The 576,716-nt window shown below is 44.4% G+C and overlaps 3 protein-coding genes across 10 annotated transcripts; 1 reads left to right on the top strand and 2 right to left on the bottom strand.

Annotated features, from left to right (window-relative positions):
• Positions 1-3,216: 3,216 nt before the first annotated feature.
• On the bottom strand, positions 3,217-15,517 carry ALDOC (aldolase, fructose-bisphosphate C). The gene is made up of 9 exons (XM_083172281.1): positions 15,363-15,517; positions 12,542-12,663; positions 11,599-11,810; positions 8,501-8,555; positions 6,554-6,714; positions 6,371-6,454; positions 5,739-5,913; positions 4,604-4,803; positions 3,217-4,064 (listed from the first exon to the last, which is right to left on the bottom strand). Exons 2-9 carry the CDS (start codon positions 12,651-12,653, stop codon positions 3,969-3,971), a joined length of 1,095 nt encoding a protein of 364 aa, XP_083028407.1. The 5' UTR covers positions 12,654-12,663; positions 15,363-15,517; the 3' UTR covers positions 3,217-3,968.
• Positions 15,518-80,554: 65,037 nt separating this feature from the next.
• ABR (ABR activator of RhoGEF and GTPase) lies at positions 80,555-462,040 on the bottom strand. 8 transcript variants are annotated; one of them, XM_083172285.1, is made up of 24 exons: positions 372,953-373,228; positions 372,567-372,721; positions 310,876-311,060; positions 254,355-254,459; positions 235,993-236,178; positions 233,072-233,179; positions 227,871-227,931; positions 204,108-204,160; positions 197,808-197,948; positions 196,241-196,362; positions 191,326-191,494; positions 190,050-190,172; positions 186,067-186,142; positions 185,482-185,586; positions 177,469-177,543; positions 160,761-160,858; positions 160,247-160,378; positions 92,048-92,107; positions 90,266-90,375; positions 90,005-90,144; positions 89,738-89,872; positions 88,259-88,364; positions 85,385-85,532; positions 80,557-84,462 (listed from the first exon to the last, which is right to left on the bottom strand). In XM_083172285.1, exons 2-24 carry the CDS (start codon positions 372,670-372,672, stop codon positions 84,373-84,375), a joined length of 2,634 nt encoding a protein of 877 aa, XP_083028411.1. In that variant the 5' UTR covers positions 372,673-372,721; positions 372,953-373,228; the 3' UTR covers positions 80,557-84,372. The 8 variants fall into 8 exon arrangements, with proteins under 8 accessions (XP_083028408.1, XP_083028413.1, XP_083028414.1 ...); XM_083172284.1 differs by having other exon boundaries at positions 372,924-373,228; XM_083172282.1 differs by lacking the exons at positions 372,567-372,721; positions 372,953-373,228 and adding an exon at positions 461,069-462,040 and having other exon boundaries at positions 80,555-84,462.
• Positions 462,041-522,359: 60,319 nt separating this feature from the next.
• LOC146059778 (uncharacterized) lies at positions 522,360-532,372 on the top strand. Its single transcript, XM_083172290.1, has 4 exons — positions 522,360-522,792; positions 525,336-525,440; positions 528,477-528,546; positions 531,549-532,372. The coding sequence occupies exons 1-4, from the start codon at positions 522,490-522,492 to the stop codon at positions 531,836-531,838; spliced, it is 768 nt and encodes a 255-aa protein (XP_083028416.1). The 5' UTR covers positions 522,360-522,489; the 3' UTR covers positions 531,839-532,372.
• Positions 532,373-576,716: the final 44,344 nt, after the last annotated feature.

Raw genomic sequence — 576,716 nt, forward strand, 5'->3', positions numbered from 1 at the left:
GAATTAATTAGGCCTTCATTTTATACCTATGCTGTCACTTACAAAGCACCCTGACACTCCCTAGACTACCATGAGTACTGATACATTTGGTGCACTCTATATACAGTATAGTTTGTACTTTCTGCCTGCTCCACCACCTCTATCCACCTGGCCCTTTCCATCAGTCAACAGTGTTTCAGTCACAGGCTGTGCCTGTCCTGTATGTTGTTTTTTTTTTGCTTTATTTACTGTTCCCTGCTTTAAACCATGCAGTTTTACCAATCATGTACAACATCCGTAGGAAGAATGTGCTTCACATGAATCTGTTAATACATTATATTATACGGTCACATGTCAGTAAACCCATGTATGCCATGGGTGCTTCTATGGCTTATCTCCCACAGTGTAACCTTCGCAGTGCATCCAACATGGCTGCCTCACCTGGATGGGATGGAAAAAAAAAAAATACATGGGACTAGATGGTTACAGTGAACCCCTACTCCGAGCATTAGGACGCTGCAACCACCCATTTTGTGTCATCTCTTCTATGCGTGAGCTATTCCACACAGGGTAATGTTACAGTGTTCGCAAGATGGCTGCATCATTTGGTACCTTTAGGCTGGTTTCACACACTCCGGCTCCTGCCGGACGGCAAAATCCCGCACGGCCAGGAAGCCGTGCCACACTCAGTAGTTGTGAATGGACACTATTGTGTCCATTCACACGGGACAGCCCCGACCCGGCCGCACAGTTGCAGTCGGATCCCGCCTCTGGAAGGGACGGCTGCTGGGCTGTGGCCATCCCCTCCATGATAAACTAGTGTGTGCTGCACAGCTACCTGGCCGTATGGGATTACGCCGTCCGGCAGGAGCCGGAGTGTGTGAAACCAGCCTTAGTGGGTGGAATATGTAACCGGAGGCAGTAATTAACCAAAATGTCTGCACAAACCCTGCAACATGCTTATTGCGCTCTCTATGTTTCTGGTTTTTATTGTTTGAGTGATTTTTCTCATTTCTGTAATACCAAATTCTTGTACAATGTTCCTGATGTCTATAAAGCAACTTTGAGTCCTATGGGAGGAAATGCTTTATGAATAAAATTAATTAAAATCCTAACTGCTAAGCTAGCTACCAGGCTAGCTCTGTCTCCGTAATCAATGCTGCTGGGACGAGTTTTGTCCCTACTGGGACATCAGTGAGGACAAACCGTAGGAAATGCTGTGCAAGGAGGGGGTGGGGGTAGCTCTGGCCTTATAGGAGCTGCACCCCCTGTACCTACCTAGGTCTTTGCAAACTGTAATAGTGCCCTAGTTCATTTAAACCCCACTTCACAAACCACAGTGCCAACAGTTACACGCTACTTATCCTGACAATCAGTGTCAGGGGATATATTAAAATGCTGCCAATAGGCATAGGTGCGCACAGACACCCTCTAATGCTGTACACACCCTTATGAACATTTCCCTGCTGCTAGCAATACTTTTTACCAAAGACTTTTGCTTTTTAGAGCTGTATTCCATTTATAGAAGCACCCATCAATTAATCATGTGTGTTTTGCATTGTTAATTGTACTAGACCATTGTCATATCACTACATACCTGCATCATCTATATAGGTTTTGATTTACATGTACTGTTACACAGAGTAATTAGAAATTTGGTACTTGTTTCCTAGCACAGCGCCCAGATTTTCTACGTTCGGCACCGTAGGGAAATCGCATTGCGTCCGATTTTTTTCAGTACCCCAATATCCACGTCAGCATGGAGTTGATATTATATAGTGTGGCGAGCACAGCGAGCCCGGCAAATTACTTTATATGTATTACGCTGCACTCGCCACACTATATAAAACTCCACGCCGATGTGGATAGTGGGGTAATGAAAAAGTCGGAGGACCCATTCGCCACGCTTCGGGGTGGCATGGATAGTGTGAGCATTAAACCTATTTTTGTCACATACAATCATATTATTGTATACCTAATGTCATGGCATATCACCCCAGAAAATCGCATGCGATTTGCAGGTGGTGCAATGCGATGGCCTGGGGACATAAAAGCAGTGAATAAATTAACTTACAAAATCACATCACATGCCACTAAAATGGCATGCGATTTTTTAACGCAAAATAGTCCTCTACGCAATTACCGTAGTGGGCGCCGTGCTAGGAAACAAGTACCAAAAATGTAACGGAAATAGGCAGGAGGTTATGGTGTGGCTGAGAGATGTTTTATATTGTAGTGAATGTCAACAGATGATGGTAGACATGCCTGATTGACAGTGTTAGGCACACCACTTGACAGTGCACCCCCATAAAATGTGCTGCGCACGCCTATGCCAATAAGATCTCCCAATACCCTCAGTGCTGCATTAGGACCACTCAGTTGAAGGTTATTCTTCCTTGAGCATGTCAAGAGATGAGCCCGTGACCACCTGATATAGTGAGGTCATCCGATCACGATGCATTACCATTTATGGAATGCCCAGGAGGACAAGGGTAGATTACAACTAGCATAGTGATAATGTGAGAAGTTCCTATACAAGCATTTCCATCCTGTAACAAGAAAAGAAAAAAAGGGAGGGGGAGGGAGTTGGGATTTTGCTCAAACAAAACTAAGACAGACATTTACAAGCCATACACATACTCGCAGCCTAGATCTGGGACAGAGTTTTTGGCTGCCCTTCTAAAGAACTTTTTGTAGGAGAGAATAGAGATTTACAAAAAAAAAACCCAACCCCCACACACTCCGAGCAGAATATTTACTAAAAGGAGAGTTGAAGAGTTTTGCAATAGATTTTCCCACTGACTTAGGACCTTATTCTGGTCTGTTCGCAGCCGGCGTTCATTCGCACAAGAACGGATGTTTGGCATATGTGCAGCCACAATTCTGCGCATACGGCAGGTGTGCGTTCCCATGGTAATCGTGCTGCGATGTCAGTGCCAAGGTTGCACGCAAATCTAAGTGTTCTGAGAGCCACCATTCGCAGGGCAGGTTCTGGTTGACTCGCAAGGGTGCGAATTCGCATCTGAGCAAATCAACCAGAACACCAGCCTTAATGTAGCACACCACAATTATCTGGTAAAGTTAACAGCAGCTTATTCTATGGCCACTCATTTACAGGTTGGATGAACCTTGAATACGGGCAACAAGCACCCATATTAGAGATGAAGTATTAATAGCCCCATGCAAACCTGTGGCGCTTACTCATGCAAGGAGTAACTAATTCCAGAGTCGTCCAAAGAATATTAATATCACTAGAGTTTTATTTTTGTAACTTTGGTACATTGGTTGCGTACAGAGACACTACTTTCACAATATGCACAGCAGTAAGTTACATTAACTTCACTCGATGGTGTATCTGTTCTACTAGATGCCATCAATGTTTCGTATGGCAAAGACTGCCCACTAGGGAAATAGGTAGCATACAACCACTTCGTCTATAGATGTAGCACAAAGTACAAGGTCTGTCACAGAACTGTGCCTGGGGTGAAGAGTCATCGGCAACTGGAAAAGCTTTCCAAAACAAATATACTGTAAGACTAGGATTTGGATAGTGCTCATTAGTGTGTAGGTGACAGACATCAGATTAGTGCGCTCCCAACAACTTATTCAACCGTCCATGTAAATGGCTTTCCTTTATCACACCAGAGGTCATGTTAGATCACTTCAGTCTGTAAAATACCAACCTAATTTTTCTCTTTACGCTAAACATTATGCCTTACAATTAAGAGATCTATTAGGAAATAGTTAACATGACAAGGTACGTTACGCCGCTAGATATGTACTGAATTCAATCCTTGCACCTAAGCGCCACCACTATCCCTGCCCGGAGGCTTCATCCAGCAGTGTAAGGTTATGAGAAGCTAGGTGGGAAATGGCTGTGGTTTTTTCCAAGCTGTGGCTTCAGGGGAATGTCCATGTGAACGCCATTACTAGGACGAAGGAAGCGGAGAGGAGAATTCTGCAGGTCAGTGGTCCCTGGACTGGACAGATCAGTAGGCATGATTGGCAACATACAGAGACTGGCCAGCTGCTCCAGAGTCATCACCACTGTGTTCATACTTCCCACAGGCTGCAAGCCCATTGGCCTAGTAAAATATAGGAATAAATAAATACATTATAACCTTATATCCAGCAGCAGTATAGTCTGTAGACACGGTTAAAGATTATATGGCTGACACTCTGGGGTGAGATTCACTAACATGGGATTTTTACCCCCACATGGGAAGTTGCTGTGGGCAACCAATCAGAATCTACTTATTTACCACCTTCTAGTAGATAGTGTCTGATTGGTTGCCCATAGCAACACCCCATGTGAAATAGAAATCCCATCTTAGTAAATTTCCGCAAATATATGGACGATCAAAGGCATACACACAAAACAGAAGGCGGTCCACAAATAGCTTTGTCCTTCACTGGCTGGAAGGCGTATAATCCCAATTATCATTCTTTGGTAACCAAAGGTTGGCTTGGTCTTCCTATATCAGATTTGATATTTTATATAAAATTAAATAAAAGTTTCTCGGCAGGGGGATGACAACTGCTGGACAACTGTCAAATCATGCATGTCCTTCTCTGGGAAGGCCAGGGCTGCTTGGCCCACTGGTTCCTTTACACAAGACCTTACCTCTGCCCTTTTCATAAACGCCTCAGCAGCGGTGCCCTCATTATCCTTCTTTCCACGCCAAGCGTTCAGAGCGGAAGCTTGCAGGGCACGTCCATAAGAGAAAGTAAGAGCCCAGGGTCTGGCTAGGGGACAGTTGTTGATTGCATTCAGGTTAATCGTGGCTTCCTCCTCACTCTGTCCACCAGACAGGAAAGTTACTCCTGGGGTGGAGAGAACAAAAAAAAAAAAAAAAAAAAAATGGTTGTCAAGTAAAAGCTTTAAAGCAATGTCAGTTAAAAGACATAGGGTCAGATGCACTGTTTCTCTCTCTCCGTTTTATCACTTTTTAAGCTTAGTGCATCTGGCCCCAACAATGGAATTTTTTCTTTTTAGGTTAATTCAGTTGCTTCCATTGTTTCACATAGTATAAGCTATAAATGTGCATTTGGCTCAGTGAGAAGCCTGCTATCAGGTGAGTTCAGATTATCCTCCAAAAATGTTACATGCCTTAGGGTTTTTTCCATGAACAAAAGTTTTGTTGTGCCTTAGCGAACACACACACACACACACACACACACACACACACACACACACACACACTTTTCCTGAAGCTGTATCAGGCTGAACAAAGGCCTTGTATAAACCATGCATCTGAGCCATTAATGTGAACCTGCACTGAGCAAGGGGAGAACATAGGAAGAGCATTATGGATAATATGTCTCCCAAATCCATATTAAAAGAGAATCAAACTCTTGCTCATGTAAATTCTTCATTACTTTATTTAACCCCCCCCCCATAACTATGGATACCTTTTCACCCCGCCCCCACTTGCCGGACAATGTTCCATTAGGTGTGGATGTCATATGTAAACTCTATTATGGATTTTGCCCTTTGTGGTCATAATTCATGGCTAGTCTTTTATTGCCAATCGCTTTCAAAAACACAACTACAATAAAAGAACGGCTGCTGTTGAATATAACAAGCAAGGTTTCTCAGAGCAAAACAGGGACCATAAAGAGTCACAGCATCAAGTGTCTGAGCAACAGAGCACTGTGCATCTGATGGAGAGGCAGACTAGGTTATAAGATACAGTGCAGTGACAGGAATTGTAGCAGACGTATTACTACTACTGGAATCCAGGGCAAGTGGTCCTTACCTGGGACTGCAGGGGGAACAGTTCGACGTAGGGCGGTTACAGTTGCCATGGCGATCTCTCCAGAACTATATTTCTTTGGACAAGCATGACCAGCTGTTACCATGTTGGGCTTCAGTAGAGTGCCCTCCAAGTACACGTGATGATCACTTAGAGCCTTGTACACAGCTGCAAGGACCTGGGAAGGAAAGGTTAACATCGCTCCATTACAGAAGGGAGAGGGAGTAGTTGTGCAGAGGTTTAGTCAAAAAAAACTTGCAAGTTCTGTTTTATTAAAATGTTGGAGACACAAACGATTTAGAGCTAGGAATTAGATACCCATCATATGGATCATAATGTGGATAAAAGTCTAGTTTATGATGCTAATATAGTGTCTGTAATGGCAAAGGGGCATGATACAGTAATAAGATAGTTGTGAGTTGCTTGCTACTGCTAGCGTGCGCTGCAATAACAGCCGTGATCCATAGGACTGCATGGGTGTGTCTGTGCTGGTGAGTAGGTCACAACCGGGTGCTGCTAGTCGCAATCACAATGCAGCTGCACATTTGACCCATCCATGGTTAAGCAGATTGTGGCCACATATGTAGGTTTTTTTAGCAGGATGATAGGGAGGTGTAAGTAAGAAATCCACACACCTTCTCAGTGACATACTGGCAGCGTTTTAGGTCATGGTCTCCATCAGGGAGAATCTCTGGCTCCACAATAGGAACAATACCATTCTGCAAGAGAGAAGTTAGATCTGGGTGAGCAATCATTCTACAATGTACACAGCCAAAAAATATTTTTGATAAACCAGGTTTACATGATGGACTATATACCTGCTGGCAGATGCTGGCATAGCGAGCAAGTACATTGGCATTTTCCATGATAGCGAGAGAAGATGGGGTGTGCTCACTAATCTTTAGCACAGATCTCCACTTTGCAAAGTCAGCACCATCTTTCTTGTACTGAGCACAACGCTCGGACAATCCATCCAAACCTTAAAAAAAGAAAAATCAGTCACTTATTACTACGGTCTTATTTATATTCCTCGATAGTGACAAAAAAAGTGATGACATAGGACGGAGTCGTGGGTTTTCCTGAGGTAGGATAACTCTAACAGGGCAGGTTTGTCCTGCCCCAGAAATACTAACACAGAAGATGCACTGGTGCAGCCACTGCCTTCTGCAGCAGCCCCTGCTCCCCTGAAGCTGCCGGCTTTGGCAGTTTGTGGAAGATTTATTTATTTCTTGGGAGTGGGGCACATGCTGGTGTAGCGGCACCACTGGCGCACACGCCTGCTTATTAGTGTCATCGCTCATGCAACACAGCTCCAGCCATAGCACCAAAGTAATTAATATGCATTAACTCACACTCCTCATTGGTTTCAATCAACTTCCCATTACATAATCCAGTTCAATCTCCTATTATGCAGAAATCACTGACACAGAGCTGCTCTGACCGCACAGTACAGTGGGATTTCGCTAGTTCCCACTAGCACTCAACATAAATAATGTGATGAACGGCCATTCAGGCCTCAGCTCAACACCGATTCCAACATTCATTTGAGAGGGTGCAATTCTTAAATCAGGGTACACTATACACTTTTCATGAATAATATGAGTGATATTCTGCATATCATTCAGTGTGTACCCACTATATCGTTAACACACCCTCCTGTGGATCATTAATGATAACACCCTATTGTCTGAACACGCAGACAATGGTCAGTACACAATATAGTTCAGTGTATTAGCGTTCATGTCGCAGCACCACTGCTAGTATGGACAATAATCAGCGGTGCGACAGTGTGTATGCAGCTTAAGTGTGAACTTACTAGTAGTTGTAGTGAGCCATGCAAGGCCAAGTAACACAGCATTGCAAGTGCAGTACTTGGCCCCACCATGCCCAGCCACCTCTGACTGTCAACCACGCGGAGGCATACACAATACAGTCGCATGACCCATCCTGCACGTGTGCAAAACGGTTCCTGCGTGTGCAGTTTCCTTGATTATCAGGTAAGCGCATGTTGGATCACTTATGAGGCCCATAATACGTCATCCTTGCTGCCACATCTACATCCTCTGCACAAACAGAGGTCATGGTACTAGTGTCATTTCAGATTTATCGCCAGTGCTGCAAGTAAGGGGGTACGGAGTGTCTGTAAGAAGTATGTAGTAGGTAAGCAGTACCACTTGACCCACTGTCAATTCTATTTTTATTTTAGGTCTAAATATAATGCATCCGCAACCCGCCCACCCAGCGTTATGATTAGTGCTGTATGCAGCTAACGGCAACTGCCGATTTAGCCTGTCACACTGACAGGCATCAGCGGCGCCAACAGCATGAAGAGCAGGCTCCACTATTGTAAGCACAAGCTGCCTGGCTCTCCCCCAAGGAAGAGCCAACCCACCCCCAGTCATTCCCTGTCTCCTGATGCCATGCCACTATTGTCATTTAGTCACTCCTCTAGCTTTGTGTGACCACGCCCCCTCATGACACATGGCCATGCCCATTTTTAGTGGACGCTATCAGTACCACTGTTTATCGCTAACTATTGCTAAGATTTAAATTTGAAAGTTTCTTCCCCACTAATTTGTCCTCATTTCCAGCAGTGTGTCAGAGTCTGTGCAGTTGTCATTCACAGCCTGTATATTTGTCCACAGTAGTTCTGGTGCACCCAACAGGTTCCCAGATCTACTGACACCCCCCTTTCACAAAAAAAAATTAAATTAATTTGAGTTGCCATGGGGAGGCACTTACTATACTTTATTCATTACTCCTACCTTGAGTTGTGGTTTCCCCATCAGTACCAGCAAGAGGAACTACACCTTTATCCACCTAACAGGGATGAAGGAAAAAAAAAAATAAAATACAATCAACATTTGACAATTCACATAATAAATAATTCTGGGTACATAGCAATATGATGAAATTATTAGCCTACAGACATCTGTCACGCTATTAGCAATATTCCAGCATCAAGCTTATCTAGACCACTTCCAGAGCTCTAATAATAGACACGTAAGTGGAATAGCTGATGACCTTCATCCAACCATCCGATTCCAGCAGGCAAGAAGTCTGTGTCACTACCAGTTTTATTTTGTTAAAATATTATTTTTATTATTAATACGGGTTGGATTTTAAAAAGATTATGCCATAACTAAGACTTTGCACTATTAAACCGTATTTGAGATCTGCAAGTAGAGGTGTTGCATTTATAAAGTTAAATTACGGTAACCTCCATAGGCTGCAATGTTCTCATAAGTAATTCCAGGCTTGTTGATAGATTGTAAGCTTGCAGCAGGGCCCTCCTACCTCCAAGCCTGTCTGTTACCCAGTTTGTTTTATCACCGTCTACAATTGTAAAGCACAACGGGGGATCTGCTGCGCTATACAAGAAACAATATCTATCTATAGCAGGCAGAAATTATTTTCGACTCAAATATAGTCTGTACAGAAGGCAACAGCAGTCACTGTTTAAACAACTCTCCTGCTTAGCATTTATCAGCAAAAGGCTTTCCGGTATGAAACCAGTGTATTAAAAACCAAAAAGGTACTCTTTATCTAGAAGGGCGCCCACGATTTTGATCATGGGCATCGTAATCGCATGCGACCAAAAAAGAAAAAATTGCATGCGATGCGACCGACGCGATTACCGCGATTTCCCATAGGGAACAATGTTAAATGTCCCAATTGACCCGATTTTCCATAGGGAACAATGTTAAATGGCCCACAGAGGCCAAATAGGCACCCTGAAGTGTGAAATGGCCCCCCCCAATTGTTAACGCCACCCCACGATCAACGTCAACCCGAAGCGTGGCGGTACGCGTCCTACGACCTTTTCATATCCCCACTATCCACGTCGGCGTGGAGTTGAGAATAGAAAGTGTGGCGAGCGCAGCGAGCCCCGCCAGGGGACGCGGACACCTTCACAGGTATACGCGTCCCCTCGCGGGCTTCACAGGTGTCCGTGGGGCTCGCTACGCTTCGGGCTCAGTGGCTCGCTGCGCTCGCCACACTTTCTATTCTCAACTCCACGCCGACGTGGATAGTGGGGGTATGAAAAGGTCGTAGGACGCGTACCGCCGCCGCTCGCCACGCTTCGGGTTGGCGTTGATCGTGGGGTGGCGTTAACAATTGGGGGGGGCATTTCACACTTCAGGGTGGCTATTTGGCCTCTGTGGGCCTTTTAACATTGTTCCCTATGGAAAAAATCGTCAATTGGGACATTTAACATTGTTCCCTATGGGAAATCGCGGTAATCGCGTCGGTCGCATCGCATGCGATTTTTTGGTACATGCGATGCCCGCGATGGGCGCCCTTCTAGGTAAAGAGTACCAAACCAAATTCCAAGGACCATGCCATGGTAATTTTTTTTTTTTGTTTAACGCATTATACGGAATGCACAGGTGTAGGGTTTGGACAGCAAGGATGGCTTTTCCTCGCAAAATAGTAATTCACAAAAAAATTAAAAAAAAAGCCAACCACCCGCATTGAATATACCCCCACAGTACAGATCTGTACTGTAGTTTAAATCTAATATGTACACTGCACAATTTGATCAAATCAGGATTGAATAGAAAATAAAATCGCACCGTGTGTACATTCCTTAAGGTTACTCAGAATGTCCACCGCAGCTAAAGCTGATACACACTTTAAGATTATCTTTCCAATATGGCTGGTTGGAAGGAAAATCTAATAATGTCTGGGATCAAATTTGAATCAACCATTTGATCTCAAAAGCTGGAAAATGGACAGAAATGTGCCAATATTCATTCCAACCACTCTGATTGGAAAGATAATCTTCTAGTGTCTATCCAGGTTAAGTGGCCCGAGGTAGGGAATCTGGGTCAGAAGATACAGTACCTAGTCCCGGCACACCCACCATCTTCTCCGATACTCCAAATCACTGTCCCCAGACACCAGGAGTCTGGTCAAATCAAACTGCATCTTCAGCCACATTGTGACTCCATCATAGTACACACGCAGGGATAAAACAATGGGTTATTTACGCAGAATCTGAGCAACTGCCACCTCTGAAGTAAGGCCATAAACTTCTATCCTGCACCACCTTTAACATGCCCACATATATCTGGGAGGTATCTACACACTAAGGGATTTAGGATCACTCGTAGCGATCCGAATTCGGCCCCGATGGTCGGGTTTGCGCAGCTTCGGAGAGTTGCTGCTCGTTCCTTGCGGGGAGGGATTGCTGGGGGCGGAAACTGGGCTGGACCATGGGAATGCGTCATCATGAAAACGCTGGGTGTTCCCCTGGGAACATGCCGGGGGCGGGTGGCTGACAGACAACGGAAATAAATAAAAAAAGTCAGATCAGAAGGACTTATTTCTGAAGGGGAGAGAAATCATTAGAATGAATTTCACGACCGTTCAGCTGAGGAGATTCTCGTACACATCCCACATCAGGGCTCACAAACGACCGCAGCTTAGCAAGCTTTGCTGAATCAGGCCCTAAGTGCTTAATTCAGACCTGATCATGGGGCATTTTGGTTTACAAATGGACAAAACCCATGTGCACTGCAGGTGGGGCAGATGTAACCTGTGCAGAGAGATTTAGTTTTGGCGGAGTCATTTAGTTTCTGTGCAGGGTAATAGCCATTTGCTTTATTTTTTACACTGCAATTTAGATTTCAGTTTGAACATAATGCACCCAAATCTAACTCTCTGCACATTTTATATCAGTCCAAAACTGCAGGGAACATGGTCTGAATTAGGCCCCAAATCCACATAGCTCGAGTCTTTCCACCAATCGCAGTAGACCCCCATGAACTTTTCATTCCATTTAGACTACTTAAAAAAAATTAACACGCATGACCTCAATAGAAGTACTTCCTAATTGATAAAGTCATTGTTTGCTCACCTTAATTCCAACAACAATGCCTTTATCCTTAATCATCTTTACAAAGTTGGTGCCACAGTCCCCCTGCTGGTACATGGTCTCGTGGAAGAAGATGACACCACCAATGCATTGCTGCATACGCTCATCGCCAGTGAAGAGAATCTGTCGGTACAGACGCCTGTTCTCCTCTGTGTTATCCACCCCAATACCATTCAGACGTTTGGCCATGCTCCCTAGGTTATTAAAGATTTATGTAGCATTACACAAGGAGCAAAATACTGTAATAGCTGTGCTGTAGCTATGGAACAAGAGCTGTACATGGGAGAGTGCTGGCACAAACAATGGGACACATACATCTTTTGAGTGGGCAAGGTGCAGAGAGGGAAAAAAAAAAAAAAAAAAAAAAAAAAAAAAAAAAAAAAACACCCGCATTGCGTGGTGGGATGCATTGACAAATTGCAGTGCATTCCGCCCAGTAACTGTCATAACAATATGGGCAGCATATATTCAGCCATGCTCAGAGTATGGACCTTGCCATATAAGCTTTCTTTGCAGGCTCCCAAAATAAAGTTCCCTCATGAGGCATGATTAAATAAATTGTGGCACACCAGGAAGAAAGTGCTTTGTGTACATGGAACTTCTAGATCAGTGTACAAGAACATATATCCCAAATAAACTACAGAACAGTGTTACACTAACACAGCAGGTGTAACTTAAATCCAAGTACCAATTCCCAATAGCTGTGACATCCTTCATGTAGTATTTAAGCCTTTAAGGACATAAGGGGCAAGATCCAAACTTCAAAGATAAAGTTTAGAGTGTTAAACTACCATCCAATCAGATCCTGTCATTTATCAAACCAAGCCTGTATCATGACAGTAAGGAGCAGATTGGTTGGTTGAAGCTTGGTGCATTTGTCCCAAGGTACCCAAACCACACAACGCTTGATGTCTGAGTCACTCACCCACAGATTCATCTGCAGCCAAAATACCCTTTCCCTTGGATACTATCTGCTGCGCTATGTCTGCCAGCTCTTTCTTCTGCTCAGAACTGAGCGCTGGGTATTGGTGGGTCATTTTGTGGGTTCTGTAAAGAAAAACAAAACATAGAATTTAATAAAAGAGGAGGCGAACAGGGCCCTCAAATTATGATTTTAAAGCATAAACATGCTCCCGCATCATCGCCACCTGTCGGGCTTACCAGCCGAGGGAACCACTTTTTTTTTTTATATTTGTCAGTGTGTATCCACATCATTGCTTCTTATACACGCAGGGCAAACACACCCAGTGTGCATGAGGCTTTAGCGTTAGATAGCCCATTGCAACTCTGTAGCTCCAGGCAAGAGAAGAACTACCATAGGCGCAAGGGGTTCAGCTGCTATGGGGCCCAGAGTTGAAGGGGGCCCATCTTTGCTAATAGGTTTTACATACATTTATCACAATCAGTTGCTAAATAGGGGGCCCCTTACAAACTTTTGCCATGGGGCCTACGAATATATAGGTACGCCTCTGGCTCCAGGTATCTTTGTGAATGAGACCGCTTTTAATGAAAAACCTCAAAGTGAGCAGGACGCATAGCTTCTGCTTATTAAAACGACATACCTATATTCTTTGTGTGGCTGTATATAAACATGGTATGTTACAGTGTTCCTGGAAGATACTAAAGCCCCATACACACTAGAGGTTATAGTAAAGTGATCGCTCACCAAAGGGCTCTCTGGGCAATATCTCTTACTAGATCTTCTAGTGTATACACTTAATATCAATAACAATGGGCACGCCCATGTATCGTTAACATCCCCTCATCCTGCATTTACAGATGAGGGTGTTGCTCACTAACGACAGCCATGCCCCTAACTTCCCCATCATCGGAAAGGGTCTATGGACTTGCCGATGCCTGCACCCAGCCGGGTTTCCGCCAGTATCAGAATAGATGTGGACAAATCTATGTGTCTCTGTAAATTGAGTGAAAGATATTTAGATATAATGCATCCATACTGCATGATACTAGGACCTTTTAGTAAGTCTGATCAATTTGCCTGCAAACGATGCAATGGTCACTGACCATCACATCAAAAGAATTCGATTTTTTTTTTTTTTTATATGATTGAAGAGGTTTTCACATGCGCCAAATGACCTTTTTCGCGCATGTGCAAACATCTTCAATCATATGAATTTTTTCTATCGAATTCTTTTGATGCGATGGTCAGTGATAGAAAGGAGCACCATCAAATGTTTACCATTTGTTGGCAGCAGACATCGGAGTGCCGCAATAAAATGGTAAATTTACAACCATCGAAACAAAAACATTGATGGTAGTGAAACATTGCGATACGAGGGCCATCCCTACATTGGATTAAACAAATTAATCAGAACTATCGATTGTCCTTTGTCTAACATTTGGGAGCAAATTATGCTGAATAATCATTTGCTCCCATTTATTACCAGATTTTTGTGCCCACCAGATTTAATGCACTTTCTGTTCTAATAGGGAACATAAACCAGAACAGGCCAGTCACTCTGTGTTGGAAACATTGGTGACAAACTGATATTAACAGCAAAATAAGATAAGTTACTGTTAATATTCAGTTACACAGAGAAATAGCGAGCCACTGTAGCATTATCTGTTCTGGGTCATCTGTAGCCCAAAATGGCTGCTACAGTATGTTCGCAGAATCCACTGTAGGTTACCGCAGCAACTAAACCAAGCAGCAGCTTTCTAGTGGAAATAAGCCACCGTCTGGTGGGCAAACACCATCTGCTGCAAAACAAGAGGGCCACAATCAAGGGAACTGTAGTGTAACTCACCTAAGGACGGGATGGACTACAATCATCACCTAATGACCTTGTGGTGCCCTTCCCTGCTGCTAGCATAAATAATTAATCACTCGTGAACAGGCCACACAAATAATTACAAATTCAGGGATTAAAAACCGACAGCAAGAAGACCAAGGTGACCTGACAACACCAGTCAGGAAAAGACCTCAGGGTGAATACTGTATGTATGCACACACAAATAATATTTAGGAACAGTGTCAAACTAGAACACATCACAGTCAGAACACAGAGGGGAATTATCAGATTAAGTAAATAAAACCTATGAGAACTACAAATACCCTATTCACTATGAGGCCCTGTTGTGCCATGCAGGAGAATAGGGATTATTTGCAAAACTATAAAAAAGGGATGACAATATTACATAAGGCCCACTCTTAAACAATGCCATAAAGGAGAAAAATATACTTTGCAAGTCTGTGCAAGCCATAACATTGCAGCCATCATTAGTTATATGCACACACCCCTTCTCCAGCATTGAAACTAGAAATGCAGAATGTAATACAAGTGTTATGCCAGGCTCCAGGGATCCAGCTATTCTTACATAACAGTGTTATTCCCAAAGCATACAGACCTGCTACAGGATCTTCTATTCCTTATGGGAACACCACACCCTACATAGAGCACATCATCCCACCCTACAGAGATCACCCCATCCCAGTTTACTACACCAGCACCTATTCCTTCAGTACACCCATTGCCACCGATTTGGAGCACGGATGCTTTGCAGCAGCCATTGCCAGATCTCCTACGTACTGCTGCAGAGATGTGCTACTCCTATTCTGCATGTAGCCAAAAGTAAATACCTTACACACAGGGCACACCAACAGGTCTAATAACCAGATACCCAGCTATACAGAACAATCAGCCGAGAGCCTGCCCTGCGTCTCCCCCGACCATGCACCGTAATATCCTAGCTTCAGCGGCCAGATGAGCCAAGCTCACACTCACCTGTATCCTGTTTGCACCCTACAAGCTGCTCTGAGACACCCGATGTAAACGGTTCTGCTGCAGAGCTACGTGACTCCTGGGTCTAATACCCGGTCCAGGCCACGCCCCTCCGTGCTGATTGGGAATGGCGTCACGCAGTGTAAGGCTCCCCGTGAGCTTGAATGACGTCACACCTCCCTACATTGGCCAGTCCCCCAGCTGTATTATCTAGCTGGTTCTGGTCCCACTCCACATGAAATGACCAGTGTGGGGCTGCTAAATATACAGCGTGCTGCTGCTGCATACACTGTATGCTGCAATAGGTAATATACATCTGACTTTCATGTTGCAACAGATAGTTCCCCGATTTCAGATGCTATATACAGTGTATGGCCTAAGCACACATACACAGACGTATGTGTCCTATTTTACTGCAACTTGTATGAAAGCAAACATACTTTCAGGGCAAATACAGCCAGTGGCGTAACCAGTGCCAGATTAAGGGGGGTATTCATTCCTTGTCGTGCTCCTGCAGCCATCTCCCGATGGGGGAGATGGCTGCGGGGCCCTATTCAATGCTGTCTTCCCCGACAGCATTGAACAGGGGTTCTTCGCAGAACGAGCCGACATCACAAGCTGTCGGGCTCGTTCTGCCGAGAAAAGACGGAAATAGGCGAGCTCCCGGCCGGAGCTCGTCTATTTCCGTTCTCAACTCGCGGCCACGCCCCTTTCTCGCCACTCGGCGGCCGGGACCTTAAATCACGACCGCCGAGCTCCAGTCGAGCAAAGCGAGAACGGGACAGGGGCAGAGCCGGCCTTAGGCATAGGCAAACTAGGCAATTGCCTAGGGCAGTGGTTCCCAAACTTTTTTGTCTCCCGTACCCCTTGATTAGGCTTTTCATTTATGAGTACCCCCTCGTGAAATTTTAGGGGGCGTGGCCTAAAAGGGTGTGGTCTCATTTGAAGGGTGTGGCTTAACAGGGGCAAGTCATACTGGCAATGACGAGAAAAAAAAAAGTGCAACCACTTGACCACAATATAAGCTCAGCCCATTCTGCGGACAGCTTATAAAATAACAGAACACTGTCAAATCTCTATTACTGAAGCAACAGACATTCCAATGGATCACGTTAGCCTTATGCCCCCAAAAGTGCCAGATACACATATGCTCCAATGGTGCCAGGTATGCCCCCACAGTGCCAGAAACGGGAATGCCACCATGGTGCCAGGTATGACCCCATGGTACTAGGTATGCGCCCACAGTGCCAACAATGCCCCTACAGTGCCAGCAACAAGTATGCCCCCATAGTGCCAGCAACAAGTATGCCCCACAGTGCCAGCAATGCCCCACAGTGCCAGCAACAAGTATGCCCCACGGTGCCAGCAATGCCCCACAGTGCCAGCAACAAGTATGCCCCACAGTGCCAGCAATGCCCCACAGTGCCAGCAACAAGTATGCCCCACGGTGCCAGCAATGCCCCACAGTGCCAGCAACAAGTATGCCCCACAGTGCCAGCAATGCCCCACAGTGCCAGCAACAAGTATGCCCCACAGTGCCAGCAATGCCCCACAGTGCCAGCAACAAGTAGGCCCCACAGTGCCAGCAATGCCCCACAGTGCCAGTAACTAGTATGCCCCACAGTGCCAGCAACAAGTATGCCCCACAGTGCCAGCAATGCCCCACAGTGCCAGCAATGCCCCACAGTGCCAGCAACAAGTATGCCCCACAGTACCAGCAATGCCCCACAGTGCCAGTAACAAGTATGCCCCACAGTGCCAGCAATGCCCCACAGTGCCAGCAACAAGTATGCCCCAAAGTGCCAGCAATGCCCCACAGTGCCAGTAACAAGTATGCCCCACAGTGCCAGCAACAAGTATGCCCCACAGTGCCAGCAATGCCCCACAGTGCCAGTAACAAGTATGCCCCACAGTGCCAGCAATGCCCCCATAGTATTTCCCAGCAGCAGCACACTTACCATTGACACTGCTGCTGGGGAGAGGACAGTCCAGTGTCCCCGTGCCTTGTAGCTGCCGCCGCTGCTTCTCTCGGGGAAGGAGAGTACAGCACACTGCGTATCTCTCCTTCCCTTCACTGTGACTGGTCTGCCCGCCAATCAAAGTTCGCGGGTTGGCTCCTGATTGGCTGCCGGCCCGCAAGCAAGCTCTGATTGGCGGACGGGCGGTCAGTCACAGGGAAGCACAATGAGGGGTAGGAGAGATGCGCAATGCACTCTCCTCCCCTCCAGCAACCTGTCTGACTGCCGCGGCTGCCATTACAGGCTGGGCCGCCGCGTACCCCTGAGCGGGTGGACGCGTACCCCCAGTGGTACGCGTACCACAGGTTGGGAACCACTGGCCTAGGGCATTTGGAATGCCTAGGGGAACCAGCAGCTTCTGCTGATTAAAATGATATGCAGCATGCCTATATTCTGTGTGTGAGTGATGCTGTATCTGCATATGAAATAGTGTAATTATGGAAATCACTGTAACATAGCATTCCGTATGCAGGTACAGCCACAGTCGCACACAGAATATAGGCATGCCACATATCATTTTAATCATCGGAAGCTCCTTGTGTGTGCTGGTCACATAACAATGAAAATAAGACAAATTTTTAGCAAAAAAGGCACCCAGCGTTAGCAGAACTGGCCAGGAGCTGCATGGACTATTGAGGCAAGATGTATGAGGAAACATCTGTATCTAAGCAGAGGCAGAGGTCACAGTGTTATCAGGGTACTTGTTTCCTAGCATCTTTAAAGAAATGAACTAACGGCGTAGGACCGTGAAATAAAGGATTTTTACTTCATCAATCAGTCTGTATGAGTGCCGCCTTCATCCTGTCGATATATATATATATATATATATATATATATATATCTGTCTATCTATCTTCTATCTTTGTGTCTATGTCTGCATAGCTATGTGTCTGTCTATCTATCTTCTATCTTTGTGTCTATCTATCTATCTATCTATCTATCTATCTATCTATCTATGTGTCTATCAGGGACGTAACTTGACATTTTGCGCCCCCCAGCCAATAAAGCCTCTGGTGCCCCCCTCTCATACATAATATAATTTTTTTACACATCTCCTTCCTATGCCAGTACAACTATCCCTCCTATGACCCCATTACACGCAGCGTAGTTCCAGGGACACGTAGCGTAGTTCTTCTCTGAATCTGCCACTGGCTAAAATGTAGCATGCTGCAGCCAGTAATATGGGAGTGCTCCAGCCACAGCACAGGTCAGGTGGCAGCAAGAGACAGGGCAGAAGCAAGGCAAAGCTTTCTGGACTTCTGTAGCAGTGCAGCATCATGATGCTCTGCATCTGCGTGACCCTGAGGACTTAACCAAGTGACAGGGTAAGTACTGTGAGGTGCAGAGGCAGAACTCTGGGAGGCAACGGAGTCATCTGCCGCCGGGCTCCTGCACCCAAGGGGGCACCTCTCCTCCCCTTCAAGTTTGAAACAGTTAATTTAAAGCAGTTGATATTGCTAATGTTGCTGACTCCCCCTTCTAACAGCATTTTTGCAAGTGTCACACCCTTACTGATTGAACTATTTGGGGGGGCACCGATACTTATCGTGCCTCCGGGCAACTGGGATAAACTTACGCTACTGGTGAGGTGGTAGGGTCAGGCTGCTCTGGTGCTTCCACCAGCAAGTGGGGCGGGTCACTGAGCGTCCTCACATAGACAGCCAGAGGTAGAGTAGAGTATCCTTATTGGCAACTGCAGCTCACACAGACCTCCTGGCTCCGGCTCTGTGAGAGCACCGTGACCATGCACCCGGGGGCAAAAAACTGGTTCACAAACTTGACAAAGCGGCTACGGGCCCTGAAACATTGGCCGTATATATATCAGTGCTCGAAGTGGGGCATTATACAGTGGAATGGCATACCGCCACTCCGAGCACTGGCATGTCACCTATAGTGGGAAGATTCTCTGTGGGGACAATTGTCACCTGTGGCTCCATCCCCTAAGTGCGTTACCCATCACAGCTTTGTTGCTTTACAGAAAGCCCGCAGGCACAACTGTTAGAGTGAGAAGAGGCTCCAAACCCCAACCCAGCAGAAAGGAAGCTCCACTACACCAGTGATGCCGTGCACGTCGGATGAAGAACAGGTCCGTGTCCAGCAGTACAGTAAGTTAAGCATTGCACTCCCAGCTGCCAGCCTGCCACATTTGTTACAAGATAGATTTGGTATGATTTACCGACGTGCAGAAACCAAGATGCTAGGAAACCGATGTAGGAATCCAGACAGTCGAAGTATCGACAGCGGTACATCGAGTTCCCTCTGTTCGCTATGCGCTGTGTAATGTGAACAAGATTGTGCTACTGTATGGAGTCATTTGAATTGGTACTATTGTGTGGCCACACCACCTGTTTATTTTGTGGCGTGCAACTTTGGCGTGCATTGTCCCTTTATTAAGTATGGGAGAGGGGGCGCAAATTCATAGTTTGCAGGAGGGCGCCGAACAGCCTTGCACTGGCCCTGGGCGGAGCTACACAGAACTGGCTTGATTCCACTGCAAGAGGGAGAGAAATGGCTGCACAGCTGTCTTTGCACTGCTGCCATATTTTGTGTTCTGTCTGCATTAATAAACTAAACTAGTGTGCGGCACATGTAAATCAGCCAAGGGTGATGAATTAGGATGCAGTCAGGCTTAGGCTGCAAGGAGGGTGGGTAAGGCTGCGGAATAAGGTTAGGGAGTGCATGATAGAGCGTAGGCCGCAAAGGGAGGGAGTGCATCAGCATGAAAGATTGCAGGCCATGGGGTGAGGGAGCGTGTCTGATGATAGAGCGCAGACCGCAGGATGAGGGAGTGCATCATTATGATATAGCACAGTCCACATGGTGAGGGAGTGTCAGTATTATGTAGTGCAGACTACTGGGTGAGGGAGTGCGTCAGTGTGATAGATCATACGTCTCGGGGAGAGGGAGCACGTCAGTGTGATAGAGCACAGACCGCAGGGTGAGGGAGCATGTCGCTGTGATAAGAGCGCAGACCGCAGGGGGAGGGAGAGCATCAGTTTGATAAAGCGCAGGATGAGGGAGCAAGCGAGTGTGATAAAGCTCAGGGGGCAAGGGGAGGGAGTTTGTCAGTTTGATAAAGCATACGCCTCGGGGAGAGGGAGCGTGTCAGTGTAATAGAGCATACACCTCGGGGAGAGGGAGAGTGTCAGTGTGATAAGGCGTGCGCATTTGGGAAAGGGAGCATGTCAGTGTGATAGGGCGTACACCTTGGGTAGTGGGAGCATGTCAGTGTAATAGAGTGCAGGCCGGAAGGTGAAGGAGAACATCAGTGTAATAGAGCATAGACCGCAGGGGGAATTAGTATGTGATAGAACGCAGGCCGTGGGCAAGAGAATATATCAGTGTAATAGAGTACAGAATGCAGGATGAATGACAGTGGCGTAACTAGAAATGTAGCTCCCCCCAGCCAAAATAAATTCTGGCTCTCCCCCCCTTCCCAAACACACTGACAGCACAGGTACAGAATGAACAGTACCTGCGCTGCTTTGATCTGTCAGTGGTGCCCAGGAGGAGAGTATCCTGAATTCAGCAGCAGGCTCTCTACAGTGGCTGGTGGCTGCTCTCTCCAGCGGCTGGCGTCCGCTCTCTACAGCACGCAGTGAGAAAGGGGGAGTAGCAGGCAGGGTGTAAGGGGGAGCTCTCTGGCTGTCTGTGGGAGGACGCTCAGTGACACGCCCCACTGAGCATCCTCACACAGACAGCCAGAGGCAGAGAAGTCTGCGTTTGATAATTGACTGCTGCTGCAGAGCTCAGGCCGCGGGTATGTGATATAGCGCAGGGGAGGAAAGTCCTATAGCGCAGTGGGACAGAGTGTGTGATAGAGTACAGGCTTCAAAGGGAGGGAGTGTGATATAGCGCAGTGGGAAGTGGTGTGATATAGTGCAGTGGGAAGTGGTGTGATATAAAGTAGAATATGGGAGAGAGTGTGGGGCCGATATGTTTTAATCATTCCAGTAGGGACCAGTGTGTTTTTTTCCGATTGAGGATGTTAAGTTTTCTATTCCCCTGTTGGGGCCAATGTGTTTTATTTTACCTGTAGAGGCCAATTTTTTTGTTTATAATTTCCTTTCGGGTGCCAGTGTGTTTTATTTATTCCTACTGAGGCCAATATGTCTGTTTATTTTTCCTGTACCAGTAAATTGTTTTATTTTTTTTTTCCCCATGGAGTGACATTGTGTGTGACATGGGGCGTATCAGGGAAGGGGTTAGTAGCGGCATTATCATAGTCCCATATGTAACTGCAGCATAAGACGCCTGCTAATATGTCCAACTAAGGCAACATGAGGAGGGATCCTGCAGCAGCAGGCAGCAGCAAGGCAAGTTGTTACAGCAGTGCAGGAGAAAGCACTGCAGCCCGATCCCCCTGGCCAGTCTTGGATCATTTTATCGACCACACTTAGGTCGACAGTCATAAGGTCGACACCGTTGGGTCGACAGGTGGGAAGGTCGACAAGTGTCTAGGTTGACATAGGTGGTCAAGGTCGACAGGTGTCTAGGTCAACATAGGAAAGGTTGACATGGGTTTAGGTCGACATCGCGTTAGGTCGGCATGGGTTATGTCGACAGGTCTGAAGGTCTACATGGTTTTTTACTGTTTTTTTTACCCGAATGTCGACACAGTCGACATGGGCACAGTTGGAAGTCGACACCGCTGGGTCGACAGGTGGGAAGGTCGACAAGTGTCTAGGTCAACATAGGTGGAGGTCGACAGGTGTCTAGGTCTACATAGGAAAAGTCGACATGGGTTTAGGTCGACATAGCGTTCGGTCGACATGGGTTATGTCGACAGGTGTGAAGGTCGACATGTTTTTTTTTACTGTTTTTTTTTTACCTGAATGTCGACACAGTCGATATGGGCACAGTTGGAAGTCATCCGCAGCCCCTCCCATCACTCGCTTTGCTCGCAATGCTTCGGACACGGTGCATAGCTGCGCTCGGCACACTATTTTATTCTCCTACCACGCCCTAGTGGATGGTAGGGCATGAAATACTGCCTGTCGGCATATGTCAGCTCAGAAAAACAGTAAAAAAAAACATGTCGACCTTCCGACCTGTCGACTTAACCCATGTCGACCTAACGCTATGTCGACCTAAACCCATGTCGATCTAAAACTCCAGCAACCACACACCCATCCCTCCCCCACCCACAACACCAATGCACCCACACTGCCCACACCCGCAGCAGCACCGCAACTGTCCGTCACTCACCCCGTGCACCCCTGCACCAAACCACCCCAAAGCACCCACACATGTGTTACTCCACCACGCCCAGTATCCCCACACTTGCCACTACCCCACACACAGCACCCCCAAGCACCCTCCCCCTCCCTCCCCACCCTTGCATACCACCCTCACCTACCCACACCACCCTTACACACACCCGCACCACAACCACATGCACAAACAACACTACCGGCCCTCCCCCACCTAAGGCACACCAAACTCACCCCCATCCACAGCATGCCCACACTCCATTCCTCACCCATGCCAACACCGCACACCACCCCTCATATCCCACCACCACCACACCTCCTAACCATTGCGCAAACAACTTAACCACCCTCATCTGTACATCTTACTCTCTAAGCACTCTTCATAAACGAAACAAGCAAAACCCCATTGACAATCATACACCCTTTTCATCTTCAAAATGTCACCTCTAACTAATGTAGCAATGCACCGCATCCTCCATAAAATACAAACAATATTTCACGCAATAAAAACGTTCACAGGTTAAGGGGGCGGAGCCCCTTACGATGGTGTGAAGAGCGCCCTTAGGGCGCGATAAATCACCTAGTTTTCAGTAAATGCCATTAGTCAATTTGCCCATTCTGACTTGCCAAACAAAGGTATAAAACTACAGGCTCACTTGCCCAAATAGCCCCTGTTACTGTATCTCACAGGCTACTACATAAGAAACAGAAATGCTTTAAAAATAAATGCCTTAGAAATACAGGGCAGCTAGCACAGGCAGCAGGCAGGTGGTCACATGGTCACATGACTACCCAGAGTTCCTTGCAGCAAAGTGGCAGTTGGTTGTTGTAAGGATAAATGTGTAGCCCCTCGACCTGATGGCCCCTTAGGTACCCGTGAGAATGTAACTTAACACTACACACCAAACACACGGTGGCGAGTCAAGAAACATTCTGCTTTATTAGGAGTTTAACAGTAAGTTAAAAGGCAGGATACATGGGAGTGTACAAGTGTGTGTTACTTTGTTATTGGCTCGTTTAACAGTTGCTGGGCAGATTAAACAGGAGGCATACAAGATATTACACAAAGAAATGAGTAGCAAGGGGGGATTTCTATTATACGGGAGTTTATGCATGAACACACTGCATACCAATACCAAGGGGAAATAGAAACAGTATAGAGAGATAAGACACACTCAGGCTTACAATGACCTTGCAATGTAACCATGGAAAAACAGTCTACGTGCAAATTCTTATATGCTACATGGATTCCTAATTTTAACCCTTCAATCCCCTCTTAGAATCATGAATTTAGATGATATGATTCTTTTTACTAAACTCCTTATTTCTGTGCTTAGCAAGATATTGCTTGTAGCCTTCAGGGGAATTTGCGTGTGCAGGGGCAATGGATTCATACATAAGGGTATTTTCAATACCTTTGGTAGCAAGTTTTCTACAACATGGTATAATACAAAAAACAACAATACAAATAATAGTAAGGATGATCAATATATAGATGGCTAATTGAACAAGGGCCTGCTTCCAGTTTTCAAACCATCCAAACCATTGGCTCCATGGGTTATCGATGCCTGAATTCTTCTTCAATTCTATTGATAAATCCTCCAGTTTTTTAATAGCTAGAGTAACTTTACCATTGGGGCCTGTATTGTCAGGGATATATGTACAACATCCTTCAACTTTCCCTATATAAACACAAGCTCCTCCTTTCTTTGCTAATATCATATCTAGGGCCATACGATTTTGAAATGTCATTTGTGATGTGGCTTCTAATTGTTCTGCAATGCCTTTTAAAGCATCTTTCGTATCATTTACAAATCTTTGCTGGTTGTAGTAAATGTAATTAATCCAAGCAACATTCTTGTTTGCGGTGATTATGGGTATGATGGATTCAAAGCCAGCTGCAACTTGATCTCTGGCCTTAAATTCATCTGGGACCCCTCTTGGGACACCAATTGCATCAATATATACATGTGGATCAAAACTCCCTAAAGGTGTTTCCCTTTTCTTTCTATTAATAGGGTCTGTAGGTTGAGATGGTGATACATAGGGATATAGGGAGTAATGACGAACAAAATCATCAGGGTCCAGGCCAGAGAGTGGCTCAGGGCTTGTGGCATCAGAAGATGGGTCCTCTTCTCCATGTTGGAGGTCAGGGCTGTCTACCCCCGTTAGTACCTCTCCTTGTTGGGGGTCAGAGTTGTCTACTCCCGTTAGTACCCCTGCCTCGATCTGTTCTCTATCCGGGACGTTACTCAGGATTCTCTTTACCCTGGATGCGTGTATCCACACTGGACTTTCTTCTGTAAGGACAGCCGTCCTTGTTACTGCTACGATCTCTGTTTCTGGACCATAGGTGAAATCTCCTGGACCTTTATTCCTGGCGAGGACCTTCACAACGACTTTGTCTCCGACCTGAAAAGGATGTGTTGATTCCTGTGGATTAAAAAGATTTTTACAAATAACACCATGTTCAATTTCACTAAGTCTGGTGATGAGGGACCTAACATACTCTTCTCTAATCTGTTCTAGGTCTCCCTCCTGGACTACTAATGGTTTCTTAGCCCAGGGTGTGGGGAAAGGTCTTCCTATTAATATTTCAAAAGGTGAATAACCCAGAGTCTGGTGGGGGGTCATTCTAATTTCTGCTAGGACAATGGGGAGGGTTTGTTTCCATTTATTAAATGTTCCTCCTGTTGCTTTCCTAAGTTTGTCCTTTAAAGTCCTATTCATCCTTTCCACAATTCCTGAACTTTGGGGATGATAAGGAATGTGAAATTTCCAATCTATTTGAAGTGCTTTCACTAAAGCTTGTGTGATTTTTTGCTGTAAAGGCAGTGCCTTTGTTGCTATCTATTTGGAGCGGGCATCCCCATCTAGGGATGATTTCTTGTGTTAGAATTCTTGCTACAGTTTTAGCATCTTCTGCTTTTGTTGGGAATGCCTCTGGCCATCGTGGAAACATATCCACTATAACCAAAGCATACTCCTGTTTTGTACCTTTGTTTAAAAGCATAGCTGTGGTGTTTTTGCTATGGTGTCCTACCCCGTGGTAGTGAGCAATGAACAATGGGGCGCTTGATTGTGGTATGCATGGCTTCCCCTCTTTGCAGATCAATCCTGTTATAGGATTTTTCTGCAATATTGGAAATAACCAGTCATCCAAGTCTTTTTGTGATGCTGAGCTTTGTAGTTCAGTGATCAGGTTTATCTTTCTACATTTGGCAAGCTCTTGTGAGCGCTATGAGTTCTGCAGCTTGTGCTGATTGATATGGAATGGGTCTCGCTTCTAAAATGTCATTTGGGAGGCGTACCACTGCGTAGCCTGCCTGATATGTCGAGTCATTGGGTCTACTACAAGAACCATCCACAAATACATGGTCAGAACCTGGTATTGGTACAGGGGAAATGTCAAGTCTAGGGGAGGTCTCTGACTCTATTGATGCAGAACAGTCATGATCGTCAGGAATGTCATACTGGGGGCCCTAAAAGTGCATTTAGAATGGGTGCGGGGCCTGAGGATGCGTTTGCATACTTAATGGTGAGTGAGGGGCTTCCTAACAGCAGTACCTCATCTCCACTAAGACGCTGGGCTGACATGTTGTGTGTGTAGCCCTTTAAGTAATGCTACAACATTATGTGTGGTATGGAGAACAGTGGGTGAGCCTAGGGTGAGTGTGGTTGCCATCTCAGCTACCATTGCACAGGCCGCCAGTGCCCGAAGACAGGCAGGCATACCTTGGACCGACACCGGCATCACTTTGGAAAAGAATGCCACGGGGCGCAGCTTACCTCCATGTTCTTGTGTCAGCACACCCGCCATGGTTTTACATTTGTCCCTTGCATATAAATGAAATGGTTGTACATAGTTTGGGAGGGTCAATGCCGGACTTTTCATCAACATACATTTAAGGCTTTCATATGCATTTAACATTTCTTGTGACCATTGTATCTGTTTAGGTTTGTCATTGAGTGTGGCTTGTCTCAAAATGTTATCATAGTAGGAACAGTCAGAAATCCACTGTCTGCAATAGTTTATCATTCCCAGAAAAGATAGCATTTCTTTCTGAGTGGCTGGGCGGACCAGACCCAGTACAGACTGGATGCGTTGTGGTCTGACTTTCCTTTCCCCTTTTGTCAAGACAAAACCTAAATAATCAACATTCTTTTTGCACCATTGCATTTTTGCTTTTGACACTTTGTGCCCACATTCACAGAGCCAGTTTAACAGTGATATACCATCCTCTCGGCATGCCTCCTTTGTTGAACTACAGATAAGCAGATCATCTGCATACTGTAGCAGGACTGAACCATAGGGGGGATGCCAGGGGGTTAATGTGGCTTGGAGCACGATGCTGTACACAACAGGGGAGTCAATATACTCCTGTGGCAGTCTGCATCATGTTAACTGCTGGCCTCAAAAGAAAATGCAAATAACAGTTGTGTCTGGGTGTCCACAGGTATGCTAAAAAATGTATTTTTCAAATCAGTTACTGAGAAGTAGGCGGCATCTACAGGGATGGCTGAGATGAGTGAGTTTACATCAGGTACAATGGGTGCAATGGGAACAATTAATTGGTTTATTGCTCTGAGGTCCTGTTGACCATATCTGAGGATTTACAGTGTCTAATTCTGGGTTTGAGTCAGAACTGTCAGTCATGAGCAAATGTGAGGAAAAAACATCAATTCCTTTTCCTGCTTCTGATGCACTGATTGTGATTTCTAGCACAGAGAGAAGATCTCTGCCTAGCAAATTGATTGGGCAGTCAGGTATTACAGTAAATTCATGTCTTCCTATGTCATGGCCCTTTAAGGTCTGTCCCTGCCAGTCAATCTGAAATCTGGGGTTGTCTCTAGGTCTGGGTTGGCTGGGCTGCATGGGGTTACTGACCTGTCGGTAGGGTGGCCAATCCCGGGATCGGGATCGGCGGGATCCCGGGATTTTGCCCCCAAAAGGCCGGGATTTCAATCCCGGGATTGGAGTTTCCAATCCCGGGATTTCGGGATTAGACTGCGCATGCGCATTCTAATGCCAGGCAGCATCTGAGCACCCGCTCAGACGCTGCCTGGCTTCTCCCGGCACATGGCAGGGCATACCGCGCAGCGTGACCTCTCAGCGTGACGAGATCACGCTGCGCAAGCAGGTCACTCACGTCACGGGCGGCAGCATGAAGAAGCCGCACCGCGCCGCTCACCCACCCGCCCAACTAGTCAGCCAGCAGAAGCATTAACTACCCGTCCCCCAGCCTGGCTCCATAAGATGACCGCCCATCCACCCACCCGGCAACCCAGCTGCCCCTGCATGGATGTAAGTAATTGCGGGGCAGCCAGGGCATTTTTCTATTAGGAAAGCCAATCCCGGGATCCCGGGAATCCCGGGATTGAGCATTTTTCAATCCCGAATCCCGGGATTGATAAAATGCCCCGGGATTGGCTTCCCTACCTGTCGGGGTTTGTTTGAAGGGAACGGACAGTCTCTAGCCCAATGGCTATCCCTTTCACAGTTATAGCAGCTTGTCTGCCTGTTGGGTGGGGGTCCCGCAGGAGCCCTCTGAGGTAGCCTGTCTCTAGGAGGACGGAATGGTTTATTCTGTCTCCTAGGATTGTTTTGATTTTTTTTGGAGGCGTATGAACGGGGTATGTGATGGTGTGACAGTGTTTCTTTTAACTTCAAAACAATCTGCTGCTTCCTTTTTATACAAATGTTTTTCAAAATCCTTCACTGTATCAGAGGTCCAAGTTGAAACACTCTGCTTCACAGCGAGGATATATATCGGCAGCAGATTATTAATGAAAGTAGAAACAAGTAAATTATCATTATGCAGAAGCGGCAGACCTGCTTCCTCGGTCCAGCACTTCTTGGATCTTTTCCAGAAATTTGTCACTGTTTCTGTTTACAACTTACAGCTATGGGGAGAGATGAGCGTGCTTTAAACACTTCATTCATATGTGCAGCAAGTTGATCCCACATAGCATCTATGTCTTCTTGTGTATTAAGTGGGTAACCTACAGCTGTTTGTGTGACTGAGGGTACACTGATAAGTGGAACTTTTTCCCAGTCTCATTTATTGTAATGGTCAATTATATCATCAACAATGAGTCTCATATCTCCTTGGGTAAAGCTGCGTCCTTTGCATGCTTTCTTTAAATATGTTATGCATCCTATTGGTGTTATCATTGGTTTGGGACGATTTTTAATTATCCTATCCACCCCGCTAAATTGTCTACTCAAAGGTTAATGAAATAGTAATTTGTGGGGGAGACACGGGCAACATATTCTTTACATGTCTCTCCTGGTAAAAGCGGGGGATATTCTGTTTATTTACTCTAATGTGATCCCATAATATAACAGTCTGTCAGTCAATATAGTCACAATAATATCTGTCACAAGTCAAGTCGCAATTGTACTTAAAATCACTTTAAACAAAATGACATTCAGTAGCCAAATCAATTTGCAAATCTACTTAGAATCGCTCTAAACAGTAATGACACTCAGTTGCCGTACACTTACCACCCGTTCACTGAGTATCCTTAATACAAAATATACCGTACAGTTGTATATAAGACAGACAGAACACTTCAGCGTACGTGCACTTACCACCCGTCTACTGAGTGTTTTAAACAAATACACAGTTGCAACATTAACAGACAAACATGTACATACATATATTTAGGCGATCAGATCGAGGAGGCTTTCTCTGTGAACCCCTGGTTCAATTGCGGTATCCCTGATACCTGTTTAATCAACTACGTAATCTCAAGTCCCGGACTTGAATTACCTTTACGTGGACCCCTGGTCCTTGTATCCCTGATACATTTTATGACGTCATAAATTTCCTTACAGACAATTACGTAATATTAAGTCCCGGACTTAAATATTACCTTGTCACGTGTTCCCGGAACACAGAGTGAGTTCAGATTCTCAGATTCAGCAGGTGGCCGCAATCCCGTGGAGGGGACGGCCGGCTGAATCCCGGACGAGCCCCCAAATTGTAAGGATAAATGTGTAGCCCCTCGACCTGATGGCCCCTTAGGTACCCGTGAGAATGTAACTTAACACTACACACCAAACACACGGTGGCGAGTCAAGAAACATTCTGCTTTATTAGGAGTTTAACAGTAAGTTAAAAGGCAGGATACATGGGAGTGTACAAGTGTGTGTTACTTTGTTATTGGCTCGTTTAACAGTTGCTGGGCAGATTAAACAGGAGGCATACAAGATATTACACAAAGAAATGAGTAGCAAGGGGGGATTTCTATTATACGGGAGTTTATGCATGAACACACTGCATACCAATACCAAGGGGAAATAGAAACAGTATAGAGAGATAAGACACGCTCAGGCTTACAATGACCTTGCAATGTAACCATGGAAAAACAGTCTACGTGCAAATTCTTATATGCTACATGGATTCCTAATTTTAACCCTTCAGTTGTTTACAGACCGGAGCTGAGGAGCCAGTGTGCAGCCTTGCGAAGGAAAGAGAGAGGACCCCAACCCCAAAAAAGCGATGACAGGAGCCAGGAGGAATGCAGAGGAGAGGTGCGGAGTGGAGAGGAGAGGTGCGGAGAGAAGAGGAGCAGAAAGAGCAACATCAAAAAGAGTTGTGGAGAGAAGAGGTGCGAAGACAAGAGAAGAGGAGACCTCTGGATGTGGCCGTGGTCCAACAGCAGGTCCAATCCACTGGAGCATTGGATATTCCAGGTAATGGGTGGAAATGGTTTTAACAGCAAATTAACGTGATTTCTTCCTGATACTAACTATAGATCAAACTGCAGCTGATTGTCAAATGTTACTTAATGGTTTACTGGGTCTTGTTTAATTTACATAGAGAGGTGGATGTACTAAGCCTAGGAGGGTGACACAGTACCAGATAGCCAACTGCTATTTTATAAATGCAGCCTCTAACATGTCAGGAGCTGATTGGCTGATACTTTATTTCCATCCACTTTATCTCTCTCCAGGGCTTAATAACCTGTAAACTTGAAGTGATTCCCAGTAAAGCCATCTATTAACTTACATGTACTTACTATATTACTTATATTTCAGCACAATAATAACAAATACACTGCATTGCGGTTCTTTCTCAGTGTGGGTGTGGTATACGCTCGCCACTCTGCGGGCACGGTGGCTCGCTACACTCGTAACCTATTCTGTTCTCCCTCTGTTGGGGTCGTGGACCCCCACGAGGGAGAATAGCCGGTGGCCGTCGGGAACCCGGCTGTCAGCGTTTTAACAGTCGGGATCCCAACGTCGGGTAAATGACTGTCAGGATCCCGACTGTCGGGAACCCATCCGGCACCCCTGAGTATTGTGGGTTGTTACAATATTGAGTAGTGTGCAGGATAAGGGACAGCATGTCTCTGTCTGTGATTGGCCTTTTTTTTTATTAAATGCAGATAATGGTCTCTGTTGCATTGGCAAGGAAATTACAGATCTGTTGTGCAACGTAGCTCCGCCCCCTCCCCCTCGCTGTTATACCTGTAATCACTCCTTATGCTGGTAGTGATTGTTCCCCTGTAGTCACCTGTTATTTGCACTGTGGTTGTTTGGGGATTTGTCCTGGATGGAGAGTGAGGCTGGGGCATTTCTCCAGTATAAGAATGTACATCTCACCTGTATGTGGCCAAGTTATACCATAATGTTTGGTATGCAGAGGTGGCTGCTGCCCAGGGCTGCAGTGCTGACCAAGTAGTGCAGGGGGGAATCACACAGCACATATATATACGGGATACGGTCATTAGGTCTACAACAACTAGGTCGAAAAGCATTGGATCGACACCACAAGGTCGACATGGGTCAAGGGCGACACGGGTCTAGGTCGACATGGGTCTAGGTCGACACAAGCATTAGGTCGACACAGACTAGGTCGACAGTCAAAATGTCGACATGGGGTTTTTCACTGTTTTTTGAGCTGACGTGCCAACAGGCGGTATGTCATGCCCTACCATCCACTAGGGCATGGTGGGGGAATAAAATAGTGTGCTGAGCGTAGCGAGACACCGTGCTCGAAGCATGGCGAGCGAAGCGAGCCATGCGAGGGGATACGGTGCACTTCAAACTGTGCCCATGTCGACTGTGTCGACATTCGGGTAAAAAAACAGTGAAAAACCCCATGTCGATCTTTTGACTGTCGACCTAGCCCATGTCGACCTAACGCTTGCTTCAAGCGGGCTTAGCTAGTGTAGATACAATTGTTTAAGATGATAATAATAACTGAAACTTTACCATTACACTTTAACATAATGAACATGGCCTGATTAAAGGTTCCATGTGCCCTAGGCTAATACACCTTTAGCTCACCTTGTAATGCTGCTAAACACACGTGTATGGGCGCTCAAGAACTCGCCATTCAAACTGTCCATGTGCGTATAAGAAAAGTTAGGTAGGATCAAATATTTTTGACATGTAAAGGAGACTTCAGTTTTAGGTTGACTAGCTGGCACTGTAGCACAATGTACATAAAGCAATGGTTCCATCAGTAAGTTATGTTGGCATTGCCATCTGACAGTCACCTTAAGAACTGTACACCCAACAGTATTTTGGGTAGTGTATTAGCTAACAAGCATTAAATATTTTGGTACTTAATTTTATTAAGTATCCCTATTGGCGCGATAATTGATAAATATGATAAAATATATATACAGTATATATATATATATAGTCTTTGTGCACTGGCTAAGGTGCTGATAGCTAGGTCATGGCTATCTAAGGATGGCCCAGACCTTGCAGCTTGGACACCTTTGGTCAATTTCACGGTTTTACACGAGAAATATATTTATTTGTGTAAGGAAAAAAATAATAGATATTTTAAGATTTGGCACAGATGGCACAATTCTGGTTATATTCCAGCAGGTTTTTTCACAAATTAAATGCAATAAGGTTGTAAGTAAAAATGACGGGCACAAGACGTAAAATATAGAAAATATGGGAATAAATAAGGGTAAGGTAATATAATTGTTAAAACATTTTTTATGTATGTATCAATAAATGATTATCCATAAAGAATAATAAGTAATCACATGCACTAGAATCATGTCAATTTTTCGGTAGCAAATGTTAAAATATATTGGTAGCAGAATCAAACACATCGTGCTGATAAAATGTTAGAACACAGTAAATTTAAGTGCACCAGCTGTATAATTGTAACTATGATATGCATATGGGAGTCTTCTGTGTAGTGGTTTACCAAACCGGAGTTGCTATTTGGTTTTAAATACACCTGTATGTGTATATTGCTTTGTGAAAATATCCATATGTAAATGGTAGGCAAGCCAAGGTAATATATAAGTAGTATGTATACTTTTTCAACTTTGAACAAAGGTTATGTACACAATTGGTCTCTCGGTCGCACCCCAACCGGGCTAACATGCAGCCAACAGAACAGGCACGACACCGTCCCTCGTGTCCTTTAGTGTGTGTTAATTTTGTAATTCGTATGTGCTCTATGCCTATATGTTTACTATGTATGTATGCCCAGGCAACATGCATACACTTGTGTAAACAATATTCAGGCCATGCCAATGTTGCATGGTAATGCGTACTTGCCTATCTGATCCTCTCCATGAGGGAGAAAATGCTCCTTTCCTGGACTTCCCTGGTAATGTATAATTGCCATCACCTGTGGTGAAACGCCTTTCTTATCAATTAACCAGCTCACCACAGGAGCATTTTCTCCCTCATGGAGAGGGTCAGGTAGGCAAGTACAGTATGTGGTAATGTAACATGTAAAAATGTTGCCTTTTAAATGCAAAATAAAAATATTAAAGTTAAAAAAGTATCCCTATTGGCGGGATTCCAGGTGGTCTATCTATCTATCTATCTATCTATCTATCTATCTATCTCTCTCTCTCTATCTCTCTCTCTATCTATCTATCTATCTATATGGTAATTGTTTCCTAGCACGGCGCCCAGATTTTCTACGGCACCGTAACAAAATCGCATCGCATGCGATTTGATCGTATGCGATGCGAGTTTTTTTTTAAATACAATAATATGATTGTATGTCCCAAAAATAGGTTTAACGCACCCCCCTCCCACTATCCATGCCACCCCCGAAGCATGGCAAGCGCAGCAAGCCCCGCGAAGGGCGGCGGAATGCGTCCTCAGACTTTTTCATTACCCCACTATCCACGTCGGCGTGGAGTTGATTTTACATAGTGTGGCGAGCGCAGTGAGCCACGGAGCCCGAAGCGTGGCGAGCGGATGCGGTTTACTTTACATGGATTCCGCGGCCCCTCGCGCAGCACACTTTGCTTGCCACGCTTTGGGCTCGGTGGCTCGCTGCGCTCGCCACACTGTATGATATAAACTCCACGCCGACGTGGATAGTGGGGTAATGAAAAAGTCGGAGGACGCGTTCCGCTGCGCTCGCCACGCTTCGGGGTGGCGTGGATAGTAGGGGGGGGGTTTGTTAAACCTAATTCCATGTCACCATTACGAAGATAGGATGCAATAAAAAATTGCATTGCATCGCATGGCATGCCATTACTGGCATGCCATGCAATGTGATTTTTTTTCTTATTCTTATTAATGTATTCACTGACTTAGCCCATTAAAAATATATTTCCTTACCCTGAATAGCCCACTATGTAAATGGAGCAGTGGGTGCCGTGCTAGGAAACAAGTACCATATATATATATATATATATATATATATATATATATATATATAATATGTATAATGTATAATGTATAAGTGGCATTACTGCATGTGGCGTTTAGTCTAAGGTGCATTACAGTGTGTGGCATATAGTGTAAGGGGCTTTACTGTGTGTGGTGTATAGTGTGGGGCTTTATGGTGTGTGGCGTATAGTGTAAGGGGCTTGTGGTTTGTGGCGTATAGTGTAAGGGGCATTACGTGTGTGGCGTATAGTGTATGGGGCATTACAGTGTGTGGAGTATAGTGTAAGGGGCATTATGTGTGTGGTGTATAGTGTAAGGGGCACCGTGTGTGGTGTATAGTGGAAGGGGCATTATGGAAGGGGGGCACCAGAAAGTTTTTTGGCTGGGGGGAGTAAAATTTATAGTTACGCCACTGCCTTTAAGTATAATAGTATGTCAGCTCCTTCGGTCTCATATATCTTTGCACTAGCGGCTGTCAGTGACAGGTGCCTTAAGGTGCAATTCACTGCTGGTTCTGACATTTCTGCTAGTAGCTCCCTGAGGTTGTGAGCAAAAATCTGCTACAGTATATATCCTAGTTTTGATCACCCTAAACAGTATTTTGGATACCCTAACCAGGTGCTTTATGAGGCTAAACACTCTCTAATTGGGAAAGATAAGCATAATGATTAATGAGTGCCCCAAAACAACTGAATTGCAACATTCTGCTACCATTAATTATCACCGCTTAGGAAATAATTAAATTGCCCCCTTAGTATTTTAAGAATATATTTTGAGCTGTCTCTTTTTATAAAAAACAAATGTATAATCTATTCCTGTGTATTCCCATTAGGAGGAAGCGGAGCCGCCTCAGCGGGCCACGGGCAAAGAACCCCAATTTCCATGAAGAGGTTCATTTACCACCAGAGCTTGGCCGGGGCACCTTCGGAAGAGTAAGATTTGTGTTTTATGTCTGGTTTGTCATGATGTAAGCATTAGGCCTAACTGCATATAAACACCTATATTTAATAACACATCTGCCACAGTGACCTTAGTTACACAATAGGCAATTGTACAAATTTGTGTCTGAATCCCATTTGTGTCTGTGTGTGTAAAGAGGCCTACTTTTATTGAATAGTGTTAGGCTGTGTAGGGCAATATGATCGCTGGCAATATATTGCTAGCAATATATTGCTCAGTGTCCCATTTTCATCTGCGACCAGAGATGGTCGTAGATGAAAATGTCACACTGCCGGGAGAAGAGGCAGTGGAAGTCGCTGGTCGGAGGAGCATGCTCAGGGGCTGAAAACGGGAGCGCGCCCCTGGCGATTTATCGCTGGTGCACACTCCAATCACTGGCAGCGACCATATTTCCAGCTCAGCGACCATATTTCCAGCGATATTTGCTATAATCACCCCCGTGTGTACACAGCTTTACATGTGGGAATGTGCACAAGGGGAGGAGTAGATTTTCTGCTGGAAGGAATTGGGCAGATTGGGGCAGCATCCCTGCTTATATACATTTGGGATAAATCAATCACTGCATAGAACACTAGGAATGTTTATTTATTTTTAAATACATTAATGGAAGAAAAGCAATCAAGTATATAGTGCACATAAAACCTCTCATGCAGCCAAGTGAATACATTACATACAAATGACATCCTACATTTGAAACAGACAAGATAGAAACAAAATAGTAAAATCCACCAAGGCGCTAAAAGATACCCAAGACAGGTGCAAATAAAAGGGGAAAATACTGTCCTTTTTATTTTTTTGGATGAGCAAATTCCAAAACGGTCACAATGAATCCTTTTTCAATCACAATCTGAAAGAGACTCCACATTCATAGGAATGGGAGGCCCAGAAAAAAGGAGCAATAGTGCAGATCATTTAAAAAACATGGTATGAATTTAATAAGGTGCACTCACAAGAAAATACATTAATAACAGCATAAAAGCACAAAAACCCTGGCAAAGCTGCTCACACGTTCGAGTCTCAGGGATACAATAAGTCCTGCAGTTCCTGGATAACAGCATCAAGGACCTCCTGATGACTAGGGTGGCAGCCGGTAGATGGGTGATGCAAAGCAGAGCCACACTTTATGCATTTCGGATCCTGGTTGATCCTTCCTCTTAAGTGTGACTCTCCTGGGAGGGTCTTTAAACCCCTCATCTCATTATAGACAACTGAGTCCAGTTCTTTAATTCACAGCGTTTTGCCGCTACTGTGCATGATCCTGCCGATGTGCAAAAGATAACACTGCGTTCCACTTTAGAGGAAGCACATCATCTGTACAAGGCAGCTGCAGTCACAGCATTTGGCCGCTACAGCGCATGCTCCAATAGGCAGAAGCAAGATGGCGATGCGTTCCACCTGATTGGAAGCATGCCATCATGCGTTCCACTAGACAGGTTTCACATAAGACACTTTTTAAACAGACGATATTGAGTCCAGTTACAGGTTTATGTAACACAAATCTATAATGAAGAAAAGAATATATAAAAATAAAAATCATGATAGACACCATATAATAACATGTCGGTATTGGGCACATATTGGATCCTACATCTGGACAAGAAATATTTATTAAGTAAAACCCTTCTGAACACCCTTTTATGTTATTAAAAAATAAAAACAAATTATTTAAAAAAGGGGGATCCATAAGTACCTTCCAACATGTGTACAATAATTACACTATTAAAAAATAGCAAGGTTCAAGACAAAAAGTGCTTCAACTCGAATTCAGCGTTGAGTCCCCTGGGTACCAGGGTCCCCAAACGCTGAATCCACCTCATTTCCTCCTGAGAGGCATTTTTCAACATCCCTTTTACGCCAATTAGGGTGAATTACTTTTATACCCCAAAAATTGACTAGAAAACTTTCTTTGCAATTATGTTGGGATTTGAAATGGGATGACAGTGTATGAGTATCAAGGCCCTTCCTAATGTTGTAAATGTGTTCTGATAAGCGGACTTCAAGCTTACAGCATGTCCTGCCAACATAAAAAAGGCTACAAGAGCACTCTAAAAGGTATACCACATTCTTAGTGTTGCAAGTTATAAAATCTTTGATGGTATATACCTTATTTGTTACAGTAAAAGATGTTAATTTTCTGTTCTATGATTTTATCGATTTACAAGCCAGACAAGAACCACACCGATGGAAACCATTAGTGCGGTCACTATGTCTGGTACTTGTATCTAGAGCGCTTCTAACCAGATGGTCTTTTAAGGACTTGGCCTTCCGGTAGATGAACACAGGTTTATCTGGTATTATTTCACCTAAAACTGGGTCCTGTTTCTCAATCTGTCTGTGGCAATTATTGAATTGGGATATAAATGCCCACTTGAACTTCTCAGGAATTTTTAGATGGCTTTTCTTCCAATAGGGTGCTCCCATCTACCCGGTTAAGCTTCACTTTTGCCTCTTCAAGTAGAGTATCAGAGTAACCCCTTGCAGAGAATCTGTCAGATAACTCATTGAATTGTTCCTCACAAACTGCTTGATCGGTACAGTTTCTCTTGATCCTAGAGAACTGACCAAAAGGGATATTATCAAGCCAGTTGTTGTGGTGTAAACTTGTGGTATTAATACAGCTATTAGAATCTGTTGCCTTTCTATATGTTTTCAATATAGATTTCTAAATAAAATAAAAAATTAGATATCTTCCTCTTTGCAAAAGTTAATTTTATAAAGAATGAGTTTAAATTCAATGAATTGCAGAAAATATCCAATGATGATTCACCAGGTTTGCCACCAGCCCACCGTCATGCCAGAAGGTACCCTCCTCCCAATAGGCCATGAACAAATTGGCATACTGTAGCTGGGGGCAAACCTGGTGCTCGTAGCTGTCCCTATACATTGAATATAGAAGGAACCATTGTAAAAAAAGTAATTATTGGAAAGAATAAATGAAAGTTTATTTTGGAAATCTTTCACACTCACTAGCTATATCCATTTAATTAAATTTAATTTTGGGAGAGGGGAGTGTATAGATACAGTAAGGCTGCAGGGGAGGGGTGTGTATAGATACAGTTAGACTGCAGGGGAGGGGAGTGTTTAGATAGAGTTATGCTGTAGGGGAGTGTATAGATAGGTAGGTATAAATAGAGTTAGGCTACGGGGGGGGGTGTAAAGATAGTGTTAGGCTGTAGTAGAGAGGAGTGTATAGATAGAGTTTGGCTGTGGGGGAGTGTATAGCTAGAGTTAGGCTGCAGGGGAGGGGAGTGTATAGATAGAGATAGGCTGCAGGGGAGGGGAGTGTATAGATAGAGTTCGGCTGTTAAGGAGTGTATAGATAGTTAGGTATAGAGAGAGTTAGGCTGTGGGGGAGGGTGGTGTATAGATAAAGTTAAGTTGTGGGGGGGAGGGGCCGGGGGTGTATAGTTAGGCTGGGGGTGTATATTGTCAGGCTTGTTAGGCTTAAGTGTATGTTTAGTAGCCACTAGCCTAGTCCCCTGTGCTTGAAAGGAGGCTGTCAGGCTGCTTTTGTGGTGACACTCCAGACGATTCACTGCAGTGCATCTCTGCTTTTATACTGCGGTTTCAGATTCCCTGCAGGCTGCAGCCTTCTTCCACTTCCTCTGCATCATGCCTATTTTGCACCCTTCAGCAGCCCCGGTCAGTATGACTCTTGACACTCCCTACAGTTAGGCTGTGGGGGAGGGGAAATTATAGATAGAGTTAGGCAGTGGGGGAGTGTATACATAGTTAGGTATAGATAGAGTTAGGCTGTGGGGTAGGGGGGGGTATTTAGCTAGTTAGGCTGCCGTGGAGGGGAGTGTATAGATACAGTTAGGCTGCAGGGGAGGAGGTGTATAGATAGCGTTAGTCTGCGGGGGAGGGGAATGTATAGATAGTGTTACGCTGCGGGGGAGGGGAGTGTATAGGTAGATTTAGGCTGTGGGGGAGTGTATAGATAGTTAGGTATAAATAGAGTTAAGCTGTAGTGGAGTGGAGTGTTTAGATACAGTTAGGCTGTGGGGAGTGTATAGATAGAGTTAGGCTGCAGGAGAGGGGAGTGTATAGATGCAGTTAGGCTGCAGGAGAGGGGTGTGTATAGATAGAGTTAGGCTGCAGGAGAGGGGTGTGTATAGATAGAGTTAGGGTGCGAGGGAGGGGCGTGTATAGATAGCATTAGGGTGCAGGTGAGGGCAGTGTATAAATAGAGTTAGGCTGTGGGGGAGTGTATAGATAGTTAGGTATAGATAGAGTTGAGCTGCGGGGGAAGGGGGTGTAAAGATAGGTAGGCTGCAGGGGAGGAGGCTGAATGGATAGCGTTAGGCTGCGGGGGAGGGGAGTGTATAAATAGAGTTAGGCTGCGGGGGAGGGGAGTGTATAGATAGAATTAGGCTGTGAGGGAGTGTATAGATAGTTAGGTATAGATAGGGTTAGGCTGTGGGATGGGGGGGTGTATAGATAGAATTAGGCTGCTGGAGAGGGGAGTGTATAGATGTAGTTAGATGGCAGGGAAGGGGAGTGTATAAATAGAGTTACGCTGCAGGAGAGGGGAGTGTATAGATGCAGTTAGGCTGCAGGAGAGGAGAGTATATAGATAGAGTTAGGGTGCGAGGGAGGGGTGTGTATAGATAGCATTAGGGTGCAGGTGAGGGCAGTCTATAAATAGAGTTAGGCTGTGGGGGACTGTATAGATAGTTAGTCTGCAGGGGAGGGGGTGAATGGATAGTGTTAGGCTGTGTGGTAGTGTTTAAATAGAGTTAGACTGCGGGGGAGGGAAGTGTATAGATAGAATTAGGCTGTGGGGGAGTGTATAGATAGTTAGGTATAGATAGTGTTAGGCTGTGGGGGAGTGTATAGATAGTTAGGTCTAGATAGGGTTAGGCTGAGGGAGAGGGGAGTGTATAGATATAGTTAGGCTGCAGGGAAGGGGAGAGTATAGATAGTTAGGCTGCAGGGGAGGGGAGTGTATAGATAGAATTAGGATTTGGGGGAGTGCATAATTAGGTATAGATAGAGTTAGGCTGGCGGGGGGGGGGGTGTATAGATAGAGTTAGGCTGCAGGGAAGGGAAGTGTATAGATAGTTAGGCTGCAGGGAAGGGCAGTGTATAGATAGTTAGGCTGCAGGGGAGGGGAGTTTATAGATCGAATTCGGCAGTTCAGAGGGGAATGTATAGATACAGTGTAGTGTATAGATACAGGGTAGTGTATAGATACAGATAGGCTGTGGGGGAGTGTATAGATAGAGTTAGGCTGCAGGGGAGGGGAGTGTATAGATAGCGTAAGGCTGCAGGAGAGGGTAGTGTATAGTTACAGTTAGGCTGCTGGAGAAGAGTTTATAGATAGAGTTAGGCTGTGGGTTAGTGTTTAGATAGTTAGGTATAGAGAGAGTTAGGCTGCGGGGGAGGGGGTGTATAGATAGAGTTAGGTTGTGGGGGAGGGGGCCGGGGTGTATAGTTAGGCTGGGGGTGCATATTATCAGGCTTGTTAGGCTTAAGTGGGTGTTTAGTATCTACTAGCCCAGTCCCCTGTGCTTGAAAGGAGGCTGTCAGGCTGCTTTTGTGGTGACACTCCAGACGATTCAACGCAGTGCAGCTCTGCTTTGATCCTCCGGTTTCAGATTTCCTGCAGGCTGCAGCCTTCTTCCACTTCCTCTGCATCATGCCTCTTCTGCACCGTTCAGCAGCCCCGGTCAGCATGACTCTTGACACTCCCTACAGTTAGGCTGCGGGGAAGGGGAGTGCATAGAAAGAGTTAGGCTGTGGGGGAGTGTATAGATAGGTATAGATAGAGTTGAGCTGCGGTTGAGGGGGTGTATAGACAGTTAGGCTGCGGGAGGGGTGTGTATAGATAGAGTTAGGCTGCGAGGGGGGAGTGTATATATAGAATTAGGCTGTGGGGGAGTTCATAGATAGATAGGAATAGATGGAGTTAGGCTGTAGGGGATTGTATAGATAGTTAGGTATAGATAGCGTTAGGCTGCGGGACGGGGGGATGTATAGGTAGAGTTAGGCTGCAGAGAGAGGAGTATATAGATACAGTTAGGCTGCAGGTGATGGAAGTGTATAGGTAAGGCTAGGCTGTGGAGAGGGGAGTGTATAGATACAGTTACGCTACAGGGAAGGGGGTGTATAGATAGTGTTAGGCTGAGGGGTAGGGGAGTGTATCATTAGAGTTAGGCTGTTGGGGGTGGTGTAGAGAGATTTAGACTGCAGGGGGGAGTAAATAGATATAGTTAGGCTGCAAGAGAGGGGAGTATATAGATAGAGTTAGGGTGCAGGGGAGGGGAGTGTATAGATAGAGTTAGGCTGCGAGGGAGGGTCGTGTATAGATAGTTAGGCTGCGAGGGAGGGGGTGAATGGATAGCGTTAGGCTGCGGGGGAGGGGAGTGTATAGATAACGTTAGGCTGCGGGGGAGGGGAGTGTATAGATAGAATTAGGCTGTGGGGGAGTATATAGGTAGTTAATTATAAAAAGAGTTAGGCTGTGGGAGAGTTTATAGATAGTTAGGTATAGATAGAGTTAGGCTGTGGGATGGGGGGGTGTATAGATTAAGTTAGGCTGCGGGAGAGGGGAGTGTATAGATATAGTTCGGCTGTGGGAGAGGGTAGTGTATAGATACAGTTACGCTACAGGGAAGGGGGTGTATAGATAGTGTTAGGCTGAGGGGTAGGGGGGTGTATCGTTAGAGTTAGGCTGTTGGGGGTGGTGTAGAGAGAGTTAGACTGCAGGGGGGAGTGTATAGATATAGTTAGGCTGCAAGAGAGGGGAGTATATAGATAGAGTTAGGGTGCAGGGGAGGGGAGTGTATAGATAGAGTTAGGCTGCGAGGGAGGGGCGTGTATAGATAGTTAGGCTGCGAGGGAGGGGGTGAATGGATAGCGTTAGGCTGCGGGGGAGGGGAGTGTATAGATAACGTTAGGCTGCGGGGGAGGGGAGTGTATAGATAGAATTAGGCTGTGGGGGAGTATATAGGTAGTTAATTATAAAAAGAGTTAGGCTGTGGGAGAGTTTATAGATAGTTAGGTATAGATAGAGTTAGGCTGTGGGATGGGGGGGTGTATAGATTGAGTTAGGCTGCGGGAGAGGGGAGTGTATAGATATAGTTCGGCTGTGGGAGAGGGGAGTGTATAGATAGAGTTAGGGGGGAGGGGAGTGTATAGATAAAGTTAGAGTGCAAGTGAGGGGAGTGTATAGATAGTTAGGCTGCGAGGGAGGGGGTGTATAGATAGCATTAGGGTGCAGGTGAGGGCAGTGTATACATAGAGTTAGGCTGTGGGGGAGTGTATAGATAGTTAGGTATAGATAGAGTTGAGCTGCGGGGGAGGGGGTGTATAGATAGTTAGGCTGCGGGAGAGGGGGGAGAATGGATAGCGTTAGGCTACGGGTGAGGGGTGTGTATAGATAGAGTTAGGTTGAGGGGGAGGGGAGTGTATAGATAGAATTAGGCTGTGGGGGAGTGTATAGATAGTTAGGTATAGAGTTAGGCTGTGGGGGGGAATGTATAGTTAGGTATAGATAGAGTTAGGCTATGGAAAGGGGGGGTCTATAGATAGAGTTAGACTGCGGGAGAGGGGAGTTAATAGATACAGTTAGGCTGCGGGAGAGGGGAGTGTGTAGATATAGTTATGGTGCAGGGGAGGTGAGTGTACAGATAGAGCCAGGCTGCGAGGGAGGGGCGTGTAAAGATAGTTAGGCTGCGTGGGAGGGGGGTGAATAGATAGCGTTAGGCTGCAGGTGAGGGCAGTGTATAAATAGAGTTAGGCTATGGGGGAGTGTATATAGAGTTAGGTATAGATAGAGTTGAGCTGCGGTTGAGGAGGGTGTATAGTCAGGTATAGATAGAGTTAGGCTGTGGGGGGTGGTGTATAGATAGAGTTACACTACAGGGGAGGGGAGTTTATAGATATAGTTAAGCTGTGGGAGAGGGGAGTGTATATATACAGTTAGGCTATGGGGGAGGAGTTTTTAGATACATTTAGGCTGTGGGGGAGTGTATAGATAATGAGGTATAGAAAGAGTTAGGTTGCGGGGTGTATAGATAGAGTTAGGCTGTGGGATGGGAGGATGTATAGGTAGAGTTAGGCTGCGGGAGAGGGGAGTGTATAGATACAGTTAGGCTGCAGGGGATGAAAGTGTATAGGTAGAGCTGGGCTGCGGGAGAGGGGAGTGTATAGATACAGTTAGGCTACAGGGGAGGGGGTGTATAGATAGTTAGGCTGCGGGAGGGGTGTGTATAGATAGTATTAGGCTGCGGGAGGGGTGTGTATAGATAGTATTAGGCTGTGGGGGAGTTTATATGTAGTTAGGTATAGATAGAGTTAGGCTGTAGAGGAGTGTATAGATAGTTAGGTATAGATAGTTAGGCTGTGGGATGGGGGGGATGTATAGGTAGAGTTAGGCTGCGGGAGAGGGGAGTGTATAGATACAGTTAGGCTACAGGGGGGTGTAGAGATAGCTAGGCTACAGGGGAGGGGTGGTGTATAGATAGCGTTAGGCTGAGGGGTAGGGGAGTGTATAGATATATTTAGGCTTTGGGGGAGTGTATAGTCAGGTATAGATAGTTAGGCTGTGGGGGGTGGTGTATAGATAGAGTTAGACTGCAGGGGAGGGGAGTTTATAGATATAGTTAGGCTGCGGGAGAGGGTAGTGTATAGATACAGTTCGGCTATGGGGGAGGAGTTTTTAGATACATTTAGGCTGTGGGGGAGTGTATAGATAATTAGGTATAGAAAGAGTTAGGTTGCGGGGTAGGGGGTGTATAGATAGAGTTAGGCTGTGGGATGGGTGGATGTATAGGTAGAGTTAGTCTGTGGGAGAGGGGAGTGTATAGATACAGTTAGGCTGCACGGGATGAAAGTGTATAGGTAGAGCTAGGCTGCAGGAGAGGGGAGTGTATAGATACAGTTAGGCTACAGGGGAGGGGGGTCTATAAATAGTTAGGCTGCGGGGGAGGGGGTGTAAAGATAGCATTAGGCTGAGAGGTAGGGGAGTGTATAGATAGATCTAGGTTTTGGGGGAGTGTATAGTCAGGTATAAATAGAGTTAGGCTGTGGGGGGTGGTGTATAGATAGAGTTAGACTGCAGGGGAGGGGAGGTTATAGATAGGGTTAGGCTGCGGGAGAGGGTAGTGTATAGATACAGTTAGGCAATGGGGGAGGGGAGTTTTTAGATAAATTTAGGCTGTGTGGGAGTGTATAAATAATTAGGTATAGATAGAGTTAGGTTGCGGGGTAGGGGGGTGTATAGATAGAGTTAGGCTGTAGGAGAGGGGAGTGTATAGATAGAGTTAGGATGCAGAGGAGGGGAGTATATAAATATAGTTAAGCTGGAGGAGTGGAGAGTGTATAGATACCGTTAGGCTGCGGGAGAGGGTAGTGTATAGATAGAGTTAGGGTGCAGGGGAGGGGAGTGTATAGATAGAGCTATGCTGCGTTGGAGGAGAGTGTATATATAGTTAGGCTGTGAGGGAGGGGGTGTATAGATAGCGTTAGGGTGCAGGTAATGGCAGTGTATTGAGTAAGGCTGTGGGGGAGTGTATAGATAGTTAGGTATAGATAGAGTTGAGCTGTGGGGGAGGGGGGTGTATAGATAGTTAGGCTGCGGGAGGGTTGTGTATAGATAGAATTAGGCTGTGGGGGAGTTTATAGATAGATAGATAGAGTTATGCTGTGGGATGGGGGGATGTATAGGTAGAGCTAGGCTGCGGGAGAGGGGAGTGTATAGATACAGTTAGGCTACAGGGGAGGGGGTGTATAGATAGTTAGGCTGCGGGGGAGGGGAGTGTATAGATAGATTTAGGCTTTGGGGGAGTGTATAGTCAGGTATAAATAGAGTTAGGCTGTGGGGGGTGGTGTATAGATAGAGTTAGACTGCAGGGGAGGGGAGCTTTTTGATATAGTTAGGCTGCGGGAGAGGGTAGTGTATAGATACAGTTAGGCAATAGGGGAGGTTTTTTTTAGATACATTTAGGCTGTGGGGGGGGGGGTGTAGATAATTAGGTATAGATAGAATTAGGTTGCGGGGTAGGGGGGTGTATAGATAGAGTTAGGCTGCAGAGGAGGGGAGTGTATAAATATAGTTAAGCTGAAGGAGTGGGGAGTGTATAGATACAGTTAGGCTGCGGGAGTGTCTAGATAGAGTTAGGGTGCAGGGGAGGGGAGGGGAGTGTGTAGATAGAGCTAGGCTGCGAGGGAGGGGAGTGTATAGATAGTTAGGCTACGATGGAGGGGGTGTATAGATAGTGTTAGGGTGCAGGTGAAGGCAGTGTATAGAGTTAGGCTGTGGGGGAGTGTATAGCTAGGTATAGATAGAGTTGAGCTGATGGGGGAGGGGGGTGTATAGATAATTAGGCTGCTGGAGGGGTGTGTATAGATAGAATTAGGCTGTGGGGGAGTTTATAGATAGTTAGGTATAGATAGAGTTAGGCTGCGGGATGGGGGAGTGTATAGATAGAGTAAGGCTGCGGGAGAGGGGAGTGTTTAGATAGTTAGGCTGCAGGGAAGGGGAGTGTGTAGATAGTTAGGCTGCAGGGGAGGGGAGTGTATAGATAGAGTTGGGCAGCGGGAGAGGAGAGTGTATAGATACAGTATGGCCTCAGTGGAGGGGAGTGTATGGATAGTTATGCTGCGGGGGAGGGGTTTTTTAGATAGTTAGGCTGCGGCTGAGGGGGGGTATATTGATAGCATTAGTATGTGGAGAGGGGAATGTATAGATAGCGTTACGCTGCAGGGGAGGGGAATGTATAGGTATATTTAGGCTGTGGGGGAGTGTAGAGATAGTTAGGTATAGATAGAGTTAGGCTGTGGGATGGGGGGATGTATAGGTAGAGTTAGGCTGCGGGAGAGGGGAGTGTATAGAAACAGTTAGGCTGCAGGGGATGAAAGTGTATAGGTAGAGCTAGGCTGCGGGAGAGGGGAGTGTATAGATCCAGTTAGGCTACAGGGGAGGGGGTGTATAAATAGTTAGGCTGCAGGGGAGGGGGTGTATAGATAGCGTTAGGCTGAGGGGTAGGGGAGTGTAAAGATAGATTTAGGTTTTGGGGGAGTGTATAGTCAGGTATAGATAGAGTTAGGCTGTGGGGGGTGGTGTATAGATAGAGTTAGACTGCAGGGGAGGGGAGGTTATAGATAGGGTTAGGCTGCGGGAGAGGGTAGTGTATAGATTCAGTTAGGCAATGGGGGAGGGGAGTTTTTAGATACATTTAGGCTGTGGGGGAGTGTATAGATAATTAGGTATAGCTAGAGTTAGGTTGCGGGGTAGGGGGGTGTATAGATAGAGTTAGGCTGCAGAGGAGGAGAGTATATAAATATAGTTAAGCTGGAGGAGTGGGGAGTGTATAGATACCGTTAGGCTGCGGGAGAGGGTAGTGTATAGATAGAGTTAGGGTGCAGGGGAGGGGAGTGTATAGATAGAGCTATGCTGCGAGGGAGGGTAGTGTATATATAGTTAGGCTGCGAGGGAGGGGGTCTATAGATAGCGTTAGGGTGCAGGTGAAGGCAGTGTATAGAGTTAGGCTGTGGGGGAGTGTATAGATAGTTAGGTATAGATAGAGTTGAGCTGCGGGGGAGGGGGTGTATAGATAGTTAGGCTGCGGGAGGGTTGTGTATAGATAGAATTAAGCTGTGGGGGAGTTTATAGATAGTTAGGTATAGATAGAGTTAGGCTGTGGGATGGGGGGTATGTATAGATACAGTTAGGCTGCAGGGAATGAAAGTGTATAGGTAGAGCTAGGCTGCGGGAGAGGGGAGTGTATAGATACAGTTAGGCTGCTGGAGAATAGTTTATAGATAAAGATAGGCTGTGGGGTAGTGTTTAGATAGTTAGGTATAGTGAGAGAGGTTATGGGGGAGGGGAGTGTTTATATACAGTTATGCTGTGGGGGAGTGTATAGATATTTAGGTAAAAATAGAGTTAGGTTGCGGGGTAGATAGAGTGTATAGATACAGTTAGGCTATGGGGGAGGGGAGTATTTAGATACAGTTAGGCTGTGGAGGAGTGTATAGATAATTAGGTGTAGATAGAGTTAGGCTGCAGAGGAGGGGAGTTTATAAATATAGTAAGGCTGAAGGAGTGGGGAGTGTATAGATACAGTTAGGCTGCGGGGAGGGGAGTGTATAAATAGAGTTAGGCTGCGAGAGGGGAGTATATAGATAGAGTTAGGGTGCAGGGGAGGGGAGTGTATAGATAGAGTTAGGCTGCGAGGGAGGGGCGTGTATAGATAGGCTGCGAGGGAGGGGGTGAATGGATAGTGTTAGGCTGCGGGGGAGGGGAGTGTATAGATAGAGTTAGGCTGCGGGAGAGGGGAGTGTATAGATACAGTTAGGCTATGGGGAGGGGAGTTTTTAGATACATTTAGGCTGTGGGGGAGTGTATACATAATTAGGTATAGATAGCATTAGGTTGCGGGGTGGGGGGGTGTATTGATAGAGTTAGGCTGGAGGGGAGTGTATAGATAGATATAGGCTGCAGAGGAGGGGAGTGTATAAATATAGTTAGGCTGCAGGACTGGGGAGTGTATAGATACAGTTAGGCTGTGGGGGAGGGGAGGGTATAGATACAGTTAGGCTGTGGGGGAGTGTAGAGATAGTTAGGTATAGATAGAGTTAGGCTGCAGGAGGGGGGAGTGTATAGACAGAGTAAGGCTGCGGGAGAGGGGAGTGTATAGATAGTTAGGCTGCAGGGAAGGGGAGTGTATAGATAGTTAGGCTACAGGGGAGGGGAGTGTATAGAGTTCGGCTGTGGAAGAGGGGAGTGTTTAGATAGTTAGGCTGTGGGGGAGGGGAGTGTATAGATACAGTTAGGCTGCAGGGGAGGGGAGTATATAAATAGAGTAAGGCTGCGGGAGAGAGTAGTGTATATATACATTTAGACTGCTGGGGAATGTATAGATAGAGTTAGGCTTCAGGAGATGGGAGTGTATAGATACAGTTAGGCTGCTGCAGAAGAGTTTATAGATAGAGTTAGGCTGTGGGATAGTGTATAGATAGTTAGGTATAGAGAGAGTTATGCTGCGGGAGAGAGGGTGTATAGATAGAGTTAGGTTGTGGGGGGGGGTCGGGCAGGGGGTGTATAGTTAGGCTGGGGGTGCATGTTGTCAGGCTTGTTAGGCTTAAGTGGGTGATTGGTAGCTACTAGCCTAGTTCCCTGTGCTTGAAAGGAGGCTATCAGGCTGCTTTTGTGGTGACACACCAGACGATTCACCGCAGTGCAGCTCTGCTTTGATCCCCCGGTTTCAGATTCCCTGCAGGCTGCAGCCTACTTCCACTTCCTCTGCATCATGTCTCTTCTGCTCCCTTAAGCAGCCCCAGGCAACATGACTCTTGACTTTCCCTACAGTTAGGCTGCGGGGGAGGGGAAAGTATAGATAGAGTTGGGCAGCGGGAGAGGAGAGTGTATAGATACAGTATGGCTGCGGTGGAGGGTAGTGTATAGATAGAGTTATGCTGCGGGGGAGGGTTTTTTTAGATAGTTAGGCTGCGGCTGAGGGGGGTGTATAGATAGCGTTAGTATGTGGGGAGGGGAATGTATAGATAGCATTATGCTGTGGGGGAGGGAAATGTATAGGTATATTTAGGCTGTGGGGGAGTGTAGAGATAGTTAAGTATAGATAGAGTTAGGCTGTATGGGAGTGTATAGATAGAGTTAGGCTGTGGGATGGGGGTATGTATAGGTAGAATTAGGCTGCGGGAGAGAGTAGTGTATAGATACAGTTAGGTTGCAGAGGATGAAAGTGTATAGGTAGAGCTAGGCTTCGGGAGAGGGTAGTGTATAGATACAGTTAGGCTACAGGGGAGGGGGTGTATAAATAGTTAGGCTACAGGGGAGGGGGTGTATAGATAGTTAGGCTGAGGGGTAGGGGAGTGTATAGATAGATTGAGGCTTTGGGGGAGTGTATAGTCAGGTATAGATAGAGTTAGGCTGTGGGGGGTGGTGTATAGATAGAGTTAGACTACAGGGGAGGGGAGTTTATAGAAATAGTTAGGCTGCCAGAGAGGGTAGTGTATAGATACAGTTAGGCTATGGGGGAGGGGAGTTTTTAGAAACATTTAGGCTGTGGGGGAGTGTATAGATAATTAGGTATAGATAGAGTTAGGTTGCGGGGTAGGGGGGTGTATAGCTAGTTAGGCTGCAGGGGAGGGGAGTGTATAGATAGAGTTGGGTAGCGGGAGAGGAGAGTGTATAGATACAGTATGGCTGCCGGAGAGGGGAGTGTATAGATAGAGTTAGGGTGCAGGGGAGGGGAGTGTATAGATAGAGCTAGGCTGCAAAGGAGGGGAGTGTATAGATAGTTAGGCTGCGAGGGAGGGGGTGTATAGATAGACTGAGGGTGCAGGTGAAGGCAGTGCATAGAGTTAGGCTGTGGGGGAGTGTATAGATAGTTAGGTATAGATAGAGTTTAGCTGCGGGGAGGGGGTGTATAGATAGTTAGGCTGCGGGAGGGGTGTGTATAGATAGAATTAGGCTGTGGGGGAGTTTATAGATAGTTAGGCATAGATAGAGGCTGTGGGATGGGGGGATGTATAGGTAGAGTAAGGCTGCGGGAGAGGAGAGTGTATAGATACAGTTAGGCTGCAGGGGATGAAAGTGTATAGGTAGAGCTAGGCTGCGGGAGAGGGGAGTGTATAGATACAGTTAGGCTACAGGGGAGGGAGTGTATAGATAGTTAGGCTGAGGGGGAAGGGTGGTGTATAGATAGCGTTAGGCTGAGGGGTAGGGGAGTGTATAGATAGATTTAGGCTTTTGCGGGAGTGTATGGTCAGGTATAGAGTTAGGCTGTGGGCGGTGGTGTATAGATAGAGTTAGACTGCAGGGGAGGGGAGTTTATAGATATAGTTAGGCTGCGGGAGAGGGGAGTGTATAGATACAGTTAGGTTGCGGGAGAGCTGAGTGTATAGATAGAATTAGGCTGTGGGGGGAGTGTATAGATAGATAGGTATAGATAAAGTTAGACTGCAGGGGAGGGCAGTGTATAGATATAGTTAGGCTGCGGGAAAGGGGAGTGTATAGATAGTGTTAGGCTGCGGGAAAGGGGATAGAGTTGGAATTTGGGGGAGTGTATAGATAGGTATAGATAGAGTTAGGCTGTGGGAGGGGTGTATAGATAGAGTTAGACTGCAGGGAAGGGGAAAGTATAGATATTTAGACTGCAGGGGAGGGGAGTGTATAGATAGCGTAAGGCTGCAGGAGAGGGTAGTGTTTAGAGTTAGGATTTGGGGGAGTGTATAGCTAAGTATAGATAGAGGTAGGCTGGCGGGAAGGGGAGTGTATAGATATAGTTAGGCTGCGGGAGAGGGGAGTGTATAGATACAGTTAGGTTGCGGGAGAGGGGAGTGTATAGATAGTTAGGCTGCAGGTAAGGGTAGTATATAGATTGTTAGGCTGCAGGGGAGGGGAGTGTATAGATTAAATTTGGCTGTGGTAGAGGGGAATGTATAGATACAGTTAGACTGTGGGGGAGAGGAGGGTATAGATACAGTTAGGCTGTGGGGGAGTTTATAGATAGAGTTAGGCTGCAGGGGAGGGGAGTGTAAAGATAGCGTATGGCTGCAGGAGAGGTTAGTGTATAGATACAGTTAGGCTGCTGGAGACGAGTTTATTGATAGAGTTAGGCTGTGGGGTCGTATATAGACAGTTAGGCTGCGTGGGAGGGGGGTGTATAAATAGCGTTAGGCTGCAGGTGAGGGCAGTGTATAAATAGAGTTAGGCTATGGGGGAGTGTATATATAGTTAGGTATAAATAGAGTTGAGCTGCGGTTGAGGGGGGTGTATAGATAGTTAGGCTGCGGGAGGGGTGTGTATAAATAGAATTAGGCTGTGGGGGAGTTTATAGATAGTTAGGTATAGATAGAGTTAGGCTGTAGGGGAGTGTATAGATAGTTAGGTATAGATAGAGTTAGGCTGTGGGATGGGGCGATGTATAGGTAGAGTTAGGCTGCGGGAGAGGGGAGTGTATAGATACAGTTAGGCTGCAGGGGATGAAAGTGTATAGGTAGAGCTAGGCTGCGGGAGAGGGAAGTGTATAGATACAATTAGGCTACAGGGGAGGGGGTGTATAGATAGTTAGGCTGCGGGGGAGGGGTGTTGTATAGATAGCGTTAGGATGAGGGGTAGGGAAGTGTATAGATAGATTTAGGCTTTGGGGGAGTGTATAGTCAGGTATAGATAGTTAGGCTGTGGGGGGTGGTGTATAGATAGAGTTAGACTGCAGGGGAGGGGAGTTTATAGATATAGTTAGGCTGCAATAGAGGGGAGTGTACAGATACAGTTAGGTTGCGGGAGAGGGAAGTGTATAGATAGAATTAGGCTGTGTGGGAGTGTATAGATAATAAGGGATAGATAGAGTTAGGTTGCGGGGTAGGGGGGTGTATAGATAGCGTTAGGCTGAGGGGTAGGGGAGTGTATAGATAGAGATATGATTTGGGGGAGTGTATAGTTAAGTATAGATAGAGTTAGGCTGTGGGGGGTTGGGCGTATATATAGATTTAGACTGCAGGGGAGGGAAGTGTATAGATATAGTTAGGCTGCAGGGAAGGGGAGTATATAGATTGTTAGGGTGCAGGGGAGGGGAGTGTATAGATAGTGTAAGGCTGCGGGATAGGGTAGTGTATAGATAGAGTTAGGATTTGGGGAGTGTATAATTAGGTATATATAGAGTTTGGCTGGAAGGGGGTGTATAGATAGAGTTAGTCTGCAGGAGAGGGGAGTGTATACATACAGTTAGGTTGCGGGAGAGGGGAGTGTATAGATAGTTGGGCTGCCGGGAAGGGGAGTGTATAGATAGTTAGGTTGCAGGGGATGGGAGTGTATAGATCGAATTCGACTTTGGTAGAGGGGAATGTATATATACAGTTAGGCTGTGGGGGAGGGGAGGGTATAGATACGGTTAGGCTGTGGGGGAGTGTATAGATAGAGTTAGGCTGCAAGGGAGGGGAGTGTATAGACACATTTAGGCTGCTGGAGTATAGTTTATAGATAGAGATAGGCTGTGGGGTAGTGTTTAGATAGTTAGGTATAGAGAGAGAGGCTGCGGGGGAAAGGGGTGTATAGATAGAGTTAGGCTATGGGGGAGGGGAGTGTTTATATACAGTTATGCGGTCGGGGAGTGTATAGATAATTAGGTATAAATAGAGTTAGGTTGCGGGGTAGGGGGGTATATAGATAGAGTTAGACTGTAGGGGAGGGGAGTGTATAGATAGAGTTAGGCTACAGGGGAGGGGAGTGTATAAATAGAGTTAGGCTGCAGGAGTGGGAAGTGTATAGAAACAGTTAGGCTGTGGCTGAGGGGAGTGTATAGATAGAGTTAGACTGCAGGGGAGGGGAGTGTATAGATATATTTAGGCTGCGGGAGAGGGGAGTACATAGATAGCAATAGGCTGCGGGGAAGGGGAGTGTATAGATAGAGTTAGGATTTGGGGGAGTGTATAGATAGGTATAGATAGAGTTAGGCTGTGGGGGATGTATAGAGAGAGTGTATAGATACAGTTAGGCTATGGGGGAGGGGGGCATTCAGATACAGTTAGGCTGTGGAGGAGTGTATAGATAATTAGGTGTAGATAGAGTTAGGTTGCGGGTGGGGGTGTATAGATAGAGTTAGACTGTAGGGGAGGGGAGTGTATAGATAGAGTTAGGCTGCAGAGGAGGGGAGTGTATAAATATAGTTAGGCTGCAGGAGTGGGGAGTGTATAGATACAGTTAGGCTATGGGAGGAGTGTATAGATAATTAGGTGTAGATAGAGTTAGGTTGTGGGTGGGGTTGTATAGATAGAGTTAGACTGCAGGGGAGGGGAGTGTATAGATAAAGTTAGGCTCCGGGGGAGGGGAGTGTATAAATAGAGTTAGGCTGTGAGGGAGGGGAGTGTATAGATAGGCTGCGAGGGAGGGGGGTGAATGGATAGCATTAGGCTATGGGGGGGGAGTTTTTAGATACATTTAGGCTGTGAGAGAGTTTATAGATAATTAGGTATAGATAGCATTAGGTTGCGGGGTAGGGGGGGTGTATAGATAGAGTTAGGCTGCAGAGGAGGGGAGTGTATAAATATAGTTAGGCTGCAGGGGGGAGTGTATAGATACAGTTAGGCTGTGGGGGAGGGGAGGGTATAGATACAGTTAGGCTGTGGGGGACTTTACAGATAGTTAGGTATAGATAGAGTTAGGCTGCGGGAGGGGGGAGTGTATAGATAGAGTAAGGCTGCAGGAGAGGGGAGTGTATAGATAATTAGGCTACAGGAGAGGAGAGTGTATAGATACAGTATGGCTGCGGTGGAGGGGAGTGTATAGATAGTTAGGCTGCGGGGGAGGGGGGTTTAGATAGTTGTCTGTGGCCGAAGGGGGTGTATAGATAGCGTTACGCTGCGGGGGAGGGGAGTGTATATGTAGATTTAGGCTGTGGGGGAGTGTAGAGATAGTTAGGTATAAATAGAATTAGGCTGTAGTGGAGTGGAGTGTTTAGATACAGTTAGGCTGTGGGTGAGTGTATAGATAGAGTTAGGCTGTAAGAGAGGGGAGTGTATAGACGCAATTCGGCTGCAGGAGAGGGGTGTGTATAGATAGAGTTAGGCTGCAGGGGAGGGGACTGTATAAATATACTTAGGCTGCAGGAGAGGGGAGTGTATAGATACAGTTAGGCTGCGGGGAAGGGTAGTGTATAGATACAGTTAGGCTGCGTGGGAGGGGAGTGTATAGATAGAGGTAGGCTGCAAGAGAGGGGAGTATATAGATAGAGTTGGGGTGCAGGGGAGAGGAGTGTATAGATAGAGTTAGGCTGCTGGGGAGGGGGATGTATAGATAGCTTTAGGCTGTGGGGGAGGGTAGTGTATAGATAGAGTTAGGCTGTTGGGTAGTGTATAGATAGTTAGGTATAGATAGAGTTAGGCTGTGGGAGGGGATGTATAGATAGAGTGTATAGATACAGTTAGGCTATGGGGGAGGGGAGTATTTAGATACAGTTAGGCTGTGGAGGAGTGTATAGATAATTAGGTGTAGATAAAATTAGGTTGCGGGGTGGGGGGTGTATAGATAGAGTTGGGCTGCATAGGAGGGGAGTGTATAAATATAGTTAGGCTGCAGGAGTGGGGAGTGTATAGATACAGTTAGGCTGCGGGGAGGGGAGTGTATAAATAGAGTTAGGCTGCAAGAGAAGGGAGTATAGAGATAGAGTTAGGGTGCAGGGGAGGGGAGTGTATAGGTAGAGTTAGGCTTCGAGGGAGAGGCGTGTATAGATAGGCTGCGAGGGAGGGGGGGTGAATGGATAGCGTTAGGCTGCGGGGGAGGGGAGTGTATAGATACAGTTAGGCTGCTGGAGAATAGTTTATAGATAAAGATAGGCTGTGGGGTAGTGTTTAGATAGTTAGGTATAGTGAGAGAGGATGCGGGGGAGGGGGGTGTATAGATAGAGTTAGGCTGTGGGGGAGGGGAGTGTATAGATAGAGGTAGACTGCAGGAGAGGGGAGTATATAGATAGAGTTGGGGTGCAGGGGAGAGGAGTGTATAGATAGAGTTAGGCTGCTGGGGAGGGGGATGTATAGATTGCTTTAGGCTGCGGGGGAGGGGAGTGTATAGATAGAGTTAGGCTGTGGAGGAGTGTATAGATAATTAGGTGTAGATAGAATTAGGTTGCGGGGTGGGGGGTGTATAGATAGAGTTAGGCTGCAGAGGAGGGGAGTGTATAAATATAGTTAGGCTGCAGGAGTGGGGAGTGTATAGATACAGTTAGGCTGCGGGGAGGGGAGTGTATAAATAGAGTTAGGCTGCAAGAGAGGGGAGTATATAGATAGAGTTAGGGTGCAGGGGAGGGGAGTGTATAGGTAGAGTTAGGCTTCGAGGGAGGGGCGTGAATAGATAGGCTGCGAGGGAGGGGGTGAATGGATAGCGTTAGGCTGCGGGGTAGGGGAGTGTATAGATAGAGTTAGGCTGTGGGAGAGGGAAGTGTATAGATACAGTTAGGCTATGGGGAGGGGAGTTTTTAGATACATTTAGGCTGTGGGGGAGTGTATACATAATTAGGTATAGATAGCATTAGGTTGCGGGGTGGGGGGGTGTATAGATAGAGTTAGGCTGAAGGGGAGGGGAGTGTATAGATAGAGTTAGGCTGCAGAGGAGGGGGAGTGTATAAATATAGTTAGGCTGTGGGGGAGGGGAGGGTATAGATACAGTTAGGCTGTGTGGGACTTTACAGATAGTTAGGTATAGATAGAGTTAGGCTGCGGGAGGGGGGGAGTGTATAGATAGGCTAAGGCTGCGGGAGAGGGGAGTGTATAGATAGTTAGGCTGCAGGGGAGGGGAGTGTATAGATAGAGTTGGGCAGCGGGAGAGGAGAGTGTATAGATACAGTATGGCTGCGGTGGAGGGGAGTGTATAGATAGTAATGCTGCGGGGGAGGTTTTTTTTTGATAGTTAGGCTGCGGCTGAGGGGGGTGTATAGATAGCGTTAGTATGTGGGGAGGGGAATGTATAGATAGCGTTACGCTGCAGGGGAGGGGAATGTATAGGTATATTTAGGCTGTGGGGGAGTGTAGAGATAGTTAGGTATAGATAGAGTTAGGCTGTGGGATGGGGGGATGTATAGGTAGAGTTAGGCTGCGGGAGAGGGGAGTGTATAGATACAATTACGCTGCAGGGGATTAAATTGTATAGGTAGAGCTAGGCTGTGGGAGAGGGGAGTGTATAGATACAATTAGGCTACAGGGGAGGGTGTGTATAGATAGTTAGGCTGCGGGGGAGGGGTGGTGTATAGATAGCGTTAGGCTGAGGGGTAGGGAAGTGTATAGATAGATTTAGGCTGCAGGGGAGGGGAGTTTATAGATATAGTTAGGCTGCGGGAGAGGGGAGTGTACAGATAGAGTTAGGCTGTGGGGGTTGGTGTATAGATAGAGTTAGACTGCAGGGGAGGGGAGTGTACAGATAGAGTTAGGCTGTGGGGGAATGTATAGATAGAGTTAGGCTGCAGGAGATGGGAGTGTATAGATACAGATAGGCTGCTGCAGAAGAGTTTATAGATAGAGTTAGGCTGTGGGATAGTGTATAGATAGTTAGGTATAGAGAGAGTGTATAGATAGAGTTAGGTTGTGGGGGGAGGGGCAGGGGGTGTATAGTTAGGCTGGGGGTGCATGTTGTCAGGCTTGTTAGGCTTAAGTGGGGGATTAGTAGCTACTAGCCTAGTCCCCTGTGCTTGAAAGGCTGCTTTTGTGGTGACACACCAGACGATTCACCGCAGTGCATCTCTGCTTTGATCCTCCGGTTTCAGATTCCCTGCAGGCTGCAGCCTTCTTCCACTTCTTCTGCATCATGTCTCTTCTGCTCCCTTAAGCAGCCCCAGGCAGCATGACTTGACACTCCCTACAGTTAGGCTGCGGGAGAGGGGAAAGTATAGATAGACTTAGGCTGTGGGGGAGTGTATACATAGTTAGGTATAGATAGAGTTAGGCTGTGGGGTAGGAGGGGTGTATAGCTAGTTAGGCTGCAGGGGAGGGAAGTGTATAGATAGAGTTGGGCAGCGGGAGAGGAGAGTGTATAGATACAGTATGGCTGCGGTGGAGGGGAGTGTATAGATAGAGTTATGCTGCGGGGGAGGGGGTTTTTAGATAGTTAGGCTGCGGCTGAGGGGGGTGTATAGATAGCGTTAGTATGCGGGGAGGGGAATGTATAGATAGCGTTACGCTGTGGGGGAGGGGAATGTATAGGTATATTAAGCTGTGGAGGAGTGTAGAGATAGTTAGGTATAGATAGAGTTAGGCTGTAGGGGAGTGTATAGAAAGTTAGGTATAGATAGAATTAAGGCTGTGGGATAGGGGAATGTATAGGTAGAGCTAGGCTGCGGGAGAGGGGAGTGTATAGATACAGTTAGGCTGCTGGAGAATAGTTTATAGATAAAGATAGGCTGTGGGGTAGTGTTTAGATAGTTAGGTATAGTGAGAGAGGCTGCGGGGGAGGGGGGTGTATAGATAGAGTTAGGCTGTGGGGGAGGGGAGTGTATAGATAGAGGTAGGCTGCAGGAGAGGGGAGTAAATAGATAGAGTTGGGGTGCAGGGGAGAGGAGTGTATAGATAGAGTTAGGCTGCTGGGGAGGGGGATGTATAGATAGCTTTAGGCTGCGGGGGAGGGGAGTGTATAGATAGAGTTAGGCTGTGGGGTAGTGTATAGATAGTTAGGTATAGATAGAGTTAGGCTGTGGGGGAGTTTATAGATAGTTAGGTATAGATAGAGTTAGGCTGCGGGGTAGAGGGGGTGTATAGATAAAGTTAGACTGCAGGGGAGGGGAGTGTATAGATATAGTTAGGCTGCGGGAGTGTATAGATAGAGTTAAGCTGCGGGAGAAGGGAGTGTATAGATAGTTAGGCTGCGGGGGAGGGGAGTGTATAGAGTTTGGCTGTGGAAGAGGGGAGTGTATAGATACAGTTAGGCTGTGGGGGAGGGGAGTTTATAGATAGAGTTAGGCTGTGGAGGAGTGTATAGATAGAGTTAGTCTGCAGGCGAGGGGAGTATCTAAATAGAGTAAGGCTGCGGGAGAGGGTAGTGTATATATACAGTTAGGCTGTGGGGGAATGTATAGATAGAGTTAAGCTGCAGGAGAGGGGTGTATAGATAGAGTTAGGCTGTGCGGGAGGGGAGTGTACAGATAGAGTTCGGCTGTTGGGGAGTTTTTAGATAGTTAGGTATAGAGAGAGTTGGGCTGCGGGGGAGGGGGGTGTATATATAGAGTTAGGTTGTGGGGGGAGGGTTGGTGTATAGTTAGGCTGGGGGTGCATATTGTTAGGCTTAAGTGGGTGTTTTGTAGCTACTAACTTAGTCCCCTGTGCTTGAAAGGAGGCGGTCAGGCTGCTTTTGTGGTGATACTCCAAACGATTCACCTCACGTAGCTCTGCTTTGATCCTCCGATTTTAGATTCCCTGCAGGCTGCAGCCTTCTTCCACTTCCTCTGCATCATGCCTCTTCTGCTCCCTTCAGCAGCCCCGGGCACCATGACTCTTGACCCAGGAGCAGCACAGAGCGAAATCATGCGCTGTGCAGGCTGAGGGAGGGAGAGACACTTGACGGGGAGGGGGGCCGCCTCCTGTCTGGTTTGAGTACCTCTCATCTGCACGCATGTGCCCCCGAGCTGCCGCTGTGCCCCTTAAAGATTAAACAAAAATGTAAACGGAATGTACTGCAGACAACAGTGGGCCCTATGATCTTCTTCTAACTCTGTCCTGCGCTGCCTGCAACGGGGATCACGCAAGCACACACCAAAAAATGCGCAGCAGCCCTCCCGTGGACATTTTGGGAAAAACGCTGTGTCCGCCACCGCTAAATGCTGAGGTTGCATGGTCCACTGCCCAGCCAGGTGTAAAAGTTGACGGTCCTGGTCTCTTATAGGCCGGCTGACTGGAAAATGGCCCGGTTTTCCGTCTGGGCCAATCCGCCCCTGGAGGAGAGTGACTGGCCGGCTATTAACGGGAGGAGTACTCCAGAAATTATTTCTCTGTCATCGTCTTACAGGCGATGATAGAAAAATAATAAATAAGGATTATTTCTCTATCATCCTCTTACAGACGATGGTAGATAAATAATACATAAGTATTATTTCTCTATCATCCTTTTACAGACTATGATAGATAAATAATAAATAAGGATAATTTCTCTATCATCCTCTTACAGAGGATGGTAGATAAATAATGAATAAGGATTATTTCTGTATCATCCTCTTACAGACGATGATAGATTAATAATAACTAAGATGGAGCATGACTGGCCGGCTATTGAGGGGAGGAGGAGGCCGGAATTTATTTCTCTGTCATCCTCTTACAGATGATGATTGATAAATAATACCTAAGGTGGAGCATGACTGGTCGGCTATTGAGGGGAGGAGGAGGCAGGAATTTAGTTCTCTATCATCGTCTTACAGACAATGATTGATAAATATAAATAATAATTATTTCTCTATCATCTTCTTACAGACGATGATAGATAAATAATAAATAAGAAGCGTGACTGTCCAGCTATTGAGAGGAGGAGGAGGCCGGAATATCATTTCTCTACCATCCTCTTACAGAGGATGGTAGATTAATAATAAATAAGGAGGAGCGTGACTGGCCGGCTATTAAAGGGGAGGAGGAGGCCGGAATTTATTTCTCTATCATCCTCTTTCAGAAGATAATAGATAAATAATACATAAGGATTGTTTCTCTATCATCCTCTTACAGACGATGATAGATAAATAATAAATAAGGATTATTTCTCTAACATCCTCTTACAGAAGATGGTTGATAAATAATAAATGAGGAGCAGCATGACTGTCCGGCTATTGAGGGGAGAAGGAGGCTGAAATGTATTTCTCTATCAACCTCTTACAGAAGATGATAGATAAATAATACATCAGGATTGTTTCTCTATCATCCTCTTACAAATGATGATAGATAAATAATAAATAAGGGTTATTTCTGTATCATCCTCTTATGGGCCCTACACACATGCTGATGTGTGCAGGGCTACCTAGCTATGCTAGGTCGGGCTGTTCTGTGCCGCTATAGCATAGCACACAGAGCTGAGAGCCCACACACAGAGCGAGCTGTCAGCTCTGTGTGCTAAGCGAGCAGACAGCGCCAGTGTTCTCCGGTGGGAGAACACTGCCGATGCCGAGATTGATGGACACTGTCCATCAATCTCGGCCAGCTATAAAGACGCGCGGGGACGCGCACGGCTGCCGATACAGCCCCCACACATACACCGATGGGAGGGCATTTGCTAAGCGACTTTGCCAAACTAAGCAAATCGCTTAGAAAATGCCTTAATATCGGCATGTGTGTAGGCCGTATTAGAGACGATGATAAATAGAAAAAAAAAAGGAGGACTATGACTGGCCGGCTATTGGGGGAGGAGGAGGCCAGAATTTATTTCTCTATCATCCTCTTACAGACGATGATAGATTAATAATCAATAAGGATTTTTTTCTCTATCATCCTCTTACAGACAATGATAGATAAATAATAAATAAGGAGGAGCATGACTGGCCGGCTATTGAGGGTGAGGAGGAGGCAGGAATTTATTTCTCTATCATCCTCTTAAGATGATAGATTAATAATAATTAAGGATTATTTCTCTAACATCCTCTTACAGAAGATGGTAGATAAATAATAAATAAGGAGGAGCGTGACTGGCCGGCTATTGAGGGGAGAAGGAGGCTGAAATGTATTTCTCTATCATCGTCTTACAGAAGATGATAGATAAATAATACATGAGGATTGTTTCTCTATCATCCTCTTACAGACAATGATTGATAAATAATAAATAAGGAGGAGCAGGACTGGCCAGCTATTGAGGGGAGGAGGAGGCTGGAATTTATTTCTCTATCATCCTCTTACAGAAGATGATAGATAAATAATACGTAAGGATGGTTTCTCTTCATCCTCTTACAGACAATGATAGATAAATAATAAATAAGGATTATTTCTCTAACATCCTCTTACAGAAGATGGTTGATAAATAATAAATGAGGAGCAGCATGACTGTCCGGCTATTGAGGGGAGAAGGAGGAGGCTGAAATTTATTTCTCTATCAACCTCTTACAGAAGATGATAGATAAATAATAAATAAGGGTTTTTTCTGTATCATCCTCTTAGAGACAATGATAAATAAAAAAAATTAAAAAGGAGGAGCATGACTGGCCGGCTATTGGGGGAGGAGGAGGCCAGAATTTATTTCTCTATCATCCTCTTACAGACGATGATAGATAAATAATAAATAAGGAGGAGCAGGACTGGCCGGCTATTGAGGGGAGGAAGAGGCCGGAATTTATTTCTCTATTATCCTCTTACAGACGATGATAGATAAATAATAAATAAGGAGCATGACTGTCTGGCTATTAAGGGGAGGAGGAGGCTGGAATTTATTTCTCTATCATCCTCTTACAGAAGATGATAGATAAATAATACATGAGGATTGTTTCTGTATCATCCTCTTACAGACGATGATAAATAAATAATAAATAAGGAGAAGCATGACTGGCCGGCTATTGGGGGAGGAGGAGGCCGGAATTTATTTCTCTATCATCCTCTTACAGACAATTATTGATAAATAATACCTAAGGTGGAGCATGACTGGTCGGCTATTGAGGGGTGGAGGAGGCAGGAATTTAGTTCTCTATCATCGTCTTACAGACAATGATTGATAAATATAAATAAGAATTATTTCTGTATCATCTTCTTACAGACGATGATAGATAAATAATAAATAAGAAGCGTGACTGTCCATCTATTGAGGGGAGGAGGAGGCCGGAATTTAATTTCTCTACCATCCTCTTACAGATATATCTGTATCTGTAAGAATATGTAGGTAAGCAGAAGTGAATCATGGGCGAAATGTAATAGGGAGCAAATTTTTTTTTTGCATTTTTTTTTTGCAAAAATTGCAGTTTTCGGGCATTTCCCGTAAAATCGCATATTTTATAGGGTGCGATTCGTGGCAAAAAAAATCGCACTTTTTGCCGCGAAACCGCACATTTTGAAGTAGCGATTTTTAATCACACTTCAATTCGCATCCAGATGTTTTCCCATTGGAAAGCATCTAACTCGCACATGTAATAGGGTGCGATTTTTGGTAAAGGTTACCAAAAATCGCAAAAAAATTAGACCAGGTTCTGGCTGGCGAATTTGACAGAACCATGCACAGATCATTGTGATCTGTGCATGGTTCTGTCCAAAAAAAGGGTTGAAAAAAAACGGCGTGGGGTCCCCCCTCTTGAGCATAACCAGCCCCGGGCTCAAAGAGCCGGTCCTGGTTTCCCAGACCGGGACTTAGACCGGGACTTAGGCCCGCCCACCAGCCAATGATGGTCCAGCATGGGGGTTTTCCCGGACTATCATTGGCTGGTGGGCGGGCCTAAGTCCCGGTCTTGGGGCGGAACCCCAGATGTAAACAGAAGACAGGACCGTGATTACAGTGCTGCTGGGCACCCGGAGAAGCGCTGAAGACGGCTGTGAGTATGTTTTATCTCCACAGGTACCCCAGTGGATTCTACAGGACAAGGGGACCGATCTACTATCAACATACAGTAGGTGAGTATGGATGAATGGGCTCAGTGTGAAATAAAGTTTTACTGTAAGTGTGTGTGTGTATTTATTTAACTATTTGTGCTACTGTGGGACTACAAGTCCCAGCGGGCCCTTATTGCCCCACATGCTTCGACTTGTTGTTCTCCAAGTCCCTGCATGTGGTGCGGGCTTGCTGGGACTCATAGTTCCACAGCAGTATACAATAGTATTTCTATATTTTTACACCATTTATCAGCTCGATGCCCACCGCCCAGGGGCATCGAGGACAGCCCCGGGCTTCAGCATGGGCAGGTAAGTTCTGGAGGGGGGGATCCCTTCTTTGGGTGGGTCCCCACTTCCCCAGGACCCCTGCCCGTGCTGACCGGTCAGGGGGTGAATGCTTTGGCCGGGTGGGACTTATATAAAAAGTCTCCCCCCGGCTGTGTCATTACCCTGCTGGCTGGTTGGGCCCGGTGCTGGTTCTTGAAATACGGGGGACCCTTAGTCATTTTGTCCCCCGTATTTTGGGAACCAGGACCGGCCCTTGAGCCTGGTGCTGGTTTTACAAAATCCAGGGGACCCCAACTTGTTCGTTCCTGTGATTTTATGAAACCACGACCGGCTCTTTGAGCCCAGGGCTGGTTATGCTCAGGAGGGGGGACCCCACGCCGTTTTTTTCCCGATTTTTTTTTTTTTTTACACAAAATCATGACTGAAAATGCGCACATTTTCATTAGTAAAAATCGCACTTTTTTGCCGCAAATTCACATCTCATTACATATGCGAATTCGCGGCAAAAAATGCGATTTTTTTTTTTAATGTGCAATTTGGTGCGATTTTTTTCTTACGAAAAAAAAAACGCACCCTATTACATTTCGCCCCATGTTTCTCACCACATAACTGGACGTAAGGAAAACATTTAAATCACAACTTATTTAATATTTCTCCTGAAATTAGTAACCAACTTTTAGCCTAGGGGTGCCTTGAAACATAATCTGTTATCTTAGGGTGCCGTGATTCAAAATGTTTGGGAAACACTGCTGTGACCCCTTATTTTATAGGTTGTAATACTTTAAATGGCAAAACCAACCAAAATAATACTATACCTTAAACCCCTTCTGAAGGTTTTGTCACCTTGTGCTGAGGCCATTTTCAAACATTAGCCGTTGTCAAATTCAAACATCAACATAAAAATCATTTGATACTTGTTTCCTAGCACGGCGCCCATCGCATCGTATACCATAACACTAAATAAGGTATACGATGTTATGCGATGCGACGCGATGTTGTACAATAAAATATTGCATTGCATCGTATGCCATACAATGGCATACGATGCGATCGTATATGATTTTTGATTGTACAAGCACCCTGATGGGTCCTTACAATGTGAAATGGCCCCCCATAGTCAACGCCACCCCCAGGATCAACGCCAACCCGAAGCGTGGCAAGCGCAGCGAGCCCGCGAGGGGCGGCGGTACGCGCCCTCCGACCTTTTCATACCCCCACTATCCACGTCGGCGTGGAGTTGATATTAAGTCGAAACGTGGCGAGCGCAGTGATCCCCACGAGGGGACGCGCAATAAATGTAAAGTAATCTGTGTCCGCTCGCCACGCTTTGGGCTCGATGGCTCGCTGCGCTCACCACACTATCTAATATCAACTCCACGCCGACGTGGATAGTGGGGGTATGAAGAGGTCGCGGGCTGTAAGGACCCATCAGGGTGCCTGTACAATAAAAAATCCATTCAGTGCATCTCTGAGTTCCTGATTAGCAGCTTCCCAGTCACCACACAGGAAGTTACTGCTGACACTGTACCCGTGACATGCATATGACTTTTTTTAGCAAAATTTGGGGTACTGTACTTGTTAGTACCAGAGCCAGATTTACACACAATGGGGGTCATTCTAATCTGTTCGGGCAGGGCTGAATTCGCCCTTATTCCGATGGTTGGTGAACTGCGCATGCGCATGGTCTTTTGTGCCCATGGGTAGGTCCCCTTTGCGAATGGCTTAAGTGACTTGCATAGTTGCTGGGCCGTTCACAGGGTTCGGGCTGGGCCAGGGGCGGACAGTGTCGGGGTCAGGTATTGCCATGTGAACGCCTAGCATTTCATGGGTGTCCCCCATGAAAACGCTGGGCGTTCCCAAAGGAATGTGGCGGGCAGATGTGTGCCGGGGTTGGCGTTTCCACTGACTTTTATTTGCGAGCCCTGGAGAAATAATTTGAGCGTGTGGGGGGAGGCGGTTTTTCACCAGGGCGGCGGGGCGGACACTCTGGAACTTAGTAAGTTGAAATCTTCGCAGCTTGCCGAGTAAACCAGAATCAGGCCCAATATATGAGCCCAAGGGTTCATCTGAATATTATACACAGGTGCAGCAGTATATATTGTTATTGAAATTTGGAGGGTAATTCAGACCTGATCGCTGGTGGGCACATTTGCAGAGCCCTGCAATCAAAGAGCCAGCGTCCAGAGTGAAATCCCGCTCTGTATAAGTCTGTGAATGGCTGGCCAGCTGCAAATCCACACTGGCCACTCACCGTCAAATTATTTTTTTCAGTCTGTACCTAACTCTGACCCTTCCACAACGCTGCGATAAAAACTGTCTGATTGAGGCCAGAGCTGACATCACAGACCCCCCCTCGAAAACTATTGGGAACATTTTTTCTGACATTTCTAGAAATGGCCAGTTGACACCCTGTCAATCAACTTGTGAATGGCTCGCCAATAGTCATCGCTGATTTTTGGCTTCGCATATGTGCGCTATGATCCGTACGCATGAACAATGTTTCTAAAATTAGGCGCTGTGCAAATTCGCGGAGCAGGTCTGAATAACATTATGTGTGTAACCGGCTCTAGCACTGTGGGCATTATGTGCATAAGTGCCTCTACTACTGGGCACTACTACTACTACTGTGGGCATTAAGTGTAAGTGGCGCTAGTCCTGGAGGCATTATGTGCATAAGTGCCACTACTACTGTGGGCATTATGTGTAAGTGGCGCTACTCCTGGAGGCATTATGTGCATAAGTGCCACTACTACTATGGGCATTATGTGGAAGTGGCGCTACACCTGGAGGCATTATGTGCATAAGTGCCACTACTAAGGGGCACTACTACTACTACTGTGGGCATTATGTGTAAGTGGCGCTAATCCTGGAGGCATTATGTGCATAAGTGCCACTACTACTACTACTACTGTGGGCATTATGTGTATGTGGTGCTACTCATGGAGGCATTATGTGCATAAGTGCCTCTACTACTGGGCACTACTACTGTGGGCATTCAGCATACGCTGTCCCTCTGAAAAGTATGGGAGGGTGCAAATTTATAGTTCACAGGGGGGGGGGGGGGGGGTTCCGAACACCCTAGAAATGGCCCTGTTAACAAACCACAGAGAAACTTTCCACTCACCCTGTTCTCACTGCAGACAAATTCCTGGGTCTAGCATGTGGACCCGGGAATTTGCCTTTTAACACGGGATTTTTAGCAGTGTGAACGGGTCGCATATTCGAATCTCATTCACGGGTAAAACCCTTCTTTTTACTTGTGTCTGAGATCCGGATATGCAGACACGGGTTGACCCGTTCACACTGCTGAAAAACCCGTGTTTAAAGGCAAATTCCCGGGTAGAACTTCCTCACCCAGGAATTTGCCTTGCAGTGAGAACGGGGGCTCCAGCGCGGCAGTCCCCGGCATTTTAATGCCGGGTAAAAGCTGTGTCTTTCTCACTCGCAGTGAGAACACGGCATAAATGTGCCCGCATGGGTTTTTAGCAGCACAGCATTTTGAATTTGGTGTCATACAGAGCAGCAGCCAATAGGAAGCACCTGTTGCGAGTCAATCAGATGCCATCAGGAAGTGTTGAAGAAGAGTCCAGGGGTGGGGAGGAAGCATTATATACTTATGTTCCATAGTAGGAAACACTCAGTGTTTTCAAATAGCTTCAAAATTTTGTTTTGTCGTTCCGAATCTAAAGATTCTATAAATAGGTGTAAACATTTAATAAGGGGAGAGTGTGGCCAACACCCAAAATCAGCACATACAGTACCAAAGATTGAGGGTTAAGGGAGACAGTTATATGAATGTGCCATTAATGTAGTTTATTAATTTATACCAAAACTTTTTTAAATCTTAGAACAGGAGCAGAAATGATGGTAAACAAGTGCTTTCTAATTAGCCAGACTCTCCCGCTACCACATGTATCCTCTGACCCTGTGCAGTGTAGGCCCTGTGTATAGTGTGAAAATGTACCTCTTGTAGTGTGGCAGACAGTAAAGATTTTAATGGAAGCTCCATTTGTACCAAAGGTTTGATCGTAACATAGTTAACTGCAAGATCACTATTCCACTTATACAATAAAGGTTTCCATAATTTTTCTCTATTGGTCACTAAAAGATCCCAATATAAATATCTGGTTTTATAAGGGATTGATGTGGTGAGGTGTAACACTTCAAATATTGGGTCATGTTATTTATTAAAGGCTAATGCTGGGTACACACCAGGACGATCCCGCACGTTAGCAGGTCATCACAGGAACGTACGACCCGCTCACGAGCTGAAGGAGCCGCCGACCGGCACAGAAAAAGCCCCTGATGTGATCGCGATCCGATCGCCACCCGCACCCACTACAATGGTCGTTTCTGAGATCCTACCTGCAGTAGGTAGGTTCTCAGAAAAGACCTAATGACCCGCGGGCTGCGCATTGAATCGGGATCACATCAAAAGGGCAGCGAAATGGCCCAAAACATGGCCGATTTACATACATTCGGTCGAGATTGTATCTAAATTGACTAGTTTTGGGCCAAATGGTCCTGGTGTGTACCCCACATAAAGCTGGGGTCAAGGACTTTTATAGTTTCTACATAGTTTCTACATTGTTAAAACATAAGAAATTGTGAGTTATGAATATAAAACTTGTCCTTAAGCATTTGAAAAGAAAGAAGAATGCCACCTGGGGCAAAAACATCCTTTATAAACATGATTCCCTAAAGGCCCATACACACTGGGCAATTTTGAGCTGAAAGCAGCTTAAAACAACAAGTTTGAGTGGCACCGTGTGTATGCAGGGCTGGACTGGCCCACAGAGACACAGGGGAAATCCCCGGTGGGCCCCACTGCCTGGGGGTCCTACTCATCCTCTAGTGATCAGGTTACAGCCAGTGCAGTTGAATTATACATGTTATCTAATAGTGCACATGACTATTGTGTATTCTCTACAGTGCATTGCAGTTATTAATCTGGTATATCACCTAGCTAATCTCTGTGGCAGCTGTCCACACCCCTAAACATGGGCCTCTACCAGTACATTCCCCGGTGGGCCCTTCCTGCCCCAATCCGACACTGTATGTATGGCCTGGTGGTGAGCAGTGATGCGCGCTCCCGCATCATAGCCGGAAAAAGCAGCTCATCTGCTGGTATTACCAGCAGATGAGCGGCTTTGTGGATAGCTTTCCATAGCGCTGTGCTATGCAAAGCCATCTGCCCCACGCTGACAGCATCGGGTAGTGTGGAAGCCTCTCAGTGTGAATGCACTGAGCAGCTTTCGCCCCAGCGATGACATCGGTCATCGCTGTCCATACATGCTGGGTATAATCACCCAGTGTGTATGGACCTTTACGTTTCCACGTATGGAAGTGTGCATTTTCTATCGCTGGAATAAAGCCTGGGTTTCCACAGATAGGGATGTACTTGGAAACGTTATGGTGGCTGGATACAAGTGTATGCATTCTAATCCATCAAAGATACATAGATACTTTAAATATTTAATTATTAAGTATAGCCTTAGGGAACATTGTGCAATAGAGCAGCCAGATAGGATTAACTTATTTTTCTTCAAGAGAAATATTGGATTGGATAGATTAAGCGGCCCAGCAACCAATCTGAAATGTGCCATATGTGTAAATAAACGTATATCCAGTATGGCTAAACCACCCTCTTTCCGCTGAAGAGATAACTTTTTATATAGCGGTTCTCGCTTTTTTACCAGACCATCAAAATTTGACTCCGGAATCCCGACCGCCGCAATGCCAGCACTTTGTCTCTTGACACCCATATCAGGAGAATAAAATAGTGTGCCGAGCGCACCGAGCCCGCAAGGGGGGGGGGGATACAGGCCCCCCCCCCCCCTTGTCGGCATTTCGTCGGTCGGGATTCGGTGTCGGTACTTCGACCGCTGGGATTTCATACTGATCCCACAAGAATAATAGGTCAGGTCTGTATTAGTCAGGTATGTTGAGACCATTCCAGAAAGTGTGTCTCGCTACACCATCTTCAGGGGGTAATGAATATGTCAGCATAAATTTCCCTAAGTGATTCAGCCGTAAGAGCACTAGATGTCACCAGAGAGCCATCTTTTAATTAAAAAAATGGGAGAAGGGGAGATGAACCTGGCTCTCTTATGTAGCCCATACACATTTATTATTTTATTTACAGTTTCTTATATAGCGCAGCATATTCCGTTGGGTACTTGTTTAGTTTCAGGGCGGCAGTTACGTAGTTCACGTAGTGCTGTATTGCGAATACCAATACAGCACTATGCTGCCTACGTAAACTACGTAACTGCTTCTGGAGCCCTGAAACTACACAATGGTTAATATCCCCACTATCCACGTCATACCCCCGTGTCCACGTGGAGTTGATTTTATAAAGTGTGGCGAGCGCAGCCCTTGTCGGCATTTCGGCGGTCGGGATTCGGTGTCGGTATTTCGACCGCCGGGATTTCATACTGATCCCACGAGAATAATAGGTCAGGTCTGTATTAGTCAGACAATGGCAACATATATGCTAACTTAGGGAAGATTACATTTTTCAATACCACCACGTGGTCCAGCAGTCAGGGGAAGATTAGTCCAGATTAGTCCAGATTAGTCTAGAACTAGAGCATAATAATGGGGTGAAATTGCATTTATAAATCTCGTCCATATTTGAAGGGATATATTTTAGTGTTGAATTTGGGAATTTAAATTGAGCAAAATTTTGTTTAGTATGTGAGGGAATGTTCCTGGAGTCCAGGGTAATTAGTTCTGATTTAGTTTACCAGAGTTTATTTTCTAACCTGAAAAGTCTGCTATCGTCCCAAGTATAGCCAGGAATCGAGGTTTCCGGATCAGAGACAAACAAGAACATGTCGTCTACAAACAGAGCAACCTTCATTTCTTCAGTTTGTAGATGGTTCCCAGTAAATATGGGGTTAGAACGCAGAGCTATGGCCAAATTCTCTATCGCAATGGCAAACAGTAATGGGGACAGTGTGCAACCTTGTCGTGTACCCCTAAATATATTAATGTGATCTATATAGCCAATAGCCATTACAGAGGGTCTGAGAGCAGGGGTGGGGAGATTTAGAACAGTTGAATCATTGCCATCAATTCAGGAGGAAAACTAAACCTGGTCAGATAATCCATTAAGTGACTACATGAGACCATACCAAAGGCCTTCTCTGCATCTAACGCCATAAAAACAGATGCTACAGGGAAGGGATTTAAGGCCCATACACACTGGGCAACTTTGATTGGAAAGTCGCTCAAAACAGCAAGTTTGAGCGACTTTCAGCTCAAAGCCGCCCAGTGTGTACGGCCCTGCAATGAGTGGTGAGCGGTGCTGCGCGCTTCGCATCATCGTCAGGAAAGCCGATCAACTGCTGGTTATATCAGTAGATGGGCGGCTTTCAGGATGGCTTTGCATAGCACTGCGCTATGCAAAGCCATCCTTCCCCCGCTGATGGCGCCAGGCAGGGAGAAAGCCGCTCAGTGTGTATGCACTGAGCGGCTTTCCCCCCCAGTGATGACAACGATCATTGCTGTCCATACACGCTGGGCATAATCTCCCAGTGTGTATGGACCTTAACTTTCACCCATTGTGCAGCATGCTGCTTTAAAAATGTTCTGAATATTGCACGTGGAGTGGCAGCCCCATATAAAACCAGTCTGGTCTGTGTGAATAATGCTAGGTAAAACCAACTTAAAGGCGGTCCACCATGGTTTTAGTGAAAAGTGTAAAGTAGACATTGAGTAAGATATAGGCCTATAGGAGCTAGGGATATGTTGATCTTTACTAGGTTTTGGCAATACCCTGATCAATGCAGAATAAAAATATTGTGGAGTAAGATGGGTAGTGATAATAGCATTAAACACATTGGTCAAAATTTTACTGATACATGGTGATAGGAGTTTATAGAATTCCCCTGTGAAACCGTTTGGGCCAGGAGCTCTACAGGACTTTAAATTCTTAAGCTTGACTTCATCAAGAGTAATAGCAGCGTGTAATGCAGCAGCTTTATCAGAATCTAAAACAGGTATGTTGAGACCATTCCAGAAAGTGTGTCTCGCTACACCATCTTCAGGGGATAATGAATATGTCAGCATAAATTTCCCTAAGTGATTCAGCCGTATGAGCACTAGATGTCACCAAAGAGCCATCTTTTTATTAAAAAAATGGGAGAAGGGGAGATGAACCTGGCTCTCTTATGTAGCCCATACACATTTATTATTTTATTTATTTACAGTTTCTTATATAGCGCAGCATATTCTGTTGAGTACTTGTTTAGTTTCAGGGCGGCAGTTACGTAGTGCTGTATTGAGCAGTGGCAGAACTCTGGGAGGCAATGGAGTCATCTGCCGCCGTGCTCCTGCTCTCAAGGGGGCACCTCTCCTCCCCTGTGAGTTTGAAACAGTTTATCGAAAGCGGTTGATATCGCTTCTGTGGCTGTCTCCTTCTCCTAGCAGCACCATAGATGTCACACTCTCTTTATTCTAAACATAATATTCATAACATACATACATGCATGCACATATTTATATAACATGGTGTGTGTGTGGGGTGGGGGGTGGTTGGGCACCAATATTTATCTTGCCTCCGGGCAACTGGGAAGAACTTACGCCACTGGTATTGAGAATACCAATACAGCACTATGCTGCCTACGTAACTGCTTCTGGAGCCCTGAAACTACACAATGGTTAATATCCCCACTATCCACGTCATACCCCCAGTGTCCACGTTAGCATGGAGTTGATTTTATAAAGTGTGGCGAGCGCAGCGAGCCACAAGCGCGGCAAGCGCAGCGAGTCCCACGAGGGGACACAAATACGTGTGCCACTCGGCACGCTTTGGGCTCGGTGGCTCGCTGCACTCGCCACACTTTATAAAATCAGCTCCACGCCCACGTGGACACTGGGGTATGACATGGATAGTGGGGATATGATTGTGTTAGTGTGTGAAATGTCTGTTGATAGTGTGTGTACTGCAGTGCTTTATACTTACCCTCAACGATTTCCCCGTCGCTCCCCTCGCGCTCACTAGTCTGCTGCTGGCGGCTGTCACTCAGCTCCTAAGCCGCACCTACCTGTCACTGGCCGGGAGCAGCACCGCGCACACAGCCGGCAGCCCAGAGCCGCAGCCTGACCGCAGCCGTGACTCCCAGGAGCGGGGGTAGATGCGTCCGGCAGCACGGCCAGGGGGGGGGGGGGGGCTGACAGTAATGCCATACTGCTACACCGCACCTGCCTGTCACTGGCCGGTAACAGCGCCGAGCACACAGCCGGCAGCCCGGAGCCGCAGCTTGACCGCAGCCATAACTCCTGGGAGCAGGGGGGAGATGCGCCCGGCGGCACGGCCAGGGGTTGGGTGCTGACAGTAATGCCATACTGCTACGCCGCACCTGCCTGTCACTAGCCGGGAGCAGCGCCAAGCACACAGCCGGCAGTCCGGAGCCGCAGCTTGACAGCAGCCATAACTCCCGGGAGATTTGCCCGGCGGCACGGCCAGGGGGTGGGTGCTGACAGCAATGCCATACAAAGAATGGGACTTGTTTAGTTTCACAGCACCGGCTACACTGACAATGTAGCTTAGGCTACATTGTCAGCGTAGCGTAGAGCTGCCGCCGTGAAACTAAACAAGTACCTCCCATTGCGCTTTGAGATATTGCATATAGGGAAGCCAATCCTAGGGCATTTTTTTCAATCCTGGAATTTGAGATTGAAAAATGCTCAATCCCGGATGCTGGGATGCTGCCAGGGATTGGCTGTGAGGCAGGCGGAGCGTCTAGGAGCCGGGCCAGGGAGAGTTGATGCGCTGCTGGAGGCGCGTCTGGGTGCCGGGCAGCTGGTGCCTGGCTGGGGAGCGTTGTGCAGTGCAGCTGTGGGCGATTGTTTGGCCTATGCAGCATGACCTCTGACCGTCATAGCCGCAGGCCGGGCTTTGGGAACAGAAGGGCAGCGTCTAAGCGAGTGCTCAAACATTGCCCGGCATTAGACTGGATGGGAAACTTCAATCCGGGGATTGAAATCCTGGGATCCCGCCAATCCCGATCGCGGGATTGGCTATCCTAATTTCATGCAATCATTAAATTTCAACCACATCTTTTTAATAAATTGAATGATTGTATGCATATTTTAGGGACCATGCAATGCGCGTGCCCGCCGTTGAATGTCACATCAATAGATAGTATTTGCTGTATTCAGCTTTTTTTATTGGTTTTTAAAGCCTGAAGTTGGGCCCTGGCCCCTGCTTCTGGTTCTTTAACATGGACAGCAGGAGGCACCCATCTTGGTGCCTCCGAAACCCCCCCAAAAATATTTTATGTAGTAAAAATGATAAGAATAAAATAAAGCATATACTTATGACACAGAATTTATGTCATAATTATTTTCTTTGTATTTTTTTAGTATAACCATTAATGCCTCCCCTGACAGGGCTAGATATTTCGGTATACGGTCACTAGGTCGACCACTGATGGCCAACATCCTTAAAATGTTGACATGGGTCTGGGTCTATGAGGTCATTAGGTCGACACAAGCATTAGGTCGACATGGGGAAGGTCAACAGTAATAAGGTTGTTATGGGTTTTTCACATTATTCGCATAGCGAGGCACCGAGCCCGAAGCATGGTGAACGCAGCGAGCCATGCGAGGGGACGCGGTGCAAGGAAATGGTGTCCATGTCAACTGTGTCAACCTTTTGACTGTCAGCCTTCCGCATGTCGACATTTTGAGGGTGTCAACCTAAGGCCTGTTGACCTTCCTGTGGTTGACCCTATGAACCACACCCGATATTTTAAGCATGCTTGAAATATCTAGTCATCGTCTGTATTCTCTCTATTGAGAACATGGGCAGTGACAGATTGCTCAGTACATAGCGCTGTGTGCTGAGCAATTCAGTGTCACTCAGCGCAAAGCTCAACCCTTTGGCCCATATTAATGGACTAGAATATTCGCAAGGGCATCAATGGTGGGCATATGCGCATGTGCAGGATCATTTCTGCGCATGTGCATACTCCAGGTGCATGCGTCCATGGCAAACAGATTGTTCGCTGGGCACATGCACCCAAGTGTGGGTCAGAGACGGGCGTGGGGCTGGTCCATTTGCATATGGGAACACCCAGTGTTTCATGGGCTTTACATAAAAAGATCAATTAGAGAATTCTCTAAAAAAAAAAAGAAAAAGTGGGGGAAAACAATTGATAAAAGATCCGATTGGGTATTAAAAAACAGTGATTGCATGCATGTGTGCTCCAGGTGAGAAAAACAGGCAGTTCACACGTCTTAATCAGGAGCAGTAATGACTGGCGGTGCAAGGAGGCTCTATATATATATATATATATATATATATATATATATATATATATATATATATATATATATATATATATATACCTCCTGGATTGATTGGGGGAGTGTTCACATGAGTGTGAGCACATTCTTAATGAGGGAAAATACACAATAAAATAAACATACAGACATGTAAAAAAGTTGGTTATTAAAGGATGCACAGGAGAAGGTACCATAGTTATTTATTCTCAATAAGACAGTATAAAAATTCATATATGTGTGTTTGTATCAAATTGATAATGTTTTTAGTCATGTGACCGGGGCAGGTCACGTGATCCAGGAAGTAAACATGAATTCATCTAGCATGTTTGGGATGTGGATATAATCTTTGCCGGAGTCGGACTATTACTAGTATTCACAGCAAGAATGGCCGTTCACAGTTGGGCATCGCTGTATATGTATTTTATCAATCAGCGACATCTGCCGTCATGGGCGGAAGTGACATTTGTGGAGGGCGAAAGTACCCAATCGCCATTATTGTGATTGGCGGAAGCGGCATCGCTGTATATGTATATAATCAATTTGTATTTATTTACATAATTTGTAATAGGTTATTATTTAGACTAACCCAAGCGCTGTATACCCTCTCTTTTAGGATATCCATGCTTGAGCACAGGTTACTTAATTAGTATTTTAATTTGACTTAGCCACCTGGACTCAAGCACATATAGCAGGCTTGTCTACCCTCCCGGAATGGCCGGGAGGCTCCCGGAATTCGGGCCCCCTTCCGGCCCTCTGGCATGGTGGGCAAGTCTCCCGCATCAGCCACGCTGTCCCCCGCAGCCCCCCTTCCCCGCTGCGCTACATAGTGATTTTGACGGTCCGCGGCAAGGGGCAGAGCTAAAATGACGTGAATCGCGTTATTTCGCGTCATTTTTTTTCGGGCTTGGTGATGTCCGTCTTGTCCCGTCCCCTGACATGCTTCAGATTTGCAAGTTAAGCAAATAAGCCCACAACTGGGCAAAACCATGTTGCATTGCAGGTGGGGCTCGTATAACAGGTTCAGAGGTTTATACATGGGCGAGTTACATTTTTCTGTGCAGGGCAAATACTGTCTGCTTTAGCATGGAACCCACAAACGTTACAAGGCTTTATTTTTACATATCCCCACCCAAATCTACATCTCTCGGCCTTCCCTCCAGTGCAGTTTTTCCTAGATGCGTACTTTTTTGCTTGTCATGCAACTCCGAATAAGGCCCTGTATGAGTATAAGCAAAAATGGGGACAGCTTTGATTGCCCCATGCAATTGCATAGTTCGCCCAGCCCTAGAAACAGTCCTGAGAATGCAACATACACAAGGAGATATGTTCGTATCTGGTTCCAGCACATAAGGTGAAGAGGGAAATAGTGGGTGGCCTTTGGGCACCTGTTTGTCGGCGTTTTGACAATTGGGATCCCGACGTCGGGTAAATGACTGTCGGGACCGCATCCGGCACCCGATCAGTAGAAGGTATTTCAGGCTATAATGGACCATTTGGAAACATTGTACCACAGATATAAGTAGCACAACTATTTTCAACTATTTTTTTAAAGAGCTTTGGGGAAACCCTTTTTGACCTATTGCAGGTTTCCAATGTATCTCAGTGAGACAGTGGCAGAACTCCCGGAGGCAATGGAGACATCTGCCGCCGGGCGCCACCCTTAAAGGGGGCACTGGCTCCATTGTCTCCCAAGTTCCATTTTCCAAGCCGGGAGCTGTGTGGGAGACTCTGCAGCCCTTGCCAGAGTTTCTAAGTGCCCTGGGCTCCAAGACAAACTTGAGCGATAACTGTATGCTGCGCAGGGAGGGACCCGCTCATTGAATATGCACTCCCACAGGTCCCTGCTAATTAGATATGCACGCAGCTCATGCATATCTAATGAGCGGGACCCGTGGCAGTGCATATTCAATGAGCGTTCCCCCTCCCGTCCACTAAATAATTAACTGCTGCTGGCCGGCCACCCTCCCACCTGGGAGAAGATCCGCTGTGACCACAGATGCCATCCAGGGAGCCGGGGACTAAACACCACTGCCTGCCTGCCGCCGTGCACTGCAATTAATTGTGAGTACTAGTACCCGCCCTGTGGATGGTGGGGTGAGTGTGGGGGTGTGCACTGTGGAAACAGCTCTTATAAAACGGTGGGATAAATTGAGCCTGGCGGAGCTGTGAGCAGGGGCGGAAATTAAAGGATCCTGAAAGGGGGGGGGGGGGTGGTTTAGACATCAAGTTGATGGCTGGGTGCTGTGGTGACAATGAAAAAGGTGCAGTGCTGCTGGGGCAGTGAGGGGGACAGGAGCATACAGTGTTGGGGGCAGGGAGGGGGACAGAGGAGCAGTGCTGTGGGGTAGGGGACAGAGGAGCAGTCCTGTGGGGTAGGGTGGGGGACAGAGGAGCAGTGCTGAGTGGGATCAGAGTACTGTGTGGACAGCTGTTGTTGAACTACACATCCCAGCTTGCTTTGCAACAGTTTTAGCATGGCCAAATAGCAAAACTGTAGCAGGGCATACTGGGATGTGTAGTTCAACAACATCTGGAGGGCCAAAGGTTCCCCATCCCTAATTTAAATGGACATTGGGATTTTAATGGCAACCATCCTCACAGTACAGTTTAATCTATATCTCTTTTTAATAATGACCATTTACTAACTTTGTTAGTAACCATCTGTACTCAACCATAAATATCCTTAAAACCCACAAGTCCATACATTAAGAGCAGTTCTAGCTGTAAATCTGTTTCCCTTGGAACAATCCTTAATCCTTTGGGTGCCATCGCTGCTGTGAGTGATCCTCCTCAAAATATCTGCTAAAAATGCCAGCATGGCTCTCAGTGACTGTTCTTTTAGTATACTAAATGCAAATACAGCCAAGTCAATTAGCTGATGTTAGCTAAATGGGTGCCGGACAGTTTCCCGACAGTCGGGATTCCGACAGTCAAAACCCCTACACTTGGGGTCCCAACGGCCACCAGCAATTCTCCCCCGTGGGAGTCCACAACCCCCATAGAGGGAGAAGAGAATAGGTGGTGAGCGCAGCCCCGCAAGGGGCTTTGTTGCACTCACCCCGCTGTCTGAGTCCGGCCAGTCTCGATCCCGGCATCGGGACCATATACCACACCCAGCTAAATATTGCACTAAAAAAAGAACAGTCGTTGTGAGCGATGCTGCCATTTTTAACTGAGTGAGCAATGATGACAAACATGTTTATCTGTTGATATGCATTTGTTTGGCAAAGTTTCATCGTATACAAATAAATCTTCGGGGATATTGGTATGGTAGCAGCTAGTTCCTAGGCTTGGATGCAGCCAATGGAACATACCATGTGTAGTGGCAGCAGTAAGGTTGGTGGAACACCAATTTGACCATCCACGCCACCATCTTTATATTTTAGTAAAGGGTGGCGAGTGAAGCAAACCACCAGGCCAAATGTGTGGCAAGCAAAGTGACTTTCAGATTCCCCCTGTCCTCCCGCCTCATATGGTTTGCCCCGTCAGCAGAAACATTTACTGCATGGGATATAGATTGTAAGCTTGCGAGCAGGGCCCTCCTACATTTTGACTGTCTGTAAATACCCTGTTTTGTTGCATCACTGTCCCCTTTGTAAAGCGCAACGGAATATGCTGCGCTATATAAGAAACTGTTAATAAATAAATATATATGCAACCATATTTTTATAATCAGGATGGATTTCTTACTTCTTTATCAGAATGACATTAGAGCTGTGGGTTTTGTTTAAGATTCAGGGCCAAACATTGCCGGTTATTTGCAGGAGACAGGTTGGTTGTTTCTGTTTATTAAAATAAAAAAAAATACGCCGGCCACTGGAGGCCGGCATTTTGTGCCGCCCGGTTACCTGTCCTACGGCGCTGTGTATTTAAATCTGGCGGCGGAGGCAGCGGGGGTCCCTGCAGTCCATTAGAAATCACGAGCGCTATCCGCCGGGTTATGCGGAAGCGCTTCTAGTGTGAAAACTCTGGCAGCACGGCGCACGCTGATCTCAGCCAATCAGCGTGCTGCCAGAGTTTTCACACTAGAAGCACTTCCGCATAGCCCGGCGGATAGCGCTCGTGATTTCTAATGGACTGCAGGGACCCCCGCTGCCTCCGCCGCCAGATTTTTTGACCTTTTTAATGTCAACCTAATGCATCCTGGGAAATGTCATGCTTTAATCCTTGCTAACATGAATGGCTGATACAACAATAACATCATCATTTTAAAAGATCATTAGTAAGAACATTAAAGTTGACCTTATTTAAAAAAAAAAAAAAACCCACAAAACAAATGTTTTTAAAATATTTTATTAACTAACGTTATCCTTGCTAATGTTGCTTGAAATCTAGCTTCATAATAATATACATACATTGCAACAGTACGGACACAAAATAAAAATATACATAACATCTTTTTTAATCCCTTGAGAAATGCTTTTTTTTTTAATTAATGGATTTTTTTTGCTTGGACTTTATAAATAGAATATTAATGCAAAATAAAACACACTTTAGGGCTTGAGTGTCCTGGTACGTTAGGCTTGAATAACCCTGGTCACTTATGCATCAGAGTTTCGGTATGAAGTATATTATTTAAGCTGTGTGTAGTGTGGATAATAACAAATGAGAAGACAGAGGACATCATGGAGTAACAGCTGCCTAGTAAATATACAGTTTATGTAGCGAACATCAGCCAATCATATCTTATCACGCTACAAGTTTGTCTAGAAATGCTTTTAAATCTCAGAATCCAGCCACGGAACAATGTGGCCTACTTGCAGCCATTTTATGCACCAACTGCAAGTATGGGGGATGGTTAGAAACGCTCTGCTGGAGATTATATATCTATAGTGTGTGTGCGGACTGCTTCATCAGAGGACAGTTCCAGTAATAGTGATGGGGTTAAAAGTTCTAAATATACATAAAAAACAACTCTTATGGGCCTACACATGTAGCGACCCTGCTGAGTGCTCCACACACAGTGACGCGCCAGCACTCTGCGCTGAGCAATCTGTCAGGGCCATTGTTCTTCACTGAAAACACTGGCCCTGACCCTGGGCCCCTGGCTATCGCTATTCCCCTACACACGGAGCGATGTAGGGGCATTTTCTGAGCGATGTAGTAACATTGCTCAGAAAATGGCCTGAGACTGCTACGTATGTAGACCCCATGAGTCCAGATAATATATACCCTTTAAATCCCACAAGTTACAATAGAGAATCTGGGTCAAGGGCAGGCGCTCCATCTGATGCATAACAAAGTGGGCATTATGCTGTTTTATAGGCTGTGGCCATGCATAAAGTGACTGTGTGACCGGTTGCTTTCAAGATGTTGCACCGCACCCGATCCCATTCTTCTCAGCCTTCCCTGAAAACACAATCTGCATGCCACAGGCACCCACTACCTGCTGAACTACCTCCTGTCCCTTATGTGCCAAATACTTCCAGTCAGTAACAAGCTGTCTACACTGATTTTGTAACAAATGACAGTAACGTCTGAGTGTGTCCAATAGGAGCAACACTTGAATTCACCCGTTGGGCGCCAGCTACTGCTGCCAGTGTACAAAACACTTGAACTCCCCCATAGAAGTGAGGAGCAGTGTTAGACTTATTATATAGGGTGCTTTTAAGTATGAGCTCCAGTTTTCTTCAACACCGCTAATTGTTCCTGAGGGAGCCACATGCGAAACCGTAAATATAACTGGGAATGTATTTTATGCAGAGTAATCAGAAATACAGTGAGAACCGTGTGTTCTGCGAGAAGCTGTCCAAGAAGTGACCACTAAGTATTCAGTTTACAGATTCCATTAAACAGAATGTAGCTAAAAAGATATGGGTAGTACACTGAAGTACTGAACTAGGTCTGAGTCTACCATTTTAATAGTACAGCTAGATAAACAAAATATTCACTCTTCCACATCAATATAAAATGTTTAAATAAATTGCATTATTACCTTTTAAATTACTTGGTCTGTCCTCAATTGCGCAATCTCCCCCTACCTCTTTTCTTTCTTCCACATCAATGACTGATAACAGTCCGCCAGTCTCTGCATATAGAAGTACCAATCACCAGAACTGGTAAGCAGGATGTGCCGGGAAGCTTCCACAGAAGCAGAAAAGCCTTAGCCTGCTGCATGAGAACACCTATAGCTGACCAGTATTGGTATTGCTTTTCCATCTAGCAGAAAGTCTGTGATCCTAGAACACAGAACATTGCAGTGTGCACAGCACTGAAGAATAAGGGACTTTTAGGTAATGTGATCTTATACTCCTGTGACTATGGTTTTAAGGGTACTTATGTAGTATCTGGGCTGCCGATTTTTTGATTGTATGCCTTAAGTTAAGGCATACAATCAGATGCGATGCGATATCGCATCGCATCGCATACGACCATGCGATGCGATGCGATGACCCGATTTTTCCATAGGATTCAATGTTAAAATGGACTGAGTCCATTTTAACATGGAATTCAATGGGAAAAAGGGGTCCTTTTCATACCCCTACTATCCAAGTGGGCATGGAGTTGGATATAAACCTGTGGCGAGCGTAGCGAGCCACCGAGCCCGAAGCGTGGCGAGCGAAGCGAGCCCCGCGAGGGGACGGTATTCTGTGTCCCCTCGCGGGGCTCGCTACGCTCGCCTCGCTACGCTCGCCTCGCTACGCTCGCCACAGGTTTATATCCAACTCCATGCCCACTTGGATAGTAGGGGTATGACAAGGACCCCTTTTCCCATTGAATTCTATGTTAAAATGGACAGAGTCCATTTTAACATTGAATCCTATGGAAAAATCGGGTCCATCGCATCGCATCGCATGCGATATGGTCGGGTGCGATGCGATGCGATGGACCCGATTTCAAAATCGGCAGCCCAGTTACTACATAAGTACCGTTTTAAGATGGGTGCCGGATAACTGACCGACATTGGAATCCCAACTGCCGGTGCTCTGACAGGGGGGATCCTGACTGACATGGGCTATTCTCCCTTGTGAGGGTCCACGACCCCCATAGAGGGAGAATGGAACGTGCGGCGAGCGAAGCGAGCCACCAAGGGGCATCTCTCTGCGCTCACCCCCCTGTCGGAGCACCTGCAGTCGGAATTCTGACATCGGGATCCCCCCTGTCGGACCGCCATACCACATATACAGGAGGCTGAGGCTAGTTGGTATACAGGAGGCTGAGGCTAGTTGGTCTACAGGCAGTCATATAACTTTACAAAAAGAAGAGAGAAGGGGAGGAACGCGATCTCAGACAGGAGAGACGGGGATGAACACAATCCACATCCAGAACAGTCCACCTCCACAAACAAGTACATTTGGTAATAAGCAGCATTTGTTTGGGAGAACTACAGCCGGGACTGTTGATGTATTTACCAGCACTCCCGCTCTGTTATATAACCAGTAACAGGATGCAGTGCAGTAATGCCAGATGATCTACAAGTGGTCACAGTTCATCATGTTCTCAAGAAGACATGCTCATTTATCAATGTCACTATTGCAGAGACATTGCACTGCCAAAATAATACAAAATGGAAACTATACATAACGGGCTTGTTCTAAGTTTATGCCTCCAAATTATGAGTTTGAATAAAACTATGTAAAAAATATCAACTCAAGTAGTAGAAGAAATCAAAGTGAAATATTTTGTCATTATCATTACTGTACTTCATAATGTAAACATCACAAAAGGAGGCAAAAAACGCCCGTCTGTGTCCCTACTATAATATTACCTCAATAACCGGTTTACTAAACAGCCTGCACAGGACTGCGGCAATCAGCAGGGTGATAAAGAAAGAGGATAGACTGCATGGTTGCTGGGACTTGTAGTTCCTCAGCAGCAGACAACTTGTTTAACTATGTTTTAGTCCATAACATAATGGGCACATGTCCAGCTTTGCCCAGCTTGGGGCTTTATCTATAACAGATGGAGCTTTGAGAAGAACTAGTGGAGATAGAGACTAAGCAGCACTGCACAGACACTGTGTGTGGGGGTGAATGTCAATGTGTGCAGGTGGACATGTGACGTAAGGGTTTAATGTTTACTGGTAAATCCGGTCCTCAAGAGTGCTGCTATTTAGTAACAGCTGAAAGAGCTGGATGTTACTGCTTACCCCTGAATGAGGGAGAATGTAAATCAATCACCTTCTGGACCAAACGCCGGTGGCTCTGGTAAATTTCAGTTACTGACCTGTAGGATGAGCTCACACTCATAGCTTTCCCGATGCCGGGGAGGACGCTTCTGCTGAACATAAGTTATGTGCTGCTTATTACAGGCTGACCCTATGATGTACAGCTACAGGACCAGATCTGTACTGTAGCTAACCATAGACAAGACACTCTGGTCCTTTATACAGTATCATGGGAATTATATTAGCAGTAGATCTCAGAGGGAGACTGCTGGAGAGAAGAACAGCAACGGAAAGTATTAAGTACATGTGATAACCCCCTTCTCTGTCATCTCTATCAGTAAGGGTATTAAGTGACCTGTAGGAGATACCACAAAACTATATAATTACCTACTATTCACTAATGGAATCTGACTAATGCTATCAATAAATCTGCACCTTCTGTACAAATCAGTTTATTGTCATTATCGGACAGAGAAACTGAACTTAGGACACCACCAGTGAATTAAGGTCCTTATAGAACTAATCACCAGAGAATTGCAGCCCGTATGGCGCTACAGGCCTGCTTAGCCTGATAGGCAGATAGGCAGATGAACTGTATCAGTCTGGTAGAAAGTGCATTGGACAATGGCTACAACTTACTGTCTCCTATTATTTCCTGACTGTGATCTTTTGGAACCAGCCGCTCAGCCTGAGCACAGCCTGCGCTGATCTGATCTGACTGCACACATGTGCCCAACATTGGCCACAGATGAAACCATACCTGGGCACCATTATTCTCTCTGGGGGCTTAACAATTATTGTTCCAGAATATGAGCTCACAGACTGCGGAACTGGAAGATTCTTAGCACATAATGACCCCTCTCGCTTCTTACAAGAACGATTACTGCTGGTCTAGATACTAGAATGAATGTAGGTGTAAAACAGTGGTTCCCAAATTGTGTGCCGTGGCACCTTGGGGTGACTCAGGACCCCTGCAAGGGTGCTTTGTGCTGGTAGTCAAGGACCAATAATAATTATTTATGGTCACTGTGACAGGAAAAACCAGTGCTGGTGGCTGCCAATCACACAGAAGCGAGTCCTGTTCCGCACCGCCTAACTAAACCAAAGGGTGTCATACTGTATAAACACAATTTACTTGATTGAGAAAAATAAGTACTACATTTCTCAATAAGAACTTTTATACTAGGGGTTACATTTTTTTTATACTTGCAAAAAGTTGGGGAACCACTGCTGTAACATATTAATACGGGATTCCTTTTATAACATGTCACAATAAACTGGTTACAACACTCAGTAGAGATAATAAAAATGTAACATTTTATGTTTAGTTCTCTGTTGTGACTGCAGTACCAGGTTGTCTTGTGTGTTCAGGCCCCTAGAGAACAGTAGCGGTTCTTCCTCTGACCAAATGACGTCATTCTGCAGCTAAGTGACAATAGTGACAATACAGGATATGCCCATATTACAGGTGATTGTCACTTGTACTCTGGGGGTATTTCACAAGGACATTCACAATTCTCTCCCGCTGTAATCAAACCTCCCATTGAAAATCTGCCATTGCGCCTGGTTATTTGGAACTTATAACAGAGCAGGAAAAGATGTAACAAACGCATAGCATTTTCATGGCCATCTGATTGGATGGCCATCATTTAAATTACCAATATTTAAATTACCAATATAGACCAATGTAATTTCTCTGGGTAATGGAATGTGTTTTGATTTCACTGTGACAACTGGTTTCCTTGAAATGAATGTATGCTCCAGTGCAGATGTCACTTTCCATGTTCCGTACAGTTCAGGTGCCAGTCATTTCCTCAAGCCCAGCAGAACAAACAAACGTACCACCCTTTTTTTTGAAAGCAGCAAAATCACAAGTGACATATCCACAAGGAAAAAAAATAAACCCAGCACTGGCATTCACAATAGAAGGACAGGAGTAGAAGAAAACGTCATGGCAACTTATTATAATTAAAATTATTGAGACAGAGGATCCGCTCACATTCTGAAGGTTTGTGTGAGGCAAAACATGGCAGATCACCAACCCGTCTGTACAGTTGTGCTCTCTCTCTCTGCAGGGGGAAGGAGGTCTTGTCTTATGTTTGGTCCCCAAAGGTAGAGGAGGGTGTCTCCAGCACAAGGTCTGAGAATATGGCAGGTTAAAAGACCGCGAGGGTCAGCAGAGTTGTAAAGTTTCCTAAATAGTTTTCACACACACATCAAGGGGTGCGGATGACAAAAACTGGTTTCCAAAGCTCCGCTTCTTCCATGCTCCGTCGTCACATAATGCCTGAACACCAATATACAAAAACAGCTTGATACAGGGGAGCACAGTCCTGGATTCATTTCGTGTGTGATTGGTTTACACTTTTCTTTACAAAAGGACTCAAGAAATGCACAGGAGCAAGTTGGGGATGTTCTGGGCTGCGAGATCCTACTCTTCCCCTCAGAATGTCTCTTGCCAAATGTACAGAGAGGAGCGGAGCCGTTGTATTCTCTCCCAGCTGGCTGAAGTGCGTGATCACACATCGGTGGAATAGTACAGCGTGTTCTTCTTAAGCTCAGTGAAACTGATCGGTGGGTGCTGCAGGTAATAGAGAAGAACCTGGACCTGGGAGGACACATAAAATAGAAATAGCCGGTTGAAATTGTGGATCCACTTATGATGGAAACATAGGGATAATATTCCCATTTAACAAACATATGAAATGTTTACAGAAAAGGATTGTTACAGGCATTTGGTAACCAGTCCCTGGGTCGACAATGTCTAGATCAACAGTCACTAGCTCGACCACTGGTCAACAATTACTAAGTCCACACCTATGAATAGTAGATATACCCGAGGTCAACACTTACAAAATGTCTACACAAGCAAAAGGTCGACATTGACATCGGCACTGAAAATGTCGACATGAGTTTTTCAATTTTTTTTTTTTTAAACAACTTAGTTCATACTTTACTATCCAAGTAGACATAGATCGCAGTGAGCACCATGCCCGAAGCATGGCGAGCTATGCAAGGGGAAGCGGTACACTTATACGGTATTCATCTCATATGCCGACAGACACAAAAACTTGTGTCGAACTTCCGCTTTTGTTGACCTTCCGTCAATGTCGACCTAGGATATGTTGACCATTGATAGGTGTCGGCCATTATTGGTCAACCTAGTGACTATGGACCTTGACATTGTCAACCACTATACCATAACCCAAGCACTTTACCATAAGTTATGGAAATGTGAACAGCAAAATCACTAATAAATCTAGGGGTAGATTTATTAAGTTCGGTGAAGTGATAAAGTGTCTGGTTTTTATCACCGGCCAATCAGCTTCTACCTGTCATTTTTCAAACCAAGCCTGTAACTTCACAGTTAGGAGATGATTGGCCGGTGATAAAAATCAGACACTTTATCACTTCACCGAGCTTAATAAATCTGCCCACTAGTTATAAACCATTCCTCTGCCCTACATCAATCACCCCAGCACTGCATTGTTAAGTATTTAGTGCAAATGAGGGACTGAGATTATAGTTACCTGTGCCATCACATCATGTGACCAGATATCGGACGCCAAGTTTGTGTGAGCTTTACTCTCCACCTCAGATGGCCTCAGCAGTGTGGGACCAAAGACAGTGGCTAAATTATGAAGAGACATCTTGTTGATTGGTTCTTTCTCCGCCACCCTGGAAACGTGCATAAACAGATAGGATGTTACGAACAAAGTTCTTGGTTTAGACTAAAGAAAATTAAAACCATCAGGAAAAAGATAGCACCAAGACAAGCTTAATATGGGTATCGGCTTGAGGCTATGTCAAATTTAACCACAAATATTGTAATGGCGCCTAGTTCGTTCAGGAAACCATTGACACGGACGGCCAAATCGGATTTTCCAGCTGCCCCTATATGAGCGATCTTGATTAGATGTTTATCACATTGGTGGCCTTTTAAGGTCCATACAAATTGGAATTGTTAGTTGAATGACAAAATCTCAGGATATAAAGGCTCCGAAAGAAAGAAGGTTTTGAAGATTATGTAAGATTTAGCATTCAAACTACCCGGAGGAAAATTACCAAGGGCACTGCTCATTTATTCGCTATTACACCAAGTGCGTAATGTGTTATAATGATGAGATCGGTTTGTTCACTCTAGTCACTAATGTAGACATCAATCTAATTGTTCTGCTAGGACACTTGCTTTCCTACAATCTACCTTCCAATAAACATACGCGGTCCCCTTTAAAGCACTGCCACACAGCATGAGCCGAGATGCTGGTATGAGAAAAACAGCTGCTGAGTGTCCCCCTCCCCCTCACGTTCCCTCCAGAACTGGTCATCCTCCAAGGAACAGATGTGGAACCTGGCGAGTACCCGGCTCTTGGATGGGAAAGTTGAATTTTCCTCTAAACCCGTGGCTTAGTTCTCATGCAACGTTAACTTGAGAGATTAGCAAACAAGAAATGTGTGTTCCATAGCAGTAATGGAGATCTTTTGTGTTCTAGTCACAATCATTACCTGGATATAACTGGAATGTGAAGGGGAAAGTACAGCTAATGACAGCAGAAATCAACTTAACAAATGCTGTCATGTCCATATCTTGCATACTGAAATGGGCAGCAATCACACCAATTCAGCTTCAAAAATATGTAACTAAAGATGTGTCCTCATACATTTAGCCTCAATACATCACAAAGCAGGTGGGGTGCATGATGTGAGTGAGCTGAGAGGTCCCTACTCCACTAGCGCTGGCCATCTTTTTTTGCAGCGTATGTCTTTTAGTCACAATGCAAAGCAACTTGGACGCACCAGGAGTCTGTGCCGGTTCATTTTATATGCAGCACTTGTATACTGTGTGTGACAGAGGCTGTTCTCTTAGCACAACAGAACTTGGCATGGGAAAAAAGCCATAACCGCTGCATCATAGCACTTTGCGACTGAGTCTCTGAATCTGTATACACAGTCACACAGAGAAACACAAGTGTTACATATCAAATTAATCACCCTGTTCACACCAAACCACACTGCGACCAAGACATTTTTTTGCAAGAAAAGACGGCCAAAGCTAGCAGAGTCTCACACAATGTAGGGTGCCAAGACGGGCTGTTTGGTGTGACTGAGAAGATATACACGGAAATATCACCATATACTGTACATGTTTGAAGGTTTAAAAGCTATGCACAGTAACAACAATTGTGCAAGTCTCCATCTATTTCAGAGCCACAGCTACAGTTAGACACATCTGGCAAACACGGATAGAAAATGCAGCATTGGAAAAGCATGAGTAAAGCAATTTCCCAAAGCCTAGACTAGACAGTGACAGGTTAATAGACGATATAGGGAATGTCAGAAACTGCTTTATTACCTTCACCTTCATATCTCACTATGGAGGGGGAACAACAACTGAACCTCTTGACCATGCCTGCATGCTTTTACGCATTGAGTTGCTGCCACACTATTGGCTGATTAGCTGTTTGCATTAATGATAAGGTACAAAGGCACACTTAATGAAGTGGCCACAGAGTATATGAGGTACATGGCTTGCAACATTTCTTATATTACTGATTTGTTTTCTTAGCTAGCTCTGCCGACTGGGAGTTAATAATAATAATATTATTTATATAGCCCTGTTTCTCCAATAGGACTCAAGGCGCTTAACAGATAGCATGAATGTAATACAGTAGAAAAACAATGAAGTACACAAAAGCTTTTCATAAAACATACTTTAGGGAATTAAGGAAATGCTTGAGTAAACAGGAAAGTCTTGAGTCCGTTTTTGAAGCATTCTAGAGTGGGGACCACTTGATCTGTGCGGGAAAGTGAGTTCCATAAGGTGGAGCTGCATGGCTAAAAGCTCAACCCCCAAATTAATTACGGGAGATCCTAGGTACTGCTAAAAGTCCTTCATCTCCAGATCGCTGTACTCGGGTGGGACAGTATGGAATCAGAAGCTGCTTCAGGTACCTTGGTCATGTAGGGCTTTGAAACTCAGTAAGTTGATCTTGAAAATGATTTGCCATTTTATGGGCAGCCAGTGAAGGAGGTAGAGATTAGAATGGGAGTTATGTGGCTAGAACGGGGCTGGTTGGTTAACAGCCTGGCAGCTGTGTGTTGTACCAGCTGCAATCGGTGCACTTCTTTTGCTGGTAAACCAAGGTAGAGGGCATTGCAGTAATCCAAACAAAATGATACAAATGCATGTATGATCTTTATTTTGTGCTTCCTGCACCAATGATAGGGGGCACGCTTTAGCAGGTTAGTTTTCTACATTAGGCTTAAGAGTTCAATGCATACTCAAAGCTGGATTACGTAAATGAATATTAGGAAACCAGATTTTATTATTGGATTTTTTTTTTATGAAGATGCTTTCATTGATTTTCAATAAACAAACACAACATAATAAAATATCTCGTTACCTTTTCAAGTGTTGGAGCAGGAAGAGGAAGGTCATGAGGTTGGGGTCAGGCAGGGAGCGCAGAATGTGCATCATGCAGTTTTCCCTGGCAGCTGGATCAGACAGAGCTGTAACCAAGGAAACACAAGAGGATTAGAAGTCCCAGGCAGCGCTCAATCTACCAAAGGATAAGACAAACAATGCGTCTTTGTACACAGCTGTCCTACAGGTTATCAGCTGAGAAACACAAACCTTTGCCATTCTGGGAGTGACCTATTAGTAGTATGTACAATCAGGGATATAAAAGGAAACCTATACCATCTTAAATCATATAAGGTAATATTTCCTTGTATAAATATATGTATTGACAGACTTAATAGACAATGCTACATGACTGAAGACAGATGCAGATTTAATTTATTAATATTATTTGACATTGCACCCATCTAATGCACAGGACTTTACAGAAAATCAGTCACACCAGTCTCTCTAAACTCCAGAGCTTACAATCTGTATTGATCTGTACTATCACGCACAAGTTGACTTAGCCTTATGTGTTTGGCATATGGGAACAAAAACCCACAGTGAAACATACAAACACCACACAGAGACAACCCTGGTCAGAATAGCAGCCATGACCTCAGCGCTAACCCTATATATACACTGTACAGGTTGCTGTATGATTAAGCGTAGGCTCACAGAAAGGTTTGGTTTGTCATATTATTCAAAAGTTACACTAACAGTCTAATGCCAGGAAGCATCGGAGTACTCACTCAAACACTGCCCGACCCGGCGCGCGGCTCTGCACAGTGTGACGTGATACTAAAGGTCATGCTGCGAGAGCGGCGCACTCCCCACCTACCCCACTAGCTCTGCTGGCCTGGCCGATCAGTGCAGCACCCCTGCACTCCCTACCCCGCTCCCCAGCCGCACTGCCCGCTCCACTGGCCAAGTAAGTAAATGTGTGCGGTGGTTGGTTGGGGTGTAGGGCGTGGGAGTTTTTTTTAAATTAGGGATTTCAATCCCAAATCCAGGGATTAAAAAAAATGCCCGGGGATTGGCATCCCTAGTCCTTCTAGACCTCATCTTGCTTGGGAGAAAATATGAATGTCCTCCTGTATTTAAAGTGTTATCTGCTTGTTAAAACAGCCATCACCACCATCAATGCACACATGCAGGAGTCCAATCGTTTGTGCATGATATCCGTCTGACATCAGCTGCATTTATAAGTACATTCCTCCCTCTGACCACAGTGCTATCTCCAGACCCACAGCAAAAATATCCCACATGGGAACACTCCACTGCCATCCAGTCACACCCACTATGACCTGGTTGAGAAGTGTATGACTGAACCCATCTCTGAGGCAAACGCAGCAGCTAATGATCTCACGAGGGGACTCGTGTGCAGCTCTGGGCATGCCCAATATTTCCAGCATTTTGACATAGATGAGTTTACCTGACCATTCTTCCAGCCTTACAATAAATGAAAATGGGGACATACCTATTCCTTCCATAAAGGCCAGGTACAGCCTGTCTGTGAGGAGGGGTTCGGGGAGCTCGCGGAAATAGAGTTTCAATGTCCCAGCGATTGCATTGATGTCCATGTCACTGAGCATCATCAGAATGTCTTTGTTATCTAGTGGAGAGAAAATATGCATTGAGCATGGGGCCTCCACAAAAGCCATACAAGGTGTGATCATCTTACATTCCTGCTATTGCAGAACAACTTCTATATTCAGCTGTTGTTTAGGAGAAACCTCCAACTTACTTGCATCAAAAGCAGCTTTCAAGGCCTGGATGTCAGTAGCCACGCCAGATATTCTGTAAATGCCAACCTCCTCAATGCCACGTTTCTCCACCTCCTCTATGCACTGACGGACTATATATGGTACTTTGGATCTCTCTCTCCTGGCAGAGACACAATTATACTCATTAGCGAGCTATACAAGAGGCCGTGCTAACTTGTGACAGGCGGAGTAGACATGCGTGCATATCTAGCCATAGAGGATGAAAGCGGAGACCTGCTTACTTTGTTACCACGCTGATTTTAACTCCAAAAACCCCGGTCTGCTTTTTAGAAGGCGTTCTTTTCAAGCTCATATCCCGGCTGCTAAACTTCATGGAGAATTCCACTTTAATCTGGAAACAAAACAATGGGTTGGGGAAAGGAGTAAAGAAAATCAGAACTTGGCATTATGTCCTGACGTGACTTGTGACCAGACATATTTAACCGGTTTCAGATTTTGAAAGTAACTGTTGAAATACAATGATACATTTCTCTATACAATAACCATAATGTCAACTTATATTAACGTTACTATGACTACCTTAACTTTAAAGTGAACAGATTTTATATTCCTGTCATCCAGGGTCACAGACCTCACATAAAGGGTAACTGGCTATCTTCTAGTATAAGCTGGCCACTGATCTGCAGTTCAGGTGTCTGACTGCCAAACCTACATTAGTACAGCATCTGTTTGGGCATACATACCAACATGACCCGCTCTAGGAGGGACAGAAAGCTCTGTTCCTGGACTTTCCTCTTATTTTAGGATTACCATCACTTGTAGTGAAGCACCTTTCTTGTACATTAACCTGTTAACAGGTGATGTCAATCATACATTAAGAGGGCAGTCCTTGAACAGAACATTGTGTCCCTCCTGGAATGGATCATGTTGAGAGGTATGGTTTAGGCACCACCATGGTGGTTAATGACCTAAAACATCTGCTCCAGGACATACCTGGAAGTAATGTGATTTAAGCAAATTAAATGTGAAAATTTAATTTATTTGTTGTAAAAGCGAAAAAATATAAAGTGTTCTTAATGTGCATTATAATAATTGATAATGGATGGCTAGTATTAACTTAAATGAAGGTGAGAAGGATAATGAAATATGCTGGACATTCACAATTTCCAAAAAAACACACAGGTAGCGAATTGGCTTGTGACGCAATGTACGGTAGTGTGTGTGTAAATACAGACTGCGTGCTTCACTGATGTGACTAAATATATGACCGCTACAGAAAAAAGCATTTATAATATAATAGCAATACAAAATATAAAGAAAACTGATCGGCTGTAGTGTACGCTACTCTAATAGATGTAGTAAGTGCCCTGTTCTAATAGATGAAGTAAAGCTGGGTACACATATGTACAATCGTCGGGCCGTTCTTCCGTTCTGCGGACGAACGGCCGTTCGATTGTATATATATGTATGCAGTCCCGATCCCTTCGTTGCGATCGATAAATGGCCAAAAACGCTTTTGGCGGTCCACGGTCGGTCGGTCGAAGGTTCTTTGCTGCTTAATATTCTTCCGACAGGACGGCTCCATATCGAAAGAAAAGTGACATGTGTACGCACGTTCGATCGATATGCAGCCCGTTCCTGCGATCATTCCTCCCAAAAGCAGCACGCCCATGTGGGTGTTGACTAGCTGCGTCATCCCTCCATCAGCGCAGCATGTAAACAACAGGAAGTCTTCTCCCCCGTACTTTCCGCGCCATGCTGTTAAAGAATATTCGTTGTGTGTGCATTCCTTTTGAAATAAATAATCGTTGTGTGTGCATTCCTGACAGATATAGTTATATAGTATATAGCCAGATCGGGAGAGTGTGTACGGTGGTACAATCTTTTTCTTGTTTGGACGGGAGTACATCGGACGTCGCAAGTAAAATTGTACATATGTGTACGCGCAGATCGGTCGTATGTTTTGGACGGTTGAACGTGTATTCGGTCGATCAAACGGTCGCAAGAAAAATGAAATTGTACATATGTGTACCCAGCTTTAGTGTGCTGACTATGACACTCACCCCGTTCATCTCTATCACGTCCACATGCCAGTTCTTGCTCTGTACTGCTTGGGGATCCAACTAGAAAGAGAAAGCCATAATATTTTACAATTTGACATTCTACCGTGCAACCATTATTAATGTTATTAGACCCTAACCTGGAACAAAGATACAATCTACAATCACCTGACATCTGTACAGATACATGTTCATACACCTAGCATCTATACACCATACAGGGGATACACCCAATGTGACTTAGCTGCTCAGAGAGGTGTAATGTACCACCCTTTCTTACATTTTTGCATCTTATACGCATGACGGAGTCCGTAAACTCCAATCACTGTACTAAAGATGCAAGTGTGCAACATTAACCACACGTGAATTGGTCTTACACGGGAAATGTCATAAGCACAACATAACTTGGCATTAGAAAAAGTGGAGGATGCTCTCATTGCAGCCTGTTTTACACAGACTCAGATTCACACCTATGTGGGGCAGCACGGGCGGTGTAATGGTTAGCATTACTGCCTCTCAGCACTGAGGTCATGGGTTCAATTCCCACCATGGCTCTAACTGTGCGGAGTTTGTATATTCTCCCCGTGTTTGCGTGGGTTTACTCCGGGTACTCCGGTTTCCTCCCACAATCCAAAAATATACTGGTAGGTCAATTGGCTTCCAACAAAAATGAACCCTAGAATGTCTGTGTATGTACATGTGGTAGAGGAATATAGATTGTAAACTCCACTGGGGCAGGGACTGATGTGAATGAGCAACTATACTCTGTAAAGCGCTTCGGGATATGTGCGCGCTATATAAGAAACTGTTAATAAATAAATAAATAAAAACCAACACAACAAATGTATCAGTATTATCTAGCTGTGCTGTTTTGTTACTCCCATTGGCTTACTTTGTGCAAACAATATGCACATATCTTTAGGTTCAAGGTGAATAATAATTAGCAGCACACAAATGGCATGACAGCGCCCTCTACTGTTACAACTCTGGTAATGTTGCCAGGACTGGCCTTTGCGCAGGTGGTTGCACTACAAAGTTGATGTTAATGACCTGTGCATAGACTGCAAGGTACAAACAAAAACTACACGCAGTAAAGCAAGACAATGGCGATATACAAACCACAGACATTTACCATAGGTAAAACAAAGTGCCTGCAAATCTATTCTTACACCAGTCAGAAAGACGGTGACTCTTCCCAAGGTCTGAGCAGCAGTCTATTTATAGCCTGTTAGCCATGGGATAGAATATGAAAGTTCAAGTTTTCCATTTCATCAGGGTCTACCAAGTATTTCTCATCTATTTATAACCCCTGGGAAAGACAGCCAGCCATTTCCTGTTTAAGCTTATTTTGCCCAAAGTTTAAATAAAGCCCTGCAAACATAATTAAGCTTTTGATATCTAAATATCTGCTACATCACAATCAGCCATGGGTATTACATGAGTCATTTGCTTCAAACAAAATAAAGCAAGGAAAACATGCTAAAAGAAGTGGGTGTAATACAGGAAATCTGCACTAATACCTTATCTTTAACTCCACAGCAAATGCAATACATGAATGTTAGCTGTTTGGTTGTATTGCTTTTAAATGTAAATAAGGTACTTGTTTCCTAAAACGGCGCCCACGATTTCCATCGTATGGGCTCCTAAAAATTTCATGGCATCGCATCGCCCTAGAATATAGCGGCATGCGATTTTTAATTGTACAAGCACCCATGCCATGAGATGTTGTAAGCACCTTACAATGAGATGTAACCCCCAGTATTCACGCCATCCCAAAGCGTGGCGAGCACAGCGAGCCCCGCGAGGGGCAGCGGTATGTGTCCTCCGACCTTTTCATACCCTCACTATCCACGTCGGCATGGAGTTGATTTTAGATAGTGTGGCGAGCACAGCGAGCCCGAAGCGTGGCGTGCGCAGCGAGCCCCGCGAGGGGACACGGATTACTTTACATGTATTCCGTATCCGCTCGCCACGCTTCGGGCTCGGTGGCTCGCCACACTATCTAAAATCAATTCCACGCCGACGTGGATAGTGGAGGTATGAAAAGGTCGGAGGACGCGTACCGCCTGCGCTCGCCACGCTTCGGGATGGCGTGGATACTGCGGGTTACATCTAATTGTAAGCACCCATTACATCTCATGGCATGGGTGCTTGTACAATTAAAAATCGCATTTGCTGGCATGCGATATTTAATTGTACAAGCATCGCATCGCACACCACTAAATAAGGTACACAATGCCATTCCATGGGCGCCGTGCTAGGAAACCAGTACCGTAAATTAAAATAGGGCTGGCCTTCAACCATCAATGATTTGAAATAATCGATGGTCTATGAACTTGTACATCGGATATGTAATCAATAGCATCATACAGTACACAGTCTCACTAATATCCAAACGACCTAGCATGCATTATTTTCTAAAGGCCCATACACACTGGGCGATTTGAGGTGAAAGCTGCTCAGTTATGTTGTTCGAGTTACTTTCAGCTCTAAAGCTGCCCCAGTGGGTACGGGCAGCGGTGAGCATTGATGCGCACTCCCGCATCATCGCCGGCTATTCCCGCTCATCTACTGCTATTACCCATCAGATGAGCGGCGGAAAGTTGTCTGCGCCTGGGAAATTAGCTTAGACGGGCGTGAATTTTCAGGCCAGCAATTTTCCCCATCATCGCTGTGCATACACACTGGGCAAAAACACAGTGTGTATGCACCATAACATTGGGAAGTATGATTTTGGGAACCAAAAAGCAGTTTAAACTGATCGCTTTTTATTCATCAGAACTGGTAGGGGAAAGAGATAATTATGGCATGTTGGCATAAAACAGTGGCAATCAAAATATCTGCAGGTTTGTATAGACGGAACAAAGCTGTAAATAAAGTAAAAGGTAAACAACATTACTTTTCACACTGCAGCGCTTAAACGGTAAATTGCCGTTTTTTTTGCCTTTTAAAATGGGTAGAGCTGCAGTCTGAAAGCTCCAGGGTGCTTTAATCGTTTAAGAAATACCGGTATTTGTTAAACTGTTAAAAAGCAGGGTCCTACCCGTTTCAGAGCCGTGTTTTTATGCAGTGTGAATGGCTCTATTTCTATGGCTTCAAACGTGTTCTTTGGGGGTTAGACGGGTTGAATGTGAATGGTACTTAATTGCTATTTAAAACGGTTTTCACCTGCAACGTGAGAAGGGTTTAGTGGCTCAGACCCATTTAAAATACCATTTTGAAATGCTGGGTCTTAAACGTTTAGGCAATGTGAAAGCAGCAATAATGGGTCACTAAATCTAAATAATTGTCTAATATAAAGTAGCTATTGATAACATTCAAAGATGTATATGTAAAAGTTGTCATACCATGACAAACCCATAAATAGCCCACATTGTGTGACCTATTCTATATGTTCTCAGGTCGTTAGTCCGACAGGTCATTAGTTCGACAATGTTTAGGTCGACAGTCAAAAGGTCGACATGATGTTTTTCACAGCTTTTTGACCTGAATGTCAACACAATCGACATGGACACAGTTTAAAGTGCACCGCATCACTTTGCATCGCTCGCAATGCATCGGGCACAGTTCCTCGCTGCGCTCGGCACACTATATTATTCTTCCACCACGCCCTAGTGGATGGTAGGGCATGAAATACCTCCTGTCGGCACAAAAAAACTGTGAAAAACCCCATGTCGACCTTTTGACTGTCGACCTAGACAATGTTGAACTAATGGCATTTCGACCTAGAACCATGTTGACCTTTTCCTACGTCGACCTAGACCCATGTTGACCTAATTGTGTCGACCGAATGACTGTTGACCATCATGCTGCAGACCATATGACCGCATCCCCAAATGATTCCTTAATGCTTATACTTTCTTATGCTGCTCTCACACTAAAAACTCACAGAGCAATTTTGCCAGCCTAAATGGCCCATGAGCTTCCTGGCGGTTAGATTGCCCGTACCATAGCGATGTGTTATGGGCGATCTGTGCTAACCGGTGTTCTCTGGTTAGAACACTGGCAATTCAACTAGATCTTAACTACATGTAGTGAAGATCTGAGCAAGCGATGGGTGAGGCGTGGGGCCACGCATCGCCATGGGACATACACACAGAGCGATCTAGACAGATCACTTAGAAAACGGGCTATTATCGCCATGTGTGCCCCTTTAAGGACCGAGAATTTCCCAGGACCAGTAGATGTCAAATTTGATGGTCTCATCAGCATGGTCGTGAGCAGTTTCCTTTCACACAGAAATCCTGGGTTGATGCCCGGTCTCGTGCAAAAACACAGGTTCTAAGTGCTAGATTAAAATGGGCATAAGTAGTGTGGACAAATATATCACCAGTCACACTGTGCGCTTATTCATTCTGTGTGTATGCCCCATTAGAGAGATAGCATATGGACGACCCCCCCGAAAACACACAGGTTCAGTGAAATCTTTGGGTTTTCAGCTGCTGCAGTCAGGGCCGGTACTACCACTAGGCAGCTTTAGGCAGCTGCCTAGGGCGGCGGCCACTGGAGGGCGCCTCTTCAGCCCAACATTTGAATCAAATATAGTTGTGGCAGCAGCAGGTGCTGGGAATAGCTCTCTCTAGTTTCCCAGCACCATTCTAAAAACCGTCCCTGGTCCCTGCTGCTGGCGATGGCTGCCTAGCACTGCTACCGCTGGTGGTGAGACACTGGTCCCAGCTGCCGCCCGCCCCTCACCATTGGCGTCAGCGGGGAACAGTGCCTCCGTGGCAGCAGCGTTAGGCAGTCAGCGGCTGCAGCAGGGACTAGAGACTGGTCTCCCCACCAGCCGCAGAAGAAGGAACCAGCGCAGCCTCAGAGGTGAGTGGCACTTCTTATTCCCCCCGCCACCCCCCCTTCCCAGGGTAATGACGCGGCGGGTGAGCACCGCAGCGTCGTCGTCGTCCCCCCGGAGCGCCGCGATCACCAGCACCCCCCCTCTCCTGTACAGCGGCCGGGTGAGCACCAGAGCGTCCCCCTCCCACCTGGGGCGCTCCGGTGCCTTGCACCGGCACTGGCTGCAGTCACTGAAACCAGGGCTGCATTAGGAGATTTTAGGCAGGCACAACAAAATCCCTGATAAGTTGCCATATACCCAGGCTTATAAGGGCTAATTGGATAGCAACCACAAGTGAATTATCCACGATCACCAATCACGAGTAATTGGATACCATCCAAAAGGTGAAATGGCACAGACCACTTGTTTGTTGAAAGCAAATATTTTGAGTTTGAGACCATGTCATTTTTTTTTTTAATTATAAAAGAAAAATTCTGAAATCCTGTCTCGCTGATGTAATTGCGCGTAGGAACAAAGCTGAATAACATTAACCTCTCACATTTCATCTGTACTCTCCAGTGCTGGTCCAGATAGAGCAAATGGCCAAGAGTTCCCCATCCGGAGAGACATCAAAGGGATGCTCAGCAGATACTGAACTGAAAATGTTATGCATGCCCAAGTGCAATTCAGCTGAACAGCGGTCATGAGTCAGCAGGTAGCGATCTTTCATATACCGCTAGCAGGCTCTCCTTCATCTCCCTTTAGGCCTGTACTGTACAATAGGGACATTCAAGTTCATGAGACGGAGGGAAAATTACTTTTAGGTAAATGACCAGCTGATGACATGCATGTATTGATTAAACCAGCGACTGGCAGCTATGTGCTGACCTTAAGGTGCACTATACCTGGCCTTGTATTGTGAACACAGCTGTTATTCAATGCATACGATGTACTTTCTAAGTGTGGTCTAGCAATTTACTTATTAATAGTTTCTGGGAGGCACTTAGGTGTACAAGATGCTTTTAAAGCACTACAAATTGATATGATGATGATGAACGTCACGGGAGCCAAATCACTTAGGCCTTCATTCAGAGTTATTCGCAAAATCAAAAGCTCGATCAATTGGGCAAAACCGTGCTGCCCTGCAGGTGGGGTAGATGTAACATGTGCAGAGAATCAAAACTAAAGGTGCGTACCCACGGTACGATTTATGTTCCGTATGATATTGTATATGATTTCCCAGGAAAGTCCCAATGGTCAAAAGCATAAGATTTGTGCTTAAAATAACGTACAATGTGCATAAGATATCATATACGATATGGCGTCACAGCTGTACTACACTATACTATCTTATGCTTTCTAGCCAGAATGAGTTGCATGCTCACCCGAGCAGCTCCCTCCCAGGCGACCGGCGGGAGCGCGCATCGTACGTCGGATAGTGCGTACCCACGGTAAGATATAGTGCACTATCTAGCATGCTATTCCAAACTAGCTAGTGTGCTAGATTTTGCACTATATCTTACCGTGGGTACGCACCTTACTTCTCTGGACATGTTAAATCTGCCCCACCGGGATAAGTTCACTAGGTCCACCCTATTTAGGTTGGCATGCGTTTGGTCGACACAAGCATTAGGTTGACAGTCAAAAGGTTGACATAAGTTTATCCTGTTTTTTGAGCAATGTGCTGACAGGCGGTATTTCATGCCCTACCATCCACTACGTTGTGGTGGTAGAATAAATTAGTGCCCAAGGCTTGGCAAGCCCAGCAAGCATTATGCACGGTGTCAACATTTGGGGGGAGGGGGGAGATGAAAAACTCAGACCTTTTGATGGTTGACCTTGCCATTGTTGACGGAATGCTTGTGCGGACCTTCCAACCTTCGTTGTACCACCCTCTTGCTTAAAATTAGTTACTTTATAGTTGGTTAAGTATTTTGCTTGGGCCATGGAATAACCTCTTCCCCTTCTGGATATTTAGTAGCGGCATAAAAAGTTACCCCAAAGGACCGGTGAGCTCAGACAACCTCTTGGTCTGCAAATATGACATTTAAAAAAATATTCTTGTTTTATAACTTTTTTTGTGGACATAATAAAAGGCTTCTGCGAACCTTTAAAAGGGAAAACAGTTTAATTGGAATCCAGCTGGACCATGGACATTCTAAATGAATTCACTGGACTTGAACACAAAGTCTTTTCGAAACCCATAGACATTTCACACATTAAGCCCAGCGCTGTGATACACCTCCAATATATGTTTTCAAAGTTTTCTCTAATAGTACATGGTTGAGCTATTTTTTTTGAAGGATAAGCAGCTGCAGGGAGCAATTAAACCTTGAGATTAAATTGTCCATGTGTTTGCCAAGAATCGGGAAATGGCATTCATTATTAAATCTGCTTGTCGTGTGTTCAGATAATGTGCAAATAAATAATAATGTACAAATAAATAATATCATCTAGATCAGGCATGTCCAATGTTGGCCCTCCAGATGTTTTGAAACTACACATACCAGCATGCTTTGCAATAGTTTAAGCCAGGCATGTCCAACGTTGGCCCTCCAGATGTTTTGAAACTACACATCCCAGCATGCTTTGCAATAGTTTTAGCATTCTCTAATAGCAAAACTGTGGCAAAGCATGCTGGGATGTGTAGTTTCACAACATCTGGAGGGCCAACGTTGGATATGCCTGATCTAGATGATCTAAAAAATACTTCCGTTATCTCACTTAGGGGCAGATTTATTAAGCTTGGAGAAGAGATAAACTGGAGATAAAGCGGAGAAAAGGTAAAAGGAGATAAAACACCAGTCAATCAGCTGCCAACTGTCTTTTTCAAACACAGCTGATTGGCTGGTGCATTATCTCTGTCATGTCCCACGAAGTATGTGTCTTTATATGCTGTTCAGTAACTGTCATGTTATTATTGCAAAGCTTTGCATTCTTGTGAAAATTGTCCTTCCTTGTTCCTGTAGGGCTCTGATGTCATTAGCCCTGCCTTCTTCCCATCTCTATCTCATTGTATGTCTGCCATCTTAACCTTCAGTTGATTCCTGTTGAGCTCTGGCAAATTATTATCTTTTCACCTACTGTTTTTGTGCATTATTACAAGAATATCAGCTTGAAATAAACCCTCATCTGGATTCTTCACACATGCCTCTTCAGTTGAGTTGACACTGTCTGACAAAGTCTCCTGATGTAAGTACTGGTTCACTATGGACATACACAGATGAACTGTCTTAAAGGCCTTACATTTACAGCCTGGTTATTGAGTCAGAATAGTGAAAAGATAGTTTATAAACTGCCAGATATACCAGCAAGCCAGCTGCAGCTTCTGCAGATACAAAGAAAGTAACTAGTTTGCCTGCAGTGTGAGGAGAAATCATCAGTGTTTTGCAGCCACACAGACAGCTACATCACACAGATTCTTCTAGCAAGCTACTGTACAAACTTACTCCAGTGTTATTTAGCTAAATTCTATCATGGCTGAAGGGAACACTGTGCAGCCTGTTCAAGATGAACACTATCTACAATCACAACAAGAAGAAGTTATGGATCTCAACTTACAGTCTAAACGCCCTGTTAAACCTACATTGAAGGTTAAAGAGAATCTTGAAGGTAGGAAACATGAACTTTCTGCCCATATCCTAAACTTATGGCAAAAACTACAAAGTCACATGTCCACCATCTCTCAGCATGATTGTGATGTCTCACCACTAGAGGGAGCCCTAGGTCAGCTTTGTTCAGTATATGAACTTTACACAGAGAAATGTCAAGAATATGTACATGTTTTGAAAACGCTTAATACTCACGACGCATTAAAGGAATTGCAAGGCTTCAAACATCTCAATTTGGATCGAGATAGTTTAGTATGTGAAATTAAGTGTAAGACAGCAGCCAGAATCGCACAATTATTGGAAACATCATCACGCATTTCTGTGTCCACCAGGCATTCAAAGCGATCATCTAAGTCACGAAGTTCAAAATATTCCATGCTTAGTGAACAACTTTTAAAGGCACGTACAGAAGTTGAAACTGCTAAAATACAAGCCGACTTTGCAAAAAAAAGGGCTGAAATGCAAGCTGAAATGGAAGCCAGAGCAGCGCGGGAAAAGGCGGAAATAGAAGCTCTGGAGAAACAATGTGAACATGCCACAGCAATGGCACGTTTAAAGATTTTAGAACAAGCTGCCAGTATAAGTGAAAGAGACAGCATCAATTTAAGTCAAGTGGATGCAGAGGATCCTGTTAAGCGCACTAGAGACTACGTCTTAAGCCAGAACAGTGAACCCCTGATTGCTGAAAACATTCCTAACAGGGCACAACAAAGGGACTCTGATCATTTTTCAACAAACCATGTCCAAGGTCAGTACAATACACACACCACAGTGCACCAAGGTCCAATGCCGCAAGAAGCTCCATATACAAATGTATGGTCGCAAACCAATATGCCAGTAAGTCACCAGATCCCTGGTAACCACACAGTTTCATATGCAGCAAGACCTATGGACTTTAAACCAGCTCCTAGGCTAAATGCCTTTGCACCCCCATATCTCCCTATGTCTCTTACCCAGAACACTATAAACAATACGAACAACCAAACTCAGCAGCCAGCATTTTCTTGCCCAAAGTCAGAGAAAACAGACATGTCAGACTTCGCAAGATACATGGTTCGCCGTGAACTTATTAAGACTGGCCTCACTAAGTTTGATGATCAGCCTGAGAACTACAGAGGTTGGAAATGTGCCTTCAGGACCGCAATTAGTGACCTTGGCATTACTGCTGCTGAAGAACTAGATCTACTGGTCACATGGCTTGGCCCACAGTCCACAGAGCGTGTCAAGCGACTCAGATCCGTCCACATCGCTAATCCTGCGGCAGGCCTCATTGCTGCCTGGGAAAGGCTAGAAAGGAGCTTTGGAAGTCCTGAAGCCATAGAGAATGCTTTGTTCAAACGGCTGCAGAATTTCCCAAAAATATCCGGCAAGGACAATGAGAAATTTCAAGAGCTCAGTGACCTACTCTTTGAACTCCTGCTGGCCAAGGCTGATACTCACTTACCTGGCCTCAGTTACTTGGACACAGCTCATGGGGTAAACCCAATAGTTTCCAAGCTGCCATACGGTATTCAAGAAAGGTGGACTACACTTGGGTCAAGATACAAAAGGGAAAATCAAGTCTCCTTTCCCCCATTTTCCTACTTCTGCGAGTTTGTCAAGAACATTGCAGAATCCAAGAATGACCCAAGCTTCTTCTATAGTGAGCCAAATCATCCTGGTTCACTTTCCCCCAAGTATGATAGCCCACGTTCTAGCTACAAGAACCATAGGGCGTCAGTGTCAGTGAATAAGACAGAAATCCTTTCCACACCAACATCAGCTCCTGACCAGAGCAACCAAGGTGACGTGATCGAAAACCCTAATCGTCTGTGTCCCATACATAAGAAGCCACACCCCCTCAAGAAATGCATTGGCTTCAGAAAGAAACCACTCCAGGAACGCCTGGAACTTCTAAAGAAGTTTGGGGTATGTTACAGATGTTGTGCTTCCACTGAACATTTTGCTAAGGACTGTAAAACTGCTATTAAATGCACAGAATGTGACTGTGACGACCACGTGCAGGCACTTCACCCATCTCAACTTAATCCTACACCACCCGCACATCTCCCTCCTATGCCAAGGCATGGCGGGGAGATTACAGATCAAACGGCAGGTCCCGCTACTATATCTTCTTCATGCACTAAAGTTTGTGGGGAAGGTCTTTGTGACAAATCTTGTGCAAAGATATGTCTAGTCAATGTATACCCCAAGGGACAGCCAGAGAAGACTCTAAAGGTTTACACCATCTTGGATGACCAGAGCAATCAGTCACTCGCAAGTCCAGAACTCTTTGATCTGTTAAAATTAGAAGGAGATATTTATCCTTACACTTTGGGTACCTGTAGTGGAATTACGGAGGAATCTGGAAGAAGAGCCAGTGGACTGGTTGTAGCATCTCTCAAAGACAATCTTGAGATACCCTTACCCACACTTGTCGAGTGTAACCAGATACCATCCAACAGAGAAGAGATTCCCACACCAGAGGTCGCTCTTCATCACATTCACCTAAGGCCTATATCCAATGAAATACCAAACCTCGACGAGAATGCAAAGATCTTACTTCTACTCGGTAGAGACATTCTCCAAGTACATAAGGTGCGTCAACATATAAATGGACCAAATAATGCTCCGTTTGCCCAACGCCTTGATCTAGGTTGGGTTATCATAGGCAATGTCTGTATGGACAAAATGAAGCCGCCTACCAAGATTTCCTCATTTAAGACAAACCTCTTGCCAAATGGTCGCAGCACTTACTTTCAGCCATGCCCACATCATTACTGGGCGAAAGAGAAGCTGGGTAGCAGTAAATTACAGCATGACCATCACAATAATACGAACATAGTCCTGTCTCGGGGTGACAGTCTTGGACTTACAGTTTTCAATTCAACAAGTGAGGATAACAAGTTAGCATATGCAAGAGAAGACAAAGAATTTCTCAAGATAATGGACAAAGATTTCACTCAAGATGATTCCAACAGCTGGGTAACACCTTTACCCTTCCGCCTGCCAAGAGTGAAACTACCAAACAATCTACAACAAACAGTTGCAGACCTTGAACATGCAGAGGAGTTTCTCATTCAGTGTGTACAACAAGAAGTATACTGCCAAGAAATTGATAAGATAACAAAGGGAGCCACCCTATCCGAGAACAGTGCACTCTTTGAACTGAACCCAGGAATGGATTGTCACAAATTGCTAAGAGTGGACGGTCGTATAGCAAAATCCAATAAGACTGGAGCTGCTTTAATTCCTTCTGAAATCTTAGACCACAATGACATCTACAGGCGCCAGTGGAAACAGGTTCAACACTTGTCCAATGTGTTTTGGTATCCCTGGAAGACAGAGTATCTACACATGCTTCAAAGTCGTCATAAATGGCAGATGTCAAAACCCAACCTCCAGATCGGTGACCTCGTTCTCTTAAAGGACAAAGAGGCCCATCGCAATGACTGGCCAATGGGACTTATCACCAAGGTTATCCCAAGCGACGATGGAAAGACTCGTAAAGTGGAAGTCAAAGTGACCAAAGGAGGTTCTGTCCGAGTTTTCTTCCGTCCAATTAGGGAATTAGTGCTTCTTCTCCCAAAGGAAGATGTCACATAAAGACGAACTTGGCTACTAGATTCAGCTAATCATAGGGAGAAATTTACTACAAACTTCCAGCTATCATACCATCGACACCTAATTATTTGGATTACAGTGTGGGTTGGTGGAAGTGTTTGCAAGTTGCGACTTCCCCAATCCGAAGATGGGTTTGACACTTGGGACTTCAGTCACAAGATTTAGACTAAATGTTTTCTTATAATTATCTGTTATTGTTGCAGGTTCTCTTTGTTTACAGGTCTCAAGATCAATTCTGCACTTCACCAAATGACTTTATTATGTTTGAATTATCGTGAAATCTAAAGATTTCAGACGGGGAGTGTCATGTCCCACGAAGTATGTGTCTTTATATGCTGTTCAGTAACTGTCATGTTATTATTGCAAAGCTTTGCATTCTTGTGAAAATTGTCCTTCCTTGTTCCTGTAGGGCTCTGATGTCATTAGCCCTGCCTTCTTCCCATCTCTATCTCATTGTATGTCTGCCATCTTAACCTTCAGTTGATTCCTGTTGAGCTCTGGCAAATTATTATCTTTTCACCTACTGTTTTTGTGCATTATTACAAGAATATCAGCTTGAAATAAACCCTCATCTGGATTCTTCACACATGCCTCTTCAGTTGAGTTGACACTGTCTGACAAAGTCTCCTGATGTAAGTACTGGTTCACTATGGACATACACAGATGAACTGTCTTAAAGGCCTTACATTTACAGCCTGGTTATTGAGTCAGAACAATCTCCTTTTACCTTTTCTCCGCTTTATCTCCAGTTTATCTCTTCTCCATGCTTAATAAATCTGCCCCTTATTCCTTTGATATTTTTACTGAACTGACTTGTGTGACATTAGTGTATTGTGGTACACCCACTATCTCCCTGTCACCCCTGCCACCCACTATCTCCCTGTCATCCCTGCCTCCCCAGTCACCCACTATATCCCTGTCACCCCTGCCTCCCTTTTAACCCACTATATCCCTGTCACCCCTGCCTCCCCAGTCACCCACTATCGCCCTGTCACCCCTGCCTCCCCCTTCCTTGTGAGACCATGCCCTTTTATTTCCCAGTAAGCCAATTGCACGCCTTGTCCCTTTTAATACATTTAGCCTCTGAGTGGGTTCTGAAATTTATATTTGCTATATAAAAAAATGGTAATATAACAACGTAATAATATATTCACATTTTCTTAGCCTCAAATTGACAATACTCATAAGAAAGCAAAGGTGTCACTTTCTCAGTGGTTCTTACAAAATTTGGGATTTCAAATTTTTAGCTGAGAGACTCAATCTGTATGGTACAATTGCTTTTAGATCTTTTAGTCATTAACCAAATCTATTTTATTTAGACTAAAATAACTCTCCATACCAGCATATTAGTCTGCTGCTACTACTACTACTAAAGAGGATACTTCCACTCAGTGTCATAATTATCAATTTAAAAATGGGGGTTTGCTTCAATAAATAAAGAAACGTAAATCCAAATCCAAACGTAAATACAAAAATGTTCGGAGTAAAATAAAGGTTTTTACTCCAGTACAACAGGGAAAAATCCAAATATCACAGCCACAAGATACAGACTCATGGCGATACCTAACACACAAAACTCCAGTCACAGCTTGGCCCTTTAGGGACCAAGTAATTGGTTATACGGTGCGGAGTTTGTATATTCTTTCCTTGCTTGCGTGGGTATTCCGGATCCTCCCACATTCTAAAAATATACTGGTAGGTTAATTGGCTCCCAACAAAATTAACCCTAGAACGAAAATGTTTGGGTGTACATGTGGTAGGGAATATAGATTGTAAGCTCCACTGGGGCAGGGACTGATGTGAATGTTCAAATATTCTCTGTAAAGCGCTGCGGAATATGTGTGTGCGCTATATAAAAAAACGGTTAAATAAATAAATACATAAATAAATAATAACCAAAGTGCTGGTTAATAATCGCCGGGAGATAGCGACACGCGGGGCCACACATCGATATGGCCCCTACACACACATAGCGGTGTAGGGGCATTTTCTGAGCGATGTACGTAAATTAAGTAAGGAAATGCCTGTATATCGCTACATGTGTAGGGCCAATGGGTCCAGAACTAAACAGGAATAGAAACAGGGATGAATGCTAGAACCTTGGTCCTGTACACTGAATTACTACTAATCCTGACCTGATTTTTCAAAGCTGGATGTTCTAATAGACTTAAAAGTTCCATCTAGCAGAAGATTCACTCCATGGACACCCCGTATGAAGAGCAAACCTGAACAGGAAACTCATACCCTCTGCATGTTTCTAATTAACCCAACAATTACAAGCATAATGAAGGAAACACTGCTTAATGAGCTGAGATAGGATGTCCAAATGCAATTGTGAAGGCACACACACACAGTAAGTATTACAATTAGCAAATTAACCAAACAACGGAAATACACATTTGCAGAGTTGAAACAGGATGCCTGTACCCACAACAGTGACAGTGCATTTACAACAAATTGACCATCTACTGTAGTGGTACAAATCTGTTATCTGTACAAATCGGTTATCGGTGAATGTATGCCTGAATCTGTGATACAAAAGCCGGCCACTGTATTCTTGGATATAAGAGTGAATATTCACCTATACACAAAGTGAGAGATTTGGTAAGAAATCTCCAGTTTTTTTAAAGCGGCAGACATTCAAAATCAAACTGGCTTTGCAGTGTAAATGATTGCCGCTTTAAAAAAACGGGAGGTTTCTTACCATTCTCTTATCCTATTAAATTTCACCCACAGTGTCCAACGCATCTATGTAAACATTTCCAGACAAACTAATTATAGGATGGAAAGGTAAAATAATGTATATCATTTGCATACAGAATAAAGATACATGACGAAGCTACTGGCAAAATATAATACCTTGTGCACAAGACAAAAATACTAGAAATACACGATGGCCATTCAGTTTAACCGAGTTAAAATTAAAGAAGGAATAGATTAGCAAAAATGTATGTGTCACTTCAGGTACACAACCATACCTTCATGAACAAATGATATATCGCAATAATATCCATATAGATGAATATAGAATTATAATGTATCCAAATACCAAGAAATTCCCAAAGGAAACCTACCTAAAGAAAAAAAAACCTCTCTGTATAACCTAACCCCAACCTAGGCATACTTAGATCCCTAACCACCCCCCTCCAAATTAAAAATGCCCAACACCCCTCACTCTGTAAAACCTATACCCAACTCTTGCCTTAGCAAAACCGCCTATATTTGCGCCCCTCCCCACCAACCAAATATGGATCATAACCGTGTGGACTTACGGGGGCAGTAAACTAACAACCTCAGCTGGTACAAATGTAAATCAAACAGATTGGACTGATTTGTCTGAATGCCCATTTATGTCTAGATCCACTTTAAACCAATTAATTTCTTTGAATATATTTCATACATTCTTAACAACTTTAATCTAATGCAAGCTACAAATGTGGTCGGTCTGTTTGAGGTCAGTTCCAGTGTATTGAACACACCAACGATCCTAAACGGCGCAGCTGCATTACTCTATTAAGGTGGGTACAGGGGCATAACTAGATATTCATAGGCCCCATAGCAAAAGTTTGTAAGGGCCCCCTATTTAGCAACTGATGGTGAAATATGTATGTAAAACATATTACTTAGGCAGTAAAAATGGGCCACCTTCAGCTCTGGGCCCCATAGCAGCTGCACCCCTTGCACCTATGGTAGTTACGCCCTTAGGTGGTTTCCTCTGTGAATTACCAATGCAATGTCCAACAAAGGGTCCGATTAATTTGCAACCAATGCACTATCTAAACAGAATTATAATATTATTTATAATGATATCATTCAGAAACACAACATATATTTCTGCATGTGTTATAGGTCTGGGTAATTGCAAGTAAGCATTTGTTTCATTATCCAACGGCCACGACGTTGTGTTAGCAATTTATGCTATGATTGTCTGTAAGCAATTTCTTCATTTCAGCAAGCCAGCTGATCAACATGGTAACTATTATCGAGGAAATATGTATGAAAAGGTGATATGAGATGGCCAAACATTTAACACACCACTGCGTTAAACAATAAGCTACAGCCGGTTTTAGATGTCAAATGTGAATGCTATGTAAATTACACCAATTAAAGCCAGACGAATACCCTAGGCAATTCTGACATGTCACCTGACATCTCTGCCCCGCCCCCCACAGGGTCAACAGACTTCTCAAATAACCAGCAGATGGTTAAGGAAAAACTAAGCCATGGTCATACAGACACGAACGCAGTGAGTGTGCACCTTTTCTGATTCGTGACTCACTGTAGACAGTCACTAAGAGTGCACAATGATTCACTACTCATGCCTGACTCTGATGTCATTAATAGAGTCTCTCTTCTTGTGTACATACTGTACAAGGGTCGCCTGTCACAAAGTATAGACACAACAAGAGATACCTGAACTCATCATGTATCAGTCGTTTTTAGCAAAAGGCTGTGTGTCATAAGTCTGCAGAGAAGTTTCCCACACAAGACAGTCTGCCTTAGTAAGGACATGTCTCTGTATGTTTGCCGTTTGTAAGCTGGACCAAGATTTTTTCATGTGGTTTCTAAAAGGACATAGATTGCGTCAGGAACTTGGGCTGAATTCATTTTAATGAATAAGTATCCTCAACATTAAGGAGGGACCCGACATGTTCTGTCCATTTCTGACTGCTAAGCAGCCCACATCCAGTAGGTCTCTATGGGGCCTGCTTAGTGGTCAGATTTACCATGCTCTGGAATCCATATATCCACTGATGCCTTCTGAAGATGGTGAGAGCCCAGAATAGTTCACGGGCTATTTATTTTTCCCACAGTAAAGGATTTGGAAAATCCCTCACAATTAGCCCCCATTGAAATATTTGCAGGCCGTAGTTGCTGAACCTGGAAGTAGAGATTAAGCTATCACTCTGCTTCCAGTCTTCACTGGGACTGGCTGTCATCGGAGCTTGTGTTCCGGAAGATGTATTTTTGCAAAAATTACCACAAAAATGTGTATGCTGTGTATTTAGGCAAAAAAAAAAAAATCTTATCACATCTGCATTACAATTGTGTATTATGATAAATAGGGCATGAAATGTGTCTATAATTGAAAGTAGATGTTAAGACCCATTCACACTAGAATATTATCTTTCCAATCTGGCTGGGTGGAATGAAAATCTGGAAATTTCTGGGAACAAATTACAATCAACCGTTTGCCCCCAAACGCTGGAAAATGGACAACAGCAGTCATCTGGATAAATTGATTTAACCAATTTGTCTGTAGGACCAATTCTTTTTCTGTTTTCCATGTTTACGAGAAAATGGTTAATTGTCATTTGTTCCCAAAAATTTTCAGATTTTCATTCCAACCAGCCAGATTGTTAATCTTCTAGTGTGTATGGTCCTTAACTCATTTACTTTATGGTCAGGAAACACTTTACAGCAGGGGTGTCAAACTCAAATTCATCAGGGGCCGCATCAGCAGTTTGGTCACCCTCAAAGGGCCGGTTGTATCTGTAGGACTATGTGTCCACTCTTTATTATCATAAATTATTGTCACTGCATTCAATTATTGTATACTCAGCAGTAGCATTTCCCTCCTGCTATTGCTGTGAACTGCAGTGCATTAGGGCACACGCTGCCTGCACAGGGGGGCAGCACTCAGTCTAAGGGCATATGTCCTGCTTATTATCATGGGACACAGTAATTAATGATGGGCTGCAATGTGCCAGTGCACACACACACACACATAGGCAGAGAGTTTGACACTTACCCGCTCTGATGCATCCACTCCAGTCTGAGCTGCTCCACCACCAAGGACACAGCTGCGCTCTCACACAGGCGCATTTCCCCCTCCCTCCTGTGAGTAGCGCTCCTCGCACTATCTATAAAGGAGTGGGGGCAGCGTGCTCCCGGTCACTGTGCAGTACACACTCAGCAGTAAGTGACCTGGAGCAAGTGACCCGGATTTGGCCCGCGGGCCTTGTGTTTGACACCCCTGCTTTACAGTATATGAGTAATTAGTCTAGTGTGCATGCTTTCCCCTGAACATTTTGCTGGCAGATCTTTCGGGCTTGCTTCTGTGCTTTTAAGTCATGTCCTCCCATCATCAGGAAGATTTGATCCAGAGAGATTTTTAGTTGTTTTGCCTAATGAGATGGTTTAAAATGGCAAAAAGTAGATATAAATAAAATAAACAAAAGGAGTTAACGATATTTAGCGTATACACTTAGCGATATTATAATTAAGAGCGCTCGGAAGAGCAAAAATGCTCAACATTGTTTATAATATTGCTTAGTGTGTATAGGTATTGGGCTATAACGTATTCATGTACATGTGTTCAGGGCAGACTAGATGGGCCAAGTGGTTCTGACCTGCTACCAAATTCTGGGACAAAAGTACTAGAGCTGTGTACACACGGTGCAATTTTAGCACATATCGCTGGCAATTTAGTCAGTGATTTGAATGTGTTGTGGGCAATAAATCGCGGGGTGCGTGCTCCCGTGTTCAGTCACAGGTCTCAGTCCGACCAGCTATTTCCTCCTGCGGCTCCCCCGGCAGAGGCTCCTTTTCATCAGCGACCATCTCTGGTCGCTGATGAAAACAGGACACTGAGCAATATATTGCATTGTGTGTACACAGCTTAAGCCTTAAAAAGGAAAAGGTTGAGGGTGGTAGAGTGATAAAAGTCCAGCCAATCAGTTGTAATTTTTCAAACACAGCCTATAACATGACAACAAGGAGCTGATTGATTGGATGTTTATCACTATCACCCTTGCGTTTCTCTCTTTTTAAAGCTTAATACATGTGCTCCTTTGTGTTTCTATGAGTATCACCAGAGGTAATGGGAAAATAAATCTGTAATGATGGGTCAGAGCATACTTGCCAACTCTCCTGGAATGGCTGGGAGGCTCCCAGTCCCTTGAAAGAGTGGGCAAGTCTCCCGTCCAGCTGCCACTGTGGGGAATTCACCACTCTTCCTGCCATTGCCAGTTCAGAGCACATGCAGTCAAGATCTAGACAGATCACCTGCATGTGCTAAAGAAAGCGCTGGTTAGCACAGATCGATCAGCAAACATTGCTGTGTGTGTATGGGTGGTCTAGCCAGTGATGCATGCTGAGCAATCTGTGCTAATTAGATCACTCAGCAGCACAAGTCACCCCCCAGTGGCAAACTCAGGATTTGAGGGGGGTTTCCAAATGTAATCCAAAATCTCCCACTCTGCAGCACATTGGAGTAAGTACGGGAGTCTGGTGGAGCGTTGACCGCCCCGAAAATTGTCTTTTTATACACTGGATACTGTATGGAATACAGTATTAATATTTAACAGTACAGATGGTCTAGAGTATAGCCTCTTTCAAACATTTCAATAAGTGGTCAGGTAAAGGTTAAACATATCATAAATAAATACACAAACATAACAGAAACAGTACTGAATTTTCTAAGATAACAATCTCCCACTTCATGGTAAGGCTCCTGTCTCTTCCTCCTGACAGCTGCTCCCTGGTCCCTTGTGAGGTTTGAGGGCTCAGATCCACACATACAGTAAATGTGGTAGAAGAAGCTGGTACACTGGGGATGTGCAGCAGCTCTGCTCTGTCCCTTACACTGCATGATGTGGTGGCAGCTCTATTGATCCTATTATATACCAGTGCTATTGTTGTCATAATATAAGGCACTTTCCAAGAGGAGGGGGGTTTCCGGTCACTCAGAAACCCCCGCTACATTTGCCTATGACCCCGTGTCTATGGGGCTTAAGATCAAAATTTTATATAAAAATCTTACTTATAGCACATTTGTTTATGTTACGTTGCGCCACAATCTAAACATTTCATCTAAAAGCATTTGTATTCATTAAAGATGTTTGGCTTTGCAAATGTTAGGGTACAAACAACAGAAATGGGATGTCAGGTTAGGTACCCATGTGAATAAGGATGGAGAATCACTAGATTAGATTAAGACTGATATAAATTTATACCTACTGCTACTGCTGCCAGCAGTGCACTCATAAAACCATCCTGGGCCATGTAGTATCTATTACTGCCAGGTTTTCCAATCAATGACCAAGCACCATTACACAGCATTCAACCTGAATAAACCATAATTGCCGACTTTTAAAATTGCCTCTCCGGGAGAAGCCCAGAGAGGACAGCCAGATCTTCAGGTCAGGGGTTGATGACTCAAAGCCTCGCCCCCAATCCATACAAATGCCGCAATTAGGGTAGGGGGCGGGGCTAAAATGACGCGAAATGGCGAGATTTGCCTCATTTTAGTCCCACCCCTTGCCGCGGACCCATGAAAACCGGTAATTAGTGCGGCATGTCAGGGGGTGCGGGGCTGCCTGACAAAAGCGGGAGGATTGCCAACCTTTCCGGGGGGTCGGGAGGGGGACCCTATTTTCGGGAGCCTCCCGGGGATTCTGGGAGGGTAGGCAAGCCTGGAATAAACCCATGAACCTCACAGATGGCTCTTAGTGGACATTTGTATAATCAGCATATTCAAACAATCAGTTAACTATAAAACGGTTTACAAAAGTACATTTATGGAATATAATAACTGCAAGACAAAACTCACAAAGGGAATACACAATGAACCCTAAGTCTATGGTAAATAGATATTTTTATATATTTTTCAGCTGCTACTCAAATAAATAAAAAAACTAGAATGTGTGAAAGGAACCCATCTAAGTATCACGTGCCTGGCATCTGTGGCACTGGTCCAGCCTGCTGAGGATTTCAGGGAATGGGGTGGCACACATCTTAGGTCATAACAACGATTTTATTAGCAGCTGCCTGTTACGCCAGCTGGTATCTGCCTTCCTCAGCACTGAACTATGCTATATTCTAACAATGGCCATTTCTCCAACTGCACTTATTCAGCAATTAATGATCACCACAGGGCAGTTCATCAATAGAGAAACACTGTCTTGTCACATCTGGCTGGTGGCTGAATGTAATATAATACTGTACATAATAGGAATCCTGCGCAGCTGATACCACAAAGATGCCCTACATTCTAGTCTCTACAGATAGATTCTGATTATGCCAAATGCCACAGCCCAGATTAACCCTTTGAGTGCCAACATCTGTGAGATGCCAGCGCCGCTCACCTTTGTTGTATAAATTTGAATAAACAATTTTGTGTTAAAAAATATATATATATATTTCCTATGTAAGGTAAACATTAAGGTCATTATGATGAATAAAAATGTTTGCTTGGCGATTTCCACATCTATTTTGACAAAGTCACATGGCACTCAGGGTTAAGAATGCCTTTAATGTTCAATACTAGAGCACGTAAAAAGCATTGCAGCAGTTCCTAAAGATGATCAGCAGGAAAGAGCACATTTTCCTGTACATACACACAAATATTATATTACACACACACACACACACACACACATACATACATAATTAAACACACACACGTATCTAACACCTAAAAGACAAACAAAGGATATTGAGAGACAGATTGTCAAGTTTTCCTAGTAATAGAAAATTCCCCCTTAATGTGTATTTCAGACAGAAGTAACATTTTCATCACTGATATCTACGGTTACTGACGGAGTTCTCAATTAAAACACGCAAGAATTACATATATTAAAATTCCACTGAGGAAGGACGCATCCACATCCTAAAAAGGAATACAGTTTTGGCTCTGTAAAAGCACTTAAGCTCCCAGTCTGCTGATGGTACAATGAATAAATTGATAGGGGTAGTAGTATGGAGTGTGCCAACTGAACCATATGTCTGCAGTTCTCTGTGTCACGCACAGGATTACAGTATAAGGTTTACCCTCCCAGCATGAACATCTGTATTTAAAAGCAGGACTAATGTTTTGCTCTGCATTTCCTGAGAGAGGGAGATTCCAAACCACAAGTGTAGAAGCCAGGTAATTTCCTTAGACTAGAATGGTCAAAGTATTGGTCACGGCAATTTATACAGAGAAACAGAGACACGGCTCAGGTTACCACCAACCATAATATACATTTCAGGACCCGGACCAGTACTGATGGAAACTACTAGAAGACTTTCCCATATAACCCTTTGCAACGCCATGCCAGAATAAACCCAGAGAAAGCAAGATCAATGCAACCAAGATGGTATTATTAGTCAGTTACCTTTTGTCTCAGGAGCTTATTCCGAACTCGACCCCAAAGTCGGGCCCCTGTATTAGAGGAACGTTTAGGGCCAGCATCCTGAAGCCTTTCCAGGCAGCAGTGATCAAGGTGTTCACAGACAGAGTTTAAGTTGCAGTCCGTGGGCACGATAACCTCCGTCATGGCTCTCTGCAGGTACTGAGCACTCCTGATTCCTTGCTGCTGATCTGCTCTGTGTCACCTGTCCTCAGGCACAGAGACTCTAGTATCTCTCTAGACACCTGCACCAGGAACAGTTTCCTGCCTCCCACCTGGTTACTGCTCACTCTGTATAGGTCTCATTCCTTCCATACAGACCTACTATAATCCACTCTTGCACAAGAACAAATCAATGATGAGATATCCTGGTCAGCAGGTACTGAAATCACAGCTCAGCGTCCTACACTACAAACATAAGCAGAGCAGAGACATGCAGACAATACCATCCAGGCTGGCTCCTCCATATGACTGAACACAGGGACTTTCAGCCTCACATAAGACAGCCTTACTCTCTCCCCATTCTCCTCCTCCCCACCTCTGCCCAGGCTCTCCCCCCTGCCTGGCTTCTTAACTATTTAACTGCTGTAAGGACAGAAAACCAAGACCCAGTGAGGTCATTTGTCAATTAGAATGTCAAACCTTCTCCAACATATCACATAGCCACAAAGTTGATACCTACATTACAGTGCCAATTCCTGCTCTCAGACCCACTACACGGCATACTCTTATATTTTGCTATTCCCCCCCGCCGCTAAATTAAACACAGGTCTGTATATACAGGACAAGGCTAGCATAGCACAGCTTGCCAAAGTGATTATTTCCGCTCCCTAAGCCCAACTTTAATGTTGTAAAGAAAGTCACGCTCTCAGCGCGCTGTATATAACTGGAAAACTCGTTTCCACATTCCACATCTGATCAACCCAACGCTCTCAATACATTTTACGGTCCAAAAATAACCAAATTATGTATAGCTGTGAAATAGGCATTTGTAAATATATCTTTAATTGTGTAGGCAAACTAACCTCCCTGGAAATAAATATACAAAAAGCAATAAAGTATTCTCTACACCAGGCATGTCCAACCTGCTGCCCTCCAGCTGTTGTAAAAATACACATCCCAGCCATGCCACAGTTTTGCTATTAGGGAATGCTAAAACTATGGCAAGGCATGCTGGGATATGTAGTTTCACAACAGCTGGATGGCCTTAGGTGTGACATGCCTGCTCTACTTACTGTAGAAACTCATTGTTCAAAAACTCAAAAAATAAAATAATAAGAGAGCAACAAGTAAATGATGTACAGTATACACAGACACAACCAGAACATGTTGTAGTTTGTAGCATACCACATTTGCTTTAAGTTTTGGGTCTTATTTGCACTAGACGCAAGAAAAACACAGTGTGCTATAGACAGGGCCGGCTCTACCATTAGGCAGCTACCTAGGGGGCGCGGATCATTTGGTCGACCACTATTGGCAAACCACTATTGGCAAAAGGTTGACACATGAAAATTGTCAACATGCATTAGTGCAACATGATCAAAAGGTCAACATGGGAGAAGGTTGACATGAGTTTTTCATGTGTTTTGTGTCGACCGTCTTAGTGTACCACGTCCACTCGCCATGCTTTGGGCACACTATTATATTCTCCCTCTATGCCACCGGGATGGCGAAGGAAGAACAAATCGGTTTAAGAAAAAAAATCATGTCAACCTTTTGCTTGTGTCAAACTTATGACTGCATACTCTACCTAGGTGCTCCAGAAGCTGGGGTGCCCCTGAGTCTATTACAAAATAAAGGATGACTCAGAGAGGCATCCTTGTTTTACTCAATGCAAATGGCAGGCAATATGAACTTCTACGATGCCATGGCCACACTGGAAAGTTGGTATTGGTGTGTGGGTGGTGGTGCCTAAGGTGGCGAAAAACCATTCAGCAGCTGGGCTGCAACGCTGACCACACAATAAACAAGGTGCTGGGCGATATATTGAATGATTTATATCGCCCAGTCCTATTGTCTGTGCATGCAACTCAATCTGACATTATTGTCAGGGGACCTGGTGACATCACTGAATGATATTGTTAAACAATATTGTCCAATGTGTATGTGCTACATCGTTAAGCTTCCGGCACCACAGGCATAGTTATCGACATTGCCGATGGTCGGAATTGCCCGGTGTTTACAGGGCGTTAGAAGTGTCCAAAATCACAGATAAAGCTCAATAGAACTTGGTGTGAAATAATGGCTACTTGTGTAGTTTCACAGCGGCAGCCTACGCTTTGTTTGAAGCAACGTTATCAGCGTAGCCCAACGCTGCCTTACTTGTGTAGTTTTATGGCGGCAGCCTAAGCTACGTTGTCAGCGTAGCCCAACGGCTGCCTAGCGTAGTGTCCCCGGGAGCTGCAGCTCTGTCCCCGGCAAGCCTAGTGAGAACCTCTCACACAGCGCCAGCATGATCCCCTCTCCGCTGGTGGAGAGGGGATCATGCGGGCGCCGGCAGAGAGGCGCTCCGTCTGTCTGAGACACGTCTCAGTAAGTATTGCGGCAGGGTATGGCAACCGTGCCGACAGGGTTAGGGATTCGGTAGCACATGCGTCTCTTGCACAGGTAAAGGAGGCATTTGCCAGTGCTCCATGTTACATACTGGCAAATGCCTCCATTTGAAACCCCCACAATCCACGCCAGCATGAAGCGTGGCGAGCGCTGATTACTTTACATGTAGTCCACGTACGCTCGCCACGCTTTGGGCTCGCCACACTTTATAACATCTACTCCACGCTGACGTGGATAGTGGGGGTATGAACAAGTTGGGAGGACGCGTAACACGGGGCACGCTGCGCTCACCACGCTTCGGGCTGGCGTGGATTCACACCTGCCATATCATACATCTGACACAGTAATGACGACATGTGTTTTAGTTAATAATAAAGAAGAAAAAAACTACTTAACCCCTTCATGACAGAGCCAGTTTGTGCCTTCATGACAGAGCCCTTTTTTTCAAATCTGACATGTCTCACTTAAGTGGGGATAACTTTTTTTTGCTTTTACTTATCCCAGTGATTTTGAGATTGTTTTCTCGTGACACATTGTACTTCAAGTTAGTGGTAAATTTTGGTCGATACAGTCTGTGTTTTTTTGTGAAAAATACCAAAATATCGTGAAAAAATGGAAAATTTAGCAATATGCAAAATGTCACATTTTCTGCTTGTGAGACAAATAATCATACCACTCAAAATAATTAATAACTAACAAAGACCATATGTCTACTTTATGTTGCAATCATTATTTCAACCTCCTTTTCATTTTTTTGGACACTAGGAGGCTTCAAATATGACTAGCAAATTCTCAAATTTTCAAGAAAATTTCAAACACTGATTTTTTTAGGGACCAGTTCAGTTCTGATGTGACTTTGAGGGACTTGTATGTGAGACACCCCCATAAATGATGCCATTTCAAAAACTGCACCCCTCACAGTATTCAAAACAGCATTTTGGAAGTTTAACCCTTTAGGTGTTTCACAGGAATTAAAACAAAGTGTAGGTGAAATTTCAAAATTTCTTTTTTTTTGCAGAGTTTCAATTTTAATACATTTTTCTAACGAATACAGTAGATTTTACTAGAGAAATGTGACTAAAAATTGATTCCCCCAATTCTTTTGTTTTCAAAAATATCCTATATGTGGCCCTAGTGTGCACGTTGACCAAACCACAGGCTTCATAATAGAAGGAGCACCTACTTGATTTTGGAGCCTCCTTTTTATGAGATTTTTTTTTAGGCACCATGTAGGTTTCTAGGCACCATAAGTGCTAAAAGTTAGGAACCTCCCCCACAAGTCACCCCATTTTGCAATCTACACCCCTCAGGGAATTCATCTAGGGGTATAGTGTACATTTCAAACCCCCAGGGGTTTCACCAATTTTGGTACAACTGGGATGTGAAAATGGAAAATTACATTTTTTTACACAAACATGCAGTTCTGGCTCAAAATTTTTCATTTTCACAAGGAATGAAGGAGACAAAGCACCCCAAAGTCTGTGCCCCAATTTCTCCCGAGTACGGCAATGCCTCACATGTGACCAAAAAATACCAGTTGGGCGCATGGCAGGACTCAGAAGGGAAGGAGTGATTTTTGGATTTGGCAGCACAGATTTTGGTGGAATGAATAGTGGGTGCCATGTTGCATTAGCAAGACTCCCAAAGCACCAATACAGTGGAACCCCCCCACAAGTCACCCCATTTTGCAAAGTACACCCCTCAGGGAATTTATCTAGGGGTATAGTGTACATTTCAAACCCCCAGGGGTTTCACCAATTTTGGTACAACTGGGCTGTGAAAATGAAAAATTACATTTTTTTACACAAAAATGTACTTCTGGCTCAAAAATTTTCATTTTCACAAGGAATGAAGGAGACAAAGCACCCCAAAATCTGTGCCCTCATTTCTCCAGAGTACGGCAATGCCTCACATGTGACCAAAAAATACCAGTTGGGTGCATGGCAGGACTCAGAAGGGAAGGAGTGATTTTTGGATTTTGCAGCACAGATTTTGGTGGAATGAATGGTGGGTGCTATGTTGCACCAATACAGTGGAACCCCCCCACAAGTCACCCCATTTTGCAAAGTACACCCCTCAGGGAATTCATCTAGGGGTATAGTGTACATTTCAAACCCCCAGGGGTTTCACCAATTTTGATACAACTGGGCAGTGAAAATGAAAAATTACATTTTTTTACACAAAAATGCAGTTCTGGCTCAAAATGTGTCATTTTAACAAGGAATGAAGGAGAAAAAGCACCCCAAAATCTGTGGCCCAATTTCTCCCGAGTACGGCAATGCCTCACATGTGACCAAAAAATACCAGTTGGGTGCATGGCAGGACTCAGAAGGAAAGGAGTGATTTTTGGATTTTGCAGCTCAGATTCTGGTGGAATGTTGGTGGGTGCTATGTCGCATTAGCAAGACCCCCGAAGCACCAATACAGTGGAACCCCCCCACAAGTGACCCCATTTTGCAAACTACACCCCTCAGGGAATTCATCTATGGGTATAGTGAGTACTTTGACCCCACTGGTGTTTTGTCAAATTGTTAGGCATCGATACGTGAAAATGAAAAATGTCATTTTTTCCATTAATTTGTAGATTCACCCCATAATTTTATACTTCCACAAAGGGCAATAGTAGAAAAAGCACCCCAAAATTTGTTACACAATTTCTCCTGAGTATGGCAATACCCCATATATGGTTGTAAAACGCTATTTGGGCAGACAGCAGGCTTCAGAAGGGAAGGTGCACCATTTGGCGTTTTCGGCGCAGATTTTGCTGGAATGGTTTTCATGCGCCATGTTGCATTTGCAGAACCCCTGTTGTATCAGAGCAGTCAAAAACCCCAACAAGTGATACCATTTTGTAAACTACACCCCTCAAGGAACTCATCTATGGGTATAGTGAGTACTTTGACCCCACTGGTGTTTTGTCAAATTGTTAGGCATCGATACGTGAAAATGAAAAATGTAATTTTTTCCATTAATTTGTAGATTCACCCCATAATTTTATACTTCCACAAAGGGCAATAGTAGAAAAAGCACCCCAAAATTTGTTACACAATTTCTCCTGAGTATGGCAATACCCCATATATGGTTGTAAAACGCTATTTGGGCAGACAGCAGGCTTCAGAAGGGAAGGAGTGCCATTTTATCACAGAGTTTGCTGGAATGGTTTTCGGGCGCCATCTTGCATTTGCAGAGCCCATATTGTACCTGTGCAGTGGAAATCCCAAGCAAGTGATACCTTTTTGTTACTAGCCCCCCTCATGGAACTCACTTACGGCCGTAGTGAGCATTTTGACCCCACTGGTGTTTTGTCAAATTGTTATGGGCTGTGAAAATAAAAAAAAAAAACTAATTTTTTACATTAATATGTAACTTTAGATCAAAATGTGCCATTTTCACAAGGGTTAATAGGAGAAATTGTGTAACATATTATGGGGTGCTTTTTCTCCTGAGTATGGCAATAGCATATATGTGTTTGTAAATTTCTGTTTGGACACATGGCAAGACTCAGAAGGGAAGGTAATGGCATGCGGCTCTTTGTACAAGCTGTGTGGAGTACATTAAAATTCAAGGGAAGTGTGATATATCTTAAAACAATCTTTGATACACAAGCCTGGTTGTGTGGGGCAGGTTTCACAATGGTAAGTTGTGTCCTTTCTTATCCCCTTTTTGTAGCATACTCTACATCGTTTCTGGGACCTTCCTTTCTTTCCAGTGTGGGGGACTTCACTCGGAAAATGTTGCCCTGGTACAATTCGCGAGGCCTCGCTTCCAGAAGTACTAGGGCCCCCCTGTTCCTGGTTGCCAAAAATAAGGGCCTTTATTACTGCCTCTTGGTACTCCAGGAATGTCCCCCTTTGGCCTGCACATCGATGTAGTACAAATGCGTTGTACAGTGCCATTTGTACTATGTGTACAGCTAATTTTTTATACCAGAACCTTGTTTTTCTCATAGCACTGTAAGGCTTCAGCACTTGATCTGACAGGTCGACCCCCCCCATGTACCTATTATAATCCAAAATGCAGTTGGGTTTTGTAGTTTCGGTACTTGTGCCCCGCACTGGGACAGGGGTGCTGCTATGGCCATGCACTGTTGTCAAGATAAGGACATCTCTCTTGTCCCTATACTTGACACACAGTACATTGTCGCTGCATAATGCCCTGCTCTCGCCCCTTCTAAGTGTTTGCCCAAGCAGCGACCTAGGGAGGCTTCTATTATTTTTCCGTGCAGTGCCGCATGCCACAGTACTTCTGGAAGCGAGGCTTTTGAATAGTGGGACGCTGGTATAGAAATTATCCAGGTACAGGTGGTATCCCTGGTCCAGCAGTGGGTGCACCAAATCCCACACTATCTTCCCACTAATTCCGAGTAAGGGGGGGGCATTGTGGGGGGTCTATTTTTGTGTCTCTACCTTCATATATCCTAAATTTGTGTGTGTACCCTGATGTACTCTCACACAGCTTGTACATCTTCACGCCATACCTTGCCCTCTTACTTGGCAGGTACTGGCGGAATTGGAGCCTCCCTTTGAAATGTACCAGGGACTCATCTATTGAAATGTGCTTCTCGGGGATGTATGCCTGGGCAAACTTGGTACTAAAATGGTCTATTAGGGGTCTAAGTTTATATAACCGGTCATAATTGGGGTCATCCCGGGGTGGGCACTGTGCATTATCCCTATAATGGAGAAACCTAAGGATCGCTTTGAAGCGGGTCCTTGACATAGCCACACGGAACATTGGTGTATTGTATAAGAGGTCTGTGCTCCAGTAGGACCTAATCGTGGGCTTCTTCACTAGCCCCATGCACAGTACAAGGCCCCAAAATATAACCATTTCATTTTTATGTACAGGGGTCCACTTGCGGGGCTGGGCATAATTAGAGGTGGGGTTTTGCTCAATAAATTGTTGGGCATAAACATTAGTCTGGGTGACCATTAGATCAACTAAATCATCACTAAAAAAAAATTTAAAAAAGTCCAGCTCTCTGAACCCTGCTGAATTAAATTGTATTCCTGGATTCCCTGTGAACTCAGGGACCTGGGGTACGTAGTTTTCAGGGGTTGTCCATGTGGGGTCAGAGGACTAGACTACTGCAGTGGGAGTCCTGCGTTGCCTCCTCGGGGGTTCATCAGAGTCACTAGATGATGAAGAGGATGACAAACGGAAATTTGTCTCATCCTCGCTAGCAGACTCAGTTTCAGAGGCCAGAAACGCGTATGCCTCCTCGGCAGTATATGTTCGTTGGGCCATAGTTTTATTGGTGTATGTATTTATGAGGTGCTTCAACACGTGTGGGGTTTTGTAGCACTGACAATGTGCAAATGCACTGCAAAAATTATGGTGTGCGAATGCACTGAAAAATTATGGGGTACAAATGCACTGAAAAATTATGGTGTACAAGTAACGCACAGAAAAAATTATGGGGTACAAATGCACCGAAAAATTATGGGGTACGAATAACGCACAGAAAAAATTATGGGGTACAAATGCACCGAAAAATTATGGGGTACGAGTAACACACAGAAAAAATTATGGGGTACAAATGCACCGAAAAATTATGGGGTACGAATAACGCACAGAAAAAATTATGGGGTACAAATGCACAGAAAAATTATGGGGTACGAGTAACGCACATAAAAAATTATGGGGTACAAATGCACCGAAAAATTATGGGGTACGAATAACGCACAGAAAAATTATGGTGTACGGATAAGGTACAGAAAAATTATACGGATCACAACACACAAAATTAGGTGGTGACTACAGGGAGGGTGATCACAGCACAGATGACCACAGGGAGGGTGATCCCAGCACAGATGACCACAGGGAGGGTGATCACAGCACAGATGACCACAGGCAGGGGCGGATTGGCCTGCCGGGAAACCGGGCTATTTCCCGGTGGGCCGGCCCATAATAGACCTAAAACGGCCGCTCACCCCCCTGGCTGGGCCGCGGACCGCACGGCCGCGGCCGCAGCAGTTTTCCCTAAACAAATATGGCTGCCGTAAGTAAAAGTAAATGTAAGCAGCCAGCAGTAAAAATGGCCGCGGGAGAGCTGGTGCGCATGTGTGGCCACACGCAGCTGCTCCCGCGGTTCTGTCACTGTTACCTGCTGGCTGCTTTAGACCCCCGCTGCTGTCAGGCTCTGTGGCTGCCCGGCAGACAGTAAACTGTCACACTGACTGCATTGAGGCAGCAGCGCCGGCAGCACACAGAACTGAGCTCTCTCCTGGCTCCCAACCCCCTTGATGTCATCAATAATGACAACGGATCCTGGAAAGGGGGCGGAGCTTCACGAGTGGAAGGGGGCGGAGCTACACGGGCACTCAGTTAATGAAAGAATTTGAAAGAAGCCAGCTTTTAAGGTAAATACAGTTGTGGTGCTGATGTTACACAGCACTACTACTGGTGCGTGCATTATGCAGCACTACTACTGGTGCTGGCATTATGCAGCACTACTACTGGTGGCAACTGATGAGGGCATTATGCAGTCACTGCATAATGCCCTCACCAGTTGCCGACAGTAGTGACACTGCATAATGCCCACACTGCATTGCAGTGTCACTACTGTCGGCAACTGATGTGGGCATTATGCAGTGTCACTACTGTCGGCAACTGGTGTGGGCATTATGCAGTGTCACTACTGTCGGCAACTAGTGTGGGCATTATGCAGTGTCACTACTGTCGGCAAATGGTGTGGGCATTATGCAGTGTCACCAGGGCCATTTCTAGAGGCGGACAAGCCGTGCAGCAGCCCGGGGCACCGCACGGCTTGTCCGCCTCTGATAAATAGCTGGGGCGCCCAGCAGCTTCTCTAGCGTCGCCGCCGCCTCCCCCCTTCCTATCCCTTGCCGCCCGACGAGATCATCACGATCACGGCGGCCGCGGCGGGACATTGCGACTGCGCACTTGCGTCCTGGCTCCAGCAACAAGCTGGCCGCCGGGACTCTGCAGTCTGCACAGGAATCCCCCATGTGTGCGGCGTGACATAATGACGTCACGCCGCGCTCGATAAACGAGGAGCAGCGCAGCAAGATTTGCTGCATGCCATGCTGCTTATCTGGAGAGAGGAGCTGCCTGACAGCCACCCTGACCCCGGGCTTAAGGTAATTAATTAAAAGTGCCCGGAGAGGGGACGAAATTGAGGGGGGGAGGGGGAGGGAATTGAGGGAGGGAGGGAGGGGGGGGGGGTGCGAAGTGTGCCCACTACCCACCAATGTGTATACATTTATACATCCACTGCCCACCAATGTATACATTTATACATCCACTGCCCACCAATGTATGTATTTTAATATGCCCTCTGCCCACCAATGTATATATTTTAATATGCCCACTGCCCACCAATGTATATATTTTTATATGCCCACTATTGTGTATATTTTTATATATCCACTGCCCACCAATGTGTATATTTTTATATGCCCACTGATGTATATATTTTTATATGCCCACTGCTACCAATGTATATTTAAACACCACTGCCCACCAATGTTTATTAACAATAGGTGGTAACGTATAAATTAATGGCGCAGGCCAGCAATATATATGTTACTGCCTATTATTAATAAACATTGGTGGGCAGTGGTGTTTAAATAAATATACATTGGTGACAGTGGGCATATAAATATTGGTGGGCAGTGGGCATAAAAATATATACATCAGTGGGCATATAAAAATATACATTGCTGGGCAGTGGGCATATACAAATATATACATTGCTGGGCAGTGGGCATATACAAATATATACATTGGTGGGCATCGAACATTGGTGGGCTCATTACATTGTGCAGCGTAATGTGTAATTGGCATCACAGTGTGCGGCGTAATGTGTAATTGTCATCACAGTGTGCGGCGTAATGTGTAATTGTCATCACGGTGTGTGACATAATGTGTAATTGTCATCACGGTGTGCGACAATGTATAATTGTCATCACGGTGTGCGACAATGTATAATTGTCATCACGGTGTGCGACAATGTGTAATTGGCATCACGGATAAATAGTGTATAATGATTCAAGTAGCCTGTCATTGTTTGGCCTTGATCTGTGAGGCGTACTAGCAGAGGCGGATTGGCCCACCGGGAAACCGGGCCATTTCCCGGTGGGCCGGACCAGATTTCACTCTGGCTGGGCCGCTTACCTTTGTTAGAAGCGGCCGCAGCCCAGCCTGGTCACGAACGGCAGCATTGCCCACAACAAACATGGCCGTCGCATATATGCATATATTAAATGCACCTATGCGGCGGCCATATTGGTTTTGGGCAATGCTGCACTGTCTGAGGAGTGGACGCAGGATGCCGACGGAAGCGCGGCTGTGAGTGCTGTGAGTGATGTCCGCACACCCGCCACCCCCCCTGGCCGTGGCGACAGCAACCCCCGCCACCCCCCACCCCCCCCCCCCCCCCCCGCAGTGAGGAGCATCGGGCAGACAGGGGAATCAGCGGCCGTTGATTGGCTGAGAGAGCCCTCTGTCACGGCTCTCAGCCAATCAGCGGTTCCCCTTTACCTTTACTTTTCAAAATGGCAAGCCCGCTGTCGTCGCTCCACAGCCCCCCTTCACTAATGTGCACTAAGTTTTGGGGCCATCCTGCTCACTAAAAGCTGCAAGACATGCACAGGCAGCACACTGCACACCACAAAGGTATTCATCCTGGGGGAGGAGGGATGCGAGGGATTGCATACATCTGTATGCTGTACTGTATGTGTGTCAGTGTGCCCCATGCCATTATACAATGTGTGTGTCAGCGTGCCCTATGCCATTATACAATGTGTGTGTCCGTGTACCCCATGCCATTATACAATGTGTGTGTCAGCGTGCCCCATGCCATTATACAATGTGTGTGTCAGCGTGCCCCATGCCATTATACAATGTGTGTGTCAGTGTACCCCATGCCATTATACAATGTGTGTGTCAGCGTGCCCCATGCCATTATACAATGTGTGTGTCAGCGTGCCCCATGCCATTATACAATGTGTGTGTCAGCGTGCCCCATGCCATTATACAATGTGTGTGTCAGCGTGCCCCATGCCATTATACAATGTGTGTGTCAGCGTGCCCCATGCCATTATACAATGTGTGTGTCAGCGTGCCCCATGCCATTATACAATGTGTGTGTCAGCGTGCCCCATGCCATTATACAATGTGTGTGTCAGCGTGCCCCATGCCATTATACAATGTGTGTGTCAGCGTGCCCCATGCCATTATACAATGTGTGTGTCAGCGTGCCCCATGCCATTATACAATGTGTGTGTCAGCGTGCCCCATGCCATTATACAATGTGTGTGTCAGCGTGCCCCATGTCATTATACAATGTGTGTGTAGGGTCACCACCCGTCCGGTTCGCCGGGTGTTCAGCAGTAGCTTGGCTGAGCTCCGACGCATTGCGGGTCCTCACTTGGGGCAGTGACCTCCTCTCTCTGCTGAGTGAGGTGACTTCCCCAGCGTGAGATTTTGCGCCTTCTCCCTTGCCTCATGCTGTGCTCATTTGTCACCGCCGCTGGTCCAATTGGGCCTCTTGTATCTGGTAAACTTTTTTTTTTTTTTAAACCGTGTGTGTGCTGGCTATTTGTGCAGTGCGCATCTGCTTTGTGAAGTGCGCAGTAGTTCAATTTGCCTTTGACTCCAACCTGTGGGGCATATATATAATGGGCATCATGTGTGTGGCATATGTATAATGAGCATCAAGGTGTGGGGAATATGTATAATGGAGCATCACGGTGCGGGGCATAATGTGTAATGGGCATCACGGTGTGTTGAGTAATGTGTAATGGGCATCACGATGTGTGGCATAATGTGTAATGGGAATGAAAGTGTTTGGTATAACGTGTAATGGGCATTATAGCGTGTTGCGTGTGAATTACGGTGTGTTGCATAACATGTAATGGGTATTATGGCACGTGGTATAATATGTTTTGGGTGTGTGACGTGTAGCAAGCATAACGGTGTAAATTTTTGACGCGCGCCTTCGGCGCGCACTTTCCCTATTATCCTTGGTTTTTAAAAATTGTTGAGCCCTGGCATAACTCGTAATGGGCATCATGGCCTCTGGTGCGCACTGTCACTGTTGTCCTTTTATGAAAAATTGTTGAGCCCTGGCATAATGTGTAATAGGCACTATGGCATGTGGTATAATATAATATAATTTTTGGTGCGTGCCTTCAGCGTAACATGTAATGGGCATCACGGTGTGTGCCATAATGTATAATGGGCATCAGTGTGTGTCGTAACGTGTATGTGGTATTACCGTGTGCGAAATCAAGAAAAGATTGAAGCAAATGTAAAAAATAAGGCGGGTCAATGGGTGGGCTGTGGGTGTGGGTGAGCTACTAGCCATGACCCCACAGCGGCAAAAATGGGGCGTGACCTCATTGAAATAGGCCACGCCCCCATGTCACTAGGTTACGCCCCCTAAAAATGTTGGCGCGCCTGCGGCGCGCAACGGGTACCCTCGGCCCCCCTAGGGCTGCTTCAAATAATTTCCCGGGCTGCTTTTAATTCCCAATCCACCCTGACCACAGGGAGGGTGATCCCTGCACAGATGACCACAGGGAGGGTGATATAGGCAGGGGTGACCACAGGGAGGGTGATCCCTGCACAGATGACCACAGGGAGGGTGATATAGGCAGGGGTGACCACAGGGAGGGTGATCCCAGCACAGATGACCACAGGGAGGGTGATATAGGCAGGGGTGACCACAGGGAGGGTGATCCCTGCACAGATGACCACAGGGAGGGTGATATAGGCAGGGGTTACCACAGGGAGGGTGATCCCTGCACAGATGACCACAGGGAGGGTGATATAGGCAGGGGTGACCACAGGGAGGGTGATCCCTGCACAGATGACCACAGGGAGGGTGATATAGGCATGGGTATTGTGGTGATCAGCGCAATTTTACACAGCCTAAACACAGCCTAAACTCTGACACAGCTTCTCCTTCCAAGGCTCTAACACAGTGAGAGGGTTAGAGCCCGAGAAGAGAAGCAAAACACCCCTTTTACAATAGAAAGGCTGTGATTGGTGTAGTCAGGACTGACTGACCAATCACAGCGATCGGCGGGGCGGGACCACTCTGATTGGTCCGCGGGCGCACTGACACGATCGGCTGCTGTTGATGACAGCAGCCATCTATACTATGTCGCCTTGTCACTTGACAAGGCGACATGACACAGCGGGGACGTACCTGTACGGCAAGGTGCGCGAACTACCCTGCTGCCGTGACGTAACAGGTACGTCCGCGGGCGGGAATGGGTTAAAGTACAATAATATCAAATAACAAGACCAAAGAAAATAATAAAACAGTTATTCTTCATTTTCTGCATTCACGGAAACTGCAGCTGAAGTTGATGCAGCTGTGTCTGCATTTGTGTCGACCGGTGGGAGCAGAGTTAGGGCATATAGAATCAGCTGGAAAGCGTTATCTGCACTGAGAGTTTTGCACCAAATAAATTCCTGAAGATAGGAGTCCAGATTTTGGCGCGCAGTGCCCCTTTGCCTTTTGTTACGCCACTTGCAAGATCCCCACAGGCGTTTGATGTACCGATGGTTTACCCGTGCCAGAGAGGACGCTCACAAAATGTGATACTGGTTAGCTCCTCCGCCCAACAAAACACAAAGCGTAGAAGCGTCATAAATGTGAGATGGCATCCCTGAAACCACTGTGCGGCCCGGAGACTAACCTTCTTGTCACAGCTTCTTATGTGGCAGCGCCACATCCGCTCCTTGACATTCAGTCTCATTGGATGGCCATTTGCACATGTATTTGTCTCTGGGAGAAAGTGGTGACGCTGTAAGAAGTTCACAGACTCCTCCTTTATCTGCGGCAGGTTAAATATAGTTTACTTGTTGGCAGCCATAACTGATACAATGTACTGCTGACTGACTACAATAACGGCGTAACGCTGACTGACTACGCTGGCCTTGGGAACACTACACTGACTCTGAAAGGGATGCTGGCTACGCTAAGCAGCCGTGGGAACACTACGCTACTTCTGACAGGGACGCTGACTACGCTAAGCAGCCGCGGGAATACTACGCTACTTCTGACTGACTACGCTGGCCGTGGGAACACTGCACTGATTCTGACAGGGACATCACACTGATGACGTAACTGCCGCCGTGAAACTACACAAGTACCAAAAAAATGTTGCAGCATCATATGCCTTTATAAAAGTGATTCCTAACCTGGGGTACTAGTACCCCTGGTAGCACTCTGCATACCAGTTGGGGGTACTTGAAAATAATATTGCATATGGTGGAAGAAGAATTCTCCTGATGGCAGCAGAAGTCTTCCACCATGTTGCGTCACTTCCGGTTCTGTCTGCAGCTTTATCAGTATCTCTTCGTGCATTTGCCTGATCGCGCTGTTTCAGACATCAGCGATCATCTGCCCCAAGCTGACGGGTGCAAGAAGCAGCGGCATTAATCCTACAGGCATTAGCGCAAACGCCAGAGACCGTACACAGCGAGCCGCCTGACACAGAGGGACCCGGCTTCTGACAGCACACTACTCCTTTAAATAAGGACATGCATTTCGCTCACTTCCACTTCACTCATAAGTACTGTAAACATTTCAAATCGAGAGCAGGGGGTATTGATAAATTAACAGCCTAATCAAGGGACACGGGAGAGAAAAAGTTGGGAACCGCTGCTAGATTGGAAGAACTCGATGGACTAACATCTTTATTCAGCCTTAATTACGATGTTAGATTCAGTCACACACAGATGTACAAAAGTCAAACATCAAATTGATCCATAAGATCTAGCAATCAATTTTTTTTTAATTTGGGCAAATAAGATGCACAATCAGAGCGAGAAAGTGGTCAGTTTGGCTGAGTCACCAGGGACCTAGCATCCAGAGTGGCTCTGTTTGGTGCTACTGAAGGTACAGTGGGCCTAATTCAGACCTGACCATAGGACAAATTTGTTCTCAAAATGGGCAAAACCATGTGCACTGCAATGGGGCAGATGAAACACGTGCAGAAGTTAGATTTGGGTGAGTTATTTTGTTTCTGTGCAGGGTAAATACTGTCTGCTTTATTCTTACACGGCAATATACTGTAGATATCAGTTTGAACACACCTTACCCAAATCTAACTCTCTGCACATGTTACATCAGCCCCACTTGCAGTGCAGCATGGTTTTGGCCATTTTGAGAACAAATTTGCCCTGCAATCTAGTCTGAATTATTCCCAGTGTATGAGGACACATCTGTATAACACGGGTATAGATGGTAGCATGCAGTGTGATCTAAAAGACAGATATAAATGTAGCATGTAGATCTGTGCAGCATCTTGAATATGCATCACGGATGGCACAAAGGTAATTTCCCAGACTAAAGTAATTAAATGTGTTCCCGAAGAGAAGCACCCACACAAACTTATCTGATTTCTTAATACTGAAACGCTTTGTCCTGCTGTTCTATGGTTACAACACAGAGAAGGCTGGAAAACCAATTTGGGTAAAGGTAAAGGCTGGTTTTAAAAACATAGGAAAGTTTTGTAAACTCTTAATTCTTTACAACTCCTTCCAAGCCACACTGTCTGCAATGTACATTCCATGTGCGCTCCTCATGACAGCCCAGTCACGCTATTTGCAAGCACTGCTGAAGGCTATGGATGGCCATTGGGACTGTAAGTCCCTAATGGTAACCACTTAAAAGGAACATGGCTTGCTTGCAGGGCCGAATTGGGCCACTATGACACAGGCTAGGTTCCCTGCTGGGCAGTCCCCCACCAGCCCTGTTTGGGATGGATTATAGTCCTCAAAGGCCCTGGTGTATTGCACCTGCTGCACCAATGGTTAGGCTGCGAGGGGGGGGGGGGGGGGGTGGGGGGGTGTTAAGCTGCATGGGGGGGGGGGGGGGGGAGATTTAGGCAGCAGGAAACGGGAATTAGAGTTAGGCTGTGGGGAAGGAATGTTATGGTTATGCTCAAGCCCAGGCATGGGAAACCTGTGATTCTCCAGCTGTTGTGAAACTACGCATCCCAGCATGCATTGCCACAGTTGTATAATTTCCTAATAGCAAAACTGTGGCAAAGCATGTTGGGACTTGTAGTTTCACAACAGCTGGAGAGCCACAGGTTTCCAATGCATGCCTGCTCTAGGTGTAATCAACCAAAACAAAGAACCCCAGGACCACAATAATTTCACGGCATGTAACACCGCATGATACACTAATATCAAAACAGAAACTACAACACAAAAAAATGTAATTATGCATAAAATCTCTGAGATCAGAGCACAAACAGGCATAGCAAAGCAAAGAAATCAGGAGATGAGAAATCTAAATTTAGATGCCTGTAAACCTTCAATGTCTTCTATTGCAAATGATCACTTTTATTTTTGGTTCTTAATACAACCCAGTGGGTGTCTTATCTTGAAGCACATATGGATCACATATTAAGTTAAGTGCTTCATCCTAACTCCTGAGCCAGAGGCTTCATATGATGGCTTAATCACATCTGGAAATAAAACAGATCTTACACAGCTGTGGCGTTGAGCATTTGTAATGCCTGTATGCCAACCCTGAATTTCATACCTTATATGCTTCACTTGGATACACAGTACATTATAATGAATTGCGTAATTCTTAAACAGAAGGCTATGAACAGGGTATAATACAGCATTGTTCAGAGATTACCATCTAATTGCTCTGTGCACTGAAATAGACTTGGAAAAGGGCCAGGTTACCTGAAGTGCCTAAGGTGGCCTGCTCATACTTTACACACTCTCTGCTTATTGCCTACCCATCACCTACAGGTAATGAAGGCTGAAACATTGCTCCGGGACTAAGGAGATCACTAATGCCTATGGTAACACACACCACATTGGACTGTTGGCTCAGGGCATTAGTGATATTTGTACCACGCCAATACAAAAAATGGTCACTACGAATTAAGATTAAAAGGTAACTATATATTTCACATCAGACACTGGTTCCAGAGAACCCAGAGTTTTTTTTGTCATTTGAACAGGTGAGCGGAGGAAGGGGTTACGTTTACAAGAAACAGATATTCACAGGTAAATTAGTCAGTGGCACTCTAAGACGACTTAATAAATGAATCTAACACAAAAGGTGTAGTTTCAACGTTTCAGAACAAATTTTACTCGTTCTTTCATCAGGATGACTTAAGAACGGAGTAATATATGTTCTGAAATGTTGAAACTACACCTTGTGTGTTGGATTAATTTATTAAGTTGTCTTGGAATGCCACCAACCACCCTGCTATATCATTAGTCATCTTTGACTTTGGAGTGCACCAGACACAGCTGATTTATTCCACAGCGAAGGAGTGCCAGCATCTGTCTTCTATATATTTATAAGGACGCCAAATTGTGTTTATTTTTGTATGCAACTCAGCAGAAACACAACGATGGTGGTAACTTTAAATGCGGCGTCTCACTCTACTGCCCCACACTCCGGGTCTTCAATGTGAATCGTTCTGCAGTCATTTCTTATAAATATGGGAAGAGAGAAGCAGACAATAAGATACACCTCCCAATATCTAGCGGTGCCGAGTTGCTCCTCAGTTACACACAACTGACCTTTTAAAAAGGCCCCATAGGCGTGTAAAGGTTTCTTTCAATGGTCACTCTTCATGCATAACCCCATCAATTTAAGATCTAACCTGTATAAGGTGCCCTATATTCCTCAAAATGTTTCTTTGGACCCAGTGATGGTCACCCAGATCAATCAGGGAAGTCCAAGACTCAGATGGCTCCAAACGGAATTCAAAAGATTTTATTTAAGGTAGGTAAAATAACACTTCACACTAAATATGGTCCGCCTGAACATAGGGCACCAGATGTTCTTCACTGCCGCTCACCTGGAATAAGAAGCAGTGGGTCTCCTGAGATGGATATACAGGCACCTGGGCTCCAGGGGCAGGATATGGACGCCTCCAAATAACCTACACGTTTCAGGCACTAAAGGGCCATTTTTCAAGCATCGCTTTATATTGGTTTTATATTTTATAACTGATTATCTGCTTCTCTGTTTTCCCATATTTATAAGAAATGACGGTACTTATGTAATATCTGGGCTCCCGTTTTTCTTATGAGACCGCGGGGCTCGCTGCTCTCGCCACGCTTCGGGCACGGTGGCTCGCTGCGCTTGCCACACTATATAAAATCAAATCCTTGCGTAGTTGGATAGTAGGGGTATGAAAAAATGGGGTGCATTTAACATGGGAGCCCAGATAATACATAAGTACCGAAATGACTGCAGAATGATTCACATTGAACAAAAGAAGACCCGGAGTGTGGGGCAGTAGTGAGACAGCGCATTTATAGTTACCACCATCATTGTCTTTTTGTCAGAATTTGGGGGTGGTAATCCCAGATTGTAATTGGTGCTGTTGTCTCGGAGTGCGGAGATTTTTCTAACTCATTTTGCTTTTCAACTCAGCAGAGCCTATGGTTTTGTTGAATATGAAAAAGTCCAAAAAAACTTAAACAAAAAAGTGAAAAAAAAACCTCATGTCGACCTTAGTCAATCTTTTCTCGTTGTCAACCTAGTGCATGTCAACCTTTTGACTGTCTACCTAGACACTGTGAGCCATCCGGATACTGTGTAATATATTTAAATAAAGCATTGCTGATATAAACCAACTGGTGTAGGTATATATTTATTAACAGTTGTTTATATTTGTGAATTAATGTACATAGTTGGCTTTTGCTGTTTTTGGGTCGCATTTAGATTTGACCTATTCAATCAAAGTGCCGAATTTTATCGACTATCAGTTTTTTAGTCATTTTTTGACAATGCAATTTATAAAAAAAAAAAAGTCAAACTGCATCAGCAAAAACGGACTAAAAACCACTATCCCAAAAAAAAACAAACAAGAAAAACTGGAATAATTGAATATACCCCTTAGTATGGCTCTAACATCTGGGACACTAAAGCGATGTAAAATAAATATGATATGCAAAGATAATAAGTCAATGGAGCCAACAGACTGCAAATGCACAACAACCTCGTCTCCCTTGTGGTGTTATTGTGCGGTGTTTATTATTATTATCGTCCTTGTGTATATTTTCTGGCACTCTTCTGTGGATATAGATTTGCAGCCATTTGAGATACAAGCTTCTGACTTTAGCTGATAACAGAGGCCCCAGCCAGACAAAACCTCGGTGGTTCTCCCAATGGATAGGTTTTACTTCTGAAGCAGTAACAAAGAATGACTTGCCTGGCAGTTTAATCCAGCATAAAGGAAGAAAAAAGGTAAATCCTATTTGTTCATGGAATCTGCTTAGTAAGAAGAGAATAGAAGATAAAAAAAAGTGAAGACCATCAAACGAAAATATTCCCTATTAATAAATCCATTATTTGTAATGACCAAAACTGGCATACTGTGGGAATAACATTTCCTGCAGCCTGATATATGTATTAGGAAGGGAAATTAGTTATATTGCCTAACATAGACAGGAAATAGTTCTAAGAGCAATAACCCTAATTAACCAATATGCTTCATGCACAACTGCCTCACATATCAACTAGTAAAAAGTTAAGGCCCATACACACTGAGCGATTTTGAGCTGAAAGTGGCTCAATTTTGTCGTTTGAGCTGCTTTCAGCTCAAGTGTGTACGGGGCAGCGATGCGCTCTGATGTGTGCTCCCGCATCATCACTGACTACCGCCACCCATCTGCTGGTATTACCAGCACGAGTGAAGGGGTGGACAGCTTTCCATAGCGTCCTGCTCTGGAAAGTCATCACTCCCAAAAAAAAAAATTGCACAAAAACAGAACTTTATTTAAACTAAAAGTTATTTATTACAAAGCTTTTCGGTCCAAGACATGTCATTTGTAAAAGGGACAAACTAAAAGCACATTTAAATGAGAAGGAAATAAAAAATCCAGAATTTTCCCTCTTCCCTCAGAAGAAGCAATGCCCGTGAGCCACATCTGCTTTTAATCACAGGCCCCATTTCCCAGATGGCACAGAGTCAGTTATGGCGAAGAGGACCCGAACAGGCTCTGACAGGAACCAGGCACAGGCACGCATCTCCATAAAGAAATCAGAAAACATGTATGTCATCTCCTGGGACCTTTTCTGTTATGAACACCCAAGGGCCCACAGCAATTTATTACCCATCCTTAGACACACTCCAATGTCACAGGAAACATGTGAATCTGGCGCACACTTAAATGTTAGATTGGAGAGGTCTCGGCTTTTACAATTTATATGAAATAATAAAAATACAACTTGCGTCTGATTTTAATTTAGCACACAGAATTGCACATTATCAAAAATGAAAAATATAACTTCCAAAAACTGTGGAAACATCAATAATTCATCTAAATAATATTACAAAATTCAAAAATGTACTTTTTTTTTCACAATACAAAATTTTGTAAACAATATACACTGACATTTGAATACAAAAAACTTTTTAGATGCAAACACTGGAAAATGTCAGGTACTGTATAATGGCTCATTTTGTAAGTTAAACTTAGTTAATATGATCTGCTAGCCTCCATATTATATTGTCGCGTCTGTCTCTAAGTCAGTATAAACGGGCTACGAAAGGTGTTTATTTGCACAGTATAAAGCTTGAGTATTGCCTTTCTCTTAGAGACAGAGGGCCGAGTGCGCTTGCTTTTCTTAAATACATTTATTTGACTGAAGAGAAACAGGAAAACAGTCTAGGATGGAATGCTTCCATTAGCTTTCCCTAAACCCTGCAAAGCATTAACATTCCAGCATGGGGACCGGAAGGTCTGTATAATCTGCCTTCTCTAAAGTGATGCAAAAGCACTGCAAATTACACAGCCATCAGGGAGGACTAGCCTGCAAGGGTCATCCGGAGTAAAGCTTTCTTACCTGGTCACTCACTGTCTGACAGAACGTAACAGTAACCTGTTGCTTTAAGGGGAACCAGTTACATTAGAACCATGCTGTTTCTCCCTTGTTAATATGAATTGGTGCAAAGGTTTGTACAGCGTTACCTCCTTATAGTTTCACATTACTCCTTCTTGGCGAACAGAGAAATACAATGGTGTTCCCTTTCCACACAGAAAAACCAACACTTGTGTAACATCTCCCATGTGAAAATGTCCAATGTGGGCCATAGAATGTTATACTGTAAGTAATGGAGGCACAGTTATTTTGAGACTTCAACAAGAAAAAGTTAGGTCAATACAATGGGTTCAAAATATCTCATTGTGAATGTAAAGACTCAAATTTGTATCATATTGAGGTGTGCTTTTTGTTTCCCCCTGTATCCAGGGCTTAAAGTGGTTCTGGAGAGGTGGTGGAACCCTCTTCCCCTGCCACCGCCCCTCCCCCCAACAAATGAAGACCTGGCCATTGCCAGGATTTTTGGCACCCCCTGCAAACTATAAAATTTGAGCCATACCTCCCATTCTTTATAAAGGGACAGTGGTCTCACAATAGAACCCCCAATTCAAATTATGCCACACAGTAGCACAATCATTTTCACATTACACCACATGTAGTGACCCTGAAAATATTACAGCAAAAAGTAGTGCCCCTTATTCTTGTTATGACATACAGTAGTGTCCCTTATTCAAGTTTATGCCACACAATAGTTTCCCCTTACACTTAATGCCCACAGTAGTATTGCTTATACACATAATACCCAAAGCAGTAGTACCCCGTACACAAAATGTCCACAGTAAGTACCCTTTATACACATATCTGTCTCTGTCCCTCCAGCAGCTTCCTTTCCTCTCTTCTTCACTTTAGCAGCAGTGACGCATTACATCATACATGCCGTGCCAGAAAAGGGAGCTGCTGGGACAGGCTTTTCTGTTGGAATTACTGTGCAGAGCTGTGGTAGAGGTGGAACTGAGTTCCCCCTACCATTAGAGGTGGTGGAACTCCGTTCCACCCAGTCCCCCCCTCACTTTAACCCCTGCCTGTATCTATTTTGAGACTTCCCCAAACTGTTGCCAAAAAGTTGGAAGCATAGCATTGTTCAAAATGTCTTGGTATGCAGAAGCATTAAGAATGTCATTCACTGGAAATAAGGGGCCTCGTCCAAATCATGAAAACCAGCCCTATATGATTATCCCTCCTCCACCAAACTTCACTGTTGGCATAATGCAGTGAGACTGGTAACATTCTCCCAGATTCCCCCAAAGCCAGGCTCTCCCGTTTGACTTGCAAACAGAGTAGTATAATTTGTTAAGCCACAGAACACTTTACCACTGCTCCACAGTCCAGTGTCTGTGTGCTTTACATGACTCCATCCTACGCTTGGCATTGGATTTAGTGTTGTGAGGCGTACATGCAGCTGCTCGGTTATGGAAACTCATTCCATTAAGCTAGTGTTGGACAGATTTGTTTTGTCTTATTGCAAAGGTGGCATCCTACCATAGTACCACACCTGAACTCACCCAGCTCTTCAGAACGACTCAAAATTGGCAATGGAGACTGCACGGCCAGGTGCATTAGGTCTGATTAAAAAACCTGAATTCAATAATTAACAGTTGTTGTCAAATACATTTGTCAATATAGTATATATTTAGCATAAAGAAGAACAAGGAGTCCTGGAAGTGATGTGGCACCCACAGTGCCCTGATGTCTACATTACAGAGTCTATCTGGGAATACATGAAAAGACAGAAGAATTTGAGCAAGTCTATATCCACAAAAGATCAGTGGTACGTTCTCAAAGATGTTTGGAACGGCCTCCTTGCTGGAGTTCCTTCTAAAACTGTGTGTAAGTGTACCTAGAAGAGCAGGTGCGGTTATGAAGGCAATGACCGGTCATGCTAAATATTGATTTGATTTAGATTTCTGCGGAATATGTATGCACTATATAAGAAACTTAATAAATAATAAATACATTTCTCTTCATCAACTTTTCATATTGTTAATTGATAAATACAGACTATTAACACTTCCATTTCTTAAAGCATTCTTAATTTGTAGCATTTCTTCTACACCTTCCTAAACCTTTTGCACAGTACTGTATTTTTAGAGGCATTTTCTGGTGCACTGAAGCATGCACAGTGCTATCATTGCCATAACTGCCTGCGGTTACATATTTAAGACCCCAGTTATATTGCAAAATCGGTACTTGTTTCCTAGCACGGCCACACCGATTTACATCGGGGTGGTCGTGTCGGAAAAATCGGGTCGATCGCATCGCATGCGATTTGGTCGCATGCGATGCGATCGACGCGACCGACCGATTTTGGACCCGATTTTTTTTTTTTTTTAAATGTAAATCGGGTCCCTGGGACCCGATTTTACATTGCATTCAATGTAAAATATTCCCAACCCCCCCAAATTTAATGGCGTACACCGCACCCCACGATAGACGCCAACCCGAAGCGTGGCGAGCGCAGCGAGCCCGCGAGGGGCGGCGGTGCGCGTCCTCCGACCTTTTCATTCCCCTACTATCCACGTCGGCGTGGAGTTGAGAATAGAATAGTGTGGCGAGCGCAGCGAGCCACCGAGCCCGAAGCGTGGCGAGCGCAGCGAGCCCCGCGAGGGGACGCGTATACCTGTGAAGTTATACGCGTCCGCTCGCCACGCTTCGGGCTCGGTGGCTCGCCACACTATTCTATTCTCACCTCCACGCCGACGTGGATAGTAGGGGAATGAAAAGGTCGGAGGACGCGCACCGCCGCCCCTCGCGGGCTCGCTGCGCTCGCCACGCTTCGAGTTGTCGTCGATAGTGGGGTGGCGTTTACAATGGGGGGCATGACGGGGCCATATACAATGAGAAATGGCCCATATTGGCCCATTTCCCATTGATTACTATGTTAAGATGGACTTAATCAAGTCCATCTTATCTTGTGCCATTATAATGGCACAAGACCGACACGACCGACGCGATTTCAATGTTAAAAATATTTTAACATTGAAGCCTATGGAGAAATCGGGTCCATCGCGTCGGTCGCGTCGTGTGCCATGTTAAGGCACACGACGCGACCGACGCGATGGACCCAATGGACGCGATTTCTCCATAGGCTTCAATGTTAAAATATTTTTAACATTGAAGCCTATGGAGAATCGGGTCCATCGCGTCGGTCGCGTCGTGTGCCTTATTAAAGGCACACGACCGACGCGATGGACCCGATTTTCCATTTGACGGTAAAATGGACCTGATTTTAAAGAAAATCGGGTCCATCGGGGGCATCGTGTGCCTTAAAGTTAAGGCACACGACCAAGAAGATTGTGGCCGTGCTAGGAAACAAGTACCGCAAAATCTCTTACATTCAAATAAAAATCTAATTGAACTGTATCTACACCAGTGATAGGCAAACATACACTCAAAACCAGCAGGAAAGGCATTACATTACCTGCAATAAATTAAAACAATACATTAAGTGACTGATTTAAGAGATACATGCAAATGCATCTGCAGCTCCAAACCTGTATATGCTGTAGCAATTTATTATGCAAATAACACAGATACCTGTATTTACAGTATATTAAGATTCCCACCTGTGGCAGTGACCAGCAGCTGCATACAAAATGCAGTTTCGGTTGCAGGTCAACTCCACAGTCATGCAGTATAGATAAAGGAAGTTTTAATCAAGAAGAGAAGAAAAGATTGCGCTATGGATGCACTCCAAAATAAAAAAAAAAGTTTTTATTTTTTTAAAACTTCTAATTTTATTAATTTAATAAATTTAAACTAGAATCAAAAAAGGCGGCCCTCCAAAATCCCAAAAATAAAAGGGATTACAAATAATTGTGTGCGGATTATTATAGATGCAGGAAGTAAAATGCCGGAACCACTAACTTTTTATGGGATTACAGTACAGGAAACTGTTTCAGCAGGCCTGGGTTTGAGTCACTCCCATACACGGTACCTTACAGCCAATCACTTTACAAGCACATCCTGAGTGACACTGCCATTTTGCAGAACAGTGGTTCCCAACCCTGGTGCTCAAGTACCCCCAACAGTACATGTTTTCCAGATCTCCACACTGAATCACAAGTGACATAATTAGCTCCACCTGTGGATCTTTTAACATGTGTTTGAATAATGAGTGCACCTGCTGGGTGACCTGGCAAACGTGCACTGTTGGGGGAACTTGAGGACAAGAGTTGGGAACCACTGTTGTAGAAAGTAACATGTGCTTACTTAGAGTTTTAGAAAAACTTTAGGACATGCTACGAAGAATTTATTTGGAACTTGTTTCCTAGCACGGCGCCCATCGCATTGTATACCATAAGGCTTACAATGGTATGCGATGCGATGGCACCCGATGTTATACAATTTAAAATCGTATACCATTGTTTATGGCATACAATGCGATGATATAAGATTTTAAATTGTATAAGCACCCTAATGGGTGTTTTCAATGTTAAATGGCCCCCCTATAAGATTATTAATTGTATAAGCACCGTAATGGGTGCTAACAATGTTAAAAGCACCCCCACGCCACCCCCAATATCAATGCCAACCCGAAGCGTGGCGAGCGCAGCGAGCATGCGGTACGCATCCTCTGACCTTTTTATACCCCCACTATCCACGTTGGCGTGGAGTTAATATTAGATAGTGTGGCGAGTGCAGCGAGCCCGAATCGTGGCGAGCACAGTGAGGGGACGCGGAATACATGTAAAGTAATACGCATGGCTTGCCACGCGTCGGGCTCGGTGGCTTGCCACACTATATAAAATCAACTCCACGCCGATGTGGATACTGGGGGTAGGAAAAGGTCGGAGGGCGCATACCGGCGCCGCTCGCCACGCTTTGGGTTGGCGTTCATAGTGGGGGTGGCGTGGGGGTGCATTTAACATTGTAATCACCCATCAGGGTGCTTATACAATTTAAAATCGCATCGCATGCGACTAGATGGCATGCAATGCAATGCATAAGATGCCATACGATTGAAAATCGTGGGCGCCGTGCTAGGAAACAAGTACCCTTTATTTATATAGATCAAAATGGCAACATACGTCTTAATGACCACAGCAATGTACATATTATGGGGCATACACACAGGGAGATTTCTGCATAATTTCTAAGTGATTAGGCTAATCGCTCAGTGTGTATGCCCCATAGCGATGCAGGGCCCCATGCATGGGTATCGCTGGTCTAGATTTTTTAAGCATTCAGAATATATCTAGTCAGATCGCTTAGCAAGGAATTGCGAATCTCCCACTCCTGTAATCCCCCCCCCCCATTATTTATTTTGCTTACCACAAATCTCCTATACTGACTCACTCAGCACAAATCTCTTGTGCAAATATCTCAGTGTGTATGGGAGATCTAGACAGTGTGAATCCTCTGGATAAATCTACTTAAATCGCTGGTCAGGTCCAGGCTTTAAAAAGGAGAACATTGACCGTGACAGTTCGTACAGCACAGAGCACTGTACAGCGCTGAGCATTCCTGTGCGATCTACATTGCTCAGATCGCTCAGCAACATCTCCCCTTGTGTAGGCCCCTTTAGTAGACCACCTGCCAGACTAATGCCATTGTCATTTTATGCAATGGATAGCATGTTCAGCGTTCTATGGAAAAAGGTAACAGAATGAAAAAAACAACTCATTTTTTTGTTAACACTGAGGTTTTAAACACTCCAATGTAGAAGTGTTTGTCTGGCAGCATTTCTATACAATCCTTTATTATTTTATACCACACATACATTGGAACAGGTCTTCAATCATAGCCTTGCATAATTAAAAGTAACAATTGGCGTGTCTAGCTCATTTCATTCATTCCAGTACAAAGTGTAGGTATTTCCAGCTGTGTGGATGTATTAGCTCTAGGAGTGGAGACTACACTATTCATATGGGGAGGAGAGTCCCTGTTTTCCAGCTCTGTAACACTGGGCTCCTTTTATATTGTAAATGGCTTTATTCCCATCAGATTAATAGCTACACGCTTCCATATATAAGCCATGTATTTATTATTGGAGAAGCGCACAACCCACCCATGGAGGTCTGATCCAGTCACATCTCAGTCTGCATACATAGTCCTATATCTGTCCCCAGCCCTATCATGGGAGTCTAAGGCTCTGAGCATTTAGTCTAAACAAGTCTTTATAGGGCTGGGAGAGAGGTCAGGACCCCAATCTGTTAGCATAACAGTGTGAAGTAGGGAACAGGGAGCTGGGATGACAGACGTGTCAGAGATAGACAGTATGTTGTTCCATCAATGAGCCCGTAGTCTGATCTAGCTACACATACTTTACATACAGAGTGAAAGGTATGCTCATTAGTACGGTGGTTGTCATTTCTTGCTGATCACCAATGAAAGTAGATGGCCACAATATCTGTTATATGTATGCAGAGAATGGAATGATCCGTGCAACAATGTACCCAGCTCTAAAAGACCGTGGACAACTAATTTTGCTGCTGTTGCTGATGTCAGACTGTAAGCTCAGTGACATGGGGAGATCATGTAGACCGGTGGTTTCAAACCCCAACAGTTTTCCAGGTCTCCACACAGAATCACAGGTGGAAAAAAAAAAGCACCACCCTGTGGATCATTCAAAATGTGTCTGAATAATGAGTGATCCTGCCGGCTGACCTGGAATATGTGCACTGTTGGTGGTACTTGAGGACCATGGTTAGGAGCCTCTGTGATGTAGACAATCGGTATAGTCATGGGTACAGTAATGATATGGAATAATAATTAACATCTTCCTAATATGAACTGGAAATGATCATCCCTCCGTCTGTCTGTCTGGTGGCCGTGTGTCTAAAAAACACTGCCATCTGTTGGCAGCCAGTGAAACTACATCTTCTTCTCACACATGCACAAACACAGAGGCAACTGTTTGTGCATGTTTGTACAAGGTAGCAGACTAGCTTTCGAAGCATTAGCTTTGAGAGGGCTTACTATTAATAGTGGCAAAAATAAGTAGTTGGGCAACATTGCAAAATGTAATACTGTTTTTTAAACATTAGAACGCAATGAAAGCAAGTAATATATCCTACAGCATTTTAAAAGCACTTTCCATGCCTTAGTGACTGTAAAGACCATTAGCGGAGGATATACATTATGAGCCCCCAGTGTCACACAAATGTTAGTGCATTAAATCATATGTTTCTAGACCATATATTTGTACAGAGAATTCCCAACCAAAGTTGTAATGACACAGTTTATCCTTCCTCCTGCTCAAGGGGAGCAGTGTTGTCCAAGCTGTTAATAGGAGGCACAGCTCCCTGATGTTCCACCTCCCTCGTAACACTGAACGAAGCTCCCAACAAGCATATAATTAAATGAAGCAGAGATACCACTGGGAGGGTCATTAATCATCCTGTGCCAGGCACAGCTGTGGCCCCCTGACACCCGGAATCTCTCCTGCCTACTGGACAGGACAGGGGGGGGGGGAGAGATACTCAGAAGGTATGCCCAGCTGAGGACAATTAGATGGATATTGAAAGGGGGGGGGAGGTTCGGGCAAGGAGGAACGAGGACTGAGCTCCTGAATTACAATAGCGTAACACGTTAACATATTAACAAGGTGTTTTTCTTCTTAACATTACATCAGCATTGTGGAATATTATGTCAGTAAATAGCCCTATATAATTAATATGTATTTATTTATTACAGTTTTCAGCGTTGTTCATATTCTCAATAAGATAACCTATCCTATGTAAGAAAGCCTATCATATTTAAGTTCCACAAGCATAACCATCTGAGGCACTTATATATTATATAGCTTCCCTTCTGGACCTGTAACTTGGTAGGACTGCTATGCTATTACTGGTGCCTGTCCTTGTGTTTCCCTCCTATGTCCCTATAGACTGTAAGCTTGCAGCAGGGCCCTCCTACCTCCAAGTCTGTCTGTTGTTACCCAGTTTGTTTTATCTGTCTACTATTTTAAGGGTTTTAACCCTTCAGATCCCGATCCGATTCTGATGCGCGTTCACGTATCGCAAGGCAGAAAGTCTTGTCTGCCTTGACTATATAGTGCAGATCTGCACTATATAGTCAGACTTGTATGCAAATCGGATGTGCCTTCAGATACTATCTGATCGGATCGTGGATAGTATCTGAAGACACATCTGACCGTGTGTACACACCATTAGCTCATAAACACACAAATAATCAACTAGACAATGGTGTCCAGTTTTCTACAGGGCAATCTATATTATATCTGTGTGTGTAAAAGCATGACTTGGGCTTTAGAGCATCCCAACATCTGGCCAGGGACATACGGCTGGAGGACAGCAGAGTCAGAATGCAAAATATGAGCTATTTAATGACACAATTTTTTCCTTTTATGTGCGCGATCAAAAACAGCTGCCATCCTCTCCATATAGGGTTTTGACTAAATAAATCCATGTAGCAGTGGTTCCACACAGGGGTTTACCTCATGGTTAGCTGTCAGCTAAAAACCCTGCAGCGCTGTGAAAGGCTGTTCAATTAAATAGTCTATTTTCCCCATATATAAAAATCAGGATTCAGATGCGGATACCCACTGATTCCACATAAACTGGGGAGCCAATGTTTTCCAGTATGAGAACCAAATTTTTCAGCTTTATGCAGACTTTACCTTGCTGCTCCCCAGTCCAACTTTAGGGATTCATGCACGGGGCAATTCCAGCCGGCTGGATTGATCAGACACAACAATTAGCCACTGGGTTTGAATCCCCCCCATAAACTGTAATTATTTTATCTATTGTGTTTTCTCATACTGTTCTGTGTTGGACAGAGCTGTCTAAGGTGATTTGCAATGCGACAAACTGTGGCTGGAGAATATAAGTAGAGTTACCCAAATTCACCTCTGGCAGTCAGCATTTGTATGTGTTCTCTCTTGTAAAACAACATGTCAGGTCTTAATTCAGAGACTACAAGATATCGGATAGATTATACCCCATTCACACCAGCCTAAATTCCCGGGTTGAGTCCGTGAACAACCCGGTACTAGTGCTGGTGTGAAAGGTTCCCGGGACAAAATCCCTGGCAAATTTCAACCCGGCTAGGTACCAGGGTTGTTCCCGGGTTCAACCCGGGGACCTGGCTGGTGTGAAAGGTACAGGGTATACTTACCCGGGTTGCTGTGTCCTCCATGTCCTGTCCGACGGGAATTAATGCAGGCGGCGGGCGCAAATGATGGGACAGCCGGTGGATGATGTTGACGCAGCTCTTCGGCGGCAGTGAGGGCGCCGGAGAGCTGCGCCATCTTCATCCGCAGCCTGTCCCGTCATTTGCGCCACCGCCTGTGTGGATCCCTGGCCTGCACGGAGGACCAGCAACCGGGGTGAGTATTCTCCCCACCTCCGCCGCCATCCCGCCTCCTCCCCACCTCCTTCCAGCCCCCTTCTCACACCAGAAAGTGCAGGGACATTTCCGGTGTGAATGGGTCCAAACCCGGGAATGTCCCTGCTTGTCCCGGGAACTGAATTCCCGGGTTTGTCCCTGCATTTCTGGTGTGAATGGGGTATTAGAGAAGGATGGGTATGGAGCATTCAGTAGATCACGTGTGTTTTAAACTTATGCTGGGTACACAGAGGATGCGTAAAGCGATGTCACTAACACACCGAAGCGCCTATCCTAAGTAACATAGTTTGTATATACACACACACACACACACACTAGGCCAGTGGTCTCCAACCTTTTTTGGGGTGTGAGCTACTCACGGAAAAATTAAACCACACGAAGAGCTACTATATTTAAAAAATAAAAAATAAAAAAAATTCGAATTTAATATATTAAATTATAATACCAGTCCTGCCCCCTGTAATAAGTGTGGGTCTAGGCACAGTGGGAACGTCTGCGGCATCAAACATAGCCGCATTCGGTACTTCCCACCGGGCGCAGTTACCTACACCGCTACCCGACGCCATCGCCCGGCTCATACCCGCATCCCACACAGCGGGTCAGACTAGCGTTGCTGCAGAGCACCACTACCTTTCCTAGACCCACACTTATTACAGGGGGCAGGACTGGTATTATAATTGTGGTAATTCAGAGTGCATTCGAGATTAACCAGCACTCAAACTGTAAAAATTGTGTGAGTTGATCCATATACTATCACTCGCACAACAGCCGTGAGTACCTATCAGACCGGGTATCATACCCGTCAATTCTCCACTAATTAAGGAGAACGTCCTAGGTACTAAGTTACTGCTAAAACATCAAAGCATTTTATGTGTACACAAATAAAAGCATTCTCATAAATTTCATTGGGATTGGGGGCCCAGCGTTGTGAGGGTATCGGTACCCTTTTTAAAACACCTGTCTGTGTCATATATGTTTTTGTGTATTGTGTGTCCATTATTTCGCTACCAATTTTAAAGTTATCCAATTAAAAGTTACGTATTATTGTGTCAATTCTTAGGTGCACCACACAGTGACATTTCTTTTTTTGTCTCTGTACAAACCCTGTTGCAGAAACAGGAATACCCCATCTATGCCCCCATGGTGCCGGGTATGCCCCCACAGTGCCAGCAAGTAGTATGCCCCCACAGTGCCAGCAAGTAGTATGCCCCCACAGTGCCAGCAAGTAGTATGCCCCCACAGTGCCAGCAAGTAGTATGCCCCCACAGTGCCAGCAAGTAGTATGCCCCCACAGTGCCAGCAAGTAGTATGCCCCCACAGTGCCAGCAAGTAGTATGCCCCCACAGTGCCAGCAAGTAGTATGCCCCCACAGTGCCAGCAAGTAGTATGCCCCCACAGTGCCAGCAAGTAGTATGCCCCCACAGTGCCAGCTAGTAGTATGCACACTCACACACAGCACACTCACAATTGGGTCCAGTGTCCTCCTGCAGTGTCAGTGTCGCCGCTTCTCCTCTTCTCAGGGAAGGAGAGCACAGCACAACGCGTGTGTCTCCTTCACTTCATTTCCTTGTTACTGGCCTGTCCGCCAATCAGAGCTTGCGGGCCGGCTCCTGATTGGCTACCGGCCCGCGAGCTGTGATTGGCGGACGGGCGGCCAAATCACAGGGATGCACAGTGAGGGGTAGGAGAGACGCGAAATGCACTCTCCTCCCCTCTGGCTGATAGGTAGAAAGTGGGCGGCAAGGAGAGGCAGGTGGGCGGACAGCAGGGAGAGGCAGGCGGGCAGCAGTGTAGTCAAGCCACCTGATTCGCTGCAGCGAGCTACCGGTAGCTCGCAAGCGACGGGTTGGCGACCACTGCACTAGACAATATTTATATTTTGTCATTCCAACCAGTCAAAATCTGCAAAATCGTTACAAATCTGGTCAGGTATATTCCCAGTATTACTGGCAAGTGATCAAATCAAATCGGTTTAACAGGGATATATAAAAAATATGTCCAGCATAATATGGCAACAATGCTTCTGCATTCATTAATCACATCAGGTAGGGCTTGCAGGACATGTAAATCTAGAAGCCAGATGGTATCATACATCTGTGAATACTCTAGACATACTGTAGTTGGCCATCTATTCATGTTTTTAATATATGTAAACAGCATTCTTGGTTTGTAATATTGAGTGAAATAGCTATACAGAATTAAAGGATTCTAAAGTGCTCTTTAATATAATGACTGGACAGAGGACAGGAAAGACCGAGTTGAGATGCAAGATGGACTCGAAGATGATCACATTAGGTGGTCTCAGCAAGTGACCATTAAAATGCCAAGTAGGGGTCAAGATGAGAGGTTTCTCTTAGCAGTGTATGTATCAGATTAAAAGTCAACATTTGGGGGCGTGGCCACGGAGGTGAGAGGGTGAGCACACACGCGTGAGCTCCCCAGGATTGAAATCCTTTTGTACCTGCCTGCCGGGTGAGCGCTGTCTGAGTGACCGGGCCTGGACGTCTTCTGCCGGACATTGGAGTGGTAGCGTGGCGGTCAGCTATCCGGCTGCTGTGACTCGGGGCTGCGGCGCACTGTGTCAGAGCACGTCTACCCCGGAAGTGAAGCATCGTCTCTGAGGGCAGCACGCCGCGCGCAGACGCCGGCGGGGGAGTGAGGGGGAAGCAGTGGTTGCAGGACTTGTTGGAGACGCCGCAGCTCCACCAGGCGAATCGGTTCAGTGAGCAGAGACCCGCAGTATACCGGGCAAGCAGTGACACCCACCGGGGACCAGGACAGCGGGTGATATTGGATTGCCCGTAATTTCATGCTGGGTAAAGTACAGCTTATGTTATATCTATCTTACGTGCCGCATTGAACAATATCGATTATCCTCCTATCATTGCCCTGTTGATTGTTTGGCATAAGCTGAAGAAGGGACTGTATAATAGTTGGAGGCTGGAAACTGGGGCTTGGCGTCGCTAACTTTATTCTGAGAGTATTGCTTTCTCACTCTCTGCATACAAAATTGCCATTCTGCCTTTGGTGTGGGCCCATAAATAACACTGTGACTATCTTGGAGACGGTGCGCTTATTGTGAATATTTTGCATTATACCTAGTGACCAAGACCCCACAATTCCCTGTGATAATGGGGAAAACTGGGGCAGCGACGGCAGCCGCTCGCTTAGAGAAGTATGCCAGTACCCAGGGTAATCCAGTCCAAACTCCGGCCACCACCCCTCAAACTACACCCTGCAAAAGTAAAAGTCCCCAGCCATCTGGTGAAATAACCCTCCAGCAGGTTTTGGATGCAATAACCTGCAGCGAGCAGCGTATTTCAGAACAAATAAATGGCATACAAATAGAGATAGCCGCTGTTAAGACAGAATTAAGAACAACAAATGAGCGGATGAAACTTGTGGAAGATCGTATCTCTGCGGTAGAGGACACTAATCAGCATTGGACAACTAAAGTCGACTTGTTGGCCCGACAACTATCGGAAGTTCGCCATCAGCTTTCTGATGTCGAGGGTAGGCTGAGGAGAAACCACTTAAGATTTGTAGGCCTCCCCGAGCATACGGAAGGCCAAGATGTGGTTAAGTTTGTGGAACAGTGGATGTTGAAAGAACTTGAGAAGGCTGCCCTCTCTCGGCAGTTTGCGGTGGAGCGGGCCCATCGTGTTCCTTCAAGACCACTACCCCCTGGTGCCCCCTCGCGCACATTAATAGTGAAGTTCTTAAATTTTCAGGACAGGGACGCTATCCTCAGACATACACGCTCTAAGGGCCAATTGGAATACAACGGCAACAAGGTCTCGGTCTTTCCTGACTACTCCAGGGAGGTCCAGAGGGACCGGGCTAGGTTCAATGAGATTAAGCGAAGATTGCGAGAGTGCAACTTGAAGTACTCAATGCTTTTTCCGGCCAAACTGAGGGTAGCTGCCAACGGGGAAACAAATTTTTTTGCAACCCCCGAAGAAGCAGCAAAATGGTTGGACAGATGGGCACCGGGTACTCGGCAGCTGTCCACTAGCTAGGCATTTTTTTTGTTTTTTCCAGTGTAACTGGGGAGCTCACCTCACTATGGTGGTCAAAGGGTATTTTTCGCTAGCCCCTAGATAACAGGTCTCTCTTTTTTTTTTTTTTTTTTTTCCTTTTTTTTTTTTTTTCTGAGGGTGGGTGGGTGAGGGGGGATATAAGGTATGCCTTCAAGGGGATGGTATGCAGGGAGGGGGGAGGTTGGGGTTTTTGTGTGTGGTATTTGTGTTTTTGTATTTTTTCAAGGCAAAGGCTTGGTCAAGCAAAAAAGGTGTTCTCAACAAATAATGAGTATACTCCGGGGGTATACGGGAGCCGAGGGTCCCACGCGATGGTGGGGTAGTAAATATAAGGAGAGATTATTAGCCCAACGATTCAATGATTAAAATACTGTCATGGAATGTTAGAGGGGCGAACGATAAAGTCAAGCGCTCCCTGATAATGGGCCAACTTCAAAAACTCAAGGCCGATATTGTGTGCTTAATCGAAACACATCTGGTTGGTGGGAAGTTATCGTCACTAAAAAAGCCCTGGGTTGGAGAAACATTTCATGCTCCGTTTACATCCTCGTCGCGTGGGATCTCGGTTCTCGTGAGGAAAACGCTGGCGTTTAACTGTGCGAGGGTTCAGTTGGACCCTGGGGGCCGTTTTATTTTTCTCGATTGCAAGGTCAATAATGTAGCTATGCTTTTGTTGTTTGTCTATATCCCTCCCCCTTTTTCTTATGAAATTCTTGTTAAGGCTGTGGAGTTTGTGGCAGGATCTCCTCAGGCTTTCATAGTCTGTATGGGTGATTTTAATAATGTTCCAGATCCCCATGTAGACAGGTGGAGGACTGCTCAAACTATCCCTTCTCTATCAAAGAGTAACACAGGGTTCTCTTCCTTTATTCAGGAACTTGGCTGGATAGACATCTGGAGAGTTCGCAACCCAGATATTAAGCAGTATTCATGCTATTCGGCATCGTACTCGACCTTTTCAAGGATAGATCTCGCCTTGGTATCCAAGAATTTTATAACCCAGATTGAGGGGGTCGAATACAAGGCCAGAGGGGTCTCAGACCATGCTCCGCTAATTTTATCTATTAGCGACAATCATGATGGGGGACAGAGGTTTTGGAAATTGGACGCCAGTTGGTTGAATCGTCTGGGAACAGAAGGAATATTAAGTGCCCAATGGGAGGAGTTTTGGGAATTAAACCGAGGTACGTCTTCACCAGACCTAGTGTGGGATGCATTTAAAGCCTATGTCAGGGGTACCTTAAAAAAACGTGTTGCTGAGATAAAAAAAGCTAGTAGGGCGAAAAGCCTAAAACTAGAAGAGAAAACCATGGAACAGGAGGCCAGGTACTTGGCAAGTAGGAGGGACTCTCATAGACAAGAGTGGCTAGCGACTCAAGGGGAATGGATGGAGTGCTTAAAGGAGGATAATATTCGCTCTATGTCTCACCGGGAGCGTAGATTTTTCCAGCATTCTGACCGCCCGGGTAGATACTTGGCGTTTCTGGCCAAAGCGGAAAGTCCATCTAACACCATCAATTGTATCAAAAAAGAGGATGGCACCATAGTGGTCACAACGGCCCAGATTGGGCTTGAAATTATGAGCTATTATAGAAAACTTTATACTTCTAAATTGGAACGCTCGCTCCCTGAAATAGAAGATTATCTATCCAAAATCGACCTTCCCTCCCTTAACCCGGTAGAGTCGGCGGAACTAGACGCCCCAATTAGTATTGAGGAAATTAGGGCAGCAGTTAGCAATCTCCCGGTAGGCAAAGCCTCCGGGATTGATGGACTACCTGCTGAGCTATATAAAAAGTTTTCTGAGGTCATGACTCCCCTTCTTTGGGAAACACTGACATCTTGCTTCACTAATGGTACTCTTCCACCATCTATGCTAGAGGCAAAGATTATTATTATATTAAAGCAAGGGAAAGACCCATTGTCCTTAGATTCCTACAGACCGATATCATTATTACCAATAGAAGCTAAGATTTTGGCTAAAGTCTTAGCTACTAGGCTGAACAGATATATTTTAAAAATAATTCATCCCGCACAAACCGGCTTTATGCCGGGAAAATCTACAAACCTCAACTTATATAAATTGCACTGCCATTTACAGAATACACAAAATAATGGTGAAACCTCAGCTATAATTTCGCTCGATGCCTCAAAGGCGTTCGATGCGTTAGAATGGCTATATCTCTGGTCTGTACTTCGGGCCGTTGGTATAGGCCCCAGCTTCATTAAATGGCTGCAAATGTTATATTCCGCCCCCACAGCCCGAGTATCAGTGAACGGGTGGACCTCTTTGGCTTTCACCCTTGCCAGGGGGACTAGGCAGGGTTGCCCTCTGTCCCCTGTCCTTTTCGCCCTGGCAGTGGAACCGCTGTCCTGTATTTTCAGGAAACATTCCAACATCAAAGGTTTTAGGGCTGGCGAAGGTAGCGATATTGTTTCTCTTTTCGCAGACGATATATTAATCTATTTGGCTGATTACAAGTCCGATCTACCAGTGGTACTTAAGACTTTGGGGGAATTTGGCAGCCACTCCGGGATTAAGATAAATTGGGAGAAATCTCATGCACTCCACGTTAATGAAGCGTGCTCTTCTGTGGCGCCCCATCCACTCCCCTTGAAATGGGTCCCTACTATCAAATATTTAGGAATTTGGATTTCCAAAGATCCCAGTGCGTTCATCCCCCTGAATATACTCCCATTAATAGATCAGTTAATAAAAAAATGCAGGGCCTGGAATCGTTTGCCACTTACAGTAACGGGCAGGGTGAATTTAATAAAAATGATCATTCTACCTAAATTTCTTTGTGTGTTCCAACAGGTCCCAGTTTATCTTCCCAAGGCAATTTTTAGAAGAATTAATGGAATTATATCATCATTTATTTGGCATAATTCTAGACCTAAATTACAAATGCAAATCTTAATGCAAGATAAGCAAGAGGGGGGCCTTGCGCTACCAGACCTTAGGAGGTATTATATAGCGGCTCAACTAACCCAACTGAGGCCATGGTTAAATCTGCATCCAAACACTGACCAGTTAGCGACCCTGGTACATTCTTCCTCCCCAGGAATTAGTCCCCTGTCTAAACTTTTAGGGGGGCGTATTCGAGCAGGAGACCCGCCTATTATAGTCCAAGCCATAAAGGTGTGGAGTGAGGCCAATTCCCTGCTGGGATCTATGGAGTTGGACCCTGAATATCCTCTGGAGGAATTGGTTGATAGGGGAGCGGTGGCGACCTTGCAATTGAAGGCCACTTGGGGGGCGTACTCGATACAGTCAGTGGGTCAGCTATATAAAGATGGTTGCTTGAAGTCTTTCGCGCAGCTAAGAGGGGAATTTGGGGTTCCGCAAACATTCTTCTTTCGCTATTTGCAACTACGAAGTCTTTTGAATAAGTTCTTCCCCCTTTCCCCCTTGTGCCTGGTGGAATCCCCGTTAAAAAAACTATTGAAAAAAGATTCTAAATATAGCTCCGTGGCCAAATTCTATAAGCTTCTTAATAAGGCTCGCCTATGTACAAATATGTTGCGATTAAGAGGAAATTGGGAAAGCGAGGTAGGCCCCCTAAGCGACAAGGAGTGGCAAATAGCCACATCATCAATATCGTTATCTACCAATTCTATTAGAGTACAGCAGGTCCAATTGTTTGTCCTACATAGAGCATATCTATCTACGAATCGAATCGTCAAATTTAGACCTGATGTTTCATTGATGTGCCCGAAATGTAGATCACTACCTGGTTCATTTTTACATTTATTATGGGAATGCCAGAAAGTGGCAGTTTTTTGGAGGCAAGTGATGGATATTATGGTGGAGACAGGGATCCCTAGAGAAGCATTTTCCCTGAAAAGCTGTATTCTGAATATCGTAGATGAAGAGGGGATAGTAGGTGGTGAAAAAAAGTATCTTATAAATCTTGTGGCTATAGCCAAAATGGTCATCGCAAGAACATGGATGGCAGCAAATAGCCCTGAAATTAAGAGCTGGATTGGCCTGGTTAACTATTTTTGTACCCAAGAGAAATATTTGCACTTAAGTAGGAATACACTGGGGAAGTTTAATGCAGTATGGGATAGATGGAGATCTTCCAGATATTGGCACTATTGAAATATGCAAATTTTTTTTATTTTTAAGCTATATAGTCACTTTCTCGTTATAATTTTTCCTTTTTTTTTTTTTTTCTCCTCCCACCTTCTTTGGGCGAGATATTACATTGTATAAAGCCAAGTATATTTGTATTTGAATATATCCACATTGTTTATGTATAGTATCACATTAATGTCACACGGCGCAATTACCTCGATTAATGTCTGTTTATATGTTTAACTTCACGTTGAGTGTCTATAAAGATATATAACCAGGCCATAGGGTTATCTGACAATCCAGCTTTCCCCGATTGCTAAAGTGGGAGGATACGGATCAGCCTCTACCCCTTATTAATTATTTGATTGTTAAGTTTCATCATGAATTTAAGTCATGCCCCGTAATGATCACTACCAATGCGGGTCCTTATTGGTGATCCGATCTCACCCCATGGAGTTCACTTATATCCAATATAATTGGAATGTTGAGTATTTTGTACGTAATTTGATTGACCAAGCTTGACCAAGCCTGACCCTGCCTATATATGAAACTAAGATTGTACCACAGATGTTTTTGTTTTTTGTTACTTTTTTGTCATGTGTCTTAGTTTTTTTGTTTTCCTTCCCGGTATTAATGGGTAGCTGTATACCCTTGATCATCCTAAACGGAAGCAATGTCATGTCGTGTTTTTCTCTTTGTCCAATTTTATATTGAAAACCTAAATAAAGATTATATTAAAAAAAAAAAAAAGTCAACATTTGGGAACAAGTGTTTTGAGAAATGACCCAATGTTTATTGTATACTTAACTGAGCCCTGTTGGGATTCCGGTATTGGGATCCCATTAGTTGGGATGCCGGCGTCGGTTTTCTGACCACCGGTCGTCCAAATGTATACCTAGGGGTAAATTTACTAAGATGGGAGTTCTATTTCACATGGGATGTTGCTATGGGCAACCAATCAGAATCTACTTCTTTTGCTCCCATAAGTTACCACACTTTTGTTCCAACCAGCCAGATCAGACAATAAATCTTTAGGTGTATGGCCAGAGTAACATTATTTTGTGATTGGAGACATCAAAAGGATGCTGGGCTCCATATAACTGTACAATAGGATGGCTCTACTGCCTGGAACAAAATGAGCCATCATGGAAATTGGTTATAGTCTATAGTATACAGTACATGAGCCATGTAAAGTAACATGTATCAAGCATATTCTACATATTATAGGTAGCAGCCTGTTGCAATGGACAACTACTCCACTCTTCCCACTGCTTCATACATCTCCCCCACAGTGCTAGGCATTCCCCCCGTAATGAGAAAGACTGAGTGCAGTATACTGGCAACATAAGGACAGGTCTAGCACATTCATTTACATATTGCAGACAGGAGATTCATTAAATCGAGATCTTTCCTAGAAAGTGGAGACCCAGTGGGGATAGAATGAATATAATTGGAAACAGAAGGAACAGTATGAATAGAAAATAGAATATACTATATTGTGACTGTGTTCCTTCCCACATGAGCAATCATACGTGACATTGCTAAGTTATTACAGAGAGTACCTGTCCAATTAATGACTCGCAAGTCAATGTTGGCCAGCAAGCGCCTGGACTATGTAACATGTCATGGCAGGGAAAAACTTCACATGTGTATTATGTTAGCACTAGTAATGTACAGGATATCCCAAGAGTTATTCTTTCAGGACTTTTAAATACCACTTATAAAGTCAATTAACAGAGTGAAAGAAGCACTCATGTAGCCGTAAAAGTGGCACTGTAATACTTCTACATAACAAGACGTGATGATAAATATGTACTTGACTTTAAATAACCAACTTCTAACTATTCCTATCATCTATATCTATGTCTAGTGTCCATGAGTCTCCAAAACACTGACAGAGAGTAAAACTACATCTCTTTCTCACACATGCACCAATACAGAAGGCAGCAAACTAGCTTTCAAAGCTTATGCTTTGAGCAGGCTTACTAGACAACAGTATCTCAAATTACTCGTTTAACATATTTCAGCATCTGTTGGGAAACCATCTACAATTCCATCGGCACTGTATGCAAATTAAAGGACACTATGGATAATATGTCATAAGAGAACTATCAAGTGATTTTCCTGCTTGGTTACATAATGACTCACACTTGTTCTGCTCTCTACAGCACCTTTGTAGAGCATCGCAATGCAGATTACAATACTGATTTTCTAGCACTATACGGATCATTCTTCTTTACTACTGTTTAAGAAGCAGCAAGCATTGCTACAGTATCCTACCAACAGTATTGAGCCATTAGGGATGTGGCTAATGCTGAACTAAAGGTGTGGTCTATTGTAACAAACTTTCATTTTAGAATCTTGAAAGGTTCAGTGTAATCCAATGTTAAGGTGCGTACACACTGGGCTATATAATAATTCATATCGTTAATTTTGCCCCTTCTGAGCGATATTGTTCATAAGATCGCCCAATGCATTGAACAAATGATAGGCGCTACCAAGATTCATTAACGGCCTTCACCATCATCTATAAATGAGGACAGAACATTGTTAACGAGGGGCCATGCTGCTGAATGGCATCGGCAAGTGCGCACGATAGACAGAAAATAGATAAAATACAGACATTCAATTTATAAGAAGAAATTGCCATTTCAAATCTGCAGGAGAGAGATACAGTTGACTACCTGTTATGTTGTTTATGGACGTTACATCAAGTCTTTGACCGTGCATGAATTTGGGTTACTCTCACCAGTTACTTGGGTCTTGGGAATTCTCTAGGCCTAGCCTATGCAATGAATAACTCCTAGTCATGACCTTGTGTAACAGAGTCAATTCCTGAAGGACACTAACAAAGCTGACATAAGACAATGGTGTATATTCAATGCCAAATGGCAAGCTACGATGGCGAGCAGTGTCGATAGCTCGCAGGTCAGTATTGAACGATTTCCCTTGAACTCCCAGGCAAACAATATAGTGCATACACGCTATGCAATCTTCCAAATGACCAAAGATATATAGGGGTATTCAATGTTGATTCCGACTATGGGAACATTTGCCTGAATATTGGCCAATGCAATGTATGTCAATTGGACAGTTGGAATTCGATCTTCTGAGTGCCTGAAATGTTCCGACAGACTAAAAGACGTGGATTGAGGGATCACGTGTATTTTGTGGAAAACGGCAGCGGATTCGAGGATCCAATGGCTGTTTTCGACCATGCAGATTCAACATTTAAAAAAAATCAGATCTACACTGGCTTCAAAGCGGTCGGAAATGGCCGCATTGAGTAGATGTGTGCCGATGTTTTCGACTGCCAGGATTATAGGCACACATTGAATACCCCCCATAGTCTGTAGACACATCCAGGAGTATGCTGCCATTGACTATATCCTCAGAACGAGCTGCATGTATGGACGAGAGAGGATATCGTTGCCGCCCCGTGGGAGCACATATAGAGCATACAGATACTACGATATGAACAATTTATCGTGATGAGAAGAATATCAGATAGTGTGTATTCAGCTTAAGAGACATTTCATAATAATGACTTTATGCTGCTCTAAATGTCATCTATAAGAATGCCTCTACATTCGGATTATTGTGTGACCCAATAACATACAATCAGATTTATAACACAATGTAATAATTCCACATTAAGGACCAAGTGAAGCAAACGCGTGACATTAATCACTGGGGTGGTAAATTGCGGAGTGCAATAACATGCATGTAATAACTGGAGTGTTTATACAGTACGTCACTACATAGGTCCACCCTGGTCTCTTGCACTCCTCTGCACCAGGTTGCAATGTGAGAAGGCAGGTTCTGATCGATCTATAAAAGCAGTCCGTTATTGACAGCTAGGCAGAAAACCATGTGAATTGGTTTATACGTACTGTACAAAGGGACACAGCACCCTGTCATAAAAATGTGGAAGGTATTGCATTTGTCAGTAATACTATTAGAAGCAATCTATGGGATTGTCAATGTTGCACTTTTTTTTACCTTTATTATTATTTATAAACACGTATTTATCTTCTGGGTTCAGGGAATTTCATTTGGGTGATTAGCAGTCCTCCCTTTGATTTAAGGAACTATGGGGCAAATTTAACGAGCGATATTCTTGTTGTGACTCATTACTTACGTTAAAGGGTGCTACAACCAATCAGCTCCTAACTAACTGGATGGAGCAGCACTGAAGATTAGTAACAAGATTATTAGAAGGTCTCTAAAGTTTACAGTGAATGCAAACTTTGAGCATGTGTTGTGTGTTTTGACCTGGTTTGTATTACTAATAAATGCCTTTTTACAGGACTATACTATTCCAAAAATAAATGTCACTAAAGGTGCCCATACACTCTGCGATTATCGCATGTGTTTTGTACTTTTAAAGTACAAAACACATCGCATGTGCGATAATCACACCGTGTACCTGTGGGGATGCGATGCGTGTCCCCGCAGGTACAATTATGTAAAGCACAAAAAGTATCTGCAGGCAGTACTTTTTGTGCTTCATTGCATCGCATCAGTACAGGAGTACATGCGATGCGATGTCCATTAGTACCTATTAGTAACTATTAACTAAGTGGCTAAAATCGCATCGCATCTGCAAAGTACAGTACATCGCATCGCATCCACTTCAAGTGCCAAAATCGTATGGCAGCTTGAAGTACAAAATGCACAGCACACAAAATCGGTGCGTGTATGGGCACCTTAAGTAATAATTAAACTACAGTAATACTGGAGCATGATAGGCAGGAGAGGAGGCAGTGCAGGGGTTGGGGAGTAGGAAGCATGACAGGGGATAGAAGGAGGTGGAAAGAGACAGAAGAGGGTTTTCCAAAGGGGCAGTTAAGTGTGAGAAGGCTGGCGAGCCTGTGAATATAGTATAGTAGTAGGGTGATGGTGTGGTAGGTCAGCCAAATCTAACGAGAAGACAACCTATCAATTCACTATACGCTAGTGACATCACAGTGAAATGAATCACTGTGATAAGCCGAACCAATGATAGATAAAATGACACAAATGATTAAAGACATCCCATATCATGTACATTTTTTCCCCAGTCAGGGACAAATCAATTTAGCTACATAATGACATAAGATGGAGATAATAAAGGTCCTGCAACAGTAAATGTGGGAGTTCAAACACAAGTTTTACAAATCTTATAATTAATAAAACAAATTACATCAAAGTGCAAAAATGGAGTCTACTTCCAAGTAATAAGATAATCCCACTAAGGACATTTATTTTACATTAAGTAATATCCCCTTGTTCATAGGAGAATTAGATGCAGAGATGTAGGTGGTCATTGTGGGTACTCTGCTAATGAGGGACTCTTCCAAGTCTCTGACAATAATGAGAGCACGATTCCATATGAGAATATAGAAAACAGTACTAATTTCACACGAGGTGACAGGATAAAGTATCAACCTACTCTTTATTTGTAGGGTTGTGTATATTCTACCTCTCTGGCATGACCCAAGTTCAAGGGGAGGAGGTAATTAAATAGGATATCAGAGGCCTTGTAAAGGGTACTATGGCTTGACAAGATCTCCTAAGAGGGAAGGAAGGAATTAACGGCAATGCATTCCTGCATTCTCCCTACAGACCTGACTCAGGGGAGGAGAGTGTATATCTTCCCTCCCAAGGTTGAAAGTAATGAGAAACATAACAATTACTGCACATTTCATCCATTACATCAGAAGAATTTCTACACAGGACCTTACCACCGGACTGTGACACTCTCTAACATGCTCTGAATGCCAATCATTATAAAGGAATAAATCGTTACTTATACTGCTTTTCTTTTTCTTTCTTCTTAGCAGGACATCGTGCTTACAGTGCACAAACATGCACATTAAATTTAAAATACAGTTGAGGAATTCAGAAGAGCAGCTTATATGGCTTTTAGCAAACCTTGATGAAACCTACATAAATGTGCCAAGACAGGCAGGCACTAAAGGTGTGCGCATACGGTGCAAGAGAGCTGATCACATGAGCATACAGGAGGCATTTATTTACTCCTGCTGCATTAGCATATGTCAGCATTGCTACTGTGCGCATAGTGAGCAGTGATATTAAGAGATCATTTTTACAGCATTGGTGGCGACCATATCTGAGAGGTGCTCTGAAATTCCTCCAGGAAATGATTATAGTGCAGTATTCAGTACTTCCTGTTCCCAACTGAGTAATACAGGTCGAGTATCCCGTATCCGAATATCCGTTATCCGAATTATTCCGAAATACGGACATTCCAGAAAGTGAAAAAAATTTTTTTTTTTGCTAAAAACTCACTGGGGACATATGTAACAGCATCACTGGGGACATGATATGTAACTGGCACTATATATGTGCAAGACAATGATTGCTTGGCATTCAAATTCAGTGCTGAGATAGTACACACATTTTGTTTCACGTTTTGAAACCTTGTTTTTTGAACAATTAAAATATGTTTGTGTGTATTTTATGTGGTAATAAAATATATTTGTGTGTATATTATGTGTTTATACAGCATAAATGCAAGATACTTCAAAATACATCATTGAAATATTAAAATATTCCGAAATACGGAATAATCCGTTATCCAAAATTCTCCTGGTCCCGAGCATTTTGGATACGGGATACTCAACCTGTACAGTAGTGTTTCTGAAAATTAGTGTAAGCAAATAAAAAGTCTATGGCAGGCATGTCCAAACTATGGCCCTCCAGCTGTTGGGAAACTACACATCCCAGCATGCCTTGCAATAGTTTTAGCATTCCCTAATAGCAAACCTGTGGCAAGGCATGATGGGACTCGTAGTTTCACCACAGCTGGAGGGCCATAGTTTGCACATGCCTCATGATATATCTAGCACCTTCTAGAAGATAATAGCTAGGATCTGTTTGGTAGCTATGGGCAACATTTCAACTTCTATAAACACCACCTAAGGCAGGCATGGCCAAACTATGGCTCTCCACCTCCAGTCCCATCATGCCTTGCCACAGTTTTGCTATTAGGGAATGCTAAAATGATGGCAAGGCATGCTGGGATGTGTAGTTTTAGGTTGAGAAGTATAACTGTATGCTTTCTATGATAAGGAAAGATCATAAAGCCAAATAAGAAGGCAAATGCCAAATAATAAAGCAGACATGTAGCCTGCTATACAGCAGAGAGTAAGGCACAGTGTGCAGAGGTGTAATTCTGCCTCTGATCTGTGGTAGGCCTGCAAATTCTTATAGCACGATAAGAAAAGCATTTACCAACAGCATGGCTCATACCTGGATCTGGCCCTTTCCCATGATCTTGTCCACAATCTCATTGTTGTCCTTGTTGAGCTTGCTTTTGTCATAGCACTTTTCATAGCACAAGATGCGCAGGTACTGGGAACCCTCCAGCTCAATTTCAAACTCCTAAAAGGGATGAAGAAAACAGAAGTGGCTCAGTATTAATGTCCCTAATGCTTGCTGTAGATCTGGAAAGTAAAGCATGTTCTAAAATATTATTTTATCCAACCATTCACTAGTTCTAGAATGCCCCCAATACCCGTCTTACCCACTTCACATGGGACAGAACATCTGCTACCTCTTTCATACTGAAATCCAGCTGATTGAGCTGGGATGGATTAAATATGTCAAGGCTACATACATTGTTTTATTCTGATTAAGTTACTGCACATAGTAAAACAGGAGCAGGACACTGTGTCCCGTGTCACATATGTACTCTTGGAACACAGATCTAAAAGAACACACATCTGTAAATGACAAGGAAGCAATGGTAGCCACTGTTGCTCACCTCATTCCAATCAGGCTCTGTAGTGTCCCGGAACACTCTGGTTTTAGCTTTGCTGACAAAATAACCAAATGAATCCACTTCTAATGTGCAGTATAGATCTGTTAGAGAGACAGGACGAAACATTCAGTTGAATTGGCACCGCATTAAGGTAGATAAAAGAAAATTAAATGTAAAGCTGCACAGTAGATTTCTACTCTCGCAATTATAGCTCTAAACCGCCAAGAAAATAGGACCGTTGCTACTGTAGGTACACACCAGAACGATCATGAGACGACCATACGATGGTCACACAATCTGCATCCGATCAGATTCCGATCTGTACCCAGTTGAATGGTCATTTTCAAATCATAACTGCAGCAGGTAGGATCTGGAAAACGACCATCGGGAATGCGCATCGGATTTGGATCTAAAACATGCCGAAACATGCCCAATTTACATATAACCAGTCGAGATTGTATCGAAATTGAGGCCAAATCTTTCTGGTGTGTACCAGCATTAAAGCAAGCAGCCAACTCCCTTGCTTCTGCCTGCATCTTGCTGTATTATGCTTCTTCACTACAGGACATTGCCTGCATCAGTGGCGTAACTATAAATAAATACACAGACAAGTAGCTCTGCGGGTCCACACACCGAGTGTCGGCAACAGCAAGCAGCGCCAGTGGGGTAAGGCAGGGCTAGGGAAGCGCATCAATAGCCCCGCAGACCCCTGGTGCCCACACTTACTTATCGCCTCCCCGCAACCGTGGGGTCTGCGGGGCTATTGTTACGCCACTGGCCTGCATGCATACACCAGTGGTGTAAAAGCAAACCTTACTTGGCGAGCATAAGCAGCAGAATACAGAACTTAGGGACTGACATGTAGTATGTACCCCTGCCAGAAAACTAACGATGTAGTGATGACGTATTTATAAAGCAAGAAGGAACATGGAATTACAGTGAGAGGATCCTCTAGTGTGATTCGCACTGTGAAACCGCTCAAAGAATCTCTTGAGTGATGTATCAGAGGTGTTGGCATCAACCAATTTTGAACTGATCACGTACAAGATAATTTCTCGGTAGAATCTGGTTACTAAGCAATAATTGGTACTTGTTCTTCCCCACCTATGACCTCCAGTTGGTTGCTGGAGTTCACAGCAGTGCAAAAACTGTAGCACGAAATGCACATGCTGTATGCAAGGCTGCACCCGAGTCCAGTCACCTTGTAGCCATAGAATTCTGCTAGCAACTAGGGCGCACAATGAGATGTGCTAATAAAATTGATATGTGACAGTTGCATATTCCTGTGTGACTAAGTCTGTATATGTAGTAAAACTGTACTTGGCATGGGAAAAAAAGTCACAGCCGCTATGTTGAAGCACTTATACAGATTCAGACTCGTACACAAATAAATATAAAAGTGTAGGATATGAAATTAATCACCAGTCTCCTGATGCATTCTAGACACATTTTCAGCAATAAAGATGCCAGACACTAGCAGAGTTATGGTATCTAGCATGCAGGAAAGGCTATTTGGCATGACTGTAGCAATGATGCATGAATACAGAAGTGAATCCAATATGAACCATGTTGGCAGGATAGCAGCGACTAGGGGCAGGAAGTAAGACGGCGGTTGATGGACATTGGGTACAAGAAGTGAACTGACACTTGGTAAAAGGTCTCGAATCACTAGAAAACAAAGATAGGTTAACCAGGCTGAATGTGTTTTCACTGGTGAAACGAAGGTTGAGAGGTGATATGATTAGTATGTTCAAATACAAGATTGGGAATCATATGGAACTGGGAGATGATTTGTTCACTAATTATACTTAGGACACGCGGGCATGTACTGAGGCTCGAGGAAAAGAGATTCTGAAGGGCTGAATTCTATAACATTAAAGGACCATGGTCCGGATTCTGGATCACTCACAAAAAGCAAATTCTCTCTTTAGTGGACAAAATCATGTGCACTGCAGGGGGCAGACGAAGAGAGAGAGTTATAGTTGGCTGAGTTATTTTGTTTCTGTGCAGGGTAAATACTGTCTGATTTATACTGTATTTACACTACAATATAGATATCAGTTTGAAGTAAAAACCCCACCCAAATCTAACGCTCTCTGCACATGCTACATCTGGTACACCTGCAGTGCACATGGTTTTGTCCATTAGACAGAGAATTTGCTTTTGCAAATGAACCAGAATCAGGCCCTATATGTGTAATGGAAAATGGGAGGTCTGCGCTATATTCTAGGTCAGGCATGTCCAACGTTGGCCCCCCAGATGTTGTGAAACTACACATCCCAGCATTCTGTCACAGTTTTGCTATTAGAGAATGCTAAAACTATTGCAAAGCATGCTGGGATGTGTAGTTTCACAACATCTGGAGGCCCAACGTTGGACATGCCTGTTCTAGATGATGAAGGAGTTCTGCGTGATTAGTATATAAAGATAGGTAGTGAAATGTGATCCTCACAGGGAAAGTGCATTACATGCTTCAAAATAGGAGGTTACAGAGGGTTTTACATACAAAGGTTATTTATAACAAGCCGACAGGGGATTGGAGAAGATCCCATTATGCCTAGCACTGCAATGCAATGCTATTTAGAGATCTACAGGATGAGTACTATAGAGCTGTGGCATACTATCAAATGTCTACTATAGAGAGAGGATAATACCCAGGGCCGGCGCCACCACTAGGAAAATCTAGGCATTTGCCTAGGGCGCCGGCCACTGGAGGGCGGCATTTTGCCCCCCGTGCCGCGGGGGTACTTGTCCTGCGGCGCTGTGTATTTAAAGCTGGCGGCGGAGGCAGCGAGGGGTCCCTGCAGTCAATAAGAAATAACAAGCGCTATCCGCCGGGCTATGCGGAAGCGCTTCTGTTGTGAAAACACTGTCCGCGCGCTGATTGAGATTCAGCCAATCAGCGTGCGCCGTGCGGCCAGTGTTTTCACAACAGAAGCGCTTCTGCATAGCCCGGCGGATAGCGCTCGTTATTTCTTATTGACTGCAGGGACCCCTCGCTGCCTCCGCCGCCAGCTTTAAATACACAGCGCCGCAGGACAGGTACCCCCCCCCGGCACCGGGGCGCCCCCACCCCGACTCGCCTGGGGCGCTCCGGTGCCTTGCACCGGCCCTGATAATACCTACCTTATTGCTATGCACAGCACAATAGCATGGCTTCTATGTACTCTGCCCTGCAGCACCCCCCCTTCCCAATCCCAATATGCTCTCCACTGTGTATAGCATTAACCAGCACCTGAGGCGCTGGGAAGGAAGGCGGGACCATGCAGAAGCCGCTTCCCCTGGAGACGCAGGTGTAGAGAAAAGGAAGAGAGGATGCAGCGCCCATTGGAAAGCAAGCTCGCATCCGGCAACTTGATCAACCGACCCGGTGTGCCCGCACTGACCTTTTAAAAGTCCTGGCAGTGCCACCAACTGGCAAGCATCACAGCTAGATAATCCATTATGTAGCCTAGGAGTATATTTACTAACACTTGTAAAATAAAAAGTGGTGGTGTTGCCAATAGTAACCATTCAGATTGTCATCATTATCTAGAATGCCACTATGTTTATAGAAACCTACTGCCAAGCACATTGTGTGTTGAGAGCTAGCAAATATTACACCAGTGTTTCATAACTCCAGGCCTCAGGGACCACTAGTATGGCATATTTTCCAGGTCTCCTGGTACTGTATATTCATTACCGGCTGACACATTTTTAAAGATCCGCAGGTGGAGTTAATTATATTAACTGCGGAACCCTTGTGGCACCATATAAATAAACGATAATAATAATTACACTATACCTGTATCTCATTCAACAGAGGTATACCAAAAAGGTTGTACTTTTGATATGGGGCATTCCTTTATGTGCGCATTAAGCCTGTGTTATAGAAGTAGCCTGTCTGTCCCAATTTTCTGTAAATACTGAGATACTTTTTGTTAAGATTTAGGGGCCTATATCTATTTTTTCTCCAACATAAAATTATGTATAAACTGCAGTTTCTAAAATCCTATTAATACAGGATATTCACAGTCTTCTGCAGAATGAGAATAAGAGCAGTGAATAAGGGCTGCAGATTGCAGTCTCCATTATTAATAATGGTGACTATGTTCAGACCTCTGTGCCAAACTCTGAAAAGCAAAGCTAAAGGTGCCCATACAGTAGGGCGACTTCTCCGAAGGGAGAGTCGCACGCAATGCCCCCTGAACCGTCCTTTTGCATATGATTTATAGTACGCGATCCCAGCCAAGCCTGCCGAAAGCTTGGCGATGTAATATTTCTATAGTGCAGCACATGTGGATCTTCAGGCTCTGATGCAATGCTCACGGGACAGCGCATCAAATGGACCCGATGTCAAGCACAATCGATTTTAACACTTTTCATCCGATTCCTTTCCGGAATCAGATGAAATGTGACCAAATTACAGTGAAATCGCCCTAGTGTATGGATGCCTTTAAAGCATATATAAGAGATCTTCCAATCCCCCTTCCTGAGCCAGCATCTGGCGCTGGCTGTGGGATTTTCAATATTAATACACAGGCCCAATGGAAACAATACGTTAAAAACAAGTGCATACACATGGGACGATTTGGAAAACGATCCAATCTCCTTAATGATTTCCTCAGAACTCCAGGACAAACAATTTGGTGTCAAATAGTGAACAATTGTAAAAACGATTACACACGAATGATCAATTGTTAACGATGGTGGAGGGGAGTGGGAGCCAGTCAATCCGCTTTTACCAAATTGTTCATCGTGCATACACATGAAACGATTTGAACACATTGCCAAAGATTGATCTATGATCTTTCTGCATGCATGAAAGATCAGAGACCTCTCTTAATGAGCGTCGGGTACCGGCATCGGCAGGGATATTGTTCACACGGATTGATTTGAGCGAATGGTCGTTCTGATCAATCGGGAACGCCCACAGCGTTTGCCAAATCATTCCATCTGTATGCACCTTCAGACAGAATTTAACCCCTTCCCGACATTTGACGTATATATACGTCATGGCCGGGAAGTACTTCCCGACACATGACGTATATATACGTCATGGCTTCTAACTGTCACTGCGTCTAGAGACGCAGTGACAGAGGGACGATGTCTGCTGTCCCTGACAGCAGACATGTCCCTGCATGCCCAGGGGGGGCTGCGATGCCGCCCCCCCGTCGGCGATCGCTGTGATTGGCTGTTCAGTGTGAACAGCCAATTACAGCGTTTTCTGTGTCACCGGCGAATAACGTTCGCCGGTGACACGGGATCGGAGGTGATTGGTGCTGTAAAGTACAGCACCAATCACCGCGGGGTGTAAGGGTGACACTGGTGTCACCCCACCTCACCCCGCCCGCCCCCAAAGGCCGTGATTGGTCCGTCGGACCGACGGACCAATCACAGCCATGGAGGGGGGTTTAAACTAAAGGGGACTACACTGCAGACACCATTCCGGTCTGGAATAGCGTGCAGTGCGGTCACCGTGCCCAGCTGTCGCCATTTACTGACCAGAACCTTGCTCAATACTTACCTGATCACTGCTTGGGATCTTGCTTCATCTTGTGACATCCTGTGCTGTGTTGTGCTGTGTTGTGCTGCTGCAGTGTCATCGAGTTAGAGAGAGAGAGAGATAGAGAGAGATAGAGAGGCCTAGTGACAGAGAGTGCTATATTTTGTGCTGCTGCAGTGTAATAGAGTTATAGATAGAGAGATAGAGAGAGATAGAGAGAGAGAGATAGAGAGAGAGAGAGATAGTGACAGATCGTGCTATATATTTTTTTATATAACTGACTGCTGCCCCCCCTTTTGTGCTGATCAGTATAAATTAACTGATCAGCAACTTTTTGGGGGCGCAGGGTATTTTTTATATATATATATATATACCTGCTGCAGTGTCATAGAGTGATAGATAGTGAGAGATAGAGAGAGATAGTGACAGAGAGTGATAGAGACTGCTATATTTTGTCTGCTGCCCCCCTTTTGTGCACCCCCAGCAACTTTTTGGGGGTGCAGGGGTTATTTTTCATATATATAACTGTCAGTGCTGCTGCTGCAGTGTCATAGAGTGATAGAGAGAGATAGAGAGAGATAGAGAGAGATAGAGAGAGAGAGTGATAGAGAGTGCTAAATTTTGTGTCTGCTGCCCCCGCCTTTTGTGCTGATCACTATATCTGAGGTGATCAGCAACTTTTTAGGGGTGCAGAGGTTTTTTTTTTTATATATACACCTGCCAGTTGCACTGTCAGTTGCACCAAAGGTTGTGCACCTGCTGCCCCTCACTGGTAATCAGTGTCGCATCACTGATCACCTTTTTTTTTTTGTGTGTGCTGTGGGGTCTTTTTTTAATTTTTTTTTTTACACACACTGTGATTTTGGGGGTGTCCTGTGGCCGCTGTGCGCTGATCAGTGACGTACATCACTGATCATCTTTTTCGGCACAGGGTTATTTTTTTTTTTTTTTTTCGATCAAATTCCTGTTGCCTTTGAGCGCTGTTCAGTGACGGACGTTACTGACCAACATCTGTGCTCAATTTTTGGCGCAGGACCTTTTTTTTTTTTTTTTTTTTTTAACCCCTTCAATTTTTTTTTTTTTTTAACCCCTTCATTTTTTTTTTTTTTGTATAAAGTATTTTTTTTTTTCTGCACTACATACACACTACACACTACATACCCCCCTGGTTGAAATAAAGTTTGTACCCCCCCCTACACTATACACGTGTTGAAACATTTCACTACCAGTAACACAAAAATAAAAATGGCATCCCAAATGTCATCCCAAATGTCATCCCAGTCATCCAGAAGAATGTATTCAGTGGAGGAGGCATATGCCATGCTTGCTTCTGACTCTGACACAGCCAGTGATGCAAGCGGGGAATTTGAAGGATTCGCCTTAAGCTCCTCTTCCTCCTCTGGTGATGAGGGACCCCCTCAAAGACACCCCCGTAGAGCAGCTGAGACCCCCCCCCCCAATAATTGATCTCGTATGGACCCCACCACCAGACAATTTTGAGCCCCAGGTTCCTGAGTTTTTGGCCATGCCAGGAATCCAATTTGATTCCACAGGTCTCAGAGAAATTGACTTTTTCAAATTATTTTTCTCTGATGATTTTATAAATTTAATGGTGGACCAAACTAATTTATATGCCCAGCAGTTTATTGCTCAAAACCCCACGTCATCATTTGCTAGGTGGACCCCTGTAGATGCAGTAGAGATAATGACGTTTTGGGGTCTGGTGTTTCATATGGGCATAGTAAAAAAGCCAGAAATTAGGCAATATTGGAGTACAGATGTTCTGTACAGCACCCCATTTTACCGTATGGCCATGCCCCGGGCTCGATTTGAGACGATCCTTAAATTTTTGCATTACAACGATAATGCACAGTGCCCACCCAGAGATGATCCCACCTTTGACCGGCTATTCAAAGTCAGGCCGGTCATTGATCATTTCAGTGCCAAATTTGAAGAGATGTACATCCCAGATAAATTCATTTGCATAGACGAGTCCCTTATACATTTTAAAGGAAGGGTTAAATTCCGCCAGTACCTTCCCAGTAAGAGGGCAAGGTATGGCATAAAAATGTATAAGCTGTGTGAAAGCACCTCAGGGTACACTCACAGGTTTAGGGTATATGAAGGGAAGGATTCAAGAATTGAACCGCCAGAATGCCCCCCCTCCCTCGTAGGTGTTAGTGGAAAAATTGTCTGGGATTTAGTGCACCCCTTCCTGGATAAAGGTTATCACCTCTATGTGGATAACTTTTACACTAGCATCCCCCTGTTTAAGGCCCTTGGTTCAAGAGGTACAGCAGCTTGCGGTACTGTGCGCAAGAACCAAAGAGGCCTCCCAAAAACGCACATTGCCCAAGTAATGAGAAGGGGTGAAAGCAGGGGAATATGCACCGAAAATATGTTGTTGGTCAAATATAAGGACAAGAGGGATGTCCTTATACTGACAACAATTCACGGAGACAGTACCACCTCCGTCCCTGTACGAGGTACCAGTACCCACACCTCAAAACCTAATTGTATCCTGGATTACAATAGGTACATGGGCGGAGTGGATCTTTCAGATCAGGTACTGAAGCCGTACAGTGCCCTGCGGAAAACAAAAATCTGGTACAAGAAGCTGGCCGTGTATATCATCCAGATGGCACTGTATAACGCTTACGTGCTATTCCGTTCTACCGGCCAGAGGGGGACATTTATGCACTTTCAAGAGGAAGTCATAAAGGGCCTAGTATTTGGGAACCAGCAGGCAGAGGGCCCCAGTACTTCTAGTACTGGCCCCCGTATTGTACCAGGGCAGCATTTTCCGAACGAAATCCCCTCCACTGCAAGAAAGGGCAGGACACAAAAAAGGTGCAAAGTTTGCTATAAAAAGGGAATAAGAAAGGAAACTATTTTCCACTGTGAAACTTGCCCCGACAAACCCGGCCTATGTATAAAGGAGTGTTTTAAAATATACCACACATCTATGGATTATTAGGTTCATCATTTCACCGTGCTTCGGGGTCTTGCTAATGCCACATAGCACCCACCAACATTCCACCAGAATCTGAGCTGCAAAATCCAAAAATCACTCCTTCCCTTCTGAGTCCTGCCATGCACCCAACTGGTATTTTTTGGTCACATATGAGGCATTGCCATACTCGGGAGAAATTGGGGCACAGATTTTGGGGTGCTTTTTCTCCTTCATACCTTCTGAAAATGAAAATTTTTTAGCCAGAACTGCATTTTTGTGTAAAAAAATGTAATTTTTCATTTTCACTGCCCACTTGTATCAAAATTGGTGAAACCCCTGGGGGTTTGAAATGTACACTATACCCCTAGATGAATTCCCTAAGGGGTGTAGTTTGCAAAATGGGGTGACTTGTGGGGGGGTTCCACTGTATTGGTGCAACATAGCACCCACCATTCATTCCACCAAAATCTGTGCTGCAAAATCCAAAAATCACTCCTTCCCTTCTGAGTCCTGCCATGCACCCAACTGGTATTTTTTGGTCACATGTGAGGCATTGCCGTACTCGGGAGAAATTGGGGCACAGATTTTGGGGTGCTTTTTCTCCTTCATACCTTCTGAAAATGAAAAATCTTGAGCCAGAACTGCATTTTTGTGTAAAAAAATGTAATTTTTCATTTTCACTGCCCACTTGTATCAAAATTGGTGAAACCCCTGGGGGTTTGAAATGTACACTATACCCCTAGATGAATTCCCTGAGGGGTGTAGTTTGCAAAATGGGGTCACTTGTGGGGGGGGTTCCACTGTATTGGTGCAACATAGCACCCACCATTCATTCCACCAAAATTTGTGCTGCAAAATCCAAAAATCACTCCTTCCCTTCTGAGTCCTGCCATGCACCCAACTGGTATTTTTTGGTCACATGTGAGGCATTGCCGTACTCGGGAGAAATTGGGGCACAGATTTTGGGGTGCTTTTTCTCCTTCATACCTTCTGAAAATGAAAAATTTTGAGCCAGAACTGCATTTTTGTGTAAAAAAATGTAATTTTTCATTTTCACTGCCCACTTGTATCAAAATTGGTGAAACCCCTGGGGGTTTGAAATGTACACTATACCCCTAGATGAATTCCCTGAGGGGTGTAGTTTGCAAAATGGGGTCACTTGTGGGGGGGTTCCACTGTATTGGTGCTTGGGGGGTCTTGCTAATGCGACATAGCACCCACCAAAATTCCACCAGAATCTGAGCTGCAAAATCCAAAAATCACTCCTTCCCTTCTGAGTCCTGCCATGCACCCAACTGGTATTTTTTGGTCACATGTGAGGCATTGCCGTACTCGGGAGAAATTGGGGCACAGATTTTGGGGTGCTTTTTCTCCTTCATACCTTCTGAAAATGAAAAATTTTGAGCCAGAACTGCATTTTTGTGTAAAAAAATGTAATTTTTCATTTTCACTGCCCACTTGTATCAAAATTGGTGAAACCCCTGGGGGTTTGAAATGTACACTATACCCCTAGATGAATTCCCTGAGGGGTGTAGTTTGCAAAATGGGGTCACTTGTGGGGGGGTTCCACTGTATTGGTGCTTGGGGGGTCTTGCTAATGCGACATAGCACCCACCAAAATTCCACCAGAATCTGAGCTGCAAAATCCAAAAATCACTCCTTCCCTTCTGAGTCCTGCCATGCACCCAACTGGTATTTTTTGGTCACATGTGAGGCATTGCCGTACTCGGGAGAAATTGGGGCACATATTTTGGGGTGCTTTTTCTCCTTCATACCTTCTGAAAATGAAAAATTTTGAGCCAGAACTGCATTTTTGTGTAAAAAAATGTAATTTTTCATTTTCACTGCCCACTTGTATCAAAATTGGTGAAACCCCTGGGGGTTTGAAATGTACACTATACCCCTAGATGAATTTCCTGAGGGGTGTACTTTGCAAAATGGGGTGACTTGTGGGGGGGTTCCACTGTATTGGTGCAACATAGCACCCACCATTCATTCCACCAAAATCTGTGCTGCAAAATCCAAAAATCACTCCTTCCCTTCTGAGTCCTGCCATGCACCCAACTGGTATTTTTTGGTCACATGTGAGGCATTGCCGTACTCGGGAGAAATTGGGGCACAGATTTTGGGGTGCTTTTTCTCCTTCATACCTTCTGAAAATGAAAAATTTTGAGCCAGAACTGCATTTTTGTGTAAAAAAATGTAATTTTTCATTTTCACTGCCCACTTGTATCAAAATTGGTGAAACCCCTGGGGGTTTGAAATGTACACTATACCCCTAGATGAATTCCCTGAGGGGTGTAGTTTGCAAAATGGGGTCACTTGTGGGGGGGTTCCACTGTATTGGTGCTTGGGGGGTCTTGCTAATGCGACATAGCACCCACCAAAATTCCACCAGAATCTGAGCTGCAAAATCCAAAAATCACTCCTTCCCTTCTGAGTCCTGCCATGCACCCAACTGGTATTTTTTGGTCACATGTGAGGCATTGCCGTACTCGGGAGAAATTGGGGCACATATTTTGGGGTGCTTTTTCTCCTTCATACCTTCTGAAAATGAAAAATTTTGAGCCAGAACTGCATTTTTGTGTAAAAAAATGTAATTTTTCATTTTCACTGCCCACTTGTATCAAAATTGGTGAAACCCCTGGGGGTTTGAAATGTACACTATACCCCTAGATGAATTTCCTGAGGGGTGTACTTTGCAAAATGGGGTGACTTGTGGGGGGGTTCCACTGTATTGGTGCAACATAGCACCCACCATTCATTCCACCAAAATCTGTGCTGCAAAATCCAAAAATCACTCCTTCCCTTCTGAGTCCTGCCATGCACCCAACTGGTATTTTTTGGTCACATGTGAGGCATTGCCGTACTCGGGAGAAATTGGGGCACAGATTTTGGGGTGCTTTTTCTCCTTCATACCTTCTGAAAATGAAAAATTTTGAGCCAGAACTGCATTTTTGTGTAAAAAAATGTAATTTTTCATTTTCACTGCCCACTTGTATCAAAATTGGTGAAACCCCTGGGGGTTTGAAATGTACACTATACCCCTAGATGAATTCCCTGAGGGGTGTAGTTTGCAAAATGGGGTCACTTGTGGGGGGGTTCCACTGTATTGGTGCTTGGGGGGTCTTGCTAATGCGACATAGCACCCACCAAAATTCCACCAGAATCTGAGCTGCAAAATCCAAAAATCACTCCTTCCCTTCTGAGTCCTGCCATGCACCCAACTGGTATTTTTTGGTCACATGTGAGGCATTGCCGTACTCGGGAGAAATTGGGGCACATATTTTGGGGTGCTTTTTCTCCTTCATACCTTCTGAAAATGAAAAATTTTGAGCCAGAACTGCATTTTTGTGTAAAAAAATGTAATTTTTCATTTTCACTGCCCACTTGTATCAAAATTGGTGAAACCCCTGGGGGTTTGAAATGTACACTATACCCCTAGATGAATTCCCTGAGGGGTGTAGTTTGCAAAATGGGGTCACTTGTGGGGGGGTTCCTAACTTTTAGCATCTTATGGTGCCTAGAAACCTACATGGTGCCTAAAAAATAATCTCATAAAAAGGAGGCTCCAAAATCAAGTAGGTGCTCCTTCTATTATGAAGCCTGTGGTTTGGTCAACGTGCACACTAGGGCCACATATAGGATATTTATGAAAACAAAAGAATTGGGGGAATCAATTTTTAGTCACATTTCTCTAGTAAAATGTACTGTGTTCCTTAGAAAAATGTATTCAAATTGCAAATCTGCAAAAAAAATGAAATTTTGAAATTTCACCTACACTTTGTTTTAATTCCTGTGAAACACCTAAAGGGTTAACAAACTTCCAAAATGCTGTTTTGAATACTGTGAGGGGTGCAGTTTTTGAAATGGTATCATTTATGGGGGTGTCTCACATACAAGTCCCTCAAAGTCACATCAGAACTGAACTGGTCCCTAAAAAAATCAGTGTTTGAAATTTTCTTGAAAATTTGAGAATTTGCTATTCATATTGTAAGCCTCCTAGTGTCCAAAAAAATTAAAAGGAAGTTGAAATAATGATGTCAACATAAAGTAGACATATGGTCTATGTTAGTTATTAACTATTTTGAGTGGTATGATTATTTGTCTCACAAGCAGAAAATTTAACATTTTGCAAATTGCTAAATTTTCCATTTTTTTACGACATTTTGGTATTTTTCACAAAAAAACACAGACTGCATCGACGAAAATTTACCACTAACTTGAAGTACAATGTGTCACGAAAAAACAATCTCAAAATCACTGGGATAAGTAAAAGCAAAAAAAAGTTATCCCCACTTAAGTAATACATGTCAGATTTGAAAAAAAGGGCTCTGTCAGGAAGGCACAAACTGGCTCTGTCAGGAAGGGGTTAAAACAAACACACAAACAAACAAACATAACTTCTTATTCTGAAACACCAATACAATTTCACAGATAACATGGCATGTGTTTTTAGGGAAATGTCAAGTTAGTTTCCCTTTGGATATCGGAGGCATGTTGCGAACTGAAACCTTATATTACTTATCATCAAAGGTTTACTCCTGTGAATTGCACTGCAGAGAATTTCAGTATAACCAGGTTGAAAGACGTTCAGGCTTCTTCTCTTGAACCTCTGCATGCGATTCATCATTGGGAGACCTGATAAATATTAAGCATGACCCTGTCACAGTGGCGGGATCCAGTTAGCCTGCACATGAAAGGATTCTGAGCTTAACATGTCAGCTCCACTTAGCTGCTTGTGATCAAAAGCTATTTTACAGCATGGGAGTTCAGGGTAGTATATAATCTGCCAAGACATATCCTGCCAGATAGCCTGATTGCATGGTAACAGAAAAAGTGGTAAAAGGCAAAAGCCACTTTTTTAGGTCATTAATTCTAAAAATAAAATAGTTTACTAAATAGATTCCATTACCTATCTGCTTCCAGTCATCTGCTCAGTGAGTCGAGTCCTCTAGTTTAAATAAGCCCAGAAACCAATGGAATTTAGCAGCCATATGTACTGGTTCTGTGACTCCTACGCTGGAGCGAACACGCCCTCCTCTCATTGTCACAATGTTCAGACCACCTAGCGTCTTAGTTAATGATTGCTTATACTGCACTAACAGAGTATGCTGACCACCCTGCGGAGTGATGCCAAGTGTGCGCAAATATAGGCAAGAAGAACAAAATGACAAATCGCAATAAAAAAATAAAATATCGCACTAGTGTATGATAACAAGGAGTACAGAGAGAAAGCTGCAATGGGTTAACACAAGCGTACTAAATACATGAACCTAATTACACATGCTTTTCTACTACATATCAATATGCAATACTATGAATTCCAGCTGTACAGCACAAAAAAATGCATGCTTCATTATTGTTACAATTGTATTTATAAGGCGCCACAAGTGTCTCACAGCACCGTACAAAGGAACAGTGCAAAACTTAACATTACAGAAAAAAAAATAAAAACAATATAGTACAGGTAAAAAAAAAGTGCCACAGTTCAATACACATTACAGCTTAGATGTAAGTAGTGAGGATCAATGTTCTACTAGGAGCTGGTGGACAAAGATGGAGATGAGTATGTGGACGAAGATGGTCGCTGAATGTTTGAGTATGGGGGAGCTGTAAGTGAAATGTGAAGTGAGAGGGCTTTGACAACAGGAGGGAAGAGGGCCCTGCTCTGAAGAGCTTTCAATCTAGTACGAAGGGGAGACAGACCGATTACATGAGGTGCAAGCATTATGGCAACTAACAAATACAATGAAGTCTATTTAGTAAACGCTACTTTCTCACAAACATTAGAGCACTATATTTTTATTAATTTTGAAAAAGGGCCATCCCAGGGAGGACCTTTTGCATGTGCGAAAGGCACCGGCATCCTTGGTGATGCTACTACGTATGCATCAGAATTGGATCATCAAATAGAGCCAGGCGAGGGAATAGAGGAGAGCAAGAATAGAACATCTCTTTCCTTCTTTACTCCACTTAAGCAGGGAGAACCACAGATAAGGCTATCCAAAAATGGCGTTATGTTTGTCACTTCTCTTATCTATACAGACACCATCCTGCACAATCCCAATTAAATCTAATGTGAACTGCAGGTGGAGAAACAAAAGAGTCGGATAACTCAATGGTATGTGCACATAGCACTTTCCTAACTATAGGGGGAAGAAAGTATAGCTTATACTGTAGCTAACCTGCTGTAGAAAGCTATACTATTTTTATTTATTATATATACCCCAATGTTACAAAAGAACGTGACTAAAGAGAATATAATACAGTATTCCTCTGTGCTCAACCTTGCGCAGAACAATATCTCTTGGATTCTGTTCACAGCCAGCAGTAATTAATACAAGGAAACTAATGACTTAAGGGGCCACCTCCACAGCATATTACAGAATAACTTGCCTCTCTGATAATACAGTCACCACCAGGGAAGTAGGAGGATTGTGGAAACCCAAGAGGACCAGCACAAAGCACAGAACATTCAGCTGCATGGGACACTACATTTATATAACATTCTACAGCTGCCGACTCATGGGTAATACTTATACAGCTATTGCCGTGTGACAGAGTTACCGGATAAGCGGTGGGAAATATTATATAGAAATACATTTAATAATAGTGCACTAGATAAAAGTGGACTTTGAAAAACATTGTATAATCTAGAAAGCTTTAGATTTCCCATATTCTGGAATTGAAGCATCATAAAGAAAATCATCTAAAAATAGAGATGTTCAGGTTCGGATTTACCCGGATCTCAAAAAGGGATCTTATTGGCTATCCAGTTGTTACATGTTCTGGAGCAAAAATATGTGACAGCATATAGCCAATAAGAGCCAGGTAAATCTGAACCTGCACATCTCTAACTAAGACGCAAAATATCCCCACATAACACACCACTGTTCCTAGAACTCCCCGTCTTGCTGAATTGTTTAGCAGTGCTCCTCATAGTGACTATGCGCCAATGCACTAGAAGTCTGTGTAGAAGAAAATGCAGCAATAATTAAATTTACTTCCTTTCGGGAACTTTCTAAATAACATGTTTTCCTAGAAAGAATATTATGCATTGCAGATATATATCCCTAAAAACTGAAGAACATATCCACCATGAATCAGACAAGCCTGTAAATGTACATCCTTAGGCCACATCTGTATGGAGAATGGTGTCTAATCAGGAAACGGTTTGTGAATGGATGACAACTGTCACCAGGTGAAACCTACAAGCTCAGCCATTGCTGTGGGACCAATAAAGATCCTTTATACTATGCATAGGGGCCATCGCATGTGACGTCTAGCACCACAAAAATGTCTGGCATCAGCGTACCTATTAATATCTTTGAAAACTATAAAGGTACTGATTAATATACAGTACAGAGGCTGCACACGAGGGGAGAAACACCTGAGAACAATGCATCACAGAGCTATATTTGGGCACTACTCTGATGGTGCAATGCTCTCAATAGAATAAAGTGGGGGTCTGAGCAGTTTAGTAAAAACATTGCTGAGGTGTTAATCTAGCCTGAGAAATAACCACAATGTCTCAGTTCTGGCGACATCATGTTCATAAGAATACAATATAGTTAACCATCACTGACAAAAATAACGTAAAATTGACATTAGCACCTAGCTCACAGTTGGAGGCCACGACATACAGTACAGGGGGCCACGGACGGTGTAATGGTTAGCATTACTAGTGCTACTGTAGTTCAGCCACTGATACAGATGGGTTTCCTGGGATACAATGCATGTACCAACTAGCACTAATAATTCACTGGATTGGGGACCCGGATCCATTTGCATTAAACCAAATGTGGAATTTTTCAACATACAGATTTCGGTCTTCTTGGATACAAGAACAAGTAGGTATACGGATTATCCCAGAGCATGGAAACGTTTATATGCAGTATGTTGGATCACATTTACATAGAGGAGTGTCATATAATAGTTATTTATCTTACTACTAATACTTTTATGATTTGTGAATGTGTGATTACTGAATACATTGCAAATACCTCTGTATGTGTGGATACTTTACTGTGAATATCTCCGTATTTACTGCAATGAGATAATCCCAGAAAAATCAGTAATCTCTGGCAGATTATGTGAAGCCCTAATTCTCCTGTCGATAATTGGGTGAGAATTACAGAAATCCAAAAACCTCTGACAGCACAGATTTCCTTTGATTGGGTCACATGCATTTAAAAGGCTGTTCAATAGAAAATGTAGTACAGCACTGATACTATTGACATGACCTAGAGCAATTGTCCAGCAGTACTTACTGGCAGAGTGGTCGAATCCTTTGGCAGAATGAACAATCACATGCAGGAAACCATACAGTCCAGAAGATTCATCATCTAGAATACATGAATATGCAAAATGTCAATATACAGTTAAGGTGGGCACCACAATAAAGAACACACATACTGTACGGGCAGCTTTCTGCAACCCATTAGAACTACATGATTACTATTTAGCAATATAGAGATAACCCGCTTAGAAATGCACACAATATGAAGGATAAGGGCATTGGATATTAATATTCCGCTAGATATACAGCAACAAAAAAGAACGCGGTTATGTAAATGGAATGGAGAATGGTAGTATGTCAATGAGAAAATCAGGGTGCAAAATGCTTATGGTCACCGTAGCAACAGGACTACTGTGCAGAACGCCCATAATGTAGCAGATGGGAAGTAAAATGTTGTCTATTTATTTATTTGCAGTTTCTTATATAGCGCAGCAGATTCCGTTGCGCTTTACAATAGTAGACAGTGATAAAACAAACTGGGTAACAGACAGACTTGGAGGTTAGAGGGCCCTGCTGCAAGCTTACAATCTATTAGGTATATAGGAGGGAAACACAAGGACAGGCATCAGTAATAGCATAGCAGTCCCACCAAGTTACAAGTCCAGAAGGGAAGCTATATAATACATAAGTGCCTCAGAGGGTTATGCTTGTAGAACTTAAATATGATAAGCTTGCCTGAAGAGGTGAGTTTTCAGGGAACGCTTGAAAGTTTGGAGGCTAGCGGAGAGTCTTATTGTGCATGGAAGGGCATTCCATAGGATGGGAGCAGCCCGATGAAAGTCCTGTAATAGTGAATGGGAGCTAGTGATCCGCTCAGATGAGAGACGCAAATCTTGTGCAGAGCGGAGTGGTCGAGATGGGAGATATTTTGTGATAAGTGCAGAGATATATGCTGGTGCAGTATGGTTAATAGCTTAATATGCAAGTAGAAGTGTTTTATATTGAATACGGTAATATACAGGCAACCAATGGAGGGACTGGCAGAGCGGATCAGCAGACGATGAGCATCTTGCAAGGAAGATCAGCCTAGCAGCAGCATTTAGAATGGATTGCAGTGGTGAGAGTCTGTTCTTGGGAAGACCAGTTAGGAGACTATTGCAATAATCAATGCGGGATATAATCAGTGCATGTATAAGAGATTTAGTAGCGTCTTGTGTGAGATACGGTCGTATTTTGGATATGTTTTTTAGATGCATGTAACATGATTTGGAGACAGATTGAATGTGGGGAACAAAGGACAGGTCAGAGTCGAGGGTGACCCCTAAGCAACGAGCTTGTGGGGTAGGGTAGATTGTCGAGTTGTCAACAGTGATGGAGATATCAGGATGGTAACTGTTCTTGGTTGGCGGGAATATAAGTAATTCAGTTTTGGAAATATTGAGTTTGAGTTGGCGAGAAGACATCCAAAATGAGATGGCAGAGAGACATTCAGAGACTCGGCCCAAAACCACTGGTGACAACTCTGGGGTTGATAGATAGATTTGAGTATCATCCGCATATAAGTGATACTGAAATCCGAAGGAGCTGATTAGTTTGCCAAGCGAGGAGGTATAGATTGAGAAAAGCAGGGACCTAAGACTGAGCCTTGCGGAACTCCGACTGACAGAGGTAGTAAAGAGGAAGTAGAGTCAGAGAAGCGAACACTGAAAGAGCGATCAGATAGGTGAGATGTGAACCAGGAAAGGGCTGTATCATTAAGACCTAGGGAGTGTAGTGTTTGTAAAAGGAGAGTGTGATCCACAGTGTCAAATGCAGCAGAAAGATCTAGAAGAATAAGCAGTTAGTAATGGCCTTTAGACTTAGCTGTTACCAGATCATTCACCACTTTAGTCAGTGCTGTCTCAGTGGAGTGTTGAGAGCGAAAGCCTGACTGAAGCGGGTCTAATAGGGTGTTGGAGTTAAGAAAGTTTGTCAGGCGAGAGTAGACAAGTCTCTCGAGTAGCTTGGAGAGGCATGGGAGCTGAGAGATAGGACGATAGTTAGAGAGAGAGTTAGGGTCAGAATTGTGTTTTTTCAGAATGGGAGTAATCACTGCATGTTTGAGCAGAGACGGAAAAGTACCAGTAGCAAGAGAGAGATTGCAGATTTTAGTTAAGGTTGGAATAAGCACAGGAGATAGATTTTTAATGACTTGTGCAGGTATAGGATCAAGAGGAGAGGTAGTAGAGTAGGAGGATAAGAAGAGTGTGGATACTTCCTTTTCATTTGTGGGTTCAAACTAAGAGAAAGTGCCAGAGGGTTCAGGTGTGGCAGAAAGAGGGTTAGAGATTGTGGAGCATACCATTTCATCTCGGATGTTATCAATCTTGTCCTTAAAGTAGGTTAAAGTTCTTGTGCACTGATGGTAGCCGGTGGGGGAGGAGGGGGAGGGTACAGAAGAGACTTAAATGTGTTAAAAAGTCGCTTAGGGTGAGAGATTGGTAGTATGTTTGTTTGGCCGTGTCCAAAGCATTGCAGTAGGAGTGGTAGCTAGTCTTATATGTGAGGAAATCAGTAATATTACGAGATTTACGCCATTGGCGTTCAACTTTACATGACTGATTTCGTAGTTGTCTTGTTGTGTTGGAGTGCCACGGTTGGCATCTAAGCCTACTTGGGGTATAATGGGTAGCTGGAGCCACTTCATCAAGGGCTGTTTCAAGAGTCTGGTAGAGGTGGGAAACAGCAGAGTCAGGAGAGGTAAATGTAGAAATTAGTGAGAGCTGTTGTTGCAGGGAGGTGGAAAGTTGTGGAAAATTAATAGCATTAGTATTTCTGCGGGTTAGAGTAGGCTTGCATGATTTCTGTGTCAGTGAGCTTGAGGTAATGGAGGAGAGTGAGAGAGTAATGAGATTGTGATCAGAAAGAGGGAAGGGAGTGTTAGTAAAATCAGAGACTGAGCACAGCCTGGTGAAAACGAGGTCAAGGCAGTGGCCTTCCTCATGAGTAGCGGCGTCGGACCACTGGGAGAGGCCAGAGAGGAGGTTAGAGAGAGGAGTTTGGAGGCATGCAGAGATGGTGGACTGTCAATAGCAATGTTGAAGTCACCCAGGATGATAGTGGAGATGTCAGAGGATAATCAAATGGGGGAGCCAGGCAGAGAAATCTTCCAGAAATTTAGATTTGGGAAGCCCAGGTGGGCGATAGATAGCAGCAACACGCAGAGAGAAAGGGGAAAAAACCGTAATGGAGCGTACTTCAAATGATGTAAATGTGAGTGAAGGAACTGGTGGGAGAACTAAGTATGTGAAGGCTTGTGGCAGTAATATACCAACTCCACCTCCTTTACAGTTACCAGGCCTGGAGGTGTGAGTGAAGCGGAAACCACCATGTGACAGTGCTGCAGGCGAGACCGTGTCTGATTGTGTGAGCCAGGTTTCTGTAATTGCCATCAGATTGAAGTTGTGGGAGATGAAGAGATCATGGATTGTTGTTAATTTATTGCAAACAGAGCGTGCATTCAATAGGGCACATTTAAGTTGTTTGGTGTGTGGTGGGAGGCATGTGATATTTATGAGGTTAGCTGAATTTCTAGGCTTAGAAGCCATTAAATCTGGGTGGGTCAGGTAGTTGGGGCCTGGGTTTGGTGATATGTCACCAGCTAATAAGATTAGAAAGGAGAGATAGAGATAGGTTTGCAGTTTTTTTGTATTGGTGATGGGAAGTGGATGTGAAAGTACAAGTAGAGAAGTAATTAAAGAGCTCATGAGTGTTTAGAAGAGGGGAGTGAATAATGGAAGAGGCAATGTGTACAGAGTGGTGAGTGTCAGGGAGATTATAGGATGGTTGAAGTTTGGTAAGTATGCCATGTAATGAAATGAGAAGTAGCATTGTGGTGAGCATGATGTGATAGTTTGTCTGTTGGTGACCAGTAAAGTGGAGATTGTTTGAGAAAGTGTGGAATACCCATCAGGCTATCTGATTCCCTTTCCTTCAAGCGCTCCCTCAAAACCCACTTTTTTCGACTAGCCTATCCCTCCTCCTAACCTCTTTTGATCCTCCTATCCTGCCTCCGTTCCCCTCCGTTCCTACTTATCCTATTGTATTTCGTTCGTCCACCCACCTATTTTTAGTATGTTAACTCTTATGAGCAGGGCCCTCCTTCCTCACGTACTCACCCCACCTCATTACCTCACCTGTGCTCCTGTCCTGTTCTTCCCTTCTCTACTTCATCTTCAGTCTCCTTGACAATTTTGACACCTACTTCTGAACTGATGCTGATTTTAGTTCTACCAGCTATACCCCTATTTATGCTGTATTTTATCAACACACCCTGTACGTTACCTTGTAATTTGTTTTTTTTTTTGCTATGTACGGCGCTGCGGACACTTTGTGGCGCCTTATAAATAAACGTACTACTACTACTATTGTATTTACCTTGTTTGATGTTGTTCAATGTTTTTCAACTACATGTCTACACTACATCAAAATAATAATACATCATATGTGAACAGGGTCGTGGCACCCATTAAATCATTAGATATTTGAGAATTTGTTGTCCAGCCACTGAGACTGTTGGGGAAAAAAATCGCAGACAACCTGCTTCAAAACTTTTTGGATAGCCCCGGGGGATTAATTAGCCCACGGTTATCTACTGGTGCTGATTAAATGATGAACTCTGTGTCTTAAATGGGCTGCTATGATCAGACAAATAGAACGTTAATCAGAGAATAATAAAAGCACTTTTAAGGAAAGTTAATAGTTTACGATAAATGTTATCAACGGAACTAACTGCCCCAGGAAGGCTCTTTTACACCTGTATCGCACAGAGACATCAGTCCCTGGGGTTGGAATCCGGTCCTATGGTTGAGAGTAACCATATCAACAACACAAAGTTGAAATCAGAATTTTGACAGGATCAGAATGATGACTGTTTTAAGCTGGGTACACAATAGAAGATGGTATCAGCACTTGCCAATACTGGCAGCAATGGAGCACTGTTGGCAGCCATGCTGCATTCCACAACATACCCCTCACTAACTAGGTCTTTGTTGGCCCTGGATAATGTAGATCAGTGATGGCTAAGCTTGACACTCCAGCTGTTGTTGAACTACACATCCCAGCATGCCCTGCATCAGTTTTAGCATGACCAAATAGTAAAACTGTAGCAGGGCATGCTGGGATGTGTAGAGTGTCAAGCTTAGCCATCACTGATGTAGATGATGGTGCGGGAATGTGCATGGTCAGCGACAGAGTGTACACACAAAATGATGTGCCCCATATATCGGTCCAACATATTGTCTTGTGCAGGGATGGGGAACCTTTGGCCCTCCAAATGCTGTTGAACTACACATCCCAGGATGCCCTGCTACAGTTTGCTATTTGGCCATGCTAAAACTGTTGCAAAGCAGCTACATTACAGAATGGTGTAATTCAGCATCAGCTAGCTACAGGCCTGATATGCAGGATTTGTCATTCCAATATGACAAAATGTACCAATATCATTTAGGTATGTATTCAGCCTAACTATTCTAAACAGGCTTTGGCTCTGATAGGATCAAGAACAAGATTTGGTACGGCGGCAGTTACGTAGTCAGCGTAGTATCCCTGTCAGAACCAGCGCAGTGTTCCCGCGGCCAGCTTAGTCAGCTAACTTGTGTAGTTTCACGGCGGCAGTTACGTAGTCAGCGTAGTGTCCCTGTCAGAATCAGCATAGTCAGCTTGTGTCTGTGACAGCTGCAACTGTGTGTACGTTCACGCCTAACCAGAGCTTACGCAGTTAGCATAGTCAGTCAGCGTTACGTAGTTAGCATAGTCAGTCAGCGTTGTGTCAGCGCTTATTACTTTGTGTGGGAACCATTGACAATTTTTCACGTGCCTGACATGACAGGTGTGAATGTGTTCCTGAAACACCCCCACTATCCACATCAGCCCGAAGCATGGAGAGCCCCGGAGGGGACGCAGTATGTGTCCACCCGACCTGTTCATCCACTATCCACATCGGCGTGGAGAAGATTTTATAAAGTGTGGCGAGCGCAGCGAGGGGACGCAAATTACTTGACTCGCCACACTTTATAATATCAACTCCACACCAAAGTGGATAGTGGGGGTATGAACAGGGCGGGAGGATGCGCACCGCGTCCCTCCACGGGGCTCGCTACGGTCGCCGCGCTTCGGGCTGACGTGGATAGTGGGGGTTTTAAATGGAGGCATTTGCCAGTATGTAATATAGCGCACTGGCAAATGCGTCCTTTATTGTGCATGAGACGCACTTGCTGTCTCCCTGTAGCGGACACGGGTAGGGTTGCCGTACCCTGCTGCACGAAGTACTGAGACGCACTTGCGTATGAGACACTCGTGCGTCTGTTAGATGGAGCACCTCTCCGCCAGCGCCCGCATGATCACCTCCCTGACGGTGTCCGCCAGCGCAGGGGATCTGCCAGTTACCGGCGCTGTGTGAGAGGCGCTCACTAACCTTGCCAGGGACGCCGGGGACAGAGCTGCAGCTCAAGGGGACAGTACGGTGACTACGCTGCCTGACAGGGACACTACGCTGACTACGCAGGGCTGCCGATGGGATACTACGCTAACTACCCTAGGCTGCTGTTGGGCTACACTGGCAGTGTAGCGTAGCGTGCCGCCGTGAAACTACACAAGTACCGAAAGTTGCCCACAAACTGTGAAAGTGATTTTTTCCCCCCTACGGGAAAAATATGCACTAATTCAATACCCCCCTTAGTGTACTGCATCTAAATGCTCAATATTTATTATATATTTCATTCTGCAATATAATTTATAAAGAACCTGGTTATAATTATGTGCTTCAAATGTAAAAAGCAGGAACAGTGTTTATAAAACATAAATCTCTCTCTTTATAAAGCTCAAACCAAAAGGGTTTGCAACTATATGAAGGAGAATGCAAAAATGACCATTGTATCAGACCAAGGGGAGTTTTATGAAAGCTAGGGGTGAGAGAAAGTGGAGAGATGTAAATTACTAACCAATCAGCTTCTGTCATGATGCAGGCTGTGTTTGAAAAATGACAGAAGCTGATGGGTTGGTACTTTCTCTCTCTCTCTCTCTCTCCAAGTGCTAATTAATCTTCCCTCGTTTGTTGTATTTATGATACAATATAGCTCAGTAAAAAAAAATGAGACCTTTAATTCTGAGACCATCTCTTCTTTCCTTTACCACTGCTGCTTGTGCAGTACTTAGCAGAAACATGCAGAGTAGTAGTAATACGTTCTGCTCATTAAAACCTATTATTCAAGGCTTGCTTTGCTGGTCCTGCCCTGACACCATGTGGCTGCACATCTGCTCTGTTATCTTGCTGATAGCAGCCACTATTATTTATAGCAAACTGAAATAAACCCAAAATACAGAGTAACATCGTTTTATAGTTAGATGGCATACGCAACATGAGAGGAGCCTTTTCCCCAGCTATATCCCATTCCCCCTGCTGTCTCCAAGCATTTCCCTCCTACCTGGGAGAGATCCTAAGTAATTACTGCACATTCCTCAGGCCCTTGTATGGTAGAGGGGGAAAGGACAAGGACAACAGCCTTACTATAAGGCTACTAGTCTGATTAATACAGGAGCATATAAAATCTTAAAGCGTACCTGTTGTGCAAAGTTCAGAAATCCAACAATAGTCAAATGCACAAATCGCCAGGACCCCCAGTGGATCAAGGTATATACATTTCAAATTGTTATATTAAATCACAGAACTCTGGCGAGTGTCTTTGTAGTTCGTAATGTGAAAAGGAAGCAGCAGGTAACTCATTCTGCAAGCCTCTGCTGTGCACATGGCGTGTCAGTATATACAGCGTGTCAGTCAGGGGTTAGTAGGGTCACAACTTGTATGGCCTTCTGACTGCACATCAACCTGATTAATAACTTATTTGGATGAAAACCTCATGCACACTTAGTAACATGAAGAGTATCCTCATTCTTTAGCAGACTCCTGACTGATGGAAGACTTGCATATACATTTTGAAATATAACTGTCAGCACCATCTTGTGGCCAGACAGAGCTACTGCAATCATTAGACAGATACGTGCTTACCATCTTTATTGCTGATTATAGGCATGTTGTGAACCGTTCGCAATTTGAAGCAGGACCCAGTAAGCACCTGAAGCTCCAAAGAACTTAGTGCAAATGTTTGTAAATCTAGAACGAAAGGAAACAAATAGCTGAAAACCTGTATGATTAGATCTTAAACACTGCATTTGCTACATAGTGTATCACATAAGAATAGTGATCATCTGTACATAAAGGCCCATATTCAATGCGGCCAGTGAGGGGGTTAAACAGCGGGTATCGCCGAAAACAAGCGACCCTCGCCGTTCAACCTCCGCGCCAGCTGCTCACCCTATTCAATGTTCCAGAGGAACCCTTGCTGTCAGAGGACTGCGAGGATTCCACCAAACAGCAAGGATCGGTGTTAATACAGGTAGCCCGCTCCATTTAGCCGTGACCCTAGCTGTTTTAGCGGCCGCACATGCCGTTTCCACATCGCTGCAAAAACTCAGCGAGGTGGAAACGGCGTATGCAGGGGGTCAGTTGCAAGCTGCTCACTGTCACAGTTCGCAAGTGTCTTTGAATATACCCCAAGGTCTTTGTAAAGCTATCAGTAGCTGGACTGCTCACCTTTCTTCTGCAGCTTCTGAATGGCCTCTCTCCACTCTGACCTCTCATAATCCGATGACAGAAGGAAGAAGTAGCTCTGCGAAGCAGTACAGAAGATACAGACTTTAGTCAAAGGACAGCCCAAACATTTTTAGCAAATGGCATGAGTAGCTAAAAGAACTAAATTCTGCTAGCTCCAACACAAAGACACATTACTCTGGAGCAGTGGTTTCCAAACTGTGTGCCGTGGCACCCTAGGGTGCCTCAGGACACTTGTACGGGTGCCTCGGTTTGCTGGTCCAGGAGCAAATAAAATTCATTGCAATAGCCAAAACCAGTGACTTCCAATCATAACATATGTGGAGTGACAGAGGTGAATCATGTCACTGCTCACATAATTAAACAGAAGAATGATATATAAACACAGTTTACTTAGTTTAATATTTTTTTTTCTACATTGTCAATAAGATGCTTTTAACTTAGGAGTGCCGTGAAAAAATCTGATACTCCAGGGTGCTGTGATTCCAAAAAGTTTGAGAACCACTGCTCTGGAGAGTCATGGGGCAGGATGTATTAATATACATCGCCGACCCTTCGCCATGCCCCTGCCGTGATGCCAGCGCATATGTGCTAACATATGCAGCTGGCATCGCGGGGTGGTGACGGAGGCTCCCAGCGATACCTATACTGTGGTGTGCAGGGGGTCTTCGTCATCTCCCAGGCGCCTACTGCTCCCCTGCAGCCGGGACAGCTCAGCGTGGCTGTCCCTGGCGCCTCCTCCCCCATGCAGCCGGAAGGACGTCCGGGCTGCCTTGCTAGGGGGAGGAAGGGCTTACCTTCCGGGGTCCAGGAGGACCTGCAAGAAGGTAAGCTGGAGAGAGGGGGAGAGGGGTCGGCGAGGAGGTGGTGGAGGGCGCACCGATACCTACTATGTGGTATCGGTGCGGCCGGGTTTTAATACATAGGAGAATGCGGTAAAACTGGAGTTTTACCACATTTTCAGCTTAATACATCTCGCCCATGGTATGTTTAATGACTGGGGTGAACTTGACCAATATAAATAAATGGGACCTTTAAGACATTGTGGACATTGTGAGCCTTACACACCACAATCCATTGCGACCATTCATTTTCAGAAGTGATTTGAGAGCGAGAGCTCTCACCTATACAAGTTGCTGCTAGACAGCAGTTAGTACCCACTGCATGTGACAGGCTACTAGCAACTAGACCAAGTAGTTGTGATATCCCCAATCAACGTTGAGTTACAGGGAAACATATATACAGTGTGGCCCTATCCCGATGAGAACTGCAGATATGTTACAGTAAGGGTGAGCGCTCACCAGTGTGTGGGCATCTGCCAGTCCACTAGCAATGACTGTCGACACCTGCAATGGTCGAAATACCTTAGGTCGACAATGACAGAAAGACAACACAAGCTTAAGGTCGATATGGACACAAAAGAGCGACACCATTTTTTCATGTTTTTTTGTTGTTGTTTAGACCGACTTGGTTTACACTTTACTTTTCAAGTGGGCATAGAGTGGGAATATGCCCAAAGCATGGTGAGTGCAGTGAGCCATGGCACACCTATACTTGTCCATGTGCACATAGACAACAAAAAACATGAAAAACTTGTGTTGATCATATCCATGTAGACCTTAAGCTTGTGTCACCTATGGTATGTTGACCATTTTTAGGTGTATACCTGGTCGCTATTGACAATTTTAGAGGTCAACCTAATGACCACGACACCCTAGAATATCAGCATTTGTTTAAGGCACCCCTAGTCAAAAATTTTCTTATGGATAAATAAAGTATCCTCTGCCTAACTGCCACCCTCAGGTTCAGTTATGTGGCAGGGAACATACTGTAGCTGTGGTTCTAACTGTCCATACATCTTATGATTGGTAGCCACCAGCACTGGTTTTGCTAATCACTTTGAGCATAAATATTTTTTTGTGGTTGTGAACCCCCCAACCCGAGTCACCCCAGGGTGTCTAGGCACTCAGGGGCAGATTTATTAAGCTTGGAGAAGAGATAAACTGGAGATAAGGCAAAAGGAGATAAAGCACCAGCCAATCAACTCCCAACTGTCATTTTCAAACACAGTTCATTGGCTGGCACTTTACCTCCTTTTACCTTATCTCCAGTTTATCTCTTCTCCAAGCTTAATAAATCTGCCCCACAGTTTGAGAAACACTGTCCTATACCATAACCGTATTATTACGCTGGTGCCACACAACATGTACCTATACCATAATCTAGAACAGCCAAGTAGTCCCCTTATCTGCAATCTGCCCCAACACTTCTAATATAAATGTTTAACTTTATGCCATTTTTTAGTCTTTCAAGATATGAGACTAATAAGCAATGGTGTGCATTGTGTCCTCATACATCATTGCTGAAGTCGCACCAAACGCCCCCCTCATTGCGCTGGGGCCCATGAGACTCTTCCAGCAAACAAAGATGCCCAATGCTTGCAATGTGGCTGGGACACACAAGGAGATTTTGCTGATTAATTTGATTCTTATACCTGTGTGTGACTGTCTCTGATACATTGTAACACACTGTATACATCTTCAGTCACAACTCTTTTCCAATACAAAGTTTCACTGTATTCTGTATACAGACTTCAACACACACACTATACAAGTGTAGCATAAATAATGAATCAGCACAATCTCTTGGAGCATCCTAGTCACAGTTCCTTGCAACTAGGATGCATCTTAAACATAAAAAAGTGCGCAATGCTAACAGAGTCATACGGAATCTGGCGGATCACTCCTGCCAGGCATCTCTCGCTGCATGGCGTATTGAGGCTAGATGTATAGGGATACATTGATATCTGAGATTTCCTGTATAATATTATCGAAGTTATTGATAGTATGTGTCAGGTGATAACTGCAATACTTGTCCACATTTTCTAGACCAGTGGTGTCAAACTCATGGCCCTCCAGCTGTTGTGGAACTGCACGTCCCAGCATGCCCTGCCACAGTTTTTAGCAATCCATTATATAAAATCTGTGGCAGGGCATGCTGGAGGGCCATGAGTTTGACACCGCTGTTCTAGATAAATATGCTCTTGTATTGTTAGAGAGGGTGAAGTACCCATCTGAAAATGGTCTGCTTCTGCAGAAGGATAACGTTTTCTCAGTTACTGCCATTGCTGCTCAATATTACTCGCAGTCCCACAAAACACTGCATGACATCGCACAGTGCCACACTAGCCAAAGCAGCAGGCTCGACTTGCTACAGGAATGGCTGACTACTAGTTTCTACGTCTGCAGCAGCTTGGGAGATTCCAGGAAGTGACTGCTGGTGCTAGGATGTTCTGCATTCTTCCCTTGTGATTTTGGAGGCTGCGTTCTAATAAGTATGGATTCACCCAACAAATGGCTGCCTCCTGTATCTATAGGCAACTGTTGCTCTTTAGATGTATGTTTCGGTAAGCTTATCATTCCTTAGAAACTAAACCTGAATAAAACAGATGGACCGAGTGCACTGAAAAATGGGAATGCAACATAGGAGCTGATCAGTAAAACTAGATAGCATACAAAATGATCCTGAAGATTTATAAAAACTTACTACCAGCTAAAGTGCTCAATAAAACAATGGGGGTTCTGTAACTGAAACAAATTCTTTGAAGACTTGGCTTTTAAGTTATGATGTGTCCTTGTGAATTGGACTCAAAAGCAGAGAGAGTGGGCTTAAAGCCAAATCAGTAGAGGTTCTGTGGAGCTGGTATGGATCCCACGCACTTGTTCCCTTGGCGGTCTGACTCACTCCTCACATCAGACACTGCAGAATTCCCCTCCTGGCATTATCCTATCTGTATGTAGATGTTCAAAGTATGCAAATAACAACTGCTGCCTTCCCACAATCCCCAAGTGTGAAAACCAAATGCAAATTCCTATTTGTATCTCTCACAAGATACTGGCTTTTCCCATCATATCCACAGGGGCGATAACGCTGCCAGCTCCAAGCAACCCAAGACTGAGGCTTACCTTGCCATTCTTGTTGTGGATTCGGAACGGGATGGAAGGGGAGAAGAGCAGGAGCCAGGACTCGTACTCAAACATTTTCTTCTTAAGTCTCTCAATTGCACGACTTGATCCTTTATTGGACTTCTGTAAGGAAACCAGTGAGAATGGAAGTGACCAACTGATATACAATGCACCAGATTAAATTAAGGTTCTTGGTTCACAGCCACATACCTCCCAACTTTTGACGTGAAGAAATAGGGACACTCGCGCGGCTTCCGCGCGAGCGCCCGAAATGGGGGCGGGGCGTATGCAAATGAGGGTGCGGCTTATGCTAATTAGCCGCAACCTCATTTTCATACGAGAATAGACGCTGTGCACATGCGCACAGCGTCTATTCTACTAGATTGAGGGGTCTCCCAACTGCCACCCCCCGCAGCGGGACAATGCCTGCCGCGGGTGGGACAGCGGGACAGGACCCGAAAATCGGGACTGTTCCTCTAAAATCGTGACAGTTGGGAGGTATGCAGCCAGGTTGCTGAACCACAGGAGACTACTCTTTGCTATCAGCCAATAGTAAAAGCACATTTTGATAATGACACAGTGTAATGGGGCCTACACACGGGGCGATCTCAGAGCACTTTCTAAGCGAACTGACTAGAACACTTAGAAAATTACCCAACATCGCCCTGTGTGTAGGTACCATAGCGATAGTGATGTGTGGCTATCGCCGGGCAATTAAGATCCTGCATGCAGGATACATCTAGCCAGATTGCCAGTCAGGGCCCTGACAGATCGATAACATGGGCCCTGACAGATCGCTCAGCACAGTCGCCCCTTGTGTTGGACCCATAAGTCACTCTGTTTAAAAGGTCACAAGTAGGGTGGCCAATCCCGGGATCACTGGGATTTGGCCCCAAAAAGGTCTGGTATTTCAATCCCGGGATTGGGGTATCCAATCTCGGGATTTAGGGAATAGACTGCGCATGCACAGCCTAATGCCGGGCAGCATCTGCTCAGACTGACCGGCTGTCCCTGATCCCGGCATGCAGTCTGCGCAGCGTGACAAGGTAACCGTAACACGCCACACGTGATGACTGCTCCTAGCGGCACATAGGATATCACATTTGGCAAGCATAGCACCCGCCGACCTTCTCCTCCTGGCTGTTCCACCGCAATGCTGCCAGCTGTGCTGCTCCCCAAATTGAGATAAAACATGATAACAACCTCTCCACCAATGTCGCATTCCCCTGGGGACAACACTGAGGTTACAGCGCAGGTCTTTGCTGCATTAACTAACCTTTTCTTTTTGGATATCGCTTTTTAGAACAGATATCTTTGCTTTCATGTCCTCTATCTCGTGATCGGGTGTGGCATGCAACTGCGGGATGGGCTCTGACTCCTCCACGGAGGGGAACACCAGGTCAGCCAGTGGAATGTACCACTTGCAATCATACTGCTGGTGTTTCCTGCATATAGAAGAGAAATGCCATTCATACATCATTTAATACACTGAAAAAGGACACAAATATCTTGGGGGGGGGGGGGGGGGGGGATTCAAATGTTTTATCGCACCCGATCTCCCATCTAATGACCGGAGATCACTAGGCGATATTCAAATGGTGATTTTTTATCATGGCAATCGTACCCATTAAGGTCTGGTTTAGGCGTGCAAATCACCTAAACCCGACCAAACTAATGGGACAAGGAGAAAAGTCTCCAAACGGGTGTCTTTTCTCGGCTTTTAGCTCGTCACCCCATGTAACATTGGATTACTGCCGGCACATGGGTCCCAGGACGGGCGCCAAACATTTGAATCCCCCCAATATGTTCTTACTTTCTTTAAACCAACTAAAACAAGTTTTAAACCAAATTAATATGTTCCATCTCTTCGAAGGCTGGATGAAAACACTCTAAGCTAGAGCAGTGGCTCTCAGGACCCCACACAGGGTCACCCGGCACCAACCGTCACGTTTTAAAAATCCACAGGTGACCTGGAAAACATGCACTGTGTGGCGTCTTGAGGGCAAAATTTAAGAACCTGTGAGCTAGAGAAACTCCCTCAGGACAAGGGAAGAACATACAAATATCACACAGATAGTGATCTGGCCATTACTGTGACGCAGTGATGATGACCATTGTGCTGTCCAAGACCTGATAATTTTGTGATATAAAAGAACGTCTGATAAAAGTACACACTTAGGGGCAGATTTATTAAGCGTCGAGAAGAGATAAACTGAAAATAAAGCGGAGAAAAGGTAAAAGGAGATAAAGCACCAGCCAATCAGCTGTGTTTGAAAAAGACAGTTGGGAGTTGATTGGCTGGTGCTTTATCTCCTTTTACCTTTTCTCCGCTTTATCTCCAGTTTATCTCTTCTCCAAGCTTAATAAATCTGCCCCTTAATTTGGTAATTTAATAAGGAATGATGGCAACTAACATGACAAATTCCTTTAAAGACCTTTTATTTTAGTGTATAATTTGAGAATTATACAATAGAAATGTATAGATGATGAACTCTAGTGGTGCACTGATGCCTTTATTTTGTACTAACCCTAGGTCATCACCCAACAACTCAAAAACATAAGCATAACATAGAAAATGATGTGAATTCGAATCTATGAGGTGCAAGACTGAATGGAGTAAACCACCAGTTCCTCTTATTCATCAACGTTCTAATGTCCTTGTCCATTACTTTGGCCTCCAGGGTGTGTTCATACAAATATGTGGAGAGATTAAAATGTAAGGATTAACTGGTGCTCACACAAACAATATTGAATGTCTAATTGACAGTGAAGTAATAGGTGGGCGTACCCAACTCACGGTAAATATTATATCGTATAGGCCCGTAGCGTTTTCTTTATTTCTGGTCTCTGTAGGTGTGGATTCGTGTCTCCGTAAATAAGTTGATCATCTCCGTTGATGCGGATACGTATGTGAAGTGAATAGATATAAATACAATGGGGCAGATGTATTAAGCCTTAACAAGAGATAAATGCAAGGCTGATAAGGAGAGATAATGTCCAGCCAATCAGCTCCTAACTGACTTTTTTCAAACACAGCCTGTAACATGGCAGAAAATGCAACGGGCCTATACAATATAATATTTACCGTGAGTTGGGTACGCCCACCTATTACTTCACTGTCAATTAGACATACAATATTGTTTGTTGAGCACCAGTTAATCCTTACATTTTCATCTCTCCACATATTTGTATGAACACACCTTGGAGGCCAAAGTCATGTAGACACAGGGATATTTGAACATTGAAGAATCAGATGAACTGGTGATTTACTCCATTTAGTCTTGCGCCTCATAGATTGGAATTCACATATATTTCTATTTTATGCTTATAGTCAGAATTCACTGTACCAAAAAAAATAAAAATTTTCAGTTCAACGGCAGCAAGAAAACATGAATGTATTAAAACACATTTTGAACCATCTCAAAAACAACCCCTCACTTGTATCTCTACATAGAAAAAGAACTATGAATTTTCCATCAGAGAAAAAGTATGTACATGAAAGGTGCCAAAACACGGTGTGATCTTGCTTTGTGAGGTGATGCGCACTCCCGTGCATCGCAAAGCACAAAAAGTATGTGCTGCACCTACTTTATTTTTTTTTTTTACTAGATCGGCATTGCATCTAGTTAAAAAACGCACGCTGCTTTAGCCCATCACATGCGTTCTGATGCGATGCAATCTAGTTCAAAACGTACAGAGCTTATGACTCAGTGTATGGGCACCTTAAGACATAAAATAAATTACTGCCATTTCCAGGGCGCAGGTCAGATTCTCTTTTCCCTTATTCTCAATTTACCCAAAAAAGAGAGAGAGAGAAAAAGAGAGCGCAATAGTGTAATACACTTTGGTAAACTAGTAAGATACACTGTTTTACAGGATATTAAATTGACTGGACTCGTACCCTTCAGGGTGGTCTACTTTTCAGGGTAGACAATAAGCACTTCCTCAAGGGGTGGTAACGTCACCGTGTGGGTATGAGTATATCCAGTGGGTACATATGGAAAAAAGACTGGTATGGTGTAATACCGTTTTTTTATTCATCAAATAACATCATTAAAATCAAGGGTAAAGCACAATGGACTCTCACCAAGTGTGTTGGTCCACAACACTAGTGTAGACAAATAAGCGAGATGTAATATAGCAGGCGTCCCTGGTGGCTCACTCCTGGCATCAGGTCCGCTGTGGTTCACCCTCTCTCCTCCTCGCCAACGCGTTTCGAAACCCTGTAGGCTTCTTTTTCAAGGCATTGAAAAAGGATATACTCATACCCACACGGTGACGTTACCGCCCCTTGAGGAAGCGCTTATTGTCTACCCTGAAAAGTAGACCACCCTGAAGGGTACGAGTCCAGTCAATTTAATATCCTGTAAAACAGTTTATCTTACTAGTTTACCACAGTGTATTACACTATTGCGCTCTCTTTTTCTCTCTCTCTCTTTTGGGTAAATTGAAAATAAGGGAAAAGAGAATCTGACCTGCGCCCTGGAAATGTCAGTAATTTCTTTTATGTCTTATTTTTGTGTATGATTGGTGTTATCATATATACTGAATCAATTCCATAGGCAGCGGTAGGCGCAAGGGTTCACCTCATTCACTTTTGTTTTGTTATGGGCACCTTAAGTTCCTATCCTCCTGACTAGCAGAATAGCAACGGTCCAATCAAATCAGTGCACCTGACTTATGTGTTGGAAGTGCTGATAGGGAGGGTGGCTGAAACTCCCAATTCTCCATAAAAATTTCAACATGATAGGTACTAAATTATATAAAATATAAATATAAAATACAACGATTATAACGCGATAACTCTGTGCGTTTTAAACTGGATTGCATCACATCTAGTTCAAACCGTAGGTGATGTGTTAAAGCACTGTGCGTTTTGAACTAGATACGATGCAATCTAGGTTCACAAAGCAAGGGCAGCACATACTATGTACTGTGCGATGGGATGTCCACGTGAGCGCGCATCTTATCGCACCACCCTGACGCTCCGTGTATGGGCACCTTAACTCCTGCTGGCCATGCAAACACACATAATTGGAGTAGGGTATAGGTCATTGGATAGACAAGCATTAGGTCAACAGTCATTAGGTCGACCACTGAAGGTTGACATGCATGAAGGTCGACATGGTGTTAGATTGACAGGGTCATTAGGTCGACATGGAGAAGGTCGATAGTCAAAAGGTGGACATGGGGTCCCCCCCCCCCCCCCAAATGTTGACACTGTTAACATGGACACCGGAACGTAGCACCAGGTCCGCTCGCCATGCTTCGGGCACGGTGCCGTGCTCGGCACACTATTGGATGGTAGGGCATGAAATAGCACCTGTTGGCACGTCGGCTCCAAAAAAAAAAGTGCGGCTCAAAAAAAACAGTGAAAAACCCCATGTTGACCATTTGACTTTCGACCTTCACGCATGTTGACCTAGTGATCGTATACCTTGGAGCCATTGTTCTGGATGTCCTGAGGACAGCAATAAATACAGTATGATGGGCAAAGCAATCAGAGGAAGGTAAATGCAGACAAATTGCTGCCATAAGTGTGTAAATGGAATAACAATGGCAACATCTGCTAATCGCATGCCAGGAAATTGCTTGGCATTGCTAATACATGCTGGGCAACAAGCTGGGTAAATCTGCTGGGCATTGCCAGGTAACTGTGTTGGGTATTCTTGATATATGATGGGAACTGCTGGATAAAAACGGTTTGCAGATGCAGGCTGAACGCGTAGAGCATTGCGGGCACACAATGGGCACTGATGTGTGGATGTCTCGGACATCGCTGAGATATTCTGGACACTAATGAGTAAATATGCTAAGCGCAGGGGGCATATGCTGGGCATTACTTTTGGGCACTGAGCACTGCTGCTGTATGCAATGGTGGCTACTGAATAACTTCTGTTACCTTTGAGCATTTTCGAGGTTAGTGCTGCTTACCATTTTGTGTTTCTGCTTTTCTTGCCATTTGGTGCACATTAGTGTGGCCAAACATGCATATATATATATATATTATAGTTCTAAACAACCTGTAGCTCACATGTACGGTATAAAAAAAAGTTGCTGTGTTCCATGTTCTGCAAAACATCAATTACATAATGTAGCGAGGGTGCAGCTATAAAACAGCAAAACATGGAGGTGCTATGATAACATTTATAATAAAAACCAAAAACACACTTATGTATATTATCACCTACCCAACGGCTCCCTTTTTTAGCTTGGCACAAAGCAAAAGGTCTGTAAACAGGAATAAGTGTCGCAGTTTGCGGGAGTTTTCAGACAGTTCCACCAAGAATCCATCTTTCACCAGTTGTCGGGTCTGGAAATTAAGAAAATGGATATGGTTATTGTATAATTACTGTACATGGAAACAGTGTCACTGTTTTTCTGATCTGTTATAAGGAATCGGATACAAAAAAAATATATAATATAATATAATATATGTCAGCCATACTGTAGGAGCCTTCCATTTTAAGCATGTTAATGTAGCATCCACTGATGTAAACTGATAAGCAATAGAGCTAGCAATAACGCTGACAAGAGCCATACTATGGCCGTTATCCATTAACCTGGGATTACTGATCGTGGGTAATTGGCTAGCCGGGACCTATACAGTTAGGACAGTTAAGCCTGCACTAACGCCGGCTTATCAGCAATATGGTTTCACCTGCCACCAGTAGCCGGACCAAAATCCCCAAAAGTAGCATTCAAAAACACACAGGTTTCCCTTTATCTGTATCTTTGGGAAAAAAGGTGCTTTTTTATTTTTTTTATTGGGCAATCTAATTTGATCGCCCAGTAAAAAATACTGTGTTACACTGCCACTTTGGAGTTTTGAATCCAGTCGCTGGGATGTCTGCTGAATGTATCGCACCATAAAAGGGAAATAAAAATGCTAAAGATGACACTATACTACAGCAAATACCCTTCACAGAACAGTGGCCCACAATAAAAACCCAACTGGTTATCTGTAAGCAATGAGGAGAGAACGTTCTGGAGACACAATGCCAAAATTTTTGCTAAAATCTTGAAATCTACATTGAAGAGTGGAATTGGCTGATGAGAAGAATGGAACATAGGGTCCTTCTCTGGCTTTGGCATGTGAGTTGTGTAATCTTGAATAAATAATGAGTAATAACGAAGGACAATGTGTATGTATGAAGTTCCAAGAGATTGGGAGCTGCCTCAGCCTGGATGATCATCTTATAGCCGACAGAAGATTTATGTAAAGCTATTGTATAGATGGCCTGAGTAATATCAGCCTCCAACAATTTATACTGCAGAAGGGAATGTCCAGCCTCATCCACAAAAGTAGACATAAGAACAATGCAAATTACTATATATTTCTCAGTAGTACCCAACCCCCTACCCCCCCCCCAAAAAAAAGAATTGTTGGAGAACAACTTCAGGCTTTATTACAACTATAGAGGTAACACTTGGTTGCTTTTTTAACTTATATCAGTGATGGCTAACCTTGACACTCCAGCTGTTGTTGAACTACACATCCTAGCATGCCCTGATGCATGGCCAAATAGCAAAACGGTAGCAGGGCATGCTGGGATGTGTGGTTAAACAACATCTGAAGTGTCAAGGTTAGCCATCACTGACTTAGACCCTATTGATGATGAAACCTTATTATGTACTCATTATAGCAATATACTCATAAAAAAGGCCCAATACAACTGATGGAGAGGCAGCCTCGGGCAACAGAAAAAGTGCAGACTATTTGCCTATGGAAGTAACCGCTTCCAGAGCACTTCTCACCTCGCCCTTTGGGGTTGTGACTGCAGTTCTCCGTGGGTCGATGTCCTCATTGATACTAGACAGGAAGTTCTGCGAGATACGGAGGGCATCTTGTAGCAATGGATAGTCAGGGTGGTCAGCAGGTGTATGTTTAAGGAGGTCCTGGAACATTTTAAGAATTGATATATACATATAAATAATAATATAAAGCATTGTGGAAAAGCCAGCAGAGTATTTAACTTTTCAAAAAAAATTCTACCTGCTGTGAAAAATAGGAATATTGTCACGATCATGCCAGTAAGGGGCATATTTACTAAAGTGTGAGAGTTTTAAAGAAGTAGAGATGTTGCAGTACTTCCTAATCTTTGCAGCCACAGCTTATGCTATGGAACTTACGTAGGAATCTTTGCGTACCACCACTCTGGGTCCACACCACCATCTATTACCTCTGGGAAAGTTGTTGTGAGCCCCAAGCTGAACGAGCCACCGAGCCCGTAGCGTGGCAAGCTTGCGTAGGGACGATTATGCTATTCTGAAAGTGACTAATGTAACTGGCGTAAGCTGTGGCCGCAAAGATGAAGAAGTACCGATGTTGCCCATATCAACCAATCAGATTTAAGTAAAATCTGATTGGTTGCTATCGGCAACATTTCCACTTCTATAAAACCTGACCTTTAGTGAATAGACCAGTAAGTGTCCAAACCTCATTGTGTTTATATATAATAAACAAGCGTCTGGGTCTTAAGGTTATTTTAAACCACTGTATCTAGCGGCAAATCACCCAGTATCACAGTTACTAGCATTTGCTCATGTTGGCTGTCTGCTTGCATTCCTATTTTCAGAATGCACTAGTTCTATATTCTACATACTGTAAACTACAGGTAAATGCAGGGACAGAAACTAAATTCTAAATGCTAGTATAAATACTAGCAACCCATTATGAATTCAACAACTGTTAGTATGCGGTCTGAAAAAAGCTAAACGCTGCCAATAGATCTGAAGTACTCAAAAAGCACTGGAGCTACAGGGCCACATGCCCTAAACTTCAAAAGTGATAAAACGGAGAGTGATAAACAGCTAGCCAATCGGCTTCTACTGTCCCTGTCATGTCACAGGCTGTGTTTGAAAAATGTCAGGCAGGAGCCGATTGGTTGGTTGTTTATCACTCTCTTTGCACATGTGTACTCACCTTGGCCCTTAATAAATTAAATGTGGCTTTAGATTGAATTCAAAAGACACTCTGCTTTAAGTGGCTCTATCCACGCTAATATGCAGAACACCTGATATATGTTACCAACAACCATAAGGAAGAAAAGGCTTTAAATAAGTTATGTGATATTAATGGTGTTTCAGGGAAATCTATATATTGTACAGCACCATATGACTATATGGATACTACAGAAATAGCACTTGTTTATTATATTAGTATACGGTCGTAATGTCGACAGATAAGGTCAACATTCATTGGCTCAACCCCTGAAGGTTGACATGCCTTAGGTCACAAGCATTAGGTCGGCAATGGCTAGGTCGTCAGTCAAAAGGTCGACATGAGTTTTTCAAGTTTTCTTTTGACATGCATTATTTAATTCCCGACCACCCACTAAGGCATGGCGAGCGCAGCGTGCCATGCGAGGGTACGCGGTACACTTGGACGGTGTCCATGTCGACATTCAGGACAAACATTTAGAAAATACTCTAGTGTGCCTTGAGCTGCTCCCAAGTGTGCCCCCAGATCTAGAGATGCCCAAACCAGTTTACAGCCACCACCAGTTCAACTGGTATTTACTGGTCTCTTCTTAAAGGGCCTATGTATTTTATTTTTGTTACCTGTAAGGACCAGTGTGATTGTTTTTTATATGGGGGCCAATAGGGTTTTTTTTTTTTCCCCCCTGTGGGGATCTCATGGTGTGCCTTGGCTATTTTTAAAATCTTATTTAGTGTGCCGCAAGGTAAAAAGGTTGAAAATCACTGCACTAGACGATATGAATGTTCCATCATCTATTGCAGGGGTGGTCAAACCGCTCCTCTAGATCTGCCAATGGACCACATTTTCCAAATCACCTAGCTGGTGCACAGCTGTAGTCATAACGGTCACATTTTCAAACCTGCTGCATTCATTCCTACTATAGCTCCACAGCTTGCATGGAAAACATGAACTGTTGGTAGATCTTGAGGACAGGTTTGGACCCCCTCCTGATCTAGTGTGTAATTATTTTCTAAACCAGAGGTTCCCAACATGGGTGCCTAAGCACTCTGAGAAACTTTATCAATAAGAAACTTTTAGAATAGGGATGACTTGAAAAAGTGCTGATACTCTAGACGGGGGCGATTCAACAACGTTTGGGAACCACTATTCTAATCCTTTCCCATTACACTCAAAATTGCATTTCCTTTTATGTTTTATGTACCATGGAACAACACACACAGGTCCTAACATGACCGAATCCGGATGCCAGGATGCGTATAAACTGAGGGGAAATCATTTGATAGTCACTCACCATCAAATGATTTCTCCAACCTTCACTCTGAAAATAAAATCAATACTTAGTTGTCAGATGCCCGCTATCCGCCGAATTGGGGGCAGACGCTGACGTCATGTGAAGTCAGTCAGGATGCATGGACACAGGGGTACGCCCAGTGTTATTATGGGCGCATTCACCATTTTCATGGGCACGTGCCTGCGTCCACCCCGTGCCCGCCCCCTTCCCACCCAACAACAGTGTGAAACTCGCTAAAGTCTTGCATATGGGGGGGGGGGATTTTAACCTTAGCAATCGGGTCTGAATTGCCCCTTAAATGTGCTGCAGGCAAAAACAAGCTGAAACTTATCTATTTATTTTTGTTTGCAACAATAACATTGATATAAAGACAGAAATAGACTGAACAATCCAGTGGGACCCGATATACAAGTGTATAATGTATGCATATGAAGATAATCTAGGGAATCGTGTCATTAAAGACTATGTAATATTAGCAGCTTGTTACAAAATGATGAGATTATGTTTTATTAATGCCGTTTACATTCCGTTATCTTACATGCATGGTGATGAATAACATCTCGTCAAAATGCTTGGAGTCATTAATGAAGTATATTAAAAGGACTGTATTACCAATGTGCACCTGCTGTGAGACTATACATCTGCAGCACTCACTACTGTAACTATGTGCCATTAAATGTACATGGGATCCATGACTCATCACTCCAATTACTATATATCTATGATGTCACACAGACAGACAATAATCGTACTAAGCACTGCCATCAGTAAAGCAGTGTCAGAGGGATAATACCTTATACAGTTAAAGTGGTACAAGCAGCCTTTACAGTATATGTAGAATCGGTATAGTCGTCATTAGGTCAACATGCATTACAGATGAGCGCCTGTCAGCCAGCCTTTAGAATCGTCAGATCTCGAGCTGGTGTAGGCTGGCGGACAGGAGTCAGCGTCCCCGTCAGCATGGCAGCGGATTCCCTGCCCATCTCCACTTCAGGGAGATGGCCAGGGCAAGTGGGGGGTGCGGGCAGCTACAGGGGGGACAGGGGGAGCAGCAGAGGCGGTCTCCAGTAGGACTTCTGGCACCGGGTAGTGGTGACTGGCGAATGACGATAGAATTGCAAGCAGCAGCTCCAATGTGAGGACACTTAAGGCCCGTCGACACCTGATACTGTGTCGACATTCAGGACAAAAACTGTGAAAAACCCATGTTGACCTTTTGACTGTCAACCTTCCCAATGTCGACCTAATGCATGTGTCAACCTTATGACCCCATTGACCTTAAGCATGTTGACCTTTTGCCTGTGTCAACCTAAGGCATGTCGACATTCAGTGGTCGACCTAATGACCCACACCCCCATCCACTGTGGTGTGGTGGCAGAATAAAATAATGCCCAAAGTATGGCGAGCCGAGTGAGCCATGTGAGGGGACGTGTCGAAATTCGGAACAAAAAACATGAAAAACTCATGTCGACCTTTTGCTTGTCTACCTATTTTGAGGTGTCGACCTAAAACCTGTACAACTTAGTGGGCAACCCAATGACCCATACCTGTAGGATCCGGTTTAAACCACCACAGATCACACAAGCTTAATAATGTACTTTCAGAGAGTGTATATCTCACTAGCCGTTAGCTAAGGACTGACATGTACGTATAAAGGCCAAAGCCCAACTCCAATGCTCCAGGAACTGGCTGAGGAGCTGAACGAGTTTTACTGCAAATTCGAAAAAAGGAGCCCGGTGCCTCAACACACCCCCGACACACCACCCTGACCGACACTCCAAGGTCTTGCAGCTGGACCAGAGGGAGGTAGAAGCTTCGTTCAAAAGGGTCAGACTTAGGAAGGCTGCGGGTCCTGATGGAGTGTCGCCATCTACCCTTAAGACTGTTGAACGCAGCTTGCACCCATCTTCACTGTGATCTTTAACGCCTCACTGGAAACGAGTAGAGTCCCCGCCTGCTTCAAATGCTCAGTTATTATTCCGGTTCCCAAGATGTTGGCTGTGAAGGATCTAAATGACTACAGGCCAGTCGCACTAACAGCAGTCATCATGAAGGCATTCGAAAGACTGGTACCGAACCATCTGAGGGAAGTAGCCAACACCCATCTCGACCCCCCTGCAGTTTGACTACCGAGCAAACATAAGCGTTGAGGATGCAGTTAACCTAAGGCTGCATTATATCCTGGAACACCTGGGTCATCCAGGCCCCTACGCAAGGGTATATTAACAGATGTATTCCTTAAATTCAGCTTTGGGACCATGAAAGTGATATTTTAATACTGTGTTCAAACTGCGAGTGTGAACTACACGGCTTGCCAGGAGCTGTGGCGAGGGAACCCGTTCTCACTGCTAGGCAAATTCCCATGGTGAAGCAGTTCTACCCGGTAATTTGCTTTTTAACAAGGGTTTTTTGGCAGTGTGAACGGGTCAACCCGTGTCTGGATACCTGGATATCAAACATTGGTAAAAAAGAAGGGTTTTATCCGTGAATGAGATCCGGGAATGCAGACACGGTTCAGCCGTTCACACTGCTAAAAGACCTGTGTTAAAAGGCAAACTATCGGGTCGACATGCTAGACCCGGGAATTTGCCAGCAGTGGGGTATTATTTGTGAAAAAAAGATATCCGGTCATTTTAAATCCAATAATGGAAAATTTTAATGCCCAAGCCGAATCATAAATGTGCCAGAATTTCATTCCAGGCAACCAGTTAAGAAATAATTGTAACACTAGGGGGCGCTGTGCTGCAGCACACGCACTAGGCTACAGTTTATCCAGCCCAACCCCTTTAAAAAAATTAAAATAATCAAATCACGATCTGCACTGACTTGTCTTTGTAGTTGTAAAACTGGCAATACATTTTCTTAAGATCTTTTAACCCCAAGCAGAATGAGCAAGGCTAAGAGTTGCATAGAAAGTGCTTTTAGAATAGTACCATATTTGCTGGTGTATAAGACGACTGGACGTATAAGACGACCCCCCAACATTTCCACTCAAAATATAGAGTTTGTTATATAAGTGCACCCGGCGTATAAGACGACCCTCCCACTTGGAGGCATGTTTTTCAGGGGGAAAAAGTAGTCTTATACGCCAGCAAATACAGTATATATTTTTTCTCAATCTATCCAATGCTGGACATAGCATCAAATATTTTACTGCCCATAACACTCAAAAATGTTTGGAACCAACACAAGCAAATATATGCGACATAAAATTTAGAGGAAAGTATTTAAATTAATAAAATTGTCCATTATTACATTTGTTAATTTAGGCTCTGGTGTCATTATCTCCATTATATTAAGAGTGCTTTAATGGTCACATGCCTTTATGAATGCTACAATCAGTCATATAAACGCTCAGGAATTTAAGTTCTAGAGGTAATTTCGGTCTCCTAGTAATTGGCAACAAATACATGCATTTACTAGAAAACTTGTGACCCTTTTATAACAAGTTCCCCTCTGAGAATTGTAAAATTTGGCAGTGCCGTATGTATGCTGGACCATACACACGGTATTCTTCAGCATCAATTACATTCACGGTTACACAGTACTCTGTATCTACATATACCATGTCAAATGTCCTAATAATAATCTATATGGGAATGATCAGTCATTTTAAAAAGGGCTGCATTGCAGACTGTATGCATACAGTATATATGTTATATGGACCAGTGTTATATGGACCAGTAATTACACAAGTAATTATCTCATTTTCCCCCATAAATCCTTAAATGATGAATAACCATTTATTATTAGAACTCACTAACAGAACGTTGCTATTAATGTATTACAGTTTGGTTTTGTTTAATAATATTTTGTTACTCACATGCAGAACTAACGTACTCCGTGTCACACGATCAATGGGTTTGTAGAGCAGTGCTAAAATGAGAAAAAGGAAAGGGCATTAAGAGCAGATAAGCCAACACACAGGAAATGCACTGTAGGCGGTTTGTCCTTAGGAAGAGCGAGTCTCACATGCTTACTGCATAGATCCCACAGAGATATACACAGACTCTACGTCACCAGCTGGACATTATTTTATGTTCATTTTCTCTAGCAATTTTCTTGGGATACGGTCACTAGGTCTACAAGCATTAGGTCGACATGGGGAAAGTAGACAGTCAAAAGGTCAACATGGGGTTGTTCACTTTTTTTGAGCCGACATGTGTCGATAGGCGGTATGCCATGCCCTACCATCCACTAGGACGTGGTGGTAGAAATAAAATAGTGTACCTGTAGCATGGCGATGCAGCGAGCCATGCGAGGGAACGCAGTGCTATGTTCCAGTGTCCATGTCGACTGTGTTGACATTCTGGACACAAAAAGTGAAAATCCCATGTCGACATTTGACTGTCGACCTAATGACCCTGTCAACCTTCAGCCATGTCAACCTTCCTGCATATCGACCTAGTGGTGTCCACCTAATGCTTGTCAACCTAGTGGCTGTCTGACCAATGATCCATACCCATTTTACTATAGATCTTTAAAACACAAGAGGACTATTTTCTAAGATTCTTTTACTAAGCCAGTTTGCAAACCTCCCCATTCCCTAGAATGCCATTACTCTCTAGTCTCTATCAAATAACTGAATGATCTGCTCCCAGCGCCCTTTTGACAGTCTTATTTGTAAATAACAACGTCCACACAAAACCGCTTTGTGTCATAGACCAGTGGAAGGAGAGTGTTATGTTATAGGTGGTGGTAGGTCACAGTGTGTACGAGAAGTCCCAAGGGTATATTTACTAAAATTGTGGATTTATAGTAGTGGACCCTCTAGGACAGTGGTTCTCAAACTCGGTCCCCACACAGTTTACGTTTTCCAGGTCACCAGACAGTTGCACTCATTTCTGGCTAAAACATTTTAAAAGATCCACAGGTGGTGCTAAATATTTCACTTGATTCTGTGAGCAGACCTGCAAAACATGCACTGTGTGGGGTCCTGAGGACCGAGTTTGTAGCTATTATCTCCTAGAGCAGGCCTGGCCAACCTGTGGCTCTCCAGATGTTGTCAAACTCCAAATCGCATCATGCCTTGCCACAGTTTTGCTATAAGGGAGTGTTAAAACTGGCAAGGCATGCTGGGATTTGTAGTTTCACAACATCTGGAGAGCCACAAGTTGACCTGTCCTGTCTTAGAGCATAGGTTCTGAATCTGATTGGTTTCTATGGACAACCTCTCTACTTCTATACTCTGGCACTTTGACAATTATACCATCTATGGACAAAGAACTGGTAGAGCGTTGTAAACTACTCAATGGGATAATTCAGATTTGTAAGTAATTGCATAGTCACAAGGAAGCAGCTGTGCAATTAAAATATTTGAATGCAGCAGGAGGCATGCGTAGGAGATCGACACCTCCTTATGCAAGATAAGAGTGCTGCCTGAGTTCACCATCGTTTCACAAGGTTTTCGGGCTCCGATCGGGCTGCGTAAACCAATGCTCAGTCTGGCTGCAGGATCCAAACACCTGAGTCGAGTAAGTCTGTGTCCATTGCGGCAGACCTGGCACACCTACAAAATGGTGCAACAAGTTGTACCAGTTGCCACCACCCTTCTGCACTGTCCGCCTTCCTTTTATACCGCTTCCGTCACTAGTACCTATACAAGATTCATAAACCTTACTTGAGAGCGCTTTGTTATTCAGTCACTATCCTTTATTACAGATGCTGACATGACCCGGATTCAAACCCATCATCTGTGGCATTGCCATCAGACACTCTACTCACTGAGATACAGATGGAGCCACCTCCATCTATGCCACTCTCAGTGCACCATGCCGCGAATGAGGCACACATGCGTGTGCGCAGAGATGGGTCGCTCGGGTGGGATCTATGGACTTGCCTCCATCTGTATCTGCACTTACATAGAAAGCTAGAGAGTTCTAACTACAGTATATGAAGCTACTTGGACTAAGCAGATCAAAAGATGTAGCAACGCTCATGTGCGACAGTGGCGACTGGTGCAATCCCGTCTCTACACGCATCCGTGCTGGGGGTACAACAGTAGCATGCCTAACAGGCACAAGCAGCCGTGGTGTAGCAATGATAAGCGCGGCTATATCTGTATGTACCTGCAACTGATAGGTTGTGTGGCTGCATACTACATAGATCTGCTCAATATTTTGTTTATTTTTTTACAAAGTACAAGTAGCTTTATATAGTTAGAAATCTCAGTTTTAATGCAGGACAAAATAAGAATGATTTTGGGGTTTGACTGGAATGCACAACGTTAGGGGTTTGAATCTTGGGTATGGCAGTATATTTAAATGTGTTATTTACTAAAGAGTATTGTAACTGAATAAAAAAGAGCTCCCTAGTTAAGTGCATGAATGTGGTATAAAGGTCCAAACACACTGGGCAATTTTGGACAGCGTGCTGGCCTGAAAATCACTGAATGCATACACACTGAGCAATTTTCCCCCTGGTCAGTGATTTTCACAGGTGGTGGAGGACTTTCCATAGCAAGAGGCTATGGAGAGCCGTCCACCCCGTCGCTTATCTGCAGATGAGGGGCGGTAGTCATCGATGATGCTGGAGTGCGCATCAACGCTCAACAACAAAACCAAGCTGCTTTCAGCTCAAAATTGCCCAGTGTGTATGGGCCTGAAGGAAGAATTGCGTCTAAATAAATTTTCTTGCAATGTTATATAAATGTGCGACGTCATAGCATGGGATTTATCTGGGATTGGGGATCAGTTTTCCCCCACAAGGACAAACATGTCACTACTACAGTATGCCACTATTGCAAAAATGGTCAATTCTCATTCTAAAGTGCTACCGTTTTCCCTATCTAGACTCCATTACAACATTATAATAAGCACATTTCTCAAGTACCATAGGTCATTTAAGCACAAGTACCATAGGGTCATTTGCTTGTTTTCTTAATAAAGTATACAAAGGTGAAACTAATTGTGTGAAACTTGGGTCCTGGCCAGAGTACACAACTAAGGACGGAGCTGTATTAGTACCCTGCGTTACTTCTCTCTCTGTGAGAACTCACTTCCCATATTAGTTAGCAGAAGCTTTTCTGATATACCCATTACATTTACAGTAGAAGCAGAAATGCTGATAAAAATAGAAGTCATGTTGCCACAGGGTGGGAAAACCACAGCCAATCACAGACTACTGAATGTACGCCTTTGAACCTAGCACAGTACTGTAAATGCCTCTATGAAGAACAACGCACTGACAATTCAGCCAGACATTGCTACTACAGTGAGTCAATAGAAGGAAGCTCCTCACCCAAAGGTTTTAGGAGACGCATTTGTGCTAAATTATTCTTGAATATAAATAAAAAATAAACCTAGTTTATATGCAGATGACTCTTTCTCTATGCTGTTGTTTAAAGGATCATGATTATATGACTGATGACCACATTTCAAAAACCATGCAGTTCCTCTTTCCTGCCAGGGGTGTCACTCTCTGTTCTTCTCCTACAGTCTGGTCTGAATCTCAGCACTGGGATACAGACCAGATTGTGCTAGAAGCAACACAGCAGAAAGCAACCCCCTAGGCAAGAAAAAGGAACTGTTCGGGGTTTCAAAGTACTAGAATGAACACTGGAAGAACAAAGATGCGGAACATTTGTATTACAGAGAACAAACCTGTTCAGAAAATACACATGCGTCAAAAATATTACACTAACTTATTTCAAGATGCAAGTTATACATATACAAGTGAATAAGACCAACACCACATTACTACTAATGTTTTTGACATCAGAATACATATATTGTCACATTTAACCATAAACCATAACCAAACCGTGCAGAAAGATCAGTCCCAGGAGAGTTGCAGCTACTTGGCCGCAGGACTGCACCAATAGACTGCATCCAAATAGTCACTTTAGGTGCCTATACACGGTGTGATGCGCACCGTGCGGTTTAAACTATATTGCATCTAGTTCAAAACGCATGCGATGTGCTACAGCACTACAGTAGATGTGAGGCGATCAACTTCAAAAAGTACGGTCAGCACATACTTAATGTGCTGTGCGACAGGAGCTTGCATCGCACCCGTACATCACAGCGGGTTACTAAATAGTTACTGTTGATCAGGCTGATCAGCAATATTGTAACAAAGGTGTAACAATAATCAGAGTTTGATAGTTTGTTAGGACACCACAGTAATACAGCAGTTTTATGTAAAGGTCCATTCATAAAAACACTTAACCCTTGGAATGGGGACTGCTCACAAAGTACTGCAGCTTCTTTTGCGTGGCCGTGTGTCATTGGTCTAATAACAATGGGGTGGATGGAGCTGCAGCTCCAGGCTTTCACATACAATTAGGACCATCATCTTGACAGCATGATGATCCCCATACCAACACCAGCTGGACATAAAGTCATAAGTATTCAAATTGCATTTCTATTCTACACATTTATGCAACTTTTGTATTTAGGGAGACACTGAGGCTTATTGTGTATGGGTTCTACATACTCACATGGCATTGGCCTCACCTGCTCCTCTTTTCATAACAGGCCCTTGAACATTTTCAGCTCCAGGCCCATTACATCCTTAACCCTTTCAGGCCCGAGGTAATTTGTCAAAATAGGCAAGCAAAATGTGTTTTATTTATTAACCCCTTGAGTGCCAAAGTTGCCGAAAATATCCATTAACCCCTTCCTGACAGAGCTAGTTTTTGCGTTCCTGACAGAGCCATTTTTTTCAAATCTGACATGTCTCACTTAAGTGGGGATAACTTTTTTTTGCTTTTACTTATCCCAGTGATTTTGAGATTGTTTTTTCGTGACACATTGTACTTCAAATTAGTGGTAAATTTGGGTCGATACAGTCTGTGTTTTTTGTGAAAAATACCAAAATGTCGTGAAAAAATGGAAAATTTAGCGATTTGCAAAATGTTAAATTTTCTGCTTGTGAGACAAATAATCATACCACTCAAAATAGTTAATAACTAACATAGACCATATGTCTACTTTATGTTTCCATCATTATTTCAACTTCCTTTTAATTTTTTGGGACACTAGGAGGCTTACAATATGAATAGCAAATTCTCAAATTTTCAAGAAAATTTCAAACACTGATTTTTTTAGGGACCAGTTCAGTTCTGATGTGACTTTGAGGGACTTGTATGTGAGACACCCCCATAAATGATGCCATTTCAAAAACTGCACCCCTCACAGTATTCAAAACAGCATTTTGGAAGTTTGTTAACCCTTTAGGTGTTTCACAGGAATTAAAACAAAGTGTAGGTGAAATTTCAAAATTTCATTTTTTTTGCAGATTTGCAATTTTAATACATTTTTCTAAGGAACACAGTACATTTTACTAGAGAAATGTGACTAAAAATTGATTCCCCCAATTCTTTTGTTTTCAAAAATATCCTATATGTGGCCCTAGTGTGCACGTTGACCAAACCACAGGCTTCATAATAGAAGGAGCACCTACTTGATTTTGGAGCCTCCTTTTTATGAGATTATTTTTTAGGCACCATGTAGGTTTCTAGGCACCATAAGATGCTAAAATTTAGGAACCCCCCCACAAGTTACCCCATTTTGCAAACTACACCCCTCAGGGAATTCATCTAGGGGTATAGTGTACATTTCAAACCCCCAGGGGTTTCACCAATTGTGGTACAACTGGGCAGTGAAAATGAAAAATTACATTTTTTACACAAAAATGCAGTTCTGGCTCAAAATTTTTCATTTTCACAAGGAATGAAGGAGACAAAGCACCCCAAAATCTGTGCCCCAATTTCTCCCGAGTACGGCAATGCCTCACATGTGACCAAAAAATACCAGTTGGGTGCATGGCAGGACTCAGAAGGGAAGGAGTGATTTTTGGATTTTGCAGCTCAGATTCTGGTGGAATTTTGGTGGGTGCTATGTCGCATTAGCAAGACCCCCCAAGCACCAATACAGTGGAACCCCCCCACAAGTGACCCCATTTTGCAAACTACACCCCTCAGGGAATTCATCTAGGGGTATAGTGTACATTTCAAACCCCCAGGGGTTTCACCAATTTTGATACAAGTGGGCAGTGAACATGAAAAATTACATTTTTTTACACAAAAATGCAGTTCTGGCTCAAAATTTTTCATTTTCAGAAGGTATGAAGGAGAAAAAGCACCCCAAAATCTGTGCCCCAATTTCTCCCGAGTACGGCAATGCCTCACATGTGAACAAAAAATACCAGTTGGGTGCATGGCAGGACTCAGAAGGGAAGGAGTGATTTTTGGATTTTGCAGCACAGATTTTGGTGGAATGAATGGTGGGTGCTATGTTGCACCAATACAGTGGAACCCCCCCACAAGTCACCCCATTTTGCAAAGTACACCCCTCAGGGAATTCATCTAGGGGTATAGTGTACATTTCAAACCCCCAGGGGTTTCACCAATTTTGATACAAGTGGGCAGTGAACATGAAAAATTAAATTTTTTTACACAAAAATGCAGTTCTGGCTCAAAATTTTTCATTTTCAGAAGGTATGAAGGAGAAAAAGCACCCCAAAATCTGTGCCCCAATTTCTCCCGAGTACGGCAATGCCTCACATGTGACCAAAAAATACCAGTTGGGTGCATGGCAGGACTCAAAAGGGAAGGAGTGATTTTTGGATTTTGCAGCTCAGATTCTGGTGGAATTTTGGTGGGTGCTATGTCGCATTAGCAAGACCCCCCAAGCACCAATACAGTGGAACCCCCCCACAAGTGACCCCATTTTGCAAACTACACCCCTCAGGGAATTCATCTAGGGGTATAGTGTACATTTCAAACCCCCAGGGGTTTCACCAATTTTGATACAATTGGGCAGTGAACATGAAAAATTACATTTTTTTACACAAAAATGCAGTTCTGGCTCAAAATTTTTCATTTTCAGAAGGTATGAAGGAGAAAAAGCACCCCAAAATCTGTGCCCCAATTTCTCCCAAGTACGGCAATGCCTCACATGTGACCAAAAAATACCAGTTGGGTGCATGGCAGGACTCAAAAGGGAAGGAGTGATTTTTGGATTTTGCAGCTCAGATTCTGGTGGAATTTTGGTGGGTGCTATGTCGCATTAGCAAGACCCCCCAAGCACCAATACAGTGGAACCCCCCCACAAGTGACCCCATTTTGCAAACTACACCCCTCAGGGAATTCATCTAGGGGTATAGTGTACATTTCAAACCCCCAGGGGTTTCACCAATTTTGATACAAGTGGGCAGTGAACATGAAAAATTACATTTTTTTACACAAAAATGCAGTTCTGGCTCAAAATTTTTCATTTTCAGAAGGTATGAAGGAGAAAAAGCACCCCAAAATCTGTACCCCAATTTCTCCCGAGTACGGCAATGCCTCACATGTGAACAAAAAATACCAGTTGGGTGCATGGCAGGACTCAGAAGGGAAGGAGTGATTTTTGGATTTTGCAGCACAGATTTTGGTGGAATGAATGGTGGGTGCTATGTTGCACCAATACAGTGGAACCCCCCCACAAGTCACCCCATTTTGCGAAGTACACCCCTCAGGGAATTCATCTAGGGGTATAGTGTACATTTCAAACCCCCAGGGGTTTCACCAATTTTGATACAAGTGGGCAGTGAAAATGAAAAATTAAATTTTTTTACACAAAAATGCAGTTCTGGCTAAAAATTTTTCATTTTCAGAAGGAATGAAGGAGACAAAGCACCCCAAAATCTGTGCCCCAATTTCTCCCGAGTACGGCAATGCCTCATGTGTGACCAAAAAGTGGCAGGACTCAGAAGGGAAGGAGTGATATTTGGATTTTGCAGCACAAATTCTGGTGGAATGATGGTGGGTGCTATGTCGCATTAGCAAGACCCCCAAAGCACCAATACAGTGGAACCCCCCCACAAGTGACCCCATTTTGCAAACTACACCCCTCAGGGAATTCATCTAGGGGTATAGTGTACATTTCAAACCCCCAGGGGTTTCACCAATTTTGATAAAACTGGGCAGTGAACATGAAAAATTACATTTTTTTACACAAAAATGCAGTTCTGGCTCAAAATTTTTCATTTTCACAAGGAATGAAGGAGAAAAAGCACCCCAAAATCTGTGCCCCAATATCTCCCAAGTACGGCAATGCCTCACATGTGACCAAAAAATACCAGTTGGGTGCATGGCAGGACTCAGAAGGGAAGGAGTGATTTTTGGATTTTGCGGCTCAGATTCTGGTGGAATGAATGGTGGGTGCTATGTGGCATTAGCAAGACCCCCGAAGCACGGTGAAATTATGAACCTAATATTCCATAGATGTGTGGTATATTTTAAAACACTCCTTTATACATAGGCCGGGTTTGTCGGGGCAAGTGTCACACTGGAAAATAGTTTGCTTTCTTATTCCCTTTTTATAGCAAACTTTGCACCTTTTTTGTGTCCTGCCCTTTTTTCCAGTGGAGGGGATTTCATCAGGAAAATGCTGCCCTGGTACAATACGGGGGCCAGTACTAGAAGTACTGGGGCCCTCTGCCTGCTGGTTCCCAAATATTAGGCCCTTTATGACTTCCTCTTGAAAGTGCATAAATGTCCCCCTCTGGCCGGTAGAACGGAATAGCACGTAAGCGTTATACAGTGCCATCTGGATGATATACACGGCCACCTTCTTGTACCAGATTTTTGTTTTCCGCAGGGCACTGTACGGCTTCAGTACCTGATCTGAAAGATCCACTCCGCCCATGTACCTATTGTAATCCAGGATACAATTAGGTTTTGAGGTGTGGGTACTGGTACCTCGTACAGGGACGGAGGTGGTACTGTCTCCGTGAATTGTTGTCAGTATAAGGACATCCCTCTTGTCCTTATATTTGACCAACAACATATTTTCGTTGCATATTCCCCTGCTTTCACCCCTTCTCATTACTTGGGCAATGTGCGTTTTTGGGAGGCCTCTTTGGTTCTTGCGCACAGTACCGCAAGCTGCTGTACCTCTTGAACCAAGGGCCTTAAACAGGGGGATGCTAGTGTAAAAGTTATCCACATAGAGGTGATAACCTTTATCCAGGAAGGGGTGCACTAAATCCCAGACAATTTTCCCACTAACACCTACGAGGGAGGGGGGGCATTCTGGCGGTTCAATTCTTGAATCCTTCCCTTCATAAACCCTAAACCTGTGGGTGTACCCTGAGGTGCTTTCACACAGTTTATACATTTTTATGCCATACCTTGCCCTCTTACTGGGAAGGTACTGGCGGAATTTAACCCTTCCTTTAAAATGTATAAGGGACTCGTCGATACAAATAAATTTTTCAGGGATGTACACCTCTTCAAATTTGGCACTGAAATGATCAATGACCGGCCTGACTTTGAATAGCCGGTCAAAGGTGGGATCATCTCTGGGTGGGCACTGTGCATTATCGGTGTAATGTATAAATTTAAGAATTGTCTCAAATCGAGTCCGGGTCATGGCCATACGGTAAAATGGAGTACTGTACAGAACATCTGTACTCCAATATTGCCTAATTTCTGGCTTTTTTACTATGCCCATATGAAACACCAGACCCCAAAACGTCATCATCTCTACTGCATCTACAGGGGTCCACCTAGCAAATGATGACGTGGGGTTTTGAGCAATAAACTGCTGGGCATATAAATTAGTTTGGTCCACCATTAAATTTACAAAATCATCAGAGAAAAATAATTTGAAAAAGTCAATTTCTCTGAGACCTGTGGAATCAAATTGGATTCCTGGCATGGCCAAAAACTCAGGAACCTGGGGCTCAAAATTGTCTGGTGGTGGGGTCCATACGAGATCAATTGTTGGGGGGGGGGGGGGGTCTCAGCTGCTCTACGGGGGCGTCTTTGAGGGGGTCCCTCATCATCAGAGGAGGAAGAGGAGCTTAAGGCGAATCCTTCAAATTCCCCGCTTGCATCACTGGCTGTGTCAGAGTCAGAAGCAAGCAGGGCATATGCCTCCTCCGCTGAATACATTCTTCTGGATGACTGGGATGACATTTGGGAGGACATTTGGGAGGACATTTGGGATGCCATTTTTATTTTTGTGTTACTGGTAGTGAAATGTTTCAACACGTGTATAGTGTAGGGGGGGGTACAAACTTTATTTCAACCCGGGGGATATGTAGTGTGTATGTAGTGCAGAAAAAAAAAAATACTTTATACCAATAAAAAAAAAAAAAAATGAAGGGGTTAAAAATAAAAAATTGAAGGGGTTAAAAAAAAAAAAAAAAAAGGTCCTGCGCCAAAAATTGAGCACAGATGTTGGTCAGTAACGTCTGTCACTGAACAGCGCTCAAAGGCAACAGGAATTTGATAAAAAAAAAAAATAAAATAGATCAACCCTGTGCCGAAAAAGCTGATCAGTGATGTACGTCACTGATCAGCGCACAGTGGCCACAGGACACCCACAAAATCACAGTGTGTGTAAAAAAAAAATTAAAAAAAGACCCCACAGCACTCACAAAAAAAAAAAAAGGTGATCAGTGATGCGACACTGATTACCAGTGAGGTGCAGCAGGTGCACAACCTTTGGTGCAACTGACAGTGCAACTGACAGGTATATATAAAAAAAAAAAAACCTCTGCACCCCCAAAAAAGTTGCTGATCACCTCAGATATAGTGATCAGCACAAAAGGCGGGGGCAGCAGACACAAAATTTAGCACTCTCTGTCACTATCTCTCACTCTCTGTCACTATCTCTCACTCTCTCTCACTATCTATCACTATCTATCACTCTAGGACACTAAAAAACCTGCACCCCCAAAAAGGGGGGGTAGCAGACACAAAATATACACTCTCTATCACTCTCTGTCACTATCTCTCTCTATCTCTCACTATCTATCACTATCTATCACTCTATGACACTACAGCAGCAGCACTGACAGGTATATCTATATATAAAAAAAAACCTGCGCCCCCAAAAAGTTGCTGATCAGTTAATTTATACTGATCAGCACAAAAGGAGGGGGCAGCAGTCAGTTATATAAAAAATATATAGCACAATCTGTCACTATCTCTCTCTATCTCTCTCTCTCTATAACTATCACACTGCAGCAGCACAAAATATAGCACTCTGTCACTAGGCCTCTCTATCTATCTCTCTCTCTCTCTATCTCTCTCTATCTCTCTATCTCTCTCTCTCTATCTATAACTATATCACACTGCAGCAGCACAAAATATAGCACTCTCTGACACTATCTCTCTCTCTATCTATCTCTCTCTATCTCTCTCTATCTATCTCTCTATCTAGCTATTACACTGCAGCAGCACAATTTCACAGCACAGGAAGGCACAAGTAGCAACAGGATCCAGGAAGCATCCAGCACACTACTAGGCACAGATCAAGCAGTGATCAAGCAGTGATGAAGCAGTGATCAGGTAAGTATGGAGCAAGGTTCTGGTCAGTATATGGCGGCAGGTGGGCACGGTGACCGCACTGCACGCTATTCCAGACCGGAATGGCGTCTGCAGTGCAGTCACCGTTAGTTTAAACCCCCCTCCATGGCTGTGATTGGTCCGTCGGTCCGACGAACCAATCACGGCCTTTGGGGGCGGGAGGGGTGAGGTGGGGTGACACCAGTGTCACCCTTACACCCCGCGGTGATTGGTGCTGTACTTTACAGCAATAATCACCTCCGATCCCGTGTCACCGGCGAACGTTATTCGCCGGTGACACAGGAAAACGCTGTAATTGGCTGTTCACACTGAACAGCCAATCACAGCGATCGCCGACGGGGGGGCGGCATCGCAGCCCCCCCTGGGCATGCACGGACATGTCTGCTGTCAGGGACAGCAGACATGTTGAAACTGTCACCGCGTCTATAGACGCGGTGACAGTTTAAATCCATGACGTACATTTACGCCATGTGTCGGGAAGTGCTTCCCGACCATGACGTAAATGTACGTCAAATGTCGGGAAGGGGTTAAAACTTGCCAGCGCCTGGTTTTTTATTTGGGTGCAATATTTACCTAAACTGCGATGAATTGACTCGGCTGTATTTATATTTATTTATACTAAAAGAACAGTCGCTGTGGGCGCTGTTGGCATTTTTAGCGGATATTTTGAGGATCGCTCACAGCAACAGTGACCCTCAAAGGGTCACTCCGATGCTGCTAATAAGTACTGCAACGGTGTTATGAACATGTGTTGATGTTGGGGGGTATATACTACATCAAAGAGTGCATACATACAATGCAATAGAGCAGCATATGGCCCTCTAGCAATTATATCAGATGGTGGCAACTATATACCATTCCTTAACCCCCCATTAAAAGCAAATATTGCAGCCTATTTTACATACCATTAATACTGCGTTAAAAAACTAAAAAGAGAATGTTGACAAGATCACAATATGCCCGACACTTCCTGAAAGAACAAAATAATGACCTGTAAACTGAGACGTACAATTCAGATCGCTGTGTTACTCCAGGCTGTCTGAATTACAAATACTGCCCTACTTTTCAGACAATCGTAAAAGTCAGTGAAACTGCAGGTACCTCATTACTGTTTAACTTTAATTGTAGCTGGCTATATTCCAGTCACTATGGGTAAAATCAGGAAGAAGCAACAATGTATTTAAATAATCGATGCTGCTAAGGATTGTTCTTCTAAAAGAAATCCATTACAACAATTTCCATTCTCCTTTCAACATCTCTTAAAATAGTTCTTGTGTTTGCCGGGACTACTGCACTGATGTGGACACCAGAACCTGTAATCACTCACAGCGGTACACTAGTGGTCATGGTCAGCACAGCTTGGCGATATCTGCTCATAAGCATTATTGATCCGCATCTATGTGAGAAATGCAATCCCTGCCCAAACCACACATTCCTAATACTGTGGCTCTCTATGATCAGATTCCATTCAAGCAGTATTCACTGTAGGGGTGGTTCAATAGATTGACCGTGAGAATGTTCACCATATATTTATCGACCTTTTCATTGCCTCAACACATGAAACCAAGGCAGACCATTTGTGTTAATGGTTTTAGAGTGTTAAATTGTAGGTTCCAGCACGATAGCGCAGTGAGAGTACAACATTGATCACTATGCTTCGGGCCGATTACCATTCTCACTCATAGTCCATGTAAATGGTAAAGTGTAAAAACATAAAAAAAAAAAATCCCCAAAACTTGCATCGAAAACATGTTGGAGTATAGTTGATGCTGATCAGGCGAGCTAGGACAGCGAGCAGTGCCTACTGCTCCACGTCATAGCTTGCCCTCAGTATTCAACTGACCCCCTGCACTTGCCGTTTCCACATCGCTATTTCTACAAAGCGAGGTGGAAACAGTGAGTGCTGTCATCAAAATGGTGAGGATCACAGCTACAGATGCTCCAGTGTCATTGTTGCGAGGGCTGGCAATAGAATCGCCAGCCCCCACCATCCGGTGAATGGGGGCACTTGCAAGCCACATTCCGACCGAGCTCCCCACTACGTCTGCCGCCTCCCCGTCGCTGATTGCCAGTCCCCACCGCCTCCCCACACCCTCTCTAACCCTGCCCGTCTCACTGAAGCAGAGACGGGCAGGGTTTCCGCAGCCGAGCCGCCGAGTTCCACTCAGCCAGCACTAGCCAGCGGGGACATTCTGGTGAGCGCTGGAGCTGAATGAGAGGGGCTACATCGTGCTTAGCGGCAAAACACATGGCATTTGTTGATCACACTGGAACTTTCATCATTTATTAAAAGGTAATACTACAGCAGTAATCCTAAATGATAAACCTCAAACAGCATAGAGCTCAGTCCCCTACTTATTAGTTATATGCATGAGTTTGTAAATCAAATTTACTGCAGAACAACTGAGCTATCGACGCAAAGTAGGAAATTTCAAGAAACTACAACACTTTATTCACAAAGAAACAGCTATAACTAAAGTCTATTGGCAAGTTCCTCCTCTGGGTGCAATATAAAATGTATCATTAAGGTAACATCTAGGCTGTTATTCATATGTGCTGGTACTTATTAACATTCTGTACACTAAGCATCTAGACTGCTAGTCAGGTGTGTGGTTGTATTAAGCATTGCTAGTGTTTAGCACATGATTCTATTGTGTGTTTAGCATGACCCAGTATAATCTCCAATTATAACCAAGAGGAGAAGCCACTACCAATTCACATCCAACGCTGAGATCCCATTACATCACGCACTATCTGGACACTCCCTATGACGATTTACCACATGCCCATTAGCTAACACTGACTCACTGCTGTTTAGTAATCTCCTTATTTACTTCTGCACCTGATCCATCTACCCATATGCAATTCCTCTTCTGTCATTACTCTAATATGCCTCACTCTCTCACCATCCCTCCATGAACACATGTATCCACCTTCTTACTACATACCTACACACCTACTTTCTCTAAGCATGTCCGTTCTACCTTTCTCTTCATTACTAGCCCTGCTGTAAATGTCAAATGAGCTCTTAAGGGTAATTATTACATAATATAGGAAATTTAATATTTTTAGACACATTTTTTTTTTTAATTCATGTAATAAATGTGAGCGATGCTGGTATTTTTAGTGGCTATTTTGCACATCCCTCACACAGATGTTGGCACTCAAAGGGTTAATGCTCTTCACTGCCTGTCATGGTGGAATTAAACGCTGCCCAGCATATCCTTTGAGCTGCTGGTAACTTTCCCCAAATCGCGAGGCGGCTGCGTTAAGAAGCCCATAGGATTCTATGGGGTGCCTAACCCCCCGCAGCGAAAACCTGCCGTGATGAGAGATTGCAGGCGATATTCAGTGGTTTCTTTTTATCGCGCTTGACACACTCACTAGGGTTGGGTTAAATTTTAATGTACTATAATATTACATCCTTTCGTTCCTTTTTCAATTTTAAACAAATTGTTCACACTGTTCATTTGAGATCTATATCTGTGTATATATATATATATATATCTGTGTATATATATATATATATATATATCTGTGTATATATATATATATATATATATATATATATATATATATCTGTGTATATATATATATATATATATATATATATAGTGATTAATAGCTCTCTTCTACATGGTCTGTTGATTTTATATATATATTGTGGTTTATATATCGTCTATACAGGTCGAGTATCCCGTATCCGAATATCCGTTATCCAAATTATTCCGAAATACGGACATTCCAGAAAGTGAAAAAAAATTTTTTTTTTTGCTAAAAACTCACTGGGGACATTTGTAACAGCATCACTGGGGACATGATATGTAACTGGCACTATATATGTACAAGTAAATGATTGCTTGGCATTCAAATTCAGTGCTGAGATAGTACACACATTTTGTTTCACGTTTTGAAACCTTGTTTTTTGAACAATTAAAATATATTTGTGTGTATTTTATGTGGTAATAAAATATATTTGTGTGTATATTATTTGTTTATACAGCATAAATGCAAGATACTTCAAAATACATCATTGAAATATTAAAATATTCCGAAATACGGAATAATCCGTTATCCAAAATTCTCCTGGTCCCGAGCATTTTGGATAAGGGATACTCAACCTGTATATATTATATATGTCTAGTGTCTGTGAGTCTCCAAAACACTGCCATCTGCTGGCAGAGAGTGAAACTACATCCCTTTCTCTTCTGTAATATAATATGACATGAACTCAGTACTATAAGGTTCCCCCCCCCCCCCTTACATGATAAATTTTACTGTAATGCAATATGTGGAAAAAAAATCAGTCGATACATTTGATTCTGACATTTCCAAGGTTACTCTATCTCTGGGTCAGTCCTGATACTACATATTCAGCACATGAAGAAAAAAAAAAAAAGATTTGTACCCTGCCAGGAGGAAATATTTAAGAACAATTATATTAAAACGTCATTATTATAACCTGAAATTGCTTTTTGTCACGTGTTGTTAAGTGAAGGCACATTTTATAATAGGTAAATATCTGTATTATAATTCAAACATTCATTTCACACAATGAAAACTTTGTTCTCAGTTAGATATAGAACTCATGAATCATTGTCAGGGTTTAAGAATCTAGAAAGGAGACACGAGCTAAGAGACCAACACACTGAATGCATCAATTTGGCCACATAATATGAGAGACAAATTGAGCAAGATCTAGAGTCTAGACCAGGCATTCCCAACCACGGTCCTCAAGGCACACCAACAGTGCAGGTTTTAGTGATATCCAGGCTTCAGCACAGATGGTTTAATCAGAATCCCTCAGATACTAATTAAGTCACCTGTGCTCAAGCCTGGATATCTACAAAACCTGCACTGATGGTGTGCCTTGAGGACCGTGGTTGGGAATGCCTGGCCTAGACGCTCAGTTTGACAAATTGTCGATTTCATCAGGCAGGACAGCGGGCAGATCTGCTGAGGACACTTGCAAAAATGCAGTGTGTATTGTCACTTTTTGGTTGCACAAATACATTATAATGAAGGCATTAGGGGATATGTCCACATTACTATGAGGAATTTGCTCTCTCTCGCTCTATATATAATGATAAATATTTGAAATGACCAATTCCAGTGACCAGCTATGCATTGCCCTCTACATTTCCACCTAAACAGGCAATGGAGGTCATTGTTCTGCCGAATTGAATCCAATAACTTTATAATGACTAAAATGATTGGTATCTGGGTGGCATATAGACAATGTCTAGGTTGGCACCATATGATAGACACAGGAACAGGTTGATAGGAGTATTTTTTTTTGCATACTTTACCATCCACATGGACTCCGACTGGGAACAGGAAAGTGTGTCTAGCAGAGAGAGCCATTATAGGGGATGCGGTACACTAACTGGGGGGGGTGTCCAGGCACTCAGGCGTCGACACTGACACCCAAAAAAAGTAAAAACTCATGTCTATCTTTTCCCTTATCAGCCTACACATGGTATACCTAATATACTGCACCCAAAATTATTACATATTCAATTTACAACGATTGGCCAAAATCCCAATTGGAACCTTAAGGAGATTGAAATGCGTATATTGCTATTACAAATCATAAGCAACCCTCACAGCTGGCCACAAACAGTGCATCTTGGATTTGTGAACTGGCCACATTTTCCCAGCTGGCAAGGCATTTTCCTGTGCGTGCACTATAAAACAGTCACTGCACAGCAAAGTCTGACAATATAAGATTGATTTAATCAAGAACCAAACAATGACCCCTATAAGGAGGATTGTGCAACCATGGAGACTGAAATATCGCTCAGAGACCACAAATGTGCCAGAAATCCGACCATCTATCTATCTGTGTGGCTGAATAACTTGGAGATACAGTCATGTTGTGGAAATGTTAAAGTGTCAAAATGCAGGGTGTGGGTAAATAAAAGGGTATTACAAACCAAAAAGCATAGTTTATACCCCTTTCACACTGCACTTTTAAAACGGTATATTGCCTTTTTTTTCCATTTTAAAACGTTTAAGGCTGCAATGTGATGCCCCTTTCCCACTGCAGCCTTAAAACGGTATATTGCCGATTTTTTAGGGCAAAATACCGTTTAAGGCTGCAGTGGGAAAGCGCCAGAGTTGAAATACCGTTTAAAGTTAAACGGTATTTCAACCCGTTTTCAAAGCAGAGTCCTACACGGCTAAATAACGTTTAAGAGGCAGTGGGAATGCCTCTTAAACGTTATTTAGCCTCCAGGCAGTCCCAGTGCCTGATGAAACCTAGTAGTTCGCACTTTGTGCATGTGTAATGTGTGCACGTGCATACTAATGAGCCGCTAATTACATATGTGCATATGTAATGAGCGGCTCATTAGTATGCACGTGCACTCATTACATATGCGCAAAGTGAGAACTACTAGGTCTCATCAGGCACTGGGACTGCCTGTATCCTGCATGGACCCTGCAATGACCCCCGCTGCCTCCCCACTGCCCACAGGTAAGTACAAGGGGAGGGGAGGTGGGGGCACAGGGCAGGTACGGGGGGGTTAGGCACTATTTACACTGGGGGGGGGGGGATAAGGCACTCTTTACACTGGGGGAAGGGGGGGTTAGGCACTCTACATTATACACGGTTCACTGCAATGGGAATGGTACTTAAATGGTATTTAAAATGGTAATCTGCTGCAGTGGGAATGCTAATACCGTTTTAAATACCATTTAAGATTACCAGTACTTTAAACTGGTCTGCAGTGGGAAAGCAGCATGAAGGTGCCAGAGTTGATTTACCGGTTAAAGTTAACCGGTATTTCAACACGTTTAAAAAGCAGAGTCCTACACGTTTCAAAGCTGTTTTTTAGGCAGTGTGAATGGCTCTATTTCTATGGCTTGAAATGTGTCCCTTGGGGGGTTAAACAGGTTGAATGTGTGAATGGTATTAAATGCTTTTTAAAACGGTTTTCACCTGCAATGTGAAAGGTCTTAAGGTTCAGACCCGTTTTAAAGTCCCATTTAAGAATACAGGGTCAATACCCATTTCTGCAATGTGAAAGCAGTATTACTGTGGTGCACAGCTATTTCTATATATAAAAAAAAAAATACAGTAGTCTGCATATTGGCAGCAGCCACACCAACAGAGGAGTTGGAGCTTACACTGTTACAAATGGATGTTTGTCAATAACTTTCACTTACACCCAATACATGTCTGTCAGCCATTTTGAGCTCAAAAACAATTGTCAATAGGAACTCTGAGGGTGTCTGGAAGATATAGAATTGACAAACTACCAGTAACAAGAATCATTCTATTATCTTAATACCTTACAATTTCCTGACACTTTCCCATATATTTTAGTTAATGTACTGTAGCTAGATTTTTTTTTGATAAATAATGTATGTGCTGTGGTATTGTACTTAAAGTGGAGGAAAATATAACCATGCAAATATCTGAAAACACCACACCACAGAGAGGACCCTTTATGAGCTTATTTAAGACTTACATGAACAGTATAAAAGGGGCATCTTGTTATTACATATTTGAAAAGCTTGCTTAGTTTTTATTATATATGGTCACTTGTTCTGCTAATCCTTCTCTTTACTATGTTGCTCTTTCAGTCCTCTGTAAATCCAATTTATTGACTGGTACAGATGCATCCTCATACACTAGTGCTGCAGTTGTGCCCAACACCCAACTCTGGGCCATACTAGTAGCACCAGGCACCTGTTTGTTTATAAAAATGTCTCCGTTGAGATGCAAGGATTATTTAATATACAACACTTGTACTGTATATGTGTGATGCCCAAAAACCCCTTATGAGACTTCACTGAATAATTTGATATCCCAGAGGTGCCCAAACCTTATCGAATCATGACACCCCCAGGATCAGTTTATTTTATTGATAACTTTGGAGAAAAATTATTGAATGAAGTTGGACTGTCCACATGTTATATGATTAGCAGCCGCTAGAACAGGTTTTGACTATAATAGTGAGCATATATAATTTGATTGACCACCAAAATTATGTACCACCCCTTCAAGAGCCTTGCGGCACCCCTGGGTGCTTAGGCACACATTTTGGGAGCAACTGTGATATACAACACTTAAGGTCTATACACACTGGGCGACTATGCCCAGCGTGTATGGACAGCGATGATGTCAATCATCGCTGTGGGGAAAGCCGCTCAGTGCATACACACTGAGCGGCTTTCCCCCTGCCCGGCGTCGGCAGAGGGGGGAGGACGGCTTTGCATAGCGCAGTGCTATGCAAAGCCATCCTCAACGCCGCTCATCTGCTGGTATAACCTTCAGATGAGCGAATTTTCTGGTGATGTTGCGGGAGCGCGCAGCAGCGCTCATCGCTGGGGCATACACATTGGGCGGCTTTGAGCTGAAAGCCGCTCAAACAGGCAGTTTTGAGCGGCTTTCAGATCAAAGTCGCCCAGTGTGTATGGGCCTTTACATGTTGAGAAACCACAGTCTGAATCTGCATACAAATTGCTACAATGCAGCAGCCGCTACAGTTTCCATACCAAGTTCCGTTGGGCTTCGTATACAGAGTTAGTCATAGGCTGATACACAAGTATTGCACATCAAATGAAACAAAACAATCTAATGGCGTGTCCAAGTCACAATGCAATAAAAATGCACTTTTAGTCCAAAAAGACACCTAGTGCGTGCAGAGTCCCGTTTTGCGCTGCATGAGGATTGGTGTATGAGGATTCACCAGCATAATGAAGGGTAGGTCTATGAGGATATATCTCCAATACTTGTTTTAAATGATTTCTTGAATCGTGAAAGCTGCCGCATGAATCTGTTTTGTTATTCACAAACTGGGAAGGGACACGATCAAATTGCAAACACGCCACCTAGCATCAAGTACAGATGTGTCCTCATACATTTTTGATGTAAGTACTCCAAATAGCCCCCTCTTGTCGCGCCAAATCGCACGAGAATCATGCATGTTAGTCGCAATGCAACCAGGACAGATGAGACTGTGCTGATTAATTTGATATATGACACTTGAATATCTGCGTGCGACTGAGTCTCTGGATCTGTACATGAAGTGCTACAATGTAGCCGGATAGTATCAATAGGTCAACCACTATTGGTTGACAGTCAAAAGGTCGAAATATGAAATCAGTCGACATGGTAAAAAAGGTCAAAACAAGCAATAGGACGACATGGAAAAGGTCGACATGAAAAAGGTAGACATGAGTTTTTCATGTTTTTATTCATAAAAAGGCAACTTTTCATAATTAACTATCCACGTGGACATGGAGAACATAAGTGTGCCAAGCGTAGCAAGGCACCGTGCCCCAAGCCTGGTGAGTGACGCAAGCAATTTAAGGGGACGAGGTACACTGATATGGTGTCCATGTTGACTTATATCAACATAGACAACCCCCCAAAAATTAAAAACTAATGTCGACCTTTTCCTTGTCGACCTATTGCTTGTGTCGACCTAATGTCTGTCAACCATTTCACGTGTTGACCTTTTCACTGTCGACCAATAGCGGTCAACCTATTGACTGTTGACCCTATGACCCATAAGCAATGTAGCAGCTGCAGTTTTTTTTAAATGTAAGTTCGGTTCTGCTTCGTGTACAGACTCAGTTGCACACAATATACCATTGTAATACATTGTAATTACATTCATCAGAACAGTCACCATTTGCATCCTAAATCGCATTGTCTGGTGACTTATGGTGCCCATACACGCTACGCTTTTTTGGTCCTATTTGATTTGATTTTGACTACATGCGATACAGTACAAAAAGGATGTGCCTGCACATCCTTTTTGTACTTAACTATATTGGGCTCCCGGGGACGCGCATCGCGTCGGATCTGAACGCGGCAGACACTTAACACGCCGCGATTATCGTATATGCGATGCGTTTTGTACTTAAAAAGTACAAAACGCATACGATAATCGTAGCGTGTATGGGCACCATTAGATACATTTACAACTTCATCAGATCTGCACAGGAGCTGACGGCTTACTCCCGCCAGGCATCCCATGTGGCATGGCGTACTGAGGCTAGATGTATGAGGACACATCTGTATGTCTTTCACAGAATAACTAAAACATCAGGACAACCTACGAGGCTGTCCTCATTTACAGCAAAGATATTCCGACGAGCTGGAAGTCTGAACATTTCCCTATAATAAAAGTTACCGCGGTTACATATCTAGCGCTGTGCCAGCCAAGCATTCAGATTAATATGGCTGCACGTGCTAAAGTCACAGGGCAAGTTCTAATGGAAGGTGTAAAGTGATTACAGAAGATTTATTCAAAGCAAAATGCTATTAATATTTCAAACTATTCTAGAGAGAGACAGATGTAATAATAGATGGGTAAAAAAAATGTATTAAATGCAGAAGAACTGGCAAGGGTGCGGACTGTAGCCCTTCTATTCTTACTTAATGATGAGCCAAGTACTGAGTGGTTGGAATCAGGAAAAGATGCCAGCAAGCAGAGCATGATACTGTATCTATACATCACCACTTAAATAAAACGGCACTTACAATTGTTAATGCAGTGTTGGAAAAGAGAACACATGGCTGGTAAGAAACTTGCACAAGGTCACACAGCATGTACAATGTATATAGGGATGATTTCAGGGATCACCATACAAAGAGTAACCTACAGTAGGTCTATTGTTCATCCAGTGACCTTAATGCATCAGTCTGCAGCATTGTGTCTGACCCTCCCCGAGGCACCGTCCAGTCATGTATAGAGACCTCCCCGCATTGCCTGGAAACCAGGGTATCACCATTCTTTATGCCCCTCACACGGCAGCAATAAGACACTGCACTATATAAAAATGCACACACTTTATTACATAAAGAATGGCCATCGAACCACGTACTATGCTTTTTATCCCTTCAGCAGAGAGGACACATGGCTGAGTGCATACAAAGCCCTTTCAGAACTCCATTCTCCTTAGCAGTACCTCGCACAGAGGACAGCGGCTGAATGCATAGCTATTTCCAACCACTACTGTATCTCCAACCATATCAGCAGAGCCGCTGGAGACGAACAGCAGGAGTGTGACTACTAAAGATGTATGAATGAAATGACACAATAACCATAGACACAGCTTGGTTCAATAAAGCAATAATGTGTAAAATAAAAAGAATTCCACCCCCACCCGCCTGAACTACAGCACGGTTACTATGTGAGGTGGAAGGAACTAATTTAAATCTCTCCAGTAACAAGGAGGACACCACACATGTTCTGAGACCGAATCGCTAGCTCACAAAATAACAGCTCATTCTCTGGACAATGTATTAAAGCAAACGCCAATCAGTTTCTCATAAACCAGATGCAGCGTAATGTCAGACAGACAGCAGAGTCTAACACACCAGAGAACAGAGACATACACACCCCCATGCCTGGAACATGCAGAAAAGAAGATGCATTTTACAGTACCATAGGTGCAATTACAGCAAAGCCGAAAGATCAACAGTATTTCCATCTCCCCAGCATCCAGCCATGTCTCGCCCCACTCCCCATCACCAGCCGGCAGAAGCCAATCTGCTGGCTTAAGCACAATAGCAGTCACCTAACATGCAGGCTCACACATAACACAGAGACACACACCATGCAATGAGGAGAGATGGGAGGGACAGCAAGAGAAGAGGGGAGGAGTGGGGCTGGGAGGAGTGCTCAAGGTGGACATCATTGGCATTTTAAAAGAGAGATTTAGTGAGCATGGTAAGTAATGCCCCCACTTCCAAGCGCTGCAACAAAAGCTTTGTCCCAAACCTACTGAAATCAACAAACGCAAAGATCCATGATGATAAAGAGAAATGCAATACAAGCATGAGAATGCTGGAGAATAGAATTATACTGTGATGTCATTAAGGCTGGCTTAGCTTAGGGAGAGACAGTATTAGTACTAGTACTATAGGTTAAACCCAGCAAACAAGGACATTCACAAATAAGCACATGTATAAAAAAAAACAAAAAAAACAAAGCTGTACCAGTAATGTGCTGCTATCCCCCCGGCAATTAAAGGGTTGAATTGCTAGCCTGGAAGCCCAGCGTAGTTATAACTAATCAGTGCCCTATTATCCATGCTCATGAGATGACCAAGACCGCAATTACAGCAGTGACCTTGAGGAAATATATTTTCTACATCAATTCAGGATGGCTCAACAAAAACAGCAGATGTTCCAGTCGCCAAACACACACAGAGATAAAAGGTGATCACAGGATGAGACAATAAAGCAGCTAGGCTGGAATCACAGGAGCAATGATGGAGAAGCAGGCATGTTAGACAGGCAGTAGTGTTCAATACCTTCCATGGTAACAGACGTTGGCTGCTCCTTTGAGTCCTTAGGCCCTTTCACCTTCAGATCCTGCAAAAGACAACTCTATTGAGACAGGCAGAATAATCACTGTGGCGTAAGCGCTTGACTTGCAAGTGGGAAATCATGTACATATCTGTTCTAGATTACATTGAAATACGCTGAAATGCTTGAAGGGAGAGCGTAGAGAATCCTCTACCAAGTAACTAATCCCCGGAAGCTTCAGCCAGTCATACACATCACACTGATGGCTTCCTCCGCAGAGGCATAATGGCAATTAATGAGGACTACAAATGAACTGTAACGCTGAGCTTGCCTTAGGAGCGGTGGCCAGCCACGGGAAATATTGTAAATGAAGATATAAGCTGGATAAGGCTTTGGCAATGGAAACAGACTGATTAATATATTCCATGCTATGGTACATTCAGTGGCTGGGGCTCTACTGATTTCTGAAAAAATGTCTTTCTTGATGCGGTCATTGGAATATGCTGACACCTTACAAAGAAATGTCAAAGGCATTAGGCAGGGAAGATGAGAGCTGTAAAATACACGGATTTCTGTAACCTAACCAGAGAAAGCAGAAATGGCAGCGCACTCTAGGGTGCTCTCGGGGAGACATCTGAGCCATAAGTAGAGTAACCTTCACTTCTCCTTATCCCTCCAGATAATGGCCTGTAATTGTAATGCCAAGTTACAGCAATGACGCCAGGTGGAGGATTTTTGTTAAGAATTGGAATGTAGAATACTTTATTGTTCCCTGGAGCTTAGATTATAGTATCATTATCATTGTTCAAATAGCAGGGAAAAAAGTTGAATTATTTCCTAAGATTCAAAAACAATACTATATTCGGTACTTGTGTATTTTGGCGGCGCCCCCGATGTCCGTCGTACGACGAACAGATCGCATCGCATGCCATGCACCCGATGGCATACGATGCGACGCGATTTTGACCCCCTATACGATCAAAAATCGTATAAGCACCCTAAAGGGTGCTTTTGAGCACCCAAATGGGTGCTTACAATGTTAAATGCACCCCCACGCCACCCCCCCACTATAAACGTGAACCCGAAGCGTGGCGAGCGCAGCGAGCCCGCGAGGGGCGGCGGTACGCGTCCTACGACCTTTTCATACCCCCACTATCCACATCGGCGTGGAGTTGAGAATAGAATAGTGTGGCGAGTGCAGCGAGCCACCGAGCCCGAAGCGTGGCGAGCCCCGCGAGGGGACGCGGATACCTTCACAGGTAAACGCGTCCCTTCGCGGGCTTCACAGGTATCCGCTGCGCTCGCCACGCTTCGGGCTCGGTGGCTCGCCACACTATTCTATTCTCAACTCCACGCCGACGTGGATAGTGGGGGAATGAAAAGGTCGTAGGACGCGTACCGCCGCCCCTCGCGGGCTCGCTGCGCTCGCCACGCTTCGGGTTCGGGTTTATAGTGGGGGGGGTGCATTTAACATTGTAAGCACCCATTTGGGTGCTTAACAATGTATAAGCACCCATTAGGGTGCTTATACAATGTTTAATCGCATTGCATCGTATGCCATGTACAATGGCATACAATTTCAAAATTGTATGCCATCGTGCACTATCGTACGACATCGCGTCGCAACGTATACCATCGTATGCGTTATGGTATGCGATGCGATGGGCGCCGCCAAAATACACAAGTACCCTATATTCTATTATACAGAGTAATAATGTCTTGACATTTTTTTTTAAGTAGCTGCTGTAGGGAGTGCTGGAGATTCGGTGATAACCTGACACAAGGAGGAACAGGGTTGCCTTGAATATAAGGCTTATTTTACAGCTATAAAGATAATGTTCCACTTTAAAAAAAAAAAGTCTATAATGGATGTAGCCTGGTGTCGCTACATCCAAATGGTATGATTGACAGACAGCCATGGTGAACGGTTTCCATCCAGAATTACATGTGTCCTCCTACATCTATCCTTTCTGCATTACAGGCATAACAACCTCTCTGCCACAGCTAGTGATTCCCATGCCAGAATACTTTTTTTCCTAAATTGGGTCTCGAATGGCTAATAGTGTACTGAAGGCCTGGATTCAGAGTAGAGCGAAAACACAATGTTTCTAACAGTTGAGTCGGACGACTACTCATGTGTCTAAGGGGGGTATTCAACCCCGGGTCACGACTGTCCATCCGTCCCGACAGCCATGACTCTGGCCCGTTTTCGTTTTGCTCGACAGCATATCGCCAGGCGGAATTCAATGTCTTGGAGATTGGTGAAAAAGGGGGTGTGTCTGCGTAAATGGCCGTAAATTATCTAGATTTGGTGGTGATCGGCAAGTCTGGCCCATTCTGTCGATCTGCCTCTTCAATGCTGTTGGACAAGACAGCATTGAATAGGCGGTAGCCACTATTTCCCCCGTCCAAAATAGCTGCAGGGATTGAATACCCATTATAATGGCATGCGATGGACGCGATCAACACGATTTTACCCTTGCCGGCAATAATGACTCAAAATTGACAGAAAATCGCGTCCATCGCATACCTTAACTTAAGGTATGCGATTAACCACGACGGGCGCCGTGCTAGGAAACAAGTACCTATTTTTGTTGCAAAAATAATTGTTAAAAAGTAGCATATTAAGTTGCATAATTAACCCTTTGAGTGCCAAGCGAATTTGTCAAAAATAGGTGTAGGTGTGAAAATTGGCAAGCAAACATTTTTATTCATCATAATGACCTGTAATGTTTACCTTATACAGGAAATATATATACACACACACATTTTTTTTTACACATTTTTTATTTGAATGTATATAACAAATGTGACGCTGGCAGTTTTACTGGATATTTTGCACATCTCTCAGATGTTGGCACTCAAATGGTTAAGAACAAGCAAAGTTTATGGTACACCACATGGGGCTATTTGGAGCGATTTAAGGATTGGTGTATGTGGGCACATCTGTGTATAAGACATTTACAGCTTAGGTAGTAGTCTTTATGTTATGGTTTAAAGGAATTTATTACGGGTTTCCAGTTTACAAAGATCACCAATAAACAGTGGGAGCCACTCTTATCTATCTCTATAATAGGATTAAATGAGTAATTGAATTACTCTGCTAATCCCCTACTCTATTGTTCTATGTATTGTACTGCAGCTGAGAACAATAGGATAGCCATGGTGAGCCATGGACTAAAGGCCCCCATACACTAGCCGATTTTGGTCAGATTTCGGCCAGATCAGTCGGATCTGGCCGAAATCGGACCAAAATCGTCTAGTTTTGATGTCCCCTCAGATCCGATGCGCGGTCCCGTGCGCATCGGATCTGCGTCGGGTGGTCGGACCTGCTGCACGTCCGACCACCCGACTTGGGACCTAGTGGGGCGGCTGGGGACGCTGCGGGGGACACAGGCGGCATAGAGCCGGGCAGGGGGAGCCGGGAGCTGTCAGTACTGCATATAAGGAAAAAAGCCCATACAATGAATGGGCGGCCTGTGATTGGCTGAGCGCTCTCTCAGCCAGTCAGCAATTGGCTGAGAGAGCGCTCAGCCAATCACAGGCTGCCCATTCATTGTATAGGCTTTTTTTTCTAGCACTGACAGCTCCCGGCTCCCTCTGCCCGGCTCTATGCCGCCTGTGTCCCCCGCTAGCGTCACCAGCCCCCCCTGCTCTGTAGCCCCCCCCCCCGCCCCCCCTGCTCCCCGGGTTTTTTACATGTGATAAATCGAGACGATTTATCACATGTAAAAAATGGCACATCAAGTGCCAATCTAATCAAGCTCCCCCGGGGAGCAGCCGGGGAAGCTCAGGGGGAAGTCGGGGGCGACTTGTCCTAAGGACAAGTCGCCCTAGTGTATGGGGGCCTTAAGGAAGATAGATGAGATGGGCTCCTACTGTCCCAGCACAATATAAAGAAGCACTGTATACATTAAGATTAGTATTACATTACACTTTGACAGCGTAAAAGAATAAAGAATAAAAAACATTCTTAGGGTGTTGAAATTCTTAGGTGAAACCTTATTTAGCAGCAGGTAATGGCTAATGATTATGAATAAAGAACAGGAGTAAAGGTTGTTCTGCAAGCACTGGATGTAAGGTGATAAGTCAAATGCTTACCATACATTACATACAGTGAACAAAAAAAACACCTGTAGGGCAACTCTCTTCCGACATCCCCTGCACAGCGCCGCTATTGGCTAAGCTGTGTCACAAGATGCAGTCAGCTCTGAATGAGGTCTCAATAACAGTGCTCAGAATTTTCTGACATAACAGAATGACATTATGCTAGTGACATCCAGCGTAGACATTACATGTAGGAGACCAAGAAATCACATAGAATCTTACATGCATGTAATGTTCACAGTTAAGCCCTGCTTTAGCCATATAAATGAAAATGTATAATATTGCAGCATTATTCCCTTGTGTTTTGCCAGGATGGTTAATACCTTATATATACCCTCAAACTATACAAAGTCTGAGGTAATGCATCTTCCCACAGGGCAGGTAACGGTATACAGCCACTAGGTCGACCACAGGAAGGTTGACATTCATTAGGTCAACACACTCAAAAGGTCATTAAGCGGACATGGCCAAGGTCGACAGTCAAAAGGTCAAGCTGACATGTGCGGACAAGGCGGTATTTCATGCCCTACTACCCACTAGGGCGTGGAGGGAGAATAGAATAGTGTGCACCACATAGAGGACACGGTGCACCAATACGGCATCCATGTCAACATTCGGGACACAAAAATGTGAAAAACCCATGTCGACCTAATGCTTGTGTCTACCTAAAGACCCTGTCACCCTAAACCCATGTCAACATTTTGAGGGTGTCAACCTAAAGCCTGTCGACATTCAGTGGTCGACCCAATGATCCCAACCTGCAGGTAACAATGACCACAGCTACCTATTAGCCAGTGTGTTGCCATCCCTTTATTTTTACCTATGGAGAAGATACATCACATGTCACTGATTAATGGAGATTTACTAGCATCCTACAAGCAATGCACAGAATCATATTAGATGCTCACAAGTTCAACTACACATAATAATATATGCAAAGGGCCAGGAGGGAGGGAGGGAGGGGGGGGGGGGTAAATCTGCTTTAAGGAATTGTCAAAAAAAAAATTTTTCCCAGAGTCACTGCTCTACATAGAAGAGAAGCAGCGAGCGAGCAGCGATCATTACCAGAAGTTACCATACTGTCAGGTTCATATCTTACCTCTGAGATTTTATTAAACTGGTTATTACACTGGCTGCACTTCTCCGCCGTTTCCAGGGCACATTTGTAGTTATCCACAAAGGCCTTGTACACTCCCAGCTGGCTGACCTGATAGAGAAACAAGGAGAGTGAAGGTCACACACAAAGTTACAAAAAATTAAGATTAGAGGATGCACATTACCTACCCCCCCCCCCCCATTCACAAGGCATACGAAAGTAATAGCTGTAAGAAAGAACTCATCTATGTCAGCCTGACGCTGCCAGGGCCTAGGTTTCCATGACAACAGGTTACAGCAATGGTGCAACATGGGCTGGCAGATACTGGGACACAGAACCAGTGACTAAAGTGACAAATTAGTTTTCTTATAAAAGATGAAATAATAATAATAAAAAAATAAAAAAAAAAAACGGCAAGGATTACATTACCGCTAAAGACAAAACACTGTATATTTTACAGGAAAACAGGAATTTTAAACTTGAGTAGCGTTTCATCCAACAGGCCAAGAGAGGATTACGTTAATCCATGATGTTTAGTATTCAGGCTGGCATACAGACCATAAGAAGAAAGAAGCGCCATAACAAGAGTAATATAATGATTTCAGATAATCATTACTGTAATCTTACTGGAGTTAACAGTGATTCCCTCTTGTATTCACTCTTTCCTGTAACACTTCAGAAAACTGCAAATACTGTATGCAGCATCCTAGACTAATCAATTTAAGAAACATTATAGTTGCCAAGCGCCCCCTTCACTAAGTGACACAACGCACCTCAACACGTGTAACACTGTTAGCCTCTTGTAGATACACGTCCCTCCCTGTGAAATTGTGAAGGATAAGGCTGCTGAGGGGTTTTTAAAGGTCACAGAGCATTTCTACACCTGTCCGAGATGGTCTTTATGTTACTTTCCAATTTTAAGTATGTCATGATCACTTTAGAAAGAAGAAAAATTGGTACTTATGTATTATCTGGGCTCCCATGTTAAATAGACCCCATTTTTTCATACCCCTACTATCCAAATACGCATGGAGTTGATTTTATATAGTGTGGCGAGCGCAGCGAGCCACCGTGCCCGAAGCGTGGCGAGCGCAGCGAGCCCCGCGAGGGGACGCGGTCTCATAAGAAAAACGGGAGCCCAGATATTACATAAGTACCGAAAAATTAAGTGAAATGGGGTACATTGGCGATGGGCTGCAAGCTTAAATGCATTGATCAATTCCTGAACTAAAACCCCCACCACTAGCCACAGTGAGAGGTGTTAAAAACTATGTTTGCTTACCAGGAAAAAAATAGGCTCGGGTCCGCCCTCAGCTCAGGATATATGCCATGTGGGGGAGAGGAGGCTTCGGTACTTATATGTTAGTTGGGCGCCCACTATAGTTAGTACGCTCATACCCCCACTATCCATGTCGGCATGGAGTTGATTTTATATAGTGTGGCGAGCCCCGCGAGGGCACACGAAAAACTAAGCAAATAGCTTAGTGGGCGCCCAACTAAAATATAAGTACCGAGGCTTCGGTATGTGCCATGCTGGGATGAAGGGGAATGGAAGCTTTATTCTGTTGGGACCCAGAAAAGGTTAGGTAGGACCCGAATTTTTGTAAGTGAGGGGTCCCAGGGGCCTACTATTTTTTTTTGGGGGGGGGGGGGGGGTCGGGATCACTGTTACTGCCACGTTACAAGCTGTGTTTGAAAAATGACATTTAGGAGAAGGTTGGTTGGTGATGTATCATTCTCCAGCTTACTACTTTCTTTTATGTGATATTCCTTTCCCAGTATGAATAATCCAATGCACACTGAAGTTCTGCAAAGCAAGTCTGCCTAGCCATCAGTCACTATCCTCCTAACATGGCAACACGCTGCAGGCGAGAGAGAGCGTGCATCACGGAGATACTTCGTTGAAAACGCTCCAGTTATATAATTTATTATTTAGTCTTTGATGTATCTGTTTGTCAAATAGGAGCTTTACTTGTGTTTTAAAAAGAAAACCGAAAACCAGATCAAAGCATTATCATTTTCTGTGCTCTCAGTATATACAAATAGTACTGCCCACTCTGAGACACTGCCCCCAGTCAGCAAACGCTGAGGAAATAGAACTGATGAAAGAGAAGGACCACTTTCATGTAATGCATACAAATGCCTCTCACAAATTAAAATATCCATTTCCATACTGGAGCTTTGTTCCACATTAAAATAAAAATAGGTTCGATGTAGCTGGCACAGGTGTCCGATATATATGGAGCATAAAAAGAATGGGTTAATTTCACTTCAAATCGCTGATTCGCGGATGTACAGCATGTATAAAAGGTGATGATACACAGGTGCAGAATGATGCTGCTGGGCACTTGTATTCTGCAGCCATTGCTACTGTTCTGCAGTCAAAGGGGGAAATTTCCTAAGATAGGAGTTCGATTGGGATATTGCTATGGGCAACCAATCAGAAACCACTTCTTATTTAGCATCTTCTAGAAGATAATATCTGATTGGTTGTACATAGCAACATCCAATCTGAAATGTAACTCCCATCTTAGTAAATTTCCCCCCATATTCTCTATAAAGAGCAGTTCCCATATGCTAGGTGCCAGATAATGGGGTTTATGTGAAATAATATTCAGCATAGCAGGTTTTGGTACATTGGGTATGACTGCTCCTCTGTCAGGAATGTATCATGGCAGTGTTTGGGCTGGGGCAGTACACCTGTCATTCTGTAACACAGGCGGCCCTAAGGGGAGCTCATCGGTGGCAATTCAGGTCCATTCATGAAAATCCCTTCCAGTCCCATCTTCTGCAGCAGAAAAGAAGCAAAGAGACCTGTTTGTAGCTTTATGCAGATCATTTGTGAAGAAAGGCTAATTATATATAAAACAAAAACCAACTTATGCGGGTGACCCCATTTGCCATTTTCTTTAGCGTAATCTTACCAGCTTTTGGAAGAGATGTCCGACCGTTGTCTTGTTGTCCCATTCTTGCACACAAGGGCAGAGGTTGTCATAGAAATCCTTGTGGATCTCATAGATGTCCTGGACCTTGTAAAATATGGCATCTATTTGCTGCATGGTTAAAACTGGCTGTGACGTTGTGGCAGTGGCTTTAAGTGGCTTCATGGGCTGCAACAAAAAAAACACAAAACCGTTAGAGTAGATTGGGGACAGACATTCACATATCATACAGACAAAAGCTTCGAACGGAACCTCCCCTCTTATGCCCCAAACACACGCTTCGATTCAGGGTAGTTGTCGATAAAATTTTGCTTATAGAAGCAAAATCGAATAAAAAATTACTGAACCGAAACATGTTGACTGTCTTCTATGCAGATTTGATCCCCATGTGCAGCCCCGCGGCACCGGGATCGAAAGCAGAAAATAGACTTTCCTGGCACGAAGGCAGTTACATGCTGCTCTATGCAACATTCTCCCTCCCGTATGGTGTCCTTGCGGTATCGCACTGCTGTACCCTCCCCCCCTCCTGTTCGACGCCGGGTCCCGGCGGCCATCAACATCCAATCGGTATCCATGGCCGCCACATCGAAGCGTGTGTACATGCCTTTAGAAGCACTAGGCACCTGAACCATGATGCCCCCAGGTATGTGACATAAAACATGTACCTAGTATAACCCAAAACATTATCAAATGGTTTATAATGCTAAAAAGGTGTTCCTCTCCGTGTATCCAGCCATTATTCATACATATCCAGTATGTAAACTCTAGTTCCTAATGAGTTATTAAGTAAATTCACTAGGAGAAAGGGTAGTCACTGTTTTTATAAGAATATATTTTAGACCCACAAGGTATTGGTCTCTGTTTCAGTGCTCGACAAATCCCATACTCCAGGTCGTCATGGCAACTAAGATTTTGGTCTTGAACACTAGATTTTACAAGTTAATAAAAAGATCAGTTGCAAAGCACCCCCATAGTTAGTTACAGGAGTGCTGCATGCCCGTCACGGGGAAAAGTGTGTGCCGCCCCTTTACAGGTAGATGTATGAAGCAGAGAGTGGAAATGTGAGCCACTAGAGAAGATGGCCATGGCTACCAATCAGTGGCTATATAGATTTTTATAGAATGCACTAATAATCTAACCCCCATTTACTCTAGCTTCTCACCCCAAGATGATAGATCTGGTTCTTCTCCTTGAAACACAGCCAGCAACGGGAAGAAGTGACCATGCCATGGATTGCTGAAGCGCAGCTGGGAATGGGGAGGAGACTTAAGTCCCCATACACTGGGTCTGACTTGTCCTTAGGTGAATAGCGAGGGAAGCGCTGCTGAATTTGAATATACTGGCTGGACGCTGATTGGCTGAGATCCAGCTTCCTGCACCACCACCTGGCGAATAGCGCTATTCACTCAGTTCCCATCCGCTGGACCCGCTGCCCGCCCCGCGACGCTTCCCAACAACCACTGCCTGCCACCCAACCAGCTGGCTGGACCACGCAACATGCGTAGGAGGTCCCAGGACGAGTGGTCAGTTCGACCGCCTGCTCAGGTCCGATGCACACGGGACCACGCATCGGACCTGAGGGGACATCCAACCGAGCCAATTTTGGCCCAATTTCACGGCCCGATTCGTCGCAATCGCCCAAAATTGGCTACACCACCAGAAGCTGCAGCATGTACAGCAGTGAGTAGGAAATTCACTAGCCACAGGGAGCTGCACCATGTCTGGTTGTGGGGAGTTGAGTAAACACCAGGCATATGCACAACAGCAGACTGCCAAGGAATACAATGTCCTCCTCGGATCTGTACATAGCTGGTAAGGGACTATTCATTTGATTTCATTGGAATGTCTCTGCTATAATATTGTTATAAATATGAAGCACTCCTGTGTGTGGGGCACACTATAAACATGGGGCACTCCTGTGTGTATGTCATGCTCTAAACACGCGGCATCCTGTGCGTGGGGGGGTCCAAACTATAAATATGGGGCACTACTGCTGCGTGCGTGTGTGGCACAATATATAAATGGGGCACTACGGTGTGTGTGTGGCATAGATTTTGTATTTGTTTTGAGCACAGAACTAGGAAAAGTTTATGAGAACTGGTGTGGGTAAAACCAGAGGCATTAATGATTCTTTTACTCATTAGTTAGAATTCACAGAAGCAGTGAGACAGGGCAAATAACTTAGGTAGAGTCACTGGTGGACTGTCTGACTAGATTAACACTGGCAAAATCTAGGATACTAAGTGAGTGGTGCTTTAAAAACTGTGTGATAACAGGATACACATTATTACATGTGCCTACTTCAAGTAGGATACCTGTATGAGATGGAAGCTGGATGTCTGTATGCAGCTTATGTGCTGAGTAATCAGTCGGTGGAGTTTTAGCTAAAACAGAAGCAATGGTGCGTTAATATAGTGGTGAGAACTGTGCACAGGGAACCGTTGAGTCCGTGAGTCGTAGTAGCGGGAAAGTTCCTTGTAAGCGGTGAGGATGGCATGCATTCTCCATGCTACCTCTCCATGGGGCCTATTTACTAAGCCTTATACAGAGATACCAACCAACCAGTCCCTGCCATTTTTCAAACACAGCCTATGACATGGCAGCCAATTGACTGGTACTTGTCTCTTGCCACATTATTTCTCAACATGGTTGGATGGAATGAAAATCTGGTACTGGATGGGGGCAAATGTAATTTGTAATTAAGTCATTTGTTTCCCAAATCACTCAGACAATGTACTGTAGTTGGACCTATTTGACTTAAACAATTTCACTGAATGTTTTTGTCCATTCTCCTGAGTTTGTGAGCAAATTGTTTATTGGCATTTGCCTCCATCCAGTACCAGATTTTAAGTCCAACCAACCAACTAGTTGGATGGTTGGAGGAAAGATGGTCTAATGTGTGGCCAGCAGTGTGTACACTGTCCAAAATCCGTAGATGAGATCCTGATACAGCATATACTGCACAAACTACTTAATTTGCGTCATTTTAGAACTGCTGCGCAAAGTCTGATTGGGTAGTGATTGCCTTGAGTTTTGCATTATTCTACACTTGGTGCAATCTTATAGGGTGTACCAAGCGTTGCAGCCAACATCTAGAGGTACTATTTACAGAACAAACATTGTGAATGTTAATAATTACAGTCTTTCATATTTGAGAATAAGGGAGTGTTTTGCAGACTGAAGCTCTCCTTATAATCTATGGTTAGTTTTTGAGCATGTTGATAAAACCCCCCAAAACGGCATAGATTTTTACTTCTATGCTCCACCCAGCAGTAAGAAATGCCAAGTGTCACATTTAACAGGCACTTTCCTGAAATGGGGAACAAGGGGATCAACCCCAGCAGCACTATGAATAATACTGTGCACTAGAAACTATACTAGATGTTTCTGGCTCCAGCCCTCTGTAAGGATGAAAAACATAAAATGAACATACCAGCCTTGGGTAAGAGCAGTTCCATACAGTGCCTGCCACCAGAACCGGGGTAAGGCTTCTCAGCACCCTAGGCAAAACTTCAACCTACCCCCCAGGAAGGTGGGCAAGTCCCCTGCTTTCCCTGGAGGCCCTCTGCACCCTCCCCTTTGCCACCCACAACAGAGTACAAGAAGGAGGGGGCAGCAATGTAGGGAAGTATGTCTTAAGGGAAGGTATGGAGGTGAGGTCTTAGAAGTTCCACAGCCACCACCAGCATTAAGTACAAAAAGGATCCTCATAGACATCCTTGATTTTTCAATTTAGTGAACCCCCCCCCCCCAGATCCCGGCGCCCTAGGCAGATGCCTAAAGCTGCCTAATGGTAGAGCTGGCCCTGCCTGCCACGTGCACTATACATGTGTACATTCTACCCTGGCTCACAATTCTTAGGGGAGACTTCTGCCAATTGGGAGACTTCGCCCAATTCTTAGGGGAGACATCTCCTACCTGCATATCACAGCATGATTCCTTTTTGGGGGAGGTGCTTAAATAATAAGAGTCTGGTCCACCCCTAAAGTATACTGCAGTAGGACAAGCCCACTATGCATGGATCCATTTGGTCAGAAGCAAAGTAGGGGGGAGGGGAAGAATTACTTTCCAAGGGGAGCAAATACATTATTTTTACATTTCGGCAAATACAGGCTGCTTTTGCATGTAGCCCACAAACACTGGACAGCATTGTATTTTAATTTTATCTGCATAATCAGTGATTCACTGCATACAGGGGCTCCAGAGTAGCAGTCCTGCTCTTTTCAAGGGTTATGGGCCACAGGGTTAACAAGAACAAGGTAGGTTGAAATCTGGGACAATGCTGCCTCCAGTTCAATATGTGTGAAAATGAAAGAAAACTTATATTAAACTGCTATATCGCTGGTACTATATGCCTTTTAATTTAAAAACTATGTTCCCGGACACTTCAGATAGGTGCTGGAGGGGTTGCACAGAGGAGGGTACATTTATACACATTTGGTGGTTCTACCCAAATAATACCGATAATTTATTACTCTACTTTCAAACCTATTTGATTACGATACCCATTGTTCCCAAAAATTTCCTGCTTCCCTTACCTCTACCCCCACCCTTACTCACCATCAGAATAAAATACTCAGTTACATATACTGTAGTAGCAACTGTGACATGTCAAATTGCTGTCGATTGGAAAAAGCCCTCCGCCTAGCCCCCATGCAAGCGAATATATATTTTAAAAAAACTTGTGTTTGCAATGCAGACCCCCATGCAGGGTTTTTTCTTTGACATTTATTATTGTTTTTATTTTTATTTTTTTATTATTATTGGGGGGGAGAGAGACAGTCTTACAATGGGAGGAGTCAGGAATGGGAAGGGGAGGAGTCAGGACTGGAGGGGGAGGGTCACGTTTAAACAGTAAACCCCCCCCCCCCCCCCAGAATAGAAGTCTAGATCCGCCACTGTTTCGCTGTATGCCAAACACCGCCAGTTGGGTCTGTGCAATTTTCTCAATTGAAAATCAGCGTCAATATGTGCATCATCTAAGCCTGCAGTGTTCTAGTGCAATATGTATTTGGGTACTTGTTTCCTAGCACGCGCCAGCGATTTTTAATTGTATCCATCAGGTCTAAAAAGAATTGCGTCCATCGCATCGCATGCAACCATATCGCATGCGATGGACGAGATTTTTACATTGGAACCAATGTAAAATGGTCCCTGAGACCCGATTTTACATTGGGCCCAATGTTAAATGCCCCCCAGACCCCAATTTGCATTGTATACCCACCCTGATGGGTCAAATGCCCCCCCCCCCCCATTTTTAACGCCACCCCATGATGAACGCCAACCCGAAGCGTGGCAAACGCAGCGAGCCCGAGAGGGTCGGCGGTACACGTCCTCCGACCTTTTCATACCCCCACTATCCACATCGGTGTGGAGTTGATGTTATATAGTGTGGCGAGCCCAGCGAGGGGACACGCATTACTTCACAGGTATTACGCGTCCGCTCGCCACGCTTCGGGCTCGGTGGCTTGCTGCGCTCGCCACACTATATAAAATCAACTCCACGCCGACGTGGATAGTGGGGGTATGAAAAGGTCAGAGGACGCGTACCGCTGCGCTCGCCACACTTCGGGTTGACGTTCATCGTGGGGTGTCGTTAACAATGGGATGCATTTGACATACAAATTACCCATCAGGGTGGGTATACAATAAAAAAAATTGGGTCCATTGGCCAATTTAACATTGTTCCCTATGTAAAATAGGGTCCATCGCATTGTTCGCATTGTATGCCATTATAATGGCATTCAATGGACCCGATTTTACATAGGAATTTAACATTGAGTACAATGCATTCAATGTTAAATCGCGCCGGTCGCATCGCATGCCATATGGGCCCGATTTTTTAATTGTCGGGAAAAGGCTAAAAATAGCCAAAAATCGCGTCGGACACGTCCATCCGTAACTTAAGGTATGCTATGACCCACGATGGGCGCCGTGCTAGGAAACAAGTACCTGTATTTGTACACTATAAACAATTTGTCCACATACAGTGCAGCTTCAGTTAAGCCAGGCAGCACCCTCTGCATGCAGTGTCTTTCTCTCTCACAATGTGCATCTTATTCCCATAAATACCAGAAGAGACTACACAGCTGCTGTATCTTTTCCTTATGACAAGCTCCGTCATGCTTCATCTGCGACATTGTAATATGCATAATCTGATTATTTTGTGGATAAAGTTGCAGCCCTGTCTCCTTAGTACACTTGAGTGGTGTCTCGCTGCATCTGTGATGCAAATAAGATGCAAAATGTAAAGGTGCTTGGCATCACGTACTATAGGACTAGGTATCCTTCTGCAGTATGCAACCATTATAACCTTGTGTAGTATATTCTTCTGCCCTATGGAGTATCAGCGTCTAATTTACCATGCAGTATGCTGGCCAAACGCAAAGGTTGTTTTTTTTTAAAGCGGCAATCATATACAAGGAATGGTTTTGCCTTGTAAATGATTGCCCCTTTAAAAAAAAAAAAACCTCAGTTCGGCCGGCATCCTGCATGGCCACCGAACTCGGAGGCTTTTACATTTAGCCAATTATGTTCTCCCTGAGCTAGATTGTATCAGGACTCATGAAATTGTATATATTTGATTAGTCTAATCAGCTTTAATACACATACCAATGCTGACACAGTAGGTAATCATTCTACGTCAGGTTGCATAATGACAATTCAATTCTATCCCAGCAAGGATTTTAACATAACTTGGTAGGGATATGCTGTACATGTATAATTGTTTTGGTATACAATATAATCTTTACAAGTATGGTGGGTGTTTGCTGTATGAATATAAATGATGGTAGGGCAGAAAGGAGAGATATAGATTATATATAGATATTTTAGTTTCTAACATATGTTTTTCCCAGTAGACAAAGGTCACTGTCTGGTTTCAAGTGTTTCTCAACCTGGTCTTAATCCTGGGACAATACATTCATAGTTGAGTTGCATTTATTATAATGTTGCAGTCTGGTCTTTGCACCTATGAAACAGCTTGCCCAGGTGTTCTGTGAACTATATGGCTGGGACTCTGTCAGTGTAAAGTAGCCTCATTCTTGGATGAAACACTGGATGCAGAAGTGCCAGGAAGAATTTAAGATCAACTCAGCCTCTTGTCGCAGATGACGGGGCTCCTGACTTTGCTGATGTGTATGCTGTATTAGAAATTATACTTATAATAACCGCTGATAAGTACACTATTTAATAAATTCATATTTTAATATTAGAGTTATTTGTTGAAGTACTTTTCTGGGAATCCACCCGTCTGGGTCTCCTCGAATTAAAACTACAGGTAACATGGTTCCTCTATAACAGACAGCTGCCATAATGTGTGAGGCAAAGGAACTATATGATGGCATGTAGGAAAAAAACACAATCTCAAACTGTAAACAAGGAATGCAGAATAATAATTGACAATATAGGAGATCTTGCAATTGTCTCATGATTAACTTTTAGTCCCGATTTGGTAGGCCCTAGCCATTCAATAGCAAGAAAATCTAAATTCTTCAAGCTCTGATAAGACCAAATTTGAGGAACTTGGCTGTGAGAACTATTGCCATCTTCAGATGGTGACACTTGCTGGACCCCTTCTCTTTCCTATGGGTAAGATGTGCAGGATGGAAAAAGGATTCTATGGGATCCCTTTGTCCCCATTGGATCCTCAGCATACATGCGTGAAACGAAGGTTGAGAGGTGATAGGATTAGTATGTTCAATACAGGATTGGGAATCACATGGAACTGGGAGATTATTTGTTCACTAACAGACCTATACTTAGGACACGCCGGCATGTACTGAGGCTCGAGGAAAAGAAATTCCGTACTGAATTAAGAAGATGATTATTCACCATTAGAGCAATACATTTCTGGAACTCATTGCCGGTGGGGGTAATTGCAGCAACTACTGTTAATGAATTTACATAAAAACTGGATGCATTTTTGACTACTAAGGGAATCCTATAGATATGACTTACTCAAGTCTGTAGTTACACGTTAGATGGGTATGAACTTGATGGACTAATGTCTTTTTTCAGCCTTAATTACTATGTTACTATGTAACTCAGTTCATGCATGAGCATTAGCTACGAAGTAGCAGTGAACTGGCTACTTCTGCTTTAAAATTGCCTGGTGTTAAATAGGCGAGATGTATTAAAATGAAAATGCAGTAAAAACCCCGTTTTACCGCAATTTCCTATGTACTATTACCCGGCCGCACCGATATCGCCGGACAGGGTATTTTTTGTTGCCCGCCACCTCGCCGACCCCCCCCCCCCCTCTCCCCCTCCCTTGGGCTTACCTTCTTACAGGTCCTGGACCCCGGAAGGTAAGCCCTTCCTCCCCCTAGCAACGCAGCCGGACGTCCTACCGGCTGGAGAGGGGGGAGGAGGCACCGGGGACAGCCACGCTGAGCTGTCCCGGCTACAGGGGAGAAGCAGGCAGCTGGGAGGTGACGGAGACCCCCGCAAACCACAGTACAGTTATAGCAGGGGGCCTCAGTCGCCTCACCGCGATGCCAGCCGCATATATTAGTACATATGCGCTGGCATCGCGGCGGGGGCATGACGAAGGGTGGCGATGTATATTAATACATCCCGCCCTTAGTACCCATCACTGCACATAGCAGTCAGTTGGATACTAGTCAAATTATAGAAAACTAATCAGTAGTTTTATTCTAAGCGCTACTAGCTACTATAATGGAGCTTCCCACAATTATTTTGCCCCAGGAGCATATGTAACGTGGTTAAAGAGGCATGGAGAACCAACTGGCCCCGCCCACCACCGCACCCAGCTCACCTCACTCAGATTAATGGAAGTGGCTATTGGTCGTTTCTCCAAGCTCATAGCTGCATTTTGAACAGTTATTGCAGTATACGCATTGGGGTGTACTCAATGGTTTTTGCGAGCTGTGACAGCGAGTGCATTATTCAACTGACCCCCTGCACACGCCGTTTTCACCTCCCTAGGTTTTCGTAGTGAGGGGCAAACGGCGTGTGTAGCCAATAAAACAGCGAGGCTCACGGCTAAATGCAGCGATAATCCTCGCTGATTCCCCCAGAACATAGAATAGTGTGCGCGGCCGACGCAGAGGTTAAACGGCAAGGATCGCTTGTTTTCGCTGATCCCCGCCGATTAATTCCCCTTGCAGGTTTCAAGGAATATGGATGAATGAATTTGCAATGAATACGGCCCATTGGATCACACACTAATAAATTAATAAAAGGAAGTCATACACCAAAGCATGAGAACAGAACAATTGTTTTACAGCACTTCCCCATTTTTATTAAATTAAAATGACATTTACATAATTGCAAATATTTGGAATACTGAAACAATCAGATTATATAAAGGCAAAGACAGGCAATTTCAGACCATTCAAAGCAATATTCAGTTTATGCCAAAGGCATAAACGTTGTACAACAAACATGCAATATTTGGATCTGCGGGTATGTTAATGTGCCTGCTAGAGTGCAGATGATGTATTTTACATACGTTCTGTAATGTATGCTGAATAGCTCTTTTCCTTTTAACACACAGATCTTTTAACAGGGAAGAAGCAGCCACACTAAATGTGGCTCCGTGTAGCTGCTTCCAGCTCTACATACTCATACCCCTTTCACACCGCACTTCAAACCCGCCTTATATCAACCTGACAAATCGACCCAGTGTACAAGAAAGTTTAAGGGAGGGATGTATTAATATACATCGCCGCCCGCCGCGATGCCAGTGCATATGTACTAACATATGTGTCTGGCATCACGGTGCGATGACGGAGCCCCTCCGCGAAACCTGCACTGTGGTGTGCGGGGGGGGGGGGGGTCTCCGTTACCTCCCAGCCGCATACTGCTCCCCTCATGCCGGGGACAGCTAAGCAGGCTGTCCCCGGCGCCTCCTCCTCCCCCCTGCAGCCGGAAGGACATCCGGCGGCCTTGCTAGGGAGAGGAGGGGTTTACCTTCTGGGGTCCAGAAGGACCTGCACGAAGGTAAGCTGGAGGGGGAGAGGGGGGTCAGCAAGGTGGCGAAAAGAAGCCCATAGGCTTCTATAGGGTATCGCCACCCAAAGGTGGCGATATCCTACTATGTGGTATCGGTTCGGCCGGGTATTAATACGTAGGAAAATGCGGTAAAACAAGGGGGGGGTTTACCGCATTTTCCGCTTAATACATCACGCCCTAAACCTGGGTTGCACGGTGTATAATGGGGGCGACCCGGGTTTAATGTGAAAGTGCCAGACCAGATATCATCCTGGGTCCAACCCGGCAATGTGATCTGAAAGCTGTATAGGCTAAGCCAACCTGCTGCTTTCCTCACTCCATTACATTCTCTTAATGCGTATGACCGTCTCAAACCGTATAAAAGATATGCAGTACTTCTTAGCGTGCACAGTGCAATTTGGCCATGTAAGATTTAGGCGATGTAAGATTTTAACGATAATATAGATTGTACACTATCTAGTTAATAATGTGCTGCCTGCACAGTCGGTTTTCTTGCTATACCGTCACTTCAGGCGCATGCATTGATATTGCAAGCTGTATACACGGTGCGATATGAATATGGTGCATATTACACATATACCCCATTACTGTGCAGAATAGTATCAGGTTTTGAGCTTCTGTGTTTGGCTGCAGCTCTAACTTTACATGCACCCTTTAATGTGATTGCAGTAATGCTCCTTACCCTGGAAGACCCCCAAACTGCAACCCATGAGCACTCAATAGGGAGCCGCAAAAAAACAGGGGTCGTCCCGTGCATGCCATTACTTAAAAGTTCTAAATGGACACTAATGTCTTGGTTTCACCAACACTTTGTAGCGAGCCCCATGCACTTGCATATTACCTCTAATCACAATGAATACTACAGCCCAGCTCTTCCGATGGTATAAAGAGCGCACAAGCTGGACCGCGAAATAATGGAGGCAAGTGTTATGGAGAGAAATCACAATTTACACTTTTCAGATCAGATAGATGTGTTTGGCCACTGCCAAGACAACATCTGATTCCAGAGTGCACAGTACCAGCATGTAAGTGGTGGCGATACCCTGTATGCCTGTTTCAGCTAGTGTATGTTCTTGCATAAGATGTTCTTGCTAACTTTGTGCTCCCTACATTGTGGTAGTTCTACAAACACGAAAACTTTTACTTCAGACAAGGACAACACCAACTGTCATGTTTTCAGGGCAATGCTGGACTTCTATAAGAGAATTTGATAACCCAGCTCAGAGGCCAGATCTTAACCCCATTGTGTACCTGTAGGACAAACAGAAGCAACAGGTATGTTCTAGGCCAACTTTACCTTCATCAGTGTCACATTTTGGGGACAATTCTCCAAGACAGAAATGTGGTAAAACCCCCGTTATTGGGGTTTTTACCGCATTTTTGTATGCTCTAACCCCCCTCCGCAGTGGCAGCGCTGCGGAGGGAATCGCCAGCAAAAGCTGGCGATTCCCTGCAGAAGCCTATGGGCTTCTTACCGCAGCGCTGTGTGAGGGATCCGTCACGGATCCCTCCCAGCATGCCCTGCGGCCGGCGAGTCACTCTGCGCATGCGCAGATGGACTCCCGGGTCACATACCCGGAAGTCCAGTGCCGGCGCCGCATCGCAAGGGACAGCTCTTATCGCAAGATCTGCCCCTTGCGTTAATAACCGCATATGTTAGAACATATGCGGTTATTAATAATGTGGTAGCCGGCGACGGGGGGGGCAAGGGGCTGCGGATGTTACAACATCCCGCCCTTTGTCACTGTCCAAAAAGGCAAAACATACCACAGGCTGTTTCTAAACAACAAGGTTAATGCAAACTGGCGCAAGATCAGGGTGATTAATTTAATAATCAGCAGCCTGTGGATCCCCCGGAGACCATCACACTCCAGAAATAGACATATGGGAACAACAAAAAATGGGGAAGCCACTGGCGCTTATAAAGATGAAATGGGCTTTCTTTAGACAGCTAGGTGTGGGTGCCCGGTCACCTACAGTAATCCTATGAACATGCGGAGGGACAATCCAAAACCAGCCACTGTAATCTTGCAAGTGGACAGACACTAACTTCAAAGTGGCTGGTTTTGGATTGTCCCTCCGCATGTTCATAGGATTACTGTAGGTGACCGGGAACCCACACCTAGCTGTCTAAAGAAAGCCCATTTCATCTTTATAAGCGCCAGTGGCTTCCCCATTTTTTGTTGTTCCCATACCACAGGCTGTTGCCTAGGAACTTGTGGACAGTTGCCAAGAAGGGTGTCTGCAGTAATCGCTGCACGTGGTGGACTTATAAATGTACTGATGTCAATGAAATCTTGTTGATCTATTTGCTGTTGTCTAATCACAGTTGTTGTCATAGTGTAGAACAACATGTGGTACTCTTTACTTAGTTGGGCGCCAGCGATTGAAATCGCGGGCGTCGGGGGTAAAAATCGCGGTGATCGCGGGTAAATCGGGATGGCCGCGATGCCCGCGATCTTCCCATAGGGAACAATGTTAAAACGGCTGATTGACCGCGATTTACTGTTAAATGCCTCAATGGACCCGATTTGGGGCCAAATAGGCCAAATTAACCCTTAAATGTCCCCCCAAATTTTTAACGCCACCCCACGATCCACGCCAACCCGAAGCGTGGCGAGCGCAGCGAGCCCGCGAGGGGCGGCGGTACGCGTCCTCCGACCTTTTCATGCCCTACTATCCACTAGGGCGTGGTGTGAGAATATAATAGTGTGGCGAGCGCAGCGAGCCACCGAGCCCGAAGCGTGGCGAGCGCAGCGAGGGGACGTGGATACCTTCACAGGTAGACGCGTCCCCTCGCGGGCTTCACAGGTGTTCGCGTCGCCATGGACACCTGTGAAGCCCGCGAGGGGACGCGCATATCTGTGAAGGTATCCGCGTCCCCTCGCGGGGCTCGCTGCGCTCGCCACGCTTCGGGCTCGGTGGCTCGCTGCGCTCGCCACACTATTATATTCTCACACCACGCCCTAGTGGATAGTAGGGCATGAAAAGGTCGGAGGACGCGTACCGCCGCCCCTCACAGGCTCGCTGCGCTCGCCACGCTTCGTGTTGGCGTGGATCGTGGGGTGGCGTTCAAAATTTGGGGGGACATTTAAGGGTTAATGGGCTCTGTGGCCCATTTAACATTGATTCCTATGGCCAGATCGGGTGGATTGAGCCATTTAACAGTAAAATCGGGTCCATCGTGCGTTTTAACATTGATTCCTATGGTAAATCGTGAGCATCGCGTCGCGGGCATCGCGGGTACATTTATAGCCGGCCGCGACCGACACGATTTCCATGTTTAACATTGGTTTCAATGGGAAATCGCGGGCATCGCGTCGGTCGCGTCGTGGCCAGACATAAATGTACCCGCGATGGGCGCCCATCTAGGTAAAGAGTACCCAACATGTCTATATCGTTCCTAATTATAACTATCTCTATTTATTATTATGTTCACTCTTTCTTTTCCCCAGTTTTAGTGAGACTTTCCTGGGAGCGCCAGGTGATGTCATGGCAAGCACCAGAGAACAGAGTGAAGTCAAGATATTGTGGCATGCTGGCCACCACCCTGGTCACGTGACCCGACTACATTAATCCTTTGTGTTTATTTGAATTGTGTACTTCCTGAGGATAGTGAGAGGTCCGCAAAACATTTACATAAATGTATATGCTTGTACAAATCCCACAGATTACACTTGGATGCTATGTAATATATATATATATATAGCCTTTTGAAGTAACCTTCAAGTTATGTTCTAGAGCGATTTCCTCCCACTATTAAAAAATGACGTCATACTCTAGTTTTATTTTAGGTTTTGATATAGAGCCTGTTATAAATTTAGCAGCATACAGAAACCACCAACTTCCCCTTACAGTACAGCATATGAACTGCAGATACACAAACAGAAGTTTCTACCAAAGATACAGGGGCAGATATATGAAGCAATGACAAGGGAGAAGAGAACCAGAGGAGAAGTGGCCCATGACAACCAATCAGCAAGGAAGTAACATCTATCATTTGCATAATGTAGAATTATACAGAGCAGCTGATTGGTTGCCATGGGCCACTTCTCCTCCCTTATCACTGCTTTATACTTTTATCTACCCCACAGTAATTTATGGGATGAGGGGGTGTAGAAAGCAGAATACACATACAAGAAGAAAACACTACAAAAAATACCCAGGTACCAACCAGGCAATTAATATAGACTATTGTTGTGTATTGTATTGAACCCATACCCTCCAACATGACCCATTCCATTAGGTACAAAATGCTCCGTTCCTGGACTTCCCTGTAAGTGGCAGTTATAGAGGTTGGACTCCAGCACAGACCAAAATTCAAAGAGGGGGGTCACATCAACTGACAGTGATGTTTGGGGTGGCAGTAGGAGTGACTCCCCTTTTTGAATATTGGACTGTGCTGCAGCCCCACCTCTGTAACTGCCACTGGCAGGGAAGTCCAGAAACAGAGCATTTTGTACCTAATGGTATGGGCCATGTTGGAGGGTATGTTGAACCTAAAAGGTGCCCATACACACGGCCCATTTGGCCTTTTTTTATCCGAAACAGCCAAATCGGACCTGTTTGACATCCGATCCTACTCGATGCATGTTCCTGTGTGCATCGGATCGGCTCCTGTAGATCATATGTGCAGCACATATGATCTATCGGAATCAAATGCATCAGTGTACATTGCAGGTGCTTTTTTAGCTGGCAGGAGATTTCCCTTTAAGTAAATGGGAGACCGCTGATTGACTGAACGCTCTCTCTCAGCCAATTAGCAGCCTCCCATTCATTTGAATGGAAGTTTTGAAATCTCCTGCCCATCCGCCGCTACCGCAGCCTGTTTCCCACCATGTGAATTCGCATAAGATTTATTGCATGAACAAAATGGCACATCACATGCCAAATCGTATGTAGCCCTTCTGGGAAACTGAAGGTAAATCTGATCCAACTTGTCCCTCAGACAAGAAAGACCTGGACCTGTGTATAGGGCCTTTAAGGAATAGAAAAGCAAGTAATGAGCAGAGTTTTGGGAAAAACTAGTTATCCTAGAATCACACCATCTGCACTACACTTAGGGACAGAATAAAAATGATGAAACAAAGGGGGGGGGGGGGGGATTCGGTACTTGTGTATTATAGCGGCGCCCCCGATGTGCATCGCGCGATGTTTCATCGCATGCCCCGCGAGGGGACGTGGATACCTTCACAGGTATTGGAGTCCCCTCGTGGGGCTCGCTGCGCTCGCCACACTTTCCATTCTCAACTCCACGCCGACGTGGATAGTGGGGGTATAAAAGGTCGGAGGACGCGTACCGCTGCCCCTCGCCACGCTTCAGGTTCACGTTAATAGTGTGTGGGGGGGGGTGCCGTGTGGGTGCATTTCACAATGTAAGCACCCATTAGGGTGCTTATACAATGTTTAATCGCGTCGCATCGCATTGTATGCCATGTACAATGTCATACAATTTTAAAATTGTATGACATTGTACAGCATCGCGCGATATCCCATCGTATGCGATGCGATGGGCGCCGCCAAAATACACAAGTACCGGGAATTTAATTATATTCTCAGGCACCCAAAGTAATGGGCACCCACCAGTTCTACTGTTGCTCTGATCGGGCTCCCATTACTTATGACAGTGGTAGCCAACCCTAGCCCTCGAGAGCTACCAACAGTTCACATTTTCCAGACAACCTAGCTGCTGCACAGCTGCACTCATTAATTACTGACACATTTTAAAAGATCCACAGGTGGAGCTAATTAGCTCACTTATGATTCTGTGAGGAGACCTGCAAAACATGCACTGTTGGTAGCTCTCGAGGACTAGGGTTAGCTACCCCAGACTTATGACATGTTCAGAAGCATCACGTTTAGTTGTGAACAGCAGCTAAATCTGACTACTGTCCTGGCCATGCCACAAAAGTACAGTTTGGGCACCCAAGCAGGACACTTGAATCACCCCCTAACAGGTTAGCCTGTTGTGTAGCATTTACAATAATTATGTAGCCCTGCAGAGAATATTTAAATATTTAACCATTCACATGTCCCCATTGTAACCGTAATGTGCATTCGATTTACACCATTTTGACAAATGTGTTACTAACTATGCACTAATTCATGGAAAATGCCTATTAAAGCAGTGACTAAATCCAGGAATAGTGCAACAATTCTCTAAACCTGCATTCCTTTTTAATCACCTGCTTACATCTATTTCAGACACCAGACATAACGGGTGGTATTCAATTGTTTTTCTGCCAGCAGACAATAGAGATGGTGTCCAACAGAGGAATTCAGGTGTTGCTCTGTTCAGGCGTGAATGCCTGCTGGCCGCAGTACAGTAATCAGCTTGCATTCCATCCCTTTACACCCTCCCAAGAATACTGAGCTGAAATGCATGAAAAGTCACCAACTTTTTCACCATACGCGCATTTGGTTGGGATTTATATGTAATGTGCGTGAAAAAAAAAATCAATTCAATATCCCCTGTAATCTCTTGTCACTTGATAGTAGGGATTCAGTACTGAATCCCGGCGGTCTGGATCCCGGCGTTCAGAATCCCGACGCCGGAATCCCGACAGCCGAAATGCCGACAAGGGGGGGACGTGGATTGCCCCCCCTTGCGGGCTCGCTGCGCTCGCCACGCAGCGGGCCCGGTGCCTCGCTACGCTCAGCACACTAATTTATTCTCCCTCCAGGGGTGTCGTGGACACCCTCGGAGGGAGAATATGTCGGTATTTTGGCGGTCGGGATTCTAAATGCCGGGATCCCGACCGCCGGGATATTAACTGCATCCCGATAGTAGATGGGACAAAAACAGTTATTGAATACCGGCCTTTAAATTCATAAAACTACAAAATATTGTGCTGTCCTAAAAAAGCAAAAACAGACATCAGGACTACAGTATAGGAGTATTGAAATTGGCTTTTATGTTAAAATCTGTGGCTTATAGATCTCTGACAATGATCTTACATTTATTCATAACTTGAATTTGCACGATTAGGCCGAGTTTATAGCAAGTGGCATCTACTATTGAGAAATTACACAATCATAATTAAGTCCTTTTTTTTTTTTATCTGTTCTAAATCTGATTTAATACAAGTGTATGCTTGAAATTATTTTTTAAAGTCTAAAAGCTGACATCCACTAGTGCAGGGTATTGCATGCGATACCCCGCCCACTCCACCGGATGCTCCTGAGCAGTGTTCCCTCTAAGCTGTGCGCACGTGCGCGCGCACACAACTCGACCAGCGTGCGCACAGACATTACAACAGAGCACACAAAGCAGCAGTGGTCCCTTTTTGTAGTTCTGGACTCAATTATTGTGTGTTTCACCCATTAAATACATTGTTTGCTGTGTTTTGAATGTTTAAATGTTTAATATAATTTTGAAGTAAAGTTAACACAAATGCTGAATGTCATTTTCCAGTTATATATAAGTGACGCACAAAATTTTAAATTTCTTTCCAAAGTTGCACAGCCAAAATCTTTTGCCGCACACAGCCTTCGTAAAATTAGAGGGAACATTGCTCCTGAGTGGCAGGATTGTAATACGATACACCGTATATGGTCCTTTTGCATACAATGTATCATATGCGATCCCAGTCATGGCTGCTGAAAATAATAAATATTCATAGCAGCCATGACAATCGTGACTCATGCGATATGGTTACTTTTCATCTGATCCTTCGGTGTGGAAGCTCAGAATCGTATGAAAAGTGTCCATATCGCACCCGTGGAGGCGATACAGTCATTGGGTCTACAGCAAGTTGGTTGACAAGCATTGGGTCGACATGGTTATTGGTCGACAGGTCATTAGGTTGACACAAGCATTAGGTCAATAGTCAAAAGGTCGATGTGGGGTTTTACACACGTTTTTGAGCCAACATGTGCCGACAGGCGGTATTTCATGCCCAACCATCCACTAGGGCGTGGTGGGAGAATAAAATAGTGTGCCGAGCGCAGCGAGGGACCGTGCCCGAAGCATAGCGAGCAATGCAAGGGAATGCGGTGCACTGGAAACTGTGTCTGTGTCGACATTCGGGTCAAAAAACAGTGAAAAACCACATGTCCACATTTTGACTGTCGACCTAGACACTGTCGACCTAATGCTTGTGTCGACCTGTCCTAGACCCATGTCGACTGTGTCCACCTAATGCTTGTCGACCAACTTTCTGTACAAACGATCCCAACCCTAGTGGAGGGGGTCCTCAAGTCATAAACATTTAAGGTTTCTTAACTATCAATTCACTCTACACCCCCTATACCAACCCGCATAGCAGTGAGCTCTATAATGCTCTACCAACACACTACTACTGCACTGCCTGTCAAATAAATGCAATACCACAATAGCTTAAAAACTAATTAAAATGTATACTTACCAAAAGCAGAGCTTCTAGCTGGTTTATATAGATTTCCTCACTTGCCATGACCCCAGAGAGAACAAGTTTTCTCATTAACAGTCCTTTATCAGACTCACTTTCTCCCTGGTAACAACAGAAATATGGCATTTAGATTTAAACCAAAAATAAACAGAAAATAGTTCATAAAGTTACTGTAAACCAAAAGAAATTCAAACAAAAGATACAAATATATGAATATGATTAATAATTGTAAGCATAACAGAAATATGGGACTTCAATATTTGTGAAGAGTTAGTGGCACTATTTGTAAATCCAGCCTGTTTCCATGGGCAAACCTACAGTATATGGTGCATACAACAGTTAGTATTTATAACACTGTATATTAAGTTCAAATTTGTGAAAGACAGGACCAAATGAAACGTTTGAAATTTTTTTTTTCCCATTGTCAAAAATTGCTTAGCGAGCTACTTAAGTAATTCAGAGGTGTGCAGTAATCTTGTGCTACAAACCACATTTTATAAAGGTCTTATAGTCACTTCCAAATTTATATAGGACAGTACACAAGGGGATAGGGCACAAATAACTATATTTAACATCCATCTCCACCTACATATTCCCATTTGATCTTTTTTTTTTTTTTTGTGATCAAGTGAGACTTACGGATTTCAGATGTTGCCACCATCTCTAGATAAAAATTTAAGGTTCATCTTGGTAAATTCCCAGTAAGTACATTTCCATTTGATGAGGCCACACCAAATCCAAACAAGACATTAATTGGGTTCAGATTAGGTTCACAGCCACTTAGACCACCAATCCCGACCCTGCCGGGGACCCAAAAAAGGGTTCCGGCCACTACACAAAGTGGGTCCGGGAAGCAACATGTGGCAAAGTTGCATAAAATAGAGGGGGTAGAGATTGATTGGGTCGAAATTAGGTTCACAGACACTAACACCAGCAATCCCTACACCGCCGGGGTCCCTATGACCCAATAAGGGGGTAGAGGACACAGGGTTTAAGAAAAAAAGCTGGTCAGATCCGGGAGCCCACCATTGGCATAGTGAGCAGTTAAGATTATACCAAAAGAAGAATAAAGTTGAAGTAATGCTAATTGCACAACCAAACCCGAGCAAACCTGGGTACCTCAGCTATGTTTGATCAGAAAAGCATCATTCTTTTTAGTGGTTATTCTACCACCATGCACCTTTCAAAACCCATGCAATTCCTTTTTTCTGTTTGTGGTGTCGCCCTCTGCTTTGGTGCTTCTAGCACAGTCTAGTCTGTATGTCATTGCTGAGATACATACCAGACTATGCTAGACGCAAAAAAGCAAAGTGCGACACTCCAGGACGTAAAGAGGTACTGCACAGGTTTTGAAAGGTGCAGGGTGCTGGAATAAACATATGTACATAATGCCTTTCTTACAATAGTGCTCAAAGCACTTTACATTACAGAGGGTGAGGTAGCCATTTTGAACATAGTTGTAATTCTAGGTTACGGTTTACAGCAGTCCTCTTTGCAGATGAGTGTAAATGTTCTACAATTCATGCGGGTCCATTTACGTCAGAGGCAGTTTAACCTACCAGCCTGTACATTTATGGGAGAAAATCAGGACATCCTGAGCAAACACATACACACAGGGATAACATACAACCTCCCAACAAACGGGTGGGGAACTATGCATTTTCTATCTGTACTGGTAAGGTGCTGATTGCCGGTGACTTTTGGCAAATGAGCAGCCATATTTAGTTTGTCAGTGTGAAATAGATGTTTGCATGGCAGTGGTTAATGTAAGAATTTTCTAAGTTTTATCATTATAGGATAACTTCTACATATATACTTATGAATGATTCAAGACACCTTTTAAATATTAAATAAACATGAATTTTTCAATTCAGTGAATCGGCAAGGACACAGCGATAACACAACAGGTTGGTTTCTGTCCAAGGCTATTTGAACGGAACATGCTTTATAGAAAAAAAAGTGACTCAATGTGCTGGCTTTATTTATTACCTGAAGTTACCATGTTCAGGAATAAACTGTAATCTCTAACTGTAAAGTTCAACACTAAGACATGACCATCGTTACGCAGGTAAGGCAAGATAAGATGTCATTTACCCTTTCAAGAACGCAGATGGAAGGCAGCCAATCCAGTACAGTGGGTTCTGCTATCACTAACATAGTTCCCAGCAGCATTATAGATTTCCCAGGGCCACCACAATAGGTACGGTCATAACGGAATATCACTTTGCATTTTAAAAATCATTAAAACAAAAAACAGAACATTTCACAAAAATAACTCCTAGGACAAATCAATAAAACATGGGAATTATCTAGAAATTAGGAATCATCTGAAGATTGTAATAGATGTAAATTGTAACAGAAGACCGTAATGTACAGTAGGTAAAAAACAAAGTAATACCATTTCAGACAGCAAATAACCAAAAACACAGGTATTTCCCGGATACAAAAACTCGGGTAGAACTAGGCTGAAAGGTGCTGACCCCCTTTCACACAGCAACAAAAACCCGGGTATTTCCCGTGTCGACCCCTTTCACACAGAAGCCGGATTTTTCCTGCAAATCTTTTTTAGAAGAAAAGGACAGTTTTAAAGGCACACAGAGATGAGGTCATCAAAAGTGGGTGGTGGCTGCTCACATGCCATTAACCATGGCATGGAAATGTTGTAAACAAGTTTCATTGTTTTTATATACTGGAAGGTACATGTTACCTCACATGGCTGTCAGTATATTTGCAATGTTTTAGTACACTGTGGCATCTTTGACTGTCCCAGTCATCTGTTTGCCGATATCCTCCTTCCATCTCACTGCCAGTAGCTCTCACCTCTTGCTTCTACCAGTGGGCCATGCTGTCCTTTCTTCAGCTCCCTAATGACCTCAGAGGCCAGCCCCATTGCCATGCCCTCCCAGCCAATCCTTTCAGACAGCCGGCGACCCGGGTTTTTGGAATACAGACCCGGGAAAAACCCAGGTAAATTCCTGGGTTGAAGCCCTGGCATTTAAGACCCGGGTTGACCCTTTCAGACAGAAAAACAACCCGGGTCTACCCTCCTGGACCAGGGAAATTCCCAGGGTTTTTTTTCTGTCTGAAAGGGGTATCAGAGGGGAGCATAATCTACTGAATGCAAGGCGCAGCATATACAGTATATGATATCAGGCCTTTAGTGTGTACTAAATGAAGAAACACATACAGCAAGGCTACAGTCAAAAAGTAGGACAGAAACAAGGAAAACGATACAACCATGCTCAAAACATTTTACAGTACTACTCTTGTGATATTACAGCGTTAGGACTAAGTTGCTCATCCAGTTATGTCTGGCTTGGGCCATTTTACCTCATTGGCAAAACAAACAGGAAGATTTACTGTACACAGACAACTGACTGCATACAGGATCCAAAACCAATCGCACAATACATAGTACATTACTTTGTTTATTAATGAAACAGACGCGCTCTAAATTATTATGTACAGTTCTGTAAACATTACACTGTTCCTTCTCCCTGTAAAAAAAAAAAAAATACACAAAGAACCTTCCAGAAATAGCTATGGCAAGAGGATTAAGCGCATCTTTAGTTTCCAAACCACTGCTTTCCTGCACAATCACATCTATACATTTAGGACATACACAGTGTGAGCAGTCATCTTGAATGCAATGGTTTCCAAGTTGCTCGTTAACAAAAACTCATCTGGTCAGAAATTCTTATTTCCACAGCAAGTTTAGGTTTTCTATAAAGAATATATATAGAAATATTAAAAAAAAATGTTAAACAGAAGGAGAACAAAAGACCATGGGCGAAATGTAATAGGGTGCGATTTTTTAGACATGTGCGATTTTTGGTCAAAAACGGCCGAAATCGCACATTTTCCGAAAATCGCACATTTAATAGGTTGCAAATCGCGGTAAAAAATCGCACTTTTTACCGCGAAATCGCACTTTTAGAAGTGTGATTTTTAGACACATTTCAAATCGCATCCAGATGTTTTCCCATTATAAAGTATACAACTCGCAAATGTAATAGGGTGCGATTTTTGGTAAATGTTACCAAAAATCGCAAAAAAAATAGACCAGGTTCTGACAGGCGACTTTGACAGAACCATGCACAGATCATTGAGATCTGTGCATGGTCCTGTTAATAAAAATGTGTAAAAGTGTTTTTATTAAAAAAAAAACGGCGTGGGGTCCCCCCTCCTAAGCATAATCAGCCCCGGGCTCATTGAGCCGGACCTGGTTCCAAAAATACGGGGGGACAAAAAGCATAGGGGTCCCCCGTATTTCTGAAACCAGCCCCGGACTCTTGGACCGGTCCTGGTTCCAAAAATACGGGGGACAAAAAATCTGGGGGTCCCCCGTATTTTGAAACCAGCACCGGGCTCCAACAGCCCGCGGTGTCATGCCACAGCCGGGGGACACTTTTTATACAAGGTCCCCCGGCCAAAACATGAGCACCGTGGCTGGTCAGCCTTGGACGGGGTACCTGGAGGAGTGGGGACCCCCCCAATAAAGGGGTCCACCCCCAGGCTTCACCCGTCCATGGCTGAAGCCCGGGGCTGTCACCGGCGTCCGTGGCCAGTGGACGCCGGCCTGATAGGGTTAAATCGATCATACGTTACATTGCTTTATACCGGAGAACTACAAGCTGTCCCAGTGCTACAGAGTCTGAGAGCGCGATTGGCCGATACGTCTCCATGGAGACGCATAGCTCAGTCCTGATTGGCTGAGCTATGCGTCTCCATGGAGACGCATAGCTCAGCCAATCGCGCTCTCAGCCTCTGTAACACTGGGACAGCGCTACAGAAGCTGTTAGAGGCAACGGAGAAAGCCGGTTCTCCCCGCTGCCTGTCAGTGCGGGGGGAGCCGGCTGTGAAGCAGCCAGTCCAGCGCTGGATCCAGGAATGGTAAGTAACGCTGGTGTAAAAGTGAGGTGTGTGTGTAATAAACTTTTACTTCTCTGTGTGTGTGTTTTTTATAAACATTCTTTTTACAGGTGGACTACAAGTCCCAGCGGGCCCATTAATGCCCCTCATGCTGGGACTTGTGGTTCTCCAAGTCCCAGCATGCGGGGGAGGTCTGCTGGCACTTGTAGTTCTCCGGTATAAAGCAATGTAACGTATGATCGATTTAACCCTATCAGGCCGGCGTCCACTGGCCACGGACGCCGGTGACAGCCCCGGGCTTCAGCCCTGGACGGGTGAAGCCTGGGGGGGGGGACCCCTTTATTGGGGGGGTCCCCACTCCTCCAGGTACCCCGTCCAAGGCTGACCAGCCACGGTGCTCATGTTTTGGCCGGGGGACCTTGTATAAAAAGTGTCCCCCGGCTGTGGCATGACACCGCGGGCTGTTGGAGCCCGGTGCTGGTTTCAAAATACGGGGGACCCCCAGATTTTTTGTCCCCCGTATTTTTGGAACCAGGTCCGGATCAATGAGCCCGGGGCTGGTTATGCTTAGGAGGGGGGACCCCACGCCGTTTTTTTTTAAACTTTTTTTTTTAGCACAAAATCGCATTTATGAAAATGCGCACATTTTCATGACTGAAAATGCGCACATTTTCATGACTAAAAATCGCCCGAAATCGCGGCAAATCGCATTTTTTTGCCGCAAATTCGCATCTCATTACATATGCGAATTCGCGGCAAAAAATGCGATTTTTAAAGGTGCGATTTTTTTTTAGTCTAAAAAATCGCACCCTATTACATTTCGCCCCATATGTCTCTTTCCCAAGCCTGTAGTTATACTGCACAGCATTGTGGGGAAACATCCTATCACTTTCACTTTAATGATGCCTAATCCAGATTACGTTAATTCATATTAAGCAAACACAGTGCATGCCGCTCATGTATGTGTGTGGGAATAAACGGATCACACCACTGTTCATACAAACTAAACCACTACGGATCCCAGACTTCCGACAGTCATCCAATCAGTTATGGCCTTAAACACAAATAGTCTATTTACTGATACACATGGCTGGCAAGGCACAAGCCTGGAATAAATGGCAATTGTATGGCTCTGAGGACACACCGCAGTGCCAAACACATTTCTGTGGCAGCAATGAGCCATGCCATTTAATTGCTATTCTGAATGGCTGCAAATCCTTCTCTACTTTGATTCAGTTATAGAGCTGGAGCAAGATTAATTGGAAGAAGTGACACATGACAGCATGCAGAAAACGTTCTGCCCTTCCACACTGACTGTACATCAGGCCTTGCACGATCTAGCTGGGGAGGTCGTTTATCAAAAGAATACATTTGCCCAGGATAGTTCTTTAATGCCACGTTAATCCACACGCCAGTCACAAATGAGAGTATGTAACTTGCAATGTAGGTTAACTGGGTATACGGTCTTTAGGTTGACATGCATTGGATCGACCACTGAAAGTCGACACATGAAAAAGGTTGATGCAAGCATAAGGTTGACCGTCAAAATATTGACATTCGTTTTTAACCCCTTGAGTGGTGGGTTTTGCTGGGGCAGGGCAAACCTACCATGGCAGGTTGTCCTGCCCCAGCAAAACCCACCACAGAGCGTAGGCACCCCCCTCACCTATGCTCTGGCGGTTGTACCCTGGAGCTCCTAGTCACAGCAGTGAAGACAGGTGGCAGGCTCAGGGATGTTCAGGGCGGCTCGGGAGGACTCAGGCACCTGATTTCCTGAGTGCTCCCGAGTCCCCATCGAACATCCCTGAGCCTGCCGCCTTCTCCCTGCAAATAATGGAGGTGGGGGCAGCGGCAGGGGAGCTCCGGCGTATGATCGCTGGAGCAGAGAGGTGGCAGCGACGGGAGGGGACGGGAGAGTCGGTGGGGGGTGCCTGGGCAGATGATGTGCCAGTGGTGCACAGCTGCAGGCACCACTGGCGCACATCTTGATATTATTGGTATGCCCGGAAATTTTCAGACAGCCCGCTGCGGCAACGTTTTAAATGATGGGAGGTATTTCATGTCCTACCATCCACTAAGGTGCAGAGGAAAAATAGAATATTGTGCTCGATTAAAGGTGTGCGCAGTGTGCCATGCGAGCAGACGCGGTACACTTTGACCATGCCATTGTCGACCTAATGCTTGTGCCGTACTTCCAACCTTGTCGACCACACCATGTCGACCACACCATGTCGACCTATTTCATGTGTCGATGAAAGCCACGTTGAACTTCGGCGGTTGACCCAATGCATGTCGTTCTAATGACCCATACCCGTTAACAGAGCCCCTTTAATTATCTGGTCATTCTGTAGCAAGGTCATTAAACCGATGAATGCAAACTGTATTCAGTAGCTGTCTATTGGAATCAAGTCAGTTTTTCCATTCGTGCTTACTGCACTGGGATATTATTAGCCGTGCTATATAGGTAAGGGTGTGACATAAGCGATGATGTGTCCTGGACGGAACACGAGGCAGCAGCAATGCCTAGCCGTAGGAAACCAGGCCCCACCCTAGTCTAGTCTCGCCATGTTCACTAACTGCATTTAAAATAATAAATCCGACTGCTTAGGGGTGGGGGTTAAAAACAAAAGCATCATTCAAACCTAATGATTTAAAGCACACACACTGCAGGGATGTGTGTACAAAAGATGGAAGCATCCCCTCCCCCCCCAGTATAATTCAAGAATGTTGTCGCTAATGAGGATAAAGTGGATGAATTGATATAATGTAATAAAGGTGGCGCTGCGATAGTCTGAGCTACCAATTCAGTTAGAAGAACATGTGGCCCATATTCGCCCCTAGCACAAGGCTGAGAAACATTTTCATATGCTTTGCATGAAGAGGTACAGCCTGGGAGGCTGATTTATTATAGATCTCAAACAACAGCAGCACTGTTTGTCTATGTGTCGCTAGTGGAGAGCAGGTGAGAGCAGATAAAGGCCTCGGTTTCAGTCTTTTCTCTGAGTTGCTTAGCACCAAATGGGAAAATGATTTTTTTCCCTTCGTTTTTTCTCCCCATAGCCAAAGTAATAACCTAATGAATGTGTGTTGTAACTGTATGGCCAGAGTACACTAATCAAGCAGGTTGATGTCATCAGTCATGTGACCCTACGGTCAAGAAGGATCGGTTCCTGAACTGACCTACAGCAGTCAGTGCACTCGAACATACTAATGTATCCCATTCCCAGAAATACCCACCACAAACCCGCCTATGACACAGGCCTGCAACTACTTAGCTAAATATACTTGTGGTTGGAATAAATTGATAGAAGATCTTTAACCGTAGTTTTCAAGCCTGGCATTCTCTGTGCGACAGGGCCATTAGGCTGCATCAGCAATACAGACATAGGGGAGAGATGCTCTTTTCCCATTTTTTTCTTATTTGTAGAGGTTTAAAAAAAAAAAAGAACAATATTTTTTTTTCCTTTCAGTATGTCTTATCCACAGCAAATTGATAATGAGATTTATAGAAAATTGATAAATTGCATCGACATCACTACTGGTATACTGACAATTACTGGGAATGTTTGTGTGCTGGACAAAGGATTCCAGAACCACCCACATAACCTCCATAAGCTACCCTACCCATTTCCAGCCCCTCCTTATAGTCCACATAGTCTCTTTCTACACTCACATAATCCGCTGACCCCAGGCTAACATTGCTGTATGACTGGATGGTACAGCTCACCATGAAACACTGTAACCTGGTTGGACTAATGAGTAGCCATTATCATCACGTAACAAACTCCTATTCCCTATATATTGGAAATCGGCGAGCAGGACCCTCTTACCTTTTGGTCTGTATGCTATTATCAGTGGCTAATGCTGCTTGGGGAGAGAACAGTTTATAGATATATACACATGTAATGTTTAACGACGTAATCTATGTACTGACTGTCTTACCACAGGGATCAGCATCGCTGTGAGCTTCACAGCTACCCTGCACTTAGAATGCAGCGTTTGGCTACACTTCTCCTTCCTGTATATGCCCTGTATTGTGTTTCACAGGTGAGAGCTTATAGAGCAGAGACAAGCTGAGTGCCGTGTCCTGGGTGCAATGGTGGTTCAGTGAAACACAGCGCTGCAGAGCCCCATTGTACGGGAGCCAGCACATATTACACAACATTACATGTATGTCGTTCCCCAGCTGCAAGGTGATGAATGGGTAGATTTATTTTACAGGGACAATAAATGAAAATTGACAGAGAAGATTGGGCTGGCAGTAACATGTTTTGTCAGCCAATTTCAACATGTTGCTGGATTATGACTCAATAGCTAAAGAGCATTGGCAAAGCTTCCTACAGTATTATGCCCACAGCACCCAGGCTTGTGCAAGTACACCGGCTGAGGAACTGACGGGACAGCAAGGGTTTAGATCATATTTTTCAGTGCTAACAAACATTATGACACCCTGTCGACGCATGGCATGTTGATGTCAGCACATGCCCGCTAAAACGGCTTTGAGGATAATGCTAAATAAATCCTGTGATATGCCCAATTAGTTCTGGGTCCAATCTGGGCATTGAGGCATGTAGTGCAGCCGTGGGGTGGCAGATGCAGCAGAGGCACTTTGGCAGGGAAGAGACAAGTAGGTTTTATTAAGTGGAATGGAGGGGTGGCAGTAGGGTGAGGCACTGCACTGCTGGGTTACAGTCAGTAAAAAATAAAGTAACAACATTCAGCTTGAGGACAGACAAAACTGGTAGCAGGGATTGTTCTAGATTACGGCCATATGTACACTTGTCTGTCTAGAGCATGATAAGGAACATCTCATATGACATACCCCATAGTTATCCATATCCTATATATTTGGCCCCATTAAACATGCAAAGGTGCATTGCCAGACGTTAGGAGTGGAAAGATATATCTGCTGCCATCTGACAATGACATCCTGGCTCTGAGGCGTTATCATCCAACCACTGTTATCACACTAGTTGCCTGCACGGTTGCTAACCGGATATCCCTTGCACACTATGCAACTAATGCACGGAAAACACAATTAAGGAATATTCCAGCCACTGCTACCTCTCGCTTCTAAACCATTAGCAAGTACAGTTATCTTGGTCACTGAAGCACCTACCAAATGCTCCTCAACAAACTCTTCTTGTAGACAAGCCTACTAGAACTATGATTGACAAATGCATGAGTTTGATCTGTGTAGCGGCCCTCACTTTCATTATGCTTAAGTCTCCTTATTTATCAAGGTTACCTAGCAGGTATAGAAAGCAGCTACTGGAGCACTAAAACATTGACACTAACAGGGAATTTTATATTTCTTTTTAACTCCTTTTAGCAGGTTATAAATCTGGTGCATCATTGACTGTATACATTATTTGTGTTCAAAAGTAATGTGCATGGGGACATGAGAACCGCAGCATAATCCATGACACTAGAGGAGGTTCAGGTCTTTTACATGACCTAAGACATTACATCACGTCATCTCAGCTCAAAATGTTTGACAGTAAAAATCAATCTGGACTAGGCATGGCCACTGACCATCGATGATTCAAAAACATCAATGGGGGAGAACCAGATGGCCGATGTCAAATACTTTTGCCATCGATGGGGGGAGAACAAGATAGTTTCACTCCATCGATAGCACAGCAAAACAATGTTTAGTTCAAAGTGCCAGAGCATAACTCCGCCCCGACACTCACAAAGCCCCGTCCCCGTATTTTGATTGGCCCACAGGCCAACCAGTCAAACACAAAGGATGACCAAGGTAAAAATATGGATTGTCATCCATTGCATAGTTTAGCACTATCGATCGATGGAAATGATGGCTAACCCTAATCTGAACAATAAAAATATTTCAATAAACTAGACAAACTCTTACACTACCTCCCCTAGGTCTTCATGAATGTAATCACTGAACTGACCAGATGCTGATCTATTGCAACCAAAATCAAAGTCTCCACTTCAAGTCAAATGAAAAGCTAATCAGACTCTTAGCGACAGCTTCAAGTCTGCGTACAGTAAATGAATGAGGACATTCTAAAGAGATCTTTAAATAGTCGGGGGAGTGCCCGCTCTTTGTGTGGCAACATGTCACTTTTGTAGCCCTCACCAGATGTAGTATAATAAGATGGGCGTTACATGCAGAGCACAATCATCCTTCACAATTGGTTAACGGAGATCTATAATTACTGGCCACACCCCTAATTCAAATGCACTTGAGGCAAAACAAAATTCCAAGCAGCACTGCCAGAAAGAAAAAGGCTTTATTTTTAGCATTTAGTTGTTGAATTTGAATTGAATGCAGAAATATTAAAATCAATGTCACACACAAAAGGCTCAACAGAAGCCGAAACTGCTGGGAGTTGCATACCAAAATCCCAGAAACGGAATCGGAACAAGCGGCTTGGACTGAGTGAGGGCCGGAGAATAAAAGAGTAGTGTTCATTACAGCTACCTGTCCTACATACAAGTGGAAAGTTTGGAGGCGGACAGGAAAGTGAAGAGCTACTAACAGAACGGCCATTGTTTTATGAAAAAAACTGAAGTCTTGGCAGCTTTTTGAGAACATTATGGAGAGTTACACTATTTTCTACACAAAGCTGCAAAGTTTGGCAGTGTGGTGTGAACGTAAGGCAGGTCTTGCACTGTCAGCATCCCAAATATCTGGTCTGTGTACAGAGAAGCGTTTAGCTGGGCAGGGAGAGCATATGGTGGGTTCAATGCCCACTCTAAAGTTTCAGCGTTTCTTCTAGTAATAAATTTATAGGTTTGACCAATAAGCATTTTCTTTACTGAGATCCAACAATCAAAATTTATTTAAAAAAAACAAACAAAAAAAAACACAACGAACTATAGATAACAAAAATAATGGAACCTTGAACTCTGTATAAATTGCAAATTGCTATTTAAAAAAAAAAAAAAAGACTTTGCTACTGACTTGGACGCCAGTTACATAGAATGCTGACATACTGTATGCTTTGAGTTTCTCTTTCAAATTGTGAACCCACGGTGCAATGGGGCAGATGTATTAACCCTGGAGAAGTGATAAAGTGAAAGAAGATAAAGCACCAGCCAATGAACGGTGTTTGAAAATGACAATTGGGAGTTGATTGGCTGGTGCATTATCTTTTTCCACTTTATCTCTTCTCCAGGCTTAATACATCTGCCCCAAAATTGGCTATTGATTTTGACTATATAGTCAAAATCTCACAGCAAGTTTGTCAAATCGCACAGTATTTAGCTGCAGGCAATCCCGATGCGCTCCCCTACAGCGTCGGTATCGCATGGCTAAATATACTGTGCAGGCAAGTATGTCTAGACTATTACTGTGCTCACAATTCCATCCAGTACCATCAACCAACATGCAGGGGGAAAAAACACCATGACCAAATTTTCTATGCTTGAGCAGAATAGCTTAGCCCGCCCACTAAGCCAGTTTATCACTAACTGTATGCAGTCATTACCTAATTACAGTATTTACTGTTAGCCTAACACAACATCTGGTAGATCTCAATATACAGTATACTGTGCTTTGTTTGTATCTGTGGTCTGTTTGGGACACATTTAGTATAATACACCCTTTCTTGCCAGTAGCATCATTAAGCAAGCACCAATTTAACATTTTCTCTTTTGCTGTAAAATATCCAGTATGGCTTCAATTTTGTGAAAGCTTCTCTTCTACGAATACAGCCACAATCTCATGTCTCTATGCATTGAATTCTCCAACTCACCAGTGAAAACTCAGAGTGCATATATCTTTGTCAGGTTTACCTAGATTACAGAGGTGAAGATTATTTTGGGTGTAAAGAAACCAAAGTAGATACTTTTTTCTTATGTGGGAAACCCCTTTGAAAACACAAATACATGAAAGCCTAAAAGAAGGTAATCATGGTAAATGGAGCAATTAGCTGCAAATGACCCTCCAGTCCATTTGGAGCTAGGGACAATGGAATTTGGTCTTAAATGAAAATCTGTTATGGGTGGGGGCTGCGGGGGAGTGAGTGCGATTCAGCAATTGCTCAAAACTTGACGGTTTTTGGATGACCAGGGCAATCACTTGACTTAAGCCCCATACACACAGGGCGATTCTAGCCTATATCGCCAGAGATATGGTCGCTAAGCGACCACATCCACGTGTGTACGGGACAACGGTCACCTGAAGCTCACTCGTGCGACCAGCCCTGGGGTAGTTGCTGGCCAGAGGAGCATGCTCCCGTAATCAGCTGTTTCCCCCGGCAGAAAGTTTGATTAATATCAGTGACCATCTCTGGTATAGATTGCTCCGTGTGTACAAAGCTTTAAGCCCTGTACACACGGGGCGATTTAACCCATTATCGCTGGCTAAATGGTCGATGAGTGATCATATCGCCAGTGTGTTTTTTGTGTTGTGTGAGATAAATGTCTAGGAGCGCGCTACCACAGCCAGCCCTTAATGGTCGCTGGTCACAATTGCTGGTAGCTGGTGCACAATGCACTGTACACCATCGGCCAGCGATTTCTAGTCGCTGATGAAAAACGATGCAATGAGCAATATATTGCTGAGCAGTATATCAAGCCAAAATTGCACAGCGACCATACTGCACAGTGTGTGCACACCTTTATGTAATCCGATTTTTGTATTCATTTTTTCCCTACTATTTTGTTGACCCGTTATCCTAATAATGATAATAATTCATTTTGATGTTTGTGTAAACTCTGATTTTTACATACTGTATTACTTGAAAACTTGTATGTGAACCTGGCACCTGATGCTTCAATAAAAACATTTTAGAATAAAAACAGAGGTGAAGATTATGTTAGGAGAGAACTGTCCATCTTTCTCATGTGGTGAACCATGCTTGTAGGATGAATGTCCTGTATTCAATTACCAGCGATCATTGATCAAAAGGTAATTGTGTTGTGTGGGCTATTCAATTAGTGCCAATAATCCAGCACAAGTCAAAAACGAAGCTATTGCAAAAGCACAGACCTTTCATAAAACCTGTGTGTTTTCATGCAACTTTATTTTCCCCCAGGTGACCAAATTGAGTAGCCTGAAAAAAAAAAAAAACATTACAATAAATTGCATCCACTTTTTGCACCAGATGTTTTTAATTCTGATTGAATACCGACCTGTGGGCCTAATTCAGACTTGATCGTAGGGCAAATTTGTTCTCAAATTGGGTAAAACCCATCTGCACTGCAGGTGGGGCCGATGTACCATGTGCAGAGAGAGTTAGATTTGGGAGAAGTATGTTCAAAATTAAATTTAAATTGCAGTGTAAACAAAAAGCACCCAGTATTTACCCTGCACAGAAAAAAAAACTCTAACACGTTGCATAGTAGTTTAGGTTAAAAAGACTGCCGTCCATCAAATTCAACCTTTTACAGTACCTCTTAGAGGGCGTCTAGATTTTAAATCCCATTTAGAATTTCTTACTTCGATTCCACTTTAGGCTTAATTATGTTTATCGGGTGTACCCCTGGAGGATTTACCCAGTAAATGCTTGCCCAACCTTAGTTTAAAATGTATTTATTGTGTCTAATGACACCACTTCTTCTGGAAGAGAGTTCCATACTTTTACTGCCCTGACCGTAAAAAAGCCTTTCCTTTGGCGGGTACAAAATCTTCTCTCCTCGAGCCTGAGTGCATGCGAACGTGTCCTAGCCTCCAAGCTCAAAGTTAAAAGGGTGTCTGACCGTTATATTGTCCCCTGATATATTTGTGCATGTCAAGCATGTCTCCCCGTAAACGTCTCTTTTCCACCATAAACATTCCTAATTCGGCTAATCTGTCTTCATTAGCTTGGTTGCCCTTCTCTGGACTTTTTCCAGTTCTTTAATGTCCTTTTAGTAGTGAGAACCCAGAATTGTACTCCAAATTAGATGATGTCTAACGCCTTGTACAGTGGCATAATTATTTCTGTGTCCCTAGCTTCCATGCCTCTTTTTATTCAGGGTGGTATCTGGTTAGCCTTATTGGCTTGCTTCTTGACACTAATTACTGCACCCCAATAGGTTTTCAATTTGGACTCCTAGGTCCTTTTCCAAATTTGATTTACCCAATTCTACCCCATTTAGATTGTAAGTAGCACACTGGTTATGTAACCAAAAAATGCATAACCTTACATTTATTAGCATTGAACCTAATTTTCCACCCACTCATCTAATTTATTTAAATCCCTCTGTAGCGGGGAGACATCTTTATCTGTTCTAAATCACCCTGTACAGTTTGTGTCGTCCGCAATTATGCACATGGTTTTGTCCATTTTGAGAACAAATTTGCCCTGTGATCAGGTCTGAATTAGACCCTATGACAAACGAAAATTATGATATGTCTGCCCTATGGGACAGATTCAATTAATCGTGGTAGTTAACCGCAAGTGACTTGATCTGCCGGGGCTATACATTTACAGCCAGTGATAAGCTTGTAAGCTTCAGCAAGCGCATTTATCAATAGACCCAGGTACTTTCCCAAGTTAGAAAAGGGGGCTGTAATTTAAAAGCCTCTGGCAAAAAAGTCTAGGGGGTATCACCTCTCCTCACACGGTAAATTAGGGATGCCAATTGAAATTTAAAAAAAATGAGAAACTAAGCATCAGGGGCCTTGTTGATTAAAGCACACATTGTTGATATGCGGCATGCCCATGTTGTGTGTGTGTGTGTGTGTGTGTGAACTCAGCTCTATCTGCATATATCACACACAGCAATGTGAATAGGATGCCCTGCATTAGAATAGTATGACAGGGACTATATGTTTTGTAATGGAAACAATTCTCAATAAAAATATTTTGTCAAGAATAGTATCACAGGAACCGCTGAGTCCCTCATACCACACATGTCACGGTCCAGGGTGTATTGTATGAGATATATATATATATATATATATATATATATAGATAATTTTCTACAACGTAGCAGTCACAGCTTATTTACACAAATTCCCCTTTGCTCTGTATACAGACTCCCTTGCACACAAATATAAGTGTCAAATTTCTAATTAATCAGCAGTCTCCTTATGCCTCCTAGCCACATTGCTTTGTGAATAAGATGCATTTTCTGCATACAAAAAGAGATGCTGGATGGATGTGGTATAGGGTACCGACAGTCATTAGCCCGACGTCGGGATCCCAACTGCCCGGACTCAGACAGCGGGGCAAGCGCAACAAAGCCCCTTGCGGGCTCGCTACGCTCACCACCTATTCTATTCTCCCTTGTGGACCCCCACCAGGGAGAATAGCGGGTAGCCGTAGGGCACCCCTCTGTCGGAGTTTTGACATTCGGGATCCTGACATCGGGTACATGACTGTCGGGATCCCGACTTTCGGGATCCCGACTTTCGGGACCGCGTCCGGCACCCATGCTGGACATTAGCAGAGTTGCATGGGACCTGGTGGCTCCATCAAGTCATGCATATCTTGCTGAGGTGTATTGAAGGTAGTATGAGGACACATCTGTATAAAAACAGAAAATAATTTTCTTACATGTCACAGCATGAGCATGCTACCCAGGGTCCAAGTCTGTCTGCTGTTGGTACCCAGACTTACCAAAAAAGTACTGTAGTAACATAATCAGTAAATAGAATCATGGAAACAATTGGACCAACAAGTATTTTATTACCACCAGAAATAAACATTTTGGATATTTTTGAATATTAGCATAGTATAAGTAGATATCATGGGGGCTGGGTCCCAAGTATAAACAAAGAATGCATGTACAGTATGTTTCATATTCACCTAATAACACCTAAGGCCTAATTCAGACCTGATCACACAGCTGTGAATGTGTAGCGGCCCGCGTTCAGGTAGATGCTGCCCCACTAAACTTATATCTTGTCTTGTGGATAAATGTGCACGTCATACGAATTGGCGTGCAAATTGAGGTGTATGGCTACGGAGGACTTTGCCCCCATGCGAATGACTCAAAATTCTATCCCAAGGCACACACTATCAAATAATTTTTACATAGGGCAAGTCAGTGCAGGGAAATTGTAGCCAACGACTTACTCAGCACCTACGATGAAAAGAGACATATCCGGGCTGAAACGGACATCACAAACCCTCCCCTAAGCCGGCTTGGCACACCTGTTTTTTCCCTGATACTGCCAGAATTTTCCTAGGCACGCCGAATGTTTTTTTCTACCATGCCTATGTTTTTCTTCCTGTTGGCCATTTTTATCCAATTCCGACGCATTGGACTGAGAAATTGGATGAAAATTGTCCAATTTCATGTTTTTTTTAGCTCAGATTCCGAACTGATGAGTTGTCCCACATCGAATGGAGCCAGTGATTGCAAGGACTACCATCAACATTTATCGGATCCGGCAGCCTTGGTTGGGATGACATACAATACATCCTATGCAAAAAAATTGCATATGGTGTACTGTATGAGATCCTCAGTTCAAGGGGGATCATGGGCGACTTTTCCCCTGGGAGCAGTTGCATAAGTTTATGGGGGCCTTAAGATCTGCGGAGGAAACAGGTTGACTGTGGACAGTGTCGTAGAGTACTATGGTCCTCAAAGTAGAAATAGAAGTATAACTTTTTTTTATCCCAGAGGGAACCTTATTTACCCTAATAAATGGCTTATTGTATTCCAAAATGCCCACTAATTGCAGAAAGCCAGGAAGATGCAAATGAATTGTACTCTCATCTATTCTGAGGCCTTGATTGAGATTGCCTTGTTTGGGAAATTTAAAGTAATGAAATGTGAAGACCATTTTGCATCACAGATCTCATCTAGACTAATTGCCTTTATAAGAACATAGGGACATTTATGAAACATGGGAAAATGGTAATGTTACATATTACAGCCACATAGAATCTTTAGCCGTCATTATACCTGATTTGTTCTTAGCGGTAACGAAGTCATGAAGTAGTCACTACCAGCAGCCACATATTTGCTGACCTGGGCCTCGCCATTCTATAGTTTGGGCCATACATGTTCACAGATTTGTATTACCTGATCACAAAGATTTGAGGGAGTGATCTGGAGCATTGAGAGTGTGGGTCATAGGGTTGACATACATTGGGTTGACCACTGAAAGTCGACGAGGCTTAGGTAGACACCTGAAATAGATCAACATGGCTACGGTTGACACAAGAATTAGGTCTAAAATAAGAAGGTCGACAGTCAAAAGGTTGACATGAGTTTTTTTATTTTGTGCCGAATGTTGACATGGACAACGTGAAGGTGTACGCGTCCTCTCACCATGCTTCGAGCACGGGGCCTTGCTGTGCTTGGCACACTTTTATTTTCCCACCACGCCGTAGTGGAATGTAGGGTATGAAATACCGCCTGTCGACACATGTGGGCTAGAAAAATGTTTGGAAAATGCATGTTGACTGTTTGACTGTCGACCTGAGATTGTGTCGCCCTTCCAACCCTGTTGACCGTAGCAATGTCGACCTATTTTAGGTTTCTAACCTGTTGACCTAATGTATGTCAACCTTAATTGAGTCGACCTAGTGACCGTATTCCAGCAATGATAGGTCATCCATTCCAACAGACATCACTTTAGTTAAATGGAGATGGCAATTTGTAGTATTTTTCTGCCAATACGTTCTAATGATGATTTGCCCAAACGGACATCACTACTTCAGTTATGACAGGAGATAAGCGGACTAGAAGGTCACATGTGTCCAGGAAGGAAAACCGAAAAACCGGAGCTGTCAAAGCAAGCCAATGTTATCTGTTTTTGTTGGGTTTGCATTGTTTGTAGCGAGTGTCACAGCACACAACTTTGTATCTTACTAATGTAAATATTCACAGAATAATGTTGCATTTTCCTTCAGAATTTCTTTAAATTGCTTCTTGCACAATTCAAGTCACTGTTTTAGCTCTGTCCTATTAACTACTTTATTTATACTAATCTTATTCATGTTTCTGTGCACTTACACATTACCGCACACGATGGCTGCAGACTATTATAAGGGTGACACCTGACGTCATTGTGGGTGGTGAAGACGTAAAATAAGGAAGAAGACAAGCGCCTCTGGGCAGTCTCAGAGTTGACAAATACATGTCTAGCATAGAAAAATCTTTGCATAAGTGAAATTGTCCTTTGTCGTCTTAAAATAAACATTATACATGACTGAGTTGTCCACTATAGGTCCCCAGATATCCCTTTGTACTACAACAGCAGGCAAAGCACAGCTGGGGAACCACGTCTCACCTGCCCCTGGTTATATGTGCTAAGAAAAATCCCTGCAGAGTAAAAAGGAAGGCTGATTACCCAGCGGTCAAAGTGGAAGGGAGGTGTCAAAGAAGGACAAGTCATCGCAAGTAGTTGCAATAAATGTGCAAATACACAATAGTGATAATTAAAAACCCTAGCAGGTATGTGCAATTTTGAAGACTGAGAAGGAATAATCTAGAAAGCCAAAGTGGATAGAAACTTTCCACAAGTGTAGCCCTAGCCGCTGTACAACACAGTACTGATACAGTTCTCGGTAATTACTAATCTTGGCATCACGCACGAGCTCCACCCATCTTGTAGAGATTACGTGATCTAGTCACACTCTGCCTGCACTGTCACAGCATGCTAACCCTTTGCTTCCTCCTCGCATGGAAACGGACGAAATGCACTGTGAGAGTGGCGCAACTGGATACCTGGTACACTGTCCAAAGTGCCACTTCAGAGTGACAAATCCCAAAACAAATCATTAGACTGCCAAATCAAGGAGCAGGTGCAGAACAGCATTTGTTTATGTACACTTCCTTCCAGTCACCTTTTGGAGAACACACACGGAAAAAAAAAAATTTTTTGCTAATGAATAAAAAACAAAAAAAAAACCATTCGGTGTGCCCCAGCAGCGATTCTGCTGCCTTAATTATACATTGCACAGACTGTAGCAATAACTGGCATTCAACACCTAAATGATTACAGCCTTTGGCAGGATTAAGTCCGTCAATAATCATTCAGGCTAGAGACAGGTGTACAGAACTGTCAGCCCTTGCAATACATTCTGCGGTTACCCGACTGCCTGCATCACACTGAGCATGGGATGCGGTTCACGAAAGCTTACAATTGCCATCACACAAGAAGGAAACCGTAGAATGCTTTGAAATGGTCTCTGTGCATACAGTGTGCAAATGACAAAATTATAAACAGAATATCAGGGTGGACATCAACCTTAGATGTTTTAAACGCAGAATGTTCACACAATGACAATTTTTCAGGCCCAACTATAGAACAGTATGAACATAATTAACATTATCTCACATAAAAAAGGGAGAGGAAAAAAAACACTACTATTGCCTGTTTTATGCTGTCACAAGCTTCAGGCCTATCCAAAGAACGTCATTTATCGCCACTTTCCAATATTAAACAGTTTTCTTTCCTCTTGCCTCATTGATCCAGGTGTGACATGCACGTGGCTGGACCAGGACCTACCTTAGTGGGTTCAGGGAAAGTAGTTTGTCCATCAGGACTTGTGGGGGTCTGGCATTCTGGGTCTCCTAAACAAAATATGTCCTCATCCTCAAGTATGCGGTCAAGGTAGCTGATGATGGCCTCCTCTTCCTCCTCCATTCCTGGTAAAGCAGCTGTCTGATTGCTCTCCATAAAGTTCTGATCCCAATTTCACCAAGCCAATAGGACGTGCAAATACATGTCATGCTTGTAGGACGCACATCTTCCTTACCAATCCGAAACCTGTGAGGACCAGGCACAATGTTTCCCCACAGTCAATATGCCAAGGCCCTTCTGAAAGCCAAGAGGACTATTCACCCATCATTTCTTCTGTGTGCTTGTAGTCTCCCACTGCTGTTGAAATTTCACTTCTACTCTCAGCAAAATGAAAGGAGGGGTAGACGGAATTTGACACTTCCTCAAAATCTCTTCCTTTTTTTAATCCTCCTTCGCCTCCTTTAGTTAACCCTGCACGGCTCCAGCACTGCTTTTACCCTACTTGTTCAGAAAGTGCAGGCCCTTAATGGGAGATCAGCCTGTCTTCCCCATTGAACTTTCCCTGCTGTGTTTGAACTGGCTTCTCAGCACACACAGGAAATGCTGTCTTGTTGGGCAGGCCTTCAGAGGAGGGGCGGCTGCTGCTCCTTCTCCACAGTAACCCCTGATGTCCCATACACCATTAGGAAGGGAAACCAAATATGATTCGGAGACTTCTCCTGCGTGTAGGACAAGCAGTCTGCAGTAATGTAATTATCCCATCTGCAGAGAGGAAGCAGCACATGCTGCCTATTCCAGTGTTCTGACATTGTGCATCACATAATGTGTTACCCCAGCATCCCTCTGTCATTATGTATCCTTGTCTATTCCAGTGTCCTCGTGTTATTGTGCATCCTGTGTCCATGTCGACATGACATGTGCCGACAGGCGGTATGTCATGCCCTACCATCCTCTAGGGCAGGCATGTCCAACGTTGGCCCTCCAGATGTTGTGAAACTACACATCCCAGCATGCTTTGCCACAGTTTTGCGAATAGAGAATGCTAAAACTATTGCAAAGCATGCTGGGATGTGTAGTTTCAAAACATCTGGAGGGCCAACGTTGGACATGCCTGCTCTAGGGCGTGGTGGGAGAATGAAATCGTGTGCCTGAAGCATGGCGAGCCAAGTGAGGGGATGCGGTGGTACATTTTAGTGTATATGTTGACTGTGTCGACATTCGGGAGAATAATAATAAAAAAAAAAAACATGTCAACCTTTTCACTGTCAACCTTACCCATGTCAACCTAATGACCCTGTCAACCTAACCCATGTCGACCTAAATGCATGTCGACCTAATGCTTGTCGACCATAATGCTGGTGACCTAATGATCCATACCCGATTCCAGTGTCAGTATGTATCATATAATCTTTTCCATCATCCCTGTGTTATTTGTGTATGAAACAGTGTTTAATCCAGTGTCCGTATGTATCATATTATCTCTATTCATGTCCCCATGTCATTATGTACCCTATACTCTATTCCAGTGTCATTATGTACAATATAGTCTCTATTCCAGTGTCCCCCATGTCAATATGTATCATACAAACTATTTCAGTGTCCCCATGTCATTATGTATTGCATACCGTCCATTCCAGCATCCCTGTTATACCCCTTTCCCACTGCAGCTCTTAAACGGTAAATTGCCGTTTTTTTAGCCTTTTTAAACGGGTAGAGCTGCAGTGTGAAAGCTCCAGGATGCTTTACCCGTATAACAAATACCGGTATTTGTTAAATGGGTAAAAAGCAGTGTTTTACCCATTTAAGAGCCATTTTTTTGGCAGTGGGAAAGGCTCTTAAATGGTATTTAGTAATCATAATAAAGGTTAAGAACATGATTGGCTTCCTGCATGTGATGACTGTACAGTGGGGCAAGAAAAGTCAATTCATATGACAGCCCATGTTTACAATGGCTTTAAACGGGTACCGTCTCAGAGTTGCAGTGGGAAAAGGACCTTTATGGCTCTTACCCGTTTAAAGACCCATTTACAAATACCGGGTCATTACGCGTTTAGGCAGTGGGAAAGCAGCATAATATTATGTATCATATAACCTATTCCAGTGTTCCTATGACATTATGTATTATATACTGTCTACTTTAGTGCCCCTGTGTTACTGTGTATCACACTGGGTCTATTCCCGTGTCCACATGTCATGTTCCAGTGTCCCTGAGACATTACGGAGTAAACTGAATTAAGCCACAAAGCAGCTCAGAGCTACTATGGGACTAAATGAGTGGTGAGCACAGTGCCAGTGTTTGGTCAATTAAGAGATTTGCTACTGCATGTGTACAAAAGACAGTAACGTATGCGCAGTCCAATGCTGATAGGATAGTGCCAGGTGCCGTATAAAAAAGCCGGGTGGAGAACCTGTGAAATTGATCCTGGGGAGAACACTGAAAGCGATGGGTTAAATACCTAAACTTTGACATTCTGGGTTTGTCCAATTGGATGACTTTTCTCTTCTAAACAATGCTTTTCTAGAAAGTCATTATACTTCTCCAAATGTTAGTGGAATTATTAGCTCAATCCCTACTTGGTCTGCCCACTGATAATGAGGTCAACGACAACAGTGATTAGTTCCAAGGGACCCTATGCAAAAACAAAAGAGATGCACAGTGCATCCAGGTTCTGGACTTGTAAAGACTCCATACACTGGCTGCCCATACACGGTGTGATGCGTTTTGGGGTAGATTGCATCACATCTAGTTCAAAATGGCTGCAATGTGCTAAAGCAGCGTGCGTTTTGAACTAGATGCAATGCGGTCTAGTCCAAAAAGTATGTGCAGCACAAAATGCACCATGCTGAGGTATCGCAGCTCCCCATCGTCGGCGGACAGGAGCGCATAGGATACATCATATGTAATCCTTTTGAATGCGATGTATTGTCTGTGATTGCTTTAACTGCCACAGTATACGAAGAATCATTGTGGCAGCCATGACTATCTCGAGATCTGATATGGATCGGATCGGAAGTAAATTACATATGATATGACAGTTTTCACAAGATTAATTGGACCGACGGGTCAAAATCATGTAAAAAAGGGCTGTATCGTACTAGTTTTTGGGAGCCTTAACCCTTTCAAGTCCAACATCTAGTCAGGCTCAACAGCCCTAGTGCTAGTAGCAGATCCAATGGTGAGTCACTTTAAAATAAGAACATTAACATCGTTCAACATTTAATGTAGACCATTTCTTTTTCTTAAAAAAAATTGAAAAAATGACAATTAATTTAAAACATTTAAACCAGACTGTTTTAATAGCAAACAAAAAAAAAATTGGCCTGCAAATGGTTAAAATAAACCATTTTACCTGATAAAATTTCACACTACTCTCTGCAGCATCGGAGTTTGCAATCTAAATGTATCTATAATCAGTCAATTAACCTACAGTACCATCATATTTCGGAGTACACAGAAGAATCCCATGCCAGGGGTGGTGAGCTGAATTATGGAAAAAGTTAGCCAATCAGGACCTTTCATGACGTGCCGATTAGCTAAGTCTGGTTTTATTGATTTACGCGGCAAAACCAGACCGTAAACAGCACGATCAGTATAAAACATAAAATCAATTTACTTCTGCAGTGTCCCATCACAGAGATGGAAGATCTGGCGCTATTTAATTTCCCTTATATAGTGTTCATTCTAGCACCCTCTATCTTTGAAAACCCATGCAGTTCCTCTTTCCTGCCTGGGGTGTCGCTGTCTGCTGTGGTGTTTCTAGCACAGGTCTGGTTGGCATATCAGTGCTGATATATAGACCACACTGTGGTAGAAGCACTACAGCAGACAGCGACACCCCAGGCAGTGAAGAGGAACTGCATGGGTTTTCAAATATGGCGGGTGCTAGAATGAACACTACTTATAGTATCCAGGCTGTTAAAAAGGGGTGCGGCACCATTAACAAGCTACTCAAAATAAATAAAAATCTCTTAACTGCAGCATGCATTTGGGTCTGATTGAATAGCCACCAAAATGTGCTAATTATGCACAAATCATTCAAAAGTTACATCATGTAACGTTATTTAAAAAGGGCAACAAAAACACAACAAATCAAATGTAAATTTAGAAGCACTTTATCCAAATGAATCCACACACAATGTAAAGACTACTGACAAGCCAGTTTTCTTTGCAGCCACAAGATTGTGTTTTCAATTACACAAATCAATAACTAAAACATGATAAATTGTCAGCAGTATAACCTCCTTCTGCAGAGCTGACCATTTCTGACTACTTGCTGAACCTGACACCGTGCAGGTTGTTTTATGAGTAACTGCACAAGATATCCACAGCATGCCAAAGGTCAGTATTTCGGTATAGTAATAAGATATCCAATGCCTGTTCCAGATTAATACAACCATGATATGAGAGAGAAATGTACACAAAGCCACTGAATGGTTTGAAAGGAGACTTTAAAAAAAAAAAAAAAGAAAAAGGTGAATGAGGAAACATTTTGCGTGTAGAAAACAATATATATTTTTTGTTTGCAAAGAGAGTGTAAACTGCACTCAGAGCTGCGATGCTGTAACCAAAATCAGGTAACTGGCCCTACACTATATTACAGTGGGTGATTCAAAAGTCATACCAAATACAACCAGAACATGATACAAAGAAGAGGTAGATTCAGCTGAGCTGACAAACTAGAATTTAATGTTGCACAATGCTCCTCAGATGAATGGTTTCAGTTTTGTTCAGGTCTTTCAAAATAATGAACCTTCCAAGATTAGCCAACCTGTGTCTCTCCAAACTGCAGGATAACAGAGTCCCATGGAGGTCCTTGCAGACTTGCTGGAAATCGCAGCTTAACAGCTGAAAGGTTATTGGTGACTCACCTCAGACCTTAATGCTGGCCACACATCAGACCAACTTTCCTCCAACCATCCAACTAGTTGCTTGGATAGAATAAAAATCTGGTACTGGATGGGAGCAACTGTAATATTTAATTCAGAAATTTGCTCCCAAAATCTGGTAAATGACAAAAACTGTCGCTCAGACACGGTACTGTAGTTGAACCTGTTTGATTAAAACAATTTTACTGAATGTTTTTGTCCATTTTCCTGGGTTTTTGAGCACATTTCTGATTGTCTTCATCCAGTACCATATTTTTATTCCATCCAAGCAACTAGTTGGATGGTTGGAGGAAAGTTGGTCTGATGTGTGGCCAGCAAGGACAATTAAAGCTAAGATGGGTTGTACTAAACCCTTGGAGAGAGCTAAATTACCAACCAATTAAAACTTAAGGCGCATACGCACTGTACAATTTTTTTACCAATTTTGCTCATTTTGGCCCTTCTGAACGATATTGGTCAAAATTTTTCAGTGTGAATGCGACGAATGATGAATGACGATGCGCATACCCGCCAGTTGTTCATCAAGGTTGTTAGTCAACTGTGCAGGCAGCTCAATTTGGATATCTTTCAAAAAGAGCCTATAAAGTGTAGTTAGATCTTTCGTCAACATTTTTCGTCCAGAACACTAGGTTCAAGGGAAATTGGTTATCAATGTCTTTCAACGAAATTGGTCAAAAAAAATTGTACAGTGTGTATGCGCCCTAATATTACAACAGGTTTCATATAATTAGAGATGCCATAAATAAAACATAAAAAGTATTGTACTAAAAGCAACACATGAGGCTTAATCTGTACTTCTCCATTTGTACACGCAAGGTAGAGTCACAAGGATTTCCATGCATTATAGGCTGGCCATTATGTATGAATGGGAGACCTGAATAAGGTTTCCCATGCAAAGCATTGTTAATAAACCATAAAACTAGATCTTACTATTTAGTAATTGATAGTGCCGCATTTACAGTATCCGCCATGTATTTAAAATAGAGGAGACCATTTGATCTGAGCAGACATCAAGAAAACAGAAGGAGAAAATGGGCATTAAAACGGGATACGGTCACTAAAGGTCGACACAGGGTTTTAACTTATTTTGAGCTGACATGCCGACAGGCGGTATTTCATGCCCTACCATCTACTAGGGCCTGGTGGGAGAATAAAATAGTGTGTCCGAAGCACGGTTAGCCATGTGAGGGGACGCGGTGCTACGTTTCAGAGTCCATGCCGACTGTGTGGACATCCGGGACGAAAAAGTGAAAAACCACATGTCGACCTTTTGACTGTCGACCTTTCCCATGTTGACCTAATGCTTGTGTCAACCTTCAGTCATGTCGACCTAGTTGCCAAGAGATCAAAAGATCGACCACTATTGCTCTACAGTCAAAAGGATGACACATCAAAAGGTCAAAATGCATTAGGACGACATGGTCAAAAGATAGACATGTAAAAAGGTCGACATGAGGTTTTTTTCCCCATTTTTGTGCTTCACCGTCAGCATGGACACTGCATAAGTGTACCGCTGCACGTGCCATGCTTCAGGCACAGTCCCTCGCTGCACTTGGCAAACTATTGTACTCTCCCTCCGTGCCCACTGGGATGGTAAAGTATGAACAAGTCAGTTTCTAAAAAATATAAAAATCATGAAAAACTCATTTCAACCTTTTTCATGTGAACATTTTGCTTGTGTCGACCTTTTGGCCAAGTGGACCTAATGCATGTCAACCCTTTTCATGTGTTGACCTTTTGACTGTCTACCTAATGACTGAATGCATCCGATTGGAGAAGAAGCCATGAATCCAGCAGAATAGCACATACAGTATATAGTTCCCATTGTTAGTAAGGTATAAGCTGCTCAGGGGGGTAACATAATAGCCAGTGCTTTCAGGTTATGGAATGTACCCGATTGTGCCACTCTGGCTCTGCCAGCACACAGAGAGTGGCACAAAGAGCAAGGTGACTGCAATCTTGGAGTCACACCGTGTGAGAGACTGCAGACACCAGGCTCGCTATGTTGGATAATATTAATACTAGCCACAGGGGGGATACATTTGATGTCAGCAACTTTCTAACTCTGGATATAATGAGCATAACAATGTGCTAATTAGTTCAACAGGGAGGGCAATCAGGATTGCTCAGATAATACTGCAGCTCCACCAACAACAGGACGATGTGATAAGCTGGAAAAATAAATCTCCATAGGCGAGGCAGACCAGAGGGGCCTATATATAGAGGATAGTAACAATGCATTTTTATTTATTACCGGTTATATACAGTATATAGCGCTCAAATATTCCGCAGCGCTTTACAGAGACTATTTGAACATTCACATCAGTCCCTGCCCCAGTGGAGCTAACAATCTATATTCCCTACCACATGTACACGCAGACAGACATTCTAGGGTTAATTTTTTTTAGCAGGCAGGAGCTGATTGGCTGGCTGTTTATCACTCTCCATGTGATCACTTTTGAAGCTTAGTGCATCTGGCCCCGTATGAATAAAGAGAACACTAACAGATCACTCTCAATGTGGCCATTATTAGTAGGATCTCACCTTAATGATCGTTTTCTCAGGTTGTCATCCACTAGCATATACCCATATACACACACACACACACACACACTTTGTGTGTTTAATTTCACATTACACAAGTTATAGCCTGTTTACAGGTAAATTGTTGCCCGATGCCACCCAGTGGTTTATAAAGGGTATAGATGTGAAAATACAAAACCCAAAATAGCACAGCTAGAGCAAAGTGTTGCTGTTGCTATGGTAACATTATGATAATTACACTTGCGCACTGATTACATTGGTAATGTAATGATAACATGAGCACTGCTACTTTGTCAGCACTGAAGGGCAGTCACAATAACAAGACTTTGGTAAATGAGTACCGTAATGTCATCTTTGAAAAATCAACATTCTGTCATGGCTCGGGGTCAGAAAGCCACTCCAGCCCCTATAAATTATTATGTGTCCGTAATCTCAATTTACTAATCGTTATTAGGAACTATTAAATATAATGATGCCCATAAATGATAACTATATTAAAAACATTCTCCATCCATGAAAATCATCTGTTCTGATCCATGCTCCAGCTTTAAGCTCAGAGCAGCACCTTCACCATCATCTGCATGCATCATCGTATTCATGAAAAAGTCCCTCTCCGTAACCCTTTCCGATGGCACAGCACCAGGAAATGACTCCAGTTCCATAAATAACCAAACTGCGCTCCAACATTTACATGCAAAACAACCTCCCAAATACCCTTTTAGCTCATTACAACTTCAAGGAATAGACCACACACGTTTTGGCAGATTTCATTAGGTCTGATGGCTGTGGTATCCCCTAAAAAGGCTTTACCACTTAAAAATGCCACACATTTACCAGATCATTACTCGCATGGGTGTTTTACTTCGAACAAGTAAATGAATACTGTATCTCACTATGGCAGTCCATTAATTTACATTCAGGGTTAGCAATGAGTAAACACTAAGGGCCTGATCCCATACCACCTACACTATAAAGAGAACATATTGCGTATGGTCTAGTCCCTGTGGTTCTTCCAGCAGAGACGATTCCCTATATATAGTTATCAGAGACTCCGCTAGCCCGAGCTGCCCACAGCATAATAATGCTCACACAAGACGCAAATATAATACCTATGGCTGTTAATAACACTATATGGAGTAATACTTGCACATCAAAGCATATTAAGGTGGTGACCACCAGTGATGTGTGGTCAGGGGAGGCAGGGCCTCACCAGTTATAGTGTATCCAGTTTTGGCAATCAAAAAAATTAGAATACCGTAAAGAAGATATAATGTATAAATAGGGTTGGGGGTATATTTAAAACTAGTTACTATTAGTGTCCATTAAATGACGGATCACCACAACAGTAATGTCAGCTTTGGCAGCTGTGCGCACAAAAATGAAGCAACACTTGAATTGCCCCCTTGGGTGCCATCTAGTGGCTGCTGGGGTGTAAAACACCTGAATGTGAGTGTGAACCCTTTTCCATAGTAGGGGACTATGGAAAGTGGTTCTCCGATGGACGACGGCGGCCTGCGACCATGCATCATACACACTGGTCGATTTTGAGCTTAAAGTAGAGTACAATATTTCCCATTATGATCTAAAATATTCTTGTCAGAGGTAGAATGTCAGCAATGTGTTTAGGATGTTGAAGCATCATATTGTGTTGGGTTATAAACCGTCACTGGGATTACCTTAAATCTATGGCAGGGTACACATGACAATACAGATCGGACATTCCCAAACATTCTAAAAGGAAGTGCTGCCAACATTACAGCTGCTATGAGATCCAATGTTCTGGAACATGACACAAGACTTTAATTTTTTCAATATGTCCTTTCATAATGTCGATAAATTAAGTTTTATCAGTAAAGGAGTGCCTTATGTATGTACTTCCCATCACCAACCATAAAACGATTCTCAGTTAATGTACATTTCTAAAGGAGAGAGAGGAGCTGTAAAACACAGTACTTGTCCTGCTGCCCACCAGACCAACTATACTGTGTCACTGGCTCATATAGCCCCTGCTACAATCAGACTCTACCATCCCCTATCCCAGGGGCGTAACTCCCGGAGGCAATGGAGTCATTGGCCGCCGGGTGTTAGCCACAAGGGGGGCACAGAGGAGCTCCCAACGAGCCCCTGAAGTCCTCAACAAATACGTCAATGCGCACACGCAGGGTGATTTCCAAGTACGTTGAAACCCCCCTGCATGTCAATCTATCAGCCCAGCTGGGGAGATGGAGGAGCTCGGCGCACATCAGGCATTGTACAAAGTGGCTGCATCAGCCTCCAGCAGACTGGGCTATCTGAACCAGAGGAACTTGGAAGTGCAGCGCAGCTCCTCTGAAGAATCGCTCCCCACGCACTGATTGGCCACCTCCGACATTTCCTCTCCTCCTGATAGGCGAACAGCGCCCGTTGCACCCCCCCCTCCCCACAGCTTCCACCGCACCGCTCCCCGCAGCTTCCGCCGCACTCTGGAGGGTGTGGGCGCCAGCACTCCAGCAGAGCCACTGCCTAACTGGAGAGATAATGCAAACCCGTCCTGCACACCTACAGGTAATTGCTCCCACTGGCACCTACCTTGCCTTCATACATACACACTATATATATATATATATATATATATATATATATATATATATATATATATATATATATATATATATATATATATATATAATATGTTGATTTGTGTCTTCTGTTTGCAAGCCTGCTCAAATTTGGACTTTAATGTGTGATTGTTTCAGAGCCCAGTACAATAGGCTTTGCATGATTCATTTATATTCATGGATTGAGTCTGGTCGATGTATATTTGGATTTATTCGCGCACCATGACATAATTCATATTAAAGGAGTGTGTCAGTCTTCTGGACAGCGTAGGATCTGGCAATTACAGGTGCTGTCTGTAGGATTGGGATGTCATTGATGCTGTCTGTAGTGTATGGGGGGGAACCGATGCGATCTGTGTTATCTGGGGGTCACCGATATGTGTATGTGTGGTTGGGGGAACTACCATCAATGTCGCCTCCGGGCACCCGATATGAACTTACGCCACTGCCCTATCCTCATGTATGAAACTTCCATCTAAAATAGATCATAACCCCTCCTCCCGCCTTGCATTTTAAAGTGCTGGGTGAACGCAGCGGATATGGAGAGTGGGGCCAGCGGATGTGGCAGAGAGGGTAGGCCGGTGTGTGTCCGCACAGCTTGACCTCCTAACATCACGGTGCCCAGCCACACAACATGCTTTCAGGGCAGCTCCTGAGCCGCTTGCTGCTGGCACTCAGCGGTGCCCTTTTCAATCACAATGGGCAGCATTTTCTATACCAAAATCCCTGGATTGGAAGCTCCAATCGCTGGATTGAAATTCCTACAAAAATTTAGCAAAATCCCAGGATCTAGACCCTGGGATTGATATCTATAGCCGCTACTATGGGATGAATGTAATTAAGTTTTGACGAGAGATAAAGTGTACGGCGATAAAAAAAAAAAATACCATCCAATCAGCTTCTGGCATTTCTCAAACACAGCCTCTAATAGGGCAGTAGGGAGCAGATTAGCTGGAACTTTGGGGTCTAGGTACTAAGCCTTGGAGAGATAATATAGAGAAAGCTAGTGTACTTGCTAATAATCAAATCTACCGAAATAAAAAATCCAAGCAAAATGGGTCTGGTTATGGGGAGAAAGAAGTCCACCCAGCATAAAACCACAATGTCAGCCTCTTCCTGCCCCTAAATAGCAGAACAGGATAAGGAAAATACATTTAACTTGTATAGTAACAGATATGGAACTGGTTTATTTTCTGTTCGCCTTACATTGTAGCACAACTTACATTAACACATTTGAATCAATAATGTATTTGAAACAGCAGGCCTGAACTGAAGCCAGTCATAAATCCAATTAGTGATGGATCCAACAGATATCTCTAAAATGGACATGAACACACAAAACAACTGGAGCCTGAGCATGTGCTGTAATGTGGATGAAAATTGAGAGCGCACACGGATTAATCTATGTTGTTTGTGGTGTGCAGTTGTGTCCAGCGGATCTTTTGCAGCCGGCACGGGGTGGATGTAAGTCCCAATACTACGGATAACTACTGCAGCTGCAACCTTCTGCGAACAGATGGACAGATACCTGCACAGTTAGCTGGATACTCACATTCGCATAAAGCAGATTGCACAGACTCGCACATTCCTCCATCAGCGTTGTGGTGAACTGCATTAGATGTAAAATCAAACTACAGTATGAGGAGTTGAGCGCACAAAAACCACGGTATAAAAGAACATTGCATTTCCAAACCCTTATAATTATTCAATGACACTGGATTAACATACTATAATATAGGAGCACAAATGCCAAAATTCTGTATGAACACTGGGTACTCATATTCATGCTAGCAGCTACAGACATGTATGGACACTGTATGATACTATACTGTATACAGTAAGCAGATGTTATAGTGAGGTATGGGCACTGACTGCTAGTATGGCTGCTATTATAATTCATGAACACATACGCGATGTCGGATGCTGGCTACTAGTCTGCTGTATGAAAGGGATGTTCTGGCCATGTATGAATACATGATACTCCTAATACAATGTTTAAGTACTGATGCTAATGTATGAGCAGGGATGCTACGGATACGTATGTACATTGGCTGCTATTATACAATATGAGCATTTAACCCTTTAAGTGCCAAGTGAATTTGTCAAAATAAGTGTGAAGATTGCCAAGCACACATTTGTATTCATCATAATGACCTGTAATGTTTACCTTATATAGGAAATATCATCTCATTTCACAAAAAAAAAAAAAATATATATATTTACATAAACAAATGTGTGCAATATTCTGAACCTCTCTGACCGAAATGTTGTCATTCAAAGGGATATACTCCAAATGCCTACTGTATTGTTTGTTAAAAAAATGAACCAGTGTGTAGGTGCGTGCATGCATATGGGCAGACCAGATGGGCCAAGTGGGTCTTCTCTACCATTAAAGTCTATGTTTCTATGCAATACTGATATAGACACCATGTGCACCAATAATATCGCCATCACGTGGCACTAGCAATAGTACTTTATAGACATACTGGGAATTGCAGAGTCACTCCTACATTCATTAAAAAAGAAAATAGAAGAAAAAAAAACTAAACACCAAGTACTGGGAAATTCTGGGTAGGATATGCAAAATAGCCACAATGCACTAGTCCAGTGGTTCCCAAACTGTGTGCCGTGGCTCCCTGGGTTGCCTTGGATTGGTGGTCCAGGACCAATTGAAATTATTTATGGTCAATCTAAAAAGCAAAAACATTGCTGGTGGGCTGTCAATAATAAAATATGTGGACAAACAGAAGCTAATCATGTCCCTCATCCATAATTAAACCTTTGTATAACATACAAAAAAAAAAAATGAACTACATTTTTTTAAAATTTCTGAATAAGAAACTTTTGGCCTAGGGGTGCCATGTAAGAAATTCTGATGCTCTAGGGTGCCGTGATTTGAAAAAGTTTGGGAACCATTGCACTAGTCTGCTTATACCATCTAAACCACTAGATGGAGCCACAGGATTTGCAAACAAAGCTTTCCTGAACGGGGAAATAAAATGTTTAAGGTGAAGTGAAGGGACCATTTGATTTTTAGCCAAGTCATGTCACTTACTGTATTTATGGTACTAGCCAGAAAGCAATACCATTTTGCAGCAATAATTGAGCACGTACCTTGTTGGAGGTTCTATGGAAATCATGGTCCTCAAGGCACACTAACGGTCGAGGTTTTAGGATATCCATGCACAGGTGACTTAATTAGTACTTTTCGTTTGCCTGGAGGACCAAGGCAGTATTATATTATTGTAGTATTCCAAGTGCTTTGATGCTATATAAGCTCATATATCAGCTGCCTTATTTCATTTTAGGCATTGCGTGAGGAAAAACGAAGGCTTTGATGTCTTCAAAGAGAAATAAATGTCCTTGTGGACGAAGCCTTGGGAAACGTCAGCACTGACATCTGATCAGGGAGACTTATAACGGCCACATTTGTTACTACATATTTTGGAAACAATTGTAGCAAAAATGTAAACCTCTTTAACAACAAGTTTATACCACCATATGATTTAAGGATGATACATGAATAAACTAAATATATTGCCAAGAATAAAAGCAAACATCCCTGTTATTTCTGCCATCCTCATGCCAGAAAGGGGTGTAGGCATGATGCGATTGCAAGTCGATCGGGATTGAATCACATGGTAAGCAAAACGGTACTTGTTTCCTAGCACGGCGCCTCCGATTTTGATCAAAGTGCATCTTATCGCATCGCATGCAATATAGCGACATGCGATGCAAAATGTAATTGTACAAGCACCCTTATGTGTGCTTACAATGTTAAATGCACCCCCATTGTCAACGCCACCCCCACTATCAACACCGACCCGAAGCGTGGTGAGCGCAGCGAGCCCACGAGGGGCGGCGGTACGTGTCCTCCGACCTTTTCATACCCCCACTATCCACGTCGGCGTGGAGTTGACTTTAGATAGTGTGGTGAGCGCAGCAAGCCCGAAGCGTGGCGAGCGCACACGGATTACTTTACATGTATTCCACGTGCGCTCGCCACGCTTCGGGCTCGTATTCCGCGTCCGCTCGCCACGCTTCGGGCTCGGTGGCTCGCTGCGCTCGCCACACTATCGAATATCAACTCCACGCCGACGTGGATAGTGGCGGTATGAAAAGGTCGGAGGACGCGTACCGCTGCGCTCGCCATGCTTCAGGTTGGCATTGATAGTGGGGGTGGCGTTGACAATGGGGGTGCATTTAACATTGTAAGCACCCATCAGGGTGCTTGTACAATGAAAAATCGCATCACATGCCATTTGCTGGCATGCGATATTTCATTGTACAAGCACTTCTGTTAATTTAACGGGAATATCGCATCGCACACCCCTAAATATGGTATGCGATGGGTGCCGTGCTAGGAAACAAGTACCATCAAAACAAATAAAATGTTGGTACTTATGTAATATCTGGGCTCCCGTTTTTCTTATGAGACCGCGTCCCCTCGCGGGGTTCGCTGCGCTCACCACGCTTCGGGCACGGTGGCTCGCTGCGCTCGCCACACTATATAAAATCAACTCCATGCGTAGTTGGATAGTAGGGGTATGAAAAAATGGGGTGCATTTAACATGGGAGCCCAGATAATACATAAGTACCAAAATGTTTACTATATACCACAGATCTGTACTACATAGTCTTGCCTGCGCAGTCAAATTTTCTGTTTGATTTCCACTAAATGGGAGCGCGCTTTGGGATCGAATCTGCATCGAATGAGTCTGAAAACCCTTCAATTTCAATTTGATTTAGTCAAAGTAAGTTTGTAGTTTATCGCATGTAAAAAATAGGACATCGAGTGGTACTGTTAGAAGGGGCTCAAGGGAAAACAGGTCCGACTTGTAACTCAGACAAGGCGGAACTCTGTGTATGGGGGCCTTAAGAGAGATTGCAACCTTCACACAACCATAGCAATAAAGCCTTATGGCACACACTATGTGTACCCCCAGGGGCCACCTTGGCAAAGGGTCGTTAACAATGCAAGGGAGCCTGCATCTCGCTAATAAATTTAGCATACACTCTAAGAAATGTTTTTTAAAGATACAAATACCGTCTAGTGTGTATGGGAAAATCTCGGTTACTTTAAAAATACACATAAGAACCTGCACTATGGCCTCTCTCCAACTCCAAAACCGTCTTTCTCTATGTCCTATACACCCCTTGATAGGCACCCTGCATAGACATTGCAAGGAAATAGTGTTTAACTTTCCTCCATGGCTCCTAAATTCCACCCTGGGCGCTCTTCCCAGCTTGCCTGCTGGTCCCTGGCTGTCCATATACCCGAATCCCTCTTGACCTTCATAATAACAACAACAACAACAACAACAACAACAACAACTCTTATACCCCAACACTTAATCCTAACCCTAATACTCTATGTTGTACAGTATGTCGACATGTCAATCTAACATACCATGCCAGGATGTATGCGTGGATTTATGTTCTTTACGCTAAAATTCTAATTATACCATTTGAATGTCAAAGCAGAAATAAAGTTTATTATCTTTTATTTAAAATGTCCACAAAACTGTACAAGGAGGTAAATATAAAAACACTGCAATATTGGGTCATCCCATATCAGATCACCCCCCAAAAATTGAAACGTCCACTACTGGTCTCAGATTTTACTGACATTTTTTAAGTGAAGAGAGGATGTCAAAACAACTATTCCTGACACATATCTTGGTACTTGTTTCCTAGCACGGCCACACCGATTTACATCGGGGTGGTCTTGTCGGAAAAATCGGGTCGACCAGATTTTCGACCCGATTTTTTGATTGATTGAAATGTAAATCGGGTCCCTGGGACCCGATTTTACATTGGATTCAATGTAAAATATTCCCTAGACCCCCAAATTTAACGACGTAAACCCCACCCCACGATAGATGCCAACCCGAAGCGTGGCGAGCGCAGCGAGCCCGCGAGGGGCGGCGGTGCGCGTCCTCCGACCTTTTCATTCCCCTACTATCCACTAGGGCGTGGAGTGAGAATAGAATAGTGTGGCGAGCGCAGCGAGCCACCGAGCCCGAAGCGTGGCGAGCGCAGCGAGCCCCGCGAGGGGACGCGGATACCTGTGAAGCCCGCGAAGGGACGCGTTTACCTGTGAAGGTATCCGTGTCCCCTCGCGGGGCTCGCTGCGCTCGCCACACTATTCTATTCTCACTCCACGCCCTAGTGGATAGTAGGGGAATGAAAAGGTCGGAGGACGCGCACCGCCGCCCCTCGCGGGCTCGCTTCGCTCGCCACGCTTCGGGTTGGCGTCTATCGTGGGGTGACGACGGGGACATCTATAATGTGAAATGGGTCATATTGGCCCATTTCACATTTTTCACATTTTTTTAAAGGTGAGATGGACTTAATCAAGTCCATCTCATCTTGTGCCATTATAATGGCACAAGACCGACGCGATCCTCACGATTTCAATGTTAAAAAATATTTTAACATTGAAGCCTATGGGGAAATCGGGGGCATCGCGTCGGGACCAATGTTAATGGTCCCGACCGACGCGATGCCCCCGATTTTGTACCTATGCCGGCAAAATGGACCTGATTTCAAAGGAAATCGGGTCCATCGTGTGGATCGTGTACCTTAACTTAAAGGTACACGATCCATAAGATTGTGGCCGTGCTAGGAAACAAGTACCCATATCTTGACTGCCTGACAATTAGTTTATTAAATATTGATTTTTCAATAACAAATGTTATGGCAAAAATGTATGTTTTACGAAGAGAATTTAAAATGCTTTTAACCTAGCATTTTAAATTCTCTTTGTAAAACATGCATTTTTGCCATAACATTTGTTATTGAAAAATCAATATTTAATAAACTAATTGTCAGGCATTCAAGATGTGTGTCAGGAATAGTTGTTGACATAAGACACAGTTTCTCTAAAGGTGTGTACACACGGTCGACATGCAGCGAGCCCACGAGGGGCGGCGGTACGTGTCCTCGGATGTGATCGGATGGCATCGGGACTCGCATCGCACGGCATGAAGGAGAGCAGAGAGGACAGTACCTGTCACCAGGGTGCCGGGCAGGGGCACAGATGTCAGCGTGCTGCGACACCCGGGGCCGCGGCACAGCAAAAGCTTCCCCCCGCCGTGCAGACATCAGTCCACACCCCCCCACCCTCCTCTTTAGGCGGACTTCCGGGTCATCAGCCCTGCAGCCCCAGGAGAAGCCCCTCTCCCTCTGGCCGCCGGAGCTATAGTGAGTATTCAGGCACAAAGACTATATAGTGCAGATCTGCACTATATAGTCTTGCCTGCCCTCACTATGTCACTGCCGATTTGCGCTCACTCGGGAGCGCGCATCGGGCTCGCAAGCCCTGAAAAGTACACAATCAATATGCGATATGGCTTCCGATGTGCACTATATCGGCAACATCAGAAGCCATATCGCACCCTTGTGTACACACCATCAGTCGTTCCTCAAGACTCCACACAGTGCATGTTCTGCAGGTCTCCTCACAGAATTAAGTGAAATAATTAACTCTAGCTGTGGATTTTTTAAACTATGTCAGTCAGTAATGAGTGCACCTGTTGGGTGACCTGGAAATTGTGAACTGTGTGGGGTCCTGAGCAGAGCCGGCCCTAGCCTAAATGACACCCTAGGCATGATTTTGGTTGGTGCCCCCTAGCACCGCCACTAGTTCCGCCTCTGACCCTGCTCCTCTTTCCCAGCATCATCAACCCTCATCATAGCAGTCATCATTTTGGTGCTCCTACCCGCAATATTTTAAATAGAAACAGTGCACACATTCGGTGCGCAGCTCAAACAGGGGTGTGTTCTTGTTGGGAAGGGGCATGGCCACACAATAGTACCCCCAATTCAAATTATGCCACACAGTAGTGCCACTTTATTCACATTAGATCATGTGATCATGTGATGGTGTCCCTTATTCAAGTTACATCACACAGTAGTACCACTTTACCTTATGTACATTACTCCTCACATTATTCACATTATACCCTTAGAAAAAATTCCTGAGAAAATATTGTATTTTAAGCACCTCCATAGCCACACTGCCACCCAGCACAAAGCAGTGTGTGCTGGGCAGAGGAGAAGAGCTGCAGCTGCTGCTGTCACTTAAGGGGAGGGGGCTACACATATGTCGCACCTTATTAATGCATTTATACATGACACACATAATGCCCCTTACACATATGCCGAACACTATTGCACAACCAACCCACCCGCAGACAGCACTCTCACAGCTGCTAGCACTGTGACCTCTGCCTCTGCTTGGATACAGATGTTTCCGCATACATTTTGACTCAATAGGCCATGCAGCTCCTGGCCAATTCTGCTAACGTTGGGTGCCTTTTTTGCTGAAAATTCATCTTATTTGCATTGCTATGACCAGCACACACAAGGAGCTTCCAATGATTAAAATGATATGCGGCATGCCTATATTCTGTGTGCGACTGTGGCTGTACCTGCATACGGAATGCTATGTTACAGTGATTTCCATGAATACACTATTTCATATGCAGATACAGCCTCACTCACACACAGAATATAGGCATGCTGCATATCATTTTAATCAGCAGAAGCTGCTGGTGCCCCTAGGCATTCCAAATGCCCTAGGCAATTGCCTAGTTTGCCTATGCCTAAGGCCGGCTCTGGTCCTGAGGTCCAAGTTTGAGAACCACTGACATAACATATCCCAATTTACTACAATGTTAAAAAAAAGCACAGTACTCTGCTATACACTGTAGCGGAGGAAAAAACCCATGAATTTAATTACTGTGTACCGCATACATAATTTACACACTCTTAAAAACCATACCAAAAAAGCAAGCAAAACTGAGGCAATGGGATAACACTCCTATACAGAAAATAAAACTTGACAGAAATTGATAGGAATGATATATTCCCTTTACAAACTTGCTATTGATGCAACCGCCCATCTGTGTACAGTAAAGTGGTAGAATACCTACACCAGTTGATTTTGCAGAAAATTATTCATTTGTGTGTCAGGACGCAATTCAAGGGTTCCACTGGGACACTACACAAGCAACACTTCACCCATTTGCTGTATATTTTAGACCAGGCATTTCCAAACTGTGGCCCTCCAGCTGTTGTGAAACTACACATCCCAGCATGCCTTGACATCGTTTTAGCATTCTCTAATAGCAAAACTGTGGCAAGGCATGAAGGGACTTGTAGTTTCATAACAGCTGGAGGGCCATATTTTGGACATGCATGTTTTAGGCAAGAGGATTATGGGTACTTATGTAGTATCTGGGCTGCCGATTTTTTGATTGTATGCCTTAAGTTAAGGCATACAATCAGATGCGATGCGATGCGATATCGCATCGCATCGCATCGCATCGCATCCGATATCGGATGCGATGACCCGATTTTTCCATAGGAATCAATGTTAAAATGATTCCTATGGAAAAATGGGTCCTTTTCATACCCCTACTATCCAAGTGGGCATGGAGTTGGATATAAACCTGTGGCGAGCGTAGCGAGCCACCGAGCCCGAAGCGTGGCGAGCGAACGGTATTCGTCCCCTCGCGGGGCTCGCTTCGCTCGCCACGCTTCGGGCTCGGTGGCTCGCTACGCTCGCCACAGGTTTATATCCAACTCCATGCCCACTTGGATAGTAGGGGTATGAAAAGGACCCATTTTTCCCATTGAATTCCATGTTAAAATGGACTCAGTCCATTTTAACATTGATTCCTATGGAAAAATCGGGTCATCGCATCGCATCGAATCGCATGGTCGCATGCGATGCGATGCGATCTCCCGATCCGACCCGATTTAGAAATCGGCAGCCCAGATACTACATAAGTACCGGATTATGACATATTAAACTGTGTGAGCCTGTGTGTTATAAGTGTGACCATGTAGCCATAACTATCCATGCATTCATTCCGGTAGTTGTCAAACAGCGAAATTTATCAAAATTGGAGCATGTTCACTACTTTAGTGATGTTATTGTGCACAATACAAGACCTGCAAAAACTTTGAACTTATGCTTCCACAAGGATGACCTCAACACTCAAGCAGAATGGACTTTTTTTTGCCACATCGTATGGTAACAGTCCGTGTGATGGCTTTAGAGCACTGGTCTTCAACCTGCGGCCCTCCAGCATGCCCTGAGGGTTTTTGGCATGCTCTTATAGGAAAAAATGGGGCAATGCATGTTGGAACATGTAGTGTCACAACATCTGGAGGGCCACAGGTTGAAGACCCATGCTTTAGAGCAGGGGTGGCCAACCGGTCAGAGGTAAAGAGCCGAAAAATATCGGTAGTCAAGCTAAAGAGCCGACATCATGCGCGCGCCAAAGGCGCATGCGCCAAAAAAAGGGGCGTAGTCTATTTTGACCCCTTGGGTGGGTGTGATACAAATATGCCTCCAATAGTGCAGTGCCATATATACATATGCCCCCAATAGTGCCATACACACATATGCCCCCTACGGTGCCAGGTATGCACCACATGGTGCCGGGTATGCCCCCACAGTGCCAAAAAGCTGGTATGCCCCCACAGTGACAAAAAGCTGGTATGCCCCCACAGTGCTACAAACTGCTATGCCCCCACAGTGCCAAAAAGCTGGTATGCCCCCACAGTGCCACAAACTGCTATGCCCCCACAGTGCCCCAAACTGCTATGCCCCCACAGTGCCCCAAACTGCTATGCCCCCACAGTGCCCCAAACTGCTATGCCCCCACAGTGCCCCAAACTGCTATGCCCCCACAGTGCCCCAAACTGCTATGCCCCCACAGTGCCCCAAACTGCTATGCCCCCACAGTGCCCCAAACTGCTATGCCCCCACAGTGCCCCAAACTGCTATGCCCCCACAGTGCCCCAAACTGCTATGCCCCCACAGTGCCCCAAACTGCTATGCCCCCACAGTGCCCCAAACTGCTATGCCCCCACAGTGCCCCAAACTGCTATGCCCCCACAGTGCCACAAACTGCTATGCCCCCACAGTGCAAATTTCCCAGCAGCAGCACTCGCCGTTGTTGCTGCTGCTGCCAGGCGGGGAGAGGACAGTCTGGTGTCCCCCTGCAGTCCTCCTGTCATGTCACCGATGGGAGGAGAGCACAGCACACTGCGCGTCTCCTTCCCCCTCACTTCCGTGTGACTGGGCCGCCCACCAATCAAAGCTCGCTGGCCGGCTCCTGATTGGCTGCTGGCCCACGAGCTCTGATTGGCGGACGGCCCAGTCACAAGGATGCACAGTAAGGGGTAGGAGAGATGCGCGATGCGCGCTCTCCTCCCCTCAGAAGGAGAAGGGATTCAGGGAACCGGCAGCAGGGGGGACTGGGACAGACGGTGGGCAGCAGTGGGAGCAGGAGCCGCACTTTACAAGGGGGAGAGCAGCATGAGGCTCAAGAGCCACAGGTTGGCCACCACTGCTTTAGAGCATGGGTCTTCAAACTGTGGCCCTCCAGATGTTGTGAAACTACAAATCCCAGCATGCCTTGCCACAGTTTTGCTATAAGGGAGTGTTAAAACCCATTGAAGACCCATGCTTTAGAGGGTTATGCTTCATTGGATAGATAGCAACTAGGTTGACACCTACTAGATCGACATGCATGATGGTAGACATTAATTGTCAACTTTATGATAAAGTGAAGGGTTAACAAATGTTATGTGAATGTGCACGTTTATATTTAAATTGGCTCGGCCGCAAGTGACATTGGGATGGAAGAACCAGATTCGGCCTCTGTAGTCTCACTGCAGAGTGCTGCAGTTCTCTAATAATCATGATCTACTGCTGCTTGTTCCAGAGCCCAGTGAGGCTTATAACACTGCCACCTCTTCCAACAGGCTGCAACCAGGCACAGCTAGATGTGTGTTTTACTGCTTCATAGGAGGCAGAGTGTGATATACAACCAAGAAAAACCTGCAGAAAGCTCCTATGATACTCCACAGGAATCAATCATGCCTCCCAGGGAGGTAGAATTTCTAACAAAAAACTACATTTCGCATGAAATATTTGTGGTTAATAAAAAGGGAAAAAAACAACAGAGCTCTGTTTCAAGCTAGATACATTCACAGAAGTACTTATTTTACACATAATCACCATATCATCTTTTTATAGCATATTTTTGTTTTATTCAACTCCCCACCTGCTTTTTTTTTTTTTTTTTAAACACCCCCAGCTAACTGGTCTGATCATACCCAGCCTGCAATAACCAATTGAGTTTGCACAGATACAAACTTTTATTTGACAATATGAAGCATACTTTGCCTGCAGCTCAGTGATTAATGCTCTGGATCGCACCACTTTGGGGAAGTGATGGGGCTAATATTGCATCATTTCGCAACAATTTAATTGGTGCGGGGGCCTACCACTAGATAAAGCCAGCCTGTGTACAGTACATGTGATAATGTGAGCTCATCAATTAAGATTATCAATGTTTGCTATTGAAATAACTAATGCTTTCGATAGAAACGCATTTATACTTTTTCTAGATTTCATAAACAGCAATAAGAAGAGTTAATGGTGCCCCAGAGCCTAATCAAGTATGCATGAGCAGATATTTTGTTTTGTAATTATGTTTTGCTAAACACACAACATGCAGTAAATGATCTACTTTACTACGAATGCTAATGCTACAGGGTGATCTGTTACTGATCAGACGCAATAAGTTCATGCAAGAACTGTACTAACGTGGAGGCAAAGCTCCAGTAGCCAACGTCAGGCATCACAAAACATCAGGAGCAAACACCAGGAAAGGCAATATCTTAGAAGCCAACGGTATGTACACAACACACAAATTGGAATAGCCCTTTCACACAATTTGGGTTATTTCACAATTAACTGGCTCTGCGTAAAAGGGATCCCATGTTAATGTGAACATGTAACCCAGACCATCCGACCTGGGTGGCCCCTTTATAGCATAGGGAGAGCCAGATTCCCAGCACTCAGAGAGCAGAGTGACGACAGTACAGTTCTAAGGCATCCCAGATTGGCTCAGGTATGATCCAGATTGGAACAGTGTTGGTCAGACACAGGCTTTCATTGTGAATTGGGTCAAACTAAGACAGCGTTATTCTTCAGGCCTGAGAATTTTGAATGAATTCCAAACTGCTAACTTAGGCCCTTATTCTGATCGGTGCGGCCGGATCCGAATATGCGGCCAGGACCGTGCGTGCGAAACCCCGCCTTCCATACGGATCGCCAACTCCGTCCGTACGCGGTAAGAAGCTGGCCGAACGGCCCGCACGTGTATTTTACATGGAATACGCCTCCTCCATCTCAGGGAACCTCCCCCATCATTCGATGGTCGCAGAATGCAGGACCGAGTGGTCCACCAGCTCCCGCAACCTCAGACCACACGGACATTTTTCCGTGCAAAAGCAGGTATCTGGGCGGGCAGCTGACATCCGGCGATGTCATATGTCCGCCCCCTACACGTGCGTCATGGCCACATTACCATACGTACGCCCAGCGTTTGCATGGGAACGCCCATGAAACGCGGGGCGTATGCATATGGTAATGAGCCCAAATAGCCCTTCACGCCCCTCTCCACCCCCTGTTCGGAGTGTTCACATTTCATGCGGAATTTGGCCGTACGCCCCGCTCTCACATGCGCAGAGACGCCTCTGCACATGCGCAGACACAAAACATCGGCGGCGCGAACGAACGCGGATATTACCGCACCAACCAGAATAAGGGCCTTAGTGCTATTCTGAACTGTAAGATATTGGTGCCTAAATAATTTGATTGCTTTACAGGTATGCTGTCCCTAGGTCGACAGGTCACCAGTCGGACCATTAATGGTCGACAGTGACAAAGTCAACACCTAGAAATGGTTGACAGCATTGACAAAAGATCGACATGCACTTAAGGTCAACATGGATAACATCCAAAAGGTCGACACGAGTTTTTCAAGTTTTTTTTATGTAGACCGACTTGGTTCATACTTTACTATGAAAGTGGGCATAGAGGGAAGCATGGCCAACGCAGCAAGCCATCCGAGGGGAAGTAGTACACTTATACTGTGTCCATGTCATCAGACACCTCAACCGTGACCATGTAGATCTTAGACTTGTGTTGACCTTCTGGTAATGTCAACCTTAAACTTGTGTTGACATTCTCAACACCATTTCCAGTTCTCGACCTAGTCAATGTCGACTATTTGTGGTCTACCTAGACATGGTCTATCCCTTATACATAAACCAGTGGTTCCCAAACCGTGTGCTGGGGCACCCTAGGGTGCCTCAGATTGGTTGTCCAAGACCAATTCAAATTAATGTTAATGTGATAGGCAAAACCAGTGTTGGTGGATGCCAACCATAAATTATTTGTCTTTATCTTGCCCTTAACTACATAAATAAACCGAAAGATGTTATATAAACACAATTTATTTCATTTCTCCATAACAAACTGTGGCCATAGGGTGCCATAGATAAAATTCTGATACTATCGGGTACGGTGAATCTACAAAGTTTGGGAACCCCTGCCATAACCACTTTGTAAATATAAAAAAAGTAAAACAAAGAAATTGACTTAAGAAAACAGTGGATTCGTTTTCTGTACGGTGCACACACGGTTCGATTTGGTCTACTTTTCTATTCGATTTTCTAATTGAAATTTAATGGTTTTCAGCCGCAATCGACCCAATGTGCAATCTTGTTCCGTCAATATAGAATAGAAAAATAGATTGTGCAGGCAAGACTACATACTGTAGAGTACAGATCTAGAAGAGATCTGTACTATATAGTCCAAATCGAATGGGTATACTGTGGCGTGCGATTCGATCCTAGTCGATGCAGGTTAGAATCGGTGCTGCACTAAGAAAGTACTGTATAAATCCCTGAATAAACAAGGTCTAAAATTAGTCAATCAATAGCATTTACTTTTCAAACCCTTTAGGGCTTAAAGCAATTATCCTGCATTCTGTTTAAAGAATAAAAAGTAAATGTACAGTCCAACATATTACACACTACTGCTGTACATTACATTAGTAATCAGTGTTGCATAATTAATAATCCAATAACAATGGTAATAATCAGAGGTGTACGTACTGTAGGTTGCAGACTGACTGAAACCCTTAATGGGCTGTGGCGCTTCAGTGCCAGGGTGAACACCTACTAATGCCCATTTACTGACCCCTGCAGAGTGATCGGATGCAGCAGCAGATTACACAAGCTTGCAGGAGCCGTATATTCACGCAGGACCCTCCTGCAGAGTTGGCATGCTTTTGAAGAGTACTACCTCTGAATTGAGCTCTATGTTCAATAAGCAGGGATGTAAAAAAAAAAAAGGTTTTGCATGAATGTTTTAATGAGTAAAAATTTGTAATCCTGTTCTTTATAGTCATACTGTGAAATATTGCTATGCATTAGGGACCTTGATCAACCATGTTAATGCTTTCTCACATTAACAATCCAACGTTGAATAGGCTTTCCTATGTTTACAGCTTTTACTGCTTATTATTCGTATTACATCAGAATATTTGGAAATAGAGTAAAAATATAGTATAATCAGAGATAGATTGAATTAAAGATAACATGTGAACGTTAAGCATTCGTTCTATTACTTATAATTAAATCAATATGAATAGTATTACAAAATGGAGGATGAAAAGGCACTTTTCAGAGAAAAACACAGGAGTTAAGCATTAGCCCTGGTCATGCTGCTGACATTAAACATTTTGAAAAATAAATAAATTAAGAAGTTGTGTTGCTTTGCATGTAGTCGGAGCATAATAAAAAATAAAAAAAAAAATTGTTCTAGACCAGCCAACCCTGTCAGGAAGTAGATTTCAACATGCATTTCTACCATCACCATTCAAATACTTCATAGTGGCAATAGAGTCCATGTCGCCTACAATCGAAAATCTTAAAATATTTGAGATGTGTTGGTTATTAGGTTATATTAGGTTGGACTTGAGACTTAAGGCGTGTACACAATGGGCGATTTGGGTCTATTTTCTAAGCGGTCTGACAAGATCGCTTAGAAAGTAAACCCAGATCACTACGTGTGTATAGGGTATAGTGATGGCGATGCACGGTCCCAGACGTCGCTATCACCTGCAGGGATAGACAGTGCATGGACTGTCTATCCTGTTAAGACTGCAGCATTTTGCCTATTAGCGTAGGCAAAACGCAGTTATGCACGGACTGCTTTGTACACATCGCGGGTGCATCAGTATGTGATCATTAATTCGTGCTTTAGCACATACCGGCTCCCCCCATTGCCCTGTATGTACAGGGCTTTAACCCCTTGAGTGGGAGTTTTCCTGGGGCAGGACAAAACTAGCAGCCTGGCTTCAGGTGCGCATGTGTTCAGACAGCCGAGGGCTCCCAAGCGGCCTTGAACTTCCCGAGCGGGGCGGCATGGGGCAGCTGCAGGGGAACCCCAGCGATCCAGCATACAATTGCCCGGGAAGGTATGCACCGGTGGGGGTAGTACCGTGAGGGATGTGTGTGCACAGCTGGAGGCACCACTGGCTCACACCTACCAATCCGTAGCATGCCTGAGAAATTTCCGGCCATACCACCGAAGAGGTTAATGTAACCAGCAAACACATATGCAACTTGCTCAGTAGAAGGGGAGTACAACCCAATAATTAAGCAACAATTTAAACAGAGTGTACAGGAAACTGGTTACATCTAAATATTTAGCAAGATTGGCCATAACATTAGCAGGACCTCACACAATTAGATGTTACAGTATTTCCAAATAATCAACTAAAATAATTACTGTGATTCCCCATGGTGTCAGCACCCCATTTATGCACCAAACCTCACACTTTCCCACATTCAAATAGACTTAGGAGAGAAAGGACATTACACTACAGTATCTCAAGTTTCAGTGTAGGTGTAAGTAAACATTATTGGTACATACACTCCCTTTAAATATTAATGATTTACTTAATAGTTAAATAAAGCATGTTATTTATCATAAATTGTATGACTGTCGATATGTTAATAAGAAGTTAGAGCCATAATTAAAGAAAAGCTATGATTATTAATGTCATAATCCCTTTCATCCATAAAAGACCTTTAGGTTATTTAGATTTTCCAAACAGATTCAGGAAATGTGTGTGCCTGCCATTATAAATCCACTGTGCTCAAAACAGCTCTACCACGAAAAACATCATCATCCTTGGCAAACATCTCAACGTTCTAGAAGGATTGGAAAACATGAACTGTTGTGTCACTGAGGAGAAACGGTTAGAAACTGGTTACAGCTAAACTTTAACTAGAACACAGAGCTGCCCAAACGTAGTTCTCAAGGTACACTGAAAGCCCAAGATTCAAATATATCTTTGTTTATGCATGGGTTACGTAATGAGTACCGCAGTCAGTATGATTTTACTATCTGTGCACAATTCTTCAAAACGTGTAGCATTATTGTGCACTGAGGACCAAGTATGGGCAACCCTGACATAAGTTTTTTGTTGAGGAAAATCTTCCTTACACCATTTTAGAGTTTCCCATACTCCACTATTTACACTTCAAGTTTAAGGATAGCCATGCTTGAACATAGGTTACCTAATTTGTACCCTAGTCCTTTTGCTTTAACCATCTGGACTCAAGCATGGATATCCTTAAGACCTAGAATATAAACAGCAAAGATTGGGAAACCTTGCACCAACTCCCAACTCCAGTCTTCAGGGAACCTAATTGACGTAATTAGCACCGCCTTTGGATATTTGTTAGTTTGCCAGTCAGTAATGAATACACGTACTCCAGCAAGGGGGTATGGAAACCATGCACAATGGGGTTCACCGAGTACTGGAATTGTAAAACACTGCTTTACATAACTGGAAGAACATGAACAAGTCTCTAGAAATCTGACATTAAATCATGACTTCATATTATGAATGGGCATAATGGATGTGGTACAGAATATCTATGGTCAACAGGGTAAAAGAGTCGAAGGTAGACAGTAGAAAAGGTTGACCGGTACAGAAGGTCAAATGGGGGTTTTGGGCTGCACACCCTAATTCTAAACATATCAACCCTTTCAGGTCCAATGTCTAATCAAGCTCAACAGCCCTAGTAGCAGATCCAATGGTGAGCCACTTTAAAATAAAAACATTAACATCGTTTAACATTCAACGTAGACCATTTTTGAATAAAAAAAATTACAATTACTTTAAACCAGACTGTTTGACTAGCAAAACAGAAAAAAAAATTGTACTGAAATGGGTTAAGAGGTGCTATCATGCTGATAAAACGTAGGTGCACACTAAGTACTAAACACTGCTAATTAGAATGAACTCTGCAATAGAACAGTAAACTTGAGGCACTTAGCATAATTTGGGAAAAAAATATATATAGGCCCACCAATTCTGACTAGATGAGCTCATCTTGAGGTCCCCAACATTAAAGTTCAAGTCCAGGGCATAACACCCCCCCAAGGCCAGCACAAGTCAACCACCCCAAAACATATAGATATACTGTAACTACTAATGGAGGTTATGTGGGGTTCTGGAATATGATAAGCTTGCCTGAAGATTTGAGTTTTCAGGGAACGCTTGAAAGTCTGGAGGCTAGAGAAGAGTCTTAATGTGCATGGAAGGGCATTCCATAGGGTGGGTGCTGCCCGAAGTCCTGCAATTGTGAATGGGAACGAGTAATGTGTTGATGAAAGACACAGATCTCGTGCAAAGCGGAGAGGTCGGGTGGGGATATATTTTGAGATAAGCGAAGATATATACTGTATGTTGGTGTAGTCAGAGTAATGGCTTTGAAAGTGAGTAGAAGTATTTTATATTGAATGCGGTTAAATACAGGCAACGAATGGAGGGACTTGACAGCCCGGATCAGCAGATGTTGAATGTTTAGCCAGGAAGATCAGCCTCGCAGCTGCATTCAAAATGGATTGTAGCGGTGAGAGTCTTTTGTTAGGAAGACTGGTAAGGAGGCTATTGCAATAATCAATGCGTGAGATAATGAGTGCATGGATTAGAGTTTGCCAATCAGCCCCTAACTGTCATTTTTCAAACCCAGCTTGTAACATGGCAGGTAGGAGCTGATAGGCTGGTTGTTTATCACGCTCTACTTTATCACTTTTTGAAACTTGATACAACTGGCCCTTCGAGAGATTGAATATGAGGAATAAAGGACAGTTCAGAGTCTAGGATGACCCCTTGGCAGCGAGATTGTGGAGTAGGATCGCTTGTTGTGTTCTCCACAGGGATAGATATATCAGGTTGGTAACTGCTATTGGCTGGTGGGAATATAATGCATTAATGGCCCTGATTCTGATTTGCGAAGATCCCGTGCAGGGCTTGTATGCGGGCGCCTTCACAGACTTGCATAGTCTCTGTGGTGCCCGCAAAGGGGGAGGGCGCGTGGAGTAGGTGGGCTTAACTAAAAAAATGCTGGGTGCACCAAGGAAAACAGGCGTCCCCCATGCGAACGCGGGTGGGTACCAGCCTTCTGGGGGAGGGTGTCTGGCATCACCAAACGTCAACTGCCTGCTCAGTTCTCGGTGCAGGATGCCGCTAATCTAAGTCAGCAGAGACTGACTTAGATTTGCGAGCACTATAGAAATAATTTGATGGTCAGTGACCATCGAATAAATTCTGGCCCGAACGGTAGCCTGCGAATGGATGTTTATGCAAATCAACCATTCGCAGTGCGCCTGGTATCTTCACTGGGCGTTGGGGGTGGGCTTCACACACCCGGCGGGCAGCAATACAAGGCTCCCAAAGCAGCGAAATACCACTGCTTTGAGAGTCAACCAGAAGGAGAGCCTATGTACCAAACTAACCTTTAAAAGATAAGGAAGTGATGCTTCTATAGAACTTACAAAAAAGCAGTATCACAGTAAGCTCCATCTTGCACAATTGATTTCTCGAAAGAAGAACTAAACCAATTGATTCTGGGTAGAGGAATATCAGCATTTTTACAAAACTAACCTGAGATGGATACTACGGAATGAATACACAGGTAAAAAACCTTTGGACCACTGCAGTCTTTGCTGATACCAATGATAAATATGTGCTCTGTTCACAAGGCAGGCAAAATGCAGCCTACGTATTGAAAAGCTACAATTCCCCCTATATTGTAACATTTTAGTTTGCCATTCCAAATATCTCCTTAAAAGGACAGGGGAGAAAACTGCTGCGTACTGTGTATCACAATGTTATAAAAGGGGAACGCTATGCTGCAGCAAAAATAGTCATGTAAAAAACTTGCCATTTATTAAAAAGCTGCATTTTTCTGACAGGAATGTGAAAGGAGATAGGTAGTGGCTTCTTACCCCGAGCAACCTAGCAAAGATTTGTGTGATGTCATTGCAAATATAAATAATCATTTTGGAATGAGGTAATATTATTATTGTTGGAACAAGCAATTTGACAATATATACACACAGTAGAATAATGTAATGTCTAAGCCCCGGCAATTACCCAGGTCCAATCTGTGGGGTGAAAGGGGGGTCCAAATTGCTTAATAAAAAGCGAAGACACTCACCAAGGCAGCAGTTTTATTCAGTATCCATACATATAAGTCGACGTTCCGACCCTCATGGGGCCTTTGTCAAGACAGAATAGTGCATATCCATAGGAACATCAGACAGGTAGTTCCTATGGATATGCACTGTTCTGTCTTGACAAAGGCCCCATGAGGGTCGGAACGTCGACTTATATGTATGGATACTGAATAAAACTGCTGACTTAGCTGCCTTGGTGAGTGTCTTCACTTTTTATTAAGCAATTTGGAGTTATAATTGGTCATTACTTGCTGATGCCCTTTGTTGTGCACCCCGATACTTCAATACATTGGGATGTGAGCGCGGACCCACCTGGATAGAGATAGAGATAGAGATACTGTATATAAACGGAGTAAAATCCGAAACATCGACTTTGACCTCGAGTCCTGAGTTGTTTGTTCATTGAAATCCGAGTGAGTGCTGCTGTGCAATCCCATACACACACACACACACACACACACACACACACTACATTGCTTCGGAGCGGATATGAATTTTGAAGAAATGAAAGATGTGCCTGTGTGCTTTAGCACTTTAGGCCATCATACACTTACATGTTCCTTATGAAAAGTTTGTTCCCTTTCAGTCACTCAAGGACTTGACAGGAATATTACTCTGCTAATCACGCAGTAGCTGCCTGTCACTCAGAGTGCTCTCATCTGTGTCAGCGTCTGCAATAAGTGCTTATTATCACATTTACCCAAAGTATAATGGTGATTCTTTACAATTCTTCATCTCAATCATATCAAAACTAATGATGCAAAATCTGGGTGTCCGGTGCAATGTTAGAACAGATATCCTAAAATGTTACATGACAGTGAACGGTCACGTACCCCAGGACTTCTTGAGAGGTATTTAACCCCTTCCCGACATTGCCTTTTTTGTTATTTTTTTTTTTTTTTCCTCCTTGCGTTCAAATAAGCGTAACTTTTTAAATTTTCCGGCTATATAGACACATGAGGGCTTTTTTTTTGCGGGACAAGTTGTACTTTGTAATGGTACCATTTACTATACCGTATAATATTCTGGGGAATCAGGAAATAATTCAATGTGGGGTAAAAAAAAAAAAAACGCCATTCCACAATTTTGCGCTGGTTACGGTTTTTTTGGAGTTCATAGTTCGTTTAAAATGATGGGTTATCTTTATTCTATGGGTCGTTACGATTCTGGTGATACCAAACTTATATAGTTTTCGTTATGTTTTACCACAAAAAAAAAAAATAGCAACTTTTACGGTTTTTCTAATTTGCGTCGCGTCGCCATGTTCTGCGGCTTATAACTTTTTTATTTTTCCACCTACGGACCTGGGTGAGGGCTCATTTTTTGCGGGCAGAAGTGTACTTTTTAATTAATACCATTATGGGATATGGGCGACTTTCTGATCTCTTTTAGTTTTTTTTTTTTGGGTACGCGATGCGACCAAAAAACGTAGTTTTGGCGTTTGGAATTATTTTCCGTTTACGCCTTTAACCATGCGGGATAACTAATGTTATATTTTAATAGATCGGACTTTTAGGAACGCGGCGATACCAAATATGTTTATTTTTTTTATTTTTTATTTATTTTTATTTGTGAAATGGGGAAAGGGGGGTGATTTGAACTTTTAATATTTTTTTATTTTTTTTTATTTTTAAACTTATTTTTTTTTTTTTTTTTTTACTTTTACTACAAGGCCCCCTAGTGTACTTGACCACTAGGGGGCGCGATCGCCTGTACTAGGTTCAGCCATAGAGCTCTATGGCTGAACATAGTGATTTTCAGCACTTTCTATTACATCCTGCCTCAGGCAGGATGTAATAGGAATACTGACACGGCCAGCACAGGGGTCTACATTAGACCCCTGGCTACCATGGCAACCGATCGGCACCCTCCGATTACGCCGCGGGGGGCCCCGATCGGCGCCGGAGGGGGGCGCCCCCCCTCCGATCAGCTATTTAAGCACTGTGGGCGCTTTGCCCGCGGTGCTTAAAGGGTTAAACGGCCACGATCGGCGAACTCGCCGCTCGTGGCCGTGAGAGCAGGTGCCTGGCTGTAATATACAGCCATTACCTGCTCTCTTTCAAGCCAGCTCACTCCGTGAGCTGGCTTGATTCCCCCGCAACCGACATATGACGTAAATGTACGTCATATGTCGGGAAGGGGTTAAGCTTTTCCAATGCGTTTGGGTTCTTTTGCGAAGAATCCATGGTTGCTTATGTGGACCATTCTATTAAATGAAGATAGTAACTGGGGTGAGTGGGGCAGCTTTCGGCTTTACATAAAATACATTGTGTTCACAAATTGTGTGCCATATGATTTGTTTAAATTTGCTTTTCAGGTGCACAACATTTCCCAGAAGGCTCTGTTTTCCTCGTGCCACCCTGTTAGTACAACTGTAAAGAATATTTCTTCTGTTACTTAGACATTATTATTACTAACCTCACTCACAATTAACGAGGGGTGTGAGGAATATTCCTAGTGATATCATTACAGGGCTGGTGTTCAATAGAAAAGAGTAGTGCACAAGTTTTTCTTTTTCCTGGACCCACTTCCTTTGGGATTTAGACAAGTGCTGACTGGCCTAGGGGCGGCTGGTTGGCACGATCACCAGGGAATCCCACCACTGCTTGCATCACTTTCTATAGTTCCAAAAAGCAATTTATGTTGGCACAGTCAATTTCACAAGGACCCCACGTTATTTCCCCCCAGTTTTTCCAGCTATCAGCTTAGTACTATATACACATTTACATGAGGACCATACATATTTGACGATTAGAGAAGCTTAAATAGCATATTTGTATGGAAGTATAGATGGTATAGGCACAAATTTGAAGAAGGCGGCTTAAAAAAACACCCTAGGGCCTACGGGTCACATGGTTTAATCCATGATAAACCTGCACTTGAACAGCAAACACATTGGTAACCTATTTGGGGGTCTACCCTTACAGAAAGCGTAGAATAAGATTCTGACTTAACTAATAGTGGTTGATTTAATTTGGTGCGACTTGGAAAAGTCAAGCAGTTCTCATGGTGAACTCACACCACCAATGACATTTGCAATCCAATTCCAAATCTGCATTGCTTTTCATGCTAAAATTTGACACCTTTTAAGAACCTCTAGTAATTTCCTTATTGTCACAATTAGCACTTATCTTGAAATCTAAGTTTAAGGATGGGACTTCTAAAAATATTGTATTCGTTAGGACAGAACATACGACCAGTGGCAGAGCTTGTGAGATGTGGGCCCAGGTGAAAAAAAATTGTTTAGTCCCCCTCTTCCACCCCAACCGAAGTTCATAATATGAAGCACGGCAGTGGCTGACAGGAAGAGGATGACCAAGTAAGGCAGGGGGAGGCAGAGTGTGACAGGGAGAAAGTGGGTAACAGGGACAGAGTGACAGGGGGAGACAATGGGGGACTGGTACAAGCACAATGACCTGCGTGGTATGGATAACAGGGGGCGTGTACCTTGGTGTAGGCAGGAACACAGTGGCCCCTGCTCTGTCTTTGACAAGTCACCCCCACCTTTGGCACTCAGGTCAGACATACTGTGCCAATAGAAATGAATCAGTAAAAATGTACAGCTTTCTATTAATTAGAGGCAGCAGTGACTGATCATCACGCTAATAGGTGGCAGGACAGTAAAAGACTGGAACACAAGGTTATCCCTGCCTCTCTAAGGTAAGGGCCAGGTCCCTCAGGCAGCAGGGCTACCCTGCTCCCTGCACTGGGCCATTCATTCAACATTGCTCAAAATGGTCTGTGGGAGGGACAGAAGATAACTCATTGATGGTTTAGGGAGCAGTGGGTCTCTTGGTCCTCAGGGTGATGCAATGCCCCTGCTGCACCAATGGTAATTTAGTCTCTGCATAGAACCTTCTGGTTTCTGCTTCCCTTAAGATAATTAGTCCCATTTGGTATATTAGTCCCTTTTGTGAAACCGTATCACAACTGCCCTGAGAAAAGTAATGCTGTGACTGAAACGTCTAGACTAGATTGTTCACACTAAGCTATTTTAGCAAGGCGCAGCACCCTGCCTGATATTAAAGTGTCAAAATGAGCCCTGCCTTATCCATTCCCTATGATGGGAGAGCTTCAGTGAAGCCCCCCTTTTCGGGAGCACCCTTAGTGAACCCTTACTTGCATGTCCGCTCCCTGCCCCCAACCTGCTGGGAACACTAGACTATTGTGGTTTTACATTGTTCTTGGAACATTTATACACTTCTACAATCACTGTTGGAGAAAGACAGTGCTCAAATACAGGAGAAATTCTTATCTTCTGAGTGTTTACTTCTACAGGCCACAAACATACTGAGGTCTATTATGATTTCCACCTTCACTATTTGATTTTTTGATTGCTAATTTAATTAACTGTATATTTTCATGTTATTTAAATAAATGGTCCTTGAGGATTTTATATCACCTGTCGATTGTTCATTTTAAACATCAATTTTGATCATATGGGAACGAGCAAAAAATAAAAATAAAATCACCCCCACATGGACTTTTTCTGATCTACAAAAAAGCTTTTGAAAGACTAAAGCTGGCCATACATCTAATTGTCAGATTGGTCTGGTTGGAACAAAATAACAAAATCCTGGTAATGGATGAGAGCAAATGACAGTTGACCATTTGCTTGGAAATGCTGGAAAACTGCCAAAAGCTGTCATTCAGATATTACCAGGTTTTTTATTACCTGTTTACTGAAGTAAAGACATTGACCACTATTACTGTTCTGGTAGATGCAGAACTAGCTAAAAAGAGGGGTGGGGGGGGGTACTATAGAGCTATGCCTAATGAATATACAGAACAACTTGACAACCCTAGCTAACAACCTTATTACAAATGTAAAGATGATATATACAGGTAAAGTTAAAGGGGGAGATATTTTAGTAAGCTCTACCAGTGTGATGCCCTTGCCACTTTGTTGATCCTTGGTTAAAACAACTTTTAAAACTATTTTCTATCCAGTTCTGGTCAGTGACACATGACTTACCACACGTACATTTATAAAAGGTCTTTCTTAATGTCACCTAGGTCTTTGACCTCATGTATATAAAATGACTAGCAGTGGGGACCAATTAGGATCATAGAACATTCAAATTAAAGCACCCCAATTTAACAACACTTGCAAGCAGAAAAAACGCCCCCACCCCAAACATCTCAATCATTTCTAGCACACCGAAAATCCAGGCAACAAGGAACGGAACTATAGAAGAACAAACAAACATATCTAGCACCTTATGTGTAGTTGTGTTTAGGACAACAAACATGCTTAGGGGGGATTGCTATCACGGCGACCCCAAATGCCCTCAGATGAAAGCACGTTGTGTCCAGTAAACCAATAATGTTCCCATGCATCCAAGAGAATGCACAGAAAGATTAGCAATGTTAGATTACCATACTCTACCATAGTGTTCATAGTTGAAGATAACACCCCCTCTTCTTCCCCAGGTGAAACACTGGGATTACAAAGACTGTGGTAAATATACTTGTGAACCAGCATATTAACTGTCAAAGTGCTTGCAAACCTGCAGTACAACGGGCATCTTTACTTGAGTATAGATTTCATAGAACACAGTGCTATAATGCATACCCCAGTAGCAGTATAGACACTGCAACTCCGACCACTGGCAAGACTTAACATTATGAACATTTCTACTCCAGAACGTCAAATAAAAAAAACATGAAGCAAAAAAAAAAACAAAAACAAAAAAAAAACACTACTTTCAAAACATTAGGGCTTGTTTCTAAATCTATAACAACCTAAAATCACCAACAGTTTAAGACAATATTATTAATTATTGATACAAAAAAGCAAAGACCTCTTACCTCTGGTAGTAGCCCCTCTGTAGGTGTTGGTGAAACCCCATCCACACTGTCTTGACTTCTGGCACTGAGCTGTGGGGACATGGTAGGAGACTCATCGATGTAGGGCATGGTTTCCGAACCCTCACGGGAGCTTTTCTGCTCCTCATTCCCTTCAGCGTCGTACCCGTCTGTGCCGTAGTTGAAATCTGTGACAAGGAACAAGAAAGGCCGTTGAGTGCCTTCAATAAGGGCGGCTAGAGAGGTTGGGTACGTCTTGTGTCTTGGGGTCATGCTGGCATCTGAGCTTCTTGAATGAAGAAGTAGAGGGCAAAGAAACACAGAAGATGTACACCGGAGGTAAAAAGAAGTGTGTAGTATGGAAAGGAACACAGACTAGAGTAATACGAATAAGGAAGCTGACAGGAGGAAACAATACAAAAAGGCAAAGAAAGCTAGAAAGATGGGAAACATCAATATCAGAAATAAAAGAGGTAAAAAAATAGCCTAGGAAGACAGCTTCATATAAAAAAACATGCAAAAATATAGGGCTTTACCTAAAACCCAAAAATAAGGAAAGTGAAGAGAAAAATAAAGAAGATGAGAACAGAGAGAGACACACAACATATAGGAAAGATGGAAAGCATCAGAAGCCAGAAGAGCCAGTCCTGTAGTTAAATGTAGATTTGCAGATTACAGAGGTCAGTTGACCACCTCTGAAACACTACGACTGAAAGATTAGGGGAAGCCTGTTAGCTTGCGAAAACTGGAAAATCAGCGGCTGTCCACAGATGACAGCATCTGAGCTATTCCGGGCCCTGCTCGTTGCCTCCTTCTCTGAGTCAGAGAGACAGAAGGGGGGTGTGGGGGCTCACTGTTTCCATTTTAAAGCTCCAGTTATTGTACAAAAAAAAAAACAGTTTATAAAGAGGTACCTTTACTGTGCAGTGCCAATTTTTTTTTTTTTGTTTCTGGTTATTGTGTTAGGTTTATTTATTCCCAAGAGAGCGTTGTTTTGTGTTCTATATGTTTAAGATTTAACTCTAAATCATAGGCCTTAAGTTCTTGGAACTGGTCACCATGGCAACCTTCAATGCAGAATTTTAGCTAATGTGCAGACACTTTACAAAGTGGTAATCTGCTACTGTTGTGAGGAGTGGGCTTTCTGAAGCACAGAGAATGGACCGGAAAACAAAAAGCACTCAGGCAGCTGCAGAAACACAGGTAGATGATCTGCAGCTGGCACTACATCAATAACGCACTGCTCACCTTACGCCGAGTACACACTATGCAACATTACGCTAAATCGTTCACATCTTATAGTGTGTACGTACTAGATGTGAGCTCACATGGGTCGGTGACCATATCCTCTGTTATCCATACATGCAGCTTAATCTGAGGATATCAACGATGACAGCATACTCCTGCATGTGGCCAACTATCATTGATCGTTTGGATGATTGCACAGTGTGTATGCACTATATTGCTTGACCATGAGATCAAAGGAAATTATTGACTATATCATATCGTTTTGTACATGATGTAGTGTGAACCCAGCTTTAGATCTATGTAATACATCGACCTATAGTTAATGTAATAGGAGGAGTACTTTAAATGTCACCATCACAGAATCAATCAAATAGACATAACAGAAAATGTCACCAGTACGCGATCTTGTAGTTGCATAGGCCAATAAAATACTGTAAGATAAGCTGGCAGACAGGTACACATAAAATATGTATTTAACCAATAGCAACCACACAGAACATATTTGTCATTTTTCTACAACAGCTTCCAAAATCAAAACAAAACTAGCTATATGCCAAGGTTCAACAGCGCAAAGGTTTGCTGTACAGAACATTTGATATTTTTTCCCTGCTTAGAGGGAGACTGCAAATAAAGTTACAGTTTCCAGACCATCCAACAGGTCACATGTTCCAAGTCACGCACAGGGAAAGTTCATCTGTCACATTTTCCTGAGCACAATGTTAAAACCCAGGTCTCCGACCCTTCTTTTTACCTGGGTTAAGGACCCAGGATTTACGACCCAGGTTGACCCTTTCAGACAAACTCAGGTTTTTCAGCAAATTACCAGGTAGAACGGCTTCACCCGGTAATTTGCTACTGTAAGTGTGAAAGGGTGCAGGCTGCACCCGGGAAAATAACCCAGCAGTCAAAATGACGGGTAATTCCCAGGTTGCATGTATGAAAGTGGTATAAGAGACATTTTCTCTAGGAAACTGACAAACATCAAAGTACCTGCAAGAGGTACCCAAATCACAGAGCAATATCTCCAATGTAATGGGGCCTACACACAGGGAGAGACTGCTGAGCAATGTACTGTAGATCACTCAGCAAGATCGCCCGGCACACAGCGCTGTACAGCGATGTGCAAGCGCTATGTGTTGAGCGACCTGTTAGGACGAGTGTTCTCCGGTGACCGGCAATTAAGTAGATTTATTGAGCATGCTGGATATTAATCGCGGGCGGAATAACATCGCACAAGGCCATACATTGCTAGAGCTACGATGTAGGGGCATTTTCTAAGCAATCTAGTTACATCGCTTAGAAAATGTCCTGAAATCGCCCTGTGTGTAGGTCCCATAAAAGTCATTGTACACCTACAATGCTAAAATATAGATGAGCACTCATTTGCATAATTCATGAGCAGTAAAAGCAGAAGGAAGATGTAAAGCTAGGGAAAAAAGGTACACACAGATCAATAGCTTTCCCTCATTGAGTGCACGCTGCCTAGTTATCACTGCAGGCAAAAGGGTTGTTCTATACCACTCCCTGCTCAGATCCTGGAAGATGGAGCCAAGCTAGGATTTAAGCGGACTTGAGTGATCTAATTCCCTATGCACGCTAGACTTCCTGTCAGAAAAAAATGGAAATAATGCTACAAATAATAATAAATAAAATACATGGCAATTATAAATACATTAATAAATAAAATAAAAACTGTAATTCATGTTACTTTATATGACGGTGGTTCAAATATGTACGGTAACAAGAGCTCTGGGGAATGTGTCCTGTTTTCTATTTTATTCTAGTATCCCAGCAGGCCAGAGCAGGGCTGGCAATATAAATTTTGGGGCCCTGTACAATTATATTTCTGGGGCCCCAACCTAATCCCAAATCCACACAACCCTCTTCTGCATGAGCCTCATTTAATCTTTCGCTGCTCCAGATCCTGCTTCCATGTGTGGACTTCTCTCGTTCTCAATCCTGCTGGCCTGGCTCCTGGCTGCTGCCTTTTGCTTGCCTGTCAATTTCACAAATGAATGCCGAGCATCACGAGCAGGCACGGAACAGACGACCTGCACATTCGCTATAAAATACAGAAGCCAGAGACTGAGGCCACAGTGCCAGCGGCGGGTACGGCTGTGCAGCTGCAGCCCCAGGCCGCGTGCACATTTAGAGTAGATGGCTCTGAGCGCCGAATGGCAGGGCGTACACACAGTGAGTGAGTCAGTCTCAGCCACACACAGATGGTACACAGTAGACGGCCAGGCCGCAAGGGTCACTGTCAGGCCAGCTAGAACAGACTGTAGCCGTGATGAGGCATGGAAGCTCTGGGGCCCTTCAGATTGCTGGGGCCCGTCACACTTGTCCCCCTTGACCCCCCCTGTCGCCTGCCCTGGGCCAGAGGGGGTAGACAACTGCCTCAGAGCCATTAGACTGTGCCTCATATATACTGTCCTTTTTTTAGTGATGCACACTGCTCCTAGCAGAGCGGAGCGTATGCTAGGCGCACACTTCCACTATGCATAGACTCCAATAGGAGGCAGCTAGCTATGCATATGAGACACCATGCTGTGCTGCCTATGCATTGCGGTTCCACTACAGCAGCGGTTCACAAACTGTGGATCCTGACCCCAAAGTGGGTCCCGACCTTCTCAGCATGGGGTCGTGACTCCATGTTGCTGACCATCAGGCTGATGACTTTTCTAATCTCAGTCAGTGATTCAAGGAGTCTGAAAAGTCTGTGTAATTGTCTGTTATTTTAGACCACTCCCATCATTTTGTGCCTCCACAATGCTGCCATGTATGTGCTGTCTGCTGACTACACATGTGATGTGATGACCTTCTGCAGTAACTTACTGGGGTCCTGAAAAATAGTTTGAGGACCCCTGCACTACAAAATAGGGTTATATGCAGGAACACTGTAGTGGGACATATGTATTAATTATACTGTCCCAGGATCAGTTGTAAGATAGCAGAACTGGTGGCATCATGGTCACACAGTAAGGGGGTGGCGAACTGAAATGTACAAAAAAGTTGCCCATTTCAGAACTCAAATGGGACTTTTCACATCATGACCATTATTTTGGTTGGATTTAACCCAACCTAATGGAGACTGGAGATTGTGCGCAATAAAACAGCCCTAAGAGCTCTACTTTTCAACTAAGTAGTTTTATGAAACACGGGAGAAACATAACTTATTATAATGCTATCGGTAAAGAACACACACTATCGGTAAAGAAATGGACTTTGCATAAATGATGTTGCTAAGGAAAGTCAGTCATCTTTAAGTGTAGATGATCTTTTGTTAAGAATCTGGAGAAACATGAAAAAGCCACAGGAAAATAACCTACAATAGGCAAATACATTCTTTAAATATAAGAGCGGGGAAGAAAAGACTGTTCTGTGCCAGTGACAGTCATTGTCACTGTGCAGAAAAATAATGGCTGCTCTGGATAAACCTCCCTCACGTCTCAGTGATTTTGCTGTAATGATAGAATTTCTGATGATCCCAGCATAGCACTGACTACATGTGGGTGTCCTCGTCATGAGCAACAGTCACCGGGGCGGACAAGGAATATAGAGCATGTATGTTAAAATATCATTTACACATTTTTTTTTCTCTCCAGGTTGTAATTGTAATTATCAAGTGATTATTATTATTATTGCTGATGTGTTAAATTAGTTATTGCGGCACAAGACAATAGAAAAACAGGGAATACAGTAACACAACAGGGACATAAGGCTGACAAAGTAAGTGCAAAGAGTAGGGAGAGCTTACATTCTCTAATGGTAAAAGGATGCCCGTGTGACTCAGAATGAGTGGGGTCCAGAGCAGAGACCAGGACAGGTGTGTAGGTGTACCAGTGAGATTAGAATTGCTGTGAGCAGGGCAAGCTCTTACAATGGGTCTAATCTATTTAGAATGATGTGAATGGTTCTAATCTGAGCACTGCTAACACCGATCAGTGGATATCTGCTCGCACCCCAAGAGGGGTGCGAGCAGAAAGCTGACAAAACTAGGGAAGCTATGCGGTTTTGTGCCCTAGCGTGGCGCAAACAGCATACCAGAAAATGACGGTCTTGCGACTAAACACCTGTGAGTACCGGCCTTCTCCGACCTAGCAGCTCACTGATTAGAATAGCACTGGGAGCTACCACCCGGCGCTATTCATATCATCCTGAATAAAACTGACCCCAGAGATATAAGAATCATTTCTTATAGCTCCATTTCAACTACATAGTAACATAGTAGTTGAGGTTGACAAAAAGACTTGCGTCCATCAAGTTCAACCTTATACAGGACCAGTTAGGTCAGGCATGTCCAAACTGTGGCTCTCCAGCTGCTAGGAAACTACACATCCCAGCATGCCTTGCCGTAGTTGTAGCATTCCCGAATAGCAAAACTGTGATAAGGCTGGAGGGCCATAGTTTGGACATGCCTGCATTAGGTGGTATAGACTAGTTGTGATATCCCCATTTTAGTATTAGCATCTGTTCCAACTATGGGCTGGATAGTGATTAGTTGTACCCTTGGATGTTTTGTTCCAGAAGAGGTACTTGTGTACCCGAAGCGTGGCGAGCCCCGCGGACACCTGTGAAGCCCGCGAGGGGACGCGTATACCTGTGAAGGTATCCGTGTCCGCCCGTCACGCTTCGGGCTCGGTGGCTCGCTGCGCTCGCCACACTTTCTATTCTCAACTGCACGCCGACGTGGATAGTGGGGGTATGAAAAGGTCGTAGGACGCGTACCGCTGCGCTCGCCACGCTTCGGGTTCGCGTTGATAGTGGGGGTGGTACAGCCTCAAAAATGACATTTGGGGGCCATTGAACATGTTTGATACTAATTTCAATGCATTTGGATGCATTTCTGTTAAAAATCGCATGCGATGCGATTGCATGCGATGTGATTTTTTCCTATACGATGGCCATCGTGGGAGCTGTGATTGTACACAAGTACCCCAGAAGATTATCCAACCTTATTTTAAATGCGTTCAACGTGTCTGCAATCACCACCTTTTCTGGAATAGTGTTTCATACCCTTTATCGCCCTGTGTGTAAAAAAACCCCTTAAAAAAACATTATTGAATATGTTAAATAGGAGGGGCCCTAACATAGAACCCTGTGGTACTGGTATCCAACCTAAAAATGCTTTGAAACACAACAAATAAATTAATTTGTATCTGTCTGTTGAAAATCAGCCAACAGAATCAAACTGTCTGCTTAGTTTGCTGTGGTCTAGTGGAAACGTTGCGCGTCAATGTAACGGTCCTAAAAGAGATGAGTAAAACTCATCTAAAAATGTTGGGACCTATTAATTACTCTTAATCATACCCCTTTCAGACATACTCCCAAATCCCAGGTTTTTGCACATCAACCCAGGATTTGATTAGGTCTTATATCCCTTTTCCACTAGCAAAAATAACCCGTGATTTTGCGCTGGGATACACATTGACCTGGGTTTTTCGCTAGTGGAAAAGCAAATCCTGGGTCGACTGACCAGGGAACTCAACCCAGGAAAATAGCTGGGTTGGACTCCCGGATCCAGGGGCAGGTCAAGGAGAAGCCCCTACCCCGCTTCCTGATGACATCACCTGCCCAGCTTTATGCTGGGTTGGGACACTAGGGAAAAAGGGTTTGCAAGCCGGTTCGCATCCAGGTACAAACCAGCTTGTATAGTGGAAAAGGGGTATCAAAAAGGCACTCACACGGGACTGTTACCAGGTCCCCGAACCTGCAATTGACCTTAATTTTTACCAGGCCTCTCTTCCCAAGTTGGTGACCTGAGTTAAATGTGAATGATCTGGGTCGTATGTCTGAAAGGATTAAAAGTAAAACCATAGACCTGTATTCCCAACAGACATGTATTCAAGGGATTCACATTCTGTGGTGTGGTACTTGAATGTTGGTTTTATTACCCACAGCCATAAACTTCACAGTAGTAGGAAAATATTTTAAACCCCTCACAAGTATCCCCCTTTCAGGATTGCCAGCCAAAAAAAAAAAAAAAAATGATAGTCCATAAAAATATAGGGGAGAAAAAAAACAAAAAAAAAAAAAACAGGCTTCTACAATGTATACAAGGTGTAATATAACCAGAATGAGTGACTGGAATTATGTGCGATTCCCTCTCCCCGCCCTCCCTCCTGTTCGATTCCAGCAACCTGACAGATCCCGGCATCCATCAATATCGAAAAAGTATCAATAGGCACTGGGACCGAACTGTGTGTATGCCCCATAAGCTTGCTAACAGGGCCTTCCTACAGTTTTGGCTGTCTGTAACATCAATTTGTTTTTAACCGTTTCCAATTGTAAAGTGCAATGAAATTTGCTGCTCTATATACAAAACGTATTAAATAAATACTGGAGAATATACCTTCTATTAGACACTTATGCAGTTGTGAAACAAAACTTATAGGATACAACATTCTTATTCAACGGAACATCTAGAACAGAGTGCTTTCATTTGAGCCTATTAAAAATAAAACTGTGCTACACACAGTGGCGTAACTTGCTCACAACTAGGATACAAAGCAGAGCGCCACAATGGGCGGTATTCAATGAGGCAGATTCTCCAAGTTTTATGGCGAATCTGTGATTTTTTTCGTGTGTGTCGGAGATTTTTGGAGCTCCAAAAGCGAATCACCCTATTCAATGAGCTATATTCGCCGATGGCGACCGGCGAATGAAGGACAATTCGCCATATGTTATTCGCTGCAAATCGCCGGGCTTTGTCAATAGGATTTTTCATTGTGATTCGCCATGATTCGACAATAGTGTATTCAATGAGAAGTTGGCGAATCTATTTCTTGATTCTTATCGCCGTTCTTCACCGAGTTTCCCTCGTCATCTATTTATGGTGAACTTTTATATGAACTTCTGAAATAATTGGTTTTAAGTGTTCAATTTAACTCTGCAAGTGTAATCTAATATTATTTGCTGCCCTTGTGTGATTTTATGGTTGTAGAAGTGCTATATAAATATATATTTAATTTTTTCTGGTATTTTTTTTTCCTCCCACAATGCATTGTTATTACCCATGAATCTCCTCCCCACCTCACTCCTTCGTTTGGCCTTTGAGGAGATTACACAGCTTTTGCAGTCTGCTGTATTGGAATCGTTTTTTCAGGGTAATTTGCATTTTTTTTGCATTTCACGGCAATTTCTTAAACACTGACTACAGTAATGGAGCTGATTAGGGATACGCCGGATTGGCAGAGATTCGCCGTTAGGGGTGGCGAATCTCAGCCACGTTGAATAGGGTGACTCGGCGAGTCCTGGCGAATCCCCATGCATGGCGAATCGACGCAAAAAAGCCGGCGAATTGATGGCGAATCTAAAAACAGTATCGCCGTGACTGGCAATAAAAGTCATTGAATAGCGCCCAATGAGTGCCGCCTCTGGTATTGCTCTTGGTCACTTAACAAGAGCTATGGTTGCTCAAAGAAATTGAATCTCCCCCTTTGGGGCAAATTTACTAAGTGGAGGTTAAATTTCAGATTAAAAATGGCAAGAAGTTTGTACAAGCTGCAGCTTAGTAAATTTACCCCGGCACAAATGAAATTTGGTTTTGTAAATTAGATGTAAAATGATGCATCTGGTTATAAATGCCCCCAACCCAGCTCCTTGACCTTTTACTCTCTCTGCATAAAAATTAAGACATTCATGCATGGGGACGCCCAGCGTTTCCTGGGCGTACCCCCAAATACGGCCGATGGCTTCTGGGCTCAGGCAGCTGATGTCACATTCAAGACTGAGGGGTGAATTTATGAAGCTTGGAGAAGTGTTATCTATCCCCATAAAGAACGTTATGAGCAAGGTGATAATGGTTCAGCCAATCAGCTCTTACCTGTCAATTTACATATTGGAGCTGATTGGCTGAACCATTATCACCTTGCTCATAACGTTCTTTATGGGGATAGATAACACTTCTCCAAGCTTCATAAATTTACCCCTGACTTATTATTTGCTAACGGGAAAAATCATTAGATGGGCAGCGATCATCTAATTACCCTCCCCCCCCCACCCCTCATGCGTACTCAATATGCACATATGTCCATCATACACATTAGCAGAAGGTGGTCTTTGTAACTGGGGTGGCCAATCCCTGAATCATTAAAATCACAGAAGTTTGGGCCAAAATTGCAGGGATTTCATCCAAAGATTGGAGTTTCCAATCCCAGGATTTAGGATTGCCCTGCGCAAGAGTAGTTTCAATTTTTTTTGCCAGGCAGTGCTGAGCACTTGGCTTGGATGCTGCCCGTCTGTACACGGAACGGCATGATGTCAGCGCCACACTGCCTAGCGCATCCTCACACTGGCCCACAGCCACCAGCCATCTTCCAGCTCAATGCTTAGTCAGCAGTGAGTGGCCTTTTGGTGTGATTGAGTACCACACGAGGAGGAATCAGTCCTGGCTGCCCTGGCCAGACAAGCCCCACAACCTGTGAGACGCTGCTGTCTGGACCCTGCACCACACTGTCTCTGTCAGACCCCTCCTGAGCCACACAGTGAAGCTGTGGCCTTTCTTTTGGAGTGTTGGACTTCTTTTCTTTTGCAGGGGGGGCAGTAATTTAATAATTACTGTGATGAGTATGGGCTGGGGCCCTGAACATTATTCTATTCATAAGGAGCATGTTAATTAAGTTATATCCTTGCAAATATTTTGGTCTAACGACTTCAGTAAGGTTATTTATACTATAATATACGGAGAGATCAAATAGACTAAAGTACATCCTCATCTGTGCGGCCATGGCTACGCCAGTTATGTTAGCCGCTACGTAAGGATTTTCATCGAGGGAACCTGCCACCCTCCTGTGTCCATGCCACCATCTATTACCTTTAGTAAAAAAGTTGTGGCGAGCTACCGAGCCTGAAGCGTGGCGAGCCTGAAGCATGGCGAGCGAAGCGAGCCCATGAGGGGACGATGATGGTACGTATATTCTGTAGCATAAGCAGTGGATGCATAGATGAGGAAGTGCCCAGACTATATACTTAATATCAGTCAATTGCTAACATATATATTCCCCATAACTGCTCTGAGTACAGGGTAAATCCTGCACTTGGATGCAATGACAGCCTTCGATCTTGTAGAGCAGTGCATCCAGCAGGTCACGTTTTGAGGATACCAGTCTGTGAAAACAGGTGGGATAATTATGGACTCTGCATATAGAATAAATCAACTATATATGATTAAAGAAATCAATAAAACATAACCTGTTAGAGGTATTCCAGGACTGGAGTTCAGAAACATTGATGTAGACTTTAGGAACCACTTGTGCAAGATGTTGAAAACACTATTTAAATGGCAAAACGGTACTTATGTATTATCTGGGCTCCCATGTTAAATGAACCCCATTTTTTCATACCCCTACTATCCAACTACGCATGGAGTTGATTTTATATAGTGTGGCGAGCGCAGCGAGCCACCGTGCCCGAAGCGTGGTGAGCGTAGCGAGCCCCGCGAGGGGACGCGGTCTCATAAGAAAAACGGGAGCCCAGATATTACATAAGTACCGGCAAAACATTTATGCAAAAGTCCCATGCCTAAAGTACAGTTGTTGCCACAATTCTATCTCCCGGGAGTCGGGACTCTAAATTACTATGAGGGGTTTATTTCCTAAGATGGGAGTTCTTTTGAAGATGGGACTTTGCTATGAGCAACCAATCAAAAACTACTTACAGATGGAGCGCCTCTCAGCCAGCGCCGGGGCTCGCCAGATTGCCCCCACTGGTGAGTAGGCGTTCCATCTGACTGGGTCGCGCGAGCGTCCCAGTTACCTGTCGGTAGCACCTTCTAGAAGATGATAGATCTTCAATAGAACTTTCATCTTAGTAAATAAACCCATAGAATCTTGAGAATGGGGGAGGGGTAATTTAAATTGTACTCAAGCCCCGTGCTGGGCATCTATAGCAATGAGTGTCTATTGGCCCTATTCAATTGTTGCTTTGATCAGACGCCCATTAATATTTAACACACCTGACAGCTCTGGGTTTAGCTGTCCAAAGCAGCTAAGCCAGTCTAAAAATCTTGAAAGATCTTTGCAAAATGCGTCAACAGCAGATGGTAAGTTAGGCTATGTGACTGCCACAGTTTATAGCGGATTTATCAGATTAAATACTGAATAGTTCCAAAACTATGCCCATTTGTTTAGACCGCACAACTGAGTCACCCCCTTGGAATCCCCATTCAACAGTCAATCTTTGAAATGGTGACTCAAAATCCCCCACTTCACGATAACCTCCACCGGATACTCCTCAGCATGATTCACTACAGTGTGTCCCTCTACCTCATTCTGTTTTAGCATTGCCCTGTACATTGTAATTTCTAGAAAGCATACCCACATGTACCTTGTCTTTTATCTGCACTGTCCATCAACCTTGTATGCCCTCGTCCTGTTCTTGGATAAGTATTTAGATTTTGCATGACTTCGTTATAGCTACTGCCAGGAGCCAATTGGAAACTACCTATATATGGGGAGCTTTCCAATATTTGGTCTCTGCCTTATTACCTCATTGCCTTGATGTGCAGTGGTGTACCTAGAGGGGCGTCACCAAAATGCAGACTCCTACTCAGTGGCAAGAACCAGGTGCTGCCGGACAAGCGACAGTGGCGGCAGTCCTTAATCTACAGAAATGCTAGGCACACTCCTGGTAAAAGGTGGTGGGGCTGTGAGGTAGCGCACCTTTTTGGGGTACACACTTGGGGCGTAAATGGGAGTCACTGACCTCAGTGACTCCTCCTGAAGTGTCCCTTCTCAGACTGTCTACTTTTTAATATCAACATCAACGCAAGTGCACATATGCTGCTAAACTAATCTACAGCTAACAGAGCTTTTAACAGGTGCAGGATTACATGTGAGATGCATTTTCATTGCGTGGTTTATGTGAAGTATTGTCTAACAAGACCAGTATGGGTCATAGGGTCAAACCAATGAAGGTTAACATACATTGGGTTGACCACTGAAGGTAGACAGGGCATAGGTTGATACTAGAAATAGGTTGACATAGCTAAGGTGAACAGGGTTGGAAGGTTGATACAAGCATTAGGTCGACAATGTTAAGGTCAACAGTCAAAAGGTTGACACGAGTTTTTCACTTTTTTTACCTAAATGTTGACATAGTCGACATGGACGCTGTCCATCTGTAATGCTGAGATTGCCAGGTTTCAGACACTATTATATTCTCCACTACGCCATAGTGGATGGTAAGATATGAAATACCGTCTGTCAGCTAAAAAAAGCTGTGAAAAAAATCATGTCGACCTAATGCTTGTGTCGACATTTCAACCATATCGACCTTAAGCACGTCAACCTATTTCAAGTGTCAACCTAAACCATGTCGACCTTTGGTTGGTTGACCCAGTGAACCATACCATGATGCATACAGACTCTACTGGGTGAACATGGCGGGGGTGCCGGACGGGTTCCTGACAGTCGGGATCCCAACAGTCGTGTACCCGACGTCGGGATCCCAACGGTCAAAACGCAGACAGCCGGGTGCTCGACGGCCACCCGCTATTTTCCCTCGTGGGGGTCCACGACCCCCATAGAGGGAGAATAGAATAGGTGGCGAGCGTAGCCGTGCTCGCAGCGTGGCGAGCGCAGCAAACCCGCAAGGGGCTTTTTTGCGCTCACCATGCTGTCTGACTCCGGGCAGGTGGGATCCCGACTGTCGGAGTCACGTACCACACCCCATGGCGGTTGATGCTCTATAAAGTGACTTTTTATTTTCCATTTTTTTGTCCACCACCTGTATGTAAATGAGCTGTAATATTATGCTCTCTTTGTATGGAGGACCAGAAAAGCGTCAATGTCAGAGGCAGGGGTCTTTAGCAGACACCCTATAATGCAGAATGAGTAGAATTCAGATGGCCATTGCATAATGCCCAGAGCCTGCGGCGCGGTACAAATGCGTTAGATAAGGAAAGGTTAATGAAGAACTAGAGGGAGAGATGAGCAGAATGAGTTCTTGTGTGCGTGATAAGCCGTGGGAGGACTATAATTATATTCAAGAATTCTCGGAGGCAAAAAGATACAGAGTTAACCATTTAGATAACAAAACATAAGTTGTTCCAGAGCATTATGGTAAAATGACAAGATTTTCTCACTTCGGTAACTACCGGGCTAACAACAAAGATCTGCTCACAAAGGGAAAGACACCATTTCTGCCCATCATGGCAGGACTACTTGGTAGGGGGATATTTATTGGGACACCGAGTGTTTACAGAATACACAAACCATGCGTACACATCATGTTTGATCATCAAAAGTCACATGAATGACTAAGTCTAGAACACAGGATTGACTCACAAACCCAAGACTGTGAATGTCAAACTTCTGTTCAGATTCTAGCTCGTGATGTACATAATGCATGATCATCGGCCGAGGGCTTCGTGCTCTTACATGGTTGCAAACTTTTTTCTTTTCTAAATGCTGCAGTGTTTTATGACACAGGTAACCCAACAAATGAAAGAAAAACCTGCAGATCTTACTAATATTCGGAAGCTGGAAATGGTTTGGCTCAACAACAACTTCTCATCCACTGCACACACTGTAAGGCAGTATACAACGGCAGGGGGCACCTCACTCACTCTTGCAAACCGCTTCTGAAGGGGGTGCACATGTGTTAAGCCTTCAGAAGATATAGACATGAGGGTGATCTACAGTGATAGACAGCCAGTCAGCTCCTTTCATTTTTAAACAGCCTGAAACGTGACAGGAGCTGATTGGCTGGACATTTATCACTCTTTATCACCTTTGCGTTTATATCTTTTGAAAGCTTAATACATCAGCCCCATTGTATCAAAATCCATCCACTTAAGCACAGATGTATTTATTGCACATTTTCTGCACCTACGCCTGATCTATTCACATTGTGCACATCTATCCATTGTGCACATCTCACTCATCCATCTTGTGTGTTCGTCCCCATGGGTATTATCTTATTTATTTATATTTCAGTGATTGTGGGGAGACTTCCTCAAACAATCTTTTAGAGTTTTAAAACTCCCTCCTGATGGAGCTAAAAACCCACTTGCCCTGGAGAAGCTCCATTGACACTTGGGGAGACTCCAGACTTGCAGTAGAGGTGTGCTTGAAGACACATGCTCCCTATGAGGTCTTGTAACTTTAGTGGTCAAGGGACAAATTTATCAAGCTTCAAAAGTGATAAAATGGAGTGATAAACAGCCAGCCAATCAGCTCCTACATGTCATTTTTCAAAACCAGCCAGTAACATGGCAGGTAAGAGCTGATTGGCTGGTTGTTTATCACTCTCCATTTTATCACTTTTGAAGCTTGATACATCTGGCGTGAAGTCACGTAATACCATGTTCTCACTGCCAGTGAGAAATACATGGCTTTACTCCAGCATTAAAATACCGGGGACTGCAGGGACGGTCCCCCGTTCTCACTGCAAGGCAAATTCCTGGGTGAAGAAGTTCTACCCGGTAATTTGCCTATTAACACGGGTTTTTCTGCAGTGTGAACAGGTCAACCCGTGTCTGCATACCCGGATCTCAAACACGGGTAAAAAGAAGGGTTTTACTCATGTATGAGATCTGGGAATGCGACCCGTTCACGCTGCAGAAAAACCTGTGTTAAAATGCAAATTTCGCGGGTCGACAAGCTAGACATAAAGTGTGTGTTTACAGTGTGTCCCCTGAATAATAGTAAGCAATACTTCTTATTACCAAGGGTCTTCGCTATAATGGGCGCAGAGTGAACTCTACACATGGGCCACCATTTTCTTGGAGACAGATGCATGTGCGGCAGGCAATAGCATAGTGCCAATGTCTGCTTCATGCATACGCTGGACTGCATGGAGACCATATAAGGGCTTCCTGTTATGATAAATGGTTTGTGAGAATTACTTTGAATAGTTATCATACTTATAGTCGTCTATAAATAACATTATTCAGGTCTAGAACTGGTTAATTGTTAAAAATGACAGACAGGAGCTCACACTAGTAAATAGATCCCAATGTGCTGCAAACATTTAGGGCAAGCAGCACATATTGGTGGGTGTTTATGAATCATTCCACATATGGATACACTGTTAAAACATACTGCATAGGCCAGGCATGTTGTCATGAGTGGTTGAGATCACGGATGGTGGTAACCATGGTACTACTTGACATAGTAAATGATAGGACTGTATTCTGCATGCAAACTAATATGTTAGCAGTAGTGTAGACGCTGCCCAAGAATCATACCGTCTTGTCACATGACTGCCCTGGGCTTTGAATGCCAATCAGAGTATAAAAGAAAATCTTGGAAGGAATGGATAAGCAGAAGCCTGCTGCGCTGTGTCCCTGTAGCTGCAAGGTTACAGTCATTGTACAGACACCTAAACAGAGACACAGTCACTGTTTACAATATCGGGGAGGGGGATTTATTTAGTGAAGAGAATACTGGAGGAATCAAGCCAAATACAGAGAGCTATGCTTGTGTGTATGCATGTATGTGTGAGATCCATCACATTAATTCCAAAACAAAACAACAAGCCACAACATCACATATACATACATAGCGCTGACAGACTAGAGCTCAGGTCTCATCAGTCTAACAACATAGACATTTAATATACATTTAGACAGCACAGAATACCACAAACAACCCCCCCCCCCCCCCCACCTCCTCCCCCAAGACAAACTGATCACGGAATAATGTGGGCATCTGCACAACCTGGATGACCCTAGGTTGACAAGCAGCAAGCCGGGGCCTCACTCACCCTGGTCCTGCAGACACTCCATTAATTGTGCAATGTAAGACTGCTGCAAACTCCCCCTGTGCAATCCATTCAATTTATTCTCTGCAGCTCCTGCTGGTACATTCACTTCAGTGTACACAACAGATCCATGAAGGAACGGAGAAGCGATCGAGTGCTGTCCCTGTCAGTTTATCTGCTTGTCTGAGAGATGAGCTTCTATGTAAGGGAGAGGAAGGGGGGTTTATGGGCCAGGAGCCGGTCAATTACCGGCACAGGGGGCTCTCTTGGGGATGCCTGTAAGAGTGTGCAGGGGCGGGGACCTCAGGGAGGATGGAAAAGGCTTATGGAATACTACATGATGGAGCAGCAGTAAGAATATCGGATTCCACTTAACGATACGGCAGAGATTGAATTGTGTACTGCCTGGTTTTACTCCAGGCTACGAGGAGAGGCTCCAGCTGACACAGCTTCTTCGTCTAGTGTACTGGCAGCATCCCAAATACATTGCAGCAGGCGTGGAGACTCACTATGTAGGATCACATGCAACAGTTCATGGAGCTCTCCAAGGTCCTTACAGAGCTGGAGTATTTGGTCAGCTCCATTAGAGCTTCAACCGGAACTGTAGCAAGAGGAATATAGAAATATGCTATCTGCAAAGCCTCACAAGCAACATTCTATGAGATAGATAGATAGATAGATAGATAGATAGATAGATAGATAGATAGATAGATAGATAGATAGGACAAGGAGTATACATTACTAAATGTATACCATTTGGAAGTCTACATATATAGGTCTATTTAACTATCAAAGTCATGCAAAGCATAACACATTAAGCAAATGGACTGACAGATTGGGCACCACTGTGCCACCCGACGGGATGACCCAGCAAACGACGGCATGCATTGGAATGCGATCGCACAATGTATTGATTAGTATGTACAGGACAGCAGGTGTATCCTTACACTGTTACCTGCGTACCCAGGTTTAAACTCTGATTTTACTGCTAGCACAACGCAAAGCACTACTGTGGAACTTTATCACCACCCACAACCCATTCCTGTGTGTGTTATACTACTGGGATATTTATTTCCTGTATGCTGTGGTGCTGAAACTGCGACGAGATCTACATGCATTTGATAGTCACGCCAGACTATATACTACAGAACGATATCTCAGAAAAGCCTTAAAGAATTAGCATCTGGTTTTATTATTGACACTTTACCCCCACTATTTTATTACAGGATTTAGATTTTTTTTATTTAATATGTATTTATATACAGGAACCGTGATGACATCATCCATGTCCAAATGAGGCACACCTCACACCACTGAATGATATTTACCAGTACAGGAATTCCGTTGTGAGAGAAGCATCAGTCATTTTTCTTTTTGGTAGATGCAATACCATAAATACTGCTACAAATTGTAAATAATACACTATTATGCACCACGTCCTCTCACTACCTTTAGATTTTCCTGGCTGAACTGAATAATCAGTACAATGAAGGATAAGCTACCACCCAAACGCCTAAAGGGGAAGTGTAGTAAAGAGAAAGAAGACACCCCACTATGGTGCATATTCAATTAGCGATGGTGCATAATACAGGAGAATAGCCTCGAACTTGGACCGATTGAAGTCATAGGACATTTCCTCCTGTAGCAAATCCACAGCTCAGTTGGTAACACTGAGCATCTGGGTTAAATGCTAGGCAGCGGCGGTAAGGGTAAATAAGCACAACTTTATCAGCTTGTACCCTCTTGCATCTCAGAAGGGTGCGAGCAGGAACCTGCAGCAAGTGCATGCCACAGGCTAATTCAATAAGCCATAAATGAACTTTTTTTGTATTCTATACAACTGATGATCATTTTATCAAATGTAGTAAAGGAGAGACTACTATATACTCACATCATTTTCTTTCAGTGCAAAAACAAATACCAGAATTCAATCTTTGAAAAGTCACACCAGATAATTGTTGCTTTTTAATGGCATCAATTAATTTATAACCACATAAATTAAAGTAGTAATTAAAGTAAGCTGTGCAACAGCTTCATTTTAGTAAAACGACAGACTGCTTATAAGCTGTATCCAATTGCAGATAATAAAGTAATGGTTTAAAGGTCTAAATTGAAACAATAGCTTAGGCTGGGTTCACACATATCTGTTCCGTTTTTAAGCACACCTGGTCTCTCCTGTCTTTATACTGGGTGGTATTCAATTGCTGTACTGCCTCAGAGATCATTCTTTTTATTGCACTGATCACACCTAAATAGACAGGGTTTAGTTGCATTAAAAAACTTTTTGGCGTGACATAGAAAATGTGCAAAAATCCAGACTTTCCTACTTCTGCAAACCAGAATTAGGCACCAATGGTTTTCATGCCAGAACAAAAAGCAACAGCTGAATTACTATGGACCTTATTCAGGATCGTTTGCATGGCCATGTGCGGTCACATGCAGCTGATGTTTTCGCATGTGCTGGGTATTTCATTATATCCCATCAGATTCTCCAGCTAAAAGTGGTGAAATCTGATCTGCAATGTGCCCCTTTACTGGAGCACTCTGGGTCCTGATGAAAGTTCAGGACTGACCCCGGGGAAAAGGAACCCCTTCTGAATATTTGTTCATGACACAAAATGGCTGCATTCAACTTAATTGGTCTTTTCATTTGCTGTCTAATGCCAGAGTAAAAACAATGGATTTCTATACACAGAGAAAATTGACCAACAGTCTACTTGCACAAGCCTACATATTGATCTGATATGGTACTGTATCTGTGTTTTTTCTCTTGAAGAATAGGTACAGCTGTGCCTGAGGATAAGCGGGGGGGAGGGGGGTGGGTCATTGTCATTATTAAGAGTCATTGTCATTGAAAGAGCAAACTAGTGCCTGTATTTATAGGAATTAATAAATATGCCATGTCCTATGCAAATAACAACTGTGTCCTGCGAAACACAACCATGCTATAAGTCTGTGGAAACAGAAGGGGTTATAGGGAGATAGAACATGCATCCCACAGTGGTTTGTTTGTAGCCCCTCATTACAGGAATCACATGATCGGCCGTTTCGCATTAATCTAGTCAGCCGATGATATCAGCAACACTCATTTATACTGTTTTATGGATGGTGTGTAGCAGAGAATAAACTCAGTGTCATTATGAAAGCTAATCTATACCCGTACCTATTTTTAGAGGCTGAAATCAATGTGACCTTTCCTAACAACTATTGCACATTAGGAGCCATATGTCCAATGTGCCAGTGCTCAGGAGATCACAAATGCCATGTGCCCACCATATTACTCAGCAACACTACTGCAATGTGCCGGCTAAATATGCCGAGTCATGTAACCCACTCTACTCGCTGCAAGGGGCAATGGCAGATATGTGGACAATGTTACATTTACAGAGAATCATCAATAACTAGAGTACTTTAATGATGTCTTAACAGAATACATTCTGTGGGTATGTTGAGATTCTCCTTGTGGAATTGCAGCAGGTACTAAATTGGGAGACCGTGTGGAGATAACATTTTAACCGCTAATGTCCCTATTAGCGCTTTTGTGGCTTTATTCAGGATCAATGAAGCACTTGTTGCTGCTCAAATGTTACAAAAATAACCTTGAAGATGCCATAAACTAACTGAATAATGTTAGTGCTGTATAACTTTAGTTATGCAGTTTGTCATTTAAGCATATTTGTGTTAACACAACTTTTCACAGTGAACACACGTTCCACAATGCAAAATACAATATACAAGAGACACATGGAAGCAAAGAAAAACACTTTCATTATATAGGATCTTACTACAGGAGACTATACACGAGACACACATAAAAAATGTAAAATGTAGATTTGAATGTACACTGAATATCAAATAGTTAAGAAAAGTGTGTATGTACAAATACAGGCGTTACATACATAATGGACAGGAGCTTTCGCTCTTAACTCCGACCTGTTATCTTAAGAGAAATTCAGCATTATATAAACTAGAATCTGTCCGAATGGTAAAGGCAGAACACACAGCACCCATGTGACAGTGATCGGGAAAACACCAAAATATTGTGGGTCCCTCGGACCCCTCAATTACAAAAATTGGTGTCCTACCTGACCTTTTCTGGGTCCCAATGGAATCAGGGGGAAGTATCAATTGGCTCACTCACATAAAGCAAGATACACATATACTATAAAAGACCATCTCAAAACAGGGACAGTGCGTGCCCAAGGCACGCTCACAAATTTTAGGGACTGGCCACATTATAAGTACCTATTCACATTACACCACACAATAACGCCACTTAGCACACTGCGCCAAGATTACGCACACTATAATGCCCTTTTTTTACACATAATGCCCCACACCATTATGCCCATTACACAACATGCCTGTAATGCCTATTACACAATATACGGGGAAAAAGTCAGCAGAGGAGAGAGGGGTGACAAACTGGGTGGGGGAGAGATCGCACAGGAGAGAGAAAAAGAAAAGGGGATGTAGAAAGAGTGAAAGAGAGAAAAGATGGGGTCAGGGTGTGGCGAGGGGGAGGGGTGAAGGCAGGGCGAGAGGGTGATGGCAGGGCTAGAGGGGAGGGGATGACGGCAGGGCGAGAGGGGAGGGGGTGACTAGAGGGTGACAGTAGGGGGTGAGGTGACGGGAGGGCGAGAGGAGGTGACACTAATTGAATATACCCCTTAGTAAACTGAAATAAGGGAACAAGGTTACTGTCTCCTAAATGAAAAAAATAAAAGATCTGTTTGTACTTCAATTTAATGAAAAAAATAAAGCAATAGAAAGAGAATCATTTTGCTATTGTGCTTACCAGTTTTATAGCTGCAGAATCTAAGCGCTGAACACTTGCTTAGAAAAGACTTAAGAGTTGAAACCCAGAAGTGTCTTCTTGTATTAAAATCAACAATGCCACTGTCCCGAGGCCATTTTGAAAAAGGGACGCTTAGAATTACATGGCAGGCCGTCACACTGTAGTCTTTGCATGACCTTTACAGTAAAACAAAGTAGCCCATTTTAACCTCCCGAAGGAACAAATTGAGTAATAAATTGTTTTTTTATTAGGAAGTACAAATGCTAGCCTTAACAACATTAAACTGGCCTGAATTTTATTTAAATGGCACTGTAGTCTATAATTTGTACTAAGACCAATAACGATTATGAACAAACCTATGCACCCAAACCCACTATACTCTCCAGCCAATGCAATAGGCCTCCAGGACTGCTGCTGCACCCACCTTGTATTGTACGGTCTTTACCTGATATTTATGAATAGATACTGATAGCAGCCAAACATTACCTACCATTGCCTAACATGCACCTGGCTCATACGTTGATTCAGTACATAATCATATAAAATATGTAAGGTTACATACAGTTCATGCAAGACTTTTAGCTATTTGGTATAATGCTTTTACATATTGCAGTATACATTAACTGACAGCACAGGGTAGAACAATAAAACTGATTCATATCATGTTCTAGAGCAGTGTTTCCCAACCTTTTGTCTCTCCCTTACCCCTTGATTAGGCTTTTCATTGATAAGTACCCCCTCCTCTCATTTTGAAATATGGACAGTACTTAGCGGTATGTGGATCCTTATGCATGTCCTTATATTTAGGAGGAGTGGAGGAGTAGTATACAGCAAGGAATCATGCCCTTCTGTGTCTAGACACTGGTTGTGTATTATCTCCAGGATTCCCACTAACACCGGTAGGATTAATGCCGCTGCTTCCTCCACCTTTGTCAGTGCTGGGCAGATGACTGCTGATGTCTGAGAGCAGCATGGGACGCTCCCAGTGGATTGCTGGTCAGGAATATGACAAAACATGGTTTGTCTCCATGGCAATGGGCCTTCTTCAGCCATCAAAAGACCTTTTCATTGTCCGCCATTACCAATATTATTTTCAAGTACCCCCAACTGGTCTGCAGAGTACCCCCAGGGGTACTAGTACCCCAGGTTGGGAACCACTGTTCTAGAGTAAAGGTGCATACACATTGTACAATTTTTTTGACCAATTTCGTTGAAAGACATTTCCCTTGAACGAAGTGTCCTGGACAAAAGAGGTTGACGAAAGATATTGATGACAGACGAAAGATGAAAGATCTAGCTACAGTTTATAGGCTATTTTTGAAAGATATTTAAATTGAGCTGCCTGCACAGTTGACGAACAATCTTGATGAACAACTGGCGGGTATGCGCATCATCATTCGTCGTTCATCGCAAACGCACTAAAAGATATTTTGACCAATTTCATTCAGATTGGCTGAAATTGGTCAAATTGTACAGTGTGTATGCACCTTTAGATGCCTGCTACTGCGGCTTTGTGGGAGCAAGGAATAATGCTCCCACAATAATAAACCACAAAAGGGCTACCTCCAAGGCGACATACATACATCAACATAAATAACACACTGTTCTGCTCAAAGAACACAGATATTGTAGATACTCATTCGGGATCACAGTGATCCTGAAATCTGTAACTTCTACCTCTTAATTTATATAACCAATGTGTCACTGTTAACAATGTACAATTTTAAAAGCTGCTAATAAATCATCACCACTATAGGTGAGGCAAGGTATAAATGTTACAGTGACTGACAGCTCGCTACTAGAGACAGCCTGTATCTGCAACAGCAAGGAAAGCGCTCATATAGATACGCTTCCATTATAACAAAGCAATTTTCATAGCCTTACATCACCCTGTTATCGGGAAGCCAAGCCCTGCCCAGCACTGCAGCTTAGCATATCTGGACTCATACTATAAACAGGCATGCTGATTTTCCTATTACCAGGCTTCTGTCACCATAGCAACAGGCTCTTGCAGTACGCTTCTCATTGGGGAATAGAATATTGTAAATAGCACAGATGCCTCTGTTATACATGAGAAGATACATAGGAATCTCACTACCAGCAAACTCCCATTACCACAGGGGGGTCATCAGTTTCAATATTTATATTATTTTTATTTTTTTTGACTTTCCGAAAAACACACGCAGCACATTCACAGCGGCAAGCTCAGGTACATAATGTACATGGCCATTATAAGCTACACAATTCCTGCCAGCATATGACCTGCCTGCAGTGTTTCTGCACTTTCCACTACAGGGGGAGGGGGGCTTAGAACAGTAGGAACTTGCCAATAAATTACAGCCATTCCCATTAGCAATAGTGCTTTTAACCTGCAAACTATACGGAGTCAGCAGATTAGTGAGGACACTACAGAAACCCAGAGCAGGAAGTGTCTTATGGGAGAGTTACAGATTTCTCTACCTACAGTATACAAATCATTTCTCATCAGAGACTTGCTACTCCAATCCCATTTACCAAGTAACACAACGCTCGTATGCGTAATGCTCAGAAATGTGGAAAACACAGAAGTAACAGTACTCCAAAAACGCAAGTGAAGGTATAGTCAGAATGTCGACATTCACAGTGTCAACAATGCTAACACATCCACAATGTCTTCATCATACAGGGAGCAGTACAGACAGTGTAACAGTTAGCATTGCTGCCTCACAGAAATGATTTCCATTATGGTTTTAACTGTGTGGAGTTTGTACGTATGCTTGCAGGGTCTTCATCCAACAATCCAAAACATATACTGGTAGGTTAATTGGCTCCCAACAAACTTAAATCCACTGTGAATATTTGTGTGCATGTACATGTGGTAGGGAATATAGACTGTTAGCTCCACTGGGTGGTATGGGTCATTGGGTCGACACTATTAAAGTAGACATACATTATGTCGACCAATGATGGTCGACTGGCCTTAGGTCGACAATTGAAAAATCTCGACATGCCTAAGGTCAACTGGGCAAAAGGTTGACACAAGAATTCAGTCAACATTGGGAAGGTCAACCGTCAAAAGGTCGACATGGGTTTTCACTTTTTTTTGTACTGTATTTCGACACAGTCGACATGAACACAGAAAAGTGCACCGCTTCCCATTGCATGGCGAGCGCATCTATTCTCCATCCAAGCCCCAGTGCAGGGGTAGCCAACTTCAGTCCTCGAGAGCTATCAACCGTTCACATTTTCCAGGTCTCCTCCCAGAATCACAAGTGAAGTAATTAGCACCACCTGTGGATCTTTTAAAATGTGTCAGTTAGTAATGAGTGCACCTGTGAGGTGAGCAGGAAAACATGAACTGTTGGTAGCTCTCGAGGACTGAAGCTAGCTACCCCTGACCAAGTGGATGGAAGGGCATGAAATACAGCCTGTTGGCACATGTTGACTCAAAAAAGAGAGTGAAAAACCCATGTCAACTTAATGCTTGTGTCGACATTTAGACCCCATCGAACTTAGACATCTCTACCTGTTTTCAGGTGTTTTTTTTTTTTTAAACTGTCCACAAGTGAAATACTAAAATAATTCTAGCGTTACCATACAGTGGTAGCATACTTACCACTGGAATATTAGCCGCAGACACAGGATTAGCGCAGAGGTTCCGAAATTCTGCCATTACAGTCCATGATCTATAGATGTCCATTGTTCAGTCCAGATGGCTTATTCATTTTGACTGAGGTCTTAATTAAGTCGCATGTGAGGAAAAATTTATATCTTTAAATCCTGGACTATTACTGTATGTCAGAGTTTGGGTAACCATGGTTATGGGTGTTTGATGCTGAAACAGCCTCATTACTGATTGTGGATATTTCGTCAGTGCCAACATGCTGAACATCTTGACATAAGATATCCAAGAGAAGGCCATAAACGAATTTACTGGTAACAGAACAATAATGTGCGTGACAACAGTCTACAATCTTTATAATCAATATATAATGAATTCACAAAATGTCATTGTACTGTATATGTTACAGTAGATCAGATAAAGAGGAAAAGTCACAAAATGTCATTGTACTGTATATGTTACAGTAGATCAGATAAAGAGGAAAAGTCACACATTTAACTTTAAAGTTGAACGAGGGGTGATGGTAAAAGAGAGAAATGTCATGTTCTCATTTTTGTGTGTTAATTAAGGAAGGTTGTGTCTGTTTAGTGTTCTGCAGACAGATTATTCAGTGAAATCTTATTAAATGTTCAGTAATCCTCTTCAGCTAGAAGACATGCACACTACTCTCAAGAATTCCAATTAAACCCAAAATAAGAAACACTGCACGTAAGCTACTCATCCTTCTAAACACATTAAGTCACTTATTATGAACTCTGAGACTGCCAGCCTAGCTGCCCTGACAATGAGGACATACAGCGGTCTGGAAGGGCATTTGACCTTCTTATGACTAGTTATAGCACAAAGTTACAGCATATCAAACTTCAAAGAAATGTATATTGCACAAGTTCCGGACACCCCAGTGAGCACGCACACACACACACATGCAGTAGTGACCCTCCAAACATTGGGTAGCAGCCTAGGCACCAAATAGAATTGTAAGGGATTTTCTTACATGTGGTATCCAATCAATACACGTGACATAATGAGAGCGCCACCATGAAAAGAATTATGGATCCCTAAATGGGTCACCCATAATAGGATAAGGTCTGAGCTGAGCATCCATTGCTCCACACATTAGCTTACTTACGGTTTAATCTGCGTCAGATAATTTTTCATTTAGACACCAATAAAATACAAAAAAATCTAATGTCATGTTTTCTATGGCCATTGTTTTTGCTGTAGAGACTAGGGAGGAAATGTATTAAGCTTTGGAGAGAGATAAAGTGGAAGGTGAAAAATGTCAGTTCGGAGTTGATTTACTGGTGCGTTATCACCTTCTACTTTATCTCTTCACCTGACTTAATACAGCTGCCCCTATGTTTGAAAAATGAGTTGCTGACAATAGTTGATGACTGGCTGCTACTTTATCTCACTTCGGGCGGGATTCTCTAAAATCCGCAGCCCTCTTCGTCCGGCATCGCATTTCTAATGACCGCATATTCTCTAAAATATGCGGTCATTAACGCAAGGGACAGCTCTTGCGATAAGAGCTGTCCCTTGTGATGCGGCGCCGTTGCTGGACTGACGCGCCGGCCGCAGGGCATGCTGGGAGGGATCCGTGACGGATCCCTCACACACCGCTGCGGTAAGAAGCCCATAGGCTTCTGCAGGGAACCGCCAGCTTTTGCTGGCGATTCCCTCCGCAGCGGTGACACTGCGGAGGGAGGTTAGAGAATACAGAAATGCGGTAAAAACCCCGATAACGGGGTTTTTATCGCATTTCTGTGATAGAGAATCTCGCCCTTTATCATTACAAACATTTAGCAAGTGATGCTTTACAGAAACTGTTCATCTACTGATCCGTTATGGTTAACCTTGACTCTCCAGCTGTTGTCCAACTACACATCACAGCATGCCCTGCAACAGTTTAGGCATGGCTGAATAGCAAAACTGTAGCAGGGCATGCTGGGATGTGTAGTTCGACAAAAGCTGGAGGGCCATGGTTCCTCAGTCCTCCACTAGATAAACCCAGTAAGACTTCAGTCCCCTTGTAAACTGCACTGTGCCCAGGGTCCCAGAGATGACTGGGGCAGCACGGATGGTGTAATGGTTAGCATTACTGCCTCACAGCGCTGAGGTCATGGGTTTGATTCCCACCATGGCCCCAACTGTGCGAAGTTTGTATATTTTCCCTGTACTTGCGTGGGTTTCCAAAATAAACACTAGAATGCCTATGTGTACGTGTACATGTGGTAGGGAATATAGATTGCAAGATCCACTGCAGCAGGGACGGATGTGAATGTTCAAATAGTCTATGTAAAGTAGGATATGTGTGCGCTATATAAAAAACTGTTAATAAATAAGAGGATAATTTGGTAATATTCCTACTGTGGTACAATAATTCTTGCACCATGCCAATAGGCTGCCTAGATGAGCACGACTTTTAGGATCACAGATGCATATGCTTTATTATCACGAGCCTACACAGTTATGCTGTGAATACACTATACAATTATCTGGCAGATCATCTGCCAGTTCTGGCAGCCTTCCTACCTCTGTGTCTGTCTATTATTACCCAGATTTGTTTTGCCGCTCTTGCTTACAATTGCAAAGCGCAAAAGAATTTGCTGTGCTATGTAAGAAACCGTTATTAAACACAACTGTATATATTGAATGCACACTTCAGAACAGAGCAGATCGACATACTGGAAGGTCGACATGGCACAAGGCCGACAGGTCGTTAGGTCGACACAAGCATTAGGTCGACATGGTCTAGGACGACCGGCAAGAGGTCGACATGGGGTTTCTCACTGGTTTTTGAGCCGACAGGCAGTATTTCATGCCCTACCATCCACTTGGGCATGGTGGGAGATTAAACAGTGTGCAGAGCACAGCGAGGCACCGTGCCGGAAGCATGGCGAGCACAGCGAGCCACGCTGCACTTAAAACTGTGTTCATGTCGCCTGTGTCGACATTCTGGTTTTTAAAAAAAGTGAAAAACCCAATGTCGACCTTTTTACTGTTGACCTAGACCATGTTGACCTAATGTTTGTGTCGACCTTGTGCCATGTCGACCTAGACCCGTGTCGACCCAATGACTCTTGATCATCTTTAGGTCGACCATACAAGGATATGTTTGCAAAAGGACTTCTCCTGTACTAATGGTTCAGGCGTTCAAGCCAGACCTGGAAGTGGTGTCAGCATTACTCACACAGGTATGTCTCTAGCTAAAGAGCTGCTGATTAGCAATTTGAGAAATTAATTCTCAAAAATGTCCAGACTTTCTGCTAGAGAAAGCTGTGTCTCTATTTTAGCATCTCTCAGTAGACCGGTACTGATCAAGGTTCCATGCAAGAGTTAATAAGGACCAAGTAAACATATATAAGTGGGTGGCTAATGTCCATGAAGGCTGAATGAGAGTCTAATTGCCAGGTGTTTGTAAATGCAATATTCATGACTGAGGCAGCAAGCATGGTGGGGTGCAGCAGCTCTCTCTGTAGGAGCCGGGAGCATTATGCAAGCTTGTGTGGTAATTATGTGGGAGTACATGACAGTTCTTCAGAACAGGATGCAAGGTGCGCACTCCTGTGATGTCACTCTACAGTCCTTTCTGTAACTAGGTTAAAAGGCAAACAAATTTCATAGCGGGAGAGAAGTGATTTCTGCTTAAGTCTCCATATACAGACTGAACACACAAAGCACACCCTGCACAACTGCATTTGTAACCTTTATTCTAAACTTCCCTACAAACTGACATCACATGGTCATTAAAATGGTCTACCACACTGATACAGACAGATCATCTATATAAAAGGGTGTGTGTACGGTTTATGGCCTTTGTAGGTCTCCCCTCTACAGTATTTCCTGACAGGTGCACAAGGGAAGATGGATGCTCGCCTTAATCATTCATCTCTCATACAGCAAATATGGCAGACTTGCCAAAGCAAATGACAGAGAAGAGACATGGAATAATAGGACAAATCATTCCTCTTATTCCATCATTCACAGGCCACAAAACATGTCTGAGGGCAGACTGTGTGAAAGGACGCCTGGCAGAGATAAACCTCAGAGGGTATTCAGCCTACTTCTAGAACAAAACTCTGCTACCTGTGCAACATCAACCTGTTAAATAGAACATAAGAATAGAAGACTCCACTATTAATAAACTAAGTACAGTATTTAACCCCTTCCCGACATTTGACGTACATTTACGTCATGGTCGGGAAGCACTTCCCGACACATGGCGTAAATGTACGTCATGGATTTAAACTGTCACCGCGTCTATAGACGCGGTGACAGTTTCAACATGTCTGCTGTCCCTGACAGCAGACATGTCCGTGCATGCCCAGGGGGGGCTGCGATGCCGCCCCCCCGTCGGCGATCGCTGTGATTGGCTGTTCAGTGTGAACAGCCAATTACAGCGGTTTTCTGTGTCACCGGCGAATAACGTTCGCCGGTGACACGGGATCGGAGGTGATTGGTGCTGTAAAGTACAGCACCAATCACCGCGGGGTGTAAGGGTGACACTGGTGTCACCCCACCTCACCCCGCCCGCCCCCAAAGGCCGTGATTGGTCCGTCGGACCGACGGACCAATCACAGCCATGGAGGGGGGTTTAAACTAACGGTGACTGCACTGCAGACGCCATTCCGGTCTGGAATAGCGTGCAGTGCGGTCACCATGCCCACCTGCCGCCATATACTGACCAGAACCTTGCTCCATACTTACCTGATCACTGCTTCATCACTGCTTGATCACTGCTTGATCTGTGCTTGTAGTGTGCTGGATGCTTCCTGGATCCTGTTGCTACTTGTGCCTTCCTGTGCTGTGAAATTGTGCTGCTGCAGTGTAATAGCTAGATAGAGAGATAGATAGAGATAGATAGAGAGATAGAGAGAGATAGAGAGAGATAGAGAGAGAGATAGTGTCAGAGAGTGCTATATTTTGTGCTGCTGCAGTGTGATATAGTTATAGATAGAGAGAGAGAGATAGAGAGATAGAGAGAGATAGAGAGAGAGAGATAGATAGAGAGGCCTAGTGACAGAGTGCTATATTTTGTGCTGCTGCAGTGTGATAGTTATAGAGAGATAGAGAGAGATAGAGAGAGAGAGATAGAGAGAGATAGTGACAGATTGTGCTATATATTTTTTATATAACTGACTGCTGCCCCCTCCTTTTGTGCTGATCAGTATAAATTAACTGATCAGCAACTTTTTGGGGGCGCAGGTTTTTTTTTATATATAGATATACCTGTCAGTGCTGCTGCTGTAGTGTCATAGAGTGATAGATAGTGATAGATAGTGATAGATAGTGAGAGATAGAGAGAGATAGTGACAGAGAGTGATAGAGAGTGTATATTTTGTGTCTGCTACCCCCCCTTTTTGGGGGTGCAGGTTTTTTAGTGTCCTAGAGTGATAGATAGTGAGAGATAGTGAGAGATAGTGAGAGATAGTGAGAGATAGTGACAGAGAGTGACAGAGAGTGACAGAGAGTGATAGAGAGTGACAGAGAGTGCTAAATTTTGTGTCTGCTGCCCCCGCCTTTTGTGCTGATCACTATATCTGAGGTGATCAGCAACTTTTTTGGGGGTGCAGAGTTTTTTTTTTTTTTATATATACCTGTCAGTTGCACCAAAGGTTGTGCACCTGCTGCACCTCACTGGTAATCAGTGTCGCATCACTGATCACCTTTTTTTTTTTTTGTGAGTGCTGTGGGGTCTTTTTTTAATTTTTTTTTTACACACAGTGATTTTGTGGGTGTCCTGTGGCCACTGTGCGCTGATCAGTGACGTACATCACTGATCAGCTTTTTCGGCACAGGGTTGATCTATTTTATTTTTTTTTTTTGATCAAATTCCTGTTGCCTTTGAGCGCTGTTCAGTGACAGACGTTACTGACCAACATCTGTGCTCAATTTTTGGCGCAGGACCTTTTTTTTTTTTTTTTTTAACCCCTTCAATTTTTTATTTTTAACCCCTTCATTTTTTTTTTTTTTTATTGGTATAAAGTATTTTTTTTTTTTTTCTGCACTACATACACACTACATACCCCCCGGGTTGAAATAAAGTTTGTACCCCCTCCTACACTATACACGTGTTGAAACATTTCACTACCAGTAACACAAAAATAAAAATGGCATTCCAAATGTCCTCCCAAATGTCATCCCAGTCATCCAGAAGAATGTATTCAGCGGAGGAGGCATATGCCCTGCTTGCTTCTGACTCTGACACAGCCAGTGATGCAAGCGGGGAATTTGAAGGATTCGCCTTAAGCTCCTCTTCCTCCTCCTCTGATGAGGGACCCCCTCAAAGACGCCCCCGTAGAGCAGCTGAGACCCCCCCCCCAACAATTGATCTCGTATGGACCCCACCACCAGACAATTTTGAGCCCCAGGTTCCTGAGTTTTTGGCCATGCCAGGAATCCAATTTGATTCCACAGGTCTCAGAGAAATTGACTTTTTCAAATTATTTTTCTCTGATGATTTTATAAATTTAATGGTGGACCAAACTAATTTATATGCCCAGCAGTTTATTGCTCAAAACCCCACGTCATCATTTGCTAGGTGGACCCCTGTAGATGCAGTAGAGATGATGACGTTTTGGGGTCTGGTGTTTCATATGGGCATAGTAAAAAAGCCAGAAATTAGGCAATATTGGAGTACAGATGTTCTGTACAGTACTCCATTTTACCGTATGGCCATGACCCGGACTCGATTTGAGACAATTCTTAAATTTATACATTACACCGATAATGCACAGTGCCCACCCAGAGATGATCCCACCTTTGACCGGCTATTCAAAGTCAGGCCGGTCATTGATCATTTCAGTGCCAAATTTGAAGAGGTGTACATCCCTGAAAAATTTATTTGTATCGACGAGTCCCTTATACATTTTAAAGGAAGGGTTAAATTCCGCCAGTACCTTCCCAGTAAGAGGGCAAGGTATGGCATAAAAATGTATAAACTGTGTGAAAGCACCTCAGGGTACACCCACAGGTTTAGGGTTTATGAAGGGAAGGATTCAAGAATTGAACCGCCAGAATGCCCCCCCCTCCCTCGTAGGTGTTAGTGGGAAAATTGTCTGGGATTTAGTGCACCCCTTCCTGGATAAAGGTTATCACCTCTATGTGGATAACTTTTACACTAGCATCCCCCTGTTTAAGGCCCTTGGTTCAAGAGGTACAGCAGCTTGCGGTACTGTGCGCAAGAACCAAAGAGGCCTCCCAAAAACGCACATTGCCCAAGTAATGAGAAGGGGTGAAAGCAGGGGAATATGCAACGAAAATATGTTGTTGGTCAAATATAAGGACAAGAGGGATGTCCTTATACTGACAACAATTCACGGAGACAGTACCACCTCCGTCCCTGTACGAGGTACCAGTACCCACACCTCAAAACCTAATTGTATCCTGGATTACAATAGGTACATGGGCGGAGTGGATCTTTCAGATCAGGTACTGAAGCCGTACAGTGCCCTGCGGAAAACAAAAATCTGGTACAAGAAGGTGGCCGTGTATATCATCCAGATGGCACTGTATAACGCTTACGTGCTATTCCGTTCTACCGGCCAGAGGGGGACATTTATGCACTTTCAAGAGGAAGTCATAAAGGGCCTAATATTTGGGAACCAGCAGGCAGAGGGCCCCAGTACTTCTAGTACTGGCCCCCGTATTGTACCAGGGCAGCATTTTCCTGATGAAATCCCCTCCACTGGAAAAAAGGGCAGGATACAAAAAAGGTGCAAAGTTTGCTATAAAAAGGGAATAAGAAAGCAAACTATTTTCCAGTGTGACACTTGCCCCGACAAACCCGGCCTATGTATAAAGGAGTGTTTTAAAATATACCACACATCTATGGAATATTAGGTTCATAATTTCACCGTGCTTCGGGGGTCTTGCTAATGCCACATAGCACCCACCATTCATTCCACCAGAATCTGAGCCGCAAAATCCAAAAATCACTCCTTCCCTTCTGAGTCCTGCCATGCACCCAACTGGTATTTTTTGGTCACATGTGAGGCATTGCCGTACTTGGGAGATATTGGGGCACAGATTTTGGGGTGCTTTTTCTCCTTCATTCCTTGTGAAAATGAAAAATTTTGAGCCAGAACTGCATTTTTGTGTAAAAAAATGTAATTTTTCATGTTCACTGCCCAGTTTTATCAAAATTGGTGAAACCCCTGGGGGTTTGAAATGTACACTATACCCCTAGATGAATTCCCTGAGGGGTGTAGTTTGCAAAATGGGGTCACTTGTGGGGGGGTTCCACTGTATTGGTGCTTTGGGGGTCTTGCTAATGCGACATAGCACCCACCATCATTCCACCAGAATTTGTGCTGCAAACTCCAAATATCACTCCTTCCCTTCTGAGTCCTGCCACTTTTTGGTCACACATGAGGCATTGCCGTACTCGGGAGAAATTGGGGCACAGATTTTGGGGTGCTTTGTCTCCTTCATTCCTTCTGAAAATGAAAAATTTTGAGCCAGAACTGCATTTTTGTGTAAAAAAATGTAATTTTTCATTTTCACTGCCCACTTGTATCAAAATTGGTGAAACCCCTGGGGGTTTGAAATGTACACTATACCCCTAGATGAATTCCCTGAGGGGTGTAGTTCGCAAAATGGGGTGACTTGTGGGGGGGTTCCACTGTATTGGTGCAACATAGCACCCACCATTCATTCCACCAAAATCTGTGCTGCAAAATCCAAAAATCACTCCTTCCCTTCTGAGTCCTGCCATGCACCCAACTGGTATTTTTTGTTCACATGTGAGGCATTGCCGTACTCGGGAGAAATTGGGGCACAGATTTTGGGGTGCTTTTTCTCCTTCATACCTTCTGAAAATGAAAAATTTTGAGCCAGAACTGCATTTTTGTGTAAAAAAATGTAATTTTTCATGTTCACTGCCCACTTGTATCAAAATTGGTGAAACCCCTGGGGGTTTGAAATGTACACTATACCCCTAGATGAATTCCCTGAGGGGTGTAGTTTGCAAAATGGGGTCACTTGTGGGGGGGTTCCACTGTATTGGTGCTTTGGGGGTCTTGCTAATGCGACATAGCACCCACCAAAATTCCACCAGAATCTGAGCTGCAAAATCCAAAAATCACTCCTTCCCTTCTGAGTCCTGCCATGCACCCAACTGGTATTTTTTGGTCACATGTGAGGCATTGCCGTACTCGGGAGAAATTGGGGCACAGATTTTGGGGTGCTTTTTCTCCTTCATACCTTCTGAAAATGAAAAATTTTGAGCCAGAACTGCATTTTTGTGTAAAAAAAATTTAATTTTTCATGTTCACTGCCCACTTGTATCAAAATTGGTGAAACCCCTGGGGGTTTGAAATGTACACTATACCCCTAGATGAATTCCCTGAGGGGTGTAGTTTGCAAAATGGGGTCACTTGTGGGGGGGTTTCACTGTATTGGTGCTTTGGGGGTCTTGCTAATGCGACATAGCACCCACCAAAATTCCACCAGAATCTGAGCTGCAAAATCCAAAAATCACTCCTTCCCTTCTGAGTCCTGCCATGCACCCAACTGGTATTTTTTGGTCACATGTGAGGCATTGCCGTACTCGGGAGAAATTGGGGCACAGATTTTGGGGTGCTTTTTCTCCTTCATACCTTCTGAAAATGAAAAATTTTGAGCCAGAACTGCATTTTTGTGTAAAAAAATGTAATTTTTCATGTTCACTGCCCACTTGTATCAAAATTGGTGAAACCCCTGGGGGTTTGAAATGTACACTATACCCCTAGATGAATTCCCTGAGGGGTGTAGTTTGCAAAATGGGGTCACTTGTGGGGGGGTTCCACTGTATTGGTGCTTGGGGGGTCTTGCTAATGCGACATAGCACCCACCAAAATTCCACCAGAATCTGAGCTGCAAAATCCAAAAATCACTCCTTCCCTTCTGAGTCCTGCCATGCACCCAACTGGTATTTTTTTGGTCACATGTGAGGCATTGCCGTACTCGGGAGAAATTGGGGCACAGATTTTGGGGTGCTTTTTCTCCTTCATACCTTCTGAAAATGAAAAATTTTGAGCCAGAACTGCATTTTTGTGTAAAAAAATGTAATTTTTCATGTTCACTGCCCACTTGTATCAAAATTGGTGAAACCCCTGGGGGTTTGAAATGTACACTATACCCCTAGATGAATTCCCTGAGGGGTGTAGTTTGCAAAATGGGGTCACTTGTGGGGGGGTTCCACTGTATTGGTGCTTTGGGGGTCTTGCTAATGCGACATAGCACCCACCAAAATTCCACCAGAATCTGAGCTGCAAAATCCAAAAATCACTCCTTCCCTTCTGAGTCCTGCCATGCACCCAACTGGTATTTTTTGGTCACATGTGAGGCATTGCCGTACTCGGGAGAAATTGGGGCAGAGATTTTGGGGTGCTTTTTCTCCTTCATACCTTCTGAAAATGAAAAATTTTGAGCCAGAACTGCATTTTTGTGTAAAAAAATGTAATTTTTCATGTTCACTGCCCACTTGTATCAAAATTGGTGAAACCCCTGGGGGTTTGAAATGTACACTATACCCCTAGATGAATTCCCTGAGGGGTGTAGTTCGCAAAATGGGGTGACTTGTGGGGGGGTTCCACTGTATTGGTGCAACATAGCACCCACCATTCATTCCACCAAAATCTGTGCTGCAAAATCCAAAAATCACTCCTTCCCTTCTGAGTCCTGCCATGCACCCAACTGGTATTTTTTGTTCACATGTGAGGCATTGCCGTACTCGGGAGAAATTGGGGCACAGATTTTGGGGTGCTTTTTCTCCTTCATACCTTCTGAAAATGAAAAATTTTGAGCCAGAACTGCATTTTTGTGTAAAAAAATGTAATTTTTCATTTTCACTGCCCACTTGTATCAAAATTGGTGAAACCCCTGGGGGTTTGAAATGTACACTATACCCCTAGATGAATTCCCTGAGGGGTGTAGTTTGCAAAATGGGGTCACTTGTGGGGGGGTTCCACTGTATTGGTGCTTGGGGGGTCTTGCTAATGCGACATAGCACCATGGGCGGATTGGCCCACCGGGAAACCGGGCTATTTCCCGGTGGGCCGGCCCATTTCAGCCATGTAGCGGCCGCTCGTCCCCCCTGGCTGGGCCGCGGACCACCCGACCGCTATCCCCACGGTTAGCGGCCGCGGCCACAGCACTTTTGCCCACAACTAAGATGGCCGCGGCCAGCCTCATCCCGTGCCCACAACTAAGATGGCCGCGGGAGCGCTGGTGCGCATGCGCGGCCGCACGCAGCAGCTCCCGCGGCCCCTCTGAGCATCAGCGATGCTGTTGAATTGATCCCTCCCCAGCAGGCAGCGCAAGTTTTCAAAACAGGATGGGCGGCAGAATTAATGAGTAGTGTGCAGCGCCGCCCACCCTTCTACTATCCACCCTATAGCAGCAGCCTGGCAGCCACAGCCATACACTGGAAGAGCCAGCCAGGCATGGGCAGAGCCAGGAGCAGTTCTACAGCAAGCCAGCCAGGTATGTAATGTGGGCTGGGGATGGGCATTATATGTTAATGTGCTTGGGAGGGGTGTGTGTACTGTGTAACATGTTAATATGTGTGTGTGTGTGTGTGTGTGTGTGTGGGGAGGGGGGGTGACATGTTCATATGTGCAGGGAGGGGGGGTTGGCATGTAAATGTGTGCTGCTATTGGCTGGCAACCCATCACGGTGTGTGGCATATGTATAATGGGCATCACGGTGTGCGGCATATGTATAATGGGAATCAGAGTGTGCGGTATATGTATAAGGGGCATCACGGTGTGCGGCATATGTATAATGGGCATCACGGTGTGTGGCATATGTATAATGGGCATCACGGTGTGTGGCATATGTATAATGGGCATCACGGTGTGCGGCATATGTATAATGGGCATCACGGTGTGCGGCATATGTATAATGGAGCATCACGGTGTGTGACATATGTATAATGGGCATCACGGTGTGTGGCATATGTATAATGGGCATCACGGTGTGTGGCATATGTATAATGGGCATCACGGTGTGCGGCATATGTATAATGGAGCATCACGGTGTGCGGCATATGTATAATGGAGCATCACACTGTGTGGTATATGTATAATGGGCATCAGGGTGTGTGGCATATGTATAATGGGCATCAGGGTGTGTGGCATATGTATAATGGGCATCAGGGTGTGTGGCATATGTATAATGGGCATCACGGTGTGTGGCATATGTATAATGGGCATCACGGTGTGTGGCATATGTATAATGGAGCATCACGGTGTGCGGCATATGTATAATGGGCATCACGGTGTGCGGCATATGTATAATGGGCATCACGGTGTGTGGCATATGTATAATGGGCATCACGGTGTGCGGCATATGTATAATGGAGCATCACACTGTGTGGTATATGTATAATGGGCATCAGGGTGTGTGGCATATGTATAATGGGCATCAGGGTGTGTGGCATATGTATAATGGGCATCACGGTGTGCGGCATATGTATAATGGAGCATCACACTGTGTGGTATATGTATAATGGGCATCAGGGTGTGTGGCATATGTATAATGGGCATCAGGGTGTGTGGCATATGTATAATGGGCATCACGGTGTGCGGCATATGTATAATGGGCATCACGGTGTGTAGCATATGTATAATGGGCATCAGGGTGTGCGGCATATGTATAATGGGCATCACGGTGTGCGGCATATGTATAATGGCATCAGGGTGTGCGGCATATGTATAATGGGCATCACGGTGTGCGGCATATGTATAATGTATATGTATATGCAAAAATGGGGCATGGTGAAATAGGCCACGCCCACACCAATAGGCCACGCCCCCAAAAAATTTGGGCCCGCCTGCGGCGCGCAACATCACCCCCCCCCGTTTAGGGCTGCTGCGAGATTTCCCGGGCTGGTTTTATTTCCCAATCCGCCCCTGCATAGCACCCACCAAAATTCCACCAGAATCTGAGCTGCAAAATCCAAAAATCACTCCTTCCCTTCTGAGTCCTGCCATGCACCCAACTGGTATTTTTTGGTCACATGTGAGGCATTGCGGTACTCGGGAGAAATTGGGGCACAGATTTTGGGGTGCTTTGTCTCCTTCATTCCTTGTGAAAATGAAAAATTTTGAGCCAGAACTGCATTTTTGTGTAAAAAATGTAATTTTTCATTTTCACTGCCCAGTTGTACCACAATTGGTGAAACCCCTGGGGGTTTGAAATGTACACTATACCCCTAGATGAATTCCCTGAGGGGTGTAGTTTGCAAAATGGGGTAACTTGTGGGGGGGTTCCTAAATTTTAGCATCTTATGGTGCCTAGAAACCTACATGGTGCCTAAAAAATAATCTCATAAAAAGGAGGCTCCAAAATCAAGTAGGTGCTCCTTCTATTATGAAGCCTGTGGTTTGGTCAACGTGCACACTAGGGCCACATATAGGATATTTTTGAAAACAAAAGAATTGGGGGAATCAATTTTTAGTCACATTTCTCTAGTAAAATGTACTGTGTTCCTTAGAAAAATGTATTAAAATTGCAAATCTGCAAAAAAAATGAAATTTTGAAATTTCACCTACACTTTGTTTTAATTCCTGTGAAACACCTAAAGGGTTAACAAACTTCCAAAATGCTGTTTTGAATACTGTGAGGGGTGCAGTTTTTGAAATGGCATCATTTATGGGGGTGTCTCACATACAAGTCCCTCAAAGTCACATCAGAACTGAACTGGTCCCTAAAAAAATCAGTGTTTGAAATTTTCTTGAAAATTTGAGAATTTGCTATTCATATTGTAAGCCTCCTAGTGTCCCAAAAAATTAAAAGGAAGTTGAAATAATGATGGAAACATAAAGTAGACATATGGTCTATGTTAGTTATTAACTATTTTGAGTGGTATGATTATTTGTCTCACAAGCAGAAAATTTAACATTTTGCAAATCGCTAAATTTTCCATTTTTTCACGACATTTTGGTATTTTTCACAAAAAAACACAGACTGTATCGACCCAAATTTACCACTAATTTGAAGTACAATGTGTCACGAAAAAACAATCTCAAAATCACTGGGATAAGTAAAAGCAAAAAAAAGTTATCCCCACTTAAGTGAGACATGTCAGATTTGAAAAAAATGGCTCTGTCAGGAACGCAAAAACTAGCTCTGTCAGGAAGGGGTTAAACTACTTTAGGTACTTATGTATTATCTGGGCTCCCATGTTAAATGCACCCCATTTTTTTCATACCCCTACTATCCAACTACGCATGGAGTTGATTTTATATAGTGTGGCGAGCGCAGCGAGCCACCATGCCCGAAGCGTGGCGAGCCCCGCGAGGGGACGCGGTCTCATAAGAAAAACGGGAGCCCAGATATTACATAAGTACAGTACTTTATTTTGTAGTAAAAGGGGTGCGTCATATTTATAGACTACTAGCAACCGACCCCAGCTTCAACCAAGAGCAGTTTTGAATTTAAATGTAATACAACCTATATTCGCTTTTCGTCTCATCATAATGGTAATACAATATAAAAAAAATAAAAAATAAATAGATGTGTTAACAACACAGACGTGTTTACTTTGGAAATGGCCATGCATGTGCCTTCCATCATCCACATACGGACATTTTTTCTTTTACTTGCTTTACTAAAATGGTCTCTGTTCAGCTCCCATCCATCATAGATTAATCTCCAGTAGCCAACAGCCTTGGGGAGGGGTCAAAGACCCAGTATGGATGGTGGCTAGGGCAGAGGTTGTCAGAGGAACAAATGAGGGGGGAAAGGCAAGAGAGGTTCACATGAGTGGAGATCATAGGTAAAGATGGGGAAATACAATGCAGAGTAATTGTGTGTACACCCAGTGAGATTTCTTTGCTATTAGACTATACAACTGGGGAGTCAGTGGTCATTGGAAATCATGGGGACAAGATGAAGGGCAGAAGTACATATGGGAAAGAGATAGGATAGGTGAGAATGGGGAGTTAGTAGGCTGAGGAACGCTTGGAGAGGCAAGGGGGTAGAGGTAAAAATGGAGATGGGAGATGATAGGCAGAGGTACTCGTGGAGAGGGGGTTCAGAGGTACATCTGGGGAGATAAAAGGTAGTTACACATGTTGAGAGGGGTTAGAGGCAATCATGGAAAAGACTTGATTATAATACTGAAGACTCAAGGAAGCAAAAATATAGTGGTAGGTTAATTGGCTCCCAACAAATTAATGCGTGTGCCCTAGACAATACAGGACTGTCCATCGACGGCCAGTGCTGTACGGTCTAGGGCCACTAGAGCTCTATGGCCCATAGTAAAACTGATAAGAGCTTTCCCTGTTTTTCATACAAAAAAAATAATTGATTTGTTATTCAAAGGATAAAAACCTTACAGACATAGTAGTGCATACAGACATTACAGGATTCAATAAATTATCTAACACCGATAAGAAACATTTCTTACGAGACCAAATGGATGCTACAAATGTTTACAATGTACAACCTGTAGCCATATATAGTGCCAGAGGGCACCGGAGCCAGTATATTGGGGCATTCACCTGCAAGACCTGAGTGCCGGTCTCTTGGATCCAATATATATATTGACAAAGGCCCTAGTGGCTGAAACGCATTGGGACACCTAATCCGCATCCAGGACATCCACAGGACACCTCCCATCATCACCTCCAGCCGCCGCAGCCACCTCCCGGCCGGGAGTCAGAGCCCGCAGCATACTGTAAAGGGGTGTACACACGGAGCAAATTTGTGCTATTTTCTAAGCAATCTGACTAGATTGCTTAGAAAGTAAGCACAGATCTCTCCGTGTGTATGCTCCGAGAGATTAAATATCTCTTGCTAACTAAGTCAGTGCATGCAGTCACAATCTAGTCAAATTGCTTAGCAAATGACTGCAAATCTCTCTGTGTGTACAGAATGAGAGATACTGATCACAATCTCTCATTCTGAACTATTACCCTGACTTTTTTTGCTTAAGCAAAATTGCTTAGCAAAATCGCTTAGCAAAATCACTTAGCACAAATCTCTGCATGTGTATGTGCTCCCCATGGGAGATCTTGACACCAGCAAAATAGCTTAGCAAAATAGCTTAGCACAGATCTCTACGTGTGTATGCCCCTTAAGCCTGACCAAGGGAGCCGCGATCTCGTGAGAGTGGAACCCGGAAGACACGGCAAACAGACTGTGGAGCCGGTTGACAACGCATTGAACTTCAGCCGGTAAGCGCACTCAGCGGGACGCCGCTCAACCCCCGTAGTGCATTGAGGCACTGATAAAATAATAAAATAAAGTATTTGTCCAGTAGCGTTATATGGATTGTTGCCAGCGTGAAGGGCGTTGCGCTTCACGCTGGCAACACTCTACCTGGCAACAGTAAACAAAGCACAAGGCAATCCCTGTATGCCGTGCAATTCAATACTACATGTGAACTAACATATCAACTTATGGCATAACAGGAAAAAAACAAGATGTTACAATAAATAAAAATAGCCTCATTGCTTTGCTAATTTTGGGAGGTGGGTGGGCTAATTGTGTGCCGGTATATAGGTTAGTGTTGTGTTTGTGTTTAGTTGTACTTGCTGTCCTGCCCTGACGATGGGGGGTAACCCCGAAACGGTTGGTGATTAAAAGGACCCTTATCTTCAGCCTGCTAAGTGCCGCCTCCTTTCTGCCGCTGTACCTTGTTGCCCATATTGGACTTCAAATGGAAGGCACCGCAGCCATTGACAAGCTTCTGATACAGTAAGCTATATATCATTTTAAAAGTACCAGATATATATATAGATATATATATAGATAGATATATCTATATCTCTATATCTATATCTATAATCTATATCTATATATATTTATTTATTTTTTGCTGTCTGAAATGGTACCCAGGCAGCAGTGAGCACCATTGGTTCCGCTCCGTGCATATCTATTGAGCGGGACCCAGTGCAGTGCATATTTAACGAGCGGATTGGGGACCCGCTTATTAAATATGCACTGCGCTCATTAGATATGCACTGGGATGGAGGCATTTCCAAACCTGAATCCCCCCCCGAGGCATCCTATAATCCCCCCCCCCCCCCCCTACCTGGGCAGTGCAGGGAAGGGGGAGGTGATCCGGGCAGTAGGGTAAGCCAGCGCAGGGAAGGAAACCGGACAGCAGGGTCAGAGCTGGCAGGTAGCCTGCCCCCCCCCCCACTGAGGCATCCTATAATCCCCCCCACCTACCTGAGCAAGGCAGGAAAGTGATCTGGGAAGCAGGGTCAGGTCGGCAGTGCTGGTGGGCAGGGGGTCTGCAGTGTATGTGAGATTAGCAGGGGAGTCCCTGCGGCATATGTGAGATCAGCAGCGGATCGCCCATATGGTGCAGGGACCCCGCCAATGATCTCACATACACCACAGGGACTCCCTGACCACCAGCGCTGTCGACCTGACCCTGCTGCCCGTATCACTTCCCTGCCCTGCCCAGGTAGGAGGGGTGGAATTATAGGATGCCTCAGGGGGGAGAGAGGCTGCCAGCACTGACCCTACTGCCTGAGGGGGGAGGATACTGTATACTATGTTATTTCATGGGAAATAATCTGCCAGTTGTAAAAGGAACCCTTAAAATGGTGCTCATTTAATTCTAATCTCATGATTGATCAGAATTATTTGGTAAGGTTAGAGGGGAGCCTGACCATGTGTCTTTAAAAAGGCATATAGGACAGATATCTACTGCATTACAAATTTATTTTGAGAGTCTCAGATTTAGGAGATTGCAAAAAAGTTAATTAAAAATGTAATGTTTTATAGTACATGTAAATGCTGCCTGGAAAAAACCCTTCATTGCCTGGCATAATAATTTTTTCCACAAGAAAAACTTTGACCTGGTATATACTATATACCAAGTAAAACTTAACATTGCATAAATAGAGATCTACAGCACCACCTGCTGGTATATTAACCCAACAGCACAAAAGAAATAGTTGGTCACTATTGGACCTGATCAATTATCTGCAAATTAGCAGATGACTGCGAGTAGTTAGCCGCTGCCCAGATAGTTAAAACGCACAAATTAATTGTGAACATTTCGCAATCTGGTATCCGGCTGCACATCTATACGCTCCACGTCTAATGATTTTCCCAGTCTGAGCAAATGTAAGTCTGACCCTTTCACCACTCTGCGACAGCAACAGGCTGATAGTGGTTGGTGCTGACATCACAAATCCCTTAAAATACCTGGGTAAATTTATTAGAACTTGTGTATGCACGCTATGTTCCGTACAGTCATTCAAAAAAATTAAAAGTATGAATTCAAATATAAGCAATGAACTCTCAGGCCCCATATCTCCATTATTCAGGGTTTTCTCTCTTTTATATGGGCATAGTAGTGCTTACATTTTCTTTTATTGTGTTCAGCGATAACTTCAGAAGTGAGATAAAACAGTGTTCTCTTAAACAAAATGATTTCCAAACAACTATGAGGCATTAGTGAAATCCAAGAGGCGAGACACGCAAGGGACTGGGGTCTAAAGATTGTAGAGGCTGTAGTCTTGTGAAATATGGTTCAGCTCCTAAAATGGCTTCCTTTCCTGGTTGTCTGTAATGGGCACATGTCAAGTGAAATTGCTCATCCATCCGGAAGATTATAACCAGTGTCAAGGAAGGATTAAAAAAAAAAAATGACAGGGCATTAGTGGTTGGGGTAGAGCAGTGGTTCTCAACCTTGGCCCTCAAGGACCCCCAACAGTGAACGTTTTCCAGGTCTCCACACAGAATCACAGGTAACTTAATTAGCTCCACCGGTGATCATTTAAAATGTGTCAGTGAATAAGGAGTGCACCTGTGAAACTGCCAGGAGACCTGGAAAACATGCACTGTTGGGGGTCCTTGAGGACCAAGGTTGAGAACCACTGGGGTAGAGCATGGGTGGAGTTATAAGTAGAATAGGCATGACAAAGTTTGAGTGGAGCTGACCAACTGTTTGAGGGATGTGGCCAGGTGCACAATGTAAATGTTGGGTGTGTCCATGGTGTACTGTATGTTCATTATGCTTTCCTTCACTTTTCTTTTTTGAAGTGCAGCACATTTAACCCCTTTGTCCAGAGTCTCCCACCTCTTCAGTCCCCTTCTAAACTCAATTTGAGTGACGGACATTCAATCCGATATGCCCTTGAGCCCAGATTCTATGTATACACAAATATTATGCAGGATGGATCGCTCGTTCTTTATATAAACGACCGCAGTTGAGTGCAATCACCTATACTTACCCACTTCCGCTTAATCCCCCACTCACTCCTCCCCTTAAGCCAGCAGCCACCTCCTCTGCCATTTGGCTTATGCCCTAGCCCTTAACAGCAGCCCACCTCGCACCTATCCCCTCCTTTAGCAACTGAAGCTGCTCCAAGTTCTCCAGCCTAGACCCAGCTCCTCTCCTTTTCATTCACCCCCCTCCCCAGAGCCCTCAGCAGCCTACCTCACACCCCCTCAACCTCTTGGACCTGCTCTTTCTCCCTACACCCAGCAGCACAGATACTTCCTCAACATGAAGAAAGTAGGGCCCAGGATGACGACTTCTGCTTCAGGCCAGCAACCTCATCAAGGCTTGCTGGGTACTTCATGACTGTGGCACCGACAGGTGGCCTAACGAGAAGTCCCTGTGGTGGTGCGGTTCTCCCGGCATCACTGTCGTCAACTTTTTCAAGGTCCTGGGCTGATGAACAACCTTGCTAGGCTCCTCTGCAACGTACACAACACATTTGTGCAGGGAGCCAATCCAGTACAAGCATGCACAGGGAAAGGCATACAGGCTGATTGCATTGCCATGGTGGCAGTGAGCCATCTCTGTGCCAAATTAATAATAAAAAAAAAACCTAGTTGATGACAGAGGGGCGGCTTTGAGGGGCTTACATGTCTTGGCAACCCCCCCCCCCCACACACACACACACACAATTAATGTAGCTGAGAAATAACCACTTTATAATCCAAAAATCGAAATATGGAAATATAACCAAGGGATATACTGCTATGATGCCAGAGACAGGGGCATAACTACAACATTGTGGGCCCCATAGTAAAAACCCTCCACCACCATGACAATGCCTCTTAGGGGGTCAGAAGAAACATTGAGTGAAGTGAGAGACAAAGAGGGTGTCTGGGAAAGAGATAAAGAGGATCAAGAAAAAAAAAAAGAGGTGTGAGGGAGAGGGATGGTCAGAGAGAGAAAGTGATGGGGGTGACAAGGTGAAGGGAAGAGAGAGGGGTGAGGGGATGGGGGGCTAGTTGAGAGGGGGCGAGGTGACTAGGAGAGAGGAGGGGAAGTAACTGTGGGTGTATAGAGAGGGGGTACAGGGACGGGGTTTGATGGCAGGGGTGAGGGGACGTGGGGCAAGGTGAGATAAGGTGAGGTGACTGGGAAGTGGTGACTGTGTGTGTGTGGTGAGAGGGACTGAGGTGGCAGCTGATGAGATGACTGAGGAGATGATGGGAGAGAGAGAGGGGATGAAGTAACAGAGGCTGAGATGATGGGGGGTTTTAAGCCCTGCCGATTATTTACATGCGCACGGTATGCTGTGCATATGTACGGGGTCCCCTTGAAAACAGACCAGGCAAAGACTAGCATTTGCTGGCTACTCGCAAGGTGACTGACAGGCGCCTGGCATTTGGGAGTATAACGCCAGCGTTTTGCGCAGATGTTCCAGAACTGTTGGGAGCGAGAGCCTCTGACATCACCAGCGGCCGCCTCTTACTCCGCAAGGCCTTTACAGCGTCTAGACTTACTCAGTGCTGCGAGCAGGGAGTAAACCATTCTATGGTGAGCAATTCAAAGACAAAGGCGGTGTTCACTTGCTACCTGGGCAACTGAATACTCGCAGCCCGACTAGCAGGTGTGAATCAGGACCTATATATTGTTAATGATGCTCGCCCTCCGGGTCATTATGGACCCCTCTGTCGTCTGTAAAGTGCCATAAAATCCTGACTATCTCCAATGACCGCATGCTTCTGCATGTGGCCGCTGAACAATATCGTTAGCAATATGGTTTGATGTGTATGCACTTAATCATGTGAGAAGGAGTTCCAGGCTGTCCAAGGGAACGGTCTGCTAATGTGCACCCAGTTTAAGTTCTAGTGTTACTGCTTATACTGGATAGACTCGGAGATAAACTAGGGGTAAATTGGGAATTTTGTACTACAAGAGGTGGTGACTATTCAGCATCAAGTTTTCGCAGTCAGGCCTCTGCCGGTTTATATAAAACAAAAAGTCACAAATTGGCTACAGTAGGATAATGGACAAAAGCCGTGTACACACAGGACTCAGTCACGGCAATTTCGGCTGAGCCCTGTGGGTATCAAGATGTTGTTAAGCTTACAAAGAAATGGCCAACCACAACCTGCCAGCCCTGGGCGCAGCGACCAAATACAGTGTAGCAAGAATATTCTTGCCTGTCTATTTGGCAATAGAGTCGCTGCAGGGCAGCGCATTGCTATCGCCCGTTGCTTAGGCAAGGTGCGATTTAGTCAAACTTTCTTAGTGTCTGGTGATCTGATAAGAGCACTAACTTGGTGGTTCCCAAACTGTGTGTTGTGGCATCCTGGGTTGGCATGGGACACTTGCAGGAGTGCCTTGGGCTGGTGGTCCAGGATCAAATAAAATTATTTATGGTCAATGTAATCGTTCTGGTGGCTGCCAATCATAAATTATGTTAACAAAGAGAATTAATTCTCAAAATCTTGCCCCTGACCATAATTAATCCTAAGGATGACACAAACACAATTAAACTTACTGATCAATTTAGAATCAGATATTAAATTAAGGAACCTAGGGGTGCCGCAAAATAAATTCTGATACTCCAGAGAGCGGATTCCAAAATGTTTGGGAACCACTGCACTAAAAACTCTTTTTGTAGAGAACACTGCCCTCTGCCTGCAATGCCTAACATTATCACAGCAGAACAAAGGCCTCTATATGTCGATCAGCTTCCATCAACTAACACCGCACTCCATACTGACTACTTGTGACTACACCGTGACCTCATTAGCAGAATCCCATAGTTAGGCAATATTTTTAACATATCAGTCACAATTAATGCCATACCATTAGAGCACCATGCATTTCTAAGGGACGCAAACATTACTGTCAGCCTGTGTGATAACCTCCGGAATACAACTTAAGGATAAAAAGGTTTGATATGTAAATCATTACAATAAGGTCTTGTACAGGACTGTGCAACTAGTGAGCAGATACAGCTACAAACATACCACACCTGTATTTATAGATGAATGTCATATCTTAAAGTCCAGGTGACTGACGAGACAGCAAACACCTTTCCCTCAGTGAGGTCATCAGATACCAGTGGAATTATAGGTGCAGGTTGTGCATTCATTGAATATTTTAGTAAGAACAACATAAAATAAATGATTTACAGCACTGGTATAGCTTCCAAACCGCCCAACAGGCAAGATGACAAATAGTGATTTAGGGCTCTGCAATAGAACTTGGGGTTGCATTTATTAAGGGAACAAGCTGTAACATCCATGTTTCAAACACCATACATTAATGCTTCTTGTAATCATCTAAAACCATTGCCATAAAAGAACTACTGCACCATGTCACAGCCATCTGCCGTTGTGTCTGTTCTCCATTAACCTAAATACCGCAATCATGCATTAGGCCCCCTTCTTTCCAACCCATTAACAAGAGGCCCAAGGCACTGCAAGGAGCCAAGACCGAGGAAAACATTCTGTGCCAATGACCCCGGCATGATTTCTCAACACTGCCATACATGACCACACACACACACACACACACGCACTAAAGGCTGCTGGCAAATTAGCTCCCATAAATACAACAGGGTAGTAAAATAGATGGGGCGGACATGAATAATCTATAAAGGGGAAATCTCATGGAGCATAACTGGCAAGAAAGAGGATAAATTAAAAAGCACATTCAGATTTAAATGTCACCCATCACAAACTCGTCATTATGAAAAAAAAATGTTTTGTTTTTTTTAATCTGGAAAATATATACTTGTTCTTTCTAGGATTATTAAGACATTTGCAGGCTGAACGTTTTTGCAGAAAACATGTTAGCTCTGCATGGACATGGAATAAGGAGTTTACAGAGTCTTATTTATTTACAGTTTCTTATATAGCGCAGCAGATTCCGTTTCGCTTTACAATTGTTGACAGTGATAAAACAAACTGGGTAACAGCAGCAGATTTGGAGGTCAGAAGGCCCTGCTGCAAGTTTACAATCTATAGGGATATAGGAGGGAAACACAAGGACAGGCACCAGTAATAGCATAGCAGTCCCACCAAGTTACAAGTCCAGAAGGGAAGCTATATAGTACATAAGTGACTCAGAGGGTTATGCGTGTAGAACGTAAATATGATAGGCTTGCCTGAAGAGGTGAGTTTTTAGGGAACGCTTGAAGGTTTTGAGGCTAGTAGAGGTCTTATTGTGTGTGGAAGGGCATTCCATATTGTGGGAGCAGTCCTATGAAAGTCCTGTAATAGTAAATGGGTCAACAGACAAAAGGTTAACACATGTAAAGGATCGATATGAGTACAGTATTTCAGGGGGAGGGTTTTGTGTTAATTTGTAGATTCTATAACATGGACGCCAATGTGGCGTTCACCATGCTTCATTCAGATACCATTCTCAACTGAGTAGCTGACAGGCCGCTCATCTCCTCTGCTCAGTTCTTCCAGCTGCATCCTGGCCCTCGCCGCTCTCAACATGTCAGCATGGCAGGTGCAGCAGAAAGGCGCACATTAAATAAATTTAAAGGGCAGGGCGGTTTAACAAGCTAAAAAACCAAGTGGGGCACGGCGCCCTGCAAAAAGCAAAAAGGAACTAGAGAAATCAGTGACGATCATTGCCATGTTGACCTTTTGCAAATGTCACCCTGGTCACTGTCAACCATATGGTGTCATATTCTTGACTGACGACATATATATATAATCTGTAGGACAAAGGGACCATTTTAAACTACAGAATTCAGAAGAACTACTCTGCTGGGGAAACATCGGTTTCATATCTAGTTTTCTTTTGTGAATATATCAATATATGTATCTTAAAAGTCACCCAAACCTAAGAGGCCAAACCAGTAGCCATGAGAAATCAGCTTACTAATATGCCTCATTAGTAAGTCCCTAGTACAGTGATTTTCAACCAGTGTGCCGCGGCACACTAGTGTGCCGCTGCCAGTTGACAGGTGTGCCGCGGGACAGTGGGTCACGGCGCCAAACCGGGACAGGAGAGAGAGGGATGCCTCTGTGAGAAAGGTGAGGCGGTGTGTGAGGAGAGGCGGTGCGGCCATGAGCAGGCTGCGAGGAGACGCTGAGACACAGAGAGGGGTCACGGCACGTCGCGGCACGTCGCGGCGTGTGTGGTGCCTGTGTGAGAGACAGAGGCAGCCGGCGAGTGAGCAGGAGCGAGGTGCAGCAGGGACAGCCGACGCTGGGACTGCACACCTGACAAAAAGCAAAGCTAAGTAAAGGATAGTGTCGGGAGTGTAGGGAGTGAGGGCGCTGGGGTAAAATTGTGAGGGCAGGACAGGTTTAAAAAAAAAGGGGGCTATGGACTTTGTGGTGGTACATTGTGAATCTACTGTGTGTGTGTGTACTAGCTAATAAACAATAAACAGGGGCTAAGAGGTACATTGTGAATCTACTGTGTGTGTGTACTAGCTAATAAACAATAAACAGGGGCTAAGAGGGAGTGTGTGTGTGAATTGTAGGGGCTCTGTAGGGTCCAGACTGCTCCGAAAGGCAGTGGTACACTGAGCATTGTGGGCATATCAGCAAATTTTTAAAATAGTTTTTCTCTTGAGCACATTGGTGTGCCTTGGCAATTTTAAAGTCTTGTCCGGTGTGCCGCGACCTGAAAAAGGTTGAAAATCACTGCCCTAGTAAGTCCCTAGTGAATGTATTGAAATATTAAGACTACCAAACACAGCGCAGTCTTAACAGTATTGTAGGCACTGGGCAAAAGCAATGCACTTGGGGCCCCAATACACCTATTCACGAGAACCAATTTAAGAAAATCATAACGTGGCTGTTCTGTGGTCCTGTGCCATCTCTCCACATAATTCCATACAGTGAATGGATGTCCACTCTCTGATTGGTGGATAACTCCTGTCATCCACCAATCAGCATACTGACAGCCATTCATTATCTGGCTGCAGGCTAAAAGGCAGGCCCAGAATGCTGCCTGGCAGCTCTGACTGTATTACCACTATCCATCCCTGTTCGGAGGCCCTAGAACTTTGGGGCCCTGGGCATCTGCTCAGTGTGTCTATACATTATGATGGCTCTGACCAAATGTGTGAACGAAGTCTCTAGCTCTTTAACTAAATTATGTACACACAGTGCAATATGGTCGCTGAGCAATTTTGGCTTAATATCTCTCAGCAATATATTGCTCAGTGCATTAATTTATCCCACATGGTTTTTTTTTTTACTTTGTACACTAAATATTCAAGTTTTTCTTGATTTGTAGTGCCCGGTAGTATATCAAATAGCATAAAGGTGCACTTCAAGCCACCCACAGCACTTTTATACAGCCCCATTAAAGCAAATGTAACTAACAGTCACGTTCTCATGTTGGGCAAGATTGAGAAGGAGCTGTCCAAAGTAGGAAATCCCTTCACCCCTACCTCTACTATTGTTTATAAATTAGAGGTTCTTCTTTTCAAGATTGTTTGGAACAACGATGAGGCTTTATTAACCATGAGCCTCCTCATAAGCATCTAGTCAGGACAGGAGACCTCATCTCAATTCCAAAACGCAACATCTATCAGAGGGCTTGTAATCAATAAATCATGAATAAATCTAATGCTTTCATGTGCCGATACATTGGCATATAAAGATATGCAGAATAATGTATATGGGCTAAGCCCAGACTTCCCCTGGCAGCTGCTAGAAGAACTCCATGAAGCTCCTGCAATAACGCGGGCATACAGACCGTGCTCCCCAGAGGTGTTCAATATAAAACCTGCTATTTCATGAGACACAGACATCAAAAGACCATCGGAGCAGACACCAGTCAGACAATGGCTGTCTGCTCCGGCACAGCCCAGGGAATTGGAAATCATAAAGGCTTAGCTGAGCTATAGAGAAGCACCGTGAGAGAAGTCTAGCTGGTGGCTTGTCTTACCTGGCTACCTCCAAAATAATAGCAGTAAAAGAATTTGTAATATACTCAAATTAAAACTGTATATATCCACCGATTTCAACCAAAACAGATCTGCAGTTTATATTTGGAATTAGTCAACCATTTAACACTTGCAAATGTTTGTTTACTGAATGTTCGCGAAGTCATTAAATATCTTGGTATATCTAGGTCTATCACATGTAATGCTGGGTACACAGTAGCCGATATATCGGACCATTCTATTGAACAGCGAATAGAGTATGAGCACACCGACATGGTGTGTACCTGCACACAGCTAGCTCTTATTTTCTACTTACTCTCAAGCAGTGGGAATATAGAATAAAATGGTTGTTTTTTTTTTAACACAAAGAGATTGGCTACCATTAGATTCATGCATTGCATATTCAAAACACATGTAACTACGCTCATTAGCAATGTTACTCATATTTAAGAGTGCTGCACCGGCACGGTGTCTTTCCACACATTGCATGCTCCACTCATATTTGGTTACCGCAATTACTGCATTGGGGAGGCACAATTTATACCCAGTTATCATCCAAATGTGAAACACGCCCTATGTGCTTACTGCCGTTTGTAACTATTTCCTGAACACTAACATCAGTGGACAGGAGACCTTAATGATCATCTGCATGACGCATAAGGTAGGTTATGGTATAGACGATAGACCATGTGTAGGTCAACAGTTACTAGGTTAAACACTAATGGTCCACAGTGACATAGGTCGACACTTATGAATGGGTGACATACCCTAGGTCGACGCTGACAGGTCTCAAAGCTTAAGGTTGACATCAGTTTTTCATGTTTTTGGGTGTCTGTCGACCTCGGTCGACATGGACACCGTATAAGTGTGCTACACTTGCCATGCTCCAGGCACGATTATATTGTCACTGTGGGCCAGATTCTCTAAGCTTCAAAAGTGATAAAGTCAGCCAATCAGCTCCTAACTTCCAAGTCACAGACTATATTTGAAAAATGTCAGGTAGGAGCTGATTGGCTGTTTATTATTTTCCATTTTATCACTTTTGAAGCTTAGTGCATCTGGCCCTCTATGCCCATTTGGATAGTAAATGATAAAAAAACAACTTAAAAAAAAAACAACATGAAACTCATATCAACCTTATTCATGTTCACCATGCCTATGTCGACTTTAAGAGTGTGTTGACACTCTGCCAATGTCGACCTAGGGTATGTTGACCATTGTTAGGTGCCGACCTAGTAACCGTAAACATTAGTGGTCGACTTAGTGACTGTCAACCTAGACATGTACAATGGTGTTAATACTGCTAAGCTCGGTACACACCTAAAAGATGGTACAGCCCGGCAGTACAAAGTAACTAAATATCACATCGACGTACACTTTCATAAACTGTGGGCCTGATTCTGGTTCACTTGCAAAAGCAAATTCTCTCTCTAATAGACCCATGTGCACTGCAGGTGGGCAGATGTAACGTGCTGAGAGAGAGAGAGAGAATTTGCTTTTGCGAGTGAACCAGAATCAGGCCCTGTATGTGATCTAGCGTTACATTACATGTAGCAACGCATTGTCCGTGTAACGGTCCCATTGAATGTGCAGAGCATCAGATCTCATTGGACAATTGGGTACACACTATATGATGGTCGCAGCACTGTCCAATATATTGTAAAGTGTAACATATACCCAGCTTTTCTCGTCTACAAGACCATATGCACTGCAAGTAATAAGGTATAAACTAGTGTCCTACAGACTCCTGGCAAGCTGTGACCACACCATTATGCTCTGCTCCCTCTCTCATAGTGCCAAAGGGCCATTTAGCTTTCCTGAAGCTTTATGTGTTTTCTTTACAAGGGGATACGGTTACTATGTCGACATGTATTGGGTTGACCACTGAAGGTCGATGGGGCTTACGTCAACACCTGAAATAGGTCGACAGGGTTGGAAGGACGGCACAAGCATTAGGTCGATTCTTACACTTTGACAAATGTCCAAATCAATTATGTTGACATTCAAGACAAAAAAAGTGAAAAACTCATGTCGACCCTGCCATTGTCAACCTAATGCTTGTGTCAACCTTCCAAAGCTGTCTGTCTTAGCCATTTCAACCAATGTCAGGAATCATCCCAAGCCCCATCAGGCTTCAGTGGTGGACCCAATGCATGTCGACCCAAATGATCCATACTCCTTTAAAACATGTGGTTACTATAGTCGTGTAATATAACTGCTCATGTTAAATTGCCTCATCCAGATATTATTCTATTACAAACAAATATTATAATCTGTACTTAAAAGGAGATTAGCAATGTGTATAGGATTAGGATTGTACATGCTTTGGCTTAAAGATGACTTTACTTAGATAGAACATGGTTTTTCATCTGGCCTATTGTTTTATAGATTTCTAGGCAGACCTGTAAAATCGGGAAGAACCTTACACAACATTTATAATTGTTTATTTATTTACAGTTTCTTATATAGCGCACACATTCCGCAGCGCTTTACAGAGTATAGTTGAACATTCACATCAGTCCCTGCCCCAGTGGAACTTACAATCTATATTCCCTACCACATGTACACACACACACAGACATTCTAGGGTTAATTATGTTGGGAGCCAATTAGCCTACCAGTATATTTTTGGATTGTGGGAGGAAACCGGAGCACCCGGAGGAAACCCACGCAAGTACGGGGAGAATATACAAACTCTGCAGTTAGGGCCATGGTGGGAATTGAACCCATGACCTCAGTGCTGTGAGGCAGTAATGCTAACCAATACACCAGGCATGTCCAACGTTGGCCCTCCAGATGTTGTGAAACTACACATCACAGCATGCTTTGCCACCGTTTTGCTAATGCTAAAACTATTGCAAAGCATGCTGGGATGTGTAGTTTCAAAACATCTGGAGGGCCAACGTTGGACATGCCTGCATTACACCATCCGTACTGCCCATAATCCAGAAGAGGTAGACATACATATACTGTATATACATACACACACACACACATACATATAGGTCTACTGTCCGTGTGTAACCAAAACACTGCCATCTGTTGGCAGCAAGTGAAACTACATCTAACTGTTGAAGCATTTGCTTCAAGCGGGCTCACAAGGGTATACTTTATATATATATATATATATATATATATATATCAAAAAATTTTGCAGTCAGATGACTCATAGTATAACAGACAGTTCGCAGTGTCTTTACAGTCATTTTACAGACTCTACCTGAGTAATTGTATCAATTTCTTTTTATTTGTTGCCATTAAACGAGCAATGTTCTATAATGATCTTCATTCAATTGGTCTATAACCATTAAAACCGAGATCAGAGTCACTATTGCTAGGATGTAGACAGTGGCTGTACTGAAAGTCACTTTTTCTTATGTTCATTCTGTTCCTGTACTTTGTAAACCACTGTGGACCGCATGTGATGCCATATAAATATCAAATTATAACATTGTCAATGAATGGAGGCATAACAGTACAGAGTAGATGATGAGTGAAGCAGATCTTGTGTAGAGCAGAGTATTTTATTTGGAAGATGTTAATGACATTTTATTTAATAGTCAAAGGTCAGGTTAGAAAACAAAGTGCTCTACCCTATGTCAAGCCAACTACTATGGACAATACAGGGGCGATGCTGCGTGGCAGCAGATAAGGATTTATTAAAGGTGGTAATCATAACCAGTCTCAGTACCAGTCTCTTTATATTACCTTTGTGTACTTTACAGGCACAAAATACCTAAGGAAAAGTTCAGACCATATTATAAAATATAGGTCATGTTCATCACCTATCATTATAGACTGCAGACAACCCAGTGGAATGTTGGCTAATGTTTTACAGAAGCCTTGATGATCATGTGCAACCCACAGCACGTTATCCAACAATAGTCATGTTTGTATATTAGTTTAAATGGGTTGTTCAATCTAAAGCTGCGAACATAGACTATATCTTAAGTAATATACACGACAACAACCATCCTTACCGATATTTTTGTTCAGATCGTTTAGTATCATCGTCTGTACATGCAACTCAATTCTGACTATCGTAAATGACAGCATGCTCCTGGACGTGTGCCACTAAACGGTATCGTTTGCAAAAAAGTTTAGTGTGTATGCACTGTACCATGTGTCACGGAGTTCCAGGCAGTTCAAAGGAAACAGTTGGCCACATTGCATTGTTTAATGTGTCTAATGTGTTCCCCGCATTACTTTTTCAGTAGTATCTCCCCACAGTATTAGTGATATGGTAGGGGTCACCAACCACGGCCACCATTAAAACTTTTTTGGGCAGTGGAAGAGGACACAGAACTGCACCCGTCACACCAAGCGTTGTGCATGCTGCAGCATCAATATGGTACCCAAGTGGACTGAACGGTATCCAGGTGACTGACAGACTATGTCTAGGTCAACAGGTCGATACCAAAAGAGAGACATGCACAAGGTCAACAATTACAAAACATTTCCATACTTTACCATTCCCAATCGACATCCACATGGATGGTAAAGTGTGCACAGCAAGGCTCCTGGCCCTAAGCATGGCAAGCAAAGCAAAGGCGGTACACTAATTGGTGATCCATGTGCTTAGTCGATATTGAAACGAAAATATTAGAGAAAACTCCTATCGCCTTTTTCATGTGTCAACCTATACCTTGTCAACCATGGTAACCTTGTGCCTGTTGACCGAATGACTGTCAACTCAGGCATTGTCTGTGAGCTATACCACACCCAGACTGGAGGCCAGTCCTGGCTCTCTAAGTGGTGAATTACCTACATATCAAAGTCTGGGCTGGTCCGCATTAACAGGCCAGTGTTTGGCCAGTATTCAATGGGAATTTTTACTATATGCAGCAAATCCTGTTTAGGATTTGCTGCACATTCGCCTTGATCCGGAGGGTTGGAGCATTCGCTGCCAGCCCTCCCTCTCCCCCTATTCAACGCGCCAGGGGCTCGCTGGCCCTGACGGCAAATTTTAAACCCCACCCACCTGTATTTGGCAGGCAGAGAGCTATGAGCCAACTCTGGGGACTTGCAGCTCAAAAACAAATAACACTGGGGAACTTGGTGAGAATGAAAAAGCAGAAAGCAGCAATAACCCTGTGAGACAAGCATTCAATTTGTAAGGAACCTTACAAACAGCTCACCAAGATCTCCACCCCACACACACATGACTCCAGTTAAACAGATTTAAATGGAAATGGATAGATATATAGGTCTGTCTGTCTATAATATAATTTCTCAAACATTTAAGGTGCTTTTATAGTGTAACAAAATGAAACTATCCTTCTAGCTATATTTAACTTTAGCTAGAGATAGTGTGCATCAATTCCTGTAGATCTCTTACATGGTGTGTATATAACGGCCAATTGCCCACAAAGATGCACTTATGATAGCAAGGAACTGTCCCAGATACAACTCTGACGTATCAACTCTTCCCTTATCATAAATGATGAACAATAGTGATGAGAATACATAAAGATAGAACACTGCCTGGAAAACATTCACTCATGGGGAATCCCATCAGCGCACAGTGGATTATCAGCTATTAGCTATATCCCAGCATTAATTTGTGCCGATTCAAGGATTAAGCACTTGGCAGTGAGTAATCTCCATTGTGTGTAGTCATAGCGTACAGTGGGAATTTCTTTGGCCTGCCTAAAGGAGGAAACACGTAGAAATGTTCAGAAAATATTCAAACCAAGGATCTGATGGATTGTAGGCCCACAAGAAAGCTTTGTACCTGCAGCCAACTGCTGCTATTCTTGCCTTAGCGGTAGATACTTTAGCAAAGTGTTTCTAACATTACCTGGAGAAAGTACAGAGAGACCCCACATCGGCTTCGTGCCTCCAGAATAGTTTACATAACATCTTAAATTGTTCATTCAACTTTTGCATTTAAAAATAAATATCACAAATGGGACAGTTGGGTCTATGTACTAAGCCTTGGGGAGGAGTTGATGGACATAAAGTACCAGCCAATCAGCCCTCATCTGCTATGTTACAGACTGTGGGCCTAACCGCAGTGCAAATTTGTTCTCAAAACGGGCAAATCTATTTGCTGCACAGGTGGGGCAAATGTAACAGAGAGTTAAGGCCCCATACTCTAGTCCTACTTGTCTTATGGCCAAGTCGGACCAGTTTGCCCTTGAGCTCCCCAGGAGGCTCACATACTATCTGGCATTAGATGTGCCATTTTTTACATGCAATAAATTGCGTACTGATCCGTCCGGTTTGGGGACTACAAATAAATTTGAGTAATAACCCTGCCCCCTCTCCAGGGGAGGGACCGGGTTTATTACCCTGGCCTGTACCAGTTTTTGGATTGCTTGCTGCAAAACCATTTGGTCCTCTGGGGACGCTGGAAGGCCTGATTTGAAAAACCTCTGAGGTGGCTGTACTGCAAACTCCAGCTTGTAGCCTTGCGTAATAAGAGCCTGTACCCAAGAATTGAGGCACAAGGCTTCCCAAACATGGCCGACTGTGCCCCGGAGCAGTGACTGTGAAGCATCAGGCTCCTCAACACCCGCGTCTGCATCTCCAATATCATCATCATCATCCCCATCATCTGCCCCAGATTCAGGGGTTTGTGAGGGTGCACTTCTCTTAGGAGTTACCCCAGGGGTAGGAGTTATTATATCAACTCTGGCAGAGAGGATAGCAAGCTCCCTCTGCACCCTTTGGGTCTGTGCTGCTGTAGCAGCTAACTGTGTAGTTACAGTTTCAAGCATGGATTTCATCCCTGCTGCCCAGGCAGGCTCCTGTGAGCTGTCCTGTGTGCTACTCTGCTGCCCAGTAAGCTGTGGGGGAACCCCACTACTTTGTGGGGACATACATGGCCCACAAGTAACTTGTGATGAAGATGCTATCACAAACTTATCACTGCACACCATACATGTAAGTTTCCTCACCATTGTGACAAACAAACAGTCTCCCCTCACACACAGAGCAAACACAGTGGACATGCAGTGTGATTTAGACAGATAATTACTATGTGTAGTTACTATCTGAGTGTTTATAGCTTAACAAGCTAGTGGGGTGGTGTACAGAGGTTAATGGAGGGGACCAATACACCAAACAACCTTAGCGCTCCAATTTTAAGAGCTGGTAAACAGTACAGTAATCTTAACAGTACTTTACAGTGTATGCAGGCAAGTGTACAAGTACACAAGCGCTGAAAACCTGAAGCTGTCTCTGCAAGCAGTTTCCCTCTGTTCCACACCGCTGAGGAGTGTCTGGAGCAGTATAATGGCGTTTCCAGCAGCCAGGGAAGAAGCAGGTTTTGGCGCCCTCACAGAGCTATGGTCCCACTCTGGGTAAGCTCCGCCCAGCGTAATGGCGCCGGAGATTTCCTGCGTTTTATACGGAGACTGACATTGAAGAATGTCCAAACCTCTCTGGTAAACTGCCCTGGACAATGCAGGAGGCAGTACCCTGTCCCGGTGTAGGCAGGGGGTTACGCGGTCCCTGTGCAGGGCACCGCTGACACCGGCGCCGCCATCTTGCCGCACCGTTACCCAGGGACCCCACGGCGGGGGACCCCGGGGTAATACTCACCACACGACGTCTTCAGACTGGACTAGGGGTGTGCGCGCTGCAGCGCAATGCCCGCGGTAACAACACCCACTCAGGACGGTGGTCCTGTGGCAGGGACAGCTCGGTACCATGAAGTGGCCTGCAGCTGAACCCTTCCCCTAGTCTCCCACGACGCAGGACTGCTGTTAAGTCCAAACAACAGTCCCAAAATAATAAAATAAATTAAACAGAAGAAAAACTCTCTGGAGCTCTTCCTGATGCGTGCTTCTCCTGAGGCACAGTTCTCAAACGACTAGAGGGAGGGGAACAGAGGGGAGGAGCCAGTACACCCAGTATAAAGTTTTATATGTGCCTGTCTCCTTCGGATATCCTCTTTTCCCCATTGTTATGAACAACTTCCCTGTATCCCATAAGAATGTAAGAGAAATAAGGGTTTACATTGGAGCTATATAATGTTTTCTGCATTCTCATTCTCTCAGTCCAATCGTCTGCGCACTGAAAAGTAACAGGAAATGGTTTTGATTTCAGCAATTTGTATAAGCAGCGTGCCTGAGCATCTTTTAATCCATCCGTTTCAGGTTAACGATGCTGTGTGGGAAGAGTAATATTGTGTACTTCTATTCCTGACACTGCTAGGCTATCATAACACAAATGCATTGCTGTAGGAAAGTTACTGGAGGGGGTGATATATTCAGAAGATTGTACAGTAGATTATGCATGATATCGCTAACAGTCATTCTGAACACACAGGGATGTGCCCGAGCTGCCTTACCCTGCAGTACAAGAAAATCACGTGCGTGAGCGGTTTTATTAAGCAGGTAGAGTGTTTATAAAATTGATTATGGTGGATTACACTTCCAGGAGGCTCTAGTGCTTCGAGTTCATTTCCCCTATTGATTATGCATTCATGCAGTGGGACTTATTATGTGCTGTGCAGTGTTAAACTGCGATATGTGTGTAAACAGACTGTAATCCAATCACTCTAATAGAGAACCTGCATTTCCCTTACCAACCACCACAGCTTTGATTTAGACTTAAACAATAGACAAATACAATGATATTTAAAAAGAATACTATACACTTTCATTGATTATATGAGCATATATTTTTTTCTGGGTTAATGGAAAACAGTTTACAAATCGCAGTATGCATCTGCCTACAGTACATGACACACTACCACACAATATGTGTCATGCCCAGAGTTCTCAGGTGTACTACTTACTGCCACTTGTAACATATACAATGTATGTATACCGTATGTATACGGTGAACATGGCTTTCAGCATTACCATACTCACTCATGTTCGTACTCGCATTAACGGGGCGCTATGTTTACAGTTACGGGGGCGCTATGTTTGCATTGAGGCTTTTCAGAAGCTACAAGCACTGCTATGCCAGAACAGGTGTTTTTTACCCATGGCATGTCAATGTACACATTCTGTTCTACCTCCCCAGCAGCAACAAAGATGGTCAATCAGGAGAAGACTGCCCATCCATGGTCTCCAGTATTTATGCCCTGGTGCCATTTGTGAGTATCAGCAAAGGTGGATTTTTATAAAGTATTTCACGAGAATAATATTTAAAAGTGATAGCAGCATTTTTATAAGCTGGAGAACATGTCATACACTGCTCACTTGGGCTCATAATATATTAAGTTTATGCAACAGCTTTCATACTGTTCTTTGGTGCTGTGCATCAGCATATGACATAGAACAATACTAAATATTAAGACTGCAGCTTAATATACTCAAATGTGTACCCAAAAGGGTTGTGTTCTAAATCCCAGGATCACAGTACATGTACCATTATACATTTAGCTCAAGGCCAGTTTCCTAAACCCACGAATCACCAGTATTAGAATGGAAACGTGTGATCGCACTAGTTTAACACCACAGACTGCTGAGCCCCTCAGATGACTAAAAGTAGATGACTGGAATCACACAGCTATAAACAGGGCACATACTGCACATACTGCTGTGCGCATTTTCCAGGTGGTTTGGTGTTTATTGAAAGTCACAATATGGCAATTTCACAGCTCTCAGATACTGCATCAGCGGATTTTCCCCTAACTGGCTCCCTCAGCAGTCCGCAAGCAGTACAGCATGCAGCTCCCCTATCAGCCAGTCATATTAAAATGGGAAAATGGAAGTAGGTTTCCATTTTTCCCCCCAATATAATTTCATTTTATATTTAAGAATATTAATTAAAAAAATAATTTAAATAAAAGCCATATGACATTTAATTTAATATAGGGTTGTGTTGCTTTTGTAGAACAATAAATCACATTATTCACAAGCTGACATGGTGCAAATCAATAATACTATAACACCAACATTCATCCAATTACAAAACATAGCAATCTATATTTCACCTGTCATCATCATCCTCATCATCCGCCTACAAGCTTCTCTGAATTAAAAGTAACCGTCACAGTTCATCCATAAACATAACCTTTGGCATTCACCATCTCCCAGCCGCTCTTTTCAGGATGACTGATTTATACTATGCAGCCCGCCAGAACAGCACAAAATGATTCAAACCCTGTACGCATAATAATGCATTGTTGGGCAAATAACGGAGGGCACAATGCCAAGCCGTCACAATATCACACACACTTCATATGCAGTTCTTTTAACGCATTATTTATTTTAGGTATATGCGTTTGTGGAGAAGATAGTAAAATTTAAAAAAAGCATATGAAAAAAAAAAACTATAGGAAATGATTACAAAGCAGGACAATATAACCGCAGATGCATCACTGCAGAATATGAGATATATACATCAAAGAGAGAAAATGAAAGAGTCAGGAACTGACATAGATCTAGACAGGGCAGACAGCTGATCAATCCAATGCCAGACAAATTTGAGCAGCAATGCCAGCCCCAGCTGGGAGAGAATGAGCACAGAATACCAGATGTGAGCAGGATCACACAAGGGGAAGTAAAGCGCTGCAAGCGGTTTATGCAAGGAAGGAGCATACACACACAAACCGCCATACAGCACAGCGAAAAAAACAGCTAAATACAAGAAAAATGGCAAATCTGTTTATGTATGCATTTTTTATTTTATAAAACACACACTTTTACCACCCAAAATTGATCCCATGTAAAGATGACCATCATATCCAAGTACAGTATATGTTCCCCCAGAGCACCGGAAATCAGACCTCCCTTAAGGACAGGGAGCACGGTCTACATGCAGTAAATTCATATTTGGTATTCTTATTTAACTTACAATTAATGTCACATGGGTTCTTGTAGTGATCTACTACTATCACGTGTGCATCCTCTATAGGTGTTTGGTGGGTGCAGTGTATCTGGTTACACACTGGCCACAGGTACCCAACAAATCCATTCACATGGCTCAAAATGGACTAGAATTCAATAGAAACAGATTCGGGACAATGGTTATGCAACAAATGTAGCACAACCCATAAGTAACGATTGCTTCAGAGGCCAGACTATATTTACTGCCCAAGCAGTCAGACCTAGCAGTAATGCTTATTTATATGTACATTTACCAGTACATTTCACCTACAGTAAACAGATTGGTAAATGACTGCATCAAAAGACCTACTGATCTAGATTTGTAAATATATCTATCTATATATCTATCTCTGTTATACAGAGGCATATTGCACACCTGCACACACAGTTCTCCATACACATAAAGAGAGAATAATGTAGGTGACATGCACAGTCGCAATATCACCTGCCCAACGTAGCAAAGCACTTACTGCTGTAGAGTGTATCTATCCAGGAGAGACGAGGCATCCCTTGGTGGCTCACAGGCTCCATGGTGTCAGACTCCGGAGGTTCTTCAGATCCCAACCTGCATGTCATCAGAGACTAGTGGCCCTGGGGAAGATGTTCAGGCCAGGGCGACAGCTGCCTGGGAAAGTAAGCATGTCATCTCTCAGACAGGGAGCAATAGGTAAAGCACAGAGGAAAGAGACTGCAGGGGACAGGCCAAAGCTTTGCAGAGGAAAGGAGTACAGTAAATGAAAGAACACAGGAGAGAGGAAGGCAGGGGGAGGGAAGCATCAAGCAGTAGAGAACAGAGATTCTAAGCAGAGAACAGATGATCCCAGTACCAGGGATGCTAAAAGATCCAAATTCATACAAGAATGGAGCTTCTATCTTCAGGGAGGGAGAAGGCTGCTGCTTTGTGTCCCTGAAGTTCACGTTCTGTGTTTACACTGAGGAGTGGAAGCGGATGAAGGGGAGGGGGCTGCCTTAGGTACAAAGGGAGAAAGGGAGGGGGTGGAAGGAAAGCTCTGTCCTGAACCTGACAGATGGGCGGATGGTTTTCCCCTTAGATGCCAATGGTAATTTTGCTGTGTCCTCGACACAGAGCCTGCGCTCCCCTTCAAGCACCTGCTGTGGACCTCAGCATCACGCACACCATCTTCTCCAGCCCCCTCCCTCCATCTCAATGCATATTACATATTAATGCTGCTCATCCAGGTCTGCATTAGCATAAGCAGAAAACCTACCCAGACACTGCAAATCCTTACAACCAAACTCTACTTTGTGATCTGTCTCTCTGGGAAAACCTCTGATATTACATGTGAGAGGGTCTCCATGGCAGCAATGTAAAGCACAAGGCTTATCAGAGCAAGACCACCTGCTTGCAGAGACTGCAGCCAGTAATGTGGGGTACACACCAGGACGACCACCGTCGTTCACGACCGATAGACGACCATGGAACGATTTCCCTTGGACTTCCCGGGAGCTCCCAGGCAGTCCCCAGCAAACGATTAGCAAAAATTGTGTTTTTTTGCGGAACGATCTAGATCCGATCCCGATGCGCCCGCGATGGTCGTTAAGACGGTCGGATCGCTGGTTTTTGTTTTTTTTGCAAGAACACATGCGACCGTCGTCAGATGGGCCTTTGAAATTTGAATGAAGGGGCTGGACTAGCAGAGGGGGAGGACTAGCAGAGGGGGATAGGAATAGCAGCAGCCATTTTAAACCAGTGTATTTCTGCTTTGTTACTAGTGAGGCTTGGTTTATACCTGCTGAACGCTGGACATAGCTATTTACACATTACTTTGTTTTGCCTGCCATTACAAAGTGTCTTTTAACCCTGCACTATGGAGAATGCAGTGATGGGTAGTCACCAGCAACAGTACCTGCTCTATTATGCAGTTTTGAAGCTCAGGCGTCAGAGAGCCCAGCGCAGGAGAGAAAGATCATGCTGGACAAAGCAGTGGCTACTTCAGCGTCAGACTCGTTCGCACATGCCACTGCTCAGGGACATCAGGGAGAATAACCCAGACGATTTCCGTAACTTCTTGAGGATGGATGATGCCACATTCCAGGAATTGCTGCGTCTGGTGACTCCCCACATCGAGAAGCAGGATACCAAGTATCGCATGGCTATCCCTGCTGAGGAACGGCTGGTGGTCACCCTGAGGTTTCTGGCGACAGGACGGTCTCTTGCTGACCTAAAGTTTGGATCCCTCATCTCCCCGCAAGCTTTGGGCCTCATCATCCCGGAGACCTGCAAAGCCATTGTGAAGGTGCTGCAGTACCAGTATTGCAAGGTAAGGATGAAATATACACTGTACACTTTATTGTGCAAACAAAATATTTTTATTTATAATTTAGGCCTAGGACAGAAACAGGTTTTTTAGGCCTTTCATGGTTAAAACATGTAAAATAGTAAATAGATTGTGTCAACAAAAATATATTATAATACCATATATAAAAGATATTGTACAAAAACACACACTATATATAAAGATTTAAGTATGTATGACCCAGTTTAAACTTTCCCAATAAGTACGGGCTACTGTGTGGCAGAGGATGTCTGCCGCAGATAAGTAAAGGCTGCGGCCCACATGGCGCATGGCGCAGATGCAATGGTCCCGGCCACATTGATGTGCGCCATACGCCATGTGAGCAGTGGCCATCACATACCTGCAGCTGAGACCATGTCTGCCGCACAGTACCCCATACTATTGGTAAAGACAAAAGGGCAATAAATGGAGTTTGCTATCCAGATTGAGGAGAATCCTGTTCTCCCTCTGGTAATGCAGGTACAGGTAGCAGCATATAAAAAAACAAAAAACACACTCTGGTAACTTCTGGAACAGGCACTTACAACAGTAGGGATAAGGTACTGTGTGGCAGAGGATGTCTGCTGCAGATATGTAAAGGCTGCGGCCCACATGGCGCATGGCGCAGATGCAATGGCCCCCGCCCCATTGATGTGCGCCATACACCATGTGAGCAGTGGCCATCACATACCTGCAGCTGAGACCATGTCTTCGGCACAGTACCCCATACTATTGGCAAAGAAAAAAGGGCAATAAATGGAGTTTGCTATCCAGATTGAGGAGAATCCTGTTCTCCCTCTGGTAATGCAGGTACAGGTAGCAGCATATATGTAGAAAACCAAGACAAAAGACACTCTGGTAACTTCTGGAACATGCCCTTACAACAGTAGGGATAAGGTACTGTGCGGCAGAGGATGTCTGCTGCAGATATGTAAAGGCTGCGGCCCACATGGCGCATGGCGCAGATGCAATGGCCCCCGCCCCATTGATGTGCGCCATACGCCATGTGAGCAGTGGCCATCACATACCTGCAGCCGAGACCATGTCTGCCGCACAGTACCCCATACTATTGGCAAAGAAAAAAGGGCAATAAATGGAGTTTGCTATCCAGATTGAGGAGAATCCTGTTCTCCCTCTGGTAATGCAGGTACAGGTAGCAGCATATAAATAAACAAAAATACACACTGTGGCCCTTGTGTGGCAGAGGATGTCTGCTGCAGATATGTAAAGGCTGCGGCCCACATGGCGCATGGCGCAGATGCAATGGTCCCGGCCCCATTGATGTGCGCCATACGCCATGTGAGCAGTGGCCATCACATACCTGCAGCTGAGACCATGTCGATGGTAAATGATAAAGTAGCCTATTTTTTAAGACAGATCCTCAAAAACAGGACACTCTGGATCTTCTATCAGTAAAGAACTGTAGAATTGACGGTACTGGGGGGGTTGAGAAGGCTGTGTAGGTGTTGACTGGGTATGTGTTGGAATTGTGCTCGACTGGCCTGCTACGGTGGCAGGCGGAGTAGGCACTGGTGATTCTAATGACAGTGGTGTGTCTGGTGCACTACCAATGCCAACTATTTTAGTGCCACTGTTGAGATACCCTAAACTGCCATTATACACCAACTCCATGCATAACTTTTCAAAAGTAAGTTGCTGGTCAGGAGCCATGTTGCGAACACACTCTGCCACATAAGTGAAGTAGTTGTCATGTTTGTCCGGGTTTCTTTGCAGGACTTGATGTGCCCGCATCATAAATTCTTCATGTGCCGCTGCTTCTCCTTTTTTTCCTTTGCCACGCATTTTTTTGGCACGGGGGAGTGGTGGAGTGGGTTCCAGGGTGGGTGGCGGAGTGCGTGCCGGAGTAGGAACTTCGTTAGATGTGCATGCATTATCAGATAGGACAGATAGGTCTGGGGTTGCAGGTGGGTAGTCACCAAGCTGTAAAAAAATTGAACATGTTTACTAATCAATTCTATTTACTTCTAATTTCAGTTCCCTACCAGCGTGAATGAATGGAAAGTCATCGCAGAGGAGTTTGAACAGCGATGGAACTTCCCAAATTGCGGTGGAGCCATTGATGGCAAACATGTCCGCATAGCCCAGCCTATCAATAGTGGTTCCTACTATTTTAATTACAAGGGCTATTTTAGCATTGTACTAATGGCTGTGGTGAATGCCAACTATGAGTTTATCTTCCTGGATGTAGGAAGGAATGGCCGTGCATCGGATGGTGGCACTTTCAAGGACACAAAGTTCTACGAAAGGCTCATAGCGAACACCCTTCACTTGCCGTCTGTCCAGGAAACTAAACAGGGGCTTAACTTTGTTTTTGTGGCTGACGAGGCTTTTGGCCTGCACGAGCATGTCATGAAGCCATATGCGCAAAGGGGCCTGAACCATGACAAAAGGATCTTTAACTACAGGCTATCCAGGGCACGGCGTGTTGTGGAAAATGCTTTTGGCATCCTGGCAAGCCGGTTTCGCATTTTTCACACTGCCATTAACCTGAGGGTGGACAAAATTGACTGGGTTGTCACGGCGTGCTGTGTCCTGCACAATTTGCTCCGCAGAAAAGCCACACAGCAAAGGGCTACAGGCACAGCACTCCAAGAAGACCAAGAACTGCCAGAGGAGGTAGTGCAGATATCCTCCTTGCAAACCCCAACACAACGCTACACAGGGAGTGCACGAGCCAAACAGGTGAGGGAAGAGTACATGGCCTACTTTAATGGGGAGGGCGCTGTGGATTGGCAGGAGGAATCAATTAGATAGCCAAAAAAATAGACTCACCGATGCAGACTGCGAATTCTCCTCCTCCTCCTGCGCCGCGACTTCTTGGTTTTCCTGTTCGACCATAAGGACTACTCCTGTCCTCATCGACTCCTGGCTGAGGGTGAATGTCAACCGGTCATAGTACCAGAGCGATGTTTGATACATCTCGTCGACTCCAGCACCAGACTTCTTTGCAGCCTCCATCTTCTTGTGTTCCTTTAAGAACACCGTGCGCATATTCTGGATGCGTTTCCTCACCCATTCAACATTGGCCTCTGGGTGAAATGGAAGACTGTAGCGTGCCAACTCCTCCAAGGCTTGGTTTCTTTTCATTTTGTTTGAATACTCCTTGGATTTGGTTCTCCACAGGCATTCGTGTGTACGATATTTTTCAATAAACCCTTCCAAAAACTCTTGTTCCTTTGCGTTGGACATTGGGACTGTAAAAAGATAAAACCATTTTAGTTGTTATAGTTATACCCATGTTTTGTTTCATATTTAAATTTTTATAGTTATAGTTACCAGTTTACCTAGTTCTTATGTTTTAAGTATTTAAAATGTTAATAAACTTTTATGAAAACCACTATACATTTTATTGTGCAGATTGCTATTCACACACACAGGTGAATGGGGCCTAGCAGAGAGGAGTGCTTGGAATACTGCAATGGTGGACAATGGTTTATGTATATATATCTATATATACACAAACACACACACACAGGTGAATGGGGCCTAGCAGAGAGGAGTGCTTGGAATACTGCAATGGTGGACAATGGTTTATGTATATATATCTATATATACACAAACACACACACACAGGTGAATGGGGCCTAGCAGAGAGGAGTGCTTGGAATACTGCAATGGTGGACAATGGTTTATGTATATATATCTATATATACACAAACACACACACACAGGTGAATGGGGCCTAGCAGAGAGGAGTGCTTGGAATACTGCAATGGTGGACAATGGTTTATGTATATATATCTATATATACACAAACACACACACACACACAGGTGAATGGGGCCTAGCAGAGAGGAGTGCTTGGAATACTGCAATGGTGGACAATGGTTTATGTATATATATCTATATATACACAAACACACACACACAGGTGAATGGGGCCTAGCAGAGAGGAGTGCTTGGAATACTGCAATGGTGGACAATGGTTTATGTATATATATCTATATATACACAAACACACACACACAGGTGAATGGGGCCTAGCAGAGAGGAGTGCTTGGAATACTGCAATGGTGGACAATGGTTTATGTATATATATCTATATATACACAAACACACACACACAGGTGAATGGGGCCTAGCAGAGAGGAGTGCTTGGAATACTGCAATGGTGGACAATGGTTTATGTATATATATCTATATATACACAAACACACACACACAGGTGAATGGGGCCTAGCAGAGAGGAGTGCTTGGAATACTGCAATGGTGGACAATGGTTTATGTATATATATCTATATATACACAAACACACACACACAGGTGAATGGGGCCTAGCAGAGAGGAGTGCTTGGAATACTGCAATGGTGGACATTGGTTATATGTATACACACAGACATGGGGCCCACCCAAAAAAAACAGTGACATGGTCGGGTGCACGGTTGCCAAACCAGTGCTTTATACACACTATATACATTGGTGGCAACAGTGGGCATGCATAGAAGAGCATTGGGAGTGCAAACATACCAGGTTGTTGTTCTGGGAGATGAGACAAGAAGGAGAGTCCAACTGCTGCGCCAGCGCTGTTTGCTATGTGGAAAAACATGGCGCCGGGGGAGTGTTTAGGAAATGCCACTCAAATAGGCTGGATCAAACGACGGACGCACCGACGGACGGACGACGGAGGCGGCAAAAAACACTCACGATCTGCATACGATTGACGGTCGGTCGGCCTGGGATTGACAGATCCTACCTGCAGCACGTAGGACCAAAGATGCGACCAAACGAGCGGCGTGAACGCGCATTTGATCGGAATCGGATCAAATAAATGTCAAAAACACACGATAGTACATACAATCTGCATACAACCGGTCGGAATTGGATCTAAATTGACAGAATCGTGCCCTAGTCGTCCTGGTGTGTACCCAGCATAACACTCATGAATGGGAGCTAGCACACATTCTGCTGCTGCACACTTTCGTCTTAAACGCTGTCGGAAACCGCAAGTGTGTTAACTAATTTGCCACTGTCCTTGCCAGCAATTGTGTTTGCTGTAATGAAATAAAATCCACTGTGTACAAATATGTTAAGTCACATAACCAGAACTGCTACAAGTCGGGAGAATAACTCCTGTGGAAAACCAGACAATGTCATTGAAAGAAAAGGGTTTATAATTTCAATGATTATTACTGGTATAAAAATGTAATGCACTTAGCAGACTGCCATTTAAAAGAGGAAGAACAATTATTCCAAAACAATACATTATTGTATAGATTATGCTGGGTACACACCAGGACGACAGGGGTCAGATCCCATCAATCTAGATCCAATTCCGACCGATTGGATGTAGATTGTGTGGTGATTGGGCCCTTTTCTGTCCTGGTGTGGACCGATACCGATCCGATGCGCGGTCGGTCGTTCTTCAGATCCTACCTGCTGCAGGTAGGATCTGTAGAACGACCATACTCCCGGGTGCGGGTCGCCATCGAATCGGATCACGGTGCACATCGTGAGCGGGTCGGAAGAAACACTGACGACCCGCTCACGATGTGCATCGTGAGCGGGTTGTCCTGGTGTGTACCCCGCATATGTCATTAAACAATAAATACATACTCCCATATTAGAGTGTTTTTTGGTGAAACAAACACATATAATTACCTCTAAAACTGGGTTCACCGCTGATAACTGTGCACTTAAACTAATCTAAAGTTCTGGATATGGTGCCCAAACCTGAGGAGAGTGTAAACAAAAATATGGGCGTGCAGGCTAGTTGCTCATGTCAGCACAATGAAAATCACCCCAGTCATGTGCCAGATCATTTTGATCCCATTCCCATATGAACCAAACTCCTCAATGTGATGCATTCCAGAGCCTTGACCCAGCCTATGGCTTTATTCTGCATTCTTACTGAAACATATTGAATTAGATCCCCCCCCAAGTGCCGCAGTATATACCCAATAAGTGCCATGATGTATGGTATCCACAATGCCATGCCTATTACATACCGCCCATAAGTTCTCCCACCAAAGTAAATCACATATATAAAGCTGGCATCTTGGAATTGATGTCAAAGGGTGTGTGTACAAGTTGATATGGCAACATGTTTTGGGCAGACACTGCTACCAGCATCTTTTCTAGGTTGGATGTGGCCAAGATTATGAACTGGTAAATCTGTGCTCACATGTTCAAATGCTGGACAGTTGAGATCCTGACTGACAGTGGCTATGCCCGTGAAGGATCACAGACCCTACACAGGGAGAGTAGAACCTGTGGCGAGTGCAGCGAGCCACCAAGGGACTTCTTTGTGCTTGCCCCCTATTTCAGAGTACAGACGGTCGGGATTTTGATATCCGTATACTGACTGTCGAAATCCTGACGTCAGGCCATCATGCTACATCCATGTATACTAATTACTAATTTCTATATCCTCCTTTTTATATTTTTACTTTCATTCCGTTTCATAAAAATTGCGCCACAAAAGAAAAACAGTTGTTTGCAAAGTATAGTTCACCCTTTAAAAAAGTAAACAGATCTGTCTGCATTACAAATATATTGCTTTATCACTTGATCAACCTAAATATATTGTTTAGTGATCGGCCAGTGTGTACCAGCAATACGTCTGTGAATGACGTTGTTCACAGACATATCAGGTTGGCTATCCAACACAGCCAATAGCCGATCTAGCTAAAGATGTACTGTATAGGGAAGATTTGCAGACTGCCCATACACCCGCACCAGGGGTGACTGACTCAACTAGGCCAGCGCATGTAAATGCACCCACCCAGTTGTGACCTGTCACAACAGATCGGGCGGTGTGCATGGAGAACACACTACCGATCCATCTGCAGATCAATTTATCCACATCCTTGTCTGCAGATTTATTATAAAAATTAAAAAAAAAATGAAATGTAACAGGTTGAGTATCCCGTATCCAAAATGCTCGGGACCAGGAGAATTTTGGATAACGGATTATTCTGTATTTTGGAATATTTGAATATTTCAATGATGTATTTTGAAGTATCTTGCATTTATGCTGTATAAACACATAAAATAAACACAAATACATTTTATTACCACATAAAATACACACAAATATATTTTATTTGTTCAAAAAACAAGGTTTCAAAACATGAAACAAAATTTGTGTACTATCTCAGATATTGAATTTGAATGCCAAGCAATCATTTTCTTGTACATATATATAGTGCCAGTTACATATCATGTCCTCAGTAGTGCTGTTACATATGTCCCCAGTGAGTTTTTAGCTAGTTTTTAGGGCCCTCTTCCCTCATGTGCCATTCCTTCTCTTACTTAAACCATCTTCGGACACCCATTAATGGCGCCAAATCCCTTGGTTTTCTGCTACTCTAATTATTATTTAAGTACTGCCTCCTGATACAGCAATGTATACGGTCTTGAATTGAAAGTCACTGTTTTCTTGCTTTGCTTATTTATGTATGCTGTAATGCAGATCCCCTATGAAACTTAATACTACTAATAATTTTGAAGAATGAAAAAGTTGCACAAATGCAATAATATCCCCCCCCCACACCCCCAAAAAAAATGGTGTTGACCACTGCCATGATGAGCATATGGTCTCAACTTGCGATCCAGATACCCATTTAAGTCACAGATGTTTTCTGGAAAACACCAGACAATATTTGTTTCTTTCTAACCACCCTCCCATGTAGAGCTCCTGACTTCTGCACCTTCACTACAGTCTCAGCCTACTGGATCTCAATAAAAATCCTGTATGGAACAATCTGTCCTTTGTATTAGACAAATCAGTTTACTGTAGGTGGTTGAATAGTTTGCAAGCCACTATTTCATCATTTTTAATGTGTACAGGTACAGAGGGAAAGCTGTGGGTGCTCTTGTGGAATCGGTACATCTGTCAGAATGAACTTAGGTCTACAGTCATTAGGTCGACCCCACTAGGTCGACTGGCAGGAAGGTCGACCTGATTTAAGGTCGACATGGGCCAAGGTCGACATGAGTTAAGGTCGAATTTGCATAAAGGTCGACATGAGGAAGGTCGACATGGGGTTTTCACAGGTTTTTTTTTTATCCGAATGTCGACACAGTCGACATAGACACAGTTGGCAATGAGAATCGGACGCTCGCAATGCTTCGGGCACGGTGGCTCGCTTCGTTCGCCACAGCTTTAATAACCTCCTCCACGCCCTTGTGGATGGTAGGGCATGAAATACCGCCTGTCGGCACATGTCGGCTCAAAAAACAGTGAAAAACCCCATGTCGACCTTATGACCAGCCGACCTTCCTCATGTCGACCTTTATGCAAATTCGACCTTAAGTCATGTCGACCTTGGCCCATGTCGACCTTAAGTCAGGTCGACCTTCCTGCCAGTCGACCTAGTGGGGTCGACCTAATGACTGTAGACCTAAGTTCATTCTAATAGATGACCGTTTCCCGCTCCTGTGTGGTGGTATGCTTGATAGAGGACAGGTTCTTGAGGTTGAAAGCAGAGCATCTGATTACTGTATATTACGTACCTATATCCGAGAACCATTAAAAAAACAAAGCCAGGATTCATATTTCCACACCCTTTATTTATATGGCCACATCTAGATTACTCTTCTTATTTACCATGGACTGGCTGGAAACTACATTGCAATGAATGTCTAACCCCCAGCCATATTTAAACATAGCCAAATAACTCTCTCCCCACCCCCACCCCTTAATTTTCCCTATACCTCTCACTACACTATACCTTTACACTCTACCTACCTCTTTTCCTAATTGGGTGGATTGGTCTATGAACGGATCGGTGGTTCGGAATTAAGGGTAGGCATTTATATACTATGGGTGAGATTTAATAGGATGAGAGATTCAGAAAGTGAGAGATTTGGGAAGCGGCAATCATTTACACTGCAAAATCAAATGATTGCCGCTTTAAAAAAACTGGAGATTTCTTCCCAAATCTCTCACTTTCTAAATATCTTCTCCTATTAAATCTCACCCTTTGTTTTTCATTGAGTTATACTGTGTTCTAGTGGGGTTTTTTTTAGTACTTACTATTTCACCTTATATCACATCACAGTATATATGTGCTCATCTAGCGAATAGCTGTGACACTCCCCCTCTCTCTTTATCTCCATATTTTACACCTATTTCATGTTATAACTAGAGTAACTACTCTATATTCAAGTACATGTTCCTGTTTCTATGTGCTATACTCATGATGTGTGGTGATGGAAAAAAATAATTATTGTTTGCACTTCTTAAATCTAATTCAGAGTTTTAAGATTTCCATTTGTCAATGTAATATTTGAGGTTTACTAAAATATTTTTGGAAAAACCAGGAATATGCTCATATTGTTCTATTGTAGTAATTCAAGGCCCAATGACAGGTGGAATTAAAAAGTACACGTACAGTACATGCAAGTGAAATTTATTAAGCTTATTGGTATTAAATAAAGTCAGTTATGCAGTCCTTTCTCAGGATTCCAGTTCACCATTACAGGACGTAGGCCAATACAGACCAGAACCAGACACACCCAAAAGACTCACAGGACAGTATATTTTATTGTTATACTGCAGCCTAAGGTGACGGAAGATCGCAGGTTGATTTTTCTCAAGCTCATTATGGTCGGGTTTAGCAACGCACAGTTGCTTATAGAAACATAGAATTTGACGGCAGATAAGTACCACTTGGCCCATCTAGTCTGCCCCTTTTTTTAAACATGTTACCTCAAACCATATTTGATCCTTATTTTTTGTAAGGATATCAAAATGCCTATCCCAAGCATGTTTAAATTGTACTACTGTATTTGCCTCTACCACCTCTGATGGGAGGCTATTCCTCTAATCCCAGACCAAACTAATTTGTGCAACGTGAAAAGTCCCATTTGGAAGCTAAAACGATTAGCTGGGGGGGGGATTAAATGGATTACAACCCGTGTATAATATAAAAACTTGACACAAAGCATGTAAATATGACAAACGGTTTCACAGGTCCTTATCGTGAATGTTCAATAGACAAATGGAACAGTCATGTAGAAACTTCTTTGAGGAACAAATTATGATTGGGTGACCCTATACTGTATATTTCCTTATTACACTGGAACTTATAACATCTTTGCTCCGTTAAAACCTGAACTTTTTTATACGCAAATTGGGAAGGGATAAAGGGATAACACAAATCTATATCTATCACACTTATTCCCCATGTGCCAGGCAGCTTGGAGAGGCATGCAAGCTATAACCAACTACAAGATCTCTCGAACCCCCTCCACCATGCACCAGAAACTAGTGCACAAGCTGAACGATTTCTACTGCAGGTTCGAGAAGGAAGCTACCTGCATCAGTCCTACCCCTGACCGGGGCACAACGGCTTGCCTACCCTCCTTCCAAAACTGCCACCCCCAGACTCTCCGGGTGGACCAAACAGAGGTAGAAGGAATGTTCAAGAGGGTCAACCCTAGGAAAGCTGGAGGCCCAGACGGAGTTTATCCATCTGCCCTCAAGACCTGTGCAACACAGCTCGCCCCTATCTTTACCAGGATTTTCAACACTTCACTAGAAATGTACAAGGTCCCCACCTGCTTCAAAGGCTCAATTATCGTCCCGGTTCCCAAGAGCTCAACTGCGAAAGACCTCAATGACTACAGGTCGATTGCACTAACATCGGTGGTCATGAAAGTGCTTGAACGTATGGTGTTGAACCACCTGAGAGTTGTTACAAATGCTCACCTCGACCCCCTGCAGTTTGCCTACCGAGCAAACAGAAGTGTCGAGGATGCAGTCAACCTAGGGCTGCACCACATTCTACAGCACCTTGACAGTCCAGGCACCTATGCAAGGATACTATTTGTTGATTTCAGCTCGGCATTCAACACTATCATCCCTCACATCCTGGAGCCAAAACTCCGTTCACTTGGAGTCCCAGAACCTACATGCTCTTGGATCACTGACTTCCTGACTGAAAGGAAACAGGCGGTGAAAGCAGGCGCATTCATGTCAAACACATGCACAATTAGCACCGGTGCCCCTCAAGGATGTGTCCTCTCCCCCCTGCTCTTCTCCCTCTACACAAACGACTGCACCTCAGCAGAACAGTCAGTAAAAATTATAAAATTTGCAGATGACACAACGGTTATCGGCCTAATCATGGATGGAAACGAGTCGGCATACAGACGGGAGGTGGATCGGCTAACTAAATGGTGTAGCGGAAACAACCTTGACCTCAACCCCCTCAAAACGGTGGAGATGGTGGTGGACTTCAGAAGGAAACCAAATGCCATGCACCCACTCATAATATCTGACAGTAGTGTCGAGGGTCGACTCCTTCAAATTCCTAGGAACAAAGATTTCCTGTGACCTCAAATGGGGTCCCAACATCATTACAACTGTCAAGAAGGCTCAGCAGCGGTTGTTCTTCCTCAGGCAACTCAAGAAATTCAACATCCCGCAGGAGCTGCTGCTCATCTTCTACACTGCCATAGTAGAGTCTGTATTTTGCTCCTCGATCACAATCTGGATCGGAGTAGCAAACGAAAATGACAGACGAAGGTTGCAAAGAGTGGTGAGGATGGCAGAAAAGATCATTGGGGCGGAGCTCCCCCCTGTCCAAGAACTATACCTAGCCAGGGTCAATAAGCGTGCAGGAAAGATCTTGGCGGACAAGCTACACCCTGGCCACAACCTGTTTGAACCCCTTCCGTCAGGCAGACGTTTTAGGTCCATCCCAGCAAAGACGACAAGAACTACAAAAGGCTTCTTCCCAATAGCTGTCCACCAACTAAACCGTATTGAACGTACCAAATACTAACTCGAACTGTTCTAGATATATGTGAAATGTATGTGATGTATGTTTATGCCTATCTTCCAACTCCCTTTGTGTTTCCTGATTGATGCTGCACTGTTACTACAAAAAATTCCAAGCATACGCAAGTATACCTGGCCAATAGAGATGATTCTGATTCTGATATAGAAACCAATGTGGGGTACACACCAGGACGATATGGCCCAAAACGAGCCAATTTAGATACAATCTCGACTAATTGTATGTAAATCGGCCATGTTTTGGGCCATTTCGCTGCCCTTTTGATGCAATCCCGATCCGATGCACGGCCCCACGGGTCATTAGGACTTTTCTGAGATCCTACCTGCAGCAGGTAGGATCTCAGAAACGACCATTGTAGTGGGTGCAGGTTGCGATCGGATCACGATCACATCAGGGGCATTTTTTGCGCCGTCGGTGGCGGGCTGGCAGCTCGTGAGAGGGTCGTACCTTCCTGTGACGAACTGCTCACTAGCAGGATCATGCTGGTGTGTACCCAGCATAGGAACATATACAACATGTTTTGCGTTACAGCCCTTGCAAAGCATAAATGATTCCAAAATGAATATACTATATTTTGACAGAAGTTAATGTAGCCAACTCACTGGAAGACCATATTCTAACTGTGACTAGATCGTATTTCCATTTTAAGTGGTAGTTAATAATAAAACAACCACAGAGCAAGCTGCCGATGAGAGGAGGAATTTTACATGTTAAGCTGTGAGCACTGCCACGCTGATACTTATTTCAGGATTGTATACTGATGCAGCAACGTTTATGTACTTGTCCTCTATTGTATTCAACTGTAAGTCGCTGCTTTTGCCCTTTCGTTTATGTACTCTGTAATTGGGCGCTGCAGATCCCTTGTTGCGCCATATAAATAAAAGGATAACAACAATACTACTACTAACAACATAACCAGTGGTTCCCAAACTTTCTTGATCAGGGCACCCTAGAATATCAGCATTTGTTCAGGGCACCCCTAGTCACAAAGTTTCTTATGGATAAATAAAAATGAAAGTAAATTGTGCTTCACGGTCACCCTCAGGTTCCGTTATGTGGTGGGGAACACAGCTGTGGATCTAACTGTCCATACATTTTATGATTGGCAACAACCAGCACTGGAATTGCCTGTCACTGAGTATAAATAATTTCGTTTTGGTTGTGGAACCCCAACGGAGGCACCCTTGGAAGCATCCTGAGGCACCCCAGGGTGCCTAGGCACACAGTTTGGGAACCACTAAGCTACTGTAATCCAAGTTTAAAATGTAAATAGTCCTTGAAGAAGTTTGGGTTTGTGTTAAGTTGCATTCAGCTAGGGAAGGAGGACGTAAGCAATCTATAATGATTTCTGCATTGTTCAGCAACAAATAAATAGAAAGCCTTTTACAAGAAGCAAAAATGCTTTCTCCATTAGGAGATACCTTACAGCAAGCTCATTCATTATTACATATAAAAGTGGACTGTAATCTCGAATATGGATAATAAAATCACTTTCCAATAGGATCGTTGTCACGGATACATAAAATTATACAAAAATATGTACAGTAGAAAATAGGGAGTGTGTGTGTGTGTGGGGGGGGGGGTCACCGTTCACACATGTGCACAACAGATAATCTGCTGCTTACACATGCTACATGATCACTGACCATTTCAGTTTAATTTCCACAGGATTCTGCAAGGGGCCCAGTGGGTACACATCGCACTCTGTTACAACAGTCATTTAAGGAGGACCATGAAGGCTGAAAACCATGAAGACTGGTTCCCTTCCGTTCTGCTGTACCTCTCGTGTGCCTCAGTGGGAACACACACTGCATTGGTCTTGAGCCCGGACGCTGAACGCAAAGCAGCATTTATACAAAAACCCTGTTGTGAAAACATTAATGATTAGTTGTGCCCCAGAGCCTCTCACATTTCTCTGGCTTCAGATCCTTTGTGTTCTGCCTCCGGTTTGGAAAACCGCAGAACAAAAAAACGGCTTTGCTTCTTAGATGAGGAGTTACACAGCTGTTTCTCTGCATTCAAGCAACTGAGAACAGGGGCTGGTGTGTCACCAGTAACCCCAACATCTGCACTATAGAATGCAGCAAAGGCTTTGCGTCATCAAGAAAGCCTTATGCCAGGTCACAGAAAGTAAATCCAATTAGAGGATGTGATATTACACCTCTAATTGCTGATCATGGCAATGGTGAGTGAGAACAAGACAATGGGTGAGATGGGTTAGTACGGAGGTGTTTATAGAGAAGGTGATTTACAAACCACTGATATATACCATTCTGACCGTACTGGAAAATATTTTTAAAACTAGCATTTGCAGGTGTCCATTATAAATGATATGACAACATAACTAGAAGCCGTATCATTTTAGGTGGTGGTGGAAGAATCAATTCCTTTAAATCCATTAAAAAAACAACTGAGACAATTTCCTTCTGCTGCCAAAATAGAATTTAAACATAAAATAACTAGCTGAATATGCTCAGCCTATGCTGACCACAAAATAGCACAGAAGCATAAACTACTCCCATTTTTGGATATTGGCAGTATACGCACGCACCTGCTATATATGCACTTCAATGGGAACAGTGATGAGTTTAAACGGTTGGCAAATGATCACCGATTTGTTGGGGGGGATATTGGCAAAATCCAGCATGTTAAAGATCCCTAACTCCAATCATGTCTCCAATCATAAGTGGCAAATCTAGGATTTCCAACACATTTTATTCTGCTGATCCCCAGACTCAGGCATCACAAAGCCATACAATTGGCCCAATTCCTACCTGATGGATAGGCCTCATAATACTGCAATAGCACAAAATACCTTTATACAGTATGGAAATAGAATTTTAAAAGTGCAATTCAATTGTTTTAGGGCAGTAAAAATGAATGGGGGCTTGATGGAACAATTAACTTTATGGTAGCCAAAAGCACCATGTTTTTGCACATAAATCAGGTAAAGGAGTCTAAAATTCTGTTTCCTCCAAAACCAGACTTTATGGAGATTTATGCTCCCTACCAACATTTAAATGATTCGTTGTGTGCCCATTGCTAGCAGGTGCCATAAAAACAACAGATTTCCACCCTAAGGGGGTATTCAATTCCATGAGCTATGAGATTGTGTCACATGCGGGGTAGTCAATGCGAACTGAAGACTCCTCTAAGAGGTTGTTGTTACAGAAATCGTAAGCAAATTTAAGTTTCTGAAGGCATCTCATTCACCCAGTTCACTAGCACGTTATATCAGATTGGCCACGAGGGTCCCCCTCCCAGCCCCCCGGAAAGGTGGGCAAACCTCCCTCTTTCCCCTGTGCCCACCCACTCACCCTCGTCCTATTTAAATAACGCGATTTGTGGCATTTTGGGAGGGGTGGGGGCTAAAAATGACATAATTTTAGCCCCGCCCCCTAATCGGAGACCCATGAATCCCTGTATTTGACAGACTGGGGCTTGATTATGCTGATATCAGCCCCCACAACCCACTTTATCACTGGAATACAAATTTCATATATCTATACTGTTTAACCGTTACTATTAAAATGATGGTTTCACCCAATGTGAGGTAGTAGGGGTTGTACTTTATACTTCAGAGTGCTTGTCTGAATACACAGCTACTGTGGATTATTCAAAATAGTACTTTCATTGATCTCTGTTGCGGACTGATCAGCATCAAGATGGTTGAGGACATGTAGGATGCAGAGGGCTCAGATACAGAAAGCTTACAATCTAGTGAGGATGAAGAGAAAATGTGACTCAGGCTGGAGTTTAGAAAAGCAGGGTATCTAAAAGTATGTATAGTTTATGCAGGGGCACCAATAAGTTCTTATATTGGTTGATGCCAAGGTCTACAGATGTAGACATACAAGTAGGCTCTTTGCGCAAAAAACAACCTATCTATTTGCACCATGCAATGGTGCGACTCTGCAGTGCCGAATATATTTGAAAGAAACTTTTTCCATTTTGTTTGTTATTTGCACAGTGAAGCGAAAAGAACGCATAATCAGCTTCTGCTGATTAAAATATGCAGCATGCCTATATTTAGTTTAAGACGGCTGCATCTGCATATGAAAAGCTATGGTACTAGGTTTTACATTTTGCGAATAAGATGCAATGTAAGGGAAAGTCACACACAAAGTAGCGCATTGCTATTGAGTCATACAGCACTTATGCATTGGTTAACAAGACTTGTATCGCACTGAGAATATATGTGGATACATGTGTAATTTCATTTTAGTGCACCTAAATTGCTGTAAGTCACCCACTCAGGGGTAGCTGGAATAACCAACCACTCCACCTGCCCGATATAAATATACTTATATTTATATAGATATCTCTATGGGGCGGGCTACAAAGGGGGAGCAGAGGATAAAGGAGGAAAGGAGAGGTGAGAAAGTCACAGGGCTGGTCCCAGAGGAGGAGTCAGCCCATAATAAAATAGCCAAATTAATTGACTGGCGCCTTTCAAATATTTTGGACGAGTGAGCCAACCCCCTTCCCTTATGACACCTATGAACCTACGTATGGAAGATACTGAAGTGAAATGAATGCGCTCACAAGAGAAATCTAAAGTAATGGTGGCAGGTGAAATAAAAATTGTTCATGTCCCTTTAGATTCTAACTGCTCGTTAGAATCTGTGTATCACTAAAAGTACTGTGATGCGAAATTACTCTTCCCAATCCTTTAATAACAGCAGTAATAAAGACATAAAATAAATTCCCTCAAGTTTGCCTTCACTGATCCTTAAATGTAACGGAATGAGTTTTTATCGTTAAATATCATTGTTAATTTAAATGGTCTGTAGATGTTTTAATTTGTATCCAATTACATAGACTGACAGCAGGGATATCTGGAACAAAAACAAAATTCACTGGGAAAAAAAAAAGTTAATTTTATTTATTTTCTGCCCACAGAGGAGAAATTATTTTTAATTAAAAACACTACAAGAACTTACCCAATAGATCAAGCTAGAATAAAAACAAAAAAGGATTACATCCTCTGGATGTCGCCTTGATGGTATATAAAATAGGAATTTAGTACCTAACGGTACTCCCTTTTCACGTAGTCCTTATGGGATACTGGGAATCGTCTTAAGAAATTGGGTATTAGAGGGTATACGCAGGAGACAGGCACATCTATAACTTTGAACTGGGTGTACTGGCTCCTCCCCTCTGATTCCCCGCCCACGAACCAGTTAAGGTAAAACTGTGCCCAAAGGAGGATAAACATATGAGAGGAATGGGTACTTATGTATTATCTGGACTCCCATGTTAAATGCACCCCATTTTTTCATACCCCTACTATCCAACTACGCATGGAGTTGATTTTATATAGTGTGGCGAGCGCAGCGAGCCACCATGCCCGAAGCGTGGTGAGCGCAGCGAGCCCCGCGAGGGGACGCGGTCTCATAAGAAAAACGGGAGTCCAGATATTACATAAGTACCGAGGAATGATATATGTCACTTATGTAAATACATATGTGTGAAAGTAGTGGTGAGTTTTTATACCACCACACCCGCATTCAACCAAAATAACAAATTGAACTGAACAGTGAGGCCACCAGAAACAAGTTGAGCCTTTTGAAACAACAGATAAATATCTGCAGCGAGACCCCACACTGGGCAGGCGCCCAGTATCCCATAAGGACTACGTGAAAAGGAATTACCGGTAGGTATTAAATTCCTATTTTCACTAACGTCCTATGGGATACTGGGAATAATCTTAAAACATTGGGAATATCCCAAAGCTTCCAGAAGGGGTGGGTACATGCGGAGACCACTGCAGTACCGCCTGCCCAAACTGGGTATCCTCTTTGGTCAGGGCGTCAAATATGTAAAATTTTATAAAGTATGCTGCCCCGACCATGTCGCAGCTCTACAGAGATGTAAGGCAGAAACACCCCGAGCAGCCGCCCAGGATGCGCCTACAGACCTAGTGGAGTGCGCCTTCAGTCCTGAAGGCGCAGGCAAACCTGCCACTACATAAGCCTGTTGTACCGTTGCACGAATCCACCAAGCAATGGACTGTTTTGATGCAGGACGACCCTTTTTCTGTGCATCATAAAGCACAAAAAGACAGTCAGTCTTCTATTCTTGTCGTCCTCTGGACATAGAAATGCAGAGTGGACATGGACCTTCAGGGACCCTAAGCAGAGCCTAGGATTTACATGATCTGCAGCTTACTGTAAGTCCTGTAATTTGGTGGGCCTCCATGGCTCAGAATTTTTTATCCAGCACATCCAACAGATGATTGATCAGATTGAAATCTAGGGCATTTAGAGTCAACACCTTCAACTTCGTCATGTTCTTTAAACCATTCCTGAACAATTTTTGCAATGTGGCAGATCCCCTGGATGCTGAAATGTCATTGTATATTTTCAAATGCTTTCCACAAATCACAAACTGGAGTGCCGAACATGAGGTGTACACTTCTATCATTATAATAAAGCAAAAACATGTATAACTTGGCCTTATATTGTAGACTGCTTTGATTAAGGTCAGAAACTAATGGTATTTCACTGCAAAAAAAAGAGCTTTAAGAGAAGACCACCATGCACTTCACTGCATGCTGCAAAGCAAAGAATTTTGTCAAACTTCTTTAGTGAATTTGTGAATGATCTACTATTCAGCATCTGGCTGCTGGACGTCTTGTCTGTCTGGATTAATTTCTGCTAGAAGTGATGGACAGTGGGACTGCCCGATGTCAGCAAAGCTACACAATGATCATGCACTCTGAATTGCGCTTGGGGCTAATAAACACATTGAAGATGCTGACCTTCACTGTAAACAGGGACATCGACCTCAAATATACATCACTGACACATATTCCACACCACGAGCAACATGCAGCTGTGAAATGAATACTAGAATGCTTCAATGAAAGCCAGACACTGCCCTCACACCCAGACAGAGGGTTTTTGGAATAAGGATAGGGATATGAAAGTCGGACATCACACTTCATGCTTACAAATAAGGGCAGACTGTTACAAAATGCCAAATGTAAAAACCCATGATTTTCAGGTAACAGAGTGATTATGGATAGTCTATAGAGTGATTATGGATAGTCTATAGATTGTAACTTGCAGCAGGGCCCTCCTACCTCCAAGTCTCTCTGTTGTTACCCAGTTTGTTTTATCTCTGTCAACTATTGTAAAGCGCAACGGAATCTGCTGCGCTATATAAGAAACTGTAAATAAATAAATAGTCAAATGTGGTACTTGTTTCCTAGCACGGCGCCCGCGATTTTGATTGTACTGATCGCGGCCGCAAAAATTGCGTCGATCGCATGCCAACCAAATCGCATGCGATGGACGCGATTTTTACATTGGAATCAATGTAAATTGGTTCCTGAGACCCAATTTTACATTGATTTCTATGTAAAAAGCCCCAAAACCCCAATTTTTAATTGAAAACCCCCCTCATGGTTGAAATGCCCCCCCCCCCCCCATTGTTAACGCCACACCACTATTAACGCCAACCCGAAGCGTGGCGAGCGCAGCGAGACCGCGGTACGCGTCCTCCGACCTTTTCATACCCCCACTATCCACATCGGCGTGGAGTTGATTTTATAAAGTGTGGCATAACTTCACAGGTATACGCGTCCGCTCGCCGCGCTTCGGGCTCAGTGGCTCGCTGCGCTCGCCACACTTTATAAAATTGACTCCACGCCAACGTGGATAGTGGGGGTATGAAAAGGTTGGAGGACGCGTACCGCTGCGCTCGCCACGCTTCGGGTTGGCGTCAATAGTGGGGTGGCGTTAACAATAGGGGGGTATTAACCATACTTAATACCCATGACGGGGGCATATACAATGAGAAATTGGATATATTGGCCCATTTCCCATTGTTTCCTATGTAAAATCGGGATGATCGCGTCGATCGCATCGCGGGTGGCCTGCGACCGACGCGATCAACGCGATTTTACCTTAAAAACTCAATTAACATTGTTTTCTATGGAAAAATTGCGTTGATCGCTTCGGCCGCATCGCGGGTGGCCCGCGATCAACGCAATTTTCACTTTTACCGGCAATTAAGCTGGTAATTGACAGAAAATCGCATCCATTGCGACGATCGCATGCCTTAAGTACCTTAACTTAAGGCATGCGATCAACCCCGACGGGCGCCGTGCTAGGAAACAAGTACCTCAAATGTACCTAACCAAGTTAGTTACTAGATTTTAAGTACAAAATAGTGACTATCTTGCCAAAATCACACCATATCCTGCAAATCACAGGCTATTACATTTTCTTAAGGCCCCCATACAGGCTGCGATAGCAGCATGCAATGCGATGGATCGCAACGCATGCAGTTTGTGTGCAACGTGATCCGAGGGCAGTACAAAAATTATGTGCAATGTGATGCCCACCGGAGCGTGCATCGCATTGCACGCTGCTATCGCAGTGTGTATGGGGGCCATAAATGTATAAGGAATCAGACTGCATTATGAGTAGGCTTACCATACTATCCCTTTAACCCATGGCACTACTGAATTACTGACTGACTTCAAGCCTGCATTTTCTCTTGGTTTTATTCAGCCACGGAACCAGTGCAAATTTATGAGTGTCCCGCTTTAAAGGGATAGTATGGTAACTACATTTATGAGATTTGTGGGTTTCATGTCAGCTTCTAAAATAATATTACTGCAGAAAAGATGATCACCATATATTGTGGGCATGTAGAGGAGATGACCAGCACGAAGTAATATTTTGTCAATGTAGCGTAACACTACTAACCCAATAAAATAACATTTCATATATAAAAATGATCTAAAAACATTAATGTGCAGAGGTTCCTAGATACGGCTTGATCTAAAAGAACAATTTATTAATTTGTTGCACATATAAATGTGACTGCCTGACTGACCTGCTGTGGCCATTTGAGAGCAGCGATTGGAGGAGTTTCCAACCTGTGAGAACCGCGAGGCAAGAGGGAAAGGTCATTAGGGAGGTTGTTGGACAAGGGTATATTAATGCAAATTTACAGGGGAGGCCAGTCCTACAGTATGCTTATATATGATTATTATTTTCTATGGTTTCTAATCTGCGTGGGAAAATATATTATATATCTGTGTGGGAATATATAGTTATTGTAAAAAAGGAAAAACAAACACGGAAGAAGCCTTATTTTAATTAACACATAAATCTGTTTTTGCAAGGCGAGTCATTTTTCATGATAACATTCACATAACACCGATCCTTTGGTATTCAGCAGAAAACCACAGCGATATTTACCTTCTATACATGTGTGCTGCCTACATTTAGGCATTCCTTTCTAACCCCAATAAAGTCAAATCTTCATCACTGTTCCCAGTCACCCATGCCTTGCCAAACTGTATGGGTGACACCGAAGTGAAGTAGTGGGGCTCTAGGTTCTGTTCTAACCAGGGACTCTCTGTGTGGAGTCTGTGTTATACTGTACGTTCCAATTTTCCAGCTCTAGCTGGCAAAACCTGGGACTCTCCCAGCCTCCCAACAGAACTGCCCAGTCTTTCTGGCTTTGCCCAAACATGACTGAAATGGCCAAGCTAAAGGCTGGATGGTGCAAATCACACTGAATCAGGTCCTCCTAATCCCAACACTCATGGAAAAACACAGTGAATCGCATATTTGAACTACAGGGCCAGTATCCCTATAACTACTGTATAAAGGAATACCACACATGGAATCTCTTGCTTCTATAAAGCCAGCAAGTATAGTTGGTGTAGAGTTAATGACAACACCAAATCTTTCATCACTTGGTAAAATCTACCCTGGGATTCAACCCAGGGACTCAACAGACCAGAAGCTTCAGTTTCCAAAACAACCTATTATGCCAACATAGGTCAGGCTTTATGGATGCACATAAAGCCCAATATATGTCATTTAAAAATCGCCCTTTCACCTGCACTATAATGCAGGTTTACAGGGCATCTCCCCAATACTCAAATGTTCCAGCAGCTCAATAGACAACTCTCCAGAACTTGCAATTGAAATAAACATAAATTAATCTAGTAGTTCATTAGGGCATACTAGAAGAAACAGCTTAAGCTGAAACTGCTTTTGTAACTGTACATGGACTGTAAGTGGCAAGGAATAGATAATAAAGGATCTTTCTAATAATCAAGTTGGAAATTACATTTGCATGATAAAATGACTTAAAAAAAAAAAAAGACACGTCACTCTTGAGCTTACATCATAGTATACTCCATACAGGGATTTATAAGATTGGTGCTACACAAGGATGAAAATCATTCCGCTTCAGGGACACTTCTAGGTAAGGAAATGTAATCACAGTTCAGTGACTTGCAACATCAACCGCTTGACAAATGGTCTTGCCCAATCCAGTGTATAAACAAATGAAAGAACAGTGACTGCTGCTCCTGAACACTCCACAAAACAATGCAACACAATTCATTTTAGGATAGGTTTGTAATGGCCAGGCTAAACTAAACAAATGTACAACCATAGAAAAACTAGGCACTAATTAAATCAAAATATAAAATCGACTTTACAATGCATTACTTTGTACTCATGTACTCAACCACACCAATTCTAAATAACCATACGTGGGATTCTCTTACCAAGAGTTTTCAAATGCAATAATTATCAAACCCAATTACACCACCAAACTGGGGGCCTTAGCTTGCCATGGTAAAATTGCCATAACCAACATGCCCACCAAGCACTGTACTAATCTAGAGGATTATATTGGTCTACAGTCAGAGTAGTCAAGTTGATGAGTTTGCCTAAGGAACATGTGTTCGTCACAGTATTTGTGTCTCTCTCAAACAGATGTTTTGAAAGCATGAAAGCAAGCAAGAGCCATAGGAAAGCCTTGTAAATCATCTACCAGATGGACAATTCTAGTCTATGGCTTAAATCTGGTGGTCTCCGGTGCAGACCAAGACCACCGCATTGGAGATATTTTGTAGAGTAACTGTAGGACACACTGCAGTGTTGTCAGTGATCACGGGCAATCAGATTGATATTCCAGCACGTCCTGCCAAAATGTCTGAAGATCACCTAGCGTATAGGACAGTGATGGCTAACCTTGACACCTCAACTGTTGTTGAACTACACATTCCAGCATGCTCTTCTACAGTTTTACTATTTGGCCATGCTAAAACTGATGCAGGGCATGCTGGGATTTGTAGTTCAATAACAGCTGGCGTGTCAAGGTTAGCCATCACTAGTATCGGTCAATTTGGAAGGAGAATACCTTCTGAATACAAACAGAAGACATTGCACTATGAAATTTTAATATTGTAATGAGTTACACCAGCTCATTTGAAGATTGAGGGGAGTTGAGCACGGGTTAGACATAGCACTTTTAAGAACAAACTGTGTGTCATCACTCACAGCAAAAACTTTTCATGCTGTGTGGGAAGAATCCATTAGTATGACAGTAAAAAATGACACATGACTCATCCATCACTCTATACCTATTGTACAATGAAGAGAAGATAGCTGAGGAACCCACACAGATGTGTCATTCGCACTGACAATAAGAGATAATGCAAGCAAGCCTACTGATTGGATGCACAACTTCGGCATTACAAGTTAACCTAGACACTAGCATAGCATTTTCCAAATCCTTTTATTTATCAGCACACTGTAAAGTCCGGCTAGTAGATTTCTACTTGAAAAGCATAAATCAGACAAAACTAGGTCCGTGATGCGGTTTTGCAAACTAGAGCAACCTAAACAGCATAGCATCGAGCGCTAAAAAGCGGGAAAAATTAAAAAGTGCAATTCTAAAAGCAACAGAACTTTGTGTCAAAAGAGTTGGAAAAACACAAGAAAAAGAAAGCCATTGTGGTTTGCAAAAGAAGTAGCAAGTATTGTGAAAGCAAAAAAGTTGGCCTTTAAGAAATTTAAGCAGACGCAGAAGAATGAGGACAAAGAGGTGTATCTTGTTAGACAGAAGGAGGCTAAGAAGGTAATCAGATGTGCAAAAGCACAGGCTGAAGAGAAAATGGCCCAGTCAGTGGGTAAAGGGGGGAAAACTTTTTTTAGGTATATAAGTGAAAGGAGAAAAACAAAAAGTGGAATAATTAGACTGAAGGAGTGGAAGTTTTCTTGAGGGGGACAATGTAATAGCAGATAATATTAATAATTATTTCTGCTCAGTATTCACTGCTGAAAGAGAGGGGAAGGGGCCACAGTTAAGTTGCAAGTATAGTCAGAAAACTGAGGGAGAGACAAGTACATTTACAGAGGAGAAAGTCCTCACAGAACTCTCAAAACTGAAAGTGGATAAATCAATGGGGCCAGATGGGATACATCCAAGGATACTAAAAGAGCTTAAAGGGGAGCTGGTAAAACCAATAACAGAATTATTCAACCAGTCACTAGCTACTGGAGTAATCCCAGAGGACTGGAAAACAGCGAATGTAGTCCCACTGCACAAAAGTGGAAGCAAGGAAGAGGTAAGCAACTATCGACCAGTGAGCCTTACATCAGTAGTAGGGAAATTGATGGAAACACTCTTAAAACAAAGAGTTGTAGAATATCTCAAAACCAGCAATTTACAGGATCCAAAACAGCATGGGTTTACTGGGGGAAGATCATGTCAAACAAATCTTATTGACTTTTTTGACTGGGTGACTAAAGTAATAGATCAAGGTGGGGCTGTAGATGTAGCTTATCTAGACTTTAGTAAAGCTTTTGACACTGTCCCACATCACAGACTGTTAAATAAACTTGAAAGCTTGGGATTGGATTCTAAGATAGTTGAATGGATAAGAGCGTGGTTGCAGGACAGAAAACAGAGAGTTGTAGTAAACGGAGTACAGTCAAAGGAGGAAAGGTTACAAGTGGAGTACCCCAGGGATCTGTACTTGGACCGGTGCTTTTTAATATCTTTATTGGTGATATTGCAAATGGAATGGAGGGTAAAATGTGCCTTTTTGCAGATGACACAAAGGTATGCAACAGGGTAGACACACCAGGAGGGGTAAAACAAATGATTGAGGATCTAGGCAGATTAGAGAAATGGTCAAGAGAATGGCAACTACAGTTTAATGCCAAAAAATGCAAAATCATGCACTTGGGTCTCAGAAATCCACAGACTATATACCATAGTATAAATGGCACTATAATGGAAACTACTGAGGAAGAGAGGGATCTAGGTGTCACTATTTCAGGGGACTTAAAAGCAGGTAGGCAATCTAACAAAGCAATGAAGAAGGCAAGTCAGATGTTTGGTTGCATAGGGAGAGGTATCAGCAGTAGAAAGAAAGAAGTAATAATGCCACTGTATAGGTCATTGGTACGACCTCACCTAGAGTATTGTGTTCAGTTCTGGAGGCCATATCTCCAGAAGGATATAAATACATTAGAGACTGTACAAAGAAGAGCAACTAAAATGGTGCATGGCCTACATCACAAAACGTACCAGGAAAGACTAAAAGATCTTAATATGTATACTTTAGAGCAGAGATGGGAAAGGGGGGACATGATAGAAAGTTTCAAATATATCAAGGGCTTTAACAAGGTACAGGTGGGATACATTCTTCACAGGAAGAGGAGCAACAGAACACGAGGACATGCACTGAAACTAGAGGGAGGAAGATTCAGGGGAAATGCGAGGAAGAATTTTTTCACAGAAAGAGTAGTAGATAAGTGGAATAGCCTCCCAACAGAGGTGGTAGACGCAAATACAGTAATACAATTTAAACATGCTTGGGATAAGCATATTGATATCCTTACAAAAAAATAAGGATCAAATATGGTTTGAGGTAACATGTTTAAAAAAAGGGGCAGACTAGTTGGGCCAAGTGGTTCTTATCTGCCGTCAAATTCTATGTTTCTATGTTAAAGAATACCTATTCACATAACACCCCGTTTAAGATGCAAATACCGGCATTTTCCATGAACAGCACAATTCATTGCCCTAGTATTAACGTGAAATGATCACAGCACCCTATACTACCTTTCAGTACAAAGAACAAACAACATGATAACCATATAGCATTAAAAATGTACACACAGCCAAAATGGGACAAATAAAAAATTGGGTCAAGTAATCAAAAGACCAATGGCCGCATGAGTGGAAGGCGATGTCACAGAAAGTAATGCTCTGTTGACAAGGTGAATGGAGGTTCTTAAAGTTACACAACCTTCCAGTAAAAAAGAAGCAAAAAAAGTGTAGCAGCCCCCAACCCCCCTCCAAACTTGTAAGCTATGGGCTGTTACACTAAGTAGATTTCCTAGGGCTCACCCACACTTCATTTAGCCTTGACCAAAACCCAGGTGAAAGGAGTAAAAAAAGGTTGAAGCTTGTAATTGGCCCTCCAGATCACACACCCACGGTGCCATCATTCACAAAATGAATTTGGCAGATTGTACTACAGAAGCAACAAAGACAAAAAAAAAAAATGAAGAGGGCCAGCATGTTTTATCAAGTGGGAGCGCTTTAAGAGGAAGACAATACCTAAAATGAACTTGTGTATCACTGGTCTGCTCACTGCTAAGATTGGATATCGGAAGCACCACACTGGAAGATAAAGAAAATCACATGAGATAGCCACAGCACCCATGACTAACAAATATATGAAGTGTATTTAAAACTACTTATTGCTAGCACTAATATTACTCCGCATAAAGATATCTTTTAAGAGCATTTTTTAAAAAGTATTGTTATTATATTGTCATCTGATGGAACACAGGTAAGGAATTGTTTGGGAATGCTGTATGACCGTAGTATAGACACAAATAGGGTACTTGTGTACTATCACGGCTCCCATCGCATGCCATATGTAGTGGCATGCGATGCAATGTGATTTTACCGTGGTTTTATGCATTTTTGATAAAAATCGCATGCGATCGCATGATATCGCATGCGATCTGATGCGATGCGATGTCATTTTTCACTGAAATTATGGACATGAGTTGAAATCATGTAAAATGCACCCCAAATGTCATTTTTCACACTGTACCACCCCCACTATCAACGCCAACCCGAAGCGTGGCGAGCGCAGCGAGCCCACGAGGGGCGGCGGTACGCGTCCTACGACCTTTTCATACCCCCACTATCCACGTCGGCGTGGAGTTGAGAATAGAAAGTGTGGCAAGCGTAGCGAGCCACAGAGCCCGAAGCGTGGCGAGCGCAGCGAGCCCCGTGAGGGGACGCGGATACCTTCACAGGTATCCGTGTCCCCTCGCGGTCTTCACAGGTATCCGTGTCCCCTCGCGGGGCTCGCCACACTTTCTATTCTCAACTCCACGCCGACGTGGATAGTGGGGGTATGAAAAGGTCGTAGGACGCGTACCGCCGCCGCTCGCCACGCTTCGGGTTGGCGTTGATAGTGGGGGTGGTATAGTGTGAAAAATAACATTTGGGGTGCATTTTACATGATTTCAGCCCATGTCCATAATTTCAGTGAAAAATGACATTGCATCGCATCAGATCACATGCGATCTCATGCGATGCGATTTTTACGTATACGATGCCCATCGTGGGAGCCGTGATTGTGCACAAGTACCACAAATAGTAACGGCTATATTAAATTATGTACCTATAAAATGCAATTTTATGGAAACGGTATCACGGCTGCTGATTGGCTGAGAGTGCTCTCTCTCAGCCAGTCAGAGGCAGGCCTTTCTCTCGCTCTCTCTTTTGAATTTTTTTCCACATTCTGCTGCCGCTGTCCGCTCAGCACTTCCCGGACACTGTGGACTGCCCACCCCACTGCTGCTACACTCACAGGCCCCAGGCAGTTCACGCAGCCTGGACCCCTCTTTGCCTATCTCCTTCACATAGGTGTGTGCCAGCGGTGCTATACCGTTGGCACACACCTCCGGATAGGACCAACACACTGTGGGTGCTAAATGCGCTGATGGGTCCGATCAGACAGATTAAATGTGCAGCAGGTTCAATTTGTATTGTCCGACCTGATGCGCACGGGTCAGATGGGGTGTCAAACACATCCGATTTAGTCAGATTTCTCTGTAAACACCTTCGGAATTAGGAGAAATCAACCCAAATCGGATAAGTGTATAAGGGCCTTAAAGCAAGTTGTAACACCACAGGAATCGGACAATGACAGCTGCTTTAATGAAAGCTTGATCTCTCTGCTACTCTAGTGGGACTTCCTGTGCATTTAAAACCTAGCAAAAACAGGAATATGCAACATTGTCACACAATCCAACCGCAAAAGCAACATGATATTTCCTTTTTGTGTAAAGACAGTCTGTAATGCATATTGCTTAACATTTCAAATATACTGTATAGGGGCCATACATACAACATGTAGAAAACCCAGATAAGGATAGATTATTCCATGAACAAATGATAATGAGCCACATAATCCTACCTTCTTTTGCATCTAGCTGACAAATACCAGGTAGATTTAAAGTTACATTGAGACTTTAGCTGGTTACACATCAGACAATGGGGGAATGCAGTATGGCTCTCGCTAGACATCCTCCATCATCCTGCTTGTGGAGACAATGTAGGAGATCACTAACAACCCATGTGCATCGTTAGCGATATAGGCTAGCGTGTGCGCACCATTTGAATTCAGTTGGAATGCACTCTTCACAAAACAATACATAAGCCTGTTAAATTTGTGTGCCACCACGCACACACCTTTACTGGAGAACCGCACACACACACTTTTGCTGGAGTACCACACACACATACATAACTTTCCTGAAGAACCCCCACACACACACACACACACACACCTTTCCTGTAGAACCACACACACCCTTTCTGGAGAATTATACACACACACACCTTTCCTGGAGAATTATACGTACATACTTTTCCTGAAGAACCACACACACACCTTTCCTGGAGAATTATACACACACACACACACCTTTCCTGGAGAATTATACACACACCCTTCCTAGAGAATTATACACACACACACACACACACACCTTTCCTGGAGAATTATACGCACACACCTTTCCTGAAGAACCACACACACACACCCCTTTCCTGGAGAATTATACGTACATACTTTTCCTGAAGAACCACACACACACACACACACACACACCTTTCCTGAAGAACCACACACATACACCTTTCCTGGAGAATTATACGCACTCACATTTCCTGGAGAATTATATGCACTCACATTTCCTGGAGAACTACACACACACCTTCCCTGGAGAATTAAACGCACGCATCTTTCCTGAAGAAACACACACACATACACACCTTTCCTGGAGATTATACGCACACACCTTTCCTCGAGAATTATACGCACACACCTTTCCTGAAGAACCACACACATACACACCTTTTCTGGAGATTATACGCACACACCTTTCCTGGAGAATTATAAGCATGCATCTTTCCTGAAGAACCACACACACACCTTTCCTGGAGAATTATATGCACACACATTTCCTGGAGAATTATACGCACACACATTTCCTGAAGAACCACACACACACCTTTTCTGAAGAATTATACACACACACACACACCTTTCCTGAATCTTTCAAATATTTTTATCCACCTAACTTCTAAAGGAGTCCCTAAATGCGCAGTGATGGTTACTAGAAATTACTTGAGTCCTACGGAAAATAGCACTATACAGTACAACTAAAATAATTATTCTATTATTACACCAATACTATAATGGAGCATGGGGAACGTTGTACAAAATGAGTAGCATGCCAAATTTCTGGGTGACTGTGCACCCTCTTGTGGGCAAAAGTAGAATTTACAGAATTAAAGAAATGTTTATAAAGAGATGCTTAAAGTAAAATGTTTTTTTTTGTTTTTTTTTCATCCATTGGTACAATTTGCACCAGAATTAATTAGAACTTCAATGATGGATAGAAAGGCTCCAGCAGTAGTTATTGCCAGAGATAAAACATCTCTACAGCAGGGATATAAACCCATTTCTCAGATAAAAGTACACCTGATAAATAAGACCAGTTCAATAAATTAACCCAGTGATTTTCAACCTTGGTCCTCAAGTAACCCCAACAGTTCATGTTTTTCAGGTCTCAGCACAATCACAGGTGAAATATTTAAATCCATCTGTGATCTTTTAAAATGTGTCAGTGAATAATGAGTGCACCTGTGCATCTGCCAGGTGACCTTGAAAATGTGCACAGTTGGGGGTCCTTGAGGATTGAGGTGGAGAACCACCACCTTAACCTACTGTGTAATGCCACAAAGCCTACAATTTGCCAGATTGCCCCTGCTTGTATAGTTCGCAAAATCAGATCAGATAGACTAAAAGTGTGAAAACATGTATTCAGACTCATGTCACACTGGATAAGACAATCCAATAGTTGACAATTGCTATTAAATGTTCAAAAGTGTGAAATCTAAAATGTATTCAGTTCAGGATAATCATGAGAAACCTGCTCCAGTCTACACCTTTATTAAGGTGTGACAACTTATAAAACCTTTTATTTGCATTGGCTTCTATAAATCTAGAAAGCACAATACAACCAATGCCAATATAAGGCTCAAGCCAATCACACCAACTGTAGCTTAACCTGAACAGAACAAGTACAAATTTGACCTACAGTATACTTTTTTTCATCTCAGCAATGTGAAGAATGTGGCCTCTATTTCTACATTTCAAGACAGCAGCAGACCAAAGCATAAGGGAGAGGGGAACATAAACTGGGATTTGGTTCAAAGCGGCAAACCTGTGTGTAATACTGAAAAGGGGTTATTGAACAACCATCAAATTTAACTGAAAAAATGTATTTAGCATTGAGTGCATCCTTTCTATGGTAGTGTTCCCGCTAGGCTGTTTTATTTTACAGGGCAAAATGCGCCCCGCTAAAACAGCGTGGTGCCTGCCCTGGCTGTGTGCACGGGGAAGCGCAACGCCGCCTTAGACGGCGATTCCCAGCGCTTCCCCGGCAGCACGGTAACTTTGGCGGTGCCGGCCCCGCCTCCTTTAGTGACAGCGACAGCCGAGGCCGCCCCTTTTCGCAACCACACCCCTTTTCGTGACGTCGCTGCCCGGGACCGCCCACAATTGTGATATCGGCGCCCTGCCCCCCTTGCGCTGCGGCGCCCTGCCCGCCCTCATTTCTAGAGGGAACACTATATGGTATGTTTAATTTAAAAACCAAACATAGGGTTTTCTGTTATCACTTTAATCCGTGCCCTGAATAGCAATTAAAATGGACAGCCACTCCAACAGATGGCAGTGTTTGGGTGACACGAACACTAGAAATATATGGGATACGGTCATTAGGTCTACAGCAACTAGGTCGACAAGCATTGGGTCGACAAGGGTCTAGGTTGACACAAGCATTAGGTTGACATGGAAAAGGTTGACAGTCAAGAGGTCGACATGGGGTTTTTCACTGTTTTTTGAGCCGACGTGCCGACAGTCGGTATTTCACGCCCTACCATCCACCAGGGCACGGTGGGAGAATAAAATAGTGTGCCGAGCGTAGCGAGGCACAGTGCCCAAAGCATGGCGAACGAAGCGAAGGGATGCGGTGCACTTGAAACTGTGTCCATGTCGACAGTGTTGACATTCGGGTCAAAAAGCCCATGTTGACCTTTTGACTGTCGAGCTTGCCCATGTTGACCTAATTCTTGTGTTGACTTAAGCCCCGTACACACGGGGGAGATATATTGCTCAGCAATATATTGCTCTGTGTCTCCTGTTTATCAGCGACAGCGCATGTTCCTGCGACCAGCGATCACTACAGGGGTAAAAACATGAGCGCGCACCCGGCGATATATCACCGGTGCACACTCCCATATTTCCCGCGATATTACACAAAATCGCCCCCGTGTGTACGCACCTTTAGACACATACATATATATATATACATATATCTATCTATCTAAATAATCTGGCACATATACCAAAATGCAATATATGACCATTATTATTATTTCCTCTAAATTCCCCTATTTCACATCATAAAACTTTCCTTTCTCCATTTGAGAAAGGTTGATTAACCCCATTTTCAATTTTGCTACCCAAATACAATTAACTGTTCTTTTTCCCTCCTAACTGCCGGTCTGTTCTTTTTCTCCTTGGTTTGCTATGCCTTTTACCACGCTGTCCTCTCTCTTTTTTTCTGTTCCCTCCTTTAATAATAAAGATTTGGTCACAGTACAGTTTGTTGGATTGTGCAATAGTCACCAGTTACAGTATGTCCTGTTTCTACTATGCATAGTGTATTGTAGTGTTTCCACATATTGTGACCATTTCATAAACTTTATGATTAAAATGAAAAACCAGGTTTTCAATTTCAGATTTAAAAAGCACAAAATGCAAGTTATTTCAAGTATTCACTGACTACTAAAACGTAAATTGAGATTTAGGATTTTTTCCGGAACTAAAAGGGCATTAATGAAATTCAAATAGCAAAGACCTGAGTCTCTTCTTGAAGATTTGTAGGTAAATTTTTGTGTCGCTGTTTCCTCTTTCAAACTTCAGATTTCCTGGTTGTTCGCCTCACATTTTGCACTTAAAATACTGTTATCAGTACTTAACAAGACTAATTATAATTAGACCAAAAAAAAATTTAAAACAGAAAAAGTAAATTTATCCAACTTGAAAGCATTTCAAAATGTAACATTTCCTATTGAGAAGGAAAAAGAAATTCAAAAAGCATAACTTATCACTGTCTGTAAACAATAAGTGGAAACACTGACACAACTATACTACGGAGTATAAGAGCAGACCAAGATGCCTGAGAGAGTTTGCAGCGCACAGATGCTGTAAACCAGGAAAAATAAAAATCTAAGTGGAAATACTGCATCAGAATAAATAAAAAAAATGCAAACATGTTGGGTCCAGCCATTCTTCCAATGGACAGTAAGAGCAAGCACAGACATTGACTATGAGAAATGGTTTCTCTGGGGCGATCCAATTAGTACCAATAAGCTGACTAAACCCCCAAAAGCAGCCATGTTTTCATGCGAAAACAGGGTTGTGGCTGTCGAAAACACAGTTTCCCTGAACCTATTTTTTTTTTTTTGGGGGGGGGGGGGGGGGTGTTTCTCAGTGATCTCATAGCCCCCAAAATATATTGAAAAAACCATAAAGGAGAAAGGTTTCTTCACACCTAATTGAATACGCCTAAAATGTCTTATTTGGATGGAGAAAAAATAACAATACAATTAGAATGGAGAGATCAAGGTGCATAAAGGCTTGGTACCCACTATGACAATCCATCGGTTGTTCAGTTGACCCACGTACATATCTGATGATTGGTATGTGCACACACACTTACCAATTGTTGAACAGATGTGTTGTGCACTAGGGCAATCTACTTGCAATTCAGTCATGTTTTATGCTAATGGAGAGCAATTCAGTCATGTTTTATGCTAATGGGGAGATAAATCGCAGGAAAAGCATCCATATAGTATTTTGTTGACATCAGGTCCGATACGCATGGTTCCGTGAGCATCGCACCGGAACCTAAAGAGCGCACTTGCTGCACAATAGATTTATTGGATCTCAGCAGGCATGGCTGGGATTGTATATGATACACCTTATGTAAAAGGTGTTCAAGGGGGGTTGCGGATGACTTCTCCCCTCGGAGAAGTCATGCTAGTGTATAGGGGCTTTAATGTCAAAACTTGGCAGGCATTTACATGTGTGTGTGTGTGTGTGTGGGGGGGGGGGGGGGGGGGATCTAATTTGATTTTGATTAATAATATGGAGTGTGCATCTGCACCACATGTCTTTCTTTGCAGGCATTTACATGTGCCTGACCAGTTGTGATGTAAGTCACTGGGCGGCCAGCACAGTATGTGCCTGTACACACAGCGCAATTACCCGATATATTGGCCATCGGTTATGCTGCACAGCTGCCGCGTTAAGTCTGAATAATGTTGTTCACAGACATATCACTTGTACACACCCACGATGTATCAAAAGTTAAATTAAGCGGGCAATATATTTATTTCACAAAACTAAAATATTTTCTAGAAAATTAGTGGATTAGCCATTCAAAAATTCCCAAAGTAACAACAGTGGCAACACGCTGGGGTCCCAGTAGTGCTGGTTCATCAAATACACCATCACCTCACATCAGCAAAATGTTTCTGACAATAATGTAATGCTTCATTCACACTATCATCCATTACTGTAAGCTTTAGCTGTACAGGATGTTTAGTATACATGCGTCTTGTAACATCGCAGGGATATATACTGTACACACCCAGTATGGTTAGACAAAGATTATGACAGCCGCAGATTGTGCCAAGCAAGAAATCAGCACAGTCACATAGTCAGTGTACACTGTCATGCATCGCCAAACTCACAGCACAGCAAAGCTTCCAAGGTAAATATAACCAGGTGAAAAGAGGTGATAACTGACAGGAAAGCATAATAATCAAGCACAATGCAGCTCTGGGACCTGTTTTACCAGGTAATATTAGTGGGTAGAACATGTTACAAAGCACTGTGCTTTCACAGTACAAGCTTCACATAAAAGCCAAAAACGGATGTTACATGGAGGGTGGCATTATAAAGGTGAGAAAAACACATACTGTATACACATATTTAACCCTTTGAGTGCCAAGTGAATTTGTCATAAGAGATGTGAAAATAGCCAAGCAAACATTTGTATCCATCATAATGACCTGTAATGTTTACCTTATTTAGGAAATATGGGGCGAGGTGCACTAACCAAAAAATGCCCTAAAAACCCCCCGCTTTTGGGTTTTTTTACCGCATTTTCATATGCAGCAATGCCCCACCGCCTATGGGCTTCCCTTCGCGTCCCCTGCTGTGCTGCCCAGACCAGTGAACTCCTCCTCCCTGCACCTCTTTCGGGTGCAGGGAGGAGGAGGCGGAGCCCTGGCCAAGCAACAGCAGCCAGGTATGGGTCCAGGGAGGGAGGAGGGACCTGCCACACATTGCCTGCAAAGGACAGCTCTTAACGCAAGAGCTGTTCTTTGCAATAATTATCGCATATGCAATAATTATTTCTGCGGTAGCCAGCAATGTGCGGTGGAGAGGGGCCGCAGATGTTAGTGCATCCCACCCATAATCTTTTTTGACACTTTTTTATTCAAACGTGTATAACAAATGTGAAACACGCTGTCGTTTTTAGCAGATATTTTGCACATCTTTCAGAGATGTTGACAATGAAAGGATTAAGGAAGCTTTGCACAGAAGTGGGTGTTCTAAAACATGGCATAAAGAACACGATGTAACACTGCTCTAAGGAAATACATTTTCAGTTAAATCTGTACTGCAAGGACGATGAGTGACTTATACTTGCAAATAGTGCCAGATGCCCATGCATCATCTGCCATAGACCACTGGGCAACAAGCTATTTCACAATATTGGTTCCTTGCCTTACCATTCTTATAGCTCATATAATGAAAAAGAACAATGTTTTTGTTCTGATAGCCTCTGTTATGAAGGCACTGTATAAACTAATGTAGTGCTGTGGGTAAAATCCCTTTTATTCCAGTTCGTTTACCAGTCCCTACATGCTTATATTTACAAATGATCTCATGTCCTAAAAACTCAGAGAGGATACAGGTCTCAACCATGATTTTAATGTCTTTATATTTTTATTCTCTCTGCACAATAAGCCAGTTGAAGAAAGACAATATAATGCCAAAATAAACAGAAGGAGCTATTACCTACTATTACAATACAAACAGCAATTTGCCCCGAACTCTGGAAAATGGATTAAAACGATTGTTCAGACAAATTTGTTAAGGCAAATAGTTTTAACCAATATGGGGGAGCGCACTAACCTGAAAATGCCGTAATTATAAGATTTTTACCGCGTTTTCAGATACACTAACCACGCTCCATCGAGTCACCAGCTGGAGATTCCCTTTAGAAGCCTAGTGCACTGACTTTTAAGCTGATATGTAAAATTGGTTTTAAAAAATAAAAATCACATAATGTGTGTGCAGCTCAAGTCCTATAAATTTCATCAGTAACACTGTACCTTAAGGCACAAATTCTGTCCTGTTTTATTATTCTTGGGCCTAGCCTATATGGATAACGCAAAGTAAAATTTGTTGACGTAACAATGTAGGAGTCTTATACCCCTTTCACACCAGAAATGCAGGGACAAACCCGTGAATTCAGTTCCCGGGACAAGCAGGGACATTCCCGGGTTTGAACTCATTCACACCAGAAAAGTCCCTGCATTTTCTGGTGTGTGAAGGGGGCGGGAAGGAGGCCGGCAGGAGGCGGGCAGTCGGCGGGATGGTGTGGGGCAATCGGCGAGATGGCGGCAGAGGTGGGCAGGAGGTGGTGAGAATATTCACCCCGGTTGCTGGTCCTCTGTGCAGGCCGAGGATCCACACAGGCGGCGGCACAAATGACAAGACAGGCGTCGGAGAGCTGCATCATCATCATCATCATCATCCACTGCCTGTCTCGTCATTTGCACCCGCCGCCTGCGTCAATTCCTGGCCGGACAGGACACGAGGACCGGCAACCCGGGTAAATATACCCTACCCCATTCACACCAGCCAGGTCCCCGGGTTGAACCCGGGAACAACCCTGCTACATAGCAGGGTTGGATTGCCGGCAAATTAGCCCGGTAATTTGTCCTGGGAACCTTTCACACCAGCGCTAGTACCGGGTTGTTCCCGGACTCAACCCGGGAATTTAGGCTGGTGTGAAAGGGGTATCATTTGCTTGCCCTGTTTTTCACAGAATCATAGAGCATTTACTGCAGTAGGGTTTGGTACATAATTTCACTGGCCAAGGTCCATACATAACGGGTGTTTTTGCCCAGAAGGCATTAATAAAGATTACGGGGAAAAAAATCACTGGGCTGAAAAATGCGCAGTGCATACACACTGAGCATTTTTCACCCCTTTTAGCAATTTTCCCTGGGGTGGACGGCTTTCCATAGTGGGACGCTATGGAAAGCCGTCCACCCCCTCGCTCATCTGGTAATACCAACAGATGAGTGGCCCGGCCAGTGATGATGAGGGAGCTGCTCATCGCTTCCCCGTACACACTGGGCGGCTTTCAAGCTGAAAGCCACTGAAACGTGTAAACTGAGTGGCTTTCAGCTGAAAGTCGCCCAGTGTATATGGGCTTTTACTGTAACTCCTGGGACATGAAGCACATTATTTCCTATTGGCATCATTTGCCTTGAAAATGAAGTGAAATTATTATGCTATGCTGATTTAATTAAGTATTTTGTATGAACTAAAAGTTGCTCATTGGCTGCAGTTATGTTTTATGCAAAAGTGTGATTTTTCTAACCATTTACATGATGCCACTTTCTAAATTGCTTAAAAATAGGAATTTGGTACTCACCGTTAATTCCCTTTCTCCGAATCCGTAGGGGACACTGAAGTCTACGCTGGGGAATAGAGTGGTGTAACGGAGGAGTCGGCACTTTAAGAACTTGAACTGTGGTATGGCTCCTCCCCCTCTATTCCCCCCTCAGACCTCAGTCTTAGTTGACCGTGCCCGAGAGGAGAAAAGAGACCAGGGAATCCCCAATAGAGAGAGAGACATTAACAAAAAACGAACAACCATACTACTCAGTGGGCTATCAACAACACCCAGACGCATGCATAACCAAACATAACTGCATGCGCTAAAAATAAATCCCCCCCTTTAGGCCTGAACAGTGCCGGGAGGGTGTTCAGTGTCCCCTACGGATTCGGAGAAAGGGAATTAACGGTGAGTACCAAATTCCTATTTTCTCCTTCATCCTTGGGGACACTGAAGTCTACGCTGGGGACGTCCCAAAGCCATCCCCACAGGTGGGAAGGCACTGGGCATCCTGAAGCACCGCCCGGCCGAAACTGGAGGCAGAGGCCGCAAAGGTGTCAAACCTATAAAACTTAACGAAAGTATTAGGGCCCGACCAAGTGGCTGCCCTACATAGCTGTGACAGGGAAACTCCCCTGGCAGCAGCCCAGGAAGGCCCCACCGAACGGGTGGAATGGGCCGAAATCCTGACTGGCGGTGACTGTGAAGCATGAAGGTAAGCCTGCTTAATGGTGAGACAAATCCACCTAGCCAGAGTCTGTTTAGACGCTGGCCAACCCCGCTTCGCCGAAGAATAAAGGACAAACAGTGAATCCGACCTTCTGAGATCCTTGGTCCTATTCACATACACCTGCAAGACTCGGACCACGTTCAGCGAGGCGGAATCTCCCGTAAGAGCTGGCACCACGATTGGCTGATTTAGGTGATAAGAGGAAACCACCTTAGGCAGATAATCCAACCTGGTCCGAAGCTCAGCCCTGTCCGGATGAAACACCAGGTAGGGAAACCGGCATGAAAGAGCGCTAAGATCGGACACCCGGCGTGCCGATGCTAACGCGAGCAGTAACACCGTTTTCCATGTTAACAAACGCAAATCAATCGAGTCCAAGGGTTCAAAAACACTCGATTTAAGATAATCCAAAACTAAGGAAAGATCCCAAGGTTCCTCCGGAGCCCTCACCGGGGGCTGAAGGCGGAGAACCCCGCTCAGAAACGTCTGCACCTCAGGAATGACGGCAAGACGCCGATGAAAGAAAACTGACAATGCAGACACCTGTACCTTAAGGGACCCTAGGCGCAAACCCGCCTTAAACCCGGCTTGCAAAAACTGCAACAACCGAGACAAAGAAAAAACAGCCGTGGGCAAGTTACGGCACTCGCACCACGCTACATAGGCCTTCCAAATACTATAATAATGCCGTGAAGTAACCTCCTTCCTGGCTCTTATCATAGTAGGAATCACTGACTTAGGAATTCCTCGTCTGCTCAGCAGTGCGGCCTCAACAGCCATGCCGTCAAACGAAGTTGCCGTAAGCCTTGGTAGGCGAACGGCCCCTGCTGTAGAAGATCGTCCCTTAGAGGTAGCTGCCATGGATGATCTATCAGGAGCCCCTGAAGCTCGGCATACCAAGGACGAAGAGGCCAATTCGGTGCCACCAGGATGACCGTGGACCTCTCCCGTTTGATTCTTCTGAGTACCAACTGAATCAAGGGCAACGGAGGGAACAGATATATGAGGGAATAGTTCCAACTCGCGGTCAGCGCGTCCGTCGCTACCGCCTCTGGATCCCGAGATCTGGAACAATACAGGGGCACCTTCCGATTGTTCCTGGAGGCCATCATGTCCACTTGAGGCATCCCCCATCGGTGGACGATCTGGGCAAATGCCTCCGGATGCAAGGCCCACTCCCCAGGGTGAACATCCTGGCGACTCAGATAGTCCGCCTCCCAGTTGTCCACCCCGGGAATGAAGACCGCTGACAAGGCCAGAGCATGCCGCTCTGCCCATTGCAGAATTGGACGCACCTCCTGCATGGCTCCGCGACTGCGCGTTCCGCCCTGCCGGTTCACATAAGCCACAGCCGTGGCATTGTCCGACTGAATGCGAATCGCCCTCCCCCGGAGGGTCCCGTCCGCATTGGACAAGGCCAGACGAATCGCACGAAGCTCCAAGATGTTTATAGATAACTTCGCCTCCTGAGACGACCAACGACCCTGGAAGTGCTGTCCCAACACAACAGCTCCCCAGCCCCGGAGACTGGCATCGGTCGTGACTATCGTCCAATCCCAGATTCCGAAACGTCGGCCCTCCAGTAAATTGGCCGACAGTAGCCACCACTGGAGAGAGAGCCGGCTGCAAGGTGATAAAACCACCATCTTGTACATGTGCAAGTGGGAGCCCGACCACTTCCTGAGCAGATCTAACTGAAAAGTCCTTGAATGGAAACGGCCGAACTGAAGAGCCTCGAACGAGGCCACCATCTTGCCCAGCAATCGAATACATAAGTGCACCGACACTCTCCGAGGTCGAAGTACCTGCCGAACCAACTCCTGCAGGGACAACATCTTTTCCCGAGGCAGAAAAACTTTTTGAACCTCTGTGTCCAAAATCAAACCCAGGAATACAATCCTTCGCGCAGGATTCAGTTGAGATTTCTGGTAGTTGAGAATCCAGCCATGGGTCAATAACGTCTGGCAGGTTACCTGAATCGCCTGCGTCAACTGACTCCTGGATTCGGCCTTGATCAGTAAATCGTCCAAATACGGAACGATCTTTACTCCCAGAGAATGAAGCAACTCTACCATCACCTTGGTAAACAGACGTGGCGCCGATGAAAGGCCAAAAGGCAGAGCCCGAAACTGAAAATGGAGATCCTTTATCGCGAAGCGAAGGAACTTCTGATGCGGGACGTAAATGGGAATATGCAAATAAGCATCTTTGACATCCAAAGATGCTAAAAATTCCCCCGGCTCCAGCCCTGCAACCACAGAACGAAGGGACTCCATTTTGAATCTGTGGTACGTGATGTATACGTTTAAAGCTTTTAAATTCAATATTGGTCGAACCGAACCGTCCGGTTTCGGAACCAGAAACAGGGGAGAGTAAAACCCCTCTGTGCGTTGTTCGGAAGGAACCGGCATTATAACTCCTGCGGTCAACAGCTTCTGTACTGCTTGAAGCAGCAACTGGCGGTTCAATTCCACGTGAGGCAACCCTATTGTAAAAAACTGGTGAGGAGGAGTACCGGAAAATTCCAGTCTGTACCCCTGCGCAATGACGGACAGAACCCACTTGTCCTTGCAAGACCCCTCCCAGGCCTGCCGGAAATCCAACAGGCGAGCCCCTACTCTGGGATCCCCCAGGTAGGAGGGCCGGGAGTCATGCCGCGGGCTTTTCGGTTTGCTTGACGTCTGCGCGCCGAGCAGCTGGTCCTGAGGAAGTGGTTGCGCCACCAAACCCTCTGCCTCTGCCACGAGAAGCGGTAAAGGATCCCCTGGACTTACCTCTGAACTTAGGTGCCCCCCCCCCGAAAGGAGCGAAAGGCCGGCCCTTGATAAGGCTTTTTGGAAGGAGGAGCCGCGGAAGGCAAGAAAGTTGATTTGCCTCCTGTGGCCAGAGAAATCAACTTGTCTAGCTCCGGCCCAAATAAGACCTCTCCCGTAAACGGAAGAGCCTCTACCGCCTTTTTAATGTCCGCTTGCCAGGACTTAAGCCACAATGACCTCCTGGCCGTAATGGACTGAGCAGAAATCCTTGCCACCAGAGCCGCAGAATCCCTTGCAGCCTCTCCAATATACATTGCAGATTCCCGCATCTGTTCTGCTAACTGAATGAAGTCCTCAGAAGAACCCTGATCATTCAGACCCTTTGACAAATCCTCCGCCCATTTCTCCATGGCCCTACTGACCCAGGAGATCACAAGAATGGGCCGAAGTGACACACCTGCGGTTGAAAAAATCTGCTTAAGCCCCGCTTCCAGACGCCTATCTGGCGCCTCCTTGAGGGCCACTGCCCCTGGAATGGGAAGTGCCGCTTTCTTGGAAAGCTTTGACACTGACGTGTCTGCCAACGGCGGAGTCTCCCATTTTGCCCTTGCCTCCGGAGCAAATGGGTAAGAAGCCTTAAACCGCTTAGATAACTGAAACTTTTTTTCTGGAGACCTCCAAATATCCAGAAGAGGTTTCTCCAATTCCATAGACTCTGGGAAGGTGACTACTGCCTTAGCAGACCTCCCAAAAATAGAAACCTGCGTCGGCGGCTCCTGCTCGCTAACATTGAGGGTAGATTTAATAGCCTGAATGAGGGCCTCTATACCCTGGGCCTCCTCCTGAGGAACGTCCTCCACAGGATCGATAGGATCCTCCTGAAACATATCCCCTTCCAGAGGGTCCCCCGGTTCATCCTCTGAAGTATCTCCCTGTAACAATAAAGGAACACCTCTTTTCCTCGGGGGAGGGGGAGCACTTGCGGACCCTGAAGGCACCGCAGTGGCTTGGACCAACGCCTTCACTGATGTAATCAGCTCTCTGGCCCAGGTGGGCTCCGCAGCAGACATGGAGGCCAGTTGCACATGCAATGACTCCCTGTCCCTGCGAGACGCAGCCATCTCTGATGCCAGAGTGGCTAACACACTGGTAACTCCCTCAGTGTTCAGAATAGGGACCTGACTCTGCCCAGCATCCCCTTTAAAGCAATCCTTACACAAGGATACACCCTTTACATGCTGCGTAAACTGTTGCTCACACTTAGTGCATACAAACAACTTTGGAGAAGCTTTTGACTGAGACTTGGTTGCCATACTGCACACACACCCCTCTTGCGCACACACAGGTGGAAGGAGGTGAAATAAGCTAGACAAAGAGAGCCCACAACAAGGACCCCACACCAAGAGCAAAAGCACCACACTAATAGGGGGAGAGGAGCGCACCTTCCCCGAATTAGGCCCACCTGAAAATCTCTCCAGCGGGGAAGTCTCACAAGAGAAAATCCCCTCCACTCACCCAGCGCAGCATTCAATAATATCCAGGCTGAAGAGGGAGAGAAAGCGTCCTGCTGTCCTGTTCCAGAGAACTGTAGAGGCACAGCAGACAAGGCAGCAGCGTGGCAGGCACCGGCGTCTGACGCTGAGGACCGCAGCTGGAAAGCGACCACTCACTGGCACGCCCCTTCCGTCCTCATCAGAGCGCGCGCTGTATACAGCGGCGCTGATTGGCTGTCTGCTCCCCGCTGGACCAGCGAATTAATCCTGGTCCAGCCGTCACCCAGCGCTATGCGCTCACTCGCCCTGCTCTCTCCGGTGGGCGACGAGGCCGCGGCCCCGTAACACAAGCCGCAGGCGGCTGTGGCGGGACCCTGACGCTGATGCGTCAGTGACCGGAGTCAGCAGCGTGCGCCGCAGGCGGTGCCGCTCTGACCCCCCGGAGAGCTATCCCACGTCGCAGGCAGCCAGCACGCGCTGGCTGCCTGTTTTCATAAAAAACAAAAATTATAAGCCAAAAACAAAGAGCCCCAAACGGAGCCCCTTGCCCAGGGATCCGACTCCTCCGGGCACTAAACTAAGACCGAGGTCTGAGGGGGGAATAGAGGGGGAGGAGCCATACCACAGTTCAAGTTCTTAAAGTGCCGACTCCTTCGTTACACCACTCTATTCCCCAGCGTAGACTTCAGTGTCCCCAAGGATGAAGGAGAAATAAAGGTGCACAAGGGAAAATATGGCGTATACTACAAACTCCTTTATTAACCCTTTGTCACTATTGGCTCTTCAGTGACTATGTAGAGTAGTGAACTGTAAATTCTGGCAAACAATGACAATGACATTTATTCAGACTTGGTATGCTAATGTACATTCAGTGTCACAGCATGATGCTGTAAAATAATCTGCTCCATACAAAGGAGATCAGTGTTCCCTCCCAGCAGTTTGACTGGAATTCTGTTGGGAGTGAATCTTTAATAGCCTTCCCGCTGTAGGCCCGCTCGGTATGTTCTTTATTCCTATGGTTGGGGTGACTAATATGTCCTGATGAGATCATTGTGCGTCATGATTATGTATTGTTGTAGAGGTCTTGGGTTTTCCTAAATCACCCCATTGAAAAATAATTGTAATGATCGGAATGATCTCCCTGACTGCACTTATTTCTGCCAACTAAGTGGCCCATTGTTTTGTAATTAAATTAATTTTAAATGTGCAAAAAACACAAACTCTTAACGTGCTGAAGAATTTTCTTTAAACTATTATTTACATAATGCTATTTCATTATACACTAAATCCTGTTATGGAACTTCTTCTCTAGAAAGGTCTAAATAAAAGCAAAGGAAAAAAGTAAATTTTTGCCGCTGGCTTGGTATAATGGCACTTAAGGTGCCCACACACTAGAACGATTTTTGGGCCGATTGGCCTATTTTCGATAAATCGGCCGATATTTACCGATAATCGGTCGAAAATCGGCCGATGCTCGCTCCCGTGGATCTTTTGCTAAATCTTCTGATCGTACGTGCTGCACAAAAGATCAGAAGATTTAACAAAAGATCCATAGGAACGCACACGGGATCTTAAGAAAAATCTTTGGTAAAGAGGTGCGCTTGCCTGAAATCTTTTGTCCAGTTCGAACAAAAGATTTGAAGGCTAATTTATGCGCACATCTTTCTAGTGTGTGGGCACCTTTACAGATGTGTCCTCAGACAGCGGTTGGTGCAGCTGCGCTAAATATCCCATCTCATGTACAATTTGCCTTGCTTGGCTCTCCATGCGCAAGTTGTCTTTTTTTTGCCTGTGTGCATTTTAATTGGAATGTGATGCAACAAAACCACCTCCCTATACTACCCCCAGTGGCATATTTATAATGGGTGCGCGGTGCACACAGGCCCCTGAGTCCCAAGGGGGCCCATACCGCACATGCTGCACCCATTTTATTTTACTACCCTCTGGAGCCAATCAGCAGCAGGAGTGCTGCAATAATCAATGCGCCATTGTGCTGGAGATTCCACCATGTGCAGTTGGGTTGGAGTGCTCTAGTGCTCAGACCCTACTACACAACACTGCTCCTGACAGAGTGGAGGGGGCCCGGCTGGATTAGACTGCACACGGCCAGCCTCCTCTTTACTACACCAATTCAATTTTTAGATCTGTGTCTGAGCCTGTATAGGAATTGCTACGATGCTCCAGCTTTTTTTTTTTTTTTTAACACCAAGTTCTTTTGTGGGGTTCACGAACTTTAAATCTTTCAGAAATAATAGATTATTACCTCCAGGAAAGGCATATCTAAAGGACACTATGGACATCATAAACTAGATAAAATGGCCTGAAACAAGGAGACATTTTGGTGTCGGCAGATGTGTCATTGCTCTACACTATCCAACATTCAGACGGCATAAGAGCAGTAGAAAGTGTTAACCCTTGAGAACATTGATGAAAACTTAAAGGCCTTTATTTTAGAGGGAATTGAGTTTATATTAAAGAATAATTATTTTGTCTTTAACCCCTTCCTGACAGAGCTAGTTTTTGCGTTCCTGACAGAGCCATTTTTTTCAAATCTGACATGTCTCACTTAAGTGGGGATAACTTTTTTTTGCTTTTACTTATCCCAGTGATTTTGAGATTGTTTTTTCGTGACACATTGTACTTCAAATTAGTGGTAAATTTGGGTCGATACAGTCTGTGTTTTTTTGTGAAAAATACCAAAATATCGTGAAAAAATGGAAAATTTAGCGATTTGCAAAATGTTAAATTTTCTGCTTGTGAGACAAATAATCTTACCACTCAAAATAGTGAATAACTAACATAGACCATATGTCTACTTTATGTTGACATCATTATTTCAACTTCCTTTTCATTTTTTGGGACACTAGGAGGCTTACAATATGAATAGCAAATTCTCAAATTTTCAAGAAAATTTCAAACACTGATTTTTTTAGGGACCAGTTCAGTTCTGATGTGACTTTGAGGGACTTGTATGTGAGACACCCCCATAAATGATGCCATTTCAAAAACTGCACCCCTCACAGTATTCAAAACAGCATTTTGGAAGTTTGTTAACCCTTTAGGTGTTTCACAGGAATTAAAACAAAGTGTAGGTGAAATTTCAAAATTTCTTTTTTTTTGCAGATTTGCAATTTTAATACATTTTTCTAAGGAACACAGTACATTTTACTAGAGAAATGTGACTGAAAATTGATTCCCCCAATTCTTTTGTTTTCATAAATATCCTATATGTGGCCCTAGTGTGCACGGTGACCAAACCACAGGCTTCATAATAGAAGGAGCACCTACTTGATTTTGGAGCCTCCTTTTTATGAGATTATTTTTTAGGCACCATGTAGGTTTCTAGGCACCATAAGATGCTAAAAGTTAGGAACCCCCCCACAAGTGACCCCATTTTGCAAACTACACCCCTCAGGGAATTCATCTAGGGGTATAGTGTACATTTCAAACCCCCAGGGGTTTCACCAATTTTGGTACAACTGGGCTGTGAAAATGAAAAATTATTTTTTTTACACAAAAATACAGTTCTGGCTCCAAATTTGTCATTTTCAGAAGGTATGAAGGAGACAAAGCACCCCAAAATCTGTGCCCCAATTTCTCCCGAGTACGGCAATGCCTCACATGTGACCAAAAAATACCAGTTGGGTGCATGGCAGGACTCAGAACGGAAGGAGTGATTTTTGGATTTTGCAGCTCAGATTCTGGTGGAATTTTGGTGGGTGCTATGTCGCATTAGCAAGACCCCCAAAGCACCAATACAGTGGAACCCCCCCACAAGTCACCCCATTTTGAAAACTACACCCCTCAGGGAATTCATCTAGGGGTATAGTGTACATTTCAAACCCCCAGGGGTTTCACCAATTTTGATACAAGTGGGCAGTGAAAATGAAAAATTACATTTTTTTACACAAAAATGCAGTTCTGGCTCAAAATTTTTCATTTTCAGAAGGTATGAAGGAGGAAAAAGCACCCCAAAATATGTGCCCCAATTTCTCCCGAGTACGGCAATGCCTCACATGTGACCAAAAAATACCAGTTGGGTGCATGGCAGGACTCAGAAGGGAAGGAGTGATTTTTGGATTTTGCAGCACAGATTCTGGTGGAATGAATGGTGGGTGCTATGTTGCACCAATACAGTGGAACCCCCCCACAAGTCACCCCATTTTGCAAAGTACACCCCTCAGGGAATTCATCTAGGGGTATAGTGTACATTTCAAACCCCCAGGGGTTTCACCAATTTTGATACAAGTGGGCAGTGAAAATGAAAAATTACATTTTTTTACACAAAAATGCAGTTCTGGCTCAAAATTTTTCATTTTCAGAAGGTATGAAGGAGAAAAAGCACCCCAAAATATGTGCCCCAATTTCTCCCGAGTACGGAAATGCCTCACATGTGACCAAAAAATACCATTTGGGTGCATGGCAGGACTCAGAACGGAAGGAGTGATTTTTGGATTTTGCGGCTCAGATTCTGGTGGAATTTTGGTGGGTGCTATGTCGCATTAGCAAGACCCCCCAAGCACCAATACAGTGGAACCCCCCCACAAGTCACCCCATTTTGAAAACTACACCCCTCAGGGAATTCATCTAGGGGTATAGTGTACATTTCAAACCCCCAGGGGTTTCACCAATTTTGATACAAGTGGGCAGTGAAAATGAAAAATTACATTTTTTACACAAAAATGCAGTTCTGGCTCGAAATTTTTCATTTTCAGAAGGTATGAAGGAGAAAAAGCACCCCAAAATCTGTGCCCCAATTTCTCCCGAGTACGGCAATGCCTCACATGTGACCAAAAAATACCAGTTGGGTGCATGGCAGGACTCAGAACGGAAGGAGTGATTTTTGGATTTTGCAGCTCAGATTCTGGTGGAATTTTGGTGGGTGCTATGTCGCATTAGCAAGACCCCCCAAGCACCAATACAGTGGAACCCCCCCACAAGTCACCCCATTTTGAAAACTACACCCCTCAGGGAATTCATCTAGGGGTATAGTGTACATTTCAAACCCCCAGGGGTTTCACCAATTTTGATACAAGTGGGCAGTGAAAATGAAAAATTAAATTTTTTTACACAAAAATGCAGTTCTGGCTCAAAATTTTTCATTTTCAGAAGGTATGAAGGAGAAAAAGCACCCCAAAATCTGTGCCCCAATTTCTCCCGAGTACGGAAATGCCTCACATGTGACCAAAAAATACCAGTTGGGTGCATGGCAGGACTCAGAACGGAAGGAGTGATTTTTGGATTTTGCAGCACAGATTTTGGTGGAATGAATGGTGGGTGCTATGTTGCACCAATACAGTGGAACCCCCCCACAAGTCACCCCATTTTGCAAAGTACACCCCTCAGGGAATTCATCTAGGGGTATAGTGTACATTTCAAACCCCCAGGGGTTTCACCAATTTTGATACAAGTGGGCAGTGAAAATGAAAAATTACATTTTTTTACACAAAAATGCAGTTCTGGCTCAAAATTTTTCATTTTCAGAAGGTATGAAGGAGACAAAGCACCCCAAAATCTGTGCCCCAATTTCTCCCGAGTACGGCAATGCCTCACATGTGACCAAAAAATACCATTTGGGTGCATGGCAGGACTCAGAAGGGAAGGAGTGATTTTTGGATTTTGCAGCTCAGATTCTGGTGGAATTTTGGTGGGTGCTATGTCGCATTAGCAAGACCCCCCAAGCACCAATACAGTGGAACCCCCCCACAAGTCACCCCATTTTGCAAACTACACCCCTCAGGGAATTCATCTAGGGGTATAGTGTACATTTCAAACCCCCAGGGGTTTCACCAATTTTGATACAAGTGGGCAGTGAACATGAAAAATTACATTTTTTACACAAAAATGCAGTTCTGGCTCAAAATTTTTCATTTTCAGAAGGTATGAAGGAGAAAAAGCACCCCAAAATCTGTGCCCCAATTTCTCCCGAGTACGGCAATGCCTCACATGTGACCAAAAAATACCAGTTGGGTGCATGGCAGGACTCAAAAGGGAAGGAGTGATTTTTGGATTTTGCAGCTCAGATTCTGGTGGAATTTTGGTGGGTGCTATGTCGCATTAGCAAGACCCCCCAAGCACCAATACAGTGGAACCCCCCCACAAGTGACCCCATTTTGCAAACTACACCCCTCAGGGAATTCATCTAGGGGTATAGTGTACATTTCAAACCCCCAGGGGTTTCACCAATTTTGATACAAGTGGGCAGTGAACATGAAAAATTACATTTTTTACACAAAAATGCAGTTCTGGCTCAAAATTTTTCATTTTCAGAAGGTATGAAGGAGAAAAAGCACCCCAAAATCTGTGCCCCAATTTCTCCCGAGTACGGCAATGCCTCACATGTGACCAAAAAATACCAGTTGGGTGCATGGCAGGACTCAGAAGGGAAGGAGTGATTTTTGGATTTTGCAGCACAGATTCTGGTGGAATGAATGGTGGGTGCTATGTTGCACCAATACAGTGGAACCCCCCCACAAGTCACCCCATTTTGCAAACTACACCCCTCAGGGAATTCATCTAGGGGTATAGTGTACATTTCAAACCCCCAGGGGTTTCACCAATTTTGATACAAGTGGGCAGTGAAAATGAAAAATTACATTTTTTTACACAAAAATGCAGTTCTGGCTCAAAATTTTTCATTTTCAGAAGGAATGAAGGAGACAAAGCACCCCAAAATCTGTGCCCCAATTTCTCCCGAGTACGGCAATGCCTCATGTGTGACCAAAAAGTGGCAGGACTCAGAAGGGAAGGAGTGATATTTGGATTTTGCAGCACAAATTCTGGTGGAATGATGGTGGGTGCTATGTCGCATTAGCAAGACCCCCAAAGCACCAATACAGTGGAACCCCCCCACAAGTGACCCCATTTTGCAAACTACACCCCTCAGGGAATTCATCTAGGGGTATAGTGTACATTTCAAACCCCCAGGGGTTTCACCAATTTTGATAAAACTGGGCAGTGAACATGAAAAATTACATTTTTTTACACAAAAATGCAGTTCTGGCTCAAAATTTTTCATTTTCACAAGGAATGAAGGAGACAAAGCACCCCAAAATCTGTGCCCCAATTTCTCCCGAGTACGGCAATGCCTCACATGTGACCAAAAAATACCAGTTGGGTGCATGGCAGGACTCAGAAGGGAAGGAGTGATTTTTGGATTTTGCGGCTCAGATTCTGGTGGAATGAATGGTGGGTGCTATGTGGCATTAGCAAGACCCCCGAAGCACGGTGAAATTATGAACCTAATATTCCATAGATGTGTGGTATATTTTAAAACACTCCTTTATACATAGGCCGGGTTTGTCGGGGCAAGTGTCACACTGGAAAATAGTTTGCTTTCTTATTCCCTTTTTATAGCAAACTTTGCACCTTTTTTGTGTCCTGCCCTTTTTTCCAGTGGAGGGGATTTCATCAGGAAAATGCTGCCCTGGTACAATACGGGGGCCAGTACTAGAAGTACTGGGGCCCTCTGCCTGCTGGTTCCCAAATATTAGGCCCTTTATGACTTCCTCTTGAAAGTGCATAAATGTCCCCCTCTGGCCGGTAGAACGGAATAGCACGTAAGCGTTATACAGTGCCATCTGGATGATATACACGGCCACCTTCTTGTACCAGATTTTTGTTTTCCGCAGGGCACTGTACGGCTTCAGTACCTGATCTGAAAGATCCACTCCGCCCATGTACCTATTGTAATCCAGGATACAATTAGGTTTGGAGGTGTGGGTACTGGTACCTCGTACAGGGACGGAGGTGGTACTGTCTCCGTGAATTGTTGTCAGTATAAGGACATCCCTCTTGTCCTTATATTTGACCAACAACATATTTTCGGTGCATATTCCCCTGCTTTCACCCCTTCTCATTACTTGGGCAATGTGCGTTTTTGGGAGGCCTCTTTGGTTCTTGCGCACAGTACCGCAAGCTGCTGTACCTCTTGAACCAAGGGCCTTAAACAGGGGGATGCTAGTGTAAAAGTTATCCACATAGAGGTGATAACCTTTATCCAGGAAGGGGTGCACTAAATCCCAGACAATTTTCCCACTAACACCTACGAGGGAGGGGGGGCATTCTGGCGGTTGAATTCTTGAATCCTTCCCTTCATAAACCCTAAACCTGTGGGTGTACCCTGAGGTGCTTTCACACAGTTTATACATTTTTATGCCATACCTTGCCCTCTTACTGGGAAGGTACTGGCGGAATTTAACCCTTCCTTTAAAATGTATAAGGGACTCGTCGATACAAATAAATTTTTCAGGGATGTACACCTCTTCAAATTTGGCACTGAAATGATCAATGACCGGCCTGACTTTGAATAGCCGGTCAAAGGTGGGATCATCTCTGGGTGGGCACTGTGCATTATCGGTGTAATGTATAAATTTAAGAATTGTCTCAAATCGAGTCCGGGGCATGGCCATACGGTAAAATGGAGTACTGTACAGAACATCTGTACTCCAATATTGCCTAATTTCTGGCTTTTTTACTATGCCCATATGAAACACCAGACCCCAAAACGTCATCATCTCTACTGCATCTACAGGGGTCCACCTAGCAAATGATGACGTGGGGTTTTGAGCAATAAACTGCTGGGCATATAAATTAGTTTGGTCCACCATTAAATTTATAAAATCATCAGAGAAAAATAATTTGAAAAAGTCAATTTCTCTGAGACCTGTGGAATCAAATTGGATTCCTGGCATGGCCAAAAACTCAGGAACCTGGGGCTCAAAATTGTCTGGTGGTGGGGTCCATACTAGATCAATTATTGGGGGGGGAATCTCAGCTGATCTACGGGGGCGTCTTTGAGGGGGTCCCTCATCACCAGAGGAGGAAGAGGAGCTTAAGACGAATCCTTCAAATTCCCCGCTTGCCTCACTGGCTGTGTCAGAATCAGAGGCAAGCATGGCATATGCCTCCTCCACTGAATACATTCTCCTGGATGACTGGGAGGACATTTGGGAGGACATTTGGGAGGACATTTGGGATGCCATTTTTATTTTTGTGTTACTGGTAGTGAAATGTTTCAACACGTGTATAGTGTAGGGGGGGGTACAAACTTTATTTCAATCCGGGGGGTATGTAGTGTGTATGTGGTGCAGAAAAAAAAAAATACTTTATACCAATAATAAAAAAAAAAAATGAAGGGGTTAAAAATAAAAAATTGAAGGGGTTAAAAAAAAAAAAAAAAGGTCCTGCGCCAAAAATTGAGCACAGATGTTGGTCAGTAACGTCTGTCACTGAACAGCGCTCAAAGGCAACAGGAATCTGATCAAAAAAAAAAAAAAATTGATCAACCCTGTGCCGAAAAAGCTGATCAGTGATGTACGTCACTGATCGGCGCACAGTGGCCACAGGACACCCACAAAATCAGTGTGTGTAAAAAAAAAATTAAAAAAAGACCCCACAGCACTCACAAAAAAAAAAAAAGGTGATCAGTGATGCGACACTGATTACCAGTGAGGGACAGCAGGTGCACAACCTTTGGTGCAACTGACAGTGCAACTGGCAGCAACTGACAGGTATATATATAAAAAAAAAACCTCTGCGCCCCCAAAAAGTTGCTGATCAGCACAGATATACTGATCAGCACAAAATGGGGGGTAGCAGACACAAAATATACACTCTCTATCACTCTCTGTCACTATCTCTCTCTATCTCTCTATCTCTCACTATCTCTCACTATCTATCACTCTAGGACACTGCAGCAGCAGCACTGACAGTTATATGTATAAAAAAAAACTGCACCCCCAAAAAGGGGGGGTAGCAGACACAAAATATACACTCTCTATCACTCTCTGTCACTATCTCTCTCTATCTCTCTATCTCTCACTATCTATCACTATCTATCACTCTATGACACTGCAGCAGCAGCACTGACAGTTATATATATATAATAAAACCCCTGCACCCCCAAAAAGGGGGGGTAGCAGACACAAATCTCTCTATCTCTCTACCTCTCACTATCTATCACTATCTATCACTATCTATCACTGTATGACACTGCAGCAGCAGCACTGACAGTTATATATATATAGAAAACCCCTGCACCCCCAAAAAGGGGGGGTAGCAGACACAAAATATAGCTCTCTCTGTCACTATCTCTCTATCTCTCTCTATCTCTCTCTATCTCTCTCTCTATCTCTCTATCACACTGCAGCAGCAGCAGGAAGTCTCAGGAAGTCAGATCCAGGAAGCGTCCAGCACGCTACAAGCAGTGATAAGGTGATCAGGTAAGGTATTTGCAAGGATCAGGTAAGTATTAGCAAGGATCAGGTCGGTATTCACGGCAGGCAGGCACGGTGACCGTTCTGCACGCTATTCCAGACCGGAATGGCGTCTGCAGCGCAGTCACCGTCAGTTTAAATGTCGCGCCTTGGCTGTGATTGGTCCGTGGGTCCCACGGACCAATCACAGCCTTGGGGGCAGGTGGGGTGAGGGTGGGGTGAGGTGTCATCGTCACCGATGACCCCCTCATGCCCCCTGACGCCCGGCGGTGATTGACACCTGTGTTACCGAGCGTCCGATTCGCTGGTAACACAGGAAAACGCTGTAATTGGCTGTTCACACTGAACAGCCAATCACAGCGATCGCCGACGGGGGGGCGACATCGCAGCCCCCCCTGGGCATGCAGGGACATGTCTGCTGTCAGGGACAGCAGACATCGTCCCTCTGTCACTGCGTCTCGAGACGCAGTGACAGTGTAAACTCATGACGTACATTTATGCCATGTGTCGGGAAGTACCTCCCGGCCATGACGTAAATGTACGTCAAATGTCGGGAAGGGGTTAAAGATTTATTCTACTTACAGTGTGCCGGGACAGCAATGGGGACGAAATTGGCCCCTAGTTTCACCAACATATTTATGGAGATGTGGGAGGAGTCGTGTTTGGCAGAGACTAGGGGCGGCTCTCATCACATATCACAGATACATAGATGATATATTTGTGTGGAGAGGAGGCAGACATTGGAGCGCTTTCAGGCAACCCTTAAATAATAATGGTTTGGGTACTGTATTCATTTTTGAGTCAAGTGAAGAACAGATACAATTCCTAGATCTCACAGTGTATATAGAGGATTCTAAAATTATGATGAAGAATTTTAACAAGCCCACAGACAGCAAATCCTTTATGAGAAAGGAAAGCAATCGCCATCCGAATTGGCTGAAGGGAGTACATTAAAACGTAACTGTACAAGGCAAGAAATATACAAAGATCAAGTGATTAAAGGAAAAAAAACAATCCCTAGATAAGGGATATGAAAATGATTTTAAAGAGGCTGCACTAACAGAGGTCGATAGAATCTGGGGACCTAGCACACGCAGAAATGCGCTGGTTATATGAACTAGATACGTTACAGCCCAAAGGGTTAAATGGAGAAATCGAGATGGTGGTTTTTCATGATTTTTTGTTATAAAAGAATGAGACTTTATATTTTGGAGTTGGTATATGAAATTACGTGGGAAATGGTGTTCATAAATCTTCTAAGATTATAACAATATAGCTACACGCTCGTCTAAGAGACTATGGAAATTGCAATGCGTAATCTTGTTTTTATTGTTGATATCACTTTAAGAGAACCTGGTAACATGGATAATATGTCAGCACTGGAGTGAGCAAACTGGACCTTTTGGGAGGTGTAAATAAGAGCTACATACTCCAGGTGTACCTTGACTAAGACCCAAGAGGGTAGAAACGAGTTGGTAGCAGCTGGAGTCCATCGCTCACTTCAGAAGTGGGAGGGAGAGACACATACTGTATATGAGGGAGCAGAGGAGAGAAGGGAGAAGCACACAGAGTTTATCATTTAGCATTGATGTAGAACCAGACTAAACCCTGCGTCACTCACACTGAAGTGGCCAGAGGAATCATGAAACCCAATGTGCACAACAATACAAGCTTAACTGGATATACAGCTTCAGGCTTATAACATAACTTCACTAGAAAAATTAAAAAGGTCTAAAAAAATCTAGACAGGAGCATTAACTAGGTACCATATAAAAACAGTCCCAAATACGGAAACACTACTAACCAGCAACTTTATCAAACTCTCTGTATCTTGTAGTTGCAGAATAGAAATGTACTGAATGGCAGTCGATATGGGCGATATGTTGACATGAAACCTGTCAGTATACAGAAGTGTCGACATGGTCATAATGTAGGTTGTAAAAAAATGCCAACAAGGCACTTTTCACTATTTTGGTCTAACCCTAAACTTAAATGTAGCACTATAATGTTAGGTCATCATTTTGACTGTAGACATGAACAACGTCAACATTACAACCATGTTGATGTTTCATGTCAACATAACTTATATTCTGATATACAAAAGTGACACATTACAGTTCAGTAGTTTAGATGCTTGGTAAGTAAACCATCGTTCAAAAATTGCAATATTCTGTTTTGTTTGCCAAAAAAAATTGATTGGAGCGAATAAGTTTCCACCATAAATATGAAACTATATGAAAACATTGGTTTCTCTCTGGTTATAAAGTTCTAGTGCTACTTATTACCAGTATATCATTACACACTAGATGAAATTTTAAAATAAAATCGCAGATAAAAGCCACTCATCTACTGTACTCACTACAATCGCTAGGGATATGTGCTACTGCAGGTCTCTAGCGACATCCCCCATCTTCTGTACACGCAGCTCAAAACGGGGGATGTCACTAGCGATCCTAGTGCATGCTCAGCACAAGTCTACGTCATTTTAAGCTGTAGGTGCAGCAAATATCTGATTATACAGTGCAGAAGTCAGCCATTCATTTTTTTTTTTAAATCACCAGCTGTTCCCGTGAGATGCTGTATCTGTGAATATATGCAAATTCATTCTACAGAAAAGACACATACATCAGACAACCTGACACTTCTAAAAGAGAGAGGGTTGGTTTCAGATACAGGATACAAAAACATAAAGCGCAAGGATACAATTAAAGGTACAGTAGATGCAGATGTCTGCCATTCGGTCTTATATATTTACACAATTAGGCTGTTTTACTCAATACCCCAAGCGCACATACATAACCATTCGATACATTTTATTTGTTCATTAATTATAATATACCATGGCACATAGAAAACCCATCACACAATGACACACACACACACTATACTATAAATATTTATTAAACTGAACACAAATTCAAAGTGTCCGTATATAGAGCAAAATCAAAATACTGAGCATCTGTGGTAGGACTGGGTACCTGGATATATTTATTTAGCCATGAAGCCGACTGCAACTCAACAACAAGAATTCAATGTTCCGGCTGTCGGAAAGTCATAGGACTGTCGAAAACGGATGCGGATTGTCAAAAAATAGCCGTAACTTCGACAACCTGCATCCATTTCCGACAAAACAGATCCAAATTGTTTCAAAGTCGGATCTGTTTTGGTCAGAAACTGCAGCATTGTATAGGCGAGGACTACTATTTTCACCAGCAAAATAGAGGCCGGGATTAAAATAACCCCTTATGGTGTGTACACACGGTCAGATGTGCCTTAAGATCCTATCCACGATCCGATCGGATCGTGGATAGGATCTTAAGATCGTGGATAGGATCTTAAGGCACATCCGATTTGCATCCAATCTTGACTATATAGTGCAGATCTGCACTATATAGACAAGGCAGCCAAGACTTTCTGGCTTCCGATACATGAACGCGCATCAGGATCGGATCGGGATCGCAAGGGTTAAAACCCTTGCGATCTGCATCCGATTCCGATCCGATGTTGTCAACATCGGAATGGAAATTGGACAGTGTGTACACACTATTAGTGTCAGATCCAAAACTCAAAGTTTGTTATTATATACTGCAGTGTCCGACTCCACCACAAAAGCACCTACTGTAGTAAGAGAGTGGTACGTGTGGATAGCACTAGTGTAGTGCTAGGGACGCGGTGACAGAGGGACGATGTCTGCTGTCCCTGACAGCAGACATGTCCCAGCATGCCCAGGGGGGGAGGCATCGTCGGCGATCGCTGCGATTGGCTGTTCAATGTGAACAACCAATCGCAGCGTTTTCCTGTGTTACCGGCGAATCAGACGCGAATCAGACGCTCGGTAACACAGGGATCAATCACCGCCGGGTGTGAGGGGGTCACCGGTGATGACCACACCTCACCCCACCTGCCCCCAAGGCTGTGATTGGTCCGTCGGACCGACGGACCAATCACAGCCATGGCGCGTGATTTAAACTAACGGTGACTGCGCTGCAGATGCCATTCCGGTCTGGAATTGCGTGCAGAGCGGTCACCGGCCACTCTGTCGTGCTATACATACCTGAACCTTGCCTGATACTTACCTGATCACCGCCGATCACCGCTGGTAGCGTCCTGCCAGCAGCTGGATGCTTCCTGGATCTTGTGACTTCCTGTGTCCTGCTGCTGCAGTGTCATAGAGTCACAGATCGTGAGAGATAGTGACAGATAGTGACAGAGAGTGATAGAGAGTGCTATATTTTGTGTCTGCTGCACCTCTTTTGTGCTGATCAGTATATCTGTGCTGATCAGCAACTTTTTTTTTTTTTTTTTTTTTTTATATATATACCTGTCAGTTGCACCAAAGGTTGTGCTGCCTGTGCAACTGACTGCTGCCCCCCCTTTTGTGCTGATCAGTATAAATTAACTGATCAGCAACTTTTTGGGGGTGCAGGTTTTTTTTTTATATATATATACCCTGGGGTCTTGCTAATGCCACATAGCACCCACCATTCATTCCACCAGAATCTGAGCTGCAAAATCCAAAAATCACTCCTTCCCTTCTGAGTCCTGCCATGCACCCAACTGGTATTTTTTGGTCACATATGAGGCATTGCCATACTCGGGAGAAATTGGGGCACAGATTTTGGGGTGCTTTTTCTCCTTCATACCTTAAGAAAATGAAAAATTTTGAGCCAGAACTGCATTTTTGTGTAAAAAATTTAATTTTTCATTTGCACAGCCCAGTTGTATCAAAATTGGTGAAACCCCTGGGGGTTTGAAATGTACACTATACCCCTAGTTGAATTCCCTGAGGGGTGTAGTTTGCAAAATGGGGTCACTTGTGGGGGGGTTCCTAACTTTTAGCATCTTATGGTGCCTAGAAACCTACATGGTGCCTAAAAAATAATCTCATAAAAAGGAGGCTCCAAAATCAAGTAGGTGCTCCTTCTATTATAAAGCCTGTGGTTTGGTCAACGTGCACACTAGGGCCACATATAGGATATTTATGAAAACAAAAGAATTGGGGGAATCAATTTTTAGTCACATTTCTCTAGTAAAATCTACTGTGTTCCTTAGAAAAATGTATTAAAATTGAAAATCTGCAAAAAAAAATGAAATTTTGAAATTTCACCTACACTTTGCTTTAATTCCTGTGAAACACCTAAAGGGTTAACAAACTTCCAAAATGCTGTTTTGAATACTGTGAGGGGTGTAGTTTTTGAAATGGCATCATTTATGGGGGTGTCTCACATACAAGTCCCTCAAAGTCACATCAGAACTGAACTGGTCCCTAAAAAAATCAGTGTTTGAAATTTTCTTGAAAATTTGAGAATTTGCTATTCATATTTTAAGCCTCCTAGTGTCCAAAAAAATTAAAAGGATGTTGAAATAATGATGGAAACATAAAGTAGACATATGTTCTATGTTAGTTATTAACTATTTTGAGTGGTATGATTATTTGTCTCACAAGCAGAAAATTTAACATTTTGAAAATTGCTAAATTTTCCAATTTTTTTACGACATTTTGGCATTTTTCACAAAAAAACACAGACTGTATCGACCCAAATTTACCACTAACTTGAAGTACAATGTGTCACGAGAAAACAATCTCAAAATCACTGGGATAAGTAAAAGCAAAAAAAAAGTTATCCTCACTTAAGTGATACCTGTCAGATTTGAAACAAAGGGCTCTGTCAGGAAGGCAAAAACAGGCTGCGGCGGGAAGGGGTTAAAGTATCCCTAATGGAGTCAGGAATTTCATTCCATGACTGGTCTATAAATGAAGCACTAACCACTCTCTAAGGTCTGCTTATAATCAGGAGTTCTCAAAAGAGTCTTAAGTGGAAAACAACAGTACTGTTTGACTCATACTGAACCTAAAATTACCAAATTAGATTAATCATTTGTGGATAGAAACAAGGAAGCTATGGTGAAAAAAAATCAAATATAGCCAAAAGTTAGGAAGGCCCCACAAACAAGTGGTTCTCTACATTGTACCCATGTTTCACCGTACATGCATCTAGCTAAAGGCCTCTTATATGTTGAGTTAAGAGTTTACAAGGTTTAAATGTTCTGAAAATGCCCTCACCTGACCAAAGCTGAGGCATTAGTGTGGATGTGTCATGAAAAGTTATTGTTTTATGGAATCTAATGCCAGTACAGAAAGGATACAGAGATTGCCAGACCTGTATTGTTCAGGTGTAATCTGTGAAAAAACGGGCATCAAATGTAACAAACATACATCAATTTGACGCCAGAAAATGCAGAATATTCTGAATTTCAGAGCTGTACTGATTCGGAGCCATCTGGCTATATTAACTAGTGTTTGCCCTAGATGTAGAGTGCTGATTTGTGAGGCGGCATATTTTCATTTTAGTTGGCAGAGTTGTACGATTTATCATTATACAGTGATCACAAAATATGCGCTATAACGTGTTTTTTTACACACTACAGGAGGTATGGGAGTCCTGTGTGAGCCACAGCAGCTAATAACAATCATCTCCACCTCAAGTTGTCAGAAGTAGCTGGAACATCTTGTTTGGTGTGAGGACACTCGGGGCCAGATGTATCAAACTTCAAAAAGTGATAACATGGAGAGTGATACACAGACCACTCTTACCTGCCATGTTACAGGCTGGGGGTGGGATGTTCTAAGATCCACAGCCCAGCTCCGTTGCCCATCACCGACATAATTATCACATATGCTCTAACACTGGGGTTGCCAACCCTAGTCCTCGAGAGCTACCAACAGTGCATGTTTTGCAGGTCTCCTCACAGAATCACAAGTGAGCTAATTAGCTCCATCTGTGTATCTAATGAGTGCAGCTGTGCAGCAGCTAGGTTGTCTGGAAAATGTGAACTGTTGGTAGCTCTCGAGGGCTAGGGTTGGCTACCACTGCTCTAACATATGCGATAATTATGGCAAGGACAGCTCTTGCGTTAAGAGCTGTCCTTTGCGGTGTGTCAGCGGCTCCCCTCTCCCTCCCTTTACCTGGCTTGTGCTGCTGCTGCAGGGGGCTGGCTCTCCTCCTCCCTGCACCCGGAAGCGGATAACAGTGCATGGAGGAGGGGGAGTTCTCAGGTCTGGGCAGCACAGCTCTGTGCTGCCCAGACACAGGTGAGGGGGTGGCGGTGGGTCACAGTAGAAGCCCATAGGTTTCTATGGGGCATCGCCAGCAAAAGCTGTCACGGTAACCCGTTGGGGGATGTTTAGAGCATCCCAAAATGTCATACAAACACCGATAACGGGGGGTTTTACTGCATTTTTAGTTTAGAGAATCTTCCCCTGGGTTTGAAAAAGTAGGAGCTGATTGCTTAGCTATTTATCACTCTCCACTTAATAATTTTTTGAAGCTTGATACATCTGGCCCCTAAATGACCTGCCCCACTCTTCGGCCCTGATTCGCTGACAGCTGCACCAGAGCCAATCTCTTCTCCCGTGGCAGCAGCAGGTGTAAGTTTACACATCCCCTCACATCGTAGTGCGGGGATTTGAGGCGGCAGAGAGGGCGAATATATGCAGCATAGCGAGCAGGTCTGAAATACCCCCACATAGTACAGTGAAACACACTTAAATGTGAGCTAAATAATGGGACAAAATGTATACAGACTTAGCAGAAGATAAAATAAACGGCAATTGTTCAAAAACTATTACATTGCACTGGTCATGTCTGCTTCAAATCGCAAAAATGAGCTTACAAGCACAGGTCCTTACAGATCACTACTGAAATACACACAAGGGGGCAGATTTATAAGTGATAACATGGCTGGTGTCGACACTTCGGCCACTCCGCTCCTAACTGTCATTTTTATAACCTAGACTGTAACTTGACCGTTAGGATCTGACTGGCTGGCGCATTATCATCTTCCACTTTATCACTCTTAATACATCTGCCCCAAGGTATCTTCTGTAAATCATAATTTGGTCATACATTACAGTATGGTTTATGCAATGGTACCTGATAATGACATTTGAGGATAACACAATGATATCTTTTTGTGTAAAAAAAAAACTACTCCCTTGTTTCTATAACATGCATTGGAGCAGATGCACTAAGCTTCAAAAGTGAACAAATGGAGAGTGATAAAGAACCAATCAGCTCCTGTCTGACATTTTTCAAACACAGTCTGTGACATGGCAGTAAGGAGCTGATTGGCTGGCTGATTATCACTCTCCATTTTATCACCTTTGAAGCTTAGTGCATCTGGCCCAAACTGCATAGCACATTTTCTTAGGAAGTTTCAAACTGAAAATGACATGCTTCCTGCATACTGTAGTATATTACATCATTTACTGAATACTTTCCACAGACATTAAAAACGTATCCAACACAGGACATTGGTAGCATTACTATAGACTGCTTGCTGTTTTGAATGGCTCCAAACTGGTTAAACTATATTAAATATTTTTGTATAACTGTTACAAGAATGTTAATTCTTAGGAAAAGCAATAATTGCCTGACACACCATACAGTCATACCTACACCGGTTCTCCTTACATGTAAGGGGTTGAGTAACTAAGGGCCTAATCCAAATTGGTTTGCAAAATCTCCAATGGACAAAACCATGTGCACTGCAGGTGGGGCAGATGTAACATATGCAGAGAGAGTTAGATTTTGGTGGGGTGTACTTGGGTCAAACTGAAATCTAAATTGCAGTGTAAAATAAAGCAGCCAGTATTTACTCTGCACATCTGCCCCACCTGCACTGCACATGGTTTTGTCCATTAGAGAAGGCGTTTGCTTTTGCACACCAACCTAAATCAACTCCCAAGTAAAGAGTGAAAGTGAACAAAGACATTTTTGAGGAAATGGATCCCACCGTAAACAACCACTGATGTTGTGGTTTTTACTGCATCAGTAAAGTAGTACCTGGTTTAATTAATGGTAAAATAGGTTTCCTCTGTACCATGGAAGTATTGGTATGAAATGGGTAGAAAGTGGACTTTGTTCACCTGTACACTCTGGACAAACTAATACCGCTTTTACACCAAAACCCCGGATCCGACCCGGTATTTGGAACACTGTACCAATCCGGGATTTTCCCCATTTAAACCACGGTGATGACCCGCCGCACTGGGGCAAAGCCCAGCACCAAGGTAAGCTGCTGGGCTGCCCCCAGCCTCTGTGCACCCCCTAACCCCTTAGATGAATGGATGCCGCACACACGCATCCATTCACCACCTCCACAGCTTCACTGCTGTCTGCACAATACAGCAGACAGTAGCGGAGGCTGTGTGTGCCCCCTGCCCAACCTCCATACTGGGAGGTTGGGCTCCCTCATTGCTGTAAATGGGAGCGGGGACCCGGCATACCCATTTACACTGCCCACCACGCGGGTCCTCTCAGTGTTCCACCCTGCTCAGGACCAGGGTAGGATTTGCAGCAAAATTAGCCAGTGTTTCTTTTTCAGTACCCATTTTACACTGATGCTGACCCGGGTCCACAAGGCAAAAACCCGGGTTTTTGCCTTGGTGTAAAAGGGGTATACATATAACAGCCATCTCCGATCCTTACTTTTTTCATGGTGCCATATTCATTACTTAAAACATATTGCAACATGATGTTTCAAATAAGTACACACAACTTGTCATTACTTCCCAAAAATCTTAGTAGATTTCCAATCAAAACAGCATGTGAAGGACAGTGCTGCACTTTTAAAATATAAACTACATAAACTACAAAAAAGACAAACTTCCTCTTTCCCACAGCAGCCAAGTGAGTCACACCACGGTGTAACTAAACAGCATATATATTTATATTGAAGGAGGGAGTTGCAGCTCTTCAAATACCTACCCTCAAAAACAGTATATATCAACTATATAGGTCTAGTGTCTGTGGGTCTCCGAAATACTGCCATCTGTTGGCAGCGAGTAAAACTACCTCTTTCTCTCCCTCACAGAGGCAAGTGAGGCTACATCTTACTCTCTCTAAAAAAAAAAAAAAAAATGGTTCAAGGGGTTTTACCGCATTTTGAAATGCACTCAAGCTCTTAACCCCTTCCCGACATTGCCTTTTATGGTAATTTTTTTTTTTTTTTCCTCCTTGCGTTCAAATAAGCGTAACTTTTTTAATTTTCCAGCTATATAGACACATGAGGGCTTTTTTTTTGCGGGACAAGTTGTACTTTGTAATGGTACCATTTACTATACCGTATAATATTCTGGGGAATCAGGAAATAATTCAATGTGGGGTAAAAAAAAAAAAAAACGCCATTGCACAATTTTGCGCTGGTTACGGTTTTTTTGGAGTTCATAGTTCGTTTAAAATGATGGGTTATCTTTATTCTATGGGTCGTTACGATTCTGGTGATACCAAACTTATATAGTTTTCGTTATGTTTTACCAGTAAAAAAAAAAATCGCAACTTTTACGGTTTTTCTAATTTGCGTTGCGTCGCCATGTTCTGCGGCTTATAACTTTTTTATTTTTCCACCTACGGACCTGGGTGAGGGCTCATTTTTTTGCGGGCTGAAGTGTACTTTTTAATTAATACCATAATGGGATATGGGCGACTTTCTGATCTCTTTTAGTTATTTTTTTTTGGGTACGCGATGCGACCAAAAAACGTAGTTTTGGCGTTGGGGATTATTTTCCGTTTACGCCTTTAACCGTGCGGGATAACTAATGTTAAATTTTAATAGATCGGACTTTTAGGAACGCGGCGATACCAAATATGTTTATTTTTTTTATTTTTTATTTATTTTTATTTGGGAAATGGGGAAAGGGGGGTGATTTGAACTTTTAATATTTTTTTATTTTTTTTTTATTTTTAAACTTTATTTTTTTTTTTTTTTTTTTACTTTTACTACAAGGCCCCCTAGTGTACTTGACCACTAGGGGGCGCGATCGCCTGTACTAGGTTCAGCCATAGAGCTCTATGGCTGAACGTAGTGATTTTCTGCACTTCCTATTACATCCTGCCTCAGGCAGGATATGATAGGTATGCAGACACGGCCAGCACAGGGGTCTACATTAGACCCCTGGCTGCCATGGCAACCGATCGGCACCCTCCGATCTCGCCACGGGGGGCCCCGATCGGCGCCGGAGGGGGGCGCCCCCCCTCCGATCAGCTATTTAAGCACTGCGGTCGCTTTGCCCGCGGTGCTTAAAGGGTTAAACGGCCACGATCGGCGAACTCGCCGCTCGTGGCCGTGAGAGCAGGGACCTGGCTGTAATATACAGCCATTACCTGCTCTCTTTCAAGCCAGCTCACTCCGTGAGCTGGCTTGATTCCCCCTCAACCGACATATGACGTAAATGTACGTCATATGTCGGGAAGGGGTTAATTACCTACCTACAACCTTTATAGACCTACTTTGAAAAATGCTTTTTATTGCCGAAATGCGAACAGAAAAGAATTACCGAGATATCTGAGCTACAACGCAGATTAGCGGCCAAAATAACATGCCTAGGCCAAGAAAGTCTTTCTTCAATCATTATGTGAAGTAGTTCCATTTATATATGCTGAGATCTATAGTATTCGAAACCATGTACAATTTGCTGCCTTACTAGCTTTCAAAGCATTTGCTCCGAGGGAGCGTATGTGCCAACCTCTGGAGGTAGTGCTCGACAAACCTTCATATAGAATATGGAAAGCACAGGCACTCAGGGACTACAGATGAAGGTGAAAAAACAGACCAAGTTATTCTATATTGGTCTGGCCAACGTTTCGGGAACACTCCCCCAGAGACCAATAGTAATTGGATGATTGACTCAAGAGCCTTTTCATGTGAGCTCTGGGCCAGTCTTTTGTTATTCCTTGATCAATTAAGCAGGCAAAAAACCTGAAGTTGATTCCAAGTATGGCAGTTGTATTTGGAAGCTGATACTGTGAACCCACAACATGCAGTTCTTGGTACTCTCACTGCAATTGAAACTGACCATCCTAAAACTATGAACACACTGTCTGATTGAGTGTTAATTTATTGGCAAACCAAGGCCTGTAAACCTGAGCTACACACTTGTTTTTTTAGTAACAGATTTTCTGCCATGTATTGAGAGATTGAGGCCAAGATTTTGTGTTTTAGCCAACCGATAAAATATATTGTCGGCTCAGATTTAGGGCGGGATGTATTAATATACATGGCCGCCGCAATGTCAGCGCATGTGTACTAACATATGCGGCTGGCATTACGGTGCGGTGATTGAGACCCCCCGTGTAATATAGTTTGGGGGGGGTCTCCATCACCTCCTGGGCTCTGCGGCGTCCTCGGCATCTCCTGCTTCCCCCTGCAGCTGGAAGGACATCCCCGGCTGCGACATACTGCTGGGGGGGGGGGGGGGGGGAGGAGGAGCAGCACTGAGGATAGGGGGAGGGGGGTGCGGACACCGGGCGGCGACAGAAGTCTATAGGCTTCTATAGGGTATCACCACCCAAAGGTGGCGATACCCTGCCTGCCGAAGACGGTGCGGTCGGGTTTAAGTAAAAATTTTAAAATGCGGTAAAACGGGTGGGTACAAATGGACAATGACCCAAAATATATATGAAAGCGCCCTTCTGAGTGACATTGTTAAGAATATTGCGTATACACACTTTACATTTTTTAAACAAAGTGCGCTCACGTGCATAATTTACTACCCTCCCTCCCAGTCACCTGAGCATGCAGCTTAATCTGATATATTGTCAAAGGCTACATGGACCGCGAGCTACCTGGTGATGTCACTGAATGATAATCGGTAACCAATAACATTCAGTGTGTATGCCCGCTCTCGTTTGACCAGCACCGCCGCCAACAGTGAACTATATTGGCAGTGCCCCCTGTTGGCTAGTGAGTGCACTGCTTTAGTCTATGTTACCTTAAGGCAAGCATGATACTGAGAGCATATTCCATGACCTAATACTGTATATCAGTGGTTCCAAAACTGTGTACCCTGGCAAACTGGGGAGCCTTGGGACACTTGCATGGGTGCCTCAGGTTAGTGGTCCAGGTGTAATTTAAATTGGTCCGCATAATAAGTAAAAACTATTGCTTGTGGCTTCAGGTTATAAAATATGTTGACAAACAGAAGCTAATCCAATCCCTCACCATATAATTAACATTAAGGGTGACATTAACACAATTAACCGGATTTAATATTATTTCCCAAAATGTCTTAATAAGAAACTATTGGCCTAGGGGTGCCATGATTCCCAAAAGTTTGGGTACCACTGTTGTATATGTTTTTTTTTTACAAAAGCAAAAGCTGAGAAAATACACTGCAGGAAAGAACAGCCCAGTGATAACAAATACAGTTAACGGGTCAGGTTCAGTTTTTGTTCAAGACGTTAATTATCCCACTTGTACAGGAAATAAAGATTAGATTGCAAACCATTCACATGTTCTAAATAAAAGCTGAACACGTGGGAAGTGAAAGTTCTTACTGTATCTGTCACTTCTGGTTTCAAGTTTGATTTAGACGCACATTTAGGATTCATCTGTGATTACAAAATACTGACATCCTAGTAAATAATCATGTAATCAGTTGAAAGAATTCCGTAATGGCACATCACCCATATTGAAAATTGAAGACTACATCCATCTGTAAAATATCTTTGTGGGTTAAGTAGAGAATTTTTCAGTAAACAAACTTCTATGCTTATGCTGTGCACACTCTGAGATTTTGTGTTCGATTTCGACTATATAGTTAATATCGAAATAGAATGAACATTAAATGGTTTTCTGCCTCATTAGAGGACGATTCAATCCCGATGTGCGCTCCCGTTTAGTGTAAATTGAACAGTAAAATACACTGTGCCAGCAAGACTAAGCAGTATTCAATGCAGCCAGCTAGGGGGTTTCTACAGCGGGGATTTATTTTTAACATCAGCACTCACCTTTCCTAGTTTTGGGGTGCCCTATGGCTTGTGACCACATTGTTTAAATAGACATTGAAGGGGCTCTGCACACACTAAATTAACTGATAATAAATAGTGGAGATTTGGTTCATGAATTGATCAATGCATTTAAGCCTGCAGCCCCCTTCACGGGACCCCACTTTTCTGCAGGTCCTAACACTATCGCTGAAACTGGCTACAATACACATAGCTATCACATCAATGTTTGATTCCAGGTATGCTATCTGGTCTGAAGTTCACAGCACACTTTGCCATAGGGCACCCCAAAACTAGGAAAGGTGAGTGCCGATGTTAAGTGTATATATTGTTCATTGGATTTTTTAAATTAGTCTTATTGTGGTCACATTCTCTCATGCACCCTGTTTTTAACTAAGATTCCATAGCTTATGTTAGCCATTTCCCTAGATGATTAGTGACAGGTGTGTTGGTAGCTGCTCACCTATAAAAGCAAAGTCTGCTGTGAGCTTCAGACCAGATAGCATGCCTGGAATCAAACATTGATGTGATAGCTATGTGTATTGTAGCCAGTTTTAGTGATAGTGTTAGGACCTGCAGAAAAGTGGGGTCCCGTGAAGGGGGCTGCAGGCTTAAATGCATTGATCAATTCATGAACCAAATCTCCACTATTTATTATCAGTTAATTTAGTGTGTGCAGAGCCCCTACAATGTATAATATATAAGTATTTGCCTGGCTGCGCATATAATGGCCAAACATGGTGGTGCCAGCACACTGTCAATGATGAAAAATTTAATTCCTCCCTTATGGCTTACTCTTATTTTCTTCTTTAGTCTTGCATACAGCCAGTCTCTTACAGCAGTGATCCAATATATACCACGTTCCACCGCGCAGCTTTTCAAAATGCAGAGAAATGCATCGGATCACTGCCTCTACTGGGACCCTCCTGTGTACCAACCCTGTTACAAGAAAGCCAGTTAACGGAGTCCGTGTACTATCAGTCAAGCGGCAATAGCCGACCCCCGTAATCAGACGCATCAGCGGGACTCTCCGAGCGGCACATCAGCCTAGGAAACGGGCCACAGAGAAAGCTTGCACTCCAAGCCACGGAGCGTCACTGTCCGTAGTCAGCAGCACTCAGATCGCCATGCAAGCTCTCTGGAACAAGAGAGCTGCAGACCGCTGCCTAAACAGGCAAAAAGTCGGGACCGAATTCAGCGGTTTTTACACCTGCATCCAGATTGATATATGGCTACAACCATGTATTGATCTTGATATATTTAAAGGACATCTGTACATGCCCCATATTATAAATAACCGCCTACAATCCGCTTAGTGCTGTGGACTTAAAATGTATTTATTTAATTTATCAGCAGTTTCTTATATAACGCAGCATATTCCGTTGTGCTTTACAAAAAGGAGCCCGTTATACAACAAACTGGGTATTTACAGACAGTCAAAAGGTATGAGGGCCCTGCTCACAAGCTTACACTCCATAAGACACCTCCTGTGACCAAGCCCCCAGCGAAATGTACGTCGGACCTGCCGATCACGTGGTATACACGCGTGACCGGCGCTCAGCTGACAGATGGGGACAGTCCAAGAAACAAGCAGCACAGCGGCTGCTTGGAGCTCTCGGCACACACCATCTTCAGGGAATAAGGGAACTGCTGGACTTGTCCAGCGGACCCCCACCTCCTACTGTTATTTGTGCTGGCAGCCCACACCAGCATCTACTTATCTGTGTGTCTTTTTGCTCACTAATTACCAGTGCGGCAGGGACATACAAACCCTGCACAAAACCTATAACTGGTCATACCAGTCCCTGAAACCACGATCTGCTTCTCCATATGTGACCTATGATTTAAATCCCCCAAAATAACTTACGGTACTTGTGTATCATCACGGCGCCCACGAAATCGGCCGAAAATCGGCCGCAAATCGCATGCAAAAATCGTATGCGATTTTGCGGCCGATTTTTCACTTTTTCCGGCCGATTTGCATGCTGTTCCATCATTGCGCACCTTGCACACCCCCGATTTCCATCGTAGTGCATCGCATGCAATATAGCGAGCCACCGAGTCCGAAGCGTGGCGAGCGCAGCGTGGGGACGCGGAATACATGTAAAGTAATCCGCGTCCGCTCGCCACGCTTCGGGCTCGGTGGCTCGCTGCACTCGCCACACTATCTAAAATCAACTCCACGCCGACGTGGATAGTGGGGGTATGAAAAGGTGGGAGGACGCGTACCGCTGCGCTCGCCACGCTTCGGCCGCAAATCGGGACATACAAACCCTGCACAAAACCTATAACTGGTCATACCAGTCCCTGAAACCACAATCTGCTTCTCCATATGTGACCTATGATTTAAATCCCCCAAAATAACTTACGGTACTTGTGTATTATCACGGCGCCCACGAAATCGGCCGCAAATCGCATGCAAAAATCGGATGCGATTTTGCGGCCGATTTCGTGGGCGCCGTGATAATACACAAGTACCGTAAGGGGAACAGCATTAGGGGGTGCCTGTGCACCCTAACACTCAATCTGTGCACACCTATGACTACATCTGAGAGCAGCCTCTTGATTAATATGAGAACATTTCGATGATACAACACCATTTTGATATCTGTGGTAGAATGCATGTTAACTTGATTACTATTCATTTTATTATCCCTGGGAGGTTTATATTAATTTCTATTTACTCTGCCTATAATTTGTGTGTGTTTAATAAATTGTGTGTGTTTTTACACATGGTTTCTCATATTACTGAGCGCCACACTGTTTGAGTGTTTTTAAGCACATTATGCCACACACTGCATCTGATGCACACGGTATCAGACCCACACTATATGCCGTACGGTGTGTCTGACCCTACAATATAACCCTGTGTGCACCTGCAGTGGAATCTGGACAAGTGAACTTTACAATGGCACCTTAGGCCCGCTCAACTGTGCACCATGCAGAAGACAGTCGGCTCCTATGATCTGTGGTATAATTGTAGTTTATATAGCACTGATCATATTACGCAGAGACTATTATAATCATTCACATCAACCCCTGCCTCAGTGGAGCATATAATCTAAGGGAGGGGGCGATTAAATTAATGGATGCCCAACCGAGCAGTTCAATTGTTCTGGGTGGACATTCATTTTTGCGCTTGTTGCATATAATTAGAATAGCATCTAAAACGGTCTTAACTCCGTGTGAGGGAGCCCAAACCAGAGCTTAGTCTAAGGGCGGGATGTACTAAAGGGAAAATGAGGTAAAACGGGGGTTTTACCGCATTTTCCTATGTACCATTACCTGTCCGCCTCGTCTCCCCGCCTGGCAGGGTATCACCACCCTCTCGCCACCCGCGTGACCCCCCCCCCTCCATCGATCTCCTCCTCCCCCAGCAGGTGTCACAGCCGGGAGGACATCCGGCTGCAGGAAGGAGGAGGAGACGCAGGGGGACACTGACAGCCGCCGGGATGTGACGGAGAGCCCCGCACATCACATTACAGGTATCGCAGGGGTCTCACCGCAACCCGGTGTTAGCTGCATATGTTAGCACATATGGGGTAGCATCGCGGCGGCTGGCAGGCGAGGGGCGGCGATGTATATTAATACATCCCGGTATAAAAGAGATTGTATAGATGTTGCCAATTGTAACCAGATTGTAGCAATTTTTTTATATACTGTACTAGATGTTAGGTAGAATTTAATTGGTTGCTATGGGCAATACCGCCACCTGTACTCTGTGCAAAATTTGCTAAATTTTTAACTAACTTCCCTGCTACTAGCAGACACATACACACACCTTGGTGTTTAGCAATGGCTCCCATCATCTTTCAGTCAGACACCAGTGCGGTTACAGTTTCATTTCCTGATTGCACAGTTGCTTTGAGAGCCCCTTTCTAAGATGGGTCATGTCACCCACGTGGTGGGCCAGGTTATGCTATATAGTAGGATTAGGCTTCATTAGTAATTCTAGTTTTGCACTATATCGCATCACATGCGTTTTGAACGCTAGGTGATGCAATCTAGTACAAAAAGTATGTGCAGCACACTTTTTTTGTGCTGAGTGATGTGATATGTGCAGGAGTGTATATCGCATCGCACTCATTAAATTGTACCGTGCATGGGCACCTTTCTGTCCAATCATATGTTGGTCACTGAAGTTATGTTATGACACATTTATTTACAGTTTCTTATATGGCACAACAGATTCAGAAGGTAAACTCCTCCTAGCAACACAGCCGGAGGTCCTTCCAGCTGCAGGGGGGAGGAGAAGGCGCCCGTCCTGGGAGAAGAGCTTAAGAGGGAGAGTCCAGAGATGTGACCGAGCCCCCGCACACCACATCACAGGTATCGCGGGGGGCCTCCGTCACCGCATTGCGATGCTAATCCCATATGTTAGTATTTATGGGATAGCATTGCTGCGGTGGCGCGGCAATGTATTTTAATACATCGCACCCTATGGCCCTCATTCTGATTACCGTTCGCATGGGGAGTTCTATGGTGAAGGTGTGCAGGTCTTCACTGTTGGCGAAAAAGGAAATACATACTCATGTCTGCAAATGCAACAAATACAAATCACTTCTTTAAAACAATTGATAGTCAAGGCTATATTCATTTCTCCTCATTTTGAGTAATCAATTGCGCTAATCCAATACCTACTGGATATTTGCAAAACATCTATTCTTGGTGGTTACATATTTTTCAAAAATAGAATATGGAATATACTTTATGGTTTAAGTACCTTTAAGTGAAGTGGTTTCATTCATTTCTTTATTTTTTCTAAGAAAACTGCCATCAATGCTGTTTTGTCCCGTTTCAGTTCCTTTATTGCCTAGTGCCAGTAAGAGTCACACCCGCCAATTGGTGACATCAACCTCCACCCGCTGTGTTGGCAATACAGTTGTCTCATCGGTGGAATATAAACAGGATGTATCCATATTCCATTCAGCTGACAGGCATGACACCACTGTGCAGTAACAATACAACTCCACAACCCAGTACTAAAAAGGAGCTAACACAGGCATTCCAGTCTCTGAAAGGGCTAAATGGATTAGATGTTTGTCATTTTACTGCCTATACATTCCATTTTTTTTGCCCCAATACATTTTTTTTTATGTGGGGTACACACCAGGACGACCACCGTCGTTCACGACCGATAGACGACCATGGAACGATTTCCCTTGGACTTCCCGGGAGCTCCCAGGCAGTCCCCAGCAAACGATTAGCAAAAATTGTGTTTTTTTGCGGAACGATCTAGATCCGATCCCGATGCGCCCGCGATGGTCGTTAAGACGGTCGGATCGCTGGTTTTTGTTTTTTTTGCAAGAACACATGCGACCGTCGTCAGATGGGCCTTTGAAATTTGAATGAAGGGGCTGGACTAGCAGAGGGGGAGGACTAGCAGAGGGGGATAGGAATAGCAGCAGCCATTTTAAACCAGTGTATTTCTGCTTTGTTACTAGTGAGGCTTGGTTTATACCTGCTGAACGCTGGACATAGCTATTTACACATTACTTTGTTTTGCCTGCCATTACAAAGTGTCTTTTAACCCTGCACTATGGAGAATGCAGTGATGGGTAGTCACCAGCAACAGTACCTGCTCTATTATGCAGTTTTGAAGCTCAGGCGTCAGAGAGCCCAGCGCAGGAGAGAAAGATCATGCTGGACAAAGCAGTGGCTACTTCAGCGTCAGACTCGTTCGCACATGCCACTGCTCAGGGACATCAGGGAGAATAACCCAGACGATTTCCGTAACTTCTTGAGGATGGATGATGCCACATTCCAGGAATTGCTGCGTCTGGTGACTCCCCACATCGAGAAGCAGGATACCAAGTATCGCATGGCTATCCCTGCTGAGGAACGGCTGGTGGTCACCCTGAGGTTTCTGGCGACAGGACGGTCTCTTGCTGACCTAAAGTTTGGATCCCTCATCTCCCCGCAAGCTTTGGGCCTCATCATCCCGGAGACCTGCAAAGCCATTGTGAAGGTGCTGCAGTACCAGTATTGCAAGGTAAGGATGAAATATACACTGTACACTTTATTGTGCAAACAAAATATTTTTATTTATAATTTAGGCCTAGGACAGAAACAGGTTTTTTAGGCCTTTCATGGTTAAAACATGTAAAATAGTAAATAGATTGTGTCAACAAAAATATATTATAATACCATATATAAAAGATATTGTACAAAAACACACACTATATATAAAGATTTAAGTATGTATGACCCAGTTTAAACTTTCCCAATAAGTACGGGCTACTGTGTGGCAGAGGATGTCTGCCGCAGATAAGTAAAGGCTGCGGCCCACATGGCGCATGGCGCAGATGCAATGGTCCCGGCCACATTGATGTGCGCCATACGCCATGTGAGCAGTGGCCATCACATACCTGCAGCTGAGACCATGTCTGCCGCACAGTACCCCATACTATTGGTAAAGACAAAAGGGCAATAAATGGAGTTTGCTATCCAGATTGAGGAGAATCCTGTTCTCCCTCTGGTAATGCAGGTACAGGTAGCAGCATATAAAAAAACAAAAAACACACTCTGGTAACTTCTGGAACAGGCACTTACAACAGTAGGGATAAGGTACTGTGTGGCAGAGGATGTCTGCTGCAGATATGTAAAGGCTGCGGCCCACATGGCGCATGGCGCAGATGCAATGGCCCCCGCCCCATTGATGTGCGCCATACACCATGTGAGCAGTGGCCATCACATACCTGCAGCTGAGACCATGTCTTCGGCACAGTACCCCATACTATTGGCAAAGAAAAAAGGGCAATAAATGGAGTTTGCTATCCAGATTGAGGAGAATCCTGTTCTCCCTCTGGTAATGCAGGTACAGGTAGCAGCATATATGTAGAAAACCAAGACAAAAGACACTCTGGTAACTTCTGGAACATGCCCTTACAACAGTAGGGATAAGGTACTGTGCGGCAGAGGATGTCTGCTGCAGATATGTAAAGGCTGCGGCCCACATGGCGCATGGCGCAGATGCAATGGCCCCCGCCCCATTGATGTGCGCCATACGCCATGTGAGCAGTGGCCATCACATACCTGCAGCCGAGACCATGTCTGCCGCACAGTACCCCATACTATTGGTAAAGACAAAAGGGCAATAAATGGAGTTTGCTATCCAGATTGAGGAGAATCCTGTTCTCCCTCTGGTAATGCAGGTACAGGTAGCAGCATATAAATAAACAAAAATACACACTGTGGCCCTTGTGTGGCAGAGGATGTCTGCTGCAGATATGTAAAGGCTGCGGCCCACATGGCGCATGGCGCAGATGCAATGGTCCCGGCCACATTGATGTGCGCCATACGCCATGTGAGCAGTGGCCATCACATACCTGCAGCTGAGACCATGTCGATGGTAAATGATAAAGTAGCCTATTTTTTAAGACAGATCCTCAAAAACAGGACACTCTGGATCTTCTATCAGTAAAGAACTGTAGAATTGACGGTACTGGGGGGGTTGAGAAGGCTGTGTAGGTGTTGACTGGGTATGTGTTGGAATTGTGCTCGACTGGCCTGCTACGGTGGCAGGCGGAGTAGGCACTGGTGATTCTAATGACAGTGGTGTGTCTGGTGCACTACCAATGCCAACTATTTTAGTGCCACTGTTGAGATACCCTAAACTGCCATTATACACCAACTCCATGCATAACTTTTCAAAAGTAAGTTGCTGGTCAGGAGCCATGTTGCGAACACACTCTGCCACATAAGTGAAGTAGTTGTCATGTTTGTCCGGGTTTCTTTGCAGGACTTGATGTGCCCGCATCATAAATTCTTCATGTGCCGCTGCTTCTCCTTTTTTTCCTTTGCCACGCATTTTTTTGGCACGGGGGAGTGGTGGAGTGGGTTCCAGGGTGGGTGGCGGAGTGCGTGCCGGAGTAGGAACTTCGTTAGATGTGCATGCATTATCAGATAGGACAGATAGGTCTGGGGTTGCAGGTGGGTAGTCACCAAGCTGTAAAAAAATTGAACATGTTTACTAATCAATTCTATTTACTTCTAATTTCAGTTCCCTACCAGCGTGAATGAATGGAAAGTCATCGCAGAGGAGTTTGAACAGCGATGGAACTTCCCAAATTGCGGTGGAGCCATTGATGGCAAACATGTCCGCATAGCCCAGCCTATCAATAGTGGTTCCTACTATTTTAATTACAAGGGCTATTTTAGCATTGTACTAATGGCTGTGGTGAATGCCAACTATGAGTTTATCTTCCTGGATGTAGGAAGGAATGGCCGTGCATCGGATGGTGGCACTTTCAAGGACACAAAGTTCTACGAAAGGCTCATAGCGAACACCCTTCACTTGCCGTCTGTCCAGGAAACTAAACAGGGGCTTAACTTTGTTTTTGTGGCTGACGAGGCTTTTGGCCTGCACGAGCATGTCATGAAGCCATATGCGCAAAGGGGCCTGAACCATGACAAAAGGATCTTTAACTACAGGCTATCCAGGGCACGGCGTGTTGTGGAAAATGCTTTTGGCATCCTGGCAAGCCGGTTTCGCATTTTTCACACTGCCATTAACCTGAGGGTGGACAAAATTGACTGGGTTGTCACGGCGTGCTGTGTCCTGCACAATTTGCTCCGCAGAAAAGCCACACAGCAAAGGGCTACAGGCACAGCACTCCAAGAAGACCAAGAACTGCCAGAGGAGGTAGTGCAGATATCCTCCTTGCAAACCCCAACACAACGCTACACAGGGAGTGCACGAGCCAAACAGGTGAGGGAAGAGTACATGGCCTACTTTAATGGGGAGGGCGCTGTGGATTGGCAGGAGGAATCAATTAGATAGCCAAAAAAATAGACTCACCGATGCAGACTGCGAATTCTCCTCCTCCTCCTGCGCCGCGACTTCTTGGTTTTCCTGTTCGACCATAAGGACTACTCCTGTCCTCATCGACTCCTGGCTGAGGGTGAATGTCAACCGGTCATAGTACCAGAGCGATGTTTGATACATCTCGTCGACTCCAGCACCAGACTTCTTTGCAGCCTCCATCTTCTTGTGTTCCTTTAAGAACACCGTGCGCATATTCTGGATGCGTTTCCTCACCCATTCAACATTGGCCTCTGGGTGAAATGGAAGACTGTAGCGTGCCAACTCCTCCAAGGCTTGGTTTCTTTTCATTTTGTTTGAATACTCCTTGGATTTGGTTCTCCACAGGCATTCGTGTGTACGATATTTTTCAATAAACCCTTCCAAAAACTCTTGTTCCTTTGCGTTGGACATTGGGACTGTAAAAAGATAAAACCATTTTAGTTGTTATAGTTATACCCATGTTTTGTTTCATATTTAAATTTTTATAGTTATAGTTACCAGTTTACCTAGTTCTTATGTTTTAAGTATTTAAAATGTTAATAAACTTTTATGAAAACCACTATACATTTTATTGTGCAGATTGCTATTCACACACACAGGTGAATGGGGCCTAGCAGAGAGGAGTGCTTGGAATACTGCAATGGTGGACAATGGTTTATGTATATATATCTATATATACACAAACACACACACACAGGTGAATGGGGCCTAGCAGAGAGGAGTGCTTGGAATACTGCAATGGTGGACAATGGTTTATGTATATATATCTATATATACACAAACACACACACACAGGTGAATGGGGCCTAGCAGAGAGGAGTGCTTGGAATACTGCAATGGTGGACAATGGTTTATGTATATATATCTATATATACACAAACACACACACACAGGTGAATGGGGCCTAGCAGAGAGGAGTGCTTGGAATACTGCAATGGTGGACAATGGTTTATGTATATATATCTATATATACACAAACACACACACACAGGTGAATGGGGCCTAGCAGAGAGGAGTGCTTGGAATACTGCAATGGTGGACAATGGTTTATGTATATATATCTATATATACACAAACACACACACACAGGTGAATGGGGCCTAGCAGAGAGGAGTGCTTTGAATACTGCAATGGTGGACATTGGTTATATGTATACACACAGACATGGGGCCCACCCAAAAAAAACAGTGACATGGTCGGGTGCACGGTTGCCAAACCAGTGCTTTATACACACTATATACATTGGTGGCAACAGTGGGCATGCATAGAAGAGCATTGGGAGTGCAAACATACCAGGTTGTTGTTCTGGGAGATGAGACAAGAAGGAGAGTCCAACTGCTGCGCCAGCGCTGTTTGCTATGTGGAAAAACATGGCGCCGGGGGAGTGTTTAGGAAATGCCACTCAAATAGGCTGGATCAAACGACGGACGCACCGACGGACGGACGACGGAGGCGGCAAAAAACACTCACGATCTGCATACGATTGACGGTCGGTCGGCCTGGGATTGACAGATCCTACCTGCAGCACGTAGGACCAAAGATGCGACCAAACGAGCGGCGTGAACGCGCATTTGATCGGAATCGGATCAAATAAATGTCAAAAACACACGATAGTACATACAATCTGCATACAACCGGTCGGAATTGGATCTAAATTGACAGAATCGTGCCCTAGTCGTCCTGGTGTGTACCCAGCATTACACTGTAAATTTTATCCCACCAGAGATCTAGGAAACACTCTGGCCGGGATATAATGGAGCACAAGTTTTGCCCACATAAAAAAAAAAAAAAAAAAAAAATCGGTACTTGTTTCCTACCACGGCGCCACCGATTTTGATTGTATGCATCGGGTTGGAAAAATCGGGTCGATCGCATGCCAACCAAATCGCATGCGATGCGATCGACCCGATTTTTACATTGGAATCAATGTAAAATGGTCCCTGAGACGCGATTTTACATTGATTTCAATGTAAAAAGCCCCAAAACCCCCCATTTTAATACTAAACCCCCCTTCATGTTTCAAATGCCCCCCCCCATTGTTAACGCCACCCCACTATTGACGCCAACCCGAAGCGTGGCGAGCGCAGCAGTACGCGTCCTCCGACCTTTTCATACCCCTACTATCCACGTCGGCGTGGAGTTGATTTTCTATAGTTTGGCGAGCGCAGCGAGCCCGAAGCGTGGCGAGCGCAGCAAGCCCCGCGAGGGGACGCGGATACCTTCACAGGTATCCGCGTGCACTCGCCACGCTTCGGGCTCAGTGGCTCGCTGCGCTCGCCACACTATATAAAATCAACTCCACGCCGACGTGGATAGTAGGAGTATGAAAAGGTCGGAGGACGCGTAACGCGCTCGCCACGCTTCGGGTTGGCGTCAATAGTGGGGTGGCGTTAACAATGGGGGGGGGGGCATTAAACATCATTTTTAACCATATTCAATGCGAAATGGCCATATTGGCCCATTTCACATTGTCACCCATGTAAAATCGGGTTGATCGTGTTGATCGCATCGCGGCCCATTATAATGGGCCGCGACCGACGCGATCAACCCGATTTTCACTGAAAAACAAAAATTAACATTGTTCCCTATGGGAAAATCGGGTTGATCGCGTCGGTCGCATCGCGGACCCTTATTAGGGGCCACGATGGACGCGATCAACCCGATTTTGTCTTTCACCAGCAAATTATCTGGTGATTGACACAAAATCGGGTCCATCGCGTTGATTGTATGCCTTAAGTGCCTTAAACTTAGGGCATACAATCAACGAGATGGGCGCCGTGCTAGGAAACAAGTACCAAAAAATCTTGCAGACCTCACACCCAATTTTAGTTTTGCACCTGTATTTGTACTCCCAATACCTGTTGCATCGTCCAATTAAAAGAAATGCACTCAGGTTGTTCTGCTATGAAAACTCTGCAGCCCAACTAATTAAACATTTATTTATTTATTTTTAAAGGCTGATTTACCGGTCCGGATGTCTCTGCGGCTCCCAGCCATAACCCCTCCAGCTTTCCACCTGGGAGGTTGCTGCTGGGACATTTAGTTCTCCCTGATGCTGCCTCCTGACCCACACAAAGAGGGGGGTTTACACACACAGCAGGGGTATCACACATATCACTGCTACAGTAGATCAACACCCTGCGCTGGAGAAAGAAGACATTGCTTTGTAAATTGGGTAATTAAGTTCCAATTTCTTAATTAGTAAATGGAGAGTGGGCAGGGGTGGGGGCGGGGCGGGAGGGGAGTCCGAGCAATTTGAAATTACATTTCCTAAAAATAATTTTCAGGGGAAAAAAATGAATGCAAAGTTTTAAAATACAATTAAAGATAAAGCAAATACTGTATGAGATGAAAAAAACATGGGTACTTAAATGAAGACATTTTATCTTCCATACTAATCTTAGTACAGACCTAAGAACAGAACTAAAAACAGTAGGAGCAAAACTGGGCTACCATCCCAGAAGAGGAAGCAAGTCGCCGGAAAATGTGATTAGAACTCAGGCATGTGCCAAACTACACAATTTATTATTTTTACATCTCTTCCCTAGTACATAGAAGAAGACATCTCTTTTTTGCTCAGCTAATTTTTTGCTTAGCTAATGTATATGCTTTATATTTGCAAATGCATTTTTAGCATGGAAGTATTCAGTAATGCATTCATTTTTACTAAAAAGCAGTCTCAGAGTAAATCATTTAATTTTCACCCTGGAAAATGAATTAAACACTCACTACTACAATCTATCATGAATGCAGCTGCCAGGCGAATCTTTCTCGACAGACGTTCATCTGCAAAACAGCACTGTCAGTCCCTCCATTGGTTACCTGTATGTACCGCATTCAATATATAGAACAATTTTACTTACACACAAGGGCATAAACCAAACTACACCAATGTACATCTATTCTCTTATCTCAAAATATCTCCCAACTCGTCCTCTTCGTTCTTTACAAGATCTTCGTCTCTCATCCACACGCAGTACCCGCTCCCATTCACGATTGCGGGACTTTCTTTGGGCTGCACTCATTCTGTGGAATGTCCTCCCATGCACAATAAGACTCTCCTCCAGTCTCCAAGCCCTAAAGTGTTCCCTGAAAAGTAGTCTCTTCAGGCAAGCTTATCAGATTCCAGAACTGCCCACATTAACTTCATAAACTTTTCCCTTCCATCCATCCCATCTTACTGTACAGCACAAACTTGCCAACTTTCCTCCTGACCCCTGGCTTACTTTACTGGGTCACCATAATTCTAAAGCCCACCAAGAACCTTTGCAATCTGGTGGACCAATATGCTATATAGAATACGTATTATTTTGTATCAAAGCCTATTTCCCTATAGATTGTAAACTTGCAAGTAGATCACTCCAACCATGTGACTAACAACCCAGTTTGTTTTCTCCCAATTTATAATTGTACAGTGCAACGGAACCTGCTGCGCTGTATAAGAAACTGTTAATACATAATTACAGAAGCAAAAATTGTTCTTTTTAGGAAACTGCAACCAAATGTTCGCAAACATGACTTAAGCTGGGTACACACTATACAACCCTGTAAACAATGCAATGTCTTCAAAGATTTCCCTTGAACTCAATGACAAACTATATATAGATACACTTAGCGAGTTTACAAAAAAGATCGCTATTGGCCACATCCAGTAGTATGTAATCGTCTACTAAATCCTCAGGTTGAGCTGCATGTACAGACGTCAGAGGACATTGTTAACGACCTACGGTAGTACATATCATTAACAATACAGTGCGTACACACTAGATGACATACATGACACTTACACCTTGACAGGACATTATCATGTATATGGCTTAAAAGGACATCTAGTGTGAGCGCACCTTTAATTTTGCACATAAGAATACAGTACAGATAGTATCTGGACGTTTGGTAGACAGTCAATAAGACGACATGTTCAAAAAAATAATAATTTTAACTTCACCCATGAGAACTGGAATTGAGAAAGGTAAAGGGAGTGAGTGCAGTGAAGCACCCTGCCTAAATCACGGTGAACGAAGCAGTACACAGAATTCCATGGCAAAATATTGATTTTAATGACCATTTAGGGTTCATCCTAGGCATTGTTGACCCTTTATACTATAACCAGTATGGATATGACAATGCTGTACAAAGGGTTGAGTCTCTTAAGGCCCATATACACTAGAAGATTATCTTTGCAATCTGGCTGGCTGGCATGAAAAATTGGACATTTCTGGGAACAAATGAGAATCAACAGTTTGCTCCCAAATGCTGGAAAATGGACAAAAGCGGTCATCTGCATGAAAGGATATAACCAATTTGTCTGTAGGACCAATTTTTGACTGTTTTCTATGTTTAGGAGCAAATGGTCTATTATTTGCTCTCAAAAATTTCCAGATTTTCATTCCAACCAGCCAGATTGGAAAGATAATCTTCGTGTGTATGGTCCTTTATTTTCATACAAGCCAGTAACTAACACACCATAAAAATAAATTGTCAATGGAAGCTTTATTGGCCAAATTCTAATCTACGAACTATGGGGATTATTCTGAATTGATCACTGAGGAGTAAATTCAGAACCTGTTCAATAATCAAATGAGTAAAGGGAGGTGTTTGCAAGAAGCAAACCAAAAGACAAATGTGCCTTTTTGGGCGCACTCTTTATTGTATAAATTAGATATGATTATTACATTAAAACGTAACTTTTAATGAACTTCTTATGCTAAAATATTGAGAGTATTCATCATTTTATGGTCAGTCGTTTTAGGTATAATACCAATTGGTATTATACCTACAGTATATGATTTCAAATATCAGAGTAATACTATGATGGACATCAGGACAAGCTAGTAGCATAGTATGTCTCCTAAATGTTTGTTTGTCTAGGTGGTATCTTAATGTTATATGTGATATTTTTGTGATGTTTTTGATTGGCAGTCATTCATGCATTAAAACGACTGACCATAAAATGATGAATACTCTCAATATTTTAGCATAAGAAGTTCATTAAAAGTTACGTTTTAATGTAATAATCATATCTAATTTATACAATAAAGAGTGCGCCCAAAAAGGCACATTTGTCTTTTGGTTTGCTTCTTGCAAACACCTCCCTTTACTCAGTTACAAATACTGAATGTGTTGGGCGCACCACCAATCCAAGACTACATTGATGTTATAGGAGTAGTCCAGCATATTGGTTCTTCCGATGCTTTTCACACGATAATAAAAATGATGTACTAGTCTGTGCGGATCCATACCCTCCCTGCCCTTTGCAATAATCAAATGACTCTGCGTGTGTATGGATTGTAGCACACATACGCAAGCCTGAATAGCAAAAAAAATAGTGAAAAAAATGGAACTGAAATGCCCTCGAATCTGCGTTTAGTGGTGGACCCCTGCTGTTTTCTGGGAGTATCCATAAAACCACAGGCATGCCCAGGCATTTTAAGGGAGGGTGTATAATGCCAGCATTGATCAGCCTGTATATGTCACAGTTGTGGAAGTGTCAGACTTACATTTGCACAGACTAAAATAATCATGTGATGGTTCGTGAATTGCTTGTGGATGTGTGAAAGCATTACACATAGTGATATTTTCACAATTCCCTTGGCAGTGGTCGTGTTTTCTTTCTGTCTGGGTGGCCGCGATCTTCTCAAAGTCATCGGCATCTTTGCAAATGAGCGAGCGCTTCACCAATGTAGTATCCTTAATATAGGTGTATGGTATCCATGTTCATAATACCCATAAAGAAGAAACCTAAAAACCCCTAACCATATCACTGTACCTTTTACACATAAAGGCTTAATAACTAGAGTGGTAGACAAGGTGAACTTGTGGGAGGAGGGATACTGCCTCTTTGGAATTCCCGTAGCAGGTGAGTCCTTGAAATACCCAATAGGGGTACACCCGTATGATGCGAGACCAAGAAGAAACACTGAAATAGTTTATTAAAACTAAAAGGTACACTAGCACATGATTTTAAAACAGACTATTTATATTTCCTGTAATCTTCGTTATCCAAGATTCTATGTACACCTCCCAAAAGAGTCTAAATATAAACATATGAACAGCGCTTGGGTTTCACTGAACAGACAATAGGACACAAATTTAGTAAATTCAAACGTTTGTTTATTCTTTAAAAAAAGATAAGCATATTTCCAAAAACTCCTTGTTCATGAACATATAAGAAAGTGATATTCACAATAAAGTTTTTCTTGCCTATAGCTCCCAATGGGTGTTTAGATTAGTATAAGTGGTGGTAAGACATCTGTATTTTGTGGGGTTTACTTATCCCTTGATCCAGTAGTATAGATGGTAATAATACTTTTGTTTTAAGCAGTGTAAATGTGTTCAAGACAACTCTAGATTCCGCTAACAAGGGTCATATAACATATAAACAAGTTGAGCAGTTCCGGTTAATTACCCAGCAAGATACTGGTAAATTTCACTTAAGCCCCGTACACACGGGGGAGATATATTGCTAGCAATACATTGCCGAGCAATATATTGCTCAGTTTCTCCATATCTGGTCGCTGATGAGAAGGAACCTCTGCCGGGCGGTGCCGAAGAGGTAATCAACTGGTCGCAGGAGCAAGCTAACTCCTGCGACCAGCGATTAGAATGGGGCTGAAAACGGGAGCACGCACCCAGTGATTTATCGCCAGGGCACACTCCCATCACTGGCAATATGGTCGCCAGTGACCATATTCCCAGCGATGTCAGCACCTATCACCCCCGTGTGTACACAGCTTTAGATAAATCAGGTCTATCAGAACTTCTGTGTCAGGTGATTAAAGACACATGACCCGCATGTTGAAATTATATAGTGGTTTGTTTTTGTCTTTTTTTACACCATTTCATGGTTATTATTTCCATGAACTACATTTATTTGTTTATATATGTCAGTCTCCTATGCGCTCAAATTATTTAGAGTGTATAATGTTTATTATATATAGGATTTCAATGAATGTTGTGAATTTCCACACTCCTATCTGGGGCACATGGCCCAATGAAGAGGGGTATAAAAACAGCTTCCAGGGACTCCAAAATGTCCCACTGCTCCTGAGGAAGGTGATATTGCGTTGAGCTTATACGGATCAGTCTACTCTCTGTCCTTCATTTGGTTCCAGACAGACGACATCCAGTCTTTCACCAGGTGGTCACAACCAATCGTCCTTGACTGCCATCTAAGCAAGAAGCTCTTGCTAATTCTGGATGTATTTTCAAGGACTCTGACCAACACTGGATGACAAATATCTTGCTGGGTAAATAGCCACAACTGCTCACCTTGTTTATAGGTTATATGACCCTTACTACACTGCTTAAAACAACAAAAGTATGATTATCATCTATACCCCTGCACCACGGGATCAAGGGACGAGTGTACCCCTCAAAATACAGAGATCTTGCTGCCACTTACACCAATATAAACATCCATAAAGAGCAATCGGCAAGAAAACCTTTTTATTGTGAATATCATTCTTATATTTATTTCTTAACAGTTTCTTATATAGCGCACACATATTCCGCAGCGTTTTACAGAGTATAGTTGAAGAATCACATCAGTCCCTGCTCCAGTGGAGCTACATCTATATTCCCTACCACATGTACACGCAAACACAGACATTCTAGTGTTAATTTTGTTAGACGCCAATTGACCTACCAGTATATTTTTGGAATGTGGGAGTAAACCGGAGCACCCGGAGGAAACCCACGCAAACACGGGAGCATATACAATTATATGTTCATGAACAAGGAATTTTTAGAAGTGGGCCTCAATATACTTTTTTTTTATTTTTATTTTTATTTATTTAGACTAGGAAAATCTTGACCACATGACAATTTAACGATGCAGCAAAGGGGGCAAAAAAGAAATCTTTGAAATAAAATTAATCTTTAATTCAAGCACCTTCATTATTAAAAATAACACAAACCCTAGAATAGGGGACATTATTGCGGAATGGGATCATTCGTCAGACTGCATTTAGGTCTACAGTCATTAGGTCGACCCCACTAGGTCGACTGGCAGGAAGGTCGACCTGACTTAAGGTCGACATGGGCCAAGGTCGACATGACTTAAGGTCGAATTTGCATAAAGGTCGACATGAGGAAGGTCGACTGGTCATAAGGTCGACGTGGGTTTTTCACTGTTTTTTGATCCGAATGTCGACACAGTCGACATGGACACAGTTGGCAATGAGAATCGGACCCTCGCATCGCTTCAGGGGGGAGGAGGAGACGCAGGGGGACACTGGCAGCCACCGGGATGTGACGGAGACCACATCAAAGGTATCGCGGGGGTCTCCGTCACCGCAACCTGATGCTAGCCGCATATGTTAGTACATATGCGGCAGCATCGCGGCGGCTGCCAGGCGAAGGGCGGCGATGTATATTATTACATCTCGCCCCTAGTCATATAAACAGCTGAAATAGTGTGCAATTTTTTTTTTATTTTTTTTTAAAGGTGTAGGTGTTAAGGGCAGGATGTGCAATGATGAAAATCCCAGTTTTACCGCATTTTAAAATTTACTAAAACCCGGCCGCACCGTCTTCGGAGGGCAGGGTATGGGGATGTGGGACCATTTGTAGACAACAAGTAGATAGACAGCCAAAAGGTCGACAGCGCCAAAAGGTCGACAGCGCCAAAAGGTCGACAGCGCCAAAAGGTCGACAGCGCCAAAAGGTCGACAGCGCCAAAAGGTCGACATGGTTTTTTTCACTGTTTTTTTGGCCAAAATGTCGACACGGTCGACATGGACACAGTTTGAAGTGAACCGCAGCCCCTCGCATCGCTCGCTGCGCTCGGCACACTATTTTATTCTCCCACCACGCCCTAGTGGATAGTAGGGAATGAATTACCGCCTGTCGGCACATGTCGGCTCAAAAAACAGTGAAAAAAACCATGTCAACGTTTTGACTGTCGACCTAGACACTGTCGACCTAGACACTGTCGACCTAGACACTGTCGACCTAGACACTGTCGACCTAGACACTGTCGACCTAGACACTGTCGACCTAGACACTGTCGACCTAGACACTGTCGACCTAGACACTGTCGACCTAATGGCACGTCGACCTAATGGCACGTCGACCTAATGGCACGTCGACCTAATGGCACGTCGACCTAATGGCACGTCGACCTAATGGCTATCTATCTACTTGTTGTCTACAAATAGTCCTGATACCAGGGTATGGCCACCTTTGGCGATACCCTATACTTCTATCGCCGCCAGCACCCTCTCCCCTGTCCTCCGTGCTGCTCCTCCTCCCCCAGCAGCATGTCACAGCCCGGGATGTCCTTCCGGCTGCAGCGGGGAGGAGAAGGAGATGCCGGGGACACAGCAGAGCCCAGGAGGAGACAGACACCCCCATTACAGGTATCGCGGAGGGCCTCCATCATGGCACCATAATGCCAGCCGCATATGTTAGTACATATGCGCTAGCATCGCGGCGGCGATGTATATTAATACATTCCGCCCTAATTCAAACCTTAACATGTCTTTATAGTACTTTTTATACGCTAACACACACACTAAACCAAGAGTCGACAACCCACAACGTTTTTTTAAATGGTACCAGCATGTCAGCCCTCTCCATTCGCACTGAACCTGCATTCCCCACTGCGGAGACCTTTTTTTGGTGAAACAGACCATGCCCAAATGGAAGGGTGGTGTGCATGCCCCCCCAAAAATAAAAAATAACTCATCAGCAGCCTGTGATTTGAGTGTGGAACAGAAGATCTACGCTACAGTAATTTGGTTGACATTAAACAAGTAGTCACCAAATGCTCGTCATGCATTAAGTCTACAGGGTCAAAAGGTCGGCATAAGTTTTTTTTCCACATTTTTTGGGGGTCAAATGTTGTACGTTTGGGAATATGGGACACCATCAGCAAAAATATATACCATCATGGGCTCACTTCACTCATCATTCTTCAGGCCAATGAGCTTCCCTCCGCAGCACAGGTTGAGGAATCTGTCACGGGTCCCTCCCAGCATGCCCCTCGGTCATCACCAAGGACAGCTCTTTAGCTGTCCTTTGTGTTACTAATTGCATATATTAGTTCATATGTGATTAGTATGAATGCAATGTGTGGCGGGATGCACAGGCGAAGTTTAGTGCCTCACGCCCACAATGCAATGCTGCTGTACACACTGCAAGATCCACTGTATGAAAGCACGATATACATCGTTATCTGCTGCATTCACGGTCATCAGCATTGGTCAGCCCATTTGATGTGCAGCACCCAAGGTGGGACGACCCGGTTGAGGGCAGAAACTCAGTCACAGGTATACAGTGAGCGATACGGATAATATATATCTCCTAATGTGTACCCCATATGAGGCTACGTACACAACACAGTTGTGTTCCTGCCCAAAAGATCATGCTGCACAACACATTGGTACAATTTTGCAATCTAATGCTTGCCGATATAACGTTAACGATATGCACAATACCAATAGTCTAGTCTCAATATTAAGATGCACGCTCCCCCATACATGCCTTTACCGCCATCTGTACATCCAGCTCAATGTTGACTATATCATCAACAACTACATGTAGGAGTGGGGAGCGGGTGACAAATTCATTGAACAAATCATCTACTGTGTCCCCAGTATAACATGCCATGATGCATGTTCCCTGTCTGGGGTGACGCTGTCTGCTGTGGTGTTTCTAGCACAGGTTTGCATATCAGTGCTGATATACAGACCACACTGTGCTAGAAACACTACAGCAGACAGCGACACCCCAGGAAGGGAAGAGGAACTGCATGGGTTTTCAAAGATAGCGGGTGCTAAAATGAACACTATATACCCAGCTGAAGCACCATCTAGACCAGTGATTGCTAACCTGATGCTGGGATGTGTAGATCATCAGCTGGAGTGTCAAGGTTAGCCATCACTGCTCTATACTATGCTAGTGCAGTGACACCTGATGCCTGCTATGGCACCAGTTTCTGGCAGCACAGATATAAATGGGACTTACCCAAAGAATCGTTATCCTCCCGGTCTGAGCTTAGGTAGCCATTGCTGCTCCTCTCCGGAGAGCTGTGCCTGGGCGAGTCCTCTCCGGGCACCTGTAACAGGTGTCTCCTTGGCAGGATGGCCTTCTCCGGTACCTGCTCCCCGGGGAGCTCCTCCAGCTGCGGAAGCAGGTTGGCCAGCACGAAGCTAACGGAGCTGCCCTCTTCGTCATCGAAGTCCCGGTCTGGCACAGGTGACAGCGGGAAGAGTGCAGTCGAGGGCACAGGTGGCAGCAGGATGAAGGTGGACGAGGGCACAGGTGGCAGCGGGCTGAAGGTGGCAGGGAGCACAGGTGGCAGCGGGATGTGGACGGCCGGGGGCACAGGTGGCAGCGGAATGAGGGCGGCCGGGGGCACAGGTGGCAGCGGGATGAGGGCGGCCGGGGGCACAGGTGGCAGCGGGATGAGGGCGGCCGGGGGCACAGGTGGCAGCGGGATGAGGGCGGCCGGGGGCACAGGTGGCGATGCGGGGAACTGTCTGACGGACACCCGCTTTGGAGGGGGTGGAGGGGGCACCTTGGAGCGCTGCCGGGGCACGGGTCTGTTCCCCCGGGACAGGGCGCTCTCCAAGTACAGGACTTTAAATTTCTCCTCAGCCAGGACTTGTTGCAGCCGCCGGAGGTTCTCCCTACAGCGCTCCAGCTCCTGTCTCATGTTCTCCGCCGTGCTTAGGTCCATCACCGGAGCCTCCTCTCCGGGGAACTCCGACTGCCAGTGACGCTCGAACTCCCGGGGATCCCACATTTCTGTAGCCCCAGTAATAGCTAGGGGCCCCCGGGCACAGAGCCGGGGCTAAGGTGGGTAACTGATTCCCCGTTCAGATCAGGCTGGGGAGCGTCACTCAGTCCTCCGCACCGGTAACCCCGCAGCCCCAGGTGCCGCACACGGCTGCACGCACAAACTTTCTTACAGCAGCAGCAGCAGGGCTTCCGTCTGGCGGGTGGGGTGGTACACCCGTGACATCACCGACACGCCCGCCAGTACACACTAGAGTCAGGCGGAGCTAGCCCAGCCAGAATCAGATAAATACACAGCTGCAGAGCTGCCAGGGTGAGAGGTGCCCCTGTGCCCGCCGACAGGGCGAGAGCTGCTGTATAAGGTGGCTATAACATAGCTATTGGGAAAAAAATTGTAAAAAAAAAAAATAACCTGGATAGATAGATTACATAGCTAGATATTAGAGATAGAGAATATTGGAAAAGCTGCTCCCTGCCAGTGGTAATGCCTATAATACAATTGCTTGCACACTTAAGGCCGCCATCCACTAGTGTGACATGGCCACTTTTTATGCGATCCCATGAAAAGTGACTCATCGCATGTCATTATCCTGCAATGCAAGGCGCATTCCTGTGCACCTTGCATCGCGGTCGCAGATCCTATGGGCTGCCATAAATATTCGTCGCACTTCGTAGCCCTTGCTAGGATCACATACAATACATTGTATGCAAAAGGACGGCATAAAATTTATCATATGCAATCTTACTACCCGGTAGCTGCCAGGTGAGTTGGTGGGGTATTGCATGCGACATACCCCATGAGTTTAAAAAAAACTCAGGAGCCTGAGGTGTGCTCCCTACCACCAGTGCTGTGCCTTAACACGTGCATAGGGGGTTGTGCGATCAAGTGGGCTTTCTCCCGAGGGAGAAGGGCCCCGTGTTTCCCCTAACCCCTCTCAACCATAAGGCCGAAGAGGGGAAAATAGGCATCGGTGGGTCCTCTTCGCCGAAGCTTAGAGAGCCCCTTTTTCCTCAACCCCCGGAAGGGTTAGGACCCGCATTAGACTTCCCTCCGCCTTGCGGCTCAAGGTCGTCCTCGAGGGGACCGAAGCTCTCCCCAAAAGGATGAGAGCTTCGGCACATTGGGGAAATGGAAGGACCTTAAGGGTCAACCACACTACCCCAAAAAAAACGTGACAAAGCTACAAAAAACAAGGATCATGAAAAGTGACGAACGTGAGAGGGGAAGATAAATAAATAATAAAGAGACCCCAGCCAGAAGGCCGGGGTGGGGGTGTGAAAAATTGTCCTACTCCATCCAAAAGAATACCCGAGGGATGATCAGACTGTTTTTGGAGAGGGCCGCGGCAGCTGCATGACATCACAAACAGCTGCTGCAACCAAAAAGATGGCGGCCCTGCACCTCACTTCGCAGTTACGGTATCATTAGAGCACTCCACTATACAGAAAAGTGCTCACATAATAGTGTTGCAATAACAAAACTTTGATATTGCCTTAGGAGGTGGGACCCAGCATGCGGGGCAGCCTACCGTGCGCTGGACCCCCCCATGCTACCGCCAGCATTTGTAGTTTTGTGAATCTTTGTAAATCTAATATCTTCTAGAAGGTGCTAAATAAATAAGTAGATTCTGATTGGATGCTATTGGCAACATCCCATCTTAGTAAATTAACCAAGCAAACTATGCTACTCTCAGGGACGTGCAGTCAGGGGAGGCAGGGGAGGCAGTGCCTCCCGGGATGCGGTTAATTTCCCGGCGGTCGGGATCCCGGCGGTCGGAATCCCGACACTGGAATCCCGACCGCCGAAATCCCGAAACTTTCTCCCTCCGTGGGTGTCCACGACACCCATAGAGGGAGAATAAAATAGCGTGCCGAGCGTAGCGAGGCACCGGGCCCGCTGCGTGGCGAGCGCAGCGAGCCCGCAAGGGGGGGCGATCCATGTCCCCCCCTTGTCGGGATTTCGGCGGTCGGGATTCCAGTGTCGGGATTCCGACCGCCGGGATCCCGACCGCCGGGAAATCATATCGGATCCGTGCCTCCCCTGTAATAATTGATTAAAAAAACATAAAAAGATATTTATAACACATATACTGTGTAATAAATATCTTATTTGTATTTTTTCAATAAATTATGAGGTGAGACACTGTGTGGGGAGGCTGTAAGGCAGCGGGAGCTGTGCCTCCCGCTGACCATTGAAAACTGTCAGCAGCGGGGGGCGAGGCTAAGCCATGGGGAGCAAAAGTGGCTGCAAAGCCCATTGAAAATCAATGGGGAAGCGGCATCTACACATCTGCCTCAGTGACAGGGAAGTCACTGAGGCAGATGTGATAGGACAGTGGATTAGGCTGTCACACACTGACAGCCTGTATCCGCTGTCACTGAGTGCAGTGTGGGAACGTGTGGTGCTGGCAGAACCCTGCAGTGCCTGTCCTTGCCCTCCCTCCCTCTACGGTTATCCCTGCTTAATGAATGTAATGCTGGTGGTGGCAGAGATGGGAACCCTGCAGCACCGCCATTCCCCTCCCACCCCCGCTCATCCTTGTTTCTGTGCTGGCGGGCGCCGCTGCTTCTGTCAAGCTATGACAGACAGCAGCGCTGGGGAACTAGACAGCGGCGCTGGGGAACTAGACAGCGGCCGTCCTTCCCCTCCCTCCCCCGCTTGTCCTTTTATTCTGTGCTGGTGGGCGCCGCTGCTTCTGTCAAGCTATGACAGACAGCAGCGCTGGGGAACTAGACAGCGGCGCTGGGTAACTATACAGCGGCCGTCCTTCCCCTCCCTCCCCCGCTCGTCCTTTTATTCTGTGCTGGCGGGCGCCGCTGCTTCTGTCAAGCTATGACAGACAGCGGCGCTGGGGACTATACAGTGGCCGTCTTTCCCCTGCCTCCCCGCTGGGGAACCCTGCAGTTCCCATCCTTCTGCTTCCTCCCCGCTGGGGAACACTGCAGTGCCCGTCCTTCCCATTCTTCCTTTGGTCCCTGCTTAAGGGACTCTTACCAAGCTGTGGCTTCTCCCATTACTCAAAAGCACTGGAAGCCAGGGTGATAATGTGGCATAATGTGATATGGGCATTACAGTGTGCGGCATAATGTGTTAGGGGCATTACATTACAATTATGTGGCTACGTCCCTTCCCCATGAAGCCACACACTTAAAATGTTTTCACTATGGGGGGGCACCAATTCCCTCTCCGGTGCAGGGTACCAAAATGTCTAGTTAGGGCACTGGCGGTACCCATTCCCCTTTCGCAAAAGCGCCTGCCTCACCTGTCATTAACCTCACCGCACGTCACTGGCTACTCTGAGGATCTCAGTGAAAACCTGGTCAAAAACGGTTAAGAGGTTCTAGAGTTAATTCCTGGGTGTTGAGAGCCACGCCGGGCCCCAGCAAAGAATGGGGCAGGAGAATGTGACCTAAAAAGGTCCATGTCCCCTAAAAACAATACAATACAAAAAAATAATAATTATGGCCCACGCTCTCCACAAGTAATCCAAGGGGCAGGCGGAGAGTGCAGGGAAGTGCTCTCATTTCCTACCATGATTTTAGTAAGGGGGTACTACTTCCCACAAGCAAGGATGTGTGGATGCCATCTTCCCAGATGTTATATCACCTGGAAGCTAGAGCTGGCCTTAAGTTTAAAATCAGGAATTGATCAGTGGATTCGGGCTAGGGATGGACATCGTTGCCATTGCCATCGATGGTTGCCATCGATGGCAATTCGGCAACTGGCCATCGATAGTGCTTAACTATGCAATGAATGACCATCAATATTTTTACATATCGATGGTTATCCATTGTGTTTGATTGATTGGCCTGTGGGCCAATCAAAAACATGGGGGTGGGGCTTCATGGGTGTCAGGGGGCGGAGCTATGCTCCGTGTCCCAGCACTTTAAAAAAAAAAAAAAAAAGCAAAACATCGTTTTGCTATTCCATTGATGGAGGAAAATCATCTGGTACTCCCCCATCGATGGCAAAAGTATTCGACATCGGCCATGAACCATCGATGATTTCGAATCATCGATGGTCGATGGCCATCCCTAATTCGGGCTCCCATTGGGCTACTCCAGCAAAATGGGCCCAGGTAAATAGAACCCCCCCACACACACACAGACACATACCATACCTCCCAACATTGTACACTGTACAGCCTTGAAGAGTGACCCTCACACACATACACACACAAAACCATGGCCACTGATGTTATCACAAACATACATACAAATGATCACGTTTATAACTTTATTAATAGTTTAGATTTAGTATGGAATGCAATTTTGTCAAATGGTATTTGATATATTAAAATGCCCACTACATATAGCGCGCTTAGAAAAACACTTTGCTAACCTCATAGACTGTCCCTTCTTGTGAGGAAAGGACCAGAGCTGTATATTTGTATACTTAGGGGAGAGACAGCTGCAGTCCCTGGGCTGTAGCGCCAACCAAGGAGTGCAGGAAAGGGGATCATACAGCACATATATCTCTTTTCTGCAACAATTCTGATGGCATCTGTCCCAATGGGGTATGGTATAAGTCACCGACAGTCTGGATTCCGACGGTCATTTCTCCGACATCGGAATCCCAACTGTCAAGCTATGACAGACAGCGGCGCTGGGGACTATACAGTGGCCGTCTTTCCCCTGCCTCCCCGCTGGGGAACCCTGCAGTTCCCATCCTTCTGCTTCCTCCCCGCTGGGGAACACTGCAGTGCCCGTCCTTCCCATTCTTCCTTTGGTCCCTGCTTAAGGGACTCTTACCAAGCTGTGGCTTCTCCCATTACTCAAAAGCACTGGAAGCCAGGGTGATAATGTGGCATAATGTGATATGGGCATTACAGTGTGCGGCATAATGTGTTAGGGGCATTACATTACAATTATGTGGCTACGTCCCTTCCCCATGAAGCCACACACTTAAAATGTTTTCACTATGGGGGGGCACCAATTCCCTCTCCGGTGCAGGGTACCAAAATGTCTAGTTAGGGCACTGGCGGTACCCATTCCCCTTTCGCAAAAGCGCCTGCCTCACCTGTCATTAACCTCACCGCACGTCACTGGCTACTCTGAGGATCTCAGTGAAAACCTGGTCAAAAACGGTTAAGAGGTTCTAGAGTTAATTCCTGGGTGTTGAGAGCCACGCCGGGCCCCAGCAAAGAATGGGGCAGGAGAATGTGACCTAAAAAGGTCCATGTCCCCTAAAAACAATACAATACAAAAAAATAATAATTATGGCCCACGCTCTCCACAAGTAATCCAAGGGGCAGGCGGAGAGTGCAGGGAAGTGCTCTCATTTCCTACCATGATTTTGGTAAGGGGGTACTACTTCCCACAAGCAAGGATGTGTGGATGCCATCTTCCCAGATGTTATATCACCTGGAAGCTAGAGCTGGCCTTAAGTTTAAAATCAGGAATTGATCAGTGGATTCGGGCTAGGGATGGACATCGTTGCCATTGCTATCGATGGTTGCCATCGATGGCAATTCGGCAACTGGCCATCGATAGTGCTTAACTATGCAATGAATGACCATCAATATTTTTACATATCGATGGTTATCCATTGTGTTTGATTGATTGGCCTGTGGGCCAATCAAAAACATGGGGGTGGGGCTTCATGGGTGTCAGGGGGCGGAGCTATGCTCCGTGTCCCAGCACTTTAAAAAAAAAAAAAAAAAGCAAAACATCGTTTTGCTATTCCATTGATGGAGGAAAATCATCTGGTACTCCCCCATCGATGGCAAAAGTATTCGACATCGGCCATGAACCATCGATGATTTCGAATCATCGATGGTCGATGGCCATCCCTAATTCGGGCTCCCATTGGGCTACTCCAGCAAAATGGGCCCAGGTAAATAGAACCCCCCCACACACACACAGACACATACCATACCTCCCAACATTGTACACTGTACAGCCTTGAAGAGTGACCCTCACACACATACACACACAAAACCATGGCCACTGATGTTATCACAAACATACATACAAATGATCACGTTTATAACTTTATTAATAGTTTAGATTTAGTATGGAATGCAATTTTGTCAAATGGTATTTGATATATTAAAATGCCCACTACATATAGCGCGCTTAGAAAAACACTTTGCTAACCTCATAGACTGTCCCTTCTTGTGAGGAAAGGACCAGAGCTGTATATTTGTATACTTAGGGGAGAGACAGCTGCAGTCCCTGGGCTGCAGCGCCAACCAAGGAGTGCAGGAAAGGGGATCATACAGCACATATATCTCTTTTCTGCAACAATTCTGATGGCATCTGTCCCAATGGGGTATGGTATAAGTCACCGACAGTCTGGATTCCGACGGTCATTTCTCCGACATCGGAATCCCAACTGTCAGGAGCCTGACCGGGGTAATGAGCGCATTGAAGCCCCTTGCAGGCTTGCTGCACTCCCCACCTATTCTATTCTCCATTGGAATCCTTACTGTTGGTCACTTATCCGGCATCCGTCCTAATGGCAACAGCACCTTATGCATGCACTTTAGGAGATTTCAGAAATTTTCAAGAATGTGCATCACTACTCTTGTGAAGAAGTACCATGTACTTTATTTGGGGATTTGATTGAACTTATTCATCATTTTATGTTGTTACTTATTCTTATAGAAGCCTCTTTGTTCTTTTTTAATACTATTGTTTTCAGTTGGACCACTTTTACATTCAGATTTCCTGCAGTAAAGGCCCATACAAACTGGGCAACTTTGAGCTGAAAGCAGCTCAGTTTTGCCATTTGAGCTTTCAGCTCAAAAACCATGCAAGATACAGTGCCTCATACTTCTCTTTGTATCTACTACAGTTCATATAGTTTGAACAGCTCTTATGAGTATCATAGAGTGGGATGTACTATGACAAAAATGTGGTTAACACCCCCCCCCCCCCCCCCCCCCCGTTTTACTGCATTTTCAAATTTACTAAAACCCGGTCTTTGGGTGTCGATACCATACAGAATCCTATGGGCTTCTATCGCCACCCCCTTCCCGACGTCCGCACCCCCCTCCCTTGTCCTCCGTGCTGCTCCTCCTCCCCCAGCAGCATGTCACAGCCAGGGATTTCCTTCCGGCTGCAGGGGGAGGAGGAGATGCCGGGGACGCCTCAAAACCCAGGAGGTGACGGAGACACCTTACAGGTACCTTACAGGTAATGTGCAAGCCACATTACAGGTATCGCGGGTGGCCTCCGTCACCACACCGCGATGCATGCCGCATATGTTAGTACATATGCGCTGGAATCACGGTGGCCGGGCGGCGAGGGGTGGCGATGTATATTAATACATCGCGCCCATGGTCTGGAAACTATTGGTCCTCTTTTCTCCATTTGCACTTCAGTCTTCAGGTGGATTGTGTCAGCCCATACTTTACTACTTTTGAAAACACTTTTCAGGGAGACTATAGTTGGTAGTAGAATTTTGCACAGCGCTCTACTGAGGGGGCGTGTCATGCTCCACCCAAAGGGCGTGTCTAGTTCCATATATGGAGAGATGGTGAATGTGGCACCTAGAAGCCTGGCTGTGTACCACCAGGTGGCCTTTCTCAAGACACACAGCAATTGACGTCTTCACAGCATGAGGTTCAGGATGCTGTGAAGACGTCAATTGCTGTGTGTCTTGAGAAAGGCCACCTGGTGGCCGAAACGTAGACCTACACCCTTTTCTGTGACTGGTAATGTACCAATAAATTTTACATGATGAGACGCTGGTGAGTGCCCTTATTGGATTTAATTGATCCTACCCTGCTCTATATTTGGGACACATCTGTGTTGCCTTAAAGGAGCACCCCTCATTATTTTTCAAAGCTGGCTGGGAGTGCGGAACCTCGAAATATATATATATATATATATATATTTTTACACATCATTTGTTACTTGGGATTTAGTATTGAATCCCGGCGGACGGGATCCCGGCGTTCAGAATCCCGACGCCGGAATCCCGACAGCCGAAATGCCGACAAGGGGGGGACGTGGATCGCCCCCCCTTGCGGGCTCGCTGCGCTCGCCACGCAGCGGGCCCGGTGCCTCGCTACGCTCGGCACGCTATTTTATTCTCCCTCCAGGGGTGTCGTGGACACCCCAGGAGGGAGAAAGTGTCTGCATTTCGGCGGTCGGGATTCCGGCGTCGGGATTCTGAACGCCGGGATCCCGACCGCCGGGATCTTAACTGCATCCCGTTATTTGAATTTATATAACAAATGTGAACAACGTTGGCATTTTTAGTGGATATTTTGAACATCTCTCACAGAAATAAGAGGAAACAGTGTACCAGCGTCCAATAAACAAACAAAAGAAAACAGAAACAGATGTTGGCACTCAAGGGGTTAATAACATGAGCAATATGGGGCACTTTCTGAATCCATAGTGTATATAGTTGTGAGCAGCTCTGGAACCAGATTTACTACCTTACACCACACATGGGTGTTCCCCACTGAGGGGATGACACCAAATTACTGACTTTGCTGGCCATTGGGTTGGGACAGAACCCCGAAAAAGGGCTGTTGTGCAAAAATTGGGACAGTTTTGAGTTGTTGCCAAGTATCTGTACCTTTCTGCGCATATGGGTTTACCCTTTTGCTTCAAAATTTAGGGGTAGATGTATGAAGCAGCGATAAAGGAGGAGAAGTGAGCGAGAGGAGAAGTGGCCCATGGCAACCAATCAGCACGGAAGTAACATCTATAATTTGTATAATATAAAATTATACAGAGCAGCTGATTGGCTGCCATGGGCACACTTCTCCTCCCTTATCACTGTTTCATACATCTACCCCTCAGTGAGTTGTTTTAGTCTCTCACAGCTACAGCGGCATGGTGCTACCCCCCATCCCCGCGGCCGCACACTGTATCCCACAACCGGCGTCCCCCCAGCCAGGCACGCACAACACACAGTGCAGCCTGCAGAGCACCGAGCTTAGGATACAGAGGGGCTCGGCACTCTGCAGGCTGCACTGTGTGTGTGCACTGCTCGTCTCAGGCAGGAGGAGGAAGGCGTTGTCCCGTGTACGGGGGGGGCTGGGGGTTAGTGGGCGGGCTGCAGGCGGGGGCCGGACTGAAGGTCAGTCCCAGGTCCCAAGACTCCTAGTGGCGGCCCTGATTGGGAGAGCTGTCCTTTGCGTTACTAATAACATTTCTAGGTAGGTTATTAATGCTGATAAGTTGCAGGACGCATCACGTAGCAGATGCAATACATAATACATACCGTCCTTACTGCCTAGATTAAAACAGCTGTGCTTACAGGTGTGCTGTGTTTTGTCTTTCAAATTTGAATTAAAAAAGCTTCATAATAATAAATAAATAAATAACATCTGTGATTGTTTCAGTGAGTAAGGGGCAGATTTATTAAGCTTGGAGAAGAGATAAACTGGAGAGATAAAGTGGAGAAAAGGTAAAAGGAGATAAAGCACCAGCCAATCAACTCCCAACTGTCTTTTTCAAACACAGCTGATTGGCTGGTGCTTTATCTCCTTTTACCTTTTCTCCGCTTTATCTCCAGTTTATCTCTTCTCCAAGCTTAATAAATCTGCCCCTAAATGCATAAAAAGGACATTTTAATAAACCATCGAAAAAAATCGTATATAGATTATTACAAAAACTGTATAGTACTTGTTGTGTGGAATGGTCGTCCTGGGGGCTGATGAGAAAAAAAAGTCTTACAATACAATAGCAGCACACTCATACAATAAGGTCAGAGCTGTATGGAAGTCAATGGCCCTTATTCTAGTTCGTGCGGTACGGCCCGCGTGCGGCCGTACCGCCGATGTTTTTACACTGCACATGCGCAGAGGTCAATCTGCGCATGTGCAGCCCCCTTCGCCGCAGACGGATTTCGTCCGCCGCAAAGGGGGCGTATAGGGGCGTGAGAGGCATCATGCCCTCATTTCCCTATGTGTACGCCCCGCGTTTCATGGGCGTTCCCATGCAAACGCGGGGCGTATGCATGGTAATGAGGCCATGACGCAACTCATGGGGGCGGAAAGCTGACGTCGCCGGATGTCAGCTTTCAGCCCCCATACAAGCTACCACACGGACGATTGTCCGTGTGGTCTCAGCTTGCGGGAGCTGCCGCGGCGTGCGGACCTGCCTTCGATGGTCGACGACCATCGAATGCAGGGGGCAGCTCCCACCATGGTGGAGGCGTTGCCTCCACCATTTTTATGCGGATCGCCAGCCGTCCGTGTACGGACGGCCGTGGCGATCCGTAGGGTGGGCGGGGATTGGTTTGTGCGGCCGGAGCCCCGTGTGCGGCTCTGGCCGCACCAACCAGAATAAGGGCCATTATGATCCTGCCATAGCTGATGTATCTCTATATGCCGTTGAACCGTAAATGCTCTTGTGCTTTGTGGGAAACTCTGGATGTACACCACACAGTCTGTGCAGAATGTAACTTGCAAAGTCATCTTACATTATCAACTAGTGTTCATCTTACTATTGAACAAACACTCCAAGCTAATGTCATTATGGGGTCTATATCAATAATCACATGCTCCGTTTGATCTGGGAACGATATTTGCACCCAACATCACATTGCAGTATGTGATTATACTGCCGGCCTGTACAGAGCACCCGTTTTCAGAACCTGTCCCTGCGATGTGCTCCGATTGGTATCAGAACCCCGGCATACATGTATGATCCGCTGACCATGCATGTGTGGCACCCATTGCTAAGTAGGGTTCAGGGGGGACCCAGTTCTGGCTACGTTTGCCTAGGCTACAACTTGCTTATGCCAGCTTCATATGGAATTAGCTGTCTGTATTAAGTTTGCGAATGGATTGCACTCTAGATTTGAGTTCATCTGACTTAAGGCCCATACACACTGGTCGACTTTGAGCTGAAAGTCACTCAAAACAGCAGGTTTGAGCTGGCTTTCAGCTCAAAGCCGCCCAGTGTTTATGCCTCAGCGGTGAGCGCTGCTGCGCGCTCCCGCAACATCGCTGGGAAAGGACGCTCATCTGCTGGTTATACCAGCAGATGAGCGGCTTTCAGGACGGCTTTGCATAGCGCTCCGCTATGCAACGCCGGCCTCCCCCCCTCCGTCGGCGCCGGGCAGCGGTAAAGTCGCTCAATGTGTATGCACTGAGCGGCTTTCCCCGCAGCGATGACAGCAGTCATCACTGTCCATACACGCTGGGCATATTTGCCCAGTGTGTGTGGACCTTTAGAAATGGAGGGGTTACAGTAGATATCTCTGATCCGGTCCCTCTGTCATACTGTACATTAGGTTTGTAGTAAATATTTGAGATTAACACCAAAAATGGGTGTTTCAGGGGCATTTGCCGCAAATATTGAATGAGAAATATATATAAATAAATGTGTGTGTGTGTGTGTGCTGGAAAAATGCAAAGGAAAGGAAGAGGGAAAATAGAATATACTTACCTTCCAGCGGCGGCTGCAGACTTTGGGCTTCAGTGCTGACCATGTATCGCCATTGGATATATATGCACACTCCTTCCAAATCTGGGTTACTTTGGGGTGAGTCCATTCTATACGGTCGCAGAAAAGTAGGCGGCACACATAAGGCTCCAAATTTATTAAGAAAAGTGCTGGTGCAGTTTAATGTGTATATATGTATATATATTACAAATTTCGACACCCGCAGGACGCCGATGTCCTAAAATACTTGCAGGGTGAAGCGGCATTCCAGTCATAAAAAAAATACTGAAGGCCAAAACTTGGTAGACAACATTTCAGCACATAATTTTATGTGGTCACCTAAGTTTATCACACCATATACCCCTTATACAAATCATGCAACACAATAGTAACAATATACTGTACTTGCCACATGGAATGTACACATTATGCCACATGGAATGAGCCAAAATTCACACTATGGCACACGGATTGAGTCAAAAATTACCTCATGCCAAACAGACTAAGGCAAAATTAACATTTTGCCACATGGATTGAGCCGAAATACACACCACACCAAATAGATTGATTCGAAATTCACAATATGCTTCACAAACAGGGACATTGCGCTCCAAAGGCGTGCATGAAAAATTTACAACATAATGTCCATTACATGTTAAGCCACACACCATAATTTCCATTATGTATTATGCCAAACACCATAATGCCTATTAAAAATTATGCTACATAAGCACTGCTTACCTACGTGCTAATTGCCAGGGGTTCCATGCTCGTTGCCATGTGGCATTACATGCTCATTGCCAAGGGGGAATACATGCTCGTGTAACTGGGGGACAGCCACCGCTGGGCAGTAGTGACAGCCATTGACAGCCGGGCAGAGAGCGGAGGGCTAAATGGCTGTATTCAGAGCACTGCAGATCCAAGCTATTTGAAATAATACAATTTTCACACCATAAAATGCAGGAACTTACCCAGGAATATGGTCCCAGTATCATGGAGGGGCATTGCTGGTTATATCATTTAACCGGCTTTATCTTCGGAACCAACTCATTTACATGAAACCAGTATCATATTGAATAACTTTTAAGTGGGCTTTGAACTATTTTGGTCACATGAAACTGGGCCATTTGGTTCCAGAGAAATATGCCCTCAAAGAACATGAACAGCCATGAAATTACATTTCAGAAATAAAAAAATCGTGTTATCCACAATAGCTCTGGAACCAATTATCCCATATGAACCTGGTATCAGATTGAAGGCCCAGCTATTTGGGTTTGAATGAGATCAATCTCGGGCTTCTGTGATGTCAGGGGAGAAACTGGAAGCCTTTGGAACTGGGTGGGGGTCGGAATAAGGACACGCTTATTCCGACCCCCACCCAGTTCCAAAGGCTGCCATGTTATCCTATGGGGAAACCGTTCCAGCTTTGCCCGGCGGTATCTCCGGTTCCCGGGGCTGAGCTCGTTGGAAAGCCCCAGTCCTCATCTACAAAATGGGCCTATTTGGAGAGTGGGCCTGGAGCTGTAGCTCCATCAGTTAATCCAGCCCTGACTATACACCATATACTCTATAGTGTTAGATATTAATACTGTATTCCACCTAGTATCCTATATATAAAATACCAATATCTACATGTCCAGGGTCTACAACTCCCTCTCCTGCACTTGCCAGGGCCGTCTTAACAGCAGTGAAGGCCCCTGGGCAAAGCAATGCACTGGAGCCCTTACCCATTCTCCCCTCCTAGGGGTGGGGGGTGCTATCAGCAGCAGCTTTGATGTCCCACAGGTGACAGGGGGTGCCCTATCTTCCACTCAACATGTAGGACCTGGAGCAGTAACTTCTGCTAATTACTCCTTTACTGCACAGGTGGTGGGAGGGTGAACATTAACATGTGGAAGGGGGCACTGAGCTGAATGAAGGGTCCCTTGTAAATGACTTCCAGGGAGGTAGGGGGTGTTTTATACGCAGGGGAGGGTTGGATAATGGAGTGGAATTAATATTCATCATTTTCCGGTGGAAGGGGAGCTTGTTTGACTGCAGATATCGCCATTATCTGTAAATAGATTTCTTAGCCTTCAGTAGTATAAAAACCTAGAGTCCCAACTTTCAGGAGGTGCTGGGAACTTGGGGATCAGAGATCAGGAGCCAGAGCAATCCATTGACAAAAATATAAAACTGTACACCAGACGTTTGGAGCTGGAGCAGGGACCGGCTGCTGGAAGGCTGATATCTCTGGTTCTGGGCATGATAGAGACAAGGCGCTAGTGTTGACAGAAAGGGGAGAGTCACAGCTTTTGGAATATACTCTCAGTTAGAGAGAACCTGAGAAATATGAATGGAAATTGCAATTAACAGGTTGGATGTGGACTGCTGTTTTGAAGTTGGATATCTCCAGTTCCCCAGGGCCGAGTTTCAAAATCCTGCTATGCATGGAAATAGGGGATCCTCAGCTATCAGCATAGGGCTCTTATACACCTGGGGCCCCTAGGCAAGTACCCATTAAGCCCATACGATAAGAAGGCCCTGGCACTTGCTCCAATGTTCTGCATTGAGAGATTGTGGACTGTTTTGGAACCCCCCACTAGAAATCCTGCGTTTGGCACTGAGTTTGTTTGTTTGTATATTTCTTAAACCAGTTTTATTTGCTTTCAAAATACAATGGAAAAAACTTTCCATCGTAATGTTTTTTACTGAAAAACAAATATTGCGTATATGTCATACATTTGTAACAAAGTGAACTATCTCTTTTACCCCTTTCAAACCAGAAAATGCAGGGACTTTCATCCCGGTATTCACACCAGCCTAGATTCCCAGGTCGAATCGGGTCTAGTGCTTGTGTGAATGGGTCCCGAGCCAAAAATCCCAGGACTTTGTCTAGGCATTTCAACCCTGCAGGTTTAAAACACAATCAGGACAGGGACTCGGAAAGGAGCTTATATCTGCAATACTCCTTTTACACCAAAATCCTGGATCCAACCCGGTATTTATAACGCGGTTCCAATCCGGATCAGATCCGGGATGTGCCCCGTTTACACTGCGATGCGACCCAGAATATTCTCAGCCCAGCACCGTTTACACTGCACATGGGTGCAGGGGGCGACTCTTTGAGATAACATCATCTCCAACATTAGTTAAAATCAAGCTGATTCTTTTTGGCATAGGGCAGTGCCACAAGGTGCAGTGCTCTTTGGGTGGCACACCCACAGACTCATCTTCCACTGCAATCCTATTGCCAGGTGCCTGCTGCAATGCATTTGCTGGGCCTGGCTCTTCCTGCTCAACTTCCCTGGCCAGCAGTGGCTCCTATGCCCCAGAACAGCTGTCCATATTCCAGCTACCTATCCTCAACTTCTCCCCAGAGTAGGTCGCTAGCGTTGCTGAGGCATGGAGCGAGACAGCTAGGAATGGGTACTTTCCTTCAATTTGATTCACAGAAGCACCCCTAACTGAGACACCGGAGTCCATGGAATATAGCTGCACCAGAGACTTAGGGCTTTATTCGAGTTCACTCTTTCAGACAAAATCCTTCTTAGATGGACAAAACCATGTGCACTGCAGGGGGGCAGATGTAACTTGTGCAGATCTAATTAGATTTGGGTGGGGTTTTACTTCAAAGTGAGATCTATATTGCAGTGTTAAAATAAAGCAGCCAGTATTTACCCTGCAAAGAATCACCAAAAAATCACCAAATCTATTTCTATCTGCACATGTTACATCTGCCCCCCTGCAGTGCACATGGTTTTGTCCATCTAAGAAGGATTTTGTCAGAAAGAGTGAACTCGAATAAGGCCCTTAACTCCCAGTGGCAATGGAGTCACCTGTCTCTGGGCTCCAAGCCCTAAAGGGGCACCTGCATATTAATCTCTGTGGCATACCCACTGCTGCTGTAGAATTAATTGTCTCTGTCACAGGAGCCCTGCCAACACCTGATATAGGGGACAGGATGGCTCGTGCCTGGTACCGCTCAGCCTGAGCTGCAACAAGCAATGGTGCAACTGCTACTGGACTGTGGTGATGGGATGCTGATTCACTCTACAGACCACTGAATCTTGTGAGTCTGACTCAGATCCACCGGCCGTTTTTTTTTTAAGGTATGGAGGCAATACATTCCAACTTGCCTCTGGACGACTGGGATGAGATTACAATTCTGAGCTGCACCCTTGTCTCAGAGATAACTGGTCCCTGATATAAAACCGCACCTATATTGCAGAGACACCTTGTCCCTGGTATATAGCTGTACCTGAGGTTTGATAGAAAACGTTGGACTTGAAGAATGAGTAAAATTTTAAGCTAAATCCATCTAATTTTCATATTCTGTAATGCGTCTCTGAGCGATTACAGTTGGAACAAATGCACAGGCTTACAGTCAACTACCCAATATGTGACTAGTATTAATAAATATTATATTGGAATTGGATTAACTAGAATTTCATAGGAACAGGTTTATTTAGGACCCTATGGGGGGTATTCAATCTGCTGACGCTATTCCCGATGGGAGAAATAGCAGCGGGGCCCTATTCAATGCTGTCTTCCCTGAAGGAATTGAACAGGGATCTCGGCAGAACATTCTGCCGAGAACAGCCGGGAATTGTCGATCTTCCGGACAAAGCTCAACGATTTCCGTCTGTTTCTCGCGACCACGCCCCCTTTTCAGCACCCGCCAGGCGGGACATTGAATCCCGCCTGCGGTATCGCCGTCGAGCCAGCCGAGAACAGGACAGGGTCACGGCTGTTGGGCCAGCCCAACAGTCGTGACCCAGGATTGAAAATCCCCCTATGGGGGTGATTTAGCATCAGCCTCCAAATAGTGAAAATTGCTATTTGGCGATTTTTGCTATTCTGCTCATGTGCGCACACCTCAGCATACATTCGCTAAGGCATAAATTGTGGTCGCGTTCTGGAAATGTGACTACAATGTTAATGACAGCGGGGAGGGGGTGACGCAGCATTGGGTGAGCAGCGAGCAGAGACAGTCTAGACAAAGAAGGCCTGTCCAGACCATTTTTGGGGTGGTTTGCATCTGCTTCATGACATCACATGCAGCCTCTGTAAGCCAAAATATGGTTCCCCTGCACCAGCCGGCAGGAAGCTACCATAGTTATGTTTGGCCTTGCCATGTACTGGGTGGCCTCCAGCATGTTGATGTTTTGCAATTTTTTTCAGCAAAACTGCAACTGATACTGAATCAGGCCCTATGTAGGATAACAGGATTAATAACAATGTATACTAGACAAAGGTAATTCAGATATAAATGGGCATTGATGTTATAATGTTAAAATTGTGTACAGTATTAGATGATTCTTGCCACATTACTTCACCACAACAAACTACCTGAATTGCTGATATGAGGGTGTCAGGGCTCGGGTCTCTGGTGTTCCCGGCTGTGGCAGCAGTGGGCCAGTGATGGATGCTGGGAACTGGAACATGGGAGGCTTTAGGTATGGGCAGTTCATATATGTATCACTGGCACTGCGGGCACAGCTAGGTGGGGGAATTGACGAGACTCTGATCAGAGGCGCGGAGTCTAACACCACTGACGGTTTTCACTAGGGACCCCCGCAAGGAGGTTTGGACTCCACTGCGTTCAATGGAGAGGTCACGGCCCTCTGACCTGAGTTCCCCACACCTAAAGGAAGTCGATGGCCTAGGAGCCAGAGGAGTGTTGACGACCTGGCAGTCGACATGAGCTGTTTGAGGACCTGGGAGTCGACACGACAGTTGACGGCCTGGAAGCCGAAATGGCTGTTGACACTTGTGTCGACTTGGGAGTGGAAATTGGTATGGCCCTTTAAGACCAGTAGCAAACTCTATCCTCTTCCCTTGGGAGCTGGTGATGGTAAACAGCGAGGAAGGTAACCTGGCAGGTGGAGAGAGCCAGAGAGTAATGACGTAATGACTGTCGACATTGTGAGCTATCCCACACCCCAGCACTCTAGAGCAAAAGGAAGCTGCAGGTTTTGCATTAAAAAGTAAGGTTTCCACATTACCAGAGACCACATGTATCAACATTTTTTCAAACTTTTTTATTGTATTTTTTTCCCTTGATGCACATACAGTACTGTAGTTTTGGCCAAAATGTATGTAATAAATATAATTCCTATACCTCCCAACAGTCCCTATTTTAGCTGGACAGTTCCGATTATTAGGGCCTGTCCAGCTGTCCCTCCCGTGGCCGGCAGTGTCCCGCGGTTAAGGGGGGGGCCTGTTGGGAGTCCCCCCCTGTCGGCTGCTAAGCAGCGGGGAATAAATGCTGTGCGCATGCGCACAGCGTCTATTCCCACAACCAGGGGGCTGGGGGCATGGCTAGAGGCTCACAGAGCCTCTGGGTCATGCCCCCATAGCGGCAAAATGGGGGCGTGGCCTCGCGAGAGAGCTGCGAGTGTAGGCCACGCCCCCTAAATTAGGCCACGTCCCCCCCAAAATTTCCAACGCGCCTTCGGCGCGCATCAGCAGTGTCCCGGGTCCGGCGACAAGAAAGTTGGGAGGTATGAATTCCTGTTCAGTTGTTTTTCACTGCAACCTAGCCCTGTTGAGTGATTCATTACTCACAACCTTTTTAGTTGCTCTGGCCACTTTACTATATCAAGCAATCTGGAAAAAATTTGAGAGACGGAAACATTTCAGCAAAAAGTTGTTTTGCTTGGTCAGTCCGGAAATAAACTTGTTTTCTTTCCTGCAACACAGAATCTCCAGACCAGTGTTATATTGTTGCAACATACTATTGGTTTTAGGTGCCATCCTTTCTCACTTAATTTCTCACTGGACGATTTTTCTTTACGATATGCACAATATCGTTATCGTATTATTGTATTGTGCATATCATCTGGTGAGTATGCATTATTTGTTAATGACGGGTGCTCACAGGTGGGTTCTTTGTCATCTCTACATGAGTAAGATGTAGGATATTGGTAGCGAGAGCCATGGTGCATTCTGCAGCATGGCCCCAGCTCCCCCCGTCACTCGTCCATACCTCCCAACAGTCCCGATTACCATAGTTTTTGGGGACGTTCTTGCGTCCCTCCCGTGGCTGGCAGTGTCCCGTGGTGGGGGCTGTTGGGAGTCCCCCCTGTCAGCTGCTGAGCAGCGCAGAATGAACCATCTATTCCCACAGCCAGAGGGGCTGGGGGCATGGCTAGAGGCTCAGAGAGCCTCTGGGCCATGCCCCCACAGCGGCAAAATGGGGGCGTGGTCTCATGGGAAGATGTACCTGTAGGCCACACCCCTTTCTGGTAGCCACACCCCCTAATTTTCAGGCGTGCGCCAAAGGCATGTGTCCTTCTTCAAGGGGCATAAAAGTTGGGAGGTATGCTTGTCTGTATGCATGCACTTGCTGACACCGGCACCCCAGCCGGTTCATGTAGCTCCTGACATTTCTGAGTACACATATTGGCCCTTATTCTGGTTCTCGCAAAGGCAAATTCCTTCTTAAATAAACAAAACCATGTGCACTGCAGGGGGGTGCAGATGTAACATGTAATTAGATATGGGTGGGTTTTACTTCAAAGTGCGATCTATATTGCAGTGTAAAAATAAAGCAGTCAGTATTTTCCCTGCATAGAAACAAAATAACTCAACACAAACCTGAATCTCTCTGCACATGTTACATCTGCCCCACCTGCAGTGCACATGGTTTTGTCCATTTGAGAAGGAATTTGCCTTTGTGAGTGAACTAGAATAACCCCCATTGTCTAATGCAGTGGTTCACAAACTTTTTCAAATCAGGGCTCCCTAGAGTATCAGAAAGTTTTGCTTGGCACCCCTAGTCCAAATGTTTCTTATTGAGTAATTTAGAAAAAAAAATTACATTAACTAAATCATGTTAATCGTGTTCCTTAGGGTCAGAAATGTGGTGAGGGACAGGATTCTCTTCTGTTTGTCCACATATTTTTTTGATAGGAAGCCACAAGCTCTGGTTATGCCTATTTTATTAACTACAAATAATTTGAATTGTGCCTGAACCACCAACCCAAGGCACCCCTGCAAGTGCTCCAAGGCACCCCAGGGAGCCACGGCACACAGTTTGGGAACCAATGGTCTAATGCAGGGGTGTCCAAACTTTTTGCGACGAGGGCCAGATTTGGGGAAGTGTAAATGTGTGGGGGCCGAACATTCAGCCTGACATTCTTTGAATCCTTTATCACATCAGAATGATCCCCCACTCTGCCCCCATTCGCTCTATGTCCCCCAGCCTCCCCCTTCACTGTATTTCCCCCATTCACTGTATGTTCCCCACTCTGCACCCACTCTGTCCCCCAGCCTGCCCCTCTTCTCTCAATGTCCATCAGTGCCTCCATTCATTGTATGTCCCCAAGCCTGACCCTCCTTCGCTGTATGACTCCCATTCACTATGTATTCCACTGTGCCCCCATTCACTGTATGTCCCCCAGCCTGCCCCTGCTCCCCCTTCTCTGAATGGCCATCACTGCCTCCATTCACTGTATGTCCCCCAGCCTGACCCTCCTTCACTGTATGTCCCCCACTCTGCCCCCTCCCTTCTCTGTATGTTTCCCAGCCCCTTGTGTGAGCCAGAGGAAGGAGAGGCAAAGCAGGCACTGCAAGGATTGGAGATGCTTGGGCTCCCGATGCCGCCCTCCACCGCTCTGCATGTTACGGGAGCAAGCTTCCCCCTTGCTGTCCCCCTCCCTAAACACTGCTGTCACTGTAATTGTGGAGTAGGGCTATATACGATTGCAGCAGCAGGTGTAGGACACCAAACACATCTGACTGTGGCGGCCGGCGCCTCCTCACTGCAGCAGACAGCATGGTAAAGGCGGGCTCCTGGGGCCCCACCTTTAGTGTCCTGTGCTGTGTTTCCAACATCTGATGCTCTGCCCGCTTCCAGCTGGAGGTTGCGGGCTGCTTGAAATGACAGCAGGGGCCGCAATTGGCCCCCGGGCCTGACTTTGGACATGCCTGGTCTAATGTGTATCCATCTTTACAGTACCAGAAGAACAGATTTTGTTCCTGAGTATGCGCAGTGTACAGTACAACAGCTGGACAGACTCTCTGCCCTTCCACAGTCCACACAACTAGGGAGGCCAATCCCGGGATCGGCGGGATCCCGGGATTTTGGCCTAAAATTGCCGGGATTTGAATCCCGGGATTGAAGCTTCCAATCCCGGGATTCCGGGATTAGTAACCCCATTAGTTTTGGTTTAAAGCCGAGCAGCACTGAGCACCAGAATATGGCTCAGACGCTGCCCGGCTGACTGTTTCTTACCCCCGGTGCTGCTGTCGGGAGTTGGGAGGGACTGAGTTCTGTGCTGACAAGCATGGCGGCGCCCAGGCTGCGCAGCGTGAACCCTGACATCACATTACGCTGTGCAGCCCGGCCGCTGCTCTGCCTGTCAGCACAGCACACTGTCCCAAAGCCGGACAGACGCCCGATGTGCCAACCCCAGCCTTCCGCCCACCCGCCGGAGATAGCCGTCCTGCTGCTGCCCTGTCACCACAACCCCTGCCGCCGTAAGTGACAGTGCGGGGGGCAGCTTTAGGAGAAATTGATATTGTCATCTGGGGGAGGGGCCGTTTTTTTTTTTTATTAGGGAGGCCAATCCCGGGATCCCGGGAATCCCGGGATTGAGCATTTTTCAATCCCGAATCCCGGGATTGAAAAAATGTCCCGGGATTGGCATCCCTACACACAACCAACGTTTTAGAGAAATTCCCTGTTTATAGAAATGCAGCATTATCCACTACTGAGGAAAGTAGAAATAATGCTGGTAAAGCAGCAAGCCCTTTCATATTTTTTTGGTGGTCAGCTTCGCACGGGGAACGATGTTTTTCATCTGTGCATGTGCAGATGCAGGATGCGAGTGGGCACGGTGAGCTACATGTTTGCTGTTCTGCTCGCACCTAGCAGTGCGGGCAGGGGGCATGGGGCGGCAGGGTGCAGAGCACATGGGAATGCCCAGCGTTTCATGGACATCCCCATGAAAATGTTGGGTGCATTCCCAGGGAAATCGGTCGATGACACGGGTGCAAGGGGCGGGCAGCTGATGTCAGCGGATGTCAGCTGCCCACCTGCTTCCCGCACAGGACACTCGCAGATCAGAGACCCCCGCACCCAAGGCTGGGTATGGATGATTATGAAAATCATCCATTTGCAGCTGTGCAGGGGGATCGCGGGTGCAAGGGGGCAACAGACACTGCCGGCGGCGGGCAGCCTTTGGTCCACACGCAACACTGCGAAATTCACAGCATTGTATGTGGACCAGAATAAGGTCCATAGGGGGTATTAAATAAAATCCCCTCTTTGGCAGAAAAAAATGCACTTAAGTTTTTAGGTCAAATTTAGATGTGAACTATTTAATCAAAGTTCAGATTTTTTAACTAGTCAAAATTTTTAAGAGAAATTGTGGGTGGGCTAAAGCACTGCCTGTGTTCTGTGTGTTGTTTGTGTATAGCAAGAAAAATAGAAAGAGATTGATAGAGGCCCCCCTGGGGTCTGCATATTCATATAGGTAATAGATAAGAATTATCACAAAGCACATATGAGCTAATAAGTTAAACAATATGATTTGTAAGCTGATATTTGGCTTTTGCAGCGTTTGCTGAAACATTAGAAGTTACACCCAGGTTTGAGGAAGTACTGTATTTCCAGACAGTGGTCAACTGTCTGAAAAGAACCACAGAGGCAGCTAGAACCAGATTTCTGCCTATGTAAGGCATTAGGTACTTTCCAGACAAACAGCATTAGGGGGCAGGAATATGGGAGGTCTAGGGTAATCCAGTTTACTGGAAGTCCACTCCTTTGTTACAAAATGGAAGTGCACGTTTGCTACGCAGATCATGTCTGAACCAATATTCTGGTTGAAGCCCAACCCCATTGAGGAGGGTCATAATGAATATGTATGAATTTCCTGTAAGACCCTACCCCTGAAGGGAGGGGCATGCTTCTATTACTTTGTACAAATATATGTGTCCGTGAAAATAAACGATAGAATACTTGCAATTATGATCCAACTGTGTGGTATCTTATTCTGGTATTCTCCTGATCAGATCAGTAAAGGTAAGGTATTGCAGAGGTGACTGAATATATCGAAGGTAATTATTCAAGCTATTATATGGGGGCTCCAGGTCCGGAATGGCAAACAAAAGGGGGAGACATCTAATGGTATCGTTCTATGCTGGATAACGCAGGGAGACTCTGACACAACCCCGGGTAAGCAGACAGAAGATTGGTTGATTTACGATCACTGTTGCTTAGTCAGACCCTCTCTGTGCATCAGTCTAGCCATGTTTATATAGAACAAATTATACATTTATGTCACCCTTTTTACGCCATTTTTAGTAACCCGAAATATTCAGATCACACATTTTTAACAATGCATTGTATTTTTAAATAGTTTTTTGTGACAGTAGAAATGTTTCTTATACTGTTCTGTCTAAAGTAAATGTTGAATGAATGATGGACCACTATGGTAAACTTCACGGAACCAGCATGAAAGATAACACCCTGCAGTATCACTTCGGTTAACGCTGTAGAAGGAAATCTGTAAAAATGTTTTGTGTTGTCTGACTGTCTGGTAAATATTAAGGTGAATAAGGTTCAGTGTCATCTAAAATTTCGGTACTTGTTTCCTAGCACGGCCACACCGATATCAATCTTGAGAGTCTTGAGCATCGCGTCGCATCGGTGGTTTTTTTGTATGGTAACGATGCTCCCGACCGATAAGATACCCCCGATATAGTTATGTACTCACGATGTGTTTTTTTCGCGTCGGTTTTCATATCGGCATCTTGTTGATTGAGTCGTGGCCCTTTTAATTGTGTACCCCCGACCGACGCGATACTACCGATTTACTTCTTTTCTCACGATCTCTCTATTAAATCGCGTCGGTCGCGTCGCATGTTTAAGTAAAACCCCCCGATGCTCACGATGCACACGATTTTCATCTGTCCCATTGGCCCAACGATTTTCCCGCTGTTTAGGCCCATTTTAATAGGCCCAATTAATCTATATAGTCCGACCCCCTATAAAATCTACCTAGTAACATATGTTTTAATGTGTTGGAGTGTGTGTTTCTATGTCAATATGAAATCTTCCCTCTGTAATCTGCTCAGTTACAGCATCAATGTCAATATTTATTGTGATAGTCCGGCCCCTTACTTTGACAGCCCCTTCTGTTCTTTTTTCCCCTACTGCCTTTGTGGGTTTGTCTCGGTAGGAGTGAGACGTGTATTCAGTTGCTGGTGATTTCTTGGCTGATTGATCCTTTGCTGGTGATATCTCCCTGATTGATCTTGTGCTTTGAATACTATTTGCTGTTGTTCGTGAGCCTTGTGCTGCGGATTGCTGCTGTTCCAGTGGATTATTGCTGATCCTGATTATTCTGCGATTGATTTCTGCTGATCCTGACCCTGAGCCGTGCTGATCTTTAGTCCTGAGCTGTGGATTGGTCTGCTGTGGAGTGCTCTGTGGGTGATTTCAAGACCTCTGAGATGGCTGAGGTGAATATGTTCTCACTGCCTACAAGTGAGGAGGAGGCAGTGGCGTTTCTGCAGCGCCATCATCTGCTGCCATCAGAGGCTACATGCGACAATGGTCATCCGATGCGGCTGAATTTGAAGGAGACCATGTGGCGCTGTAACGTGAGGGACTGCCGTTTGAAGAGGAGTCTGAGAGCAGGACTGTTCTTTCCTGGCTGTCGTTTGCCTTTCGCAACGCTGGTCCGCTTCATATTTTCCTGGGTGCAGGAATATACCAGCATTGACTACTGCGAGAAGAATTTGTCCCTCTCTAAGAAGACGGCTGTCCTGTACAACAAGTATATGAGGGAGGCCTGCCTGCTGGACCTCATGGCGCAGCCGCAGCGCCGGATCGGAGGTCCCGGCATGATTGTCGAGGTGGATGAGACCCTCTTTGTCAAAAGGCAAGCCAATGTTGGCCGAGTACTGCCCCAGCAATGGGTATTTGGTGGCATATGCAGAGAAACTGGCCAATGTTTCGCCACCAAGGTTGCCACTCGGGACGCCAACACCCTCATGCAAGCTATCCTGCAGTTTGTGGAGCCGGGCTCTCATGTGTACACTGACTGCTGGAGAGCCTACAGTACAGCCCAGCTGAATGCTGCAGGATATGAACATGCCCAGGTCAATCACCGTTATAACTTTGTAGACCCTACAACAGGGGTACATACCCAGAATGTTGAACGGATGTGGGGGGCATGTAAGTGGCGGAATAAACGCCACAGGGGCACCGCCAGGCATATGCTCCAGAGCTATCTGGAGGAATTCATGTGGCGGAAGAGCCTGGGACAAGAGAATCCTTTTGCCCGCATACTAATTGCCCTGACTTTATTGCCCAAGGACTCTTGAGATTTACCCCCATTTCTGTGTCCCCCATTAATGCTGATGTCATATGTTTTGTTTGCCATTGAAGTTTTTCTATTTTCAATTCAAAAGTAAATTTTCAAAAATGCTTTTAAAACACTTGTGTTTCTTGTCTCAGGTGAATGATTTGTGATGGATGAATGCTATGGAGTCACACCACCACTATCCAAATAATTTTTGGAGCGCGGTGAGTGTAGTGGAGTACTAAGTTTAAATCGTGGTAAGCGCAGCAAACCCCAAGAAGCCTGTGTGGGTTATTAACATTATAATTGTCATAGGCTTCTGGGGCTTGGGGCCCTCACCATGGTTTGGACACAGAGAACCACTTTTTTTAAGCATACTAAGCATGCTCAACTTTAAGTTGACATGTTTAGTCGACATGTCAACATGATACACATGTTGACATGTTTAAAAGCATATCGCGTCGGCCGCAATGTACTGTGAGCTTAACAGCTCAATGCTGCCGACCGACGTGACATGTACTTGATTAAGCACTATATAGTGCTTAATCAAGATCTTAACATGTCCGTCGCGTCGGGGCCGTTTTACAACGGCTCCGAGCGACAAGACCGATCAGTATAAGCACTATAAAGTGCTTAATACTGTTCTTAACATGTCCGTCGCGTCGTCAGCATTTTACAATGGCTCGGACCGACGCGACCGATCAGTATAAGCACTATACAGTGCTTAATACTGTTCTTAACATGTCCGTCGCGTCGTGAGCATTTTACAATGGCTCCGACCGACGCGACCGATCAGTATAAGCACTATACAGTGCTTAATACTGTTCTTAACATGTCCGTCGCGTCGGGAGCATTTTACAATGGCTCCGACCGACGCGACCGATCAATTTTGAAGTAACTCCCTGTATAACGCGCTACACCGTCAATATACAAAGAAATATCGCGTCGGTCGGTCTTATGCATTGTCGTGAGCGTAACATCACCGCCCGACCGACGCGATTTTTCTGCCTGCCGGAAAAAACGCGCCAAAAGCACTCTGGGGAAGGACATCAGCAGCCATTTTGATGCTAATCAGTGAGAGCACTACGCAGCAGCTGTGTCTGTCTCCCTGCCCCTGCACAAAACAGTAAGTAGATTTACAGACTTACTGAGCATAGGTGGGCCTTTGGGTTTGTGAACAATATATACAGGCTTAGGAGGGTGGGGGGGGGGGGGATTTGGAGGGGTAGGGGTGCTTACTGTGGTTATACATGTGTCCTTCATATATCATTTGTTTGAGGATTAGAGGTTTATCATTGGCTGTATAGAGTGGATAATGCTTATGTTCAAGGGGTAGTGCTTATCTAAATAGCTATAAAGTGTTTATGTGCAGTAGTTTATGAAGTGTATGACTTTAGTGTCAAGGCAATAATGATAATATGGATTACACAGGTTTATGTATATCATGTGCCTGGAAATGATGTACTGTGTGTTATAATACATACAAAATAGTCTGTTGTTTCTGATAGTAATGCATGGTGACATAGACTGTAATGATTTCTTGGTACATATTTGTTAAATAGAGCAGTTTGAGGTGTGTTGTGCTTGTTATTGAAATGGTGCAGCAGGCAGTATGCTGTGTCTACTTTATAGTAATTTGCATGTAAAGTGGTTGGTAATTGAAGTGTGAAATGGCCCCCACAATTGTTAACACCACCCCCACTATCCACGTGAACCCGAAGCGCGGCGAGCGCAGCGGTACGCGTCCTCCGACCTTTTCATGCCCTACTATCCACGTTGGCGTGGAGTTGAGAATATAATAGTGTGGCGAGCGCAGCGAGCCACCGAGCCCGAAGCGTGGCGAGCGCAGCGAGCCCCGCGAGGGGACGCGGATACCTTCACAGGTAAGCGCGTCCCCTGGCGGGCTTCACAGGTGTCCACATCACCACGGACACCTGTGAAGCCCGCGAGAGGACGCGCTTACCTGTGAAGGTATCCGCGTCCCCTCGCGGGGCTCGCTGCGCTCGCCACGCTTCGGGCTCGGTGGCTCGCTGCGCTCGCCACACTATTATATTCTCAACTCCACGCCGACGTGGATAGTAGGGCATGAAAAGGTCGGAGGACGCGTACCGCCGCCCCTCGCGGGGCTCGCTGCGCTCGCCACGCTTCGGGTTCACGTGGATAGTGGGGGTGGATTTGTATGTCATTCCATTTTGATTATTGATGTTTTTTTTATCTGTTTTGTGGAATTGCAGTTGCGGTTATCGGTGAATCTGATAAATAATATTTTGGAATATTTTGGAAGCCAATTCCATCTTTGAACAGAATAATGTAAGTTGTGCTTAAATTGTGCTTCTAAATAATTTGTTAATGTACCTAAAATGACTTTTTTTCACAGTGTACCAGCCCCACTATCCACGTGAACCCGAAGCGTGGCGAGCGCAGCGAGCCCCGCGAGGGGCGGCGGTACGCGTCCTCCGACCTTTTCATGCCCTACTATCCACGTCGGCGTGGAGTTGAGAATATAATAGTGTGGCGAGCGCAGCGAGCCACCGAGCCCGAAGCGTGGCGAGCGCAGCGAGCCCCGCGAGGGGACGCGGATACCTTCACAGGTAAGCGCGTCCCCTGGCGGGCTTCACAGGTGTCCACATCACCACGGACACCTGTGAAGCCCGCGAGAGGACGCGCTTACCTGTGAAGGTATCCGCGTCCCCTCGCGGGGCTCGCTACGCTCGCCACGCTTCGGGCTCGGTGGCTCGCTGCGCTCGCCACACTATTATATTCTCAACTCCACGCCGACGTGGATAGTAGGGCATGAAAAGGTCGGAGGACGCGTACCGCCGCCCCTCGCGGGGCTCGCTGCGCTCGCCACGCTTCGGGTTCACGTGGATAGTGGGGGTGGATTTGTATGTCATTCCATTTTGATTATTGATGTTTTTTTTATCTGTTTTGTGGAATTGCAGTTGCGGTTATCGGTGAATCTGATAAATAATATTTTGGAATATTTTGGAAGCCAATTCCATCTTTGAACAGAATAATGTAAGTTGTGCTTAAATTGTGCTTCTAAATAATTTGTTAATGTACCTAAAATGACTTTTTTTCACAGTGTACCAGCCCCACTATCCACGTGAACCCGAAGCGTGGCGAGCGCAGCGAGCCCCGCGAGGGGCGGCGGTACGCGTCCTCCGACCTTTTCATGCCCTACTATCCACGTCGGCGTGGAGTTGAGAATATAATAGTGTGGCGAGCGCAGCGAGCCACCGAGCCCGAAGCGTGGCGAGCGCAGCGAGCCCCGCGAGGGGACGCGGATACCTTCACAGGTAAGCGCGTCCCCTGGCGGGCTTCACAGGTGTCCACATCACCACGGACACCTGTGAAGCCCGCGAGAGGACGCGCTTACCTGTGAAGGTATCCGCGTCCCCTCGCGGGGCTCGCTGCGCTCGCCACGCTTCGGGCTCGGTGGCTCGCTGCGCTCGCCACACTATTATATTCTCAACTCCACGCCGACGTGGATAGTAGGGCATGAAAAGGTCGGAGGACGCGTACCGCCGCCCCTCGCGGGGCTCGCTGCGCTCGCCACGCTTCGGGTTCACGTGGATAGTGGGGGTGGATTTGTATGTCATTCCATTTTGATTATTGATGTTTTTTTTATCTGTTTTGTGGAATTGCAGTTGCGGTTATCGGTGAATCTGATAAATAATATTTTGGAATATTTTGGAAGCCAATTCCATCTTTGAACAGAATAATGTAAGTTGTGCTTAAATTGTGCTTCTAAATAATTTGTTAATGTACCTAAAATGACTTTTTTTCACAGTGTACCAGCCCCACTATCCACGTGAACCCGAAGCGTGGCGAGCGCAGCGAGCCCCGCGAGGGGCGGCGGTACGCGTCCTCCGACCTTTTCATGCCCTACTATCCACGTCGGCGTGGAGTTGAGAATATAATAGTGTGGCGAGCGCAGCGAGCCACCGAGCCCGAAGCGTGGCGAGCGCAGCGAGCCCCGCGAGGGGACGCGGATACCTTCACAGGTAAGCGCGTCCCCTGGCGGGCTTCACAGGTGTCCACATCACCACGGACACCTGTGAAGCCCGCGAGAGGACGCGCTTACCTGTGAAGGTATCCGCGTCCCCTCGCGGGGCTCGCTGCGCTCGCCACGCTTCGGGCTCGGTGGCTCGCTGCGCTCGCCACACTATTATATTCTCAACTCCACGCCGACGTGGATAGTAGGGCATGAAAAGGTCGGAGGACGCGTACCGCCGCCCCTCGCGGGGCTCGCTGCGCTCGCCACGCTTCGGGTTCACGTGGATAGTGGGGGTGGATTTGTATGTCATTCCATTTTGATTATTGATGTTTTTTTTATCTGTTTTGTGGAATTGCAGTTGCGGTTATCGGTGAATCTGATAAATAATATTTTGGAATATTTTGGAAGCCAATTCCATCTTTGAACAGAATAATGTAAGTTGTGCTTAAATTGTGCTTCTAAATAATTTGTTAATGTACCTAAAATGACTTTTTTTCACAGTGTACCAGCCCCACTATCCACGTGAACCCGAAGCGTGGCGAGCGCAGCGAGCCCCGCGAGGGGCGGCGGTACGCGTCCTCCGACCTTTTCATGCCCTACTATCCACGTCGGCGTGGAGTTGAGAATATAATAGTGTGGCGAGCGCAGCGAGCCACCGAGCCCGAAGCGTGGCGAGCGCAGCGAGCCCCGCGAGGGGACGCGGATACCTTCACAGGTAAGCGCGTCCTCTCGCGGGCTTCACAGGTGTCCGTGGTGATGTGGACACCTGTGAAGCCCGCCAGGGGACGCGCTTACCTGTGAAGGTATCCGCGTCCCCTCGCGGGGCTCGCTGCGCTCGCCACGCTTCGGGTGCGTGTGTATGGTGGAGGGACACAAATATATAATTACTTCTGTTGTCAAATGTGGTGTAAATTGCATTTATTATATCATATGCTATCAATATCTCAGATAAAATTTTTTTTTTTTTTTGCGGATTGTATTTCAGTTTGATTGTGTTTTTTTGGCCGTTTAAGGGAATTAGTTTAAAACTCTTTTTTTTTTTACACCTGCTACTGACTGAGGTAAATATTTTTTTTTTTTTTGTAGTGTGTTAATGAATAACCGTGCAGTGCGTTCATTTTAATAGTGTAAACCTAATTTTTTTTTTTTTTTTACAGAATGGCCCGTGAGGTTGATAGAAACATCATGAAGAAGTTGATCGATCTCTACAAAGAGAATAGATGTCTGTGGCGACAAGATCACATGGATTTTCACAACCAGGCAAAGAGGAATGAGGCCTTTGGGAAGATCTCGGCCTACGCTTTGAGACGTGTCCCTAATGCAAACGTCACGTGGGTCCGAAAGAAGTTCACTAATATGCGGACAGTGCTGGTGAAGGAGCACAATCGGGTCCAGCAGTCGCGATCTTCAGGAACTGACCCTGCAGATGTGTACCAGCCGAAGTTGTGGTACTACGACCGTATGCTCTTTATTGTGGAGGAGCAAGGAAGGAGGGAAGCAGAGGGAACTGCTACGGATGAAGACTCTTCATCCACTGCACAGGAGAGTGCTGACGTAGCAGTTCCCTCTGAGTCGTCGCAGCAGGGTGAGTCGTTGTCGGAGGTGGCGCCTCCTGTGGTGGCGAGCACCTCATCAGCTCCCCCCAGGAGGCGTAGAAGGAGACGGGCGACAAGACCTGCTGCTACCGGCCAGGAATATTGTTGCCCATACAAGGAGGAAGCAGTAAACAATCCCTCAGATGACTGCAAAATGTTCACGAATCATGTCTGCGCAGAAATGCGAAAGTGGAAAGGATCAACCCAACACCACTTTAAGCGTGTGCTGTATGGCCTGATGTTGCAGGCAGCAGAGGATGATATCTGTGCTGACTGCAACGGAACGTCATGCCGCAATGCGCACAGACAGCCACCACGCCCACACCCACATCACCCCCCCATGTTCAGTGCGCCGGTTGCTCCTCCGCCTGCCCCTTACTATGCGCCGGGACCCCCTATGCCACCTCCCACTGATCCCTCGACTTTGCCTGGTGCTGTGTACTCCGCATTGCGGAATGTGCAGCCCCCCACCCCAGGCGAAGAGCGTTATTCAAATTATTAATTCGGCTAATTTGACTTTTAATTTATAATTTGGCAGCAATGTTCTTGTTTCTCTTCCTTTCTGAGTACTCTACAATAATGAGTTTTTAGTCATGTACTACAATTTTGGTTGGTGAACGTTGCAGTGCGGTCTTCCTGAATTTTGCGATGGCTGTACTAGTTTTGCTCCTTCACTAACCACTGTTCTGCATATTTGTAACTTCTTTTGGATTCATGTGATTGTTTGCATTAGTGGGCACTGTTTTGGAGTGTGCCGTGATCTTCCCACGCCTCATTTCAATTTGCCTGGTTGTGATAGCCAGGCATCTATTCTCTTTGTACTGATCGATCAACTTCTTCTGAGTTTGTATTTTGTGTCTGAAAGACATTCATATTGTTAAAAAAGAAAAAAAAAATATCAAAAAGAAAAATGACAAAAAATATAAATAAAATGACAGTTATATTGTTAAAAAATACAAAAAAGACAAAAAAAAAGACAAAAAAAAAAGAAAAAAAACATAATATTTTTATTTATTTATTTTTTTGTATGTTATGTTCTTCAAATTTTTTCACGTAAAAAACAAAATAAAGGAAAAAAAAAAAAATTTAGTTCAATACGTTACAAAAAAGAAAACGTAAAAAAAAATCAACTTTTAAATAAAAGTGTTGAAATCTATTATCATGTGTCGTGTCATTTATTATTTAGGGTGTAAATGTGTGTTTAAATTTGAAGCAGTCATGTGAAACCATGAGATGGGTGCTTGCAATAGAAAATATTGCGTCGCTCGCATCAGGGCCATTGAATAATGACATTCAGTGCTCCCGATGGGAACGATAGTTCCGGTGTAGTTTTAAATAGTGTGTAAATTGTAAATGGGTGCTTGCAATAAAAAACATTGCGTTGCTCGCATCAGGGCCATTGAATAATGACATTCAGTGCTCCCGATGGGACCGATAGTTCAGGTGTAGTTTTAAATAGTGTGTACATTGAAAATGGGTGCTTGCAATAAAAAACATTTCGTCGCTCGCGTCAGGGGCATTGAATACTGACATTCAGTACTCCCGATGGGACCGATAGTTGAGGTGGCAACTTGTAAATGTGGGTGTAAATGTGGGCTTGTATTGGAAGCAGCCATGTAAAACCATAAAATGGCTGCTTTCGATAAAAGAAAGCTCCCAATGGGACCGATAGTTGAGGTGGAGTTAAAAATAGGGTGCAACTTGTAAATGTGGGTGTAAATGTGGGGTTGTATTGGAAGCAGCCTGTAAATGTGGGTGTAAATGTGGGGTTCTATTGGAATCAGCCATGTAAAACCATAAAATGGCTGCTTTTGATAAAAAAAATCGCGTCGGTCGCGTCGGGGGCATTGAATACTGACATTTAGTGCTCCCGATGGGACCGATATATGTTAAAACACCCGATATCGGTGAATGCTTCAATTATCGCGTCGGTCGCGTCGGGGACAATAAATCCTGTCATTTAGTGCTCCCGATGGGACCGATATCTGGTAATCCACCCGATTTCAGGAAAATCTTCAATTATCGCGTCGGTCGTGTCGCGGTAATTGAAGCATGGTACACGATACACAAGATTGGCAAAAATCAAGAGAATCGCGTCCGTCGGGGGTGATCGCGGCCCTTAAAGTGCACTAAATAAGAGCCGCGACCAATCCCGATTGTGGCCGTGCTAGGAAACAAGTACCTAAACTTCATGCTAAGTTGTACTGTGTGTACACAGTGTTATATTGAACCAATTAGGACACAGCTCTTATGGAATAGTGGTCTCTATGACCTATGTCACCACGTGGAACCTGTGCAGAGTGTAAAAGCAGTATAGTCTTATGGTATGAAATAAAAAAAAAAGATTATCATAGGGAACCAAAATTAATTGCAGTAACAAAACAAACAGAGTTTAAAACGACAAGGTACAAAATGACGTGATCAGACAAACTGTCCTAGTATTGGGTTGGCATATTTGAAACAGAGGTTTTTGAAATGAATATTATGAGGTTTTTAATAGTGAATAAAGAAAGGAGACTTGCAAATTCACATTGTCACATTGTTCCATGTCACACCTTGTTCAGATTGTAAATGTAGTATTGTATTTTGTTTGGCAATTTTAGTGGGCATGATTTTAAGACAAAAATAACGGCTGGCATTAAAGAACCAGTATAAATTCAGTCAACTGTTCAGGTCACTGATGAACACAAAGTAGTAGAATTTGTTATTATTGTTGGTTGCCATTTAGAGACAGAATTGGTGGAAAAAGTTGTAGGTCAAATTTATTCTTGGTGTTTAAGTGCATTCAAAATAGCAGCACTCTCACAGGTACTATTGGTCAAGGTCTCATTCATAGAGATAGATTGAGATGGTGGAAGAGGTTTGTTGTTTTTCATATAGCAGCCTTAGACAGATCCATAACAAATCCTAGCTAGCAATACACAGTTTTACTTCCTTGCACACAGACATATCCCGTCTCACCACAGGTGGATAAGGCCACGCCCTTGAACGAGTGGTTCGGCGACAGGTGATTGGAGTGAGAATATGGAACGTTCCCCTTTAGAAATTGTTGCATCGAAGGTCGGGAGAAAAGAAAAAAAAAATCAGGAATGTTAATGTAATCTTGAAAATTTCCCGAACAAGGGATCTTGGATTCTCAGGCTTGGCAGAAATTCCTAATTACAGATGGTTGCTAGTCACAGTTACAGGATTATATGGGTATTTGAGACTTACAGTATCACAACAAGTATAAGTATAAATCTGGTTCGGAGGAGCAAACGAGAATGACAGACGAAAGTTGCAAAGAGTGGTGAGGATGGCAGAAAAGATCATTGGGGCGGAGCTCCCCACTGTCCAAGAACTATACCTAGCCAGGGTCAATAAGCGTGCAGGAAAGATCTTGGCGGACAAGCTACACCCTGGCCACAACCTGTTTGAACCCCTTCCGTCAGGCAGACGTTTTAGGTCCATCCCAGCAAAGACGACAAGAACTACAAAAGGCTTCTTCCCAATAGCTGTCCACCAACTAAACCGTATTGAACATACCAAATACTAACTCAAACTTTTCTAGATACATGTGAAATGTATGTGATGTATGTTTATGCCTCTCTTCCCACCCCCTTTGTGTTCCCTGATTGATGCTGCACTGTTACCACAAAAAATTCCAAGCATACGCAAGTATACCTGGCCAATAAAGATGATTCTGATTCTGAAGTACTTACAGTATTGTGATAAATGAACCCACCAGAGCACAATATTACTCAGTGTAGCGCAATCAGAACTCATACCACATACAAAAGACAGAGATGTATTTCACAGTCTAGATGCTTCCTGTGACACAAAATAAAAAAGAGGAACTTCCTGAAGTTTCGAGACAACTTGAATTGTTAAAAATATGAATATTTTTTTAAGTCCTCTAGAATTTAGTTATAATAAGCTATTGTTATGTGTATGTATGTGTGTATGTATGTATATATATATATATATATATGTATGTGTATGTATATGTATGTATATATATATATATATATATATATATATATATATATGTGTGTGTATGTGTAGATTTTTGTTGAATAGAGTTAGAGCAAATTGTCAGAAGCAGACCATTTAAAGTGGTACAGTAAAACACTATAATGACAAATGCTGCTAACTATAGTTTGTTAGAGGTCTGTGCCAAGGCTTTTTGAATCACGGCACCCTAAAGCATCAAAATGTTTTCAAGGCACCCCTAGGCCAAATGTTTCTTATTCAGAAAATATATAAAATTATGTACATTGTGTTTATGTGTCACAGTTATCTGGTGAGGGACAGGATTTGCTCCTGTTTGTCCACATATATTATAATTAGCAGCCACCAGCACTGTTTTGCTTGTTACATTGCACATAACTAATATGAATTGATCCTGGTCCATCAACCCAAGGCACCCCTGCAAGTGTCCTGAGGCACCCCAGGGTGCCTAGGCACACAGTTTGGGAACCACGGCTTTATGCCCTGAATTAAATTAGCTCATATGTAATATTAACCCCTTCCTGACACAGCCAGTTTTTGCCTTCCTGACAGAGCCCTTTTTTTCAAATCTGACATGTATCACTTAAGTGGGGATAACTTTTTTTTGCTTTTACTTATCCCAGTGACTTTGAGATTGTTTTCTCGTGACACATTGTACTTCAAATTAGTGGTAAATTTGGGTCGATACAGTCTGTGTTTTTTTGTGAAAAATACCAAAATGTCGTAAAAAAATGGAAAATTTAGCAATTTGCAAAATGTTAAATTTTCTGCTTGTGAGACAAATAATCATACCACTCAAAATAGTTAATAACTAACATAGACCATATGTCTACTTTATGTTTCCATCATTATTTCAACTTCCTTTTAATTTTTTTGGACACTAGGAGGCTTACAATATGAATAGCAAATTCTCAAATTTTCAAGAAAATTTCAAACACTGATTTTTTTAGGGACCAGTTCAGTTCTGATGTGACTTTGAGGGACTTGTATGTGAGACACCCCCATAAATGATGCCATTTCAAAAACTGCACCCCTCACAGTATTCAAAACAGCATTTTGGAAGTTTGTTAACCCTTTAGGTGTTTCACAGGAATTAAAACAAAGTGTAGGTGAAATTTCAAAATTTCATTTTTTTTGCAGATTTGCAATTTTAATACATTTTTCTAAGGAACACAGTAGATTTTACTAGAGAAATGTGACTAAAAATTGATTCCCCCAATTCTTTTGTTTTCATAAATATCCTATATGTGGCCCTAGTGTGCACGTTGACCAAACCATAGGCTTCATAATAGAAGGAGCACCTACTTGATTTTGGAGCCTCCTTTTTATGAGATTATTTTTTAGGCACCATGTAGGTTTCTAGGCACCATAAGATGCTAAAATTTAGGAACCCCCCCACAAGTGACCCCATTTTGCAAACTACACCCCTCAGGGAATTCATCTAGGGGTATAGTGTACATTTCAAACCCCCAGGGGTTTCACCAATTTTGATACAACTGGGCTGTGCAAATGAAAAATTACATTTTTTACACAAAAATGCAGTTCTGGCTCAAAATTTTTCATTTTCACAAGGAATGAAGGAGAAAAAGCACCCCAAAATCTGTGCCCCAATTTCTCCCGAGTACGGCAATGTCTCACATGTGACCAAAAAATACCATTTAAGTGCATGGCAGGACTCAGAAGGGAAGGAGTGATTTTTGGATTTTGCAGCACAGATTCTGGTGGAATGTTGGTGGGTGCTATGTCGCATTAGCAAGACCCCCAAAGCACCAATACAGTGGAACCCCCCCACAAGTGACCCCATTTTGCAAACTACACCCCTCAGGGAATTCATCTAGGGGTATAGTGTACATTTCAAACCCCCAGGGGTTTCACCAATTTTGATACAACTGGGCAGTGGAAATGAAAAATTACAATTTTTTACACAAAAATGCAGTTCTGGCTCAAAATTTTTCATTTTCACAAGGAATGAAGGAGACAAAGCACCCCAAAATCTGTGCCCCAATTTCTCCCGAGTACGGCAATGCCTCACATGTGACCAAAAATACCATTTGGGTGCATGGCAGGACTCAGAAGGGAAGGAGTGATTTTTGGATTTTGCAGCTCAGATTCTGGTGGAATGTTGGTGGGTGCTATGTCGCATTAGCAAGACCCCCCAAGCACCAATACAGTGGAACCCCCCCACAAGTGACCCCATTTTGCAAACTACACCCCTCAGGGAATTCATCTAGGGGTATAGTGTACATTTCAAACCCCCAGGGGTTTCACCAATTTTGATACAACTGGGCAGTGGAAATGAAAAATTACATTTTTTTACACAAAAATGCAGTTCTGGCTCAAAATTTTTCATTTTCAGAAGGTATGAAGGAGAAAAAGCACCCCAAAATCTGTGCCCCAATTTCTCCCGAGTACGGCAATGCCTCACATGTGACCAAAAAATACCATTTGGGTGCATGGCAGGACTCAGAAGGGAAGGAGTGATTTTTGGATTTTGCAGCTCAGATTCTGGTGGAATGTTGGTGGGTGCTATGTCGCATTAGCAAGACCCCCCAAGCACCAATACAGTGGAACCCCCCCGCAAGTGACCCCATTTTGCAAACTACACCCCTCAGGGAATTCATCTAGGGGTATAGTGTACATTTCAAACCCCCAGGGGTTTCACCAATTTTGATACAACTGGGCTGTGCAAATGAAAAATTAAATTTTTTACACAAAAATGCAGTTCTGGCTCAAAATTTTTCATTTTCACAAGGAATGAAGGAGAAAAAGCACCCCAAAATCTGTGCCCCAATTTCTCCCGAGTACGGAAATGTCTCACATGTGACCAAAAAATACCATTTGGGTGCATGGCAGGACTCAGAAGGGAAGGAGTGATTTTTGGATTTTGCAGCACAGATTCTGGTGGAATGTTGGTGGGTGCTATGTCGCATTAGCAAGACCCCCAAAGCACCAATACAGTGGAACCCCCCCACAAGTGACCCCATTTTGCAAACTACACCCCTCAGGGAATTCATCTAGGGGTATAGTGTACATTTCAAACCCCCAGGGGTTTCACCAATTTTGATACAACTGGGCAGTGAAAATGAAAAATTACATTTTTTTACACAAAAATGCAGTTCTGGCTCAAAATTTTTCATTTTCAGAAGGTATGAAGGAGAAAAAGCACCCCAAAATCTGTGCCCCAATTTCTCCCGAGTACGGCAATGCCTCATGTGTGACCAAAAAGTGGCAGGACTCAGAAGGGAAGGAGTGATATTTGGATTTTGCAGCACAGATTCTGGTGGAATGTTGGTGGGTGCTATGTCGCATTAGCAAGACCCCCAAAGCACCAATACAGTGGAACCCCCCCACAAGTGACCCCATTTTGCAAACTACACCCCTCAGGGAATTCATCTAGGGGTATAGTGTACATTTCAAACCCCCAGGGGTTTCACCAATTTTGATACAACTGGGCAGTGCAAATGAAAAATTACATTTTTTTACACAAAAATGCAGTTCTGGCTCAAAATTTTTCATTTTCAGAAGGTATGAAGGAGAAAAAGCACCCCAAAATCTGTGCCCCAATTTCTCCCGAGTATGGCAATGCCTCATATGTGACCAAAAAATACCAGTTGGGTGCATGGCAGGACTCAGAAGGGAAGGAGTGATTTTTGGATTTTGCAGCTCAGATTCTGGTGGAATGAATGGTGGGTGCTATGTGGCATTAGCAAGACCCCCGAAGCACGGTGAAATGATGAACCTAATAATCCATAGATGTGTGGTATATTTTAAAACACTCCTTTATACATAGGCCGGGTTTGTCGGGGCAAGTTTCACAGTGGAAAATAGTTTCCTTTCTTATTCCCTTTTTATAGCAAACTTTGCACCTTTTTTGTGTCCTGCCCTTTCTTGCAGTGGAGGGGATTTCGTTAGGAAAATGCTGCCCTGGTACAATACGGGGGCCAGAACTAGAAGTACTGGGGCCCTCTGCCTGCTGGTTCCCAAATATTAGGCCCTTTATGACTTCCTCTTGAAAGTGCATAAATGTCCCCCTCTGGCTGGTAGAACGGAATAGCACGTAAGCGTTATACAGTGCCATCTGGATGATATACACGGCCAGCTTCTTGTACCAGATTTTTGTTTTCCGCAGGGCACTGTACGGCTTCAGTACCTGATCTGAAAGATCCACTCCGCCCATGTACCTATTGTAATCTAGGATACAATTAGGTTTTGAGGTGTGGGTACTGGTACCTCGTACAGGGATGGAGGTGGTACTGTCTCCATGAATTGTTGTCAGTATAAGGACATCCCTCTTGTCCTTATATTTGACCAACAACATATTTTCGGTGCATATTCCCCTGCTTTCACCCCTTCTCATTACTTGGGCAATGTGCGTTTTTGGGAGGCCTCTTTGGTTCTTACGCACAGTACCGCAAGCTGCTGTACCTCTTGAACCAAGGGCCTTAAACAGGGGGATGCTAGTGTAAAGGTTATCCACATAGAGGTGATAACCTTTATCCAGGAAGGGGTGCACTAAATCCCAGACAATTTTTCCACTAACACCTACGAGGGAGGGGGGGCATTCTGGCGGTTCAATTCTTGAATCCTTCCCTTCATATACCCTAAACCTGTGGGTGAACCCTGAGGTGCTTTCACACAGCTTATACATTTTTATGCCATACCTTGCCCTCTTACTGGGAAGGTACTGGCGGAATTTAACCCTTCCTTTAAAATGTATAAGGGACTCGTCAATACAAATAAATTTTTCAGGGATGTACATCTCTGCAAATTTGGCACTGAAATGATCAATGACCGGCCTGACTTTGAATAGCCGGTCAAAGGTGGGATCATCTCTGGGTGGGCACAGTGTATTATCGGTGTAATGTAAAAATTTAAGGATTATCTCAAAACGAGCCCGAGTCATGGCCATACGGTAAAATGGGGTGCTGTACAGAACATCTGTACTCCAATATTGCCTAATTTCTGGCTTTTTTACTATGCCCATATGTAACACCAGACCCCAAAACGTCATCATCTCTACTGCATCTACAGGGGTCCACCTAGCAAATGATGACGTGGGGTTTTGAGCAATAAACTGCTGGGCATATAAATTAGTTTGGTCCACCATTAAATTTATAAAATCATCAGAGAAAAATAATTTGAAAAAGTCAATTTCTCTGAGACCTGCTGAATCAAATTGGATTCCTGGGATGGCCAAAAACTCAGGAACCTGGGGCTCAAAATTGTCTGGTGGTGGGGTCCATACGGGATCAATCATTTGGGGGGGGGGGGTCTCAGCTGCTCTACGGGGGCGTCTTTGAGGGGGTCCCTCATCAGCAGAGGAGGAAGAGGAGCTTAAGGCGAATCCTTCAAATTCCCCGCTTGCATCACTGGCTGTGTCAGAGTCAGAGGCAAGCATGGCATATGCCTCCTCCGCTGAATACATTCTTCTGGATGACTGGGATGACATTTGGGATGACATTTGGGATGACATTTGGGATGACATTTTTATTTTTGTGTTTCTGTAAGTGTAATGTTTCAACACGTGTATAGTGTACGGGGGGTACAAACTTTATTTCAACACGGGGGGTATGTAGTGTGTAGTGTGTATGTAGTGCAGAAAAAAAAAAATACTTTATACAGGAATTTGATCCCAATAAAAAAAAAAAAATTGAAGGGGTTAAAAAAAAAAAAAAAAAGGTCCTGCGCCAAAAATTGAGCACAGATGTTGGTCAGTAACGTCCGTCACTGAACAGCGCTCAAAGGCAACAGGAATTTGATCAAAAAAAAAAAAATAGATCAACCCTGTGCCGAAAAAGCTGATCAGTGATGTACGTCACTGATCAGCGCACAGTGGCCACAGGACACCCACAAAATCACAGTGTGTGTAAAAAAAAAAATTAAAAAAAGACCCCACAGCACCCTCAAAAAAAAAAAAAAAAAAGGTGATCAGTGATGCGACACTGATTACCAGTGAGGGGCAGCAGGTGCACAACCTTTGGTGCAACTGACAGTGCAACTGGCAGCAACTGACAGGTATATATATAAAAAAAAAAAACCTGCACCCCCAAAAAGTTGCTGATCAGCACAGATATACTGATCAGCACAAAAGGGGGGGTAGCAGACACAAAATATAGCACTCTCTATCACTCTCTGTCACTATCTCTCTCTATCTCTCACTCTCTATCACTCTCTATCACTCTCTATCACTCTCTATCACTCTCTGTCACTCTCTGTCCCTATCTCTCACGATCTGTGACTCTATGACACTGCTGCAGCAGCACACACAGAAGTCACAAGATCCAGGAAGTATCCAGCTGCTGGCAGCATGCTACCAGCGGTGATCAGCGGTGATCAGGTAAGTTTCAGGCAAGGATCAGGTATGTATCACGACAGATTGGCACGGTGACCGCTCTGCACGCAATTCCAGACCGGAATGGCGTCTGCAGCGCAGTCACCGTTAGTTTAAATCACGCGCCTTGGCTGTGATTGGTCCGTGGGTCATACGGACCAATCACAGCCTTGGGGGCAGGTGGGGTGAGGTGTCGTCGTCACCGATGACCCCCTCATGCCCCCTGACGCCCGGCAGTGATTGACACCTGTGTTACCGAGCGTCTGATTCGCCAGTAACACAGGAAAACGCTATGAATGGCTGTTCACACTGAACAGCCAATCACAGCGATCGCCGACGGGGGGGCGGCATCGCAGCCCCCCCTGGGCATGCAGGGACATGTCTGCTGTCAGGGACAGCAGACATCGTCCCTCTGTCACTGCGTCTCGAGACGCAGTGGCACTTTGAAGTCATGACGTATATATACGTCATGTGTCGGGAAGTACATCCCGGCCATGACGTATATATACGTCAAATGTCGGGAAGGGGTTAAGTGCATTTTACAGATTTTGAAAGATTTAGAGGAAGTTGGAAAAAAAAATAGAAAAGAGAAAATATATATATTAGAACAAAGCACCCGTTTTTTTTTTTTTTTAAATGTTGTTTAACTTTGGGACAGACCTTATAGTCTAAGCATCAGATAAACCCAAAAGGTAATGTTTTAGCACAGATAGATATTCAAGGCAAGGAACGTCTTGACTAACCTCGTGGGAAGGTATGAAGACGCAGTACTCCATGTTGATGGAACAGGTGTGTTATCTCCACAAGGTATGATCTTCACACAGGGCAGAAACTACAGTCTCTTAGTAATACATGTGTAATGTCTGTATGTGAAATAGAAATATCAAATGAACTAAATGAGGAAGTACATTACTAGGCATTTGGTTGGGCGGACAGACACTCCTACTCCGGAAGAGTAAGCCAACCCCTTTACCTATCAATGATAAATGAACGCCCATACAAAGTTTAATTCCTCACATCATGTGACAGCATGTCACAACATGTTGTATTAACCTATTAGGAGCTGATATTCTGCAATTTATGCAAGCATCAAAGACAGGCATGAAATAAAAGTCAAATAGTATAAAAAAAAAAAACAACTATATGCCAGAAATAGAAGTTGCTGGTTTTGTGTTTTTTTAGTTTTTTTTCCTGCAGACTTTGCTGATACCAGGCTGCCCGATTTGGAAGGAAAGAAAAAAAATGAATATTGGATGTCAGCATGCAACTGCAATGTCCACTCACCACAGAACAAACAGCAGCCAGCAGCCAGCAGCCATCAGCAAACAAGTCCAAGCCTACCTATGGTCTGGTGTCCTTGTGCAGTGCAGATCTCCATAGAATATACCTGTCCTGTCTAGAAGTATGATGTCACTGGTTCTGGTGAAGTTCAATACAGACTGGTACAAGAGAAGTCATTGAAAGACTGCTAATAAACTGTCCCATTGTGCCTAAAATCGACACACCTTGCTGGATCAGATCCCACCATCAGGGGCCTGGTTTACGGTGAATGATTGGCCAATGCACTCTGCTCTATGCTTATCATCAAAGACTCACAAGAACTGTTAGCAAACAATACTGTTGTACATGATTAACTGAAGTGACTACACTGAGGCCATTTCACTGGTTCTCCAGGCTTGGAGACCCCTCTACACAGAAGACACCCAGCTTGTGATGATGACCTCCTGTTCACCACAACAACTCAAGCCAAAATGCCATAAGGAAACAGTGTCCCTACTCAAGTTCCAGGAAGAGCAAGACTGCAGGGCATCGAAAGACAAATTACAGCTCTGCAAACACAAAGTCATATTCTTGTGCCACTGCATTTCTCAAGGCATCAGATACCTGACAGAAGAGAGGAATAAGCTCATACAGCAAGCCAAGGTACCAAAGACTGTTAAACAAATAAGGTCATTCCTAGGCCTGGTTGGCTATTGCAGGGACTGGATCCCTCTTGCATCCGTTTATATGCAAACCTTGTACGATGCTATAAGAAGTCCATGCCCATCAGATGAAGAAATGTCTCAAGCGGTTCAGCAACTAAAGGCAGCCATAGCTTCTTCACTAGCTCTAGGCTTTACAGACTATTCAAAATCCTTTTCCCTCTACTGTCATGAGGAAAAGGAACACACACTGGGAGTCCTTACACAGCTACATGGGACAAAACAAAGACCTCTTGCTCACTACTCCAGCAAGCCTGAAAATATTATCCAAGAAGCACCTGCAGCTGTATTAAAAGACATTGTTCTCAATCATGAACTGACTATACAAGTACCACATGTGGTAACTGAAATTCTGCAATAAGCCAGAACTAAGCACCTATCAGCAGCCAGACTCACCAAGTATGAAGTTTCCATATTGAGTGCAACCAATGCGACAATAAAGAGATGCGTCTTAACCCGCCAACAATTCTCGTGTGAACATCAAATGTTCAAAATGGGGGAGAATATTGGAACAAGCACCTTCTACAAGCACACCTTTATCTACAGCAGCGCAGAGAATGGAAGTAGATTCGGAAGAATGTGGAGGTGAGAAGTGAATATTCATGTCATAAATTTTTCCCATGATTGACTTGCTTTGATGAAACAAGAGACTCAGACATTCCCATACGTCCATGACACCCCCATACCCAATACACATTATGAACTGTATGTTGATGGGTCCAGATATTATGAAGATGGCACACCCTACACTGGCTATGATGTCACCACAGAGAGTGAGGTGGTGATTTCTAGAGCCTTACCAGTACAGCTGTCAGCATAAGCAGCAGAACTTGTGGCCCTCACTAAAGCATTGGAACATGCGAAGAACACAACAGCAAACCTTTATACAGATTCCAGATACAGCTGGGGAGTGACGATGGGCTATGGGTTGATCTAGAAAAGCAGAGACTTTAAAACAGTTACAAGCAAACAGATACAAGCACACATAATGAACCAAACCAAAGAAAGCAATCTAGCAGATGCTGCAATGACAAGTCCACAGAAAGAAAGAAGCAGTTACAGTACCAAAGAGCACAGAACTGCAGTATATGCCTGAACTACAAGTCCAAACTGACTACTCCAACATCTGCAAAGCTCAAAAGCTGAAAGTTAAGTTCAACGATGCAGTTTGCTAAAATGTTATTAAGGCCCAAACCTGATAAGGGTCTGAGGCTGTATTTTGTGCCTAGCAGCTACGATAAGTGACAGTAATATGGTTTATGGTAGTGATAATGAAGATACCTGATTACGTTTCTGATAAAGCAGAGGAGCCTCAGACATGGGCTGACTCAAATAGTACAGGCCCATTACCAAGTAGCAAAAATTAAAATTAAGAGATTGCTGGGTCTGTTCACTTTCTCCTTTTAATTCAAGATCCATGCATTACCACAGAAAAGGACCTTGGTATGTTTCTGAGTGCTGAAACTCTAAATCAAATGGTCTTTCGGGTCCAAACAGTCCTTCCACATGGGGTACCAAAAAAAAAAAAAAGGGAAACAAATGATACCCAACAATAGTGATATACTGCTTAAACGATAATTATTATCAATTAAAAGGAATGTTGTCAGAACCCGTACCATTAAAGTTGTCTACATAAAGCAGACAAATAGCGCATAGGGAGGGACAGTGAAGTCACCATAGGCACTCCGGATCCTCAGTATTAGGTCCAAATTCACTTTCCAAATGTATTATTATTTTGCATAAGAAAAGACAAATAGGATGGTCTACAAGAATTGCAGACAAAAACAGCATGGGTGGTTAAACAAAACAAGCCCTGATAAGTTCTCCTTCCCTCTGGATGGAATTCACTGCACTGGTCCCCTTCTGGCCAACCAGTTTCGATAGACTAGCTATCTTTTTCAAGGCATGGGATCCAAGCGTTGGTTAGGAGTCCCATTGACCACTATAGAGTTGATAAATATTAGCATCACTGGGTATCTTTGTAACTCCTCACTAGCTAATAGACTAGGTAGACATTCTGATAAGCAGAATGACCAAAAAGGATTATTTTTGTGTTAGTGCCACAGATCAAAATTATTTGTAAATATTCAGATGGTACCGTGCAGCTAAAAACAGATATGTGTTTGGCTATACCAAGAGCATGTTATAATTACCAGTCTGATGTAAATTGAAGATACTATAGAGCAGCGGTCCAAAAAAAGTGGGTCCCGACTTTCTCAGCATGGGGTCATAACTCCCTATTGCTGCCCATCAGGCTGATTACTTTTCTAATCTCAGTCAGTGATTCAAGGAGTCTGGAACATCTGTTGAATTGTCTGTTATTCTAGACTCCTTCCATCACTCTGTGCCTTCATAATGCTGCCATGCATGTGCTGTCTGCTGACTACACATGTGATGTTATGACCTTCTGCAGTAACTTGATGGGGTCCAGTCATTATTTTTATTTCCTGATGGGATCCCAGGGAAAGATAGTTTGAGGGACCCCTGCTATAGAGGAACACACAGCTAGAGTCAAGGATTTGAAGAAGCAGATTATTAAAGGGAATTCAGGATGGTTAAGTTAGCTTAATCCAGCAACATGGTTCTCAGGAATCAGTGGATGGGTTATAGGAATTCTCATGTTCGCCCTGAAAATTATAGGATTAGGTATATTTGCTTATATTGCCTTCAGAATATTAATGTGTGCTTTTTCTGTTTGTCAGAAAAGATGTCAGTCTGCTGAAACTTCAGCCAGGTTCAAGGAACTCACAGCTGCAAGGATACAGAAAGCAGAAAATCAGTCTGTTCCGATGGATGTGAGAGAACGGTGAACAACCTCCTAAGTTTGACGCAAAAAGTGCAGATGGCTTCAGGAAAATATCCACTAGAACCATCCAATTAGACTGATACTTTGCATATTATAGGTAGTCTGTATTGTAAGATGTCCGACCAGTGTGAGCTTTCTCATGAGCTTTCTTTATAGCATATATACAGCTTTTTGCATATTCATATCCAAAATATATATATTGCTAATTGTAAAGGATTATTAAATTGATTGTGATATAATTTACAAAATGGGGGAATGATAGAGGCCCCCCTGGGGTCTGCATATTCATATAGGTAATAGATAAGAATTATCACAAAGCACATATGAGCTAATAAGTTAAACAATAAGTTTGTAAGCTGATATTTGGCTTTTGCAGCGTTTGCTGAAACATTAGAAGTTACACCCAGGTTTGAGGAAGTACTGTATTTCAAGACAGTGGTCAACTGTCTGAAAAGAACCACAGAGGCAGCTAGAACCAGATTTCTGCCTATGTAAGGCATTAGGTACTTTCCAGACAAACAGCATTAGGGGGCAGGAATATGGGAGGTCTAGGGTAATCCAGTTTACTGGAAGTCCACTCCTTTGTTACAAAATGGAAGTGCACGTTTGCTATGCAGATCATGTCTGAACCAATATTCTGGTTGAAGCCCAACCCCATTGAGGAGGGTCATAATGCATATGTATGAATTTCCTGTAAGACCCTACACCTGAAGGGAGGGGCATGCTTCTATTACTTTGTACAAATATATGTGTCCGTGCAAATAAACGATAGAATACTTGCAATTATGATCCAACTGTTTGGTATCTTATTCTGGTATTCTCCTGATCAGATCAGTAAAGGTAAGGTATTGCAGAGGTGACTGAATATATCGAAGGTAATTATTCAAGCTATTAAGATGGTGGTATGTACAAAGAAATGCTTTATTATAAATAACTCTGGATGGTTAATGTGGGTGATGTGTGGGCGATATGCGGATTCTTGATTACTCTGTGTTTCTGAGGTACAACTATTGGGGGTCCCCTGCTTGAGGGAATTTTGTTCTGAGCCGTGTCAGCCTGGGATCAAGGATCAAATCCTACAAACAAATTGTTCTTAGCACATCAGCTTAAAGAAACCGTAGATCCCGCACAAGGGGACCATGGAAATGGTATAAAGGAACCCCAAAGGGTTACCTGAACCCCTGTCGGGGATCTCTCAGGCTGACACGGCTCAGAACAAAATTCCCTCAAGCAGGGGACCCCCAATAGTTGTACCTCAGAAACACCAAGTAATCAAGAATCTGCATATCGCCCACACATCACCCACATTAACCATCCGGAATTATTTATAATAAAGCATTTCTTTGTACATACCACCATCTCTTTCTATTTTTCTTGCTATACACAATCAACACACAGAACACAGGCAGCGCTTTAGCCCACCCACAATTTCTCTTGATATATCCGAGGGGCTGGGAACCCCTTTTTGGCTAGAGCAGCGCCAATCCCATCTAGGCAAATAACAGGGAGCACGGTAAAACACAAATTCCCTCCAATAGTCAAAATTTTTGACTGCACGGTCATGAAACACGTGGATCAGTGAGTCACCTGTTATTTTGACCATTTTTGGCAAAAGCAATGGCCTTTTCGGCCCTTTTTTTAGTAATTTTAATAATTTTTCGTCTAATTTAATTCAATGTCTGCAATTGAATACCAAAGTATATTTCTTTCAGAAAGCCCCCCCCCCCCCAAAAAAAAAAAAAACAGACTTAATTGAATACCCTCCATCAGTATTTTGGCAGGACAGTCCCACTTTTTGGGCACTCGCCACAGTATTTTACAGGGTTGAAAGTATGGGAGGGTATTCTTTGTCACTACTGTTCTGCAGCAATGATTGGATGCCACAGACATGCATGCGGTATTCACACCATATAGAGAGAGACAGGAAAGCCCAGCAAACCGGGAAGTACTGTGCCCCAACATGGTGAACCCAATGCATGACACTGCCTACTGCACCTGTTTTTTTCTATCTCAGGTGACTGATGGTAAAAGGGAATGAGAGGGCTGGCACAAAACCCACAAATAATTGACCACTCCTGTTGCCATTACTTGACCATCAGACATGGGGTCTCTTGGCTTTTGGCTTTCTTCACCTGCATCTTTAATCGCTTGGCACTTACATTTGGATTGTTTATTATAACAGCACCTGTCAGACACATGATTTGCTAAAATGAAATGACTCAGACTTCTTAAATTGTTATTTTTTTCTTTGTAAAGATAGTAACAAACACCAGCAGCTCTGTTTGATCTGCACATCACGTCTCTCTTTGATGTTTGTATAGTTTCAGCATTATGCATATTATTTTGCCACTGTGAGTACTAATATAAGGCTCTGCTGGGAGAATAAATAAGGAAAGTCATTCCAAAATACTGTGTGAACTGATTATTAGTGTTGCCTAATATACTCTAATATACTGTACATATTTTATACATGTACAATTGTACTGCATATATAGAAACAACTCTGATACATCTTATATATAGAGTTATCACTGTCAGTTGTTATAAATAATCCTACTTCAACATACAGTGATTAACGCCACAGGGACTGCGCACTTGTATTGTAAACCACATTACTGCATTACTATACTGTATATTGTTTTTATTATAATTCTTTCCTTCATTCTATAACACAATTTATGTATGTTTTTCTGTTATTTTGCTGTGTATGGTCCACGTGGATAAAATATAGATTTTAATATAGAAAGGGGAATATTAAAATATATGTTTTAGTTTATAATTTCACCAAATTGACTTTTTTTTTTTTTTTGTAAACATAATAGTACCCAATAATGATCCTCCTGAAATTGGCATAGCGGCAGAAGTAGCAAAATAATTATATTAACAAGCTGCAAGATAACTGACTAATAATACCCCTTTTACACCGCCACAAAAACCCAGGTCATCGGCGGGTCAGACCCGGGTCAACAGCGGTGTAAATAAGTCACGCCGTGTCCCTTTACACAGGACTTCTACCCAGGTCCTGACCTGGATAATACACGACTAGGACCTGGGTAGAGGGCTGTGTAAATGGGTACGCTGGGTCATCTGACCGGCTCCCATTTACATCAATGGGGGACATCCAACCTGCGGGTTGGACGGGGGGCACACACAGCCTTCGCTGCTGTCTGCTGTACTCTGCAGACAGCAGCGGCGGTAGCGGAGAAGGTGATCCATTCATCTCCCAGACGACCGATGGGGGGGGTGTGGCACGGGGGCATCCCAGCAGCTTACCTTGGTGCTGGGCTGCCCCCAGCACAGCGATTGGCAGTCCCAGTGGGTGATGATGTCATCTCCAAGTGTAGCCTCCGTCTACACTGCGGGTAGGCACCCAGAGGCGTAGGGAGGGCGGAGCCACCGGAGCTCACGCTCCGGGCGCCGATTGGTGGAGTGGCGCTGCCGGCCCGCCCCCCCCTCCCTCCGCAAATGATCCCCATACACTAACTGCGGGCAGCGTGTGCCGGCACCTGCCCTTCCCGGCGCCTGACTCCTGCACCGCGCCTGCCTCCTGCCCTGCTGCTACCTAGGGGTAGTGCGGGGCATAAGGGTTGTGAGTTACCATTACCAGAGAGCGCTGTCCAGGAGTCGGAGGTTGTGTCAGCTAGCAGTGACACATATGCGCCATGTGATTTTTTTCAGCCTATCACGCTCCTACCAACAGTGTCATGTGCCCATATCACATAACAATGCAATGCTAGCTGACACAACCTCCGACTGCCAGACAGCGCTCTCTATTTAGCGCTGTCCCGGGCGGATTTAGAGGGAGGGGGGTAATTTCTGACACTTTTTTTTACATTAGCTGCCATCCGCCGCCACCAGAAAGAATTCACCAGCCGAGCAGAGAGCTGCCCGGCTGTATTCAGTGTCAGGACACTGCAGCAGCAGCACTAGAAGATCCCGACTCCCGGCTATTTTAAATCTTGCGCTGCCGCAGTCACCTGCCGGGTCCACCAGCCAATCAGAGCTCGTTAGCGCTCCGGCAGCCAATCAGGAGTGGGGTCTCCTGATCGGCTGCCGGGCCGCAAGCGAGCTCTGATTGGTTCGCGGACCCGGCAGGTGACTGCGGCAGTGCAAGATTTAAAATAGCCGGGAGTCGGGATCTTCTAGTGCTGCTGCTGCAGTGTCCTGACACTGAATACAGCCGGGCAGCTTCCAGTTCCAGCTCTCTGCCCGGCTGTGAAGACTCTAGCAGGCAGGGATGTAATCCCTCCGAGAGGCTCCGCTGGGTACAGACCAGGAATCCTGCAAATAATAATAAACTTTGGAGCATTCACTGCTTGTCTGGAGGCGGCAACGCAGATATGTCTGTATAGCGCAAGTGCTGGGGAAAGGATCTGGGCTCAAAGCGGATTTATAATATATCCGCTGTGACTGGGCTGCTTTTTTTCTTCTTGGGATATACACAGAGGATCGTCGCCGGGCTCAATAACCCCTGGCATAGAACTCTGTAAGCAAGTCTGGTGAGTGCCCTGTCCTTGGATCTGTGTGTGTGTGTGTGTGTGTGTGTGTGTGTGTATGTATGTATGGCTAGATATATAAATATATAAATAAATAAAGTGCAGTGCTGTATTTGTCTTACCAAAATGCCATGGTAATTCCGTTACAGTGTCTTATACAGCGCAGCAGATTCCGTTATAGTGTCTTATATAGCGCAGCAGATTCCGTTACAGCGTCTTATATGGCGCAGCAGATTCCGTTACAGTGTCTTATATAGCGCAGCAGATTCCATTACAGCGTCATTACCGGGGGGGGGGGGGGGTGGCGCGAAATATGCCCTTGCTCCGGGCACCTAGCTACACCGCTGTAGGCAACGCAGTGTAAATGGGGTAAATCCTGTTTCTGACCCGGCTTGGATCCTTGTTCCAAATGACGGGTCGGATCTGGGATTTTTTGTTAAAGGGGTATAATTGGCCTGTTCTCACTTATTTTACCCAATCACAGGAGAGCCCAAATTATACAGGGCCTATTTATCATATTTGTGGCATACTCCCTGCAAATATTTAGTATTACCAAAATGTAAGAAGGTGGAACCTCCTGTGAGATCCCTCCACTCCAACACAGCCCACATCGGTTTCTATGGAGGATGCTGCTTTTTGGAATTTGGCTCCGACCATATGAAGATGGTGTTGTGATGCTGTAGCCTATTGGCTACAATTTGCAACATTTACTGAAAGAGGATTCCTCCTGGACACTCCCCAGTACTGGCTGAACCATGTGTGGTCAGTAGACCACGAATGCTTCGAAGTCCTGAGTGTATGGACTACTGATGCAATGCAGCCTCTTTATTTTGAACACATCGCTGGGTTGGACTTTTTTCAGAGGTCATGTCCACCAGTATACAGTGATATACACAGTATACAGTGTCATTACACACTGGGCCAGATGTACTAAGCTTGAAAAGTGATAAAAAGTAGAGTTATAAACCACCAGTCAATCAGCTCCTAACTGCCATGTCACAGGCTGTGTTTGGAATATGACAGGTAGGAGCTTATTGGTTGTTGGTTTATCATTCCCTATTTGAGCACTTTTCAAGGCTTAGTACATCTCACCCACAGTGTTGCAATTTTCCCACTACATTTGTGATCAATGCCTTTCCTGTGCCGCATGTAAACGGGGGTGGGAAGATCGGTGAATAACCATCCCTTCCAACATCATAATCGCCCCAATCGGGACTCCTTCACGCGACTAAGCTGCATGCCCCTGAAAAAGGTGTGTGGCCTCAGGAAAAAGGGGTGTGGCTTTATGGGATGCGGCACTGGGTAGCCATGCCTCCTGTTTGCCTTTGCTGTGGGGGCATGCCCAGTGCTCTGTTAGCTGCTGGCATGCCCCCAGTCCCTCTGTCTACCGTAAATAGATGCTGTGCACAGGCATTGGGAGACTCTCAACTGCCCCCCACTGCGGGACACTGCAACCTGCCAGTGGGACATTCCTTAAAAAAATGGGACTGTCCCATGAAAATCAGGACAGTTGGGAGGTATGGAGTAGCTCAGACAAAAGGGGATTATTACTTCTTCATTCATTTATTCCCTATTGTGTACACAGCCATTGTATACATATAGAAGAAGAATGTAAGCTAGTTTACAACATTCAGTCATTTAAGTTATACAGTGATAATATATGTAAAGTATTTTTAGACCTGTGTGATAGTGCTAATTGAATCAACTCATTAAATGAGATGATTTTCCATTGTCGGTCACGTTGATCACATCAATCATTTGCACATCGACTCAGGAGTCTCGGGATCCTTACATGTTTCTATGATGGAGATGATGAGGCTCATTAATGCACAGCAGTGCCAGGATGTACTATAGCCCATATAGCATGCTGTGGTCTAATCTACCGGGTGACGGAGAAGGGTCAACACCACGCTGTCCAATTTAGCTGTTACAAGCATGTGTCAAAATTGATAAATACGTATGCATTTTGACATGTGTGCATCTCAGAACTTTAGCCCTTATTCAGATCTGATAGCAGTACAAATTTGGTTACTTTTTACCTAGAAGGGCGCCCATCGCGGGCATTGCATGCACAAAAAAATCGGGTGCGATGCGACCGACGCGATGCCCGCGATTTCCCATAGGGAACAATGTTAAATGTCCCAATTGACCCGATTTTCCTGTTCAATGTCTCAATTGACCCAATTTTTCCATAGGAAACAATGTTAAATGGGCCACAGAGGCCAAATAGGCACCTTGAAGTGTGAAATGGCCCCCACAATTGTTAACGCCCGCCACGATCAACGTCAACCCGAAGCGTGGCGAGCGCAGCGAGCCCGCGAGGGGCGGCGGTACGCGTCCTACGACCTTTTCATACCCCCACTATCCACGTCGGCGTAGAGTTGAGAATAGAAAGTGTGGCGAGCGCAGCGAGCCACCGAGCCCGAAGCATGGCGAGCGCAGCGTGCCCCGCGAGGGGACGCGGATACCTTCACAGGTATCCGCATCCCCTCGCGGGCTTCACAGCTGTCCGCGTCCCCTCGCGGGGCTCGCAGCGCTCGCCACGCTTCGGGCTCGGTGGCTCGCTGCGCTCGCCACACTTTCTTTTCTCAACTCCACGCCAACGTGGATAGTGGGGGTATGAAAAGGTCGTAGGACGCGTACCGCCGCCCCTCGCGGGCCCGCTGCGCTCTCCACGCTTCGGGTTCACGTTGATCGTGGGGTGGCGTAAACAATTGTGGGGGCCATTTCACACTTCAGGGTGCCTACTTGTGTGGGCCATTTAACATTGTTTCCTATGGAAAAATTGGGTCAATTGAGACATTAAACAGGAAAATCGGGTCAATTGGGACACTTAACATTGTTCCCTATGGGAAATTGCGGGCATCGCGTCGGTTGCATCGCATGCGATTTTTTGGTCGCATGCGATGCGACCGACGCAATTTTTTTTTACTAACGATGCCCACGATCAAAATCGTGGGCGCCCTTCTAGGTAAAGAGTACCCAAATTTGTTCTCAAAATGGTCAAAACTATGTGCACTGCAGGTGGGGCAGATGAAACATGTGCAGAGAGAGTTAGATTTGGGTGAGTTATTTTGTTTCTGTGCAGGATAAATATTAGCTGCATTATTTTTACACTACAATTTAGATATCAGTTTCAACACACCCCACCCCAATGTAACTCTCTCTGCACATATTACATTTGCCAGGACCCACCTCCAAGTCCGCCCGCTTCTTCAGTAGAGTCGACTAATTACTGCGCCATCTCGGCAGCCCGAGTTTCTCTGCCTGGTTATAGGCTCCTGTCAAGGTGTACCCATCTCTACTCTAGGGAAAAAAAATGCACAGACTGTCACTATATCATCTTGAAATCATCTTGAAATACTGACACTAATATATAGTTACATAGTAGTTAAGGGCGAATAAAGACTTGCGCCCATCAAGTTCAACCTTTGTTTAATAGCTTATCCCTTGTTATATGTAGTGTATTCAAATATTTAGAAACTCAGATTATGATTTTTGTTTATACCCCTGTAAGTTTTTAACCAATAAATGTTTGTCCAACCTTATTTTAAATGCAGGGGTGTAACAAGAAGGATGTGGGCCCCATAGCAAAATCTTGGAAGGCCAGCCCAATGTCACTATAATGTCCATATTTGGGAAGGGGGGTGCAGAAGAAAGAGTAATAGAGTAAGAGACAATGGGTGTTGGGCAGAGAGAAAGGGGGAGAGGGCTTTTTGGAAAAAGAAAGAGCGAGAGAATAAAAGAGCATGAGTAGGAGTGAGAGCATCCGTGAGAGACAGGGGGAGAGAGAGTGTGTCAGCGAGAGACAGGAGGAAGAGAGTGTCTGCAAGGGACGGGGGAAGAGATGGGGGGGGGGGGGGGTTTCTAGGGTGTTGTGGTGAGACAGGGCTAAAGATAGAGGGCACCAGGGAGAGAGAGACTGTGCAATATAGAGGGGGGAGGGGGGGGGCTGTCAGAAAGAGTGTTGTGGAGAAACAGGGCTAGAGAGAGAGGGTATCAGGAGGGAAAGAGAGCACAGGTATAGAGAGGGGTGGGAAACTGTCAGAGAGGGAGGAAAGAGGGGGTCCGTGGGGAAAGAAGTAGGGATAAAGACTAGGGGCAGAGACAGATGAAGAGGTGAGATAGAGTTGGAGACTCTAGAGCTATGCACCTTCCACTTCACCCCCCTTCTAGTAAAGGTGCCTCTGTGGTTTACAAAGTCCTGCCGCTGTGTACTTCCTCAACAGCCTCCCTCCCTAGTAAAGGTGCCAGCGTGTACCTCCCCAAACTGCCAGGTCGCCAGTCCACACAGGTGGGTCCCCGCACCACATGGTCTCCGCACTACTGCGCTGGGTCTCAACTTGCACACCACCAGGTCCCCGCACTGCTGCGCCGGTCTCCTCTGCACACCTCCGGGTCTCCACTTGCATCCCACCGTGCTTCTTCTCATGTAATCTTCACCAGCAGCCTGGATAGACAGGTCAGGCGCTCTTCTATTTCGCACCGACGCTGGCTGGTCACTAGAGTGTGGACCACTTTCTCCCGCACTGTGTTTTAATTCTGCTGCCAGCCCCTTCATTCCATTATATAAAGAAGACTGTCCCTGGGGGCATGGACACTGGGGCAGCAGCGCTATTTAAGAAAATTAAAAGGGTGCAGGGGATTGCTAGCTTGGTCTCGGGCCCCCCCCCCACCCGCCGGGCCCCATAGCAACTGCATCCCCTGCACTCTCCATTGTTACGCCACTGTTTAAACATATTTATTGTGCCTGCAGACACCACCTCACCAGGAAGAGAGTTTCATAGTTTGGCTGCCCTGACTGTAAAAAATTGTTTCCTTCTTAGGAAACAAAATCTCTTTTTCCTCTAATCTAAACTCATGCCCACGTGTCCTAGAGTCCTTCCTTGCAGTAAAAAGGGTGCTTGACAGTTCCTTATATTGGCCCCTGATATAATTGTACATGTCTCGGGTTCGGCGGGTGTGATACGGCACGGGGGGGGGGGGAGGGGGGATTGCGGGCGATACTGCCGCGCTGCAATCCCCCCAGCGGGGAGCAGGAAGCGGGCGGCGGCCGCACGGGGGGGGGGGGGGCAGCGTTAATTAACGGGTGGGATGGGGGTCGGGAGGGGGAGATGGATTACATACTTACCTGCTCCCCGCTCCCTGCTTTCTGGTACTTCTCTATGGTACCTAGGCGGTTCAGTAACGCCCTCCAGTGGCCAGCGCCCTAGGCAAATGCCTAGTCCTGCTTAGTGGTGGCGCCGGCCCTGATTATATGATTTCCTTCCGTTTAAATCAAGGGGGTAACGTCGGTGTATCTAAATAAATTTTGGGGTCAAAGGTAAAAAAGTTCCCATGAGGTTTTCTGTCTATCTTATGAATACCTACTTTTTATTGATATTTTTATACTGAAAGTATGTAAATATCTGCTACTAATAAATGTATCAGTTTTCATACTAAGCTGTATCTAGAAACTTCTGCTTAACTATGTAGTTCAATTGCATTTAATAGTCTTTGGCCCAATAATGCTACATTTTATCTTTATTATTGTTTAGCGCTGTTCAATCCTGTATTCAGGTTTCTTTGTACTGTTTGGAGCCTGACACACTCCTTTAACTATTTGCTTTTAGACAGAACCGTTCTGGTCTATTTGCATTCTGTTGTCCAACAAATATTAGCTGCTCCAATATGACATAACATGGTTTATCCACAGATATACTGTATATGTACCAGTTCACATAATATAAAATTGTGTTTTTTCCAGAAATTTTGCCTATTATACAGTCATTTACCATAACTAATATATGTGGAAAAGGCTATTTATTGCACAAAATGAAAATAAGCCCATATATTTTACTGCTCATGTAAACAAAATCTATTTATAAAGTACAGTAGCTAAAATACAGGTTTTTCTACAATCAAAAAAGCTATGTAAGAAAGAAGTACAGTATGTACAACAGGAAACAGGAAATAAACTAAATGACAAGTCATGCGGCAATGGGGGTCATTCAGAGTTGATTGCTTAGCAAATTCGCAAGCCTATCAATTATCAGACAACTGCGCATGATTACAGATTGTTGCATGCATGTGCCAGGCCAAACAGCAGCAAAAAGGATACTTTGACTGCTAAACTCTAAAGTATCATCAAGTGCACCAACGTTTATGGCCTAATGCATGGACTAAAAAGGGTAATTTGGGATATGTGTGAGTCACTGTGCTGAACCTTTAAAGCTTTTGTTGCCATATGCAATTTTGTGATTACTTTTCTTATAAAAGTTTGGTGTGGTAAACTTATTTATTTTACTCTTTATTTAGCTAAGAAATTAGTTTAGGTAAGCTTCTGAAGGTGACAGTCTTTCGAACTTATATATATATAAGTATTATCTTGATTTTGTTACCGTGAATTACATCACTTGTAAATGGTTTTAATGGTTAGGTGATATAACAATAACAATAAAATTAATACATTTCTTCAAAAGAAAAAAAAAATCATCATCTAATCCAATAGCAATCCTCTTGTAATTTGATTGACAGGAAGCTGCCATTTGGGGGTGGTAACTAGCCCTGTTCTGGGAGTGTCAGGGAATACACAAGGGTGCTCAGGCATTTTCAGGGAGCGTGTGAGACGTCAGCTCCAATCTTTGCTTAGCCTATCTCCGCACAGACTGGGAAAATCATTAGATGGCGAGTTGCATTTGGATTTGCAAATGGATTGCGATCAGCGATTCATTCAATAGTCAATGGCAGACTTGTAAAGGGCGGGTTTTTAGTCTGTCTGGGCAGTGGCTATCTGATCGTAGGGCTCTGCAACCTCGCACAGCAGTGATCAAGTCTGAATCAGGCCCAAGGTACAGCTGTATCCACAGACTTTGCAATTTAGCTGTTAGTGTCCTTAAATCCGCAACATAATGCAGCAAAAGTACAAAGCAAGGGTACACAGACTTCGGGGGTTGGCATTATATGCACTGGGTACAAAGAGTTCCAAATCATGTGGCTGTGCCATGCCTTCCGCCATATTTCCTTATGCTTAATCTGTATCTTTATACAGACGTTATAGGAATTTCTGTGTGAACAAAGTACTAACCCACTGTCCTTGGTACACGGGTACAGTGCCTTTATGTGCAACTACCATGCAAATATAACGTCATTTTAGAAAAAGGGCACATACCTACCCGTGGCAGATGCACCAAGGGGCCAGTTCCGGTTCCCTTGGAGTGAACCGAAGTGGTCCCCTGCCCCGGTGGTCGGGGTTTGCGTCTGCATGTTTGCAATGGAGGGAGGGATGGAGGCTGAGGGAGGGATGGGGGTGGGGCGCACGGACATGGGAACATCCAGCATTTCATAGGTGTCCCCATGAAAACGCTGGGCGTTCCCATGGGATTGCAGGCAGGACGAGGTGTGCTGTCTTCATCCCACTGCCCGCAAATATACTCCACTGACATATATTTGCGAAGGCAGGAGAAATCATTTGATGGTCGGCAACCATTGAATGCTTTCTCCTGCAGCCGGCACATGTGAGGGGATGTGTCTCTGTGGGGATACGGCAGCGCGCTTAACGAGTCAACTTAGAACCATGGCCTAGTGTGTTGTGCAATAAGGTACAAATACTAGGTTAATGAAGACACAAGTGCCACAAGGCATGGATTTTACCTTGTAAATGATTGCCGGTATCCTGCTCGGCTGATGATTTCAAGCGGCTCTACATTCTGCCCAGGGACAGAGAGAAGGTGTCAGGAAGAGAAAGGGGGCAGATAGCGCCAGGTTGCAATAAAACAGGTGGCGGGGGAGGTTGGATAGAGAGAGGGAAAGGGAGGAAAGAGAGAAGGGAAAGGTGGGGAGGAGAGACATAGGGATAAAGAGACTAGGGGCATAGAGATGGAGGGGGAGTGAGAAAGAGGGTTGAGAGAAAGAGGGGGCAAGAGTGCATGGGACTGAGAAAAAGAGAAGAGAGGGTAAAGATACAGGGGAGGGCGAGAAAAGGGGAGACAGAGGGAGAGATTCTCTAAGCTTCAAAAGTGATAAAATTGAGAGTGATAAACCGCTAGCCAATCAGCTCCTACCTGCCATGTCACAGACTGTGTTTGAAAAATGTCAGAAAGGAGCTGATTGGCTGGCTGTTTATCACTCTTGAAGCTTAGAGAATCTGGCCCTGAAAGAGCTAGAAGGGGAGAAAGAAAGAGGTAGAGGGGGAAGGGGAGATGGAAAAGGGGAGAAATAGAGAAGGGAAGAGAGAGAGAAAGAGAGAGAAGGGGAGAGGGAAAGAGAGAGATGGGGAGAAGGAGAGAGGGAAAGAGAGAAAAGGGGAGACGGAGATAGAGAGAGAGAGAGAGAGAGAGAAGGGGAGTGGGAAAGAGGGAGAAGGGGAGAAGGAGAGAGGGAAAGAGAGAGAAGGGGAGAAGGGGGAAGAAGGGGAGACAGAGAGTGAGAGAAGGGAGCCAGGGGTTTGAAAGGATTGAGACAGTTTTCGGAAAAGTATTGTCCAACCATTAGCGCTACCCTTAGTTGTCATAAGGTGCACACCACAATTTTTACAAGAAAAATAAATGAGAATACAAGACCTAATAAATAGGTTCCCAGAAGTTCAGTGGTCCACAAATTTGTTTACTTCAGACCTGAAACAATACAAAGTAGTCTCCAAACACCCTCAACCAAGAGATAATGGTGATTGGAGACAATACAGACAATAATTGGTGCAATTTTTCTGGTATAAAACACAAATATTTATTCCTAAAAATACACTCACAAACAATGGGGGTATAAAAAGCATAAAATGATCCCACAGGGCAAATGCTGCTGGGCTTATCCAAATATCACTCCTTCTCACCCACGATGTTACCAGGGAGCAGGGGTTGGTCAGATCCAGATGCCGGCTCAGGAAGCACCAACCTTGGAGGGGATACAGCACAAGGTCCACAGCGGGCGCTCACACACTTAACGCGTTTTGGACTGCTTGGTCCTTCATCAGAAGTGTGTTGCTAATGTGTCCTGGGATTGAGACAGTGGCAACAATTTATATCTCATAATCCCATAACCCCTGTCCCAGTAAAAGGAGGGAGGGAGAGGGGGAGGGAGTCACTCATGCTCTGCTTCATACGCCGCCTGGTCTGTCATCTGCATCCACCACCTGTGTGGATCCCCGGCCTGACAGCACCCACCAAGGACCGGCAACCCGGGTGAATACCCCTACCCCTTTCACACTGGCCAGGACCCCAGGTTGAACTCAGGAACAACCCTGCTCCATAGTAGGGTTGAAATACTGGGAATTTTCCCTTACACACCAGCGCTAGTCGCGGGTTGTTCCCGGGCCCAACCCGGGAATTTAGGCTGATGTGAAAGGGGTATTATTGGTTTCGTCACCGACTGTGAATAGCCTGGTTAAGCATGCTGCATCACAGGAGTTTAAAAAAAGTCTGTAGATAAAACATTTTACATTTATTTTAGCATAATCATATGTTGCACTTATTATAAATTAGCCACATGTTGCCCGCTCATCAGTCAGCAGCTGCAGGACTTTGGCTTTCACACTGCACTCAGTGTTGAACGTGCCTCTGCAATGAGGCCTGCCAGCAACCACTGACTACCGGAGTCAGGTAGCCGCTGGGTCCGACAGGCAGCCGCTGGGTCCGACAGGCAGCACCAGGGACATACAGGGGCAGATGTACTAAGCTTGGAGAAGAGATAAACTGGAGATAAAGTGGAGATAAGGTAAAAGGAGTTAAAGCACCAAAAAAAATCAACTCAGGACTGTCATTTTCAGTCACAGTTCATTGGCTGGTGCTTTATCTCCTTTTACCTTATCTCCACTTTATCTCCAATTTATCTCTTCTCCAGGCTTAATACATCTGCCCCACAGTTCCTTCTTCCTGACTGATAATGCCGCCTCTGGAGCCAGCTTGCTAGTTAGATTTGCGGGATGATGACATCATCCTTCCGCGAGTCTATCAAGCAGGCTCCGGGGGCGGCTCTATCATTCGCGGTAAGACTCCTCCACCACTACGGCTTCCCCCATGCATGGCACCAACCCTCACCCCAGCCCGGCATGCTACTCCCGGGGCAAATAAAGTAATACAAAATACAAGGCAGTGCAGGGGATTGCTTGCTGTCCTTTGGGGCCCCGAAAGCTGCCGTGTCCCATAGCAGCTGCATCCCCTGCACCCTCTGTAGTTCCGCCACTGCCTGTTTGGATGGGCTGCCAATTCGCAGCCCGTCCGATAATCCATTGCCCACGCATGTGTATGATACGCTGTGCACATGCGGCAGCCAGCAAATGAAGCTAGCTCTAGCTCGCTGCTCACAGGATGATTGACACCCTGCGGGCATTTGGGGTGTGCCGAAAGCATTTCCTGGGCATTCCCTGTCCATTGGAAGGGAGGGCCGCTGACTGATCAGCACCATTTCCCCACGGCCTTTGCAGCGCTTAGTGAGTCCTGGCTCACTCAGCATTGCAAGCATTCGATGGTGAATGATTTTCACCCCTGTGTGCATAGCACCTTAAGATGCCACATTGGATCGCATTGCATATGCGATTATTAGTAAATGTGCCCCTATGGCACCCAAACTGCCACCTGCGCCATGACAATCGTGCATTGTTCTATATACTGTACACCAAACATTTAGAAAAGTACATTTTAATGCAGTTCCTACCATATTCCAGCAGGGGGTAGCAAAGCACAAGAAAGGCTGCCGGCTACGCCGTTTACTTCCTTATTCCTCACTTCCTCTAGTGTCCGTGTATTCAGTGCCAGCAGTGGTGCCCCTTACATCTGTGAGCTGCCCATTGGAGGCGTGCAACAGGAGCAGTGCACCGGCATGGATGCACCAGTGCCTGCTGGGCTGCAGTGGAGCACCCTAGAGCAGAGGAAACACAATGGAGAGAACCTCTATCACCAGATATACTTGTGGAAGGTGCAACAGCTGCCCCCAGAAGTGCACAGGTTCTGTGACCCCCAGTTACCTGCCCCCCGCAGGAAGGAGCTGCTGCAGCTGCTGAGGAGCTTGGAGGATGAGTCAAGCTGTCAGCGCTTGCAGATCCTGTTCTCTTTCTCTGTGCCCAGTCCTCAAGTGCTGGACCTGCTGTGTGCCCAGCACTTGCCCCTGGTTTCTGCAGGAGCTGTGAGTACAAGGCAACCATACATTGGTGTTTTTGGGGTCTTATATAACTTCAGCTAAACTGGCCACTTCTCTAGGAATGCAGATCACTGCAGCCTTTGTCATTTAAATAAATCTTTTCATAGAACTAAAAGTACATGATAAACATGCTGCAGGCATGACATGCAATTGCAGTGCTGCATGGGTATTTCATGTGTCTGATCTGCTAACTTATGACATATCTTGGGTGAGATGCACTTACATTCGCATTGATATTATCATTTTATTGCGTCTTTAATGCGCCGTTAATATTTCACCATATGCTCTCATTTTTCTTCTTCTGCATTCACTGTGCGGTATGCCACACTGATGCAATACCAGTCTAAATCCTAATTGTTGCCTACTGTGCATGCGCCACTTTACAATGGATGCCACTAGCGCCCTCCCTACAGCGTAACCCAGGGCTGGGCAACACCGGCCCTCCAGATGTTGATGAACTACACATCCCAGCATGCCTTGCATCAGTTTCAGCATGGCCACATAGCAAAACTAATGCAAAGCATCCTGGGATGTGTAGTTCATTAACATCTGGAGGGCCGGTGTTGCCCAGCCCTGGCTTAACCCTTTGAGTGCCAATGTTGATGTGAGAGATGTGCAAAATGCCAACCTTGCTCACAGCGAAATATTGGGGGCGGAATATTCATATAGACTTCAAATAATTAACTTCAGATCATTTGCTAACTAAAGTGATTTGTATTCCTAGACTATGGCCCCGGCATTTTTTTTTATAGATATTTTGCATATCTCTCATGGCAATGTTGGCACCCAAAGGGTTAAGCACCTGCTTCACATCTCCAAATATGTTGTAAATCAGTGGTTCTCAACCTCAGTCCTCAAGGACCCCCAGCAGTGCACGTTTTCCAGGTCTCCACACACAATCAAAGGTGAAATAATTAGTTCCACCTGTTATCTTTTAAAATGTGTCAGTGACTAATGAGTGCACCTGTGCACCTGCCAGGTGACCTGGAAAACATGCACTGTTGGGGGTCCTTGAGGACCGAGGTTGAGAACCACTGTTGTAAATAATGCCTCCATTTATCCCCCTTTTATGGTGGTGCTTCACACCTCCAAGAAAAACTGATGCCTCACACCAGGGCTGCCATCAGGGATTTTGGGGCCCAATTAATATTGTTTATATTGAATATCATAGGCAATATCAGTGCTGGTGGCTACCAATTATAAAATATGTAGAGAAACCGAAGTGAATCTAATCCCTCACAACATAACTGAACTTAAGTATTACATATAAACACAGTTTACTTAATTTGATATTTTACATATAAATTTCTCAATAAGAATGTTTTGGCCTGGGGGTGCCTTGAAAACAATTCTGATACTTAAGGTGGCCATACACACGCAGATTTATCTTCAGATCTGGCTGGTTGGAACAAAAACATGGTAATGGATGAGAGCAAATGACAGTTTGCTTGGAAATGCTGGAAAACGGACAAACTGTCACTCATCCATAACCATGTTTTTGTTCCAACCAGCCAGATCTGAAGATAAATCTTACTAGTGTATGGGCACCTTTAAGGGTGCCATGATTGAAAAAAGTTTGGGAACCACTGTCTTAAGGTGGGCATACATCAAGCCAATTTGGACCGATTTCGGCCGATTGCGATCAATCAGCCCAATAAATCGGTTCTTCGTGACATGGGGTCGGGTCCGATGCGCGGTCCCATGCGTATCGGACCCGGCCCCAGGGGTCGGACCGGCGGGACATACGATGTCAGATCAGTCGGGGTGGTGAGGAGCAGTGGGGGCGGGCGGCTGGGGAGGAAGCAGTGGGGCAGCAGCGCGTTACCAGATCAGTGCTGGGGCGGGCGGCGGTGACCATCAGTCTCACTCTCCACTGTCCAGCGCTGTAGCGGGTGGGCAGTCGCAACTATTACATCTTTAAAATAACATGTCAAATGACTCTCCGGCTTTTGATTGGCTAAGATAGAGCACTCTCAGCCAATCGGTGGCAGCGGTTGGAGGCCACTGATCTGCAGTGACCGCAATGATAGTTTTTGAAATGTATAAAAATTATAGGACAAAAATATACCAGAGCAAGATTTACAGAAATATATGAGCCCAAGGGGTATCCAATTACATTTTCAGCCAATAAAATCTGTGTATAATGACAATAGTCATTGTCGCAGTATCCAATTAGATGCCGTTTTTATGAGAACAAAATGGGCACGCGATCACACAAAAACACATGGGATCGGGGACAAGTCCCCGATCCCATGTGTTACTAGTGCAGTTATCAGGGTAAAATGATGCTGGCATTGGGGCTAATAGGCTAGCCCCTACATTACATGCTAGTCACTCCTTAGCATGTTGTGAGCTCTGTGCAGGTTGGTGCTAAATGTACTGGATGTCCACCTTTTAATCTTGGTAATTTCCTTCAATATATTTTTATCTTGCTATGACCAGCTGAAAAATACTCCCATGATTGTATGTATTTCCTTTAAAGGCAAATAATCCTTTCTCTCCTTATCATTGTACTGCTATTCTCCTAGGGCACGGGGTACTGGGAATTCTTACTACAGGGCCGTGGACTTGATGTAGTGGCTTTTGACCAAAACAGCATTTTCCCACCTGAGATGCGTTATACGGAAGTGATGGTAAGAACAATGTAGTGCAATCAGTGAGGGTCATTCTGGTTGGCTCGCAAAGCTGCCTGACACCTGCATGAATGTCCGTCCCCTCGCACGGCGAATGTACCCGTATACGTGCGTATGGATGTTTTGCATACACTCATTCGATGGTCGCTGATCATTTCTCAAGCATTCGCAAATCTAAGTCACTCTCTGGTGACTCCGATTTGCGGTGCCCTGATACGTTAACAGGGCAGGCAGCCGACAACTGGTCACGGCGCCTTTAGCATGGGAATGCAACCTTTGCCAGCTTCCCCATGCCCCCTGCCCACACTATACAAGTCCCCACGTCCGTTCGTAAATGGAGCCTGCACATGGGCATAAATGCTTAACGCACAGGGGAGAGTGGAGCTCAGAATGACCACCAATATATATGAAGTGTATAATTGGCAAGTTCAGTAAACTTTCATTTGGTAAAACTGCAGTAAAAACATCTAATATACCCCCAGGTCTGTAAGGTCCCCTTTCCTCCTCTTCTTTAGAGTGTACATTCTTTTCGGACTGATATATGAAGCTTTGAGGGGAAATTTGTGTAGTGCTGCATCATATCTGCCATAAATCTAATCTATCCACGTGTCCACTCATTTTTATTTTTTTTGCAGTCTTTCCCCGACGTGATTATTTTACAATGAGATTGAAAAGATTATTTATATCACTTTCACATCTCGGCAGTAACCCAGGTCCAGACACAGACCCAGGTTGAATAGGGGTCGAATAGAAAGTGAAATCACACCGTGCGTATGCACCATTATTAAGGTGCGTACACACGGTGAGATTTCACTTTCTATTCACATTCCTTTTGGACTATATAGTACAGATTATATAGTCTTGCCTGCCTATTCGATTTACACTACATGAGAGCGCGCATTGGGATCAAATCTGCATCGAATGTAGAAAAATGATTCGATGCCCATTCGATTTTTCTGTACTTGTTTCCTAGCACGGCCACACCGATTTACATCGGGGTGGTCGTGTCGAAAAAATCGGGTCGATCGCATCGCATGCGATTTGGTCGCATGCGATGCGACCGACCCGATTTTGGACCCGATTTTTTGATTGAATGAAATGTAAATCGGGTCCCTGGGACCCGATTTTACATTGGATTCAATGTAAAATATTCCCTACACCCCCAAATTTAGCGACGTAAACCCCACCCCACGATAGACGCCAACCCGAAGCGTGGCGAGCGCAGCGAGCCCGCGAGGGGCGGCGGTGCGCGTCCTCCGACCTTTTCATTCCCCTACTATCCACGTCGGCGTGGAGTTGAGAATAGAATAGTGTGGCGAGCGCAGCGAGCCACCGAGCCCGAAGCGTGGCGAGCGGACGCGTATACCTGTGAAGTTATACGCGTCCCCTCGCGGGGCTCGCTGCGCTCGCCACGCTTCGGGCTCGGTGGCTCGCTGCGCTCGCCACACTATTCTATTCTCAACTCCACGCCGACGTGGATAGTAGGGGAATGAAAAGGTCGGAGGACGCGCACCGCCGCCCCTCGCCGGCTCGCTGCGCTCGCCACGCTTCGGGTTGGCGTCTATCGTGGGGTGACGACGGGGACATCTATAATGTGAAATGGGTCATATTGGCCCATTTCACATTTTTCACATTTTTTTAAAGGTGAGATGGACTTAATCAAGTCCATCTCATCTTGTGCCATTATAATGGCACAAGACCGACGCGATCCTCACGATTTCAATGTTAAAAAATATTTTAACATTGAAGCCTATGGGGAAATCGGGGGCATCGCGTCGGTCGCGTCGGGACCAATGTTAATGGTCCCGTCCGACGTGATGCCCCCGATATTGTACCTTTGCCGGCAAAATGGACCTGATTTCAAAGGAAATCGGGTCCATCGTGTGGATCGTGTACCTTAACTTAAAGGTACACGATCCACAAGATTGTGGCCGTGCTAGGAAACAAGTACCGATTTTTCTATTCGATTTCGATTCGATTTTTCTTTTATAAGCAAAATCAAATAGAAATATAGTGCATATCTCACCGTGTGTACCCTATATAAGTTGACAATCCTTTGTCTTTCTCCTCATACTGGTTATTTTTCCTGCATGATAATCATTAATATCCATGAGACAAATCTGGAGAAGAGCCTGGGAAATTATGATGATGAGTTAAAGATTCCTGTGCATGCAATAATGTGATTACTGATATTTATATAATATTATGGGTGCCATTTTGCAATGATTGCTTTTGCTATGCAGTCTGGGAGCAATATTAGTGCCCAGGATCAGGGCCGGTGGGACGCTCACCTGCTCACAGGGTGGGGGGCTGATGCGGTGTCCACCGCTGAGTCTGGGGGGGCTGATGCGGTGTCCACCGCTGAGTCCAAGGGGGGTCGATCGCGGCCATTGCCGAGTGGTGGGGGGAACTTGAAGCGGCCACCGAGCCCGGGGGTGGGGAGAGGGATGAGTCCAGGGAGAATGCGGCCACTGCTGCCGAGACCGGGGGGGGGTTGGTGTTTTGAAGTGGGCATTGCCGAGTGGTGGGGGGAGCTTGAAGCGGCCGCCGAGTCCGGGGGGGAGAGGAGGGGACGGGGCAATGCTGCCGAGTCAGGGGGGCTAGCATCAGGAATGCTTAGCATATTGGTAAGTCGGAGATGCCTGCTGCGATCTCTCCTTCATATATTGTAGGGCTATTTAATATTTGCAGGTAACCCCTGAAATGGGTTGTTTTCAGGGTCACAAATATTGTTTGATAAATGAGCTCCTGTCTTTACTGTATGTTCCTGACTCAACAGCCCTGTTCCCTAGCATGCAAGTAATCTGGCTCACACCCATTTTCAACACCCATTTTATTATGCCAAGCATTAAGTTTGCAGAGCTCAACTTTAATTTTTAGAAACACATTTCTTCATATACAGCAAAAGTTGTAAAACGGCAAAAGTCTCACTGCCAAATGTCTACATGTTTTCTGTGTTAGCATTATTATTTCTTATTATTACACTGGTTACAGGGCACTGGTCCAATCTCTGAACATACAACTTGTTATATCTAGACTGGAGGTCCAGAACTTTTGGAGAACTATCCAGATAGAGCCCTGTTCCTGGCCTGGCCCGATGCAGATGGTAAGAGACCTCCTCATGGTAATTGTCTAACATGAATCAAAGGTTTTTTTTATTTTTTTTTTAAGTGGACACCTTGATGAAATGTGATGAAATGTTCACTAAGAAAAAAGGGGGTCATTTGGTCGACAGTCATTAGGTCAACATGGGAAAAGGTCGACATGGTTCTAGGTCGAAAGGTCATTAGTTCTACAGTTCATTAGTTCGACATTGTCTAGGTCAACAGTCAAAAGGTCGACATGGGGTTTTTCACTGTTTTTTGAGCCGACATGTGCCGACAGGCGGTATTTCATGCCCTACCATCCACTAGGGCGTGGTGGGAGAATAAAATAGTTTGCCGAGCGTAGCGAGGCACCGTGCCTGACGCATTGCGAGCGATGCAAGGGGATGCGGTGCACTTTAAACTGTGTCCATGCCGACTGTGTTTACATTTAGGTAAAAAAACCAGTGAAAAACTTCCCATGTCGACCTAATGACTGTCGACCATAATGCTGTAGACCAGTGGTTCCCAACTCTGGTCCTCAAGTACCCCCAACAGTACGTTTTCCATGTCACCCAGCAGGTGCACAGATTATTCAGGTACATTTTAAAAGATCCACAGGTGGAGCTAATTATTTTACTGATTCTGTGTGGAGACCTGCAAAACGTGCACTGTTGGGGGTACTTGAGGACCAGGGTTGGGAACCACTGCTGTAGATCAAATGATCCCAACCCGAAAAAAGTGGTGCTGCTCATAGTAACCAAGCAGATGTTCCAAACTTGCCCAGAGACTCCAGTTCTTTTGGACAGTGTGCAGATCTCCAGCATCCCACCTGCTTCTCTGCAGTACACCAGTTTCCAAACCTCCTTGCCTATGGTTACACAGTTCCTAATGTAACAGTACGTAACAATAGCTTAATATGCAGAAATGAAAAAGCTTTCTTAATTGTGAAACCATTGTATATAAACATACTTTCAACACTCAGGCCCCATATGATGGCATCAGCAGCATTTCCAAACTATTTATACCAGTATTTGTACCAATGTTGGCATTGGGCAGATGAACTTGATGCTGGAATGTGGACAGACCTGAATAGAGATCACAAAGTCATGATTCAAAATCATGTATTCAGGTTGTTATATACATTCTGCTGGGTTTGTCCTTTAACAGAACCTAAAACTTGGCCCCTTCGTTGCTAGGGAAGAGTTAGGCTTTCTCTGCACTAATACCCCATAACTTCAAGGGACATGTAGTATTCCTCGTCTTCCCAGCTGGCAGGGTGCCGGCATTCATAATACTGGGGACAGCATCCCGACTATCACCAGGAGTCCACCGCCGTAAACCTAACACCAAGGAGGATGCCGGTGCCGGAATCCCAACTGCCGGGATACTGAACAGTGAGTAACCAGGGAGCGGTAGCATCAGGCTGGGTAAGGGGGGGTTAGCAATAGGGAAGGACTTAGGTTTCGGCTGTTGGTGCATGGATGGGGGAGAGGGTATTAGGGTTAGACTGCAGATGGGGAGGACTAGGGTTAGGCACTTAGGGTGAGGAGTTAGGCTGCAGAGTAGGCGGGCTAGGTAAAGGCGGCAGGTGCGGGGGTTAGGGAATAGCAGATAGGCTTAAAGTCAGGCTGCAAAGGGGAGGGATACAGTAGGTTGCGGGCAGAAAGTTAGGGGTGGCAGGGGGACGGTAAGTATACTTGCATGACCTCTGTCGTGTTTCCCTCGCCTCCCCGCCATTCTACATACTGTACTGTGTATGTATGTATGTATGTATGTATGTATGTATGTATGTATGTGTGTGTGTGTGTGTGTGTGTGTGTGTGTGTATATAGAATTGGATAAATAGTCCCCTCTTAGTACAAAGAGTATTTTAAATATAAACTCTGGTTCATTCACTTTACAACATGGACATCAAGCCTGTTCTAGTGGTTCAACAGGAAACAGTTTCTATGTGAGCCAAAAAAATCACCTCACAGCCAGGAGGTATATTCTCAAATCAAGCTCTGCATTCCCGCATCATCGCTGACCCTGCTACTCAGCTGCTTATATTACCAGCAGATGAGCTGCAGAGTGGACGTCTTTCCATAGTGTCCCGCTAAAACGGGAAAAAAAAACTCAGTGTGTATGCACTGAGTGTTTTTCAGCCGAGCGATGTCCCCCATCATCATTAGCCTTACACACTGGGGGAAAATGCCCAGTGTGTATGGAGCTTTAGGTAAGAGTCTTCTGCTCTTCAACAAAACATGAATGTAGGGAGAGGTTCCATGTGAGTGTTTGGAACCTGCTAAACATAGCGACTGGTGGGGGGTATCAGAAAGGTTTCCATAAAGGGATGAGTGAAGTAACTAAAGGAACTACAAAACAACCAACTAGTATAACTATTAAGAAATCAATCAGTACATCTTATTTGGCAGAAACATTTTATTTTTTATTTATATTTGTTATGTTCGAATACTCACTAAAAAGTGGGAGCAGTTAGGAATAAAAAATGGTGGAGCCTGAATTAATTGCTTAACTGCCCTACCTGTAATTGCAATTGCAAACTCTATCACAGGGGTCCTCAAACTATTTTGCTCTGGGACCCCATCAGACAATAAAAATAATGACAGGACCCCAGCAAGTTACTGCAGTAGGTCATCATCAGGTGTGGTAGTCAGCAGACAGCACATACAAGGCAGCATTGTGAAGGCACAAAAGTGTGTGAGGAGTCTAAAATAACAGACAATTCAACAGATTTTTCAGACTCCTTCAATCAATTACTGAGATTAGAAAAGTAATCACCCTGATGGTCAGCAACATGGAGTCGCGACCCCATGCTGAGAAGGTCAGGACCCACTTTGGGGTCAGAACCCACAGTTTGAGAATCGCTGCTCTATCACAACGAAGGTGTAAAAACATTACATTATTTTGTTCAACAATCTGTTAATTACTGGCATACACACCAGAGGTGAAATGTTATAACTGACCTGTAGCAGACTACTATAGCATGTAGTCTTACTTTACAGTATGTGTTGTTTTTCAGAATCTTCCCACTTCTCTCTGGATTGTCTAATTTTCTTCAGGGGACAAACTCTTTTCCATGTGGGTGAATTGCTTGGCGAAACATTGTCATCCAACCCCTGGGGACAATCCACCTCTCGTGACTTCCAACTTGCTCTGGCCGAAGACTTCTGTTGTGTGAAGAGGATCCGGCTGCCCAGGTGGCCAGGACATGTGGACTCATTCAGTGTGTGGAAGAGAAAGAATCCACAGTTTGTCCTCTGTGATGGGGCCCATTTCCAGTATGTGGAGACACAGTTTGAGGAAGACTAATAATCACATTGTTTGTACAACTGTCGTGTCTACTAAGAGTCATAATCAGGATTCAAGACATCTTCCATGGTGGTGGCAGAATGTGACTAGGCCTTCACTAATACAGTGTTTTACCTACCTCCATCAAATCCTACCGAAATCTTCCATCACCGCCAGTGCTTGTTCTATTGTGAATGTATTTCTTACTCTAGTGCTGCAAGAGGAGGATCTGTGAGCTTAATAGGTGGCCTCAGGGTAAACGTGTACTCTTCCATTTGGTAATTCAGATTCTTCGTTCTTGTAGATGTTTACCAAATAAATGAATAGATCCCTATGGGAAAGGTGCTTTCATCATATTGAAAACATATGTTGTCATAGAATGTATAGATCGTTTTATCCATGTTTTTATGTGCTCCAGTTAATGAAAGTGGACAGCCCTGTAACTTACTGTATCTGCAGAAATGCAAACACCAAATGCTTTATATCAATGTGAGTTTTCCATTGTGACAGTATGTCTAAGAAAAGTACAGTAAAAAGTCACTTATTGAAACAATGGACCTGAGCTGGTGACTCATTTTCTATATATAAATAGCTCCATATGCTTAAGTTGCATATTTTGGGGTCAATCCTATTGGCTGGGGAGGATTCGCGAATCATCACGGCATCGGGCGCACCTCCATAGTGTTACGAGCAAATTTAAGCTAATTCATCCCAGCGAAGGGAACACGATTGGATGAAATCTGGTGGTGTTGCCAAATGCATGGAAACGGCACTCATACTGCACCTAACACCCTTCACGGCTAATAAGATTGACTCCTTTGGCTGTTATCATATGTCTTCTCTAAAATATTAAGGAAATTAACCACAGTCCAATCGAGATTTATTGTGGTTTGTATTATGCCTATGAGATTGTTTTTACATACCGTGACCTGCAGCCCTCACTAAATATGCCCCATGTGCTTCAACCAATCATGGTTCTGGTTCCATCAGTCCCCCACGTGTTTGCATGGGGGAACGATGATATGCGCATTTACAGAGCTTCTGTGCGGGCGTCTTCGCCAATGTCGGCGTGGCACTTGCACAGGGGGAGGGGTGGACAGTGGTGGTGGCGGCGATGGGGAATGCGAACGCCCAGCATTCCTGTGCAAATGCGGGCAGGACTAAGTGTGTCGTCAGCCATCCACCCTGTCTTCACCATGCTGCCCAGCAAATATGTCAGTCTCCACTCACTTATATTTGCGAGGGCTGGTGAAATCATTGGATGGTTGCCGACCATCCACTGATTTAACCTGCTGTGGGCACAAGTTGCGACGGGATGTGGCGGTGGCAGGGGGTGGGTGCCACAACTGCTCAATAAGCTACTAGTTCACAACTTACCAAGCAGATAAGACTCAGGACCAGGATCTAATGAAGTATTTGTGGGTTCCAGTTACTGTATAACCGGTTCTGTCTGTATATAAGCGGGGTCAGGTGGCCTGGAGCATTTGATGGGTTTTATGCAGATACTGTAGTTGACCCTGAAATTTTGACGTAGGTCAACATGTCATTTGGGAACAATGACAGCATGCAGTTCACATATTCACATGTTAGTGTTAGGCTGCAGGAGGAGACTACAGTAGGGGTGTCATGGTGAAAGTTTGGAGATCAGGGTTAGGGATAAGTATTAGATATATGGAGATACTTACCGGAATACTACATGTCAGACTTCTGTGCCAGAACTGCACATCACATGACCACCGGGGCCTGGAAAAGTTGTCCCTGGGACCAGATAAGTGACTGCTGGGCCGCTATGGATGTTAGGGCAACATTCTATCATGTCAGCGTCATTCGTGTAGACATGATAGACGCTGACGTGGTCACTGTGGACATTCTAAGCAATGCACGTAAGTAAGTAAGAAATGTCACCGTAATATACCAAACTCGTAACCAGTTACAGAGGTTTTGTGTAATATTTTCTTAAAATAAAACAGAAGGGAGACTAAGGGGGGTATTCAGTCCCGTTCTCGGTCAGCTCGACCGAGAACATGCAGGCGGGATTTAATGTCCCGCCTGCCGGGGACCGAGAAGGGGGCATGGCCGGGAACAGGCGAGCTGCAGCCGGCAGCTCGTCACTTCCCGGACGTTCTCGGCAGAACGAGCCCGACAGCTAGTGATGTCGGGCTCGTTCTGCCGAGAAACCCTGCTCAATGCTGTCGGGGAAGACAGCATTGAATAGGGCCCGGCGAGCATCTCCCCCACGGGAGATGCCCGCCGGAGATTGAATATCCCCCTTAGAGACATAAAGTACCAACCAATCAGCTCCTAACTCCTGTTACAGGCTGTGTTTGAAAAATGGGTACTTGTTTCCTAGCACGCCCACTCCGATTTACATCGGGGTGGTCGTGTCGGAAAAATCGCGTCGATCGCATCGCATGCGATTTGGTCGCATGCGATGCGATCGATGCGACCGACCCGATTTTTTGATTGAATGAAATGTAAATCGGGTCCCTGGGACCCGATTTTACATTGGATTCAATGTGAAATATTCCCTAGACCCCCAAATTTTACGACGTAAACCCCAAAAAATATTTTAACATTGAAGCCTATGGGGAAATCGGGGGCATCGCGTCGGTCGCGTCGGGACCAATGTTAATGATCCCGACCGACGCAATGCCCCCGATTTTGTACCTTTGCCGGCAAAATGGACCTGATTTCAAAGGAAATCGGGTCCATCGTGTGGATCGTGTACCTTAACTTAAAGGTACACGATCCACAAGATTGTGGCCGTGCTAGGCAACAAGTACCGAAAAATGTCATTTAGGAGTTGATTGGTTTTGTAGTTTCTCTCCCTACTTTATTACTTTCTAAAGCGTATACATTTGCCTCAAATTATCGTAACAACTTTCATCATGTTTTTGTACTTTATTTGTACACGCTAGCTTTCTATAAACATCAGCCGTGTGCTTTAACTGTATTTTTGTATTAATTACATTAGTACTATGTAATAAATGTTTTGAAATTGTAGGTGCCAGCCTCCTAGAGAAATATAGCTATAAATCTCTAGCTTCCATTGGAAGATACAGATTGTGACCTGGAGCATTTAATGGGTTGTATGCAGATAGACTACACAGAAAAAAACCTGGAACATTACTGTAATCTGCCAGAAATGTAGTGATGCATAAGGAAAGTATGTACTATGTAAACTTGACTCATATATACACCCGTTGGGTATGCTTGCTCATTGTTTTCCTAGCCAGCCTTTGGGAAATCCATGCTGTCTTCATATAGCCTTATCTTTATTCCATGTCCCAAAATCAGAGAGCATATACTGTACTTATAAAAGTTTATTCTAGAGTGCAGTGCAAATATACACAGATGTTTACCATTTTTACTCTGCACCAAAATTAAGTAGAGTATTCAGATAGATATACTGTATGGCCTTATTCAAGGGAGATTTCTGATGTTTGCTGAACTGCGCATGTGCACACCAGGTCTTGCGTTGTCGGATGCAGTGCGGCTGCAGACCTCAGGTGAATGACAGGCCCCAGATGTTTGGGGGCGGAGAATGTCAGCCAACCAATCATTTCTTCTGTAGAACACACTCTTCTTTATGAGGGTGGTGGAGCCTTTATTTTCTCTGAGAGAAATATCATAATTAAAGCTTACTTTCAATAACAAATACCTTAATTTATATCCATAGGCGTCTTTATTGTTATCCTACATTTGACTGTGACATATGGGGTCGATCCTATTAACCCCGAAGGGTGCGAGTTCCCGTTCGGGAGCCATTTTAACGCTGAAAACGGCACCCGAATTAACCCTAACTCGCACCCTTCGCAGGGCCAAATTAGCTGAAAATTGCTCGCACCCCTATGGAGGTGCGACAACGTTTTAGCGAATTCGGGCTGCCATAATGTGCGCCCGGTGTCGTGACAATTCGCAAACACCGGGCGCATCCCTTCGGGTGTAATAGGATCGACCCCATGGATCCAGGTTTTTGTGATAGGGGCGGAGTGAAAAAGTTGCATTTGAGATATTCAAAATTGGCTAGGGTGGAAAAGTTGTGACTTGACCTGAATAAGAAACGTGCAAAAGCGTTTTGCTATATGTCAATATCTTCTGTTCCGGCAAGACACCTAAAGTTTCGCTTTTACCAAACGTATGAAAAAGTTCCGATCTAGTTAAAATTATGTCAGGACGTCTTAGAGTGGATCATTAATATACTTAAGCATAGTAAAAAAAAAAAACACACTTGTCCTATTGCAAATTTACTGACTTTGGTGGCAGAAAAGTAAGGAGCTGATTGGCTGGACGTTTATCTCTCCTTATCACCCTTGCATTTATCTCTTGTTAAGGCTTAATACCATATAAGCCTACTTTTTCAGAACATTTTTATGCTGAAAAAGCCCCCTCAGCTTATACTCGAGTGAGGGTCCCACTTGAGTCAATAAGTTTTCCCAGTTTTTTGTTGTGAAATTAGGCGCCTCGGCTTATAATCGGGTCGACTATATACTCGAGTATATACGGTACATCTACCCCAGTATTTTATACACTTCTGTTTATTATCTTTAATTGTGGCAGTTTATTTAAAAAAAAAAAAAAAAAAGAATTGGTCTGCAAAACAGTTTTGCATCTCCTATTTTAGGAACATGATTGGGCGGCATTAGAGCATATAATTATGCAAAAGATTAGCCAATATATTAAGTTAAATATGTTAAATAGCATTATGCTGTAATAAACTAATAAATCTCATGTTAAGAAAAATAAAATCAAGAACATTGCTTAAAAAATAACAGATTTCAAAGATGCACATACAGTATTGTCTTCTTAAGGTAGCCATACACGGTGCGACAGGGCAGTGCGATGAGATGCGCGTTCCCGTGCACATCCCATTGCACAGCACATAAAGTCTGTGCAGCCCGTGCTTTTAGTACTACTGTAGATGGCATTGTATCTAGTACAAAAAGCACAGTGCTGTAGCACATTATATACTTTTTGTACTAGATACAATGCAATCTAGTACTAAAAGCACAGAGTTCATTGCGCCGGGTATGGGCACCTTTATTGTTTTTTTATGTTGTGTTTTGAGTTCAGTTTTATACAAACCATTTGTGATTGATGTCCACTATTATTAGACTGTTCAATTGGGTAAGTAAGCACATAAAAAGGAAATAAAGTATTGCTGATCAATCCTGCCTAGTAATTAACAAAGTGATGGGCATATTCTGTATGTACTGCTGGACACCACTGATAGAATTAATAACTCTCAATAGCATATCCAGTAGACTTTGTTGTTATTTTCGGTACTTGTATTTTGGCGGCGCCCCCGATCTCCATCGCGCGATGAGTACATTGCGTCGCATCGCATGCGATGCAACGCGATTTTTGCCCCCTATTCGATGAAAGATTGTATAAGCACCCTAATGTGTGCTTACAATGTTAAATGCACCCCCACGCCACCCTCCCACTATAAACGTGAACCCGAAGCGTGGCGAGCGGCGGCGGTATGCGTCCTCCGACCTTTTCATACCCCCACTATCCACATCGGCGTGGAGTTGAGAATAGAAAGTGTGGCGAGCGCAGCGAGCCACCGAGCCCGAAGCGTGGCGAGCGGACGCGGATACCTTCACAGGTATCCGCGTCCCCTCGCGGGCTTCACAGGTGTCCGCGTCCCCTCACCACGCTTCGGGCTCGCTGCGCTCGCCACACTTTCTATTCTCAACTCCACGCCGACGTAGATAGTGGGGGTATGAAAGGGTCGGAGGACGCGTACCGCCGCCCCTCGCGGGCTCGCTGCGCTCGCCACGCTTCAGGTTCACGTTTATAGTGGGAGGGTGGCGTGGGGGTGCATTTAACATTGTAAGCACCCATTAGGGTGCTTATACAATGTTTAATTGCATCGCATTGCATTGTATGCCATATACAATGGCATACAATTTTTAAATTGTATGCCATTGTACAATATCGCGCGATATCGCGTCGCATCGCATACCATCATATGCCTTATGGTATGCGATGCGATGGGCGCCGCCAAAATACACAAATACCTTATTTTCAATACACACAATACTTGTAGTTTCACAACAGCTGGAGGGCCATAGTTTGGACATGCCTGGTCTAGATGGTAAATGGGTATAAGCCATTAATAAACCGTTTTTAGTGAATGGCAAGAAAAAAAATAACGTTAAAATCATATCTATACATACCAGTGATCAATTATTGGTGATATAAGTGCTACAAATACTTTAGGTATAATATTATGAAGCTAAGTTTCGCCATGGACCATTAAAATGAAATCTAAAAATATAATATACAATAATCTATAGTTTACATGGTAAGAAGAACATGTTTATAAGGGTTACATCGGAGCTAGGTGGTAATCATACCATTCGGCAATATGATGGTATAATACTGAACACTCCAAGGAGTTTGGACTCTTTTGCATAGGCTCCACAAAAATATATATAGAGAGACCGTAGCAGGGGTCTAAAATATTATATAATTGATTCAATTATAAGGTAAATTAACTGAATATGCATATATCATCAATATCTGAGCTTTACCTACCACATTCTTGAATTTGACATAGAAATAGCAAAATGAATCCCAGAGGATTTTTTTAACCGAGTACAAGGATTTGTGTTCTAAACAGTGTAAAAAGTATGTACAGTATTAATGAATTTACTGCATATTCCACTTATTCCACACACTAATTCATACAGCTGCTCGTATATATCATTATTTGTGGGTAACATATATTCCCTTCTACAGATGAAAAAAATCAACAAACCTGGGTAAATACAAAGTTCTACATTAATTCATACAGTGAAAGCAGGGTGTATACAAAATACATAATACTACCAGCAGTGTGGTTTACCCTTTAGCTCTCAATAATCAGATACTCTGTGTGGCAGGCATGTCTGTCTTCCTATAAGTGACAATGGGGCTTATTCTGGTTGACTCGGTAAGCTGAAAGGATCGCAGCTTACCGAGTGCCAGAAAGCCCGCCCCAACAATAATACACCTCCACCATTTCCCATCGCAACCATGTGAGGCGATGTGTACCGTAGCCCATGGATGGAGAAATTCATTTGATGGCTACCGACCATCGAATGATTTCTTCTGGGCTCACAAATAAAAGTCAGTGGAAACTGACTTTTATTTGCATGTGTCGGGACGAAGACAGGGTGGCCCCCACCGGCATCCGTAACCCCGCATTCCCATGTGAACGCCTAGCGTTTTCATTGGGATACCCATGAAACACCGGGCGTTCCCAGGGGTGCCACCCGACTCCACCGCCACATGCCCGGGCAACTGTGCAAGTCCCCATAGCCGGTCACCCAGGGAACCTGCACATGAAACTATTATGAGCATGCGCACAACAAAAACATTGTCCCCCCCGTGGGAACATGCAGTGGACTGAACTAATCAGAATTATATTACATATACATAATAGTTGGAGTTAACAGCTGGGACTTCCTGTTCCGGGCTTGGGTTTCCAGTTCCGGTGGGCGCACCATAAAGTGTATGTTATGACGGGTAATTTTAAGTGCCAGGTGCAATAAAATTAAGTGCTAAATAATGCATCGGTGTACTATAAGTACAATAACCACTACCGGGGACAGTAGATTAACCGCTACCGGAAACTACCGGCTTCAAACGTTTCAATATGAGTACCGCCTAAGGGGTTTCCATTTCCGGTGGGAGTATATGTATAAACTACAAAGCCAGGATTTCCACTTTTGTGTTCCAAGCAATGCGTTCCACCCGGGTGGCATCTGTTCCTAGAGATACATTAAGGGCAAAAAAATTCTGTGATTTACAGGAGGCATTTTTGAGTAAATGAAAACAGTGAAATAAATATAATAGTGTACATAACACTTCTGTTGATGTGATGTGTAACATCCATTTGCAGGCTTTGCTAATGAATCATCCTGGCAAATGGGTGGCGGCCAGGCCACCATTTGCAAGGCGGGGTTTGCAAAATCGTAGCCTTGCGAATCAACCAGAATAACCCCCTGAATACATACCCAACACATTGCCATGATACAGTACAACCATAGCAACGTATCTCTGTATCATAATATAGAGCTCTCTCTCATAACCTCCAATGAATCACTCAAGAGATTCTTAGCTGATACAACAGCATTTCAGACACATACTGCATGCACAGAATAAGATTTATGTATTCTCAGAAGCGTTTATGACTCATCTTGAGCAAGAAAGTATCATCTACTGTAATTGTGTTGGAATCTATGGGGGAAATTTACTAAAGGAAATTTGTAAAAAATAGGTGTATTTGTATCCAGAAATACACTTATTTTTTACATTTACTATCCCGAAAATACGGCAATTCGTAGTCGTATTGATGTTCTATCAATACGAATACGAATTGCCGTATTTTCGGGATAGTAAATGTAAAAAATAAGTGTATTTCTGGATACAAATACACCTATTTTTTACAAATTTCCTTTAGTAAATTTCCCCCATATGTTTCTACAGTGTCAGGTTAACTACAGTATCTACTGGTATTCTAGAGTTTTTTTTAACCATAGCAACACATATCTTAAGTTGCTATATCATACCTTCCAACTGTCTTGACTTTTGCGCGACATTCCCATTTTTGGGGGGATTAACCTGTTTTTCCACCCACGTGCAGCACGGTGCCATTCGGAGATCCCCTGTGACTCAGCTGCTCTGCTCAGAGCAATGGTGAATAGATGCTGTGCGCATGCACACAGCATTTATTCACAGGAGACAGAGGGGCTAGAGGCATACCAGCAGCTCACAGTGCTGGGCATGCTGTCATATTGATGTAATAGGGGGTGAGGATCATGATACAATTCCAGTCTCCTGTACCTGTAGATCCGTTATCTGAAATATTCCAAAAAATTTGTTTTTTTTAAAGAATATTTCGTTTTTGTTCCCCCCCCCTTGCTCCTTTTTTATACTTACCAAGTCCCCCGATGTCCACGGTGACCTTCAGGATCTTTTTCAACGTCTTCATTGATCCCTGGAGTGCATTGTGTGAGTCTGCGGGTGCACCGGTGACGTCACCGGCACGCCCGCGAACTAGCGCAATGCACTCCTGGGACCGCAAGAGGATCCTGAATGCCAAGGTCAGGCCTCTTTCCGGGTGCCGGCACGGCTTTGCCACGCATGACTGCTAATTCTTGGACTTTTAATGTTGGGAGGTACAGTATGCTTTATTATTACATGTAACAAACACTCTGATTACTAATGATTCAGGTTTGTAAAAACTTCAACATTTCTGCATAGTAATTTTTATTTATTCTATCATCTACCATTACCTCTTCACATATACACACTAGTGTAACCAACTGGGTCTAAGCAGGGTCACCATATTCTCCACCATATTCTCCACCCTTCCCGCACTTGGTCCTACCCCTTCTATGTTGTTCTCCTCCCACCCCCTCTTCCTCTCTAATGTGCCTTTGGGGTATATTTAGTGTCAGACTGGGGCATGAAGGGCCCACGGGGAATGCTTTGGTAGGGGCCCCTGTTTAAGAGTGTGGCCAGTCTCCAGAGGGGGTGTGGCCAGCCACCACATTGGTTTGTCTAACCATTAGAGAAAACCTGGTCTGGACCCCTTGATAAATATATATTGTAAATATTGCCGGTGCATACATGATAACGTGTCAGATTAATAACAGCAATGCACTATAAAAATAAACCACATTCCTGTGTACAATCCAAATGCACAGTCTGTAACCGGATCACTAGAGGTGGAGGTGCGGGCCCCAGGCAGGGGGTTTTCCCTGTGCCCCTGTGATCCAGTCCAACCCTGTGTCTATGTACTAAGCCAAGGAGATAAATACATTTTACAGAGATAAACTACCAAACACCCAGCACCTAACTGGCCATTTATAAACACAGACTGTAACATGGCATTAGGAGCAGATTGGCTGGTATTTTATCTCTGTCCAATTTATCTCTCTGCCCCACCTGCAGTGCACATGGTTTTGTCCATTTGAGAAGGAATTTGCCTTTGCGAGTGAACCAGAATAGGGGCCAAAGTGTATTTGTATTTCAATATAAAATATACTTCTTGCATATCAGAGTCAGGCAGATTGGAACATGAAAACCACTTATTTCTTTGGACCCTGGTCAGTGAGAGACGAGTGCGCAGTTTGTGGTGGCTTGGCCATTATTTTCATGTGATTATACAGTAAATGATTTAGGATTTGGTACATATGATTTACAAGAAACATTGATATGCCTTTATGTGAATGTGAGTGGAAATGGCATTGATAGTGATCAATGCTGCATGTGCAAAGGACCAAAGAATACTGTGTAGCCTGCTGCGTGAGCAATAAATATAAGTTAGAATCAGGCCTACAATATAGTAGATTAGTATCTCGCATCAGCTTTTATGCCATAGAAACAACTGCCTATATGCAAAACATTAAGCTACATAGTGCTTATTTGTAACCCACATTTATTTAAATGTGTAATTCCATGATTTATTGAAATAGTTAAATGGTAATTATATGTATATGCAAATGTTGTCATATAAATCTAGAATTTAAAAAATAATATTGGCTGACTAAAGATTATTACTACCTAATACTGGTACCAGTGTGATCAATATAGAATAATACTGACCAGATTAATAGAAAACATGTGTTACACATAGTCGCCATCATATAAAATGACACCATTCTTGACTGTATAATACATATAATACATAATTCAGAGATACTAAATAGTTTAATGACAGTCAATACTGCTTATTGCTAAGGTACAGTACTTTGGCTATAAGATATTTCAGTACAGGTTGAGTATCCCTTATCCGAAATGCTCGGGGCCACAAGTATTTCGGATAAGGGATTTTTCCGTTTTTTTGAATTTTTTTGTAACATACTGTACTTACCTGGTCTCCCCGATGGTCCCCAAGGTGTCCCCCGGCTTCCACAGCGGCCTTCAGGATCTTCTTCAGTGGTCCGAGTGGTCCGAGTGGTACATTGCGTGAGTTTGCGGGTGACGTCACCTGTGTGTCCGCGCACTGCACCCCTGGTACCGGAGATGCCACAGAAGAGGATCCTGAAGCCTGCTGTGGATGCCGGGGATGTGGTATCAGAAAAGGGGCAGGGGGGGGGGGGGGGCAAAACAAAAAAACCTGAATTATTCTTTAAAACCACGGTTTTTGGACTATTTCATTGAATTTTGGGAAATTGAGAAAATTATAAAGCGTTAACATAATCATCTCTATATTGAATATACATAGACATTAAGTGCCACTAAGATAGTATAACTGAAGTGGTGTCAAAAAGAGTAAACTTCTTTCTTGCCCAAGGGTCTACAACAAAAGAAGTAGTCAGTGTCTAAAATACATACAGTAGATATGTTTTTGTACATATTCCCACAGGTGGGGGGTTGGGGGAAAGCTTAATACAACAGCTCACCTTCAACTGTATAAGTGTGTGAGTACTGGTATGCTAACAAGCACTTACAATGGGATAAAGGGCTTCTTTTGGTTTTGCTAAAGGCAACCAGATAATGAATAATAAAAAGTTTCTTTCTTCCCTGTACTTGAGTTGAGATCCTCATAAAATCAGGAATGTGAGAAAATCTTCGTAAATCTGGTCCGTGGGGTACATGATTCTGTCCAGGGCAAAAGATTCCAATTGTCTGAAGGCGCTGCTGTCTGCTCATAGAAAACACACAATGATTGCCATAATGAGCCTTTTAGGAAGTCGTTACAATGAAGATAATGTTTCAGATTTAAGAAATGATACAGAATACCGCCACATTCACTAAATCCAAAACATGACAATGAACTTATTATGGGGTTTCAGTTTAACAAAATGATAGATAGATATCTGCAAGGCACAATTTTGCGGGATGTACTTCTTGAAAGGGAGTTCTTTACTGGGCAGTAATTAATCTAAAATAAAAATATCTGATAATTATTTATTGTACGGTAGACATTTAAAAAATAAATAAAATAAAACGATAAAGTGTGTTGTGTCTGTTCCCTTACATCGGTCACGGTTAGGGAGGAGGAGATTTGCTGTAATGCATAAACTTCAGTAATGGACACACTATTCCAGTTTACTGGAATGAAAGAAAACTGCTAATTTCAAAAGTACATACTGTATATTGATGTCAAATAAACTTACAGAAGACAGAGAAGAAACTAGGGGTGCAAGGACCCTCCAACACACACTCATATGCACACATTATTTTGTTTATCCTGCACCATATTCTATCCTCTGAACTCAGTGATTCAGTGATATTCACATGGGCCTAGAGCTGAAATTTAGTAACGGCCTATTGTGTCTTCCTAGTGATGTGGAGCTGTGATCAATGTGGTGTGAGCGTGACCTACATATGGAGCGCCTGTCAGCCAGCCTGCAGGATCGCCAGATGTACTGAGCTGACGCAGGCTGGCGGATAGGTACTCCATCTGATGGGAACACGCAAGCGTCTCACACGTTCCCATCAGCAAGGGGGAGGGGAGTGGAGAAGACGTGACGTGGAGCCTTCCACGTCACATCTTCTCCAGCATCAAGAAAAAAAGGGTCAGTTACCAAAGTAACTGAAGGGGCGCCTGTATGAGTGGCTTCTGCCAGCGGCTGTCAATAAAAGGGGTTGTCAGTCCCTATAGAAAATAGAAAAGGAGAGTGGTAGACTGCGCTTATTGATGAGGAAAATTAAAAAAGTATTTTAATTGTATAATAGCAAGCTACAATGTAAACACATGAATTACAATAAACACAGTAAAAAAGGAGGGGGGGGGGAGAGGGGAATGTAAAATGCTGCATCCACTGAAATAGTGATATCACCTTTGAAAGTCCACAGTTCAATGGGTAGCCGGGAGATGAAATGATCCTTTTAGGCTTGGCCACAGCGGTGCTCGGTTGATACTTCTTCCAGATTAGGTATGGGGGTTGCAAGCCTCCCAATTGGGAATACAAAGTGATGTTGAGACGTCCGCAGGATGACTCTGGGTGGGTATTAGATAGGCGGCTTGCCTTCAGAAAGTGAGTGCCTCACTCCAGGTCAAATGGGCCGATGGTGATAAGCAGGTAAGGATCTCCAGTTAGCTTGAAGTGGAAGATGGTGATGATGGAAAGTAGCGTGATGGGTGGGCAGTATGGAGCCTTGGCCCATCTATAAGATGAGCCAGGACACATTATATTTAGTTGGAAGGGGATGCAGTACCATCTGTATAACAACTTACATGTGTTCTCCTATATTTAAGGCAAATAGAATTAGAGGCAGAATTGTCCCAAATCTCAGTCGTCATAGGTCAAAGTATAGAGGAACGACCGCACCAAGACTTATTTACATTGTTTTTAACCCCTTACCGCCGCAGCCTGTTTTTGCCTTCCTGACAGAGCCCTTTTTTTCAAATCTGACATGTATCACTTTATGTGGGGATAACTTTTTTTTGCTTTTACTTATCCCAGTGATTTTGAAATTGTTTTCTCGTGACACATTGTACTTCAAGTTAGTGGTAAATTTTGGTCGATACAGTCTGTGTTTTTTTGTGAAAAATACCAAAATGTCATAGAAAAATGGAAAATTTAGCAATTTGCAAAATGTTAAATTTTCTGCTTGTGAGACAAATAATCATACCACTCAAAATATTTAATAACTAACAAAGACCATATGTCTACTTTCTGTTTCCATCATTATTTCAACCTCCTTTTAATTTTTTTGGACACTAGGAGGCTTAAAATATGAATAGCAAATTCTCAAATTTTCAAGAAAATTTCAAACACTGATTTTTTTAGGGACCAGTTCAGTTCTGATGTGACTTTGAGGGACTTGTATGTGAGACACCCCCATAAATGATGCCATTTCAAAAACTGCACCCCTCACAGTATTCAAAACAGCATTTTGGAAGTTTGTTAACCCTTTAGGTGTTTCACAGGAATTAAAACAAAGTGTAGGTGAAATTTCAAAATTTAATTTTTTAGCAGATTTTCAATTTTAATACATTTTTCTAAGGAACACAGTAGATTTTACTAGAGAAATGATTCCCCCAATTCTTTTGTTTTCATAAATATCCTATATGTGGCCCTAGTGTGCACGTTGACCAAACCACAGGCTTCATAATAGAAGGAGCACCTACTTGATTTTGGAGCCTCCTTTTTATGAGATTATTTTTTAGGCACCATGTAGGATTCTAGGCACCATAAGATGCTAAAAGTTAGGAACCCCCCCACAAGTGACCCCATTTTGCAAACTACACCCCTCAGGGAATTCATCTAGGGGTATAGTGTACATTTCAAACCCCCAGGGGTTTCACCAATTTTGGTACAACTGAGCTGTGAAAATGAAAAATTACATTTTTTTACACAAAAATGCAGTTCTGGCTCAAAATTTTTCATTTTCACAAGGAATGAAGGAGACAAAGCACCCCAAAATCTGTGCCGCAATTTCTCCCGAGTACGGCAATGCCTCATATGTGACCATAAAATACCATTTGGGTGCATGGCAGGACTCAGAAGGGAAGGAGTGATATTTGGATTTTGCAGCACAGATTCTGGTGGAATGAATGGTGGGTGCTATGTCGCATTAGCAAGACCCCCGAAGCACCAATACAGTGGAACCCCCCCACAAGTGACCCCATTTTGCAAACTACACCCCTCAGGGAATTCATCTAGGGGTATAGTGTACATTTCAAACCCCCAGGGGTTTCACCAATTTTGGTACAACTGGGCTGTGAAAATGAAAAATTACATTTTTTTACACAAAAATGCAGTTCTGGCTCAAAATTTTTCATTTTCACAAGGAATGAAGGAGACAAAGCACCCCAAAATCTGTGCCGCAATTTCTCCCGAGTACGGCAATGCCTCATATGTGACCAAAAAATACCATTTGGGTGCATGGCAGGACTCAGAAGGGAAGGAGTGATATTTGGATTTTGCAGCACAGATTCTGGTGGAATGAATGGTGGGTGCTATGTCGCATTAGCAAGACCCCCGAAGCACCAATACAGTGGAACCATCCCACAAGTGACCCCATTTTGCAAACTACACCCCTCAGGGAATTCATCTAGGGGTATAGTGTACATTTCAAACCCCCAGGGGTTTCACCAATTTTGGTACAACTGGGCTGTGAAAATGAAAAATTACATTTTTTTACACAAAAATGCAGTTCTGGCTCAAAATTTTTCATTTTCACAAGGAATGAAGGAGACAAAGCACCCCAAAATCTGTGCCGCAATTTCTCCCGAGTACGGCAATGCCTCATATGTGACCAAAAAATACCATTTGGGTGCATGGCAGGACTCAGAAGGGAAGGAGTGATATTTGGATTTTGCAGCACAGATTCTGGTGGAATGAATGGTGGGTGCTATGTCGCATTAGCAAGACCCCCGAAGCACCAATACAGTGGAACCCCCCCCACAAGTGACCCCATTTTGCAAACTACACCCCTCAGGGAATTCATCTAGGGGTATAGTGTACATTTCAAACCCCCAGGGGTTTCACCAATTTTGGTACAACTGGGCTGTGAAAATGAAAAATTACATTTTTTTACACAAAAATGCAGTTCTGGCTCAAAATTTTTCATTTTCACAAGGAATGAAGGAGACAAAGCACCCCAAAATCTGTGCCGCAATTTCTCCCGAGTACGGCAATGCCTCATATGTGACCAAAAAATACCATTTGGGTGCATGGCAGGACTCAGAAGGGAAGGAGTGATATTTGGATTTTGCAGCACACATTCTGGTGGAATGAATGGTGGGTGCTATGTCGCATTAGCAAGACCCCCGAAGCACGGTGAAATGATGAACCAAATAATCCATAGATGTGTGGTATATTTTAAAACACTCCTTCATACATAGGCCGGGTTTGTCGGGGCAAGTTTCACAGTGGAAAATAGTTTGCTTTCTTATTCCCTTTTTATAGCAAACTTTGCACCTTTTTTGTGTCCTGTCCTTTTTTCCAGTGGAGGGGATTTCGTTAGGAAAATGCTGCCCTGATACAATACGGGGGCCAGTACTAGAAGTACTGGGGCCAGTACTAGAAGTACTGGGGCCCTCTGCCTGCTGGTTCCCAAATATTAGGCCCTTTATGACTTCCTCTTGAAAGTGCATAAATGTCCCCGTCTGGCTGGTAGAACGGAATAGTACGTAAGCGTTATACAGTGCCATCTGGATGATATACACGGCCAGCTTCTTATACCATATTTTTGTTTTCCGCAGGGCACTGTACGGCTTCAGTACCTGATCTGAAAGATCCACTCCGCCCATGTACTTATTGTAATCTAGGATACAAATAGGTTTTGAGGTGTGGGTACTGGTACCTCGTACAGGGACGGAGGTGGTACTGTCTCCGTGAATTGTTGTCAGTATAAGGACATCCCTCTTGTCCTTATATTTGACCAACAACATATTTTCGGTGGATTGTGCCCTGCTTTCACCCTTTCTCAGTAATTGGGCAACGTGCATTTTTGGGAGGCCTCTTTGGTTCTTGCGCACAGTACCGCAAGCTGCTGTACCTCTTGAACCAAGGGCCTTAAACAGGGGGATGCTGGTGTAAAGGTTATCCACATAGAGGTGATAACCCTTATCCAGGAAGGGGTGCACTAAATCCCAGACAATCTTTCCACTAACACCTACGAGGGAGGGGGGGCATTCTGGCGGTTCAATTCTTATGTCCTTCCCTTCATATACCCTAAACCTGTGGGTGTACCCTGAGGTACTTTCGCACAGCTTATACATTTTTATGCCATACCTTGCCCTCTTATTGGGAAGGTACTGGCGGAATTTAACCCTTCCTTTAAAATGTATAATGACTCGTCTACACAAATGAATTTTTCGGGGATGTACATCTCAGCAAATTTGGCGCTGAAATGATCAATGACCGGCCTGACTTTGAATAGCCGGTCAAAGGTGGGATCATCTCTGGGTGGGCACTGTGCATTATCGTTGTAATGCAAAAATTTAAGGATCGTCTCAAAACGAGTCCGGGTCATGGCCATACGATGAAGTGGGGTGCTGTACAGAACATCTGTACTCCAATATTGTCTAATTTCTGGCTTTTTAACTATGCCCATATGTAACACCAGACCCCAAAACGTCATCATCTCTACTGCATCTACAGGGGTCCACCTAGCAAATGATGACGTGGGGTTTTGGGCAATAAACTGCTGGGCATATAAATTACTTTGGTCCACCATTAAATTTATAAAATCATCAGAGCAAAAGACTTCTTTGAGGCCTGTAGTATCAAATTGGATTCCTGGGTTGGCCAAAAACTCAGGAACCTGGGGCTCAAAATTGTCTGGTGGTGGGGTCCATACGAGATCAATCATTGGGGGGGGGGTCTCAGCTGCTCTACGGGGGCGTCTTTGAGGGGGTCCCTCATCACTAGAGGAGGAAGAGGAGCTTAAGACGAATGCAAATTCATCGCTTACTTCACTGGCTGTGTCAGTGTCAGAGGCAATAAGGGCATATGCCTCCTCCGCTGAAAACAGACTTTGCGATGATTGGGACATTTTTATTATTTTTGTGTTTGTGTAAGTGTAGTGTTTCAACACGTGTATAGTGTAGGGGTGGGGGGTACAAACTTTATTTCAACACGGGGGGTATGTAGTGTGTATGTAGTGCTTTAACACGTGTAAGTTAAAAGAAAAAAAAAAGCTCCTGCGCCAAAAATTGAGCACAGATGTTGGTCAGTAACGTCCGTCACTGATCAGCGCTCAGCGGCCACAGGACACCCACAAAATCACCGTGGGTGTAAAAATTTTTTTTTAAAAAAGCCCCACAGCACCCTCCAAAAAAAAAAAATTAAAAAAAAACTGCTGATGAGTCAAAGGCAACAGGAATTTGATCCAAAAAAAAAAAATTAGATCAACCCTGTGCCAAAAATGCTGATCAGTGATGTACGTCACTGATCAGCGCCCAGCGGCCACAGGACACCCACAAAATCACTGTGGGTGTAAAAAAAATAAAAAAAAAACAACCCACAGCACCCTCCAAAAAAAAAAAAAAAAAACAACTGCTGATGAGTCAAAGGCAACAGGAATTTGATCCAAAAAAAAAAATTAGATCAACCCTGTGCCAAAAAGGCTGATCAGTGATGTACGTCACTGATCAGCGCTCAGCGGCCACAGGACACCCACAAAATCACCGTGGGTGTAAAAAAAATAAAAAAAAAAACCCCACAACACCCTCAAAAAAAAAAAACTGCTGATCAGTGATGCAACACTGATTAGCAGTGAGGGGCAGCAGGCACACAACTTTTGGTGCAACCTGACGGGGTATATATATAAAAAAAAAAACCTGCACCCCAAAAAAGTTGCTGATCAGTTAATTTATACTGATCAGCACAAAAGGGGGGCAGCAGGGGGCAGCAGAGACAAAATTATATTATACAATATTATGTTCTATGACACAATGACGCTGCAGCAGCAGCAGCACAAGCACCAGGAAGCAACAGCAACCAGGAAGCACCAGCAGCTGGCAGCACGGATGCCACCAACGCTGATCAGGTCAGTATAAGGGGACAGATGGGCACGGAGACCGCTTTGCACGCTGTTCCTGACCGGAATGGCGGCTGCAGGGCTGTCTCCGTTATTTTCTGTGAGGTGTAATGGCTGTGATTGGTCCGTCGGTCCGACGGACCAATCACAGCCTTGGGGGCAGGTGGGGTGAGGTGGGGTGACCACCAGTGACCCCTTTACACCCGGTGGTGATTGGTGCTGTACTTAACAGCACCAATCACCACCGATCCCTGTGTTACCGAGCGACGTTATTCGCCGGTACACAGAAAACGCTGTAATTGGCTGTTCACATTTGAACAGCCAATCACAGCGATCGCCGATGGGGGGGGGCATCGCTGCCCCCCCTGGGCAATGAGGGAAGATATACAGGGGTGGGGTCAGGGACAGCAGCCATCGTCCCTCTGTCACCGCGTCTATAGACGCGGTGACAGTTTACAGTCATGACGTACATTTATGCCATGTGTCGGGAAGTACATCCCGACCATGACGTAAATGTACGTCAAATGTCGGGAAGGGGTTAAGGAAAGCTCTTATATTTCAATGAGTATACACATTTTTTTATTTTCAGGGGTCAGACTAGTATACTAGGTACATTGGTGAAGAGAAAGAATAGAGTATATAATGGCACACTATTATACAGCAATTATTAATAAAACATAGCTTTTAATAGTTCAAAATAATATAACATTTTATTACAACAGCGAAACATTGATGTCTGGGCATTGAGCCAATGTACGAATGAGTACATCATCAATAGAACTTGGCCGTATATGGCCAAAGAGTTCTAGCTGATCAGTAAATTTACTATCATTAGTACCGCTGAATTCGTCTGTGAATTCAGCTCAAAATTCAGTCCGTATTTTCATGAAGCCTGTACGTATCAGTCAGATCCTTGCAGGATTCTATGTGTAAAAGTTAGTAAAAATAATTAAAGTATGACCAGTCTCTGGCTCTTGGGCCTGTCCCGGTTACAGAAATAATAAAGGGGACTAAGATAATAGGGGTCCCCTTTATTTTTATAACCAGCAACCCAACAGCCAGTGGTGTCACTGGCTCTTACCAAAGCTTGACAACCCTGCCCCCCCCCCCCCTTCTAGGGCACCTCCCAAGCCCTGGCTGAAGCCTGTGGATGTCCCAGGCGCCCCTGGGCTGTGGGGCTGGGCTGATGTTTAAAGTGTAAAAAAAAGTATTAAACAAATAAGTATTTTCAGTAATTTCCAGGAAACCTCCTACTCATGCATGGACTTGGATAACCACATTTCCCCCAGCTGTAGCATGACACTGCTGGCTGTTGGAGCCCAGGGCTGGTTGAAAAAAATAAGGGGGACCAGTGCTGGTTTCGGAAATACAGGGGGTCCTTCATTTTTGTTCCCCTTTATATCTGCAACCAGCTCCAGCTCAAAGAGCCCGGGCTGGTTATACTTTGCGGGGGAACCCCACACCATTTTTTTCTAATTATTTATTTTCAATTACCCATGGTATCTTTTGGGTGACATTCTATGCTTTGAGATAAATGCGCATGTTTTTTTAGCGCACCACATCGCCGCTATTCGCACTTTTTCAAATCGCACTTTTCAGTCATAATTCGCATATTTAATGTGATGCGCATTGGAGGCTGAAAATTGCGAAGAGGTGCGATTTGCGGCGAAGTGGTGCGATTTTAAGCAACAAAAAAGTGTGAGTTCTTCCGCCGGTCATATGCGAGTTTTGGACCAACCGGAGTGCGATTTACAAAACTGTCTCCGCATGAGTAAGAACCCCCCAACCTATTGGCCCACCTGTGTCCCCTCCATTATGCATCACACCCCCTATATAAAGGGGCATTGGCGCCATTTCACTCTTTGATAGGAAGTAAGGAGCATGGAGAGGAGCAGTGGCAGTGTGAGTACAGGAAGAGGTGTTGGTGGCAGAGTGAGGAGTGGCAGAGGGAGCAGTGGCAGAGTGAGGAGTGGCAGAGGAAGCAGTGGCACAGGGAGCAGTGGCAGAGGGAGCAGTGGCAGAGGGAGCAGTGGCAGCAGCCAGCCAAGTGGGAGAGGCAGCAGTGTGGCAGGCAGCATGGCCACAGCAAGGGCAGCCCCACACCAGGCCCTGGGCGTCCAGCCTCAGCAGGAGGAGGTGGAGGATCCGCTGGCATCCCCATCCTACAGCCAGGACCTTGACCATACCCCACACCAGCTGCAGGAGGGCCACATGTCAAAGGTGGAGGAAGATGGTGGTGAGGAGGAGGAAGACATTGGCATGGAGGAGGAGGGGTACATGGCTGGAGTTGAAAATGAGGAGGAGGAGGAGGTGGAAGCTGGCCGCACAAAAAGTGGCCGAAAGGTCCGCTTTTCATATGAGGAAAATGCAGCACTTGTCCGGGCTATCCTGCCAGTGTTTGACCGTTTGCTTGGCAAATCTCACCACAAGACCACTGCACAGCGCAAAAGGGCTATGTGGAAGGACATCACCCAGTCGGTGAACGCTGTCAGTCAGCACAAGCGCCTGGTCCGCAATGTTAAAAAGAGATTTAACGACATCAAAAGGCAGTTGAAAAATAAAATGGCCATGGAGTTGGAGGAGGCCACCAAGACTGGAGGAGGAAGCCCCACCACTGTGTGCTACAATTCATATGAGGTGAAGCTGAAGCGCATCATACCCCCTGAGGTCCTGCCTGGCATGCACGTGGCGGATTCCGATAGGCCGCAAACGCCATCCAGAGCTGGTAAGTGTGACTCCATGCAATGTTAAACATACATGCCAATGTATTATAACTGTAATGTTCACTTGTATTGTTATGCTAAGTAAAGTGCTGCTGTTGAACTACATAGCCCAGCAAGGTCATGCACAAGAAATTGCCTGCTCCTACTTTTAAATTGCTCATAATGCTGGGCCTTGTAGTTCCACAACTGCTCATATTGATTAACACTAACATTCTTTCTAGCAGCCTAACATGTATGTGGCAAAAAACCCAGAGGTGCACTGGTGGTTTAGCTGCCATGCCTACATACCACAGATTATCCAATAGTTGTCATGTGTACAATAGTTTAATAATAATCTTAAAAAAGAATATTTTGGTTTAAACCAAAAAAAAGGTGGTGAAGAAATAATGCAGTCCGTATCCAAAGGGTATTGTCCATTATTGTCATTTCAATGCATGTTTGCAGAAAATGCTTTGCCATAGCAAGGTCCATAATGCCTGCCCATCTTTCCTTGCACAGATTGTCCATCCCGAAGTGCTCACGCATCCAAGACAAGAAGGCCCGTTGGTGCAGAATCTGCGGAAGCAGGTAAATGATCCAAAAAAACGCCATTACACATACAGTACACACACCCATGTCACATGAACAATATCTCACACTACATTCATCTCCTGCTGCTACATTGCAACGGAAATGAATGTCATCTGAGCTAGGCATGTGACATATTATTCATGTCAATGTTACATGCTGTATCGGGGTACATGTGTAAGTACATAACACCCCTAGGTATGTGCGTCCAGCATCTCTAGCCCTATGTAAAACAGTATAGACGACAGTGTGGCCTATATATGCATCAGTACTTACCTCTTCATCTGTATCCACAGGTGCTATACAACTAGGGTCCAACCAAACAGATTCTTCAATACTGGTGTTAGACGAAATGGACATCATTCTTGATCCGGTCGACACCTTTGCGGCAGAGGAAGAAATACAGACCTCGTCACAGAGTGATCTTCCCCCAAGTGGGGTGTCTCCCAACCCACCCACACACCCCATACAGCAGCTTCTGCTTCCCAAGTAGCTAACTCCTTGGTTAATTTCAAGGACAAACAGTTAGAATTCATGGCCTCCCAAAGCCTCCAAATAGGTAACATCCAGGGGTACATGCGTGACACCTTCCTTCAGTTACGCAAAATTGCACGTAGTGTACGGGTAGGTGTAGGCACTCATGTGCGCATTGCTAACAGCATTGACACCCGTTTTGCAGAACAAACTGCTGCTGTATGGGAACAGAATAGGCATATTGGCAGCCTGGCGCAAAGTATCACAGCACTAACCCAATCATGCACAGCGCAGACCAATGCCTTACTAGCTATGCAGGCCCAAATACAGCAGCAGGAAGCCAATGTGGGAGGTGGCGCAGCATCAACCCTCAGCAGTGTATCCAGCACCCCAATAAGTGGCTCCCCCACTTCCCCACCCCGTCGGAGTGTTAGGACCCGTGGTGGGCTTGGTGCAGGGTCTAGAAGTGGTGTAGGGGTGCCTGATGCTGGGAGAAGGTAGCTCATATATATGTTTGTTAATTTTGTCAAATCCCAAACATCTTGTAACATGCCCCCACAGTTGTTATTTTTCACCTGCCAAAATGCAGATTGCTTCTGAAAAAGTAGACAGAAGTAAAAATGTCTAACCGCATACCATTGTGTTTGTGTCTTTTTCTAAAAACCAATTAATGTGTGAATTATAACATATTGTAATGGTATATGGCAATGGGATTGCACTAAAGTAGTGTGGGGTAACTCCTTAGCTGGCAAAGGTTGTGGATCTACATATTCCAGCAGGCTCTGACACTCATGGTTTGGATTGTAATGGTTGTAGTGTGTCAGGGCATGCTGGCACATGTTGTTCCACAACACCAGTGAGCCATGTTTGACTGCAAACTTCATTCATACATGTAACAAATGTACTTACAAGCTAGATACCAGCAAGGGATAGGTCAGCACCACCATCTGCATCCGTTGGGCACTGTGTATTAGGCTAAATGTGGGTGGAAACAGATGGTATTGGTCAATAATTTGTTTATGAGTACACTTACACCACAGGTACATTTTGGAGTACAGGGCACATGTGCTTACCAGAGAAGTAACGGCTGCTGATGTATGTCCGGCACAACTTCTTTAAAGCAAGTAACACTTGAGTAAAATGCTTAGAGAAAGTGGCCGGTGATACCCCCAAGGCCCATGAGGTCACAGACTGAGTTGAGCCTGTGGCCAAATAGTAGAGGGCACACATTAATTTGTGCTGCCCAGACACTGCATAGTTGGCTCCCCCCAAAGGGTCCAAATCATCTCTCACCTGCTCATATAAGTCCAACAGGTTAATGCGGTTCAGCGTAACCATCCCCACAACCTGTTGATCCGAGAGGGAGTCCAGGTACAGGCGAGCACGATACATACGTGGGGTACGCAGTAGTCGGGGGGCTACCTGGATCTGGTGCGCAGCTTCCTCCCTCCTGCGCAGCTCCTCCAAATGGGCCACATCCCAGATAAGCAACTCCAAAATAGTCTGCAAAATCTCCATGTTTGAAACCCTCACAGGTGTCCTTAATGATGTTGGGGTTTATTTAGGGGTGTTTGTGAGTGAAAATGAGGGCACCTGTGGTGAAATTAACCATGTGTGCACTTGACCAAAATGAGTTCTGGGCCAAATCGCCAAACAGAACCTGGTCTGAAATAAGTGTGATAATTAGACACCTAAAAAGTGCGATTTGCAAATGCGCATTGCATTAAATAAGCGAGTTGTATACTTTTCTATACGAAAACATCTGGATGCGATAAAAATGCGAATTAATCTCGCACTTTTGGTCCGCATGCCTTAACGCACATAATATGCGATTTCAGTCCCTTAGCGCATTCCATTAAATTGGCGATTTGACGGGAAAATGCGATATCGCCATTTTGTTGTCTAATTAACACCAAAAAACGCAAATCGCATCCCATAGAATGTCACCCATTATGTTTATAGAAAAAGTAACTGAGTATAATTTTTGTGTACTGTATATCATCATCATCGCTACCACCATTTCTGTCCCATTACATTAAGGTACCAGCATCCGCTGCATTTATTATGCGGTTCTTTGATATCTACACTGTTGAATGGAGCAGGCAAGCTCTACTGCTGCAGAATTCAATGGCTATGTATTGCTGCCTGTACTATCCCACCCATCACTGTACGTCTACACTATCACATCTAAATTCAGTGACTGACAAATTCTAGAGATGATCCCAGCCATATAATGCAGAGGGCACCGCAATGATCGCTGTATATGGTCTTATTAAGATGTGGTTGTTCGTATTATTGCTGTTGCTATCTTTTGACGTTCTCAATGTAATTTAAAGGCTAATATGGACAGAAGCTAACCACATTACAGTAACCTCCATAATAAAATACAGAGTGCATCACAGTAACTGCAATATAATGCAGAAAGTATCGCAGTGACCACCATGTAATACATAGGGGGTTATTCTGATTGAATTCTGTGAATTCGCAGCCTTGCAAATCCACCAAACCCAACCGGCGAATGAACGCCCCCTCCACCCCTTGCAGCGCGGGTTTGCCCGCACAGACTACGAATGGATGTTTAGCATAAACATCCATTCGTATGCAGCGGGTAACCTCCCACATCTTTTGATGGTCGCCGACCATCGGAAGATGTGGAAGGTACACGCATATAAAAGTGACTTTCAAGTCACTTCCATATGCGTGCACACTGGGTCGGATATGGGTGGGCAGCTGACATCCGGTGAGGTCAGCTGCCAGGCCCCCGTACCCGCGTAACCGCCTCAATGCCATGAGAATGCTCAGCATTTTCATGGGAACGCCCATGGAACGCTGGGTGTTCCCATATGGTGATGGGGCAGCCCGGTGCCCCCCAACCCACACGCCATCTAGGGTGTGTGCACGCACCCTACGTCTGCACATGCGCAGAAACGCGCATGTGCAGATGCGCAACATTGGTCCTCCGAGGGAATAAGAATAACCCCCATAGTGCATTACAGTGGCTTCCATATAATACAGAATGCATCACACTAACCACTATATAATGCAGAGTTTTGCAGTGCCCACCATATCATACAGAGAGAATTATAGTGACATCCATATAATACAGAGAACATTGCAGTGACAGGTATATATTGCACAGAACATAGCAAAGACTAGCATATAATATAGAGGCAATTACAGTACAGTAGTAATCATATAATACAGAAAACATTGCAGTGATCACCATATAATAGCGAGCATTGCAGTGCTGCATTTGATAAAATACAGAGACATACAGTATCCACCATATAATGGAACGATCATCACAGTGACCACCATATACTGGCGGTGGCCGCATCCAGCATCCCCCCCGCACCGCCGTGGAGCAGGTAAATGGCCAGACCGGGTCAGGGCGGGGGGCAGGGGGTGTCGCCTGGGGTGCTGAAACAGCTTACACCGGCCCTGGCAGCAGGGCCCTCTAACCCCCAAGTCTGTCTGTTGTTACCCAGTTTGTTTTATCACTGTCTACTATTGTAAAGTGCAACAGAATCTGCTGTGCTATATAAGAAACTGTTAATAAATAATAAATAAGTAAATTACAGTGACTGCCATATAATACAGAGAACATTATACTAATAGCATCAGTGGTGCTGAGAGAGGGGGAAGGGGTACTAATTACCTGGGCACAGGTCTGGTGGAGGGGCAAAGTGGGGCCCTCATTACCTGGCAGCAGCTGCAGTAGCTCTTCTTAACCCATTGCATTATGCTATAGGAAGGGCTGTGGCGTGGGCAAGACCATTGCTGGTTCCATTGTCTTAGATAAATGCTCTCAAAATCTTTCCAAGGTTGAACTTGCAGTGGGATCCAGTTTGTGCTTCACTTGACCTAAAAGTGGAGTTTCAGGTTACCCATGGGTGGAGAATACCACAACATGGTAGCAGGGCTTTATTCTGCATAGGGGCTGAGCTTTAAGCAACTCAAGAGTGGGGATTTGTGGGTGCTGAGGGTAGGAAGAGCTTTAGGCAACACGGGTGTAGGCACAGCTTCAACCGGCATGGTTGATTAAAAAAAAAGGGGAAAAATAAGCAGTTGGAGGAATTCCATTGAGAGAAGACACCATTGAGCAGCGTAAGGCATACGAAGAGACTGCACCAAGCAGACTGGCTGAGACGTGGGCCAAGCGAAGAAGCCAAAATGTCAGAGAAATATCTCCAATTTTCACCCTCTTTATCCTCATCTTAAGTTTGGTACCACATAAGAAGCGGAAGATGTGACCAGTGTTGTGTGGTCAGCGCCAAAGCCATATGGGCATGTCCACCTCTTACAGTATCAGTCCCATTTTATTTCTATATATGTAAAAACAGAAAGGTTTGCACTGGCTTCACTGTAACTAGCAGTGACTTTCTATTGGACGTTCGACCTGCCAGTCACCCAAGGCAGTCCCATTGGGAGATGTTCCCTCCCTCCGGGATGCCTCTATGGGCTGCTTCCGCTGCAGCCCATAGAATCTGGGGTAAGTGCATGCGCAATACTGAGGCCGATACTGCACATGCGCCGTTTCCTGGTGCCTGTCATCTGCAGTGTACAGGAGTTGGACCATGACAGCTTCCATAGGCTACTGCTGAAGCAGCCCATAGAAGCTGGGGGCATGCACATGCACAGTACTGAGGATGATACCGCACATGCGCCAGCGGTGGCAGTGGAGGTTCTATGTACAGTAAAACATTATTTCATCTTAAAGTAGGATACTGGCAGTTACTGTATTCTCTTTCAGGTGTATGCTTTTCTATGGCCATGTGGCAATGGGGCAGATGTATTAAGCCTTAACAAGAGATAAATGCATGGGTGATAAGGAGAGATAAATGTCCAGCCAATCAGCTCCTTACTGACTTTTTTTCAAACACAGGCTGCAACATGGCAGTTAGCAGGTGATTGGCTGGACGTTTATCTCTCCTTATCACCCTTGCATTCATCTCTTGTTAATACATGTGCCCCATTAGTTGTAATCTTGTGATATATGAAGTATCCACAGGACACACTATAGCTACTTCAAAAGAGACTCAGAGAGAGACAGGGTCTGGTAAGTATACTTCCTCAGCCCTCCGCTAATCTAATCCCCCCCCCCCCCCCAGCTATGGCCTAACCTTTGTACCACGCAGCCTAACCCTAACCCTCCCACCCTGCAGCATAAAACCGTCCTTCTAAGTGCCTAACCCTAACCCTCCCTGCAGCGTACCTTCCTCCCACCCCTGCAGCATAGCCCTAAGTTCCCAATAGTGCCTAAATTTAACGCTGCCCTGGCCTTACGCTAACCCACCCCACATACTTACAATTGGAATGTTGGCAGTCAGGAATTTGAGTGCTGGCATCCTGTCTGCCCGGATCTTCACCACACCCCCTTTCTAGCATAGCATAAATATAGCATTGCCACCATATATAACCCCATTCATTTGTATACAACTCAAGTGCGTTATCTGATTGGGAAATTCCCTGGTACTTGAAATCCACCCACTGAATTATTCTACCTTTAATGGGAGTGACCAGTACGAACACCACCGGTATAATTGAGTAGAATTACTGTATTTCTAGTTCAACAGAATCTTTATTTACAGCGTTGTTATGTTATGTTCCCTCTTCTTTTTATTATTATAATTGATATTAAATGTATGTGCACAGTGTTTTTATCATTTCCGTATTCTCTGGAGGGATTCCTCCATATTGAGTATTATTACCACCAATTTTTATTGAAATTGCATTTATTATATATTACTTTGCACTCCCTGAGATTTGGGGTGACATTTAATAGAATGCGATTTTATCGCACTTTCTAATTCGCCCATTATCACACTTTTTAAAATCGCATTTTTTGCCACAAATTCACATATTTAATGAGGTGCGTATTCCGGAAAAAAAGTGCGATTAATGTGCGATTTTTAGGCATGAAAATGTGCGATTTTTAGGTCATGTGCGAATTTGTGTTTATAGAAAAAACAACAACTATTTAACACATTTTTTAACACAGGACCATGTACAGATCTCAATGATCTGTGCAGGGTTCTGGCCAATTCGCATATCAGAACCTGGTGTAAATGTTTAGCGATTTTTAGACACATTTTCCCGAATTTGCATCTCATTAAATATGCAAATTGTATACTTTTCAATGGGAAAACATCTGGATGCGAGTGCCGGCGCGACTAAAAATCGCACTTTCAGAAATTGCGATTTTGCGGCAAAATCTGCGTTGTTTTGCATCTCATTAAATATGCGAATTCGGGAAAAAGTGCGATTTCGGCAGTTTTGCCCGAAAAAATAAATCGCAAAAATCACATGTTCGCATCTCATTAAATGTCACCCTTTATCTCTACTTTCCTTTACTGCTACATCTAGTAATTTTTTCCGATTACAACTGGGAGCTACATTATTTAAGATGATGGAGAAATAGAGAGTCTCATTTTAAATGTTTGCGCCCAATTTTTTTTTTTTTTGGTTGCGTAATCTGATTGTTTTTTTCAAATCAGGACACTAGTTTTCTTATTTTATAGCAAACTGGACCTTGAGTAGTTTCTTTTGTTTGTCCACTTCCATCATCTGAATTGGCATTTTCAAACCAAATAATTGCGTAACTACTGTATATAATGATGAGTATTTTATCAATAAGGGTATTATATACTTTGTAGGTGACAGTTTGTAAGAAGCCTAAAACCTTAGAATGTCTATGCCGGACAAATGGAAGCTCTGCTCATAGGGAGTTAATGCTGTAGAGGGATATCAGTGCCAGAGGGCAAGCAGACATAGCAGTGATTTAGTGCTGGCGACTGATAATTACTGCTTACCATCATCAGTCAGGGAGAGGGCTTAGGGAGTGCTTCAGCAACAGCATTTCATACTCCCTGCCTCAGCACATCAGTCTGTCATGACACTATAAATCTTATGTCTAAATGAACAGGCCAAGAGGTGAAGCAGGGTCTTCCAGGAGCAAGTCTACGCTCCATGTTTTTTATTGATGCTATGACATTGGCACATCCAAATGAACAAGTGAGCCAATTTGGAGCTCCAGGTATATCTCTTAAAGAATATATAACTGAAACCTTTATTTTCTTAGTTACAATTGCTATCGTCTTGAAAATAGCAGCAAATCCCAGTATACACAGGGGAAACATGCACCACCCAAGTCAGATGGCACCTTTTCAGTTTTTATAAATTATGAGATAAATAATTAAATTATGATTTCTGTCATTACTAGCACAAAAAAAACATGTACTTAACAGAGCTGGGCCTTTTTGCAGAGGACAGTGGCAGCTACTGTATGAGCAAATTGAGTCCATGGCATAACTCTCAGAAACATTGGATGCAGTGGCCACTGGGCTCCAGCTGTCAAAAGGGCTAGAAGAAAAGGGGCTGATGAACCAGGAAAGATCTCTCTCCCCTCATTCTACAGAGATTTGCTACAGATACTGCTGATTTGCAAACCCCTCTTTGTACCCCCCCCCCTTTAAGCTGAAGAGTCTCGGAATGTGAGATAAAAGATAAGTGTTTATATAGTAAGCTACTAATGTGTTGCTGTTTTCTAAAGAAAGTAGAGCAGAAGTTGTTTTACGTAAATGTACTAATCCTTTGCACTAAAAAGTTTTAGGGGGGGGGGGGGTTATCAAACCTTGGACAGAGATTAAGGGGGAAATTTACTAATATGAAAAACCTAGATAAATAAATAAATAAACAGCGTGGGGTCCCCCCACAGCTGTAACCAGCACCAGTCTGAAAGAGCCGGGCCGGTAATTAAAAATCAGGAAGCCCGACAAATAGGGGTTCCCCGAATTTTAACAACCAGCCCCAGGCTCCAGGTCCGGGGCTGGTTCTCAAAATATGGGGGACAAAATGAGTAGGGGTCCCCCGTATTTTAAGAACCAGCCCCAGGCCAAACCAGCCAGCAGGGTAATGCCACAGCCGGGGGGAGACTTTTTATACAAGTCCCCCCGGCCAAAGCATTAACCCTACCGACCAGTCAGCCTGGCCAGGGGCCCTGGGGGAGTGGGGACCCCCCCAATAAAGGGGTCCCCCCCTCCAGGACTTACCTGACCAGGCTGAAGCCTGGTGCTGTCCTCAATGCCCCTGGGCGGTGGGCATCGAGCTGATTAAGTGTAAAAAATAGATGAAAAAACTATTGTTTTTAACTGTGGAACTATGAGTCCCAGCAAGCCTCCCTCGCAAGCTGGGACTTGGAGAACCACAAGTCCCAGCCTGCGGGGCATTAAAGGGCCCGCTGGGTCTTGTAGTTCCACAGTAAAAAAAATAGTTAAATAAATACACACTGACACAATGAAAAATAAAAGTTACACATACCGATACTTACCTATCTTGATCCCGTAGGTAAGTCCCATGGTCTTGATCCGGTGCCTTGTCCTGGTTCCGGATCCATGTCGTCAATCTTCAGCATGTAGATCCTTATGTCGGTGTTGGCGTCCGGTCCGGGTCCGAAGAAATCCATGGGGAAGGAAATCCAACTCACCCAGGTCCTCCATGGAAGCTCTGGTCTTGATCCGCAGTAGTCCAGGGCTTCTTCCATCTTCTTCAAGCTGCCGGCAACTCCGGCATTTCCCCGCTGTGGACTGAGAGGTGCAGAGATGTTTCCTCCTCTGTGCCTCTACTCAGAATGATTTCAGGCCAATCAGGAGCCGACTTTCCTGGCTCCTGATTGGCCGCTAGGCGGCCAATAGAAATCATACTGAGAAGAGACAGCAGAGATGTTTCATGTTCGGCGCCTCTTCTCAGTATGATTTCTATTGGCCGCCTAGCGGCCAATCAGGAGCCAAGAAAGTCGGCTCCTGATTGGCCAGAAATCATTCTGAGTATAGGCGCAGAGGAGGAAACATCTCTGCGCCTCTTAGTCGGCAGCGGGGAGATGCCGGAGTCGCCGGCAGCTTGAAGAAGATGGAAGAAGATGGAAGAAGCCCTGGACTACTGCGGATCAAGACCAGAGCTTCCATGGAGGACCTGGGTGAGTTGGATTTCCTTCCACAGGTCTCCCATGGATTTCTTCGGACACGGACCAGACGCCGACATGAAGATCGACATGCTGAAGAATGACGACATGGATCCGGAACCAGGACAAGGCACCGGATCAACACCCTAGGACCTACCTACGGGATCAAGATAGGTAAGTATCAGTATGTGTGTAATGTATGTATTAAACTTTTATTGTTCATTGTGTGTGTGTATTTAACTATTTTTTTTACTGTGGAACTACAAGACCCAGCAGGCCCTTTAATGCCCCGCAGGCTGGGACTTGTGGTTCTACAAGTCCCAGCTTGCGGGGGAGGCTTGCTGGGACTCATAGTTCCACAGTTAAAAACAATAGTTTTTTCATCTATTTTTTACACATAATCAGCTCGATGCCCACCGCCCAGGGGCATCGAGGACAGCACCAGGCTTCAGCCTAGTCAGGTAAGTCTTGGAGGGGGGGACCCCTTTATTGGGGGGGTCCCCACTCCCCCAGGGCCCCTGGCCAAGGTGACTGGTCCGTAGGGTTAATGCTTTGGCCGGGGGGACTTGTATAAAAAGTCTCCCCCCGGCTGTGGCATTACCCTGCTGGCTGGTTGTGCCTGGTTTGTCCCCCTATTTTGTGAACCAGCCCCAGGCCTGGAGCCTGGGGCTGGTTGGTAAAAATCGGGGAACCCCTATTTGTCGGGTTCCCTGATTTTTAATTACCGGCCCCGGCTCTTTCAGCCTGGTGCTGGTTACAGCTGTGGGGGGGACCCCACGCTGTTTTTTTATTTATTTATTTTTCTATTTTTTTTTACACTAAAGCCTGCACGGATCTGACTGATCTATGCAGGCTTAAAGCAAATATGACAGGGAAATCAAGGTGTATTTTCCTGTCGTATTTTCGTGCCTGTTTTACACCAATTAGCAGCCGTATTTTCAATACGGCTGCTTAGTAAATCAGGAACCACCATTCTTTTGAATGGTGATTCCTGTCGTATCCTATCGATGGTGTAGACATTCGTATTTGTAAATACAAATAGGAATGTGCCATCTTTAGGAATACGAATTGCTGTATTTTGGGATAGTAAATCCCGAAAATACAAATGTGTAAAAAATAGGTGTATTTCTGCCTACGAATACACCTATTTTTTACAAATTCATATTAGTAAATTTGCCCCTAAATCCTGAGAGATAATGTACCGATCAATCTTTTCCTAACTGTCATTTTTTAAACACAGCTTGTAACATGTAAGGCAGAAGCTGATTGGATGGTACTTTTATCTCTCTTAGTGGGAGATTCTCTAAACTAAAAATGAAGTTAAAAACCCCGTTATCAGGGTTTTTACCGCATTTTGGGATGCTGTAAGCAACCCCCGCCGGGTTTCCGCAGCGAGGTGGGGCATCGCCAGAAAAATCTGGCGATGCCCCATAGAAGCCTATGGACTTCTAACGCGACCCCCCGCCGCCCCGCACCGACCCACCGCCGCCCCGCACCGACCCCCCCCCCTCACCTGTGTCTGGGCAGCACAGCTCTGTGCTGCCCGGACCTGTGACCTCCTCCTCCCTGCACTATGATCCTCTTCCGTGTGCAGGCAGGAGGAGAGCCCGGCAGCAGCAGCTGCACCGGGTAAGGGAGGGAGGGGGGAGCCAATGGGACCCGCTGTCTACCATCGCAAAGGACAGCTCTTGCCATAATTATCGCATTTGTTACAGCATATGTGATAATTATTTATTCGGTAGCTGGCGATAGGGGGCGGTAAGGGGGCCTCAGATGTTAGAGCATCCCCCCTTAAGGTGCATACACACTGTACAATTTTTTGACACATTTTTTGTCCAATTTCGTCATTTCGCCCATTCTGAACAAAATTGGTCAAAATATCTTTCAGTGTTTATGCAACGAACGTTGAATGATGATGCTTATACCCACCAGCTCAATTTGAATATCTTTCAAAAAGAGCCTATAAACTGTAGATAGATCTTTTGTCTTTCATCAACATCTTTCGTCAGGACACTGGGTTCAAGGGAAATTTGGTCTCCATGTCTTTCAATGAAATTGGTAAAAAAAAAATTGTACAGTGTGTATGCACCTTTACAGCTGTATTTAAAAAAAAACAAAAAAAAAACATCAAGGCTCTATTAATTATCATTTGCAGTCAGCACCCTGAATTAAAATATTACTTATTGCCACAATTATCTGCAATAAGGAATCGTTATTCTCCATGATTTGCCCTTGTTGAGTCACTGGGTTGTCAGGACATGTGCACGCCAGAGCCACTGGGGTGCACCTTCTACTATTTGGGTGCCTCTGGGTGCCTGGTATGAATACATGCCACTGAATCAATTGGCATATACTTTCTACTGGGAACCTGGCACTACATCTCGAAATGAGCATGCAATCTCGGTATTAGAATCAAATAGAATCTCTACTGTGTAAATAAGTCACTGGAAGAGTTTCTTACAGTATATATAAATTAGGCTCCAGAGCGGGTCTCTGTCGGCCATTAGCCATCTAGATTGAATTTACCAGTGTGTGTACTGGTTACCAGAATCAGTTACCTACTGTCTACAAATTTTTGGTAGGCTCCCATATTTGGGTGAGTTGCCAGCTGCCATGATAGTGGGTAAATCCCCTCCACATCCCGACAGCATCTAACTTTCTCCCACAAAGCAGGTGGTATAGAAGCATTATAATGCAATGGCCAATGTATTGCTTCATTGCTGTCTGATTCCCTTGAGGCAATGCTGTAAATGCAATTCAGAGGATGGGCCAAAATGAACAATTTGTAGTGCCGCACCCCCTAAATGTTTTGGGTTCTGATTTTTTTAAAAAACATAAAAACTGCTAAAATCGCAGAATTATAATTTTTTTGCGCCTACGCTATTATTTATCTCAATAACATACATTTCCACTCATTTCCAGGCAAAGTTTAATATCCAATAAGACCCCTATCTGGCTTAATCGTGTTTACCACCAGCCGAGGGGCAGTGGGCGATTTGTGCAGCAATGCAATAGCTGCAAAGGAGTGGAACCTTCTGACCAGATATAACCAGGTGATGAGCAGCCGAGGAGCAGTGGCCTATTCGTGCAGCAATACAATAGCTGCAAAGAAGTGGAACCTTCTGACCAGATATAACCAGTCGTCGACCAGCTGAGGAGCAGACGGCTATTTGTGCAGCAATGCAATAGCTGCAAAATAGTGGAACCTTCTGACCAGACATAACCAGTCGACAACCAGCCGAGGAGCAGTGGGCGATTCGTGAAGCACTGAGTTTTTCTACGAATGTCACTTCTGATGAAATGCTGCACCACCAAATTTATTGTGTGGGCAAAACATGGCATGTGCAGGAAATTGCCCATGTGTAATGCCCGCACAATGTTACTGGCATTGTCCGACACCACAAATCCCCAGGAGAGTCTAAGTGGGGTAAGCCACTGGGAGATGATTTCCCTCAGGTTCTCTAAGAGGTTGTCGGCGTTGTGCGTCTTCTTGAAACCTATGATACACAGCATAGCCTGCCTTGGAAGGAGCTGGTGTGCAGGAGATGCTGCTGCTGCTGCTGCAGAAGGCGATGCTTCTGCTCAGTGGGCTGTCACAGCCATATAGTCCTTAGTTTGCCCTGATCCACTTGTCCACATGTCTGTAGTTAAGTGGACAGTGGGTACAGCCGCATTTTTCAGGGCACTGAGGACACTTTTTTTTACCTCTCTGTACATCCCGGGTATCGCCTGCCTAGCTAAGTGGAATCTAGACGGGATTTGTACCGGGGACACAATACCTCCATCAACTGTCTAAATCCCACTCCACTGATGGCGGACACCGGAAGCATGTCTAGCACCAACATAGCTGTCAAGGCCGCAGTTATCCGCTTTGCCATAGGATGACTGCTGTCGTAGTGAAGGGATTTGATTCTCCATATTTTGGATTTCCATTATTTTTGTGGAGTTATAGAATATATTACACCACAAGACAGCACCACTGAAGTGCAAGTATATACGGCAGTAGATGCACCAATAGACTGCTATTATTGATATGGCAGTACAGTAAATGCACCAGCAGAGAGGTATTATATATACGGCAGTAGATGCACCAGTAGACTGATATTATTTATATGGCAGTAGATGCACCAGCAGAGAGATATTATATATAAGGCAGTAGATGCACCGGTAGACTGGTATTATTTATACAGCAGTAGATGCAACAGTAGAGAGGTATTATATATATGGCAGTAGATGCACCAGCAGAAAGATATTATATATAAGGCAGTAGATGCACCAGCAGAGAGGTGTTATATATACGGCAGTAGATGCAATAGCAGAGAGGTATTAAATATATACGGCAGTAGATGCACCAGCAGAGAGATATTATATATACGGCAGTAGATGCACCAGTAGACTGGTATTATTTATACGGCAGTAGATGCACCAGTAGAGTCGTCTGGTATTATTTAAATGGCAGTAGATGCACCACCAGAGAGATATTATATATATGTCAGTAGATGTACCAGCAGAGAGTTATTTTATATATATATATATATATATATATATATATATATATATATATATATATATATATGGCAGTAGATGCACCAGCAGAGAAATCTATATAAGTCTGTGTGTGTGCGTGTGTGTGTGTGCGTGCGTGCGTGTCCGTCGTATTGCGGACACACCGTGGCACTCAGAGACACCAAATTCAGCAACAAGATACCTCTGGACCCGGTGGTGTGCACCTCGAAGCCGTTTTTGGGAAATTTCACTTAGAAATTTAAAAAACACCAAGTTTTAATTTTCCTTCATTGATGTTCTGGGGAAAAGATCAACGATCTGGGAAACCGTTTACGAAGGAACAACTCCACACCTGATTTCATTGCTGTCATTGAGTATGAATGACAAATTCTAACATTATGGTGAAGGCTTTAAACAATTAGGAAATAATTGAGGATATACATAGACCACACATAACACACACACACGTACACATTGTATACGCACACACAACACACACATTTATACGTAGAGCACCTCACACACTTACACATTGGACAGATACACACACACAACACACCACATGCAGTACAATACAAATCCGTACACACTACAACACACGCCCAAAAACAGTACAACAAACACACAGAACACACACACTTAAACATTGCCAGGATATGCACAGCACACTACACACACATATATAAGTAGCACACCTCACAAACTTACACATTAGGCAGATACACACAACACAACACACACATAACACACCACACAGTACAACACACACCCACATTCACTACAACACACACCCAAAAACTGTACAATACACAGAACACACACACTTAAACATTGCACAGATACACACAGCACACTACACACACAGATTTATACATAGTACACCTTACACACTTACACATAGGGCAGATACACACAACACACACATAACATACCTCTAACAGCACCACACACCCACACTCACCACACACACCCAAAAAAAGTACAACACACACAAAACACACACTTAAACATTGCACAGATACACAAAGACACAACACACACATACTGTATATACATAGCACACCTCACACACTTACACATTGGACAAATACATACAATACAACACAAACAACCACATACACTACAATACACACACAAAAACAGTACAACACACACAAACACACAGAACACATAAAAAATAATTTGCCGTTTATTTAACAGTCTGTACCGGCAAATAAAAACTGTACCTAATGTACCGTTTTTTCTTTTTTCACCATATCCGTCTCTCCAGTCCTCCAGCCTGTCACTGCGCTCCCCGGCCAGTTGCACTGAGAAATCTTTGTCCTGGCCAATGCACCCATTGTTCAATACAAAGTGGGTACACTGCACTCACCCTGTTAGTCAGTTGGATATCAGGCACTGCTCTGCCTTAAGGGTTTCCCAGACTCTTTTGGTTCATAGATATGTTTGGTCGATGGGCATGAGCGCTGCATGCATTTGTTTGAATGTTATGAGTGTAAGAAGTTGAAGAATAAGACTGAGATGAAGATTTGTCACGTTATAGTGTACAATTTACTCAATAAATTGTGAAAAAAATATGTGTACATAGAAGTACAATCAAGAAATGAAAGTTGGATTAAAAAAATAATTCTGATTCAAACTGATTGTTTGGATGGCGGTGGGTTGCGAAACAAATCTATAGGTGGAGGGGGTATGGATATTGTGGGCATAATTGGTGTTTGGTACACCTACAGTGGGGCCCCAGTTGATGAGAAATTTTCACTACAGTGTCACCGTAGGGGGATTTCCAATTGGTGTTCAGGTGGTCTTTTAGGGACCCCTTTACAATCCCGTTGGTCTCTTCTCCTGGAGCCTACGGTCTCCCTCAGTGATTGACTATCATTAAGGGAGACCATAAGCTCAAGGTGAAGAGACCGACAGGATTGTAAAGGGTCCCTAAAAGACCACCTGGACCCCAATTGGGAATCCCCCTATGGTGACACTGTGACCGTGACACTGTAGTGAAAATCCCATCAATTGAGGGCCCCCTGTAGGTGTAACAAACACCAATTATGCCCACAATATCCATACCCCCACCTATAGATTTGTTTCACAACCCACCCCATCCAAACAATTATCAGTTTGAATCAGAACTTATTTTTTATTCCTACTTTCATTTCTTGATTGTACTTCTATGTACACTTACATTTTTTTTTTCACGATTTATTGAGTAAATTGTACTCTTTGTAACATGGCAATTCTTTTTCTCAGTCTTATTCTTCAACTTCTTACACTCAAACCTTATCAATGCACCCATTTATGATTGTGATGGCTGGATCAGTGGATTATCCGGTGGGTGTAGGGAAGAATTTGGCCCATTGCACCCATTCCCAGTGGTGCATTACAGTGGTGCGGGTGGCGTACGTCGCGTCATGACATCATGTGGCCAGGCCCGCAAGCCTGCTCCCACACTCAGGGGCTGCCCCACTGTTTGGTAGAGATGCCCGGTGCATGTGCTTTACAGATCCCCAGACCTCAGAGACTGCTGCAGGCAGGTTCGGTGAGGGGAGTGGCAGTGGCAGGGAGCAGTGAATTTTTAATTAATTATGGCACGGTAAGTAACGCCCACCCCGGTCCCCACGCACTCAGCTCCTGTAATTACACACTCTAGAAACTGTACCATTGAAAGTATAGAAATGGAGGTGTGGCCACGTCCCTTTCTGATTTTGTACCAATTTCTGACCCTCAGATGTTGGAGGATATGTCATACAGTAGGTGCCACATCTCAGGAGTGGATGTGGAATTCATCAACACATACAAGTTATCAACTCAGGAGCGTTGTGTTTCAAACAACAACAACAACACCACACCTGATTTCATTGCCGTCATTGAGTATCAATGCAAACACATTCTAACATTATGGTGGAATCTATAACAAATTACAATCTTAGGTCTTTGGCACAGTATACTGTAAGATTACATTTTTCAGCAATTTTAAAAATAAAGAAACCTCAAGGTTTTCCCGGGCAACGGCTAGTATTATATATACGGCAGTAGATGCACCAGAAGAGAAGTATCTCTTATATATTTGGCTACATGTGTCAATCATCCTGAGAGTGTGTGTATATAACGCTGGACAGGGTCACACATGAAACTCCACCCCCCACCCAGCCTTATACACACACACACACACACACCACACATAATACACACACACGTAGCCTAATATATAAGAGATAATACACACATATTGGACCCTGCCTGCCTGCACTACACCCCCCGCAATACCACACACCTATAATACTCACAGACACATGTAGCTCAGCCAGCGTCGATGGGGGCGGAAGGGAATGCAGTGAATAAATTAAGTCTGCGCAGCTGCAGATCTGTGGTGCTGACATAGCAGCCTCTGGCAGCCAGGGGGAGCAGCTCTGCCTCCTCTCAGGCTGACCTCCAGTTGCAGACAGAGTCACATGGTCACAGCCTGAGAGGAGAGAAGCATGATGCAGCTGTGACTCGGCTGAGCTGCCTCCTCCTCTCAGGCATTTCCAATCTGCTGCTGGTCGGGTGATGCAGGACTGCCCTGTGAGTGTCAGGCACCACAGGTATGTCACATGTGGGAGGGGGATGCCAGCAAGTCTGGGGAAGGAGGGCTAGAGGAGGAGGTTGTCTATAATAACTTAGGGGGGGGGGGGGTGGTGTGCACAAGGCAGCAGCAACCCGCTCCCCCCCCGGCCTGCACACCCCACCGTCCTGCACACCCCACCATCCTGCACACCCACCCCTGGCACACACACACACCACACCCCCCCCCCCTGCCTGCACACAGCAGCAGCAGCAACCCGCTCCCCCCCCCTGGCCTGCACACCCCACCGTTCTGCACACCCACCCCTGGCGCACACACACACACACACCCCCGCCTGCACACAGCAGCAAGATCACCGGGCAGACACACAGGTGTACTCATTACTCACTGACACACTTCCCAGGTCACCAGGCAAACACACAGGTGTACTCATTACTCACTGACACACTTCCCAGGTCACCGGGCAAACACATAGGTGTACTCATTACTCACTGACACACTTCCCAGGTCACCAGGCAAACACACAGTGTACTCATTACTCACTGACACACTTCCCAGGTCACTGGGCAAACACACAGGTGTACTCATTACTCACTGACACACTTCCCAGGTCACTGCACAGACACACAGGTGTACTCATTACTCACTAATATACTACCCAGGTCACAGCGCAGACACACAAGTGTACTCATTACTCACTGACCCACTTCCCAGGTCACAGCGCAGACACACAGGTGTACTCATTACTCACTGGCACACTTCCCAGGTCACAGCGCAGACACACAGGTGTACTCATTACTCACTAACATACTTCCCAGGTCACCGCGCAGACACACAGGTGTACTCATTACTCACTAACATACTTCCCAGGTCACCGCGCAGACACACAGGTGTACTCATTACTCACTTATATACTTCCCAGGTCACAGCGCAGACACACAGGTGTACTCATTACTCACTAACACACTTCCCAGGTCACCGCGCAGACACACAGGTGTACTCATTACTCACTAACACACTTCCCAGGTCAGCTCTAATATGGATGATATACAAGCAGTACAAAGATCTGTGAAAACCTTGGCTAAGGACAATAAACAACTCACAGTAAGATTAGAAAATATTGAAAATAGAATGAGGCGAAATAACTTGAGAATTATTGGCATACCAGAGATTGTTAAAGACACGCAACTAGAGCACTTTTTTCACACTAACATACTGAAATCTTTACAGCTGGATTCGATAGCTGAAGAAATAGTAGTGGAGAGAATACATAGGCTGGGGCCTCAAACTACTCAATCTCCCAATAACCCGAGAGTGGTTATATTAAAAATTTAAAAAAAATTAACGTACTTTCCAAGTCACAGCGCAGACACACAGGTGTACTCATTACTCACTGACACACTTCCCAGATCACCTCGCAGACACACAGGTGTACTCATTACTCACTGACACACTTCCCTCATCACTGCGCAGACACACAGATGTACTCATTACTCACTGACACACTTCCCTCATCACTGCGCAGACACACAGGTGTACTCATTACTCACTGACACTTCCCAGGTCACAACGCAGACACACAGGTGTACTCATTACTCACTGACACACTTCCCACGTCACCACGCAGACACACAGGTGTACTCATTACTCACTAACATACTTCCCAGGTCACCGCGCAGACACACAGGTGTACTCATTACTCACATACATACTTCCCAGGTCACCGCGCAGACACACAGGTGTACTCATTACTCACTAACTCACTTCCCAGGTCACCGCGCAGACACACAGGTGTACTCATTACTCACTAACACACTTCCCAGGTCAGCTCTAATATGGATGATATACAAGCAGTACAAAGATCTGTGAAAACCTTGGCTAAGGACAATAAACAACTCACAGTAAGATTAGAAAATATTGAAAATAGAATGAGGCGAAATAACTTGAGAATTATTGGCATACCAGAGACTGTTAAAGACACGCAACTAGAGCACCTTTTTTCACACTAACATACTGAAATCTTTACAGCTGGATTCGATAGCTGAAGAAATAGTAGTGGAGAGAATACATAGGCTGGGGCCTCAAACTACTCAATCTCCCAATAAGCCGAGAGTGGTTATATATAAAAAAAAAAAAAAAAATGAACATACTTTCCAGGACACAGCGCAGACACACAGGTGTACTCATTACTCACTGACACACTTCCCGGATCACCTCGCAGACACACAGGTGTACTCATTACTCACTGACACACTTCCCTCATCACTGCGCAGACACACAGGTGTACTCATTACTCACTGTCACTTCCCAGGTCACCGCGCAGACACACAGGTGTACTCATTACTCACTGACACACTTCCCAGGTCAACACGCAGACACACAGGTGTACTCATTACTCACTGACACACTTCCCAGGTCAACACGCAGACACACCATCAAAATCCCTAACCCAACACACCCCTTCCCGCCAACACCATCCGCCCCACCCAAAATTAAACACATTCATCCACAAATAACAAACATAATTCACATTAAAATATATTTATAATTTTAATAGGGCGTAGCCCCTTACGACGGTGTGAAGAGCGCCCGTAGGGCACAATGAAACACCTAGTTATATATGTATACGGCAGTAGATGCACCAGTAGACTGGTATTATTCATACGGCAGTAGATGCACCAGTAGTTTTGACTGGTATTATTTATACGGCAGTAGATGCACCAGCAGAGAGATATTATATATACGCAGTAGATGCACCAGCAGAGAGGTATTATATATATACGGCAGTAGATGCACCAGTAAAGAGGTATTATTTATACGGCAGTAGATGCACCAGCAGAGTTGACTGGTATTATTTATACGGCAGTAGATGCACCAGCAGAGAGGTATTATATAAATACGGCAGTAGATGCACCAGCAGAGAGATTATATATATATATATATATATATATATATATAGCAATTTGATAGATGCGGCACTCCAAATGGCTCAATGGATGCAAACAAACCGGTGCCCGCCGACAGGTTATACCCAAAGGTATTTGTAGATAGCGTGTGGTGCGCGGCGGCACTCGAATAACTGAGACAGACTGCAGGGATTATCCCAACGTTTCAAGACCTTTCGGTCCCTTTATCAAGGTGCAGAAGACAAAATACACTAGTGAAAAACATACCTTTATGCTGATCCAGGCCGTTCGCGCGCCTCCACGGCGTCCCGCATGGCGCCCGATGATGACGTCACACATGACGGAGCGACGCTGAGGCCGCGAAGGGCATCCAGATCTGCCCATACATCAAAACCTAAACAAAGTGACAAACCAAGAAGAGTCATTAGCCGGGGCTAGACAATAAGAGTACATTTAGCGTACAATATTGAAAAAATGTGTTATAAGAAAAAATATACAGTGTACATTAAAAAACATATTACATTAAAACGTGTGGACATGCATAGCTGCCAATGGTGATCGCTTACTGAGGCGATCTGACCCCTGTAGGAAAATGTGACCATCTACTGCTGGTGGTGTCACAAGTTCCTTTAAGGTATATCTAGTCGACACAGCACGGGTGGACACAGCATGGGGTAAATTGATGCGATTTATAAAGAATGCCAGATAACAACAGCATCTATATGAACTCTCCCGAGGACGCAGCGCTAAATCATAAAAAATATGACAGCCCTGCGTGCTCATTAAGGCCTCTGGGGGCCATGGTTTCCAGCCTATAAATCCACCTACTTTCGGCTCGACACAACAAAAGGTCCCTGTCCCCTCCTCTTTTTGGTTTAGGTATTTGCTCTATAATTCTGTACCTAAGGGATGCCAGGGGGTGTCTAGCCTGCGCAAAGTGGCGGGCAACCGGTTGATCACCAGTCCCCGAGAGTAATGCATGTTTGATAGCGGACCTGTGTGCCGCGGCTCTCTCCTTAAATGCCCGTGTGGTTTTGCCGACGTAATGTCGACCACACGGACAACTTATAAGGTACACCACGAAATCAGAAGTACAGGTCACCCGCTGCCGAATTTTAAAAGGTTTACCAGAGAATGGGTGACAAAACTGATCACCTGTCACCATGTAGCTGCATGTAGTGCAGCCACAACACTTAAAGCAACCATTCCTGGGAGTACCTAAGAAGGATGTTGCCGTGGGTACCACCTCCACTACCTCATTCCTTACCAGGTAATCCTTGAGGTTTTTTCCTCGGGTGTAAGCACACATCAACCTCTTTTTATAGAGTGATTTAAGTGCCCCATCTGTATTAATGATAGGCCAATGGACTTTGGCCATTCGGTTAATGGCCTTACTCTTAGGATGGTAGGCATTAACCCATACAAATTTTTCTTCTTTGTTTTTCTCACTGGGAGTTAACGCTTGCTGTCTAGTGAGGGACATAACTCTCTCTTTGGAACTGAGTAATTCTGCCATAGGGTACCCCCGCTCTGAAAACTTGTGCATCATGGTGGTCAATGCAGGTTCCAGTTCACTGGGATCACTCACAATTCTGCGCACCCGCAGCATTTGCGAGAAGGGTAATCCTGCTATGAGAGGGGTAGGGTGATGACTGTTGGCCCGCAACAAATTGTTGCGGTCTGTTGGTTTGCAGAATAACCCAGTAGAGATGGTGCCCTCCGATAATTTGATACTGACATCGAGGAAATTGATGTGATCTTTGCTGATGTTATATACAAATTTGATGGGTGAAGAGGTTGCATTGTGCTGATCAAAAACTTGTTCTAACGTACTTTGGGGGCCTGACCACAAGATCAGCAGGTCATCTATGTACCTGGTGTATAGCACAAGATGCCTGCTGATCTCGGGGACGTCCACCAGTAACTCGTGTTCAACCCTGAACATGTAGCTGTTGGCTAGCGACGGGGCCACTGAGGACCCCATCGCGCACCCACAGCGCTGAAGGAAAAATTTGTTATTGGACATGAAATAGTTTCTCTGTAACGTGAGCCCTAACAGCTGTAAAAAGAGCTCAATATCTGGTCCCTTGTATAACGGATTGTTGGTTATTAGTGCACGGACCGCCGCGAGTCCCCCCTCGTGTGGAATACACGTGTAAAGACTCGCGACGTCCACTGTGCACAACAAGCAATCTGTGGGCACTTGACCTAGTGCCTCCAATTTTAATAGCAGCGTGTTGGTATCTTTCAGGTAAGTCATGCGATCTTGGACACACGGCTGTAAATAACTGTCCAACAGAATAGACACAGGCTGATACAATGACCCCCGGGCAGAGATTATAGGTCTGCCCGGGGGGTCCACCAAACTTTTGTGGACTTTAGGAATGGTGTACAAAAGTGGGACCACCGGGTGCTGAGTGATCAAAGCGTCCCTAATGCTGGGTTCTAACAAAGAATCACGCACTGCTTTGTTCAAGATATCATCAAGTTCACATTTGTAAGCCACCGACGGATCTTTAGGCAAAGGTAGGTATACATTGGTGTCGGCGAGCTGTCGTGAAATCTCACGAAGATAATCTGTAGTGTTTTGTAACACTAACCCGCCCCCTTTGTCCGCCGAACGGATGGTGATGGAGGAGTCCGTGCTGAGTGACTTGAGGGCTTTCCATTTTAGAGATGAGAAGTTGGATCCTGACTGAACATCTGAGGCCAATATCTTGGCTGTATCTTGTTGGATCATGCGACTAAAAGTCTT

This window comes from Crinia signifera, chromosome 2 (assembly GCF_055691185.1).
Source record: "Crinia signifera chromosome 2, ASM5569118v1, whole genome shotgun sequence".
Classification (NCBI taxonomy): domain Eukaryota; kingdom Metazoa; phylum Chordata; class Amphibia; order Anura; family Myobatrachidae; genus Crinia; species Crinia signifera.

Coding starts and splice junctions, on each gene's coding strand:
- ALDOC (XM_083172281.1), bottom strand. CDS start 12,653: ATGACCCACCAATACCCAGCGCTCAGTTCTGAGCAGAAGAAAGAGCTG. Junction 6,455..6,553: donor ATGCCAGCATCTGCCAGCAG/GTATATAGTCCA, acceptor TCTCTCTTGCAG/AATGGTATTGTTCCTATTGT. Junction 4,804..5,738: donor TGTTCCCCCTGCAGTCCCAG/GTAAGGACCACT, acceptor TCTCCACCCCAG/GAGTAACTTTCCTGTCTGGT.
- ABR (XM_083172282.1), bottom strand. CDS start 461,849: ATGTGGGATCCCCGGGAGTTCGAGCGTCACTGGCAGTCGGAGTTCCCC. Junction 197,949..204,107: donor GGAGTACGTTAGTTCTGCAT/GTGAGTAACAAA, acceptor AAAATGTTCCAG/GACCTCCTTAAACATACACC. Junction 89,873..90,004: donor GAAAGCTGCTTTTGATGCAA/GTAAGTTGGAGG, acceptor TCTCTCCACTAG/ATAACAAAGACATTCTGATG.
- LOC146059778 (XM_083172290.1), top strand. CDS start 522,490: ATGGATGCACCAGTGCCTGCTGGGCTGCAGTGGAGCACCCTAGAGCAG. Junction 525,441..528,476: donor TGCGTTATACGGAAGTGATG/GTAAGAACAATG, acceptor TGTTATATCTAG/ACTGGAGGTCCAGAACTTTT. Junction 528,547..531,548: donor GGCCTGGCCCGATGCAGATG/GTAAGAGACCTC, acceptor GTTGTTTTTCAG/AATCTTCCCACTTCTCTCTG.